The following is a 554,893-nucleotide window of genomic DNA, read 5'->3' as shown; positions in this document are numbered from 1 at the left end:
GGTGAGCAGGGGCTACTCTTCGTTGAGGTACACAGGCTTCTCACTGCAGTGGATTCTTTTTTTGTGGAGCACGGGCTTCAGTAGCTGTGGCATGCAGGCTCAGTAGCTGTGGCTCTAGAGCTTCATTGTTCTGTGGCATGTGGGGTCTTCCTGGACCAAGGCTTGAACCCATGTCCCCTGCATTGGCAGGCGGATTCTTAACCACTGTGCCACCAGGGAAGTCCTCGTGATGACATTTAGATGGTTTCCTGTTATACACTACCTCAAGCAAGGTTGCAGTAATCATACATACTTGTATATGAGTTTATGTGTAAGGTAAATTTCTAAAAGTGGAATTTCTAAGTTAACAGGTGTTTCACCATCAATAGATGTTACCAAGTTGTTCTATAAGAGTGTTATACCAGTTTACACTACCACCAACAGTTTATGGGAATGTCTTGTTTCCCTTCCCTCTGGCCAACACTGAGCATCATCAATCTTTTTAATCTTTGCCAGTGTGAGAGATGAAAAATGATATCCCACTCCTGGCTTTTATTTTGTTTAGAAGTGTTAATATGAAAAGTCTTAGTGATTGATGAAACCATACAGCAGTAAGTAAAGTACGAAAGAATGTGTTAAATTGAAACTACCACTGTGAACCATAGAAAGCAGTCCAGTGCAGCCACAGTAGCAGCACTTTTGCTTATCACCAGTGCTTATAAATATACCTCTGGAGCCCATAGTTTGATCTCTAATGTCATTCTCTTCTAGAGGAAACCAAGATTTTTGAGGAGAGTTAATGTCATGCCCTTCAGCAGGAAAAAAATCAGGAAGCATTCAGGAATTCCTGTTTTGTTTTGTTTTTTTCAAGAAAGTCAGGATGTTCTTGGGATCATTAGAGGCAACTCTAAAAAAGCCAAACAGTCCAGTTTAAGGGGGTTCCTTTTAACCAAGTTGAGGCAATTTGATCATAAAAAAATTATAGTAATCATGTTAAATTAGAACTCATTGAATTTTTAAAAGACCATAAGTTTCTAATAATGCCCCAAAGGAAAATTTATACAAGGTATAAAGATGATAGTCATAATATAAAAAGGTGAATAGATTATGTTTAGCTTCTGTTAATTCTAGTAAGTAGGAAAATGCTTATTATATAATACAGTGTTAATATTATAATATAATAATATTTCTATTAAGTATATTCATTCATAAAGAAGAGGTAAGTTCCTGTTTCAGTGTGAACAGAAAGAATGAACCATTTGTGAATTTTTTCCAACAGTTCTGAAAAAAAAAGGAAACTGTATCAAACAAAAGAAGGGCCAGTTAGCAAGTGGGATTTCCCTAGGGGCGGGCAGTTTAACAGATTAGCACCACTGGTCACATACAGTAACCATTTAAATGAGAATCCAACAGTGTATTTCAAGATGTGCTTCAAGATGACGAATTAGACAAATGTCCCCCAAAACGAAAGCTAACTGCACACACGCATTCTCTCATCTGCCTGGTAATAAAACATTTAGATGACCTTATAATTATAATGAAGTTCTATTAAGACATACATAAGTTTCCAAGTATACCAACATACCATGTCAATAATCATCATGAAAGGATAAAAATTAGGTACAGCCACCTTACAGAATGCCTCAATTATAGTAAAAACACTGCATTTTCTAAAATTGAAATCTATACATATGATATATATGAAGGATAATGATGTAAGCTGAATAAAGTTCCTCAAGATGTCCATGTTCTAATTCTCCAGAACCTGTGAATTTTACTTTACATGGCAAAAGGGATTTTGCAGATGTGATTAAGAACCTTGAGATGGGGACTATTTTGGATTGGCCAGGTGGACTGATATAATCACAGCACTCCTTATAAGACAGTCAAAGGAGTTCAGGTCAGAGAAGAAGAGGATGTGATGCTGGAAGAAGAAAACGTAGCACAATGCCTTGAAGATGGAGATAGGGGCCACAAGTAAAGAAATACAGCAGGCCACTAGAAGCTGAAAAAGTCAAGGAAATAGATTCTCCTCTCAGAGTCTCCAGAAAGAACCAGCCCTGACAATACCTTGATGTTAGCTCAGTGAAATTGATTTCAAACTTTTGAACCCCAGAACGGTAAGAGAACAAATTTGTATTGTTTCAAACCACTAAATTTGTGGTAATTTGTCTTGTGAATGGCAGTCTTCTACCTGTATTTTCACATACTCTTTTGTGTCTGTCTATTTGCAAATTTCCTCTTCTTACAGGGCTACCAGTCAAATTGGCTTAGGGCCCACTCTAATGACCTCATTTAACTTAATCATCTCTTTAAAGATGCCTCTCCAAATACAGTGGCATTCTAAGGTACTGGGGATTAGGACTTCAACATATGAATTTTAGGGGTGGGTGGGGTGCACAATTCAGCCCATAACAATATATAAGATTAATAAATGGTAGTGAATTCTTCCTCTCTACACAGAGAAGGTCTGGAACATTAAAGAACATAAAAAAGTTCCCAAAAGAGACCACATTCCTCTCAGAGTATCAGTGTTCCCCAAAACTACGATGTGTCCTTCCATATTGAAATAAGCTTTCGTGAATTCTTTATAGAAAGAAAAAAATACACTATCATCCCTACTTCATTTTATTTTTAATTTTCAAAAGTAATTTATGATGCTAGTAATGACCAATTGGAAATGGCAATTTTAAAACAATACCATTTATTGCAATAGTATATTAGTCAGTGTCCTCCAGAGAAACAAAACCAATGGGATCTGTATAGACAGAGCGAAAGAAATAGATTTATTTGAAGGAATTGGCTCCCAATTATGGAAGCTGACAAGTCCAGAATAGGCAGGGAGGGCTGGCAGGCTGAAGACCTAAGGAAGAGCAGGTGTTGTAGTTTAAGTCCAAAAGCTGTCTGCTGCAGAATTGTTTCTTATTTGAGGGAGGTCAGTCTTTTGTTCTATTCAGGCCTTAAGTTAACACCCATATTGTGGGGGACAATCTGGTTTACTCAAAGTCTACTGATTTTAAAAAAAAATTTTATTGGAGTATAGTTGATTTACAGTGCTGTCTTAGTTTCAGGTGTACAGCAAAGGGAAGCAGTTATGCATATACATATATCCACTCTTTTTTTAGATTCTTTTCCCATATAGGCCATTACAGAGTACTGAGTAGAGTTCCCTGTGCTATACAGTAGGTCCTTATTAGTTATCTATTTTATATATAGTAGTACACATGTCAATCCCAATCTCCCAATTTATCCCTCCCGTTACCCCCCGGTAACCGTAAGTTTGTTTTCTACATATGTAACTCTATTTCTGTTCTATAGATAAATTCATTTGTACCCTTTTTTATAGATTCCACATATAAATGATATCATATGATATTTGTCTTTCTCTGACTTACTTCACTCAGTATGACAATCTCTCAGTCCATCCATGTTGCTGCAAATGGCATTATTTCATTTTTTTATGACTGAGTAATATTCCATTGTATATATGTGCACCATCTTTATCCATTCCTCTGTCAATGGACATTTAGGTTGCTTCTATGTCCTGGCTACTGTAAATAGTGCTGCAATGAACATTTTTTCTTCTGCCCATTTTTAATTTTTTATATATATATATTTTTAAATGTTGAGCCTTCATTTTTTAATTTATTTATTTTTATTTTTGGCTGTGTTGGGTCTTCGTTTCTGTGCAAGGGCTTTCTCTAGTTGTGGCAAGCGGGGGCCACTCTTCATCGCAGTGTGCAGGCCTCTCACTGTCGTGGCCTCTCTTGTTGCGGAGCACAGGCTCCAGATGCGCAGGCTCAGTAGTTGTGGCTCACGGGCCTAGTTGCTCCGTGGCATGTGGGATCTTCCCAGACCAGGGCTCGAACCCGTGTCCCCTGCATTAGCAGGCAGACTCTCAACCACTGCGCCACGGGGGAAGGCCCTTCTGCCCATTTTTTGATTGGGTTGTTTGTTTTTTGATATAGAGCTACATGAGCTGTTTGTATATTTTGGAGATTAATCCTTTGTCAGTTGCTTCATTTGCAAATACCTTCTCCCATTCTGAGGGCTATCTTTTTGTTTTGTTTATGGTTTCCTTTGCTGTGCAAAAGCTTTTAAGTTTAATTAGGTCCCATTTGTTTATTTTTGTTTTTATTTTCATTGCTCTGCGAGGTGGATCAAAAAAGATCTTGCTGCAATTTATGTCGGAGAGTGTTCTGCCTATGTTTTCCTCTAAGGGTTTTATAGTGTCCCATCTTACATTTAGACCTTTAATCCATTTGGAGTTTATTTTTGTGTATAGTGTTAGAGAATGTTCTAATTTCATTCTTTTACATGTAGCGGTCCAGTTTTCCTAGCACCACTTATTGAAGAGACTTTTTCTCCATTGTACATTCTTGCTTCCTTTGTCATAGATTAGGTGACCATAGGTGCGTGGGTTTATAAAGTTTACTGATTTAAATGTTAATTTCATCCAAAGACATCCTCAAAGAATCATCCGCATAATCTTTGACCACATATCTGGGCACCAAGGCCCAGCCAAGTTGACACATAAAATTAACCATCCCAAGTAGCATCAAAAAATCATGACATAAAAAAAAATTTAATGAAATATCTGCATGCCCTGTATACCAAAAAGCACAAAACATTGCTGAAAGAAATAAAGAAGATGTAAAGAATGGGGAAATATAGCATATTCATGGGTTGAAAGACTCAGTATTGTTCACTCACATTTGATGTATTGATTCAATACAATCCAATTCAAAATCTCAGCATACTTTTTTCTTAGAAATTGACAAGCTTATTCTCAAATTCATATGGAAATTCAAAGGACTTAGTATAGCCGAAAGGAATTTTGAAAAAGTAGAACAAAGTTGGAGGACTCTAACTGATTTCCAGGTTTACTATAAAGCTACAGTAATCTAAACAGTGTGGTATTGGCATATGCATAGACATATAGATTAATGAAATGCAAAGAAGAGTCCAGAAATAGGTATATATATATATATATATATATATATATATATGTATGGTCAATTGATTTTCAACAGATGTGTCATGGTAAATCAATAAGGAAGGTATAGTCTTTTCAACAAGTTGTGCTGCTGGTTCTGTCGGATATCCATACACAAAAGAAAAAGGATGGACTTTTACCCTTACATCACACTATGTATTAGTTTCCTATGCTGCCATAACAAATTACCACAAATTTAGTAGCTAAAAAAATCCACAAATTTATTATTTTGTAGTTTTGCAGGTCAAAAGTCAAACATGGTTCTCACTGAACTAAAAGCAAGGTGTTGGTAGAGCTGTGCTTCTTTCTGGAGGCTTTAAGGGAGAATCTGTTTCCTGGTCTTTCTAGCTTCTAGGTGTTGCCCACATTCCTTGGCTCATGGTCCCTTTCCTCTGTCTTTAAAGCCAGCAAAGTTGCATTTCTCTTGACCCTTCCTCAATTGTCACATCTCCCTCTGACTACAGACAGAGGACACATGTAATTAGATTGGGTCCACGAAGATAATCCAGGATTATCTCCCCGTTTCAGGTCTGTAACCTTAATCACATCTGCAAAGTCCCCTTTGCTGTGTGAGTGCCTTCAGCTCAAAATAAACAATATGCCAAAGTGGCATATTTTGGGGTGGCCTATTCTGATCTCCTTCACTGATTTTAGAGTATGTCTTTCAGTGTGAGGTAGTGTGGTCTGATTGGGATAGGGCAAACTTCAGGATGGGCAAACATTAGGATTTATATGGTGAGGCAAGGATTATGAAGCCAGACTTGAAGGGTAAAGCCATTTGAAAAGTCGTTTGAGTGATCCATTGTTCTGAAAAGGGAGCTGTTTACACTGATGAGGGCTATATAAGTAGTTGTTTATTCAGATTTACAGATTTTCAGGAAGTTCCTAAAACAAACAAAAACATTATTTGTAACTTTACTTTCTTGGGCAAGAATTTCCTGGAATAAAGTCGTGTTAATGAAAACAGTTCCTAGTTTTATTAAGCTGTGTAGCTTTAGCTTGTTTCAGTTCTAATCATAGCCTCTATAAAATTCATCTCATCTCTTTTGTTTACAAGTCATCTTTTTCTATTTAGATATGTAATTTCTGGTTCTATGTGTCTTTTTTTTAACATTAATTGAAAGAATACATGAGGCCAGGAATGTGAATACCTACTATTTACATTCACGCAGAGATGTCCCACACCTGTACTAGAACATGTAGAGGGCTTAAAACAGTGCCCACATAGAGTAAGTGCTCAGTAAATGTTTTCAAATAACTATCCCTCACTATGATAAAACAATAAAATATGTCAGTAAATTGTCCCAGTTTTCTCAAGGATCCGCTCCCTCCAAATTCCATTAGGGAGAACATCTACAAGATGATTAGAACCATTCACACCGCCAAACTGGTTGTCTTAGCATATTTTCTATACATCATTATGCTAAAAAAAGTTTCTGTTTCTCCATTTTGAAGCGTACCATCAAATTTCTCATCAGTTATACAGGACTTCTTGTGTGCCATTTCCCATTAAGGAGAGTCAGTGTGTTCCAGGTCTCCGAATACAAGAAGAGGGATTCTGTCTGACTGCAAGCAGATGCTTTTGGTGCCTCGTGCCACGTTCCTCAGCCCATCAGATTTTAACGCGGCATGGTAGACAATTCTACACATGTGGCTAGTGTCCCACTTCAAATGCATACCTTGGCTACTCTTGCTTTTTTGTCTTAGGCTTTCTTTGAAACGTGGGAAAGCTGCTCATAGCCTGCAGGTTCACTTCTGGAGTTTGGGGGAGTTAACACTGGAAGCAATTGGCAATCAGTGGGGGATAAATGTCCCCACCTTCCTGTCCTTTGGCGAGTTGTTCTGGGTAATTCTATACAGTTCATCAGAGGGGCCCCAGTGGGATTGGGCTCAGTTGCCCATTATCCTTTTGGGAGGTTTTCTCCCTTCCCTGTCTTACTCCTTCCACTCCCTCACTTCTGATTCCTAGGATCACCCTCAAATGTCTGCTCCCAAGTCATTACTGAATGCTCTGCTTTAGAGAAAGCCCAAGCTAAACCTACAATGTATTAAGTTTAAATCCTGGATGAGAAGTAATGATGGAAGAATTTTTGGTTAAAAGCAGTATTTTCCGTCTTGCCTCAAACTATCTATCAAGGCAACTGTACATTCCATGCAGATGTGGGTCTGTTCTTGCCCTCTGATGAAGCTTTGTACTGAAAAGGATGCCCTGGACTGGAGATGTCCCTGTTCCATAGCCCCTATAATGAATGCCTAAATTAGAAATTTAAAAAATTTTTTCTCATAATTTCTATTATCACCTTTAAAGTAGTGTGAAAAATCTAGGCGACGTATCCTATTTCTTAAATCTACCTTAATCTGCACATCTGCTAAATTGACTGATTTCAATAGCGGGTTTAGATAGATGGAAAGATCAGGCATAGATACTGCTCAGACAAATAAAAGAGTTTATTTATCTGAAGGGCATAGAAGAAAGTCAACACAATTAAAATACATGGGCAACTTTTTCTAAAACAAATCAAGATGTGTAGCTTCCTAATCTCAAATGCCTCCCCAGAGGATGTATAGTTGCAGATGATAATGCCTGTTTAGTGAGGATCCTATCACATGCTCTGGAAGCAGAGAAGTCTCTCCAAGTCTAGCCATACATATGTACATACATACATACATACATACTTACATACATATATACATACATACATACAATGCTGGCATATTCCTTTGTGTAGCCCAGTCTAGGTTTGTGTAAGAGACATCCTAAACTGACCAAGTGCACCTCATCAATGTGGTGGTTACAAATCGCAAAAAATATAATTGCAAGGTACAACAAGGTCTTCAGGCATAAACAAAGCCCTACTCCCTCATTCTCAGGCTCTGTAGTCTACTACAGCCTGAAGTTACTCCTTAGGAAACAGCAGAGATCAGTTTCCCAGCCCTTTCCAGGAGGTATTTGAGCAAATGATTAGACCGACTATTGGGCTTATGTTGAATGAGTTCCTGTAGCAGTCTGCATTTACCTCTGTATTATTTACTACACATTGAAGTTAAGCTCTATGAGGGCAGGGATTTTTATCAGTTTTGTACATTGCTGTAGTCCCAGTGCCTAAACAATGCCTGACACATGATAGAACCTCAATAAGTAAATGAATGAATTAGATATTATATATTGAATGTCTCTTTCCTCCCCTGGACCATAAACTTCACAGATGGAAGGATCTTCTGCCTTGTTTACTTCTGCATTCCTATACCTAACACAGCACCTGCACACATTTTTGGTAAGATAGTGTTTGCATGAATAAAATTTGGTAAAATCCATTCAGCAAAGATAGAAGTAAAAAATAATTATGTACTCTTATTTCAAGACTTCCTTGAAGATAAACCTTTTGTGCTAAATATTCATTCAATAATATGTCCTTCAGCTTCTAGGACCAAATGGTTTGCTTATCTCAACAATATGCATTCAGAATACCCAATTCAGTCTTGCCTTTGCAGAGAAAATTATTTTTTCTCTTGGATGACTCCAAAATATGTAGGAATATACATGTTTTCTTCTTTTACTCCTTCTTTTGTAAATTGGTGTTGACTTTTTTATTTTTATTGATAGTTTGGAATTTATAATGAAAATGAGAATGTTGACAAGGCCTGGCTCTAGTAACAAATGTTACAGATAACTCACAGAATAAAGCTTCCCTGCATTACATTAAAATTCATCTCTTGGAAAATTATATAATGTGGTTGGCTGGAGATGAAGGTGATTTATCAACTTATTTGGTTGATGCATATTCCATGATCATAACTTTTCTAAAATTAAATCTGTATATATAATGATTTAGAACACCTTAATGCTAAGCCTTATCACTTGAATGAGCCTCTTTTATCAAACTGGAGCTCTAAAATTACCTAGCATCATTTATCCTGATGATATAACACATCAACGGCTTATTTTGTGTCATTTATTTTCATAATTCATCCTTCATGAAAAATATTACCAGAAGTATTTACCATAAAAGTGAGTGAAACTTAAAGAAAAAGAAAAATAATAAAATTAGAATTAAAGAGAAATGACTCAGAGGATGGGAACCATTAATTCTAAAAGAATGAATGAAGGAAGCATCTTATAATGTTCAATTATTGAGCCTTGGTAAAGCCAAAACTCATTTTGCATATGTAAAAAAGTGATTACATTATTCACATAGCTACATTCTGGGATATGAGTAAAGCTGGAAGTCACTATGGTGGAAGCTGGGCATTCTAGGGCAAGAATATTAGAGTCCTCTAGAGCAGAAATGTTGGGATGGTCTCATAGAAAAGAGAGTATAAGATATTTTAATTGCTGTTGATGACTTCCTCTAAAATAGGCTACATTTATGACCCTATTTTCACTCCCCTTTCACCTCTGAAACATCCCATAGGTATACAGTGCAAATATTACAAGTATAAATTTCAAAAGAGAGAGATGCTTTAACTCCTTTCAGTAACCAAGTCTTTAGGTGTATCCAACCCTTTTCTTTTCTTCAATTTCTATTTCTAGAGGATTACACTTCTAAAATGTGTTTAGAATTCTCACTGTCTTTATCTTTCCATTGCTATGCTCTTGTCATCTTTCATGGAGACTATTCAGGTAGCTTACTAAATGGTATCTCTGTATCTAGGTTTTCCCCTCTTCAATCTATCTTCCATCCTACTGCTATTTATTTTTCTAAGTAAATAGATAATCATGTTACTCCTTTACTCACAGACATCTGATGGTATATCACAACTTAAATTTTAGAAAGTTCCAAAATACTTAATATGGCATTTGATCTGACCCAATCAACTCTTCCAGCTTCATTCAGTAACCAGTTCCCACCCCTTACCACATTGAAATGAGCAATATTCTTTAAACATATGGTACTTTATGTTTTCAAGGTATTTCAACTTCTTCTGTCCAACCTTTCCCCCTCTTTTTTGCTCGCAGAAATTTTACTGCTTCATCACAGCATCTTAAATGTCATCTCCTATGTGAAGCTTTCTCAGGTCCTCATTCTCATACAGAACTGTTATTTCCTCTTGACAGCTATGATTCTTAGTTTAACCTCTATCATAGCACTTAGCAGTGTGAATTTAAATGAGACGAAGACTCTCAAACTCTTGAATAAGGAATGGAATAGAATCATGGGTTTATTACTGTTTTAAATATAAAGGGAAAAGAAGGATATTATGAAGCTCTTTATACTTAGTGAACAAATCCTGCAAGTATTTATACTTTTCAGAAAAGAGAGGCCAATTTAAATGTTATTATTTGAGCAAGAAATTATTACATAAGTTCACCAATCAGAATCACAGAATTCTAGCAATTATAAGGCTCTTTTCACAGGATATAGCAATATACTCAGAAGTTCAGGTATCTTAAAAGACTCTTCTGTTAGACAGAAAAAGGTTAAAATGATTATATAGTTTTTACAGGTCTTCACAGTGGATAAGAGATAGGAGTGATACTTTTGTGAATGTCCTAAATTCTTTACTTTATCAGAATTGACTTTACAATACAGGATAATGTGTGCTCTCCTGCAACCCAAGGAAATATATTCTTCTCTTTCTGAGAGTCTTATTGTGAGATGTATTCTCAAATTTATTCGATTAGTTAGAGACTAAAGGAGGCTTGAGAATCTTAAAACTTATAGTATGGCAAAGAAAAGAGCAGGATAGATGTTTAACAAATGGAATATTAGGCATATAATGTTTTGCTTCCATATCAGAGTTTATTCCCCATGGAGTTAGAACTCCTTAAAGATTGGTCCTTAATATTGTTTACCCTGGTACCTTCTATCCCTAGCATAAAGAGGTTGTTTAAGTATTAGAATGTTTTGAGTGTTGTAACCAAAATGTACCCTTGTCTGTCAAAGGGGTAAGAAAGTTTAATCATCTTTCTGTCCGTTGGTAGAGTCTCCAGTGCAATATATGATTCACAAAGAGCAGTTCAAAGACTGATCCACGGTGAGTATCTAGCGTATTTCCTGGAATGAGCTCAGATTTACTATGAACCTCAGGGAGCAGAACTCAAGAGACTTCATCCTAATCCTATGTTTTCCTCTTAGTTGAGCAGGCTTCATTATGTTTAAGCACTCTCCAGATTAAGCAGTATGTTAAAGACAACAGGCCCCAAAATGGAGATGCTCATGCTAAGCCCCCATGTCACCAAACCCAGACTTAACAGTTTCAGCTCTCCCAGAAATGGAATCTTAAACCAGCCAATCAGGAATCACCTGATTAGCATTAGTAGGTAATCTGCCTGAAAAAACCCTTCTTTTCCCTATAGGGAAAGTAACTTCCAATAACCAATCTGGTTTTTGCCTAGTATAACTTCCTTGTTCTTGCTCCCTCTGTCTATAAAAGTGTTTCATTTTGTACAGCTCCTCAGGGCTCCTTTCTATCTGCTAGATTGGGCACTGCCTGATTCATGAATCACTGAATAAAGCCTATAATATCTTTAAAATTTACTCGGTTGGATTTTGTTTTTTAGAAATATAAAGCAGCTAATACATGTATGGCACCCACATATACCCGCTGAGTTCAGAGGAATTACTTAAGTCTGGAGCCTTCCAATTTAGAGTCTTGCCAGTACAAGGTAGCATCCCAAACCTAAGATCTTTCTCTTCATGTATTAGAACTTACTGATTTTTCCTGTTCTCCCGGGTTTTGCTAGCTGACTGGCTAGTGTGATAAATTGAGCTAATACTGCTATTTATCTGAAGTAACATTTGCACTTGTCCTCAGGTCCAATACATGATTCAAGTGGGACATATCGGGACCAGTAAAGACATTTTATGTTAGGGGAAAAAAAGCTGTCTTGGGATGCTTAAAATCTCAGCTTCCTAGTTTACTCTTTATTCTGAACTTGCATCAATTCAGGGCCTAAAGAGGAACTTTTGTTTCCTCAGAATTTCTTTTTGTGGGCATTAGTCACATTGATGGAGTTTCTGTAATCTTTTCTTATCAACCATGCACAGGTAGCTCATATGTAATCTTTCCAATATAAACACTCCAACGTAAGCCTATGAAGGGTTTGGTTACCACAGACACTTAGCAACCAAAACCCAGTCAGTATTCAGATATCAGCTCAAACTGAAATAATTTATAGGTGACAAACAATACATGTTGGATGGCAGAGAAAGTGAATCCATTTGGAACTTTCCTATTTCCATTTTAAGAACAACCTTGGAAAAGAATGAAACCTCAGTACTATGTACTTAAAAATGAAAAGGAGGGGCGGTTCAGTCTTAAACTTTATCTCAGCCAGTCGCACACATGAAAAGTCAGAAGAAGCCTTGGTCCTTTAACTGATGTTTGAATCATATCTTCAAAACCATACAAGGTTCACAGGGGATTAAGGGGTTGGGGAGTGGCTCCTTCATCCTCTTCAACCTGTCGCCCAGCCCTTTAAGGGGTATGGCTCCTTCAGTTTCTCAAGGCCCATTCCCTTTGTACCCTTCCTCTTCTCCCTCTACTCTGCTTCAAAGTCCCTGAGTTTCTTTAACCCAGTGATTCTCAATCCATACTATACGTTGAATCTCCTAAGGAGTTTTTCAAATTTATTAATGCCTAGGCCCTATTCCTACAAGGTCTCATTCGTTTGATCTGGGGTGAGGCCTTGGGCATCTTTTTTTTTTTTTCCCTTAAAATTCCACCAAGGCAATGCACAGTTTAGTTTGAGAAACATTGCCCACCTCTGCTTCTCTCACCCTGGGTCCCACTTTATCCAGTTAACCTGGACAGTCACTCAGTTCTATCAGGTTCTGTTCCAGGTGGAATGAGAGTCATTGGAATTTAGAATGGAGTAGTTTCGAAGTCATTATGTTTCTCATTTTGACTAGAAAGACTAGACAGACCTCCTTTCAGCATGTTTTCTTTTCATTATTATGCTGAAACTGCCACTATCTCTTCTACCACCTTGAATTACTTGACCAAATGTACCCATTTATTACCCTCGCCTCAGTACATGTAGGTAATAGCCTTTGAGTTTGATCCTGTGCTAACTCAACAAGTATATTTCTGGGCCAAGAAAATGTGCCTTCATTTAGTCCTTTGTATTTTTCCTAGGGATTCTGAAAAGATAACATTGACTTTTTGTTCTATAATTAAGAAATTGAAGCTCAGCAACAATATGAAGTTTGCTTGTTTATATGTCTATACACACCTGAATTTTAGCTACTGTATTTGTGGCCTTTGGATTGGCACTTAAAATATAAGTTTAATTTGTAAATTCTTTACTATTGCCCTCCAGAACTCCCTAATATGTCACCAGCAGCATCTCTTTGGAATATAAAATACTGAGGAGCTTCTTCAGACATAATCATCAAAAACTTAAATATTTAATAGGCTATTGGTTACTTATCTTTTATGTGGTTGTTGTTGCATAGTTCCTGCTTCTTTGTTTACTGAATTTAAATTATTGTTATTATTATTTTTTTGCTGTACGTGGGCCTCTCACTATTGTGGCCTCTCCAGTTGCAGAGCACAGGCTCCGGACACGCAGGCTCAGCGGCCATGGCTCACGGGCCCAGCCACTCTGCGGCATGTGGGACCTTCCTGGACCGGGGCACGAACCCGTGTCCCCTGCATTGGCAGGCGGACTCTCAACCACTGCGCCACCAGGGAAGCCCTGAATTTAACTTTTTTAAAAAAATATTTATTTATTTTTGGCTGCATTGGGTCTTCATTGCTACGCAGACTTTCTTTAGTTGCGGTGAGCGGGGGCTACCCTTCGTTGTGGTGCGCAGGCTTCTCATTGTGGTGGCTTCTCTTGTCGTGGAGCACAGGCTCTAGGGCACGCGGGCTTCGGTAGTTGTGGCTTGAGGACTCTAGAGCGCAGGCTCAGTAGTTGTAGCACACGGGCTTAGTTGCTCTGTGGCATGTGGGATCTTCCCAGACCAGTGCTCCAACCCATGTCCCCTGCACTGGCAAGCAGATTCTGAACCACAGCGTCACCTGGGAAGCCCCTGAATTTAACTTTTAAACTAAGTTGGGTTCTTTTTAGCCCTGCCATCCAAATTGAATATGGGCTAATTTGTTGAAATAATGTCCTGTTATCTTAAGAAGAGAATTGTTAGATACAGACTAGAAAAATCAACTTGGTGTTCATTGTATCCATCAAGGAAAGGCTCTTTTTTTTTTCTTCTCTATCATAAAGTAATATGTTGTATTTCAGGGTTAAAGCTTTAAATTAAAATAAAGCCTTTTGAGTTTTGCATTTGGAAATACACAACCAGGTCTGCTGGGGTAGGCTTTTGGTGCAGGTAGTAGAAAAAAAATCCTCTTGCTGGTATTAAGTGACCTTGGTCAAGTTATTTAACCTCTCTAAGCCTTGGTTTCCTCATTTATAAATGGGATAATATTAGCCGTCTTGCAGTATTGTTGGGAAAATTAAAGATAAGGAATATTTGTAAAGTACATGGCATTTAGCAGGATAAATGGAATCTAATATTATTGTTTATATCTGAAAATAACAATGTGTGCATTCACAGTAATAACTTTATTTTATCTATACTATACATCAAAGGTAGTTTTTCCTATAAGCACAACACTTCTAATACTAAGTAGAGTTCTAAAACATAAGCAACAAAACAACAGTAAGGGAACATAGCAGTGTAGCTCTGACCTTTTATCAGTTTCTGGAAATCTTCACACCTCAAGACCTTTATATTTCCATTCCCTTTGGCCTGGAAAGCTTTTACTCAAGCAGTTTACATGACTGACTTCTTATCATTTAGTTGTAAGCTTAATAACACCTCCTAAAAGAGACCCTTCCTGATCATCTTAGCTAAATGGTCCCTCCCTTCCACTAGTCACTATTACAGTACCCTGTTTATTTTCTTCAGAGAGATTGTTGCAGTCTGAATTACTTTACTGTTTTGTTTACTTGATTACTATCAGTCTCTCCCACTAAGCTCCATGAGGTCAAGGGCCACGTCTATCTTGAGGAACATTGAAGACCCACTGCCTAGTGTATGTTGAATGGCCAATAAATATTTGTTGAAACAATTGATTAATAAACATTGTTCAAGTCCTCTATTTTACTTTTTTTAATTTATTTTTTATTGAAGTATAGTTGAATTACAATGTTGTGGGGGTTTTGCCTTTTTTTTTGATTTATTTTTTATTGAGGTATAGTTGAATTACAATGTTGTGTCAAGTCCTCTATTTTATAGATGAGGCAGGTGAGATTAAAATGTGACTAATGTCACAGAAATAGTAGGAAAGCCAAGCTTCCAAGAGTCATTCCAGGGCCCTTGTCAGGGTGTTAAATCCTGTGTCCCTTGACAATACCACCACCATATCAGTAAACTCTCCTTTTCCCAATTTCATATTCCATCCTCTTGATCCAGCACCCTTGGGATCCATTTCCAGGCTTATTCTCTGGGTTCCTGCTGGTAGATGTCAGCCAGATCCAGCAAATCTTTTGCCATGTATTTCTCTCTTCCCTTAGTAGACCCTGCACTCCCCCAGTTGGGTCATACTAAAATTTGATCCTAGAACTAGCTGGTGGCCAGGGGAGAAGTAAGGCAAATTCTGAGCAGCACCAGCATTATTTTGTGAGATACTTGACTCATTTGAAGCTTCTATATAGTTTTCAAGCAAAAAGAAATTCTTCTGTCTTCCAACGAGAGAGTGGGCCACCTCTGTAGGTCCAGAGTGTTCAGGGTAAATTGGGTGATCAAGGTCCTCAAGTGTGTCTAACAGTGTTGGGCTGCACCCCTCAGGCCTACAAGGCCTGTACTTGCCCAGCTTCAAGATTGAAGAAAGAGCTCAGAGTCAGCTACAGAGACATCAGTGGTTTAGTGGATGGGGGAGCCTATGTGACTGAAACAAAGTCTTGGTGTGACACCCCATCATCTGCGGCGGAGGGCAGACAGGTTATGGTGGCAGTCTTTCCTCCACAGGGTGGGGGTGGGAGGAAGGGAGATTACCAGTTATGGGAGGAATTGATGTCAGGTTGGCTAATTGGTTACCAGGGAAACTAGCAGAGGGGCATATCCCTCACTGCCCCTTTGATAAGAATAATCACTAACTGGGGCCTGGGGCAAGTATGTAGGAAGGTCAGTCATATGAATAGGGTATAGGTGAAGCAGGCACTGGTTGAGCAGGGGATGTACAGAGAGCAAGAGAACAGCCATCTTGAGTGACCTGACCAAACACTCCACCTCAACAGACCCTGCATGACCCTTACATCTTGGTCTGCCCCTCTTCCTCCATATCCCTGGGCTCAGGTATGTAGGGGTGAATTGCAGGTGAGTGGCCTGACCATGCAAACAGATATCTGCATCCCAACTTTCACGGTCCCACTTTTTTCCTATGAGGGCCCTGACTCTGTAAAAGAGACTTGCCCAGGCTGAGAATTCACCTTCTCTGAAGTTCTGCCACTATTAATTAAGGCTTATGCCTGGTCTTCGTCTCAGTCTGTCCTCTGGTTGCCAGTGATGAGGTTCTCTTTAAAAGCTGCCAAAAAGGCCCTTTGACTTGCGTTTGGATTTCAATTGGTGCTTTATACCTCTGTTCCTGTCACCTACACTGCTCAATGCATCAGTGGTGCTTAGCAACAGCCTCCCAATTCCATAATCTCTCAAGTTACTCTTTCTCCTGCACTGTCAAATACTAGATACATGGCACAAGTGAATGCATCTCCTTCTACTTATATCCTGTCTGTCACCACACGTGAAAGTGTTAGCAATTACACTGTAGCAGAGTGCCACAGACTATCTACACTGAAGAGGTCCTTGTTGAACCAGCTGGCAAATGAGCAAACTCCAAAATTCATCCTTACACTCAGATTTATAGGACTACCAGTATCAACTATCTTAGGTTGAGCTCTTGAAACAAATTCTTGAGACCAAGATTCCTGTCCAAGTGACTTACTAAGGAAGTGTTCTCCAGAAGAAACCTGAAGGAGAGGGAAGGAAGCAGTCATATTCCATAGTGGGGAATCAATGGGTAATACTAAAACCTGTAAGTCAAGAAATAAAAGTAAAGGCATGTTCTTTAGAGAGTGGAAATAGACACAAACATGACCAGTAAAAGAAATAAAAATTATTGCTTCAAGTGAAGGGAGAAGGGATATAAGACTGATGCTTTTCCTAATAAACCATAAGAAAGTATTTGAAATTTTAAATTCTGTGCTTTAAAAAATTTTGATACAAACAAAATCTAACCACTTTACACCCATTAGGATGACTATCATTAAAAAAACAAGGTAACTAGTGTTGGTGAGGATGTGGAGAAATTATGCATTGCTAATGGGAATGTAAAATGTGGAAAAGTTTGGTGGTTTCTTGAAAAGTTAAACATAGAAGTGAAACAGTGCACCTGAGATTGGGACTTGAACCCATATGCTAGGACTCATACCAGCCAAAACCCATGGTCTTCCAACTGAGATCACACACCTGGTTTCAGGACTTAATGAAGCTCATGTTCTTGATGTCTCATCACAGAAAGAATTCAGTGAGAGACAAAGTGATAGGTAAGATGTGGATTTATGGAGAGAAACACACTCCACAGACAGAGTATGGGCCATCTCAGAAGGTGAGAAAGGCACCAGGGTATGGGGTTGTCAGTTTTTATAGGGGTGGGTAATTTCATAGGCTAATGAGTGGGAGGAGTATTACAGCTATTTCAGGAAGGAGTGGCCATTTCCAGGAATTGGGCCACCACCCACTTTTTGACCCTTATGGTTGGCCTTGGAACTGTCATGGTACCTGTGGGTGTGTCATTTAGCTTGCTGATGTGTTGCAGTGAGTGTATACTGAGGCTCAAGGTCTAGTGGAAGTTGATTTGTCCGCCATCTTGGACCCATTTGGTTCTAATCAGTTTATGTCATGTTCTCAGTCTATGTCATTCTTTCAAAGGTTGTGACCTGCCCCCTTCTCTCCTGTTTCAGAAGTACCATATGATCCAGCAATTATACTTCTAGGGATGAACCCAAAAGAACTGAAAGTAGAGACTCAAACAGAAATTTCTACACCAGTGATTATAACAGCAGTTTGTAATAGCCAAAAGGTAGAAACAACCCAAATGTTCATAAACAGAAGAATGAATAAGCGAAATGTAGTGTATATACATACAACGGAATTTTTTTTTCCAGAGAAAGAAGGATTTATTTCTTGCAGCAAGTAAGAGGAAAACTTGCTTTCCCAAAGCAGTGTCTCTACAATGGAATATTATTTAGCCTTAAAAAGGAATGAAATTCTGATACATGCTGTTAACGAACTCAGGTTTGGCTGTTCACTGCTTAAAAGCCAATACTCAAGAGATAGATGTTGGCTGGAAAGGAAAGGTTGCCTTATTCAAGAGGCCAGCAACCTGAGGAGAAGGTGGACTCTTGTCCAAAAACCAACTCCAAAGATTCTGCTTGACCATGAAAGTTTTTAAAGGAAGAGAGGGGGTCAGAGTCCTCGTTATCTTTGACTGTTTGTTGACTTTCTTCTAATTGGTTGGTGGTGAGATAACAGGGCGCTATTCCAGGAATCTTGTGCTTAGCCTGACATTACCATCCTCCACAGGGGTGGGGGCCTTATTTCCTACAGAAGAACTCAAAGGTATTGTTATGTATATTCCTTGAGTAGGAACCAGGACCCTGCTCCATGGCTGCGCTATTGTTTCTTGACTGCGCCTCCTTTGTTTCTGCATTCCCTTCCTTCCCTGATTAGCAACTGCGTCTGCCTTTGGAACTCAGGGATGTGGAATGAACCCTCTTTCCTACAAAAAAGAAATGGTGTGTGTATATGTGTGTGTGTGTGTGTGTGTGTGTGTGTATAAGGATTTGTACCTGGGAGGGCCCCACAGGGTCCTGCTCTGTTTCAATACTATGCCATGGATAAACCTTGAAAACATTATAATGAGTGAAATAAGCCAGACACAAAAGGTCAAAGATTATATGATTCCACTTATATGATGTACCTAGAATAGGTAAATTCACAGAAATAGAGAGTAGAAGAATAAACGTTACCAGGGGCTATAGGGAAGGGAGAATGGGGGGGTGTTATTGTTTAATGGATACAGAGTTTCAATTTGGGATTATGAAAAAATTCTAGAAATAGATAGTGGTGACAGTTGCACAACATTGTGACTATATTTAGTGCTACTGAATTATATACTTTAAAATGGTTAAAACTAAATTTTTTATGTATATTTTAGAAAAGGAAAGGAAAAACTAAATATAAAGACAAAGATGGAATGGTAACAAAATAAAACACTCAATTAAAAAGATTTTAATGGAAACTACTAAAGGATGGAAAGAAAATATATAATTTCCAAACCAGTATTAGAGGAAAAAAGAAAAAAAGTGATCAACCTCTTAGAAAACAGGAAAGGAAACTAGAAGAAGCAAAGCAGAAACATGGTTATTAAAGAAAGAAAGAAAATGAAAGAATGAGATCTACCTGAAGTAACTAGGCAAGCCTCTGGAGAGAGGTTTAAGAAGAAAAGGGTTAAGAGGACTGCATGGATAATTGTCTGCAGTCAAATAAAGTGATTCCCAGCAGTGAAAGGTAAGAAGGACTCCAGCACTAAAGGGCCATAATGACCCTGAGAGAAGGTGACGAGAAAATCCCTGTGCATGAGCCCTGGGTACTAGACAGCAGGTGGTGCTATCTGCTTGCATAGCAAGTTTGCTCTCCAGAGCAGCAACTCTGAATAAGAAGGAAATTAAAGTGTAAAGAGCCATTCACTGATATGGGTCTTTTCCAGCTGAGTATTCATAACTTGAGAATTACATATATTTCAGTATTCAAGACCTCACCCAACATTTCAATATCCAATATATCAACTAATACTTAACTATTGTTAATGATATGACTCCATTGAGCAAAAGGAATTCTGGAATGAATTAAACCTAATAACCAGGACCACCATTCAAAAAAAAAATCTGTAAAAGCACCAGATATCTATAAAATTGTTCAACTACCTCTTGGTATTCATTCAACTGAACATCAAATATGCTTTGTCTCAATTCCCAACATTTAAGATAAATTTTTAATTTTATTTTTATTATTTTTTAGTTGTGTTAAATTGTGATATTATATTTTACCATTGTTAAAGATGGAGAGCATTTCAGTAACGTTATAGATTAAATAAATATTTGCTGGCCAGCTGGAAAGCCAAACAACTATTTAAAGATGAGGAAAAGATACACCAGAATAAACAACTAAATATTAAAAATAGTTCCTGATTACTATTTTTATATATAAGTTTTGTAGAAATATTTGATTATTTCAATTCTCTGTGTATTACTGATCACATTTTAATAGATTGGTTTAAATTTATGTGTATAAAAAAAGATTGAAAGGAAAAAAGTAAATTCTCTTTGGGTGGTTAGATTAACTATGTTTTCTAAATAATCTAGAGATTAACTATGTGTTCTAAATAATCTAGAATGAATATGTATTATTCTTGTATTATTAATTAGGTTTGGTTTGGGTTTTGTTTTTTAAATTAGGCCAATATATTTTTTTAAGATTGGACCAGTATTGTCATGAAGGATATAAAATTCAATGGCCAAACAATATCTTAATCTATTTATTATGTGCCCTTACTAGGAACACTGTGAGCAGTTCTAGGTACCTATGATCACTTGACAGTGCCTCTCCTCAGAATAAAAGAATTGTTATGTGAAAAATAAAATATTTTGTCCTTCTAAATTTGGTAATGAGAAGTGATGAAGGGAGATGTGTACTTGGCAACTAAGGCCTCCTACAGGAATTTAAAGACATCAGGAAGAAAGATTATAGACTGTGTAGGATAACTCTGGAAAAAGAAGTTTAATAGTGAAAAGAAATATGAATTGTTTTAGAGATACCATGGATTGAAAACATGGGAAACATGAGAAACAGAAGATGAGGACATGAATGAAGTACCTTGCTTTCAGTATGATGAATGTCCAAGACAGGCAGTATCTCCATCCAGGACAAGGAAGCTACTCAGTCTGGAATAAGGAAGCTAGCTGTAGAGAATCATTTAATCATGGAACAGAGTGGAAGACTTGGGATCCTAGTGCCTTTTATCTCAAAGGAGCTGGGAGGAATAGCTCTAGAGTTAGATTAAATGTATAAATAAGGATGAATCAGACAGACGGTCTAAAACTGAGAGTCATACCTATAAAATACCTGAATACATATTAATATTCACCAAGATAATGTGAAAAATGAGATAATGTCTATAATTATCTGAGCTATGTTTGTATGTATGGAATATGGGATGTTGTTGGTTCTGGGCTACACCCTTGAGGCTCTGAGGCTAACACTGGGAAGAAGGGAAGACTGGAGAAAAAGGGATATGGGAAGTCTTAAGGTTTGTGGGTCTTTGTTACTTGCTGGGATACGCATTAAGTAATGAGCACTGGCATTAAGTAATGAGAGCACAGAGCTTTAGGGAGTTATTAGCATTGGGAGCCAGATGTATACCCACAGTAAGAGTTCACTGAGGATTTCCACTCTGAGAAAACTGTAGGACAGGTCATTTTCACACTCAAAGTAGCTTTCCTTCTGCACTTAAAGGGATCTTTTATGGAAGAAGATTCTGAAGGAAAGGTGAAAGAGAAAAGATTATGGCCCAGAGGTTTGGAGGAGGAACTCCAAGCCAACATTTCACAAGTCCTGTACCATCTCAGTACCACCACCCTTTTATTCCAGTGGGTAGAAAATTACTTAAAGGGTGGGTGCAGCATAAGCAAATATAATTAGATTATTATCACCATCTTTATTTCATCATATCCCCAAGCATTCTGAGAAGGACAACAGTGGCCACCATCCTTCAACCAAGCAAACTGATGAGGGCAGTAGGACATTGCTTGGGGGGACAGCCTATACATTGGGACTCACTGATGTGAAAGGTAGAGATCTTAGGCATGATCTAAATCTAGACAGCCTTGAAAGGTATAGACAAAGAGGCATATTCTACTCACCAAATCCTAGAATAAGCTGAAGGGGCATCCCTAGAAGTTTGAAAACATTTTTGAGTAAATAAAATGAGAACAGAAAATTTAAGAAACTCCTTACTCCAAGTAGAAGTGCAGGCTGGAAATATGTATTTATTTAGTGCAGCCTATGTGATAGCACTGGGAATAAAGTCAGTCCCTGCTCTCACAAGGCTCATGGTCTAAACGGGAAGATAGATATGAAAGAATTACATACGTGTTTAGCTCAGTTGTGAGAAATCAGAAAGAAAGAATTGGACATTGTGATATGAAAGAAAATCTTTATAAAATATAACAACATCCTAAACACATTGCCATTGATTTTCATATTAAAAGGTTTTAATGCCTCCGTTTTTCTCTGTTTTCCAGGTTTACTAGAAGTAGATGTTGTGTGAACTTTTCAGATGAAAGAAATGTTTCAGTATAGATTTATCACTTATTATGTCTTTTTTCCTTGAAAAGGGTCATTATCAGGCAGGGGATTTAGGACGAAGGAGCTAGAAAATATTTATTAGACTCAGGAACAAGCTATTATTCCAATTGCAAGGTTTCATTACAGACAGTTAACGGTATCTGTAAAACCAAAGATGCTGCTTACTTGGCTGGACCCAATCAACATTTGTTTACCACTATTGTAGTTTTTCTTCATGTACACAGGCACTTTATTTCTTAGAGGAAATCAATGTCCATAACCAAAAAATAATTAAATAAATAAATAACTTAATTGTGAAATAGTTCTATTTAAATCAGTCTTTTCTGGTTATTGAACATTTCATATGAATAAATTAATCTTTATGCACATGATTGGCTTATCTGAAATATCTTCCCAATTCTTTAAAATGTCAAAGACATCTTTTTCTAGCATAAAAATACTAAAGGCATTTGCTATTTATTAGCAGAATAGGAAAATTAATCTTAACCTAAGCAAAAGCAAAAATATAGTTAGGTGAATCAAGAAAAGTGTGACATCTACCCATGAACTCTTCCTTCTGATAATATATGTGTTTTAAGAAATCATAAGACCAGAGCAAGACAAAAATATGAGAAGATATTAGGCTTCTCCAACTAGTTACTGCTAAGTATTAGGAAATGAATGTGGTTTTTATCTGTGACTCTTTCAAGATCTATATGAAAAGAATTAAAGAAATTATTAACTATTAAAGCTATGTCAGTTATTAATAGCAATTGTCTGTTGTACAGAAAGCAGATAGAAGTGTCGCTCATTGTAATTAGTGATAGATGAAAGACTGATTTTACCTGGTTTTTTCTCATGTTCTCACTCTCCTTTTCTAGCTCTAACCTGCACCTAGTATGGAATTTACCACACTGTACATGTGCCTAGAGATTCTGTTTCACTTCACTTGGAGCCCAGAAATTGTTTGCTTTAAAACATTAAAATTTTTAGAGCTGACGTCCCCAACCTGCTCCTCAACCTTAAACTTGCTGACCTTCTAGCTCTAGGATAAATTTGTTAAAAATGATTATGCATACATTTTAATTTGGGTCTCAGTTTGCTAGGCCAGAAGGTCTTTTGTTTTTTGTTTTTGCGGTACGCGGGCCTCCCACTGTTGTGGCCTCTCTCGTTGCAGAGCACAGGCTCCGGACACGCAGGCTCAGCAGCCATGGCTCACGGGCCCAGCCGCTCCGCAGCATGTGGGATCTTCCCGGACCGGGGAACGAACCCGTGTCCCCTGCATCGGCAGGCGGACTCTCAACCACTGCGCCACCAGGGAAGCCCAGGTCTTTTGTTTTTTATTTTTTGATATTGAAACTGTTTACCAAGTTTATTACCTTGGAAAGCCTGATCCCGTTGCAAATATTACCCTTTTTTTAAAAAAATGATAAAGATATTTTTCACAGTGGAGAGGGCTACTTTACAAGATTCATAATGTATTGGGGGGAAATTTGAGTGTCTGAAGTTTGTTTCATGTATGTGTTTGGCTTTGTGTATTCACCAAATAGTGAATAGCAGGGAAATCTTGCGGGAACCTGGAACACAGGGAGAGTTCAAGGTTAGATTTAGGAATTACTTGCACAAAAGCAAGCATTGGTTTAGACTGACTTGAACCTTGGAGGTCACCTGCAATTTAAGGTAGGAAAAGGGAAAAGAAGCCACCTAAGCAGGCAAAGGAAAAGTGGTCAGTGAGATGGAGAACACAGCAAGATGTAGTTGGCAAAACTGAAACAAGAAAGGTGAGATTTTCTCAAATGACATCAACTGCTCAGCCAGAAGAGTCTGGAGGGAGTTGAATCAGTACAGGGAGAAGTCACCCAACAATTGAATCATCTCTTGAAGCATCCTCCTTTCCTTATTTTTGCATCTAATTGCAGAAATACTATGACGAAACCAGTTACTCTCTGTTCAATTTGCTGTTCTGCCTAAAGGGATGCCTTTGACTTTAAACCTGATACCTGAAGGCCAATTGTTAGGGGTAATTAAATTAATTACCCCCAAAGCACTGATGGTAGATCAGCAATTGGATTAGAGAAAAGTTTACAGTCACTTATCAGGAAGTGAAACACACACACACACACACACACACACACACACACACACACACACACACACTGTAAGAAGCCTTGCAAGTCCACCTAATTAGAATGAGGGAAGCATGGGGTTTAATTCTCAAAGAAGCAAATGGAAACCTCAGTCCAAGTCTTCTTTGCCTTTCCAAAGTTTTGTCATTTAGGGGTTGAGAAGCTGAGTTGAGTAAAAGGTTGAGTAGAAAATGAAAAGGAAAGCTAGACACATGTTGGAGAGGCAGGCTCTTCTACAGCTCCAAAAGCCTAGCTGAGGTACCATTTATTGGGCATTTCCTCCGTGCCAGCCACTGGGCTAACGTTTCACATCATTAACCGAAGTGATCCTCACAGGATCCTTGAAGTAGGTAATCTTATCATCTTAATTACAGCTGAGGAGACAGGGTGAGGGAGGCCAAACAGCTTACCCAAGGTTTTCTAGCAGGTTAGCAGCACAGACAGCTTATGTGTTGGGCGATCCTGATGCCTACGGTAGTTAGTGCTATCGCTGTTATCACTGTTAGTGCTATCAAATTCGCCTCAAAACTATCTGCTTTCTAGAAGCTCAGGATAGCCATGAGATACCTGCCACCAAAAAGCGTGAAAGTTACAAATTAGCCAGAAATGAAAAGAATAAACTACTGGCACACACAGTGGATTAACCTTAAAAGTATTACACTAAGTGAAAGAAGCCAGACACAAGACTACACATATGATCCCGTTTATGCGAAATTCTTGAAAGGCAACTTTTAGAAAAAAGCAAAACTATAATGATAGCAGATCACTGGTTGTCTGGGGCTGGGAGCGGAAAAGGGGACTGTCTGCAAAAGGGTAAGAAAGAACTTTTTGTCATAATGGAAGTATTCTATATCATGCCTGTGGTGGTGGTAACAACTGTTTACATTTGTCAAAATTCATGAAACTGTGCATCTAAAATTGGTGAATTTTATTCTGTGTAAATTAGGTTTCAATGAAACTAGCCAAAAATTCTATTTTTAAAAATTTGAAGTATAGTTGACTTATTATATTAGTTTCAGGTGTACAACATAGTGATTTGATATTTTTATAGATTACATATAATAGTTATTATAAAATGTCGACTATATACCCTGTGCTGTACATTACATCCCTTTGACTTTTATCACTAGTATTTTGTATTTCTTAATCCCCTTTCACCTATTTCACCCCCCCACCCCATCCCTCTCCCCTCTGGCAACCACTAGTTTGTTCTCTGTCTCCTTCTGTTTTGTTATATTTGTTTGATTTCTAGGTTTCACATATAAGTGAAAACACACATTATTTGTCTTTCTCTGCCTGACTTATTTCATTAAGCATAATACCCTTCAGGTCTATCCATGTTGTTGCAAATGACAAAATTTTATTCTTTGTTATCAATGAATAATATTGATATTATCATTATCAATGAATAATGAATAATATTCCATTGTGTATATATATATATATATATAAAACCACATTGTCTTTATCCAGTCATCTGTCGATGGACACTTAGGTTGCTTCTATTTCTTGGTTATTATAAATAATGCTGCTATAAACATGTGTTTTTCTCCTCTTGCCTTTAAAATTCTCTATCTTTAACTTTTGCCAATTTACTTATATGTCTTTTTTTTTTTTGCCTTGCCACATATCTTGCAGGATTAGTTCCCCCAACCAGGGATTGAACCCGTGCCACAACAGTGAAAGCCCAGAATCCTAGCCACTAAGCCACCAGGGAACTCCCTTAATTTTCTGTCTTAATGTTCATCTTTGGGTTCACCTTGTTTGGGACTCTCTATGCATCTTTTTTTTTTTCTTAGATAAAATACTATAAACCCCTCTTTACAAAATATCTAAAAGCTCACTTTTCTGACAGTAGAAAAACAGTAGGGTGTCTACTGTCAGTGCCAGGAGAGTTAAATTTATATATGAGAATTTGCACATGAGTGGGCTTATTCGTATATAATAAAGAGCCCTGGGATGTGGAATCTCTTTTGTTTGTTTGTTTGTTTTTATTTATTTATTTTGTACAGCACTTTCTTATTAGTCATTCGTTTTATACACATCAGTGTATACATGTCAATCCCAATCTCCCAATTCATCACACCCCCACCCCCACCCCCCACCGCTTTCCCCCCTTGGTGTCCATACGTTTGTTCTCTACATCTGTGTCTCAATTTCTGCCTTGCAAACCGGTTCATCTGTACCATTTTTCTAGGTTCCACATATATGTGTTAATATACGACATTTGTTTTTCTCTTTCTGACTTACTTCACTCTGTATGACAGTCTCTAGATCCATCCACGTCTCTAAAAATGACCAAATTTCATTCCTTTTTATGGCTGAGTAATATTCCATTGCATATGTGTACCACATCTTCTTTATCCATTCATCTGTCGATGGGCATTTAGGTTGCTTCCATGACCTGGCTATTGTAAATAGTTCTGCAATGAGCATTGAGGTGCATGTGTCTTTTTGAATTATGGTTTTCTCTGGATATATGCCCAGAAGTGGAATTGCTGGATCATATGGTAATTCTATTTTTAGTTTTGTAAGGAACCTCCATACTGTTCTCCATAGTGGCTGTATCAATTTACATTCCCACCAACAGTGAAGAGGGTTCCCTTTTCTCCACACCCCCTCCAGCATTTGTTGTTTGTACATTTTCTGATGATGCCCATTCTAACTGGTGTGAAGTGATAACTCATTGTAGTTTTGATTTGTATTCTCTAATAATTAGTGATGTTGAGCAGCTTTTCATGTGCTTCTTGGCCATCTATATGTCTTCTTTGGAGAAATGTCTATTTAGGTCTTCTGCCCATTTTTGGATTGGGTTATTTGTTTCTTTCATATTGAGCTGCATGAGCTGTTTATATATTTTTGAGATTAATCCTTTGTCCATTGATCCATTTGCAAATATTTTCTCCCATTCTGAGGGCTGTCTTTTCATCTTATTTATGGTTTCCTTTGCTGTGCAAAAGCTTTTAAGTTTCATTAGGTCCCATTTGTTTATTTTTGTTTTTATTTCCATTACTCTAGGAGGTGGATCAAAAAAGATGTTGCTATGATTTATGTGAAACAATGTTCTTCCTATGTTTTCCTCTAAGAGTTTTATAGCGTATGGTCTTACATTTAGGTCTCTAATCCATTTTGAGTTTATTTTTGTGTATGGTGTTAGGGAGTGTTCTAATTTCATTCTCTTACATGCAGCTGTCCAGTTTTCTTAGCACCACTTATTGAAGAGACTGTCTTTTTTCCACTGTATATCCTTGCCTCCTTTGTCATAGATTAGTTGACCATAGGTGTGTGGGTTTATCTCTGGGCTTTCTACCTTGTTCCATTGATCTATGTTTCAGTTTTTGTGCCAGTACCATATTGTCTTGATTACTGCAGCTTTATAGTATAGTCTGAAGTCATGGAGTCTGATTCCTCCAGCTTCTTTCTTTTCCCTCAAGACTGCTTTGGCTATTCGGGGTCTTTTGTGTCTCCATACAAATTTTAAGATTTTTTGTAAAGTAAAAAATGCTATTGGTAATTTGATAGGGATTGCATTGAATCTGTAGATTGCTTTGGATAGTATCGTTATTTTCACAATATTGATTCTTCCAATCCAAGAACATGGTACATCTCTCCATCTGTTTGTATCATCTTTAATTTCTTACATCAGTGTCTTACAGTTTTCTGCATACAGGTCTTTTGTCTCCCCAGGTAGGTTTATTCCTAGGTATTTTATTCTTTATGTTGCAATGGTAAATGGGAGTGTTTCCTTAATTTCTCTTTCAGATTTTTCATCATTAGTGTATAGGAATGCAAGAGATTTCTGTGCATTAATTTTGTATCCTGCAACTTTACCAAATTCATTGATAAGCTCTAGTAGTTTTCTGATGGCATCTTTAGGATTCTCTATGTGTAGTATTATGTCATCTGCAAACAGTGACAGTTTTACTTCTTCTTTTCCAATTTGTATTCCTTTTATTTCTTTTTCTTCTCTGATTGCCATGGCTAGGACTTCCAAAACTATGTTGAAAAATAGTGGCAAGAGTGGACATCCTTTTCTTGTTCCTGATCTTAGAGGAAATGCTTTCAGTTTTTCATCATTGAGAATGATGTTTGCTGTGGGTTTGTTGTATATGGCCTTTATTATGTTGAGGTAGGTTCGCTCTATGCCCACTTTCTGGAGAGTTTTTATCATAAATGGGTGTTGAATTTTGTCAAAAGCTTTATCTGCATCTATTGAGATGATCATATGGTTTTTATTCTTCAATTTGCTAATATGGTGTATCACATTGATTGATTTGCATACATTGAACAATCCTTGAATCCCTGGGATAAATCCCACTCGATCATGGTGTATAATCTTTTTAATGTTTGTTGGATTGTTTGCTAGTATTCTGTTGAGGATTTTTGCATCTATATTCATCAGTGATATTGGTATGTAATTTTCTTTTTTTGTAGTATCTTTCTCTGGTTTTGGTATCAGGGTGATGGTGGCCTCATAGAATGAGTTTGCACGTGTTCCTTCCTTTGAAATTCTTTGGAAGAGTTTGAGAAGGATGGGTGTTAGCTCTTCTCTAAATGTTTGATAGAATTCACCTGTGAAGCCATCTGGTCCTGGACTTTTGTTTGTTAGAAGATTTTTCATCGCAGTTTCAATTTCATTACTTGTGATCGGTCTGTTCATATTTTCTATTTCTTCCTGGTTCAGTCTTGGAAGGTTATACCTTTCTAAGAATTTGTCCATTTCTTCCAGGTTGTCCATTTTATTGGCATAGAGTTGCTTGTAGTAGTCTCTTGGGATGCTTTGTTTTTCTGCGGGGTCTGTTGGAACTTCTCCTTTTTCATTTCTAATTTTATAGATTTGAGTCCTCTCCCTCTTTTTCTTGATGAGTCTGGCTAATGGTTTATCAATTTTGTTTATCTTCTCAAAGAACCAGCTTTTAGTTTTATTGATCTTTGCTATTGTTTTCTTTGTTTCTATTTCATTTATTTCTGCTCTGATCTTTATGATTTATTTCCTTCTGCTAACTTTGGGGGTTTTTTGTTCTACTTTCTCTAGTTTCTTTAGGTGTAGGGTTAGATTTTTTATTTGAGATTTTTTCTTATTTCTTGAGGTAGGCTTGTATAGCTCTAAACTTCCCTCTTAGAACTGAATTTGCTGTATCCAGAGGTTTTGCATCATCGTGTTTTCATTGTCATTTGTCTCTAGGTATTTTTTTTATTTCCTCTTTGATTTCTTCAGTGATCTCTTGGTTATTGAGTAATGTATTGTTTAGTCTCCATGTGTTTGTGTTTTTTATGTTTTTTTCCTTGTAATTGATTTCTAATTTCATAGCATTGTGCTCAGATAAGTTGCTTGATATGACTTCAGTTTTCTTAAATTTACTGAGGCTTGATTTGTGACCCAAGATGTGATCTATCCTGGAGAATGTTCTGTGCACACTTGAGAAGAAAGTGTAATCTGCTGTTTTTGGATGGAATGTCCTATAAATATCAATTAAATATATCTGGTCTATTGTGTCATCTAATGCTTCTGTTTCCTTATTTATTTTCATTTTGTATGATCTGTCCATTGGTGTAAGTGAGGTGTTAAAATCCCCCACTATTATTGTGTTACTGTTGATTTCCTCTTTTATAGCTGTTAACAGTTGCCTTATGTATTGACGTGCTCCTATGTTGGGTGCATATATATTTATAATTGTTATATCTTCTTCTTGGATTGATCCCCTGATCATTATGTAGTGTCCTTCCTTGTCTCTTGTAACATTCTTTATTTTAAAGTCTATTTTATCTGATATGAGTATTGCTACTCCAGCTTTGTTTTGATTTCCATTTGCATTGAATATCTTTTTCTATCCCCTCACTTTCAGTCTGAATGTGTCCCTAGGTCTGAAGTGGGTCTCTTGTAGACAGCATATATGTGGGTCTTGTTTTTGTATCCATTCAACAAGCCTGTGTCTTTTGGTTGGAGCATTTAATCCATTCACATTTAGGGTAATTATTGATATGTATGTTCCTATGACCATTTTCTTAATTGTTTTGGGTTTATTTTTGTAGGTCCTTTTGTTTTCTTGTGTTTCCCACTTAGAGAAGTTCCTTAAGCATTTGTTGTAGAGCTGGTTTTGTGGTGCTGAATTCTCTTAGCTTTTGCTTGTCTGTAAAGCTTTTGATTTCTCCATCGACTCTGAATGAGATCCTTGCCCAATCAAGACTAATCTTGGTTGTAGGTTCTTCCCTTTCATCACTTTAAGTATATCATGCCATTCCCTTCTGGCTTATAGAGTTTCTGCTGAGAAATCAGCTGTTAACCTTATGGGAGTTCCCTTGTATGTTGTCATTTTTCCCTTGCTGCTTTCAATAGTTTTTCTTTGTCCTTAATTTTTGCCAATATGGTTACTATGTGTCTCGGCATTTTCTCCTTGGGTTTATCCTGTATGGGTCTCTGCCCTTCCTGGACTTGGGTGGCTATTTCCTTTCCCATGTTAGGGAAGTTTTCGACTATAATCTCGTCAAATATTTTCTCTGGTCCTTTCTCTCTCTCTTCTCCTTCTGGGATGCCTATAATGAGAATGTTGTTGCATTTAATGTTGTCCCAATTGTCTCTTAGGCTGTTCTTCATTTCCTTTCATTCTTTTTTCTTTATTCTGTTCTGCAGCAGTGAATTCCACCATTCTGTCTTCCAGGTCAGTTATCCGTTCTGCTGCCTCAGTTATTCTGCTACTGATTCCTTCTAGTGTTCCTGCATCTTCTCGATCTTTGCCTCCATTCTTTTTCTGAGGTCCTGGATCATCTTCACTATCATTATTCTGAATTCTTTTTCTGGATGGTTGCCTATCTCCACTTCGTTTAGTTGTTTTTCTTGGGTTTTATCTTGTTGCTTCATCTGGTACATAGCCCTCTTCCTTTTCATCTTGTCTGTCTTTCTGTGAATGTGGTTTTTGTTCCACAGGCTGCAGGATTGTAGTTCTTCTTGCTTCTTCTGTCTTCCCTCTCTCTCTATGCTTCTTGTACCTAGATATTTGTTTTCTTATTCAGGTTAGGGAAGTTTTTAGCTATTATTTTATCAAATACATTTTCTGCCACTATCTCTCTCTTCTTCTGAGACTAGAATGCAAATGTTAGTTCACTTCATATTATCCCCACTTAAAATTTTTTTTTTCTTTTTGCTCTACTGATTGGGTGATTTCTACTATTCTGTCTTCCAAGTCACTTATGCATTCTTTTATATCACTGATCTGCTGTAGATTTCTAGTGTATTTTTTATTTCAGTTATTGTATTCTTCAGCTCTGATTGGTTCTTTTTTTTTTCTAATTATTTGTTGAAGTTCTCACTGTGTTCCTCTGTTCTTTTCTTAAGTTTGGTGAGCATTTTTATGACCATTGCTTTGAATGCTTTATCAGGTAAATTACTTATTTCTGTTTCATTAAGGTCTTTTCTTGGGGTTTTATCTTGTTCTTCCATTTGGAACATATTCCTCTGTCTTCTCATTCTGTTTGACTTTCTCTGTTTGTCTATATGAAATTAGGTGAAACAATTACTTATCCCAGTCTTGAAGGCTTGTTCTTGTGTAAAAGCATCTCTGCACAGTCTGAATGTGCCCAATGGCATTGGCAGGATGGCTGGAGCTAAGGCAAGCATGGGCTGGAGCTTTTTCCATGGTGTGCCAGGGCCATCACCTTGGCTCAAGTGGACTGGAGCCAAGGGAGAGGGCTAGAGCTGAAGCCTGGCACAAACCAGGCCTTCTCCTAAGGGGGCAGTGGGGGCCACCTTGGCAGTGGTGTGCTGGAGCTAGTGGGGCTAGAGCTGGAGCCAGGCATGTGCTGAGGTTTTTCCTGGGGCATGTGAATACTGCCACTTTTGGGGTTGGGAGAGTTGGAGGTGGAGCCTGGTGCGGGCTAGGGGCATGTTGCAGTGCTCTTGGCAGGCCAGGTAGGACACTAGGTGATTTTCAATCTGCTGTCTCTGCCCTGGGTCTAGGAGCAAATAAGTTTGTGCGTGCCCCCATTAAAAGTGCAGTTCTGGTTTCCTACAGCACTCTGGTTCTCCCAATCATAAGCCCCACTGATTTTCAAAACCAGTTAAGAGGGCTCATCTTCCTGGTGCTGGACCCCAGGGGCTGTGGGACTTGAACCTTTGCTCCTTAGGGAGGAATTTCACGTTTGTGATATCTCCTTCCTCTTTTGGGTCACCCACTGGGGGCATGGGTCCTGACTCTACTTTTTGTCGCCTCTTACCTGTCTCCATGTGGTTTTTTTCTTTATATCCTTAGCTGTAGAAGAGCTGTTCTGCTAGTCATTGGATTATTCTCGGAGAGAGCTGTTTCATATGTAGTTGTAGTTTTGGTGTTTTCTTGGGAGGAGGTGAGCTCAGTGTCTTCCTACTCTGCCATCTTGATCCTGCCTCCTACCAAATTTTAGTTAATTTGTTTGAAGAGGTGTTGCCTTTAAGTTTTGCTTTTGAATTATTAGTGTTAAATGTTTTAGTAAAGAAGAGTATCTTCGTAATGGAAAACTATTATTTGGAAAACTACAGTGGTACTTCTGGTGACAATTTTGGACAAAAGATGATCAAGTGAACTCAGGAAAAACAAACTGTAGCTACACACAAATGTAACTATGGTCTCCTGCTGGAAGCAACTTAAAATTGTAGTTCATTCATTCATTCAGCAAATATTCATTATGTTGAACCATTTGAAACTGCCATTTTTGTAGGTCAAATATTGTCATATATTAGCAGTTAGCAATAATATAAAGCAACTTCTGTGTGCTTAGGTAATATTGGAAACTGGGAATATAGTGTTGTGTAAAATGGACCAAGGTCCCTGCCTTCATCTTGGTTACATTCTGGTCATCCAAGACATGACTAAGCAAAGAGGTAAATTAACAAAATCATTCTAAACTGTGGTAAGAAATAAACAGGATAAAATGATTGGCACTTCCTTGGGGTAAGGTAAAAGCTACTTTTGATAATATCAGAAATAGTGAGATAGTAAGAGGAAAATCATTCTAGATAAAGGGAACAGCAAGTTGAGTATACATAAAGCAGGACAAAAATCCAGACAAGAGCTGTGCTGGATGAGGAGACTTGTTATCAGGGGAGTTCAGAGAAGTAAACAGAGGTAAGCTTTGAGGGCTTTGAGAAGGAGTATGGATTTTATTCAAGTTCAGAAGAAAGTCACTGAGGACCTTTTTTTAACATAATTCTGTTTAAGATAAAACTTTAGGATAAAGAAAATATTCTATTCTTGGTTGTGATGGTTACATGACTATATATATTCGTCAAAAGTCATTGAACTGTATACCTGAAGAAAAGGTGAATTGGTGAGCTTTACTTTATGCAAATTATACCTTAATAAACCTAGCTCCCAAAACAAGACAGCTCTGAGCTGAAACACTTAAAGTAGTTCCTCTGGAAAAGGTTAATGAGAAGAGTTTAGGGCTTGGGTTTGTTTTGGGAGATTGGTTTGTTGAACACTTTGCCTACTTAAACTCTGTGCATGTATATTTTTTAGTAAAATAAAAATTAAATTTAAAAATGATAACTATGGCTACTGCATGGAGAAAAGGTTATAACACAGCAAGACTAGAGACAGTGAGACCATTTAGGAGACTGTGGTAAGAGATATAATAGTGGCTTAGGCTAGAGAGGTAACAGTGGAACTAAGAGATAACATAAAAGTCTAAGTTGGAAGTAGAACTGACAAGACTTGATGTGGGTGGAGGGGATAAGGAAAATGAAATCAAGGACAACTTTTAGAGTGGGGTGTTGGCATGGATGAGGCATGATTGGCAAAAGGGAACAGTTTAATCAAGGTTTTGTTTTGAACTTTTAATATTTGAGATGCCTATTATTTCTCCAAGTGGAGGCATCATGAAGGTAGTTGGACTCATGAGCCTATAGCTGTAGAGGGAAGAGATGAGGACTAGATTTGGGTGTCATTAGTATATACTAATATTAATAGTATATACATATTAGTATATGGTTTTTACAGCCCTGAGCCTGGTGGAGATAGAAGATTCAGGGAAGGAATATAAAAAGAGTAAAGGGGCTTCCCTGGCGGCACAGTGGTTGAGAGTCTGCCTGCCGATGCGGGGGACACGGGTTCGTGCCCCGGTCCGGGAGGATCCCACGTGCCGCGGAGCGGCTGGGCCTATGAGCCATGGCCGCTGGGCCTGCGCATCCGGAGCCTGTGCTCCGCAACGGGAGAGGCCACAACAGTGAGAGGTCTGCGTACCGCAAAAGAAAACAAAAAAAGAGTAAAGAAGAGGGCCCTGCAGCACTCCAGATTTGAAGTTTGGAGAGGCAAGGAAGAGACAACCAAACAGAGAGAGCCACATGGCCCAAGTGGTATATATATTTAACCCTTTGGGTGTTGAACCTGTGTATTAGCTCAAACTGCCACAACAAAATACAGTAGACTAGGTGGCTTAAACAACAGACATTTATTTTCTCATAATTCTGGAGGCTGGAATTCTGAGATCACGATGACAGAATGGTCAGTTTGTGGTGAGATCTCTCTTTCTGGCTTGTGGATAGCTGCCTTCTCACTATGGTATATTTTCACATGGTGGAGGGGGTTGGGGGGAAAGAGGGAGGGAATCTTCCTTTTCTTATAAGGCAAAAGTCCTATTAGACTAGGGCCTAGTCTTAATTATCTTCTAAAGACTCTATCTCTGGGTACACTCACATTGGAGGTTAGGGCTTCAGCATATGAATTTGGGGAGGGGGAGACACAATTCAGTCTGTAGAAACCTGTGAGTAAAGATCATGATGACTTAGGATATAAACCATAGCTACAGTCTTGTCATGTGGCCAAACTGCTATGGCAAAATAACTACATTACAAATGGATCTTTAAATGAGTGTCCAGCAAGTTGTTGCAGCTGTGTGATGAACTATCATCCATATTTGTTCCCCTTAAAACGGTATCAACCACAGTTGTAATAGTAGTCATAAAAAGTAATAATATTAATTATTATTACTCTGTGGTACTGTTCTAAGCACTTTTGCATGAAGTGCCTCAACCTATGCCCCCAACAACTCCATGAGGTAGATATTTTATTTTACAGATAAGGAAACAGAAACCCCAAGAAGTTAACTAACTTGCTGAAGGCCACCATGCTAATAAGTAGAAGAAGGGGATTATACATTCAAACATTTGGCTTTAACAGTCTACACTAGTAACCATTATTCTAGCTCTGATTTTAAGGGATCTACTTAACTTTTACTTAGATTCCATGGATCATTTGGGCTGTACTTAACAAATATCATAGTTTTTTAATCTCGTATATGTGCTCAAAATTTGGCAAAATTCAGAAGAAAGATATTATTGGGCATTTTGGTGTCAGAAACCATGAGGCTGTTAAATGTGTTGGGGGCTATATAAGTTTTCTAGGGTTGCTATAACAGAGTACCAGAAACTAGATGGCTAGACGTCTGAAATCATGGTGTCAGAAGAGGCATATTCCCTTTGAAACTTGTAGAGGAATTCTTCCTATCTTAACTTCTGGTGATTTGCCAACTATCTGTACTGGCCATTTAGCCAACCCCAACACAGAGTAAGTACATAAGAGGCTACTCCTTATCTTGCAGCTGCATAACTCCAATTTCTCCTTCTCCAGTATGACCTCATCTATTTTTCTTAAAAAAAACTTGAGATATAATTGACATATAACATTAGTTTCAAGTGTACAACATAATGATTTGATATTTGTATATATTGTGAAATGGTCACAAATCTAGTAACATCCATCACCACACATGGTTACAAACATTTTTTTCCTTGTGATAAGAACTTTTAAGATTTACTTTCTTAGCAACTTTCAAATATACAATACAGTATGTTAAACTGTGGTCACCATGCTGTATGTTACTTTTACTTTTTAGCTGGAAGTTCTTACCTTTAGACCCCCTTCACCCATTTCACCCATCCTCTCCCCAGCTCCTCTGGCAACCACCAATCTGTTCTCTATATATATGAATTCGGGTTTTGTTTTGTCTTGGTTTGTTTTTTAGATTCCACATATAAGTGAGATCATAGAGTATTTATCTTTCTCTATCTGACTTATTTCACTTAGCATAATGCCCTCAAGTTCCATCCATGTTGTCACAAATGGCAAGATTTCCTTCTTTTTATGGCTGAATACGTATACATATATAAAACACACATCTTCTTTATTCATTTATCCATTGATGGACACTTAGACTACGTTCATGTATTGGCTATTTTAAATAGTGCTGCAATGAACATGGGGGTGCTTATATCTTTTTGAGTTAGTGTTTTCATTTCTAAGTTTTTGAGGAATCTCCATATTGTTGTCCATATTGGCTGCATCAATTTACATTCTCACCAACAGTGAATAAGGGTTCCTTTTTCTCCACATCCTCACTAAACACTTGTTATTTCAAGTCTTTTTGATAATAGCCATTCTAACAGGTGTGAGGTGATAATTCACTGTGGTTTTGATTTGCATTGCCCTGATGATTAGTGATATTGAGCACTTTTTCATGTACCCGTTGGCTATTTGTATGTCTTCTTTGGAAAAATGTCTATTCAGATCCTCTGACCATTTTTTAATCAGTTTGTTTCTTTGCTATTGAGTTGTATGAGTTTTTTATATATTTTAGATATTAATCCTTTATCAGATATACAATTTGTAAATATCTTCTCCCATTTTTTAGGTTGCCTTTTCATTTTGTTAATGGTTTCCTTATCTGTACAGAAGATTTTTAGCATGATGTAGTCCCACTTTAAAAAAAATTTTGCTTTTGTTGCTTTTGGTGTCAGATTCAAAAAATCATTACCAAGATCTGTGTCAAGGAACTAACTGCCTATGTTTTCTTCTAGGAGTTTTATGGTTTCAAGTCATACATTCAAGACTCCAATCCATTTTGAGTTAATTCTTTTGTATGGTGTAAGATAAGGGTCAAGTTTCATTCTTTTGCATATGGCTCTCTAGTTTTCCCAACACCATTTACTGAAGAGACTGTCCTTTCCTCATTGTATATCCTTGGCTTCTCTGTCATAAATTAATTGACCATAAATGTGTGGATTTATTTCTGGGCTGTCTGTTCTGTTCCATTGATCTATGTGTCTGTTTTTATGTCAATACCATATACTTTTTATTACTATAGCTTTGAAATATAGTCTGAAATCAGGAAGCATCATGCCTCCAGCTTTGTTCTTCTCTTTCGAAATTGTTTTGGCTATTTGGGGTCTTTGTGATTTCAAACAAATTTTAGGATTGTTTGTTCTATTTCAGTGAAAAATGCCATTGGAATTGCATTGAATCTGTAGATTGCTTTGGGTAATATGGACATTTTAATAATATTAATTCTTCTAATCCATGAGCATGGAACATATTTCCATTTATTTGTGAGGTATAACTTCATCTCAATTTAACTAATTACATATTTTCAATTAAGGTCACATTCTGGGGTATTTGGGGTTAGGACTTCAACATATCTTTTTTGGGGGGTACGTAATTCAACCCAAGCAGGGGCCTTGTAGATAGAGTTTCAAATCTTAAAGATAAGCATCTCTCTACATATCTTTAATGCATAATTCCCACTATTCTCAATCCTAATATCCCTAGAAAAACTTCCTGCCAGCAATGTGCCTTCCTTAGGCTTAAGGATTCTCAATACCAGATGTTAAGTCTGCTAGAAAATCTGCAAATAGCAGAGGAGAAAATGCAAAGAAAAAAAGTTCTCAAATGCAGCTTAAAAAATTGCTAGATTTTACTTTAAAATAAAGTAACATCGGAAAATTTTCCCCTAAGTTCTCTAACTTCAAAAATCCTAGTAAACAGTGTTCATAGTCTTGGAGTCTATCATTTCCTATTTTTTCCATTCTGAAAATTGAACTATAAAGTCAAATACTAATTATATAAAACATTATTCTCTGCTAATAAATGTTTAGAGCAGTTATGTCACCTCAAATAAACTCAAAGAAAATATTAACTTAAGGTGGCATTTCAAATGAACACAGAAGAGATGGATTACTTAATAAATGGTACAGGGGCATTTGGCTAACCATTTGGAAAAATTAAAGTTAGATGCCTACTTCACAAATTGAACTCCAGATTTTTTAATGATTTATACATAATTGAATTACAGATAGATTTTAAAAATTAGGTAAAATAAATTATAAATAACTATGGGGAAATATAAGAAGATATTTACTATATTTTGGAATTGGGAAGTCTTCCTAATTACAAATGCAAAGATGTAATCCATAAGAAGAGATATGAATTGGTTTAAATACACAAAAAAATTAAAACTATTTTTGTATATATTAAACATGGCATAACATGGCAAAAAGAAAGGTATGTACTGTATATCACAAATAATACATTTATGTTTTTTCATATAAAAACACAAATTGCTAACAAATTCATTCTCCAATAGAAAAATGGCAATGAATTTTTTTTTTTTTTTTTTTTGCGGTACGTGGGCCTCTCACTGTTGTGGCCTCTCCCGTTGCGGAGCACAGGCTCCAGACACGCAGGCTCAGCGGCCATGGCTCACTGGCCCAGCTGCTCCGCGGCATGTGGCATCCTCCCAGACCGGGGCACGAACCCGTGTCCCTTGCATTGGCAGGCGGACTCTCAACCACTGCGCCATCAGGGAAACCCGGCAATGAATTTTAAAACGCAATCTACAAAAGGAGAAATACAAACAGCTTTTAACATATGAAAAGATGTTGTTCTTACCTAAAGTAAAAGAAAAACCAATTAAATAGTATCTCTAAAGCCCTTTTCAGTTCTAATACACTATGATTCTGAATACATAGTATTTGGCTGGTACATTTTTGCACAGATTTACTGTTGAATTGATCTTCCAGTGCAAAATATTTTAATCCCTAATATAAAGTTTAATTAAATCACTTCAATCTCATTTACCATATATCTGATACAAAAATCTGGGTCTTTTTATTTTCTTATTTTTTTAAATTTTATTATATTTTTTTATACAGCAGGTTCTTATTAGTTATCTATTTTAAACATACTAGTGTATATATGTCAATCCCAATCTCCCAACTCATCCCACCACCACCATCCCCCGCCCCAGCTTTCCCACCCTTGGTGTCCATACATTTGTTCTCTACATCTGTTTCTCTATTTCTGCCTTGCAAATGGGTTCATCTGTACCATTTTTCTATAGTCCACATGTATGCGTTAATATTCAATATTTGTTTTTCTCTTTCTGACTTACTTCACTCTGTATGACAGTCTCTAGGTCCATCCACATCTCTACAAATGACCCAACTTCATTCCCTTTTATGGCTGAATAATATTCCATTGTGTATATGTACCACGTCTTTTTTTTTTTAAACATCTTTATTGGAGTATACTTGCTTTACAATGGTGTGTTAGTTTCTGCTTTATAACAAAGAGAATTAGCTGTACATATACATATATCCCCATATCTCCTCCCCCTTGTGTCTCCCTCCCTCCCTCCCTAGCCCACCCCTCTAGGTGGTCACAAAGCACCTAGCTGATCTCCCTGCACTATGTGGTGCTTCCCACTAACTATCTATTCTACATTTGGTAGTGTATATATGTTCATGTCACTCACTTCGTCCCAGCTTACCCTTCTCCCTCCCTGTATCCTCAAGTCCATTCTCTATGTCTGCATCTTTATTCTTGTCCTGCCCCTAGGTTCTTCGGAACCTTTTTTTTTAGATTCCATATATATGTGTTAGCATATGGTATTTGTTTTTCTCTTTCTGACTTACTTCACTCTGTATGACAGACTCTAGGTCCATCCACCTCACTACAAATAATTCAATTTCGTTTCTTTCTATGGCTGAGTAATATTCCATTGTATAGATGTGTCAAATCTTCTTTATCCATTTATCTGTCGATGGACACTTAGGTTGCTTCCATGTCCTGGCTATTGTAAATAGAGCTGCAATGAACATTTTGGTACATGACTCTTTGAATTATGGTTTTCTCAGGGTATATGCCCAGTAGTGGGATTGCTGGGTCGTATGGTAGTTCTATCTTTAGTTTTTTAAAGAACCTCCATACTGCTCTCCATAGTGGCTGTATCAATTTACATTCCCACCAACAGTGCAAGAGGGTTCCCTTTTCTCCACACCCTCTCCAGCATTTGTTGTTTGTAGATTTTCTAATGTTGCCCATTCTGACTGGTGTGAGGTAATACCTCATTGTAGTTTTGATTTGCAGTTCTCTAATAATTAGTGATGTTGAGAATCCTTTCATGTGTTTGTTGGCAATCTGTGTATCTTTTTTGGAGAAATGTCTATTTAGGTCTTCCACCCATTTTTTGATTGGGTTGTTGATTTGTTAGTATTGAGCTACATGAGCTATTTATATATTTTGGAGATTAATCCTATGTCCGTTGATTCATTTGCAAATATTTTCTCCCATTCTGAGGGTTGTCTTTTCATCTTGTTTATAGTTTCCTTTGCTGTGCAAAAGCTTTTAAGTTTCATTAGGTCCCATTTGTTTAATTTTGTTTTTATTTCCATTACTTTAGGAGGTGGGGCAAAAAAGATCTTGCTGTGCTTTATGTCAAAGAGTGTTCTGCCTATGTTTTTCTCTAAGAGTTTATAGTGTCCAGTCTTAAATTTAGGTCTTTAATCCATTTTGAATTTATTCTTGTGTATGGTGTAAGGAGTGTTCTAATTTCATTCTTTCACCTGAAGCTGTCCAGTTTTCCCAGCACCACGTATTCCCAGTATTAAAGAGGCTGTCCTTTCTCCATGGTATATCCTTGTATCCTTTATCAAAGATAAGGTTACCATATGTGTGTGGGTTTATCTCTTGGCTTTCTATCCCATTCCATTGATTTATATTTCTGTTTCTGCACCAGTACCATATTGTGTTGATTACTGTAGCTTTGTAGTATAGTCTGAAGTCAGGGAGCCTGATTCCTCCAGCTCTGTTTTTTTCCCTCAAGATCGCTTTGGCTTTTTGGAGTCCTTTGTGTCTCCATACAAATTTAAGATTTTTTGTTCTAGTTCTGTAAAAAATGCCATTGATAGCTTGATAGGGATTGCATTGAATCTGTAGATTGCTTTGGGTAGTATAGTCATTTTCACATATTGATTCTTCCAATTCAAGGACGTGGTATATCTCTCCATCTGTTTGTGTCATCCTTGATTTCTTTCATCAGTGTCTTATAGTTTTCTGAGTAAGGTCTTTTACCTCCTTAGGTAGGTTTATTCCTAGGTATTCAGTTCTTTTTGTTGCAATGGTGAATGTGATTGTTTCCTTAATTTCTCTTTCTGTTCTTTTGTTGTTAGTGTATAGGAATGCAAGAGATTTCTGTGCATTAATTTTGTATCCTGCTACTTTACCAAATTCATTGATTAGCTGTAGTAGTTTTCTGGTAGCATCTTTCTGGTAGCATTCTCTATGTATAGTATCATGTCATCTGCAAACAGTGTCAGTTTTACTTCTTCTTTTCCAATTTGTATTCCTTTTATTTCTTTTTCTTCTCTGACTGCTGTGGCTAAAACTTCTAAAACTATATTGAATAATAGTGGTGACAGTGGGCAACCTTGTCTTGTTCCTCATCTTAGTGGAAATGTTTTCAGTTTTTCACTGTTGAGAACGATGTTGGCTGTGGGTTTGTCATATATGGCCTTTATTATGTTGAGGTAAGTTCCCTGTATGCCTACTTTCTTGAGGGTTTTTATCATAAATCGGTGTTGAATTTTGTCAAAAGCTTTTTCTGCATCTATTGAGATGATCATATGGTTTTTATTCTTCAATTTGTTAATATGGTGTGTCACATTGATTGATTTGCATTTATTGAAAAATCCTTGCATCCCTGGGATAAATCCCACTTGACCACGGTGTATGATCCTGTTAATGTGCTGTTGGATTCTGTTTGCTAGTATTTTGTTGAGGACTTTTGCATCTATGTTCATCAGTGATATCAGCCTGTAGTTTTCTTTTTTTGTGACATCTCTATCTGGTTTTGGAATCAGGGTGATTGTAGCCTTGTAGAATGAGTTTGGGAGTGTTCCTCCCTCTGCCATATTTTGGAAGAGGTTGATAGGATAGTTGTTAGCTAAGCTCTAAATGTTTGGTAGAATTCACCTGTGAAGCCATCTGGTCCTGGGCTTTTGTTTGTTGGAAGATTTTTAATCACAGTTTCCATTTTAGTGCTTGTGATTGGTCTGTTTATATTTTCTATTTTTTCCTGGTTCAGTCTCAGAAGGTTGTACTCTTCTAAGAATTTGTCCATTTCTTCCAGGTTGTCCATTTTATTGGCATATAGTTGCTTGTAGTAATCTCTCATGATCCTTTGTATTTCTGCACTGTCAGTTGTTACTTCTCCTTTTTCGTTTCTAATTTTATTGATTTGAGTCTTCTCCCTTTTATTCTTGATGAGTCTGGCTAATGGTTTATCAATTTTATCTTCTCAAAAAACCAGCTTTTAGTTTTATTGATCTTTTCTATTGGTTCCTTCATTTCTTTTCTTTCTTTTTTTAAATAAATTTATTTATTTATTTTTGGCTGCATTGGGTCTTCATTGCTGTGCGCAGGCTTTCTCTAGTTGTGGTGAGCAGGGGCTATTCTTTGTTGTGGTATGCGGTCTTCTCATTGTGGTGGATTCTCTTGTTGCGGAGCACGGGCTCTAGGCACATGGGCTTCAGTAGTTGTGGCTCACGGGCTCTAGAGCACAGGCTCAGTAGTTGTGGCACACAGGCTCAATTGCTCTGTGGCATGTGGGATCTTCTTGGACCAGGGCTCGAACCCATGTCCCCTGCATTGGCAGGCAGATTCTTAACCACTGCACCACCAGGGAAGCCCTCCATTTCTTTTTCATTTATTTCTGATCTGATCTTTATGATTTTTTTCCTTCTGCTCACTTCGGGGTTTTTTTGTTCTTCTTTCTCTAACTGCTTTAGGTGTAAGGTTATGTTGTTATTTGAGATGTTTCTTGTTTCTTGAGGTAGGATTGTATTGCTATAAACTTCCCTCTTAGAACTGCTTTTGCTGTATCCCATAGGTTTTGGGTCGTCGTGTTTTCATTGTCATTTGCTTCTAGGTATTTTTTAAGTTCCTCTTTGATTTCCTCAGTGATTTCTTGGTTATTTAGTAGTGTATTGTTTATCCTCCACGTGTTTGCATTATTTACAGTTTTTCCTGTAATTGATATCTAGTCTCATAGTGTTGTGGTTGGAAAAGATACGTGATATGATTTCAATTTTCTTAAATTTACCAAGGCTTGATTTGTGACCCAAGATATGATCTATCCTGGAGAATGTTCCATGAGCACTTGAGAAGAAACTGTATTCTGTTGTTTCTGGATGGAATGTCCTGTAAATATCAATTAAGTCCATCTTGTTTAATGTATCATTTAAAGCATGTGTTTCCTTACTTATTTTCATTTTGGATGATCTGTCCATTCGTGAAAGTGGGGTGTTAAAGTCCCCTACTATGATTGTGTTACTGTTGATTTCCTCTTTTATGGCTGTTAGCATTTTCCTTATGTACTGAGGTGCTCCTGTGTTATGTGCATAAGTAGTTACAATTGTTATATCTTCTTCTTGGATTGACCCCTTGATCATTATGTAGTGTCCTTCTTTGTCTCTTGTAATAGTCTTTATTTTAAAGTCTACTTTATCTGATATGAGTATTGCTACTCCAGCTTTCTTTTGATTTCCATTTGCATGGAATATCTTTTTCCATCCCCTCACTTTCAGTTTGTATGTGTCCCTAGGTCTGAAGTGGGTCTCTTGTAGACAGCATATATATGGGTCTTGTGTTTGTATCCATTCAGCCAGTCTATGTCTTTTGGTTGGAGCATTTAATCCATTTACATTTAAGGTAGTTATCAATATGTATGTTCCTATTACCATTTTCTTAATAGCTTTGGGTTTGTTATTGTAGGTCTTTTCCTTCTCTTGTGTTTCCTGCCTAGAGAAGTTCCTTTAGCATTTATTGTAAAGCTGGTTTGGTGGTGCTGAATTCTCTTAGCTTTTGCTTGTCTGTAAAGGTTTTAATTTCTCTGTTGAATCTGAATGAGATCCTTGCTGGGTAGAGTAATCTTGGTTGTAGGTTTTTCGCTTTCATCACGTTAAATATGTCCTGCCACTCCCTTCTGGCTTGCAGAGTTTCTGCTGAAAGATCAACTGTTAACCTTATGGGGATTCCCTTGTATGTTATTTGTTGATTTTCCCTTACTGCTTTTAATATATTTTCTTTGTATTTAATTTTTGATAGTTTGATTAATATGTGTCTCAGTGTGTTTCTCCTTGTATTTATCCTGTATGGGACTCTCTGTGCTTCCTGGACTTGAATGACTATTTCCTTTCCCATATTAGGGAATTTTTCAATTATAGCCTCCTCAAACATTTTCTCAGTCCCTTCTTTTTTCTCTTCTTCTGGGACCCCTAGAATTCGAATGTTGGTGTGTCTAATATTGTCCCAGACGTCTTTGAGACTATCCTCAATTCTTTTCATTCTGTTTTCTTTATTCGGCTCTGCAGTAGTTATTCCCACTATTTTATCTTCCAGGTCACTTATCTGTTCTTCTGCCTCACTTTTTCTGCTATTGATTCCTTCTAGAGAATTTTTTTTTTTTTTTTTTTTTGCTGTATGCGGGCCGCTCACTGTTGTGGCCTCTCCCGTTGCAGAGCCCAGACTCCAGATGTGCATGCTCAGCAGTCATGGCTCATGGGCCCAGCCGCTCTGCGGCATGTGGGATCTTTCCGGACCGGGGCACGAACCCGCGTCCCCTGCATCGGCAGGCGGACTCTCAACCACTGTGCCACCAGGGAAGCCCAAGAGAATTTTAAATTTCATTTATTGTACTGTTCATCATTGTTTGCTCTTTAGTTCTTCTAGGTCCTTGTTAAACATTTCTTGTATTTTCTCCATTGTATTTCCAAGATTTTGGATCATCTTTACTGTCATTACTCTGAATTCTTTTTCAGGTAGACTGCCTATATCCTCTTCATTTGTTTTGTCTGGTGGGTTTTTACCTTGCTCCTTCATCTGTTGTGTATCTGTCTTCTCATTTTGCTTAACTTACTGTGTTTGGGGTCTCCTTTTCACAGGCTGCAGGTTTGTAATTCCCGTTGTTTTTGGTGTTTGCCCCCAGTGGGTAAGGTTGGTTCAGTGGGTTGTGTAGGCTTCCTGTTAGAGGGAACTGGTGCCTGTGTTCTGGTGGATGAGGCTGGATCTTGTCTTTCTGATTGGCAGGACCACATCCGGTGGTGTGTTTTGGGGGTATCTGTGAAGTTAGTATGATTTTAAGCAACCTCTCTGCTAATGGATAAGGTTGTGTTCCTGTCTTGCTAGTTGTTTGGCATAGGGTGTCCAGCAGTGTAGCTTGCTGGTCGTTGAGTGGAGGTGAGTCTTAGAGTTGAGATGGAGATCTCTGGGAGAGCTTTCACCGTTTGATATTATGTGGGGCCTGGAGGTCTCTGGTGGACCAATATCCTGAACTCGGCTTCTCACCTCAGAGGCTCAAGCCTGGCACCCGGCCCGAGCACCAAGACCTGTCAGCCACACGGCTCAGAAGAAAAGGGAGAACAAAAAAGTAAGAAAGAAGGAAAGAAAAGAAAATTATTAAAATAAAAATATATATTATTAAAAATAAAAAAATTTAGAAGTAATAAAAGAAAGAAAGAACAACCAAACGAAGAAACAAATCCACGAATGATAACAAGCACTAAACACTATACAAAAAAACAAAACAAACGAAGAAAAAAAACAGACCGAACCCTAGGACAAATGGTAAAAGCAAAGCTATACAGACAAAAATCACACAAAGAAGCATACACATACACACTCATGAAAAGAGAAAAAGGAAAAAAAAAATATATATATTAAAAAAAGGAAGACAGCAACCAAATCAATAAACAAATCTACCATTGACAATAAACTCTAAATACTAAACTAAGATAAACGTAAAACCAGAAACAAATTCGATGCAGAAACAAACCCTAAGTCTACAGTTGCTCTCAAAATCCACCTCAATCTTGGGATGATTCGTTGTCTATTCAGGTATGCCACAGATGCAGGGTACATCAAGTTGATTGCAGAGATTTAATCCACTGTTCCTGAGGCTGCTGGGAGAAATTTCCCTTTCTCTTCTTTGTTTGCACAGCTCCTGGGGTTCAGCTTTGGATTTGGCCCTGCCTCTGAGTGTAGGTCGCCTGAGGGTGTCTCTTCCCCACCCAGACAGGATGGGGTTAGAATTAGCTGATTAGATGGCTCTGGATCACTCAGGCCGGGGGGTGGGGGGGTATGGAATACGAGATGAGCCTGCGATGGCAGAGGCCAGAGTGACGTTGCAACAGCCCGAGGTGCATCGTGTGTTCTTCTGGGGAAGTTGTCCCTGGATTACCGGACCCTGACAATGGCAGGCTGCTCAGGGTCCCAGGAGCGGAGGTGTGGATAGTGACCTGTGCTTGCACACAGGCTTCCTGGTGGCTGCAGCAGCAGCCTTAGCATTTCATGCCTGCCTCTGGTGTCCGCACTGTTAGCCGCAGCTTGTGCTGATCTCTGGAGCTCGTTTAGGTGGTGCTCTGAATCCCCTCTCCTCACACACCCCGAAACAATGGTCTCTTGCCTCTTACACAGGTCCAGAGTTTTTCCTGGACTCCCTCCCGGCTAGCTGTGGCACACTAGCCCCCTTCAGGCTGTGTTCACGCAGCCAACCCCAGTCCTCTCCCTGGGATTCGACCTCCGAAGCTGGAGCCTCAGCTCCCAGCACCCCCCCAACCCCGGCAGGTGAGCAGACAAGCCTCTCAGGCTGGTGAGTGCTGGTCGACACCGGTCCTCTGTGAGGGAATCTCTCCACTTTGCCCTCTGCACCCCTGTGGCTGCGCTCTCCTCCGTGGCTCTGAAGCTTCCCCCCGCCACCCCCTGTCTCTGCCAGTGAAGGGGCTTCCTAATGTGTGGACAGTTTTCCTCCTCCACAGCTCCCTCCCAGTGGGGCAGGTCCCATCCCTATTCTTTTGCCTCTGTTTTTTCTTTTTTCTTTTGCCCTACCCAGGTACGTGGTGAGTTTCTTGCCTTTTGGGAAGTCTGAGGTCTTCTGCCAGCATTCAGTAGGTGTTCTGTAGGAGCTGTTCCACATGTAGGTGTATTTTTGATGTATTTGTGGGGAGGAAGATGATCTCCACATCCTACTCCTCTGCCTTCTTGAAGGTCCCCCCTCTGTATCTTTTTAAAACCAACTTTATTAGGATCTTTAGGTTGCAAAAGCCAGTATCCCAACTCAAACCTGCTTTAGAAACAAAACCAGTAGATGTCTACCACCTCCACACATTCCTGCATCTTTAACCTCCCTGTGTTTTGAAACTCTAAATGAGCTTTCTTAGAAATATAAGGTCAAATTGACCTAATTCTTCTTTCCAGCTGAGTGTCAGATAGTTAACTTCTCACACTTAGAAGTAGAACAGCTCTAAATAGAATAGACCTGAGGGTCAGCCAGGGCCTCCGGGGACTCCCCAGTTATTTAACCTTCCATTTCTGGAAGTTTCTAGAAGAAAATCCCATTTCTGGCTGAATCTTCCTGTCACATCTTGGTGAAACATGTTAAGAGCAACAACCATGTGTCTGGAATGGCTTATTCCTGTCAAGCTTCCAGGTTGTAGGGCATTGTGGTGGTTATATTTTTGTTTACCCAGCCCTCTCTCCCTCCTCCTCTTGGGTCCCTTGAGTAATCACTCTCTCTCTCCATGTTGTCCAGGCAAGCCTGTCAATCACAGCATATTCACCAATACCCCACCCTCTGGCCACTTCCTGCAAAGGATTATGACCCAAGCCTGTCAATCAGTGTGTTTCCCGGGTTAGACTAATGGATGTCAGGAGAGATGCACTCTTCCTCCTAAAGTAGGTAAGCTCAGGATGAAAAGTTGGGCTACTGGTGGCCAAAGAAAGTCATTTGCCACAGGAAAAAATAAAACATGAAATATACAGGCAGAGCTAGAGATAATGAGGAAGACAGATCTGGTGACATCATCATTTAGGCCTGTGTAAACAACAGTCCTGAAGCTTATTCTACTTTGGGACTTCCCATGTATATGAACCAATAAATAGCATTTTTTGATTGTTAACTTGAATTGGGTTTCTCTCATTTAAAACCAAACAGCTCTAATTTATGGTACTTCTCACTTATAGGGAAGCTCTCACAGGCCTCAGTTATTCAACCAGTCTTCCTCTTATCTTCCGAGATACTACTCTCTACTCTCTTGGGAGAGTGTGTGTGTGTGTGTGTGTGTGTGTGTGTGTGTGTGTGTGTGAGAGAGGGTGGTGCTTAGGATTATGAAATGATTTTAATAACAAAGAACCTGGTTGTTTGTTTCAAAAATTTTTATTTTTAAAAACACACACACAAATTTCATCTCTGTCGGGCCTACTGATCCATGGATTCACCCTGGCACTGAACATTCTTTTCCATTCTAATATTCAGTACAGAACCATTTTCAGTGAACTTGGAGCCACAGGTTCTTTGCTTAAAAAATATTTTATTCCAGGAAAGTTGTGTTAGTTATCCATTGCCAAATCACAAATTAACCCCAAACTTAACAATTTAAGAAAAGAAACATCATCTCACAATTTCTGTGATCAGGAGTCCAGGAGTGCCTCAACAGGGTGATCCTGCCTCAGTCTCTTACAAGGCTGAAATCAGGGTAACAGCCAGGGCTCAATTCCGGGCAAGAATTCTCTTCCAAGCTCATTCTTATGGCTGTTGGCAGTCCTCAGTTCCTCACAACATGGGCCTCTCCACAGGGTGTCTCACACCATGGCAGCTGGTTTCCCCAATAAGCAATTTAAGAGAAAGCAAAAGAGTGAGCATGGACCCCCAAGACAGAAGCCACAGTCTTTAAATAATCTAATCTCAGGAGTGACATCTATCACTTCTGCCACATCTGTTAGAAATGTGCCACTAAGTCCAGCCCACACTAAGGAAAGGGGAATTAAGCCCTATCTCTTCAAGGAAGGAGTATCAAAGAACCTGTGGACATAGTTTTAAAACCACTGCACAGTGTTAGAAGTACTAACTTCCCCAAAGAGAATCTGAGTTCACTCTAAAATACCATGATCCTTTGCCAAAGACTAGACTGAGAAGTCCTAAGATTGGATGGAGGGAAGTGAGGGAATGCATCAGGAGCAGGGAGGGAAGGTATTCCAGACAGAAACGTCTTGTCATCCACACACTCCTCAACATACCTAAAACTACCTTTAACCATTTTAAATGGTGAAAGGCTGAGAGCTTTAAGCTTTTAACTTGTGAATTATAGAGCTCCTAGTAATACAATTCAATAAATCAGGATAAAAACACAGCCAGGAGATTATAGTAGGTAGGAAAATGGTACAATTATAAAAATCTGCAAATATGTTGATGCTTTGAGTTGCAAAGCACCATCACCTGGCCAGTGGTATAAACAAGAAGGTTCAGAGGAGTAGAAGAGCTAGCCTCAGCTCAGCCGCTCACTCCTCTTGTCACCTATGCTCATACCACACCTGGGACTTCAGGAGTGCTGAGTTTTGTCCCATGTCCATTCATGTCCTGCATTCCTTAAGTATCCCACCTGTTGAGCTCTTCTGTAAACTCCTTAAACAGTATATTATTATTTGGTGATAAACCAAATATGGTCTGATTAACAGTTCTGCTTTTTTTTTTTTTTTTTTTTTTTTTGGTATGCGGGCCTCTCACTGCTGTGGCCTCTCCCATTGCGGAGCACAGGCTCCGGACGCGCAGGCCCAGCGGCCATGGTTCACGGGCCCAGCCACTCCGCGGCATGCGGGATCCTCCCGGACCGGGGCACGAACCGGTATCCCCTGCATCGGCAGGCGGACTCCCAACCACTGCGCCACCAGGGAAGCCCCAGTTCTGCTTTTTAAATATTTAAAAATCACACTTTTTATTTTCTCGTTGTTGAATGACATTTGCAGGCAGTTCCCATCTGTAGATTCTTTGAATTCATCACTTGTCTCACTAGACCAGTGGTTCTCAACTTTGGCTACATATTATTATAGAATCACCTGGAAATTCCTTTCCATTCCAGGATTCAACACAGGAAATGAAAGAGAACCAGTTTCAACAAACTAAGAGTAACATTTTTTTCACTAAAAACAGATTTCCTTAGTGGGAAGTCAAGACTGAAAACTAACACTTTAGAATCTTTCTACTCAAAGTGCCCTGTGCACCAACAGCATCCTTGTTACGTGGGAGCTTGTTAGAAATGCAGAATCCCAGACCCCACCTCTGAATCAGATCTGCATTTTTAACAAGATTCCCAGGTGATTCATATCCCCATTAAAGTTTTTGTTTTATTTTGTTTTAGTTTTTATCCATTAATTTTATTTTTACTTTTTAAAAATTTTATTTATTTTTGGCTGCATTGGGTCTTCGTTGCTGCATGCAGGCTTTCTCTAGTTGTGGTGAGCGGGAGCTGCTCTTCATTGCGGTGCATGGGCTTCCAATCGCGGTGGCGTCTCTTGTTGTGGGGCACAAACTCTAGGCGTGTGGGCTTCGGTAGTTGAAGCACGCGGGCTCAGTAGTTGTGTCTCGTGAGCTCTAGAGTGCAGGCTTAGTAGTTGTGGTACATGGGCTTAGTTGCTCCGTGGCATGTGGGATCTTCCCGGACCAGGGATCGAACCCATGTCCCCTGCGTTGGCAGGCAGATTCTTATCTACTGTGCTACCGGGGAAGTCCTATCCATTCATTTTATTATGACATATTTCACACAAATAAGCAAGCATATAAAGAATCCCCATATAGAATATTACTCAGCCTTAAAAAGAAATGAAATTGAGCTATTTGTAATGAGATGGATAGACCTAGAGTCTGTCATACAGAGTGAAGTAAGTCAGAAAGAAAAAGACAAATACTGTATGCTAACACATATATATGGAATTTAAGGGAAAAAAATGTCATGAAGAACCTAGGGGTAAGATAGGAATAAAGACGCAGACCTACTGGAGAACGGACTTGAGGGTATGGGGAGGGGGAGGGGTGAGTTTTGACAGGGCGAGAGAGAGTCATGGACATATACACACTAACAAACGTAGTAAGGTAGATAGCTGGGGGGAAGCAGCCGCAAGGCACAGGGATATTAGCTCGGTGCTTTGTGACAGCCTGGAAGGGTGGGATGGGGAGAGTGGGAGGGAGGGAGACGCAAGAGGGAAGACATATGGGAACATATGTATATGTATAGCTGATTCACTTTGTTATAAAGCAGAAACTAACACACCATTGTAAAGCAATTATACCCCAATAAAGATGTTTAAAAAAAAAAAAAAAAAAAATCCCCATATAGCTGACATTTTGTCCTATGCCTTAAGATAAAGACTACAATGAAAAGCAAATTAGAAATAGTTGAGATCCCCTTTATATTCTTTCTAGAGTTTATTCATCTACTTCCCTTCACAGAGGTGAGGTTGTTCTGAAACCTCCCAACTGTTTTTATATCTTCATTGTATCTTTTCCTATTGCTTGGTGCTTCCAAACATTATATCTGCATTATTTCTCTATAATTTCTAATTTGTATGCTCGTTTAACATTCTGTGTGGAGAATATCCATGCTGACAGATGTAAATCTAATATAATTATTCCACTATAGTATCATATTCTATTATGTGAGTATACCATATATTATATAATTTCTTCTGTATTTTAAATTAATCATTAATCCAAAAATTCAAATGGTTTTTCTTTTTTTTTATATATAAGATTTTTTTTAACATTTATTTACCTATTTATTTGGTTGCACTGGGTCTTAGTTGCAGCAGGTGGGCTCCTTAGTTGTGGCTCACAGCCTCCTTAGTTGTGGCATGTGAATTCTTAGTTGCAGCATGCATGTGGGATCTAGTTCCCTGACCAGGGATCGAACCCTGGCTCCCTGCATTGGGAGCTTGGAGTCTTAACCACTGCACCACCAAGGAAGTCCCAAATGGTTTTTCATTTTTCACAGTTACAGTGCTGAAATAAACATTCTGGCTTCCTTTTACGCTTGTGAAAGTGCCTGTATAGATCATATATCTACAGTAGATTTTCAACTTTAGCAATTTTATGAAACTCTGCTCCAAAACCATTGTGCAACTAACACAGCCACCAAATTCCAACATTCTGACCAACACTTAGTATTGTCTATATTTTTTCTCATCTGGAATAAGTGACATACAACATATATATTGATTTGCATTTCCATGATTATAGGTACAATTGATAATAATTTGTTGATTTATTGACCCTTTAGTTTTTGTTTTTCTGCCAAATATTAATCAAATTCTTCGTCCATTTTTAACATATAAGTATTTAAAACTAAAAAAATTCATCTAAGAAGTGATTTGTCTGTATTCCACAAATTCTGATATATTGTGTTTTCATTTTTATTCAGTTAAAAAGGATGTCTAATTTTTTTTTTTTTTTTTTGCGGTACGCGGGCCTCTCACTGTTGTGGCCTCTCCCATTGCAGAGCACAGGATCTGGACGTGCAGGCTCAGCAGCCATGGCTCACGGGCCCAGCCGCTCCGTGCCATGTGGGATCTTCCCAGACCGGGGTGCAAACCCATGTCCCCTGCATTGGCAGGCGGACTCTCAACTACTGCGCCACCAGGGAAGCCCAAGAATGTCTAATATGTTTAAGACTTCTTTTTCTTAAGGTGCACAACTGGATGTTTGATACACATATACGATATGAAATCATCACCACCATCAAGCTAATAAACATGTCTGAGTCACATAGTTACCATTTTCTTTCTTTTTTTTGTAGTAAGAACACTTAAGATCTACTCTCTTAGCAAATTTTAAGTATACAGTACAGTATTGTTAACTATAGCCACATTGCTGTACATTAGAACTCCAGAACTTATTCATATTGTATAACTGAAATTTTGTGCCCCTTAACCAACATCTTCCTATGTTCCCCCCCCCACCAGGTCCTGGCAACCATTATTTTACTCTCTGCTTCTATGACTTTGACTATTTTAGGTTGCACATATAAGTGAGATCATGCAATATTTATCTTTCTGTGTCTGGCTTAGTTTCCTTGGCATGATGTCTTTCACCTTTATTCATGTTGTCACAAGTGGCAGGATTTCCTTCTTTTTAAAGGCTGAATGATATTCCATGTATATACATATCACATTTTCTTCATCCATTCATCTGTTGATGAACATTTAGTTGGTTTCCATTTCTTGACTATTGTAAATAATGCTGCAGTGAATATGGAGATGTATATATCTCTTTGAGATAAAAATTTCACTTCCTTTGGATATATACCCAAAAGTGGGATTGCTGGATCATATGGTAGTTCTATTTTTATTTTTTTGAAGAACCTCCTTACTGTTTTCCATAGTGGCTATATCCATTTACACTCATTCCCACAAACAGTGTACAAGTGTTCCCTTTGCTCCATATCCTCAACATTTATCTTTAGTCTTTTAGCTAGTAGAAATTCTAACAGGTGTGAGGTGACAATTCATTGTAGTTTTGATTTACATTTCCCCGATGATTAGTGATGTTGAGCACCTTTTCATATACCTGTTGGCTATTTGTATGTTTCCTTTGAAAACAATGTCTCTTCAGGTCTTTTGTCTGTTTTTTAACTGGGTTATTTGACTTTTTGCTATTGCTTTGTATGAGTTCCTTAAAATATATTGGATATTAACTCTTTATCAGATATATTATTTGCAAATATCTTCTCCCATTCCATAGGTTGCCTTTTTACTCTGTTAACTGTTTCCTTTGCTGTGCAGAAGCCTTTTAGTTTGATGCAATCCCACTTGTCTATTTTTGCTTTTGTTGCCTTTGCTTTTGGTGTCATAGTCGAAATAATCATTGCCCAGACCAATGTCAAGATGTTTTCCCTATGTTTTCTTCTCAGGATTTTGTGGATTCAGGTTTTACATTTAAGTCTTTAATCCATTTTGAGTTGATTTTTGTATGTGGTGTGAGATAAGGATCCAATTTCATTCTTCTGTATGTGGATATCCAATTTTCCCAACAGTATTTATTGAAGAGACTGTCCTTTCCTCATCATGTATTCCTGACACTCTTGCCAAAGATCAATTGACTATAGATATGTGGATTTATTCTGTGTTCTCTGAACTGTTGCATTGGTCTGTATGTCTGTTTTTATACCAGTTCCATACTATTTTGATTACTGTCACCTAAATGAGAGCCAGGACCCAGAGACACAGCAGCAAACCACAGAGCATTTTTACTAACTTAATAAACATTTGTCATTTAATATAATTTTTCTTTTTTAGTTTTTGTGCAAAGTTATGGTATGGTAGGTTTTTAAAATGTAACATATATGGTGTCTTTTATTCCCACTGCATAGGACATAGCCTATAACTTTGTTCAATATCATTGTACATATTGTATTTTCCCCTTAATAAAGTACATTATGAATCTTAGAGCATGATCCCTAATTATGATACTTTGGGGAAATTCTAGCCACTTTTAAGCTTTGTACTTTATGGCATAGTTTATGGCATAGTTTGCAAGTACACATCATAGCAAAGGAAAAAAGGAAAACTTTCTACAGTTCTCTGAATATTTCATAATTCCTATCACCAGGTGCCTTGGATGTAGACAATATAGGCTCAATCAATATGTGTTTTTACATTTTTTGTTTTTTAACTACTTCTTTCTCTCAAGTTCTTGAGACCTAATGGAATGCTCTGTCATGGTTGTAGGTTTTGGTGCAGAGAAGCAAAGACTTATAAACAGGGATGCTCATGGCAACATAATTTATGATAGCTAAAAATAGAAAGCATTTTAGATTTCAAATGGAGGGTGAATAGTCAAATAAATCACTACATATTCAAGTAGCCAAATATTACAGAAGTATCACAAACCATGAATCTAAAGAATAAATAACATCTTAGGGAATATGCTCATGTAAAATATTAAGTAAAAGAGTTTTTAGAGAGCTTCCCTGGTGGCGCAGTGGTTGAGAGTCTGCCTGCCGATGCAGGGGACACGGGTTCGTGTCCCGGTCCGGGAAGTTCCCACATGCCGTGGAGCGGCTAGGCCCGTGAGCCATGGCCACTGAGTCTGCGCGTCCGGAGCCTGTGCTCTGCAACGGGAGAGGCTACAACAGTGAAAGGCCCACGTCCTGCAAAAAAAAAAAAATTTTTTTAGAGATTAAGAAGAAAAAATCAGAGTGTAAAATCACATATACAGTGCAATCTGAATGTCCCGTAACTCCCTGCTACTTTGAGTAGTCTATGGACTTAGCATCATAGGCATCAGTTGGAGCTTATTAGATAATCAGACTTTAGGCTCCACACCAAACCCACTGAATCAGAATCTTAAGGGGATTATTTGGCACATCAAAGGCTGAGAAACCTCATCCAGGCCTTATTGACTTGGGGAGCAGCATCAAGTCGCTTTAACAATTTGAACCAAAGTTCAATGCCTCTTTAGCACCCAACAACCTAACATAAGACCACAGCCCCCTCCAAATACACATCCAGTGTCTCCAAAGGGGCTTCCATAAGTATAGACTCAGGCACTGGGGTGTTGGCTTTACTTCTCCCTCAATATCCCCAAGGGGGAAAATGATCTTTGATAATGGTGATAATTTTAAAATTATGTCAGAGAAAGTAGGGGAAGGATGTATTGCAGTCTCTCATTGAATATGCCATTTGTATAATCTCTGCCCATTTGTTTTCCTTTCTGCTCCCTCCTATCCTTCACATGCCTCCTCTCTTACCTAAGAAGGGTCAAGGAGGAGACCCAGCATCCCAGAGTTAGGAGAAATGATTGTGCCCTCATGCGCAATGATGGATACCACCACAGAAAGCAACATGCATGCTATCCCATTCCTTCACACTAGGATACAGGCATCACTATCCCTCTTGACCATTGTCCTAATGGCCACTTTGTAATGGGGCCGACCTTGCTGATGTGGCCCACCCTGGTCCGCTGCTAGTCAAAACTCCCCTCCGAGCACTGCCCTCATAGTTAGACCAGTTCACCTTGGGCCTAGGCCATGATTCTCACTGTTTTACATTGCCATGTGGGGCTCTACAAGGTCACTACCCATATCATGGTTCCTATCTAGGTGCCTCTACTCACTTAGTTGCTGGTGTCCTCAGATAATTCAGTGCAGTGCTCTGGGCCACCATTAGAAGTGCCTATGAATTTTTTGTCCTTTGGGCTGAGGTCACCAGCCTTCTCCACACTGCAAATACCACACGTCTGCCAAGAAGGGGAAATGGAAGAGGATATGGGCTTAAGGAGAAATTAGACAAGAGCAAAGGGGTTTGGGACTAGGAAACATTTCTCCTGAGTTTCCTAAGAAAAAGACCTTCCTGGTTATATTCAAGCATGTAGTATGTAATACAATAGAAAAGCAGAATAATGGGATTTAGGAGACCTAGTGTCTTATCCTAGTTCCCTGTGTGACCTTGGGAAAGTCAATCTCAGATCCTCAATTTCCCTCTTTATAGAATGATGGGTAAAACTATTTGCACAGCCTATCTCCAAGTTCTGGTCAAGTTCAATGAGGTAATATTTGGAAAGAGGCTTCAAAATCTATAAGATGTAGTATTAGTACCAATAATATGCAGCATCATGGTAAGAAAAAAGATAATCTATGCCAAAATTGGCCTCAAAAAATATCATACCTGTTCACCTGGTAGAACCCATGGGTTGGTATTATATATTACAAGGTCAAGAGTAAACTTGGAGACTGGTCTAGATTAAAAATTAACAGTGCATTAGAAAGTGATACACAGCTACTACCTGGTAGGGGAAATTGAGGGCATCCAGAAAGAATAAAATGTTTATTATAGGGGGAAAAAAAGCATTTTGTTCTAAAAGCATGCATACAATAAAAGAACATCCATGTTTTATTTTCTCAAACATCTATGCAACTGTTCAGATCCTAAATATAGGAGGTTTTTGCTTTTCATAATGTATCTTTCAGTCTACACAGGTTTGGAGCAAAATAAACACCATATATAGAGTATAATGGCTTTGTTGATTTGGTTAAATTAGCTGAAGGCATTGTTGACTTCATCATTAAAATTCATTTCTCAATGATTTTTACCTTTATTGACTCTTTCATCAATTCTTCCTCACTTCTGTCCTCATTCTTTTCCTCCTGTCTCTTTCAATTTCCTATCTAAAATGTTCCACAATAATTATTATAAAAGTTGGAGAAAGATGATGAAGTTTTTTATTGGAAAGAGATGAACCTTCCAAATTCATTCTCAGCTCATCACCACAGCACCTAGAATATGGAATGGAAATTTGTATCTTGAGAGTGCCTCGGTGCTTAAGCATGCAGAACAGATGTTTCATTTCACAAGTTTTCCCAATTTATTATACATGATATCTCTATCTGTGTGAGAGGAACACTGCTTTGGGGAATAGGACTTTTCATTTTCCCCAGCAAGCTGATGCATAGAAATGGGCTGTTGAGTCAGCTTCTATTCACCTCAGGAGAGGAGGTTTCTCAAATGCTGTTTATTTTCTTACAAGGACATCAAGGGGAAACATACTCCATACTCTCACCTCTGCACATGTCATTTCCCTACCCAGAATCCATATAATTGGATGCACCCATCTTGCAAGGCATGGCTTAATTTCACATCTTTTGCGAAACTGATGAACCTGCCTCGGAGTGATAGCTCTTTCTTCAAACAGCTAAACAGTATCTGTTGGTGTTATCGTTTTCATAGTTATCATTAGCAACGTAGGAGGGAAAAGGGTGGTATTGGTTAGGGAAGTGATATTATATTCACCTCTTCCTGTTGCACTGTAAGCTCCATGATGGCAGAACCATTTTTATTGCTCTTTGCCACCCCTCACAATGGCTAACACAGTGCATTTCACATGGTTAGTGTTTAAAAAAGACTAGTCAATTATGTAAAATGGCCTTGCTAAATTTGGTAGCCTAATTTTGCTCTTGCATTAAGGCTAGAAGAGAGGGGGGAAGAAGAAATAAGAAAATAAAAACCAATCCTGAAAGCTAGTGGGACAAAGAATTAGAAAAAAACCCACAAAATTTAAATCAGGTAATCCTCAGGTCTGAAAGTCTAGTTTCTCTCCTGGTCTAGACACTCACCCACCTCTGCTTCTCTTAATTCTCTTTCTTCCCTACAGTGATTTTCCAAACAACCCTGAATTAGTCTTCTAATTTCACATACTTAAGAATGTCCAAACCACTTATTCTCAGACACTGCCAGTAGGTGAGTCAACTGATTTAACTCTGAATAGAAAGCAACCAGGGAGTATACACTAAGAGTTCTAAAAATATCATACCCATTGTCTCAGTAATTCTACTTCTGGGACTCTATCCTAACTGTGAACAAAGATGTATGGCTTAAAGTTTTCGATACGGCTTTATTTATACAGAGATAGGAACAATCCAACAGTTCTACAGCAGGGGAAGAGGTGAATAAATTATGACACAAGCCTCTTGCTGGAATGTTTATTAAAAAGTTATTTTAAGTTATGTTTTAAAGACATTTCAAACTATTTCATTTTTAAAATTAAGATACAATGAAATTGACTTTTTGTGTGACCAATTCAATGAATATTCGTGTCTATATAGATTTGTATAACCACCACCAAAATCAAGATAAGAAACAGTTCTATCACTGCAAAAAACTCCCTGCGCTATTCCTTTGTCATCACACCCTTCCCTGCCCCAGTTCCTGACAACCAAGGCTGTTTTCTGTATTTATAGTTTTGTCTTTTCAGGAATGTCATGCAAATGGAATCATCCATATGCACTTCAGTGTTTGGGGACTGGCTTCTTTCACTCAGCATGACTTTGAGGTTCATCAGCGTTGCTGTGCATATCAATAGTTCTTTTCTGTTTTACTGCTGAGTATTATTCCAAATGCATTGATGTGGCACAGTTTATTTATTTACCCGTTGAAGGACATTTGGGTTGTTTCCAGTGTTTGGTGATGAATACAGCAACTATACACATTCATGTATAGCTGTGTGGACGTAAGTTATTATTTCTCTAGGGTAAATACTTAGGAGTGGGATTACTGGCTCATGTGGTAAGGACTAACTTCATGAGAAACTGTCAATCTGTTTTCCAGAGTTAAAAGCATTTTTAATAATCCAGAGAAGTGCTGATATTATAAATGAGAAAGTAGAAAATGAAATTGTATACACACTATAAAATATGCATAAGAATAAGACTGGAAAGAAATGTATCGAAGTGATAAAAAGTGATTTTCTTGCTGTGATTGGAGTATATGTAGGCTTTTGTTTTCTTCTTTTCTGTGGAAACTCGATGGCTCCTGACATCGCCAGTGAGTAAAAATGTATCAGATTTACAGTAATTACATAAATTCTAGTGCTCAGAGGTCCCACTTCCTCTATTAACTATAAATACCTAGTCTTGTCCAGAGAACTCCCTCCCTAGTTTTTTCTTATAGGAGCAGAGCCATGAAGTCAAGACTGCTTCCTGTATCTCTGAAGCTCCTCTACTGTTATGTCTGAGGGTTCTACTTCCTGCCCCTCTGTTGCCCGTTATGCTGTGCTACCCCCAACTTGAAGGCTGTGCTTCTGGAAGCTTCCTCAGAACCGCTGACCTTTGTTGTTCTTTCACCTCGGTTACCAGGAGAGCTCCCGCTGCTTCTCTGGTGGCTCCTAGTGACAGCTTTCCTTCTATCATTCACAGGCATGGTGAAGTGAGGCAGGGGTGGCAGGGGAACAACCTAACACTGCTCCCTCTGACAACTGTCTTGCTGACACTACAAACCCTAGCCCCTCACTCACAGTGTTTTCTCTCAAGGGTCAATGACTTGCCCTCCATTCCAGCCTCTGGGAGAACCTAACACTATCAGGCATGCCTGTCCATGAATGAAGCCCACTGGATCACGGGCAAAGTTCCCTCCCACGGAACTCCTTACCACAGTTGAAATCACCAGACATGCTTCAGCACCCACAAGCCACCAAAACCAGAAAGGAGCTGCAGGGCATTCCCTGGCAGCACACCACAGACCTCTAGGGGGCACTGTTGTCTCATACCACATGTTTATCTCCACGCAGTTTAACTCACTCTCAGATCTCACCCAGCCAAATTATCACTGCACCAGTATTTTCCAACTATTTAATGAGGATGCACTACTTTTATAATCAGAAAAAATAACTAATAAGCTGAAGAAATCAGGGAGTTATTTAAACACCAAAGCAAAATACTCATAGAGGGCATTTCCTAAATTGTAAAATTAGCTTCCACTTTATATCCTACTTTCTAGACTATCACTTTCTCTGTTAACTTTTCTCATGATTTGAAGCCCAAAGTTATGTGTCCTCTAGTTAAGTTGCTAGATTATATGACTCTTGTTTTTAATTTTCCATATTTAAAATAGCATTGACCACCTATTTTTAAAGCTTCTAAAATAATTTTAGTATTATCCTCTAAGCTTTTCAGGGGAAACTGACAGTAATACTTCTTCCCTTTCTGTTGTACAGAGATAGCAGAGAACTAAAGAGATGGATAGTAGTCTTAGTTCTTACAAGAACATCTATATATAAATGCAAAATATTCTTTTAAAAATTTTTAATTGAAGTATAGTTGATATATAATATTATATGTTACAGGTGTACAATATAGTGATTCAAAATTTTTAAAGGTTATGCTCCATTTATAATTATTGTAAAATTATAAAATATTGTGTTATACAACATATCCTTGTAGCTTATTTTATGCCTAATAGTTTGTGCCTCTTCATCTCCTACCCCATATTGCCCTTCCCCCTTCCCTCTCCCCACTGGTAACCACTAATTTGTTCTCTGTATCTGTGGTCTGCTTCTTTTTTGTTATATTAACTAGTTTGTTGTATTTTTTAGATTCCACATATAAGTGGTATCATACAGTATTTGTCTTTCTCTCTCACCGAAGTAAAATGCAAAATATTCTAATAAGTAAAAAGATAATGCTACCAATTTATCCATATAAGAGTATGAGTTTTGAGTCTTTTGAGTTGAACAATTCAAATTAGGTGAGTTCACCTACTCCCTTCCAGTGAACCCCCCCTCCCCCCTGCTAGTGGTGAAGGGGACATGCAGATCTATCAACTGTGTGGCCAGGGAGAAATAGGCTGTACAGAGTTATGGGTTGGATATAAATATAACCAACCCATGCCAGATTCAGAAACCAACCCCACCAGAAGAAAAGTTTATTCATTCACCAAGTATTTATAGAATGCCCTCTACTTGCCAAGCACTGTTCCAGGTGCTGGGATATAGGGGAAAACTACATAGACAAAATTCCTGCTCTCACATAGTTCACATTCTGGGCATGGGTAGAAGATAGCTACAAGAGAAAAATAAGAAGAGTATTTATTTGAGAATTAAAATAGGATAGAGACTGACTTGTGGGGGCTACTTTATATTGGGAGGTCAGGGAAGGACTCTTTGAGGAGGTAGTATTTTAGTTGAGATCTGGGTGATAAGGAGCTAGCCTCAAGAGGATTAAGGGGTTTAAGGAGTGTTTCAGGGAAAGGAAACACCTAATACAAAGGCTGGAACAAATTGAATGGGTTTAAGAAATAAAAGTAGGTAAGAGTGGCTGGTGTAGAATATGGAGGAAAGAAGATGAAGTCAGAAAGGTAGGTAAGAGTCTGGTCAAGTAAGTCTAGTGGGCCAAGGAGAAGAATTTGAATTTTATTTTAGTCCAATGAGAGACGCAGAGGATTTCACATAGAGGAATGAAACGATCTGATACAGGTTTTTAAAAACCACTCTTACTGCCATTAGAAGGGCAAGCTTGGGAGCATGGAGATGATGATTATTATTATTTTAATTGAAGTATAGTTGATTTACAATGTTGTGTTAGTTTCTTGTGTATAGCAAAGGGATTCAGTTATACATATATATACATAATCTTTTTTCATATTCTTTTCCATTATGGTTTATTACAGGATATTGAGTATAGCTCCCTATACTATACAGTAGGACATTGTTGTTTATCCATTCTGTATATAATAGTTTGCATCTGCTAACCCCAAACTCCCACTCCATCCCTCCCCCACCTCCCTCCCCCTTGGCAACCATGAGTCTGTTCTCTATGCCTGTGAGTCTGTTTCTATTTTGTATATATGTTCATTTGTGTCATATTTCAGATTCCAAATATAAGTGATATCACATGGTATTTGTCTTTTTTTTAATTTTATTTTTTTATTGAAGTATAGTTGATTTACAATGTTGTGTTAGTTTCAGGTGTACAGCAGTGACTCTGTTATATATATATATATATTTTTTCAGATTCTTTTCCTTTATAGATTATTACTAAATATTGAGTATAGTTCCCTGTGCTATACAATTGGTCCTTGTTGGTTATCTATTTCATATATAGTAGTGTGTATATGTTAATCCCAACTCCTAATTTTTCCCTCCCCCTCTTTTCCCTTTGGGAACCATAAGTTTGTTTTCTATGTCTGTGAGTCTATTTCTGTTTTGTATATAAGATCATTTGTATCATTTTTTTTAGATTCCCATATAAGCGATATGTGATATTTGTCTTTCTTTGTCTGACTTACTTCACTTAGTGTGATAATCTCTAGGTCCATCCATGTTGCTGCAAATGGCATTATTTCATTCTTTTTTTATGGCTGAGTAGCATTCCATTGTGTATATATATCACAACTTCTTTATCCATTCATCTGTTGATGGACATTTAGGCTGCTTCCATGTCTTGGCTATTGTAAATAGTGCTGCAATGAACATTGGGGTGCATGTATCTTTTTGAATTAGAGTTTTTTCTAGGTATATGCCCAGCAGTGGGATTGCTGGATCCTATGGTAACTCTATTTTTAGTTTTTTAAGGAACCACCATACTGTTCTCCATAGTGGCTCCACCAATTTACATTCCCACCAACAGTGTAGGAGGGTTCCCTTTTCTCCACACCCTCTCCAGCATTTATTTTTTGTAGATTTTTTGATGATGGTCATTCTGACCAGTGTGAGGTGGTACCTCATTACAATTTTGACTTGCATTTCTCTAATAATTAATGATGTTGAGCATCTTTTATTGTGCCTGTTGGCCATTTGTATGTCTTCTTTGGAGAAATGTCTATTTAGATCTTCTGCCCATTTTTTGATCGGGTTATTTTTTTGTTGTTGTTATTGAGTTATATGAGCCTTGTATATTTTGGAAATTAAGCCTTTGTCAGTTGCATCATTTGCAAATATTTTCTCCCAGTCCATAGATTCTCTTTTTGTTTTGTTTATGGTTTCCTTTGCTGTGAAAAAGTTTATAAGTTAGACTAGGTTCCATTGTTTATTTTTGCTTTTATTTCTACTGCCTTGGGAGACTGACCTAAGAAAACATTGCTACGATTTATGTCAGAGAATGTTTTGCCTATGTTCTCTCCTGGGAATTTTATGGTATCATGTCTTATATTAAGTCCTTAAGCAATTTTGAGTTTATTTTTGTGTCTGGTGTGAGGGAGTGTTCTAGCTTCATTGATTTACACGCAGCTGTCCAGCTTTCCCAACACTACTTGCTGAAGAGATTGTCTTTTCTCCATTGTATATTCTTGTCTCCTTTGTCAAAGGTTAATTGACCATAGGTGTGTGGGTTTATTTCTGGGCCCTCTATTCTGTTCCATTGATCTATATGTCTGTTTTTGGGTCAATACCATGCTGTTTTTATTACTATAGCTTTGTAGTATTTGAAGTTTGGGATGGTTATGCCTCCAGCTTTGTTCTTTTTCCTCAGGATTGCTTTGGCAATTCTGGGTCTTTTACAGTTCCATGTAAATTTTAGGATTATTTGTTCTAGTTCTGTGAGAATGTCATAGGTAATTTGATAGGGGTCGCATTAAATCTGTAGATTGCTTTGGGTAGTATAGCCATTTTAACAATTCTTCCATTCCAAGAGCATGGGATATCTTTCCATTTCTATGAATCATCTTCAGTTTCCTTTATCAATGTTTTATAGTTCTCAGCATATAAGTCTTTCACCTCCTTGGTCAAGTTTATTCCAAAGTATTTTATTTTTTTTTTTTGATGCAAATTTAAAAGGGACTTTTTTTTTTAACTTTCCCTTTCTGATATTTCATTGTTAGTGTAAAGTAATGCTACAGATTTCTGTATGTTAACCTTGTATCCTGCTACCTTGCTAAATTCGTTTTTCAGTTCTGTTTTTGTGTGGAGTCTTTAGGGTTTTCTTTGTATAGTATCATGTCATCTGCATATAATGACAGTTTTACCTCTTCCCTTCCAACTTGGATCCCTTTTATTTCTTGTCTGATTGCTGTGGCTAGGACTTCTAATACTATGTTGAATAGAAGTGGTGAGAGTGGGCATCCTTTTCTTGTTCTAGATTTTAGTGGGAAGGCTTTCAGGTTTTCACCATTGAGTGTTATGTTGGCTGTGGGTTTGACATAAATAGCTTTTATTATGTTGGAAAAAGGAGCATGGGGATTATTTAGGCAGCTTTCACAATAACTGAGGCCAGAGGCAATGAACGTATGGAGTAAGAGTGTATCAGTAAAGGAAGATGACAAAGTCACTACATCTTTCAGAGATGGAGCTGTTGGGATTAGTTGATTTATTAGATATATATGGTGGAGGGGGAAGAGGTGGTGAGTCAAAGACTACTCTAAGCTTTTTAGTTTGAACAGGTAAAAGGGTGGTAGTTCCATTTCCTGAGATGAGAAGACTGAGAAGAGCATGTTCCAGAAGGAAAAATTGGTGTTGAACATGTAGGCCTACTAGCCAAGCCTTTGGGTGGCTTCAGGCCTGTCCCGCTGCAGCTGCTAGTTGGAAGGGTGTGATGAGGCTGGCAAGCATTCTTCTGAGTAAGCTGATCTGATTTAAGTTTTAATCTGGAAGGGTAAATCCATGGCTGGGTTTAAGATCTGAAGTCAGCAACCTGTCACACTAACAAAGAAATGTTTCTTAAGGTGATCAATAGATAAGCCTCTAGAAACAGTAGCTCCTCAAAGTGGCCTAATTCCAACTAGGTAGCTATTACTCATTTGACTCCCACCTCTTGGCAGAGCTCTCTGATTTTTTTTTTTTTAGCTATTTAGAGTTATATCTTATATATATTCACATGAATTGAAAGCACATAGAGACTTCCCTGGTGGTTAAGAACCTGCCTGCCAATGCAGGGGACACAGGTTCAAGCCCTGGTCCGGGAAGATCCCACATGCTGCGGAGCAACTAAGCCCGTGTGCCACAACTACTGAAGCCCACATGCCTAGAGCCTGTGCTCTGCAACAAGAGAAGCTACCGCAGTGAGAAGCCCACACACCACAACGAAGAGTAACCCCCCTCACCACAACTAGAGAAAGCCCACGTGCAGCAACAAAGATCCAAAACAGCCAAAAATAAATAAATTTATATATATAAAAAAGAAAGCACATATATAACATGAATTCTAAATATTTATTTTAATGTTTCAACATCCCTGTAATTTAAATAAATGAAGCTTTAGGTTTCCATAGAGAGAGCACACATGTTTAAAAATAAGAAGTCTGAGATGAAGGTTAAAAAATGGTAAAGCTGTAAATAGCTCTTAAAAGCATAATATCTTCAGTCCCCCAAATCTTAAAATATAAGTAAATGCTTTAGCTTTTGACTCCAAAGCTGGAGAATTTTGTGTGCTTTGAAGAATTTTGAAGTGGTATGTTTAATCGTAGAGATCTTGAATAGTCATAGTCCTTAATCATACTTGCCTCCTCTTCATTATTGTGAGTGTTTGTTAATCATTCCTTTTAGTGGAAAGGCTGCCACAGCTTTGGTTTCCTTTTGGGGAATTAGACCTTCCCACTTCAGCAAGCTCTTTCTACATTAGGGTCTGCAGGTAGAGTCAGATTCTCTCGAAAGTTGAGGGGTCCCTAGTTATGCCCCTGAAGGGGTGGAAGGTTTGGGAGCATGAGGGCTGGACCCAGCAGCCAGAATCTTACAACATATTTGAAATTATCTGAAGCAAATACTCAGGGAGGATCTATCTGGGCATCACCTTCATCTCCTACTTATTTCCCCAGGGTTGCCCACAAGTTCCTCTACCCATCACAGGGAGAAAGAACTTTGGAGGATTCCTGAATGTCAAATTTAGGAGTATATTCTTTGTACCTACATTCCATTTGAACAGCATGGACTTGGGCCCAGGAAACCCCTCTTATAGAATATGCATATTTATAGGACATAACTGAGAAACTCTGATCCAGGACTACCCAAAATTACAATGGCCTCTTGGGCTCTACACTAACTGGTTCCCCATTAATCTCCCTGCCCTTATTTCCTACCATTCTCTCCCTGGTTCACTCTGCTCTAACCACTCTGGCATCCCTGTTTTCCTTCAAATATAGACACACTTACCTTGGGGCCTTCACATTTGCTGATCCTCTGCCTAGAATACTCTCTCCTTGTATCCATGCAGCTTGCTCCCTTACCTCCTTTAAGTCTTGGCTCCAACATCACTTTTTAAACAAGGCCCACCCATAATAACCCCCATTCAATACTGCAAACTTCCCCTCTACCACCCATACTTGTCATCCCCATTATCCAGCTCTTTTTTTTTAGAGCATTTATCACCTTATAATATGTTATATCGTGTACTTATGTATTATTTATTGCCTATATCCTCCCAGTAGAGTACAGTTCCACAAAAGGTAGAATGTTTATCTTTTTGTTTGTTAACTACTTATTCCTCTGGGCTTACAAAAGTGCCTGGCACATAATAGCCTTGTAATAATTGTTGCAGATTAAATGACTGAACATAGCATATGTCAGAAAACTAAGACTTGATATGATCCCTACTCTCAACACCAGTACACCTACCCAGGGCCAGTTCTTTCCTAGCACTGCTGACCTATTGCCAGTCAGTCCTTAATGTGACAGTGCCTGGCCTTGGCCCCAATACCTGCTTGGTCCATAGGCTGTAAATGAGTCAAACTTGAGTCCACTTGCCAAATGCACAGCAAAGCCAATCTACTGACACCAGGTTGTGATGAAGGAAAGTACAGCAGGGTGCCAAGCAAGGAGAACAGGTAGCTAATGCTCAAGAGACCCAAACTCCCTGATGGCTTTCAGGGAAGGGTTTTTAAAGACAGCATGAGGGAGAGGGTCTCTGGCTATGTGATCAGCTCATGCACAATTCTCTGATTGGTTGATGGTGAGGTAAGAGGGTAACATTTCAGGAATCTCAGTCATCAACATTCTGGTTCCAACCAGTCTGGGGTCTACCCACTTGTGGTCAGCAGTTTTCAGTTGGTGGGAGTCAGGTCTCTGTAAAAACAACTTAGGAATGTGCATCAGACATTATTATCCACATCCTTCAAGGAGGAACTAAGGTCCTGTGACTCTGCTATATGGCTATTTTATTGTTTAAATTGTTATCAATTCTCCTGCCCGACTGCTGTTCTTTGTCTCTGCATGTTCTCACTCCTCTGATCATTAACCCTTAAGCCAGACTTTTTGAAACTCAGGGAAGATTCAGAAGACTGAAATTTTTCTTTAAGCAAGAGGTGGGAAACATGAAGAGATCTGTTACCAAGAAAACCTGTCTGGGGATTGCTCAGTTTCAATGCCAGCACTGCTGCCCATGCCCTAGCCCAGCCACATGATGTCAGCAGCTTGTCTGGATCTGAAACTCTTCAAGTCTCAAAGTCCTTTCTCAGTCTATGCCTGCTGCCTGTGTTCTCGCTCCTGTCCACATCACTGCAGATAGCCTCCTCTCTTTCAGTCAGCAACACCCCCCAGGGAAGACTGGCTGTAGGGAAGGGTGCCAGTTTCCCCAGTTGCCCTTTCTATGCTCCTCTGCAAGAGGAGCTTTTAATCCTGTGAAGATTTTTCTGCCAACCATTAGAGGGAAAAAGACCTGGGATAATATAAACAACGAACAAAGAATTTAAAAGGTTTTGAAACATAGAATTTTCAAAGTTGTGTTTTCTCATCTGTATTTCTTGACTTTTTTGAGACGTTTACATAGAATCATCTCTTTTCCTATGTTCCTACTTTTGGGTAAAAAGTATTTTCAGAATTTCTCAATTATGTAAAATAGTAATGGAAAACATTTAGTGAGCAATTACTATGTGCTTGGCACCATAATGCATCTCTGTACAAATTATCTCATTTAATCCTCACAACATCTCAGTGAGATTGATGCTGTCAATCTTCCTGTTTTGGAGAGGAGAAAACTGGGGCCCAGAAAAGTCAAATATACTCCCACGGTTACACAGCTAGTAAGCTGAAGTTTCTAAATTTAAACTACAATTTATCTAATTTGAGAGTTCAAATTTTCAACCACTATAAAATATCTCTAATACATGCAGGAGGCTAAAAGGTGCTATTTTCTGAAACTTCTTTTATTTTCAGTAGCTGGTGCCATATGTTAGTCCATTGAACAAATGTTCTATTGAGCATCATCAACGTGACAGGTAATAGTGTAACCACTGGGGAAACAGGTGAGTGAACAAACATGGCCCTTGCACTCATAGGACATTTGTTTCTTCTTAGAATCAAATTCCTGCAATAAGTATCAATAGACGTTAAAAGGTGTATAACCTGGGGACCTCCCTGGTGGTCCAGTGGTTAGGGATCTGCCTTCCAGTGCAGGGCATGCGGGTTTGATCCCTGGTCGGGGAACTAAGATCCCACATGCCACCGGGCAACTAAGCCCACATGCTGCAATTACAGAGCCCATGCTCTCTGGAGCCCACTCACCACAGCTAGCGAGAAGCCTGGGCAGAGCAATGAAAGATCCCACGTGCCGCAACTAAGACCCGACACAGCCAAAAATTAAAAATAAATAAATAAATATTTTAAAAAATATTTTAAAAAAGAAAAAAAGGATGTACAACCTGTAACTAAGAATCCCATTTCTTTTTTTTTCAATTTATTTATTTTAATTTATTTATTTTTGACTGCGTTGGGTCTTTGTTGCTGCATGCAAGCTTTCTGTAGTTGCAGCAAGTGGGGGCTACTCTTCGTTGTGGTGCATGGGATTCTCATTGTGGCTTCTCTTGTTGCGGAGCACAGGCTCTAGGCACGTGGGATTCAGTAGTTGTGGCGTGTGGGCTCACTAGTTGTGGCGCACGGGCTTAGTTGCTCCACGGCATGTGGGATCTTTCCAGACGAGTGCTCGAACCCATGTCCCCTGCATTGGCAGGCGGATTCTTAACCACTGAGCCACTAGGGAAGCCCAAGAATCCCATTTCTAAAAATGAAAATAATCTGAAATAGATACAAATAATTATATGTAGAGATATTTATCAGAGCACTATTTGTAATAGTTACAAATGGAAACAACAGATACGTCCAGTAGTGGGGGAATCATTAGGTAAATTGTGGTACATCCACACATTAGAATATAATAGTCACTCATAATAATGTTTTCAAAAAGTTTTTTTATTATGAACAAACACTTAAATTATCATGTTAAATGAGAAAAGCAAACTACAAAACTACAAAACAATCTGTTTAGTATGCTTTTAAAATAATATGTATATGACATTGTTTAGGGCAAACCACATGAAATCATAGCAGTAATTTCATGATGGAAAAAACATCTGAAATCAAATAAGCCAAAATATTAATGGTGATTATTCTTTGGTGGTAGGATCATCAGCAATTTCATTCTCTTCCTTATACTTTTCAGCATTTTCCTATTTTCAACAATGTACATATATTACTTTTCTAATAAAAACATTATTGTATAATAAAAAGAGAACAAGTGGTCCTCTTTTGGCCACTTTACTAAATCATAATGCTAAATGCACTCTGATTGAGTACCTATAATCCGTCATGTCAGTAACTGTAGCAAATGTAACAATGAACTGTAATTCCATTTTATACATACTGCAGTAGAGATTCAGCCGAGAACAATACTTCATAGCAGTCTGAGGCAGGGAACTTGTTCAGATAAAATAAATGTCATACTGTCCATACTTCAGAGTATTGGGAAACGACTGTTTTATACTGACTGCCTTAGAGATAGGTTTCTAGGACCTGACTCATAACATTTCCAAGAAAGCCACCTGAATTTTTTGTTGATGATCTTAAGTACTTCCAGAGAATTTTTGAAAAAAATAATAATATATATCTATATATAGATATGTATATACATTTCTATATATATGAACCAAAGAAAAGTATGTTATAAAGTTCTAGTTCTTGTGGATAATGGGGAGAAATTTTATATGCTAGAAAGAGGGTGTCTTTTTTTTTTAATGGATGATCTGAAATAACATCAATCCTTCATCAGTTAGTGTTGATGAGCAGTCACATCTGTTATTATAGCCAGGAACAATGGAAAATTAAATATTTAAATAAAATAGGTCATCCTTTCCAAAATTTAATATAGCTGCTCTTTCTACACTTATAATTTTAACTGTAAATTATACATACATTTTAGTGAGTGCTTACTGTGTACCAGACACTGTTGAGACAAGGTATAGATTATTGAACAAGACTGACAGGTCTCTTACAGCCTAGTGGCAGAGACAGACAAACATGCAAATAAATGCAAAATTATCTATTGTGAGAAGTGAGATGAAAGCAAAGAACAGGATGCTGTAAGAAAAAATTAAGATGAGGAAGAATTAGACTGGGAAGAACTTGGAATCTAAATTAACACAGGATAGTCTCTCTGACGAAGAGACATTTAAACAGGAGGATGGGGGGAAGGAGAGCTTCCCAGGGTTAAGAAAAGATATGAAGGCCATTACCTGTAAAAGAGCTAGAGGTACTGAGAGATGATGAGTCTGCCTAGGATTTTCTTGAGCAAGGCAGAGAGCGTCATCAGATGGTGTTGGTAAGGTAGACCTGGGCCATGTGACTCAGGAGTGTGTAGGTCATGTTAAGGATTTATCCAAAGTAGAATAGAAATCTGCTAAAATATTTTCAACAGAGAATGGTATGATTAATATTTTATTAATATTATTAATTAATATTTTACAAACATCATTCCACTGAAATGTGCTATGGGGTTCTATTGGTTCTATTTTACTGGATAAAATTCTTGATGTCTGGGGTTTGCTTTAAAATACTGCAGATATAAAGAAAAGAAAAAAGATGACAGTGGGGGGTGGGTGATTAGAGGAAGTAAAATTGTCAAAATTGTTGAATATGGGTGATAGGTTCATGGGAGTTTATTATACATTTCTCTGTATTTTGGGGTATGTTTGAAATTTTTCATGGTAACAAGTTATTTCAAAAAAAGATAAAGAGGGTGCTTTGGCTCTGAAATCATAATCTCAGTTCTGCCACTGTGTAATTTTTGGAAAACTTCTTTTTCTTCTATAATCCTTAGTTTCCATATGTGTGGAATAGTTATAATGATAGAATCTACTTCCTAGGCTTGTTAAAAGATTATTGCAATAATGGCAGAGTCTGGTTCATAGTCAACACTTGGGAAATGTTAACTATGACTTTAGTATTTATTCCAGAAATATTGTTATATTGTTTTAAAAAATTCATCCTGGTGTATGCGTGGAGAATGAATAGGAAAGAAGAATGGTAATTTGAAAAGATCAGTTAAGGGTTATGCTGGAGTTCATCTGAGTGGCAATAGAGCAATGGAGGAGTGAAGTTTGATGAAAATCAGGGAATCACTGGCGTACGGATAGTGCTTAAAACCTTGTAAAAGAGCAGGACTGCCTGAGAGAGAGTTCTCAGGGATAACCCCTCTCCCTTTTTTTTCTTTTGCCATGGACCTCTCTGGCAGTCTTGTGAAGCCTATGGACTCCTCAGAATCCCATCCATGTGTAGGGGAGGCAAAATTTTACCTCAGCTGTCTTGGGGTTTTCTGCTGGGCCTGAGAATTAAACTGATATAAGACAGATTAACAGGAGGAAAGCATGTAACTTTATTTAACATAAATTTTATGTGACACTGGAGCCCTCATAAGGAAATGAAGACCCAAAGAAGCAGTTAGGGTTGAACACTTATATACTGAGCTGGACAGAGTAGTGAATTGTGAAAATGTGACAAGGCTGAGGGGCCTTGAGCTAGGGTAGTTAATAGTGGAGAAGGGGCTAGGAAGATGAGGGTTAGTTGATAAGGTTTGTTTGTACAGATTTCTCTTGAGTTCGACCCCCCCTTCCCTGGTGACAGAAAAAAAAGGTTACTTTTTTCCTGGTATAGGGAAGACATCTTCTATATGGGGGGTTTATTCCCTACTTTCAGGAAGAAAAAAGGGGGAAGTCAGAGACCCCTTCTTGCACCTCCTGTTTTCCAGGTGCCTTTAGCTCAAAATAATCCTTATACCAAAGTGGCATATTTTGGGGTGGCATATTCTACCATCCTTCACATACACAAAATGAAATTTAAGGGATGACAAAGAAAACCAATTATATTAGAATACAGTTACCAAAATATTTAAAACAAATTTTAACATAGTAAAATATATTTTTATTAATGTATTAAGTAACACAATCCTGTAGCCTAATAACTACTATAATGTTGAAATGGTGATGAGCATATATAATATTTCAAGATATCTACAACAGCTGTGATGTGATATGAAAATATTGTTGTTCTCCTCAGTGACTGCCACAGATCAGGTTCCCTAGGAAGCAGAATCTAAGCCGGAGATTGGCTTTCAGGGAGTTTAGTAGAGAGTGCACCTGGGGAGGGGAAGGGAAGGGAAAGGAAGTTCAGAGCTGTCCTGAAACAGAGGAGAGGGCCAGGCCTGTATATCCCAGCACTGGTCAACCGATGGATGGAAGCAGCCCCAGCAAGGTGATGACCCAGGGTGAGACGGCTCTGCACCTGAAGCCATCCCTGAAGGGTCTGACAGCTGGGGACACTTTGCCAACAGCTTTCCAGCAGCTGGGGGATAAGTCCTCATTCCTGAAAGAGAATCTGAGTGGCACATCCTAACATCCATCACAGTGGTGGGACTACAGCTACTGCAATTTTTACTGCGCTTTGTTGCCTATATTCATATTTGAAGAAAATAGATTTCAGTTAGAGGTTAGTGAAAATTAACATGTAATTTTTTTAATGCCATCCAAATACATGGACCCAGGTTAAGAACAGTTTTGAATGAGAAAAGGGCTCCATATTCAGAGGTGCTGTTCAGGCTCTTTTGTTTGCTGGAACAAAGTAAGGCTATCTTCTGCTGTAGGCAAAAGTGAGCCTGTTTCCTTCAGTGAGAATGATGCCCATTCACTAAGAAAGTCAGGCATGAGAGAGTCTGCAGCCCCAGAGGGAGAGACACAGAAACTGAGATGCAGCTCCCTGAGTTTGCTCTAGAGTTCCAGATTTTAATCCCCCATGAGATGGAAATACACCTCCAGTTCTTGGTGTCCAAGAAACACCCCAGCAGTTTTTAAGGGCTTAATTTTTTAGATGAGTTTTAGGTTCACAGCAAAATTGAGAGGAAAGTACAGAGATTTTCCATATACTCCCTGTCCCCACACATGCATAGCCTCTCCCATTTTCAACATCACTCACCAGAGTGGTCCATTTTGTTACAATTGATGAACGTACATTGACAAATCATAATCACCTAAAGCCCACAGTTTACATTATGGTTCACTCTTGGTGTTGTACATTCTATGGATTTGAACATATGTACAGCAACATGTAGCCATCATTATGGTATCATACAAAGTATTTTCACTGCCTAAAAACCCTTTGTTCTACACCTATTCATCCCTCGCCAGCAACCCCTGATCTTTTTACTGTCTGCATAGTTTTGCCTTTTCCACAGTGTCATATAGTTGGAGTCATACAGTATGTATGTAGCCTTTTCAGATTGCCTGCTTTCACTTAGTAGTATGCATTTAAGCTTCCTCTATATCTTTTCGTTTCTTTTTAGCACCCCTGTATCTTTATAATGCATTTTTTTTCTCACATAAGCTAATTTAAGTAGGTGTCTGCTGCTTCCAAGCTAAAGTACCTTGTTGGAGACAAAGAGACACTTTTCTTTTTCCTGGCCAAGCTGTGCAACTTGTGGGATCTTAGTTCCCCGACCAGGGATTGAACCTGTGCCTTGTCAGTGAAAGTGCTGAGTCCTAACCACTGGACCAGCAGGGAATTCCCCACAAAGAGACACTTTTAACTCCCCCTTTCCCAAATTCTTGAAACCTGCAGGAGTTTAGGATGAGGAGCATGTGGCAACAAATATGGGATTGGGAATGGCTGAAGCATTGGTGCCAAGGTGTGTCAAATAAGGCTTTGAAATCCCCATGAAAACATTGACTTTCTCATTGGAAGCCCTAGCTATATTCTATAACCCACCTACAAAAATGACTTTTTTAAAATATTCTGTGATAGACTTCAACATTTTGATGACTGCCACGCTTTAAATGAGAATAAAGATAGCTATTATATTTTTTAATTTGACTAACCAAGGCAGACAGTAATGAAATGGTATTCATCAGAATAGCAATCTTTATTTTTTATTATTATTAATTTTTTTTGCCGTACGCGGGCCTCTCACTGTTGTGGCCTCTCCCCTTGTGGAGCACAGGCTCCGGACGTGCAGGCTCAGTGGCCATGGCTCACGGGCCCAGCCACTCCATGGCATGTGGGATCTTCCCGGACCGAGTCATGAATCCGTGTCCCCTGCATCGGCAGGCGGACTCTCAACCACTGCGCCACCAGGAAGCCCAGCAATCTTTATTTTTAAAATCCAAAGGCAGTCAATGATGTGATCTATGTACTTTGCTATTATGATGACATATAGCATATAAAATATTAAGTATGTCTAATATTTAATTCATTTCAATCATATCAGTCTGTCATTACATAATAAATGAACAAGAAAGTCTACCAGCAGCTCCCCACAAGCATTTCCTATTGAACTCTTAGCTTTTTTATGTAGTCTCGAAACCTGAAAATTGCCTCTAAGTTAGCATAGCTATTCACACATTATATCCACCACCAACAAAGAAATGCCACTGTAACAGTCGCTGAATAGTTTTTTTTATGCAAAATTGATGTTAGTAACAGATTTTTAAGCATGTAATTTGTCTAAACACGTGTCATTTTATTTGTAAAAACTCCTAGGACTAAAAAATGAAGTTTCAAAAAGTTATTTATTTTGCCTCTGTGCAGGGTAGTGTCAACTACAGATTGGCACTTGCCATTGGCACTTGCCATCTACCTCTACAAGGATTAAATCATGTGCTGCTGTAGCTGCTGACTTTCAACACCCCCTGAAAGGAGTTCAGGGTGGAGAGCAGAAATGAGGCACTGTGCTCTGGGAAGGACTGGCAGAACAGGTCTTCAGATAGTTACATATTTTCAGGAGCTGATTTTATGAGCCCAATTCTTACCTCCTCATGTCTAGAAAAGCACTAAAATCCTTCATGGTGATGACTGCTCCTCATGACTAGCAGAAACTTTCTGCAAAAATATGTGCTTGATTGCTTGTACTCCCCCTTCACCAAAATCACATATATACTAACCTTCCCCCCTACCTCTTTGGAGCAGTTTCTCAGAGCTATCTGAGATGCTGTCTTCCAGGCTATAGTCCTCATTTTGCCCCATATAAAACTTAACTCACAACTCTCACGTTGTGCATTTTTTTAAAGTCAGCAGTAGAATAGATGTAAAATAATCAACCAACAGAGTTGTGTGATGGTCTGTTAGATTCAGAATCATACCATTGTTATAAAGGGAAAATAAAAGGTATTTCCCTTGTACCCCACCCCCATCTTAGGAAGAAGTGAAGCATCCCACCCCTAGTAAGAAGAGAAAAACAAATATACCAAATGGACATAGAGTTGTCCATCAATATCCATGGGGGATTACTTCCAGGACCCCTTGAAGATACTAAAGTCCACGGATGCTCAAGTCCCTTATACAAAATGGTATAGTATTTGCATAGAACCTAGCATATCATCCTGTATTCTTTAAATCATGTCTGGATTACTTATAATACTGAATACTATGTAAAAACTATATAAATAGTTATAAATACAATATAAACACTATGTAAATAGTTGTCAGCAGGTGGCAAATTCAAGTTTTGCTTTTTGGAAGTTTCTGGATTTTTTTTTTTCAAGTATATTCCTTCTTCATTTGGTTGAATCTGCAGATTTGGCACCTACAGATATCGAGGACTGACTGTACTTGGATTTGATTTTATTATTTGATTTGATGATGCAGCATCTTATGAATGGGAGCAAACTCCTAAAAAAAAAATTACTCTGCCAGCCCAGTTCAGCTCAGTTCTTCCCCTGCCAATTTTAAACAGTTGAGTTGCCTTACTGCTGGATCTGAGGGGAGTATCTTCTGTGGGCTACCATTAGCCTGCCCCAGCAGATGGATGTCTAATTCCTTTCAAACATTTCAATCTCAGCCTCTGTCCTAGGTACAGAAGACCCAATAAGTTAAATGTTATGTTCCTTAAGGGACTCACAGTCAAGTATGAAAAAAGATTATTAGGGAAACAAAGGGTTGAATCTTCTAGTGGTTGTGACAGCAGAAAGGTGTGGTGCAACCAACCTCTGGCCAAAGTGAGCAGGGCAACCAACTTTGGTCAGAGGAATAAGGAAGCTGTTGTGCAGAACCCAAAGGGCTTGTAATTGGTGAAAAAGGAAGCAGGAAGTAGGGCAAAGATGGGTTGTCTAACTTCCCTTGATTCTACTCTCCCCTATGAAGAGAACAACAACCACTCACTCCTTGGGGCCGATCAAAATGTGTTTGCTCTTGAGATAGCTTTCCTCAGTGTCGCTGGGGGAGCCAGGAGACCAGACATGCTGGGGCCACTTAATTCTTGCCTCTGCCAGAGCTTTAGCCAGACATCTGGGATTACACCAAACTCTTTCCTTTTGTGTTGATGAAAACAAATTTGTTGTAACACTCTTGAAATTTTACATTAATTAGATACTATATTTATTGTTTTCATCTGTGAAATGGGGATGATGACAGTATCTGCTTCAGAGTTGTTTTAAGGTTAAAGATTTTGTATATGTACATATTTGAGTATATATATATATATAATATATATGTATATATATTATATATACACTCCTTATATATATTATATATTCTTTACAACAATGCCTGCACATAGTAAACACTATCATGTGTTAACTATGTTTATTATATTTGAAATATACTTAATTTTAGCTTTTAGCAATTCAAATTATTGTGTGCTAGGATGTTCAATTAGTCTACGTCCATAGTGAGCTTCATGTGAATATTTGCATTAACGAAGACAATGGGAAACTACATTTCTGGACCACATGCCTTACAGTCCACAGAGTGGATTTTATCATTTTACCCAGGCACTAGTTATGCTTATGTCAAAATTCTTTACACTTTGCTAAGTTGAATGTATCACTCCCTGAAGCATCTTCTACCATAGTTTTTTTTAAACTGCTTGTTTATGAGATCAATGTAGAAGGTCTAAATCAGCATTAAAAAAAAGAAATAGGAAAGAGAAGTCAGATTGCATCACACATAGCAATCTAAGTTGTTTTGTGTGATTTCAGTTTTATTGTGTGTGTCACTATATCTAGGGTCACAAACCCTCTAGTGTTTTCTCTCAAAGATAGCCAAAGTCCTGCCTTATCTACAAGTAGTTTCTATGCCAGTGCTTTTCAAACATTTTCTACAAAAGTCATTTATAAAAATTTAAATTCTGATTCAGGGGCAGGGCCCAAGAATCTGCCTTTCTAACAAGCTCATAGGTGATGCCAAATCTGCTGGCCCATGGATTGCACTTCTGAGCCCAGCTGCATGCTAGAATCACCTCAGTGCTCACCGTGCTTCCTGGTCTATACGTACTCCCCACCCAGTGGCCTCTCGGACCTCATCTACACTTGCTTGTCATACACACGTCCCACTCGAGCTGCTCCAGTCCCCTTGCTTTTCTCAACACACAGGTGTGGTCCTCCTCGCTGGCTTTGCCCTGTTGTTCTGTCTGCTTGGTACACTCCTCCTTTGGTCACCTGAATGGCTCACTACCTTACCTCCTGCAGGTCTTTGCTTCAGTGTCATCTTCTCAGTGTGGCCTTCCCTGTTTGACACTGACCCTGCTTCTACCTCAGCATTCCCTCTTTCCTGTTTGATTTTTCTCTGCTAGTCTCATCTCCATCAACATACTTTTATTCTTTTTAAAAATTTATTTATTGCTTTTTCCTTCATCAGGCTGAAACCTCCACGAGAATAGAGATTTTGGTCTGTTTTTATACTCTGATCTCTCCCCAGCACCTAGCACACAATACCTGGCACATGATACATATATTTTTTTAAAGAGTTAAATTGTTTATTATTTTTTAACTTTTCCTTTTTTTTGTAGGCTAAGCCCCCAAAGGGCAAGCATCTGGATTGTTTTCTCACCCTTATATGTAAGGAGAACTTGCTTGCAGCCATGTGTGATGGCCAATGCTGGGCTTTCTGATTATTAAATTTTTTGTTGATTCTTTCTGGTGACCTTATTTCTGGGTCCTTCCTCTTCTGCTTGTGTACTATTCAGCCTACAGGGATGTATGAGTCCCTTGAAGGTGCTTGTGTGTAACAAGACAGTTTACTGGGTAGATCTTCTCTAGACACTGGAAATAATTAGTTAATGAATGATCCAGACTAGAACTACATATAATACTGGAAAGAGACTTTAACTCAGGATTTTACAAGATAACTGTTTTAGTCTGTTCAGACTGCTATAGCAAAAATACCATTGGACTTCCCTGGTGGTCCAGTGGTTAAGACTCCGTGCTTCCACTGCAGGGGGCATGGGTTTTTTTGTTTGTTTGTTTGTTTGTTTTATATTCATAGAAGCTTTATTCAGGATGCCCCAAAGTAGGAACAACACAAATGTCCATCAACAGATTAATGGGTAAACAAATTGAGATATATCCAAAGAATGGAATACTACTCAGCAAAAAAAAAAAAAAAAAAAGACACATTACTGATACCTGTAACAACATGGATGAATCTCAAAAACATGCCAGTGAAAAAAACCAGACATAGGGCTTCCCTGGTGGCGCAGTGGTTGAGAGTCCACCTGCTGATGCAGGGGACACAGGTTCGTGCCCCGGTCCGGGAGGATCCCAAATGCTGCGGAGCGGCTGGGCCGGTGAGCCATGGCCTCTGAGTCTGCACGTCCGGAGCCTGTGCTCCGCAACGGGAGAAGCCACAACAACGAGAGTAAAGCATTCCAATTCACAAAGATTTTACACCTGTGTAAGCCTCACATTAATATTTTGTCACCAAAGCCAAGCAAGTCATTTGGCTTTCCATTGTTCTATAGATGTCCAGAAAATTGAAAATTTATAAAAACCAGCCATAGAATAGAACTCCAAAACTCATGTTATTGTTATATGGTTAGTCATTTTTGGAACTTGGATTGTTAAATGAAAAATCTATTTCTACTAGTATAATATATTGATGTTTGTCTTGCCAATATAATTTAAGATGCAGCTTACTTGATAACAACTAAAATGTGTTCTTACACATTTTATAATAAAACACACTTCTGAATAAAGAGGAAATATCAAAGTCATTATATAACTACCTCAACAGAATTATTATGTTATGTTAGGAAACCATCTGATAAAAACTTTTAATGACACCAAACCTGGGTAACTTTTTAAACACATTAGAGTTAGTAGTTATATTTCCTCATGAACATTTCTTTATGTTTTACTGTGAGCTATTCTCAGAAGAACACATTTAAAAAATTTTTTTTAATTTTATGTTATTTATTTTTTTATACAGCAGGTTCTTATTAGTCATCAGTTTTATACACATAAGTGTATACATGTCAACCCCAGTCACCCAATTCATCCCCCCCCCACTGCTTTCCCCCCTTGGTGTCCATACGTTTGTTCTCTACGTCTGTGTCTCAATTTCTGCCCTTTGCAAACTGGTTCATCTGTACCATCTTTCTAGGTTTCACATATATGCGTTAATATACGATATTTGTTTTTCTCTTTCTGACTTACTTCACTCTGTATGACAGGCTCTAGATCCATCCACATCTCAACAAATGACCCAATTTCATTCCTTTTTATGGATGAGAAATATTCCATTGTATATATGTATGAAAACTTCTCTATCCATTCGTTTGTCCCTGGGCATTTAGGTTGCTTCCATGATCTGGCTATTGTAAATAGTGCTGCAATGAACATTGGGGTGCATGTGTCTTTTTAAAATTTTTGAATTTTATTTTACTTATTTTTTTATACAGCGGGTTCTTATTAGTTATCCATTTTATACATATTAGTGTATATATGTCAATCCCAATCTCCCAATTCATCCCACCACTACCACCACTGCCCCACCCCCTGTTTTCCCCCCTTGGTGTCCATATGTTTGTTCTCCACATCTGTGTCTCAATTTCTGCCCTGAAAACCAGTTCATCTGTACCATTTTTCTAGGTTCCACCTATATACATTAATATACGATATTTGTTTTTCTTTTCTGACTTACTTCACTCTGTATGACAGTCTCTAGATTCATCCATGTCTCTACAAATGACCCAATTTCGTTCCTTTTTATGGCTGAGTAATATTCCATTGTATATATGTACCACAACTTCTTTATCCATTCATCTGTCGATGGGCATTTAGGTTGCTTCCATGACCTGGCTATTGTAAATAGTGCTGCAATGAACATTGGGGTGCATGTGTCTTTCTGAATTATGGTTTTCTCTGGGTATATGTCCAGTAGTCCAGTAGTGGGATTGCTGGATCATATGGTAATTCTATTTTTAGTTTTGTAAGGAACCTCCATACTATTCTCCACAGTGCAAGAGGGTTCCCTTTTCTCCACACCCTCTCCAGCATTTGTTGTTTGTAGATTTTCTGATGATGCCCATTCTAACTGGTGTGAGGTGATACCTCACTGTAGTTTTGATTTGCGTTTCTCTAGTAATTAGTGATGTTGAGCAGCTTTTCCTGTGCTTCTTGGCCATCTGTATGTCTTCTTTGGAGAAATGTCTATTTAGGTCTTCTGCCCATTTTTGAACTGGGTTGTTTGTTTCTGTAATATTGAGCTGCATGAACTGTTTATATATTTTGGAGATTAATCCTTTGTCCGTTGATTCCTTTGCAAATATTTTCTCCCATTCTGAGGGTTGTCTTTTCATCTTGTTTGTAGTTTCCTTTGCTGTGCAAAAGCTTTGAAGTTTCATTAGGTCCCATTTGTTTATTTTTGTTTTTATTTCCATTACTCTAGGAGGTGGATCAAAAAAGATCTTTCTGTGATTTATGTCAAAGAGCGTTCTCCCTATGTTTTCCTCTAAGAGTTTTATAGTGTCTGGTCTTAACATTTAGGTCTCGAATCCATTTTGAGTTTATTTTTGTGTATGATGTTAGGGAGTGTTCTAATTTCATTCTTTTACATGTATCTGTCCAGTTTTCTCAGCACCACGTATTGGAGAGACTGTCTTTTCTCCACTGTATATCCTTGCCTCCTTTGTCATAGATTAGTTGACCATAGGTGCATGGGTTTATCACTGGGCTTTCTATCTTGTTCCATTGATCTATGTTTCTGTTGTTGTGCCAGTACCATATTGTCTTGATTACTGTAACTTTGTAGTATAGTCTGAAGTCAGGGAGTCTGATTCCTCCAGCTCCATTTTTTTCCCTCAAGACTGCTTTGGCTATTCGGGGTCTTTTGTGTCTCCATACAAATTTTAAGATTTTTTGTTCTAGTTCTGTAAAAAATGTCATTGGTAATTTGATAGGGCTTGCATTGAATCTATAGATTGCTTTGGGTAGTATAGTCATTTTCACAATATTGATTCTTCCAATCCAAGAACATGGTACATCTCTCCATCTGTTGGTATCATGTTTAATTTCTTACATCAGTGTCTTATGGTTTTCTGCATACAGGTCTTTTTTCTCCCTAGGTAGGTTTATTCCTAGGTATTTTATTCTTTATGTTGCAATGGTAAATGGAGTTTTCCTTAATTTCTCTTTCAGATTTTCATCATTAGTGTACAGGAATGCAGGAGATTTCTGTGCATTAATTTTGTGTCCTGCAAGTTTACCAAATTCATTGATAAGCTCTAGTAGTTTTCTCGTGGCATCTTTAGGATTCTCTATGTATAGTATCATGTCGTCTGCAAACAGGGACAGTTTTACTTCTTTTCCAGTTTGTATTCCTTTTATTTCTTTTTCTTCTCTGTTTGCCATAGCGAGGACTTCCAAAACTATGTTGAATAATAGTGGTGTGAGTGGACATCCTTTTCTTGTTCCTGATCTTAGAGGCAATGCTTTCAGTTTTTCATCATTGAGAATGATGTTTGCTGTGGGTTTGTCATATATGGCCTTTATTGTGTTGAGGTAGGTTCCCTCTATGCCCACTTTCTGGAGAGTTTTTATCATAAATGGGTGTTGAATTTTGTCAAAAGCTTTTTCTGCATCTATTGAGATGATCATATGGTTTTTCTTCTTCAGTTTGTTAATATGGTGTATCACAATGATTGATTTGCATATATTGAAAACTCCTTGCATCCCTGGGATAAATCCCACTCGATCATGGTGTATAATCCTTTTAATGTGTTGTTGGATTCTGTTTGCTAGTATTTTGTTGAGGATTTTTGCATCTACGTTCATCAGTGATATTGGTCTGTAAGTTTCTTTTTTTGTAGTATCTTTCTCTGGTTTTGGTATCAGAGTGATGGTGGCCTCATAGAATGAGTTTGCAAGTGTTCCTTCCTCTGCAATTTTTTTTTTTTTTTTTTTGCGGTATGCGGGCCTCTCACTGCTGTGGCCTCTCCCGCTGCGGAGCACAGGCTCTGGATGCGCAGGCCCAGCGGCCATGGCTCACGGGCCCAGTCGCTCCGCGGCATGTGGGATCCTCCCGGACTGGGGCACGAACCCGCGTCCCCTGCATCGGCAGGCGGACTCCCAACCACTGCGCCACCAGGGAAGCCTCTGCAATATTTTGGAAGAGTTTGAAAAGGATGGGTGTTAGCTCTTCTCTAAATGCTTGATAGAATTCACCTGTGAAGCCATCTGGTCCTGGACTTTAGTTTGTTGGAAGATTTTCAATCACAGTTTCAATTTCATTACTTGTGATTGTTCTGTTCATATTTTCTATTTCTTCCTGGTTCAGTCTTGGAAGGTTATACCTTTCTAAGAATTTGTCCATTTCTTCCAGGTTGTCCATTTTATTGGCATAGAGTTGCTTGTAGTAGTCTCTTAGGATGCTTTGTATTTCTGCGGTGTCTGTTGTAACTTCTCCTTTTCATTTCCAATTTTATTGATTTGAGTCCTCTCCCTCTTTTTCTTGATGAGTCTAGCTAATGTTTTATCAATTTTGTTTATCTTCTCAAAGAACCAACTTTTAGTTTTATTGATCTTTGCTATTGTTTCCTTTGTTTCTATTTCATTTATTTCTGCTCTTTTCTTTATGATTTCTTTCCTTCTGCTAACTTTGGGTTTTGTTTGTTCTTCTTTCTCCAGTTCCTTTAGGTTTAAGGTTAGATTGTTTATGAGATTTTTCTTGTTTCTTGAGGTAGGCTTGTATAGCTCTAAATTTCCCTCTTTGAACTGATTTTGCTGCATCCCATAGGTTTTAGATCGTCGTGTATTCATTGTCATTTGACTCTAGGTATTTTTTGATTGCCTCTTTTGTTTCTTCAGTGATCTCTTTGTTATTTAGTAATGTATTGTTTAGCCTCTATGTGTTTGTGTTTTTTACGTTTTTCCCCCTGTAATTCATTTCTAATCGCATAGCATTGTGGTCATAAAAGATGTTTGATATGATTTCAATTTTCTTAAATTTACTGAGGCTTGTTTTGTGACCCAAGATGTGATCTATCCTGGAGAATGTTCTGTGCACACTTGAGAAGAAAGTGTAATCTGCTGTTTTTGGATGGAATGTCCTATAAATATCAATTAAATATATCTGGTCTATTGTGTCATCTAATGCTTCTGTTTCCTTATTTATTTTCATTTTGTATGATCTGTCCATTGGTGTAAGTGAGGTGTTAAAATCCCCCACTATTATTGTGTTACTGTTGATTTCCTCTTTTATAGCTGTTAACAGTTGCCTTATGTATTGACGTGCTCCTATGTTGGGTGCATATATATTTATAATTGTTATATCTTCTTCTTGGATTGATCCCCTGATCATTATGTAGTGTCCTTCCTTGTCTCTTGTAACATTCTTTATTTTAAAGTCTATTTTATCTGATATGAGTATTGCTACTCCAGCTTTGTTTTGATTTCCATTTGCATGGAATATCTTTTTCTATCCCCTCACTTTCAGTCTGAATGTGTCCCTAGGTCTGAAGTGGGTCTCTTGTAGACAGCATATATGTGGGTCTTGTTTTTGTATCCATTCAGCAAGCCCATGTCTTTTGTTTGGAGCATTTAATCCACTCACGTTTAAGGTAATTATCAATATGTATGTTCCTATGACCATTTTCTTAATTGTTTTGAGTTTGTTTCTGTAGGTCCTTTTGTTTTCTTGTGTTTCCCACTTAGAGAAGTTCTTTTAGCATTTGTTGTAAAGCTAGTTTTGTGGTGCTGAATTCTCTTAGCTTTTGCTTGTCTGTAAAGCTTTTGATTTCTCCATCGAATCTGAATGAGATCCTTGCCCAATCAAGACTAATCTTGGTTGTAGGTTCTTCCCTTTCATCACTTTAAGTATACCATGCCACTCCCTTCTGGCCTGTAGAGTTTCTGCTGAGAAATCAGCTGTTAACCTTATGGGAGTTCCCTTGTATGTTATTTGTCATTTTTCCCTTGCTGCTTTCAATAATTTTTCTTTTTCTTTAATTTTTGCCAATTTGATTACTATGTGTCTCGGCATGTTTCTCCTTGTGTTTATCCTGTATGGGACTCGCTGGGCTTCCTGGACTTGGGTGGCTATTTCCTTTCCCATGTTAGGGAAGTTTTCGACTATAATCTCTTCAAATATTTTCTCGTGTCCTTTCTCTCTCTCTTCTCCTTCTGGGACCCCTACAATGCAAATGTTGTTGCGTTTAATGTTGCTCCTGAGGTCTCTTATGCTGTCTTCATTTCTTTTCATTCTTTTTTCTTTATCCTGTTCTGCACCAGTGAATTTCACCATTCTGTCTTCCAGGTCAGTTATCCGTTCTTCTGCCTCAGTTATTCTGCTATTGATTCCTTCTAGTGTAGTTTTCATTTCAGTTATTGTATTGTTCATCTCTGTTTGTTTGTTCTTTAATTCTTCTATGTGTTTGTCAAACATTTCTTGCATCTTCTGGATCTTTGCCTTCATTCATTTGCTGAGGTCCTGGATTATCTTCACTATCATTATTCTGAATTCTTTTTCTGGAAGGTTTCCTATCTCCACTTCATTTAGTTGTTTTTCTGGGGTTTTATCTTGTTCCTTCATCTGGTACATAGCCCTCTGCCTTTTCATCTTGTCTGTGTTTCTGTGAATGTGGTTTTTGTTCCATAGGCTCCAGGATTGTACTTCTTCTTGCTTTTGCTGTCTGCCCTCTGTTTGATGAGGCTATCTAAGAGGCTTGTGTAAGTTTCCTGATGGGAGGGACTGGTAGTGGGTAGAGCTGACTGTTGCTCTGGTAGGCAGAGCTCAGTAAAACTTTAATCCACTTGACTGCTGATGGGTGGGGCTGGGTTCCCTCCCTGTTGTTTGTTTGGCCTGAGGCAACCCAACACTGGAGTCTACCTGGGCTCTTTGTTGGGACTAATGACAGACTCTGGGAGGGCTCACACCAAGTACTTCCCAGAACTTCTGCTGCCAGTGTCCTTGTCCCCACCATGAGCAACAGCCACTCCTGCCTCTGCAGGAGACCCTCCAACACTAGCAGGTAGGTCTGGTTCAGTCTCCCCTGTGGTCACTGCTCCTTCCCCTGGGTCCTGATGCGTACACGACTTTGTGTGTGCCCTCCAAGAGTGGAGTCTCTCTTTCCCACAGTCCTGTTGAAGTCCTGCAATCAAATCTCACTAGGCTTCAAAGTCTGATTCTCTAGGAATTCCTCCTCCCATTGCCGGACCCCCAGGTTGGGAAGCCTGACGTGGGGCTCAGAACCTTTACTCCAGTGGGTGGACTTCTGTGGTATAAGTGTTCTCCAGTCTGTGAATCACCCACCCAGCAGTTATGGGAGTTGATTTTACTGTGATTGTGCCCCTCCTACCGTCTCATTGTGGCTTCTCCTTTGTCTTTGGATGTGGGGTATCTTTTTTTGTTGAGTTCCAGTATCTTCCTGTCGATCATTGTCCAGCAGCTAGTTGTGATTCTGGTGTTCTAACAAGAGGGAGTGAGAACACGTCCTTCTGTTTCACCATCTTGGTTCCTCCCTGTTTGGGGGCGGGTGGTGCATGGGTTTGATCCCTTTCCAGGAAGTTCCACATGCTGTGTGGTGCAGCGAAACAAAGAAAAAACAAAGAAAGAAATGAAAAACCAAAAAAAAAGAAAAATACACCCTAAACTGGGTGGCTTAAACAATCAACATTTATTTCTCACTGTTCTGGAATCTGGGAAGTCCAAGATCAAGGTACCAGCAGATTGGATGTCTGGTAGGGACAAGCTTCCTGATTCATAGGGAACTATCTTTTCTCTGTGTTCTCCATGGCAAAAATGATAAGAGAGCTCTCTGGAGTCTCTTTTGAGGGCACCAATCCCAGTTTTGTGAGCCCCACCCTCATGATCTAATCACCTCCCAAAGGCCCCACCTCCTAATATCATCACATTGTGGGTTAGATCTTCAACATATGAATTTTGGGAGGATACAAACATTCAGTCCATAACAATGACTAAAGGATTTATCAATAATTACTCTATCTTTGGCTATGATATAGGGAGAGAATTATGTCCAATTTACTCAGAATACAAAACAAGTAGGAGAGTATGGTATAAGTTTTCTATCCTGCGCACTAAGGATCTGCCACAGCAAATCATTTGTGGAAGAAGGAAAGTTATAAAATTATCTTTCTCTCTCTCTTTTTTAAGGAAACTGGGGAAAATCCTTAGTCCAGTGCAGCTAGGAGGATGGGTTTCTGTTCATAGATTTTATGGTCTGGTATTCTCTTCTGCTGTTCTTGTGTTTTGATTATGCCCATGTTCCAGGCTGTTGTCTGCTGGGACATTCATTTCCCAATTGCAGGAAGTTCTCTATCCCTACCAATTCAAAGCTCATTCCCTCCACAGTGTTTCCTCTTTCGTGATGTATGCTCTGTGAAATGCCTGCTGCTGATTCTTCATTACCCCAGAATAGGCTTTGCTTTCCTTTCTCCTTGTTCTCTTCAAGTACTCCCCCTACTGCTCAGTGCTAGCTATCTACAGTAAGTCCCCTACATAGGAATGAGTTCTGTTCCAAGAACATGTTCCTAAGTCCAATTTGTTCGTAAGTCCAATACAGTTAGCCTAGGTACCCAACCAACACAATCAGTTATATAGTACTGTACTATAATAGTACAATCGGTTATATAGTACTGTACTATAATAGTTTATAATACATTCACATCTTTGAAAGTTTGCAACTTGAAGGTTTGTATGTAGGGGACTTACTGTGCCTTCTTCTGGGGTTGCTTGTCATGAAGGGGTTAATCCTCCTTGTGTTTGGGATAGGGATTCAGAGTGACTTCCAGACCAGAAGTGGGATTTTAAAAAAATGTTCTCTGCTAGGCAGAGGAGATCATGGCACTTCTTGGGGGGTGTAGGTGTCGGGGGAACACTGGTATGCAAGGCCCAGATCTCTCTTCAGGAAAGACTTATTCCCCCTTAGGAAAGATTAAGTCTCTTTAGGACTTATTCTCCTAGCTGCTAGGAGTGCTGCTGGAAGAATGCTCTCTGGGTCAGCCCCCTTGGGTCTCAGCTGAAGAGAGCCCCTTGCCTGAGGTCATGCTCCCTGCTGGTGGCCTACATCCAGTGGCTGATGGACTAAAGATATAAAGGTTTGGCCCTTTTACCTTGTCAAGTCACCTCTGAAGGCTTATCGCATTTTCAGAACTCCCCACAGGATTAGCTCAGGCTTTATTTGGGACTGAATTACAATTGGACTTCTCTCTCTGCCCCACTGGCTTCCTTCCCTTCCCTTGCAACATGCTAATCTCCATCTTAGAGTTGGCTCCTCAGAGAACTCAGCATTGCATTGTGATGTTCTATATCTTCCCTGATCTTACTTTTCAACCATTTGTTAGCAAGCCTGACATGTTCTTTCATTCTTATCTTTTTCTGAATTTTCCCCAAGAGAGCCCTGGAAAATGGAGTATCTGAGCAAATAATCAAGAAAGAGATACAAGCATAAGGGAAAATAGGCAAAGCTCAGTATGGGAGCTGGAGATTGAGCCCTGGGAAGTAATCTCAGCCAGAAGGCAGAAGTCTATCCACTAGAACTGGGGTAAAAGTGAGGGTTGAAATAGCAATAGCTTTAGTATTGAGTGTGGAGCTTGTTCAATAAACATCCTCTGGCTGGGGTCAGGATTCATCTCAGATATGGGGAGTAGAAGGATATAAAGGTGGGATAGGAGAAGAAAGGATATTTGGAGCCTAGAATCAGGTCAGTAGGTTAGATATAGAGACAAGAAATTAGGCAAGTTAGACAACATTTACACACACACACACACACACTGCTGCTTTTGGGAAAAGAACTGAGCTTAAGGAGCACTATATATTTTAATTAGCTCCACTTACCAAGGCATTACCCAGCAAAATTAAAGACTAATTTTTTTTGGTCACTCCGTGTGGCTTTGTGGGATCTTAGTTCCCCTGCCTTAGTTCCATGACCAGGGATTGAACCTGGACCACTGCAGTGAAAGTGCTGAATCCTAACCACTGGACCACCAGGGAATTCCCTCAAAGAATAGTTTTCTTATTTAAAATTCTCCAATAGATTCCTTGCATTCATTTTCCATAACATACATTATATATGGGTAACAAATCTCTAGGAAACTCAATGAAAACATGAAATATAAATAGGACATCTATATTTATGAGCACAGGAAGGAAGTGTCAGCCAACACTTGACAGGAAACAAGAAAAGAGATGTTACCGTCCAGAAAAGGAGCATCTAGACCAGTCTGGTGACTTTGCTTAGTTTCTTCAGGATTGGAGAATTTGCATTTTGAACAAGTCCAGCAGATGGTGCTGTGCCAGTAGAGAGCAGAAAAATCATTTTGTTTCCTAAGATGCAATCTATCCTGTTTACAATTTTGAACTGACAAGATTTTTGCCATAGTAAAATTCCAATCCTATGTCTTCAGCTGTTAATATGTATACAGAAGCTTGTGTTTATAGCAAATCCTAATCTTGGTTTCATCAATGGTTGCCTACCTGGGTCATTCTTACTTCATATAGTGGGTTTTTATCTACAAGGCCCCTGATTTCCTCTTGCTATTTCCTCCTGAGATAAAAGGCTCTTCAGTCAGTGTTGCAGTAATTGCTATCACCATCACTTGCTCTGTCCTGTGTGCTTGCAAGGTAGCACACCAAAAATTATCTCCAGAAATGCCACTGTTAATGCTTTGTCTGCCTGTGTAAATATACTAAGCTATGTTTATATACTTCATTATAAAATGTAGTAATATGAATAATGTTATACAGGGAGGAAATAAGTTAGTAAATCACTAAAAGACCACTGTCTTAGTCTACTAGGGTTGCCATAACAAAATACCATAGACTGGGTGGCTTTAACAATAGGCTTTTTTTTTCTTACAGTTCTGGATGTTGGAAAGTTCCAGATCAAGGTCCAGCCTTTATTCCTGGCTTGCAGATAGCTGCCTTCTCACTGTGTCCTCACATGGAGGAGAGAAGAAGAAATCTTTCTCTCTCTTCCTTTTCTTATAAGACCACCTATCCTATCAGATTAGGGTCCCACCCTTATGACCTCACTTAACCTTTATTGTCTCCTAAAGGCTCTATCTCCAAATATATTCACCTTGGGGATTAGGGCTTCAACATATAAATTTTGGGGTATACAATTCAGTCCATAGCAATCACTAACTACAAAAGGACTAAATACCAAGATGTGTCAGTAATGGCAAAATGCAGGTACTGTCATGTATTTTTCATCAGATGGAATACCCATTTTCTTTTAGTCTAAACCTAACCTGTTAAAACAAACATGCAAACAAAACTTTCTGTTTCTTTCTAGAATGACTGAAGATTTTCAGCCACTAAGTAGTTGCCTTTTTTGTTTGTTTTCCAACTTTAAAAAATTTTCAAACCTGAAGAAAAGTTGAAATAATAATATACCCATATATAGGCTTGCCTTTTTGCCACATTCTCTTACATTCCAATCATAGCCTCTTAGCTTGGACTGTAACTTAAAAGACATTTGAGTCAACTCTCACCTCATACACAATTCATTCCAAAGGGCCATCCAGCCTCTACTTTTAGATCTCTGGTGATGGGTAACTCGACTACCTTTAAGCCAGCCCCATCTGTTTTTAGAGGCCTCCTGTTGTCAATAAGTTTGTGCTTAGAATAAACTGAAACCTGGCCCTCCATAACTTCCCTCAGCTGGGCTTTATATAACCCTCTAGCCAGACAAACTAACTCTAGTTCCTTTCTCACATCACAGCTTTAAAGCATTTGAAGGCAGTGCTCATGTCCTCTTCCTTACTCTGAGGGAAGAAGGACTTACCAGCCCTGATTCCTTCATCCATGTTTCATTTAGAGTGGTAAAGAGTCCTTACTTGCTTGGGTAGTAGGTTCATATATTTACAAAGTGTCACTCAAAGTTGACAAGACAATGAGGCTTCTTTATTTCTCTAATGGATGTAATTTTCCTCACTGACCATGCCGGGTGACTCAGTCTCTTTGGAGTGTATGGACATTGGGAGTCCCCAAGACCACCCTCAGGTTCAATAATTCACTAGAAGATTTGCAGAACTCACTGAACATTGTTATACTCATGAATGTGGTTTATTACAGCAAAAGTTTACAGATTGAAATTGGCCAAGGGAAGCCATGCCTGGGGCAGAGTCCAGGAGAGTTCCAAACAAACCTTCCAGTTGTGCTCTCCCAGTGGAGTCTCTGACAGTGCTCACTCCTCCCAGCAATGATGTGTAACAATCCACACAGAGTGTTGCCAGCCAAGAAAGCTCACTTGAGCCACAGTAACCAGAGTTTTTATTGGTGCTCAGTTGCATAGATATGTTGACCATCTGTGTCTTATTTTCCAGCGTCTCCAGAGGTTGAGCTGTTGAGGTGGCCCAAGGCCCCCAACCATAAATCACGTTGTTAGTATAGACTATCTTGTGTGCCTTAAGGCTCCCAGGTAAGCAAAGACACTCTTATCAGGCAGGACATTCCAAGGACTTAGATATTACCTCTCAGAGTAAAGGCCAGACTTCTCTTTGGGCAAAATTATTTTCCAAAGAGGGTAGATGAGCTATTTTTTTCAGTTTCCTGCCTGTTCATTTCCCACTTCTCTGTCAGCATGGTGTCTGGGCATCTGCACCCCACTGTGACAGGAGAGATGGGCCTTGATCCAAGTACAGGTCCTTTCCTGACCTGTGCCTCTGCTGCAGGGTAGCTGATCTAGTTAGGTTTCTGGAGCCTTGGAATGGTGATTCCCCAAGTGCAATGTTATTCTTTGGCTTAGTTAGACCCACCCTACCCTATATCTGCCATGATTACAGACCCCACCAAGTATCAGTCAGGTCTCCTCTCTGGCCCTTGGCTGAGAGGCTCTGCCCTCCATCCTCAGTGTTAGGGTTACGTCACACCTAACCACCGAGACCCTACCATAGCAGGTCCCAAGGCTGCCAATTCTGTTACTTACCTTGTCTCCCACAGGGCATTGCGGGGAATTACTGGAACTCTTCCATGACCCTGAAGAGTCAAGGCAGGCATGGGAAAGGCACACAGGCCCTCTCTCTGCTGAACTGTACCTCCTCGTCATCTTCATTGTACGATGGTAGTCCCAGGATGGTAAGGCCATTCTGCACAGCATTCTCCTCTCAGAGTTCTAAACAGACTGTGGTACCCTCTGCTTCTGTGCCTGGTTCTCCCTCAATTTCTGTTCCATTTCTCCTTCTACCCTCTTTCAGACTGTGACCTGGAGGGGACATACTTGATTGTCCCTCTTCCTTCTGGTATTTTTCCCACAACTCATCAGGCTAGAAGGAAGGAATTAATTCACATCATGTTTTCCTCTATCCTGATGAAGGATTTCCTCAGGCTATACTAGCTGAATGGCTGTAGGGAACCAGATTTATAAAGGAAGGGAAAGAAAAATATTTTCACAATATTACCTCAGTTATACTTGTATAAAGAGTTTGGCAGCAATGAGGGCCTGGAGTCACTGAAAATAGGCAAACCTCTTTCTCTCCCATTTTCCTTTCCCTTTTTCCCATCTTCTTTATTGCCCGAAGAGATCACAAATAGCTTAACAACTGCAAAGTCATGGTTTTGGAATGGGAGGCAGTTCATGATTCATTGGAATGTCACTTTCCATGGTAATGATAGTAGCTTCCATTTATTTGAATACTATATACCAAGTATTGTACAGACTTCACTTAATTCTCCCCAAAGTGCTATCATTATACTCATTTTACAGATAAGAAAATGGAGTCTCAGAGAAGTTAAATAATTTGCCCAACGTCTTATAGCTAGTGAGTGGTGTCACTAAAGTTTAAACCTAGCATCATCTGACTACAGAGACTGTGCACTAATTAACCACCACTCTGAACTGCCTTTTGATGAGGATTTCACATTTCTGCTTTCCTTGTTATTGCCATATGAGGGCCTTCGGTAAAGTGCAATTGCACTCACAGTTTTGCAAGCTTCCCAGGATCCCTTGGTGATAGAGTGGTAACTGTGGCATTTAAAACCTGGTCTGGTGTTGGCAAGCACCCTGAAAATGATGCTGGGATTACTGAGGGAATCTGCCACTTGGGATTCTACCTTTCTAATCACTTCTTAAGGGAACTTGTAATGAATCTAACTGGAAGCATCTACTTGATTCCCTACAGGATTATGTCACATAAACCAGTAGCAGAAAAGATATTAATATCAATAAATGAGAAGGAGAGAGAGGAGAAAGTTGAAAACATAGAGCTAAGGGCAGGAAGGCAGGCAGGACACTGACTCTAGCTCAGGAGGAAAACCTGAGCACTTTTTGATTACTGCTATATGTGCAAAAGAAATTTATGATTTGGGTATGGGACCTTTGGGTACATATTTTCCTTTTGACATTTGATAAGCTAAACTATGGGAATTTCTGTGAGTGTTGATTAAAAATGTGCAGTGGTGGTCTGTTCATAGGGCAGCCCTGCCGGAGTACTTCAGGCCGTACAGAGAATCTAGGCTATGTGACTGTGATCAAGATTGTCCTGAGGCCTCTATTCAGTTATTCATTTACCCATTAAAGAGTTGAGCTGGGCTTGAAGGATGGGTAGGATTTTGATGGCTGGAAATGATGGGGCTGGACATTATAGGGAGAGTCAATAGTAAGCAGAGACCGAAAGATGGGAAAATATGGCATGTGTTTGGGGCACGGGGAGTTTTTCCTTCAGTCAGAATTTCAGATGGAGAAGAGAAAGAAAGAGATAAACACAGAATAGTGGAACAGGATCAAAATGTGTAAAACGATGACTGTAAGGGCGCCAGGAATAGTTCTCAGCGTGAACCTCTGGTAGCACTGGGAAAGTCTAGGAGTAGGAAAAGCAGTATGTTTCTGAGCTTGGGTGGGACAGAAAGGAGAACTTCTATATTTGCTCCTTCACTGGCTACCGTAACAGGATGATCCTTCAGTCAACTCCTGCCTCATGGTTGTCCCACCATGTGTTTTGCCGGTTCCTCCTCTCGGTGAGCCTCAACCATCCACCAGAGTTGTGTCTTTTGTCTTCCTCTCCACTCTTCTGTCCCCTCCCTTTTCATTATGTATCTTGACAATGTCTTTTAATCCTTTGGTTTCAAGTAACATTTCTGGGGAGATGGCCCTCAACATTCTCTAACAAAGAGTAATGTTGTCAGGATGGTGGTAGCAGTGGTCAGATTGCAGAGTTAAGAGAGCGACTCAGAAGTCGGGGCAGTACTGTCAGTGAAGGTAGAAGAGAAAAATGTAAGTCACCCAATATCTTGGGGTTAGCAGTGTAGAAGGAAGTGAAGTGGAGTCTGGAGGAGGGAGTGAAGCTATAGGGTGCTACAAGGAGGTAATTTGTGTGCAAAGTAAGGGAGAAGGAAGCAAGAGTTGAAATTTATTAAATGATCAGGTTAAAAAGATAGTCTTGTCTAAGTAGATTGACACTACTCAAAATTCACTTCTTTAATATCTCCTCAGGTTAAAAGGTCTCTGCCTCTGAGGAAATATCTCCTCAATTCTTTCCAACATGTCATCTCTTAAAGCAAAAACAACAAAAACCTAAAATCCATTTTGTCATACACTTAATAAGTCAATCATCTAGATGTTCAGTCTGTGTGAAATCAAATGTGCAGATGGACTGAATTGATAAATGAACTCTTCCATCCCATCAGTGTCTAATTTGTGTCCTACCATCTCCATGGAATCATCACCACTTCTGTGAATTCATAATACTTGCTGATTCTCAGAGCTCCAAGATCTCTTTTTTTTTTGAGTCATGCAATCTAAGTGGTAGCCTGAGGAGCACCTTTAAATCCACACACACACACACACACACACACACACACACACACACACGCACATACACACACACCCACGCACACACGCACCCACACCCACCCAACCCCTCCACACACATGCACACCACACACCCACACACAGGCACAGACCCACACACGCACACGCACATACACACACACCACACACGTGCACACACACCCACGCACACCCACCCACACGCGCACATGCACACACACACACACACATTCTAAATTTGTTTTTCCTCCTTTTGGCACAACAAGGCATTTGTAAAGGAATTCTTTATTTCTCTTTAAGATGTAAGTATATGTAATGGGTATTTTTTTCCCCAGGCAACAGTGGCTGGGAGTACAAAAAAATCTACTGATTCAATATTATTCTAACTCATTTCCTTCAGGGTATGACTGTTCCTTTTTAACAACCACCACCATTACTATTAATAGAAGATTAATGAAGAAAGTCTTAAAATGCAAATATCCTTGGGAGGGCTTTTATTAAAAATGAACATTCCTATTAAGGAACAAATAAACAATACAGATTAGATTTCTTTTTAAATGTAAGATTTGAGAACAGAGGCTAGTAGTTCTGGAAAGGAGAGGAGAAGCAGAAAGAAAAGCTTAAATCAACTGATTATGCTCCCAGAAGGGTAGGGAAACTACAAACCAATCTCGGTTTACTTCCCAGTTTTGCTTAGGGCCATCCATATTAAAGGTAAACGTTAAAATTGAGTGCATTTCTATCCCTGTTTTCCTTTCTTTAAATTTGAAACCCAAGTTATCAGATATCTTCACTAAATGTGATGCTCTTTGTTTTCACTGCTGTAACACAGACAGAGCTATATTTATGGTCTGCCAGTGGATTGGAATATATTGAGTTTAAAATGATTTTCAGAGATATTATAAAATGTGTTGACTGCTTTGAAAAAAACCAAAGCAGCTCTGAACAAAGCCCATGGAAAACTGCTTTATAGTATTTTAAAAAATTCATTTGCTTACAAAGAAATGTTTCTTTTTAAAATTGGAAACTGTATCATATATTCAGTGCTATGCACAGCTAGTTGTTCCTAAAAATAGTGAACTGTTAGCAAATTCATTAGTTAGGGTCATGTTAGTACTATCTGTTTGTTTAAAATGAGACATCTATTCATTACTGCCCATTTCATACAATAGACAGTTCTTTTAATTGCACAAGCATGCAGTAAATTGTAGTCTTGAAATTCCCTACTAGAGGTCTAATTTAGGTCAATGCTGAGATTATTGTGCTTCACAACTTAGCCACAGCAGAATCCCAATGAATTTGTAACAGACTCCATACACAGGGAACACTACCTCAGATGACAGGGCTTAAAATGACCAGTACTTTTAGGCAACCAGTGTCTTTCATAAACCCTAGGTGAAGAGTGATAGCTAATAGAACTGAAACAATGAGGCTCAGAAGTTTAAAGAAATGTTTTGGTTGATCAGTTTCCATAATAACCAACATCTAAGCACCTGCTATTCTGATTCTTGTGGGGCATCTCTTACAGTAAAGCCACTTATTTAAATCCTGCTTCTAGACCTTGTCTACAAATATTTTAAAGCTGATGCCTAAATTCCTCTTCCAAGTTTTGATTTTATTGGTCTGGGGTGCAGCCAGGACCTCAAGATTTTTACAAGCTTCCAAACGATTGAAAAAAGCAGCCAAGGATGTGAATTTTAAAGATTTACAGTTCTACAGATTTGGCGGCAACCCCACAGCAGCTGATCATTTCCTTTTATGCCTAGTAATTCCATTGCGGGTAGCCAGTGTATGATGATGTCTCTCTAGAAAATAAATATCCAAATCTGGTCCTCTCTTGGACTCTCCGAAAGTTGAGAGTGGGCCCTTGGCATGAATACTTCTGACATCTCCCCAAGTGGTTCTTATGTACAGCCAGCATTGCAAATTTCTGTTTGTAGTTTTCTAGAACCAGCCATGTGACACTCCTTCAATGTAGACAATGGAAGAAGCTACGAGTGGTTTTTTAAAATAAATTTATTTATGTTATGTTATTTTTAAATTTTTGGCTGCATTGGGTCTTTGTTGCTGTGTGCAGGCTTTCTCGGGTTGTGGTTAGTGGGGGCTACTCTTCGTTGCAGTGCATGGGCCCATGCTTCTCATTGCAGTGGCTTCTCTTGTCACGGAGCATGGGCTCTAGGCACGCGGGCTTCAGTAGTTGTGGCACGCGGGCTCTAGAGCACAGGCTCAGTAATTGTGGCGCATGGGCTTAGTTGCTCCGTGGCATGTGGGATCTTCCCGGACCACGACTTGAACCCGTGTCCCCTGCATTGGTCCCCTGATTCTTTACCACTGCGCCACCAGGGAAGTCCCTACATGTGATTTAAAAAAAAATTTTTTTTATTTGGTTGCACTGGGTCTTAGTTGTGGCTCGCCGGCTCCTTAGTTGCGGCATGTGTGCTCCTTAGTTGCAGCATGCAGGCTCCTTAGTTGTGGCAAGTGAACTCTTAGTTGCGGCATGCATGTCGGATCTAGTTCCCTGACCAGGAATCGAACCCGGGCCCCCCAGCATTGGGATTGCAGAGTCTTAACCACTGCACCACCAGGGAAGTCCCCATGTGATTATTCATTAGAGCATTTTTATTTAAAAATATATTTTTGTTGAATAACAATTTGATTATTATTTATATTACACATATAATAGGTTATGATTAGAATAGGCTTCTTGCTCTAACTTAATAGTACCTGAGAGGTAAATCCTAGTACCTGGGCAAACTGTACCAAGGTAAAGGAAAGTGGCATCATGAATACATTTTAATTTAACAGTTTTCTTACCTAAACACGAATATCTGTCACCCAGTTGCCAAAACTAGAATTTTTTTCATGGCTGTAGGGTGTCTGCTACTTACTGTAGGTTACTTCAGGCTGCTCACCTGAGGGAAAGTGTTATTTCTCTTGTTAAAATCCACCCCTTGTTAACACTGAGAAGTTCCTGCTTGGTGGTTCCCCTGCTGGAAAAGTTTTTATATTCTCTCAAGTGAGCCACACCTTGTCTGCTCTTCTGTACCTCTGGTCCTGAATATTCTTACTGCAGTGGGGCAGGACCCTAATATTTTCACTGTTCCCCCATCTGCATCAGGAGTTCTCTTTCAGTTAACACCCTTGTGATTTGTGGCACAATTTCATTCATAGCTGTCCTTTGGTTAAATAAAGGTTAATATTCCTTTTTAAAAAAAGGTTATTGAAGTATGGTTGGTTTATAATGTATTAATTTCTGCTCTGGAGAGAAGTGATTCAGTTATACATATATGTACATTTTTATAAAATATTCTTTTCCATTATGGTATATCATAGGATATTAAATATAGTTCCCTGTGCTATACAGTAGGACCTTGTTGTTTATCCATCTTACATATAACAGTCTGCGTCTGCTAACCCCAAACTCCCAATCCTTCCCTCCCCCGGCCCCCTCCCCCTTGGCAACCACAAATCTGTTCTCTATGTCTGTGAGTCTCTTTCTGCTTCATAGATATGTTCATTTGTGTTGTACTTAGATACCACATATAGGTGATATCATATGGTATTTGTCTTTCTCTTTCTGACTTACTTCACTTAGTATGATAATCTCTATGTCAATACGTGTTGCTACAAATGGCATTATTTCATTCTTTTTTTATGGCTGAGTAATATTCCATTGTATATATGTACCACATCTTCTTTATCCATTCATCTGTCAATGGGCACAAAATAATTATTCTTTATTTAAGGATTTTAGACTATCCTCATTCCTAAATAAATTCACAGATGCTTCTCATACAGATGTTTGGCAAACCACACTTTGAAAAATATTGATTACTCAAAAGGTTGCTCATTGCTAAGGATAAGAACATTTTTGGTTATTGGCAACAGTTTTGGGCAAAGAACCTTTGTGCATAATATTTACTGTTTCATGAATAAATATCAGATATTTAAGGCCAATAGTTTTCCCCAAGATCATAAAATTTCCCCTTCCTTCCTCCATCCCTCCCTCCCTCCCTCCCTTCCTTCTTTCCCTTTTTTTCCTTCCTTCCTTCCTTGCTTCCCTTTTTTTCATTAGATGGTTTATAAGAGCTTGCTACAATTTGTAACAGATCTAGATGCTGGGGTTCAAAAGTGAATAAGACAGTCTAACCTGACTACAAGGATCATGTCTTCGATTATGGCTAATGAGTAGAGGCTCAATGGATCTTTTTTGTTTTTTTGGCTTCACCACACAACATGCAGGATCTTAGTTCTCCAACCAGGGGTTGAACCTGGGTCCCAGCAGTGAAAACGCCAACTTCTAACCATTGGATCACCAGGGAATTCCCCACAATGGATGTTTTTGAATGAGTGGATGATAAACAGCAAAGCAAGGAAATGAAGTGATGAAAAATGGCCACCTCTAGGTTGAAAGATGTCAAGGCTCAGAAAGACCTCCTGATCTCCTCTTGTGCAAGTGCCTAGAGGCACCTTGACTATGTCCTATGACAGAGGCATTGACATCAGAGTATTAGGAACAGCTGTTTTCATGGGAGATGTTTTCAGAGGCATGAGCAAAGGGCTCCATCTGTGGCCCACTGTTCACTCTAAAGCCCAGTACAATTTTTTAAAATAAGTAAAATTCAGTGATGTGAATCACAGCTATTTAGTCTCAAAGTTAAAGCATTAGAAGGATGGTTATGTTCAAGAAAAGAAAACAATTGGACACTGGACAACTTTGTGATGTTCCTTTTATAAACATATTAGGCAAATAAAGTCTATACTGTGAATCCTTCCCACTGTAGTTGACATCAGCTACAAAGTGGTGGATTAAGTGCCCTTGAATTTGAACAGAATAAGAGCAGATTGATTGCTAAAATGTAGGCCTTTCATAAAATCTTTGGTGCATAGAAATTGTGCCTATCACATTTTACTTTATAGTAAATAATGTATTAGGAACATAAAGTCATCTGTAGATAATAAAACTTCTGTCCAGAGTAACTGTTGCCATTGTACAGTCTGTCAGTATTTTCTGTTGATTTGTGTTATTAGCCAAAAGGAAATATATCCTTCTACCTAGTTTCAGTACTTATTAGATAGCCACTATAGTCAAGACTCTATGGTATTGGCAGAGGTATAGACTATAGATTGATGGAACAGAACAGAAAACCCCGAGTTTGGCTCACACAAATACGCACAACTGATGTTTTCACATAGGTGTAAAAGAAATTCAATGGAGTAAAGATTACCTCTTCAACAAATGGTGTTGAGCAATTCGTAGGCAAAAAAGTGAACCTTGACCCAAGACTCACACTTTATACAAAAATTAACTCAAAATGATTCACAGATTTAAATGTAAAACATAAAACTATAAAACTTTTAGTAAAACACATAGGAGAAAACCTTCATGATCTAGGACAAGGCAAAGAGTTATTGTACTTGACACCAAAAGCATGATTCATGAAAGGAAAAACATTGGACTTCATCACAATTAGAAAGTTTTGCTCTGCAAGAGTCTGTTAAGAGGACGAAAAACAAGTTGCAGAATGGGAAAAGATATTTCCAAAATACATATTCAACAAAAAGGACTAGTATCTGGAATATAAAAATGAACTCTCAAAACCCAATATTAAGATCTAACAACCTAATTAGAAAATAGGCAAAAGACATAAAGAAACTGCACCAAAGAGGATATACGAAAGGCAAGTAAGCACACAAAAGATGTTTGGCTCATTAGCCGTTAAGGAAATGCAAATTAAGACCACACAAGATATTACTACATATCTATCAGAATAGCTTAAATTTAAAAATAGTGACATTCATTCTATTACATACAACATTAACTGTCATCCTCCTGGGCAACAGATGCCCTGCCTGGCCCTGTGCTTTTTTGGGTGTGGGGTGAGAAGATATAAATATGAATAAAAGATACTCCTTTGTTGTCAGAAAAAAAAATAGTGACATTACATGCTGATGAGAATGAGGAGAAACTGGATCACACATTCTTTACTGTTGGGAACGTAAAATGATGCAACTACTCTGGGAACAATTTGATAGTTTATATATGACAGATTCTACATGTTAATATCATACCACCCAGCAATTACACTGTTGAGCTTTTATCTCAGAGAAACGAAGACTTACATTCACACAAAAACCTGTACATAAATGTTTAGCAGCTCTATTTATAACCTCCAAACACTGGAAACAACCTAGATGTCCTTCAATGTATGAACAGTTAAGCAAACTGGTACATTCATGGAACACTGCTACTCAGCAAAAAAGGGAACAGACTCTTTGATATATGCAACAACCTGTATGAATCTCTAGATTATTATGCTGTGAGAAAAAAGGCAATCCCAAAAGGTTAAGTACTATGAGATTCCATTATATAACATTGTTGAAATGACAAGATTATAGAAACGGAGAATATATTAATGATCACCAGGAGTTAAGGAGTTGGAAGGATATGAGGGAATTGGTATGACTATAAAAGGGCATCAAGAGGGATCCTTATGGTGTTGAAAATATTCTGTATCTTGACTGTATCAATGACAATATCTTGGTTGTGGTATTGCATTATAGTTTTGCAAGATGTTACAATTGGGGAGAACTGGGTAAACGGGACATGGGACCTCTCTGTATTATTTCTTTTTTTTTTAATGAATTAATTTTATATTTGGCTGCATTGAGGCTTCGTTGCTGCACACGGGCTTTCTCTAGTTGCAGAGAGCGGGGGCTACTCTTCAATGCGGTGCGCGGGCTTCTCATTGTGGTGGCTTCTCCTGTTGTGGAGCACGAGCTCTAGGAGCAGGGGCTTCAGTAGTTGTGGCACAGGGCTCAGTAGTTGTGGCTCACGGGCTCAAGAGCGCAGGCTCAGTAGTTGTGGAGCACAGGCTTAGTTGCTCTGTGACATGTGGGATCTTCCCGGACCAGGGCTCGAACCTGTGTCCCCTGCAATGGCAGGTGGATTCTTAACCACTGTGCGCCCATGGAAGCCCTCTGTATTATTTCTTATGACTTTGAGTGAATCTATAATTATTTCAAAATAAAGAAAGCTTAATAATAATAATAATACCCAAATCCTACCATATCACCTCTTTTCAGTAACTTCACCATTGTTACAACGTAAAATCAAAATGCTTCAATGGTGCTTGATTAGAACTTGTGTGATCTAGCACAGGGATTCCCAGCCCTAGCAGCCTGTTAGAATTATCCTATGGAGCTTATAAAAAATACTGATAAAAAAAAACGGGGGAGGGGGACTTCCCTGGTGGTCCAGTGGTTAAGACTCCACCTTCCAATGCAGGGGACACCAGTTCCATCCCTGGTTGGGGAACTAAGATCCCACATGCCTCCAGGCAACTAAGCCCTCAAGCTGCAACTACTGAGCCTGCGCTCCACAACTAGAGAGCCGTGTGCCGCAACTACAGAGCCCATGTGCTCTGGGGCCCATGTGCCACAACTAGAGAGAAGCCCATGCACCACAACGAAGAGCCTGAGCACTGCAACGAAAGATCCAGTGTGCTGCAACTAAGACCCGATGCAGCCAAAAATAAATAGATTAAAAAAAATTATTTTTTAATAAAAAAAGAAAATAAAAAATACTGATGCCTGGGTCCTCCTCCAGCTCAATTAGATCAGGATCTTCAGGGGTAAGTAGACACTAATTAGTGCTTTGTTTGATTAAAGTCTGTCTTACCACCAGACCATAGGCTCCGTGAAGGCAGGAACCAGGCTTGTTTTTGCTGTCAATTGTACCTCCAGCTCCTAAATCAGTGTCTGCCACCTAGGAAGTGCTCAGTAAGCATATGTGAAGTAAAATGAAAGAATGAATGAATAGAGGGAAAACATAAGTATCCTCCTCCCCTCTTTATTATTTTTTTAACATCTTTATTGGAGAATAATTGCTTTACAATGGTGTGTTAGTTTCTGCTTTATAACAAAGTGAATCAGTTATACATATACATATGTTCCCATATCTCTTCCCTCTTGCGTCTCCCTCCCTCCCACCCTCCCTATCCCACCCCTCTATGTGGTCACAAAGCACCAAGCTGATCTCCCTGTGCTATGCCGCTGCTTCCCACTAGCTATCTGGTAGTGTATATATATTGGTAGTGTATATATGTCCATGCCACTCTCTCGCTTTGTCACAGCTTACCCTTCCCCCTCCCCATATCCTCAAGTCCATTCTCTAGTAGGCTCCTCCCCTCTTTTACTGCCTCTCTAAACCCAGAGAAAGAGAGAAGGAAGGGATAAGGTGCCTTCCGTGGTCGCATCCCCTTTTTTCCAGAGCGTCATTACAAAACTGCAGTACAGATCACAACGTTGCTCCAAGAGAGATCTAGCCCATAAGTACAAAATCTGGTAATGATGACAGTGCCTCCTTCTTCACACTCAATCAACAAATTTAATGAAAGTGAAACAGAAGCTGACAACGGGGCTGAAATGACACATAGTCTTACTCATGCAGAAATAATAGAAAACATTTTAAATGCAGCTAAAAAAAGTTAAAGGCACTGGCAAAGAAATGAGAAAAGATTTTAGGGAAGGAGAAAAGCTGCAGGAAAGGAGGCTCCCAGCCTTACGACCTAGTAAGCACATTTACAAAACGTTTTTCTGGTGTGCTGCTCCTCAAGCCAGGGTGGTTCGCTTAATGTTCATGAGCAAGTGAAGTGACACCAACAGACACCAAATGCAGCAAATTCCAGGGTATTCCTCAGGCCTGTACTGATTTTCTCCTATTGCCCCCACCCCAGCATATATATCAGCATTTGTAGTGAGAGCACAATGATTGTTTTAAACAATTGCCTTGAGGCATTGCAAATTCTGGAATTTTATACAAATCTCGGCACACAAATCTGCAAACACCAGTGTGTGGGAACTATAACTTTATTTTCGATAACTCCATGTAATTTCTGTTTGTATATCACTGTCTTCACCACCACCACCACCACCACTGCTCAATCTCCCTAGCTGATGGGAAACTTACCTTTTTATTTTTGGAAGGGGGAATGTTTTTCAAGAGCTCCCTGGAATTGTCAGGGTCCAGAGTGGTAGAGCATTTTGAGGTTGTGAGTGTATTGGCTCTTGAAGTTCCCTTTCCACGCAGGTAGAAGGGAGCAAGGTCCTTTGTGTCTGGCAGCTCCGCTATCTGGACCCGTGCTTTAAGGCTTGCGAATCTTTATTAGGCTGCCTACACTCCCAGCTACCCAGATGTCTCAGTGGCTCTTCCTTCTCTGATCTTGCTTTTTCCCTGACAGCTGTGCTGGAAAGCTGATATAACACCCTTTTCTCTCTTCTCTTCTCCCTCCATCCAAATAAAATCTCTTTCTAGTTGGGGTGAAAAGAAGCCCCATCCATTTCCCTCTCCATTTCTAAGATGCTAAGACACCTTGTCTCAGTCTTCTGGGGCTCAGACTTCTATAAACAAAAGTCAGGAAGGCTCAGAGTCTCTCTCCTTCCTCACCAGAGGCTGTGAGAGCAGAACTGTATGCTTAAGTGGGGCTTGGGTTGAGGGAAATGGAAAAGAAGGAAAAGGGGACATACAGTGAAAGAACATAATTATCCCAAAATGTTATCTTGGAGCAATAACTAGCATTTATTACATGCTTACACAGTGTTCCAGATGCTGTATTAACTGGTTTATATGGATTATCAAGTAATCCTCATAACCCAGAAACAAGTTGCTATTGCCCACGTTTTACAGGTGAGGAACTGTGTCTCCAGGTATGGTCTCTTGACCAATGTCACACAGCTAGTTAAGTGGCAGGGCCAGAGCTCAAACTCAGCATCTGATTCCAAAGCCCATTGCCTGTGGCCCTGCTCCAATTTCTGGCTTCTGGTTCATGACGTGCATCCCAGAAGGAATTTCTGCTTCAATCTTGCAGTTGCCCCTGAGCGCCGATCCAGCAGACATTAGCTAGAGTACATGCCAATGGCTCCTCTGGGTTCCTTCATTTTTGCCAGTCAGGTTTTCCTGGAAATTTCTCCATTGCTCTTTCCCAGCTCCTAGGTGCCCGCCATGCCCAGCCCTCCAAGGTTACTTGGTGGGTGTTTGAATGGTTAGGCTCAGCACTACTCTGGGAGAGGGCCACCATCCCATTTTGCAACAAGTAATGAAAGTGTGTCCATGTATCTCAAACTTCTATATTAAGAAGCCAGGTAAAGAACTATTCCATTTAATAGTAGAATACGCACCATGCACTGAGTGAGGCAGGGCAGCTCCATAACAGGGAGGGTTTTTAGCTCATAGTGAAGCCTATTATATTCATCTTGAGATGGATGAGGGGCTTAAAATGATTAGCTTGCCACATAGGCAAGCATGTTAAAAAAAAAACAAACAAACTGTCCTGTTTAACCTTGTTTTAGCCCCAGGAATAATAGAGCACTGTGTAACTACCCCTTTCAGTCTTTACAACTACCACTTTTAGTGTCATTGAGATAGCTCAGCCAAAAACACAGATGGGTCACCAAAGTACCTGTACTGAAAACAGGAAGAATGATTGGGGAGGGGAGGGGGGAGCACACAAAAAAGTGAGGGAATATAAAAAGAGAAAATAATTTAAATAGTTATTATAGAAAGACACATTGAAATTTTTTGAATTTACTGAGTTTTGTTCTTTTAAAGTTCCCCTTCCCATGAAGCCTCCTCTGGTTCAGATGTGATTATTGATTACTGATCCTCTGCCTTTTTTATCTACATGGTGTCTTTCAATCACTTTCAAAACCCTGTGGAGAGATAATATCATCCCTCGTGTAGACATGAAAAAATGTGGCCCCAAGAGGTTAATGAATATTTAGGCAGGTCTTGGGGGCCAGGAAATTATTTTTCTCTCTTTCTCTTATATCATATTGACTCTAGTAGGCCCTTAAAGAGTGGATTTAGAGATTTGAGGAAGAGACCACGTATTAAACACGTTATGCCTGTCCATTTTGCCTTTATGTAAAGTTGACCTGGGACAGGAGTAGGAAGCATTATATTTGCAATGTCAGGAGCCTCTCATCCCTTTGGCATTTGAGAATAAATTCTGTAGAGCAGTGGTAAACACTGAGAGCTTTAAAAAATCTTGATGCCTGAGCTGCACGCTATACCACTTAGATCAGAATCTCTGGGGGGATGGGATCCAGATACCAGTATTTTAAAAACTCTCGAGATATTTCTCCTCTGCATGGACAGTCAAGAACCAGGGCTCTAAAGCCGTGGTTCTCAAATTTGAATGTGCATCAGAATCACCTGGAAGGCTTGTTAAACAGCTGATGGCTGGGACCCACCCCTAGAACTTCTGTCAGTAGGTCCGGGTAGGGTCCAAGGTTGTGCATTTCTAATAAGTTCCCAGGTGATTAGGAAGATGTGCTCTGCGCTTCAGCTCCCCTTCTGCCTGCCTGTGAGGTTACAAAGGGTTTGTGTCTCAGTCTACTCCATGACTTCCCACACGCTGACTCACCAGACAAGAACACTAGAACATCATCATTTGCTGGGTAAATGCTAAGTGGCCTGTCAGCATCAGAAGTATTTTGAAATAAATCACACAATGAATCCCACTAGGCTTTGAGTGGATTCTAAGGAGTTACAGTTTTCAGGAGGAGAATATTTTTCAAAGGAAATTTACCATACTCAAATTTAGTTATGTCCCTCCTTCTACCAGCATTTCTTCTTCTTCTTCTTTTTAAAAAGTCCTTGCAATAACTCCTCTTTATTATTTTTCATGAAGTCAAGTTACAAATTTTATGGAGCCAGAAGTCAAGGAACAGGTATAAATTTTCAGGTCTATCAGGGTAGGGTTGCCAGATTTAGCAAAATAACCAAAACCAAAACCAAAAAATACATAGGACATCCTGTTAAATTTGAATTTCAGATAAATGATGACTAATTTTAAAATATAAGTATGTTTCATGCAATTTTTGACAATCCTGATGAAGGGGCAAATATTAGGATGAGAATGACATATGTGCCTGCTGTGGAGAAAAGGAACATACTCCATCCATTTCTGTTTATGGATACACAGAAATACTTGATCTTGAGCCTTGTCCATCGAGAGCTGAACAATCATTGGCTAAATTAATGCAATATGGATACTTAAGGTATAAGTATAATATATAAAATTGCTGAGTGACTTCAAAGAAGGATATTTGATAACTCAAGATCCCAGGTTTTTTGGATTCTGTTACCCCACTTTTTTTTTTTTAAGATTTAATTTAACTAACAAAATTTTTTTTTTTGGCTGCCTTGGGTCTTTGCTGCTGCACGCGGGCTTTCTCCAGTTGTGGTGAGTGGGGCTACTCTTTGTTGCGGTGCACGGGCTTCTCATTGTGGTGGCTTCTCTTTGTTTCGGAGCACGGGCTCTAGGCGCATGGGCTCAGTAATTGTGGCTCACGGGCTCTAGAGCGCAGGCTCAGTAGTTGTGGCGCACAGGCTTAGTTGCTCTGCCGCCTGTGGGATCTTCCCAGACCAGGGCTTGAACCCTTGTCCCCTGCACTGGCAGGCGGATTCTTAGCCACTGTACCACCAGGGAAGCCCGATACCTAATGTTTTCATTCTGTTTACCTCTAATTAATTATAAGACACTTAATAGACATATATTCTGATTAAAGACCTAAATAATTTCCATGAAGCCCATGGAAAGCAAAGGGGGGAGTGGGTTATATTAGTCTCATTTTAAGAGGTGATAATGAAGCCTTGCTTGGAGTTACACAATATTTAAAAAGTTAGGAGTAAATCACAACTCTTGACAACGGTGCTGTGTCTGTCAGATAGTGCAGCATTCTGCTGATGGTATTGATTCATCACACCCCGGTTAGCGCCCAGTCATAAATGTCTAATTTCAAAATCCTCTTTAGATGTACACAGCAGACTGTGAAGGGTGGTTACTAATTAGAGAAGGACAACATAGCAAGGACATTTCCATTCCTAGTGGTTTACCCTTTTTAAACAAAAATGGTGCAACGGAAAAGTAAAAAGAAGACTATACAGTTCAAGAAATGTTTACTATGGGCTACTTGATGCTAAGTCTGTGCTAGGTGCTATGGAAGATGAAAAATAAATAGATATATTGTCAATGTCATTTAATATGTAAGTTGGAACTCAAGACTTACTTGCAGGAAACACACAGAGAACTGTCAAAAAGACATAATGTAACATAAATAAGTGCCAAAATGTGTGTCTAGGAAGTTTCTGTGTCCTGGAAGGCAGAGAAGCTTTTATGAAAACAGGTGGACTTGGGGTTTTGAAATATTAATAGGATTGGTTCTAGTGGACAGTAGGAATCTGGGGAAATAGGCTTCAACTAGACAATGGGGATAATGAACATGGGTAGGGCCAGTCTTGCTACTTCCTGGAAGAGAAATAAACTTGGGAACTCTCAAGTAGTCATTTCCTGCTTTGTGAACGGAAGGTGTTACCCTGAAACTGGGTTTGCCTCTTGGTGGGCATCGAGCCAAAAGACACAACCAAGCCAAAGAGCATGAGGAGGGATTTATTACTTGCAGCAAGTACGGAGAACACCAAGGATCTTTCCCAAAGCAGTGTCACCATGACAGCAAATTGGGGAAGTTTTAAGCTAAGGGTACATGCATATTCATGAAGGGTCTTGGGTGGTCCACAGAGTCCAAGCTTTAGCTGATTGACGTCATGAAGGTCAGAAAAAGTCAACATCATCATCCCTTAAGGTGCCAGTTGATCTGGTGGTTGAGCGCTTCAGGCTAATTTTTACCATTGAAAGAGAACTGGGAGTCTTTACAAGTGATATATTAGCTTTGCTCCTGTTACTTCTCTTGCCTGATGACACTGGTTTGTTTCTGCATTCTTTTGTTACCTTAAGACAATTAATTACTGATACCTGTTCAAGGGTGAGCATTGTGGCCAGGCTGAGATCACAAAATGGCTTAGGCCAAAAATGGCTTCTCTTATGTCAAGAAAGCCATGCCTGGTTTTCCTTCTCCGGGGAATCCCTACCTTATCTGCTTAAAAAGGTGGAAAAAGCCATAGCGTGAGGGAGAGAGTAAACAGAAGTGCAGAGGAAACAGAGGGAGACCTCCTGGGTTCCTGCCAATACTCCAGTTCCTTGTTCTGATTTCTGCCTTAGCCTCAGCGGCATCCCTGATTTACCCCAGTGTCTTCAAATAAATTCCAGCTTTTTGTTGACCAGGGGGAGAACCTAGGCAGTTACTGAAGCCAGGAAACCTCACCATGGCCCTAGGAACAGGCACAGAGGGTTGAGTGTTACCAGATCCTAGCCCCAGGGCAAATACTTGGAATCAGCCATTGTCTGCAAGCTGGCGCTTCTGATCAACCTTTGTTTGGAAACTGGATTGTGGATTGGCCAGATGAGTTTAAAGGGCTAAGAGGGCTCATAAGGTCTTGTTCCTGCTACTCAGGTTTTGTGGTTCTAGATTCTTCCACTGAGACAAATTGCCATGGACACGCAGAAGTCTCCTTGCTTCTTGAATTACTATTTGACTATTGTTTGGTGAGTGATGGATGCTGCTTACAGGTCAACTATCAACTGGATAAAACCACTACATTTTTGATCAGGTAGGTTAGCTTCTAATGGTAGAAGGAATAGCTGTCTGGCAAGTGAACTGCTTGCCCTTGTATTTGCTCTTAATATTATTTTTAACATATTTTAGTGACAGATTGTGACTTGGAGGTGATTCATTTTTATTTCATAGTTGTCTTGACAACAATGTAACTTATGATATTCTGTGTACTTGAGAATCCTAAAATTTTACAACCAAGCAGTATGATGCTTATTAAAATTTTGATCAGAAAAATACACTGGTAAAATTCTTTAGAGTTGGGTGGATGGAGAAGGACAATTACTTATTTTTCTTAAAAAAATTTTTTTTTTGGTTACAAACAGTAGTGACTTAAGAACCATGACTAAATTGAATATCAAGGAGAGTCAACTATAGTGTTTCTTAAAATCACTTCACCCAGAATTTATTTTTACTGTCTTTCTTTCAATATCATTTTAGATTTTTTTACTGAGTTTATTATAACTCTTTCTCTCTGAATTATTTTATGAAATTGGAAGAAATTGGAGTTTTATATTTCGCTTTTTTCCATGTGTCATATTATATACAGTCGTAAAATTACTCATGGAAAGCAATTTAGAAAGCCTTTTATTATGAAACATTTCAAACATACACAGAATTAGGAAAGAAAAACATGACAACGATCACCCTAGAAAACCGCTTACAATCAAAAACCGCTAATATTTTACAAAATTCAGTTCAGTTTTACATTTGGGGTGTGAGGCATTTTAAAGTACAGACTCCTTGACGCAAGTCTACTCCAGCTTCTTACTTGAACCTCATTTTCTGAAAGTCCAAAGTCTGGCCATTCTGCATAAACAGCACTTCAGAGAAACCAGTCAGCAGTTTTCTGGCGCTGCCTTAGTTTGAAAAACTTTACATCATGAGAAAGCAAGCCTTTTCTTGCACTTCTTAGGTGTAAACTGACGAAAGTTCTCAGTAGAGCTACAATGACTCAAAGAGCTTTGCCCTCTGTACACTCAAAATATGTAGTTGAACTGAATTTCAGTTGTTATTTTTAAAGCCGTAAGTGACAAAGGCACTTTCTTAATCTCCCTGAGAAAAGCAGTTTAGTGACATAAGGGTGAAGCAGCCAGAAAAGCCAAAGTGGAGGGTGCGATAAAAAGCCCGCACTGGAGCACACTGTCTTCACTCTCCTTTGGGATAAAATTTCGATGCCTCGTTTATAAAGTGAGCCGCCCTAAGGCTTAGTTGAAATAAGTAAAATGGTCATCAGAATCAGTGGAGGGTTTGAGGTTGCAGGATCCCTCCTCTCCCCCAGTAGTGTTTCCGATTCTGCAGGGCAATTTGCATTTCTAACAAATTCTCGGGTGATGGTGACCCATCTGGCCCTAAGGCCACAGAGACCCCAAGTGGTTCGTGGCAGGACCTCAATAAATGCTATTAACATCACCATCCAAGCTGTCCACCAGCAGGGGCCATGGGATATTACATCTCAGGGAAGAGCCACGGCCTCTGTCCAGATGTTCCTGCCAACACGCCACGTCTCTGCACCGAACAGATTAGAACAGGGAGGAAGTTGGAGCAGCGGTCACTGCCTTACGGAAGGGGACCCCTTTCTCCAACTTCCGCCTCTGGGGAAAAATAGAGGCCACCCGCCCCCGGAATACTGCCCTCCCAATTTCGCAGCCGCTCTTTTTAGCCCGCGCGGGAGCCTGTCCTCTCAGAAACCTGGGGCCAGTGCCGCGATTCCCGCTCTCCCGGGCGGGGCTGAGGCAGGTGCGGAGCATATGGAGTCCGGCGGGTGGGCGTGGCGGGGAGCAGAGCTCTCTGCCCCCATCCCGCCAGCTCTCCGGTCCGTTCCGATCGCCCACGGACCGAAGGCCGAGCGGAAGATGGCTGCCCGGAGCGCCACGGACAGTCACGTGCCACGGCGATGCCGCTGCACGCCCCCTCCCCCGCTCGCCGAGTCCCGGACCCAGCGGGACGCGGAGCCCCGGGTTGCCTCTCCGCCACCGGAGTACAGAACGGTACGGACACGAAGGGAGGGCCCCGATGCGGAAAGCTAGTTCTCCCCACGGTCCGCCCCTAACCCGGGCGCTGGGGTAGCGCTCAGGGAGCCGAGAAAAACCTTCCTTCGGGCGACCTGCACCAGGTCGGGCCACTGGGCATGCGCAGTGCTCCGGCCCGGGCACGCCAGCTCTCCAGGTTTTTCCCCCAACTCCGCGGGGCCGGCAGGAGGTGGGGTCGGCAGGAGGTGGGGCCGGGAAGGGTCGGGGTGGGGCGGCCCTGTAGCGGCCTGAACCCTCTTGTATGACTGGGAGCTACTCGGGCCTTACTCGCCCTGACTCATTGTGTTTGGAGTGAGAGTCTGTGAATAGAGATTTAAAAATGGGCTGTAGAGTCTGCGGTCCGCCCTTTCTATATTTTTTTATTAAATTTTTTTTAAAATTTAAAAATATGATCAATTTCGAGTTAATTCCAAGTGCTGCACTCCTAGGCTCGGTGGGGAAGAGACTCGGGTAGCTAGCAAACTCGTGCCCGCGAGCCGGGTCTCCGGAAGGCCGAGTTTGCGTTCTCTGTTCCGACCAGCTCTAACTCTTCAACTCTCCGGCTCTGCCCCAAATGGTATACTGCCCCCGACCGTAAAATTCGGCTCCCGTCCGGCCTGACTAAACGGCCCCCTAAAAATGTGCAAGCTGGGCCTTTCTCGTCGTTGGGGAACACGTCCGCCTCCCGAGCTTCCAATTACTTGAAAGTAAAACAACAGTGCGCCAAGCCTCGCCAGCTCCTAGGTGCGCAGTCTGGCTCGAGTCCCCCCTGGGTCCTGGGATGAGCTCCCCGCAGACCCCGCCCACCCCGCCCGCCCCGCCCTCCTGGCCGCAGCGAACACCCGGAGAAGCGGATTTGCGTCGCGCGGGTAGCTGGGCCGGCTCGTGCAGCGGACTGGGCATGCTCGGCAGCCCGGGAGGCTCGCTGTGGCAAGTCGGAAGCGTTCGCACCAGCTAGGCAGCGGCCGGGCAGCGGCGGCGGCGGCGGCGTCGGCGGGGGCCAGGACGGGAGCGGGAAGGGCCGGCCAGGGAAGGCTGCTCTCCCCTTGCGACCGACGAGCCGGCCTGACAGCGCGTTCCGGGTGCGGAGCCCCAACTCTGCCCTGCCCCGGATTTCATCCTGCAGCGGGGGGCTCGGCGAGCGGAATTCCGGCGGCTGCCGCGACTCCGGTGCAAGTGAGTCGTGGGGCGGCGGGAGAGAGCCGGTCGCCGGGGGCCGATCGGACACCCCCCCCTCCCGGGCCTGGCCTGACGCTGGGAAAGGTGTGCGGGCAGCCCCGGGGCGAGGGGGCGTGAGCGCAGCCAGCGCCTTGCCTCGCGCGTACCTGGCGGGCAGTCACCCCCCTCCGCCACCGCGCCAGGGGAGGAGTGGGCGCGGAGGGGGGCGGTCCCGCGGCCGGGCTCGGGGCTCCGAGCGGGCGGGGAGCCCGCGGGGTTCCCGGACCAAGTTGAGGCAGGGAGAAAGGCGGAGGCGTCAGTGGGCACCTTTTCAGAGGTCTTGCGTGCGGGCTGGAAGGCTGCCTACTGTCGGTTTGGGGCGAGCAGACGGTGGAGGGGCCGAAGAACCGCGAGGCGAGGAGCCTTCGGGCAGTGGCGCGGCGGGGGTCCGGAGACCCGCAGGGTCCGACCCCAAATCACGGCCCTACCCCCACGGCCCCGCTGGCGGCGTGACAGTTGGTACCTCTGGGTCCGATCGCAGCCGGCCAGGCGCCCTGGGTTTCGGGTACCCTCCCCGCCCCGCCTCGATGTCCCCGGACAACATAACAGGTGGGAGCCCTTTCCCTGCGGGGCGAGCCCCCCTCCGCAGGCCACTTAACAGCCTCCAGGTTGCGGGTGGCTCTGACACCCTGCGGGGCTTCCCCCACGGGTGAGCGTGTTTACAGGTAAGGCCTGGAGGAGCCATCAGCGCAGCCTGGAACTGGACATTCTCTCCAGGACGCGGCCCGTCACGTGAGTGAGGGGTCTCCGCGGTTCCGAGACGACGTGTCAAGGGCAGAGCAGCGACAACAGCGGCTGTTTCTCCCACCTTCTTAACCCAGACTCGGGCTTTCTGCTTCTTCTGGTGGACCGGGTAGGGTGTCCTGGTCCAGCTAACGGATTCAGACTGGCGCGTTCTGGTTAAAGCTTTTTTCTGTCTTGGGAGTGTCAAGTAAAAATCCGGATGAGGGTTGCCAGGGCCGGAGGGAGTGAAGAGAACCCATGCAGGTGCTTCTCAGATGTTTCTTTTCACCTTCAGATAGTACCGACTTCAGCAGTACACACTTACGAAACCAAGAGTGAAGGCTGCTTTCTGAAAGGGAAGTTTGTTTTCTATATTATGGGGCCTGCTTACTATTATAGCTCCCTTGACATTTACCTTGCTGGACCTTTAGAGCTGTTTGGCCGGGTTATTTTGCTTGCGGACTTGGGGGTGTTTGGGGTTGGCTGCCTGGGTGTGGAAGTGGCAAGTGCCCGTCATGGTGTGCTGTGAACTCCCTACGCTTCCTGGCACTGGGGTTTGCACATTCGGGGGGGACCGAGTGGACAGAAGGAGAGGAGTGGGACTGGTGATGTAGCGACGCGATGGGAGTTGCCTAGGGCTGCCCAGACATAACGAGGTTGGTTGGCTGTTTTGGCTTGTGCGGAAGGGGAGAGGGCTAGGCGTTTCATTGGTTCGGGGTGGAAGGTGTTCACGGGAGAAGCCTGGCGGGGGATGGGTCCCCGTCTGGTCAGTGCTCCAAGGGAAGCCCAGAGATGTTTGGTGATTCAGCAGGTGGCAGCCTTCCAGCCCTGAAGCCATACCTTGGCCAAGCAAGCCAGCAAGCCAGCGAGCAAGCGGCAGCAGCTTCAGGGGAATCTCCAGGAGACTCTTCTGCCTAGAGCAGCTCACTTTCCTTATCTTGCTTTCTGTTTATGGCAGGAGGCCCTGGTTTTTTGGGTTCCTTCCCTGTCTCTCTTAAACTATCTAGCATGTTTTTGAATCTCTCCAGTTGTCTGACCCGTTGAATAGCAGGAAGTGGCAGCTGCCACCATGCACAGTTTAAGTAATTAATTAATGTGCAGAAAATGATAGCAGTATGTAAAGCAGAGAAAGTCTTTTCCTTCTGTTTCTGCATCAGAGATTAGAAATTTACATTTTTAGTAAAATAGTAAGATGTATTTCTGCAGTTTTTCATTGTTGGTAGTGAGCTACTTCAAACATCAGAAAGCATTAAAAATTAATTCAAGGGATGGATAAATGACATTAAAGGGTCACAGTTATTAAAGCAATGTCTTATTCATTGGAGGATCTCTAGCATCTTGAGCAGTGCCTAACTTGTAGATACTCATTCAGCTGAAATTTAAAGAATTTTTCGTATTAGAAGCTTGTTGGTAAGTTTTGACGTTTAAAGAACTTTTTATGTTTTCATACGTCAAAATTGCCTATGTTGACCTTAGCTTGAAGCCTCAACCTTTTTACTTTTTTCCTGGTTAAGTCCCTTAATTTTCAAATTGTGACAGATCCCGCATGTCAATGGAAAAAACATAAGCTTGTTTTGCTAACATATCTCATGAAAACCTAGAAGACTCCTACATATAACCATTATACATTTTTTTAAATTAAAAAGTGCTCCGGCTGCATATCAAATACGCTTTTTTTATAAAACTTCATTTTATACAAAACAGTTCAGGAAAACTGTAGCATTCCTAAGTCTTTATCATCCAATGAAAAGTGCTGCCGTAGAAGAGACAAAACAGTGTTTTGGGAATAAAAATTCTGGCTTGTTTGCACAGGGGGATAACCTGGCCCGTCTTTGAGGCAGGCCTGAGTGTTTGTCCAGCTCATTCTGCATTTTACCTTTGCTATTCTGTGCCTTCCTCCAGTTGTTAAGCTCTTTCTTCTTCCCCTAAAGACATACTTTCCTGGCATGGGCTCATTTACTTAAAGCTGCTGCATTTTCTCACATAAATTCTACTAGTGCTGACCTTTCTTTTTTCATCATCCCATACACTTTTCCACCACTTCATATGATAAACTAACTATTCGATGGTCCTAAAAAGCTGTGGCCAGCGTGACCTTGTGGGGGGCATGACAGATTGTAGTTGGCTCTCTCTTTGCCTTTTTTGTATGGGAGCTGTAGCCACAGCAGTCTCTTCTGGAAGAACTGGTAAGGCATACCCGGTCTTAAAGATTTTGGACTTTTCTGTTAAGGCTCTTGGTCAGGAACATAAATAGTCATTTATCGTCTCCTACCACATCCCAAGAATTTTGGCTGTAAAGTGTGTCACTTTAATAAGCTAGCTACCCAGTCACCAGAGGAGCATATTTAGATGTGGCAGTTAGGAAGCAGCGTTGGATGTCGGGGAGGAGAGGGTGAAGGAAAGGGAAGAGAAGGGTGGGTGGGGCCAAGAAGGTGGCTTGGTTTTGTGACTGTGACTTCTGGTTTCAGTAAAACAGAATCAAATGGGTGATCAACAGGTGTGGCTCGGTCTGTGCTGGAGTGCTCTGCTCCCCTGTCTAGTCCTCTTTCCCTCCACAGATACACACACCACACACACACACACACACACAGCCACACACAAATCCGCAGACCCACACGTGCACACACACTCTGACAAGAGTCACAGACACAGACGTAGACACATACACCCTTTGCCAAAAGCTAAGCATCCCAGCTTCTTTTTAAATACTAATATGTCACACAGGGAAAGTCCAGGGCTCAGTAGCAGGTTGAATTCTGGGGGCCTGAAATCACCCCAAGCTTGTATTTCAGGAAGATTCCCCTTCCCTATCTCGTGGCAAGGTGATCTGCCCCCTTAGCCTGCAAAGCTTCTGAGGGCTTTCACTGGAGCAACCATTGTGTGTAAATATAGGTGAGGTAGTTTTCACCTTTGAGACTTCCCGGTGCTGAGTTAACATGCTTCAGTTTTTGGCATAAGATCTCCCTGTGCAAAGCCCCTTTCTTGTTTTGTTTTTTCCTTCTTTCCCACTCTCATTCCCCTCTCCGTCAGAGGAGCTTCCTCTCTTGTGTTGGATGTTCTTGGGTATGTCTCTATCCTTGTTAAAGATGTTGTGTTCTTGTGTGCATGTTTTCAGTTCAGGTAAGTAGTGCTGTGCTGCTATGTTTTTATTCGGTTGCTTTTCCATTCAATATTAAAACTTTTTGTTAGGGAAATTTTCAGACATTCATAAAAGTCAAAAGAATTTAATTCAACATTTTATTGGAGAGATCTATGTTCGTATAGGTTTATCCAGTGCATTGCTATGACTGCTGCTTTTTACGGCTGGCCTGCTATGTACCCACTAGTTTTGCTTACCCATTTTTCTAATGATGCCCACTTAGGTCACCTCCATTCCTGCTACCATGAGCAAAGCTGTGATGAAGGAATATCCTGCAGCATCTCTTAACAATGCCTGTGAGAACATCTCTAGGGTGGTGGTTCTTACAGGGGTCCATACTGAGCAACATCAGCCTCACCTGGGAATTGTTAGACTTGTAGGTGCTCGGGACCTAACCTAGACCTCCTGAATCAGAAACCCTGGGACAGACCCCATCAATTTGTGTTTTAGCACATCCAGCCTGGAGACTCTGGTGCATAGGAAAGTTTGAGGAGCACTGCTCTAAGGGTATCTACCCAAGAGTGGGAGGGCTGGGTAAAAGAGAACAAACACACCTGTTTTTACTAAATACTGCCAAATTAGTCTCCAGTGTTGCTGGACAGGTTGACACTCTCACAGCAGTGCATCAAGTGCTCCTAAATCACCACATCCTCCTTAGTGGTTGATACTAACCATCTCTCTAATTTTACCAGTATTTGATGGCTTCTTATTGTTTTAACGTGAACTTATGTAATTTCTTAATGAATTTGAGCGTCTTTTTTTTTTTTTTTTTTTTTGCGGTACGCGGGCCTCTCACTGTTGTGGCCTCACCCGCTGCAGAGCACAGGCTCCGGACGCACAGGCTCAGCGGCCATGGCTCACGAGCCTAACCGCTCCGCGGCATGTGGGATCCTCGCGGACCGGGGCACGAACTCGTATCCCCTGCCTCGGCAGGCAGACTCTCAACCACTGCGCCACCAGGGAAGCCCCGAGCATCTTTTAATATATTTGTTAGCTATTACAATTTCTTTGACTGGCTTTAGTCTGCTTTTCTAATGTATTGATTTGCAGATGTCTTAAATATCCTAGATATTAATCTCATTCTGCTATCTATTAACTTTATCAGTGGTAACTTTCAGAAATTTTAAATTTTGATATAGCCCAATGCCATTAATTTTTGCTTTTCGTAGATTAAGAATCTTAAGGTGGTTTTCCTTACCCCAAGATAACAAATATATTCTGTATTTTCTTCTGTCAACTTGCTGCTTTTACCTTTCACAGTGAGGGCTGTAATCTTTTTGAGGTTCGTCTTAATATACGGTATACGGAAAGAATCCGGTGTTATTTTTTCCTTTCCATTTTGTGAGCCAGTTTTCCCAAAATCATTAACCAGTGTATTTTTTTTCTAGTATTTTAGGGATGAATGTGGAGCCACCTCTACCATACATCAGGTTCCCACATGCACATGAGTCTATTTTTTTCTACTTTATTGAGTTATAATTTATGTATGATAAACTTCACCTGTACATTTAAAGTGTACAATCTAATGAATCTTGACAGATGTGCATACTTGTGAAACCACACAGTTAAGATCCAGAGCATTTCCCTCACCCTAAAACTTCCCATTTGCCTTCCATCCCTCCCTTTGTCCCCAGGCCCAGGCAACCACTGGTCTGCTTTCTGCCACAAATTGGTTAGTTTGCATTTTCAGATTTTGAGATTCCTCACAGGGTTTAAATTCTCTAGTCTGTCCCAGTCATCTGTCTATTTCTGTGCCAAATTATTTGTATTATTATAGCTCTGCAGTGTGTCTTATATGGCAGGGTGAGCCCCTTCTTTGCTCTTCTTTTTCAGAACTTAGTTATTTGTGGATCCTTTTTCTTCCATGTACATTTTGGAATGCTTGTCAAATTCTCAACAAAGTCTTGGAAATGTGATTGGCACTGCATTGAATGTATAGTCTAACATGGGGGAGAACTGACATTTCTTCCTTCTTAATGTTGTAATTCTGTCCATGAACATGGTTGTCCCATCTTTTTTTAATGACATATAATAGAGTTTAAAATTTCCTCTATCACAACATTTTTTACAAAAGTAGTGTGTTGTTTCGAGGAGAATTTGAGCTTGGGCTTTTTAGTCTGAACCTTAGAGGAAGGCAGAGTGTAGGGGCTTGGGGGACAGATGTTGTTTCAATCTCTGTTCTCCATTCACTGACCTTGAGTGACACTGGGCAAGTTCTCACCTTTGGTGGCCCCAGGTTCCTCCTTCCTCAAGCTAGATCTCAGCAGCCTCCTGTACAAGACTGCTGAGCTGCTGAGGCCTTTAAATGAGATAATGTAGGAGAGGCAGGGAGTACAAATCTTGAAACATTTGCTGCTCAGTAAATGTTGGCGTAACACCTCCCCTAATGCTGGCTTTCAATAGCAAAAGCTTCATACTTTTATTCTACTTCTTAGGGATTGATAAACAAAGAAGTGTCAGAAAAGCAAAGTGAATAAGCCAACCAATTAACTGTGTAACACTCTCCAATTCTATACATGTAAGTCCATGCTTCTCCCTAATTTTGTGGGGTTTCACAGAAAGTATGGATACTTCCAAAGAATGTTACAGTCCAGTAGGGAAGAAAAGACCAATGTATAAGAAACAGAGAACTCTATGTGACGGATGGCTTATAATTAAGGTTAAGTGGTGTGGTACCAGGGGAGTTATGCGTAGGGAGGAATGCTGTTCTGTGAGAGTTTTTTTTTTCTTTTAATTGAAGTATAGTTAATCTATCATGTTTTAGTTTCAAGCGTACAGCACAGTGATTCAGTTATACATACATATGTATATATTTTTTCAGATTGTTTTCCATTATGTTATTACAATATACTGAATATAGCTCCCTGTGTTATACAGAAGATCCTTGTTGTTTACCTGCTTTATATATAGTAGTGTTTATATGTTAATCCCAAACTCCTAATTTATCTCCCCCTCTCCTGCCCCTCACTGCTATCCCCTCTGGTAACCGTAAGTTTGTTTTCTATGTCTGTGAGTCTATTTCTGTTTTGTAAATAAGTTCATTTGTATCATTTTTTAAGATTCCACTTATAAATGATGTTATATGATAATTGTCTTTGTCTGACTTACTTCACTTAGTATGATACTCTCTAGGTGCATCCATGTTGCTACAAATGGCATTTCATTTTTTTATGGCTAATATTCCATTGAATATACACACACACACACACACACACACACACACACACACACAGACACACACACACATATCACATCTTCTTTACCCATTCATCTATCAATGGACATTTAGGCTGCTTCCATGTCTTAGCTATTGTGAATAGTGCTGCAGTGAACATTGGGGTGCATGTATCTTTTCGAATTAGGGTTTTCTCCAGATATGCCCAGGAGTGGGGTTGCTGGACCATATGGTAACTCTATATTTAGTTTTTTTTTTTTTTTTAATAAATTTATTTATTTTTGGCTGTGTTGGGTCTTTGTTGCTGCGTGCCAGCTTTCCCTAGCTGCGGCGAGCGGGGGCTACTCTTCGTTGCAGTGCACGGGCTTCTCATTGCAGTGGCTTCTCTTGTTGCGGAGCACAGGCTGTAGGCGTGCAGGCTTCAGTAGTTGTGGCACACGGGCTCAGTAGTTGTGGCTTGTGGGCTCTAGAGCACAGGCTCAGTAGTTGTGGCACACAGGCTTAGTTGCTCCGTGGCATGTGGGATCTTCCCAGACCAGGGCTTGAACCCGTGTCCGCTGCATTGGCAGGCGGATTCTTAACCACTGTGCCACCAGGGAAGCCCTATATTTAGTTTTTTAAGGAACCTCCATACTGTTCTCCATAGTGGCTCTACCAATTTATATTCCCACCAACGGTGTAGGAGGGTTCACTTTTCTCCCCATCCTCTCCAGCATTTATTATTTGTGGACTTTTTAATGATGACTGTTCTGACCAGTGTGAGGTCATACCTCATTCTAGTTTTGAGTTGCATTTCTCTAATAATTAGTGATATTGAGCATCTTTTCATGTGCTTGTATGTCTGTATGTCTTCTTTGGAGAAATGTCTCTTTAGGTCTTCTGCCCATTTTTTGATAGGGTTGTTTGTTTTTTGATATTAAGCTGTATGAGCTGTTTGTATATTTTGGAAATTAATCCCTTGTTGGTAGCATCCTTTGCAAATATTTTTCTCCTAGTCCATAGGTGGTCTTTTCATTTTGTTTATGGTTTCCTTTGCTGTGCAAAAGCTTTTAAGTTTAATTAGGCCCCATTTATTTATTTTTGTTTTATTTCCATTATTCTAGGAGACAGATCCAAAAATATATTGCTGTGATATATGTCAAAGACTGTTTTGCCTATGTTCTCCTCTAGGAGTTTTATAGTCTGTGGTCTCACATTTAGGTCTTAAATCCATTTTGAGTTTATTTTTGTATATGGTGTTAGAGTATGTTCTAATTTCATTCTGTCACATGTAGCTGTCCAGTCTGTGAGACTTTGACTTGAGTAGAATTAGATTAGGGGGGAGTCAAGGGGCCTGAGAAACCAAGTATCATTAGCATTTCTGTCCAGGGCTTTGGGAGCCTAGTATTGAACTCCATGGCAGTGGATTGTGTGCCTAAATTTAAGTGTCTTAAAAATCATTGCTTTGGAAACAGTGACAACAAGTGGCTAGTAGATACCTAGGTAACTAATAGCTCTCTGTCATATAATATAGAGGTTAAGAGCACTGTTCCTGGGTTTAGGTCTTGGCCTTACCATTTAGGAGCTGTAGGACCTTAGAGAAGTTATGTAAACCATATGTGCTTCAGTTTCCCTAATCCTCATTGGTGGGTCTCATAACAGCAGGTACCTCAGAGGTTGAGGACTGTAAGTTAACCTTTGTCACGTGCTTAGTTCATGGCACAAGGTAATCACAATATAAATGTTAGCTGTTCTTATGACTACTTTTGTTAACATTCATTGCGTTCCTCCCGTTATCTCCCATGAGGTATTTGAGGCCTTATGCCCCAGAGTTGTTGGATGTTCAGAAAGACTGTCGGAGGCACAGTACTGGAGAGAGGATCCTTTTTCTGCAGGTTGCCGGGCATGTGGTGGGCGCTCAGTTGTAGACTGAGCAAGTAAATGCTTGACAATGAAGCCAGGTGCTGTCTCTCGGTCCTGAATGTCCTCAGTCAGGTAGCTAGTGTTGACCTTAAGAATTATGGTTATTTTACTGGCCAAAGTGGGTTTATTTGGGAATAGCAGAGAATTGCAATTCAGGACAAGTAAGCCATGGCAAAAGTCATAGGCAAGCCCAACAAACAAAGGAGAGTAATGTTATTTTATAGAGAAAAAGGAGGAAGTTGGAAAGGGTTGTTTTGAAGGAAAGTCCATTGGAAAAAAGGTGAGGGTTGAGGGTGATGATGGTTTCTCGTTGGCTAAATTGCTGGGGTAGTCGATTTCTTGTGGGAGGTGCAGTGTGCATCTTTTCCTCTTGGGGCCTGTAATTGGTGATTCTTTCCCATTGATGATTCTTCTGCTAGGGTGTGTAATTGACAATTCTTCCTGAAATTAATATCCAGTGGTACTGCATGGGTGCTCCCCCTTCAGGCCTTCTGACTCCATTTTAGTGAGGTTTCCCTTTATTAATTTTCACATCAGCATGCAGGAAGCAGGTTTTATTTTGCTGTATTCCTAGTTCTGATTTGACCTTTTGGCAAAGGTGTAGTAATCATAGGGATTCACACTTGTTGAGGATGAACCACATGCCACACTGTCTAAGCCTTTTCCCTTTCCGACAGTCCTGTAAGAGGCATGTTATTATTATCCCTTTTTAGAGGTGAGGAGAGTGGGGCACGAGTAATTTGCCCAACAAAGTAGGAGGGCCCTGAAAGAGTTTAGTGTCTGGGGCCTTTGCCAGTTGACAGAAATTACCAGAGTAAGTGCTGTTGGTGGGGCGCCATTGTAGTTACCTAGGATTGTGAAGCACACGTTAGCCCAGCAGGGCATTCCCATGACCTTGGAGGTTTCTCAGCCTCCCTTGATAGTTCTCAGATTTCAACAGGTATTAGAATCACCTGGAGTCTTGTTAAAACACTCTGTGCTGGGCCCATCCCCACCAGAGTTTTTGAGGCAAGTAGCTTGGGGTGGGACCTAGTAGTTCACATGTCCCCAGACAAGATGGTGCTGATTCTGCTGGCCTAGGGCCCCTCTTTGAGAACCACTTCCATAAGCAGTACTCATGTCATTGAAGAGCCAGCGGCTCCTACTGCTAGTTACAGTCAGGTGAGATGATTTCAGATTGAGAAATTTTAAATACTGTCCACCTCATGAAATAAAAACTGAACTCACATGGTCCTGTTTGTCTACGCCAGCAGAGGGATGTCTGAGTCAGGGCAGTGCAGAAATTGCTTTCTGTCCTTGCCAGTGTTTGTGACATGGGTTAGATGGATGATAACCCGGGGTGGAGAGAAAATTTGGAAATGCAAGTCAAGATTTATTAGAAGCATGAACTGCCATCAAATGCATCCCGCCTTAGGAAGATGACCTGATTCTGTTTTTGTTTATAAATTTATTTATTTATGGCTGCGTTGGGTCTTTTTTCCTGCGTGCAGGCTTTCTCTAATTGCGTTGAGCGGGGGCTACTCTTTGTTGTGGTGTATGGGCTTCTCATTGCGGTGGCTTCTCGTTGCAGAGCATGAGCTCTAGGCACGCGGGCTTCAGTAGTTGTGGCTCGCAGGCTCTAGAGCTCGGGCTCAGTAGTTGTGGCAAATGGGCTTAGTTGCTCCGCGGCATGTGGGATCTTCCCGGACCAGGGCTCGAACCCATGTGGCCTGCATTGGCAGGTGGATTCTTAACCACTGAGCCACCAGGGAAGTCCCCCCTGATTTGTTTTTATTTTGCTATTTTCCACCTTCCCCACTCCCTGCCATAGGCACAAAAAAGGCTTTGTGTCCACTGTTTAACCCCGTGGGAAAATTTAGGCACAGAGAAATTAAAAGTGTATGAAGATACATAGCCTGACAGTAGAGAGGCAGAAGCTAATCTTATCTGACTGGGCTAATTGTAGTAGAAAACTGTTTGTAGGAAGGCACTTAAAAAAAACAAAGAAAAGAAAAGAAAAAAGGGCTGTGTACCTGTCTCTAGCTGTTGTGAGGTAAAGTAGCTACCGTGTGTCCCAGTTTAACACAGCCTCACACACAGGAAGACCTCACCAAGCGCGGTCCACTGTTACTCCAGCCAAAGTTTTCTGTTGTGCGATTGAGACTGCACTTCCCCCATCTGAAGAATGTTACACATAAAACTGAGGAATTAGAAATTTTTAGAATTGAAAGGTTTTGTAGGAAATGGGGACTTAGGATTACCTTAGGATTACAAGTCAATTGTATCTAGGAAGAAATGTTCCAGATTTTCCCTGTGCCAGTTGTCACGGCTCTCCTGTGACCCCAGTAGCTGGGATTAGCTTGTGTGCTTGGTGGGGGGACGTGGCAGGGCAGAGAGAATGGGGGAGGGCCAAGGGAAGACTGGGGAGGGCAGACAGGCCTGAGCGTATACGCCAGACCTCCTCAGCCAGGGATTTACAGCGGCAGGGAGTGAACACATGGTGAGGGTCTGTTATGGGCCAGACCCCTGTTAGGCCTGGAGATATAGAGACGAGTGAGATGGGGTCTGGGTTCCTGAGGGGTCAGTGGGGGAGACAGACATGTCCACGGATAAATGTCATGACCAGGTAGTGGGTGCAGTATGGCAGCTGCACACCAAGCACCCTGGGGTGGGGCGGGAGCGCTGGATGGGGAGGCGGCCTGCTCCCGGCTCCCTGTGTGACAGCGCACACGACAAGGTGACTGGTGGAACTGGAACTCGTGTATTCCGGCTTTGTTTCCTTCTTTCTTTTGGTTTTGGGATTTCCATTTTGAGGGAGAGAACTCTGACCGCAGAGAGGAGTCTGGGCACATGGGCACTGTAAGAATGCAGAGCTGGAAGTGCCCTTCCAAACCACTTAGGAGGTCAGAGGGGCACATTCTAGTTTACTTTTTTTGTCTTTGACAACTGTGGCTAATTTTTCGCTATTTCCTAGGAATGTAAAACCTGCAGAAGATTAATGCCTTTCTATCTTTAAGGTACATCAGCTTTTAAAAGAAAGATTCTTTATTAAAAGCAAGGTTTTATTTGCCCTTAAGTTTTGGCAAAGTGCTAAATTCCACTTTCAGTTTTGTTTTCAGTGGTTTGCCACTTCTCACTTTCCTTCTATCCTCTTCCCTCCCCTTCTCTCTTCCCCCTCCTTTCCTTAATACCCTTGCAAATACCATGCGAGCTAAGGCATAGTGCCAGCACTGTGACCTTGGCGAACTTGGGCCTCGGCTTCCTTATCTGTAAGTGGAGAGTTTGGATTAGCTGACGCGCATAGTCACCTGGTCCCCACATCTGTGAGTCCTGTGACTAGGGGACACCTGTAAAGAGGGGCTCACGAACTCCATTTCATCAGTCGTTTATTCTCCTGTTAATAAAAAAGAATCTTATTTCAGAACCGCCTTCCCCAGTCCTGTTAGTTGCACGTCCAAACCACTTTCTAGAAGCAGCAGCAAGCGGTTGATTCTTCACTGTGATGTCTTCCAGCCTGTGATTGATGCCCCTCCTGGCAGGCTGCCTCTATTACAGGTGCACGGTGTGGGCTGTTCCGGTGTTTTAGTCACAGGCGTACTGTGTGGATCCGGGAAGGAGGTTAGGACGGGTGACAGAAGGACAGACAGATCAGCCTGAGGTTGTGCGGTGCGGTGGGTAATGCTCAGGATCCGGACGGAGCTCCCGAGTCACAGGGCAGGTGAAGGTTAGGGCTGGGAGCAAAGGTCCCGGGAGCAGAGAGGCGGAGAGAGAGCTCGAGAAACCATCCCTGATGGAGCTGGGGAGGGGCGGCCGAAGGGGATTCCCCCCTCCAGCTGTGGGGGCAGGAGCGGAGGCTGGGGACATCACCAAGGGGAGAGAAAGCGCAGCTGGGGGGAAGGGAGCCGCTTCCCGCAAACACAGGCTGAGGGTTTGGGCTGAAGTCTGAAAAGGGGGTGGGGTGCCCATCGGCCTGAGGCCAGAAGGGAGGAGTTCATTGCTCCTAAGGAAATCAGGAAGGAGAGGGCCGGGCTGGGTGGGTGGAAGAGGAGAGGACGGCCCGATGGGCAGCGTGCTGGGATCAAAAGGGTGTCGTGAGAGAAACATCTGCATGGGGCGATCCATGGCCTTCAGCCCGAGCCAGGCTGCTCTGGTCACCTGAGACTGAGAGAGCAAGTGGGGACACGTGTGGCCATCCTTTTGGGCCACTGGCTTTCTCTCGTGTGAAATGGGAATAATAACTACGTTGCAGTGTTGTCCTTCTGAAGGCCCTTGGTACGTGCCTGCGGAGGTGACCTTGGGAGATGGCAGCAGTCTGAGAGGGAGGGGATAGTTTCCAGTTTCCCTTCCGCTCTGTGGCCAGCGTGTTAACCGTTCACTTGACTAGGTGGACTGTGAATGAGACTTTAAGAGATGGTGCCCTGGGACTGTCCATCTGTCCCCAACTTTGTGGCCGTGTGTTGTTGAGATTTTTATCACGTGGCCTCTCATCCGATCCCTTACGTTTCTTCCTGATCTTATCCCAGAGCCTGTCCCTGTTCTCCTGGCTGTGAGTTCGGTCTCTGCACCCTAAGATCCCAAGTGCACAGAACGGCCCATGTGTGTCATGGCTCTCTGTGAAAGTCTTCGTGGTGGCCTCAGTCTCCAGCATGCGCCTTCAGGCTCACTGGGACCAGCATTTCTGACTTGGATGAGGCTGAGTGTACAAGTGTGGACAAAGCAAAGTCTCCATGCGCATGGAGTTTTCTTGGTGATGGGGCAGACAGGACAGTCAAGTCAACAAATGTGAGGCCCGCCAGGGGGTCAGGAGGCAGAGCCTCAGCGAGCCTTGTAACAGCTCTGCACCCGCGCACACGGTCGGTCATTTGACATTTGCAGTACTGCTGCTGTTTGTGTAGTGACACCTGAGTTCCTTTGAAAGGCCCTGCAGAGTTAGCAGCAGTTGTGCTGGGCTGAGTTCCAGGTTTCCATCGGGGCCCGATCATGGCTGGCTTTCCCCTCTCTTTGATTTTAGAGACAGAGACAGGGTGGTGTGAACACCCCCAGGAATATCTCAGGCCTCCTTTTGACCGTTTGTTTGAAGGACCGATGAGTGGCCCAGGGGGTTCTTACTAGGGTCCATGGATGGGTTTCATGAAGCCATTGAAATCCAGTTTATCATTCTGGGTGTGTGCATTTTTCTGGTGGCAGTGTCTAAAGCTTTCATTAAATCCACCAGGAAGAGCTCTGAAATGTTTATTTATTTATTTAGGCCGCACGCACGGCCTGCGGGATCTTGGTTCCCTGACCAGGGATGGAACCTGTGCCCCGTGCAGTGGAACCGCCAGGGAGGTCCCTGAAAGGTTTATTTTTATGAAAGTGGTTGGAAAGATAGAATTGGGCCATTGAGAGCTTCTCTTTATTGCTGTCTGTCCCCTTTGTAGAGGAACTAACGTGATGTGATTTGCCTAAAGCCAGGAGGCAGACACAGGCCGAGAGCCTCAGTGCGCTTATCTGGGACTTGCCATTTCTGTGTCTTATGGTGGGACACGTTCAGTTATTCCTCTGAGAAAAAAGAGAAGCAAAATGATAAAGCTGGCATCATGGAAGACCAGCCAACTCAGTGGGAGAGAGCGCGGGAGGCGTATGTGATGCCACAATGTGGTTTTGTCATCCACTCAGCAGGAGGAGAAGGCTGGGTCTCAGGAAGAGAGCAGAAGACCGTTTGAGCAGATGACGCTTCTCAGATTTCTGAGTCTGATGGGCATTGACCGTAGGTCTGGAGAGGACAGTCTAGGACTTTGGCTGTTGATGTCAAAGGTACCTGTTTTAGGATATTCCTCTGCTTGAGAAGTCCATAATAGTTTATGTAAATAATAAAGTTCATGACAATTGTCCTTCAAGATGAGGGTATGGAGGGTAGCTTTTAAGAGGGAGGGCGTTGATACTGACCTACTATTTGATCCAGCAGTTCTACTTCTTGGGGTTTATTTTAAGAAATAATTAAGACCATTATTCATCCCAGAGCTGTTTGTCATAGTGAAAAGTTGAAAACCTAAGTATACAATAATTGGAGGTTGGTTAAACAAATGACACATATCCAAATAATGGAATACTTGGCAACCCTAAAAAATAATATCCAGAGGAATATTCTTAGAAAGTTGTTCAAAAAACATTGTTATGTACAAAAAGTTACATACTGCCTTTGTAAAAAATAAATTATTCAGAAAATACTAGTTGGGTGCCTGCTATGAGCCAGGAGCCCTGCTGGACGCTGGTGACAGAGTGATGAGCTAAGCAGTTATGTTTCCTGCCCTCAATTAGCGTACAGTCTGCTAGGGAAATAGTCAAGCCATATTGACTTTCTCATAAAGTTTTATAAATACTCATAGGAGGACTCCAAGAACAGTGACTCCTTAACAGGCACGTTCAACCACCTGTGAAGTCCAATCAGGTATGTCTCTGTATACTTGTTACTGGCTACATCCCTGACCTGGAATCACTGATTTCTTAGAAAGCTTGAAGTAAGTCACTGAGATGTGTTACTGACACTGCCTTACTGTCTGTCTTCCTTTCTCCCCTGCAGTTCGAGGCTCTGTGGGGGGAAGGGGGGTGGAGGCACAGTCATTTTGGGAGTGGGAGATATTCCCGCCCTACTTCCTGGCTTCTGTCCTCAGTGCTGTAGTCATCACAAGCCTTGTCACCAGCTCACCTGGAATTGCCTCTTGTTCACTGTCGCCTCTCGTGGGCCTCACATTGTTCTGACTTGGGCCCCTGACTTGTCATCTGTGGTGTTTGCAGCCATGTGGAGTAGTGCTTCATTCTTAGAAATCATCTAGTTTAAATCCTTTTTTGGAGCCTGGCGAAGCCAGGACTGGAATCTGTGTGTCCTGCCTGCCCGATGGACATCTTTTCCACTAGGCAAGAGCATGGCCATTCCTGGTCACCACAGCGAGGGCTCTTCCAAGCAGGTCTGCGTTAAAAACCAGATGCATTTCAAATCGGTGACCCCACAAAACTGCAAGAAAGCTTAATTCCTTCAAAGGCAAAAGGGCAGCAGATTTCTTGAGGAAGAAGAAATGAACCCCCGTCTCTGCTAGCGTGGCCGCTTGTCACAGTATGGAGACCAAGTTGAATTGGTGTTGGCAGAGTTTGGCAAGCGTGTATAAGGGCTGTGTTCTTAGCCAAACTTTGGGATCTTCTACCGTGTGCCAGCCATGTTAGCTCCCGGAATCCAAACAGGAAGACGACGTGGGGGTCTGCTCTCTAGAGCCCCTCTCTAGAGAGAGCAGTGGAGAGATGGGCCCCATGACAATACACTGCAGTCTCATGCTGTGTGTACTAGTGACTGGGACTCAAGAATTTTGGCTAAAATGTTCAGGAAGGCAGTCCCTGGGGAGGGCGGTTTTGATCTGGACCCTGAGGAGGGGTGGGATTGCCAGGGCACCGCTGACGTCAGAGTCCACGTGAGGGCACCTCCTGTAGACAGGCAGTGCATGGCCTGGGCTGTTCAAGACCTCGCGGCATTTATTTGCCTTTTAACCTAAATTTTGGCTTTTTAAAAATTTATTTATTTATTTATCTATCTGTCGCTATGCTGCGTGCTTGCGGGATAACCACTATTTTTTTTTTCTTTTTTTTAATTTTATTTTTTGCTGCGTTGGGTCTTGGGTCTTCGTTGCTACGCGCGGGCTTCCTCTAGTTGCGGCAAGCGGGGGCTACTCCTCATTTTGGTGCGCGGGCTTCTCATTGCGGTGGCTTCTCTTGTTGCGGAGCACAGGCGCTAGGTACATGGGCTTCAGTAGTTGCGGCACACAGGCTCAGTAGTTATGGCTCGTGGGCTCAGTAGTTGTGACTTGTGGACTGTAGAGTGCAGGCTCAGTAGTTATGACGCACGGGCTTAGTTGCTCCATGGCATGTGGGATCTTCCTGGACCAGGGCTTGGACCCATGTCCCCTGCATTGGCAGGCAGATTCTTAACCACTGCACCACCAGGGAAGCCCCACCACTATTGTTTTGATGTATATACCTCCCATCTTTTTTTCTGTAAATACTAGATGTGCACCCAAATAGTAAAATAGTATTATTTTAACCAAATCTTAAAAGGAATAGTATTGCCAAAGCTAAATCTCAGCAGTTCTAGAATTGACTTCTAGGACACAAGTATAAATCTGAAATTTTATAAAAGTTATTAGTAATGCTATTATTAAAATCATAATAGAGTTTGGCATTATGGTATAAGAACTTAATTTCTTAGCATGTATGATCAGTATAGTGAACATTTGTGATACTGGGTACATATGGACTTTCAGGAGGTGGAGGAGGGAGGAGCAAGGCTTTTATTCATGTATTTTATTATTTTTTATTTTTAAATTTTTTTCATTTATTTATTTATTTAGGGCTGTGTTGGGTCTTCGTTTCTGTGCGAGGGCTTTCTCTAGTTGTGTTAAGTGGAGGCCACTCTTCATCGCGGTGCGCGGGCCTCACTATGGCGGCCTCTCTTGTTGCGGAGCACAGGCTCCAGACACGCAGGCTCAGTAGTTGTGGCTCACGGGCCTAGCTGCTCCGCGGCATGTGGGATCTTCCCGGATCAGGACTTGAACCTGTGTCCCCTGCATTGGCAGGCAGATTCTCAACCACTGCACCACCAAGTAAGCCCTTATTTGTTTTATTACTTATTTATTTTGGTTTTTGAATTATTATTATTTTGGCTAGCTGTCAATATGAGACACTGTAAGTGGTCGTTCGTCTCCAACTTACTAAACTTTTGACCAAGTTTTGACTTCTCTTTACCTCCTGGACCTAAAGATTTCCTTGGTGATGATGATGCAGTTTCATTTGAAGTTATCCCTCACCCCAGCTTAGTGTGGTGATCAAAGGAGAATATGTCTGCGTAATATCAGAAGCACAAATAAGATCGTTGCCCTTATACAAATTTTTCCCTGATATTTTGGCCTGTGATTGCTGCTTCATATAACCAGCTGAGAGAATAACACGTCCTTAAGCCTGGGCTCTGGAAGTGTGGCAGTGGAGTAGTGTAATTGGCTTTTAAGATAACAAAGCTGTTTTCCAAATCTCCATCTTCATCTCAGCTTTCACTGCCTGCACACCAATTTCAGCATCTCCCCTGGGGAAGAATGACAAAAGAATCTTTACAGAGGTAATATGTGAGAAATGTTTGCTCCTTCAAGGCACCTCAGTTCCTAACAATTGACTACTTTCCCTGCAAGCAACCCTGGGTTGTCAGTAAGCATGCCCTTTGATATTGTTAGTAAGCATGCTATGTCGGTGCTGTTACCTGCAAAGTACAGTGTTAGAATTTTCTTTGATTCAAGCAGCCTTTTCAAATATGTAATAACCAGCCATCCACCCTGTCTTTGAACATGTCGTGTAAGTACACGACAAAATCCCTTGGGTGTCAACATAGTTTGCCTTTGGGTGGAGGAGAGTTTTATTCTGAGTTACATCTGGAATGCTCACCAACATTTGGAAATGAATCTTTGGATATTATCAGAGACTGTTTGAAAGATGTGCCTTGTTCATATTACTGATGTCGCCATGCTGATGTGTAATCTACGTGGTAATGCAATCACTGATCACATTGTCAGTCCAAGGATGCCAGAAATGACATTTGAAGAAAGCATTCTGCTCTTTGGCCTTCCATGTCGAAACCAAAGGTGGGATTTTGGCCAAGTATGGAAACTGGAGACAGTTTCAGTGGATCCTTAAATAAACATAGAAATCTCTCTATATTTTATTTTTATAGGTTTAAAATATAATATTTCTAAGATGTGACTGAGAATGTTCCAAATCTATAATTTGCTTTTAAAAAGTACAAACATTTTTCATTTATTATTGTTTTAATTATAGTAAAATATACATAACATAAAATTTACCATTTTAACCTTTTTTTTTTTTTTTTTTGCGGTACGCGGGCCTCTCACTGTTGTGGCCTCTCCTGTTGCGGAGCGCAGGCTCAGTGGCCATGGCTCATGGGCCCAGCCGCTCCGCGGCATGTGGGATCTTCCCGGACCGGGGCACGAACCCGTGTCCCCTGCATCGGCAGACGGACTCTCAACCACTGCGCCACCAGGGAAACCCCATTTTAACCATTTTTGAGCGTACAATTCAGTCACATTAAGTACATTCACACTGATGTGTGACCGTGATCACCATCCATCTCCGGAAGTTTTTCATCATCCCACGCTGAACCTTTGTGCCCATTAAATGATAGCTCCCCATTCCCTCCCCACTCCAGCCCCTGGCAACACCATTCTACTTCCTTTGTCTATGAATGTGACTCCTCTAGGGACCTCATTTAAGTGAAATCATACAGTAATTGTCCTTGTATGTGGTTTATTTCACTTAGCATAATGTTTTCAGGGTTCATTCATATTGTAGCTTATATCAGAATTTCCTTTCTTCTTAAGGCTGAACAATATTCCATTGTATGTTTATACCACATTTTATTTATTCGTTCATCTGTTAGTGGACACTGGGGTTTCTTCTGCCTTTTAGTTATTGTGAATGATGCTGCTGCTGTGGAGCATTTATTTGAGTTAAACATCTTTAAATAGGATTTTCTTTAATAAGGAAAAATCTATGCCTTCTTGTGGTCAGTTTTATCCGAGGGCTGCCATGTCCAAGTTAGGTCCAGGAAATGCCTACCCCACAGACATAAAAACACCCAAGCACTTTCAACAGTGTTCAGCTGAAAGCTTTAGTATTTGCCTGAGGTCAAGAGAGCAGTTTCATAATATTTCTCTGCAGCCTCAGCAGCGAACTTGGCAGCAACCTCGAGTGAGGCCTGTCAGGGTTCTTGGAAAACAGCCTGGTGTTTTCATATCTTTTGCCCTGATAGCTTCTGCCTGTGAGTACCTCAAGAGGGAAAATATGACAATAGCCTTGGTCCCTCAGCTCAGTCTTAGCTGGTGAAATTCTCATCCGAGCCCTTTCTGGATATGCAGATATGATTTACTTCAGCGGTTTGCTCTTCTGTGAGCCTGTTTCACTGTCTGTCTGGGAGGGGAGCTAAGGGTCTGGGCTGCAAGCTGTGTGCAGCCAGCTAGCACTCTTGATTTAAACTTGTATATTTTTCACATCTGTGTGGCAGGGGAGGCCTGGTGGAGAATACAGAGCAGCAAACTCTCCCCTGACTCCGTGCGGTGGTCCCTTGGCTTAGTGGTGCATGGTCACACTGCAGCGACGTCTGAGGTGCTTTTTTCTGGACATGTGGGAAACTGAGGTTAGCTTTCTGTTTTGTGGTAAGAGAAGTGAAATGTTTTGTTCCTTTACAGACTAGATAAGAATCGAATATGATTAACCGTGGTTTAAACAAGGCCAGTCAAGTCTGTTTGCTTATGCTGCCCACATTTTTTCAAGGCACCTGACATATCTGCAGTGGAGGCCTGTCCATGAGTTTACTGACAGCATCGTGGATTATAGTTTTATACTAAAGGTCTGTCTTCTTGCTGTATGATCTTTCTCTTTGTTTAATCAAGTTTTGGCATCTCTCTGGATCTTTTTACTGATATGTATGTATATAGATTTGTAGAGTTGTGGAGTAGATTTTAAAAAGTCCTTGATTTAAATAGGTGTCCTCTGGAACAAAATAACAGACATGTTTGATCCTCAGTCATACAATTTATATATTTAGTTAGTCACTTTTGGCCATCAGTCAAATATTCTGCTTCAGAGAATAACTGTGATACTATCTGAATAAATTGTTTGATTCAGAATGCAAGATATAATTAGGGATGTGTCTCTTGGAAAAAAGATAATTGGGGTCTTTTTGTATCATTAAAATTTTGAGTGTAGCTAACTAATCTGGCACTGCGTCAGGTATCTAGGCAAACAGTTGCCAGTTTACAGTTGAAGTCTGCTTTACATTATGCACTTGGAGGCCGAGTGGGCCTGCTGTTTCTGAGGTGCAGAACCTGCTGTACTGTGGCCCTCTGGTAAGTCACAGTGGTGGTTCTGCATGGGCCAGAGCAGGTGGTGGTGGGGATGTGGCAGAGATGTGGGGCTCCTGCCTGTGTTCCCCTGATGGACTGGGATACCAAGTGATCTGCGTCTTTACTGCTGCCGCATGCACTAGCGGAGAGTGGGCTCCACTCTCTCGGAGGTTATGATCAAAAGAGGAATACGAGCAAATGTCTGGAGGCTGTTTATACTCAGCGTGCCTGTATGTATCTTCCATCCTCTACTGAGCCCCCTTTTTTTTTTTTGCGGTACGCGGGCCTCTCACTGTTGCGGCCTCTCCCGTTGCGGAGCATGGGCTCCGGACACGCAGGCTCAGTGGCCATGGCTCACGGGCCCAGCTGCTCCGTGGCATGTGGGATCTTCCCGGACCGGGGCACGAACCCACGTCCCCTGCATCGGCAGGCGGACTCTCAACCACTGCGCCACCAGGGAAGCCCCTGAGCCCCTTTTTATCTGAATCTTCCCTGATCGCTCCACTGAGGTGGCCGTTCTCACCTTACTTCTGACCCTCTGACATCGAAAGCTTCTTCATGTTCCTCCTTGACTGTCGTGGAGCCCCCTTCTTTCACTTCCTTTTCCCTCTTTGGGTCTTTGGGACTCCCTACATTTCTGGTTCTCTTATCTTGCCAAGAGTTCCTTCTCTGACTCCTTCCCTGGTACCTCTGCCTGATCCGTGTGTGTGAATGTTTCTCGAGGTTCAGCCCTCAGTCTGCTTGCTGAGCAGCCTGGTCTGTGCAGGCTTGTGCAGGGGCACACTTCCCTTTCTTGGAGGCGGGGTGGCGAGGGTTGGAGCCACCGGGCAGAAAGGACTCTGATTGCTTACAGTTTGGGAGACGTGGTCAGAGTAGTACAGGTCCTAAAACTCAGGCTGTGTGGGAAGGAGTGATGGAGAAAGTGCAGAACCTTTATTGCACTGAGACCTCTATTTTAGGAGTAAACTCTAGGAGTCAGAACTATTGATGTATAGATTAAATCTGATCGTTCCCATTTTCTGATTTGTATTTCATTTCCAGATTTGTTAATGTGACTCCTACTGAAATAAACAATGGCCTATATTTCAAATTTTATGCTATTCTTAATGTTTGAAAATTCAGTCAATAATAGAATCTCAACCTGCTCACACAGGCTCCAGTTTGTCCTGTTCCTCTGTAGACACGTACAGGACAAGTTTTGTACACTCTCCACAGTAACAAGTGATTACAGTTAAATAGTATTAGAAATGGACTTTAAGAATTCATTTTTTTCTCTCATAGGTTTTTGCCAGTTGCTTCTTTAAGATACATTGAAATGTTATGGCTGTTTAATTTAAAATAGATACACGGCAGTTCTTTTATGACTGTAGAGGTCTGCACAGCTTAGTTTTCTTTACCACTCAATTTTCTTTATTGCTTTGAGTTAACATTTGGAGGTACTGTTTATGATACTGTATACCTCAAGACTGTGGTTTCTTGGATTTTTTTTTTTTTTTTAGTTTCCTGAACTGCCTGGTAGATGTGTTCTTTATCAAATTCCCTTGTTTGTGGAGCCCAGAAGTTTATGAAAAATGAGAGAGGGGATATCAGATATTGGAAGGCACACAACATGGTATAGTGAAAAGGCTTTTGAGTCTTGGCAGAGATGGGTTTGGGTGCCTGCTCTGTTCATCACTGACAGTGGGATGTTTATCAGATTACTTGAGTTATGAATCTTATTCCCTCATGTGTAAAATGGGGATAATAATGCTCATCTCACAGGCTTGTTATGGGGTCGTGTCTGTAAATCCCCAGCACACTGGTCGGCGAGTAAGTGGTAGTGGTTATTACTGGGACTTCCTCTCCTGAGGCTAAAGTGTATTGGAAAGTGATTAGATTTCTGTTATTTTCTTTTATCATTTACCATTTCAGAGATTATGGAGGTAGAAATGAGGACAGTCTAGACTGACTGAGAACCTCATTTTATTGTTGGATTGAATTCTTATCGTCTAAATTTGTACGTTTCTGTCTTTCCCCGATTGCTTTTTCTGCTGTAGAATATGGTGTTAAAAACAAAACAGGGGGGCTTCCCTGGTGGCACAGTGGTTGAGAGTCCGCCTGCCGATGCAGGGGACATGGGTTCGTGCCCCGGTCCGAGAGGATCCCACGTGCCGCCGAGCGGCTGGGCCCGTGAGCCATGGCCGCTGAGCCTGCGCGTCTGGAGCCTGTGCTCCGCAACAGGAGAGGCCACAACAGTGAGAGGCCCGCGTACCGCAAAAACAAACAAACAAACAAACAAAAAAACCCAAAATAGGTTACAGTAAGATTTTTCTCTGTCTAGAATCTTTGTAAATGAATCAGTCCTACTAGCCAGTTCCCTCCCCAGGGAGTAGAGGCTTTACATTTATTTTTTCTCATTTTTAAATGTTTTTATTATGAAAATATTTTGAACATTTAGAAATATAGAGAATAATCTAGTGAACATATATACCCAACCCTCAGTTTTATCAAATGCTTGTGTGTGATGTGTTTTGGTATGTATATGTTATTATTATTTTTGAAACAAATATCCCATCTCCACTGGACTGTAAGTTCAGGGACCTTGCTGTCTGGTGCTTAGGACGGTGCTGGGTGAGGGGCAAGCTCCAAATAAACACTGTGTGTCCTTCTCCAGGGCCTTGCCCTCCCTTCTTCCCAGAGGTAACACTGTCACGGATAGGATCGCAAGCCACTGAGGAGGAAAAAGTACCATGCTAGGTTCAGCCAGTGATACAAATGTGCGTAAACTCAGGGCTTAACTCGAGAAATTTTTGTGCCATGATGTAAGATAAGACAGATGAATTCAGAAATAGCTCCTCTAGAAACCAGAACATTCTCCCTGCATTTGCAGAGCCACAGAGTGGCTGGTTATCAGAAGTAACTGTTGGGATGAACTTTAAGAAGCAGAGATGGGGCTGGGCTTTCTAAGCTGACGGGACAGTTGAGCTAGAGCTCAGCAGTGGCAACAATTCCAGGGATTGGAACTAGGTAGTTCAGGGTGGCCTGGACTCTGTTATCGGAAGGGAGTAGCAAAAGAAGAATAAAGCGGCCACAGAACAAGACTATTGAGCTCTTATTACATATAACTAATAGTACTAGGCCCTTAATGGGCAGCATAGCATATTAGATGAAAAACCGATCTTCTGGAAGCATACCATCCTGGACTGAAGTTTAGTCCCCTCTTTTTCTGGCTGTGTGCCCTGAGGTAAGCCACTTAACCTCTCTGAGCTTCAGTCCTGATGTGAGGGCTGTTCTCACTTTGGCTACTGAAGGTAAGAGCACCGATTTGAGTTCTTTTTTAACATCTTTATTGGAGTATAATTGCTTTACAATGTTGTGTTAGTTCCTGCTGTATAACAGAGTGAATCAGCTATACATATACATATATCCCCATATCTCCTCCCTCTTGCATCTCCCTCCCATCCCTCCCTATCCCACCCCTCTACATGGTCACAAAACACCGAGCTGATCTCCTTGTGCTATGCGGCTGCTTCCCACTAGCTATCTGGTAGTGTATATATATTGGTAGTGTATATATGTCCATGCCACTCTCTCACTTTGTCCCAGCCTACCCTTCCCCCTCCCTGTGTCCTCAAGTCCATTCTCTGCGTCTTTACCGAATTGAGTTCTTGCCCAGACATTCCATCATTCTGTTTTAAGAAGTCATCTTGCCTGTGGGCATTTGAAATAGGCAGCTAAATGATGAGAAGTGTGACTTTTTGGTTGGTCACAAATGTACAGAGTGACCTCACGTACGTGAAGTCACGTACAGAGTGACAGTACAAAGGGAACTCAGCTTGCCTGCCAAATCTGCACTTCTCTAGTATCTTGTGAAAAGACCATCCTCTTCTAAGTCATCAAGACCAGAACCAGGGAGGCACTGACAATTCCTTCTCCTTTACCCCTGTGTCCCTCCAGTCACCAAAGCAAGGTCACTTTACCTCTTTATTATCTGTTGTATTCATCCACAGTCCCAGGCCCTCATTACTTCCTGCCTGGATTTCTGTATGTACAGCTCTCCACCTTCTGCCCTGTCTTTATTCCATTCTCCCAACTGCTGTCGTAGTCCTTTACCTCAGCTGCAAGGATGACCACGTGAGTCCCTGCTTAAATGTGTCCCTGGTTCCCGTTGCCCTTAGGAGAAAGCCTGAGCATCATTTGAGCATGAGTCTCCATTGCTTGTCCCTTGTCATCCTCACTTACTCTTTCCCTTCCCTAGTGGGTCCTGCTTCCATGCCTTCTGCCCACTTAGAAGACTTTTCCCCTGCTTGGCTCATCTTGTTTACTCTCACGTTTCAAGACTCAACTCAAGCATCACCTCCTCTGTGAGGAGCACCACCTTCCTAAGCCACCCAGCGGTCTGGGCTGGGCTTCCCCCGCCCCGCTGACGCCTGCCTCTGTTATTCCACCAAGCGCACTGGGTTGGGATGGGCCACTTAGCTGTTTCCAGAGTGAACGCGCTTGAGAGCACAGCCTGTTTTGTTAAAAAAAAAATCTCATGCTTCTTCATGCCTAGCCTGGTGTCTGACACATAGGAGACTCTCGAAAAAGATTAGTAGGATATACACGGATAAGAAATTACTTTTTTATCTTCCTGAAACCAGGAAGACTGAAGCTGGGTAACAGAAGCTTTCCTCCTTCCCACCTTTCTGTCTGTATGCATTCCAGCATCTGCTCAACAGCCCAGCTGTGATGGAAGAGAAGCATATGGTTGACTTGAAAGAGGCAGTTGGGATGTGACTGCATGTGAAATATATTCACCTGCCACCCCCCCACCCCCCAATCCCCCCAATCCCCCACCCCCCAATCCCCCCGTACAGGGTGGCAGCAATGACACCTCACATTTGTCCTTTTATTTGCATTCTTCTCCTTAAGTGTCGCCACAGACGTAATCTCATCTGGTGCAAGGGGCTGGTAGCCTGAGTGTTGGATGGGAGCTTGCGATAATCCCAGCTTTGTAGATGCAGAAAGGGAGATAAGGAGCGAAGAAATTTGCCCAAAGTTAGTGAGTTGCTAGTGGCGGAAGAGACCAGACTTTGGGCTGAAGTCGTCTGCCCTTCCTTCTCTTTTATAACCGGCAGAACTGGGTTGTATCAGATTGATGTTTTCACGTATCATCATTGAAAAGGAAGATGGGCAGAAGAGGTGGTGTAAAAAGTGTTCTGTGTATTAATTTTGCTTGCAGGTGTACTTTTTAACTGTTAATTTCCCTAATCTTCCTTCAGTTCTGGTTAAGTGCTCAGGGTGGTGGTGTCATTGGGTTCATTTGGCTGAAGTAGCTGAGGCCCATTAAGTGGTGTTCTGGGGCCTGCTTTGGGCAGAGATGAAATTGCCACACTTCACTTGGTCAGTTTGGGAATAGTATTGACTTCAAACAATTTTCCTGCTTCACAAGCTAATAAAGTGACAACAATAAAAGCTTAGTCCTTCTTAAATTGTACTCTTTACATTCTATTAAATCCTTTAAAATGAATTTTTTTTTGCCGTTCTGGAATTGTGGAGTCTTTGCGTAAACTTACGCAGGACAAGAAAATGGCTCGCTAGCATTCAACAATCACATTGTTAGCTTCCAGGAATCTATACATTTTGAAAATTGCAGCCTCTGAAGTGGGCTGTTGCAGGGAAACCACACCTACATGTTTAAATTAAATTCTGGGCTCCTGAGAGCAAAGATGAAGGCAGAGTGAGATTGAAAATGCAAAGGGCAAAACAATCAGGACTCAGCCAAGATATGTTCAGACAGCAAGCAAGTCTTGGACGGTAGTCTTTCGGTTACTTTTTTGTGGCGGGGGGTGGTGGTTACTCTCTCCGTTGATCTCTGGCAAATCTGTCTAGTTTTGTTGTTTTATCAGTCCTTATTCTTCTTGATCACTGAGTTATTCCAGCCCCTCTGTCTGCTGCCTGCATGAAACCTCTCTTCTCTTGGCTTTTATTATACAAGAAACGGTATTCTCAGTCTCCTCCTGTCTCTTCCCTGCTAATGGCTTCTTCTCCCACCATCGCTCTACCATCCACACTCATCAGTGGTTTTCACTTTATTTTGGTCCCTGATGGCGTTTGTGTGGGACATAGCGGTTTTTCCATATCTGGGTGTTTCTACTTGTTTGTCCTGCTGTCTTCCCAGACTCAGTAGCTTAAAAACAAATTGACTTTGCAGTATTTGTGGTGGGAAAGATCATTTGTTTCATTATCTCGTGTTAGAATTAAGTAAATTAAAGCTCAGGGAGGAGACGTGACTGGTGTAATTTTGCACAGCCATCACTTGGCGAAATCAGGCTAGAAACCAAGGCTCTTGACCGTCTGTACATCTCAGAGCCTCTGCGTGGACTTCTCCTCACTCACCGACTCATCACAGTCTCCTGTACCATTACTGTTCCCTCAGCAAGGAACTTCAGAGCTATTTGACCTTCACATGTCCCCTCCTTCCCCACAAACCAACCTACCAATTCTTTCTCTGATTTAAAATTTTATTCTTTAATAATTAAAGAAATTTACCAACAGTAAAATTCACTTTTTTGGAGCATGTAGTTCTGTGAGTTTTAACACATGCATATAAACAGCATTTAGAATAATCTGTCGCCCCTCAAATTGCCTGGTGCTGCCTTTTTGTAGTCAAACTCTCCCCCTCCCCCTGACTCCTGGCCACACCAATCTGTTCTCTGTCACTATAGTTTTGCCTTTTCCAGAAAATCATGTAAGTAGGATTATATGGACTGTATCCCTTTGAGACTGACTTCTTTCATTTAGCATAATGCATATGAGATTCATCCATGTTGTATGTGTCAATAGTTTGTCCCTTTTTATGACTAAGTAGTATTCCACCACTGTTTGTTTACTCATTACACCAGCAGTGTGTGAGAATCTTAGTGGCTCTGCATTTTTGCCAGCATTTTATATTGCCAGTTTTAAAAATTCAACCATTTTGATAGATGTGTAATGGTATCTCATTGTGATTTTAATTTGCATTTATTTCTCTAATGATTAATGATGTTGAACATCTTTTCATGTGCATATTTGCTGTTCTTCTGCCTGTTAGGTATATCTGTATATTTCCTGTCCATCATGATGTTTACTTCACCCACGGTCATTGTCATAAGCCTATTCCATGTGGTTATTGTGCCTAGCTTTCTGTGTCAGCATTGTTTCCCAGGTACCCCAGTATGTTCCAAGGTCAAGGCACTGAGCTAGGAACTTTATGTACATAGTCTCATTTTACTCTTACAAAACTCCTGTGAGATAAGTGGTGTCTTCTGTTTTTATGGAGGAGGAATAAAGACCCCATGTTCAACAGATATTTATTGAGTACCTACTGTATGCTATGAGCCAGTTATTATACCCATTGACTAGTTCTGTGACTTTGGGCAAGTCATTTAATCGCTGAGTCAATTTTCTTATCTGTTAAATAGGGATCTATATCACCGTATTTTCTCTCAGGGTGATGGAGCAGAGGTTTTAAAGAAGAACATAGACGGTCTGGCCATGGTATATACTGAGGAAACATTGGCAGTGGTTCTACTGTTCTCTTCAAACACTTCATACTGTCCTGAGGCTGTTTCTGCCCCTTGCTGGCTACCTTCCTCTGGAAAATTGCCCCTTGGCCCGTCTCCTCCTCCACTCTGCATCAATATCAGGACCAACACAAGGTTCAGCCTTTTGCTTTTAAGAAATCTGTTTCTCTGGTTGCTCTGTGTAGCTCACTAATGAATTGGCATCAGTTGGTCGAGAAAGAGATGGGATTGAACAAATTTTGAAAAGCAGACCTACAGTGCTGCAGTTACTCCTTCATCCCTCCTCTAAAGGCAGAGGACCAGTTACCATGGAGATTGCTGGTAGCTAACCTGGGGGCTGTGTTCCTAAATTCACATTTCTTACTTTGAATACCTAACCTGAGGTATGGCAAAAGGGGTACTAGGGAGGGACCTTACCTCTCAGAGCAATGGTGTGTGTAGTGTTGCTGGAATGTTTTAAATTTGTCATTTACTAGTCATTTAATCAAGCTTTTTTTCTTTGTTAGCCAGATAATTGGGGATAATTTCCAGGAAACTGGAAATACTTTGAAGAGGGGCTGGTATTTGAAATGAGTGCTTAAGATTCTCTGAAGTCAGTAACAGAAGAGTTAAATGAGCCAAATGCTTTACTTTGAGTCCATTCCAGCTTCAGTGTTTATGTAAGAATGTCTTACTTTTACTCATACCATAAAGGGTTGATCTAGTTGGCAAGGTTATTCTGTTTAGGGTGAGACAGAAAGAGAAAATCATAATATGAGTAAAAAAAAAAATAATCATGGTACCAAGATGGCATTTTACAAATTGTCGTCATCCATTATGGAGTATGAGAGGCTTTGTTTGTGGAAGCAAGGGTGTGCTTCAAATTGGCTCCCTGCTTTACCTTTTCGGTAGCTAGAGCACGTTTTCAATTGTTAAGCATGTATCCAGCGCTTACCATGTTCCAGGTCTATGTTAGGTATTAAGTCTCCTTAATCTTCAGAGTAACCATCTGAAATAGAAGATAGCCCCATTTTACAAAACATCGTGTGGAGAGGCCATTTGACTTATCCAGTGTGACCCTGTGAGGAGGTGGCATTGAGCCCTGGTTCTCTGACTGTGCCCGCTGCTCTTATTGGAACCCACTCTGCCTCACTCTGCCTGTCACGGAGGCATGACAGCTGCTGCCTGCTGAGTGCCAAGAAAGCCAGCACACCTTCTCCCACTGTGGCATCTTTCTTTCATGGGGGCTGTTTCCAAGACCTAAGGTCAACACTTGCCTACCACAAGCCCTGAGATCGGGTAATTTTATTTTGTCCAGAAGGCCCATTGTAGAAAGAACATGAACTTTAAGTCAGAGAAAATGTTCAAGTGGTGTCTCCAGCATTTTGTCACCATTGCAGGGCCTTCTGGCTGGTCTTGGGGGCCTGAACAAGCTGCCTAGGGTAGTGGTTAAGAATGTGGATTCTGGAGTAAACTGGTTTCAAATCCTTGTTCTATCAGCTGTGTGACTTATCAGCTGTGTGACTGTGTACAACTGAATTGCTTCCTATGCCTCAGTTTCCACCATCTGTGAAATGGGTGTAGCGATAGTTCCTACCTCACAGGGATAAATGACTGTAAAGAGACAAATAAGAACTGTCAAGAGGTTGAGTTGAAATAACCCCATTTTGGTCATCTTGGTCATCTAGTGCAATTGTTTCTTTCAGTGACACGATAACGAGCTTCCTTGAAATTTATAGTACCTTTCTTCTCTCCTTCTTGCCCAGAGTGAAAGAATTTCACATTTTTTAAATTTAATGCCAACACAAATATTTGCTACCACGATTTTACTAGAAAAACAGATCAAATTATCACAAAATTACTATCTCCACCTAAGAAATTGAATTAGTAAATCTAAACAGGATTTTTTTTGTCTAGAGAATACCTAAGTGTTTTTTGTAGAATTACTATACATAAAATTAGGTATAGTAAACAACAATCTCATTTTTTAGGTGAATATATGAAAAGCACAACCAATTCTATATTAAAAGAACAACAGCAACACCCTATTTCATCGAAATGATTTGACTCCCCTTCTTTAATCTTGAATTTGGCTGGGTTGCATTTGAATTAACTTTTTTTCCCCTTCAAGTTGACTGCAGTAAGAGGGGACCATAGCTGTGAGTCCACCAGGAGGACAGCAGTCTCTGAATTGAGCGTAGGTCTACAAGTCAAATTTGACTGATACCCGTGGGCAGCATGGTGCTGGCTGAGTCTGCATCCTTATTCCGAAGTCTGTCCTGATGTCCTGTGACTAATATGTTCCAGCTGTCTGGGTCACTACTTTGGAGTACTATTTATTTGCAGCGGTGATGCTGCAAATAGGAAGAGCTTTCCCTTTTGTTGGTTGAAAGCTTTGCTGGTAATTAGCGAAACAAGCATGTCTCTTATTTGGAGAGAGACTGGAAAAGCGGCTGAAGAGTCAATTGTACGTAACCGCTTTGGAAAACGATCTGGCATCACCGAGGAGAGTTGAACGAACATATGTGGTCCCAAGCCCAGCTCTCTTCTCCTAGGTATACGCCCTGGAGAAGTTTGCTGTGTGCACCGGGGGATGAGCAGTAGAATATAAATGCAGCATTATTCATAAGAGCAAAAACTGAAAAATCCCCAGATGATCCTTAACAGTAGAACGGAACAGTAAATTGTGGGTATGTTCACATAGTGAGAACTATATGGTGGTGAAAAATCAGCTACAGGCACATGAGTCAACAGGGATGAACCTCAAAATCACAATCTTACGAGGCGAGTCTGCAATACATACAGTCCTTGTTTCCTTTGTATTAGGCTTAAAGCCAGGCAGAACACAACATATTGAGAATACAGATGTGGTAAAAGCATACAGAGGAGGAAAGGATTGACTCAAGATTCAGGCCTGTGGTTATCTCTGGTGGGGAGAGTGGAGGCGTTGAGGTACAGGAAGGGGTACACAGTCCTTTTGTTTGTTTGTTTGTTTTAAATAAAAGTCAAAACGGAACCCAGCACCACCAACTGGGTATTAACATACATGGGATTCATTTTATTATTCTTTAAGCTGACATATGTTATTATATTAGTTATCACTGCATAACAAGTTACCTCAAAATTTAGTGGCTTAAAAGTGATAAATCTTCATCATCTCACACAATGTCTGTGTGGGTCAGGAAACCAGGAGCGGCTTCGCTGGATGGTTCTAACCAGGGGAGGGTCACATGGGGCTGCAGTCAGGATGTCAGTGGAAGCAGCCATTGTCTGAAGCCTTGCCTGGCCTGGAGGATCTGCTTCTCAGAAGGCTTACTCACCTGGCTGTTGCAGGACGCCTCGGTCCTTACCATGTGGGCCTCCCTCTAGGGCGGCTGGAGTGTCCTCATGACCATGACGTGGCAGCGGGTTTCCCTGCCAAGGCAGTGAGAGGGAAGCTGCTCTTTGGACCTGGCCTTTGAAGTCACACCCCATCCTTTCCCTAATATCCTATTAGCCACACATGCCAGCCCTATTCAGTGTGTGTGTGTGTGTGTGTGTGTGTTGGGGGTACTTCACAAGAGCCTGAGTGCCAAGAGGCAGGGGTCATTGGGGGCCATCTGGGAGGCTGGCTACCATGGTAGGCACTTTTATTTTTAAATTAAAAAATTTTTTTATTGTGTGTGTTTGGTCTTTGTTGCTGCTCACGGGCTTTCTCTAGTTGCGGCAAGTGAAGGGTACTCTTCGTTGCGGTGTGTGGACTTCTTATTGCGGTGGCTTCTCTTGTTGCGGAGCACGGGCTCTAGGCGTGCGGGCTCAGTAGTTGTGGCATGTGGGCCCTAGAGCACGCAGGCTTCAGTAGTTGGTGCGGCAGGCTCAGTAGTTGTGGCTCACGGGCTCTAAAGCGCAGGCTCAGTAGTTGCAGTGCACGGTTTTAGTTGCTCCGCGGCATGTGGGATCTTCCCAGACCAGGGATCAAACCCGTGTCCCCTGCGTTGGCAGGCGGATTCTTAACCACTGCGCCACCAGGGAAGTCCGGCACTTTTAAATATATTTCACAATAGAAGTTTTAATTTAGAGACAAACTAAATTGGTCAGCTTATTTTTCTTTAGGAATGATGCAGGCATCCATTTAAATGAAAATTACTAGAGATGCTGAAGGTGTTACCAATCAGTATGGGTTGGAAGAAAAGTCAGTGGTTTAATTTGAGTAACTAAGTGGCGGAGCCTGCCTGACGGGAATGTCCAAGGGGCAGGGAGCGGGTGGAAGGGCAGTGAAGAGAGGAACTTCAGTAACACTCACACCAGGACGTGTGGTATAGAGATGGGATTGTATGTATCTAGACTTCATCCCACCTATACCTAGATCTGGCAAAAATCTGGGGCTCCTGAGTTTGAAGCGAATTCTCCGAAGCAGGGGCCATTGGGAGCTTCCTGGACGCACTGTGATATTAAAACCCCTACCAGCTTCACACGTTGTCCCAAGACCATCTTTAATGAAAAAGGAGATTCCATCCCTCACTCCCTTCCCCCGCATGTAAGGGTGTGGCTGGAAATGAACTAGGCAAGTAAGGATAGGAGTTTTGGCTTTAAAATTCATGCAATGGGTGCTTCCCTGGTGGTCCAGGGCGGTAAGACTCCACACTCCCAGTGCAGGGGGCCTGGGTTTGATCCCTGGTCGGGGAACTAGATCCCGCATGCCGCAACTAAGAGTTCGCATGCTTCAACTAAAAGATCCCACACGCAGCAATGAAGACCCTGAGTGCTGCAACTAAGACCCGGCGCAGCCAAAATAAATAAATAATTATTAAAAAAATGCATACAATGATTGCATTCAACTCCATAATGCATATCTGTTTCAATATTAACAGCTTTAATATTACTGATTCACTTGCTTATCTTTCCCTCACCAAAATCCGTGAGTAAAGTTGATGTTTCCAAAGGTACATCATGTTTTTTCCCTTGGTTTTGTGTTGCTGTTGGCGTAACTTCTTGGTCAGTATTCCTGGGGTCCAAGTGCTCTCGTCGGTGAATCATATCCTATCTTTTTTGTGAGTTGCAACATCCTTGTGAACAGGTGTTCCAACCCACAGGAGAGGTAGCTGCCTGGAGAGGTTTTCTCAATTTTTAATACTTAAAAAAAATAATTTAATACTTAAAAAAAATAATTTATTTATTTTTGGCTGCATTGGGTCTTCGTTGCTGCGCTTGGGCTTTCTCTTTGTTGCGGTGGCTGCTCTTTGTTGCGGTGTGCGAGCTTCTCACTGCGGTGACTTCTCTTGTTACGGAGCATGGGCTCTAGGCGCACAGGCTTCAGTAGTTGTGGCACGTGGGTTCAGTAGTTGTGGCTCGTGGGCTCTAGAGCACAGGCTTAGTAGTTGTAGCGCACGGGCTTAGTTGCTCCGCGGCATGTGGGATCTTCCAGGACCAGGGCTCGAACCCGTGTCCCCTGCATTGGCAGGCGGATTCTTAACCACTGTGCTACCAGGGAAGTCCAGAGGTTTTCTCAATTTTTAATCAAGCTAGTGAGCGGAGAAGACAGGACTAAAAGCTAGGTGCAGGGGTCCCTGACTAGCTTTCCTCAGACTTTTGTACACCAGCATGTTCACATGGTAGACATCAAGACCTCTAAACCTTTGCGCATTGCGTGCAGAATTTTGGTGATCAGCAGATGAAGGGCCACTTCAGGCCATCATGCAGGGTAGTTTTGATGCTGCTTCCATCTTTATTGGCAGAGCAGTCAGTGTCTGTGCCATTATATTCTGTTGTATTTTGCCTTTTATAAAAATGAATGGAAAATCTTCAACAGCGAGTGGTAATTGCCTTTCTGTGTGGCAGCGATAAAAATTACCTGGGGTGCCATGTGAGCCTTGTTTTACTTTCTTTGGCCAATAGCGTGCTTTCTTGAGAAAGAAGGGAGAAAAATGAAATACATATATATAAAATGTCAAAAATATGTTAAGGATTATTGTGTTTCAAAGGGAAGTATAATGACTAATAGTCATTATAGTAATTGGTAATCATAATTATAGTATTATTGGTACTATTAAGAATGATTATTAATATATACTCTGAGGGAGTAAACTGCAGTGTGTGCGTGCCACTCCACCCCTCCCCGCCCCTTCCCCACAATGACATGCGGCTGTGTTGTTTGGCTGTTTGGCTTTGAGGTTGGTTTTCAGAAGGGTGTCATGTTACGGGGTAGGCAGCGTGGGGACAGCCTGTGAATTTATGTTCCCTTCCTAGCTGATATAAGTACTGTGCTTTCTCCTTTCCTAGTGAGATAAGCCCTGAGTTTGAGGTCAGAAGACCTAAGTAGCATTTCATGTCTGATGTTTTCTAGTTGAATGTCCCATATCATCTCTGACACTTAGCTGTCTCCTCTGGAAAATGGAATCAGTAAACACCGCTTGCCTCACAGGGCTGTGAGGTGTGCTGAGGTGTGGTGGAGGCCATCAGGCCCCCGGGCCACTGTGCCCTAGAGTACGTATTATAGTTGAGTGGAGCAGCATGTCTGGCGTGGTTCTGTGAGGGTACATGAGTGCCTGCTAAGTGTAGTCTCAGAATCCAAGGTCAGAGTCAAGCTCAGGTCCTTGAAGCCCCAGTTTTTGTTCAAGTGGAAGTTTAGGCTACATCACTGCCCTGAAATTTATGTGAATTAAAAGAAACTTACTGAGGAATTCCTTTGTTCCAGAAGTTCCTCGAGTGGGTCAGGCCAGTGGTCGTACCCTACATTCAGTACGTAATGGGATTATTTTTTTCTCTTTTCACTTTTCTCCTTGCTAAAAAAACAGTTTCAACAGAATTTTAACCTACAGGCTTGACATACATTAAGAACACTGTCTCAACTGAAATGGCATTAACTTAATAAAAACCTTTGGTGGTAACGTGTTGTTTTGCTTATTCTTGCAGGGCGAGGACAGCATGAACGTCCATAAATGTGCCTCTGGGCATATTTAGCCATTCGTTTTTGATTAGGAAAAAGAAGACGGCCATCCACTTGAAAGGTGAGTAAAGATTTCTGTGCGTCTTTTTATTATAAAAATGTTCAAACATACTGAAGAGTTAAAAAATGTACAGTGAGTTTACATTTAACAGTTGTTAGCATTCTGCCACATTGTATGTACCTGTGTGTGTGTGTGTGTGTGTGTGTGTAGTAGGTTTCTCCTGTTTTCTGCTAAAACATGTGAAGGTAAGTTGAAGAGATCATGACATTTTATCCTCAATTCTTGGGGATGCAGTTCCTAAAAATAAGAATATTCTCCCCTGAGGGACATTTTAGAACATTCATAAACTCCATGACAGAATCATTTAATTAAACACAGTTACAGTTTCCTATTAAAAGATGAATTTATGTTCCCTTCCTGGCTGATATAAATAAGGTCAGATTTAAAGAATATTTAAACAGTGACTTACTTAATGGACAGACCTATATAGTGAATTTGTTTGATATGAAAAACATCTGGATATAAAGGATTGGACTTTGCACTACACGCATGTGCCCTGTATAAGAGAGGATTACTGTGCTTTCTCTGTTTCTGGTCATCTGCCCATCTGGCCCGCTGTAGCTGATGTTTATTGTTAGGTCAGAGGATCTGATGACTACTCTTCCCTCCTTCCTGACCAGCATTCACAAGTAGACCAGTCTCTGTGATTTAATGTGATCAAAGGTCTTAATTGATTTTTTTAGCCTGAACTTACAAGGAGAATGGGAAAAGAATATGAGTGGTAATGTCCAGTTGAGGTTAGTGTATTAAGATCAACATTAGAGAGAATCAGAATGATTCCCAGCCCCCAAATTTGACCACCTGAGTCGAAACTTTACATAAAGTCTTAAAGATGTGTGTTCAGCTCTGACTGTAGTTGTAAGTATTACCCATGAGGGCCGTTTACACAGTCGGTCATTACAGCTCTGTGGTGCTTGCAGGGTTGCTGTTGCTGTTCTACATTCTAATCTCGGTTACATTTTGTTTACAGTATCTTCTTCTGGAGGCCCTGAGTGTTGCAGCATTTCTTCATTCATGTTTATGAACTAGATTTACCCATTTAGAGCGTAATTTTAAAAGAAGTCTGTTTAAGTGAGCCATTTAGGGCAGCAGAGTCGTCTAGTATTTTCATTTCTGATTTAGAATAAAAAGTTAGTGACAGCAGTAAAGTTTCTGAAAGACACTAACTTTCCGAAGACGCTGGGACTGGAATTATAGGTATCTCAAAATGATCTAGTTTGCTTTCTCACTGTTTGGCCTCTGTCTGGTTATGCTTAGAAAAAATGAGGAGGCGTGCCTGGGGCTCCACATGAGGCAAGAGGCTCTGCAGGATGGCGGAAGGGAAGGCATATGGGGCTCTGTGTGCGGCCTTCAGTTGGCTCTCTAGTCCTGGACCACTTAGAAATGGGGGAGTGTTTGTTTCTTAAACGTTCTATTGAAATAGAATATATATACAGAAAATACGCATATTGTAAGTGTATAGCTCAATGCAGTTTCCAAACTGAGCTCACTAATATAACCAGAACCCAGATCAAGAAACAAAACATTCTCCCAACAGCCTCATGCCTCCTCTAGACACTAGATTCCGGACATTACCCACTCGGTGGGGAATTACTCTCTTGACTTCTAGGAGCATAAATTAGTTTGCCTGTCTTTCTGTGTGTGTGTGTGTGTGTGTGTGTGTGTGTGTGTGTATATATGTATAATGCAGATCGTACTCTTCTGTGTCTGACTTTCCTCATTCAACAATGTATTAGAAAGATTCCTCCGTATTGTTGCATGTAGTTGTAGATTGATCATTTTCATTGCTGTAGAGCATACCATTGTGTGAGAATCCAGCAGTTTATTCCTTCTGTTAGATGCAGGTGATTTTTTTGGGTTCATCCACTCAGAGCACCCTGTGGCAGAAATGAGGATTAACCAAGGTTTTATCCTCATTGTGGTTACCGTTGAAGTGTCCCGAGTTGTCCAACCTCTGCCCAGCTTCTGCTGTGATACAAAGGAGGAATCCCGGCAGCCGATAGAAGGTTGAGACACAGTTGGAAGAGATTGGTTTTTCAGTCCTGTAATGATTCCTGTTGCTTTTCCTGTGACTCACCATGTCCCTTTTCTCTTTGTTCTCAGCTGGCACGTTTTTTCCATCCTTTTGTCTGTCATTGTAAGTCTTTCTGCACTCCCTCCAAGGAGACAGTAACTATATCAAACAGTAGGCAGTCAGTAAATATTTAAAGTTCATTGGGTGTTGATATTAGGTGTTAGATGAAGGGTGAAGAGTTGCAAGTCATGGGCTTGCTCTTGAGGAGCCTGTGTTGTGGTTACAGCTTCATAGGTACAGGTATGGGCCACATCGCTGGAAACCAGTTGTACTGTAAAGTTCAGGATGTAAACTCAAAGGCTTGCATGGGCCAGGCTTGTAACATGGCGGAAATTAGTAGGGGGCGGGGTTGCTCAGTAAGGAATGATGGAGCTGTGGGGAATGAGTATATATGCCCTGCCCAATTTTTGACCCAACAAAACAGAACATGTCTGGCTGAATTTAGCAAATCCACCAATGTCCACCCTTTAGGGAATAGAGTGTTCATTACAAGAAAGTGGTTCCCATGGGATTTGGGTGTTTTTATGGCCAAATTCTGTTTTTATAAATGAAGTTTTATTTGAACACTGTCGTGCTCATTTGTGTATGTATTGTCTATGACCGCTTTTGTGCTACGACAGCAGAGTTGAATAGTTGTGAAAGAGATTGAGTGGAGCATTTGCAACAGTGACCATATGGGCCACAATGGCTAGAATATTTACCATCTGGCCCTTTGCATAAAAGTTTGTCAACTCCTGCTTTACTTCATCAAAGCAAGGACGTAGTGATAATAACCTCTGTAGTCATGAAATAGTGTGAGCCCATTACTTTTAGCGTTAATGCCTTTATTTATTCATTTATTTATCCAACAGATATTTACAGAGTGCCTTTTGTACGTCAGGCATAAAATGGTGATAGTCAGATATGGTTCTTGCCCTTGTGGGCTTTACAGAGACCCCTGTGAACTTGAAGTTCCATTGTAGGGTTGTGCTTTCTGTGAATCAGAACAAAAGTGTAATATGGAAATAGATTTACGAAATCCTTAAATTCAAACTAATGTGTCGGCTATTTTTGTTAATTTTATAAATTTGATGAACACTTACTCTGTGTAATCTAATGGTTAATTCAGTTATAAAAAAGTATGTTGTATGATATCATATAAATAATTATGTGTTTAGAGGTCCTAATTGTTTACATGTTGGAACAAAGATTGCTTGAAAGCAGCCTGTCTGGATAGGGCTGTGATCTTTGAAGAGCTTACCAAAGCAAGCCAAGCAGACCTTCAGTCTTAGGCCATGATAATAAGAAAAAATAAGCCTCAGCAGAAAGAACAGCACACAAGGTAATAAAGTTTGGAATGTAGTTAAACAAACGTATCTTTGTCGGTATGCTTATCTGCTTGCTTACTCGAGGTCATTAAAGTTTGTTTCTTCTTAATAGGAGGCTGTAGAGTGCAATGTAATGAACATAGAAAATAGAGAAATATTTTTAAATTTTCTCCAAGGAGTGTGAAACTGGTTTTTAACATCATTTTCACTCAATTAGCATTTTTATATATGCTCATCTATGCTTTTCAGGTGGACACTGGGGCTATGACTGACCTGTCACCGTAGTTATTTAGCTGTGTGTAATAATTTGAAGATGTGAAAACGCACAAAGTCCTGACAGTGTTTATACACTGCCTTAAGGAGCCATCTGATGTCAAGTGTCACGCTGCTTGCACCTTCTGAGGCTGTGGTCTGGGCGACCAATGTGTGCTTTCCTCTGAAATCTAATTATGAGGATTTGTCTGAAGGAACTATAGGGAAGGAATGTTCGCTGGTGCAATGAACAGTTCAATGAATATGGTTAAAACTAGTACTGATTTCTTCTGTTGGCAAAATTAATAAATAAGGTTAAGGTTTAGTTCCTCTTCTTTATGAGGAAGAAATGATATATACACCCATACACAACTTTCTGCTTCTTGTGTTTAAAATGTTTTTAAAAACCTCAATCTTATTCTTCATTTTAGTAATTTTTTGTAGTGGTTTGGATTTAGGGGTAACTGAAAAATGAGAAGACTGAGAGGAAGTAAATATCACAGTTGTTTTCCTTGCAGAGCTGAAAACTGCAGGCTTAACTGCTTTGGTTAAAAATAAAGTTTTATGAAACAAATTTGATGATAGGCCAGAACACTTGATCTGTGGCATTAAAAAAACTGGATCTTCTATTCTGCATAATATGGAGTTCTTCTGTCAAGAACTCCAGCTCCAGGAGTGTTTAATTTGTCAAGGCTAGCTAATTAACATTCACTTTCTCAGTCTCTCAAGTTTTATTTTCGGAGAGGGAAAGGCCTGAAGTGCAGCTGAATATAGCTTGATAGAGCGAAACGTGTTTTAGAAGGAGATCAGAATGATTCTCTTGGCTGCAAGTAACAGAAAACCCGATTCAAACTATCTTAAGTAAAAAGGTTTCTTGGTTCAGGTGGTTGAAAGTCTAGAGATGGATCTGACTTCAGGAAGGGCCGGACTGGGGATCCAAACAATGTTACGAGGGTCATTCTTGGCTGCATGTTCTTGGGCTACAGGTGAGACCTCCAGCGGCTTCAGGTTGACGTCGTTGCAGTGACCATCCAAGGCACTGCACAGACGACGTTCTTGGTCTGGTGCCTAGCGCTGGACCAGTCACTGTGGCCAGGGACATGGGCCCATCCTGACTGGATTGCCCAGGTCATATGCTTCACACATGGTGTCTGAGGTGAGCACCTCTTCAAGCATTGATTGATGACAGTGGGGAACGGTTCCCACCAGAAGCACAGAAATTAGGGAGGGTCAGTGGATGCTGAGAGGCAAACTAATAATAATAAATGTATCTTTTTATGGTTTGCAAAGCATTTTCAGGTGTATTCACTTGTTTGACTTGAAAGAAGCATCAGGGAGGCAGGATAAAGAAGTGATGAAGAACATGGATCCCGGGGCCAGATTGTGTGGGCTCAGTTATTAGCCACATAAGATTTTGACAAATACTTAACCTCTCTGTGCCCTAGTTTCCTCACTGTGCAATGGGGATAAAGGTATCTACCTTAGAAGGTTCTGGGAAGGATTAAATTAATGGGTATTTGTAGGGCACTTAGAACAGTACCTGATACATGCTGGTCCCTCTGTCCCTTGTTATTTTTGTCATCTTTGGGACGGCCCTGCGCAGAGTGACAGGTGAGCTTGTGGAAGTCCAGAGTCGCATGGCCTGTAAAGGGGGCAGCAACATCAGTCAGGTCTCCTGACTTCTTCCCTGGCCCCACAGTTGCCTTTATGTAATGACTGTGGAGCGTTTGGATTAATAATCAATCAAAGAAGCAGAGAGGGAAAAACTCTTACAAAGTAGGCCTGTTGTTTGGATGTACCTACGTGTACAAGCAGGGCAGCGTTACTTACATATTCTATTTGCAGGCCGATCTTTAGCTTCCCAGGTACAGAGTGCCCCCAGGGATATTTAGAGGACATCAGTGGGAGGACGTTGGCACAGAATTTTTCCACCCTGGTGGGCACAGGCTTGGGACAGTCAGCCGTATCCAGGGTTAGCACTCACTCCGGAGGTGTTTGCTGATTGCTTAATCAGAGCCAGTAATTCTGAGCTTTAGAGGAAACCAAGATTGTTGTGGTTGGGAGGCGATTTGAACCCATCAGTACGGTGTGAGGACGTAATTTCTGACAGAGAGGCTCACACCGCCCCAGAATGCTGCTTCCAAAGGCCTTTAGCCAGTTCTGTCTAGAAAAAGACACCATTTTCCTCATTAAGAATATATTCCCACAACGGTGAGACAGTTTTGTGGGGAAATTATTCAAATGACTTAATGAAGGAGGCTTGCCCCGGGGACTTAGACTTTGGTGTGACCCAGACATCTAAGGAGGGTCATGTTGCTTTCCGAGGATGTAGACAATGATTTCTTTGTACTGACAGTGGACTCAAGACACTGTGTTACTGTGGATTATCTTTAACATCCCACCCCAAATATGCAGCTCTACATGAGAAGAAAAACTTAGTGGAAACCACAATTTTGGCTCTCCCTACAGTGCTTCTGAGGAAGAAGGGTGCGCTTCGGCATTCCCAAAGCTTGCTTCGTGGGCGAACCCACCCGCTTCCCTGCATGGAAAACTCTGCCCTGCAGCGAGCGGCCTGTCCTCCCTTGCTGCCACTGTGCCTGGTATGTGGGAGGTGCTCAGATATTTCTTGAATGAACAAACCTATTTGAACAATGCCTTTGTCTTCATTTTCAGTTTCTTTTGACAAGAAATTGTTTACCGTGTAGGTGTCTTCAGGAATTTCGGCTCTGAGTCTGACATTACCTTCTGTGTGAACACACCGCATTATGTTCTTTCTTCAGATGAAGGTGGTGGTGTTTGAGTATTGATTCCAACACCTGCTTTTACAATGGTGTTTATACTCCAGATAACACCTATTCAGAGAGTAAAGGGATCAGCTACTAATTCTGTAGAAACGACCCTTGGTTTGCTAAATGCTTGTGGGAATCATAAAAGGTTCTTAGATTTAATCCCACTTACTTTGTTCTTAGGTCCTTGGGAGCTTTTTGTCTTGTTTAATAGTCTGGGATTGAATATTAATAGATTCTTCCTTGTCTTTAACCTGACCCTGTTTTATAGCTGAAAAAACAAGGGCAACCTTGTTTCCTGTAAGTCAACAACAAAAGTAATAACATTATTATTCATTGTGTGGTGGGTACTGCCCTGAGTTCTTTTATTGATTATCCTGTTTAATAGTCTCAACAACTCCGTGACCACTATTTTGTAGATGATGAAACGGAGGCAGAGTCAGAATGTGGCTGAGTGGCCCCAGGTCTGCTTGTAGCGCTCAACACGCGCTGTACTGCCAATTGGCATGGGTCACTGTCCAGGCCAGGGGCTCTCAAACTGCCAGCATATTGGAATCACCCTTAGGGCTATAAGGGTGCCACCCTTAGGGTACCATGTCCAGGTACCCCCTCCCCCGCTCATGTTTTTATTTACTTGGTCTAGGATCTCAGGTGAAGGTGCTGTGCGTTCAGGATTGAGAACCTTTGAGCCAGAGCAGTGGTTCTTAAAATTTGGTCCCCAGAACAGCGGCATCAGCATCACCTGGGCACTTGTTAGAAGCAGAACTTCTTAGGTCCCACCCAAGCCTACTGAGTTGAAACTCTAGGGTGGAGGTCTAGCCTTCAGTGTTTTAACAAGCTCTCTGTGATTCTTTTTTCCTTACATTGTAAAATAGATAAACTTCACCCTCGTAACCACTGTTGCGTGTACATTTCAGTAGTGTTAAGTATATTCACATTGTGGAGAAGTAGATCTCCAGAACCTTCTCATCTTGCAAACCTGAAACTCTATACCTATTAAACGGTTGTCCTTTCCTCTCTTCCCCTCCCCAGCCCCTGGTAACCACCAGTTTACTTTTGTCTCTGTGAATTTGGCTACTTTGGATACCTCGTATAAGTGGAACTCCAGGTGAGTGTTGTGGACACACAAGTTTGAGAACCCCGCACTCCAAAATTCGATTTGGCTTATCTCCCTTTAGACTCCTACCCACACCATTCGTATCAACCATACTGTGAATCTCAAACACACACCTTGAGCGTGCCACTGTCTTCCCAGTTCTGCCTCTGCCCCCTTGTTGTCCTGTGTCACTCGTCAAGTTGCTGAACTTCCCTGAGCTAGTTCTCTCATCTCTATAAAGGAAGTAACTGAACTTGCAGAGTCTGGTAGAAGTTAAATGATTAGACACATGTGAAAGTATTTTGTAAGCTCTCAGGTGGTATACTAATGAAATATTAAGTATAGAAAATATCTTTTTAAAGTTTAGTTTTGTTTTTATTGAAGTTGTACAAGCTTGATTTTTAAAGGGTTATGTAGTTCCACAAGGCCTCTCATCCCCTTTATGGTGTTGTGCCCTCCCTGCCTTCCAATTTCTTATTTGGTATTTACCTTATACTGTGTAAACAGGATTCACAGGTATGCTATATAGTATAGTTTGATTACTTTAACTTTCCTGCACACAGATTTTTCTTGGATTTAATAATTGTCTTGTCTTTAAAAATTTTGTGCCCTTATCACTAAGTTAGCCACAAACAGCCTTCCATGTGAATCTCCTCCCAATATCTTAGGTATTTTATCAATTTTATCTTCTTGACATTATCTCACCTGGAGTCTTAGGCACTGCACCTGTCTAGACCATATCCTCTCCAGGCCTGCTGTGTACCACGCCTTGAGATGGACTCTTCCTTCAACACCATTCTGGGGATTTCTCTTATCTTGCTTCTCTGTGGGCTTCCCTGTTTTCCACATTCCATATTCCCTTCTTTCTTGGTTTATTCCCTTATTTTGGCGTGTTAGTTTCTGCTGTATATTTATATTTACCGTACAGTCTGGTTGGTGTAGAGTTCTAGACTGGCAGTCTCTGAACCTCAGAATAGTGAAGGATTTGCTCATTGCCTCCAGGCTTCCGGTGTTAGTGGTGATAAATCTAAGACCTTCTGATTCCCCGTTCTCATCAGGTGAACGATCTTTCTTACTTTTTCTCTCGGACTCCTAGTTCTTCACGATAATGTTCCTTGGTGGGGAGGGTCTATTTTCATGTATTGTGCTGAGGTCTGAATGGGCATTTTCAGGCTGGAAACTCACCTCTTTCATTTTTAGGAATTTTCTTGACGTCTGTCATTACTGACTTTTCCCCCTCTTTTCTCTGTTCTTTCCTTCTGAAATTCCTGTTAGGTGTTGACTGACTTATACTGTTGACTGTGATCTTTACTCCTGTTTTCCACCTCTATTTTTAAGCTGTTTTCTTAGAATATTTCCTCAACTTTACTTTCTAATCTTTCTATTAAATTTTTAATGTTTGTTATCATGTTTTTGTTTTCTGATAGTTCTTTTTTTTGGTTTGTTCTTCTCTGGATGCTTCTATTTTATAGAGTCTTGTTTTTTTATAAGAGTATTCTCTTAGCTCTCTGAGGAGATAATTATACTTTTTTATTCTTTTTGAAGCTTTCTTTTTCTCATGATTTTTATTAACTTGCTTTTTTCCCTGTTTGTTTCTGTCTTTCATATTAGATACTTTCTTTATGTGGCTGATGATCCTTGAGTGTCAGTTCATGTTTAAGAATGGGGCTTCATAAATTGGAAGATATATGGCTTCTTTGGGTCTGCTACGTCAATTGCCATTTTCAAATTGATTTCCAGCTTTAAAAAGTTTAAAATTTAAATCTCTCTCCTTGTGGATTTATGCCTTTAAAAAGCAGTAACTGTTGTATTGGGGGTTTAGGAGAGAGAGGAACTAAATATGTGTGTCTGTCCACTGTCTTTAACTGGAAGTCAATATAGAAGTCTTAAAAATCCAGGGCAGGATTTGTAGCGTTGGTATTTGGTCAGACACATACCTGCAGTGGTGAGCCTTAGCTGGTGTTCTTTTATTTTTAAGGCGTGATATATATTTAGATTGCCTCAGTAGAGATCTTGGCTTTCTTGTTAACTCTGCAGCAGCTGCCTCTTTTTCTTGGTTAAAGGCTTTCATTTCAGATGTAAAATACCAATAAATTTATAAATAATTGGGCTTTGAGATAAAAAATAAGAATCCTTAAAAAAAATCCTTATTGATGTTTCTAAAAGCAATTTTCTGAGGGTAAGCATCTAATTCTTAGATTAAAATGCAGCTGACACATTAAGCCTTCTTACATGAAAAGCCCAATAATAGGCTTTAATGCCGTTTGTCCTTGGCCACCCACAAAGGGCACTGCCGCAGGCCAGAGGGATTGGACATAAATATGGCATGGGAAGTGAGGCTGTGTTTGTGACTTTGATCCCTAGTAAATGCTTCAACAAAGCATTCAAGCTCGGATCGTCAGAGAGTAGGTAAAAAACTAACCTTAATTCTGATAGCAGGTCTCTGCAAAAATTAAGCAGGTTTGGGGAGGGCAGTGCGGTTCTTTTAATATAGGCCAACTGACCTTGGGTTATTGGGTTATCTCCTGATGTGCCCCTTGTGGCGATAAATTCAGTTTCTTTCTGTCCTCTGAACATTGGGTGTGTCCTCTGGCAGATAGATACCCATGCTTCCTTCCCGCTTACTGGGGCACAGCCCCTCAGAGGAATGCCTTGGTCATTGGGTGATAACTGAGATGGTAGTTCCTGGCCTGGTGGCGATTAGATAACAGAAGTTCTTTTCAGAAGGCTTGCAGCTCTGCACAGCAGCAGCTCTTCAATAGCTATAACTTCACCACTGGGAAAGGAAAGGAAAACCTCTCTGCTTCCATGCTGATTGCTGTGGAAGCTTGCCCAAGATCCTTTTTTTGTGTGCAGAGCTGTGTGCAAAACTGAGAAATTGCTTTCTACTTAAAATATTGGCCTTTTATTACTCTATCAACCTTTGGGGAAATCAGATTCACAGTTTACCTAAGTTTAGAAAGTCAGTTACTCACTCTTATTGTTAAAGCCACCAACAATCTAGGGGTAATTTTAGTTACTGTCTTGAGGTTGAATTAAAATAATAGGAGCACGGTACTGTAGATCTTCCTTGTTAGTTGTTGAGTTTTTTTAAAAAGCTAAATGTAAATAAATTATGAATTCTTGTCAGTTAGGAAGGGACCCTTTTTGTTAAATTAGAAACTCCTCTCTCTATATTTCTGTGTCCTTCTCCCTTAATATATATACAGTAGCAAAATGACCTCCTGGCGCTGTGTCTGTTACTTCACAGGCAGAGACCAGAGTGTTTAGTGCTAAGAGGGAAACTTGCAAATGATGACAAGTTAGCTGACCAATGTCCAGCCTGAGTTTTCTGAGTTTTGTCACCCTCGTTGATTATCAGCATTGCTGCTTCTGCCACGCTTCCACTTTTAAAGCTCTAGCCCAAGCATGAGCAGAATATTTCCTTGGTTACTCTCAGCTTAATTGAAGCAGCCTGAGTTTTCTATTTTCTGCATTCTGAGGGTCAGCAATGGAAACTAAACCTCTTTTTTTTTTTTTTTTTTTTTTAAATTAAAAGGAGAGCTACGACTGTTGTTTGCAGAAACTGCCAGCTTCTGGTCTTGCTGGAGCTACTTCACTCCCAGGGCTTAAAGCCCCAGCTCTGTGCAGTATTTATAGGTTCCTGAGTAAGGAGCCGAGGAAGAAGCAAATATGCATAGTTTCCAAGTGATTTACATGATACGCCCTGTGGCATTTTATCATTTAAAATTTCCTTCTGTTGCCAACATGATTTTGGCACTTAGTATGTGATAATTATGATTTGTATTCTTTAGCAAACTTCTATTGGCAGAGGTTTATCACATACGTACGTTACAGTGTAATGTGTACCATCAGAAGTGCTATCAAGAAATGAAGGGTTAAAGTTATGAGACAGATAGTTTTGTGATTCAAAAAATGTGTGAGGCAGACTATAGCTTTGTCATTTGTGCTTTGAGATTGCCATGAATAGGCCCCTCATCTGGTTGAGAATTTTAACTACCCAGTTTCTCTATGGGAAAAATTGCTCTTCAGACAGAGTGTGAATGAAATATCCTGTCCATTGTGGGACTCCTCATGTTCTTGGAGGGAGATGAGAAGAAAGGGTAGCATTTATGGCATTTGGCTGTTTCGCTGAAAGGGGGGGTGTGTTCTTCCAGCTGCAGCTGTGGTGGCTGCTGGGAGGACAGTGCGACAAGGGTGTCTAAAGAGGGTCTAAGATCAGGTACTTGGTGAGGGTTTTCTGAGGTCGCTGGCTTTTCACGTGAGACCCCAGTATCTGATGCCTTTTGTGAAGGCCACGGTTATAACCTTGTTTGAGAGATTTACTGTTGGGTCCATAACGAGGACAAGCTGGCCATGCTTCTGTTGAAAGAAGTTGGATCTCGCCTGCAGGGTGAGCTGCTTTAGCTCATCCATCACGCTTCTTGTGGGGCATCTCTGATCAGAAGCTGGGGCAGATCCGTGTTAGGTGGTGGGGTTGGTGGGGCTACTGTCTCCCACTTGGGAATTTTTGGAACCTTCTTTGGTGATATGGTGTGTAAGAGCCCATGTTTAGAATTAGACAAAACAGATCTGGTTGTATATCCCAGCATCTTGGCTGAGACCATGGGCAAGTTACTTCACCTTTCGAAACCCCAGTTTTCTCATCTGTAAAATGGGAATGTTGTTTGCTTCAGGGTTATTTTAAGGATTAAATGAGATTTTATATATATATATATATTTTTTTTTTAGTACTAATTATAATACATTAATATATTTATTATTAAATATATGAGCTTTCTATGTTAATATATAAATTTTTATATCTATCTTATATATATGTGCACAGAGACATGTACACTCTATACACATACAGTAGCACCTGGCACATAGTAAGTGCTAAATATGCAGAGGATGTTATTATCACACCATTATGTATTATTATGCTGTAATTATGCTCAGACATTGTGGTGTGCTGGGTACTGTATGGTGCCCCCCTGGCTCCCTTCCTCCCAGATGCAACAGTGCTCACTGTGGGGAAATGGGAAAGATGCTAGGCTTTGCTGAAATTGCACCCAGATTCGAATTTGCTTTTCTTAGTTCTTATTCTTCTGACTCTTAAGCTTTTACCTTTTCTTAATGTTCAGCATGTTCTCTTAAAGTATTAACTATTAAGATGGGCATGACAGCTCTCTGGGCAGGGAACATAGGCTGCCCCGGCACGGGCAAAGTGGCTTTATAAAGACGTTGTCTCTTCATCAGCTTTTTAAGGTTTACTTTTCCTTCCACTAAGGGAGAATTTGTTTATAAAACAGTTTATTAGGCAGCCGTTAGTTTTTCTACTCTTTGTCAGTGATTTGACCCTTGGGCAGCAAGAGGTAGCTGGTATTTGCAGTTGGACGATATAAAATTCCTGTTGAAGTCAGACCAATTTATCCATTAGCTCCTGCAGAAGGGTGGTGGGCAGAAGCAGTTTCTTCTTCCCTTTTTTGAAATACAGAATTGAAGGGCCCACTGTATGATGTGACTAGGACCCTAACAGGGAACTATAGTTACGGGGCAGTAGCACATAGACCTTGGATGTATCTCTCATTTTACTCATTTATTCTCACTTTGGAAAAGTATTTCATGTGTAATATAGGGGTACTAGCTATACTTATAAGGGTCTAGATTATGTTGATGTTTTTCAGGATTATTAAAAAAATATGTTCAGAAAAGCTGAGGTCCACAAGAAATAACATTGGCAGAATTAACCTGAGACTTAATAGCTGATTTACTAGAAGGTGGTTTCTGTTATGTTCAGTGATTTTATGTAATTGAGCTCCAGTCCTTTATTACCTTTGCTACTGAGGGACCAAGAATCTAAAATGTTTCTTGTGTGACTTTTTCGGCAGGTGAGGAGGGCTGGTTCGAATAGTAAAGATTATGAGAACAATACCTTCCATTTTTCCTGAACTTCCTTCTGGGAATGAGAAGCCAGGAAGCCTAGGAAAGTTTTTCACTAGTTTTTATGGCATCTTTCCCTTGGAAGGTTCACAGTTTGCAGTGCTTTGCCAGTACGAAACTGTTTTGGGAAATGTGACCAGACATTCCTAGAAGGTCAGCAAAAGACCTTTACTACGTGTCATGGAGAAGATTAGCCACTGTTGCTGCCACTGTGGCACACTAGGGGCTGGGTGCCGTCTTGGGGCCTTGTCACACCAGCCGCCCCCAGTGGGGATCACCCCAGCTACTTCGGAGGGGATAGGAAGCCTCTGGGAGGTTCAGCTCAGGTTGCATAATAGTGACTGAGTCAGCCCTGATTCCAGGGCCATCCCACTGCAAAGTGCACACTTTTAACTACCATGTTTTATTTTATTGCCTCCTAGCTTGGAAAAAAAAAGTACCGCCTCCAAAATCTGGGTTCTTTCTGCTATGCCATGTTGCCCCATTCCCTGGTATCCTTACTGTTCATCCCTTACCAAAAAAAAAAAAAAAAAGGCTTCCAATTCACACACCATTTACTATAGGCACCTCAGGCAGGGCTTATAGCCCTCACTTCTTTGGGACAAAGAAATACCACCTCAGTACGTTGTAGATTATTTCCCCCTATTTATGTAGGGGAAAAGTAATCATAGGAACATAAATATAAGTTTGTGTGTTGGTCTTTTTAAACCGACTTTTACACCTAGTAAAGGTTTAGGAAAATGAGGCTAGGGGTTATGAATCCTAGCATATGGATGGCAGTGATGGGAGATCTGATGGGGGGTGGGTTTGGTCTGAGTCAAAGAAGAGCATTCAGGCAGCTGCAGGCCCTGGAGAGGAGATAGCAAGGGATCCTCATGGCTCCCTCTGGCTCAGAAATAATGTTATTTTGTTTTCTCCTATATTTGTTCCTTTGTTCATTTGTTCATTCCTTTCTTCATTGAAGCATTCAAGCACTCACCAGGCGTTATTGAGTGGCTACTGAAGCTCTTTGCAGTGCTATGTAAGAACTAAAGGTGTGAGAAATTTATCTGCCTCCTCTTATTGGGAGAAAAAGGAAATTTGGAAGAAATAGAAATATGTATATTCTGCTGTTTAAAAATATTGCTCTTGGGACCTCCCTGGTGGCGCAGTGGCTAAGAATCCGCCTGCCAATGCAGGGGACACAGGTTCGAGCCCTGGTCTGGGAAGATCCCTCATGCCGTGGAGCAGCTAAGTCTGTGCGCTACAACTACTGAGCCTGCACTCTAGAGCCCGCGAGCCACAGCTATTGAGCCCATGCGCCACGACTACTGAAGCCCGAGCGCCTAGAGCCCATGCTCCACAACAAAGAGAAGCCACCGCAATGAGAAGCCCACGCACCGCAACGAAGAGTAGCCCCTGCTCACCACAACTAAAGAAAGCCCGCGCATAGCAACGAAGACCCAACGCAGCCAAAAATAAATAAATAAATTGATAAAAAAAAGTATTGCTCTTGTAGCACCAGTTGCTTTTTGCTCATAAAAGTAGGGTGTTTGATATATTATAGAAATACGATGGTTGAGGCAAGAATGTGTAAAGAATCATAAGGTTCTATCCCACCTGCTTGTTTTTCCTACTGAATTAGCCAAATGTTCCGAGACCTTTCCCCACACCTGAAGGGTGGCATGTGAATAAAATGGGGATGCAGAACATTTTGTCATTTCCTGAAAACAGACATTTAAATATAAAACGTAATGCAATTAAGAGATTCAGTAACTTTATAAATTAATATTTCTGGAAAGTCTGAAATCCAGGGAATGTTTGAAGTAGGAAAGAATGTTTTCTTCCTTCTTTTTTCCCTTGTGGAAAAAGGAAGTTTTGAAGCATCTGAATTAAGTGTGTGTGTCTATTTTTCATAAAGCCCACATTATGATGTGTCTAAAACAAGAATCCACAATGCCTCTTGGGACCAGGCAGGTAAAATAAATTTGCAAAGTGGGTTTGGTATTAAATAAAGTAGCAGAGGCTGGGCTCTGTGACACATGGGAGAGCTGTGTGCCCCTTATGGAGGGCGCAGAGGCTACTGGAACTCGGTCCATGTTGCCAGGTGGCAGCCTAGGTCGTGGGGGATGAGGGGCCAGATCTCCCAGTTTTCATAGAAATCCAGAGTTTGAAGTAACTGATAGAAAACTTGAACAACACCAACGCCATGTGGCTCAAACAGAACCTGCCTGTGGTTCGCACTGGGCTCGTAGGTCACCACTGTGAACCCTTTTGGTTTTGTAGCACTAGGATATATTGTATATAACCCTGAGTGCTCACAAAATAATTACCTTGGTGTTTTACATTTAAACTAAAAGTTTCAAGCATTAATTACAAAATTTCCAGTTGAATTTGATTTGAAATGTCTCCTTTTATTATGAGTTTGGCTTTAACATGTAGCATAGTGCTTTGCACGTAGCGTAGTAGGCCTTTAATAAAGATTTGTTAAACTGAACTTAACGCTAAGGAGTTTAATAAGCCATCGCCTTCCAGTTTCTAAGAATCGGTGAGAAATTTGAAAACAGAGGAAGCTGTCAACAGAATAAAAGAAAGAAAATTAATGTGTTTTTTGCTTGTAGCATCCTCCACAAGCAAATAGAGAAAGCATCTGTTTTCAGAAATGAAGGAGCTATTGTAAAGGTTAAGATACAAAAAAGAGGAGGGCAAACTCATTGAATACCACTTTTGCAGTGTGAGTCTTTGCTCAGTCTTATTTTGTAAGCCATCACTTCTCTGGTTTGACTTCTTTCAATGTTCTATTTTTGTCATTCTCTTGCACTTCTCAAAGCCAAAGGTTGTCAAAATTTTCCCACTTCTGTCCATGTGCTCTTGGTGGCAAATAAGAACTGAAGCAGAAAAAAGATACACTGAAAGGATATCCAGCAGTTACCAAAGGCAGCTACGTTGCCAGAACCACAGCCAAAACCACAACATAGAGCAGTGACACCATGTGCTGTGAACACCCCAGTGAGGCCTTGGATGTAGGGTTACTGCTGTGCCACTCAGCTCCATTCTCCTCTTCCCTGTCGCCTTGTGTCACTCGCTCCAGATTCAGGGTCCTGGGTGGGAGCACCTGATTGTCTAGGGCTTGGTGCATGCACTAGGTGCCAGGGATGCGAGGGGGTGATGGTCTTCCTTCTCAGCATTTCTGATGGGGTGGGCTCCCCTCCCACCTGTGCTCACTTATTGAGGAGGACACCCCAACATAGGAGACGCAGCTGTTGGACACCAGTGTGTGTTAACTTATTTTTTTTTTGTGGTACGCGGACCTCTCACCATTGTGGCCTCTCCCGTTGCGGAGCACAGGCTCCGGACGTGCAGGCTCAGCGGCCATGGCTCACGGGCCCAGCCGCTCCGCGGCATTTGGGATCTTCCTGGACCGGGGCACGATCCCGTGTCCCCTGCATCGGCAGGCGGACTCCCAACCACTGCGCCACCAGGGAAGCCCAGTGTGTGTTAACTTTTAAATCACTCCCAGAGGAAGAGGATGGAGACATTGAACCTTCCTAGAAGCAAAGGAGTCAGATGCCCTATCATTCCTAGGACCTGACACCTTGTGGTAGGATGGAGGTTTCAGAGAGGTTAAGTGACTTTCCTGGGACATTCAATGGTAGAGTTGGGTTAGATTTTAACCCTTTTGTACCCGACTCCCAAACCCAGGGACGTCTTTGGGTGCAAGGATGTTGCGTTCCTTCTACATTTTAACATCATGTCGGATGACAGGTTGTTGTGCTTGGCCCAAGGCTTGGTGTGGCACAGGGCCCTGGGTGGTGCCTGTTTCTCTTTCAGACTGAGCCCCTCTGGTCCCCTGTAGCTCTTCCCCTGGTGAGGTGTGGTGTCAGGCCTGGCCTGGGAGCCCTGGGAGCCGTCACCTGTGCACCTCTGGCACTTAGAGGTGGATTGTCAGTACCTTCGTTCCAAAGGATACACAAGTGTAATCAGAAACCTGCACCTGTGGATCCTTGTAATTTAAACCCTCAGTCACTGAAGGACTGATTGCATAGGAAACGAGTTCCATAAAAAGAGTCTCTTATGGAAGAGGATTTAACATGGTTTTCAGTATCATGGTATTTTAGCGAGGTTCATTTTAACTGTGGTGTAATACATTCCTTTAATTGAATTAGCAGCCTCTTGGCATTATTTTGTTTCAGTAGTCACAAGACTGCTTAGCCTGCGTGTACAGAATGCCCTTCCTATGGGCACAGTCTGGGAGTATGGCAACTCCAGTCTCCCATCTGGCCAGAGAATGATGGGGTCAAAAGCATTGATCATCAGGGGCTGATCGAGAGGCCCAGGTGGCCCACCTCATGCTCTTAGGTGCCCCATAGTGCCTGATAGAAGCTGGCATCTGCTGAGCTGCTTACAGCTCATGAGTGAGATTACTGCTCTGACGTTCTCATGGCGGACGGTGGATGCTGGGAATGAGTTGGTGAAGCTGCCAGGAGCTCTGCCGCTGAGGTTTTCTTTTGACAGGAGGCGCTAGAGCTCACCTAGTAAGGGCCACAGCAGTGAGCAGATCAGAGGAGGAAAGTGTGTTTTGAAGGTGGAGCCCTGGGAATCATAGGCAGATGCACAGGGAAAGGGGGACCCAGAGAAAACGCTCCTGTCCCTTGACAGTATGGAGATGATGTTTAGGCTGTGATTTAAAAGAGATGTGACTTTGAGTAGTGGTTACCAGAGGGGTTTGGGGGGAGGGTCAAATGGGTAAAGGGAGTCAACTGTAAGGTGATGAATGGAAACTAAACTTTTGGTGGTGAGCACGTTATAGTGTGTACAGCAGTCGAAATAAAATGTTGTACATGTGAAACTTTATAATGTTGTAAACCAGTGTTACCTCAATTAAAAAATAAAGAGGTTTAACTTTGTTCTTCCAGCCTCTGCAGCAGTGTTTTTCAAAGTGTGGTCTTCCACATGTGTACATGGCAGGGTATAGGGTGCTGGGTGTGTGTATGCGTGTGTGTACCTGTGCGTGAGGCGTGCATGCAGGGAGTGTTAGGGGAAATGTAGATTCCTGAGCCCCATACCAGACCCACCAAGACATAGTTTCTGGATATAGAGGCTGGAATCTGCATTTTAGTCAGACACCTGGACTTCTGTGCACAGCTGAGTCCCAGAATCTCTGATCTAGAAAGTGGTAATTTCATTCATTCATTTGGGTGAGGGTGAGTTGGACTGGGGAGAGGCTGGGACTTGAAAAAGGAAAGAAAAGAAAGGGTGGGCCTCAGACTTATTTGTTAATCTGAAAGAAAGAAATGCATGTGAACTAGGGTGGGTTTTTCTGATCCCAGATGAGGAAATGCTCTCTGGTGGCTTGGAGATGTCACTGCAGTCTCTCCTTCCTTGTTTTGCCTGGTTGTGGAGTGATGAGCAAACTTCTGGAGTCCTGAGTGGCGGGGTGCGGCGGGGGGCATCTGAAATATTAGTGAGCGGAGACCAACTAGTGAGCCTGGAAACCATTTGTGGTATTATTTCCAGTTTCACTTATTCCAAAAGCAAAATGTTTCTCTCTCTTGCATCCTTCTGCCTTTCAGTTTAGCTAATAACTCAGTTCTTCCTCCATCAGTGGAGAGTTGAATCGTCAAGAAGCATTTGAAGCGCCACATGGATTTCTAGTTTGTTTTAGGTTGACCCTTCGTTAAAGTCAGGGTCTGACATCAGTATCTTGGTAGCTGCTTTAAATCTCTCGGTGTTTGAAGATGAAGGATTTGTTACTTGTGAAGGGCATTGGGCAACTACCAAAAAAACTGGCAGAAATGTGACCAACTGAGCACAGCTCATTCCTAGAATGTCAGAAAGATCGAGGGTTTGAGCTGGACGGAACCCCAGAAATCCTCTAATCTAGCAGCAGGGTCTGGCTCCAGGTGGCTTGTGTTCTGTCCTAGCTCTGCCATTTGATACAAACTTCACGCCTCAGTTTCCTCAGCCGTCAAATGGGGGTGGTGACACTTGCTTCTTTGTGTTGTGATGGGATTACAGTGAGCCGATGTACGCAAAATGCTTGACTAGTGTCCAGCGCGCCGTGAACACTCACAGGCCATAGCACAGGTGAAAAAGTAGACCCAGAGAAATTTTGATTTGCCTGAGGTCATAAACTTAGTTCAAGTTTCAGAAACCAGGCCTTTTTACTCCTAGTCTTATTTTATTCCTATTGACTGTTCCAGTTCACTGGTTCTTAAACTATGATTTAAAAGTTTATATCTGCCCAATATAAGCACTAAAATGTATGATGTGCTGCTTAGCTCAGAGACTATTCTTGAATAACGAGGTGTGATTATAACATAAAAACACACAGCAGGCCTCTTCTATCCCAATGATTGTGGTCCCTTGCCAAATAATGCAACCTTTGAACATGACTGTTAGGAAGACCGTGTAGCTGGATATGTGGACTCTGATCACAACTGGGTGAAACGTGATATGAAGTGTGGGAGGAAATTCATGAAAATGATGTGTAAAGGGAATGGGACTGCTGGGTCAAAGAGTATGATGCTTTTTTTTTTTTTTTTTTTTTTTGCGGTATGCGGGCCTCTCACTGTTGTGGCCTCTCCCATTGCGGAGCACAGGCTCCGGACGTGCAGGCTCAGCGGCCATGGCTCACAGACCCATCCCCTCCGTGACATGTGGGATCTTCCGGGACCGGGGCACGAACCCGTGTGCTCTGCATCGGCAGGCGGACTGTCAACCACTGTGCCACCAGGGAAGCCCGATGCTTTTTTTTTTTTTTAAAGTATTTTCATGTTGTTACCATTTAAAAAATTGATGTATAGCTAATTTACAACACTGTGCTAGTTTCAGGTGTACAGCAAAATGACTCATATATATATTTATATATATTTCTTTTTCAGATTCTTTTCCATTATAGGTTATTACAAGATACCAAATACAGTTCCCTGCACTACACAACAAGTTCCTGACGCTTATCTATTTTATATATAGCAGTGTGCACATGTCAATCCCAAACTCCCAGTCTATCCCCCCTGCTCTTACCCACTTTGGTAACCACAAGTTTGCCCTCCAAATCTGTGAGTCTATTTCTGTTTTGTAAATAAGTTCATTTGTATCATTTTTTTAGACTCCACATATGAGATCATATGATACTTGTCTTTCTCTGTCTGACTTACTTCACTTAGTAGGATAATCTCTAGGTCCATCCATGTTGCTGCAAATGGCATTATTTCATTCTTTTTTTATGGCTAATATTCCATTGCATATACATACCACATCTTCTTTATCCATTCATCTGTCGATGGACACTTAGGCTGCTTCCATGTCTTGGCTATTGTAAATAGTGCAGCTATGAACATTGGGGTGCATGTATCCTTTCGAGTTTTCTACAGATAAATGCCCAGGAGTGGGATTGCAGGATCATACGGTAGTTCTATTTTTAGTTTTTTAAGGAACCTCCATACTGTTCTCCATAGTGGCTGTACCAATTTACATTCCCACCAATAGTGCAAGAGGGTTCCCTTTTCTCCACACTCCCTCCAGCATTTATTATTTATAGGCTTTTTAATGATGGCCATTCTGACTGGTGTGAGGTGTTACTTCATTGTAGTTTTGGTTTGCATTTCTCTAATAATTAATGATATTGAGCATCTTTTCAAGTGCCTGTTGGTCATCTGGAGTATTATGCTTTTATGGGTGCTGACAGATCTTTTACCAAAAGAATTGGGCCACCAGAAATTGGTGGAGAGGGCCTCTCTCACTCCATTGATTTGACTGACACTTGTCACTGATAATATTCTTTCCTCATTTTCTCAGTACCTGGCATTAAGACTTGGCAGTTGTATTGCTAGAATCAGCAAGGAAAAACATAAAACTGTGTACACACACACTTCTTTACATATGTGTATATATGAGTGTATGTATGTATAGAAAATTGAAGGAAAAATTGTGAAAGTTCCCACTAAGAAATCACATTCTTGCTGAGCTATTTATACCTGCTTATTTCCTTTCTTCTGTCTTAAACTTCCTTTCCTGTGTTTAAGGAAAAGGTGTCAGATGCTTCCTCCTGTTTACATAGTCGACTTGAAATTCCTTGTAGTTTTACATAGGAAAGAATGGATTTTATTTTTAGAAACTTCTAAGTGATGGAACATACACTGAATATAATCTTGCCCCCTGCGTGACTAAAAAACGCCCACTCCATGCTGTGGGTATCTCCCCAGAGCTCGCTACATGAGAAGCTTAATTCTTCTCTGCTGGTAAAAATGTTTCCTGTGCCTTTTGGGCAGGCTCAGCCTGTTGAGAAAGCCTGTTAGAACTGCTGATAATAATAAGACCTTTATGACCATGGACAAGTTACTTAACTTCTGTGGGGTTCAGGTTCCTTACCAGTAAAATGGGGTTAATTCTAGTGTGTATCTGATAGACAGATCTTCCATATTCAGAGATTAGGCCAAGATAGCTATTTTTAATCCTTTCTCTTTTTCTCCTTCACTTCCAAAGCAGTCTGGGTATGCACTCTATGTGACTGCCATGTGGACAGGAGAACAGATGTAGCAGCAGACACAGAGTATGGGTGATTGCAGATGACTTGGAAGGAGAGTTCTGGGTGCTCCTCTGGAAGCTTGACATATGGTTAGTGGTTAGGATACTGATGTTGCTTAAAGAAGCAACAGCAAGTTGAGGTAAAAGACTGTGGTACCTAAAACAATAATTAGGGGTCTTCCTTGTTCAGCCCTTGTCGTTTTGGTAACAGTTCTTTGATATGTGATGTGTACTCTGTGACAAGTTTACCAACTTCCCTTAGCTTCGTGGTCTGTTTTGGGTCACAATTCTCTTTTCCAGGTGTTGTCTGAATGGATTGGTTATGGGGCTGCCCTCAATAGCCTCCAGACCAGTATGTCCTTACACGAAAGCAGTGACTGTTAGGTCCGAGGCCTTGAAATTTCATATCCTGGAACACTGACAGAATCCACTTCTCCCGTTAATCAGGAGGAAATGCCAGATGCCTTTTTTTTATCGTGGTGTTTGGCTCATTCCAATTTGCTTATCTGGGATATTTCAAGCATGAAATTTAAGCAGCCAGGAGTAACTTGTTTATTTTTTTATGGCAGGAATGGGGAAGCTTCCAGTCTGGGGAATTAGATTTGGTACATGGGTGTGAAAGCTTATGTGGTGCCTTTAAATAAAATGTCATTATAACTAAAAAAATAAGCAGATAAATAGTAATAATGATGGTGATGATAATGCTGGCGGTGATGATGATGTTAGTGAGAGTTCATTGAACCATTAGCATGTATAATAACACTCGCCAATCATACTCTGAAATCTTAGGGTCCAGTTGAAGCAGCATGGAGGCAGAAAGGTGTAGTGGTTACTAGCAAGGGCCGAGGGCCAGAATCCTGGTTTGAATCTGGCTTTACCACTTACTAGCCATGTGAGAAGTAGCTTAATTTCTCTGTGCCTCAGTTTCTTCATTTATCAGTTGGGAGGGCTTCCCTGGTGGCTCAGTGGTTAAGAATCCGCCTGCCAATGCAGGGGACGTGGGTTCAAGCCCTGGTCTGGGAAGATCCCCCATGCCGCGGAGCAGCTAAGCCCATGCGCCATAACTGAGCCTGTGCTCTAGAGCCCACGAGCTACAACTACTGAGCCCACGTGCCACAACTACTGAAGCCTGCGCGCCTAGAGCCTGTGCTCCGTGACAAGAGAAGCCATGATGATGAGAAGCCCGTGCACCGCATCAAAGAGTAGCCCCTGCTTGCCGCAACTAGAGAAAGCCCGCACGCAGCAATGAAAACCCAACACAGCCAAAAAAGAAAGAAAGAAAGAAAAGAAAGGATGGGAGGAGGTAATAAGAGTATTTATCTCTTTGGGTGGCTATGAGGATTATATAAATAAATATAAGTTAATTGGCAGGAATAGTTTCTGGTATTTAGTATGTCTGTGTTAGTTACCTCTGCAACCTTAAATCTTACCAAGTTCCACATTCTCCCTCTGTCTTTCCGTGTTGTCAACCTACCTACGATTGGGAAGCATTTCCCCATGAGTCTCTCTTGCGTATAGAGGCACTGACTTCCCTTGTTTGTACAGAGAATATCCTTGAAAGATATAGTGTCTCTGGAGCAAAGGGCAGGCCTAGTTATTGCTTTTTATAAAAGATTTGGGTTCTCTAAGTTCATATAAACTCATTTCCTTTTTTAACAAGAAAATTATTTTTCTGGTTGCCTCGGTTTGGTTTTGCCGTTGAAATATTATTATTATTTTTGCTAGTTTAGATTTTAGATTAGGGGCTGATTTCTACAACAGCATTTCCATCTTTTCTTTGCATTTCTTCTTTTAAAACACATTTCCCCCTTAAAAATTTCCTCCTTTTATTAGAAATTTTACAACGTTTAAAACATATCTAACAGGAAGCTAATTAATTTACTTAACCTTTCTTAAATTACTTCCAATGTTCTTATTGCTCTTTACTCATTATTATGGATATCTAAAAAATATTTAATAGTTAAGAAATACTAAGTTTAGTACTATTTACAAAGAACTGTACCCTATACTGAATATTCAAACACTAAAAAATGCTTCTGAACATTGTCTGGTAATGTTCAAATAATGTTAACGTTTGGGTCTTCTAGAAAGATTAACTGCACTAGAGAATCGGGATTTGTAGAAGCCATCCTATGTGTGGCTTATTAAGGCTGACTCTGTTTGTGAGACTGGCTCAGCATTGACCGCAGACAGGACTGAGAATACACACTAAGAACATGGCAACCACTACAAGGAAGACTGAGTGATCGGATCGGGACAGCTTCACTTCTGTGTGCTCCTGGCCCAGTTCTGGAAAACGTTGGCCTTAACCTTCACCTCTGCACTGCTCTTGCTTTGGATTTGGTGGGTTCTACGTTGATTGCTAAGCAAGCAGGATAATTGTAATACTTTCCCCCTATTTCTCAACTCATTTTTCTCAAGATTATGGAGAACTATACATTTCCCAAGAAATCCTGGGAAGGAGTTGTCGCATGAAAGCACTGTTCCCATTTCACTCCAGAGGAACTCCCGGCTGTCGCTGTACGCCACATGGCCCTGTGTGTCTGCCCTTTGTGATTGCACCTCTGAGGACTGCTGCCCTGCTCGCCGCGCTCCAGCTGCTCCGGCCTCCTTGCCGTCCTCAGATGCACCAGGCTTGTGCTCCTGCGGGGCACCTGCTGCCCTCTCCACCTGGAATACTCTTCCCCTGACCTGTTTGTCCCCTCCCCTTCCTTCAGGACCTGCTCACACGACCCCTTCCAAATGAGGCCTTTGCTGACCATGTAGGTAAAGTAACCCAGATCTCACACACTCCCTGTCTCCCCAAGCCCACCTTCTTTTTCTCCACAGCACTGATCACTTATCCGATGCTACTCTGGGGTGGTCCTGAGGGGAAGGACTTAATTGTGTGCCCTGCTTCACCCTCGTGCCTGGAACAGTGCCTGTCACATAGTAGGGGCTCTGTAAATATTTGTTGAATGAGTGAATGAGATTACTTGGGCAGTTTTGTAGGGAACAAAGGGGAGAGGGGAAAGATTGGTGACAGAGGTGATTTAGGAGGCTATTGCTACGGTTGCCCTGAGGTTTGGTGAGAACCTAAACCAAGGGGTTGGAGAGGAGAATGGAGTCAAGAGACAGGATGGCTAGGGTGGTAGATTCCATTTGGCAATGGAAGCGAGGGAAAAGGGGAGCCATCTGGAATATCCCCTGTTTCTAGCTTGGCAATAAAGTATACCAGAAAAAAGCCCTAAGCATTTCTTTTATAAAGCAAATCATATTAATAGGATAAGAGAATAACTTATTTCTGCAATTTGTGTTTCTCTGAAATATAGTTTCTCAAAGGCTGTAAGTAACCTTTGCCGAAATGCTGATTTTAATTTGAGGTCAAGTTTCCTAAAATGTTTTGAAAGCTAGCCATGCAGGGAGGCTTTGGCCTCCAGGGAGTTTATAACTTTAGATAGAGAGGTTTTTCTATATCTGGCAGCCAAACTGCAGTTTCTGAAGGTCTGAATGCTTAATTAGCTTTTTGGTATCATTAGTCAGTAACAGAAATAATATTTCAAATATGAAGTTTAGAGTTCTTCCTTTTAATAACTCTTTCCTTATATAAGGATGGCCTCTGAAGCAAAGGCCTCAACCGCATCCTTTATTCCACTAGTGCCACTCTGGATTTACCCATGAGGTCCAGTAATTGGCATCTTCTAGGTGACTGGGATAAGCAGCTTATTTACAGGCCAGGCCCTGCCCTGTTTCTTTAAGGCGTGGAGTCAAGAAGATCCAGCCTTGAAATTCTGTATTCTAACTCTGGGTTTGGTAAAAAGAATGCAGGAGATCTGAATGTACTGATGTGGAAGGATGTCCATGACATACTGATGAGTGAGAAAGGCAACTTTTAGAACATGTTGTGTGTCTAGAGTAAGAAGGATACATAGTGATCTGATCTGGTAACAGTCGGGAGAGTAGAGGGGAAGGACTCTCACTTCTTCACTTATATTCCTTGGAACTATACTTTATTTTCTCATTTGACTTGTATAATCTTAAAAGGAAAGCAAGCAGAGAGTCAGTGGTTCTGTGATTCTCTAAGTGGGCTGTGCTGGGGGCAGCCGTCTCACGTGTCCCCCCGGGGTCTTCCTGCACCCACGCTCCCATGGCCGCAGTTGGCTTGGCCTGAGTGGTGGCTGCCCTCTTGCAGGAGGCGTACGCCTTCTGGTTTCTCATACCCGCCAGCTGCAACCGTTTGCTCTCCATGCCTGACGCCACTGGCATTTGGGTTTACAATCTCTATTTTAAAATTAAAAAAATAAAGGAGGTGCTTAAAAATCCTTAACATTTAAACTTTTCATTAGTTTAAGCTTGCTTCTTTTTGAGGTAGCAGGCCTTACTGAGGTTTTGGTGGTCCCTGATTGACAGACCAGGACAGCTTGGCCATGTGTGTTTACTGACACGTACACCATATGATGTGCACCTGTTTGACACCGCCAAGCGAGTGATGTTGTCTCTCTATGTCTTGAATGAGGTCAGAGGTGTGACTTACTTTCATTTTTTCCCACAGTCCCTCAGTTGGGGTTGTTTCTACCATAACTTGTTAGTGTGACTTGTGCCTCTACAGTTCCTCAGTTGCTGGGGGTTGGACAGCCGAGGGTGTAGAAATCAGTATAGAGATTCTGAACTTCCACCAGCTGTGCTCTGAGACCCCCTACTCTCTGTGCTTCTTGCTAAGTCTCTGCTTCTCTCTGCAGGTTCCAGGGATGACTCGAGACCTTTTAAGTTCTTCCAAGCCTAGTCCCTAGAGCAGACCTCTGCTCGGCTGTCTCCTGGCCTTAGCTGTTGCTTCTTTGCCACTCGTAGGGCACACCAACTTGGACTGGCATTTAGGGATAAGGTGGGGTGTGAAATGTGTGGTTGTGCTGATGTCACTCTTTTTTCATCCCTGCCTTATGTGACCTGGCAGCTCTTGAGAGGGACATCTCTGCCCATCTGTTGTCTGTCTCTTAGGCTCTGTTAGTGGGAGCCCTGTCTACCTGGGACAGCCCCCAGAAGTTGAGGTGGCCTTTTTTCACCTTTGTTGGAGGTTCTTAGTTCTAGTGTCCTAAGGAGGTCTTGATCATTTTTCCTGAGGTATCTGTTGGTTTCTCATGCAAATTCGAGTCTTCATGGCCCATCCTACTTCACCCAGAATTCCAGAGAATTTATAAATTAGGTTGCTTAAGCTGTAATTTTCTTAAGAATTCTTGATTGCGACACCCAGAAGGATAGTGAAGGTTGTATGATTTTTTTTCCCATATCCTTTTTCGGAATCTTTCTACTTTCTTCCTTCAGCCCTACCTTTGCTTCTTTTACTCTAATGAGTGCTGAAGTATATAACTAATAAAGAATGAAAATGCCAACTTTTCTAAGGATTCTTCCATTTTAATAGAAGGGTCTTAAAGGCTTTAGGAATCAAAGCTCTGCATCTTAAGCACCTTGTGACCAAGGGTGAGCCAATACTTATGATCAGGTATGTTGTAGGGTAGCTCGTGAATCACCCACGTAGGCTGGCGACACTGTAGGATGTTGCAGCAAGTGGTGCCTAGGTTGTCCGTGGAGAATAGCGGTAGATGTGGAGAGACCAAGAGGTGGAAGACATGCCGGGAGGACTTTTGTATGTTGCACCAAGACCCTTATCTCCTTTGCTGTTTCCAGGCACCTTGTGACATCCCTATATCGAGGCCTATCAGAATCATTTCATCTGTTGCTCTGAGCATACCCACACATTAAGATAAAGACTAACAAATGGAGCATTAGCAGCTTAATAATTACGAAAATACGCCTTTGCTAGCTCTTTCTACAGGCTCCGGACGCGCAGGCCCAGCGGCCATGGCTCACGGGCCCAGCCGCTCCGCAGCACGTGGGATCTTCCCGGACCGGGGCACGAACCTGCATCCCCTGCATCGGCAGGCGGACTCTCAACCACTGCGCCACCAGGGGAGCCCCTTTGCTAGCTCTGACCTATAAGATAACCCGTACAAGAAGAGTAGCTTTAGGCTTTTTAGTGAGTGACACGAATTTAACGCATGACACTAAGCGCATGTCTTAGAGCTATTAGCTGTCATAATTTATCAAGTCACATATCTAAAAGCTATGATTCAGAGAGGCAAGCATGAATTTTTCCACTTGCCTTACCTTGCTGAGGTCATTTTAAATGTCCTAAGCTAGAAATTGTGTAACGATGTTTAGTTTGCCAAACTGAGAATAAAAGAGTATGAGATTTAGCTTTCGGTGAAAGTAGATTTTTCTTTTGCCTCTAAATAGCAATAATACTGTACTGTAAAATAGTAGTGTTCATTTAGTGAGTGAGTATCGTATGTCAGGAACTGCACTAAGTGCTTTTTATACATAATCTTATCTAATCCACAGAGCAGCTCTGAATATAGTCCCATTTTACAGATGAGGCGGCTTAGTCACAGAGAGGATAAACACCCTGACCAAGGTCATATAATTAACTAGTAAATGTTAGAGCTGGCATTTAAACTTAGGTGGTTTAACCCAGGTCCAGATTCCTGACCACTGACTCATACCGTTTCCCTTAAATGGATGATGGAAGCTCACTAGCTAAGGCTAACTGTGATCTAATTTGTGGACAGGGCTAATTTGACGTCACTTAAGCATATTTAACGTTAGCAAAGAGCACAGCACCATGATTGGCGTTGTGGCTGTGTTAGTTTCCTATGGCTGCTGTAACAAATTACCACAAACTTGGTAACTTAAACAACATACATTTATTTTCTTTCAGTTCTGGAGGCTGAAAATCCAAAATCAGTTTCAGGGGGCTGAAATCAGGTTGTTGGCAGGGCTCCCTCTGGAGGCCGTAGGAGGGAAACCATTCCTTGCTTCTTCCAGCTTCCGGTGGCTGCTGACATTCCTTGGCTTGTGGCTGCAGTGCTCTGGTCTCTGCGTCCTGGTCACTTTACCTTTTCTTCTGTCTAGCGTCAGATCACCCTCTGCCTCCCTTTTATAAGGATACCTTTGATTGCGTCTAGGGCCCATCCAGATAATTCTGCCATCTCAAGATCTTAATCACATCTGCAAAGTCCTTTTTTTTTTTTTTTTTTTTTGCCATATAAGGTAACATTGACAGATTGCTGGGATTGGGACATGGATATCTTTGGGGGGCAGTGCATTATTCAGCCTACCACAGTGACAAATAGAAAGAATTGGAACTTTCAGTCCACCTGGTAGGAGTATACTTAATTTCAACAATTCCCTAACTGTTCTGCAGGACACAGATGGAAAAATGTGAAAAAAAAATCCATGGCCTAACAGATTAGAGAGTTATTGTGTAATATATCCCTCTTTAAGGAAATTCACAATGTAAAATGAAGGCTTTGAAAATTCCTAGGACAGAGAGAGCTGCTTAACTTAGTTGAACCCAGAATTCCTCAGACTTAGTTGATTAAAAAACATTTCATTTTAAAGGGTACACCTGTTAACATGTCATGACGTACTTAGAACACACTTTAGGAAGTACTAGTTCAGTTACTTATTACCTGCCAGTCTTTTGAAGGCATGGAGGATGCCTTTACTGACTTTGTGTTACTTAATAATTTAAACGTACTTGGAATTGATTGGAAAGAACAAAACCTGACAAATACACAAAATTGAATGATAATATATGATGATTTTTAATATTTTAGCTGATAATGTGCCAGATGAGTTTTAGAGGTCCAGATATGCTGTGAATTATGATAAGGGAGAAGTTGTTTTTACGTGGAATGACCTGAAGACACTTCACAGAAGAGGGGCTGTAACTCATCTAGCTGGAGGGGAAGCAGGGGGTGCATCCATGTGGGAGCAAATAACTTAGCCAAAGGAAGGAGGGCTCATCTGGAGAGAAGGGTCAGGGGTTATGTGGATTATACCTTGAATGTCAGTTTTAGAGTTTAGACTTGATTCTCTAGGCCTGGGTTTGACACACTATATATATATATGCCCTGTGGGCCAAATCCAGTCCTCTGCCTGTTTTTTTTGTTTGTTTTTTTTTTTTGCGGTATGCGGGCCTCTCACTGCTGTGGCCTCTCCCGTTGCGGAGCACAGGCTCCGGACGCGCAGGCTCAGCGGCCAGGGCTCACGGGCCCAGCCACAACGCGGCATTTGGGATCTTCCCGGACCGGGGCACGAACCCGTGTCCCCTGCATCGGCAGACGGACTCTCAACCACTGTGCCACCAGGGAAGCCCCCTCTGCCTGTTTTTATAAAGTTTTATTGGAACACAGCCACATCCATTTGTTTACATATTGTACATGGCTGCTTTAGCACTATATTGGCAGAGTAGGGTAGGCTCGCCGAGTTTAAAATATTTACTGTCTGGGCCTTGATCTAGGTAAGGGGTAGCTGTTGAAGAGCTTTGATCAGGAAGGTGTTACCCTCAGATTTACCTGTTAGAAAGCTTATTCTGGCAGTGGTGTGGAGGATGGATTGGGGAATAAAGACTAGGGAGGGCAATGACCAAGGGAATGGGAGAGGAGGGAACAGAAAGAGACATTTTGGACTACAGCAGGGAGGATGGAGGAGTCAAGGATAATTCTTCAAAGCAAACTTTTAATTGTAGATTAGTTTTAGATTTAGAGAAAAGTTGTAAAGATAGTACAGAGAGTTCCTATACGTTCCCCATGCTCAGTTTTCCCTGCTGTTAGCATCTTACATTAGTATGGTACATTTGTCATAACTAATTGTCCAATATTAATACTAAAGCCATATTTTATTCAAAATTCCAAATATCCCTGTTCTGTTCCAGGATCCCATTCAGGGTGCCATATTACATCTAGTTGTCATGTCTCCGTAAATTCCTAGACTGTTAGACTATGGCTGTTGCTCAGATACTACTCGTTTTTGATGACCTCGATAGTTCTGAGGAGTACTATTTTTTTTTTTTTTTTTTTTAGGCATTTTGTAGAACGTCCCTCAGTTGGGATTTGTCTGGTATTTTTTCAGGATTAGTTTGGGGTTACGGGTTTTTATGAGGAATACCATATTTTATCCATTTTCATCGTATCTACAATACATAGTGTCAACATGTCTTACCACGGTTGATACTGACCTTGATCACCTGGCTGAGATAGTGTTTGTCAAGTTTCTCCACTGTAAAGTTACTCCTCTACCCCCCTTTCCATATTCTGTTCTTTGGAAGGAAATCACTTTGTACAGCCCACGCATAAGGAGGAGGGAGCTATGCTCCACCTTCTTGAGGGTGGAGTATTTACATAAATCATTTTGAATTCTTCTGCACAGAGTTGCATATTCTCCCTCATTCGTTCGTTCAATTCTATCAGCATGGATTCCTGGCCATTCAAGTTATGTTTTGGGCTATAGTCCAAAACTACATTGTTTATTTTGTTGCTCAAAATTTCTCCAGCTTTGGCCATTGGGAGCTCTTTCAGTTGGCTCCTGTGCCCTTCGACAGGCTCCCATTGTGTGTGTGTAGGTGTGCACATACACACGCGAACGTGCGTTTTAGTACTCTTTCTGGCCCTACAGCATCCTTTAGGCGCATCTTGTATATTTCTTGCTCCAGCCCTAGAATCAGCCAATTCTCTAAGGAGCCACGGCCAAAGGTAATTTTGAAACTTCTGGCTAAGACGGGGCTGCCTCCATCTCTGACTCACAAACTCCTACTACTTGGATGAAGAAGGGAAAGGGGTAGGATCCTGGGAGATGGCTGTCCATTTAGGGGTTGGGCAGAGGTAAAAGTTGTCAAAAGCGGCTGAGGAGGAGGGGTGAGAGGAGCAGGTGCCCCCAGGAGTGGTAGCTAATACAGCCTCGCAGGCTGAGGAGTGTTTCAGGGCGGGACAGTGGTCAGTGTGCCTTTGTAAACCAAGGAGAACTATGTTCAGGGGTTGATAGTGCAGGAGTCTGGCTGGAGTGGAGGGTTGGGAAGGAAGGGCAGTAGGAAATAAGGTGGGGCTAGATGTCTTGGCCTTGAAAAGCAGGCCAAGTAGATTCTGACTCCATGTTTGGTAGGAGGGCTGATAAGAGTGATGCTTTAGGATAATTAGTCAGCCATACACAGATTAGATAGAGGGAACAGAACTTGTAGTTGCTTCATTGGGAAACTGTTAGAAACAGATGCTTGGAGAAATAGAAAGGCAGGACCCTTAAGGGACCCTTAGCCCCCCACAGATTGTTTTGCATATACTAGGTTATTTTCATAATCTGAGGAGAAAAAGAGAGAGGAATTCGTGATTGAGCAATCTGTTTGCTTACAAACAATAAGCTTAAACAATAAAAAACCAGGTTGTTTTAAAACACTTAGTGGCCTTGTTGTAGTTATGTGTGTGTCTCCTTTTCTTGGGGAAGAGTCAAAGGTGAACTTGAGCTCCGCCCAGCTTGGAACGTCACACAATCCAAGTTAATGGGATATGAAGTTTTAATTTGGTTTTCAGAGGCTGTCTGCAGTCAGTTTCAGAATTATTTCCTGTTGAACTTCCTGCTTCATCCTCTTTTGGTGGTGGTTTTATTTTAAAAGTTGTGATGCTTCTGATAATTGATGGTGCAGAGAGACTTACTGAACCACAGCCTTGTGGAGAGACTAAGCCTGGGAATACGTAGTGTTCACTGGCTGCTGGCATTTTGAACTTGTCATTTCTTTTGCATACGACTAGGAGGATAAATGTTCCTACATTAGAATCTACGTGTTTTATAAAGTGGGAAGCGTATTCACCAAATCAGTGGTATGACGTGAACTTACAAAATTGCCCTTTACTCCTGATTCTGAAGTAGAGTCCTATTTTATTATTTAATTCAGCCAGCCTCAAATGTTGTGATTTGTGCATTTGGTTCAATAGAAGCAGTGAGTAGCTCTCCCGTGCCTTGCTTCCACGTGAGTCCTCTTCAGGTGAGGGTGAATTAATTTAGCAAACCAGGTAATGCTCACTTGCACGTCCACAGGCACATTTCTGCCAACCAGGAGTCTCTGTTAGGCTCATTCCTGAGCAGCGATACCCACTATGTGGTGGAAACATTTCATTAAAGAGAACTTCCAAGTTATTTTTTTTCTTTTTAAAATGAGGATAAAAATTCCTACCTTATGTGGTTCTTAGTAGGTATAAGGGATGGAATGCAAGTGCCGTGTGTTCTACGCAGAGTCTGTTGTTCTTTAAAATCCCGTCTCCATGGATTTTACTGCAGTGGCTATTCCTTGTGTTTGTTGCTATAGTGTGCTGTTTATTTAGCAAGAAAATCTTCTGACGCAGGACCACGAGGAAGGAAATCATTTGACCTCCTCTCACATCATCCAACCAACAAAATCATCAACCAGGGACACACCAGCACATCTCTCCAAACTCACTGCTTATAGAAACTAGGAAGGAGAAATCATTTTTAAAAGCACTGTTGAGGATGGCCACTTTCTCTGTGCCCTCCCTAATGCCAGAAATTTCAAGTATGCCAGGCAGAGAGGGGCCCTGTGATTGCCTTTAACGTTACAAAACTCTCCCTGCTGAGGTAGGTTCATGACGTTCTTTCTACACGTGCTTCAGTGAAACAGCTGCCTCGTCATCCTCAAAGCTGGTCACTTCCCCTTCTCTTGATTTTGTTAATACTGTACAGTGCTACCGTCTTCTCCTTAGAGCAACCATAGCCATCAGGGCTGTGTTCCTTTCGCCTCTCTTCTTCCTCCTCTCAGACCGAAACTGTGAATAATTTAACCAGATTATTTACCAGCTACAAATTGAAGATGAAGGTAGTTTCAGTAGTTTGAACACATAAATGGGAACAAATGGCACATGCTTCACGTTTCTTTTTGGGCAAATGAAGAGGGATGGTTGTATCAGGTCCCCATCCTTGGGGCTCATGGCATGTTTGGACTGAGCTTACGGAACACAGGGCTGTGTGCTGCAGGCACTCCTGCTATCTTCCCGGCCCCCTGTTAGACTTTCTATTTTTCCCTGTCTCCTTCACATCTTCAAAACATTTCACCCTCTAAAACCACAAGGTTGCGTTTTAGTTTATTGTTGAACAAAGGATCTATTTCAGGTTTACTTTCCTGGACTTTGCAGTTAGTCGGATCTGACGCATTATCTGTCTTAGCTTTTCAGTAAAAGCTTTTTTTTTTTTTTTGCGGTACACGGACCTCTCACTGTTGTGGCCTCTCCCGTTGCGGAGCACAGGCTCCGGACGCGCAGGCTCAGCGGCCATGGCTCACATGGGCCCAGCCGCTCCGTGGCATGTGGGATCTTCCCGGACCGGGGCATGAACCCGTGTCCCCTGCATCGGCAGGAGGACTCTCAACCACTGCGCCACCAGGGAAGCCCAGTAAAAGCTTTTGACGTAAATTTTCTATTAAGGAAGAAACTGAATGTGAGGAAAAGCAAACTCTTAATTGCAACTGAGGATCTATCTTAGAGGTGGGAACACAAATGAAGTGAAGAAGACTCTTAATCCAGCTTTCCTTCGCTGCAGCAGGCTTGTGTCATGGTTAATGTAGCATTTACGTTTAGTGGTAGAAGTATGGGGTATACAGCTCCAGCCTCCTGCATCGGAGATGGTGTTTGCAAGAGGAGGCCTCCCTGTGTGACCCGTGCACCTCGCTTCACCTTTCTGTGCGTCAGTTTCCTCACCTGTGAAATGGGACAATAAAAGTAACCTTCTCAGAGTTATTGCGAGGCTTACTGGGTTAATTCAAAAAAACACCTCAGACACCCCCCAACATTCAATAGCCATTACCTGATATCGTTGTTTTATTATCACATTCCTGCAAGTTAGGTCAGTACATGTGCGTATAGCAGACATTTAAGAAATAAATGCTTCAGAACCTATACATCCAAATTGGTTATTTTCTTCCTCAGAATGGTCTCTGGTGGAAGGTAAGTGCTGATTGTGGTAGTGCTGCCCGTGCAAGCCATTTTGGGGATGCCCACCCCGGGATTGCCTGTGACGGCTGTAAAACTGCATTCTTTAAATGGCTCCTGTACTGGCCACTTTTCTGTTGCTTGAGTGAATGTGGGTTTGAATTTTATTTTTCTTTCCTTTTTTTTCTTTTTTTTTTTAAGCTAAAAGATATTTGGAATCAAGTCAAGTGAAAAAAATGTTTTGGTTTAAAAGCTTACCTGTAAAGTATACTCACAGCATGGTCACTGGACCACACTAAATCAAGTTTTTGGTTGCAACATGCAGATTATTTGGCTTTGGCTTTTGGGAGCCAATAGTTCGTATCTACTTTTTGCTGAAGCGACTGCTCCATGCCTGGTTATTTTGTCCTCAGAACCATCTTCCTGTGCACCCTCTGCCACCTCTGGAAGTGGAACATCACAAGCACTTTGTTTCAGGGGTTCACTCACCCACAGGTTACATCCCTACAGAAACTCCTTTTCCCTTGAATCGGTAGGATTATTTTCTTCTTCACTCGCAGATTTGTTTTTACCTCAAACCCTTTTGTTCTAATGGTTAGCAGTTTTTACAGCTAGATATGTAACATGTATATCTACTCGCCCTGGCTTTTTAAAATAACTTGACTGTCAGGCCTGCTGTGCAGACGTGCTGGAGCACACTGTCTCATGTCTTCGGTCTCCCTTCCTCCCGGTGCATCCTCCCCGCCCCGGATTCCAAGTGATATGAAAATCAGCCTCTGATTTTAGAGTCACTCCTAAGTCAGGTTGCCAGCCCTGCTGAGAGTCAGTTTTTCCAGCTGCATGTTGTAATGGAAAATCTGTTTGTCTTGAAACATTCACTGCTCTGCAGAAAGTCAACACTTGGTCTCCAAGATAGTTTGGGTGCTAACGTAACTCTCCTGTGCTATCTGGATTGTAGCAGATCAGATGTGGATGCCTAATGTCACTTGTGTCCTGTAGACACTGTGTGTGGGTGGGGGAAATGGGTTCGAGTCTAGACACTGCTGGCATTGCCTTTGGTCTGAAAAGCAGGGAAGTTGCATGTTAAAAACAGTAAAAACTGGGAGATTAGAAAAAACTTTCCTTTTTCTTTTTTCGCCATTGGCATTACATTGCAACAACCCAAACCTCCAAAACTTGCTTGAATGGTTGCTGAAAAATAAAAACCAATTAACAACGAAGAATTGGGGCTTTCTGCATAATATACATCATTGTGATATATATAATTTATAGATAGCTAGCATTTTATATTTTATGTATAATATATGGAATATGTATGTATAATATATGTGTTATACATAATATACATATATAGTTTTATATCTATATTAAATATATATAGCTTTTCTGCTTTCTCACAAACTTTTCTTTATGGCCCTTAAAACAATGTTTTTGGTTTTTAACCATTTTACTTTGACTTGTGTCATTTGTAAATCCTCACTCTTTTGACCTTTATTTTTTATGGACAAATATGCCTATTTCTTGCTCTAGCCCAGATTGTTGAGATTATAGAAATTCTAGTTTCTCTTCTTTTTTCTTAGTCTTTCATGTGTCTCGTAGTCTTTTCTTAAACAGATGTCTAAGAATTAAATGAGTAGCAGCACTTCAGAGCAGTGATTTGTAAATACGTATATGCATCGGATCTTTGTGAATTTATAAAAATAATTTTAAGGGGAAGATTAAATGGACTTCCAGCCATTTTAGACACACAGAACCCGGAAAATTTTGTTTATACCCCTGTCTTGGATGAAGTGCAAGTCTTTGAAGAATGAAAAGCGTCAAGTTGTAGGGTGTGGTTGTCTTCAGCTTTCTTTCCCACAAGGTCTAATTTGGTTGCTGGAACTTCGAAGCTGTGCCTTGAAAATCTGATGTTAGTGGTTGGTGGCTACGGGAAGATATTAAGAAAAAAATAACAGTTCCCACCAGGGTGATTTTAGGCAAAGGTGTGAGACACGCAGCCTTTTCCACGCCTGGATGCCAACATCTCGAACTTTTCCTATTAAAACCTGTTTGTAGGAAAGAATCAGAAACTCTCCTTGAAGTGAAATAGCTGCCAGTTTTAGTGCCTTTGTCCTAGGAGATTTGTATTTTGTCAGACAAGAAAATGTCAGCTCCAGGAATAAAAGTCCTTTTTTTAGGTGGATAAGTCCGACAGTTTGGTCCTAGTCATGACTTTCGAAGGCTGTACTCTGGTTCTCTTGGTTGAATATGAAACAAGCCTTTTTCCCCTGCCAAAACCTCCCAAGAGTGGATGGCTCTATTACAGTTTCAAGGACCTTGGCCCCATCTCCTGGCCTTGAATCCAAGTCTGGCAACTTACAACAGCTCTGTGCACTTAGAGTATGACAGATGGAGCTAGGTGGTCCCCATTCCCACAGCCGAGGGAAGTTCTGGGAGGGGCTGAAGATCGCTGTATAGGCAGAGCTCTGAAGGGTCAAATTAATGCCCCTCGTGAGGACGTTAGGGGATGTAAGGTACTTAATCTCCAAAGAAAGATGAAATTATATTGATGTGCCATACTTTACAAGGCAGGAAAATTCAAAACCTTTAGGAAATATTTTCAATAGCAGGAGTTTTCTTGTTGCTTGAATTAAGTTGCTACAAGAGGTAAAAATTGCAATAAGTGCTGTTATTTGGGAAATCAGAGACTTATATGATAATGTTTTGCTGTATTAAGTCTTTACAGGTGTAGCAGCATAACTCGTATAAAATTTAACTGGATTGGAAAGCAGAAGATATGGTATCAATGCTTTTGGTCTTTTCTTCTTCTGTGCCTGCAACCCCCATATATTCAAATCTTCAGTCTCTCTTAAGATCTCCAACCGTGGTTGGTCCAGCTCCCTTGCAGAGTTTCTGGTTGAATGTGTCCAAAGCACTTTTATCACAGCTGCATCTTGGTCTTCTCCCTTTCTCTCATCCTCTATATTCTCTCCCAAACCGAGTCACTGTTGATTCTGTCTCCAAAAAGTATCTGAAATCCACCAACTTCTCCCCAACTCTTTGCCACCCTGCTGGTCTGGTCACTTGGGTGACTGCAGTCACTCTTCTACATTTACTGGGATTCTTTCCCATCCTCTTTCTGAAATGAAAATCTGCTACCCCCCCATCTGCCCCCCAAACCCAACCCAAAACAAAACCGGGAAACAAATAAACTGGCATCACCCACCCAGCTTTCCCAGGATGCCCATGATCTTCAGTTGAAATCAGGAGTCCCACGAGACCTGGCTATTGCCGGCCTGCCCCGGTCCTCCCCATTCCCCCTCTCCCTGTCCGTGGTCCAGCTATGATTGGCTTGGTTTCAGTTCCTCAGAAATAGCATTCACTTATACTTTCCTCCCCACTTCTTAACATTTTGTGGACTTCTATTTCTTATTTGGTTCTCCCCTTAAAATACCATTTTGTCAGGTAAAGCCTTAGGTTAGAGAGTGTCTTCTTTTATTTATTTCTTTATTTGGCTGCGTCGGGTCTTCATTGCAGCACCGAGATCTTTAGTTGCGGCATGTGGGATCCAGTTCCCTGACCAGGGATCGAACCCTGGCCCCCTGCATTGGGAGCGCGGAGTCTTAGCCACTGGACCACCAGGGAAGTCCCTAGACAGTCTTCTTGCATCATGTCCATCCCATTTGTAGATTTATCACTCTTGGTATATCCCTAGTACCTAGCGTAGGGTCTGGCATATGGTAGGCACTTAGTCGTATTTGTTGAATGAAGGAAAGTAGTGGTGCTTACAAACAGGTCAAGTGCTTCTGAATCTGAGGTGTGGCATGTCTGGTCTGTGTGTGCACAGATGCCACCCCTTTTCTCACCTGTGCTCGAGGCAGACACTGCTCCTCTGTTTTTTGTTTGTTTGTTTGTTTGCGGTACGCGGGCCTCTCACTGTTGTGGCCTCTCCCGTTGCGGAGCACAGGCTCCGGACGCGCAGGCTCAGCGGCCATGGCTCACGGGCCCAGCCGCTCCGCGGCATGTGGGATCTTCCCGGACCGGGGCACGAACCCGAGTCCCCAGCATCGGCAGGCGGACTCTCAACCACTGCGCCACCAGGGAAGCCCGACACTGCTCCTCTGTTACGACTCCCTTCCCCTGGGCTGGCTTTCTTAGTTGCTGTCTAGGCAGCTGTTTCTGCTCTGCTGGTCCCTCTGAATTGGTATGTGGCATGAAACCTCTGCCATTTCCAGTCTAGCAGAAAAAGGCATAGCATTCCAGATGTGTAGGTTCTTGTCTCTAGACATTTGTGGAAACTCGTTGTGCCTTAGTTTGCGTGCAGTCTGATGCAAGTAATCAGATGGTAATGTAAGATATGCTTTCATGAAGATAGAGTAAGAAACACTGAAAGATTCGTAAAGCTTATCCAAATAAAACGTTGTATAGTTACATTCAGTGTGCTTTGTATGACAAATACTCATCTTGTGATCAGGCACTTACGTGGAGAATAAAATGTAATTTTTTAATGCATGTAAATATAAGTTTTAATTGCAAGCTTACCATATCTGTATGTGAGTCCTTTACAACAGGGACTCTAATTTTCTTTCAGAATTAAGTTATCTCTTGTTAAGTTTTTATTTCGCTAGTGAAAAATACATTTCAAGGAGATAGAGTGTAAAAAAAAAACATCATGAAGATGCTAGTTTTTTATTTCGTTTACTGTCATTGCGTGGCAGTGTTTCATAAAGTATCCCCATGGGTCACCTGTGTCAGGAGCACCCGGGGTTGGTTAAATGGCACATTCCTGCCTCCACAACTTAACTGGATCAGACTTTCTGAGGCCTGGAAATCTGCATTTTAAATAAGCTCTAAAAGTTTGAACACCACAGCCATATAATACCTAGTATATAGTGTGGCATTAGTAAATATTGAGTAGGATCTATAAAAGATGTCTCATTCACTGACCTCTTCAGTCTTGCCTGAGCCTAACAGTGACATCAGAAAATATACCGCTGCCAGTGCTGTCCAGTAAAAGGTGAAGATATTGATGGTGGCCGAGGTTGAAACCAGTCAATGACCTTATTCAACCAGAGCACCAAAGATCAACAAGGGCATTGTTCCCAGAGGCTTAAACACACTGGCCCCCTGGGCACAATGGTCCTTTGATCACAGCTGATGTGGGCAGAAAGGAACCAGGCAAGGCTCTGGTCCCCTTGGTGCCTAGTGAGGGCCAGTCCTGCGGTGAAGGGGCAGTGCTTCTGGTCTAGTTCTCTGGAGCGGCCCAGCAGGGTTAGGCTGGCAGTGGCCTTTACCTTCAGCAAGACTCCCTTATTTCCTGCCCTCCCTGACTGCCCAGGATGCAAGGAGAAAACTTGGCCCTAATCGGAAGGCAGAAACGATAACAGCATTTTAAAGTTGGCATTGCTGAGTGTGTAGGATGTGCTTTACTTGCAGTAGATCGTGTGATCAGCTTAAAGGAGGGGCAGTCCAGTGTGCTGGTGAGAGAGCATTTCACAACAAACTTTAACCCTGGACTGGACCCATGGGAGAGGTTATAGCTGTCTCTCTCCAGTTCCCATCTCCAGTTCCTATCCAGTTCTTGCTCTGCACCTTTAGCCTTCCTTGATCTCCTTCGACCCTTTATGGTACTTAGAGCTTGCACAATTCCGTATCCAGGTTAATAACTGTTTTCTGCCATTTCCTAAGTCTTCATTCTGTCCCACCAAAAAGAAACAGATTCTCAGTGGGTGATGGTGTCCTCCCCACCGCCCCGCCCTCCTGGCCCTGGCATTTAGAAACCTGTAAGGACTTTCGTGGTTGTCACAATGATGAGGGGTGTCTATATTATTAACGTTGAACATCCCGAGGGTGTGGATGCTAAATGCCCCTTGGTCCTTGGGACAGTCGCACACAGTGAAGGATTGTCCTGTCGAGAATGCTGATGCACCGCCACGAGAAACACTGGAGCTCTTTGGGTTTGCCTGCATCTTGTTCAGTGCTTCCTTGAGAATAGAGCCAGCATTTATCATCTGATGAATCTGCACGGCTTAATAGATGCGGTACGAGCTAAGTTACTTACTGGGAGAATAAACAAATGGTTGCAGCCATCTTCCTGGCTGGCAGTTGTGCTCTGACAGTGGAGCCATCACTCTTCTTGGATTCTGCTTTGCAGCTTCGCCCTTCCCAATGGTACACTGTGGACAAGAGTTATGACCCAGACAGTAATCCTGAACTGCTGCTACTGTTCCACTCAGGAAACACTCTGATGGAACAAAATACCACCATCCGTTGTCCCGCTGGCACCTCGGTCTCATAAAAATAAACAGGAGAGGGCTTCCCTGGTGGCGCAGTGGTTGAGAATCCGCCTGCCAGTGCAGGGGACACGGGTTCGTGCCCTGGTCTGGGAGGATCCCACATGCCGCGGAGCAACTAGGCCCGTGAGCCACAACTACTGAGCCTGCGCGTCTGGAGCCTGTGCTCCGCAACAAGAGAGGCCGCGATAGTGAGAGGCCCGCGCACCGCGATGAAGAGTGGCCCCCGCTCGCTGCAACTAGAGAAAGCCCTTGCACAGTAATGAAGATCCAACACAGCCAAAAATAAATAAATTAATTAATTAAAAAAATAATAAACAGGAGATGCTAAGTAAATTGTTACATCATGAGGGGGGTGGGGACAGGGAATCCAATATTTGTTTTATCACAGACACCATCCCAGGCAAGTGCTCTTAGCAGTAGGAGGGTTCGAGATTTGGAGGGACGTGTTCTGAGCTCCCAAACCTTCTGGAGTTATTTTGCCTGTGGATCAGAAAGCTACTGTGGGGAGGAAAAAGTTTTGAACTAAGGATCAGACAAGGGTCCTGGAAAAGTTGCTGCTTCATATCAGTCATTCAGTTAGAGATATCAGAGAAGTGACAGATGAATAAAAATTTAGGAACACAAAAGAGAGGGTGACATCAGATCTTATTTTAAAGGACTAAGAGTTAAGCCAGAAAGCTTGTTGACCTAAGGATGTCCAATAGACTATGGGATTTGAATATCTTAAAACCGGATAATAATTAGACTAACAGTAAAGACAATAGGAACACACTGGGGAAATGCAGCTACAGGAGGGATTTTTCCCTTCACAGTCTCCTGTGACCAACTGAGAAACAGTGTGTTCTTCCTTTGACTCAGTGAGCCTACTTCTAAGAGTAATTTCTAAGCAAATGAGTAGAGCTTTGTTCAGAGATTCAGCTCTGAGTATTAGTGAGCATTGTTTGAAACTGAACATTGGAAGCAATGCAGATGGCCCCCCAAAGAGCCTTGGATGAACACGTTATGATTCATCTATACAATGGAATATTCTATAACCATGACAGTGATATTGAGGAGAAATGTTGACATGGAACAAAATGTATGAAAAATAGGCTGTAATAGAATATATAAGGTTAATGTTTCAATAAAGAAATATGTAAACATAGAGGGAAAAAACATAGAGGGAAAAAGGCATTAATCAAAATGTTCACTTGGAGTATCTTTAAGTGGTTGAATTCCAAGTACCTGGAATTCTTTCTTAGGGCTTAAGTGCTTAAAATGTTTAATTTGAACATGTGTAATTATTTTTGTAATTAAAAAGTTTAATACAGTAAATAAAAACTTGATCAAATTATTAAAGGGTGCTTTGTCAACCTGTTATCCAAGTATTTCAATATATAATTATTTTTAAATCCAAACATTACTGGTAGTTCTAAGAAGCTGGTAGTCCCTCACATTTTATTCTGGATTTAGTTGATCATTGGCACAGAGGAAATGAGTGTTCTGATTATGAGGAATAAATGTGATTGGGGGTGAATTAAAGAGTGGGAAGAAAGAAGGGATATATCAGTATAGTTAAGAGGAACATAGATAAACTAAGTCTAATACTTTGATAATGACTGCATTTGCCTGGTTTGAAACTCTGCCTGGGAAATTCCCTGCTAAACATCATCATACACATCATACATCATACACTCTTAGGGTGACTGGGGAACACCCACTAAGCCTAGGCTTGGCTCCCTTGCCCCAGGAGTGGCTGAATCAGGGATGTGAGAGCCTCAGGTGCTATAAGGTTTCCAGCTAAAGGCCTAGGCCATGGTAGGCTTCCAGTTCTCAGAGGTGAGGCCACAGAGCTCTATGAGTGAGTCAGCCCATTAAGAATTTAGGTCTTATTTAAAGGAAATACTTTGCAGCAGCATTTCTTAGAATATACTCTGTGGGACACTATTCTTAGGAGAAGGCTCCATGGGGGAAAACATAAAAGGGGGCGGGACAAATAGGCTTGTGAAAGGAGACAGGTCAGCGTGTCCCGCAGCCCCTACATCCCCACTTGCATCTCGCAGTTAGTATACTGAGGCTCCAGGTGTCTTGCCTTAAAGACATCCTTTGGGTTTGGGTTAACCCTGAGTTTACTAAAATTAGTTAGCTAGAGATTTGTTTTTTTTTTCGCATGAGGATTTAAAAAAACTATTTAGGTGGAGATGGATATTCTTATATCCTCTTTTGTTCAGAGGACCTTCATTCTAGCTAGAGTTTAGAGCTGAGAGCTTTGAGTATACACTGTGGACAAGGCACTCCGAGAAATACAGAATCTTCTCCACCCATGTGGGGTCTGCTCAGTCTTCTGGGAACACTGTAAAGTGAGGCCTAAGTTCACATACTACTGAGTGGTGTCTGTCTAGGTTGGCGATCTGCATAGTCTAGGATTCTGCTTTTGTTGAAATCTCAAATGACACAGGTTGGCAAGAGATACATAATACTGTTAGTGCCTTGTCCCCTCTCTTCTAATTTCCCTTCGGTGAGTGTATATTACTCCTCCTCCCAAAGTTTTATTAATAAAACAATGGGCATACAGTATTTCCAACCCAGTTCCTCTTGGAAGGAACAGGGGAGACAGGCTGGTAGTCCACTCTGCAGAGGAAGGGTCCCTGGCTGCCACGTCTGGCAGCTCTCTGCTCTCCCACGCTGGCGGGAGGAGGTCTGGAGAGCAGAGGGGCTTGTGAGCCAGGGATGGCTCCTGCTGATGCCCCTCAGGACCTGGGGATCCCGAGGTATCAGGAAAGCCAGAGGGGCAGTGAGGCTGGGAGCTGATGCTTGCAGGGGCACTGCCACTTCCTCAGGCTGCTGGGACTCTGTTGCGGCGGGGACACATAAACAATTTTTTTTAAATTTTTACATAAGCAACTGTTTAAGTCTGGGGAGGTAACTCTGAGTTAAGATTTTGATTTCTTTTTTTTGCGGTACGCCGGCCTCTCACTGCTGTGGCCTCTCCCGTTGCGGAGCACAGGCTCCGGACGCGCAGGCTCAGCGGCCATGGCTCACGGGCCCAGCCGCTCCGCGGCATGTGGGATCTTCCCGGACCGGGGCACGAACCCGAGTCCCCAGCATCGGCAGGCGGACTCTCAACCACTATACCACCAGGGAAGCCCAAGATTTTGATTTCTTAAACTCCATTGTAGGGCCCCAAACTTGGGAGACCAGCAACATAGAGAGAGAGTGTAGAAAAGAGATATTTTCAGTAAAAATTGTTTAGGCTTCTGATAAAAAAGACGCGCTATAGACCCTTTAGTAGGAGAACGCTCATCTTGTGGAGATGTGGCCAGTGATACACGTGGAGAATCCACAGAAGTGCGAGTAATGATAACTCTGGACAGTGCGTCTTTTTTTTTTTGACGTGAGAGCGTTGGTGATGCACCTCAAACAAAACCAGACCTCTGGGCGGTTGACTGGGGTCCAGCCCCTCTCTGAGGCACATCATGGAACCAGGCTCCCTTCCTCCGGCCCTGCAGCCCTCACCTTCACGGCTCAAAGCTCAATCACGTCCTCCTGTGGCTCCTGTAAAAGGAAGTGGGCCAACCATGGGTTTTGACCCAGGGGATTAAAAAGTTAAACTTTTCCGAGTTTAGCAGAGGAGCAAAGAATTTGTCCTGTTTTTGTCAAATGAGATCCATCTGGAAAATGAATTAGGAGAAAAATATTCTTGAAAAATAAACTTTTAATTAAAACTTTTTTTTTCCCCTTCCAAGATGCCAGTAAAACAAAGTGGAAGACATTACCCACAAGGCAATTTTCGATAAGAAACTAAACATTTAGATGCGTCTTCCTTTCTTTAATAATTCTACACTGATTTGGTTCCTGTCACAAATGTCGGTGAATAAGATAAATGATCCTGGCATGATCAGCAACCTTTATATTTTCTGTCTGCTGAGAATACTTAAAGCATAGACTCTAATTTTGTAGATGGAATGAACCTTAGAAAGTCAGTTTTTGCTGAACATCAGAGTGTAGATTAAAGATAACAAGGACACTCATACAAATTCCCAAGAACCTAACTCTTCAGTCACACCCAACACTGTTAAAGGGATGGAAAGGAGCATGAATATCATTCCTGCCAAGTGGTCTTTTTACCGACAGATGGGACAAAACCTCTCCCTCCCCGTGAGTGATATTTGCACTGTGGTGCTCCAAAGAGGCACCTCTTCTTAACAAATGTTTGACCTGTTTCTTATGAATAGCCAGGGCACAAATAAAAAAGACTGGACATTTAAAAAAATGATATTTGTTGTTTTTAATGGTGAAAACGATTCATTCAGCAATGTCTGCATGCCTCCCATGACCTGGAAACTGTTCTAGTTGCTGTGGTTATAAAGGTAAATAAGAAAGGCATGAAAACATTATTCTGTCAACTTACTTGGTATATTTAACCTATTCCTTTCCTGTATATACATATTTTTATGTTATATTATACTTAGAAGGATGTTTTTGTATCCTGTTTTCCTCATTTAATATTATATCTTAAGCATTTCTGCATGCATATAATTTTTAATGGCTGCATACTATTCTGTTATGTGGATATCTCACAATTTCTTAAACCATTTCCCTGTTGTTGATCAATTAGGTAATTTTGAATTTTAGTAGTAAAAACATGATAAACATTGATATATAAAATTTTATCCTCATTTCTAATTATTTCCTTAAGATAGGTTCAAACTGGAACTGGGTCAAATGGTATGAACACTTTTAAGGGTCTTGATACATGATGCCAAATGCTTTCTTGTATGGCGGAAAGTAGTCATTTCACTTTATCCTCATTTCCTCATTAGCGTAGGGTTTTTTTGGTCTTTTTATTTAGTGCTGACGTATTAGAAAAAATTTTGGATTGGTTTTTCCTGGAAGATCTTGTTTTGGGGACCAACTTCTCCGTGACACCTTCCTGCCCAATGTGTTTTCAGTCATCTTATTTAGGAGTTTTAAACTTGATAGAAGGAAAGGGTGTTTATTTCTATATTGTCAGTGCCTCCCTGAGTACCTTCTCTGAGGTACACGTTAATATTATACTCATAGTAAAAATATAAGAAACCACACAACAATGCTGCTGCATGTATTATATAAGCCATTGTTAAAAAAAAGATGATCCTGAGGGGGTGGGGGGTAGGGGAGGGATGGATTGGAAGTTTGGGGTTAGCAGATGTAAACTATTATATATAGAATGGATAAACAACAAGGTCCTATTCTATAGCACAGGGGACTATATTCAATATCCTATAATAAACCATAATGGAAAAGGAAAAAAAAAAAAAAAGATGATTCTCTTTCTCAGTACCTAGGGGGAAAGACCTTTTTCTATTCTTCCTTTAATCAGAATTATGTGGCCTGCCTCATTCCCCTTTTTGCTCTGCCTATTAGAAATGTAGAAATTTTACTGTTCAAGTACACCAACAGCATTATCTTGTGGTTGGAAAATCAACTTTTTTCATTTCATGACTTTATATCTGTGACTTCCAAGTGCCTATGTGTCTTTTATCGAACGTTGCCTCAAATCTTTCCTGCAGATGGGTAGCATGTAAATAATTTAATGAAATGAACTGCTAATGATGGTGTGATGATTTTAGATAAACAATTCATTTGGCTTATATCTTTAAGGTTTTTGGACAGAAAATTACATACAGTTTTAATTGGCTATAATAAAGCCAGGGATTTTGGAGGAAAGATTAGGGCCAGAAAATCCTGGTACAGCTTATTTAAACACTGAAGCTGTGTATGTATTTAGCAACCAGTATTATGGTGTGGCTGGTCATTAATTGAGAAACTTCTATATTTAACTAGCGTACGTTAAAGTAATGTGCAGTTTTTCATGGGGGTGTGATGATGTTTGAGGAGCATGATGACTATTTAAAGTACTTAGTACGTAGATGGGTTGTGCTGCTTTATTGCTTTAAAGAAAATAATGAGGATTGGACAAGGAAATTGCAAAGGACTTTGGGAAAGGAAAGATCCTTCCTCACATGTGGGATTGAAATGCACAGCAGGCTTAGTCTTGCCCTCCTCTGCACCCTTCCACACTCAGCTTGCTTTGCCAGAAGCTCTAATTGTATGGTATTGTAATTATTTGTTTACAATCTGTGTCTCTATTAAACTCTAGTTGGCCCAGTCTTGGTCTTCTTTGTGTCGGCTATATCTAGCACAGTGCTAGCAGTAAATTTTTCACATATATGATTCATATTTCTGAAATAGCAGATTAGAAGGCATATTTTAGGCCAGTAAGTATTTCAAAATATTGGCAAGTATTTTGAATAGTTAAGAGGGGCTGGGAGGCATTTTTTTGCCCCCAAAGTTTAATATGTGTTCCTTCCAAAAAAAAAAAAAAATCAGAAAATCTGAACTCCTAAAATCCTACATTTCTTAAAATTATTCAGTTGCAAGCAGCATTTTGGTGCTGAGTCCTGCTTGAATGGGCTAAGTGATCCTTCCTTGGGCAGCCCTTCTCACCTTTTCTCCCCTACATGTTTTTTTTTTTTTTTTGGCCGCGGCTTGGTTTGTGGGATCGATGTTCCCCGACCAGAGATTGAACCTGGGCCCTTGGCAGTGAAAGTGTGGAGTCCTAACCCCTGGACTGCCAGGGAATTCCTTCCCCTACATTTTTGTATTGTTCTGGGCGTGAACATCACCCATATTTATTGAAGGCCTATGGTATACCCATCCGTGTGTTGTGCTGAGGATACAGTGGCGATCAAAATGTGTACTCTCCTGTCAAGGATGGAGTTCATATTCTGGAAGTATTAGAAGCAGACTCAAGTCTTAGAATTTATACAGTGAACTTTCTTGTTGCTTTCTTCTTTTTCTTGTGGGCGAGTTGACACATAGAAAACCACAAATAAGAAAGTTCGGGAGCCACTGATTTGACTCTGTGTGATAAGGATCCTCTGCTATAAACAAAAAGAGAAAAGGATATTTCAATATACTTTTTCCTTCTTTAGTCTCACCCAGACACATACTTTGTGCTGTGCTGTGGATGTTCATTTTCACAGTGTCCCAGCTCTAGAACCCAGTTTGTTCTTGTGGAAATTTAGTCACTTTTGGAGAGCCATAGCAGTTTGTAAATCACGCCTCTCTGATAATGTTCCCAAGGCCGTTATGACTAAATTGGGTGATAGAATGAGATCTGTAGTAGTATGTCACTTTGATGGGTGACATATCCTAACCTTTCAGTGATTTGGGCTTCTTTAAAGCACAGAACACACCTTGGGGATGAGAGTTGGATTACATGGAATGTTGCCCAGTGAAAGTCCGGCGGGTGCCAAAGAAATGCTCTGTGGAGTGACTGCCTGATCCCACGATTATGTTCCTGCTTGCCTCACGGGTGAGTCTTCTAATTTTTAGCAAGTCTCCGCTGCCTATTGTGGAGCCCAATCACTTAGTCTCTGGGATGCTCAGAATCCTCACCTGTAAAATCTGGATCATTTGACGAGCCTCTGAGTGGTTCTGAAGACTCAGTGACATCTGTGAAGTGACTGTTGAGTGACCAAGAACAGAGTTGGCCCTTAGTATACAGCAGCCTCTCTTATCTCTTAAAATGGAAGGTTTTTTTATTCCCTACCATTTAGAAACACAGGCTTATAATATTTTTAAGTTACAGTAGTTCATATTTATTCGTAATGAATCCACAGTATATTTCAGATACTACAGATTGCATTCTTCTTGGTCTATTAACTTGGTATTGTCTACTTGGGGTTTTTCCATATGGCTTAGGACTGAGTCTTGAAGCAAACCAGTACTTAATTAGTTAATTAATTAATTAATATTATTTTACATATATAGTCCTTAGTGCCAAGTACTAGAATGAAGTTCTTTGTATAAATGATCTCATTTACTCCTTAGTGGAGACACTGAAGCACGGAGAAAGATCAAGTAATTTGTTCAAGGCTGTATTGGAGGACTTGGGACTGAAACCCAGGCACGTCTGACTTCTAAGCCCAGATTCCGAGCGCTCCTCTTTCCCTTTAGCACGTGTTAAATCGCTGAGAAGAGGGCCCTTCAGAGTGGCAGACACCAGTGCTTTATGGATGGCTTTCGGTCTGGGTTGGTATCACATGCCTGAACACATCATTCTGTAGTTAAAGGACTCGTACTCTGTGTTAGGTGTAAAGATAGCACAGCTCACTCATGAGCACTGCACTTTATTTATGTTCCTGCTGGGCCCTTATCATAGTCTGTCCTTGCTCTAGTTCTTAGTGGTCAAGTCTCGGAGGAGGCAATATATCGAGTGGCTAAGAGCCCAAGACTCTGAAATTGGACAGCCTGGAATTGAATCCCAGCTCTATCAATTACAAGCTGTGAAAGCTGGAGCAAGTTACTTATCTCTGTGCCTTAGTTTCTCATCCATAAATTGGGGATAATAAATAGTATTTACTTTAAAGGGTTGTTGTGAGGATTAAAAGAGTATACACACACACACACACACCACGGCGCTTAGGGTGCTTAGAACAGTTCCTGGCACGTAGTGAGTATTCTGCAGTGTTTGTGGTTAATAATAAGATGACCGTGTTCTTTGAGCATAGCTATGGGCCATGTCATTTTTGTCTTCGTATTCTGCACAGGCCCTGCCCCAGTGCTCTACACATGGTGGGCTCACTGTGAAACTCTGTTGAAGGAGTGGATGGATATGGATGGGTGAAATGGTTGAAGGCATGACCAGTTCTTTTTCACCTTGAAGTTGTATTTGCCTCATTGACATAAACTATCTTGACTTTAATAGGATCAGAGACTGAATAACTAGAAGAGGTTGACCCAGGCACGGTTAACATTATTTGTCAATCATGATAGCTAACATTTGTTAAGTGCTTACTATGGGGTAGGCACAGGCTAAATATTTTATGACTAACTTACCGAGTCTTTCCAAGAGCCTCATGAAGCAGGTATTATCCCATTTTGCAAATAGTAAGTCTTGTCCTTGTAGTTAAGAGGTTGGATTTTGAATCAGGCAAGACTGTGTGAAGCCCACAGCACAAGCAGAGCTGAGCTTCTGTCTCAGGTCTCCCTGAGCGACCTTTAGCCTATAGCAAAGCACCCAGTAAACAGTTGTGTTACCGGTTATTATTGCAGCTTCTCTGAGGCAGAATCATAACGCCAATACTACTTGAATACAAATATGAGAGCTCCAGACATTGGTAATTATCATAGCAAGCATGTCATGGGTATACAAACTACATATTCCTTTGTTAAAAATTCTGGCTTTAGGAAAGTCTTCACATTGAAGCTAAACTTTTCATACTTCAGGTTAAAACTGTTTTCTCTGTGCTGTCTTCAGTGGGCACGGAAAAATGCTGTCCATGGCTCTGAGCAGGGTAGTGCTTAAGATGATGTGAAATGGTGGAGTCCTCCTTGTTTTCTCTTTCCTAGGTTAGACTTTCCCTGTGGGCTTCATACTTTTCATCCCTGTGGGTTTCATCTACTTTTGGTCCTTTTCTGTTTTGTTTTGTTCTCAGTTTTCTCTAGAAGTGTAGAGCCCAGCGTTGGTCACTCTGACCCTGGCTAATATTAATTATGACCTGAAGTTGTACATCCTCCTTCACAGTCAGGGTCTGCGATGTGAAGACGCCTCCCCTGTGTGAGGCGATGCATGGTACTGAAACACTCATACTGTCTGCTTTACACTGTGCCATTTGGGGGGCAGCTGGTCATGGGAGTCCTGTTCATGCCTCCTTCGTTAGGTCCCCAACTCCACAACCTGGGGCCAGGAATGAACATACTGGACCAGTGACATGCAGGGCCCAGATGGTCTACAACAGGATTTTGCCCGTTCCCCAGTCCTCACTTACTCAACTTGTGTGCTAGCTAACATGGAGCATCGATCCTACTGGTTGTGCAGTATACGAGCTTCTTGAGAATAGAATTGATTTAATTATACAAATATTCCAGATTCTTCCCTCTGAGAAGTCCTTTTAATCTTTGACCTAATACATTTTTTTGTTTGTTTCTTTTCTTTTTTTTTTTTTTTTTGGCTGCACCCCAGAGCATGCAGGATCTTAGTTGCCTGACCAGGGATCAAATCCTTGCTCCTGCAGTGGAAGCGCAGAGTCTTAACGGCTGGACCACCAGGGAATTCCAATTTTTGTTTGTTTCTAGTAAGAACATCCTTTTCCATTTCCCCCACTACTTTTAAATACTTTTTGCTTGAGCCATGTGTATATTCCTGGATTCTTGAAATTGCTGGTCCCCTGTCTTGATGAAATATTTTGTTCTTTTATGAGCGTCACAGTTGATGTTAGTTTATGAGTGACTTTAACGGCATCCTCTTCCTAAAGAATTCTGATGAGTTTCTCACATCTTACTCTTACCCTTTTAATGCTGTTACAGGGTCATCATCTGTTGCCATTCTGGGCCTTTCCCTGGAAACACCAGTTATACTGTCAGTTTTTCAGTTAAATATGTTAAGTACTGCTTATAGAAAGCCTTTAAGCTCTTTGGCCCCACCCCTCACTGGCTGTGTGGCATGCGGGAGGCTGTTGACCCTCTCTGTCCCCTTGCTCATCTGCAGGGTAGACTGTTAACAGCTCCTACCTACAGAGGTGGTGTGAGCACTCAGTGAGATAGTGCGTGCTAAGTGCCCCTAGTGCTTAGCACATGTAAGCGCTCAGTAAACATTGTTATCATTGTAAAGGTTAGCACAGGTGCAGTGAGGATACTAAGGTCGAGGCACTAACCCAGCTTTGAATGGTGATCGTGACATATTTCCCAGAGGTTGTCAAGCCTCAGTGATTTAGTCAAGAGAAGAAAGGGAGGAAGGGGTCTTTCATGAAGGGGAAACGGCTCCTGGGTTTTCATTCACGGGACATAGCGTGTTGGGGAGGGTGATGGGGAAAGCTGAGCAGGGAGCAGGTCGCAGAGGTCTTTCTTTGGGAAGCCCAGGGGCTCTGACTCTATTCCTGAGAAAGGGGACCCACTTGATGAGAGTACTGGACACATGCTGACTTGAGGAAACAGAGCTCAGCAGGGTCCACACGGAGACGCTGAGACCTGAGAAGACTGATGTAAGAGTCCCCCGAGGACGGGGAGTGCCTGCACGGTGAGGCAGGCAAATGGACAGATAAACACTGCGTTTACATCAGATGCTCGCCTTTAAGTTCTAGGGGGCCTGGAGTAAAACCCAAGAGAGGTGTAACTTCCATGCACCGATTCCTTTAGAGAAAATGAATTAGATGGGCCGCAGTGTGCATGTCCAATATGGAGAAAGTCTGCTCAAGAAGTAGAAAGGGGTCGTCCCCCATTCTGCCTGGTGCGCCGTGTGGAAAGCTGCATGTGTGCACGCGCCCGTGGCTCAGATCCACTGGCTTGTGCAGGGAAAGGCCTAATCTCCATTTTCCTGTGATGGCAAACTCCTCTTTTCTCACAGCATGTGAGAAGAAAATACTATTCTTGTTTGCCAGTTTCCTTTTGATTAACTTTGTATCTGGGGTTGCAGGTTTTCTTTTGGACCATTTTTTCTCTGATTATTTTCTCACCAGTGGTTAGAAGTGGAAATGGAAATATGCCAGAAAATGATTTATATGAAAAGGAGTCTTCTCCTCACCCCTAAGTACATGCACATAAACAAGAAAAATAAAGAATAGCAACTAACTTTGGATTCTTTGGCTAGACTATAGTGTTTTATTTTGCCATTTGGAGGAAGAGTTATGGAAATAAAGGGAAATATATGTCAGAGTGATAGCCAGCTGGCTATCTGAAGTGAGTATCAGCTTTCCGGAAGGAATAGAGACACTTTCTTGTCATTTTATTTAGAATTGCCTGACTGCTAGAGAGCGTTTTTCTTGCCACAGTGCTGCAATAAAAGTAAACACATAACGTTTCTAAGAAACAGATTGTTAGTTTCTTTGAAATGTTTAAATAAAGAGCATTTGTTACATGCTCCAAGTATATGATTCTTAACTTCCCAATAGAGCAGCTCTGTGTCCCACAAGCATCACTTAGTGTTGAAGGCACCAAGAGAAACAGAGAGGTAACTGGTACTGGACTTGGCCCTCCTTCAGTAAACTAGAAAACTGGACAGTACACGAGCCAGTTACTGTCAGTCACGGGAAAACAGGCAGCCAGGACGTTGATCCTTGAGAGAAGAGAGTCACATGAGGTGAGACCCACATTTGTCCTAGTTTTCTGCTGGAGCATATTCCCTGTTCCCTGCATTCCCTTCCTGGGGTACCAGGAGGGGGAGCCTGTTACAGCACGGTGGGTCTCCAGAGTTCAGGGCTGCTGAAGAGGCTGGAATTTGTATGGCAGGCTACTGGGGAGGAGGGAACTATGAGAGGGGAACCCAGAAGCTGAGATGTGTATCCATACAGGGTGAGACCTAGCAGAGAGCAGCTGTTCCCAGGCAGGGAAGAGAATGGCCATAGCAAGGTTCATGCAGTATGGAGAGAAATGGAGAGTTCTGGGCTAGCCAGGGTGGAGAGACCTTGCTGAGCACCTTAACCATTCCGAGACACCGCAAAGACCATGCCTTATGATTAAGGGTCATGCATTAGGACCAAGGACATATCTCAAATAGACCTATCTTAACCAATTATTAAAACCAAGCCTGACGGAATTGAGAGGATCTGCCAGTAATTTAGTTGCCATCAGAACCAAACTGAACACCTCCCAGTTGTCAACCTTATAACAGAAAAACATGCAAAGAAGCAGGAAAATGTGACTCATTCAAAATGAAAAGTAATCAGTGGAACTAGACAATGCCTTTCAAACAGGGGTATCCTAGATCTTGGTCTGTATAACACCATTCTCCACTGAAAGGACCCAGGGCGTTTAGAGAAATGTCTGCATCTAGGGCAGAGACAGAGTAAGTACAAGATGAGCCTAGAACTTTTTTTTAATGTCAGAAAGTAAGGAAATAAAAGTATAAAAATAAAAAAAAATGATGGGGGCATGTCACAAAGGTAAAGGAGCCAGTTTAAAGGGTCGCCCACTGGCTAAATCTGAGACAGTTTGAGCACCAAAATTATTAAGTACAGTGATAAATTATAAATTGTTGAAAAAGTAGGACTTCATATATCCTTACTGATCATAAATTGACAAATAGATGAACAGATAGTGTAGACTGCTGAGTCCTGGATGGTAATGTGGAGGGAATGCTGGAGTTGGAACCATGAGCATGTTGTAGCCATGGTAGTAAAGTTCAGATCAGGCAAGGGTCACCAGTGGATGCTAAATCTAGGGGGACATTTTGATGAGGGACAAGATATTTGCATGGTCTTAAAGTGTCTCCCCACAGATTACTTATTAGATGTAAGGGAAAAAATAATAATTTTTCTTGGGAGAAATTGGACAGCACCTTGGCTGGGTGATCAAGATTTATATCGCCAGGGAGGGGCACATAGACTTCACATGCCTTCAGCTATGACACCAGGAGAAGGAAACTGTGTAGTTTTCTGCCTGATAATGCATAGGCTGAATTGAATCATGAGGAAATGTCAGACAAGTCAAAATGGTAATGTTTTATTAATATAAAAAAAGGGGAGGACTATATTCTTCTAAAGTGTCAGTGTCATAAAAGATAAAAAAGAGCTGTGTGTCGCAGATTAATGGCAGCTAAATATAATACCTTACCCTGGACTGGATTCTGAATTGGAGGAAAAAGAAATGCTATAAAACGCATTATTGGGTTAATTGAATATGGCGGTCAATTAAAGTGTTGTATCATTATTAAATTTACTAAGATCAATAACAACATTATGGTTTTGTAAGAATATCCCTATTCTTAGGAAATAAATTCTGAAGTTTTTAGAGCCATGATGTATGAAACTTATCTCCACGTGGCTCAGAAACAGAAAAATGTTAAGTGAGGAACTTCCCTGGCGGTCCAGTGGTTAAGACTCCGACCTTCCACGGCAGGGGGCACGGGTTCGATCCCTGGTCAGGGACCTAGGATAATGCATGCCGTGCAGCCAAAAAAAAAGCTTAAAAAACAAATGTTGAGTGAATGTGTGTGTCTGTAGAGAGAGAGTGAATGATTAAGTATGTACGTTAAATGTTATTAGCAGGTGAACACGGATAAAGAGTACATGGCAGTCTTTGTACTATTATTATTCTACAACTTTTCTCTAAATTTGAAATTATTTTCAAAAAAGAGAGAGAGAGAGAGAGAGAGAGAGAGAAATAAAGCCCAGCAACTATAACTATGACTTAAAGAGAAAAGGAGGGTATGTGGAAAAGATACATGTGTTTCTTAACTAACTTGGTATGGATTTTCTACCCTCTGTGTTGTCTCTGGTAAATAAACGTTTAATCCTATGGCAGTGTCTTTGTCATTCAGGAGGCAAAGCCGTTTCTATATCTGTTGCTTAAGACACTATATCTAGTGGAAGAAGAAATAATAATACTGCTTTTCAAATTGAAACCATTATATCATTTGGTGCCGTGGAAGAGTTTGGAATAAGGAGTCACAGAAGTGGTTCGAATTCCTCCTCTGATGCTTGCTGGCTGGATGATCACTGGAAAGTTCCCTAACCTTTGGGAAATTTGGCTGCTGCATTTTAAGATAATACTTGCCTAGTTTCAATATCTTACAGCTCAAATGAGAAAATGCATGTGAAATCTCTTTGTAAATAATGATGATTTCTTCTACAAACATTAAATTACTATTAATAGTTTTAGTTAAAGAAGAAAATTGGCTTAGACCAAGGTAGAGACTTTCCTTAATTCAGGTGGCTTTTTTTCCTTTTAAATGTCAAGATTGATTATACGAGAGAGTTTCTTTCCGCTTGGACCCTCGGTTCCTTCTGGTTGCCTCCTTTCTAATTTCCTGCCTTTATTATTCCAGGCAAAGCTGCAGTGACCGAAGGAGTTGTGGATTTTCTGAATTTCAAGAACAGTGAAGTAGGAGATAGCAGAGAGTGTATAAAAGAACACGTAAGTCAAACTCAGTGTTTCATCCATTCTCAAACATCTTATGGATCTGAAGTTCCTCAGGATCTCTCCTGCTTTGTTCTGAGATTGTGCGTGAGGCTCTGAAGGATGGAGGGATCTTTGAGGTCTTCAGCTTGCCCCAGGTCAAAATCAGCCAAGGAAAGGCCAGTGTGGTTTGGGGAAGGAAGGAGAAAGGATTGAAGAGGCCAGCTTCCTCATTGGAAGAGGAAGGCAACACAGGCCAGGGTGGGAGAAATGCGTAAAACAAAGGGCACAGGAAACAGTCTGCCTGAGTCACTGGAAATGACAGAAAAGGGCCCTGCCAGATCTGAAGTTACATAAACCAGGGAGGAAGGCTCCAGGGAGGCCTGGGGGAGTCATTTCCTTTACTCTGGAATTGCTTTTGATTGAGACTCCTTATCTGGGAAGATTACAGGTATTAGGTCTTCCCCTTCTCTGGAGTTGAAGAGTCTAGGCCAGTGCTTCTCAGAGAATCAATCTGAGATGAGATGAAGAGCTTGTCCTAGAACATAAACCTGGAAACTTCTTCACTGAGAAAGTCTTGCTACCAAAAGTAAAATTCAGCTGAATTAAACAGTGTTCTTAATGTTGATAGTTGATTTCCATTCTGGAACATAATTACTATGCCCATGTATATATCCAAACAATACATTGCCTAGTTTTACTTGTTTTTAGGCTTGATAAGAATGGTATATTGCATGTAATATTCTGCAGCTTTCATTTTTTTTTCACTCAGTTGAATTAAGATTCATTTGTTACATTAATGGTACTAAATTAATTTTTATTGTTAAATAAAATTCTATTCTGAAAATCTATCATAGTTTATCTGTTGCTCCATTTCCTTCCAACATGTGGTATTTTGTTGCCGTTCTAGTGAGTATAAAACAGTATATCATGTGGTCTTAATTTACATTTTCCTAATTAATGGTGAGATTGAGCATCTTTTTTTTTTTAAGTGTCCTTTGGAGAACAGCATTTATGTAGAGAAACTTTTCAGTCTTTTCTTGCATGGCTAGTGCAGTTTTGTTTGTTTCTGTTTTTTTTTTTTTTTTTGGTTTTTGAAATGTCGTCTAACAGTCTCTCTTTTAACTATGTTGCAATTTCATTGCTAACCTTCATTCTCTTTGAAGTTTTTGTTGATTTGTGTTCTCATTCAGTATTTTTTCTCTGTTCATTTGGAAATTATGCATTTTCTTTCTATTCTTCTAATGATTACCCTGAAAGTACACTGTGTACACTTAATAGTTTTAAAGTCAATCAGTAGTTAAGGTCTTCTTATCCCCTTCCAGAATAATACAAAACTCATAGGACACCTAATGAAGACTGTGTTCTTCTGTACTTATGTGTTCTTTTCATCAGTTCTGTTATATGTTTCACCATACAAATTAGACAATTGTTAGTAGAGATAGTATTTGTTTCACTTTATCTCTGTGTTTACTATATCTTGCTTCTCTTCCCTTCTTCTATCCTTTGCCTTTTCTCTGGTGAGATTTGCCTTCTTTAGAATTTTCTTTCCTTAAAATCTTTTGGTGGTAACTTCTCTCAGTTTTGATTTATGTTAGAATGTCTTTATTTCGCTCTCAGAGTTCTTAGCTGACAGTTATTTTTCTCCCAGCATTGTGAGTGTATAATATACCATTCCACTGTCTTATGGCTTTCAGTTTTGCTGTTAAATCTGTTAATCTTTCATTTGCCATTCTTTAGTAGATGATTTGGCTTACTTATTTGTTGTTGGATTACTGCAGTTTCACCACAACATGTTTATGTACAGCTTCCTGTTTATATTTGTTGTGATTTATGTATCTGTGAGTTCATATCATTCATCAGCTCTGAAAATTTCTCAGCTATTAATGCTTTGAATACTGTCTCTCCTACATTTTCTCTGTTGTCTCCTTCTGGTTTTGATTAAATAGATGTTAGGACTTCTCTTTATTCTTCATGTCTTTTAATTCATATTGGATATCTTCTTCCTTGTCTTTCTCTGCTTCATTTGGGTAATTTCTTAAGATTTAGCTTTCAGTCCAGTAATTCTCTCTTCAGCTATGTTGAATCTTTTATTTAACCCATCCACTGAGTTTTTAATTTCAGTGATTATATTTCTTCATTTCTAAAGGTTCTTCTTCTGCTGCAAACCTGTGTGAATATTTTTTTGATGGTGTCTTTTTGCTTACTCATTTTCTTTTTACTCCATCTTTCATCTCTTTAAATAGCACCTAACTGAGCTATTTCATATTCTGTATTTGATAATGCCAGTATCTGAAATCTTTGGTGGTCTAAATCTGTTTCTGTGGCTTGTTTCCTAGTGTGCATGGTGAATTTTAATTATATATTTGTTTGATAATTATATCTTATTTGATATAAATTTTATTGGCTTTTTTGATAATTATATCTTGGAATCTTGAGATCTTACTTCGTGAAATTTGTGTTTGTACTAGGAGCCAGGAGGATGCTACAGGACCAGGACCACTTTTGTTCCCTTTGGAATTCCTGGTTTCAGGTTGGGCTTTCCCCACCTGGCTGAAAGCTAAAGGTCTAGATGCCCTGTTCATTTCATTGCTGGTATTTGTAGTTGTCTCCAGGGTGACTGCTGCTCTCTTCTTTGCTCAGGTTTCAGTGCACTGTTCTTACCATAACCTCTTGGGATTTGTTTCTCTACCTGGAGCTACCCAATGTGTTAGAAAGTTTTTTTTTTTTTTTTTTGCCGTACACGGGCCTCTCACTGTTGTGGCCTCTCCCTTTTGCGGAGCACAGGCTCCGGACGCGCATGCTCAGCGGCCATTGCCCACGGGCCCAGCTGCTCTGCGGCATGTGGGATCTTCCCGGACCGGGACACGAACCCGCGTCCCCTGCATCAGCAGGCAGACTCTCAACCACTGCACCACCAGGGAAGCCCTATCAATTTTCTTAAATCCTTTAAACTTTACATGGTAAATTACTTTATTTCACCAAGGGACTGGAAAATAATGAAATACTGATCTCTTTGAAAGCCAGGTAAACCACATCTGTATTCATATCACATACTCTGTCCTTCCACTTTTGCCTGGGTTCTATTTCTAGTGGATCCATTGAATATTTACTTCTTGGAAGTTGGAAGAAGACAGTATTCACTACTTTTAGAATAACTCATAAGAACAGAGTTCTAGTCTATTTTCTGTTAAAGTGTCATTTTTCTTTCTGTCCGGTATCTTAGATAATGTGGATCTCTGCCTGCAGATGGAGAGTAGAGAAAATAGATGTTTGCTGTTGTGAATAAGGGGCATCATCTCTGTAAACTCCATGACCTTACATTCTATATCCCCTTAATGGACATAGAGAGCAGCTTGAAGTTTTTGGTCTATAAAATGTTAACTTGCCTTGTGCTTTGGCACATGAAAAAAAAATTATTTCAAAATAGATGTCAACTGAGAATGCTGATTTAATAGTTTTTTAGTCATTCTGCAGCAGAAACATCACCTGTAGGCAATCATACCTTTTCAGAGGCTACACAGATTTGACAGGGGTGTGTGGATTAGGATTTTGTGATGACAGTGATATGTTAGGAATGTTTCTAATCTTCAAAATCTTTGTAGGTTACAGGTTGGATTTTTGTAATACTAGTGTAATCCTAGAAAAAGCAGGCAGTGAAAACATTCCCAGGGAATGCTGAGCTCTGTGACTAGAGATTCTTTGAGGAACTGCCTTCTGTTGGACCCATACTTACACTTGGAAGATATAAATACCAGATAATTCTGTGGCTTTTCCTCCCTTGGATAACAAATTCTAATGAGTGGTTACTTACTCTGTGTCCTCATATGCTTGGGTTATTGGCTGGCAGTTCAGGTACTACTGCTGGTTTGGCTTAGTTAGCTGAGCAGTCTAGAAACTTCAGCTGGAGAGCTGGGAAAGAGATGAAGTAGAACTGGAGAAGTTTACCAGGTAAAGCCAGTGGTTCCTGAGGAGGCCCTGCCCGGCCTTCTAGTCTGGAGAGCCATCATTCACAAGTGCACACTGCATGGGTCTGATTACCACCACCCCCAGTTCTGTGGCCTGGGTCAGGCAGGTCATTTGGTAGAGCAAGAACTGGTCCTTTGAGCCTCCCAGTTTTCCTCTTTTAACTGTAAATATGTATTCCCTTGAAGGTTGTGATTTGGGTCATTAGCTTGATTTTAACACAGTTCACCTGAGTGTAGTTTCTTTCCTGCTGCAAAATTGTGGCTCTGGTCGTATCAAAAGGGTGCAGAGGGACAGCCCAAGAACGTGGTCTTTCAGGTGTCCTTTTCAGTTAGGCCGTCAAAACTGGGGGCTTGGCAGACATTGTCGAGACGAGTGACCATAAATCTGAGTTTGGTCACCAGGCCCCGTCACGTGATCCAGAGCTGTGTTTTGTTTCACACGCTCCCTGGGTCTCATGAGCTATGGTCCTGATCATGCTCCTCTAGATGAAGAACAGTTACCTCTCTCAGGCTCGGCACCGGAATACTTGGCCATTTGTAACATTTTCCTGCTTTCTCACGTGGCATCGTAAATTTGTGTATTTCTAAAGAAGGTTTTGAAAAGTAAGATTGTTTTAAAAACCTTCTCCTCCAACCTGCCTTCCCTGTTGCTCACCAAGTTCGCATCTGAATGCTTGTTGTCACGCCCTTTGTCTGATGCCTGCAAACATGCTCACAAAAATAATTTTTATTTGCCTTTGTCTCAGTCCGGGTGTTCGGGGTGGGAAGCACGGCATAGAGGGAGCCGTATGAGGTTCATCGGTAGCCGGAACACCTGGCTTCAAGTTGAATGTCTGTTTACAGGCTGTTCGGCTTTGGTTAATCACTGAGCTTTTCTGTGTTTTAGTTTTCCCACCTAATCTATTCATATGCTGGAGCAATTGGTTCTCAAATGTTTTGGTGTAAGGACCCTTTATACTCTTAAAAATGACTGAGGGACCCAAAGAGCTTTGCTTGTATGAGTTGTAGCTAGCATTCTGTGGCAGGCAGAGAAATAGCCCCCAAAGATGTCTATATTCCTAATCCCCAGAACAGATGCATATGTTACTTTACATGGCAAAAGAGACTGTATGTGTGATCATTAAGGATCTCGAGGTGAGGAGACTATCCTAGATTATCCAAGTGGACTCAGGTGTAATCAAATGAGTCCTTTTGAGGGAGGCAGTGATCTCCGAGAGACAGCAGTGAGAGGTGGCTTGAAGCGAGATCTTTGTTCCCGGCCCAGGAATTGAACCTGGGTAGCCTGGATGAAAAGCAGAATCCTAGCTGCTGGTCCACCAGGGGCTAGAGGCTAGAAGCAAAATTCTCCTGGCCCTTTCCCCCATTGAAAAATGCATTTCTCAAGGAGGCAAAAATTGTAAAAACAGGTAAAAAGTTTATTATTAGAGACATAGCGCAACAACAAGTGGGACAGCACGCAGAGAAACAAGTTTGTTTAGTTAAGACAGAAGCAAGGCAGAGATGCACACCCGGAGAGAAAGGGTGTGGGCGTCCGTCCTAATAAGGAGTAACGAAGTGAAGAGGCGGTTAAGTCACTTATATAGGTCAGTTCTTCTGGGTCTTTGTTTACCTTTGGCCAATTATCTGGTTTCTTTTTCCACCTGACCCGCCCTAGCCTCCCCAACATGCGTGCACAACTTTTTTCCAAGATGGATTCCAGCCCAGAGGCTTGTGGGGGGCCTTGGCATCACATATTATGGGGTGGTGCCCCCTCCTTTTTGACCCCCAAGGAGCCTTTATGCACAGGTGCAGTGTCTCTCTGGCCCCAAAGATGGGAAATATGTGACCTGTTGGTCCTTTACGCAAACAAGGGTTAGCCCCTCTCTGTCCCTGCCATGACTGTTACCTTAAAGCAGGGGTCCCCAGCCCCCCGGGCCGCACAGCAGGAGGTGAGCTGCGGGCGAGCGATGCTTCACCTGCTGCTCCGCCTTCCTCCCCATCGTGGCCTCCAGAAGCTGGAAAAGGCAAGGGACACATTCTCCCCTGCTTCAGGAGGAACTCAGCCCTGCTAACGTCTTCATTTTAGCCCTGGAAGGCCCGTTTTTAGACTTCTGACCTCCAGAACTATAATTTGTGTCATTTTAAGCTACCTATTTGTAGTGATTTGTTATAGCAGCAATAGGAAAATAATGCAAATATTTTGTTAGAAATTAAAAGTGAGAAATTTTAAAAATATTAATTTATTTTAAAATAATAAACGATCACAGGTTAGCATAAATTACTTTTTTGGGGGGAAAATAACTATTTTCCAACTATTAGTGAGAAGACTACCACTGCTGTACATTTTTATAAATCTCTTTTAATGTCTGGCTTCATAGAAAGTACCTGGATTCTCGAATTAGCTTCTGCATTCAGTCTGTTGTGGCATAATGTGTCATGTACCCTCTGAAAAACTCCCCCGATACTCACAGAGAAAGAACATTAGAAAGGCAAATATCATCTTAATATTATTATAAAAAATAGTTTTGGCCTCATGGATTACCTAGAAGATAGGCCTCTTGGGGGGACCCCACTTGGAGAACTTCTGGGCTAGAACATAGCCACATGGCCACACCTAGCTGCAAGAGAGTCTGTGAATTGCTTCTTATTCTAGGGGCCAATTTTAAAAACTGAGGGTTCTGTTATTAAGGAAGAAAGGGAGAATGGATATTAAGAGACATTTTGAAATTTCAGATTCTTTTTTTTATGTATTATTTTATTTTATTTTATTTTTTTGAGCGTGTTGGGTCTTTGTTGCTGCCCGCGGGCTTTCTCTAGTTGCAGCGAGTGGGGGCTACTCTTCGTTGCGGTGCACGGGCTTCTCATTGCAGTGGCTTCTCTTGTTGCACAGCACAGGCTCTAGGTGTGCGGGCTTCAGTAGTTGTGGCACGTGGGCTCAGTAGTTGTGGCTCGCCGGCTCTAGAGCGCAGGCTCAGTAGTTGTGGTGCACGGGCTTAGTTGCTCTGCGGCATGTGGGATCATCCTGGACCAGGGCTCGAACCTGTGTCCCCCGCATTGGCAGGCAGATTCTTAACCACTGCGCCACCAGGGAAGCCCTCAAATTCTTATTATATCAAAGTTTGGTACCCATGGTGGGTAGACAATTGCCAAAATGTTGGTTTCCCTTCTCCTTGTCCTCACATTAGCTAGGAAAAATGGGCATTTCACTTAGACTGCATCCTTTAGAAATACCTATGAAAGGGACTTCCCTGGCGGTGCAGTGGTTAAGAATCTGCCTGCCAGTGCAGGGGACATGGGTTCGTGCCCTGATCTGGGAAGATCCCACATGCCACGGAGCAACTAAGCCCGTGCGCCACAACTACTGAGCCTGTGTTCTAGAGCCCACGAGCCACAACTGCTGAGCCCGCGTGCCACAACTACTGAAGCCTGAGTGCCTAGAGCCTGTGCTCTGCAATGAGAAGCCACTGCAATGAGAAGCCCCCGGATTGCAACAAAGAGTAGCCCCCGCTCGCCGCAACTAGAGAAAGCCCACGCAGCAACGAAGACCCAACGCAGCCAAAAATAAATAAATTAATTAAAAAAAAAAAAAAAAGAAAGAAATACCTATGATGGAACACAGTGGCATATAGGTGGAGTCATAACTGCAGAGAATTGCATTTTTAGCATTTGTAGGTTAATTATATGAAATATCTTTTGTTTGGTGCTCACAGGCAGCTTTTTGATGTCATGTTTGGGTCTTTTGAACTTAACAATGTGCTTCCTTTCCTTGGGTAGGAGTACAGTTGGAAGTGAAATGCGATTTCAGCCCAGCTTTGATTCATAGTTGTTCTTTATGGGCTTGAAAGTACAAGGGGAGTGACATTTCCTCTTGGTCATTTTGTAAACAGTTCCCACTTCTCCCTGGCAGCATCCTGTTGCTGAAGAATAACCCAGTTCCAATTTACGATGTGAAAGAGCAGTTAGGAATATTTGTGCTAAAGAGCTTATAGTTTAAAAAAATGTATATAAATACAATAAAACTGTTGGGGCTTAAGTGGCATGATTTGGAGCTTAATATAAAGCTTAATACTGATCTCATTTATTGATGGTATGCATTTAATGCATTTTTAGTGCTATCCTCATCTTTAAATCAATTATTGTAATAGCTTTTGGGTGAATGAGGACTTAGGAGATATTTTAACGTCCCACATATGGTTATTTCAGCCTCTGAGGTGGGAGAAGCCTTTGTGTCTTTCACAGCGTTGATTGTCTGTTTTCTGACTGAACTGATTGAGAAGGGAGTTTTGGGTTTGGGATGGGAGTGGGTTGGAGAAGAAGCAGAGAAGGTAAATTTAGAGGCTCAAGCACTTGGGGAAAACGTGTGCCTGGTTGGAGGCCACGCTGGGGTGAGTACTGTGGACAAGAAGAATGTCGCCTGCCATTTTATTAAACAAAGGATGTTGTGGCCATAAAGCCATTGGCCACTGCAGCTGCCCAGACCTCGTACCCTGAGGGGAACTCAGGATGGAAAAACACAGGCTGCCAGCCATCAAGCCACCAGCCACCAGGGTGCAGTTACCACCATGGTGCACCCTGAAGGGAATTCAGGATGCAAAAGAATAGGAACTGGCCCTAGATAGTCAAGATGCATATCAAAGGAATGATTTCAATAAGCCCAGACTCTTGCATCTTCCTCATGTGTAAATTAACCTGAGATGTCTGATTTTTGTGATTAGTGTAATCTTTTGATGTTCAACTAGAATTTTTTTTTTTTTTCAGTAAAAATTCCTGTATCTTCTGGCTCCTCCCTTGCCTCTTTGAACGAGTTCCTCAGAGCTATCTGCGAGGCTGCCATCCCGGGCTATAGTCCTCAGTAAGGTTTCTGGATAAAACATAATTCTCAACTTTTAGGCTGTGCATTTTTTTTCAGTTGATAGTACTCTGGGGGCCAGAGAGGGTCATTGCAGTGTCTGGTGACCTTTCTGAACTGGAGCTGAGAAGGGCTGTTTTCCTCACTTTGCTGTCTTCCCCAGAGGCCCCTGAAAACCACCCAGTGGTTGCCAGTTTCTGTAGTACCTTGTGGTATACAGTGTTACCAGGAATTGGGTTGAAACCCTGGTTAACACAGAGAGTGCAAACAATTTTTTGTAACCTGAACTTGCGGGACCGAGACCTGCCAGTACTAAGCATCCTGCATCTGGGGAGCTCAAAGTTTTTAGCAACTAGCATCGTAATGGTAGCACTTATTACCCATATATGAGCATAATAGAAAAATTGTAAGCAAAACTGGTAAGAAGGGTATCCCTATTAGTTTTTGAATATATTTCACATCCTCACCTGGTGACTCTCCGAGCTGGCTGCCCCTGAGAAGCGTGGCTGCCCGTGGTGCCCTTCCCTCTTTAGGGGGTTTACGCTCATGTCCACTCCACATATCACCCTGGTCTGCCTTGGGGTGGCAGAGGTCAAGGTGCTGGTTAAGAGAAAGTCTTGGTTAAAAGCCATGTGGTCATTCATTGCAGCAGCTAGTGATTTTGCAAACATGGGCTAGAATAGTTTCTGATACTTTAAAATAAGCCCAAAACAACTGTTTTAAGATTGCAAAACAGTGAGTGTGTTGATTTGTCAGTTCCTGCATTTACTAATCACTGAATGTAAACAATTTCTCTGTGTAAGAGGCTCCACTAGTGCAGGGCCAAGAGCAGTGCCTTATTGTATTTTCTCATCAGCTCTTTAGTGGGCCTGGAGACTTCCTGGCCTCTTGGCTGGCTCAGGAGGCATTTCAGGATTGTAGCCAGCACTCCTAGGCCTTCAGACACAGGTCATTGCCTTTTGCACAGACGGCCCCAGGGTGTTTTGGAAGCCATGTGTGACTTTAAGGAAAAGATTAGAGTCTCTCTGGAAAGAGGCAGAGCATGTATATGAACTAGCTGCTTTGGGGAATTTTTTTTTTTTTTTTAAACATCTTTATTGGGGTATAATTGCTTTACAATGGTGTGTTAGTTTCGGCTTTATAACAAAGTGAATCAGCTATACATATACATATGTTCCCATATGTCTTCCCTCTTGCGTCTCCCTCCCTCCCACTCTCCCCATCCCACCCTTCCAGGCTGTCACAAAGCACCGAGCTAATATCCCTGTGCCTTGCGGCTGCTTCCCCCCAGCTATCTACCTTACTACGTTTGTTAGTGTGTATATGTCCATGACTCTCTCTCGCCCTGTCAAAACTCACCCTTCCCCCTCCCCATATCCTCAAGTCCGTTCTCCAGTAGGTCTGCGTCTTTATTCCTGTCTTACCCCTAGGTTCTTCATGACATTTTTTTCCCTTAAATTCCATATATATGTGTTAGCATACGGTATTTGTCTTTTTCTTTCTGACTTACTTCACTCTGTATGACAGACTCTAGGTCTATCCATCTCATTACAAATAGCTCAATTTCATTTCTTTTTAAGGCTGAGTAATATTCCATTGTGTATATGTGCCACATCTTCTTTATCCATTCGTCCGATGATGGGCGCTTAGGTTGTTTCCATCACCGGGCTATTGTAAATAGAGCTGCAATGAACATTTTGGTACATGACTCTTTTTTTTTTTTTTTTTTTTTTTTTAAACATCTTTATTGGGGTATAATTGCTTTACAATGGTGTGTTAGTTTCTGCTTTATAACAAAGTGAATCAGCTATACATATACATATGTTCCCATATGTCTTCCCTCTTGCGTCTCCCTCCCTCCCACTCTCCCCATCCCACCCTTCCAGGCTGTCACAAAGCACCGAGCTAATATCCCTGTGCCTTGCGGCTGCTTCCCCCCAGCTATCTACCTTACTACGTTTGTTAGTGTGTATATGTCCATGACTCTCTCTCGCCCTATCAAAACTCACCCCTCCCCCTCCCCATACCCTCAAGTCCGTTCTCCAGTAGGTCTGCGTCTTTATTCCTATCTTACCCCTAGGTTCTTCATGACATTTTTTTCCCTTAAATTCCATATATATGTGTTAGCATACGGTATTTGTCTTTTTCTTTCTGACTTACTTCACTCTGTATGACAGACTCTAGGTCTATCCATCTCATTACAAATAGCTCAATTTCATTTCTTTTTAAGGCTGAGTAATATTCCATTGTGTATATGTGCCACATCTTCTTTATCCACTCATCCGATGATGGGCGCTTAGGTTGTTTCCATGTCCTGGCTATTGTAAATAGAGCTGCAATGAACATTTTGGTACATGACTCTTTTTGAATTTTGGTTTTCTCAGGGTATATGCCAAGTAGTGGGATTGCTGGGTCATATGGTAATTCTATCTGTAGTTTTTTTTTTTTTTTTTTTTTTTTTTTTTTTTTTTTTTGCGGTACGCGGGCCTCTCACTGTTGTGGCCTCCCGCTATTGTGGCCTCTCGCGTTGCGGAGGACAGGCTCCGGACGCGCAGGCTCAGCGGCCATGGCCCACGGGCCCACGGGCCCAGCCGCTCCGCGGCATGTGGGATCATCCCAGACCGGGGCACGAACCCGCGTCCCCTGCACGGCAGGCGGACTCCCAATCACTGCGCCACCAGGGAAGCCCTATCTGTAGTTTTTTAAGGAACCTCCATACTGTTCTCCACAGTGGCTGAACCAATTCACATTCCCACCAGCAGTGCAAGAGTGTCCCCTTTTCTCCACACCCTCTCCAGCATTTATTGTTTCTAGATTTTTTGATGATGGCCATTCTGACTGGTGTGAGATGATATCTCATTGTAGTTTTGATTTGCATTTCTCTAATGATTAATGATGTTGAGCATTCTTTCATGTGTTTGTTGGCATTCTGTATATCTTCTTTGGAGAAATGTCTATTTAGGTCTTCTGCCCATTTTTGGATGGGGTTGTTTGTTTTTTTGTTATTGAGCTGCATGAGCTGCTTGTAAATTTTGGAGATTAATCCTTTGTCAGTTGCTTCATTTGCAAATGTTTTCTCCCATTCTGAGGGTTGTCTTTTGGTCTTGGTTATGGTTTCCTTTGCTGTGCAAAAGCTTTGACGTTTCATTAGGTCCCATTTGTTTATTTTTGTTTTTATTTCCATTACTCTAGGAGGTGGGTCAGAAAGGATCTTGCTGTGATTTATGTCATAGAGTGTTCTTCCTATGTTTTCTTCTAAGAGTTTGATAGTTTCTGGCCTTACATTTAGGTCTTTAATCCATTTTGAGCTTATTTTTGTGTATGGTGTTAGGGAGTGATCTAATCTCATACTTTTACATGTACCTGTCCAGTTTTCCCAGCACCATTTATTGAAGAGGCTGTCCTTTCTCCACTGTACATTCCTGCCTCCTTTATCAAAGATAAGGTGTCCATATGTGCGTGGGTTTATCTCTGGGCTTTCTATCCTGTTCCACTGATCTATCTTTCTGTTTTTGTGCCAGTACCATACTGTCTTGATTACTGTTGCTTTGTAATATAGTCTGAAGTCAGGGAGCCTGATTCCTCCAGCTCCTTTTTTCGTTCTCAAGATTGCTTTGGCTATTCGGGGTCTTTTGTGTTTCCATACAAATTGCGAAATTTTTTGTTCTAGTTCTCTGAAAAATGCCAGTGGTAGTTTGATAGGGATTGCATTGAATCTGTAGATTGCTTTGGGTAGTAGAGTCATTTTCACAATGTTGATTCTTCCCATCCAAGAACATGGTATATCTCTCCATCTATTTGTATCATCTTTAATTTCTTTCATCAGTGTCTTATAATTTTCTGCATACAGGTCTTTCGTCTCCTTAGGTAGGTTTATTCCTAGATATTTTATTCTTTTTGTTGCAATGGTAAATGGGAGTGTTTTCTTGATTTCACTTTCAGATTTTTCATCATTAGTATATAGGAATGCCAGAGATTTCTGTGCATTAATTTTGTATCCTGCTACTTTACCAAATTCATTGATTAGCTCTAGTAGTTTTCTGGTAGCATCTTTAGGATTCTCTATGTATAGTATCATGTCATCTGCAAACAGTGACAGCTTTACTTCTTCTTTTCCGATTTGGATTCCTTTTATTTCCTTTTCTTCTCTGATTGCTGTGGCTAAAACTTCCAAAACTATGTTGAATAAGAGTGGTGAGAGTGGGCAACCTTGTCTTGTTCCTGATCTTAGTGGAAATGCTTTCAGTTTTTCACCATTGAGGATGATGTTTGCTGTGGGCTTGTCATATATGGCCTTTATTATGTTGAGGAAAGTTCCCTCTATGCCTACTTTCTGGAGGGTTTTTATCATAAATGGGTGTTGAATTTTGTCGAAAGCTTTCTCTGCATCTATTGAGATGATCATATGGTTTTTCTCCTTCAATTTGTTAATATGGTTTATCACATTGATAGATTTGCGTATATTGAAGAATCCTTGCATTCCTGGAATAAACCCCACTTGATCATGGTGTATGATCCTTTTAATGTGCTGTTGGATTCTGTTTGCTAGTATTTTGTTGAGGATTTTTGCATCTATGTTCATCAGTGATATTGGCCTGTAGTTTTCTTTCTTTGTGACATCCTTGTCTGGTTTTGGTATCAAGGTGATGGTGGCCTCGTAGAAGGAATTTGGGAGTGTTCCTCCCTCTGCTATATTTTGGAAGAGTGTGAGAAGGATAGGTGTTAGCTCTTCTCTAAACGTTTGATAGAATTCACCTGTGAAGCCATCTGGTCCTGGGCTTTTGTTTGTTGGAAGGTTTTTAATCACAGTTTCAATTTCATTGCTTGTGATTGGTCTGTTCATATTTTCTATTTCTTCCTGATTCAGTCTTGGCAGGTTGTGCATTTCTAAGAATTTGTCCATTTCTTCCAGATTGTCCATTTTATTGGCATAGAGTTGCTTGTAGTAATCTCTCATGATTTTTTTTATTTCTGCAGTGTCAGTTGTTACTTCTCCTTTTTCATTTCTAATTCTATTGATTTGAGTCTTCTCCCTTTTTTTCTTGATGAGTCTGGCTAGTGGTTTCTCTATTTTGTTTATCTTCTCAAAGAACCAGCTTTTAGTTTTATTGATCTTTGCTATCGTCTCCTTCATTTCTTTTTCATTTATTTCTGATCTGATTTTTATGATTTCTTTCCTTCTGCTAGCTTTGGGGTTTTTTTGTTCTTCTTTCTCTAATTGCTTGAGGTGCAAGGTTAGGTTGTTTATTCGAGATGTTTCCTGCTTCTTAAGGTGCGCTTGTATTGCTATAAACTTCCCCCTTAGAACTGCTTTTGCTGCATCCCATAGGTTTTGGGTCGTTGTGTCTCCATTGTCATTTGTTTCTAGGTATTTTTTTATTTCCTCTTTGATTTCTTCAGTGATCACTTCATTATTAAGTAGTGTATTGTTTAGCCTCCATGTGTTTGTATATTTTACAGATCTTTTCCTGTAATTGATATCTAGTCTCATGGCGTTGTGGTCAGAAAAGATACTTGATACAATTTCAGTTTTCTTAAATTTACCAAGGCTTGATTTGTGACCCAAGATATGATCTATCCTGGAGAATATTCCATGAGCACTTGAGAAAAATGTGTATTCTGTTGTTTTTGGATGGAGTGTCCTATAAATATCAATTAAGTCCATCTTGTTTAATGTATCATTTAAAGCTTGTTTCCTTATTTATTTTCATTTTGGATGATCTGTCCATGGGTGAAAGTGGGGTGTTAAAGTCCCCTACTATGAATGTGTTACTGTTGATCTCCCCTTTTATGGTTGTTAGTATTTGCCTTATGTATTGAGGTGCTCCTATGTTGGGTGCATAAATATTTACAATTGTTATATCTTCTTCTTGGATCGATCCCTTGATCATTATGTAGTGTCCTTCTTTGTCCGTTTTAATAGTCCTTATTTTAAAGTCTATTTTGTCTGATATGAGAATTGCTACTCCAGCTTTCTTTTGGTTTCCATTTGCATGGAATATCTTTTTCCATCCCCTTACTTTCAGTCTGTATGTGTCTCTAGGTCTGAAGTGGGTCTCTTGTAGACAGCATATATAAGGGTCTTGTTTTTGTATCCATTCAGCCAATCTGTGTCTTTTGGTGGGAGCATTTAGTCCGTTTACATTTAAGGTAATTATCGATATGTATGTTCCTATTCCCATTTTCTATATTGTTTTGGGTTCGCTACTATAGGTCGTTTCCTTCTCTTGTGTTTTGTGTCTAGAGAAGTTCCTTTAGCATCTGTTGTAAAGCTGGTTTGGTGGTGCTGAACTCTCTCAGCTTTTGCTTGTCTGTAAAGGTTTTAATTTCTCCATCAAATGTGAATGAGATCCTTGCTGGGTAGAGTAGTCTTGGTTGCAGGCTTTTCTCCTTCATCACTTTCAGTATGTCCTGCCACTCCCTTCTGGCCTGTAGGGTTTCTGCTGAGAGATCAGCTGTTAACCTTATGGGGATTCCCTTGTGTGTTATTTGTTGTTTTTCCCTTGCTGCTTTTAATATGCTTTCTTTGTATTTAATTTTTGACAGTTTGATTAATATGTGTCTTGGCGTGTTTCTCCTTGTATTTATCCTGTATGGGACTCTCTGTGCTTCCTGGACTTGATTAACTATTTCCTTTCCCATATTAGGGAAGTTTTCAACTATAATCTCTTCAAATATTTTCTCAGACCCTTTCTTTCTTTCTTCTTCTTCTGGAACCCCTATAATTCGAATGTTGGTGTGTTTCATGTTGTCCCAGAGGTCTCTGAGACTGTCCTCAGTTCTTTTCATTCTTTTTTCTTTATTCTGCTCTGCAGTAGTTATTTCCACTACTTTATCTTCCAGGTCACTTATCCGTTCTTCTGCCTCAGTTATTCTGCTATTGATCCTATCTAGAGTGGTTTTAATTTCATTTATTGCGTTGTTTATCGTTGCTTGTTTCATCTTTAGTTCTTGTAGGTCCTTGTTAACTGTTTCTTGCATTTTGTCCATTCTACTTCCAAGATTTCGGATCATCCTTACTATCATTATTCTGAATTCTTTTTCAGGTAGACTGCCTATTTCCTCTTCATTTGTTAGGTCTGGTGGGTTTTTATCTTGCTCCTTCATCTTCTGTGTGTTTTTCTGTCTTCTCATTTTGCTTATCTTACTGTGTTTGGGGTCTCCTTTTTGCAGGCTGCACTTTCGTAGTTCCCGTTGTTTTTGATGTTTGTCTCCAGTGGCTAACGTTGTTTCAGTGGGTTGTGTAGGCTTCCTGGTGGAGGGGACTAGTGCCTGTGTTGTGCTGGATGAGGCTGGATCTTGTCTCTCTAGTGGGCAGGTTCACGTCTGGTGGTGTGTTTTGGGGTGTCTGTGGCCTTATTATGATTTTAGGCAGCCTCTCTGCTAATGGGTGGGGTTGTGTTCCTGTTTTGCTAGTTGTTTGGCATAGGTTGTCCAGCACTGTGGCTTGCTGGTCGTTGAGTGAAGCTGGGTGCTGGTGTTAAGATGGAGGTCTCTGGGATATTTCCACCGTTTAATATTATGTGGAGCTGGGAGGTCTCTTGTTGACCAGTGTCCTGAAGTTGGCTCTCCTACCTCAGAGGCAGAGCTCTGACTCCTGGTTGGAGCACCAAGAGCCTTTCATCCACACAGCTCAGAATAAAAGGGAGAAAAAGTAGAGAGAATTAGTAGAAGTATGAGTAAAGAAAGAAGGAAAGGTGGAAAGGAAGGAAGGAAGAAAGAAGCAAAGAAGGAAAGAAAGGAGGGAGGGAGGGAGGGAGGGAGGAAGGAAGGAAGGAGGGAAAGAAGGATAAAAGACAGAAACATGATACAGTAAAAATAAAATAAAGTATAATATAGTTATTGAATTAAAAAATATTTAGAAAAAAAAAAAGGGACGGATAGAACCTTAGGACAAATGTTGGAAGCAAAGCTATACAGAGAAAATCTTACACAGAAGCATAGACATACACCTTCACAAAAAGAGGTAAAGGGGGAAAAATCATAAATCTTGCTCTCAGAGACCACCTCCTCAATTTGGGGTGATTCGTTGTCTAAAGGAGGGAAGGAAGGAAGGAAAGAAAGAACGAAGGTAAAGTATAATAAAGTTATTACAATTAAACTTAATTATTAAGAAAAAGAATTTTTAAAAAAAAATCATGGACGGATAGAGCCCTAGGACAAATGGTGGAAGCAAGAGTATACAGACAAGATCTCACACAGAAGCATACACGTACACATTCACAAAAAGAGGAAAAGGGAAAAAAATCATAGATCTCGCTCCTAAATTCCCCCTCTTCAATTTGGGATCATTCCTTGTCTATTCAGGTATTCCACAGATGCAGGGTATATCAAGTTGATTGTGGAGCTTTAATCCGCTGCTTCTGTGGCTGCTGGGAGAGATTTCCCTTTCTCTTCTTTGTTCTCACAGCTCACAGGAGCTCAGCTTTGGATTTGGCCCTGCCTCTGTGTGTAGGTCGCTGGAGGGCGTCTGTTTTTTGCTCAGACAGGACTGGGTTAAAGGAGCCGCTGATTCGGGGCCTCCGGCTCACTCAGGCCGGGGGTTGGGGGATGGGGGAAGGAGGGGCACTGCGTGCGGGGCGGGCCTGCGGCGGCAGAGGCAGCGTGACGTTGCACCAGCCTGAGGCCCGCCGTGCGTTGTCCCGGGGAAGTTGTCCCTGGATCCCGGGAACCTGGCAGTGGCGGGCTGCACAGGCTCCAAGGAAGGGGGTTGTGGAGAGTGACCTGTGCTCGCACACAGGCCCCTTGGTGGCGGCAGCAGCAGCCTTAGCGTCTCCCGCCCGTCTCTGGGGTCCGCGGTTTCAGCCGCGGCTCGCGCCCCTCTCTGGGGTTCGCGCTTTTAGCCGCGACTCGCGCCCGTCTCTGGGGTTCGCGCTTTTAGCCGCGGCTCGCGCCCGTCTCTGGAGATCCTTTAAGCAGCGCTCTTAAACCCCTCTCCTCGCGCACCAGGAAACAAAGAGGGAAGAAAAAGTCTCTTGCCTCTTCGGCAGGTGCAGGCTTTTCCCCGAACTCCCTCCCGGCTAGTCGTGGTGCACTAACCCCTTCAGGCTATGTTCAAGCCGCCAATCCCAGTCCTCTCCCTGAGCTCCGTCCAAAACCAAAACCCGAGCCTCAGCTTGCAGCCCCACCCGCCCCGACGGGTGAGCAGACAAGCCTCTCGGGTTGGTGAGTGCTGGTCAGCACCGATCGTCTGTGCAGGAATCTCCCCGCTTTGCCCTCCACACCCGTCGCTGTGCACCACTCCGGGGTCCCGAACCTCCCCCCTCCGCCTCCCGCAGTTTCCGCCCGCGGAGGGGCTTCCTAGTGTGTGGAAACTTTTCCTCCTTCACAGCTCCCTCCCACTGGTGCAGGTGCCGTCCTTATTCTTTTGTCTCTGTTTTTTCTTTTTTTCTTTTGCCCTACCCAGGTACGTGGGGAGTTTCTTGCCTTTTGGGAGGTCTGAGGTCTTCTGCCAGCCTTCAGTAGGAGTTCTGTAGGAGTTGTTCCACGTGTGGATGTATTTCTGGTGTATCCGTGGGGAGGAAGGCGATCTCCGCGTCTTACTCTTCCGCCATCTTCAAGGTCCCCCTGGGGAATTTTTTTATTCTCTCGCTCTCAGTTCTTCCTGATTTCCCGGCTGAGTCCCACAGCAGCTTTTGCACATGCCTACTTCCTTTATGAATTCCTGGCCTCCCCCCCGAGCCCAGCTCATGGCACATGCCCTCGGAAGCAAGTCTCGGAGAAAGAGCCTGCCCTCTCCCTTCTTCCTCTCCACCAGTCTAGCTGCCTTTTTCCCGGCAAGCGTCATGCTGGGCTGGTCCTGAGCTTCATCGTGTGTGTGGGCACATCTTATGTCTTACTCCCTCACACATCTCCTTTTGTCCTGCCCTCCCCTCTGTCCGGTGCCCAAGCATCCTGCTGTTACATTTAGACCCTTGTGGTACAATTCTTGAAATGCACCAACTGTCTCATGCCTCCATGGGTGTCTTTCATGTTGAGACCCATTCATTCCCTCAAGGGCCCGCTTCACACATTGTAATCTGATAGTCGTGCCTTGAATATTCACAGAGCATTTGTTGACCACCTACTGTGTGCATGGGAGCTGGGGTGCAGATGCCGGGAGATACAGAGATGGGTCGGACTGTTTGTGCTATTGGTAGAGAAGGGGAGAGAAATGTGGGAACAAACAGAGATTACTCCTAATAAAAACATGAACCAGCTATAGTGAGGACCCAAGGGGAGAGGGAGCACCTGTGCCCTGGAAGATGTGGAAGTGGGCCCCCGGGACAGGAGGAGAGGGTCATACCAGCCATCAGCCAGAAGCCAGTGGGGGTTTCCTATGTCCCCCTTTGCTGATGGCATTTCACTGTGACTAGTGTAGAGCAGAGGGACACCTCTATAACAAAAGATCTCTAATGGTGGATTTGGTTCACTGTGGCAGGTGGTTGGAAAGAAACATTGAGGGCTGTAGATATCCCTAAAGTAACACATGGGCAGGTGCCAATTCTCTGTATCTCTGGGGCCAGGCTTTGCCCTAAGAAGATAAGCAGTCCTTGGTATGGTTTCTCAGCGCTGGAGGGCTTCCTTATATTCTTCTGCTCTAAGAATTTGTTGGTTACATACTCATTGCTCAACAGCTCAGATACTTAGATGCCCTATTTCTGTGGAAAGGCCTCAAATACTAAGTCTCAGGATGAGGCTAAATCACAAGGTCCTCCCAGTCCAAACCAGATCGTGTTTTAAGTTTCAGTGGACCTTTGACTTTTTATTCATGGATGGTACTTATCTCAGTTTGTAATTGTGTGTGTGTGTAAATACCTCTCTACTCTTAAGTTATTTTAAAGACAAGAACTATTGCTTTCTCTTCAACCTTTTATCCATACTGCCTGCACTGGGCTTGGTCTATAATAAGGAAAGAATGAACAGGACAGACACCCATCCAGAGAAGTGAACTTCTCTGTCAACAGTGGTTTGCACAGCACAGTCTGAGAATAGATAACTGACTTTTTTTAAGTTGAGGTATGGTTGATGTACAATATTATGTAAGTTTCAGGTGTACAACATAGTGATTCACAAATTTTAAGGATTATGCTCCATTTGTAGTTATTATAAAATATTGGCTATATTCCCTGTGTTGTACAATATACTTGTAGCCTATTTTATACCTAAGAGTTTGTACCTCTTAATCCCCTACCTTATATCTTGCCCCTGCCCCCTTCCCTCTCCCCACTGGTAACCACTAGTATGTTCTCTATATCTGTGAGTCTGTTTCTTTTTTCTTTTTCTTTCTTTTTAATTTTGGATAACAGACTTTTAATTTGGTCAAGGAAAAAGGGCAGAAGAAAGTCATCATTTACCAAAGTCCCTTCCAGCAGATGGTGTTTGCAAAACCGAAAAGGTCTTTTCAAAATAGAATGTGCTTTGATGGAACAGATCTATATCCGGGTTGTAGTAGCGTTTATATGAATCTGTACATGTGATAAAATTTTATAGAACTGTATGCAAAAAAAGGAGACAGGAACTGTACATGTAAAAACTAATGAAATCTGAACAAGGTCTGTAGTTTAGTTAACAGTATTGTACCAGTGTCAAGTTCTTGGTTTTGATACTTATATTGTGGTTATGTAAGATAAGAGGGGAATACATGGGAGCTTTCCACTGTTTTTGCAACTTCTGTGTGAGTCTAAAATTATTTCAGGAATTCCCTGGTGGTCCAGTGGTTAGGACTCCGCACTTTCCCTGTCAAGGGCACGGGTTCAATCCCTAGTTGGGGAACTAACCATAGATGTGTGGCGTGGCCAAAAAAAAATTTTTTTTTTCAGAATCAAAGGTTAAAAGAAAAATACAATGAGATACCACTACATACCTATAGCTAAAAAAAAAAAAAAAAAAGGCAAATGAAACAAAAATAGATATTACCAAGTGCTGACAAAGATACAGAACAACTTGAACTCTCTTGCATTGCTGGTGGGAATATAAAATGGTACAGCCACTTTGGAAAACATGTAGTTTTTTACAAAGTTAAATATATACTTACCATACAAAATAGCACTTTCATTCCTAGGTATTTACCCAGGAGGAGTGACCTCTGTTCACACAGAAACCTGTAGGCTAATATTTGCAACAGCTTTATTTTTTAAATATTTATTTATTTTGGCTGTACCTTACTGCTTGCGAGATCTTAATTCCCCTACTAGGGATTGAACCCGGGCCCTCTGCAGTGAAAGTGCAGAGTCCTAACCACTGGACCGCCAGGGAATACCCAGCAACAGCTTTATTTCTAACTGCCCATAACTGGAAAAAACTCACATGTCCTTCAACAAGTGAGTGGATAAACAAACTGGACATCAATGGACTATTACTCAGTACTAACAAAGGACAAACACAACTCTCTGGATGAATCTCAAATGCATTATGTTATGTGAAAGAAGCCAAAAAGGTACATTCTGTATGACTCAAAAGGGTACTTACTGTATGATTCCATTCGTATGACATTCTGGAAAAGACAAAAGTATAGGGTTAGAAAACAGATCAATGGTTGCCTGGGGCTGGGAATGGGGGAGAAGATTGACTTACAAAGGGCATAGGGAACTTTTTGGAATGTATGAAATAGTCTGTATCTCAGTTATGGTGATGATTACATGACTATATGTTTTGGTAAAAACTCATAGAACTGTTACCTAAAAATGACAAGTTATTGCATGTAAATTATACCCCAGTAAATCTGACTTTAAGATGAAAACACAACCACCAACAAAAATGAATAATTAATGATGTTCTTTGGCTTAAATACCCATGAAGAATTCAGTGTCTGTTACTTGTCCATGATTTGTAAGGATTTGTGAAGTCATTGGGTATATAAGATGTCTCGTTCAAACACAGGAGTGTAGCCTCTTCAGTACTTTGACCTCTCATTGAGCAATGGAAATAACTATCACCATAGAAATGGATGCTCTAATCTTTTTAAACAGAATGCTGCTGGGAGATTAAAACAAAAGCTTCTGGTTCTTGCTTTAGCGGATGCAGTCTTTAGTATGTGAATATTTAATCAGATGTCACTCTGTCTCCTCTCCTGGCTTCTTTGCCATTAAAACAGTCATTAATGGAGTAGACTTCTGTTTTGGATTGTTTTAAATCTCAGCCATAACAACTGTGCTGTGACTTTTTTTTTTTTTCCCTTAGAACGGATGAGAAAATATCCTATTGGGGAAACCCAATGTTTTGATTTGATGGGAGGAAGGAAGGCTAACTTCAGCACTACAGCCAGTATAATTTAAATATAACTCACAAATGTCTACAGCAGGAACTAGAAGATTCAGACTGTAAATTCAATGCCCTGGAGCTCTGAAGCAGTGTCTCTTGATAACCACCATCCTTTGTAAATCGAAGTCAAAATTTGAGTTTTAAAATAATTTATTTATTTTATTTATTTATTTTTGGCTGCGTTGGGTCTTCGTTGCTGCGTGCGGGCTTTCTCTAGTTGTGGTGAGTGGGGGCTACTCTGCTGGGGTGCGCGGGCTTCTCACTGCGGTGGCTTCTCTTGTTGCGGAGCACAGGCTCTAGGCGCGTGGGCTTCAGTAGTTGTGGCACGCAGGCTCTAGGGTGCAGGCTCAGTAGTTGAGGCTCACGGGCCCAGTTGCTCCACGGCATGGGATCTTCCCAGGCCAGGGCTCGAACCTGTGTCCCCTGCATTGGCAGGCGGATTCTTAACCACTGCACCGCCAGGGAAGTCTCCTCAAAATTTGATTTTGAAGGAGGATTTAACTATGAACTGTTAACTGTGATTTGTGAGGTTGAAGGATATAACGTCTACCTTTATGGAATAGATAGCTGGATAATGCATGTGAGGTTACAACAGTCTTTTCCCAGCAGAAGACTCCTTGTTAATTTAAAACCAGGGTTTACTAGATTGGCTTGGATTAAATGCGATCCAGTGGTCTTTTTCAGCTGAGCAAACACTTAATCATTAACCACATGTTATGCGTGTTATGAGGGGTTGGGTTTGCACAGGCAAGTAAGCATCAAGCCCTGTTTTTAAGGAGCTCACCATCCAGCAGGGTTGACAGAGCTCTGTGCAGCCCCCTTAAGGTCAGCTGCAGGGGAGACCCCTAAGGAGGAGGCCCTGACCTGGGATGCATCACTTGAGTTGGGCCTTGGTGTGTAAGGAGGCTTTTGTTTGGTCCTGAAAGAGAGCGCCCAATTTTTCAGGCAGGAGGAGACAAGTGCTGTATGAAAGCTTTTGTGATCAGGGAATCATGACATTGAAATGGGGCAAAGAATTTCTTCCCTTCCTCCCCAACTAAATAAGTGTTAAAGTAAAAGCAATATATATATATATATATATATATATATATATATATAAAACGTATACAGTAAATATTCAGATTATCAGGAAAGATATAAAATTATAAGTAATTTACCCCCTCTATTAGTTTCTATTGCTGGTATAATTAATTACCACAATGTCAGTGTTATGAAACGACACAAATTTATTATCTTAATGCTTCTGCAAGTCAGAAGCCCAGCATGGGTCTCACTGGGTTAAAATCAACATGTCCGAGGCTTTTGCCCTTTCCTGGCTTCAAGAGGCTGCCAGTGTTCTTTGGCCCATGGCCTCTTCCTCCATCTTCTCTCCGACCATTTTTTTGTAGTCAAATCCAGGAAAGGGTCTCTGATTTTAAGGACCCATGTGATTAGACTGGGGCCACCTGGATAATCCGGGCTACTCTTCCCATGTCAATATCCTTAATTTATCACATCTGCAAAGCTCCTTTTGCTGTGTAAGGTAACATAGTCACAGGTTCTGGGGGGGTTAGGATGTGGACGGGGGGGCCGTTATTTTGCCTACCACATCCTCCCACCCTTATTCCTTTTGTCCTTCCCACTGGTAAATTATTTGGATACCAAAGCTAGCATATATGTAATATATATTTATTTATCTGTGTTTATTTAAGTTTTTAATCCCATGTTTGATCATACTATGTAAAGCTATACCTTAAAGCACTTTCCTTTTATTAGCATTCACTGAGCTACCTGTCTTGTTGTAAGTGCTGTAATTGGATTCTAGTTAGTAGCTGTTACTTTATTTTGAAGGTCACAAATAATGATGGAGTGACCATCATTGGACATACATTGACATTCTTTTCCACACATGTCCTTAAGGAAAATACACTGAACTGCTGGAATTAGAGTAGATGTGGGTTGTTAGTTCTGAAAGAAGATTTTGAGAAATTAATAAAAGGGAAAAGGAATGCATAATACTGAAGAAAGTAAGCTCTTTAAAAGCCTTAAAGAAAGAAGCGAGCATTTGTTTATGGTTTATTATGTGCCAGTCACTGTGCCAGAGGGTGACTTCCTTTTTTTCACGTGATATTCCACTGTGGTACCGAGAGAGCGGTTGTTAACCCCAATCTGCCGCTGAGGGAAGTGAGCAGTAGAAGCTCGTGTAACTTGCCCCAGGTTGCAGCTCTAGGGTTCACATCACCCTTCCTCCCTCAGAGACAATGGGGACCTCTTAAAGTTATATCCCCTACATCTCAGTCCTCTAGTGTGGGCAGCATACCCAAATGGTGACCCTTTTGATACCCTTAGATTGTTTAGCTCTTTGAATATTTGAGGTGCCCTCATAGGCATTATTTTCACTTAACAGAAGGTCTCACAGAATGAGTGGCTTTTAACGAGTTTTAAATGGAGCACTGCTAGCGCACAGCACCCTCGGAGGCGTCACGCGTTGTGGCCGGTGGCTCTGGCTGGGCAGCTGGGTCTGCAGCGAGTGGGTGAGTCCACCTTCAGCCAGCCCTCCGCGAGTCGTCCCTGACGGGCTCTGTCTTGGGGGATGACGTGGGCCTCGTCCGTCCCAGGCTGAGCTGGGGCTCACGGTAACCAGGGCAGCTGCTGGTCTGGAGGCCTTGTCACAACAGAAGTTCTCCTGGCACTGGTCGCTCTGGGATGTTTGCGTGTTGGTGTTTGAAGCTCCTGAAGCCCCTAGATGAGGCCATTTAGGGGTGCTTCTTCAGAAGAGCTTCCACACACCAGGTGCCTATAGTTGCTGCCTTGGTCTGGCCTGGCAGGCCCAGCGGTGGCTGGTACGTGGTGATTACCAGGCTGCTGGCTGTTAGCCGCCTCATTCTGGAAGAGGGCAAGGGGGTTGGAGTCCACGGTAAACTGACCTGGATGCAGTGGTGGTTTTGCCACCGGGATCATAAAAATCAGGGTGCTATGTACTGTTCAGGGTGCACGGGTGACTTCGACGGCTCAGGCCTTATTCCACTTGCTCTCGTACAGAAGTGTGTGCAAAATTGTGTGTATTGCTTCTCCAGAGTGAATGGTGGTTGATTAAAGGGTGTCAGAACCGCCTGCTTTTTAGCCTGTTTAGCTCGGCTCTAGCTGGCCTGGGCCCAGGGCCTCTGTGTTCCTGGGCTTCTGTCGCTTAGAATAGCTGCATGGCAGCACAGAGACAAGGGGCTGTTTGTGTGAATTCAGACCAGTGGCAGCTGCAAGAAAGGAGAGTGATAAAGTCCTTCTGTTTTCCTTTCACTGAACTCTAAGGGCTACTTTAGGATTTTTATAACATTACAGCGTTCCTTAGGAAAGCTTGACTTGGAGCATTTATTCTAAGGATTTTAGGGATCTTTTGTGAGGGGAGGTGCTGTCTGTCAGAAGGACCATCTGACAGGGATGGAACTGTTGGCTGGACCTAGCTACCATCGGGCTGTGTGATCTTGTGCCAGTCACTCCCCTTCTCTGGTCCTGTGAGCCAGGGAGCTGGGACTAGATCAGCCAAGTGATTCGCACTCAGTACCAGCACTTTGGGTACTGGTACACTGGTACTAGGACCCTGGGTCCCAAATGACATACTTTGCTGAGGATTTGGAGCCCAACAGAGCTGCTTCTGATTCCTGGGTCGCAGCACTTATTAGCTCTGTGAGCCCAAGCAAGTGACTTCACCTCCTCGGCCTCCGTGATCAGATGGGGATAAAGTCACTTGGATCATGGGGTGGTCGCCAAGATTCAGTTCAGTTAAATGAGGTGCTGCGCAAGGAGAGCACTTTGCCAAGTGGCTGGCTCCTGGTTAGGGTGCAGCTAAGTGTGGCCGCCGTTAACTGTAAGCTGCGTGGTATGAGGGCCTTGCAGCACCCCTTTACTTCTTGTCATAGAGTGAGTGCCTCCCGTTAGCCTTAATTACAGTGAAAAAGATTCTGATAACTGTGGACCAGTGGGAAGTCCTTTCTCCCAGGGTTCTCTGTTCTTTCCTGTTACTTTAATTTGCTCCTTGAGGAGTTAGTGACCGACCTGTGGGGTCTGAGGAGTGGGTGGGCTCTGCTTACTGGGCTTCCCTTTAGGAATGATTCTATAACATGAAACAAAGCTAAAAACAAACACGGTCCAAGGGACTTCCCTGGTGGCCCAGTGGTTAAGACTCTGTGCTTCCACTGCGGCGGGTGAGGGTTCGATCCCTGGTCGGGGAACTAAGATCCTGCATGCCGAGTGGCGACGCCAAAAAAAAAAAAAAAGTGGTCCAGATGGCTCAACTTGGGGCTTCTCAGTTTGGAACTTTGTTATTTCAACATGGCTTTTTCATGGTTCCTAATTTTTGTTATTAGAAGACAAATTTATGAGGCGTAGACGATGCAGAGGAAAAATGCAACTCTTTGTTTTCCTTGAGAGAGAGTACAGGGATGTGTAAGGAGGAAGGCTTAACCTCTTCCCAAATATGTATTGAACTCTGCTATTTTTAAGACATTTGGAGATGCAAAAATGAATTCAACTGATGTAGTCCTTGTCGCCATAGAGATTGGTTTATTGGAGCAGGGCAGCCATTAAATTATAGAAATAATGATTTAATTATAGTTGTGATGGTGCTAGGAGAAATACTGTGTATAATTATTGTGCAGTGTAGGATCGCATGTGATAGGGAGATCAGAACATCACCCTGGGGCAGTGGCTTCTAGCTTGAGATCTGAAGGATGAGAGGGGAGTGTGCCAGGGGAGATGAGTGCGTCTCTCCAGACAGAAGGAACACATGGGCAAGGGCAGAAGGGAGCTAGGCTCCTTAGAGCGACTGCAGGAAGGCCAAGGTAGCTCAGAGGCCAGCAAGCTCTGGGGACAGAGGGATATGGATCATTCAGAGAGGTTGGCAGGGGCTGGACATCCAGGATCCAGAATTTTTTTTTTAATTTAGTATTTATTTTATATTGGAATATAGTTGATTTACAATGTTGTGTTAGTTTCAGGTGCATAGCAAAGTAACTCAGTTATACATATATACATATCCATTCTCCCTCAGATTCCCTTTCCATATAGGTCGTTACAGAATATTAAGTAGAGTTCCTTGTGCTATATAGTAGGTCCCCATTGATTATCTATTTTTTATATATATAGTAGTGTGTATATGTTAACAGGATCCAGATTTTATTCCAAAGAGCAGTGGGAAGGATTGAGCTAGAAAAGGGCCTTGATGCAATTTCATATGTGTTTTTAAGAGATCACTCTGGTTTCTTAGTGGAGCTTAGATTTGGGGACTAGGAGCATAAAAAATAATGGGGAGACCAGTTTGGAGGCTTCTGCAGCCATCCAGGTTTATTATGATGGCCTGTTTCTCAAGTGTGGAATGGAGATTAATATTTAGGAGGTACAGTGCACAGGACCACCAGATTGACAGGATGGGAGATGTGAGGGAGGGGAAGGAGCCCAGCTCAGTTCCAGTCCCGAGCAACTGGAAGAACTGTGGTACCATCTGAGCAGATAGAAAATTTGGGGGGATTGTGGTTTGGGCGGGGATGGAGATCTGCTGGACACACTCCTTCTTCTTTGGGGATGTGTTCCCCCCTAGATGTTGTGTTGCTTGCCCCCCATCCCCCTCAGGCCTCTGCTCAGATGGCCCCTTGTTAGGGAAACCTTTGCGGACCACGCAGTGGTCCTCCCCACTGCACCTTTCACCGTCTGACAAATTGTCTATTTTCTTATTTCTTTAGAGTGTATATCCTCTTAGGAGGGTGTGCGCTCCTTAAAGGCAGGAATTTTTGTTTGTTTTATTCTCTGCTGTGTCTATAGCACCTAGAACAATGCCTGGCGTGTAGAAAGCCCTCAATAAGTACTCCTTGAATGAATCATGAGTTTGATTTTCATTCTGGTTTTAATATCCTTTTCAAACGTGAGTGACTTTTAATTAACCTGAGGCTAGAAAGAGGCGTAGCGACACTGTTCATTTGACATATCAAGTCTTTTTTTTGTTTGTTTAGGCAGGATGAGTAGAAAAGTTTGATTTTCTTCTTTTTTTTTTGCTTTTTAATTTCTGTGTTAGAAATGATAGAAGAGGGCAGTTATGAAAATATTTGAATATCACATCTTTTAACATTCTTTACAGATCAGTATAAACATGTAGCCCTCCATCTGATATATTGTTCAGATTTGGGGCTAAATTACAGCACATTGTAATTCCTCTGAGCTAATTATTTTTCTGGGAGCGGTCATTGACTTTTTTTTTTTTTTTGCGTTACGCGGGCCTCTCAATGCTGCGGCCTCTCCCGCCGCGGAGCACAGGCTCCGGACGCGCAGGCCCAGCGGCCATGGCTCACGGGCCCAGCCGCTCCGCGGCATGTGGGATCCTCCCGGACCGGGGCACGAACCCGCGTCCCCTGCATTGGCAGGCGGACTCTCAACCACTGCGCCACCAGGGAAGCCCGGTCATTGACTTTTTGATTGCATCTTTTTAATTGCCAGGGAAGGGTATGGAGGTTAGGATCCAAACTCCCTTAAAGTAGAAATCTGAGGGCAGCACAGGAAAAAAACCTTTTGTCAGAGATATTGCTGGATCCCTGGGTCTCTACACAGCCAGTAATTTGAAAGTACTAGTAGTTCATAAATGGTTTCCTGAAATCTTTTTTACTTTGGGTTCTAAATCAATTGCTATCACTTGTAAACAGGATCTGTACTTGTGAAAGAGAAGGCTGTATATGTAAATAAATGGTTATGGGTACAGCTGTTGAAGTCACACCTCTGTTTGAATCCCACCCCCTCCCCTCCCCCCAATCACTTACTAGCTTGTGACTTTGTGCAAGTTACTTAACCTCTTTCTTTAAAATGGGTATTACCAAAATTGTTTTATTATTTGAGGGGTTAGGGGAAGACAGATATTCATTATTGTTACCATTTATAAGCTTAACATAATTGATGGTATTACTAAATGGGATTTAAATGTAGACGTATCTTAAAGAGAACTGTGTTAGAGGGTATAATTGGCTCACTCCAGTGTTCCCCAAACTTGCCTGAACATAAGAATCGCCTCGAAGTGCTTGTTAAAAATATAGATTCTCTGGCAGCACCCAGATTTACTGACTTAAGTCTCCAGAGGAGGGGCCTGGGAATCTTGCAAAGTAGGTAGGGTGATGACACATCCTGGATTTTGTGAGACTGTCCTTGCTTCCAGATATTCTGCTTGGTAGATTCTAGACGTGTGTTTATACTTGTCAGATTATATCCCAGTTTTTAGACAGGTAATATGTCACCGTTTATATAGGCCACCTTATTCAGAATCTTCTCTCTAATCAAAGCAGACATAACATGCTTCTGGCTTCCCAGGAACATGAGAGGATTTATAGCTACAGCACAACAGTGTTGGTGTAAGTTACTCAGCTTTCTTGGCTTTCTTTCTCTTTACAAAACCTATCTGATTTTAGTAATCTGCTCTGTGAAATATACTCAGGGACACCATCAAGTATCTTGATGGCCTTCTGTCCTCCTGAGTCTCTAAGGCGTCAGTTACTCCAGGCTGTCAGAGTGGCAGTGACTGTGGACGCAGTGACTCTGCAGGGGGGCGAACCCCAAGCTTTGTTCATTGAAGGCCAAGCCTGCAGAGCTGCTCTTTCCTCCTCTGAGAGCTGGGAACCAGGAAGGAACGTTTCACTCCCCTGCACTTAGGACAGCCTGTTCTTAATCAGCTGTTATGGAAAAACAGCATTTTGTTGTTTTCACACAAGCCTGCAAGTTCATTTCCCTTCTCTGGCCCAGGCAGTAACTAGTCATGTTCCCATCAGTGACAAAGGAAGATGAACATCTAAAACTTTTTATTCTGAAAGCTGAGCTTTCTGCAGACATCACAAGTGGAGTTCACACCTCTTTGAGGAATACAGGATTCTCATTGTCTCTAAGGCGGTACCTCACCATGCCAGGTGGGGCTAGGGGTAGCTGTTTTTTCATATAAGTCTATGAAGATTTAAAGAATTTCCTCCAGCAGCCATTTTTCATATGGTTTCATACTGATAGTTTATTTCAGGTTGGACTTAATGGTATCTTTCTCTTTATATTATCGTGGGAGAAATTGATTTATGGTGCGAATCTCACTTGGGTGATAAGTTCATTTTCTGACCTGCGACGAATCAATCTACTTTTTGGAGCTCTTGTTAAAGTGGAACAGTTGATGTGCGTTTGTAAATTTGCACATTTTTACTTTCTTAGCAAAAGCCTGTGAGGTCTGGAGGGCATCCACCTAAATACATTTAAAGCTGAGGATCTGGATATTGAAATGGAAGGCATTCCTTCCTTTCTTTTCTGCCCCAGTATTCTCACATGACAAAACTTTGCGCGGTATTAAGTACCAGAATCCTGAAATTTTAGTGAATTTAAGAACAAGTCACTCAGAAACTGTTGTGAAATGCGGGCAGATATTTGTCATCCTGTGGGCGGACCTAAAGGACTGAACCTTCCCGGTATTAAAGGCAGGAGGCGGGTCTGTGTGCAGGTGAGTTTGTCGCCTTCTTCTGTCACGTGGGCAGATAGCAGGAAGCAGGAGGAAGCAGGCCCTCAGTGGGGACTCCCCTCGACTCCCTCAGGAGCTCAGCTATGGGATGAGTCTGGGCCTGCATCTTTCTTTCCCAACTTCTCTTGCTGTTCTGGCTTTTTTTTTCTTTTGTCATCTGAAAATCATCTTTGTGTGGGGAGAGGCTGGAGGTGGAAATTTAAGAGTCTTCTTTTTACAAGGAGTAGAGATGATTACCCAGGTAAGTGGTGTTCTGATCAGTCATAGCCACAGATTGATACCTTGTCAGGTGAGCTGCCTCTTGGGGAGGGGGGAGTTTGTGGAAGGACAGCCAGGCAGCTGGGCACTCCGGTCCTGTTGACAGGGAAGAGGCAAGGCCCGCGCCAGGCATTTCTAAAGTGCAAATACAGCACGTAGTAAAGACACCATCTTGGTCCACAAAGCAAGACCTCTGGTTAAACAAACTAAAAGCCATCCAACCAACCAATTCCTCCTTTCCTCCAGCAAATACATGTGTACATACATACAACAAAAATGGACAGTGATGGAAGAGGTGCAATTTTAACTTTGTTAAATACCCATACTTAAAATTGCAATTGTTTATGTAACTATGTATAATTATCTAAAAAATAGTCCCAAGGTTTTTTTGCTAGGGTTTTAATGATACCATGTATTTTAACGTCTTTCCACATTGTCTAACCTAGGAACATAGGAACCCGAGGTTCCTATTCTACCCTTTTTTTTTTTTGAAACTCCTGCAGCACGGAATAGACGACAGAACACCTTATAAGGACTTAGAGACGACCTGTTGAATTGGATTGAAGCATGACTCAGTCCATTTATGTAGGTGGAACTCTGCCTTACTTGCTTGTGGGTGTGCACATATTCATGATGTTTATTTACAAGCTGTCTTAGCTAAAGAAATGTCTGCTGATTTTTCTTAGTCTGTGTGAATCATATGGAATTACCTCTGCCAATTAATTTCTTTAATTAAGCCAGAGAAGAGGGAAAAATCAAACACGTTTCATTAAGTACTCTGCCTAGAGTAAGTTAAAAATGTAACAAAGTACCTTTGTGTATAATACAAAATTGTGTATAAAATGATGTCTAAAACAGATAATTGTAAATAGTTGAATTCTCAGATCATTTCATTTTGGTCAGAATGGTAGTTTGTGGACAGGTTTCCCTCCTCGTCTCTAGTCCTCAGTATTGAAGGGAAGGTCCCAGGGATGTGCTGTGAATGGACAGGGAGAGGAGTTCCTCTACATGAGGTGAGAGGCACGGGAATGGGAGGCACATCAGGGCACATTAGAGGAAGCATAGGTGTTATCACCAGCACATAAATCACGAGTGGATGACAAGAGATGAATATGGCAAGGCTGGGGGGTACTCCATGAGGATCCTGGATGTCCAGAGAGCATGTTACTCTTTGGATTTTAAGCAGGAAGGGACAAAATACAATTTCTGCTTTAGAAGGTCTCTATACCTTTTTGGATTGTGGGCTGAAGACTACGACAGCAGTAGCAGCTCCAATTGCTCCTCCCCCAGCCCTCCCTCCCTGTCTCTGGTTTATTTCCTTGGAAGCACTTGTCACCACAGTAAACAGTATGCTTTATTTACTTGCCCTTTGTCTGCCTTCTCTAACTAGAATATAAACTTCCCGAGGGAAGGGATATAACTTTTCCCACTGCAGTATCTCCAGTGCCACCACCATGCCTGGCAAGTAACAGGTACTCAGCAAATAATTTATTAACCAATCAAATGCATGAGTCAGTTTCTGAAATCAAAGTGTGTCATTGTTCTCCTCACAGATTTTATAATTGATTACAAAAGGAAAAAATAGTAACAAATCAGTGGGGAAACTGGACAACACTGTAAACAAGGGGTCAAAATTAACATCACCAATTAGGGCTGGTGAGTGTCACATGCCTCTGGATGTCATATCCCAGCCAAGAAGGCCGAATCCGAATCTAATTGTGAATAAACACCAGAGAAACCTAAATTGAAGGATATTCTCTAAAATAGTTGGCATGTATTCCTCGAAAATATCAATGTCATGAAAGACAAAGAAGCTGAAGAACTGTTTCAGTTTAAAGGAGACCCAAGTTAAATGCAGTTTGTGATCCTATGCTGGGTCCTGGGCAAAAGAAAACTTCCATGAAGGACAGACATTAGGATGCTTGATGAAAGTGAAATATGCAAAGGGGGCCGGGGAAACAGATTGTGAGGTAGAGTGCTTCAGTGTAATTGAACTCTGGATAAATTGTCATGATTCAGAAGCTATATCTCTGGGTGGCTTGAGCCATGCCTCAGGACCCAGGGAAGCAGAAGAAAGGTCTGTAGGGGCAAGAACCCTAGAGTGGGATTCCGGAGACCTGGCTCTGCTACTGAAGCCGAGGGGCCATGTTTCTTCTCAGAGGCTGGAGTTCTGAGGCTCAGAGACTCTCTGGCTGTTACATAACTTTGAATCTGAGCAGCAGACTTAGTCCCAGTGCTGTGAATTTTAGGCAGAGGTGATAAGAACACCTACCAGTCAACTGTGGCTGCCTTTTGGGCTGGGATTCAAAAACCAATGAAAGAGGAAGAAATAAAGACGGTAACTGACAGGGTAACCTATTTATTAGCACTGATGTTCTTCTTCTTACTTGTCAGTTTCTTCTTGGTGAATACTCAGAGGGAGGTGGAGATAGAGAGAAGAGCTAAGTATTCAAAACATACAGTTTGGGGAGAATGTATGATCTTCCTGTCACTTAGAGTGGTGAAGCTAATTGCAAGGATTTATTTTATAGGGCAGTAGCTTTTAAGCCCAATTCCTTCTGCCTGGTTCCAGGGATCACTGAGACCCAGTGACGATAGATACTCGTTAACCCTGAACCTTTCTAGGATTAAAGAGTTCTTGGAAAAATCAGCTAAGATCCCTCATTAAATCTTTATATTTTTCTAACATCTTTATTGGAGTATAATTGCTTCACAATGGTGTATTAGTTTCTGCTTTATAACAAAGTGAATCAGTTGTATATATACATATGTCCCCATATCTCTTCCCTCTTGCATCTCCCTCCCTCCCACCCTCCCTATCCCACCCCTCTAGGTGGTCACAAAGCACCGAGCTGATCTCCCTGTGCCATCCGGCTGCTTCCCACTAGCTATCCATTTTACATTTGGTAGTGTATATATGTCGATGCCCCTCTCTCACTTTGTCCCAGCTTACCCTTCCCCCTCCCTGTATCCTCAAGTCTGTTCTCTAGTAGGTCTGCATCTTTTTTTAAATTTTTATTTATTTTATTTTTTTTTTTGCGATACGTGGGCCTCTCACTGTTGTGGCCACTCCCGTTGCGGAGCAGAGGCTCCGGATGTGCAGGCTCAGCGGCCATGGCTCACGGGCCCAGCCGCTCTGAGGCATGTGGGATCTTCCTGGACCAGGGCACGAACCCATGTCCCCTGCATCGGCAGGCGGACTCTCAACCACTGCGCCACCAAGGAAGCCCTAGTTCTGCATCTTTATTCCCGTCTTGTCCCTAGGTTCTTCTGACCATTTTTTTCTTCTTTTTTTTTAGATTCCATATATATGTGGTAGCATACGGTATTTGTTTTTCTCTTTCTGATGTACTTCACTCTGTATGACAGTCTCTAGGTCCATCCACCTCACTACAAATAACTCAGTTTCGTTCCTTTTTATGGCTGAGTAATATTCCATTGTATATGTGTTCCACATCTTCTTTATCCATTCATCTGTCGATGGACATGTAGATTGCTTCCATGTTCTGGCTATTGTAAATAGAGCTGCAATGAACATTTTGGTACATGACTCTTTTTGAATTATGGTTTTCTCAGGGTATATGCCCGGTAGTGGGATTGCTGGGTTGTATGGTAGTTCTATTTTTAGTTTTTTAAGGAACCTCCATACTGTTTTCCGTAGTGGCTGTATCAATTTACATTCCCACCAACAGTGCAAGAGGGTTCCCTTTTCTCCACACCCTCTCCAGCATTTATTGTTTCTAGATTTTTTGATGATGGCCATTCTGACTGGTGTTAGATGATATCTCATTGTAGTTTTGATTTGCATTTCTCTAATGATTAATGATGCTGAGCATTCTTTCATGTGTTTGTTGGCCATCTGTATATCTTCTTTGGAGAAATGTCTGTTTAGGTCTTCTGCCCATTTTTGGATTGGGTTGTTTGTTTTTTTGATATTGAGCTGCATGAGTTGCTTGTATGTTTTGGAGATTAATGCTTTGTCAGTGGCTTCATTTGCAAATATTTTCTCCCATTCTGAGGGTTGTCTTTTCGTCTTGTTTATGGTTTCCTTTGCTGGGCAAAAGCTTTTTTTTTAAGTTTTTAAAAAATTTTTAATTTTTTCATCTTTATTGGAGTATAATTGCTTTACAATGAATGGTGTGTTAGTTTCTGCTTCATAACAAAGTGAATCAGTTATACATATACATATGTTCCCGTATCTCTTCCCTCTTGCGTCTCCCGCCCTCCTACCCTGCCTTTCCCACCCTTCTAGGTGGTCACAAAGCACCGAGCTGATCTCCCTGTGCTATGCAGCTGCTCTTAAGTTTCATTAGGTCCCATTTGTTTATTTTTGTTTTTATTTCCATTTCTCTAGGAGGTGGGTCAAAAAGGATCTTGCTGTGATTTATGTCATAGAGAATTCTGCATATGTTTTCTTCTAAGAGTTTGATGGTGTCTGGCCTTACATTTAGGTCTTTAATCCATTTTGAGTTTATTTTTGTGTATGGTTTTAGGTAGTGTTCTAATTTCATTCTTTTACATGTAGCTGTCCAGTTTTCCCAGCACCATTTATTGAAGAGGCTGTCTTTTCTCCACTGTATATTCTTGCCTCCTTTATCAAAGATAAGGTGATCATATGTGTGTGGGTTTATCTCTGGGCTTTCTATCCTGTTCCATTGATCTATATTTCTGTTTCTGTGCCAGTACCATAATGTCTTGATTACTGTAGCTTTGTGGTATAGTCTGAAGTCAGGGAGCCTGATTCCTCCAGCTCTGTTTTCCTTTCTCAAGAATTCTTTGGCTATTCGAGGTCTTCTGTGTTTCCATACAAATTGTGAAATTTTTTGATTTAGTTCTGTGAAAAATACCAGTGGTATTTTTTTTTTTTTTTTTTGCACTATGTGGGCCTCTCACTGTTGTGGCCTCTCCCGTTGTGGAGCACAGGCTCCAGATGTGCGGGCTCAGGGGCCATGGCTCATGGGCGCAGCCGCTCCGTGGCATGTCAGATCTTCCCAGACCTGGGCACGAACCCGTGTCCCCTGCAGCGGCAGGCGGACTCTCAACCACTGTGCCACCAGGGAAGACCACCAGTGGTATTTTGATAGGGATTGCATTGAATCTGTAGATTGCTTTGAGTAGTAGAGTCATTTTCACAATGTTGATTCTTCCAATCCAAGAACATGGTATATCTCTCCATCTGTTGGTATCATCTTTAATTTCTTTCATCAGTGTCTTATAGTTTTCTGCATACAGGTCTTTTGTCTCCTTAGGTAGGTTTATTCCTAGATATTTTATTCTTTTTGTTACATTGGTAAATGGGAGTGTTTTCTTAATTTCACTTTCAGATTTTTCATCATTACTGTATAGGAATGTCAGAGATTTCTGTGCATTAATTTTGTATCCTGCTACTTTACCAAATTCATTGATTAGCTCTAGTAGTTTTCTGGTAGCACCTTTAGGATTCTCTATGTATAGTATCATGTCATCTGCAAACAGTGACAGCTGTACTTCTTCTTTTCCAATTTGGATTCCTTTTATTTCTTTTTCTTCTCTGATTGCTGTGGCTAAAACTTCCAAAACTATGTTGAATAAGAGTGGTGAGAGTGGGCAACCTTGTCTTGTACCTGATCTTACTGGAAATGGTTTCAGTTTTTCACCATTGAGGATAATGTTGGCTGTGGGTTTGTCATATATGCCCTTTATTATGTTGGGGAAAGTTCCCTCTATGCCTACTTTCTGGAGGGTTTTTATCATAAATGGGTGTTGAATTTTGTCAAAAGCTTTCTCTGCATCTATTGAGATGATCATATGGTTTTTCTCCTTCAATTTGTTAATATGGTGTATCACGTTGATTGATTTGCGTGTATTGAAGAATCCTTGCATTCCTGGGATAAACTCCACTTGATCATAATGTATGATCCTTTTAATGTGCTGTTGGATTCTGTTTGCTAGTGTTTTGTTGAGGATTTTTGCATCTATGTTCATCAGTGAATGTGGCCTGTAGTTTTCTTTCTTTATGTCATCTCTGTCTGGTTTTGGTATAAGGGTGATGGTGGCCTTGTAGAATGAGTTTGGGAGTGTTCCTCCCTCTGCCATATTTTGGAAGAGTGTGAGAAGGATAGGTGTTAGCTCTTCTCTAAATGTTTGATAGAATCCACCCGTGAAGCCATCTGGTCCTGGGCTTTTGTTTGTTTGGAAGATTTTTAATCACAGTTTCAATTACAGTGCTTGTGATTGGTCTGTTCATATTTTCTATTTCTTCCTGGTTCAGTCTGGGAAGGTTGTGCTCTTCTAAGAATTTGTCCATTTCGTCCAGGTTGTCCATTTTATTGGCATATAGTTGCTTATAGTAATCTCTCATGATCCTTTGTATTTCTGCAGTGTCAGTTGTTACTTCTCCTTTTTCATTTCTAATTCTATTGATTTGAGTCTTCTCCCTTTTTTTCTTGATGAGTCTGGCTAATGGTTTATCAATTTTGTTTATCTTCTCAAAGAACCAGCTTTTAGTTTTATTGATCTTTGCTATCATTTCCTTCATTTGTTTTTCATTCATTTCTGATCTGATCTTTATGATTTCTTTCCTTCTGCTAACTTTGGGGTTTTTTGTTCTTCTTTCTCTAATTGCTTTAGGTGTAAGGTTAGGTTGTTTATTTTAGATGTTTCTTAAGGTAGGATTGTATTGCTATAAACTTCCCTCTTAGAACTGCTTTTGCTGCATCCCATACGTTTTGGGTCGTTGTGTCTTCATTGTCATTTGTTTCTAGGTATTTTTTGATTTCCTCTTTGATTTCTTCAGTGATCTTTTGTTTATTAAGTAGAGTGTTGTTTAGCCTCCATGTGTTTGTATTTCTTACAGATTTTTTCCTATTAATTGATATCTAGTCTCATAGCGTTGTGGTCGGAAAAGATACTTGATACGATTTCTGTTTTCTTAAGTTTACCAAGGCTTGATTTGTGACCCAAGATATGATCTGTCCTGGAGAATGTTCCATGAGCACTTGAGAAGAATGTGTATTCTGTTGTTTTTGGATGGAATGTCCTGTAAATATCAATTAAGTCCGTCTTGTTTAATGTATCATTTAAAGCTTGTGTTTCCTTATTTATTTTCATCTTGGATGATCTGTCCATTGGTGAAAGTGGGGTGTTAAAGTCCCCTGCTATGATTGTGTTACTGTTGATTTCCCCTTTTATGGCTGTTAGTATTTGCCTTATGTTTTGAGGTGCTCCTATGTTGGGTGCATAAGTAGTTACAATTGTTATATCTTCTTCTTGGATTGATCCCTTGATCATTATGTAGTGTCCTTTTTTGTGTCTTGTAATAGTTTTTGTTTTAAAGTCTATTTTGTCTGATATGAGAATTGCTATTCCAGCTTTCTTTTGATTTCCATTTGCATGGAATATCTTTTTCCATCCCCTCAATTTCAGTCTATATGTGTCCCTAGGTCTGCAGTAGGTCTCTTGTAGACAGCATATATATGGGTATTGTTTTTGTATCCTTTCATCCAGTCTATGTCTTTTGGTTGGAGCCTTTAATCCATTTACATTTAAGGTAATTATCGATATGTATGTTCCTATTACCATTTTCTTAATTGTTTTGGGTTTATTATTGTAAGTCTTTTCCTTCTCTTGTGTTTCCTGCCTAGAGAAGTTCCTTTAGCACTTGTGTAAAGCTGGTTTGGTGGTGCTGAATTCTGTTAGCTTTTGCTTGTCTGTAAAGGTTTTAATTTCTCTGTCAAATCTGAATGAGATCCTTGCTGGGTAGAGTAATCTTGCTTGTAGGTTTTTCTCATTCATCACTTTAAATATGTCCTTCCAGTCCCTTCTGGCTTGCAGAGTTTGTGCTGAAAGATTAGCTGTTAACCTTTCGGGGATTCCCTTATGTGTTATTTGTTGTTTTTCCCTTGCTGATTTTAATATTTGTTCTTTGTATTTCTTTTTTGATAGTTTGATTAATATGTGTCTTGGCATGTTTCTCCTTGGATTTATCCTGTATGGGGCTCTCTGTGCTTCCTAGACTTGATTAACTATTACCTTTCCCATATTAGGGAAGTTTTCAACTATAATCTCTTCAAATATTTTCTCAGTCCCTTTCTTTTTCTCTTCTTCTTCTGGGACCCCTATAATTCCAATGTTGGTGCGTTTAATGTTGTCCCAGAGGTCTCTGAGACTGTCCTCAATTCTTTTCATTCTTTTTTCTTTATTCTGCTCTGCAGTAATTATTTCCAGTATTTTACCTTCCAGGTCACTTATCTGTTCTTCTGCATTGATCCCTTCTAGAGAATTTTTAATGTCATTTTTGTGTTGTTCATCACTGTTTGCTCTTTTGTTCTTCTTGGTCTTTGTTAAACCTTTCTTGTATTTTCTCCATTCTATTTCCACGATTTTGGATCATCTTTACTATCATTATTCTGAATTCTTTTTCAAGTAGACTGCCTATTTCCTCTTCATTTGTTAGGTCCGGTGGGTTTTTACCTTGCTCCTTCATCTGCTGTGTGTTTCTCTGTCTTCTCATTATGCTTAACTTACTGTGTTTGGGGTCTCCTTTTCGCATGCTGCAGGTTCGTAGTTCCCATTGTTTTTGGTCTCTGTCCCCCGTGGCTAAGGTTGGTTCAGTAGGTTGTGTAGGCCCCTGGTGGAGGGGACTAGTGCCTGTGTTCTGGTGAATGAAGCTGGATCTTGTCTTTCTGGTGGGCACGTCCTCGTTTGGTGGTGTGTTTTGGGGTGTCTGTGGCCTTATTATGATTTTAAGCAGCTTCTGTGCTAATGGATGGGGTTGTGTTCCTGTCTTGCCAATTGTTTGGCATGGGATGTCCAGCACTGTAGCTTGCTGGTCTTTGAGTGGAGCTGGGTCTTGGCGTTGAGATGGAGATTTCTGGGAAATTTTCACCATTTGATATTACATGGAGCTGGGATGTCTCTTGTGGACCAGTGTCCTGAACTTGGCTCTCCCTGCTCAGTGGCACAGCCCTGACACCTGGCTGGAGCACCAAGATCCTGACCGTCAACAGCGTCCACCACAGTTGAGCACTCCCTGCTTCTAGTGGCACTCTTCCCACCTAGGGCATCGTGCAGTCTCCTTGCTGCCTCATTAAATCTTAAACCACCAAAGAAAATTACATACCCATTTGCATTAATTATTGAAATTAGAAAGTAATTTTAAAGCGGTGTAAAGTAACAACGGTTGACACAGAATTTGCTGGTTAAATCTGAACAAACAGAAATAAATGCTATTATCAGGGCATCCCAATGTTTTTAACCACTGCTTTGGGTGGGTGGCACAAAGAGGTTAGTATGAGCTTACATTAGCCAAGATAGAGAGATGAAGACCATCTAGAATAACAGTAGACCATCTAGTGTTATTTTACCTGTATATTTCTCAATGGAGTATATAAATAATGTGTTCAAATTTTAAGGAGTAATTTAAAATGCATTATAATATTAATGGAACCCAAATCAGAATCCTTTATAGATATTAAAAGTGTTAAATGTAAAGTGCTTACGTGCCCTGAGTGGTCTTCAAGTGTTTTGATGACAAATTTGCACACTTTTAACTGTTATTTTAAAATCCATTTCCATTTATTTGGTTTGCTTAAGTTCGAAGTATGCATACATCTTTTCCAACTGCGTCAGGTTCCCAAGGGTTTTGTATTTTAATGTAATTTATCGGTAAGTCGGTAGAAACATAACTAACTAATAGTGGTTATTTGGTGGGAATTTGGGTTATATGATTTCTAAGTCTTGTCTCTCAGTTTATGTGAATTTAAACAAGAAACCAGATAAAGATGTAAAGTAAAAAATACCTAGAGATGCTTCAACAGATAAAGTTTGTTTTTTTTAATATAGTATTTGAATTTAGTCTAAGCCATACTTCAAAAGATAGCCATTTGGCATTAACTCTTTAATTAATTGAGAGAACAGAGAAAAACAACCTTGTCTCACAGTGTACTTCTGCTTTTTTTCTGTAACTAGATGAAGTATAATTTAATCTACGTGACAAGTTGTTACTGATTTTTGAATTTTGAAAAAAGGTGCAATTTTGGACTAATGCTACTACTGCCTAGTTTCTGATATCCTGCCTACTCTGGAGAAGAATATTTATGTTTATACATTTATGTATAAGAACATGCTATCTTGGTTACAGTGACACCTTTGAGATTTGAGGAGTATATGTATAAATTGTATAGAACAACATCTGAATAAATGAGGAAAGGCTATGCATATGTAAAAAGCAAAATAAAAGATCTTTTTGTGACTTACCTCTTAGTATTGCTAAGTATTAGTATTACTACTAGTATTAGTAGTATTCTAGTATAACAAAACTTTCCTTCTCCTTATCATCATCTGTCATTCTTTTAGTGTTTATTAGGTGCTAGGCACATGCTAAGTACTTTATACAATTTTGCGATTCAGTTCTCCCACGACTTTAAGAAATGAGTATTCACAACTTCATTTCACAAATGAGGAAACTGAGGTTTAGAGAAGGTACTTTCCGTTCCTCAGCAGTGGCAATTTCAGATTTTAATACAAGGTGGTTTTGTGTCCGAAGTCTTTTCATCTTAGCTGCTTTCTTACAGTTACCTCCTCAGTGGATGACTATTCAACACACTCAGGAGAATCAGATTTGCTAACATTCTTAGCCAACTGCATAGGTGGGACAAAAATTTAATTCAATTAACCAGTTTTAAAGTTAAATAAAGGATTGCTATTAGGACGGCTACTTAAAAAAAAAAAAAAATCCACCCAGAAATTAATAAGTGTTGACAAGGATGTGGAGAAATTGGAACCCTCGTGCATTGCTAGGAATGTAAAATGGTGCAGCTGCTTTGGAAAACAGTATGGTAGTTCCTTTAAAAAATATAAAATAGAACTACCATATAATCTAGAAATCTCAGCTCTGGATATATACCCCGAAGTATTGAAAGCAGAGTCTTGAAGAGATATTTGCACACCCATGTTCATAGTAGCATTATTCACGGTAGCTGAGAGGTGGAAGCAACCCAGATGTCTATTGATGGGTGAATGGATAGACAAAATGTGGGATATACTCACAGTGGAATATTATTCAGCCTTAAAAAGGAAGGAAATCCTGACACCTGCAACAACATGAATGGACTTTACGCTAAGCGAAATAAGCTAGTCGAAAGAGGACAAACACTGTGTGATTCCATTTACATGAGATGCCTAGAGTAGTCAAAATTATAGAGACCAACTAGAAAGGTGGTTTCTAGGCACTGGAGGGAGGAAGGAGTGGAGAGTTATTGTGTGATGGGTACAGAGTTTCAGTCTGGGTTGATGAAAAAGTGTGGGGATGGATGGTGGGGATGTTTGCACAACGATGTGAACGTTCTTAATGCCATTGAACTATGCTTAGACGTGGTTACAATGGTAAATTTTATGCGTATTGTATCACAATTTAAAATAATAGCTTAAAAAACAGGGGGGAGGGATTGAAGTGACTGCCTGTGAACTCTTCCCTGTGAAGGATAAAAGGGATTTTGATCTCAGTCACATATTTCTCAGGTTAAATTATTCCAGCCCACTCAAACAGCATTCACTGGAAAAGCGAGGGTGGTGGAAAGTCATGGAGACCTTGAGTTTTATTTCCCTAACCCCCAACTTGCTTGGAGTCTTCATTCTCTTCATCTTGTCCAATGCAAAATGAGTGGACTTTTCTTAGAAATTGAATTCCTTGGAGGGTGATATCAGCAGACTTTCACTCTGAGCGCTTTAGCAACAGCTTTCTCAGCCTGAGAGGAAAAGCCAAGGGCTCGCATTCAAATAGGTAAGCGAGATGCTTCCGAAATTGAAACCTGTAACCGTGTAACCGAGAGTCACGCTTTTCAGTTAAGCCTAGTGTTAGATGGTAGATGGATGAGTCATCTGGTCTGAGCGCATCAACTGAAGGATGTGGAATTTGACTAATATCTAGTTACCTTTGGGTTTATCTTTCAGAACCTCACTGGTTCCATTCAGCTCCATATGGAAAAGTTTAACGTGATATAACAATGAAGCTGGGTTGTCCTGTCTTCCAGCTTTAACACTATTTTGGTTGTATGGATTGTAATGCTTGAAAAGAGGGGTTCTGACTTTTATTGTTGGTTGACAGCTATTTGAGTTGTCACCGTGCAAGTAGTGTAGTGGTGAATGGAGCTCACCGTCTAGTGCAGAATGGTCCTTATTTGGCATCTTCCTATTTATAAGTGGGAAAAGTTCAGCCAAGTATTGGGAGCATCTGGCAGAGGCCTTTACCCTGTCTGTGGGGAGAGAAGTGTGGGTGGAGCCAGAGTGCCCCTAGTTAAAGGGCTACCTCGAGAGTTTTGCACCGGGCTTCATTCCAGCAACACTGGGGGGCTGTTCTCACTTTTCACTGGGGAGAAGAGTGTGGAGGTAACCAGGATTAGTAGACCCCTCCCTGATTTTAAGGCCTCTTTTACTACTGGATAGAAGCTAGAGTGGAATTAGGGAGACCAAAAAGGAGGCTTCTGCAGGATTGTACCCAAAGATGATGATAATGATGGTAATGAGAGTAGCCACATGGAGGGCCACCTGTGTGCCAGAGGCTCTACTTGTCTTATCCTCACTCTATGAGCTGTAGGTCGGTGACATTACCGGTACCATTTCGCAGATGAAGAAATCCAGGAACAGAGAGGCTGATCGGTTTTTGTTAAGATCACACAGCTTGTATTGAATGCACCCAGGATGGTGGGCAGGCCTGGGAGCTGGTAGGGAGGAGCTGTTTGCATTCTTCGACAGCCATGTGATCATCAGGAATGTAGTGTAGGAAGGTGCAGAGGCGGTGGCTTGCCTTTAAACTGGGGTTCAGGAGCCACGGGGCATCCCTGGCTACATCTGTTTCTTCTCGGGATACATATGATAGCTGTTGTCCAGTATCAGCTCAGGGCTGGCCTGAGCTTTGTGGAGGAATGGGCCGGTTGGGGGCGTTTGCTGGAGCTGTGCGCTCCCAGACGCCCGGTTGCTTCTCTGGATGTGGCAGTGGTGGGATGATGGGCGTAGTGTGTGTGTGGGGAGGTGGCAGAGTGTACAGTGTGGTTCTGAGTCTGAGTGAGCTGTACGTGGATCTTTATTGACGTGAGCAGGTTCTGTCGGTCCCCTAGGCGTTTGGTTGCGGGATGAAGAGCAGCCCACAAGCGGCAGAGTGCTTTTTGTGATGTTTACTTTATGGAACATACTGTGCTTGGCACTACAACCTGTTTGACAAGAGAGGCAGCAGGAAATTCAGAGCCATTAGAGAATTATTTATACCAGAATACAAACACAGCCTTTTCAAGTGTTTTGTAAGCCTGTTTCCTGCAGGGGTCTGTGGAAAACGTGTGCCTCATCTACTAAAATTAAGGAAAGGTGGTTAGCAGTTTTGTAGAGAAGCAAGGAACTGTAATTCTCCACTTTGTTTTTAAAAATCTGCCTGCCTTGGTCATGCTTATTGTTTAATGTGTTGGATTCAGGATTAAAGGAAAATTGACAGGTAGGGAGCATCTGCTCTTTTACTTTAAAAAACGAGTTAAATATGTAGTTTCTTTTTTTAATTAAAAAATGAAATACAGGGAATTCCCTGGCAGTCCAGTGTTTAGGACTCGGTGCTTTCACTCACGAGGCTGGGGTTCGATCCCTGGTCTGGGAACTCAGATCTCACAAGCCGAGTGGCACAGCCAAAAAAACAAAAACAAAAATGAAATACATGCCCATGGTTTTAAAAAATTCCCTAAACAACATAAAAGGATGTAGGAAATCCTCCTTTCATTCTAGTCCTCCCATGCCTTCCCCAGAGATAGTTTCAGTTTTCTTGTGTATTCTTCATATATGGGCTATGCAAATATAAACATATTCTGTATACAATATGCACACTGTTCCATGCTGTGCTCTTTTCATTGTGTAATACTTCTTAGAGATGATTTCGTACCAGCACATATAAATAAATGTATCCTGTTTGATTTAATAGCTATAAAATTCCGATGAATGGAATGACTAGAATTTATTTAACCAGCCCCCATTTAGACCTTAATGCTTTCATAAACAAATTGAGAGGCATATCCTTCTATATCCTTCATTATTTCACACGTGTGAATATATCTATAAAATAAACTTCTCTGTCAAAGCATATTTAGATTTGAAATCTTAGGAGGCTTACTCTTGGGCTTAGTAAAGCTAGAATTTGAACATCTATTGTGTGAAAGACCAGTCATTTTTGAGAATTTCGTTTGATTAACGTGGTTTTTATCCTGCCAGCAGTTGTGAAAAGATGCTGTTTAAATACATCACATCTATGTAAACATTTACTTCTAAAAGTAAGGTATTTCAACCAAATGTTATTTCAGGCAGGTACAATTTAATCGTTAATTAAGCCCCTCCCTTGACAGATGGAATACAGTCTCGATTCTGAGCCCCCAGCCCCCCATTAAAATTTAAGAACTTCAAGCTAAGCATGGTGAGTGTGGAGGCCATTCACTTCCCTGATGAGAAACCTTGTGATGCTGGAATATGGGGAATGTATGAGTGTCTGTTAATGGACAGTCTTAAGCTTCCGAGGGACCTGCAGTTTACTGTATCCGAAGGACCGTGCCGCTGCTCTGTAGCTCATCTGCACTTGTGTCACCAGTTCATGAGGCATTTTTCTGCCAGCTTCACACATGTTAACCTATCGGGTGGGCTGGGAGTTTAAACTTCTGATTAATGTCAGTGCATTTCTGCAAATGATGTTTGTTATTTTTCACCATCTTTCCAAAGTTAAATCTTATTAGCAGGGTGAGAGGGGTTTCAAGAAACTGATACTGGGTTTTTGTTTTTGTTTAGATTTTATGTTTATATTTTTCAGTATTTAACCAGGCGTGTGGAACCTGGACGCCTTTGGGTCTGCTGTGCCTCATTAGTCAATGTTATTAGTATGTCTTTAGAAAAAAACCACACACACACTAGAATATAGATTTGTTTTGCAAGTCAATTTGCTAAAATGTCAGTTAATATCACTAAGGAACAGGCCCTACTTCTTTTTTTTTTTTTTTTGTGGTACGCAGGCCTCTCACTGCTGCGGCCTCTCCCGCTGCGGAGCACAGGCTCTGGATGCGCAGGCTCAGCGGCCATGGCTCACGGGTCCAGACGCTCCGTGGCATGTGGGATCCTCCCGGACCGGGGCACGAACCCGTGTCCCCTGCATCGGCAGGTGGATTCTCAACCACTGCGCCACCAGGGAAGCCCCCTATTTCTTTTTACTGATTGTTCTTGTCAGTGGTGATCTGAGATGGATGTAGTTAATAAGCTTTTGAAAGTGTGTATCTAGGTTCTGTAATGTGGTCTTGTGTGGCCATGGGGTCGGAGTACCCACTGAGCACCTGTTAATAATTAGCCCTGCACTAATAATAACAACAGCTAAATGCACTGAGCCACAACTCATCAAAACCCTGCACTTTTTTTGCCTGAGTTTTATGGGTAAGGAAAGTGAGGAGGTTAAGCTGAAGCACAAGGGCCCACAGTTAGTAGAGCCAGGATTTGTATGTGGGCAGTTTGCTCCAGGCCCACACCATGATGTTTTATGTATTACTCTCCAAAAAACCCCTTTGAGGCTGATAATAATATTCCCATTTTACCTTCAGGGAACTTGAGGCTCAGAATTAAATGACTTAACCACAGGTCATTAAAGGTCACAGCTACTGAGAAACCATGTGGTCTGAAATCCAGATTCTTCCCTGTTGCTCACAGTTGTTATTTAAGAAAAGACCTCATGTGTGGGCCTGTCCCACATATTTCAGGACTTTCAGCTTCCCTACAACCCACTCACTAAATTCCACTAGGGACCTCAATGACTGTGCCAGCCAAAAATGTCCCCACATATTTCTAATGTTAGGTGTCATATTTACATTTCTTAATTTCAAACTTGTCTCTCATCATTATACTGCATTGCCTCCCATGGCAATTTTTTAATCAACAGTAATCAAACTCAACTCTTGCTCATAATTTGGAATAGTTAGAATAATTGGAATAATTGTAAATGCAAATCATTTCAATACAAAATCACAGATGAGAGAGAGCGTCTCACCCAGATCCCTGTCTTATAGTTTACACACACACACACACACACACACACACACACACACACACACACACACTCACACACTTTCTACCCACCCTGAAGCACAGAGGTGGCAGAAAAGACTTTCTCAAAGTCAAAAAAAATTGGCAGCTCACTGGACTCAACCCCTATTTGTGCGGAGCCTGTTGGCATTTCTTCGAATTCTCAGTTTGCTTCAGGCAAATGTATTCGATTGAGCTGTGTTTGTTTTCTAATGAGTGATTTTGACCTTTCAAAGGGCAACATTTGGAGGGTTGATGTAATTGAGTTGAAAAGGCCTACCATGGAACTGCAGGACAAGTTTGTGGCTACTTTGGAAAAGGTATCTTGCTTCTGGTGTCTCTCTTAAGTAGTTTTATAATGCTGAGAAAACTGGACACTTCTGGTGAGACTTGTCACTGTTACCTTAGCAGGTGTTTGTGCAGGCTCCCCCCAAATTTAAGTAGAATAGGAGGCAGGTTGAATAATCTCATATGTACTAAACCCTGATGGTTCTCATGGAGGAAAGAATTTTTTTTTAAACATTTTTATTGGAGTATAATTGCTTTACAACGGTGTGTGAGTTTCTGCTTTATAACTAAGTGAATCAGCTATACATACACATATATTCCCATATCTCGGAGGAAAGAATTTTTGGTGAATGAAAAATGTTATTGTTTGAGAACATTCACTTGTTCAGAAAATTTGTTCAGTGCCTGTTGCGTGGCAGATACCGTTTTAATTTCTGTGGATGAATTGGGCATAGATTTTCCCTGTTGTTTGTGGTGCTGATTGTTTCCAGACTCTTTCTGTATCTTCAATAAAAGACAAAAGATTACTTGACTACATCCACTTAGGACACTATACAACTGTATTGTCCATTGTACAGGATCAGGGTTAGAGGTTAGTTCTGGTAGCATCTTTGCCTGATGGTATCAGTCTCATTCATTTACGAGTATGCCTCTGGAATATAAAATGTGTTTTTGGGAACGGATTTAATGAAGAAGTTGATTCATTATGCAGGAGGGTCATCAGATGATTATATCTTTTAAAAAAGCATCTCTAATGTCCCGGAGTTCTTGGGCCTCAAATGTTGGTTAATCAGTTAAGTCACAGCACTTGAGGAAACTATGACCAATGCAGAAATGTCTTCTGATGAATGCTGGGAGAGAATTTGCAGATGCTAGAGTAAACTTCCTCTAAATAAATGCTCTTACACAAATTTGGAGGTGTTGAGGGATATGCATTTCTTACTGACTGTGGAAAAGTTCATTGAAACTGTTGACATACACCTTTCATTAGTGATTCAGAAATAGTAGAAGTTGTTTTGAAATCACCCAAGTTATAGTAACAGGAAAATAATTCTTCTCATCCTCAGCTGCCTGTTCTTCCTCACTCTTATTATTATTAGAGTAGGAACATGGCTTGGGAAAAATCTGTTTGAATCAGTAACTCACTTGGCAGACACTTGAACTGATTGAGAGCTATTTTATGTCTCTTTTACTTTCATGGAAGGGAGACCACTGATTAAAAAGCTTGATATTGGAGAGCTCTTAAAAAAACAAACAAACAAACCAATAAAACAGAACAGACTTAGGGCATCTCCTGATATCCTGATTTATGTACATATAGCGTATTACAATAATTGATGTTCTTAATGATGACCTTTGACTCATGACAATCATGTGAAATTGGGTTCTGAGTACTCTTCTTGTTTTTTTTTAAAAAAATCAGTAAATAGCCTCGGAAGTATATTTGAGGAGGCAGGAAAATGTTTAGGATGTAATGTGAGTGAAAACAAGTTACAAAGTAGTATGTATATATATCCTCAAGTTGGTAAAACCCAACAGCATTTTCCAAAATTTTACAGTGAATCTGGGTAACTCTTATAAAAAAATATTATTAGAAGTTGGGGTGGGGGGAATCATAATTTTCCACAAAACAGTGAGTCAACCATCTCAAAATAGAGGAGGGGGCAGAGGGCAAAATGCAGAAGAATATTTAATAGTTTAATAGCCTGGAAACATGTCCACATGTTGTGACATGAAAAATGATTATAAAACAGTGTGTATAGTCCTAAATTTGTAAAATGAATGAATTTATAAAACAGGAAGTACACAAAAGTGTGTATAAAAAGTATACAAAATACACGAAATTATGCCAAAAATACAAAAAATTTATACAGGAAGGAAAAAAGTATTTATTTAAACTGTATATACACCAGTGGAGCAAACAGAAATCCTTGTCCTTCTGGTGTTCTAAAGAAGGACTGGAAAGAAATATTTCAAAATGGTAAGTGATTCTGACTGATGGCTAAGTTTACTGGTAATTTTTCTTGTCTGTGAGTATCTTTATTTTCTAATATCATTCAGGGAACATCTGTTACTTTTGTAAACGGGGAAAGTAAGAAAAAAATGTAATATATTTCAGGAAGATCTTCACTTACTAAAAGAGAAAACAAAAAATGAGCCTAGAAAGTCACTTTTCTCTCATCTGGGCAGTTAAGTCTCCACTTTATTGTTTGATAAATGAGCCATTTAAAGATTTTTGTTTTAACCAGGTCTCCTAAGGCAGGCGATGCTTTGTAGCCCATGGTTGTTACTACTTTAATGATGCAAACTTAAAACATCAGGGCAGCGAGTGAGTGGATCAATGATTCTCTGGCAGTTCTTCACGTCCTCAGATGACACTTAGGAGGTGAGGCCCTCTTTGTCTTTGCATGTGGCTGGCCTGGATGGACACTTAACTCTTGGCTGAGGAATAAACCCAGTGGAGGAAATTCAAGAACCTAGCCAAGTGCATCATTTTCCCTAGGATGTTAATTTCCAAGATCTAGTCCTTGGAGTTCTGAGAAGTGAGAGGAGTATGTTACTGCAGACCTTTCTTGGAGATTCTCAGTGCTCATTAGCATATTTAAGGTTCTGAGAAATTCTGGAGCAAAGGTAATTGCTGCCAAAGAAGGGTTTTTGTTTTTATTTATTTACTTATTTATTTATTGGCCCCCGCGGTATGTGGGATCTTAGTTCCCCAGCCAAGGATCAAACCCGTGCCCCCCTGCAGACCTAACTGCTAGGACTGCCAGGGAGGTCCCCATAGAAGGGTTTTTAAAAAGTGGAATCTGACTGACTTCAGTGGAGTGGGGAGCCAGGTGGATGAGGCTCTGAAAGGAAAGAGTAGTCCTTGAAGAGGAGGAGAAAACGATGTTACGCATTAAGGGGGTCCCTGCACAGATCTGGGAGTGGCATGAAACTTGGAGTTCTCCAAACCTAAGGATGTGGTTTCAGCAGTAGTAGTTTTACATGTGCATGAAACTTTAAATGGTTTCCTGAATAGTTGTCCAAGTCTTGAAAAGTATATTTCAATCACGTTTTATAAATTACAGTGACTTATTTTAAGTCTTAGAGACTTGTGACTTGCAAGTGATTTCAGCTGCATAAATCATTAGTGGAAATATATTTTCATGCATCAAATTTACTTATATCAAGAAACTCCTATTGATTTTCATTTGATGGGTTTTTTTAAATAGCATTTAGAAAAATGAATGATACAATTACTTCTACTCACTGTTTCTGTAAAGTAGAATCATTTGGCCCTGTTTTCTGCTAATGTCTGTACTTTTTCCTTTAAAGCAGTCATATCAAGTGATGAGTAGAGAATCTTAATTTAAGCCCCCTATTTTGAGGAGTTTAGAGGTTCCAAGAATTTTTTTTAAAAATTGCCTGCATATATGAGCCTTGCTTTGCTAATTTACATGTGTAGCTATTTAGCTCAGAACATTTAAGGACAAAAGCAACAGGATAAGAGCAACAGATTGCAACTAAGATTATTATTTTTTTCTGAATAAATTGGGTTGCTTAACTTGGTAGGTTATGTGTCCCACTTGTCTTTGTTGCATGGATCTAACGGTATTTTTTTTTTAATTGGGGTATAGTTGTTTCATAATGTTGTGTTAATTTCTGCTGTACAGCAAAGTGAATCAGCTATATATACACACATACCCCCTCCATTTTGGATTTCCTTTCCGTTTAGGTCACCACACAGCACCAAGCAGAGTTCCCCATGCTATACAGCAGGTTCTCATTAGTTATCTATTTTATACATAGTAGTGTATATATGTCAATCCCAATCTCCCACTTCATCCCCCCCACCTTTTCCCCCCCTTGGTGTCCATACATTTGTTTTCTACGTCTGTTTCTCTATTTCTGCTTTGAAGATAAGTTCATCTGTACCATGTTTCTAGATTCTACATATATGCGTTAATATACGATATTTGTTTTTCTCTTTCTGACTTACTTCACTCTGTATGACACAGTAACATGTAAAAGAATGAAATTAGAACACTCCCTAACACCATACACAAAAATAAACTCAAAATGGATTAAAGACCTAAATATAAGACCGGACACTATAAAACTCTTAGAGGAAAACATAGGAAGAATACTCTTTGACATAAACCACAGAGTAATGAAAATAAAAACAAAAATAAACAAATGGGACCTAATTAAATTTAAAAGCTTTTGCACAGCAAAGGAAACCATAAACAATACGGAAAGACAGCCCTCAGAATGCGAGAAAATGTTTGCAGTCTAAGCAACTGACAAGAGATTAATCTTCAAAATATACAAATAGCTCATGCAGCTCAGTATCAAGATCTGACTGTATTTTTAGTTGTGTTTTTCTCACACACACACACACGTCCGCGCACACCACTGTTTTCTATGTGGATTTACTTGGATTTTGTTTACACTGTATCCATTAAGAAGTGGATGCATGATATACATCTACGGCATTGGGATTCAAGGCTTGCTACCCACTGATGTACATAAAAGGCTGAGAATGTAACTTGCTTTACTGGTGAAATTGCTGTGATGTCATTGCCATTTGTTTGTCACTGAATTGCAAGGATCCGGCTCCCAAATAGCACAGACCAGTTATTCATAGCCTGATAGGTTATACTGTGACCAGTTGCTGTGAGTGATAGAAACTCTTTTCTAGGTGTTTATAACAGAGCGATTTTTAAAATGCATCATCATTGCTAAAGAGTAATTTTCAAAAAGTTAAAAAGTATTGCATGTAGGTATAAAATGAATATATATCATAGTTTTTGTTCAACTTAGGGAATTAAAGGAGAATTTGAAGAACTGAAAAAAAAGGAATGCTATAATGAGTTTATTAATAGATAACAAAATTGGTTTAAAAAGAGCAATAAAACATAACGTTTGGATCATCTTTCCTTCCAGGCAGATCAGATTTTATTTGCATTGCTAGGGATAAGAATTATTTGGAACTACTGTCTGTTTTATGGAGGTGTAAAATAATAGTCGGTCAAAGGTGCGTAGCCCTATTGACTCAGAAAATTCCCAGAAGGTCCTCCGGGTGATGTCTAGCACTCACTGAAGGGACAGACACCTAGGACTCTCTTTTGTCCATTTCAAAATCTTGGACGATTTTTCCTGACATCATTAAAAAGATGGTTTTATAGCAATTTCATTCTTTGAGTACTTATAGTTTCAGACTCTGAGATTAATGCTCTTCTAATTTGTTCAAAACTGAGTGACAAGAATATTTAAAATGGGTATTTGGATTTCCAATGCCTTGTTCTGTTACCATTCCTCCTCCAAGCCCCACTCCACCCAGGTGGAGTATTGAAAATATTACGGTTAAGGTGGTAGCACCATCTGATCTAAGTATTTCCTCTAATGACCAATCAAGTAACACTCTCTGCTTCTTACTTTCTTTAAGGGAGAGGTAGGGCATTGTAGTATCATTTTATATTTTAAATGAAAAATAGAGCAATTGAAAACAATATATAAAATTCTAATATTCTGTGTACAAATGGGATAGCCTGGGAAGTGACACATTTTTAAGAGTCTTTACAGGAAAATTTGTAGTTCCAATTATGAATTTAATAGATGAAAATTCATCATGTGACAGCCCAGGTAATACAGAATGTTTTGCACCACTGCTCAGAAACTGTGCCCAGAATTAGAATCCTCCTTGGTCTGAAAGGGATGTGTTGATATTGCCAGAGGTTGCCTGTACTGAGATTATAAACCATAGGAGAGGATTTATAGACCTTCTCCTAAATTGACCTTATTTTATAGGTGAGAAACCTGAAGTCTAGAAGAAAGAGGGAGTTGAAAAAAATTTGACCTCAGATTTCTTACTAAGTGATATGAGCTATTCACTTCCTTAAATTAGTCTAAAAATAGGTGCTTTAATTCTTACTAAACATGTCAATAGTAGGTCTTCACATAAAAATTTAATTTAGGTTACATTCATAGGCTCTGTCTTTCGGTAATTTTTTGGTTGCAAAAACCAGGTTAGTTTCACTCAAGGAAAGGTAGAGGGGTGAAGGTGGAGATCAGGATGTAGCTCTCCTGAGAATCCCAGATTAGGAAGTGGTTCAGGTTCAGCTCTCACTTTCTATGGCAGACTTGGCTCATGACACTTACCCTGACCCTGAGTGTGCCTCTTGACCTTTTACCCCAATATCTAACTGGCAATTTCCTTTAGAGTTTCTTAATTCCAGTTTTTGAGGCAGAGAATCTTGATTGGCTGGCCCCAGCTTTTTAGCCAATAAACACAAGTTGAAGGCTCCTGGCCAGCCTATGAATGGCTGTATTTTGGTCAGATGTTTCTCCAGGTCCAATCAGCTATGGCTGTGTGTGGGGACTTGTAACACATGATACAGAAGATGGCAGTTGAAAAGCAACTGAGCCTGGGTGTGGTAGAATCCCCCAGAAATAGGAGTGGGTGAACTGACACTGTGATATGTCTTCTGTAAATTCAATTTTAGTAAATCAGTTGATTCTCAGTTAAAAAACCATTTCTCATAATCTCCCTTGGAACTGGATTTAATGTTTTAATCTGTTTCTATATTGGAGTACATTTGGGATTTCTTTTTAGTTCATCTTATATTCATATTAGCCAGCTAAATTTTGCCTTTTTTAGGAACACAAAAGACAGTTTTTGTGACTTGCAAAGTTTATTATGGTAGCTTGGTTTGACAATTCATGCTGAATTTTCTTTTGAAGCTCTAATGTTACTGCAAAGTATTTAAAAAGGAAATTAGAAAATTCTCGTTGTGAGTTCCTTTAATTTCCATGAAATACTTATTCTCAATATCTGAGAAGAATCCAGAATCAAAAGGCAAGGCATTTGGATTCATTTTTAAAGTAGTTCTTACATTGCTGACCTGTATATACTGTATGTTTGGGATATGGCGTAACTTATATTTATGAGACTTTCTGAGTAGTTAGGGAGAAAGTGTGACTGTTTCAGTGGGAGACTGCTTGGACAATGATAGATTAGATGTGGTTTGGATAATTTTTTAAAAGGCGTTATAGTTTTTGATCCTATTTTACTTGAAACTGTTTTGGATAGTGGCGTAAGACTGTGTAAAGATGGTTTTACTGGAAGGTAAATTATAATAAAATATTATGTGGACATAATTACCAATCCAGAATTTATTGGTGTGCATATAATATTTTGAGAAAAAAGTTCTTAAGTCAGAAAAGAGCATGTGGACAATTCCTTCATTATTGCAAATATGCTTATTTCCATTGTTCTTACTAAGCCCCGTGACAGACGTGGACTAACAGTGTGGGGAGCAGGGTAGGCAAAGGACATTATAGGGAACTGCAGGGGCAAACATTTAGCAATGACTAAGTCTTTCGAGGGTGTGTAGTAATCCACTTTTGATAATAATGACTAAGCAAGAAAAGTAAGGGTGGCTGAACTGAGGGCTTGATTTGTTATAGTTGCTAACAGAGAAACATGGTAGGGTTTTGTTGGGTGCCGCCAATGTTTGTCCTAGGTACTGAGAGCATTATATTGGGTTGGCCAAAAAGTTCGCTCGAGTTTTTCTGTAACATCTTACAGAACACTGGTCAAGTGTGGCTCGTGCCCTCAAGGAGCTGTACAGTAAGAATATACTGTAGCGAAGGGAAGAATAAGACTTCCCTGGAGTGTGGTTGAACGTGTTCTCCCTGGTGAAGAACACTGGTCCCAGCTGCTAGCAGAAGGAAGCCTTGCAGTATCTCCAGCAGGAGACTGCGGCTTGCAGTCACCATAAACTAGACAGGATGCCTGGGGCTTTGCAACTGTAGTTGTCGTCTTCTTTTTTTTTTTTTTTTAATTATCATCTATGACTTTATTTTTTTTTAATATAAATTTGTTTATTTATTTATTTTTGGCTGCATTGGGTCTTCGTTGCTGCACCTCCGCTTTCTCTAGTTGTGGCGAGCAGGGGCTACTCTTCGTTACGGTGCGCGGGCTTCTCATTGCAGTGGCTTCTCTTGTTGTGGAGCACGGGCTCTAGACGCTCGGGCTCAGTAGTTGTGGCACACGTGCTCAGTAGTTGTGGCTCACGGGCTCTAGAGTGCAGTGTCAGTAGTTGTGGCGCACGGGCCTAGTTGCTCTGTGGCTTGTGGGATCCTTCTGGACCAGGGCTCGAACCCGTGTCCCCTGCATTGGCAGGCGGATTCTTAACCACTGCGCCACCAGGGAGGTTCCGCAACTGTAGTCTTAAGACTGTAAAGGTTCTTCTCCAAGCCAAGCCAAGAAAGAAAAGTTTCTATTAAACTGTGTTTACTGACAGTTAAATATTAGAGGAAGAAAGCACTAACATTGTACTTTGGATTTTGAACTCTTTTAAAGTAAGATTTAATTTGCATAGCACTCTGTTTATGAGTGAGAATGAGGACACTTTCAGTGGTTTTTCCTATTCTAATAAAGTATAATTTTAATAGAAAATTTAATAAAAATAGGAAAATATAATTAAATTGGTCATGTGCTGTTACTGGTCTCACTGTAGTATTCAAGTATGATTACACACCGTTTTCCCCCTGAAAAGAAGCAACTGAATTACAATAATTCAGTTTGGGACAGGGATGCCAAAAAATGAAGCATACCTGCTGCCCTTTCTGTGTCTTATGTCTGTGAGCCACCTAGCAAGATGAACCACTGCCCTCCCTGACCTAAGAGGGAGTCATAAGCCTTGAAAGGACTGGCCTTCCTGCAAATACAGGCTTGTAGAGTAGGAGTTTGCAATGCCTTAGAGAATGTTGTGAACTTGAGTCTTTTCTTTCCTCAGCTTTGCTCCTGAGGCTCATTCCTTTTTACTTTTTTTTTTTTTTTTTTTTTTTTTTTTTGCGGTACGCGGGCCTCTCAACGCTGTGGCCCCTCCCATTGCGGAGCCCAGGCTCCGGACGCGCAGGCCCAGTGGCCATGGCCCACGGGCCCAGCCGCTCCGCGGCACGCGGGATCCTCCCGGACCGGGGCACGAACCCGCGTCCCCCGCATCGGCAGGCGGACCCTCAACCACCGCGCCACCAGGGATGCCCCTCTCATTCCTTTTTACTTTGAATCTTCTTCTACTTCAGTGTAGTTTTTCTTGGGAGGAAGTCAGCAGTAGTAAAAACACAGGAGTTTGGGTATTGCTTTACCAGCATTATTGTGAATAAGGGAAGGGTACCTTACTCTGTCCCCACTCCCCCCAATATTCTTCTGAATGTCACTGGGTTAATGTCTACAAAGATTCTTGCCTTACTATACTCAGTCTTAGTTGAAAGTTTAGAGCCACGGCCATCTAAGTGTAATTTGGATAATTTTTTTCCTGCTTTACTGTGCAAGGTGAGCATAGTTAACTCTCTTACTCACGAGTCCCAGAAAGAATTCACATGGTATGTTCACAGCATGTGTCCACTGTAAAATCAAGCCTGCACCTTTTACTATGCTTTCCCTGTGCCAGAGCTGGTACAGACAATCACCAGAGAGCTCTCAGCTGCTTTAGCAGTTATCTAAATCCATAAAAAGAGTCCATCCAGACCTATTTTTATTTCCTGTCCTCAAGCCACTGGCTAACAAGAAACTTCCCCCCATCTCGCAGAAGGAAGGCATGTTGATATCCTTTGCTCAGGACATATCAAAAACAATTGGAAACGGGAAAATAGTGAAAGAATCACTAAATGATTTGGAATTGGAAAACAGATTTGGTTGCTGTCATCTTTAAGCCAGAACTGTCTTGTGTTTTTGGCGTTCAACACTACTCGATTTGGGACCTTTTCCTACTTCCTCGCATTGAAATCTTGGACAAGTTTTTGACCTTGGACAATTTTCTGACCTTGGACAAGTTATATGACCTGTTTGGGCCCAGTGTCTGCATTTGATAAATTGGTGATCCTAACCTTTCCCTGCTTGCAGGGTTCTTACAGGATTAAATGTGAAGACATTTCATGATGTCTGACAGTCATAGTTATTGACATTGACGTATTATTTTGTATTTATCAGTGAGGGTGCAAGAAGGCCTTATCACATAGTCTTATAACAACTTTTTTAAGATATTTTATTTCCTCTCCCTCTCAAGTAGCAGATTAGAAAGTTCCCTTTTTGAAGAGTGTTCTCATTTTGGCCCCCGCTTTTTTGAACGTACTTATGATAGAATTAGATATTCATGCAGGTGTGGTGTATCGTTTGAAGGTGACATTATCATAGGTTCCTCAATAATTTTTGGTGGTAATTTGCCTTCTGTATCTGTGACTTTCTCTGAGGGATATCGTGTTCTTTAGATTTCCACACTTGCAGTGAGAAGGCATTCAAAGTGGATAAAACAAGTTAACATGTCAGAAATTTACACCTTGTGAAATTTAAGGATTTCTTTTGAAATTTCTCCTTTGAGGTACAGAAAGATGAGTACGCCTAGTTTACACGTAACAGAACCATTCAACTTTTTGGTAATTCAGCAGAAAGGCTTGATGGAATTTGAATTACTTGGTTCTTTTCTTATAATGATTCATGGGCAAAGACAATACAATATATTCTGTATCCAATTACAATGGCTTCTTTTCTGTGAACATTTTCCTTTTTGTTTTTGGTGTCTAGCCCTGCATACAGGCTGTAAAGAGGAACAGCTTTGCGTCACCTACTAACTGTTTAACTTTGTGCACTATACTTTGCTTTGAGACTTAATATCCTTATCTGTCTACAGGCAGATAAGATACGCTGTCTTCAGAGCAATTGGAAGATCAAATGAGATGATGCCTCAGTAACTTGGTCTAGCTTGTTAGACTAGTAGTAGACTAAACATACTTGTTTGGTAATTATCTTTATTTTATAGGTGTTTTTATACCTATAGAAAGGAGGTCCAAACTCCCTTGTCCCCCTCCCCCCTTCCCTCTGCTCCTGCTTCTCACATGTCACTTCCAGCCGTACATACCTCCTGGACAATAGGAAGAAAGGCCCTTTCCCTGCTATTTATATCATAAAACACCTTCTGTTTCCTGCGGTCTCTGGAGACCCTGCAGGTTGACTTCAAACAACCACGCAACCAGTCAAAACATCTTCCTCAGACACATCAACATCTTTCTGAAATAATATCTTCTTGCAGTCTGTGACTACTTGCTTCTCTCTTGCATTTTATTTTGGTCCAGATGCAGAGATTCTTAGACTCTCAGACAGATCCTTGATCCAATAGGCAAAACTAGTGTGTGGTATTCAAAGTCATGGCAGTGGTGATCTTTGGGGAGAGTGGTGGTTACACATATGTGTTCACTTTAGGAAAATTAAGCCACTCAAGATTTCTGTATGTATAAAATATATTAATACAAATGTTTATTAATTTTTTAAAAGGGTACTTTTTCGCCTCTTTCTGCAGGTACCGTAATTCACATGTATATTCACATATATATTTTCAAAGGGCTATATTTCATTTTTAGTTGAGAAAGTCTTTTGTGAAATTCAATGAGGAAGCATTTCTAAGCTTTTAAGATGAGGTGGATTAAAGTCTTTTTTTTTTTTTTTTTTTTTTTTTTTTTGCGGTACGCGGGTCTCTCACTGTTGTGGCCTCTCCCGCTGCGGAGCACAGGCTCCGGACGCGCAGGCTCAGCGGCCATGGCTCACGGGCCTAGCCGCTCCGCAGCATGCGGGATCTTCCCGGACCGGGGCACAAACCCGTGTCCCCTGCATCGGCAGGCGGACTCTCAACCACTGCGCCACCAGGGAAGCCCTAAAGTCTTTTTATAAGCTCTTTGATCATAAACATTTATATGGTGTGTAGTTTATCACAGGATACTGAATATAAACATGTTGCTACCTTTTTTACTCCTTTTTTACATAATTCTTATGTTTTGAAAACATGCCTTCATGCTTCTTTATCTTTCTCTGTATTGTCAGCGGTTATTTAGCTGAATGGTGAGAAGATAATTTATAAAATATATGATTCTAGAACTCGTGATACCGTTAGTTACCCTTGGAATGCAATTTTTTATTGGCTTGACTTTACATACTTGCTTCTGCATAGCTTTGCTTTGTAAAGCTCACTCTGAGTACCATGACAGCCAGAAATTAGCTGAGAAGTGGGAAAGAACAATTTTTGCTATGGCTAGGGAACAAGAAGTAAATAATAGTTTAAGTTTTTTTTTCTTATAAGCAGCTCATGACCAGAAGAATGCAGTTTAATTTACTTATTATTTTCTTCTAGATTGGAAGGAAGACTGATAAAGAGAAATAACGGGATTCAGGTAAATGGAATTAATTTCTTTATGTACCTTTTATGTTAAGTTTACATTTTTCGTGTTTTCCCATGAGAAGAACAAAACAATTTTTGTCATCAACTTGAACATATAAGGAATGTTTTGGGGATATAGATGTAATAGTCAAGTACATACTTATACCATTTAATTAATCTAGTTACACATGTATATTTAATAATCACATTTATATAAAACATAATATTACAATTAATACTTTTTTCCTACTTCAGAATAATTTTCTTCCAACTCTTTGCATACATATTTGATGTCAGTGTCTTCATTATTAGAGTCACATTTTTGAAGCATCCAGTACCATTTGCCAAGCATGTTATCATTTTAGTTGTTTGTGATACAGCACTTTTGGAATTCATGTATGGTGCTATAATTGGAAATTTTATTCCAAGCCACAGAAAATATTTGCATAATGTTAGAATAGTTGCTATTTTCACTCTTTCTGTGTAGATGAACATAGGAGATCTCCACTGTGTAACAGTTTGCAGATTTGCCTTGTTAAATATTCTTTCCTTCCTTTCTTCCTTCCTCCCTCCCTTCCTTCCATTTACTTTATTTATTTTGAGATAATTGCATGTACATTGTTTAAAATTAAACTAGTACTGTAACAGCCGTTCCCTGTTGTTCTTATACTCCCATTACTCCTTTACCCAAAGATGGTACTTTTCAACTCTTTTAGTTATATTTTCTCATGTCCACCTACCTATTTCTAAATAGCCCACTGTGTGCATTTCTTGATTTCTTTTAAAATTTTAGACATACACATTGATTTCCTGCTGAGGATTTACCTCTCATACACAACTCTTTACCCTCAGTACACATCTACTCTTCCTGTCTCTTGCAGTTATGTTACAGTCTGTGGTTAAATACATATTTAATGTTTGCTTTATTATGACTATACTTTGTTTATGACTGAGCTTTGCAAGACATATTAAAATGTCTCAGGCCATTCTTCTTTCTAGTTGGTTGTATGTGAACTATTTTGTTTCTCTGGAAAATGTTTGACTCTTTTCTTTATCCCCAGAATTCTGAACTTTCATATTGGAACATATGTCTTACGGCTTGTTGATGTTCATGGTCCTTTCAATTCAGAAACTCATGTCCTCTAATTTGGAAAATTTTCTTATACTATTTCTTTGATAATTTTCCTTTTCCTCCACCCTTTTATCTGTTTTCTGTCAGTTTGTTAGTTGGATATTTGGACCTACTGGTTTGATTCTGTAATTTTTTAATGTCTATTTCTTAGCTATTTTCTAACTTTCTGTCTTGTTCTTTTTTTTCTGAGAGGTTTTCTTAGTATTTTTTGAATTTCTAATTTCTGCCAGCATATTTTTAATTTCAAATTTAATTTTTTATTGGCCTCTGAATATTTCTTTAAAAAAATGGGAACCTGTTCTTATTTCATGGATACAATATTTTCTTTTCCCTTGAGAATATGAATTGAATTATTTTGCAGTTTCTGTCTGCTTTTTGAACTTCTCTTTTTCCTCTGTTTCCCCTTTTTATCAACTTGTTTTGGCCCCTGGTTTTATTTTATTTTGTTTTTGAAGATTTTTGGGGGGCTTCCCTGGTGGTGCAGTGGTTAAGAATCCGCCTGCCAATGCAGGGGACGCGGGTTCGATCCCTGGTCTGGGAAGATCCCACATGCCACGGAGCACCTAAGTCCGTGAGCCACAACTACTGAGCCAGCAAGCCACAGCTACTGAAGCCCGTGAGCCTAGAGCCCATGCTCCACAACAAGAGAAGCCACTACAATGAGAAGACCGTGCACCGCAACGAAGAGTAGCCCCTGCTCGCGGCAACTAGAGAAGGCCAGAGCACAGCGACAAAGACCCCACACAGCCAAAAATAAATAAATAAATTGATTTAAAAAATTTTTTTTTTATGAGGACCATTTTTAAAGTCTTTATTGAATTTGTTACAATATTGCTTCTGTTCCATGTTTTGGTTTTTTGGCTGCAAGGCAGGTGGGATCTTAGCTCCCGGACCAGGGATCGAACCCACACCCCCTATGTTGTAAGGTGAAATCTTAACCACTCGACAGCCATGGAAGTCCCTTGGCACCTGATTTTAATGTTAGAGGTTTTACTCAAATTAATGGTGAGAATTTAGTTGTCTGTTCATATTTGGGAGTGAGACTATAAAAAGTGGACTGGAAATTTGTTTACCTAGTGGACTTCACTATAGGCTTTTTGGACAGGAACCTGGACGTGTGAGTTGCTGTCTCCAAGACATCAGAATCTGCACATCTTTTTTCTTGGATCTTTCAGTTTCTCCAAAACAGAATCCTCTGTTCACTGTTTTGTGGGGTAAAAGCTGGCCTGTGAGGATTTGCGGGAGCCATGTGGGGGGAGGGGGCCAGACGTCTCACCATCCAAGCCTGTAATGCTGACTTCTTGATGCCTCTATTTCAACCTTATCTGATGTCTCTGAGTCTGAAGTCTTGCTGTATGGTTTTCTCCAGAGAGTAAACTGCTTCCTCTTATGGAAGTAAGGACGGTTAGGCTGGCTCTACTAGTTGGGGAGAAGATCTGGAGTTCTAACTCCTTTTTGGTTGTTGTTTAAACCAACACAAATGTATTACCTTGCAGTTCTGTAGGTCAGAAGTCTGACATGGGTCTTACTGGGCTAAAGTCAGGATTGTCTGCAGGGCTGCCTTCCTTCCTAGAGGAGAATCCATTCCCTTGCTTTCCCCAGCTGCATTCCTTGGCTCTCGGCCCCCCTCCTCCCTTTTAAAGGAGCAACAGCAGGTCAAATACATCTCATGTTGCATTTCTTTGACCTCCTGTCTGCTTACCTCTTTCACTTTTAAGGACCCTTATGATTACATTGAATCTGTCTAGGTAATCCAGGATAATCTCCTTAATTTTTTTACTGTGGTTAAAAACACAATATAAAATTTACCCTCTTAACCTTCTAAGTGTATAATATAGTAGTGTTAGCTGTATTCACGTTGTTAAGCCGCAGGTCTCTGAAACTTTTTCTTCTTGCAAAACTGAAACTACACCCACTGGACAACTCTCCTTTTTCCCCTGTCCCAGCCTCTGGTAAACACTGTTCTATTTTCTAAGAGTTTGACTACTTCAGATGCCCCATATAAGTAGAATCTTATAGTATTTACTTTTGTGATTGGCTTATTTTACTTAGTGTAATGTCCTCAATCAAGGTTCATCCATGTTGTAGCATATGACAGGATTTCCTTTTTTTTTTTTTTAAAGAGTAAATAATATTCCATTATATGTATGTGCCACATCTTCTTTATCCATTCATCTGTTGATGGACACTTAGGTTGCTTTCACCTCTTGGCTATTGTGAATAATGCTGCAGTGAAGATGGTTGTGCAAATACCTCTTCGAGATCCTGCTTTCAGTTCTGGGCGAGGGGTAATACACCCAGAAGTGGGATTGTCGGATCATGGGGTAGTTCTATTTTTAACTTTTTGTAGAACCTTCATGCTGTTTTCCATGGAGTGGTTGCATCATTTTACATTACCACCAACAGTGCACAAGGGTTCCCTTTTTTCCACGCCAACACTTGTTGTTTTGGTTTTTGAGAGTGGTCATCCTCACAGCTGTGAGATGGTATCTCATTTGGTTTTGATTTTCATTTCCCTGATGATTAATGATGTTGAGGATACTTTCATATGCTTGTTAACCACCTGTACATCTTCTTTGGAGAAGTGTCCAGGTTTTTTAACAGGGTTATTTGGTTTTTGGTGTTGAGTTGTAGAAATTCTTTATATGTTCTGGATATTAATCCCTTATAATGTGTATAGTTTGCAAATATTTTCTTCTATTTCATAGGTTGTCTTTTCACTCTGATTGTTTCCTTTGCTGTACAGAAGTTCTAAAGTTTGATACAGCCTCATTTGTCTATTTTTAAAGCTTTTGTTCCCTATGCTTTTGGTATCATAGCCAAGAAATCGTTGCCAAATCCAGTGTCATGAAGCTTTCCCCCTATGTTTTCTTCTAGCAGGTTTATATTTTCAGGTCTTACATTTAGGTTTTTAATCCATTTTGAGTTAAGTTTTATATGTGGTATAAGGCAAGGGTCTAACTGCGTTTTGTACAGACTTTAGCCAGCCTCCTTCTTCTCCAGCTCCTTGCTGTCTTCTCCCGGGGACCAGAAGCTGCATGTTCTGAGCCTTTCTGGAGCATTCGGCTGGATTTTCGTTTGCTTCTCAAGCTTCGTTTGCCTCTCTTCCGTTTGCTTGCCTGTTCTGCTCTGCTCTGCTCTGCTCAGCAGTCATCTCTGCCTTCAGCTTCCAAAATGCCATTGATGTCTGTTGTCTTCACTAATATACTTTTCTGTTCTTTTTGTCCTTACGGATTTATATCTTTTGTCCTCTTTGCTATAATTTTATATCTTTTGTCCTCTTTGCTATAATTTTAATTTTGCTATAATTTTTAATGGGTTGAGAAGGAAGTAGAGATAAACAGACCTATTCCATTGGGCATCCATAATCCCCAAATCCATATTGCTTTTTAAAATGATATTTAAAAGACTTTTAAAAAATGATACCTCACATTTGCTATTGTTAGATCCTACCTCTGAAAATAATTGTTCAATCTATTTCTTTGCTTCTCTTTGTTAACCAGTTTCTGTCAAGGGACCTATAAGCATCCAAAGCTAGCATTAATTAAAGTTGTTTTCCCAAACATTATTATTAAAAAACCCCAGATTTTTGTTTGTAATATGAGACAGTGAGGTCTTGAATATAAGGTGACACCCTATTTCCTGAGTCATACTTTTTTTTTTTTTTTTTGCGGTACGCGGGCCTCTCACTGTTGTGGCCTCTCCCGTTGCGGAGCACAGGCTCCGGACGCGCAGGCTCAGCGGCCATGGCTCACGGGCCCAGCTGCTTCGCGGCATGTGGGATCTTCCCGGACCGGGACACGAACCCGTGTCCCCTGCATCAGCAGGCGGATTCTCAACCACTGCGCCACCAGGGAAGCCCCCTGAGTTATACTTCTTTTAGGTGGGTGGAACCCTTGATTTATCTTTAGGTATATGCACTGTATGTTGGTATCATCAGAAGATGATGTTCTTTTATATAAATATATAAAATATTTTTTAAAAAATATATAAAATATTTTTTTAAAAAAAATAATTAATTTATATTTGGCTGCGTTGGGTCTTCGTTGCTACGTCCTGGTTTTCTCTAGCTGTGGTGAGCAGGGGCTACTCTTCTTTGCGGTGCGTGGGCTTCTCATTGCAGTGGCTTCTCTTGTTGTGGAGCACAGGCTCTAGGCGCGGGCTTCAGTAGTTGTGGCAGGCAGGCTCAGTAGTTGTGGCTCGCGGGCTCAGTAGTTGTACATGGGCTTAGTTGCTCTGAGGCATGTGGGATCTTCCCAGACCAGGGCTCGAACCTGTGTCGCCTGCATTGGCAGGTGGATTCTTAACCACTGCGCCACCAGGGAAGCCCACTCTGAAGCTTTAATTGAACACTTTTAAGCTAATGTAATGGCAAGAGAGTCCTTTTTGTTTGTTCTCAGTTAGTTTGTGACAGTGGCTTTCTATTGACTGTATTTGATTATTTACAAGGATAGTGCTATTTCTTACAGATAGGATAAAGGTTGGTTAAAATGGGAGATTGCTTGGTATGACTAGGTCCTTACGGACTATCAAGAGTAGTTTTTTGTTCCAAGAATTGTTTCCTCACAAAGTTTAGCCTGTTAGTTTTCTTAAGATAGGAACCCAGTTTGGTCCATGCAAATCCCTAGGATTTTTATCCTGGGGTCCAGGGATGGGCTTCAAAGAGTTGAAGATCCTCCTGAAATTTGAGTGGTAGTAGAATAGGCTTAGCTATCATCAGATATTCAATGATGAGGGGCTCGTGTGATCCTGAAAATAGTTGAGAACCCACTTCTAATACATTATTATAAAGAAAAAAATAGAATGTTGCTGATTAAAAGAAACACGATCAAAATGAAATGCCACCTTGCTAGATGCCATTAGATTCCACATTCTTTCACATGTAAGTACAAATGACCGTAAATAGGGACTAAATGAACAACTTTCTTTGTTCCTTGTCAGATGCAAAACATTATCTCTATCTTCCTGGTTATGCACACATCCATTTACACACATATAACTATGAAAGGTATCATTCATGAGGGTAATGTTTTAGCCTAGAGAAATGACCACCTTTTTATCAGTCAACTTGTAAAGAGGGTAATTTAGGAGTTACCCTTTGTTTTCATAGTGAAACTGCTATACTTTATTTGTGAACATCAGTTATTTGTTGACAGTTAAAGATAGTAGATAAATATATAAAAGGAGAGATACCTCTCTGTGATAGAGGGTTACAGGCTTTTGTTTTCAGTTAAGAAAAGATGGGATAAGTTTATGCTATGTATATTTTATGACAATTTTTATTAAAGATTGAGGAAAGAAAAAAAGAAAAAAAGATGGGGGTGACAAAAGATGGGGTGGGAGGTGGGGAAGGTCAGTTGTGAATTTTTGTTTCCAGTCTAATACTTGAAAACTTAAATGCTTTTCTTTATGGTGAGGTGTCCTGGATTGATAAGGTCTCTTTCAATGTAGGAATTTCATGATTCCATTTTCAAAGTGGTTAAGCTTAAATTGCTCTTCTATTCTAGGTACACCATTGAGTTCTTTGGGATGCACAAAAGTGTCTGGCTGAGAAGCTTATGAAATAGAAGACAAGACCCTGCCTCAGGAAGCGTACATGAGAATAATTTTAAAGGAACCCAGCGATAAATGCAAAACAGTAGCTGTTGGAGGTATGTCATGACTTACAGCTTGGATTGAACCTAGTGTGGCACACTCTGTACTAAGTCAAGTTGAGCCATTCTCTGGGAACCTTCTTAGAGCAGAACCTCACCCTCTGGCCTCAAATACACTAGTGACTGTTGTTCTCTGAACTTGACTGTGTAACAGGAGGTCACTCTTAACTCTTTCTTAAGCAACTCTGACTCAGCCCCTCTAGAGTCCTTCCTATTGCCTGGCATACAATAAAGATGACAGTAAAAAAGGCAACGTTTGACTATGGACAAATGAAAGCGATAGTAAATTTCTAGCCGGATACCTCACTGCTTTCTCTTCTGGGAATGGAGCAGTCAGTATCAAAGCTCAATGAATGTGTGTCCTTTGAATCAGCTGTTACTTACTGGCTTTTCTCTACCCTGTTTGACATCAAGGCCATATCTGAGTCTGACTGGGTGGTAGCTGCATCTGATTCACTGGTTCCCTGTTAGTCATTGAATTTGACCTGCTTGTCTCCTTGACCCCTCAAGTTACAGCGTTAAGTGGTTACTTCATTTTCTTGCTTAGAGCGATAATTCTTTACTCCTCAACCAACTTTATCATCAAGGTCAGGGTAATGCATTATTTCACATCCTTCGACCTTCAGCGATGTCTGGCTTTTGATGCACTGGCTCCTTTTTTATGGCATAGCCTATGCCATGTTGTGTGTCGTCTTGATCCTTTAGACGTTCTTTTTCCCAATCTACCAATATAGAACACTTTAAATATACCCTGTGCCAAACAGTTTATATCTTCGATCATCATACCATCGTGAGAACATTAAACAAGTCCCACTTTCCAGATGAGAGTGCTGAGGTTCCAAGTGGTTAAACAGCTGGCCTGCTGTTTCTCAGAGAGTAAATGGTAGAAATGGGATTTATAGCATTTAATTAGTGTATTAAAATCAAGTATCTTCTAATTTTATAATTTCACTGAGAGTATATTATCGGTATGTGACATTAAAATATGCCCTCTTTCTAACATACGCTCTGACGTCTTTGTTGATACATTCTGAATTGATTATGAAGGCCGTATAGGAAGTATGAGTGGACTTTGATGTTTCTGATACAATCCTGTTGTGTCTGTGACATTTGTACCAGTACCCAGATCCTTTCAATATAGTTAGTGAAGATGATAAAGGCAAGGGATGATGAGATTTTGCTAGAAATCTTCTCATGTAGTTCACAAGCTTGTTTCAGAGCCTGAATCCCTTAAAATGTAGGACATCTATTCAAGTGCTTAGTCTTGGCTCAAGTGATCACTTTCAGTATGTATAGCTGAGAAGTTTCCCTGAAGGATGTGAGTTTTAAGTTTAAGTGAGTTTAAAAATAAATCCTGGTGGCGCAGTGGTTGAGAGTCCTCCTGCTGATGCAGGGGACACGGGTTTGTGCCCCGGTCCAGGAAGATACCACATGCCGCGGAGCGGCTGGGCCCGTGAGCCATGGCCGCTGAGCCTGCGCGTCCGGAGCCTGTGCTCCTCAATGGGAGAGGCCACAACAGTGAGAGGCCGGCGTACTGCAAAAAAAAAAAAAAAAAAAAAAAAGAATAAATCATATCCACTTTTTGTTTTGTCCCCAATAGTGGGCAATATGAGTTGAAAATCTGTGTATAAAATCCTGGGAGGTTGGTGTGGTAACCTTCTTTGAAAGATGAATAACCTGAGGCTTGTGACATTATGAAACTTGCCCAAGCCCGTGCAGTTAGAGGATAGTAGAGCCAGAACTTGAACCTAGATTTGTCTGATTTCACGGACTGTGCTTTGAACAATTACGCTGCCTCACTGATTACACGGTGGTGACATTTAGATTGCAAATGTGGCCAAGGATTTTTTCCTGCTTTACATTAATACAAAGGCAGTCTTAAAACAAACAGTTAAATAGGCCTCACCCTCACAGAGGCAGAGGTTTCTAGATAGCCTGGTGTAGTCACTGATGGGGTTGCATCCAAACAGTGACAATTCTGTTAGGATGGACTGAAACCTGGGAGGTATGCCTCCCCGGCTGTGTGTCCTTTCCCACACTGAGCCTAGTATGCTGCCGGGAGCAGTTAGGCTTGGCTCACCTGAGCTGTTGGTGAGCAGCTGTTCCTTCCAAAGTAGTTGTGGCTGGAGTTTGGCTACGGAATCACACAAGCTCTTGCATTTGTATATGAGTCTCAAAATTTATGAAATATACAAACCTTAGAACTTCAGGTATATTGTACCAATTTTACTAAAAGTAAAATCTCTTTTTGTTTTTAAATTTACTTTTTTCCTAATTCTAAACAGAAAATTTGATGAGCATTAGCAAGTTCAAACAACAAAATACAAACCACCACTCAGAGGTAGCTGCTGGTAATATTTTGGTGTGGATGCTGCCAGTTTTTTTCCTTACGACTATGAATACCTTGTAAAAAGTACAAAATTAGAATTATAGTGTTCTAGATCTGTTTTTCCTCAGTATAACTTCAGCGTTTTCCCCATGTTTTTAAGTTTTCTTTTACAACATGCTAAAAAGTGGCTACAGAGTGTTCCATGTGGATAATAACATAAGTTATTCCGTCTTATTATTAGGTAGACCTAATCCTCATTCAATTCAGTTAGTACCTCTCCAGATTAGGCCACAGTGGTAGGACAGAAGCATTAAAATAAACAAGAACTCCATAATTGCCACTAGTTTTTATATATCTTGTAAAATAACTAATGAGGGTTAAGATATGATGAGAAAACCCAGATCACTTCCTCTGTCACATTATACAGTGAACCTGACTTGTAAATTTCCCAGTACAAATGCATGAAGGGAGTACTGGAAATCCCCTTTTGCCTCGTAAATTTTGAAACCTCCTTTTTCTTTCATTGAGGTAACCCATCTATGACAAGTAACTTCAGTTTTCCCGTGGTTAGAAGAAACTTCTCAAATTCTTATTTGCAGATAGTTTGGCCCTACTGGTTCCGTAATGTACTTGATGCTTCATGTACTATTAACTAAGCATTTTTTCCCCTCTTTTTTTCCGCAAGGAACCCCAGGCCTCATGAGTGATGCTGCTTTACAATCTCTTAGAAACATTCACCATGCAGTACAAATATGGCTTCTCCTGAACTGAAGTTCTGTGCTCCTAGGGGGTCAGAGTTCTCAAATGGTGATGGCAGCTGAGATGGGTCAACATTTAATAGATGCATTCTACTTAGGCTGATACAAAGCTGGGACTATATTGTTCCTTTTTATTCTTCTCTAAAGGCATCACTGTTAAGTTAAATTATCATCCTTATCATTATATCATCATCCTCACCAGGCCAGTGCTTTTCAGACATGGTTCCTTATTGCCCTTGAAATTCCAACATACCTGGGAGTGGGTTACAGGTGAGGGAGGAAGGCAAGGCCTTTGACCACCTTCTTGTCTCATCAACCACCAGCTCTGCTTTTATATGTTTTATATAGTGAGCTTCCACAGAGTTTTGTTTAAAGAAAGTTTTGTTTACTTCCTTAAGGAAGTAAAGACTGAGAATCACTGTGGCGTAGTGAACCTACAGGAGGATGAAAAATAGAAAGAAAATAGATGTTTGCACAGTATTGCTTCCAGTGTTCATTATGCCTGCAATTCTCCTGCAGGGACACAATCCCTCTTGGGTTTGGTACTTAACCATAGGCCCTCCAGTTGGAATTCCCATAGACTGACCTGCTTGTAGGGCAGTGGTTTCCCTGGGGGTGCCTCAGAAGTTCTAAGGTTAGGAGAGATGGAGTGATAGCCTTACAGTCATTGGTGGTAGAAAGTAACTTTTGGTGATGGAGTCAGTGAATGGTACTAAGTATACCCCTGCAAGGTTAGCCCTGGGAGACTGGTCTCTATATTCTGGTTGATGTGGGTAGTATGAGGGCATTCTTGCCATCAGAGTGATGTGGTGCGTGATATTGAGCCTGACAGTCTGTGAAATCTCCTTTATCTACTTCTAGATTCTTTTAGAGCATTTTGGGTGGGCTGTCTTAAACTGAAGATTGATATTAATGAATCACAGAACTGACCCCTCTTGAATCAGGCACTTTAGCTATGTTTGTGCCACAGCTCAGTGGATTAAGTAAAGAATTTCCCTAAAGACCAGCTTGGTAATATTTTTTAAATAAAATTTTGCTCCTTTTCAATTTCTTCTTTAGTGAGATATATTAAGTATACTTATTTTATGCTGATAATTCCAGTATTCGAAGTCTTTTCAGATCTGATTTCATTTGCCTGTTTCTGTTGGTGCTCATTCATAGTATTGTATTTCCTTGCGTTTATGATTTATTGGATGAACTCATGTTCCTTGCAATTTTTTTTTTTTTTTTTGTGGTACGCGGGCCTCTCACTGTTGTGGCCTCTCCCGTTGCGGAGCACAGGCTCCGGACGCGCAGGCTCAGCGGCCATGGCTCACGGGCCCAGCCGCTCCGCGGCACGTGGGATCTTCCCGGACCGGGGCACGAACCCGTGTCCCCTGCATCGGCAGGCGGACGCTCAACCACTGCGCCACCAGGGAAGCCCCCTTGCAATTTTTATCTGTGTGAGTTCTTTAGGGTCAAAATTAAAGGTAGGTTTTCCCAGGGAGTATTTATATTTGCTTCTGCCAGGTACCTGTAGGTACCATCAATCTAGACAGTCTTTAAATTAAATTCTCTGCTTGAGCTTTCTTGAAGCATACAGTACGAATTTAGACCACAAAACCACATGAGTACTAGTTGTTGGCTGTGAATTCTCAAGGGAAATTTTCCGCCCAGACCACCGCCATGCCTCACCTCACCCCCCAGAAAGGTGCTGGGGATAAAAAGCAGTTTCTCTTCTCTTTTGATGGAGCAAGTTTACTTCTCATTCATTGCCCATATCCTGAGGGTATAGTTCTGTAAAGTTCCAGTTTTATGCCAGGAGCTCTTAAACTCACCAACTTGATGAGTCTTGGTTTTATCTACTCTCTTGCTCCATGTAATCATTATAATAAGTTCAGGGTGACCAGGGTTCTGGTTTTGTTGCTTTCTTACTTCCCAGCTTTCCTACTTTTACTGTCTCTTACTTTATTGTTGCCTCACTGGTACATTTAAAAAGATGTTATATTTTCTTCTTTATTTTTATTTGAGAGAGTAGTTTAAGATATCTGTTGTGTCATTCTGCATAAGTGGAAGAATGAGTAGGTTTTTTGTTGAGTAGGTGCTTCTAATAGATGAGGTGGGAAGATATTTAGGGCAGAGCTCAAAAAATTATTAAAAATTTAGGTACAAGCCCAGCCTCCCTTTTTTTTTTTTTTGGTCCGCGGGCCTCTCATTGTTGTGGCCTCTCCCGTTGCGGAGCACAGGCTCCGGACGTGCAGGCTCAGCGGCCACGGCTCACGGGCCCAGCCGCTCCGCGGCACGTGGGATCTTCCTGGACCGGGGCACGAACCCGCGTCCCCTGCATCGGCAGGCGGACTCTCAACCACTGCGCCACCAGGGAAGCCCACCAGCCTCCCTTTTTAATTTGAGTGTCTGCCGTGTACAGTTGGATTAGGTCAGGAATGAGGTGGAGAATAATTCCTTATAATATGCTTTCTGAGTTGGTGGGGACTTTGATGTCTTTGACACATTATTTATTGAGATGAGATTTATTCTTGTTCATTGATTTGATTAATTAATTGTCCAATATTTTCCTATATCCTATAAGTTTACCCTTCTAGGTAAGATTCCTAGGTAAGTCCTCCACTTTATGGGGGTTTATTTGTTATATTTCGTTATGTGATATCTGCCATAGGTCCACATGATGATGTCCTGAGGGGCTCTGGTGTATGTTGGTCCATTTATTCAATATTATTTCATTTGATTCTGAATTAGTGGAATATTATTTGAAAGTGAAAATAGTTGCAATTAATATAATATTAATAATAATTAATATGCCAGTGATACAAAAAAGAAATCAGTCTCAAAAAGAAATTCTTAATGTTATGGTTTAAATGTACAATGTGCAGATCCTGTGGAATCAGTTTTATGATTTGAAAATTCAGCTGCCTTAGTACTCTTTGGGCACTACATAGGAGTTTAGCAAGAAGCATTGCCATCTGACAGAAATATGTAATACGTACATGTGCTACTCACTAACCTAAATGAATTACACACTCTGTTGTGAACTTTAATTTTCTTGTTTTGAGACTCCCTTATTAGATTAATGTTGCAGAGGAGGACCTGCTATCAGGGTTACTGATCTAACGCAGGTAGCCTTTCCTGGTCCATCTGTCACTCTGCGTTGCTACATTAGAACACAGTTTCCTGGAAACAGCGATATATTTGGCATGACTTAAACTAATGACTACTTTTTTTGAGCATGTAGCATGGTGCTAATAAGCAAATGTGAAATGGAGTAAATGTTGACTTAAATTGGAAGAAAGCTCAAGTTATGATGATTAGGGTAGGGATAACGATTGCCTGGAACAGTTATGTATTTTAGATTATGAAAATTAGTAGTGTGTCTTACATATCTGCCGTGGAAGGAATCAGAAACATACCATGGTAAGCATGCCAGCTGGATTAATAGCATGACTTGTCAGCTGCACACTTAGATAAGACCATATTATGATTAGAAATTTTAAGATTAATATTTGAAGGGCTTGGGGATGTTTATTTATTATGATTTTTTTGAGTAGCTGTGTTTGGAAATTTTAATTTTGTAAAATGTGTTAGCTTAACAGATCTTCACATTTAGTTCTGAAAACATGGCTGTTTGTTTTTAAAATATTGTAATGTTTGCTTTGAATTGGCATTCGTGGAAATAGTTTCTAAGGAGGAAAATGGTTTGCATCCCATGTTATAAATATTTTCAGGCTTTTAAACTATTTGATCCAAAGCATCACTATTTATTATTTTTTGCTCAAAATTTGAGAACTTAGAATTTTCCTAGTGTTTTTTTTTCTTATCACAGTTATATTTTTCAGCAGAGTACATTTCTGAGAGTTATATCATTGATATTTTTAATAAGTTGAATACATTTAGGTTGACAAGGAAAGCTCACTAATTTTAGAGGAATTCTTAAATCCTTTAGTAAAATGAAGAAAGCTTTCTTGATGTGAATAGTCTTCTCTTTTTTTTTTTTTTAAAAAAAAACTTTTCTTGTTTTTATTTTTATTTATTTATTTATTTGTGGTATGCGGGCCTCTCACTGTTGTGGCCTCTCCCGTTGCGGAGCACAGGCTCCGGACGCGCAGGCTCAGCGGCCATGGCTCATGGGCCCAGCCGCTCCGCGGCATGTGGGATCTTCCCGGACCAGGGCACGAACCCGTGTCCCCTGCATCAGCAGGTGGACTCTCAACCACTGCGCCACCAGGGAAGCCCGTCTTCTCTTTTTTATGCAGGGGTTTTTAATCTTGGGGTACTCTTTTGATAATTTTTTTAAATATCACATTCAAAGATATATTGAGCATGTTTTTGACTGCATATATTTATTTCTACCTACATTAATACATTAATTTGGGAAAGAAACCATAATAGAAACAAAGATTATATAAGTAACAGCTCATTTTTAGAATCTTTTTCTTCCTAAATATTTGGTGGGAAAATGTTAATTTTTAATGTATTCACTTTCAAACTTCCACACAGTCAGAAAAGCAATTGTTAAAACAAATATTTGAAGACATAATTATTGTCCTAACCGTCTCAACATTCTATTGCTTTTCTCTTCTGTCAAAGTGAATAATCAAAGTAAACTGAAACTTAGTTGTCTTTTTTAGTGATTGGGCCCTGTCTGGGTGAAGAACACATAAATGTCATCTCTTTGTAATCCAGAATCTGTTTTTTTTTTTTTTTTTTTGGCTGCACCATGTAGCATGCGGGATCTCAGTTCCCCAACCAGGGATTGAACCCACGCCCCCTGCATTGGGAGTGCGGAGTCTTAACTGCTGGACCACTAGGGAAGTCCCCAGAATCTGTTTTCAAACTCACTCCCCTCTTAAACTTTGTTTTCTGTACAGGAATGTGTAATGTCTTAGGCTCATCATGTAGAATAATCCAGAGTGATCTCCCTCCCATGGATTTATAGCAGTTATTTCTTTTTTCCCTCTTTTGCTATTTAATCCTTAGCTGGCCTGATATTATTCTCATTATTTAAAATAAAAATTCTGTTGACAGTTTCCGATAGTCTGAAACTGTTAGAAGATAATAATATAATAATATTATTAATAATAAGAAGAAGATAATAATATCTGCTATGTACTTTGTGCCTTTTATATCCTAAGGTCTTTATTTACATGATCTCTAATGAGAAACCTGGAACCTTGCAGGGATCTTCATGAATTCCTTCATGCAGCAAACTTTGGGTGTTACATTTATGTTTTAGACCCTCCTTTAGATACGTTAGGTTGTGAACAAAGGGAAAAAACCTAAACAAGCCCCAAACTTGTACCATGGAGCTTATAGCCTAGTGGGAGAAAGAGGCTAAACTAGATGAGTAACTAACATACATGTGTGCTAGATGGTGATCAGGGTTCTGGCAAAAACTGAAGCAGAGAAGTGGGTGGGAGTATGGGTATGAGTGAGGGGTGTGTGTGTGTAAAACGTGTTCACCGTAGCACAAATTAGGGAGGGCAGGGAAGGCCTCAGAGGGAAGTGCAAGTAAGGTCATGAAGGAGGGGAGGGAATGAGTTTGCTCATTCTGGGGCAAGAACTTCCCAGGCAGGAAGATAGTAAGTACAGAGGCCTGGATACTTTCTTTGTTTCAAATCCAGTAAACCAAAGCTCAGCCTTGCCCAAGGTAACACAGTTCCAAAGCACCGGTTTGCTGGTTCACACCCTGATCTGTCTCAGTCAAAGCCCTCGCTCTTTCCGCTACCCTGGGTGACTCTAAAAGGAAATTTGTATTCATCTTAGGATGCTTTCCAGCTCCTAACAAAGTGCATTGTAGATTGTGAGCACTGAAGGTCAACCATGCTGCTCTCAAGCAAAAGTAATAGATAGGTAGGTAAACAGATAGATTAGTTTTCTCTACTCAGCTAGTAGAACCTCAAAATGATAACCTCTTCCTCAAATCTCTTAAGAGGATTAAGAAAAAACTTTTAGCAAACTACCCTTTCTGCTTTTTTCTTTCTTTCTTTGAAAAAATTTATTATTAGTATTTTGCTTTAAAAATCTCTGTTCTTGTTTATTTGTGAGATTTCAAGAGTACACTCCTAATTGTGTACAAACTGACACAAGCAGTAGTTTAGAAGGGAGAATATACGACAGTAACAGACAGACGGGATGGTTTTTTCTCTGTTCCCTTTAAGAGATATTGCTCTTTTGTTGTTGTTGTGTACGTGGAGCCTGTGAAAAGGGAGTTCACTAGGATCACGGTATACAGTGTCATTTTTAAGTCTGAGTAGTGAAAACATTCATTGGTAGCAGATTAAGTGAAGGTATCACGTGGGCTGTGAACCCAAAGACTTGCCATTGGGACATCACCTTGTACCGAGCACCGTTCCACCACTTGTCTCACGTTCCCTCCAAGAGGGATAGCAGATCACTGGTCATGACTGACATTTGGCACTGGCCACCTGAATTTGGGGTACTAGCTGCGATTTGAGTCCATGTGTGCTACTTTCCGTTCTTGGTCAGAATGAAGAAAAATAATTTTTAAAATTCTTTTTGGATAAAATATTTGTTAACCAGTGTGCTGTTTATGGCATTGTGATTTTGATATTAATTATGGTGAAGTAACCCTGACACTCATTCTTAGAATCCTGACCCAAGTGATCTGATGTGGGGTTTTCTGGTCAGACTCATTGGATTTTAGTGGCTATAAGAACCTAGTTTAATATAACTATTCTAGGGTTATCTCCCTCTTGGAACCAGTTTGTGAGGATGACTGAAAAGTTAGGGTGGAGGCTGAACGTTTGGCAAGTAGGCTAAGTAGACTAATCATTTTCCTTTGTATGGGCCTTGCCTTCTTTTTTGTATAAGAAAAGAGTTACGTCCGTAAAGAGTGTGAGATTGTACTGAATTGATTCAGGTGACATTTGTGGGAAACATTCTTGTTCCAAAGATGTTTGTGTATTTCGAGTGGATTTTAAGAGCTACTATTTGAGATAAATAAATGTTTGGTAATCACTTCGTTCTCTGGCCTTGGTAGCAGTTCTATCCAACAGTAGTTCTTGTCTCCTTTTATTCATAGCCTCTATTTGGTGGTGCTGTTTTTTCCACTTTTATGGTATCTTCTTCTTCAAAGTGCTGCTTTGCATGTGGCTCTCCTGGCCTCTCCAACTCATCACTTTTACCTTCAACTCCCAGTGCTACCTGGATCGGCATCTCTGTTGATCCACGCAAACAATATACATTGAGCACACCTGTTCCCCAGTAGACACTGTTCTAGGTACTGGGATACAACATTGAGCCAGACAAATGCCCTCTTCTCATTGCATGGGGGTGGGGAGAACAGACAAAGAACAGACAAGCATGTCAGGTAACGACAAGTTTTAGGAAGAAAAATAAAGCAGGGTTAGGGTATGGAGTGATGGTGAGAATGGCATCTTCCACATGGTGTGTTTGAGTGCTGACTGCAGGAGCAAGCCTCAGTCGGGGGGATCTGAGGAGAGTGGGCTTCAGGCAGAAGAAACTGCAATTGCAGAGACCCTGACGGGAGAGTGTATGAGTGATGGCCAAGGGGCCGGAGTGGCTACAGTGCAGTGAGTGAGGGGAGAGTTCATTTTTTGTGGTACACGGGCCTCTCACTGTTGTGGCCTCTCCCGTTGCGGAGCACAGGCTCTGGACGCGCAGGCTCAGCGGCCATGGCTCACGGGCCTAGCCGCTCTGTGGCATGTGGGATCTTTCTGGACTGGGGCACGAACCCGCGCCCCCTGCATCGGCAGGCAGACTCTCAACCACTGCGCCACCAGGGAAGCCCTGAGGGGAGAGTTTTAATATATGAGTTCGGAAAAGTATTTGGGGGCCAGCTCATAGAGCACCTCTGTAAGCCTATGATGTAGAGTCTAGCTTTTGCTCTGAGTGAGGTGAGACGGTCCCTGTGGTCTTAAGCAGAGAGGTGACTTACGATCTGACTTACACCTTAAATCCCTCCGGTTGCTGTGTGAAGACTGTCCCACAGGGGACACAAGAGGATGCATGGAGACCAGGTAAGAGGTAAGAGGCTATTGCCAAAGTCTAGGCCAAGATGCATAAGCCTGGACCAGGGTGGAAGGAGTAGTGGAGGAATAAGACGTGGTGAGATTCCGGATATATTCCTGAAGGAAGCTCATAGAATTTGGATATAAGTTAGATGTGGATTTGAAAAAAAGAGAGGCATTCTGGATTTCTTCCAAGATATCGACCTGAGCTGCTGGTAAGTTAGAGTTATTATTTACTGAGATGGGAGAAGAGCACAGGAGGAAAATGTTGTGGTTATAGGGCGAGTGGGGAGTAAAGTCTTTATTAATTAAAATAACTTTAGTTATTATTGTTAATAATTAAACAATACCTGTTAGATACCTGAGTGAGAATGTTGAGAAGGCAGCTGGCTATTTGAACCTGGAGTTCAAGGAGTCCAGCCCAGAGGTATCTTTTTAATTGAGAGTTGTCCTAGAAGAGAGATGGTATTTAAAACCATGGGATTGGATGGGAGCACCTAAAGTAGTTCTCAAAGTATAGTAGGGACCCATGGGTTCCTTGGACTTTCATAGGGAGGTCAGCAGAGTTAAAACTTTTTATAATACTAAGACGTATAGTTCAGTACCGTTTTCCAGAGACTATGTGTGACATCATAGCAGATTGAATGCAAACACAGTTATGGGAATCTGCTGTTTTCTGTTAAGCTAGGTATTAGGGAGATTTTAAAAAATGTAAAATGATGCTATTCTTCTTACTCATATATAGGTTTTTATTTTGGAAAATGTATTTTCTATTAAAATATGTTATTATATGTTGACAGGGCTTATAGTTGCTTTTAGATGAATTAATAAATATTTAAAAGTTTTCTCCATTTTTAATACAGTAATTATCTATAGGTATAACCCTCATACACAAAAAGTTTTTGAGTTCCTTATCAGTTTTTAAAAGTGTAAAGGGGTCCTGAGACCAAAACTGAGAACTGCTGGCCTAGAAAGCAAATGATAATAGAGAGGAGAGCTGAGCATTGAATGAACCTCTGGGCACTTACAGAGATAAGGAAGAACCCACGAAGGGGGGTGAGAAGCAACTGCTGGAAGGAAGGCAGACAGTGGATAGAGTGTGAGGTGTTTCGGGGGCCAAGTAAAGAAAGAATTTCAAGTGGAAGCAAGAGAACAACCGTGTCGTGCGCTGCCGAAAGGTCATATTAAATGAAAATCGAGAACCATCCATTGGCTTTCGCGATGTTGGAGGTCATTGTTGATTTTGAATTGGCTAGTTTAAGTAGAGGGGATAAAAGTAGGCTCAGGAGAGAATAGAAGAGAAGGGATTTGTATCACAATTAGAGTCCTGAGAGTGAGAATTCTCTCACCCCATCACTTCATGTTGAGGCATAGCCTGACCAGCCTTCAGATTTACCTCCGATGGGAACCCACGCCAGGCAAACCAGCTATGAGGTTGGGATGGAGGATGTGGGCAAGTGGTACAAGACGTAGTTATGTAATCCCCTGTGCTGTGGAGATAATTTCCTTTAAAAGGTGGAGGGGTTATTTTTTCTTGACTTAAGAAACATGTTTATATGGAGTTAGTTGCTGAAGATTTTTCTTTCTTAAAATTATTGTGTCCTTCAAAAGGAATAACTGAATTTATTATATTTACTTCTTGCATTTTATTGGTCAATATTAAATATCATGGTTTTCAAGGGAAAAGAAGTGATATATTTTTCCCCCAGTGAGGTCTTTACCAATTTGTATTAAATTTATTTACTTAAAGTTTACAGTAATTTCTCTTCCACCCAACTGAGAACTCTTCAACAATAAGGTGGAAGTTTTTCATTTTCATTGCCCTAGTGACTATCGTCTTGCCTGGAATACAGTAGGAATTTAATATTTTAGAATAGTAAGATATTAGAACATTTAGATTTATGCTTTATAGTTTATTTTTTGAGTGCTTTTTTCATTGTGTTGTTAAAAGTAAACTTTAAATTGTTAATGGAATAAATAAAATTAGATAAAACCTAAAGGGCAGGTTGTTTTTAATTCCTCTAGGTTGGAACAAATATCAAAAAAAGTATTTTGATAGGAAACAGATAATAGTTCTTTTCCCTCTGCTTTGTTTGGGTGTATATTTCAAAAACAGTGTGACTAGGGACTTCCCTGGCGGTCCAGTGGTTAACACTTCGCCTTCCAGTGCAGGGGGTGTGGATTGGATCCTCGTCAAGGAGCTAAGATCCCACATGCCTCACGGCCATAAAAACAAAACATAAAACAGAAGCAATATTGTGACAAATTCAATAAAGACTTTAAAAATGGTCCACATCAAAGAAAAAATCTTTAAAAAGTCATGACTAAACTAAACACACACACCTTCTGTTTTGAGGCTTTAGAATTTGTCCCCCAGGGTAATAAGAGAAATACTTTTGACCTGTGAGAGACCATATCTCCTTCAAAACTAATTCAGAGAAATTTTTTTGTGAACTATCTTTTAAAAAAATTTTTTTTATTTATTTATTTTTTATTTTAGGGGCTGCATTGGGTCTTTGTTGCTGCGTGTGGGCTTTCTCTAGTTGCGGCGAGCGGGGGTTACTCTTCGTTGCGGTGCACGGGCTTCTCATTGCAGTTGTTTCTCTTTGTTGTGGAGCACGGGCTCTAGGCACACAGGCTTAGTAGTTGTGGCTTGCGGGCTCTAGAGTGCAGGCTCAGTAGTTGTGGCACACAGGCTTAGTTGCTCCGCGGCATATGGGCTCCTCCCAGACCAGGGCTCGAACCCACGTCCGCTGCGTTGGCAGTCGGATTCTTAACCTCTGCGTCACCAGGGGAGTCCCTGAACTATCTTTTAATTTGGGTATAATTTTACATACTATACAAGGTACAAATTTTAAGTGAACAGTTCAGTGAACCAACATCTCTTTCAAGATGTAGAACATTTCCGTCGCCCAGAAAATTCCCTTGTGCCATTTCCAGTCAGTTGTCCCAGCACCGAAGTAAATAGTAATGTGATTTCTATCAACAGAGCTTAGTTTTGCCTCTTGCAGAGTTTTGTAGAGTTATATAGAATGTACTTGTGTGTCTGGCTTCTTTGGCTTCACTTAATGGTGTTTTTGAGAGTCATGCTTATTGTTATGTGTATCAATAGGTTGTCTCTGTTGCTGAGTAAACTTTAAATTGTATGAATTTACCTATTCACCTATTGATGGACATTTGGGTAGTTACAACTTTTGGCTATTGTGAATATAACTACAGTGAACATTATTATACAAGTCTCTTTGTGGACATGTTTTCATTTCTTTTGGATATATGCTTGGAGGTGCATCACTGGATAAGTGTATGTTTCATTTTATAAAAAATTGTCAGACATTTTCCTAAAGGGGTTATATAATTAAACATGCCCATCAGCAATGTATGAGAATCTCCAATATGGTCCAAGCCTTTGCCAACACTTGCTATTATTATCATTCTTTTCAGTATTAGCATTCTAGTGGGTGCAATGTGGTATCTTGTGGTGTCCTGACTTCCTTTATGATAATGATGTTGAAAAATTTTCATGTACGTATTGGCTATTCCGGTGTCTTCTTTCATGAAGTATCAAGTCGTTTGCTATTTTAAAGATTGGGTTGCATGACTTCTTTATTCTTGAAGTATAGTATAGTGTAGTAGTTCTTTATGTACTCTAGGTACAAGTCCTTTGTCAGATATATGTACGGTAAAGATTTTCCAGTTGGTGGTTGCTTTTTCATTTTCTTGATTATGTCTTTAAAAAAGCAGAAGTTGTAATTCTGATGAAGTCCAGTTTATCAGCTTTTTCTTTTATCAATAGTGCTTTGACTACTTAATTGTCACAAAGACATTCTCCTATGTTTTTCTGCTCTATAGATTTAGCTCTTATGGTTAGTTCTATATGAGGTGTAGAGGTCAGGATTCATTATTCTTTCCATATAGATATCTATTTGTTCCTGTCTAATTTGTTGAAAAGACCATCCTTATACCCACTGAATTATTTTGGCATCTTGGTAAAAAAAAAATCAATAGACCATATATGCGTACCTCTATTTCTGGCCTCTGTTCTGCTGTGTTGTTCTATTCATCTGTCCTTACACCATTACGGTATTTTGTTAATGTCTTTGCCTGGTTTTTGTATCAAGGTCATTCATGTTGGTATATCCTTTTCCACTGTTTATCTGTGTCTTTGCATTTAAAATACATCTGTTTTAGATAGTATGTAGTTGGGTATTACTTTTTAATGTATTCTGACAATCTCTGCCTTTTAATTGGAATGTTTAGTCTATTTACTGTAATTATTGATATGGTTAGTTTTATATCTACCGTTTTGTTGCTTCCTATTTGTCCCATCTTTTAGACATTTCCTTTTAATCTTGTATCTCCTTTTCTCCCTTCTTTTTGTTCAGTTGAAAATATTTTAGCATTGCGTTTTAATTTCTCTCTTAGATTTTCAGGTACACCTCTTCGTGTGATATTTACAGTCTCTCTGCAGATTATAATATTCATCCTTAATAAAAAGCCTTTTTGAATTAATATTTTACTACTTTGCATAAGAAACCTACAATATGGTTTCATTTGCCCCTCCTCATCCATTGCACCGTAGTCTTCATACAATTTATGTTCGTATATGTTACAAAATATACAATTCAGTATTATACTTTTAATACAATATATGCTAAGTATATATAAAGTATTTGTATACACAAACTATATTTTATACAGTATATCTAATAAGTATGTCATAAGGGAATTAAGAGAAACAGTCTTTCATGTTTACCTACACATTTACTATTTTGAAGGTTCTTCATTCCTTTCTGTAGATTAAAATTTACATCTGGTATCACTTCTCTTCAGCTGAAGAGCTTTCTTTAGGATTTCTTGCAATGTAGGCCTATTGGTAACAGATTCTCTCAGTTTTTATTTATATGGAGATTTAAAAATGTTTTCCTTTATTTTTGAAAGATAATTTTGTTGTAGATAGAATCCTAGGTTGATAGTTTTTTCTCGCCCCTTCTTTCGGTGATTTGAAGATTTTTTTTCTTCTGGCCTCTTGTTTCTGATGAGATGTCCGCCTTCATTCTGATAATTGTTCTCATGTGTAACACGTCTTTTCTGGATGCTTCTAAGATTTTGTTGTTGTTGTTATCTTTGGCTTTGGCTTTTGTTGTTGTATCTTTGGCTTTTGTTGTTGTTGTTATCTTTGGCTTTCATGGCTAGGTGAGGTTTTCTTGTGGCTGAGTTTTCTGCTTTTGTGTATTGGTTGCTGTTTTTGCTCCATTTTGAAAATTTCTGGCCCATGTTTCTTTACACATATTTTTCTGCCCCATTCTCTCTGCTGTCCTTTAACATGTAAATTAGACCACTTGATACTGCCCTACAGGTCATTGAGACTCTTTTAAAAACATTGTTTTTGGGCTTCCCTGGTGGCGCAGTGGTTGAGAGTCTGCCTGCCAATGCAGGGGACACGGGTTCAAGCCCTGGTCTGGGAAGATCCCACGTGCCACAGAGCAGCTGGGCCCGTGAGCTACAAATACTGAGCTCTGCGCGTCTGGAGCCTGTGCTCCGCAGCAAGAGAGGCCGCGACAGTGAGAGGCCCGCGCACCGCGATGAAGAGTGACCCCCGCTTGCCACAACTAGAGAAAGCCCTCGCACAGAAACGAAGACCCAACACAGCCAAAAATAAATAAATGAATAAATAAATTTATAAAAAAAAAAAAACATTGTTTTTTTTCCGTACCTCAGCCTGGATTCTTTATACTGACATATCTTAAAGTTCACCAGTCCAGCCTGTTCACTGTTGTGTCCAACCTGCTATTAATCTAATCCAGTATGTTTTTATTTCAGATATTGTAATTTTAAGCTCTAGAACTTCCTTTTTTATTTTTTTCAGTTTCTATGTGTCTCCGGAAATTTCCTATTTCTTTACCCATTATATCTATCTTTCTCTGCAGATTATTTTAATGTTTATCATTGTTAGAGTTCTTGTCTTCTAATTCCATTTTCTGGATTATTTGTAGATCTATTTCTATGCACTGATTTATCTTTAACTATGGAGTTGTATTTTCCATTTTCCTCACATATCTATTAATTTTTAATTGTATGCTGGACAACGCAGATGCTACGTTGTATAGATTTGGGATTCTGTTGGGTTTTGTTCAAACAAGTAATTAAGTTGCGAATCATCTTCAGTGTTACATAAGCTCATTTTTATGTTAGCTGTTTCTGTTTTGCCTGTATTTCCCAGGAAATATCCTATAGTCAGGGTGTTGTCTATTTCTTAATCCATGTTGCTTCTGTGGTGTCACAGGAAAGTCTCAGGCCTTTACCAGGCTCCTGAAACCTGCCATGCCACTTCTTGAGCTTTAAACTCCTCTAAGGTGGGCAGCTGTTGGAATCTGTCAGCTTTCAGAAAACTTTTCAACTGTTGTTTTTTTCCTCTGGGATCCTTGGAGTCTCATAGCTCTGGGTTTAGCCAGCAAGTGTAGAATTTATTTGCAAATTCGGAGCTTCAAATATAGGCCTGACTTCCTCATTTGGGAGATTTTTATTCTCCATTTTTATAGCTACCTTGGCAGGTCTATATTCTGACCAATAAGACTGGTTTGCTGCTTGAGTTCCATCTGCTGTGACATAAACTTGGTTGTGCCCTCACAGAATAAGTTGTATAAATGTAAATTATCATTCAGTGGGGTTCCCTTATTTAAGGGCTATAGATTATCTACTGTCTGCCTGCTTTTGGTTATTTTCCAGTGCCTTCAAAGTTGCCTTTTATATTTGTCCACGGTTTATAATTGTTATTGGATGGAGGGCAGTTCTGCCATCATAAAGCCAGTCTCTTAAAGAATTTGTGTTGTGTGGTTTATTCCTGTCATTTGTAAAGAGGTGTTGAACCTCGTTTTCATTTGGAGTTTAAAAATACCTTCAAGTCATGCATAATGGATGTTTGTTACTGGCCGATAACACATTGTTTAGATATAAGACAATATTTATGAAATGATTGGTATTTATGAAAAGAAATATATTAAAGCATACTCTAAGGTGGGAAATTCGGTAATCTTCTCTGACTTAGGCATAGGCTGATGTTAGATAATCACAAGAATTCTAATTAAATATACTTATTATATGTATTTAAAGACTCTAGGGTAAGCACTGGAAATAAAGTTCAAGTAGGTACTTCAGCATTCCTAATGTCTGGCTGCCAATTTCTGACCTATATAAATAACCTTTAAGAGAGAAGATATCAGTTTTGAAGTTTCTTATCTGCCCCTGATGCATTTGGTCACTAAAATTGGCTAGGTAAGTTAGTGCAGTTCTCAGAGTCCAAGACTAGAAAGAAATTAGGCCAACTTAAAATATATCATGCTCCAGGAAAAGTGAGGATGTAGTTAGAAACTGAAATTAACACCCTCAGCATTGGTACTGTTTTGCTTCTGTCTGCTGATGCACCATGGTAGATGTATCATCATTATGATATTGGTAGGAACGGGTGAACATTTAAGGAGGTCAGAAACTTTTTTTTCTTTACGCTGTCAGCAAAGCTATGTTAAATAATAACAGCATTGCCCTGTTTCACATTTTCCCTATGTATACTGTTTCTTTCAAACAGCTTTGAAGTATTGTTTAATCAGCAGGGATTTTGTTTTAAATAACTTAAAAAAACTCTTTAAAATATATGTGGTCATTGTATAAAAAGAAGAAAACACCGGTAAATAAAAAGGAAAAAAATTAAATTAACCCAAATTCCTCTATCAGGTACAGCCACTTTGGGGGGCATACACCCTTTTAGTTATTGTCCTATTTTATTTACAAAAAAGGATCATACTCTATGTATTTTATCATCTATTTTTTTGCCCAGGTATTTCAGGCAGTTCCATAGGTATGTGAATGTTTGTGCTTCTGTACATGCTGTGTGTATTTATTTAAGCAAAAAGATATTATGCAGATACATGTTTTAAATCTATCCAGCTAAATATTGTTGAATATACTAGGGCCCAGTATACTGAAAATTTTCTCATTAACTGAAACCACATTTGCATTTTTTTAAAAAAAAAACTGATGGGCATGAGAGGAACTTCTTTGTAGCTTCTACTTTAACAAACCTAAGAATGGGTAGCCTGCTCTTATTCTTTTTAAACGTAAGGGCTGTTCACTTACTGGCACCTAGTCATAGCCTTCCCTCTTCAGCTTTATCACATCGTACATTGTTGAGGCTGGAAGAGCCCCAGAGTTGCCCCGCAAAATCATGCATTGCTGTTCATCACCAGCTATATACTTAGTCACTCAGTGCAGAGTGTCATTTTCAAACTATCAAGCCTTCTATTTAATCAAGGTCTCATTGCCAGTGTTGTATCTGGGTGTTGAACAAGGCAGGTTTCTGGAGTTTATAGTCTAGAAGGGGAGCAGACGTTAAACTAGGAAGGAATTATAGGTGCACTGAGAGTAATGAAGAAGTTCAGTGTCATAGAAATGTATGGTAGGTGTCTTGACCTCACCTGGCACGTTTGAGAAGAGCTTCTTGGAGGAAAAGATGTTTAAATTGACACCTAAATAAGGAGCAAGATTTAGGTAGGAAAATGGGACAGGAAAAGTCAGGGAGAGTTTTCCAGGTGGAGGAACTGTCAGAGACGGAAACCGTGATTCATTCAGATGCTTCTGTTCCTCTCAATTTTCTTTCGTAGTTACTTTTGAAACGTTGGGATGATTTTTCCCATAATCACCCATGTAAAATATAGGGTAAGCTTGGACTTAACAGTTCTGTGAGTCATAATCAACACAGTATTTTACAGATGGGTTCTTTGAATGTTAATAACTTTGGATTAGCAGCTACTGAACAAATGCATCACTTCAGTCTCTTAATCAAAAGGTCATGCTGAGCCCCCAGCAGATTCGGTACTTATGGGAATGGCAGTGCTCAGGGTACTTGCTGCCAGTTGAATGGTTATGTTGTCCCTAGATTTTTCTCGCTGCTTCTTTAGTATGTCATACGGCCTCCTGTGAAGGCGAGGTGGCTGTCCAGGCCAGGCTTTAACAAACTACAGCCGAAAGGCCAAATCTGGCCGGAGACTGGTTTTTGTCAATACAGTTTTATTGGCGCACAGCTATGTCCATTCATTTTCATGTTACCTGTGGCTGCTTTCGGACTGTAATGGCAGAGCTGAATAGTTGTAAAAGATATCATATGCCCTGCAAAGCCTAAAATATTGACTGTTTGGTGCTGACCACTGGTTTAGGCATGATCTGTAACCAAATGCCCCCGCATCATTTCTCTGTTTTGGTTGGTGTTTCTCCCCATATTCTTCACGGCCAGTCTGCTGTTTGTTATTTCTGTTGTGCGAATTTTTCTTCCTTCTCTCCTTTCTTAGCACTTATCCCGGGCTGTGCTAATAAATAAGTGAGGCTGACACATCTCATTGCATTCTGTCACACTGCATCATGGTCAGTCTTTGTTTTCGGCTCTTCTCCACTTAAATTTTGATCACTACTCATTCTCAGAGGCCTTTCCAATGACTTCTTGCTTCATGGTGGCCTAGAAGAGAAAAAGCACAAACTTTGGCTCCAATAGAAAAAAAACCAGTGTGTTTCACGTTGAACCCTGCCACTTAGAAAGTAGGTTCACTTAGGCATGTCACTGTAATTCTCTGAACCTCAGGTTCTTTTTCTGAACATGGGGATAATGCCACAGCTGCCTTGCCTGCAACAGGAGTGCTCAAGGATTAAGGCATGGAAGTGCCTGTGTCTTCATTTGTCCTTTTCTGTGAAGTTGACAGTGCTGGATGACTGACTTCCTTTACTCATGTGCATTTGTGAAAAAGTTAATTTTGCTTTTAAATTTACTGTGGAAGAAATGTGGTCTGTTTTTTTATTTCAAAATTTTTGCTTCGGAAACTAGTCTTATTAAGTACAGTTTGAATAAGAAAGCAGGAAGCTCAAATTATCTGCATTAAAATCTCTCTATAGCCAAAAAAAATCAATATTACTGAATGAAAGCCCTTTTAAATGTATGTTTAAAATCAGACGCATTGTATTTCGAGATTAAAGGAAAGATCAAATGATAACTCTAGAAATTAGAGACATTGTTATTCCTGGATGACAGAGGTCTGAGTAGTATTTTTGTCACTGTACTTTCTATGGTAGAAATTGATCCAATTGATAAAAATACAGACCTGGCCAGGCTGAAGATAATATATCTACCAATGTGGCTACCAAAGCTAAGGAATTTTCCACTGCCTTAAATTAGGGTACGACAGTAAAGAAGGTTACCTGCGTGGTTTTATTGATCTGGAAAGGAGATGGTGGTTTGAGGTCCAACACAGATAATAAAGTAGAGGAATAGCCTTGTCTTTTAGACGCCATCTGACGGTGACTTCAAAGAGCAGGGTCACTAATGACCTGCTCTGCAGATACCTTGTTGAACTGTGTTATGTTCTTGTATCCCTTTGAGGAGGGTTTTTTCTTTTTTTTTCTTTTTCTTGTTTTTGTAAAAGAAATATTTGCCTTTTTCACAAAGATCTTTCCACCCATTTCTGCATTAAAACTTAGTGCCAGGGCTTGAGAGGATGGACAGTTGACAAACATCCTTCTTTCTCACCCAATTTTGGGACCAATGGATAGACCAATGAGAGGTAGACATGCAGGGGTTTATTAGGAATAACCCTGATTCCAGGACTGTGGCTAAGTGGGTTTTCTGATATTTCATGCGAGTGAGACCAATTTCCCCTCATAGTGTGGGAGGGAGCAGCTTGGACTTCCCCCGCCTGTGGGCAGGCCAGCTCTGAGAAGGGAGATACTCTGGAGAGTCTGGGCCACGTTGTCCAGGCCCTTCCCCCAGACTCACCTTTCACATAATCCACTTCTCTCCCAGGGAGGAGATTGGGAAGGAGACTGGACTGTTGGGCTAGTGGAAAGTCCTCCGCATGGAAGCATGAGGCAGGGGGAGTGGAGCTTTCCCTCTAACGCTTTATTGAATGTGTTGCATGAATAACTGTGCCTGCGTTCTCAGTAACTCTACCTCAGTTTCATCTTCTGTAAAACTAGGATAATAATAGTAACATGCCTCATAGTGCTCTTGTCAAGATTAAATGAATTAGTACCTGGGAAACATTTAGAAAAGAGCCTCGCGTGTGGCAAACAGTTGGTCTGTTTTTACCTTGAGTAATACCAGTGTTTTTAATACTATGTCAAAGCGTTCAGATGCATTTAAAATGGGAGGGTTAAATCGTGTCCTAATGAAGGTAATACCTGTAGAGGTGTAAGTTCATGTTGAGGAGAGAAAACTGCTGGCTGCGTGGGAGAAAATAAGCCCTATTTCTTTTTGGTTTGTTTTAAACATATATTTGTTCTTGGTGCTGAGAGGAAAAGATTATGAAGGAAAATGCTGAGTGCAAGACCACTGTCTTTTGGGCTACTGAGAGACTTCCCTAATGAGAGTTCTGGAAGGATACGACCTGGGGACGTTAAACCCCTTTGTTTTGATAACTCCCACTGCTGCCTTAAAGGCAGTATTATTACAGAGAAAAACAAGTTGATTTTTATTTTAAATACGGAAATTTCTAGGAGAAAAGGGAGCTCCAGTCTGCATTCTTAATAGCCTACCAAAAAAAGAGGCTGGAAATCTCTCTCTCTGCAGTGGTTACTTGTTTACATGTGGTTACTTCTGCTGAAAATATTAGTAAACATTATTTATGTCCAAACAGGCTCCTTATATACAGCACCTACTACGCCAAAGCATTTGTGTAACAAATATCTGTGTAATGAATATATCTGTGCAATAAGTCAGTGGATTTAGGAGTGGGGATTTCTAAAGCAGTGGAATAAGCACGCTTGCACAAATGTTTACTCTATGCCTCTTTTGACTTTCTTCCCTACTTAACATTCATTTAAAAAAAAAGCAGATCATTCACAAGAAAAGGCAGCCTATTTTAGGGGCATCTCAGTTTACTTAGAAAATCCTGTGCATTGCTTTTGAAAATGGATTGAACACTTAATATGAATGTTTAATCAGTGTTATTCTTTCCTCTTGCCACAGGGCTTAGTTTTTACAAGTTGAAGCTTTGTAGAGTCAGGGGAAGTTAATCCCAATTGTTTTCCTTACAGAATATTTGATACCACTGATTTCATTATGTCTGGAGTTGAGGCTAAAGTTGGGTAGACTTGAGCATAAAGAAACCTGGGAAATAGGAGGCCCAGGCCGTGCTGCTGGGTGACCCTGAACAGGTCATTTCAAGTCTTTTGGTCTATGTGTTATCATCTGTCAACTATGAGGCCAGGACAAGAAGACTAATGAGGATTCTCCAGCTTTCAAATGATGTGAGTGTAGGATACCCCCACCAGTTTCTGCTTTTAGCAAGACATTCTAGTCAAGTAGAAGGTCTCTGGCTCAGTGAGTTGTAGCTATATGCTCTGCTTGAGAATTGTTACTTGAATTAATTTGTAGAAACTGTTGGTACTTGCTCAGAAGATTTCAAAATATATGTGTTTGATTTTTAAAGACCCTATATTAGCAACTGGATGGAACTTTAGATGTTTGAATTTTTATTCTGGTCTCAAAACCACCAGTATGGAAAATCTCTAATGTGTCTCTCCAATTATGGGTTTTATAAAGTATTTAAGTTCATTATATCACATTTAAAACACACTTTTGTGAAAATTATTTTATGATAGGTAGGGTCATGGTATATCTCGTAAGATGGTCAAAGTCCTCTTGCTGTTTCTTTTCTTCTTCTTGTTATTTATTTATTTATTTAATTGAAGTATAGTTGATTTACAATGTTGTGTTAGTTTCTGGTATACAGCAAAGTGACTCAGTTTATATATATATATATATATATATATATATATATTATACACACATACATACATATTTTTTCAGATTCTTTTCCATTACAGTTTGTTACAAGATATTGAATATGACCCTGTGCTATACAGTAGGACCTTGTTGTTTATCTATTTTATATATAGTAGTGTGTATCTGCTGATCACAAAATCTTATTTATCCCTCCCCTCACCCCTTTCCCCTTTGGTAACCATAAGTTTGTTTTCTATGTCTGTGAGTCTGTTTCTGTTTTATAAATAAGTTCATTTGTACCATTTTTTAGATTCCACCTATAAGTGATATCATATGATATTTGTCTTTTTCTTACTTGACTTAGTATGATAATCTGTAGGTCCAGCCGTTTTGCTACAAGTGGCATTTAATTGTGTCAGTGTTTGGCATGTTAAATAGCCTTTGCAGGCCAGCCAGGGAACCTGACTGCCATTTACAAGATTGTATTTTCCTTGGTCATTATGATCCACTTTGTCTTCCAAATGGTAAGAATAGGGTGACAGGATGTGTGTGGTAAGAGCGGAAACTGAGTGTCTGAGTCGATAGTTGAACAGGAGGATGCATGCCAATGTGAGGGCAGGATCACCCTCCCAGACCCTGGCCCCTAGCCTTCTCCTTCCTTCCCCTCCTCTCTCAGAAGGACATGTGGTTGCATCAGGAACTTGTGCCTCACTTCCCTTCTGTATTGGTTATCTGTAGCTGCCTGACAACGCCACTACCAACTTATATCTCACAGTTTCTGTGGGTCAGGAGACTGGTTGTGATTTGGCTAGGTACTTTATAAGGCTGCAGTCAGGGTGTCAGCAGGGCTGCTGTCTCATCTGAGGCTTGACCGGGGAAGGGTTTTCTTCTGAGCTCATGTTGGCAGAAATTCAGTTTCTTGTGGGCTCTTCAGTTGCTTATTAACTGTCAGTTGGAGGCTGCCCTCCCCTGGCTCTCTCTGTAGGCAGCTCATCACTTGGCAGCTGGCTTCTTCAAAGCCAGCAAGGGAGAGAATCTCGTAGCAGAATGGACGATACAGTCTTATGTGATGTAACCACGTGTCCCGTCATTTTGGTCTTATTCTGTTGGTTACAGGCAAATCACAGTTCTCACCCCCACTCAAAGGAAGGGGATTACACAGGCATGGATAATAAGAGACAGGGGTCTCAGGGGCCGTTTTGGAGCCTGCCACACTTGAGGCTGGCCAGGAATATGGCTTCTCTTTATCTCTTCTCTCCTCTCTGGGCATTCTCCTACTTAGCTAAGGGCACAGTTCTCATCCTTCTGTCTCCTTTCTTCTGACCGACAGAGAATTCAACACCCTGGTGGCCTTTCTTCCGCTTTTCCACTGTGGAAACGCAAGGAAAACATAGCAGGAATCTCAGTCTTGGTAAGAAACTCTCGTGCTTTGGGGGCTCTCCCCTGACAGCTGGTATTTTGTGTGTGTGACGTGTTCCCTAGCAGGTGTTTCTAAGTCATCATGAGGCTTATATAAACGACCTAAGTGGCATCTTCTCAGCTTTTATGTCTTCTGTTCACTGTTGTACTTAAGCAAGTGCTGAATCCCAACACTAGTTCACTTTCCCAGTGCCATCCTTTTAGAATTCTTGCTAGGACTGTGTTTTAGATTTTAATGTAGAATCATTAGTGGTTTGGGTCCTTTTACTCTTCGGCCCCATTAGCTGCTCTTTTGTGTCATTTCCCTTATTTCCCTCTTCTCTTCAGTCATCTTTAGGGGGTTTCTTGCCTTTCTCTGTCCTGCTCCTGGTCTGTGACGTGGTGAGTCTCCAGTTATTGCTCTTCTTCATTGCTGAGGAGGCAGCGTGGTGTCAGTTAAGAACAAGGACGCCTATGTGGGAAAAGAATCTAAAGAAGAGTGGTTATATATGTATGTATAACATGTCACTTTGCTGAACACCTGAAACTAAAACAACATTGTGAATCAACTATACCCCAATAAAAATTTTTTTTAAAAAAGAACAAGAACTGAAGCCAGGCTGCCTGAGTTTGAATCCCAGCTCTGCCATTTATTAGCTGAGGAATCTCAAGCAAGTGATTTAGTTTTGTTTCTGTGTGGGTGATATGAATAGTTCTGATTTTCTCACTGGCCAATAAGCCTCTGATTGCTGCTGCCACTCTTACTTTGCTCCCAAGATATGTGCACTGATATAGGAGCAATTTGTGCTTTATTACTAAATGAAACTTTAGACCAAGATTTTTTTCTGGTGAAGTGGGCCAGAACATTTCTGAACTCATGAGGATACCTCTTTTTTCTGTTGTTAATGTTGCCTTGGAACTTGCTTTGCCTCCTAAGGATGAGGATAGTTTACTTCTTCCAATAGCAACAACATTTAATGAGCACTTACTGTGTGCCATGAGCTTTATTAAACTGTTTGCAGGCATTATGTCTTTAACCCATAGAACAACATTAAACTGTAGTACTACTGTTGGTCTCATTCTATTGATGAAGAAACTGAAGCCCAGAGGAATTAAAGAACATCCTCAAGGTCTTTAAGGTAGATTGGGGAATGCAGTTTTGTGTGACTGCAAAGCACATGCTTTTAATTACCATGGGCCACTATCTCCCATAGAGAAAGTCTAAACCCCTCTTCATGAACTAACTCCTTAGGAGAAAAGAGGCTAAGAATCCAATACAATCATGTCTTACAAGAGCTTCTATCCACTTCTGCAGCCTTAGTGCAAGTGACATCCTCTAGCATCTCTCAAATGATCTTGGTTTTGATGCCTGCCAGTCTCCTTCCGCCTTGTGGGAGCTTGGCCTCGCCCTAGAAGATAAAGTATACGTTCAAAAAGGAGCGTATTCTTTTTAGCCAGGTTCCTGCGTGACTGTTGTAGAATATTAACATTGTACGTGAGGTATGATTAAGAAATATTGAGTTTTTAACGGTCCCAGCCAGGATTTATACATCCACATTATTCTCCTTCAGTGCACCAGCTAAGTTAATTGCTTGTATTCTGGTGATACAGCCATTGCACTGCATTCTCATAAATGAACTTCATCTCAACCACCTTGTAAGTCCTTCCCCAGCCCCAGGACTGAGCACAGTGTCTTCTGCCACATGGGTAGTTCATTAGTCAGTTGTTGAAATCACTTCTAATTCTTTCAAATAACCCTGGTGGTGGCAAGTGACCATCTTTGAGGATGAAATTGATTCCTTGAACCTATTAAAATATTTTCCATCATAGCAAAGAACGTGTGTTTGTTAAAAAATCAGGAGCAACTAAACTGTAATGAGACATTTTTTTGTGGGCATTGTACACAGGTTTTGAACGTACAAGAAGAGTACTCAGTTTACTCTGAGCAGTCAGCATCACTGGAATGAGTCCCAAAGCGATGAAGGGGTCAAGGAGAACTTTTTGTAGATAGAAAGTTCTGTTTAAAAGTTGGTAGTGCCAGGCTTCCCTGTTGGCGCAGTGGTTGAGAGTCCACCTGCCGATACCGGGGACACGGGTTCGTGCCCCGGTCTGGGAAGATCCCACATGCCGTGGAGTGGCTGGGCCCGTGAGCCATGGCCGCTGAGCCTGTGCATCCAGAGTCTGTGCTTCTCAGTGAGAGAGGCCACAACAGTGAGAGGCCCGCGTACCGCAAAAAAAAAAAAAAAAGTTGGTAGTGCCTCACCTTGTGGTCTTTGTTTTTCTTGAAAACATAGCTGACAAATCCATACTGTTGTTGATGAGGCTGTGAAGTGAAGCTAGCCTTGGTGATAGGCTACTGGCATTCGCAGTGTGGCTTTTATTTTCCACAGATGTATGCTGAGTACTTGGCATTACAATGCACACCAGAAGAATTAGCACTAGTGGAAAATTTTCATTCCCTTCTTCAAGAATTTATCATCAAAAATAGAAACTCAGGGGCTTCCCTGGTGGCGCAGTGGTTGAGCGTCCACCTGCCGATGCAGGGGACACGGGTTCGTGCCCCGTCCGGGAGGATCCCACATGCCACGGAGCGGCTGGGCCCGTGAGCCATGGCCACTGAGCCTGCGCATCCGGAGCCTGTGCTCCGCAACGGGAGAGGCCACAACAGTGAGAGGCCAAAAAAAAAAAAAAAAAAGAAACTCAGGACTGATATGAATAATGCTAACAAATGCATAGCTATAACTTTTGGTTTGCATGTTAGTAAAGGCTACCAACTAAGATGGAGATTTTTATTTAACACTTCATTCAGATCAGCTTAGAAGAGTTTCATGTTGTTGTCAAAAGTGTGATTTGAACCTCTTTCTGAAATGTTCACCTAGAGAAAGAGTCTGAATTTGATGGACTATCATACTTGCACTAGCAGACACAATGATTATAATTATATTTTTGGGACATAGTCTGTGGTGGGCACTGTACATGCATTATCTCTAGTCTGCATAACTGCTCTCCGAGGTATGTATTATTGTCCTTATTTTACAGACCTGGAAACTGAGGCTTAGAGGATTAACTTACTTGGCAGAGACCACACTGCTATTAAATAGCAGAGGTAGAGTTCAAGCCTATGTATTTTAAACTTATATCAAACGCTCTGCATTTTCCATGCTTTTCAAAGCCTTCCATACCAAGTAACCTGGAGTATAAAGCTACAGCCAGCCGATGAGAATGTTCCTCCGTGTTGGGTACAATCTACAATACAAATCTTTGACTCTTCATTCCTTCCCTGCTATTTTTATTGGTGTTGACAAGTTCTTTCTTTGTTACCAGGAAGCTCTCTGTATTGATGGGGTGTTTTTCCATTCTCTCCCTTCTTTATGCCCCTCTTACAGACACGCACACACCCTAATGGTCTGGGTAACTTGGGGTTTCTGCCTGTTCTATAACTGAGGTGACACCGTCTCTCACGGTACCTCAGTGTATGGAGCCATTTTACAATTAATATTAATCTCTTCTCTCTGAATGCCTTTAACACTGGGGCTTCAGGTGAGGAAAGTTAACAGGTTCCTATTTTATAAGTGTTGTCTACTTGGAGCCATATGTTCTTCACATAAAATGAGCAATTGCTGCATTCTACTTGCTAGAAGTAAGATGTTTTCATTTGGGCTGTTCTGTGAAGAGAAAGAAATTGGAACTTCCTACCGCTTGGTTGGGGACCCTAAAATGTTAGGAAATTGAAAAACAGAAGTAAAACATCATTCTGAATGACTTCCTTTTGGAAAAGGGGGGCACTTTGCTGAGCATAATCCATTATTCCATGAATTACATGAACCTGCGCTATTTGAATTGTGTATATGGACGAAGTAGCAAGTCTGATCATTGAACTCTGGGTGTCCCTGGTGCTGGGGTGATACCCTTGTTAGATCAGAATTTGACTTTGGCAGATCACGTCTTTCATTTTTTTTAATCCTCACAACCACACAGTATGGTAGGGGCCATTTGATTCTCTTTCAGAAATAAAGAAATTGGGCTTCCCTGGTGGCGCAGTGGTTGAGAGTCCGCCTGCCGATGCAGGGGACGCGGGTTCGTGCCCCGGTCCGGGAAGATCCCACATGCCGCGGAGTGGCTGGGCCCGTGAGCCATGGCCACTGAGCCTGCGCGTCCTGAGCCTGTGCTCCGCAACGGGAGAGGCCACAACAGTGAGAGGCCCGTGTACCGCAAAAAAAAAAAAAAAAAAAAAAGAAATAAAGAAATTGAGGCTGGGTAAATGTGAATGGATTTTCCCAAGGTCACGTTGCTAGGAAGTGGTAGGATTTTGAGCCAAGGTTTTATCTGGGCATTGTCCTTTGATAGATGTTGGTGGCTTGGGATGCTTTATCATTTACCTTTTCTAGCCTATAATCTTTATTTTTATTTTATTTATTTATTTTAATTTTCAATTTTATTAATTTTTTTATACAGCAGGTTCTTATTAGTCATCCATTTATACACATCAGTGTATACATGTCAATCCCAATCACCCAATTCATCACACCACCCCCCACCCCCCCACCACTTTCCCCCCTTGGTGTACATACGTTTGTTCTCTACATCTGTGTCTCTATTTCTGCCCTGCAAACCGGTTCATCTGTACCTTTTTCTAGGCTCCACATAAATGCGTTAATATACAATATTTGTTTTTCTCTTTCTGACTTACTTCACTCTGTATGACAGTCTCTAGATCCATCCACGTCTCTAAAAATGACCAAATTTCATTCCTTTTTATGGCTGAGTAATATTCCATTGCATATGTGTACCACATCTTCTTTATCCATTCATCTGTCGATGGGCATTTAGGTTGCTTCTATGACCTGCCTATTGTAAACAGTGCTGCAATGAACATTGGGGTGCATGTGTCTCTCTGAATTATGGTTTTCTCTGAGTGTATGCCCAATAGTGGGATTGCTGGATCATATGGTAATTCTATTTTTAGTTTTCTAAGGAACGTCCATAGTGGCTGTATCAATTTACATTCCCACCAACAGTACAAGAGGGTTCCCTTTTGTCCACACCCTCTCCAGCATTTGTTGTTTGTACGTTTTCTGATGATGCCCATTCTAACTGGTGTGAGGTGATACCTCATTGTAGTTTTGATTTGCATTTTTCTAATAATTAGTGATGTTGAGCAGCTTTTCATGTGCTTCTTGGCCATCTGTATGTCTTCTTTGGAGAAATGTCTATTTAGGTCTTCTGCCCATTTTTGGATTGGGTTGTTTGTTTTTTTAATATTGAGCTGCATGAGCTGTTTATATATTTTGGAGATTAATTCTTTGTCCGTGGATTCGTTTACAAATATTTTCTCCCATTCTGAGGGTTGTCTTTTCGTCTTGTTTGTAGTTTCCTTTGCTGTGCCAAAGCTTTGAAGTTTCGTTAGGTCCCATTTGTTTATTTTTGTTTTTATTTCCATTACTCTAGGAGGTGGATCAAAAAAGATCTTGCTGTGATTTATGTCAAAGAGCGTTCTTCCTATGTTTTCCTCTGAGAGTTTTATAGTGTCCAGTCTTATATTTATGTCTCGAATCCATTTTGAGTTTATTTTTGTGTACGGTGTTAGTGAGTGTTCTAATTTCATTCTTTTACATGTAACTGTCCAGTTTTCCCAGCACCACTTATTGAAGAGACTGTCTTTTCTCCACTGTATATCCTTACTTCCTTTGTCATAGATTAGTTGACCCTAGGTGTGTGGGTTTATCACTGGGCTTTCTATCTTGTTCCATTGATCTATGTTTCTGTTTTTGTGCCAGTACAATATTGTCTTGATTACTGTAGCTTTGCAGTATAGTCTGAAGTCAGGGAGTCTGACTCCTCCAGGTTCTTTTTTTTCCCCTCAAGACTGCTTTGGCTATTCGGGGTCTTTTGTATCTCCATACAGATTTTAAGATTTTCTGTTCTGGTTCTGTAAAAATTGCCATTGGCAGTTTAATAGGGATTGCATTGAATCTGTAGATTGCTTTGGGTAGTAGAGTCATTTTCACAATATTGTCTTCCAATCCAAGAACATGGTATATCTCTCCATCTGTTGGTATCATCTTTAATTTCTTTCATCAGTGTCTTATAGTTTTCTGCATACAGGTCTTTTGTCTCCCTAGGTAGGTTTATTCCTAGGTATTTTATTCTTTTTGTTGCAATGGTAAATGGGAGTGTTTCCTTAGATTCTCTTTCATATTTTTCATCATTAGTGTATAGGAATGCAAGAGATTTCTGTGCATTAATTTTGTACCCTGCAACTTTACAAATTTATTGATTAGCTCTAGTAGTTTTCTGGTGGCATCTTAAGGATTCTCTACATATAGTATCATGTCATCTGCAAACAGTGACAGTTATACTTCTTCTTTTGAAATTTGTATTCCTTTTATTTCTTTTTCTTCTCTTATTGCCGTGGCTAGGACTTCCAAAACTATGTTGAGTAATAGTGGCAAGAGTGGACATCCTTGTCTTGTTCCTGATTTTAGAGGAAATGCTTTCAGTTTTTCACCATTGAGAATGATGTTTGCTGTTGGTTTGTTGTATATGGTCTTTATTATGTTGAGGTAGGTTTGCTCTATGCCCACTTTCTGGAGAGTTTTTATCATAAATGGGTGCTGAATTTTGTCAAAAGCTTTCTGTGCATCTGTTGAGATGATCATATGGTTGGAGCATTTAATGCATTCACATTTAGGGTAGTTATCGATATGTATGTTCCTGTGACCATTTTCTTAAGTGTTTTGGGTTGGTTTTTGTAGGTCGTTTTCTTCTCTTGTGTTTCCCACTTAAAGAAGTTCCTTTAGCATTTGTTGTAGAGCTGGTTTGGTGGTGCTGAATTCTCTTAGCTTTTGCTTGTCTGTAAAGCTTTTGATTTCTCCAACGAATCTGAATGAGATCCTTGGCGGGTAGAGTAATCGTGGTTGTAGGTTCTTCCCTTTCATCACTTTATCATGCCACTCCCTTCTGGCTTGCAGAGTTTCTGCTGAGAAATCAACTGTTAACCTTATGGGAATTCCCTTGTATGTTATTTTTTCCTTGCTGCTTTCAATAATTTTACTTTGTCTTTAATTTTTGCCAGTTTGATTACTTTGTGTCTTGGTGTGTTTCTCCTTGGGTTTATCCTGTATGGGACCCTCTGCGCTTCCTGGACCTGGGTGGCTATTTCCTTTCCCATGTTAGGGAAGTTTTTGACTATAATCTCTTCAAATATTTTCTCGGGTCCTTTCTCTCTCTTCTCCTTCTGGGACCCCTATAATGCGAATTTTGTTGTGTTTAATGTTGTTCCAGAGGTCTCTTAGGCTGTCTTCATTTCTTTTCATTCTTTTTTCTTTATTCTGTTCCGCAGCAGTGAACTCCACCATTCTGTCTTCCAGGTCACTTATCCGTTCTTCTGCCTCAGTTATTCTGCTATTGATTCCTTCTAGTGTAATTTTCATTTCAGTTATTGTATTGTTCATCTCTGTTTGTTTGTTCTTTAATTCTCTAGGTCTTTGTTAAACATTTCTTACATCTTCTCAATCTTTGTCTCCATTCTTTTGCCGAGGTCCTGGATCATCTTCACTATCATTATTCTGAATTCTTTCTTTGGAAGGTTTCCTATCTCCACTTCATTTAGTTGTTTTTCTGTGGTTGTATCTTGTTCCTTCATCTGGTACATAGCCCTCTGCCTTTTCATCTTGTTTGTCTTTCTGTGAATGTGGTTTTTGTTCCACAGGCTGCAGGACTGTAGTTCTTCTTGCTTCTCCAGTCTGCCCTGTGGTGGATGAGGCTATCTAAGAAGCTTGTGCAGGTTTCCTGATGGGAGGGACTGGTGGTAGGTAGAGCTGACTGTTGCTCTGGTGGGTAGAGCTCAGTAAAACTTAATCCGCTTGACTGCTGAAGCTGGGGCTGGGTTCCCTCCCTGTTGGTTGTTTGGCCTCAGGCAGCCCAACACTGGAGCCTACCTTGGCTCTTTGGTGGGGCTAACGGTGGACTCTGGGAGGGCTCTCGCCCATGAATACTTCCCAGAACTTGTGCTGCCAGTGTCCTTGTCCCCACGGTGAGCCACAGCCACCCCCCGCCTCTGCAGGAGACCCTCCAACACTAGCAGGTAGGTCTGGTTCAGGTCTCCCTTGGGGTCACTGCTCCTTCCCCTGGGTCCCGATGCGCACACTACTTTGTGTGTGCCCTCCAAGAGTGGAGTCTCTGTTTCCCCCAGTCCTGTCGAAGTCCTGCAATCAGTTCCCAGTAGTCTTCAAAGTCTGATTCTCTAGGAATTCCTCCTCCCGTTTCCAGACCCCCAGGTTGGGAAGCCTGATGTGGGGCTCAGAGAACCTTCAGTCCAGTGGGTGGACTTCTGTGGTATAAGTGTTCTCCAGTCTGTGAGTCACCCACCCAGCGGTTACGGGATTTGATTTTACTGTGATTGCGCCCCTCCTGCCGTCTCATTGTGGCTTCTCTTTGTCTGGTGAGTTCCAGTGTCTTCCTGTCGATGATTGTCCAGCAGCTAGTTGTGATTCTGGTGTTCTGGCAAGAGGGAGTGAGCGCATGTCCTTCTACTCCGCCATCTTAGTTTCTAATCGTATAATCTTTAAACAATTTGAGAAATAGAGCAATTCAAGTGGGAAGCAACATAGATAGTAGCTTAATTACTGATAAAAACAGGATTGGAGAACTGAGAATTGTCAGTTACCTCTTTCTGTAAAGCATGAATTGGACCTTAGTAACCCTGATCTAGTCATCCTAGTCTGGTAACAGCTGGAGAGAAGCTGGCAGAGAGAGCTGGCTGGCCCTCCTGGAAGCAGGCAGCCCTTGTCCTGCTTACTGTGTGGAAGTTAGCTTGGCCCCAGGTATTGGAGAGAACAAGAGGGAGGGCCTTGCTGCCCAGCTCTGTGTGCTGCCTCGGCACTAAGCCGGTGCTTACTCTAGCCTTCCCAGGTGATAAATCACTTGCTTTTGAGAAGGGAGGAGGGGCTGGGGGGAGAGGTAGAGAGAGAAAGTGGCTTACTCTAATATTGCTTCCTCCCAAGAAAGACTAAACATTTCTTCCTGAAAACATAAGGGAGGGTATTTTAAGAGTGTCCACCCCAAACCCCAACAGTAGAAATACTGCTCTTTAAAGTTCTTTCTCTTGAGGTGATCTTTTGTGGTGTTCTCTCCTGCCTTTTTGATTTTGGAGAGAAATGGAGAGACAACTATATTTTTCTGTGTGTTTTGAGTATAAAGAAAGGAAAAGACTAATGTAGTAGAAACCAGGAAATGGTCTTTATGAGACATATAATCAGATTCTTTCTTCTCATGGCAGGTGATGGAAATGTACAGAAACAATGGGAGAAGCCGGTAACTTATAGGAAGCCGAGATGACAAGAATTTTAAAAAATAATCAGTGAGTAAAATTTTGTTAGCCCTTTAGAATTCCGTTGACTACAGGGTGAATTTTCTGTAAGAAACCATGGTAATATAACAGCACAATTAAATACCTCAAAAGTTTAAAAGAGAAAATTTTGAAAAGTAAATATCCAAGCACTACAGAAAGTTGGTGCCAACATTTGAGAAATTTTGGTTTTGCATTATTCTTTCTTGGTAGAATGTGTCATCTTAAGTTGGGTATGTCAGTTTTGTGGATAGAGCATAAGTATGTAAAGAATTGAAAGAGGATTCCTTTTACATTAACCTTGGAGTAGCCCTTCTCGAATGCAGATCATTCTTCATTCCACTGGTTCTGTGGGCCCCATTTCTTACCCACTTTTTGTGGGTACATTTTGGAGGTAAATATGAATAAACTTGGTGAATATGAATAAAAGTCAGCTCTTTGTCTATTCCTCTTCGTTACACCATTTTCTTTTACATATAAAAGGCCATTAGTGTTTGTTAATTATCTGACAGTTATACGTGGTTGGTTTTGGTTTCGTTATGGTCATGATAACGTTAGTAAGTGGGGTAGTTACTGGAAAGATCATACATTTTTGAGTCATACATTCATAGACCTGGCTCTTGCTGTTGTGCTTTTAGTAGTTACTCAGCCTCTCAACCTCAGTTGACTCATCTGTATATTGGATTTGATAATACCTCTCATGAAACGAAATACCATGGGGAGAGTACTTTGTGCTATGACTGGTACATTCCAGAGCCACAATAAAAGTAGTTACTTTCTATCCTTATATTTGTATCATGATTTATAGTTTGCAAGCCTTTTTCTTGACTTAGAAGACTGGCCAGCTGAACTTCCTGAGCTCCTGTCAGGCAGTGGTGGGTTAACATTGCAGGTAGTGATATGCAGGTAAATGTTGAGAGCCAGCCCTGATGGGGGGAGGGGGTTGTAGTGTTTGCTGATTTCCATGGTGTGAACACTCCCACCATAGCTGATTTCACACTACCAGCAAAAGTCACCGCCAGCAGAGTTGGGAAGGGATGTGCAGGAGCACACTGTTATATGATCTCCTACCAACCAGGTACAATAGTTGCAAAGAACATCAAGAGCATTGATGATAGTAAAACAGGAAGTGACGTGTTTTGAGTATTTATGATCTTTGTTCTTAGTATAATTTAATTGTATGTTTGTGTAATTTAACTTGTAATGATGGTGTGTTTAACAACTGCCTTGCCAAAAATCCTGAGAATATGCAATTTGTTCTAAGGGACTGGTACGAGCTGGCCCCAGCTCACCACTGCTTGTAAGTTTCCTATTGTGAAGACATTTCCAAGCCACAAATCTTCAATTATCTTTCTCAGCCCTGGTGGTAAGAGTTTGGTTTGCTCAACATCACTAATCATTAGAGAAATGCAAATCAAAACTACAATGAGATATCATCTCACACCGGCCAGAATGGCCATCATCAAAAAAGCTAGAAACAATAAATGCTGGAGAGGGTGTAGAGAAAAGGGAACACTCTTGCACTGCTGGTGGGAATGTGAATTGGTACAGCCACTATGGAGAACAGTATGGAGGTTCCTTAGAAAACTACAAATAGAACTACCATATGACCCAGCAATCCCACCACTGGGCATATACCCTGAGAAAACCATAATTCAAAAAGAGTCATGTACCAAAATGTTCATTGCAGCTTTATTTACAATAGCCAGGACATGGAACAACCTAAGTGTCCATCATCGGATGAATGGATAAAGAAGATGTGGCACATGTATACAATGGAGTATTACTCAGTCATAAAAAGAAACGAAATTTGAGTTATTTATAGTGAGGTGGATGGACGTAGAGTCTGTCATACAGAGTGAAGTAGGTCAGAAAGAGAAAGACAAATGCTGTATGCTAACACATATATATGGAATCTAAGAAAAAAAAAAGTGTCATGAAGAACCTAGGGGTAAGACGGGAATAAAGACACAGACCTACTAGAGAATGGACTTGAGGACGTGGGGAAGGGGAGGGGGAAGGGGAAACTGTGACAAAGTGAGAGAGTGGCATGGACATATATACACTGCCAAACGTAAAATAGATAGCTAGTGGGAAGCAGCCGCATAGCACAGGGAGATCAGCTCGGTGCTTTGTGACCACCTAGAGGAGTGGGATAGGGAGGGTGGGAGGGAGGGAGACGCAAGAGGGAAGAGATGTGGGAACATGTGTGTATGTATAACTGATTCACTTTGTTATAAAGCAGAAACTAACACACCATTATAAAGCAATTATACTCCAATAAAGATGTTAAAAAAAAAAAGCAAACCTGGCCTGGTTTTGAATCCATGCTAAGTAAACCAAGTTATCATGCCCCCATAGCTTCTGGAATGAAGATAAGGGTCAGGATCAGTTTAGAATTTAGACCTATTTTCTTAAGAGTGTGACTGGCATTCTCACGTTGTTAACTCAGCTTTGTAACTGGCCCCTGGCACCCCTCACTTCTTCTGGCTTTCGAGTGCCAGTGCTTGGAGATAAGTCAGACTGTTCACTCCCTTTTGAACTTCCTTCTTTCCCTTCTCTGTACTCCCGTGACTCTGCATTTCCTCAGGTAGTGACACTTTGGGGACAAGCAGCCAGGGTGCCCCTAACTAACCATGGCATGTAGCTTTGTTTTTGATTCAGAAATTAAGGAAAAGGAATTGTCTCCAGAGAGAGCGAAACAAAACCAAACAAAAAACCTGGGCAGTTTAAAGTTCATACTGGCTGGATTAAAATCTTAGGGAATAAAATGGAAGGAAGAAAGGAAACTGGATCAGATATCTCAGTGTTTCTTCTGGAAGCAGTTTCTTCAGTTTTCTCAGTTGCCCTTTAGAAGGGAACAATTGAAGCCTGAAATTGCTAAGTAACAGCTAAGATCGTGGTGGTTGTTTTTATTTTAAATCTCACCCACCTAGTTCTCAAAACACATTCTTTATTGAACCTTCAAAAAAATGCCTTGGATATTTCAAAACATTCATTTGTGTCAATTCCCCGAATCAGACTTACATAATCTTAAAACATTTATTTCCCTTATTTCTTCCTAAAACAATAGGTATTTATATTTCCTACTGAGTTAGGATTGGACTTGGATTATTGCAAAAGTAGTTCTTGTCCGTTTGAAGAGGAAGCTCATGGATAAAAATCTGAGAGACTTGCCTCTGGATTAAGAAATATTAACCCACGTCTTAAACAAGTTGAATAAGGGTGTCTTTGGTAACTTTGAAAGCAAACCTGGGAGTAATGATTAATAGAGAAATTTTGCCACAGATAAAATATCCTGATCATTTCTCTCTCCAGAATGGACCCTATGCAATTTCTGAACATCCCCACTATAGATGAATTTTTGATTAGAGCACTACTAGGTGTACAGTCTTCAAATGTGTAAATTTTATAACCTTTCTTTATGTTCAAATCAACACACTCAGGAGTTTCTGGGTACTTGGGTCATGGGTTATTAGGGTAGATTCCAGTAAATGTAAAACAGGCGTGTTCCACTTCAGGAGTTGATAATCAAGCCTGAACAAAGAAAACTGCCGTTTCAAAACAAATGTGGTAAATGTTATAATAGATATATTAGACTGTCAGGAAACAGACAGGAGAGAGGAGTTACCTGTGTGATAAGGGTGGGCTAGACCGGGGGGTGGGGGGGGGCAAGGAGGGTTTCAGGAGCAGATGACATTTGAATTGGGTATTAATGATTAATGCCTTTTAATTAAAATACCCTTTTTTAGATTATGAAAGTTAAAATGCTAATTGGAAAGAGCTTTAAAGTGTGAAAATTACTAAGATTCGAAAAATCATTATCGCTACCCTGAGATACCATTATTAGCATTTTTTTTGTATTCTGCCATACTCTTCCTGTGTCTAGATTAGATACATATTTTTCCTCCCTAAAATGGATCATAATTAATATTGTTTTGAAACCTGATTCAACTGATAATATACTGAGACCATGCCACCTCAATAGGTATAATCTACATCATTTTTGTTATTGTTGTATAGCATTCCATGTATATGTGGTCTGTAATGGACTTAACCATTTCCCTATTAGTGGGCATTTAGGTTGTTTTCAACTATTCATTCTTGTAAAGCACACTGTGATGAACATCTTTGTGTATGCACAGTGGTGCACTTACCTAATTATTCAATATTTGGGCAGGATCTTTAACAGAGTTGGGGCAGTGCCTAGGGAATACTCTAGGTAGGACAAACAGTTTGAGCCAAGAGGCAGAGGTGGGAAAGGAAGATTCCATTCTGGGGAAAGGCTGGAACTGTAGTTTGGTAGAATGCAAAGAGCGAAGGCAAGTAGTGGTAATTAGGGCTGGAGCCTTTGATGCTAAGTCCTTTATTCATTCTCAGTTGGGAGCACACGTGGAATCTATATCATACTTGAAATGAAGACTGGGTGTCTTCAGTTTTCCTTAATTTCTCTTGTTTGGGAAGAAATAAAAATTATTAATAGTACTGCCTTCTGAAACTTCTTGAGAATCTTAAGAAACTGATCAGTCAGGGAGTAAACAAGTAAGAGAAGTCATGGGGAAAGTGTGTATGTACAGATAAAACTCAACTAGGGGAGCTTATGGTTTTGACAGGGGAAGGAAACATCATTAATAAATGCATTTTCTTCTTAAGGAATTTAAACAAACTATTTGTGATTAAATTTAATTTGGGAAAGACATGGGTTAAGACATAGGTATTATAATTTAATAATAATACTACCTTATATTTGTTGAGTACTTTTATGTGCTTATGTGTTTTAAATATGTTGTTTTACTTAATCTCTCAACAACCTTCTTAGGACGTGTCAGGGATTATGTCCATTTTGTGGGTGAAACAGAGGCCTCAAAGGCTCCTTTGGTGAGAGGTCACCAGACTTGGGGTTCCATTTCAGGAGCTGCTGGGGCTTTGGGCAAGTCCTGGGATCACACTGGGTTGGTTGTAAGGATACAGTGAGACAATATCTGAAATATTATGGAAACACCATAAAGTACCACAGAAATGGAAAGACTGCTTTTTTATAATAGGACATCTTCTTCTATCACTACTGAAGGGAAGAAAGCACTTCGCTAGCCATTTTCCATTTCCTTTGTGGTAGATTATATTATTGTCAAAACATTCGCTATTCCTCCCTACCCACCCTCCATCCTGTGAGAGGATATTCTTTCCCACCCCACTGAGGGCTGAGCCCTGTGGCTGGCTTGCCATAGGACTTGCAAATAATAAGAAATGTAAATAACAATGATGTGCCATTTCCAGGCAGAAATGGAATAGACATTGCCTGATTCTGCCATCTTTCTTTTCTCTTTGCCATGAGATCAGCCTGTCCCAGTTAGGGGTGCTCCTTCTGCCTTGGTCACAGAGTGAAGACAACATGGACCCCAGCCTTGACTCACCTGCAAAGAACCAAACAGGACCAGAAATAAACCTTTCTCTGTTGTTGGCCTCCAAAATGCTGGTGTTGTTACTGCAGCATATTTCAACCTGGACTGATCTGCTTCTTTTTCACCCATTAGGTACCACTCTCTCTCCCTTTCAGGACACACACACACACACACACACACACACACACACACCTTGTACAGAGAACTTCCTTTTTAAGTTGAGAAACAGTGTTCCCCATCATCTGTAGTACTACACTCTTCCTCCTGCATTGAAGAGGTCAACCTTCATCAGAGGTTATCACTTCAAATAAGGCATTTAAATAAGTTATTTAGGGTTGACCAACTTGACTCTTAATTTTTTTTTTCTTCTAACATTTGTAGAACATGTCCCATGTCAAGGTCTGGACGTCTGGAGGCTTTAAAAATCCAAGCCCTGGACCCAGCCTTCAGGAATCTTAGAGTACGATGCAATTGGATGCTGTGTATCCCAGCAGCTATAAAACAAGGCAGACAGTGTCGGGTGCTGAGGGAGAGTGTCGCTTTGATAATTGGCAAACTGTGTTCATGTAGGTGTCCCCACTTTGTTGTATGCCATCCTTAAGATGGTCTTTAAATGTCATTGCTTTCTTAGTTAAGCTTATCTTCCCTTTTCCATCTCCTCCTTAGCATGTATTTACTGTACCATTTAATTTGCATTGCGTGTTAGACTTCCTTATTCTCAATATGTAGTTTTTAGTCACACAATTTATACTGACTCTCTCACTAGCTTAGTGTATATGTCCTTTCTTTAGACGTATATTGTAAACTCCTTAATTTCTTTATCTTAATGCTTCCCCATAATATAAGCTGTTTAACTCCCTGTTACAACAAAATTATTGACTATTTTCTTTGATTTCCCCCCCTCAAGTTATTTGTCCTTTTCTCCGTGATGCATGAAGTTCGTTGTTATTAGTCCATGTGCTCCTTTTCTTTTTCTTCTTATGGTGTGTGATGTGTTTAAGGCTCTGCATGGGAGAACCAGTTTGTCTTGGCTTAGTAATACCTTACCTCAATTTGGAACAATTTCCAGTTGACCTGTCATATTTCAGGTCATGTGCCTAGTAATCTGTCTAGTGACTACTCCTGGCTTTGGACCATGGAGTAAAACCAAAAGCTCCTACAAGTCTGTCTGATGAGCAGTTTCTAGATTAAGACAATGTACAGTTCACCTGTGCCCTTCCTTTATGATTGAATTCAGCTGTTCTGTGTCTCATTACTCATGATCACTTCTCCAGTTTAATTTCAGAAGACACTGGGTTAATTTATTATTAGAGCCCCATCTTGGACCAAGGGCTTTCAAACTTTTTGTCCAACATGCACAGAAAGAAGCAATTTTCAGCCTCCATCAGATAGGACAGAACACTCAGGGAGCTGCCATGGTTTATCGCTAATGGTCTGCCTTTAGGTTGGGTGGTGTGTTCATGATTGTTCATGTTAATATTATTTTTCCTGACAAATAAGTTAAATATTGTGTTGGCCAAAAAGTTTGTTCGGGTTTTCGTAACAGAAAAACTCGAACGAACTTTTTGGCCAACCTAATATATTCTCTTGTATGTAGTAAATACTGCATAACCAAAAACATTTTTTAAAATGTGAAATACAGTTAAAGCTGTGAAATGCATCCATTGCATTTATTTTGGCAGAACTGAGTCACCTTAGCTAGTTATCTTTGCAATTTTAACTTTCTTCTAAAGCACCTAAGTGCCCTCTAAGATAATGCTCTCTGTTTTCAACAGGGCAAAGTCAATTTTTTATGAAGATACTATTTATAGACCCTTAATTTGCAGATGATCTTCATGTCAGTACAAGCATCTGTATAATTTAAGGTTTACCCAGATGAATATTTTCTTTTGTTTTGCCACAGAGAAATACCTTCTCTTGGGAAGATATACAAAGGTAATGTCTGGCTATTGACTGTGTATGATGCCCACTAGTTCCTTCTCTTCTCTGCAGGGAAATCTAGATGCTTTCACACAGAGTCTGAAACGTTAGCTCAGCTCTTAGTCACCTGAACTGAAAGTTCGCTCTTGTCTGGCTGCTACAGATCTCAGACAGAATAGTCCCAGCTTTGGGGTCAAACATTCGTAGCTCTGAAGCAGGCTCTGACTTGTCTTCATGATTGACCTTAGGCTTCAAAACCTTCTCGAACTCCCAGTTTCATCGTGTGTTCAGTGCAGTTGTTAACACCTGCCTTGCTGTATTGTGTACAGATTAAATGTAAAGTGATATGTGCACAATGGAAGCCACTATCATTACTGGATACTCAGTAAATGAATTAAATTGAGCATGTCTTTCTTGCTGTAGGTGGAATTTCAAATACATTTTCCTATAGGAACAATGTTATGAATGGGGCTTGAGTATAGTGTTAGAAATATTATTAACATTATACTTCAGATAAATCATGAGTTCAATAGGCCTTTTAAGTCTGGCAGAGAAGCCAGTCTCTCTACATTTGGTCTCTAGTGAAATGCATTTCAAGTGCCACAGAAGTGTTCATGAACTTTAGAGTTCATTAAACAACTTTCAGAATGTAATTTATTACCAGGTTGAGGACTGCTTAGATAAGCTTTTGCGTTAGACTTGAAGTGGAATTTCTTGATAGGTGGTGATATTTTGGGGGCAGACAAATGAGCCCCCCTTTCCACTTCTGGGAAGTAAACTCACCTATCTTCTGGAGGACTTACTGCTCTCCCCGCCAGTTCAACGAGGTAGTTCTAGTGTAGACCAGTCAGTCATGGGACCTTGGCCACTGGAGTGGCTACATGGCCCCAAGCTGGACCAGCATGAGGTTTTCTTAAGAATTTTAAAAATTATAACTATGGAATAGTCCTTCTTAGTGGCAGAGCTGGGAGTCAAGTGGAAGAAGGCAGATTTTAGGAAGGGAGAACAAAGCCAACCTGTAGAAGCAAAGATGTTCTCTTGTCCTGGTGGAGTTCATTTTGAGTTGGTCCTAAAGCCTAGCCACCCCCGTGGCTTTTGTGTTGCTAGACTCAGTGAGTCTGTCTTGCTTTTGCCTCTGCTCCTTCAAGTGCCCTTTCTGTTACCTGCAAATTAAAGAATACTGAATAATTCATTTGGTTGTTTGTACTTGGAATATTTAAGAAGTCTGTGTCTTTGTCATGGGCAATTGTAATAAATGTAATTGGATAGTAGGTTGGCTGATTTATCACATAGCTTTTTGAGAAAAACGGTAGCGTTTATTCCCATCTCATAAAAGCAGAAATGTGTTAGCACTCATCAAAGGATACGAGTGACTCCGTGTGTGTATGTATGATAATGACTCTTGGACAGAGGCTTGCTCTAATGCAAATGTCATATAGCTTTTGATTTTAAACCATATAAACAAATGGAAACTTACCATGGTTCTAGTAGTTACAAGTTGCCTCGGAGAACTGCCATTTGCTACCTTTTATGCTTAGGAGCACTTGTAGGTAAACAGGTAGATGTTTCTATTTAAGGGGGAATTGGTACTTTGGTAAGATGGTCAGATATGTATGTATGTGTTCCTTACTTGAAACGGATGATAGAATGACTTAGTCTCTCTGTTCTCGTGAGTGGATTAGTATTTGGGGAACCGAGGTTGTATGTGCTGACACTCTTCTGTAAACTGTACTTCCCTTTAGGAAGTATCAGGTTTGCTTTCTCAGTAGTGGCATTCTTTATTGTTGGAACACGTCGTAAAGAGCAAAGACACGCATCTGCCACTTGGGTTCTGCTTGCCAACTGGTTTGAACAGCTATAATATTTGTGTATTCTTGGTGTGTCAGCAGTGAAAAGGAAAGTTTTCCTTTCTCCTTTGTGGCTGTTATATAACTTAAACGTCATTATATCAGCAACCATTCAGAATCTGCTAGGTCCTGGGGGATACAAGGCCTCTGAAACACCATCTCTGCCTCCGATGGACTTCTGTCATCTGCCAAGAGAGAAAAGTCAGGGATTTCAAAAAGAAGGAAGGTACTAAGGCTCTCTAAGTCAGTTTGAGATGGAGGTATAAAGAATAAGGTCTGTAGGCATTTGGAGGAGAGGAGAGTTCCCTGGGGCTTGGGCCAGTGAGGAGGGTTCCAGGAAAAGGAAGGGGTTTGAGTGGGTCTGGAAGGTAATAACTAGTAAGAAGAGTGAGAAAGGCCATCCGACAGAGGCCATGGCATGGGCCCAGGTGTGGAGGTGATAATGTGCCCATTGCATTAGGGGAACAACAAGTAGACCGGTGGGGTTATTTGGCCGAGGGTTTTTTAAGTGGAAGATGGGGTTGGAGAGGTGAAAGCCAGCTTTTGAATGACAAACATTATGACACTGGGGCCGGAGCTAATCGTTCCTTTTTTTTAACCATAGATTGACAGGCTTTGTACTTCGCATTTTAACTTTAGGCGACTAAGATATCCTAGAAATAGTGAGCCTTTTTCTATTGTGAGGAGGTTCTAATAACATTGGTAATTATGTCCTTATTTCCGAAGCATAAGGATCATTGTAAACATCTCTTGGGTGCTTTGAGTTATGATCTCAGGTGCACTTATTTATGAAGCCTTCCTTCTTCTTGAACGGAGCACCCAGTTTATACATTTTCACCTTGACTGCATCCTAGACAATAGAAACAAACTAGGTTATCTCTCTCTTTCCTGTATGGGCTACCTTTCCCTTTTTCACTTTCACCTATCTCAGCATATCTATGTATGGCTGCACACATGCGTACAATTGCGTATTTAAAACTGCAGGGTCACGAAGTTTATTGAGTTGCTCATACGCACATAGTATGTGTGTATATATATATATATATATATATATATATATATAGTCTTCTCATATAAAAGAGCTACAGTTCTTGATGTAACAGCCAACATATTATCAGTTTGGCCAGTATAATTGATGGTAATAGTTTCATAAACAGAAAATCAATGTGCCTTAAAATAGGTATGTATTTACATGAATGTTTGAAGAAAGTTGCCTGTAAAGCAAATGTTTTCCTCTCGATCTCTACTATAAAACTATACTAGTTTAACTGATAGAAAGAGGACCCCCGGTTTATGACGTGATGGCACGCTGGACTCTGACATTTATCACATGATGGTGATGATGATGTGTTGGGAACACAGAGGGTGGGACTCAGTGACCCTGGCATGAGGGCATGGATGACTGAACCAGGATGGAAAAGGTGTGAAAGACATTAGGAAGGTGTCATCATGCCTGGGGATAGTGAATTGTCAAGAGAGAGGGAGGGAGCTCAGATGACTCCAGAATTTAATTTACAGTGTCTAGGACAATAAGATTACCTTTATGAGGAATATGAGAGTCAAGAGTGATTTATCGGTTTCATCATCTAGGATATAGGCCCAGTTTATGCCTGTTGCTAAAAGTTAAATGTTAGGTTATAGGCTTATCTTGTGCCTGCTCTTTTGGACCATAACTTGGTCTTAAAACTGGAAGAACGCTTAGAAATCTGCAGAGAGAGATGAAGCAGTTTACGTAGGGCAATATACCTGATCACTTATTGGCAGAGATTAGGACAGGAGCTCTTGACTCCAGGTGCAGAGTTCTTTCTATTCTTCCATGATGGTTCGAAGAAAAGAATAGCATTTTAGAAAAGGCCCTTGATCTCACTTAAGATTTTATCTTTGGTTTAAAGAGTATTTTAAAGAAATCTTGGCCTATGGAATGACTGGTTTTAAACAAATATGAGGAAGTTAAACTCAGGAAATTGTCTCCAAAGCCAAGATAGTTTAATTGGTAACTTAAAAAAAAAAATATTCCTCTGCAAAAACTCTCTTCCCTCACTAGTAACCAACTCTTAACTGGTGCTCAGGACCTAGCAGTTCTGTGGTCTCCTGTAATTTGCCAATTCCAAGCTACTTTAAGTTTCTTTTCATTACTTCTATTCCAAAATGATGTTTAGGGTAGTACAGTGACCGAGATAGAATGAATATTTCCAAAATCACTCTTGCTTTTTAAAAGTTGGTTTAATTGTGGGATAAATGGAATCATTCCGGTTTTAAGCCTTTTTTTCCCCTGCTACTAATAAAATTTCTCTTGTATAACAGGAACACCAAATCCAAGAATCCTAAACCAAAAGCTTCTTCAGTTTTCTATCACTTAAATAAGGGACTCAGACCATGCAAATACCAAAGAACTATTTCAGCTCGAAAATTCTTTGGATATTTTAACATTGAAAAGAATTTAAACAAAAATTATGGGCCAGTTTGTCCACGGGTTTGGAGATTTTGATTCAGTAATCAGAGGGACAAGACAGCATTGTTTGAGTGCCCACTCTATGTCATGCACTGTCCAAATGCTTTGCATGTATTATTACATATAATCTGTCCAGCAGACTGTTGGGTGAGCATTTTGTCCATTTCACTGCAGATAATTAACCCGCGCAAGATCATACAGTGTCAGAGGTTAGATCCATCTTGGAGGTTAGATCCCAATCTGCTTTGTCGCCAGATTCCACGCTCATTACCTCCAGGATCGCTGCCTAGCTTAAGAACTTTTACTAAGTAACAGAAATTAACATACATCCACTGATCAAGTATCTATCATAACAAAATTAATCCTTGTTTTGTAAGAGTTGTAAGGCCATCTACCATTTTCTTGACGTTGTTAAAGGCTTAAGTTAAAAAAAAAAAGTCTAAAAGGCTCCTAAGCCTGATATAAATCAAGAAAGGAAAGTTCCGCCTTAACCGACAGTGAACAAGCTCATTGGTTAGGATCACACGGGCTGACTCATTTCTTTTTTGCTGTGTTAGAGGGCCACACCCCGCATTCCAAAAAAACCTCTGCTGCCCGGCCACACCCGCGGCCTCCCTGCTGGAGCCTCTGGGTTTGGACCCGGCGTGCCCGCTCACAGCTGCTCGAGGGAGAGGATCCTCCCGCCGCCCGCCCGCCGGGGCGTCGGCTGCTCAGCGCCGCGGTCCTTGCACTCCGACCCCTCAGGCCGCGGGAGAAGGCGGCCAGGGCCCGCCGAGGCGCGGGCGCACCCGAAGAGCCGGGGTCGCGGGTCGGCGAGCTGCCGGCCGCCTTCGCCTCTCCGCCGGAGTCCGGGCGGGCAGCGCGCACCCTGAGCGCGCTGGCGCCGCGCGCAAACTTGGCGCCCTAGGAAGTTTCCCGAGACTTGGCCTCCTGGGAGGAGAGACCGTAAGTACTGCTCCTTCTGGGATACTAGGTTTCATTAGTGTGCTCTCTGGGGGACGCGTTGTAGCAGTCACAGATGGTGGGACCTGGTTAAAAGCCGGGAGAAACAGCCTCCCTTGCCTTGCAGAAGACACTCGGTACCGCAGTCGTTGCCATTCCTTATACAGCGAAGTAAAGGGACTCTTAGTTTTTACTAAATCCGCCTTGATGATCAAACAGGCAATAGCTATTGACACCTGAGAACGCTCACAGGGTAGTTGATAAAACAGTGGATCGGGATAGGCTGCATCAACAAATGCTCTGAATGTTGCGGGTGCTTTTGACAGCCAAGGATCCAGGGGGTGGTTTCGGTTTGGAGTTATCCGGCTTTCCTAATGGAGGTTTTTGAGGTAGTGGGGTTATATTTACAGCTTGGTTACTCAGTTTTGGGGAACCACTCACTTCCTCAGATTCCAGTCCCTGTACAAAAAGGTCCTTCAGCCAACTTCTTTGGCTGGTTCGGAGTGAGCTGGTGAGTGAGATCTGCGCTCAATGCCAGAAGGAAGCACGTGCTCCCTGTGATTTGGAATGGGCATGTTTACTCCACAGCCATGCTTTCTATTTATTATGGCCAGGTAACTGCTCTTGTGGAATTTGTGGAAATAAATACACCGAGAGAATGCATGGCACTTGCTTTTTTTCCCCCCTCCCTCTCCTATTTGAGTTTGGTATGTGTAGATGTTACTTAGGTTGTAATGGGAACCGGGAGACCTAAGGTCTATTGACCCTGTTGAACTGATTATCACTTTTAAATTTATGTAGAAATAGTGAGCTTCTTTTAAAAATCTGCTCTTAATTAAAACTGCTTTTTAATGTAAGAAGTTAGTCAGCAAATGCATAGCAGTTTGTATGGTGCAGGCAAATTATTTTCTTCCAAGAGGGATGGGGAGGTAGAGGGCAGGAGAAGCATGATCTTGTGATTATTGCTGTTTTACTGAGGACATAGTGCAACAGACAGGTATCACCATCAGAAACACTGACTGTGCTGAAAAGGCGGGCTGAAGACTCCCCTGTAGCATAAAGGATGACAGGAGAATGTAAACTGAATTATGAAGTTCCAAATATGAATTATAGAGGTATGAATAGTATCTTTACACTTCATTTTTGAAGATACAGACTCTAATGCAGTAGACAAGCTCTGTAACAGAAAGAAAGAGAAAAGTGCTTTGCAACTGACTTCTTTAGCTCTATAAAGGAAACTACTCTAGAAAGAAATCACTTCCAAATGGAATAATTAAAATGTTTTTTAGAATTTTTAATTAGTTACACTTTGAACTCCTAGTCCACTGTTTTTGTGCTCATGGGCTAATGGGTAAACTCAACTTGCTTTGTGTTTAACTGATCAAACACCTCCTGTGAGAGGTAACACCTTGGGATCCCATTTCTTTGGGGAAACAGACTGTGATATTGACAGAAATGGCCTTAAGTCCACTGGGGTACTTGGAAAATCCCCCTCAGGTGGTGAGCATGGGAAAATATGTCTAAAATCTAAAGGGATAATTAAATTTTAATTTTGATTCAAGTTTTACCTAATAGTTGTAACAGAGCTGAACATTTAAGTGAGATGCTTTGCACCTGCTACCTCATTCTGTTTTTCCCAATAATGCTGAGAGGTAGAGGTGTTATCATCTCTGTTTTGTGATGAAGAAACAGCCTCAGCAAGGTTACATAATCTCCAGATTTCACAGTTGGTTAATTTAATTTATAATACAAGGTAACATTTAAGGTTTGTAATTTTTCCCATGTGGCCCCAATTGCTCCTAATATAGTGTTGATTTTTCTGTGTGAAATAATCCAGAGGTGGTTCTGGGTTCAAAGAAGATTTTTAAGGAGTTTTAAAAGCTCCGCATTGCCCCAGTACCAAAATATCAAAGTTCAAGGAATAATGCATTTACTTTGGAAGCTTGTGGTTTTCAAATATTAACTAACATGAGCCTGTTGATACCTGAGGCTGCCTAATAGTTGCTGGTTTGGAGGAACTTTCTCCTGCCTTCTTCCTTGAAGCCCTTCTGGTTCTGGATGTGCAGATTCTTCTCCTCATCAAGGACAGCTTGGCTGTTCTCTAATTGTAACACCAAGCAGCTGGGTCCGTGGACATCCAATGGTTGAATGTCTGAGTGCACTCCAGCAGTATTTTATATGCTATGTGAAGTGATTTTAAATTTCTGCTAGCACTTAGGTTAATGTTGAACCTGTTTGTTAGGAATGGTAAGGTCATGAAAGGCGCACTGAACGCTAAGCTTTTCTTGTTAGATGGGAAAGGCTCAGCGTGTCTCACCAGGGGCAGCCAATTCTGAGAGTCCATCTGCTGGATCATCTGTTGGGATGTCATATAACATACAAGAGAACAATGGCACCTTCTTAGAAGACCACGAACTACAATATCTATTCCAGGACCGAGTGTGGCTCACACCCTCCCTCATCATTTTTGCCATCTCTATGACACTGAACACCCACCCAGCTTCCCAAGCAAAGCAAGGATGCCTTGACCTCCTCCTTAAACCTCTCTAAACCCTAGCTGCTTGAAGTGACTGGAATTCTTGAGGATGTTGAAAGGACATGCCAGTGTGATGATAAAACCATTTGGGGGTGATCTTGAGAAAATCATGGAGAGAAGGAAGTATGCCAGACAACTTAGGTTTTGAAAACCAGGGAGATGGTAAATTCTGGAAACTTTAGCTGCAGAGTGTATGTTGCTGTTTAGCAGACTAATAGATCACATTTTTGAAAAGATGGATTGGGATCACTTAAAAAACCGTGGTGGTGATCAGTATCTAGCATCACTCATCTCCAGTTGACCTTTCTTTTTCGATAGTTGCTGAACTAGTATATCAGGACATGCCATAGATACGACATGTCTGCTCTGGAAAAACATTTAACAAAGGGCTGTGTGTGCTTTACTCAAGGTGGACAAAGTGGGTGGACAATAGTATAGGTAAGTGGGTTTGTGTCTTATACCTGAAGAGGGCTGATCAGTAGGGTGACGTCAGACTTGAATAAGGTGCCCGCAGTTTGCCTTAATGAGGGTGTTTGATACAGCTGGACAACAAAACACACACTAGTAGAGACAGAGAATTTAGAACCAAGGAGGTGATAATCCCACAGTTCTTTGAAGAACTGTAGATAGTGGTTAAGAACAAGGACTTTGGAGCCTGCCCTTGGGCAGGTTATTTGAGCGCTCTGTGCCTCAGTCTCTTCATTCATAAGATGTAGATAATAGTACTTCCCTCATACGGCCGTTGAAAATGTTAGGGATCAAATTAGATTATTCAGGAGAAGTGCTTAAAAACAGAGCCTGACTGTAAATTGTATGTGCCGCGTTTTAGTCTTTTGTTGCTACTGCGTTTTCTTCCTGTGGCAATGTTGTGCCTGTTTCTGGGTTTACGTTTAAGTGTGTGTCCAGAATGGAGTAATCAGGTTTGGGAGAGGGTCTAGAAACTATATGAACAGTGGTTGAAGACGCTGGAGACGTCTACCTTAGTGTAAAAGCTGAGAAAGAGTAATTATATACTGTGAAGTGAAGCAGAGGTGGTCACATTCTGAATTCTGAGATATTTCATCCAGTCTAACAAGTGCTTTCTCTTAAGGAGCTGTAGCTTGGTATAAGAGAAATCTCCATTAAACTAGGATTTAGTAGAATTCTTTCCTGGTTATCAGTACTGCCTTTAACCAGGCAGTTAACTCAGTCGCTTTCCTTGGGGTGTGATTTACCCCTCAAGGGACATGTGGACGTAGTTCTGATGGATGCAGCTGGGGTGGGAAGATGTGCTGCTGGCATTTGACAGGTAGAGGCCAGGGATGCTGCTAACGTCCTGCAACGCACAGGACAGCCCCCAAACTAAAAATCATCCTGTTCAAATGTCGGTAGTGCTGAGGCTGAGAAACCCTGGCTTAAGTCTTCAATATGTGTGTTTCTCTTTGTGAAGTTTGAATACTGATCTTTGCTTTAGGGACATCACAGAGTAGCTTTAAGAGTATATTTGTGAAAGGGCCTTTGAGAGTTAATGTATTCTGAAATCTGCAGACGTATACAGCATATACCTTTTATCAGCAGCAGCACCGTAAAATATTATTTGCTCCGTTCCAGGGAGGAATATATTACAGTGGTTTGAGAGTCCAGTAAGCCTATGCTTGAATCTCAGCCCTACCAATTCAACCTGCTGTGTGATTTGGGGCCAGTTTCTTTATGTGTGAAAACCCAATTCATGTTTCATAGAGTGTGGACTGTGCTACCAGATTTACATTCATGCCTTGTATGTAGTAAGCCATGTTACAATTAACTTTTTTGGCAATGGGATTGAGTGGTGCTTATTAAAATGTAAGATTTGGAAAGAGGATGAATAAAGAAATTAGATCTTAATAATAAAAGACAGAAAACAAAAAGTCTTCTTGTCTTCAGAAATTAGGAGAGGTGAATGTCTTTGCAAGTGTTGATTTGGCCTTGTAGGTAAGGACCATAATATGCACCAAGGTGAGAAGCGCTTATCTGAGGAAGAGGTTGAGTTGCATGGAAAACAAGAGTTACCTACGTCATATTAGTCTGGAACTAGCCAGGATATAGTTTCTAGGTTTGTGAATTGCTCCACTACAAAAACTTGTAATGTTTGTTCTTAAGCAGTGTAATTCGCTCTGTTTTTTCATCTCACTCTTGATATTACAGTTTCTTAATATATTTTCCAGTGCCTTAAGCAGTGTAATTCGCTCTGTTTTTTCATCTCACTCTTGATATTACAGTTTCTTAATATATTTTCCAGTGCCTTAAGATGTAAGCAGCATACCCAGCCACTGAATGTGCAAGTGTGTCAGCTTTGCAGTCTTAGTGATTTCTGTACCTTCTCAGCCTCCTCCCAAAAGATAAGGCAAAGCTCTCATGTGATCACTCTTCCTGTCACCTCCACTTGTGCACCAGCTGTGGACCTAGAAGTCTGGAGTCCATCCACAAGGCCCACTGTTTTCCTGCTGCTATGGCAACCTATGTCAGTATGTAGCATATCCGTAAAATCAGTTGAAAGTTAATGTATTTGACTTACAAGTGTGATTACGTGTGTGTGTGTGTGTGTGTGTGTGTGATAAGGCTTGGGTGGGAAGATCCCCAAGTGTGTACAACCCACCTGCTGTCTACTTTGTAAAGGCAGAATGTTTTGTAGCAATGTTCATCTCCCAAGGAGGTAGCAGTCAGAGACCCAGCAATGAAAAGTTCCCTGAGTTAGAAAGAGGCTCTTACTCAGGTTGGAGAGTGGAAGTTAGTGATTTTTTTTTAAGAGAGGCTACTCCTAATTTTCTTTCTCATGGTCCTTAACTGCATTGGAGCTGAATTGTTTAAACCTCACGTAAACATGGGACTTCAGCCCTCAGATGGAAGAAGTGTTAGTCACCCAGCAGCTTGCCTCTCTCTGGGCATCTGGAAGCTTTTCCTCCTGGAGCAGTGGGGAGAGTTCATGGCTGGCTCGTACCAGGAGAGCGATGGCAGCCCCAAGGTGAAGTGCAGCAGCTGCATGTAGAATGGATCAAAGGGGATCAAAACACCCTTTGGAGAATTTATAACGCAGACTAAGCCCTGTTAGTGCTCGGAGGCTGTCATTAAGCTAACGTTCAAGCTTGCTTAACTCTCCCGATTGTGCAGAAATAGAAGGTGGCATTCGAGACCCTCATGGTCTCAAGCTGCCCCTGATTTTCTGGGTAAGCATTCTTGGCAAAAACTCAGTGCTTCTAACGGAGAATCCCGAATTGGTTACACAGAATTGCATACCTCTGTGGGGTCAGAAGGCAAGAGTTTGATATTAAAGCAAAGCTGAAAGTCAGGTTCATGATAAACTAAATGGGATTAATAGATACATCACTATTTTAGATGGTGCCATTGACCACAATTATTGAGACCTGACAGATGACTGCTCCACTTTAGGTACATCCTTATATGTATCATTTTGATTTCTCAGAGGTGGATGAGACTAGAAAATTCCATGAGCTGCCGAAAAAAAGTGTTGGAAGGCTGACTGTGGATTTACAAAGGCCCTTGGGCACCGGCTTGGTGAAACTCTTTGGTATTTGATACCAAAATCCAAGTTCCAGCCTTGTGCTGAGTCAACAGATCTAAAGATAGATTTCTTTGGGTTTTGAAACTAGAGTCTCACCAGAAGGCCCCAACACATTTTAGACATAAAAGGAACAAAGAGATTTAAAATGTCAAAGTAGAGTGTAATAGGATAGCTCATTCTCCATGTCTGAGGTCTGTTAGCTTGTATTTTTGGCGTTTAATGGTTTTCTAAAAATATGCTTCTTTCAATATCAGTTGTGGTTGGAGATTTCTGTGCTGCTGCTTCTTTTTTTTTTTTTTTTTTAAAGCTGTCTGTCCCCCTTCCCTGAAATTCGTAAAGACTTCATCTCCCTGTGGAGTTGTTGGCTCCTACCCTAAATGTGGTGTGTGTACCCTCATGAGGGCCAACAGGGAGATCCCTTCCACTTTCTGACTTGGATAAAAAGATAAGACCCCCAAAGAAACTATAAAACACCTCTGTAATGAATGAATCACAGCAAAGATAGAGAAAGTAAGTAAAGAGATTAAATGGCTTCTAGGGCAGAATTATAACTTAGTTAAAGGTACTGGCATGCTAGTCTGAGAAGGGATCTGTTTGAAGGGGAATTTTGCAGACTGGAACTTGGAGAGGCCATGCTGGCCTCTCTACGGGAGAAGGTCCCCTGCCCCACTATAGTATCAGCAGGTCTCCGTATGGATCTTATCCCAGTGGTGGGGCCCTCTGTGGGCTTTTGAAATCAAATGGTTAGGTTCCCAACCTGACTTAGACTGTGGTCTTGCCCTCCCCACTGAACACCCCTGAGCCTACCTTTTTTTTTTTTTTTTTTTTTAATATTTTTGGCTGTGCTGGGTCTTCGTTGCTGCACACGGGCTTTCTCTAGTTGCCGCGAGCGTGGGCTACTCTTCATTGGGTTGCGCAGGCTTCTCATTGCAGTGGCTTCTCTTGTTGCGGAGCACGGGCTCTAGGGGCGTAGACTCAGTAGTTGTGGCGCACGGGCTTAGTTGCTCCACGGCATGTGGGACCTTCCTGCATCAGGGCTCGAACCCGCGTCCCCTGCATTGGCAGGTGGATTCTTAACCACTGCGCCACCAGGGAAGTCCCCCCCCCCCCAGCCTACCTTAACCTCACAGTGCAGTGTCGGGCCACACAGGAAGCCACAAAACACATTACCCTTCCATGCCCGTGATGCATCCTTCTGATTATAATTTGGGTTCCTAATGAATTATACTTTCCAGGAGACACAGGATCAGCAGATATCAGCATCCACCATCCAGTCTTCATGATGGTATTAAATTGACATTTTTACTTTACTGTCACCCTGAGTTTGGTTAGCCTGAACCCTCTCTTGATCACCATATTTATGAATTGCAAGGTTCAAGGGCCAGCCTTGGACTGTGGTAAGTCCACCAAGATGCAGTACTCTGCACGGACTAGCTGGCTTCCCCACTGTTGCTTGTCTTCACCGTGAGTGTCCTTTTCTTACGTTGTGACTGGCAACATAAGAGTGTGATTCCCATCCTAATGATAGTATATTTTTTGCTTTTTCGAAAATGTTGAGAAGAAAAATGAGTGTAACGGAATGCTTATTCATGCTGGAAGTGTGATGGTCTATTGTGAGTGACTCATGTAAACATGAGTAAAGCAAACTAGAATACATTGTTATCGTTACAGTTACCATGTAAACTAAGTACTTCCTACTTTGCCAGTTAGTGTATCCTGTAATTCTCATTTAAATTGCACAAATTACTAAACAATTACAGAAGTCCCCAATCACAGCAGTTCATAGCCCACGTTTCACAGTAGAATTTTTCAGTACGGTTTTGTATTGCTAAGATTCTTGTACATTTATGAAGTATACTTTTATTTGGTTCTCAGGATAATATGGCCAAGTCTTTGGGGCATTAGGGTTCTGGAAGCTGTGGTACTTTTAAAGTCTATTCATGTAAAACTGTCCTTTCCTTTTAATATTTTTATATTCCCACGGATATACTGAAACGATTCCCTGCAGTTAAGTACTGTTGATAGTAAGTGATTTTGTGCTATTCAGCAATGGTTTGATAATATCAGTCTAGTGGTCTGGGAGAGTCACCTTCTTAAACCTTTAGCATTTACTTCTGGGAGCAGAACTCTCAGGAGAAGCAGGAACCTGATGTCATTTACTTTGATGATGTCCACATAAAGGTCAGAGATGTGAAAGTGAATGTTTGTAACCCAGAAACTAGCCATCACCGGTCTAGATCAAAGGGAATGCCTCTTACAATTGCAGCAGCCCCAGGATAGATGGAGATATGTCGTGTGAAAACCACATGGCCCTAGGAAGACTCTAGGAGAATCCTCTTGGAAAGAAAGTAAGGATTGGACTGGGACAACGCAGTAGGGAATAAGCAGGAGGTTATTCCCACTGGGTTGAAGAATAGGGAACACAAAGCAAGATTCTGATGTTATTTACAATTCCAGAGAGCTCCTCCTCTTAATGGACTGAGCCCTATACTTCTCACCAACCAACATTTTCTCCAGACCTTCATTCTCAAGCTACCATTGTGTTCAAAGGAGGTTTATTCTCTGAAAGTTTGTTAACTAAGTTATCTGAGTAAATTGTGTGTTCCTGTGGTTGGAGATCTGGTAGGCCAGGGGTTGTTATATTTTTAAATCGTAAATAGAATGAACAAAAGGGCTGATAGTTCTACAGTGCTTCTCTCTGTATCCACCTGTTCCCTGCCAACGCCCACAGAAACACCCGCAGCAGGAGTTCTTCCCCACAATGGAGATGACCATATGCTAGACCTCTGCTGTCCAGTCCTGCAGCCACTGGCCACTTGCAGATATTTAAGCACATTAAATAAAATTAAATTAAACATTCTGTTTCTTAGTCATGCTAACCACATCCCGGTGCTCAAGAGCTATACGTGCTTGGTGGTTACCATGGTGGGCAGAACAGATACAGAACATTTACATCATCTCACCCCAGGAAGGTGATTCAGCCTTAAGGAAAATATGTATTAAGGCACTGGATCCATTTTCAAGGAATTCCTATATAAACCAGAACATTTCTAGGGTTTAACAAAGTTGACTCTTTTAGGCCAAATGAAGGTATTAGTATTATTATTGAAAATCTTCGCTTTCATCAAGTTTCAACTTTGAATTCCAGCGGAGCATGACTGCTTTTGAGAGTCAAAGTGAATTATCAGCACATTATAGTGTAACTGGCTAGTCAGGGCCTAAGTAGGAAAACAGAAGCCACTTTTATTTACAATAGAGGGTATTTGGTGAAGTTCCTTCCACAGGTGATGGTGCAGCAGGGAGCCCACTGAAGAAGCCTAGAGATTAGCCCCAGCAGGAAGTCATTGCTAGTCTCAGGCTGGAGGGACAAGTTGTGGAGGCTGTTATTGGAGCTCAGGGGCAGATAAAAGCCAAAGCCACAAAGGAGATCCGGGACAGGAAGGTGAGAAGTACCCCTGGCAGCTTCTGCTCTCCAGTCTTCTGCCAGCGCCTCCCATTGGTTGAATCCAGCATGTTGATCCCCTGTGACAACGCAGAGCAGAGTCAGGGACCAGAAGGGATGGATCTATCAGCCCAGGACCAACGCAGCTGGTATCTGGTGAGCTGAGCACCTCTTATGTATTGGGTTCGCCAAAAAGTTCATTCGGGTTTTTCCGTAACATCTTACAGGAAAACCTGAACGAACTTTTTGGCCAACCAATATAAGGTGACCTCATGCGTCCTGGCCTCCAGGCGTGTGCAGTCATGCTCTTTTCCATACATCACTTAGTAGATTGCATTACGTGTTCCTCCCTTGAGATGGACTGTGAACTCCTTGGGGCAGGGACTGTGTTCCACGCATCTTGGTAGTCCAGGTCCCTGGCACTTAGTACATTTTTAGGTTTTTAACAGATTGGTTCAAAATCTACTGAAGTGCATTGTTTGGAAGATTTTTTCACAGAAAGCTTTCACTTTTTTTTTTTTTTTAAATAAAGAATATGTTTGCAGCCACCAAATTAAAAAGGTAGAAGCCAGTGCCCTCTCTAAGTGGGCAGGGAAGATGAGGAACCTAGGAATGTAGTATCATGAGTAAGAAGAATGAGTGGGAGAGGGGAGGGCCTGGAGATAGGGAACCAGGGCAGGAATCTTCTGGGGGAAGATTATTAGGGTCTAATAATTAACCGTCTGGACTAGCCCAGTTATCCTGAGTGCTATCTTCTCAGAATCCCTGTGGTTTGTCATTTTGGCTCAAACTAGGGAAAAGCGGAGCCTCTGAAAAGAACATCCCCTGGCAACTAAAAATACTACACTGATTATACAGAAATAGAAAATAAATCAATTCCTGGTATGCCATCAGCTTTGGATCATTGACTTTTTTCTCCCAATATTTTAAAATAATATTGTAATCTTTAATATTGTAATAATATCTGTAATCTCATAGAGATTTTAAATTCAGTTTAATTATCCTGTTTTCTACACTGAGTCCACTACTGTCCTGACTCATGTGATGGTTTATGATAAAAGTTAATTTGCACCTAGCATAAAGTAAGCATTCGATAAATGTTTGTTCACCAAGTGAATGGCTATATGATTAGGAATCATAATGTAAAGCCTTCAGCTATTTTTCATAGCATGAAATCATTGCAGAGAGCTCTGATCTAAACCTGTATATTTCATTATCTGTATTATGTCCTATGGCTGCTCACAATGGTTAGGCCTTATCTCTTTCCTTCACAGCTGCTGCATAAGGTAGGTATTATTATTCCCAGTCATGAGTAAACTTGCTGCTGCTTCCATGTAATGGCCAGATGTTCAAAGACGAGTACGAGCTGGCCTCTGCCCTAGAGGAGCTCAAGACCTGGAATGCAGGTCCATTTCAGTGGAACTAATCCTGTCTTCAAGGAGGCCTCTGCCAGGGGCCTTAGGGTGAGCAGGACTTGCCAGGGAACGGGAGTGGGGCCTACACGAGGCATTCTAGGCCAGGTTCACAGCCCCTGTGAAGACTTGGAGCCCTGAAACAGCCTGACACTTTGGGGTTCCTTGAGTCACTGAGGGAGACCAGAATGCAGAGGCTGGAAGAGTGGTCTCCTGTAGGAGCATGATGGTGTCACAGGGGCGGCGGGGAGGTTTAAATAATGTTATCCTATCTTTAAGCTACTAAACTTTGATGGCAGGGAGGATCTTATATCTTCCTGGATTGTAATAACCCACTGGATTGTAATAACCCACGTGATCCCTTCAGAAGGCCAGGCTGTAGGCAGCGACAGTGGTTCCAAGCAAGAGAGGACATATTCCATTTAGGAGAAGTCTGTGGAATAGAATTGGTGGGACTTGGTGACCATGTTTATGTGAGAAGGTGAACGAGGGGTGCGGAATGATGACAACCCTTAACCTACAAGGGAGTGCCTCTCCCTACTGTTCTTTTCCTTCCTCCCACCATACTCCAAAAAAAGTCTTTTTTTTTCATGACGTGGAATTTAACCTTAAAATTGCCCAGGTCTAATCTAACCAGGAAATCCTCAAGGGATAACCAGATTTTCTCCCTGAAGTGATTTTCATCTAAGTGGGAGAAGTTTTAATACAATGAAAAATCAGTGCTTCTTACTTTCTGCCCTTCTATGACTGTTATTTAGAATTTTATTGTGAAAATAACTTGAAAAGTGAGGATTATGAGTATGGGTTTTTTCTGTCTTTTTTTGCTATGTTTGTTTTCTGAATGGATAACCTCTCCTGATCTTTGGAGCATGGGGTATTCGGCAGATTTGGGCTCAAGCTCTCCATGTGTCAGGGTGCTAGGTGTGGATAACTAAAGACATGTCAAGTTGTCTGGGCTGGGTACTGGATTCGTGGTTTGCCTATGCTAGCTTAACTTACTCCTCACAGCATTAATATTATAAATAACACAAGGATACATTATATATACATATATATATATTTTTTTTTTTTTTTTGAGAGGTGAGCAAACTGAGGATGAGAGAATGTAGGTAGTTTAAGGCCATGCAGCCAGGGACAGAAATGGAAAAATGCAAATTCTTGCTCTTTCTTTCACTTGTGTAGTTTGCCATGGGGCCTGCAGCAGGAACGCTGGTAGACAAAGAGAGTGTGTCAGTCAGTGCAGTCGGGGGGCAGATACCATACAGTAGTTTGAACAGGGCAGCAGTTAAATATTGAGAGTTATTAGCTATGACAAGGGGTTGGAACAATGATGCCTGGCTAATAAGAAGTAAACAGAGCTCTAGAATACAGAAATAATAGATAATAGGGAGCAACCAACGGCCCTTGGGCCCCTGAGGCAAAGGCCACACCTCATACCCGATCCAGACCTTGCTGGAGAGAATGCTCCTGGCTGCAGCCCACTGTATGGCAGAGAAATTGCTGTGGTGCCAGGCTGGTGGAACTTGCTGAAAAGGCACCATCCATCCTTTGGGGTGCCGGGGAACGCTGTGCACAGGGAGATATGGATGGGGATACTCCACTACAAAAGCAGTAGACGGGTGCCAGCGAAGCTGCTCATACGGCAGGAGGCTGCCAAGGAGTGCGCCGGAACCAGGAGGCACGGGGCCTTCTACAGCGGTGTCTTTCCAGCATCTCTTGCTGACACTGGTTAACAACATCATGCAAGCGAGCAAGGGAAAAAATATCTCAGGGGCCCAGATCCATTTATGCAGATCAGGCAGTAAAGGGTGAACTTATGGCAGACAGACAGTAAATTCATAACTGGCACAGGGAGAAGAAAGCTCACCCTTTTCTCAGAACCTTTATTTTTCTTTCGTTCAACCAAGCAGTAGAACTAGATGTGTATATTTTGGAGTGGTTTCTATTTTTTCCCTTGATGGTACTTAATCATTTTCCTCAGACTTTGAACACTGTATGGTTTGATTACCTGTGTTATCCATATGGTGACTTATCAGTAAGGGACTGTTGAAGATTAACTTTCTTTCATTTTCTTTTTTATTGTTTGCCTCTTAAACCTTAGATAAATTCCTGGATAATCAGGAATTGGTGCATGCTACATTTATGAAATGCCATCCAACCAGATGACATCCCAGGCTTTTTGTTGAATGCTTGTGAAAATATTTGGTACAACCTAGAATTATAATTGCACATGAAGTAATTCAATTTGAGATTTATCTCTGACGCTTTATAAATATTTGCCAAAGGATTTCACAATATATAGGGTTATGGTTTTATTTGTGTGTAGTGGTTGTTTGCTAGTGCATTTCTTTACTGCTTTCTTGTGAATTTAGAAGAATAGACTTTCCAGGAGAGCTTTTTAAAGACTTTTCCCTCCGGGTTGTTTTCTGCATTCCACGGCTCTGAACTGCTGGATTTCAGAGCAGTTTCTTGTTCCCTAACACCATGCAATGCATAATTCATCATTTTGTTTAAAACATTAGAAAGGGACAAGTACTCAGCCTTGACCTTGAACCCAAGTTGATAACTTGATGTCTGTGCTGCCTTCTTTTTCTCTACTTCATTTCTTATTTTGAGTTTTTCTCCCTTAGAACTCTCCTGAAAAACCTTTTAGCTCATTAAATATATTTTGGGAGGTTCAGGTGTTTCAAAGGCTTATAGCTTTAACACGTTTTAAAATTAGATTTCAAATGTAAAGAGAGAGAGAATTGTCCATAATCTTACATTCAGGTAACCCATGATGACGTTGAAAATAAAAAACAGTGCGTGTACATGGCTAACATACAAATGGTATCAAAAGGTACAAAAAGAGAAGTAAAAGCCTCTCCTCAAATGTGACTATTGTTACATTTTTTTGTGATTTCTTCCAGGAAAAAAAATGTTTTGGGCATATATCTGCATCTTTCTGGCTCTCTGCTTTTTACAATTTTATAATAAAGGGATTCAGTTGTACATATTTTCTATAGCCTTTTTTTTTTTTTTTTACTTTTCCTATTACTTTTTTAGAGCTCTTTCCTGGCAACACACAGATCTTCCTTATTTACTTTAATATGATATGTACAAGATTTCATTATTTCATCCACATTACGGACGTGTAGTAATTGATTTTACCTTTGTCTTCTGGCTAGTTTAGTGATTGCCAAGTGTTTGTGGGGAGGAGTTGTAGTTACCTACTGGAGTTATTATAGTTCGCCTTTTTGTAAATAAACCTCCTGATGATATATCAGTAGGTTACATTCCTAGCAGTGAGATGGCTGAGTCAGAGGATGCGTGCATGTTTAACTTTGGTAAGAATTGCCAATTGTACTCTAGAAGGGCTACACAGATTGGTTTTCTCTTCCCAAGGTTGTGTCTTTCCCACACCCCCATCACCACAGTAAGTCACAAGGCTTTAACATTTTTGCCAATCTGATAAGTTAAAAATCCTACCTCTATGTTTTCACCTGCTTACCTTTAATAACAGGTTTTGTATCTTTCTATAGGTTCCTTGGGCATTCATATTTCTTTTTGTAAATTGTCTGCTCTTATGCTTTACTGTGTACTGTCTTCTTCCTCTTTCTTTTTGCTCCTTTTCTTCCCTACAGGGTTCTTTGTCTTTATCATATTGACTTATATGAGCTCATTTTAAATTAGGGAAATTTCCCTAATTTCATATATGTATTGCAAATATTTTTTCCCATGTTATATATCCTGTCCTTCATTGTTCATTGAAAATATTGTTACTCTGGTGTAAGGAATATAAAACATGTTCTTTTTAAAAAGAAATGAAAGAAGGTTGGGGGTTAAGAAAAGTTGGCCACACTATCTGCTGTTTTTGAGGCCTGGTAGTTGTAGTTTGGGACAAAAGTTATTTCCATGAATCCTAGTGTGTCTCATAGCCCTGGAGACCCCATACCGTCTTATTTACACCAAGACCACTGATACCAACCTCCTTCCTCTTTCTTTGTGTTCACATGGTTATCTGTCTAGACCAGCCAATCAGAGATAATTATATCCATTCTCTTGTGAGTGGAGTGTTGCTAAAACAATATTTTTTTTAAATCCAATTTTAAAATAATAGATCAAGAATGGATATCCCTCCAAATTTCTTCAAAGAACAGACTTCTCATTTGAACATTTAAGATTTAAGATTCTGGTTAACAAAAATTGACTGTATGAAAGCACGTTACGTATACTGTAAACTATGACTCAGCCTAAATCCAAGGAAAATATTTGACTAGTTCTTTCCCAGAGAAGATTTTAAGGATTTCCTGAAATTTCGTATAATCTATATTTATGTACTTATTCATACATGTGGAAAGCCTTTTAATGGTATCCAATAAAGGGCAATATTATGGTACAGCATTTTCCTGGTTTGACCTACAGTCTTGATCTCTGAAAATAGCAATAAATCTTAATTTCCAATAGGATCCTGGCCTCTTTGTCATGCCATTTGACCTGAGATGAGGTGTCTAATGGCTTTGTGTACTCTTCATAGTTCTATGAAGGCAGTTGATTCCATTAAGTTGAATTTACTGAAATAAGCCCCTTATAATAGGAAGATGGATTTATTTTTGAGAAAGCTAATGCTAAGCTTTGACTTCTGCAGCTATTCAGTAACATTCAATGCAAAAATAATTGGATATCAGAACATTAGAGAACCAGCCATTGTTATTTTGCATGATCATGGTGCTTATTAAGCCTTCGTTTCAATGCAGACTGCTGAAATAATTGATGATGCCATTAATTAGTTTCAACCAGATAAATTTTTGGTAGTTGGGTAATGGCAACTTTCTAAATAGGATGTCAAAATGAAAGATAAATGGAGATGTTTAAAAATGCCTAGCTGTGTCAAAGGAAAGCTCGCAAATGATTTCTTAGGCACAATAGTTTTGTACCACTTCAGTCGACCTTGCATCCTTAGCTTTGGCTTATAAATCAAGTTGACTAAATAAGGCGGACAGAAATTCATTTGTGACTTTGTCTTTGATATCTTATACAGGAGTATAAATGAATAAGACGAATGGAATCTACTTTGAAGAATGAGTTTCTAAAAGCAGGATTGTTTGTCATTAGTTCCACTCAGTGAGGGCGGGTCTGCAGGTGAGACCTTGGTGCCTTGTCGAAAGGCTCCAAGCCGGCCCTGGAGAAACTAAGCAAATGAAAAATAAAATGCTAATATCAACAGTGACCGTTGTAAAAAAAAAAAAACAAAGATACTTCAAGAAAATACAAAGATACTTCAAAAAAATACCTTTTGTGGGGTATTTTTGATTAGGTGGTATAAGTTTTCAGTGGTGTGTAGACTTTTGGGAGGAATGCTTTGCAGGTGAAATGAAAAGTGTGAACCACTTGAGAATAAAACTAGTAGGCTTTACAGTGAGTGGGGAAGCAGAGGCTTTGGAAATGGAAGTTTCCGCATTTGGTTCTCATGCTGCAGCTCACGGGTGTTCCCGAATAAGGAATACACGCTCTCCAAGCCCCAGTTTTTTTAATTTGTAAAAGCGGAGATCAAAATACCTACCTCGAAGAGTTTTGAGAGAAATAGATGAAGTTGATAGATAATAATCACTCGACGGATATGTGTCCTGCCTTTAAGGAGGTTTCTGGTATTGTGCAGATGGAGAGGGCAGCTGTTGATAAAGATCTCCGGCATCGCTGATGTTGAAAGTACCTCTTACAACATCAGGTATGGGAAATGGGGCTAGTTTAGAGCTTGCTCTTTTACAGGAAGGCAGAGAGTGTGCTCTTAGAATGTGACAGTTAATGATTTTTCCCACTGCTGGCTCAAGTGTCACATAATTCACCCTGGTTTATGTTGTATGTCTCGAGATGTGGCCACAAGTCCCACTGAGGTCAGTTATAGGCGTTAAGTATTTATATTGGAGCGTTTGTGTTTCTGGAGTCCTCTGCCGTTGGTCTGGTCACACACACTAATTATCGCCACCGGGAGACAGTGAAGTTCCCTTGGCGGTGACTGCATTATGAATTGGTCACCACACACTGAGCCAGAGCACTTGGGAGTTTCCTGTCCAGGTACCCTCTGGTCTTGGTGTAGCTCACAGGGAGGTTGGTTACATCGTTATTGGTCATAAGACAGGCTCCGGTGACTGTCCAGACTTTGATCAGTGCCTGATGCATCCTGCTCCCATATTCACATTGAACATACTTGAGGCAATGGAACAAAAGGTCAGTGCATGTGATTTTTTTTTTTTTTTTTTTTTTGCAGTACGCAGCCTCTCACTGTTGTGGCCTCTCCCGTTGCGGAGCACAGGCTCCGGGCGCGCAGGCTCAGCGGCCATGGCTCACGGGCCCAGCTGCTCCGCGGCATGTGAGATCTTCCTGGACCGGGGCACGAACCAATGTCCCCTGCATCGGCAGGCAGGCAGACTCTCCACCACTGTGCCACCAGGGAAGCCCTAGATAGATCTTCTGAAATGCAAACATCCTAGGGAAAAGAAACACCTTTGTAGTGTAAGTTGACCTTTGCCTTACTTTGCTCAGCTCCTAGCTGAGCATACTAGGACTTGAGATAAAGGCGGTTGTAAATGCAAAGGAGAGAGAAGAGGCAGTGTTTAACCTGGACCACCAAGCAGGCAGCCCTGGGAGCCTCCTTTGCAGAGCCTAGGGAAGTGCAGACTCCAGAGAACATGACCGCTGAAAGGGGGGTGAGATTTCATCAAGGCAAACTGTCTCCCTTTCATTTTTGTTCAAGTTCTTTATCAAGGAAAGAAGAAAATAGGGAGAGTCCAGACCTTGGTTTTAGTTCCTTAGAGAAAGCTTTGTCAAATACAGTTAGGATGCCCTATTTGGATGATTAATCATTTGAGAGTGGAAATAATGAAAAATGACACATGCCCACCATAAACATTTTATTAAACTTAGAAATATCGACGCTCAGAATCGGTTAGTCTTTCATTTAGTGTCAAGAGTGTTTCTTTGGATATGGGTTCTCCGTTTTGTGTTCCATAATTGTCTTTCCCTCACAAATCATAGTCACGACACACCATCGGTGATGTCCAGTCTTTATTTCTTTAAATCCAGAACATCAAAACTTTCCAAGCAGCTCAGTGCTGAATCTGTCTAGATATTGAGAAGTCATGTTTTCCCCTTAGAATATTAACATTATCTCGAATATACCTAATTTTTCAGCATTTTTAGCTATTTTCATTTGTCAAGTGTTTCTAAAGCATTCAGTTTAATAGAAACAACAGGTCACTGTTTTTCAGATTCGAATTTCATTTATTACTTAATATTTTGTTAAATTATGTAATAACAGAACCAAGTACAAGCTGCACAAACAAGTTGAGAGCAAATGTAACTTAAGTCCTGATAAGCATTGCACGTCGACCAGTGGGAACAGAGTTGTCAGGCTTGTCTTAGCTAATTCCAGTCAGTGACAGTGACTGGTTACTTAGCCATCCACATGCTTTAGTGTGTTGTGAGGGAGGGGTTAATCTAGTCCCAGATTGGTGAAGGTATCCAGGGGACCCCACCAACCCGTTACTATGCTTTTTACTGTGAACTGCATCTCGAGTTGTAAACATTCAATATACTAATCATAGCAGTAACCCATGAAGGCATTTTTTGGTATCTAATCACAAAAAAGTAGCCATGTGGCTAGGGAGAGCAGGGCATGGAGTTTGCCCTCACTCAAGGTTTGCTGTCTCTTGATATCCTTGGATTCAAGGGATAAGCTCATGAGTTAGATGTGAGCTGAAAGTCCCAGCTCACTCAAGTGCTTCTGCCAGGCTCTTCCTGTTACGTAAAAGCTAAAAGGAGTCCATGCAGATTACAGTATTATTCTATATATGATAATTAGTTCTCAAAGTATAACTAGTTCATGTAGTGATTTGTTAATTTGGTTCATTACTTGATTCACTTTTAAGAAGCTGTCATTAACTTCATTATTTTTACTTTTTAGTTAGGCAGAAAAAATTCATACCAATCATTACTTGCTAAACCATTTGGTGTTGAATGAAAAGCAAAAACCTAGAAAAAAAGCAACTTTGGCTCTAACAGTCTGAACGTTGGGGTCAAACTTGTCTTGCTTTCCTGCCCCCCAAATTAAATTAGCTATGACTTAAAGCAGAGCATGTAGATAGCTATAAAAAACTTGGGTGTTTTTTTTTGCTGTTTCATGTTTATTTCGCATTACCTCAGATTTATTTTGATTTCCATTTCACAGTGCCTGATACCAGAATTTGTACAGACCTCTTGAAAGACCACGCCCTCCGAGAAAATTCACGTTATTGAAAGTTATGGATAACTGAATGGCAAGAGGAGTTTCTTAGTGGATGTGGTTCTTGATCAAGTCTGGACAAATTCTGCCCCGTCATGTGTCATAAACTATGGTACAGAACGCATCCGAAGTGCCAGGGGAAAACCAGCATTATGCCATCACCCGTATTACCATCCCTGACTCTCGTCTCTCTTGAAGAAGGAATTCACGTGGCTGGTGATGGACGTTTTGATTTGAGATGCACATAACAAACACTTAGACTCGTTAGATATAAGCACTGAATCTTTAGGTTCAGTCCAGTTTTAGATTTGGCTAAGGGATTCCTGGTGGGCACAGCAAAATGAGAAACATCATAAGATTCATATTATCCATAAGATAGGAACTGACCAGTTTTTAAGAAAAGCAAGCTTCTTTTAAAAATTCAGAGGGGAACTTTCCTGGAGATCCAGTGGTTGAGACTCCACGCTTCCACTGCAGGGGGCACAGGGTTCCATCCCTGGTCAGGGAACTAGGATCCCACATGCTGCTCAGTGCAGCCAAAAAAAAAAAAGTTTCAGAGAGGAAGGGTGTGAGAATGGAATGTAAATAATTTCCCCCTTTAACCCAGAGGATTGGCTTACGTGGCAGTTTTCCCCCTGCTTCTATGTGTCCATGTAGAGAGAGGATATATGACTCAGGGGGCAAAGGTCAAGAGTCTGGACGTTTGGTTAATGAGTACCTTGCTCTGGGAAGATGACTGAGCACAGTGTCCCAAGGACATGTAAGATCAAAAGAATCTCCTTGTTTTGGGGGACCTTTATCAGCTCACCTGCAAGATCTTTTTAAGCTGTACTGTTCAGCCAGTGATTTTGTTATCTGTATCGTGGATGTCCGTACTAATAAAAAACATTTTGCCCAGAGAATCTTTTTTCTTGTTGAGGGACAGATATCAGAAAAGGTCCACAGTCTCTGTAACTATCCCTAGCAATTAGTCTCAGAACTCAGTGCCTTTATCAAAGGGAATTTCTAGAACAGTGTATTATTGCTTACCTCACCTCCTTATTTGCCATTCGTGGAGTTTCTCAGATATTTCCTGACTTTCTTGTCTGCCTCTGGATCAAAAAAATGAAATGTAGAGCAAGTGAGGAAATAGTTTAAGAAAAAAAAAAAGGAAGAACAGAAAAAGAAATACAGAATAAAGCTTTAGTATGTATCTTCCCAATAAATGGGATGCGGAGTTTAGATCTTTATCATCCATCTAATGTAAGGTGTTCTTGCGTGTCACAGTTGGATCTTTCTGCCTCTTTTTTTTTTTCTCTCTCTCTCATTGTTGACTTGACCTGGTTTCTTTACGTAGAGAATCTGGAAATGTTTTTGTTCTTTGAGGAAAGAGCTATGCGTGAAAGCCCCACTGCCTGTGGGGACTGTGGGGTGGGTAATATTTGGGTGTACTTTCAGGGTCAGGTCTTACCTTGCTCAGGGAATGTTGTATGTGTGGGTAGGTTATTAAAGACATGGTGGTTTCACAATGTATGTGTATATCAACTCATCGTATTGTACAGCTTAAAAAAATTTTTTAAAAATTAAGCAGTGGTAGCTCCAGTAGCTGTTGATGAATGCCTGAGGCTTGGTGGAAGGAACTTCTGTTTACTGTGAGTACTGGCTCTCTGATTAGCAGTTGTGTGTTTCATCCCACGACCCAACATAGATTTTTTGATGTATTTATTTTATTTTTATTTCTTTTTTCTGGGTGCCTTATGTTTTTTGTGTGTGTTCGTGTGTAATTTTCAAAACAAAAATTGGGTTCATACCAAATTACGGCTTAAAAAACATTTTATAATGACAGTTCTTGAAAATGTGGAGTGACTAGTAGCACGCTCTATATCCTTATCACCCAGCATTAACAACTATCGGCTTTCTCTGATTCTGATTCTACCTTTCCCTCTGCCCTACTTTGTTCAAGGTCAGGGGAGGAAGAGAGGGGCCCAAAGCAAATCTCAGCCATCATACCGTTTCCTTCCCAATACTTTGTTCTCATGTTTGTTATTCAATTATTTACTTTTTGTCTGTTGACTTTTCTTTCTCTTGTTACTGAAACAACTCTTGGACTGTGCCCTGGTGGAGTTATAAAGGTAGACTCTTCTGGAAGCATTGTCCTCTGCATGGTGCTTGATGGGCTGCTCTTCAGGGATCCTGAGGACAGCCCTGCTGGTGTGAAGTTCATGGTCCGGTTACTAATAGAACCCAGAGGTATGACTGCTGCCTCCTTAGCCTGTAGAGTCCGGTGTAAGGCTAGGCCTTTGTTGAGTGATGTTATGTTTAGAAGAAGTAGACCCAAATCTAAGTCATAATGGTTTGTATTATTTATTAAACTCATGCAGAAACCATAGCTTTGGATAAAACTGTCTAAAGGATTGTGTCTAGATCCTTTTTTGTTTCTGTAGCTACCTAGACAGGAAACTGTTGATATTACAATTTAATCATTTATAAATTTGCCATCCTTTGGGTAATATAGTAATCTGTGCAGCATTTCATGGTTTTGAAAGGTTTGTCATATTCAAGTCCAATAATAGCATTGTGAGGAAGGAAAGATATTAAATTTCTGCCCAGTTAACTCAAAAGAGAAGCTGAAAGATGGGAGGGGGTAGTCATTGACTTGACTTTAGGTCTTATGTCTCCTAGTCTAGAAGTCTTTCTGCTTTGGATGGTTTTTGAGTTGCTTTAGAATGTGTTGTGAAATTGGAACTTGCCTTTTCCTTTATACTTGAACATTTTTGTATCAAATGTTTGAAATTCACACCACCTCGGATAAGGTCTTGGAGATGCTTGGGGAATACTGTCCTCTTATTGGGTCTTATTCCAAGGCGGGGCCAGGCAGCAAGCACAGCGCTTTTGGAGCTGATTCCTAACACCACGGTCTCTCCCCCATGACATTGATTTTCACCTCTCTCCAGTGCTGTCCCAGACCCAGACCCAGACCATGACCATCACCATCTTTGCCTTCATGCACTGGTTACTTTTGTGACAGAGTGGAATTAATTTGATCCTAAAAGCTCTGAGATTTCTCCTGGGGACTAGAGATATGTGATCCAATAGAGAAATTATTTGGACATTCATTCACTCCTGTAGGAATTTGTACAGGCATCAAATTTCCCAGTTCCTCTTAAAACATCTAGACATGGACATTCTGTTGGCTTAAATTCCCTGAGGGAATAGAGTGATTCTTCAGAGCTGATGCTTCAGGAAATTTTTATAGTAGCAGTCTAAAAATGTGTATACTTGTTTCTCCCAGAGATACTTTCTTTTCTTTCACGAGTTAAAATTGGTTTCCTGCTGAAGTGTCTTGTCTGCTGCAGGTGTCTTTTGTAAAACAGGATTTATGCATTTGATATATGGACATTACATATATATAAAGTATCAAGTGTTCTGAGTAAGAATTGAACATAATTTCAGCGCAGATATTTTAACCGATGTTTATTGTTCAAGGAATTCTTTGTGTAAAATCGGATAATCTAATTTTAATATGAAGTTGCTTTGAAAAAATTAAGGGAAAGCCAAGCCAGCTAAAACCAGGGGGATGTGTATTATGGAAGATGTTAAACAACAGGCAGTACTGTTTTCAAACTTTTTTTGCTTGTTTGTTTGTTTAACATCTTTATTGGAGTATAATTGCTTTACAATGCTGTGTTAGTTTCTGCTGTATAACAAAGTGAATCAGCTATATGTATACATCTATCCCCATATCCTCTCCCTCCCACTCTCCCTGTCCCACCCCTCCAGGTGGTCGCAAAGCACCGAGCTGAACTCCCTGTGCCATGCAGCTGCTTCCCACTAGCTATCTATTTTACATTTGGTAGTGTATATATGTCCATGCCACTCTCTCACTTCATCCCAGCTTCCCCTTCCCCCTCCCTGTGTCCTCAAGTCTGTTCTCTACGTCTGTGTCTTTATTCCTGTCCTGCTCCTAGGTTCAGCAGACCTTTTTTTTTTAGATTCCATAGATATGTGTTAGCATACGGTATTTGTTTTTCTCTTTCTGACTTCCTTCACTCTGTATGACAGGCTCTAGGTCCATCCACCTCACTGCAAATATCAAACATTGTTAATCAAAATAGTTGGTTAGGGCTTCTCTGGTGGCGCAGTGGTTGAGAGTCCGCCTGCCGACGCAGGGGTCATGGGTTCGTGCCCCGGTCCGGGAAGATCCCACATGCCACGGAGCGGCTGGGCCCATGAGCCATGGCCGCTGAGCCTGCGCGTCCAGAGCCTGTGCTCCGCGATGGGAGAGGCCACAGCAGTGAGAGGCCCGCGTACCGCAAAAAAAAAAAAAAAAAAAGTTGGTTAACCACATGTTGTCATACCAAGGTTCTGGTCTTATCAAATAAATAAAAGTCACAGATCTGCAATGAGTGCATTAACCAATATGCAAATGGTGCAGCCAAAATAATTACTGAAGTGCTTAGAAACAGTTTCGTTTATAAAAACAAAAAGCTTCATACAAAGTCTAATGAGATACAGGGCTTGTTAGAGGTTTTATGTTTTGTGGGCATAGCTGGACTAAGCAGTTCTGCAAATGGGTGTGGGCTTCCAGACCCAGACAGCTATGGGAGGGCTTTTGTTTCGGGGAGCCGGTGGTAGCTGTGTGCATGTTGGGTAGAGGTTGGGAGAAAGACACACAGAAAGACTTCAGTCAAATCTTAGGCTCTCACTGAGAAACTGCTCTCACAGCCTGGTCTCAGCTTTGCTAGCCTTTGCCCTGTGATCTGGGGTAAAGCACTTGCTTTGATGACCCCAGTTTGTTTAGAATTTGAAGATTCAGCTAGAATCTAATTTTACAGTCGGGGTGCTTGAATTCCCCCATATGTGAGGTAGTAGGTCAAGAGGTGTGAAGTAACATGATAAACACATATTTCTTAAAGATTTGGACAAAGAAAGTGGTTTTTGTATGAATATAACCATTATTATAGAGAATACAAAATTTACATGTAATTTTAAGGTCAACTAAACATAAAAGATTGTCCTTCTTAAAAAGTCTATGCATCCAGACTTTTGAGTGGCTATGTTTATCCTCTCTCTGCCCACAGGAGTCTTGGGAGAAAATGTTCAGAATGGTGGTTGATATCTTTGCCAGTTGCTAGATGCAATCTAAAATCTTCTTTCACTCTTAATTTATATTTACTGTTCCTCTTATAAGAGCCAATCATGGTCACTTTCCTTGTCAGTAATCAAGTGTTTTTGTTCTTTTGTCCTTGTAAGCTGGTAGGTGACTTAGAACAGGGTGTGTCCTGTGAGCAGAGTAATTCCTATTATATTGGAAGAGATAGTCTCATTTGTTTCATTCATTCTGCAAGATCCATGGAGTGCCAACTCTATGCTAGGCACTGTTTTGGGCTTTTAATAAATGCATTTTCTCTGTTTCAGTATTTAACTCTGCCTCTCACTGTTGTGGTCTCTCCCATTGCGGAGCACAGGCTCCGGATGCGCAGGCTCAGTGGCCATGGCTCACGGGCCCAGCCGCTCCGCGGCATGTGGGATCTTCCCAGACCGGGCCACAAACCCGTGTCCCCTGCATCGGCAGGCGGACTCTCAACCACTGCGCCACCAGGGAAGCCCTCTGTTAATATTTTGAGTAGATAATATATTTACATGGTTCCATGTTCAAATGGTAAGAAAGGATGTACAGTGACAAGTATACTTCTCATCCTTGCCACCCAAGCCCACTCCCTGGAGTCAGTTCATATTGACTGTTTTGAAGCTTTCAAGTCATATTTTATGTGTATATTGGCAAATTTGTATATATCTCCTTCCTTCCCTCTCTTTTAGACCCATGGTATTATACAATTACGTGTGAATCTGCTCCCTTGCTTTTTTCATTTAACAATTATATTTGCTTTTTTTTAAAGTCCTGAAGCATGTACATCAGACTGTTAGCACTGGTTATCTCTAAAGGATGGAGTTGAGGAAGCTTGCTTTCCCTCCCTCCCTCCCTCTCTCTCTTCCTTCCTTCCAGTCTAACTTGAATGTACTTCTCTATCGTTTGAGTCGTTTATAAGGAGAATATATTGTTTTTGTAGTAAGGGGGAAAGTCCTTTTTGAAGAAAGAAAGAAATACCTTTGCCTAAATGTTGAGGAAAGTGAAACTGTATGGAACGTCCTTCTCTAGGAAATTTATCCCCTGATGTGACCCACTGCTTTGTAGATGTGATTTGTGTTCAGGAATTGTCTGCGTGGTACATGCAGATGGCGCCCTGGAGCGCGAGAGGCACTCCAGGAAGGAGGACCGTGTCCGCAGCTCAGGCTCCGCACGAGCCCTGATGTTGTCTCTCAGCTGTTGGAGCCAGGCTGGGCAGTGGACATGTTAGCCTGGGCAGAGGGCGGAGGAGGTGGGAGAGCCTTGTGTTCGTTAGGGGCCTCCCCAGTGGTGGAGCGTTTGACCCAGAAGGATGCTCCTGAAACTGCTCGGAAAGAAGAGAGACGAATTTGTGGGTAACAGGGCTTGTTGTAACAGTGCACCTCCTTTTAAGGAACTGAAAACATGTTCCAGAGTCTTCTCAGCTTTACCCTCATGGTTTGAAGGGAAGGGACGGCTTCCCACTAGGAGGCGTACCGCTCAGTAGTGAAGCACAGAGACGTTGGAGCCCAGTGTCGGAGCCCTGTTCCAGTGTGCGACGTTGAGTGTCTCACCTCACTTCTGGGGCTTCAGTCCTCACCTGTCAATAGGGATTCTTCATCCTTTTCGTAGGATTGCTTTGATTTCAATGAGCTTATAGTGTAAAAAGTTTAGGTCCTGGTAAACTCTCAGTAATGTGAGCTAGGAGGCAGAGCCCGAGGGTGAGAATGCAAGTAAGTAATGGACCTTCCCTCTCACACGTGGGCCAGAAGTGTGCTGAGAAGAGACCCTGGACTCTTGATCCCGCTTAGTTCTCTGCTTAAACCGCCCTCTGAAAATTCAGTGCTCTTCAAAGCCATTTATAGATCACTTGAGCCAGTGGTCCTCATCCTGGCCTGGGAGCCAGAGCATCAATATCCATCTGGCAGATTGGTTTTTTCAGAGAACTACACATGCATGTTATTTCACCTCTGTGACATACAGGTTCCCACTCTGGCATAGAGAGAGCTTGGCAGGTGGCTGTTAACTTCCTGGTCTCTAAGATACAGTTGCTGTAGAGCTTGGCTGGTAATAATAGTATCCTATAGAAGACTGTTGTATCACATTATTGATTTTCTAGTTATCAATACTTCAACACTTAATCATGCTCTAATGCCTTTGTAATCAACATCTAAGCTCTATGGAGTAACCCAGTACATATTTATTACTCTCTCATGTCTATGAATAATAATGTGGTTTTCCAAAGCTGAGGTTAAATCCACAAAGGCCGTGGTGCAGTAGTTTTATGATCCTTCGTATGGTCTGACGGAGAAGTACTTAAAATCCAGATCTCCCCCCAGGACTAAGTTTACATTTATTTTTGGTTTCTTTAGGGTTAGGCTTATATTTTAAAAGGAGGGATATATTTTAACTACCGTATGTTATGTGTGTCCTAGAATTGCCCTCCTAGCTGTCTACACCTGAGTATAACAGCAGAGGCAGCCATAGAAGAAAAAAGTTTGGTGTCCTATGTCACAGCCTAAAAATCCCTGCAAGAGATCCCAGCAAGCAGAAGGTAATGATTTTACAAGAGAGAACAAATGAGGGAGAAGCCTCCATGGCATATAGCAGGGAATTGGTTCTTGCATCATGGGGTTAACGTGTCAGAAATCAAGCACAAATGCCTTCACGTTCTCTGGCTGTACTTGCAACGCCAGTTTTTGCAATGGAAAGTTGAGATGGAGTAAGAGGGGTGTGCTGTTGGCTCTTCCATGCCTTCCCCCCTCATCTGACATCTTTCCAACCTACTCCCACAATGCTCCAACCCACATTTTTCCCCAGATCTCGTATTTCTTTATCTTAAGCCATAGTGATTATTCTGCAGAAAAAATAGTAACTTACTTAAAAAGTAATAATAGTGATTGATTTCATGGAACATGCATAAATTGCAGGCACTGAGTGCTTTACATATTTCATTTCATCTTCTTAGCTTTATAACAGCTTCTTAACAGCTTTACAGGTAGTTTTGTCTCTATTGGACACTGCGGGAACTGGGGAAGTTAAAAAAACTTGTCCATGGTCACATGGCAGGAACCAGTAAAATGGGCATTGGAACCCAAGTCTACCTAATTCCAAAACTTCTGTTCTTAGTTTGGATTTTACCGTAACAATAGCTGCCACTTGTTAAAGACAAGTTCCAGAACCACCACGTACACAAACAACTTTCTGAGGTTACCGACTTAAACAAGAGATCAGGTTAGCATTACACCCTATATGACAGATAAACATCATGTACCCTTTGACACGATGTACTGAATAGGACACAACATCACTTCTGGGTGTTCCTGCCAAAAATGTATAACTTTAATCATGAAAACATCTGAGAAACCCAAACCGAGAGACATTCTACAGAATAACTATTATTCTTCAGTAGTGTCAAGGTCGTAAAGGCAAGGAAAGATTGGGGAACCAGCCATGTATTGGAGGAGATTAAGGAGACCCAATAACTAAAAGATTGTGGGAACAGAAAGAGGACATCCGGGGAAAATTGGTGAAATTCAAATAAGATCTGTTTTTAAGTTAATAATATTATAACATTGTTAATTTCCTGATTTTGATAACTGCGCTATGGTTATCTAAGTTGTTAACACAGGAGAAATGGGGTGAAGGGTATACCTCAGTTTTCTGTTCTATTATTGCAACTTTTATGTAAATCTAAAATTATATCAAAAGAAAAAGATGTTTTAAGCCAGCTGAGATCGATATTAATTCTCATTTTAGAGATGAGGCAACAAGAGGTTCAGATGTTAGGTAACTCACCTAAGATCATACAAATGGTAGTTATTATTAGTGAAGGAAGGAGGAAGAATTTGACCCAGTCTTAGAGATTCCAAAGCTCATTTTAACCACTATGCCGTATGGCTGCCTCATGTTTAAATACGTGTGTTCAAGACATTAGCCCTGAGCCAAACTCCATCCCCATTAGACACTCCTTATACTGGGAGAAGAAAAAAAAAAAGAAGAATAACAACTTAGTGCCTGTTGAAAAAAAGCAATGTATATATTTCATTACTATTATAAAATTATATGATATACTGATATATGTTTTGTATATAGAGAGAGCAATATTAATAGAGAATTTTATATTTAAGGCAATTTAAAAATCACATGACGCAGCCAAGTCAAATTTATATAAATTTTTACCAACAAAAATGAACTATTCATTATAAAGCTGTTCTGATCTTTTTCAAATAATTTCTACATCCTGCATCTCCGAATTATAAATACCATGTTTCTGTCTCTTCTTGCTGCCCAGCTCTCTCAAACTTTTCTCTATAAATACCGTTGGCACAAGTGAAGCTTATACTGTTTAATGCAAAAGATACAAGAAGAAAACCATCTTTTTGTCTTACTGGAAATTGATATTTTGGAAAAATGAGATTGTTTTAAAAGTTCAGGCCAAAGAGGAGAATGCAAAAAAAAAAAAATTGTCTATAAATTTTAAAAATCTTGATAAAATATAATTACAATGGAAGTCTTTTTAACTTTAAAGGAAAAACAGAAGTGGATCATTTGGCTCTATTCAAGTCTAAATAACTTAGTGATAAATTCTGGAAAATTCTTTGATGTAATATAATTGTAGCACTATTTCAGTGCTGAAGATCTAACTTGAGATCACTTACTTTCGGAGCCTCCATGTCCTCACCTGCAAAATTGGTACAATAAACTTCCCCAAAATTTTTGCTTTGAGAATTGGATAATTTTATAGTTTATAAAGTACCTTCACGTAAGAGATTTAAGCATTCATTTTTTTAAAGTTTTTTTTTCCTTCTTAATAAGAATCTATTGTACTGTTGATTGTAACTCCTGAAGTTAATAACCTACTTCTGAAGACTTTGACCTTTGTTATTTTGATTTACATGTATTAAGTGTTTCACAGAAATGCAGAAAACAAGTTGCTCTTTGCCAAGAAGTTACACCAACCAGCATACTGTGGTGCTATTTTTAATAGTATGTAATTCCTGTGGCCATTTGATAAAATCAGAAGCTCATAAAATGAAGCCCAGAGTGACAGAGCGAGGAAGTTCAGTTTCATGAGAGCAGAGCTATTTCCAGGAGTTCTTTGAGAGGAACTCTAACTTGGATCTGTCTGCTAAATTTAGTCTACCAGCTCCACAGTCGCTCCTCTGTTTCTGTTGATAACAGAAGACAAAGGTTGTGTCTGGAGTTTTTCAGTAGGAGGTGGGTGGGGAGAGAGGGCAAGTGTGTGTGTGTAATTGAGGGAGGGCATCCACTTTTAAAACAGCTATTTATTTATTTGTGTTTGTTTATTATAGCCTTGTATTGATTAGAAAAATAATATGTTCATTATAATGAATTTTGAACTGTATGAAGATAAGTAGAATTGTTAAGTCACCAGAGGTAACTGTCATCAGTTTGGTGTGTAGACCTAAAGTCTTATCTTCTGTGTGTAATGTATTCTATCTGCGATACAGTTATCACAAAACCACGATCGTGCCATATATATATACTGAACAGAAACTTGCTTAAAATTTGCAATATAGAATATCACATGCATTCTTCCACACCATTGAACATTTTCCAAGAAGATATAAATTATAATTTTGTGGAATTACTTAAAAGGGTACTGATTCATTTAGTCTGTTTCTTATTGTTGAACACGTGGACTCCTTTCTTCCCCCTGAGATTGGTGCCAACTGAAACCCACAGGTCAAAAGTCCATTAACTGTAATCCCAATTCTTAATTCCCAAGTTTAGTACCGTGTAAAATCTACCTAATATGAAAGGTATATATACGTGTATCCCTCTAACAATCCAATTTTATCTAATAGTTTTAACCTGGTAGTACCAGAGAATTAAAAAGAAGAGGAAGACGAAGACCTGTCTCCTACCCTTGTACTTTACAGGTGGAGAGCAGGGTTGCCTGAAATGCCACTTTCTTCTTCATCACACTGTACAGCAAAGGGATGTGAACATTTAGCAAGTGATGGGTTAGGATTTCATTCCTTCCTGAACCGCCCCATGTCCCCTTCCACACTGCAGTTAGATCCCTGAAAGGTGGATGGGAAAAAGACAAGAGGCAAAGACAGAGGGATTCACCAGGGCCATGCAGACCTGCCCTGCCCCACCTGAGCCTGCGGCGGGGCCACTCATAACTCCATTCAGCTCAGCGGCTGAGCATGGTTGGCTTTTTGTTTTTAACATTTAAAAAAATTTGTGGTAAAATATACATAACGTCACATTTACCATTTTAACCATTTTAAGTGCACAATTTAGTGGTGTTAAGTATATGCATTTCTTGTACAACCATCACCAGTGTCCATCTCCAGAACTTATCACCCCAAACTACAGCTCTTTAGTTGTTTTTTAAATGTTAAAATTCAGAACAAAAACAGGTTCCTAGGGGCAAAGCAATTTGATTTGAAGGAAATTGCAAATAGGGATGGAGGAAACTCACACGAGGAATTTTCCCCCGCTGTCCCTTCTCTCTCCACTTGCGATTACTTTCTTAAAGACAAAACCTGTGGTCATGGCAGCACCACGCTTCTGCATAGGTAGTGCTCCCAGAGTTCTTTGCTCTTGTTTGCACCTCAATACACTTTCCCAGAATGGCTTTTTCAGAACACTCTTCTCATACTGTTTTACATACCATGGGAATCAGGCAACACTGTTTAAATTCTCAGTTATATATTTACTTTAATGTTCATTAGTTTAAAAAGAATTGCCAGTACATTAAATATCTGTTTTCATGGATATTGTTGCCTAGGACAAGACAGTGTTTTGTTTTCAATTTTCTTTCATTTATTTTTTTATACAGCAGATTCTTCTTAGTTATCCATTTTATACATATTAGCGTATGTATGTCAATCCCAATCTCCCAATTCATCCCACCACCGCCACCAACCCCCCGCCAATTTCCCCCCTTGGTATCCATATGTTTGTTCTCTACATCTGTGTGTCAATTTCTGCCCTGCGAACCAGTTCATCTGTACCATTTTTCTAGGTTCCACATATATGTGTTAATATACAATATTTGTTTTTCTCTTTCTGACTTACTTCGCTCTGTATGACAGTCTCTAGATCCATCCATGGCTCTACAAATGACCCGATTTCGTTCCTTTTTCTGGCTGAGTAATATTCCATTGTATATATGTACCACATCTTCTTTATCCATTCGTCTGTTGATGGGCATTTAGGTTGCTTCCATGTCTTGGCTATTGTAAATAGTGCTGCAATGAACATTGGGGTGCATGTGTCTTTTTGAATTATGGTTTAATAAGGGCATATGCCCAGTAGTGGGATTGCTGGGTCATATGGTAATTCTATTTTTAGTTTTTTAAGGAACCTCCATACTGTTCTCCATAGTGGCTGTAAAACTTAGATTCCCACCATCAGTGCAAGAGGATTCCCTTTGGTCCACACCCTCTCCAGCATTTGTTCTTTGTAGATTTTCTGATGATGCCCATTCTAACTAGTGTGAGGTGATACCTCATTGTAGTTGTGATTTGCATTTCTCTAATAATTAGTGATGTTGAGCATCTTTTCATGTGCTTCTTGGCCATCTGTATGTCTTCTTTGGAGAAATGTCTATTTAGGTCTTCTGCCCATTTTTGGATTGGGTTGTTTGTTTTTTTAATATTGAGCTGCATGAGCAGTTTATATATTTTGGAGATTAATCCTTTGTCTGTGGATTCGTTTGCAAATATTTTCTCCCACTCTGAGGGTTGTCTTTTCATCTTGTTTGTAGTTTCCTTTGCTGTGCCAAAGCTTTGAAGTTTCATTAGGTCCCATTTGTTTATTTTTGTTTTTATATCCATTACTCTAGGAGGTGGATCAAAAAAGATCTTGCTGTGATTTATGTCAAAGAGTGTTCTTCCTATGTTTTCCTCTAAGAATTTTATAGTGTCCAGTCTTACATTTAGGTCTGTAATTCATTTGAGTTTATTTTTGTGTATGGTGTTAGGGAGTGTTCTAATTTCATTCTTTTACATGTAGCTGTCCAGTTTTCTCAGCACCACTTATTGAAGAGACTGTCTTTTCTCCATTGTATATCCTTACTTCCTTTGTCATAGATTAATTGACCATAGGTGTGTGGGTTTATCTCTGGGTTTTCTATCCTGTTCCATTGATCTATATTTCTGTTTTTGTGCCAGTACCATATTGTCTTGATTACTGTAGCTTTGTAGTGTAGTCTGAAGTCAGGGAGTCTGATTCCTCCAGCTTCTTTTTTTTCCCTCAAGACTGCTTTGGCTATTCGGGGTCTTTTGTGTCTCCATACAAATTTTAAGATTTTTTGTTCTAGTTCTGTAAAAAATGCCATTGGTAATTTGATAGAGATTGCATTGAATCTGTAGATTGCTTTGGGTAATATAGTCATTTCACAGTATTGATTCTTCCAATCCAAGAAAATGGTATATCTCTCCATCTGTTTGTATCATCTTTAATTTCTTTCATCATTGTCTTATAGTTTTCTGCATACAGGTCTTTCGTCTCCGTAGGTAGGTTTATTCCTAGGTATTTTATTCTTTTTGTTGCAGTGGTAAATGGGAGTGCTTCCTTAATTTCTCTTTCAGATTTTTCATCATTAGTGTATAGGAATGCAAGAGATTTCTGTGCATTAATTTTGTATCCTGCGACCTTACCAAATTCAGTGGTTAGCTCTCTAGTGCTTTTCTGGTGGCATCTTTAGGATTCTCTATGTATAGTATCATGTCATCTGCAAACAGTGACAGTTTTACTTCTTCTTTTCCAATTTGTATTCCTTTTATTTCTTTTTCTTCTCTCATTGCCGTGGCTAGGACTTCCAAAACTATGTTGAATAATAGTGGTGAGAGTGGACATCCTTGTCTTGTTCCTGATCTTAGAGGAAATGCTTTCAGTTTTTCACCATTGAGAATGATGTTTGCTGTGGGTTTGTCATATATGGCCTTTATTATGTTGAGGTAGGTTCCCTCTATGCCCACTTTCTGGAGAGTTTTTATCATAAATGGGTGTTGAATTTTGTCTAAAGCTTTCTCTGCATCTATTGAGATGATGATATGGTTTTTCTTCTTCAGTTTGTTAATATGGTGTATCACATTGATTGACTTGCATATATTGAAGAATCCTTGCATCCCTGGGATAAATCCCACTTGGTCATGGTGTATGATCCTTCTAATGTGTTATTGGATTCTGTTTGCTAGTATTTTGTTGAGGATTTTTGCGTCTATATTCATGAGTGATATTGGTCTGTGATTTTCTTTTTTTTTAGTGTCTTTGTCTGGTTTTGGTATCAGGGTGATGGTGGCCTCATAGAATGAGTTTGGGAGTATTCCCTCCTCTGCAGTTTTTTGGAAGAGTTTGAGAAGGATGGGTGTTAGCTCTTCTCTAAATGTTTGATAGAATTCACCTGTGAAACCATCTGGTCCTGGACTTTTGTTTGTTGGAAGATTTCCAGTCACAGTTTCAATTTCATTACTTGTGATTTTTCTGTTCGTATTTTCTATTTCTTCCTGGTTCAGTCTTGGAAGGTTATACCTAAATAAAAATTTGTCTATTTCTTCCAGGTTGTTCATTTTATTGGCATAGAGTTGCTTGTAGTAGTCTCTTAGGGTGCTTTGTATTTCTGCGGTGTCTGTTGTAACTTCTCCTTTTTCATTTCTAATTTTATTGATTTGAGTCCTCTCCCTCTTTTACTTGATGAGTCTGGCTAATGGTTTATCAATTTTGTTTATCTTCTCAAAGAACCAGTCTTAGCTTTATTCATCTTTGCTATTGTTCTCTTTGTTTCTGTTGCATTTATTTCTGCTCTGATCTTTATGATTTTTTTCCTTCTACTAACTTTGGGTTTTGTTTGTTCTTCTTTCTTTAGTTCCTTTAGGTGTAAGGTTAGATTGTTTATTTGAGATTTTTCTTGTTTCTTGAGGTAGGCTTGTATAGCTATAAACTTCCCTCTTAGAACTGCTTTTGCTGCATGCCATAGGTTTTGGATCATCGTGTTTTCTTTTCATTTGTCTCTAGGTATTTTTTGATTTCCTCTTTGATTTCTTCAGTGATCTCTTGGTTATTTAGTAACGTTTTGTTTAGCCTCCATGTGTTTGTGTTTTTTATGTTTTTTTCCCTCTAATTCATTTCTAATCTTACAGCGTTGTGGTCAGAGAAGATGCTTGATATGATTTCCATTTTCTGAAATTTACTGAGGCTTGATTTGTGACCCAGGATGTGATCTATGCTAGAGAATGTTCCGTGTGCACTTGAGAAGAAAGTGTAATCTGCTGCTTTTGGATGGAATGTCCTATAGATATCAGTTAAGTCTATCTGGTCTATTGTGTCATTTAAAGCTTGTGTTTCCTTATTAATATTCTGTTTGGATGATCTGTCCATTGGTGTAAGTGAGATGTTAAAGTCTCCCACTATTATTGTGTTACCATCGATTTCCTCTTTTATAGCTGTTAGAAGTTGCCTTATGTATTGAGGTGCTCCTGTGTTGTGTGCATATGTATTTGTAATTGTTATATCTTCTTCTTGGATTGATCCCTGATCATTATGTAGTGTCCTTCCTTGTCTCTTGTAACATTCTTTATTTTAAAGTCTATTTTATCTGATATGAGTATTGCTACTCCAGCTTTGATTTCCATTTGCATGGAATATCTTTTTCCATCCCCTTACTTGCAGTCTGTATGTGTCCCTAGGTCTGAAGTGGGTCTCTTGTAGACAGCATATATATGGATCTAGGACAGACAAAAAAGAAGGCAGAGTACAAGCCAATTTGAAGAACACTGTTAAATAAATAATAGTCCACGTAATGTAGCTGGTAAATTGGGACAGAAATAAGTAATGTTTTGGAAATGGGTTCTGAATGTTTCTTGAGCAGGCCACACATCACTCCATTGAAGCCTCTGGCAGCAGGATGAAGCCAGGTAGGCAGTGACCTGTAGATGTCTCTACGGATTCTGCTAATGGGCTGGTTAGGAGCTCAAGGGCCTGGAGAAACTGGGAAAGTCCCTGCGTCTTTCTAGTCTGGATTCCCGGGAACATGCTCCAGACCTGGGTAGCCCCATTTCTATAATTGTGTTCTTCTGCAGGTCATGTTTTTACTGCTTGCAAGGTCAGAAAGAGAGAGGATTAAAAAGTCTGCATTGTAGAACCCTGTCTGTATTCAAATTGTGGATAAAAAGAGAAAGGTTTAGTTTGGTGACCATGTCAGTCTTGGTTGGTGGAGCTTTCTGAGGAATGCCCAGGCTGGGTGAGTCTGATGTGAATTTTGTCACTTACGCAAGCATCAGGGTTAAGGACGAAGGATGGTCTCAGCTCTAGGACAGAACAGCAGTACCTGCAGGGGGCTTCGGAAGGGAGCAGGGAGCTGCTCTCCCGATTCTTCTTCCTTTCTGTTTTTCTTTACTTTTATGCTTACCAGAACTGCCACTGCCAGCAAGGTTGGGGCAGGTCCCAAGCAACATGGGTTTCCAAAGAGGGAGAGGAGTTAAATCCCAAGAAGATACAGCTGCAAGAGAAGGTGAATTTCATGACCTCCTGGCTTGGGCAGCTGATCCCAGATGGACACTTATATTTTAAAAGACGTGTGTAACTCTGGACTTGAGAATTCTTTGGTAAACAATTTTCCCTTCCCTTTTCTTCTCTTTCTCCTTTTCCTCTTGTGCTCTCTCTAATCTTTTTAAGTGCAGACTGACATGTGATTATTGAATATACACCATGTATAAACAAGTGAAATTCCCTCACCCACTCCAGTTCTCCATACCTGTTCCCCCATAGCCTCTGTTGTATATACTTCCAGACTTTCTATGCTTATACATACACATACACATATACAGCAAAATATACACATTTTACTACACAGGCACCTTAATCAGCTAAGCCATGGAGCCTGCCTTGAAATATATACATTTTAAAATGAAAATAATAAGTATTTCTGTATCACAGACACATCGCTATCTACAGATACACCTCATTCCTTCCTACACCTCATTCTTTGAAATGACTGCATGATATTCTGTTGTGAGGAGGTACCACATTTATTTATCCATACCACAATGAAGGATGTTTAGATGCATTTGGAAACTCTGCTGTGTGAACCGGGCTGCAGGGAACCTTTTTGAACGTATGTCTTGACTCAGTTGTTAATATTTCTGAAGCAAGATTCTTAGAAATGGAATTTCTGGAGCATAAAGTATGTTACAGATTTTGATAAGTAGTGTCACATTGCCTTACATAAAGGTTATGGCAGTATTAACTAATTTTTTAAATTGTTTTTGCCTTTACTGAATCTTAGCATATATTATTTGAACTTACCTCCTATTTCACACTTTGAGCACTTTTTGTTCCACATATCCTACCTTAGCATGTTCTCTTTGCTATGCTACCTGGATTATGAATTGTCATTGTCAGGGATACACAGTGCTTTAAGAGTAGGTGCTCAATACAATAATGAGCTTTAGAAACAAAAATAAATAATTCCACTCCTTCATTCATTCATGCATTCAACAAATATTTATTAAGAGTCTATTCTGTGCTAGATGTTATAGTAGTCCATTGAAGGTTTTAAGTCTATTTATTTTTACTCAAGTTTGGAGTATTTCTGAATAAAAGTTTCCAATTAGTTCACAGATGCTTCTTTGAATATTATTGGTCTTATGCTGTAATGGATTGGATAGGGGCAGAGAGAGCGTGCCAGCAAAGACTCTTTGCCAGAGCATGTGGTAGGATGGAATTGCAATTTACTAAGCTGAAGGAGGCATGCAAGGGGAGTAGGTTTGGAGAAGAGTTGGAATTTGATTTTTGGTCATTTTAACCTGGTTAAGCAGGAACAGTGCTGCTGTATGTGTCCCAGTTTCCCAGAATGCCTGTGGCAATGCTTTATGCATAGTAGGTGCTTAATAAATGTTTGGTTTTATTTGGATTCAGTGATTTGGCTTTTATTAATATGTATAATTTTCAGTCCTTAGCTCTTCAGTGCTGACTTTGTTTATGCCAAAAAGAAAAGCTCATTAGGAATATAAATAGAAGATAAATTTGAGCTGTGTCTTCAGTGAAGTTGATGTGCCTGTTGCCTTGCCAGCATGCTTTGGTAATAGGCTCTCTGAATGCTGATCATCAAGTTCCTTTAATGAACAGGATCTCTATAATATATACTTAGCTCTATACAAAAAGAACTTAATTTAGATATGCGGATCTTTTATTATGTATGTAGTTTAATTCTTCTAGTGTAGGTGTGGAACATGATCAAATATGGAATGGACACCCATGGGATTTCCACTGTTATTTTATGGTAAGAATGTAGTTTTCAGAAATAATCTGGAAAGCCTTTTGTGGCGTATTGGGGGCTAAATTTTACCCCTCCCCATTACTGAGACATTGAGAGTTTCTTTTCCCTTAGATGTAGTACATAATTGTTCTTAGTCATTTTTCCAATTCATGACTGGTGTTTGTTTCTTCTACAGATTAAATCCATATTTTCCCTTGCTCCTTGTTTCTCTTTTATACTGAAATAACTTGTGGCATTTGAAAGTTAAATTCTTTGATCTCACAGTTTACATCTTTAGATCATTTGACAAGATTCTGAAATTCTTTTAATGAGCTATGTCACCTTTTCAGGTTATGATAACATAATGTTCTCATTGTATGTGAAACTGACATTTTGTCAAATGGTTTAGGTGTTAATGCATACAGAATTTTGAAAAAAAATGAGCACTACATGATCTGAGCATTAAAAAACACAACTCAGGACAGTGATACTTACAGTTCTATTTTAGTGGCTAGGGCCTATTGAGGAATGAATAATTAGGGACATGGCATCTCCATGCCATGTTGCTCAGATGTGCCTATACTGTTGTTCCAGCCACTGTCTCAACAGATAATACAGATTAAGGAACAACTCATCTATAAAGGATCTGGGAGTTATCGTACCTTCAGAAGCATGTTGAGAAACATCTGTAAGGTTTCATATTTAGGCTCTGTTTCTTACTGTGACACTCTTAAAAATCTGATTAAACATACTACTAAGGAAGATTTTGATAACTTTGAAAAGTATGAGGGCTTAATTTCGGGTGGAAAATGGCTGTGTACACAATTTGAAAAAAACAAGTATTTTTGTTTTAATTATTGTATAAATGTGAAATTGTAAATTTTGTTTGAATACTTTTGGTTTTTCTGTTATAGCATTGACTCTGCATTTTCCTTTAATTTACTTATAACAAAGAATACAAATTAAGGAACCTCTCTGAGCCTTCTCTTTAGGCATAACAATTGGATAGCGATTCCTTTTACATGTTTAAGAAATTAAGTTCCTACCAACAGGGCTCAATGTTATTTTCTTCTCTTACTAAAGTAAGTCTAAAAGGAAAAAATGGTATGATTAAAGGAAATAAGTTTTCCCATCTGAAAATCCTAGCTGTACTTCTTTTCAGGAGATTTTTTAAATTAATTTTTTGATGAAATGGTTTATGGATTTATTCTTTTTTTAATACTTGGGAGTTTAAAAGAAAATACATGAGTTTTATTTAGAATGATCTGGTCATCCCCACATTATGGACAATCTGGGTTTAAGACCTATGTTCTTAGAATCAAATATAGTCAACTACCTTCCTTCTCTAGTGTTTATTTTTTCACTCATGAAACAGATATTTATATTGAGTGCCTACTGTGTGCTAGCTCTCAAGGATACAATAATGAAAAAACACAAGAGAACTTCCTTCCATCCTGGAGCTTCCGTTCTGGCAGGGCAGAAAGACACTCAGCAAGTAAGATGATGATGTAGGTAAGAGGATGATCATGGAAGGCTTGGTGAAGAGATGACATATAAGAGTGGAGGCCTGAATATGTGGCATATATATTGTATTATGATGTATTAATAACATGTGGATCAGAGAGAAGCAAAAGTCAAGGACAAATGTAATTTTTTGTGAGATGTACATTTGATACTTTTGAACATTTAGCTGATAATACCTTTGGATGCCAATTAAACATTACACCCCCTTCAAAAAAAAAAAAAAAGAGTGGAGGCCTGAAGGTTGAGTGGAAGCCAATAGTGAAGAAAGAATAGGGTGAAAGTGTCCCAGGTAGCTGTAACAGCATGTACAAACGTCCTGGGGTGGTTAGGAACTAAAAAGATTAGCATAGTAGATGTGTAGTATGTGGCGGAGGTACTTGGCCATACAAAGGCAGGACGAGTCTTGTAAGCTGTATAACAATTAAGTGTGGGTTTTATTCTAAGAGCAGTGGGAAGCACTGCAGGATTTCAAAGATGGGAAGCACACAGTTGAAGAAGTTCTCTTTGCCGCCCTATGGAGAACGCACTTGGCGTTTGGACACAAGAATATCATTGAGGAGGCTGTGGCAGTAATTCAAATGAAATGTGGTGTTGGCTAAACCATGGTGGTTGTATGAAGTAAAGAGAAGTAAATGGATTCATGAGGAACTTCACAGGTACAATTAGCAGAACTTAGACCCTTGGTGACACTGTTGTTTTTTTTAAAATTATGGTTCTTTGGGCTTCCCTGGTGGTGCAGTGGTTGAGAGTCCGCCTGCCGATGCAGGGGACACGGGTTTGTGCCCCGGTCCGGGAAGATCCCACATGCCGCGGAGCGGCTGGGCCCGTGAGCCATGGCCGCTGAGCCTGCGCGTCCAGAGCCTGTGCTCCGCAATGGGAGAAGCCACAACGGTGAGAGGCGCGCGTACCGCAAAAAAAAAAAAAAAAAAAAAAGTTAACTAATTTCACAACTTATGTAATTTTACATATTTTACATCACTGACTTAGTTGCAAGGTTATTTTGTTGCATTAAGTTACAGTTATGGTAGCTAGAAAATAAAGCTTATTAGGTTTTTATATAAACCGAGAATAAATATTTAAGTGATTGTCTTAGGTTAGTGCTTCTGGTAAACTGTGTGGTTTTTATATATTTATTTTTCTTAATTTATTTTTGGCTCCGTTGGGTCTTCGTTGCTGTGCGTGGGCCTTCATTGCTGGGCGCAGGCTTGCTCTAGTTGCAGTGGGCGGGAGCTACTCTTTGTTGCAGTGCGTAGGCTTCTCATTGCCGTGGCTTCTCTTGTTGCGGAGCACGGGCTCTAGCGGCACGGGCTCAGTAGTTGTGGCTCGTGGACTCTAGAGCACAGGCTCAGTAGTTGTGGTGCACGGGCTTAGGTGCTCCGTGGCATGTGGGATCTTCCTGGACCAGGGATCGAACCCGTGCCCCCTGCATTGGCAGGTGGATTCTTAACCACTGCACCACCAGGGAAGTCCCTGTCTGTTCTTTAATTGTAGGGTTTTGTATTTCTTTGAGATCCTACACCCCAGACAAGGTCTTGTTTAGGTGAGATTGCAGGATAGTTCAGATATGCAGTGTGTTGTCTGGAAAACTATGGAAATGGCCGTATTGCTAATTGTAGTCACTAGATCCACGTTATAATCACATGGGTATAGTGTAAGGAGCATCAACTGATGATTTAGAAAACAGGGGTTCTAGTTCTTGCAGTTCTACACATAGTTGTATTGCTTAGGTGTAGGGTCTCTGTTGGAAGATGTCTCTAAAATCCTTCATAGTCTGGGCGAGGTGCTGGGATGAGTCTGTAATTTGATAGACTTTCTGCTGCCCCCTGGTGGTATTCTACCTTAGCCAAAGCAAAAGCTTTTACAGGTCCCTTTACAACCTGAGACTGTGCTCCAGTGCTGACCACCTTGATGGTTGAGGAGCATCCCTTCTGTGCAGCTGAGCTTTGCTGCTGCTAACCATTGGTCAGTTGATAAAGAAGCTCAGGGAAAATTGGCCCTGTAAGTTTGGGAAATTATCAGATCGTTAGAACCAAGAAGACATGGTCAGTGATGCCCAGAGAAAAGTCGATGAGTTGATGGGTATTCATTTTTAAGAGTTGGTATACTTGCTGTCAGAAAAAAATGCTTAATGTATTTTGTTTTGAGTGTGGAGGTAAAGGTAAAGAAGACGTACACTTGCTTTGCCTGAAATCCAGGAGACCAGGGAAAGAGACTGGCACAGGGGGCCATTTGGGGAAGAAGAATAGAGCATGGTGGGAACATGGACAGCACCTTTACAGCTACGACTGACCAAAGGATGCACATTTAGGTGCCGTCAGTTTAAATTTACCCCTTTAGATGATCCCTAGTCTGAAAATAGTTTAAACTGCTCTAGCTATCAAAGTTAGTATTAGAAATTTATTTTGGGACGTAGGCTTGAACTTGATTTCCCCTATCTGGGCCTGTGAGTTGTTGCCAATTTTGCAACGTGGTGTTAGTCCTCAGGGTTGTGGTCTCTAAATTAGCTTTCCTCTTACCTCAGTGAGTAAAATTTATTTTTATAAGTATAGATTTAGAAGAGATTAGATAGACCTTTTCTCACTGAAATGGAAAGGCTTTGGTTTCCCAGCCAGTGGGGATTTCTAATCCTCGGTAGACTATAAAAACTTACTTCACTTTAGATAAGGCTTTTTATTTTATATTAATCAAGAAACTTTGTTTTCTCTCAGCCTGCTATTAATCCGTTACCAATACTAGGTAGTCCCAATTTAAACACCAAAGGTGTACTTTAAATTAGTTGTGTTTTATTATTACATGTGGTGATTAGGGCCCCAATCAGTCTTCCAAAGTCCGTAGATTATTAAAAGCGGTGATGCTTCTGAGTAAAATCATCAGCACACATCTAACTAAAATCTCTAACAATTTCTAGGTAGTGGAAGCATTCTGGGAGAGAATTTAGAAACTGAAATGTTAAACCTTCTAAGACATTTTGATGGTGTATGAGACGAGAAAAATATGTTTGAAACCTGAACTGCCTTAGAAAATATGGGATTATGGTTACTGTATATTAAATGTATCTAAATTTTATGGTACTGTTATTCTCATCATTTCTTTAGTATTAAAGAGGTACCATTGCCTATTACAATAGTGTGACTAAAACTTCTACATTTAGATACTGTAGGGAGGGGAAGAATCTTCCTCTTCCACCCATGTTAGGGTCTCTGGCAGGGGCCCCACAAGTTAGACTGACAGAAGACAGATTAACAAGAGTAAAGTAATCAAATTTATTAATGCTTGTGGCGTATACACATGGGAACACTAGCCATGAGTAACTCAGAAGGGTGGTAAGAACTTGAGTTTATATAGCGTCTTAACAGAAGAACTACAGATTTTTAGAGTAGTGACGAGACAAAGGAAAAGGACTTTGAGCTTCTAGGGGAAGCAAACGTGAGAAGGCAGGTATGTCGGAAAGCTAATGGTAGAGAAGGTCTAGTGTTACCAAGGTTGGTTATATAGATTCCCCCAGTGCCGTCTCTGGGCTGATAAGTTTTTAGACTCTTAAAGTTGTCTGCAGTGATTAACTTCTGTCCTCCCTGGTAGAGCAGGGAGAGGGAATACTTTTACAAACTTATGTCCTACTTTGGGGCAAAATAGGGGGAGAGCAGAGAGCTTTTCCTGTGTCTGCTTCTGTTGTTGAATAGAATAGTTTGTATGCCCAATGCACAGTGAGGCCAAACGACAACATTGGAGTGTGGCACACAGAAAGGTTTATTGCAGGGCAGAAGCAAGGAGAACGGGTGGCTCAGGCTCAAAAAGCCTGAACTCCTCTTCTCGGGGAAGAGTTTTTATAGGCAAAATTGGGGTTGAGGGGGGGAACTGCAGGGCGTGTAACCCTCCTCTGACTGATTGGTGGTGAGCTAACAGGGTGCTGTACCAGGAATCTCAATCATCAGCCTTCTGGTTCCAGCCAGTCTGGGGTCCACCACTTGGGCCCAGCCTGAGTTATCATCCTCCACCTGGGTGAGAACTCTAGTTCCTGCGGAAGAACTCAGAGGTATGTATCAAAGTATTATGCACGTCCCCTCAGGAGGAACCAGGACCCTGCCCCATCCTGCACTGTTGTTCCTTTCTGTATTCCCTCACTCCCCTGATTAGTAACTGTTTGAATCTGCCCTTTGGAGCTCAGAGAAGGTCTAGGAAGCTTTCCTACAAACAAGAAGGGAACATGGAAAGGCTTTTTTGCCTGGGAGGGCCCCACAGCATCCTGCTTGGTTTCACTTCTCAGTTGCCTTCAGCTCAAAATAATCCTCATGCCAAAGTAGCATATTCTGCTCCCCTTCAACACCAAAACCGTGGCTTTGTGCTTTAAGTGTGTGGTGGTCTTTGTGGGCAGGGACAGAAATACCAGTAAGGAAGGTCAGAGATGGAGATAGGCAGCTGTGGTTTGAGGTAAGATGGAGGAAAGCATAGCCAGGATGGTGAAAAGCAGGATGGGGCTAGAGCATTCTTCAGGGTCTCCTTTCCTTTAAAAAATAAGTTAGTGCAGAATAATAATAACAAATGTATTTTCAGTTATTGTTCTTGAATATGTGATGAACTCTCTCAGAATAGCAATTCATATCCCCTTGAGGTCTGGAAAACTTTCTTGAATGCTTGCTTTGATTATAACTTTCCTGTTTTTTTCCTGTGCTCTTTCTTGAGCTCCTACTAGTCACATTGAATTTTCTAGATGACTTTTTTAGTGCTCTTACCTTTTCTCTCAGTTTTCTGTCTTTCTGTCTTGTTCTACTTTCTGAGATATTTTTTCCAACTTTATTTTCTAATTACCATGAATTTCCAAGACGTTTCTTTTTAAAAATTCTCTGAATTTTTTTTTTTTTTGGTACCATTTTGTTCTTGTTCAATATCTTTGAGAATGTTAATAATAGTTTTTCTTAACATTATAATTTTCCTACTTAGTTTGTTCTTCCAGGTTCTTTTTTGTTTTAAGCTCTGGCTTTCATATTTATTAGAGTTTCTTCAAATGTCTGTAATTTGTGGGGGGGGCATCCATTCTTATTTTAAAGAAGGCACTTAAAAATGCTATCTGAAAGCACTTTGCATGAGTGGAGCTTGTTTGTGTGGGTTTCAGTGGAAGATGATCAGTGCTCTTTTCTCTTAAAATGTCTGGAGTTCCCAGGGGAAAAAAAAAAGACCTGCCTGGAAGTTTTCATCCCGGCTCCCAGTATTCTGGGTGTCTAATAAGGTAAAGGGCTAGGGCAGGTCTGACTTAACATCTGTTTGCAACTTTTACTTAATCCATTGTAGTTAGTATGATGGCCCTACTTTGAACTGTGTTCCTGTCCCCTGTTCTAGCAACTCTCATTTCCCTTTTCCAGACAATAAACTTTCAGTCTTCTCTGGTGTGGAGGACAGCTAGTTGTTCCACTGTGCAAAGTGAGAATCTAAAGGTAACTTTTTAAATGGTCTTTCGACCAGTCCTATTTTTAGCTCTACCTTCACCCCCATTTTGCAAGTTATCTGCATCTCCAATTCCTCATTCTTTTAAGGCCTCTGTTACACAGTTTGCTTTTCATGTTTCCTCTTTATTGGCTTAGAGTTCTGTTTTCTTGGGATTGCTGTCAGTTATCACTAGTCCATCTGCTTCCCAACCTCCTAAACTAGTTGTCTCTTTTGTTCTCTTTGCTTTTTTTTTTCTTTTCTTTTTCATCTCTATATTATCATTTGAGGAGAGTTTTAAGAGGCGGTGGAAACTAATGCACATGTTTAGTTAGCCATCTTTTTAAAAATAAGATTCGTCTTTTGATAGAGTGGATTCCATTTTCCCCTCCGTTTCTCCCTGCAAAAAGACTATGTGGATGCTGGATTGCTTGAGTTTGGGGGATTTGAAAAAACCTGTCAATTGCCTTTAAACATATACTTTATATATTTGCTGATTTCCCTTCCTCTTATGACCTCCCTTTAACCTTTTGCTCTCCCTTTCGTCCTGAGGTATCAGCCCACCACAGGCCAAGGAGAGAACCTGGGATTTTCCTGTATTTTCTTTAAAACACCTGTCTTTTTTTCTTTTCCCCTACCATGTCTTATTCTTGTATTAATGTTTTAATTCTTTCTTTTATATCATCATCATTAGTATACTCACTTTACCACTCTTCAAACTTACTTTGTTTTCTCAAGTTCATGGTTTGGTAAACTTCCTGTTTGTCACACCTGCTAGCTTTACCTCTTGGTGGATTATTTCCTCATATGGTTTATACTTTTCAATTACTTGTTCATTCTTAACTGAGATTACTTTTTCCATGGGAAACCTGTGAACTCTTGCTTATTGAAGAGTCTCTAAGGGGCTATTTTGCATTTACTTCTCTTTTGTAATTTACATTAATTTCTTGAAGTTTCTTAAAAACACAGGATGGGAAAACATGGCTTCATCTTTTTTCCCAAGCTAGTGACTTTTTTCATAGCCCTGATTTACATTTATGATAGATTCAGAGGTACGTGCAGTCTTTTTAATTCCAGCTGAACAAGCAGTAAAGTGGAAGGGTTTTAGCTTTTATTTTAAAAAAGAGGAATAGGAAAAAAGGAAGGGAATGGAGTGAGGTGTGATGGAAATAAGAGCCTGTGTTCGCCCTTCCCAGGCTTCTTGGGGCAGATAAGGTCACCGTTGTACACAATAGCCGGACATGAGAGCCGATGGAATTTGGAAACATTGATTATGTCCTAACATAATCAATTGATTATGTCTCAGGACTACAGATTAACTTGATGAATATTATAAAATAACCCTGCTGGTTTCAGACCTAGAGAGGCAGTTCATCAGCTGAGTGGAAATAAATCTCTTCAGAGTTTTGGTAATTGGGCTCTAAGAATGAAACCCCAGGGGGAAACTATAGTGATTAGTTGTCATTAGAGTTATGCAAAGTTTTCCTTATTATAATGACAACAAGGCAGAGTTTTCAAATGGTTTTTACATTTGGCAGTAGACTGGATAGATGGATACTGAAGAAAATCTAGATGATAGAAGAGTTGTCATTCTGAGGGTTTGTTGTTGTTTTCTCTCTGGAATGATGGGAAATATCTGAGACTGGAATTTCTTTATGCACTTAAGTTCAGATTTCAGCTTCATCTTTGTGGGTAGTTTGGCTCTTATCCTGAGACCATTATGTTTGGTGAATATGATGGTTTTGGAACCTAATTATACACAGAGGGCAAAAGTTCCAGTTATTTAGGGAAATCTGCAAGCCCATTTCATATTTTTAAAGAAAGCAAATGTAGGAAGCATCTATTTTTAATTTTACAATGCATCCTATGTGTTTAAAAACAGAATATGCTTGAAAGAAAAACAACGTTTTTCTTTTCTAAACACAAGTAATATGTCTTTATCAGAGAAATTAGAAAACACTGGAAAAAATAAAGCCAAAAATTATTTCATAATTTTATCTCCCAAAGGTAACAGTTCAAAGGTGATATACACCTTCTAGACTTTTTTCCTATGGATGTTCGTGATACATGTGTGTTTCCAAAAATGGTATCATTCTCTTTTGTAACCTGTTTGACAAAACTGTATATACACATATATATAAATATGTATCACAGTAAATATAGAAGTATAGTCTAGTCTTTAGTGGAGGCTTAGTATTCTGTTATATCATGATGTATTTAATTCTCAATTTTAGGTTGTTTCTAATTTTTGCCACAATAAATGATTCTTTGAATTTTCTGGTTACTAATTTTTTTATATATAAATCTATTTATTTATTTATCCTTGGCTGTGTTGGGTCTTCATTTCTGTGCAAGGGCTTTCTCTAGTTGCGGCGAGTGGGGGCCACTCTTCATCGCAGTGCGCGGGCCTCTCTTGTTGTGGAGCACAGGCTCCAGACGCGCAGGCTCAGTAGCTGTGGCTCACGGGCCCAGTTGCTCCGCAGCATGTGGGATCTTCCCAGACCAGGGCTCGAACCCGTGTCCCCTGCATTGGCAGGCAGATTCTCAACCACTGCGCCACCAGGGAAGCCCTGGTTACTAAATATTTACATTCCTTCAGAGGAGACCCAAACGGAGGCCTGGTGTATAGGAAATGGAACGAGCTAGACTTGCTGGTGGTAGGACTCTCCAAGAAATAGATGAAACGGTTTTGTATTTCACACTGTCAGAGAACCACTGGAATCATGATTTATAGCATACAGTTGACATGGCTGGTTTCTTGTCATTGTGTTATATATACTACCTTTGTCAGCCAAAAATCATCTTTCCCTCTGGAACACTGAGGGCTACTACGTTGGAATGGGTCATTAGGGAGGGAGATACAAAAAGGGAGGCTATCAGTTGGGTTAGTTATAGGGCAACTGCAAAGAATACACTTCAGATATTGCAGAATCAAAATATTAAACATCATTAAATAAACAAGGCAGAGAGAAGACCCAAAGATGTCCGTATGAGGCTCTTCTAACAGTTTAAGTGGACCATGAGGCAAGTATGTTTACTTTAGCAAGCTCTTCTTTCTTGTATCTCAGCCAAATAGGCCAGCATCTACTTAGTTCGAGGAGCCATTTCAAAAGGGATGGTTTGCTAACCAGGGTTGACTATGGAACTGTGAACATTGCACATAATAGCAATTTAAAATAAATTACGATTTAAAGGTTAAAGCATCAAAAGTCATCTAAAATCTCCTCAACAGTAGATTGAAACTGTGTGCTTGTTATTCTAGCCATTTTTTCTTCTTCAGATAAATACAATTTTATGAATTCTGCCTATTTAAATTAATTCTTTACTTGTTAAATAACAACCAAAATATCTTACAGCTAATTAGATTGGTTTGGAGAAAAGCATTCAGGAGCTATCCAAATTGAGTCAGAGAAGACTTAACACCTACCTCATGAGTATTTCAGTGGGCTGCATAGCCCTAAAAGGTCCATTAGGTTACTGTTGACTTTTATGGAAAGTTCTCGTAGGTGTAAAGACCTTTATGTGGGCTTGAAGCGTTTACAGAAAGGCAGTTCGTCTGTTTCACAATAAAATAGTATGAATTCTTTTTTTTTCCCTATTTCTTTATTTTCTTTATTTTTGGGGGGGGGCTGCGTTGGGTCTTTGTTGCTGCACGCGGGCTTTCTCTAGTTGTGGCGAATGGGGGCTACTCTTCATTATGGTGCGCGGCTTCTCATTGTGGTGGCTTCTCTTGTTGTGGAGCACGGGCTCTAGGCTTGTGGGCTTCAGTAGTTGCAGCACGCGGGCTCAGCAGTTGTGGCTTGCGTGCTCTAGGGCGCAGGCTCAGTAGTTGTGGCACACAGGCTTAGTTGCTCCGTGGCATGTGGGATCTTCCTGGACCAGGACACAAACCCGTGTCTCCTGCATTGGCAGGCGGATTCTTAACCACTGCGCCACCAGGGAAGCCCCATAATATCAATTCTTGATTTTATTTCTCTTTAACAGAGTACCCACAGGTACTTTCATGTTGTAAAGTCTGAGCTAAATATCAGATGCTCACCAAATTTTGATTTTGAATGAAGTTGATTATATAAGCTAGTAGAGTAAAATCATGTGTGTGCCCCACGTTGCTTTTGTTCTTAGAGATTTGATACATGGAGCGTGGAGCGGGAAGTTTACTTGGCAATTATGCTATGTACTGCTTCCTACGTTCATTTGGCATTATCAGCACTTAGAAACATCTGGAACTTCTCTATAGTTTCTTCACTGTTATGCCAGCTATGTTTGTTCAATCTTGGGTCCATCGTGCCTTAAAAAAATCATGAAAATGCAATTCTTAATTTCATGGCCTTTGTTTTAGAAGTTCATTGAATCTTCAAAGGAGAATAAATTATATTCAGTATAATCATTTCTTACATTTTAGTGTATTGCTTTATGTTATCCAAACCACTGTCAGGTACATGTGAATTCCCTTAATTAATGGAACAAGCAAATGGAATGAACTATTCCACCATAGGAAACTGAGGCCCTGATAGTGGAGTACAAGTTAACGCCAGAATAAGCATTAAAACTCAGATTTCCTGAGCATTTTCTGTGTGGATAGTTGTACTGTGTATTTTGCGGTATTTTAATTTTTGAAAAATTGTGTTCAGTGTGTAATTCATATGGTTGCTTTTTGTTAATGCAACAATGTCTTGTTCCTAGACAACGTCAGATAACAAGATAATATAATAGATTCTTTTTGAATAAGGATAAATATTCATAAATGAGTTATTTAGTGATTTTGCTGGTTAATGTTTTTTTTCAGTACCAGGATAATTGCTTTAACTTATTTTTTCTTTTTTTAGACATCTGGCTTTGATGATTATTTATAGAGGTTATAGTGTGTGGTGGAATATTATCTAATGCCTTTTTTAATATTAAAGCCTAAAATACCTATTTTAAGAATTGGAGCTGAATTGTATTCACAGATTTATTTTTTATTTAGTTAAAACCTTGGTGAGTTTAGAATATATAATGAAGTGTTCTTCCTGCCCTTTATCTTCTAGGACTCCATAAGTTTTAAAAAGACTTTTCAGATTATCTTTCATACATTCTCAAATCTGTGAGACCATTGACTATTTATAGTGGGAAAGCCCTGAAAAGCATCTTGAGTCTCTGCCTCGACCCAGAACTAACTCTTTGCCGTGTATGAGATTTCAGACAAATCACCATCTCCCTGGACTGTAGTTTACTTATGTCCAAAAGTTACAAATGCATGAGAGTTCCAGCACCTCTTCCATCTCTCAAATTCTGTAGAGTTTTGGAATAAAGAGTTTATGTACAGCTTTTTTTCTTCTATTACATCTACCCAGTTCTGAGAACTAAGTCTAATGATTTGAGCGCTACGTTATTTCTTAACTTTCTCCCAGTAATGGATTCAGGGTGGCTCTTCTGGATGATGGTGGTAATCGTTGTTTTCTGAGTCCAGCGTAACGTACAGTCTTCTGGGTCTAGATATGAAAGCAGTTTGCCTTTCCCTTCTCAGAAACACCACAATATGTTCTAAGTTGAGTGTATGGGTCCAGGGGACAGTCACTGTCTCACCTCTCCTCCTACAGCCAGACTCTGGGGTCAGTGAGTAAGTCCTCATGTTTTAGCTGTGGCCTTTGAAGTACTGAGTAGCTGCCCAATAGTTACTTCCATAGAAATGAGTGTTTTCCCTATCACGTGATTTCAGCATCAGCTGCGGGAAAACTGCGTGTATACCTTCATTTTCAAGCTTCAGATCTTGCTTGAAATATAAATTTTATTTTCTCATGCAATTCGGAAAGACGTGTTTCCTCATGTGTGTCCGAATGATTTGGGCTTTTAAAAATGCCATTTGGAAGTGGCAGCTTCATTAAATAGTTATGAAATGTCACTATGGGCCCTGTTGGGCAAATAGAAAGGAAGCAGGATATTACAAAAAGAGCAAGACGTATTTCTTGGAGTAATTAGTAGCTTTCATTCCTTTTACATGCTCTTCACAGCAGTAGCAGCCCATGTGAAGGTAGGTAAGGTAGTTGTTAATCCCATTTTCCAGAGGAATCTGAGCTTGAAGAGGTTAAAGGATTTTGTCAAGAAGAGACGTAGCTGAGTTGGGTCTCAACTGCAGGCTCCCGGCCTAACACAGCCGGTGCTCTTTCTACCACATCGTGCACACAAGACAGCGAATTGATATTTTGTGGCACAGATAACAGTGACGTAGGAATTCAGAAAGGGGGGGGAAGATTGTGAAGGAGTGGCCAGGAAAGGCTTTGCAGAGAAGGACCTTAAAGGCTAAGGGAAGAATCTGGAACTTGTTGAAGAGGATTCGAAGGAGCATTCCAAACTGGGGGGAATCACAGGAACTGTCTTAAGGAGTGAACAGTTTTTTGTCCTAGTCAGTTAATGGAAGCTATTGGTTTATCTTGCTGTCTCTTAAGAGTTCTACTGGCTTTCTCAGACTGCCTGACGGGCTTGCTTTTGCAAGATCAGTGTTCCTTCATTTGGATAGAAGCTTGCAATGCCAGAGCGAGAGCGAGAGCGAGAGAGAGAGAGAGAGACAGAGAGAGAGAGAGAGAGAGAGAGAGTGTGCGTGTGTGTGTGCGTGCATGCACACGTGTGTGTCTCATGGCCCTATATGGTCTCCTACCGTCTGATATTTTTCTATTTTGAAGGTGATTGTGTCTGAAGAGGAGATTATCTGACTTTCCTCATCAAAGAGAAGTGAAATAGTACCTTGGCCTAGGTCTGTTCTTTGTGGTTCTGAGGGGCTTTCCCCTCCTGGTGGACTTCCTGCATCAGGCAAGGGGAGAAATGGAGAACCTGTATGCAAAGCCCATGTTCATTTCCTTGGGCCTGAACATTCAATCGAGGATTTTTCTTTAGAGTTCTCATAACCACTTCAAGCTGTTGAGCGTTCCCTCGGCTCTTATCCTAATTCTGCTGAGGAATATTTGGAGAGAGGTTTGGGGTCTGATGCCAAGAGATTTCCTTTCGTACAGGACCTTCTGCCAGGACTCCCATTTGGTGAGTTTCTTCTTGTCACTCTAGGTAGTAGTAGTGATGATTGAAGCCCCTCTGTAGTGGTTTTTAAGTGGCCAGAGACTCACTTTGGTTTCATTTTTTTTTCTGGAGGATGCCCATCTTATTCTCCTTGACCATTCAAGTTGTTTGAAAGCAATTTTCAGTATCAGTGGCATTTTCAGTAGTTTTACTTTCCATTAAACCATCTACATGTTGCTAGTTATAAGGGACATTCCCTTAGATATTGAGTAGATATTGATTGAGTACCTTCTGGGCCCTGGGAAGGTAAGATACATGGATGCTTAAAGATTGTAGCCCTTCCATGGTCACTCATAGCCCCCTGGGACAGTCTAGACAGACACTTGACCACAAGGGAATATGTCGGGAAGGTGCACAGCACTGTAGATGCTCAGAAGAGACAATGCCCAACTGTTTTGCAAGGTCTGGAATAGCTTTTAAGCTTTACTGCCATTTGGTTGATTGTTATTTGGTCTGGGAAGTTGGAAGTTGGACATACTGTCCATTTTCATTCCAGAGTCAGATTTGGGGGTTCAGTAGGGACAAGTTTGGACTTTGAAATCAGAAGACCTGAGTTCAGGTCCTGTTTGTGCCAGTACCTCCCAGTGTGTCCATAGGGAGTTCATAGTTACTTAGGGAGGAAAAGGGATGGAGAGCAGGACAGCCTTGATGAAGTCAGTTTAAGAAGTCCTGGTAGAGTTTCTTTACTGGAGGATTTCCAGGAGCTTCTAACATACTAATGTGTACTGCTGGCCCTAGGAAGGATTATGGTATGCAGTTCCTAGGCTCATTTGATTTTTTTTTTTTTTTAAAGCAAGGAGCCCTTTATCAGATTATTATTCCGCAAAGCATACTTAGGAAACACTGTCGTCACTGATTTCTATCTCTTAAACCTACGAACTTGTGCAGGTTTTTTTGCAGTTAGCACAACATTATTTTATTTTATTTTGTTTTTTACTTTTGGGGCACGCCCTGAGGCCTGTGGGATCTTAGTGCCCCAACCAGGGATCAAACCGCGCCCCCTGCATTAGAAGTGCAGAGTCTTAACCACTAGACTGCCAGGGAAGTCCCAACACAACATTCTTTTGAGATTAAAAAAAAAGTTAGCCCACTATTGGAGAGTGTGTTTTCATCATGAGCTATAGCGGACAGTTAACTATTGGATATGATAGAAAATTTGAGAAAGAAAAAAAGACCCTACCTTTTTTTACTGAGGCGTAATTGACAAATAACCTTAGTTTTATATTCTACAATAATTTGATATGTGTGTACCCTACAAAGTGGTCACCACAATAAGTCTAGTTTCCATCGGGCACCATATAATTGACTCCTCTTTCACCGATTTCACTCACCTCCAACCCTCCTCTCCTCTGGTAACCACCAATGTCTTCTCTGTATCTGTAAGTTTTGTTTTGTTTTGTTTTGTTGTGTTTTTTTTTTGGATTCCACATATAAGTGGTATCATATGACTTATTTCACTTAGCGTAATACCCTCTAGATCCATCCATGTTGTCAAAAATGGCAAGTGTACACTTGGTGGGAATGTAAATTGATGCAGCCACTATGGAAAATAGTATAAGGGTTCTCAAAAAAATTGAAAGAGAACTACCATGTGATCCAGCTATTCCACTTCTGGGTATTTATCTGAAGAACAGGAAAACACTAATTCAAAGAGGATATATACCCCTTTGTTCATTGCAGCATTATTTACAGTACCCAAGATATGGAAATAACCTGTGTGCATCCATGGATGAATGGCTAAAGAAGATGTAGTGTATATATTTACAATGGAATGCTACTCAGCCATAGAAAACAAAAACAGAAACAAAAAAGCAGACCCTTTTTAGTGCTAGGTTGTGTATCATCAACTTTCGCACGTGGTGTTTAAAGTACTGACAACACCCCTGTGAAGGAGATATTTGATTATGTCCATTTTAGAGATTAATAAGCTGAAGTTCAAGTAGTAGGTTATACACGGAGATGCTGAAAGTCAAACTATGGTCTGTCTTTTGCCAAAGGCCATGTTTCATTAACCATGATGCTTTGTTAGAGAGCTAGGTCTTTTCTTTTTTTAAAAAATTTAAATGATTATTACAAAATTAATACATGTGGGATGTAGAAAATGTCCCCAGGCCCCTCATCAAGTAGAACTTCAGTCAGTATGTGATATATTTCTTTCCCATTATTTTATGCAATGTTATGTTCATTAACCATAATTGTGGTTAAATATATATGTATATAATATATACATTTTTATACATATATTTATACATAAATAAATTTATAAAACTTCGAATTCTGCTTTTGACTCTCCCCTCCAGATGTGCATTTTGGTTACTGCCACATCACTGGTTAAGTATTTTAATAAATAAATATAGTAAACCAGGACTTGGAAACTTGTAGCTCTTTTATGCAAGCTGCCACTTGACCACGGGCAGGTTCCTTGACCTTCTGGTACTCAGTTTCCTCGCGCATAAGTGAGGGAGTTGGTTCAGAGCGCTGATTTTGAAACTATGGTATCCCACGAAACCTCCTGGAGGCTGGGAGTAAAGATATCATCAGAGCAAGGAGGACCCTGGCCCTTCATTCCATCTGTTTCAACCTAAGCATCTACATTTATAACTCTTTTATAGATTTGGGGTTCAAGCACATTTGGAAAAAGGAACTCATTGATTTTTTATAGAACAGTATAAAATTGTTGGACCAGATGATCCTGAAGCTCAACATTTCTGTGATTCTCTTTTATGATATCTATTAAGTTGCATGCGTTCTTAATGTTTTAAAACATTTCTTCACCAGATAGAGTGGTAGATTAAGCAGATTTGATACATTCTTTAAGATGATCTCAGGAACCATGTAATAAGCACAATAAGAATCACTGATCAGGGCTTCCCTGGTGGCGCAGTGGTTGAGAGTCCACCTGCCGATGCAGGAGACACGGGTTCGTGTCCCGGTCCGGGAAGATCCCACATGCCGCGGAGCGGCTGGGCCCGTGAGCCGTGGCGACTGAGCCTGCGTGTCCGGTGCCTGTGCTCCTCAACGGGAGAGGCCACAACAGTGAGAGGCCCGCGTACCACAAAAAAAAAAAAAGAATCACTGATCAGTACTGAGCAATGTCTAAAGCACTGTCGAATTATTTCTTAGCAAATCTACCACTGCCTTTGACTTGATCCATCTCAGGTCCAATTTAATGCTCTTTTAGGGAAGACTAACCAGGGAATCAGTGGTCCCTTAAATGAATACATGTTTGAAAACTATGGACTTTACCAGTACCTGATTTTCCATTTTCCTTATGCATGTTAAGGTTTTGCATTTTGAGGGGATTGATTTTCGAGTCCCAGTGTCTTGACTTTTTCTCTTGCCTCCACAGAAGGAAGAATCTTGTTCAAAAATGAGGTGAATTAATGCTCAAGCACTCAAGAACCCCGGACAGCTACATGAAGTGTTTAAAAACTGCCCTGACCATCTCGCCACACAAGTCTGTCATGAGGCCTGACAGGATGAGTGCACCACGGAGGCACAGTGTCCTGCCCTGCAGGAACGGTGACTGCTGACCTGCCAGGAGCAAGCGGGGGGCCGCGTGTTGTCTGCCAGTACAATGAAGGAAGTGGTTTATTGGTCACCCAAGAAGGTGGCAGACTGGCTGCAGGAGAATGCTATGCCAGAATACTGTGAGCCTCTGGAACATTTTACAGGCCGCGACTTGATCAACCTAACCCAAGAGGATTTCACAAAACCCCCCCTGTGCCGAGTCTCCTCCGACAATGGGCAGCGGCTTTTGCACATGATAGAGACCCTGAAGATGGAGCACCACTTGGAAGCACACAAGAATGGCCACGCCAATGGGCACCTCTGCATTGGCACAGACATCCTCGCCCCTGATGGCAGCTTCAGCATCAAGGTCAAACCCAAGGGGATGCCAAATGGGTATAGGAAGGAGATGATAAAGATCCCCATGCCAGAGCCAGAGCGCTCCCAGTACCCCATGGAGTGGGGCAAGACTTTCCTGGCCTTTCTTTATGCACTTTCCTGCTTTGTTCTCACCACAGTGATGATCTCGGTCGTCCATGAACGAGTACCTCCTAAGGAGGTGCAGCCTCCACTACCGGACACGTTTTTTGACCATTTTAACCGGGTGCAGTGGGCCTTTTCTATTTGTGAAATTAATGGCATGATCCTTGTAGGACTCTGGTTAATTCAGTGGCTGCTCTTAAAATACAAGTAAGTAAAGCAAAAGTTTGCAGATTCAGTGATTGGGGTTTCTCGCTGCAGATGTTTGATATTCATTATTGGGAAATGAAATTTATCAAGCAGTAGGAATCAAAGCACATTTCTCTTTTTTTTGTTTGTTTTTAAACCACATATTCTGTTGAACCAACTAAAGCTCTGGCAACTTTAAGAAAGTTCTGTGCTTGTTGCCTGTTTTGTACAAGATTCATACAGAATGATGAGTAGAATTGTTAGAGGTGAGGTTTTTCTGTTTTCACTTCACAGGAAAGAAAAGCCTCAGACATCTTCAGAAAAACTACCCAGTCTTGGTGTTTTTAACCCATCACATCAGTTGTCGACAGTTGGCCTATGGGCCATGAGTGGCTGTGTAGCTCTTCCCACACAGAGTCAGATATCTAGAACTTAGCAATATGTATTTAAAGATGTTTCACACAAAGAATTTAGAACAGCTAGTCCAGAGTGGCTTGGACTCTTGGGAGAATGATACCCACAGGGAATGACTTTAGGTGGGATGTGGATGAACCTACATGGCTTTCCACCTTTTATAGAATGTGTGGCATTTAAAGCAGTATTCCATTCAAATTTCTCAGGGTTTTTATTTTTTTTTTTTGCGGTACGTGGGCCTCTCACTGCTGTGGCCTCTCCTGTTGCAGAGCACAGGCTCTAGACCCACAGGCTCAGCGGCCATGGCTCACGGGCCCAGCCGCTCCGCGGCATGTGGGATCTTCCCGGACCGGGGCATGAACCCGTGTCCCCTGCATTGGCAGGGGGACTCTCAACCACTGCGCCACCAGGGAAGCCCTCTCAGGGTTTTTAAATAGGTATCTCCTTTCAATTTCAGGTGGATCCAAAGTGGCTTTCATGTCCCAAGTTCTAAACTGAATGCAGACAAGCTGTTTGCTTGGGTTGCCTGTAGCAGACTAAACACCTACATTGTCCTCATCTTTGGTGTCTGATTTTTTCCATTAGCGGAACATCTTTATGGCTTCCATGCATGGGAGTTGGAAACTGGTTTGCTAAGGATCTGAGTTTCTCTCTGGTGGACTGTGTTTCATGACCCACAGTATGGTTGAATATTAAGGAGATCATCTTAAATCAAGAAAACAAAATGCAGACTGAGAATTTATGTTGAACTTTAACGGAAATGATGATTTTTTTCCTGGTACGTTTCATAAGGTCTGTGTTTTTTTACCTTATAAATTATGTATCTACAAGTGGAAATAAAAGCAATTCCTGACTCTGTGCCAGGAAAGGGCTATCTTAACCTTGTATAAAGGAAGTAATTTAAGTGGCCAGTTTTTTGGGGGGGCTGGTTTGGCAATCCTGGAGTTTAAGCTAAATTTGAAATAGGAGCAATTGTCTGGGATGCATTTGATTTGGTGGAAGACTGTTTTTGTTTGCTTTAGTTTTAAGAGGCTAAATAGATAAGAATAGGCCTTAGAAATATGAGATGCTCACAATTTATTAATTACATTCTTCCGGCTGTCAAACTTCAGTGCTGCTTTTGACTTTCAAGGTTTTTTCCCTAGAAGCTCGTTAGAAAACAATGCCCGTACGTTTTGCTGCTTCAGAGGCAAGGTCAACTCAAATTAGGTTTCCTGGGGTCTTCCTGATTTTTGTTGTTTTGTTTATATGAGTTTGTTTTCTGGTTTTTATCAAAATTCTTACATGCAAGCTAATAATTTACTGCCCCAGAATATATCATTATGTACTTGTACATAACATGTGCAAGTTTAAACCTTTCACAGAACTGTGACTTTTGAATAATTTTATTCTTGTTCTAAGAAGTGTCCTAACCATAGGGATAATTTCTTTAAAGTATATTACTATTTATATTTCTCTCAGCAGGGACTTTTCCTCAAATCTGTTTCTCTTTAAGCTTTCTAATTTCATGTTTTACCGGTATTTATTGCTAATACTGTAGTCATTTGTATATTTAAATTGTTCTACAGCCATAAATCAGTTGACTCACACCTTGGGCAAAATTAACCCGGGGCTAGGACACAGGCAGCCTGGGCTCCAGCCCCAGCCATGCCCTCACATGGTGGATGGTGTGGATGAATCTCCAAATCTCAGGAGCCTTGTTTTTCTCACAGATAAATAAAGACCTCTCGGTCTAGATGATTTCTATGTTCTGTACAACTGTGTTTTATTTGGTTCTAACATTATTGAATGGGCCAGTTATGTTTGAGTATTATTAACTGCAGAGCATTTTTCGTCCAGAGTGCATCCAACTAAGGATTCTTTAAGGTCCTCTCTCTGGTTTCCACGTCAGCAGGATAACTCAGCTGTTGTCATGATAATGCTAAGCATCCCCACCCTTGTCCTGCTCCTGGGACACATCTGTGGCTTCCCATCTCCATCCTTGAGACCTGTCTTCAGTGTGTGTGGCACACCAGACATGGAAGAGGTAGGAAGAAAGATAGAGCTTGACACACCAAGCAGTGGGTATTAATGAGCTCCCTTTCCCTGGCCTTCATAAAGAAGATTAAACTGTTTCGTACAGTCAGAGATCCCTTGTTTCTAGTTATTTGGCTATGGCAGTGCAACAGTTTTATTATTAGGTATGTTGGGAAAATGGATCCTTCTGGTTATGGAATATTCTGTTTAAAAGTGATAACCTCTCGTTTTGTGCTTGACTCTTCTGACACTTGACCCCTCTCCCCAACCTCCACCAGGAAGTTTGCTACTTAGGAGTATGTCCAGACCTCCTAGGAATTAAACCTGCCTGATCAGTAATTTCCAAAGGGACATTTTAATTTTACTTTAAGAGTCTTGGAGCCTTAAAAAATCAGCCTATTCCTTCTTGCTTCTTTATCTTCTACTTTTTAGAGAAGAATCAGGGGCTGAAACTGTAGAGGATGACTTATTGAGAAATGATATGCCGGAATTTGAGCAACATCTCCTGACAGCAAACCCTTCAGCCAGATGTTCAAGGTGCTAGAAACCATTGGTGCCCGAATTTATGACATTGTGACATTTGGTTCTATCCTTATGCTGTATACAGTTGTCCTTTACTGTTAAACATAAGTTTTGTTTTTTGTACTTAAATTTTTTTTGCCTCCTTTTCATTCTTAACATCTCCCCCTCATGTCTATATGTACATATGCTGATATATACATAGGTCCGCATGGGGCTTCCATAACGTCGTGAAGTTGGAAAGCAACAACAATGCCTGTCCTTGACAACTTTTTGATTTTTAAAATTGTAAATAATGTTGTCTCCCCATTTAGAATTGGACTTTCAAGCCACTGACTAGGAAAAATTCCTGGGAAATCTCTGCATTTGTGTCAGACTTCACTGCAAAACAGGTATCCCTTGTTTTAAGAAAGTGTGATTAAAGAGTATGTTAAAGGGACAGATTTGGTAGGGACTTTCCATGCATGGCTATATCCTAGCTGACACGATGGCACCCAAATGTGATACAGGTGGCTCAGCGCTATTAGGACGTGGTAAACGCCCACCAAGAAGAAGGCCAAGGAGCAGGCTGGCAGAATTTCCAAGCCAAGAATTTTCTAGCCACTTGAGAAGGCATTATGACTTAGTATGGTGGTCATAGGTACCTCAAACTCAACTTTTCTAAAACCAGATTTGTCATTTTTTTCTTTCAACTTCTTCTTCCTCCTATGTGGGCAGTGACATTTCCTAGAAACCTAGAACTTCTCGGTTCCTTTCATATAAATAGTCACTAAGTTCTATCCATTCTAATTTCAGATTCATTACCTCTTTCCATTCCTACTTAGTGATGAATAGCGGGTGCTCAGATGGAGGCCCAGTTCCTTAGCCTGAAGCCTGGGGTCCTTCATAATCTGACCCCAGGCTGTTCGACCTCATCTCCAGCTACTCTACTCCACGGTTTTCCTTGAACACTTCAAGCTCATATCACAGTCCATTCTATTCATTGTGTGTGTATCTCCTTCATTGCTGGACTTTTAAGTTCCCCAAGGGAAAAGACCAGATCCTTTTTGTCATTCATCTTTATATCCCACTGCCTGATACAGAGCCTGGCACATAGAAAGTGTTCGTTTAAAATTCATTCATTCATTCAACTTGTATTCACTGAGAACCTACTGTGTGCCAGGCACTGTGGTAGACCCTGGGGGTGCTGCAGTGAGCAGAGGCCCCTGATGTTCTCACATCAGCTTGTATTCTGACCAGGGTGTAACAGTTGTGAACAAATGAATATATCATACCAGGCAGTGATAAGAGAAATGGAGGAAAATAAAGCAGTCTAAAGGGTTAGAAAGTGTTGGGGATAGTGGGGAGGAGGTGGCATTTTAGATTGGGTGATCAGAAAAGTCCTCTAATGAGGTGACAGTTGAGCAGACACCCGAATCAAATGGGGGTGTACCAAGTAGGTGTTTGGGACAGGAGCAGTCAAGACAGGAGGCACAGCAAGTACAGAGTCTCTGAGGTTTACCTGGGGAATAGCCACGGGCCTGTGTGGACAAGCGAGCTGGGAGGAAGCAGTGACACGGGGTCAGGGAGGTATGGATGGCATCGTGGGCTGTGGAAAAAGAGGCAGGATTTTTGTTCCAAGTGTGATGATGTCATTAGGGGAGAATGATGTCAACAGATTGGTATTTTAAAAGAAGCCCTCTGGCTGCTGTTTAGAGAATAGGGAAGCAAGAGTGGAAGGCGGGGGATGGGTGTTAGGATGCCATTACAAATGGTCCAGTTGGAAGATGACCGCGACTTAGACTCACGTTTGGCCAATGAATACATTTTGTGCTGGGCTGTGGGGAAGGGATAAACTTCCTAGAAGCTATGGCTTCTGTTACATTTAGAACTCCTTAATCTTTTATAGCCACAGGGCTGACTTCTGTTACAGTATCTCATACAGGGTTTTGGGGTCTCTCTGTGAATCTCTGAATTTTATTTGAAATTTAATGAGGAATGAACCATAGGTTGAGATAGAATTCACTAATTTGAGAGCTCTCTCAACGTTGCTTGAATATATTTTGCTTCAGAGCAAAGTCAGGTGATGTGTATATTTGTTTTCTGTCATGGCTGCTTTTAGATCAGATATTTGCCTACAAGGAGTAGCACAAGTCAGGTGGGGAGTGAGGGTAGATAGTAAAACGATGAATTAAATATTGCAGGATATATTGATCCACTGGTGGTGTAAAGATTTGAAGAAAAAAGAAAAGGAGCCATTGGATAGTTGGGATGTGGGGTGGAGTTGAAAGAGCTTTGTGGTTGAGGCATTTTGGGCATGGAGTAGAATATTCTGGCATAAACAGTTATATAGAGTTATGGAGAGAGTGGTAGAATGGTCACCAAGTAGGTTCTTTGAAAACTGATCTCATACCAAAAGGAAAGGAGCTAGAGAAGGAAGTGCTGTTGGCAGATCCTGCTTAAGACTTGACATCTCTATTCGGAACTGTTTCTGGGGGCTTCCTTGATCCCGAAGGAAGGAACAGATACAGTTTTCCAGTGTGGCTTTCCCAGGATTACACTCTGAGAGTACTGCAGTGGATTTTTAGATGTTTGGCAGCAGTATGTTTTTTATGTTGGGAGACCGCTTTGGAAAAGACTTACTTTGTATTTTATCGTTTGGTAAATGCCCTGGGTTTGGAGGCCTCATTTGTTAGGAGGGTGTCTGCCAACATAACAAGGTTTATCTACAGCATTTGCCTCTCTCCTGTGAATGGGATGTAATTTCCAAGGACAGAAGCCTTGTGCTGATTGGCAACTGCTGCTGTCAGGTGCTAATTTGATTTTTTTGTTTGTTTCTTTTGTGTCTTATTCAACAGGCCAGACTCCACTAACATTTATCTTTCATTTTACCCCAGTTTGATTCCATCAGTGTTTCTTTTCACATTAAGTTGATTGGATCAAAGTACTTATCTCTTTCCTCTTCTACTCCCCAAGGTAGTTTATGACCACAGTTACTGTCAACATTTTTTCAGTTGTTTTTAAGTCTCTGATGGTTGTGACTAAGTTACGTTCTTGAAAGCTGTTGATGTAGAGCATTTGAGATGAAGCAGGTCCCTTCAATAGAGTTTATTTTCCAAGTTCCAGAAGAGCCTTTTTTTTAAGGCTGTTTCACTTTATTAGAAATCGATGGTACGTTGTGGACCACTAGGCTAGGCTGGTCTCTAATGGAACTTCAGGGCATCTTTACATTTAGTAATTCGTCAAGAATTATTGAAGACTGGTGCTAGTGATGTAGCAGTGAGCAAAGCCAAGCTACATAGAGGTTATCTCCTGGGGGATTTTTGTTTGTTTTCACAGTAACATCTCAGGTTTTTAAAGTGTGTGTTGTCCAGACTCTATCCTAAAGTATAAAACTCATGAGGACAAAAATTCCCTCATGTTATTGCTTTGGGGGCATCTAGCACATTATTTAATTGGCTGATAGACTGTTATATTCCTCTCCAGCCATAAAGCAAGTTAAGAGCTCATGGATCGTCCCTTCCCTTCCTTTCCTCTCTCTCTTCACATGTACCTGCATCTATTATATACTTACCCAAAGTCTGTTTTCTTCTGTTCCTTTTCATCCATGTTGTCAAAAATCATTATCGCCCTGTTCAAACGGCAGATTCCAAACATTTGAGTAACGAGAATTTTTTTTTTTTACATGCACTGTCATTTCATCCAATCAACTCTTTAAGCAGTGTGTTCTCTTGTCTCAGTGAAGATACCTGAGACATAGAAAAGCTGTTGACTTGCCCAAGATCCCACACAGAATATTTTGAGGATTGAAGGCTTTTCAGTATAAATCCAGTCTCATAGTGTCCTGGTATAATAGGCATCTGTCCTCTGGAAATGTGTTTTCTTAGCAGATATAGTAGCATAGATTCAACATGCAGAGGACAGATAGAATGAAAACAGATCAGTCCTGTGTTGGATAATAAGGTTAATGTGTCATATACCATCCAGGAGACATTCATACTTGCCCCAGGGTGGACCTGCCAAACCTGAAAGCTCTCCCAACTTGGCTGTTCCACAGTAGTTTGTAGAAAGCGTACTGAGTCCTGTCCTACTTGACTGCTGTCCTGTGACCTCCTAGGTATGGTGTGGCATGGGCCCTACTCACCATGGGTCTGGGAAATGCCCTCTGCCTCCATGCAGTCACACTTTTCCACTGAAGACTGCTGACCAGGCGCGCCCAACCTTAGACTTTTTCTTGCTGTTTCTAGCAAGTTTTCTCCCCTTGATTCTGACCCTGGGCGGCAGAGCCCGGGGTTAAGATCCTGTTTTCCTTCCTGGGGACCTTCCCTGTCCCATTATCTTCCCGTGTAATCTGGGCGTCCTAGGCTTTTGCAGGCCTCTGCTCGCCCTCCTTGGAGTGGGGAAGGACAGTCACTCTAGGCACTAGATTCAGTTCCAGGCTCTACCTCACTTCTCATTCTCACTTTGTTAGCTCACAGATGGTCTTACCCACTTTCACCTCTTCTAATTTTTACCAGTTTAGGTCTCAAGACCTAAATACTAGCCTAAACCCTAGGAATTGTAGGGAAGCTAAATTCAGTAATTCCAGCAATTTAGGTTTTAAGTTAACATAAATATTATAAGAGGCTTTTTAAACTGAGACTTAGGATAAAAGGGAGAGAAAGCAAAAAAAAATTGGTGCAATAAATTAGTTTTCATGAGTTAATTTTTATTTATGACACAAAAGGAAAAACTAAGTAGTGTATCTTGCCTGTAGGCCAATTAGAAGATAAACAAAAAAAATTTACTTATGTTGCCTGAGATAAATAATGCTAGCATCTGGTTTCATATTCCTTTTCATATTTTTCTGTATGCTCATATAGGTGTAATCTACATATGTGTGTATTTTTAAGTAGTATCACATTTGCCTTGTATTTTACAGTGTGCCCAGGGATCAGATCTCTTTCCCTCTTCTCTTAAAAAACCACCAGGGATGTCTGTCTAAGTATTCATGCTCTTATTTAGAAGTCACCACATATGTCCCCCCTCAACCTGTTTGTATCATGGTAGTGGTAGTTAAGCATTCCGTTATACTGTAAATCTTACTGGTTTGAGATCATCTTATCCCTACAGCCATCTACTAACTGAGGTGAATATGGTCAAATTACTTAAATACTTAGAGTAGCATTGTTTCCTCACTACAAAATGGGGACAATAAAATAGTGTCTTATCTCAACGTTGTTGTGTGGATGGAGTGAGATAATGTGTATAAAGCACTTAGCTGGGTCCTTGGCGTCCTCCTGGTTCCCAAGCCTGCCTCGCCCCCATCCTCATCTTAGTAAATGGCATCTCTGTCCTGCCCCATTCTCAGGCCAAATGCCTCGGTTTTGTTGTTGGTATTTGCTTCCACCCGACATCTGGTCTGTTAATCCCACCACTTCTCACCACCTCTGTTGTTGCCCTGGGTCTAAACAACGTTGTCTCTTACGTGGGTTGTTGCAGGAGCTTCCTACTGGTCTCTCTGTTTCCATTCTTGTTTCCCTTAAGTCACTTGTCAACTCGGCAGAGAGATTGTGTCACTGTACAGTAAGCTGGTGTATGTCACTCTTCTCCCACCTCATACAGTTTTGTTATTTTTTAATAATTAGTTTCAGTTTTACTTTTTAAAAAATTTATTTATTTATTTTTGGCTGCGTTGGGTCTTTGTTGCTGTGCACAGGCTTTCTCTAGTTGTGGCGAGCGGGGGCTACTCTTCGTTGTGATGCACGGGCTTCTCATTGCCGTGGCTTCTCATTGCGGAGCACGGGCTCTAGGCGCGTGGGCTTCAGTAATTGTGGCACGTGGGCTCAGTAGTTGTGGCTCGCGGGCTCTAGAGCCTAGGCTCAGTAGTTGTGGCTCACAGGCTTAGTTGCTCCATGGCATGTGGGATCTTCCCGGATCAGGGCTGGAACCTGTTTCACCTGCATTGGCAGGTAGATTCTTAACCACTGTGCCACCAGGGAAGTCCCCTCATACAGCTTGTAGGTCAGAGGTCCTTATGGTGACCAAGGAGGTCCCTCCAGACCTCATGTCCTCATGCACTCTGCTCCCTGACCCCTCTGCCAACACCCACACATACTAACCTTTGTTTGGAATCTTCTTCCCCAGATGTCCTCATGGTTAACCCCCTCATATACAGGGACACCTTCCCTGATCAACTTAGCCCCAAATTGTAACCTCCCATCCTCCAATGACACTCTTGCTTCATTTTACCCTTTAGCACTTACCTAACATGCTGTATATCATCTATCTTGTTTATTGCCTGCCTCCCCCCCTAGAATATAAGTACCACAGGGCAGGCTTTTTGTCCATTCTGTTCACTGCTGTATTTCCAGTGCCCAGAATAATGCCTAGCATAAATATATATTTGTTATGAGAATAAATAAATAATAATAGCAGCAGCTAACATTAATTGAGTATTGCACTATGATGATTACTGTGCCTAGAATTCAGTAAATGTTAGCCATTGCTGGTGAAGTATGTGCTTATTATGTTTTTAGAATCCAACCCCCTGTTAAAAAGAAAATGTTACTTTTAAGGGTAATCCTTTAGCTTAAGAGCAAACATTCATTGTTGAGTTCTGCCCGCTGTGACTGAACAAGCCTTAAGAATGTGATTCAAGGTGAGTTTTGGTGAAGGGAAGGAATGAAGAAAGATCTGTATACATATACGTATTTGTGTTATGTGTACACATACATATTTGTATTATGTATACACACATATGTATATATGCGCACATACTATTTTTGTTAATAGCCTAAAATACTAACAAGAAATGTAACTTCTTTTGTTTGGTACTTATATATGCAGCAGTTTCTGGAGGATACTTGATTTTAACTCTTCATAACTCAAGTAGATCATATGTTGTCTTTCATATCTTACAGCGTAACATTTTTTCTTTATGTTACAATCTATATTTAACTCAGGAAATAATATTTTTTTAAAAAGATGGCTTAAGTGGGGACAATTTTATAATATGATCTGTTCTTTGCAAGTTCCCTAAACTAGTATGGATCATTTCCTGAACTTAATTCTTGCATTATATTGCAGACCTTTTACATGGGACTTAGAAAAAAATATAAGCCACTAAGCCACTACCTTTTTTTTTTTTTCCTTTTAACTTGACAATTTCATTAGTGAAAAGAGGAACTAATTGAAAATCTGGAGACCTGGGTTTTGTTGTGGCTGTCTCATTGACTGACGCTCTGGCCCCAGGCTAGTACTTAAACTCTTTACATCTTACTTTTTCCTTCTGTAAAATAGTATATGCTAAACAGCAATGTGGTTAACATAGTTAATACCAAAGATGCAAAAATCTCTTTAAGTTGGATTTTTTTAAGGCAAAGAGGCACCGTGCGTGTACAGACACATTTCTGGTCCGGGTACATGGGTCCCTCTCATTCTCCTGATTCATGAACTGCCATCCTCCTGTGTGCACACCCAGGAAGTATTAGGCGAGTCTGGATCTCCCGGGAGAGCATATGTTTTTACTTTTCTGTTTACTCTACAGCATTTATTCCTTCCTTTTTGTTTTACAACCCTTTCCTTGGGATTTTCCTTCTTAAAGTACCGAATTAAGCCCTGGGTTTTCATAATTCACCATCTGGAGCAGTTGAGACTCCTGTGATGGGTAGAAAGCCCAGACAGGGCAATGAGGAGACGGGGGAGGCAAGGGAGGAAGATGGTAGGACTCACAGTCCTTACTTGGATGAATGCCGCCATCTTGGCAGGTGTCATCACTTAAAATATAAGTGCAGAAACGATGCAAAGTGAAGGATTGGTGAGCATCAGCAGAGGTTCATTCTGGCAGATAAATTAAAGAGTTTAAAGGACAAACATTTATGAGAAGAAGCAGGAAAGCACTGTCAGAGGGAGTAAAAAGTGAAGCTGTTAAGCACAGAACCGCAGGTGTTGCCCATATTACCGGTACCGTCATGAGTCTCACTGGGACTAAAACATAAGTAAAGAGCAGCTTTCTTTAAGAGCTTTTCCTCTAACAGAAGGAATGAGGGCCTCTGTTGGTAATGGTGATGCCAATCTTACTATTAAAAATACCGTAAAATACAAAATAAGTTCTGAAGTGATTTGGAGGATGAAGTAGCTCTGCCCAGTTGGGAACATGTAGGAGGCTTCATGCTGAGGTGGTATTTGAGGTAGGTGGATAGAGTAACAGGAGAGGCCAGGGAAAGAGATTTGCTGGCAAAAGCAAGGAACTAGGGTTTTAGGGAACAGATGAGTGGGGCTCGTTTTGCCCAGGGCAGTGGAATTCAGGTCTGCAAGATAAAACAGTTAAGGTAGCTTCAATAGAATGTGGGAATGGGAGTGGGAGGCTATGAAGAAAGTAAAATGGAAGATGGCACCAGGCACCTTCTTTAGAGTAGGTGGTCTCTCAGAGACCTGAGTGACAGGCAGTGTTCCAGGAGTCCAGGCAGAGGGAATGGCTGGCACAGAGATCCTACCTAAGGCAGGAGGGACTTGGGGTGATGTGTTCAGTTGCACCAAGGGCATCGGACTGGAGTTGAGGAATGGCGGGGAGAGCAGTGGGAGGTGAGCTTAAGAGAGAGGCAGGCCAGATCATCTAGGGCTTCATGGGCTTGGCAAAGGATTTGGATTTTATTCAAAATATATCTGGCAACTATTGGAGGGTTTTAAAGGACATACTCTGTTTAACTGTTTCAAACAAAAGATGATTCTGGCTGCTCTTTGTAGAAAGGATTTTAGGGAGGCACAAGTGGAATTACTGACACTAGGTCAAAGGTCATAGTGGAAGTTCAGGCGAGATAGAATGTTGAGAAATGGATGACATTTCAGAATGACTGACCAAACACTGGGGGGAACGTAAAGCATATCTAACTGGGCACAGACTGTGCAAACGATAATGAAGAATGGACAGTTTCCTTCTGGATACCTAGAAGGATTTTTTTCAGTACTTTAATAACTAACATGGTTATCATTAAATAACTATCAGAAGTGCTTATTTTGTAGAGGTCTGGGTCAATACAAAATATGACATAAAACACTAAGTGAAAAATCTGAGTTAAGTGGATTTTGATATGTAGTTTAAATGTGATTGGATGTTGGCTCATCGATTGGTACACAACAGTGTAGTCTCAAAATGAAATTGGGATTTCTTACACAATTTGAAGCCATTTCCTGAATCTTTTTGTCTTGTGTAATGTATTTATATTTCACCTTAGACTCTCTGAAACTGCATTTTCCCCATCTGTAAAATAAGGATCATAGCCTTGCATTGCAGGTTATTTTAAGAATTAAATGACACAGAGCTTGGCGTAGAGGAGGAATTTGGCAAAACCCTAGTTACTGTTAATAACAGTCTGGGGAAATTCCTCAGTAGCATTTCTCTGAATCATTAAGAAAGATACCGTTTTGCTGGCGAGGAAGCCAATTTCCAAAGAAGTTAATTGAGATGATTCAAATCATCACGCGAGCCTTTGCTAAAGGTAGAGCCAGCATCTGTGTGAAGATAAGCTGGAGACGCCTTGTCCCTGTGGCATATACTGGAGGGACCTGAACTGCGCACCGGCCTCCATGATTGCTCCAGAGATGTGGGCCTCCCTGATCCTGGTCCAGATACATGTGCTGTCCCCCGTGTTTATCGCCTCCTACTTTGGGATTGTTGCTTAGTTCCACTGCTGTGTCTCAGGACCTGTTTGTTTCAAGAGCTGGCAGAGCAGGTCTGAGCACTGAAAGAATTGTGTGTCTTCTGGCTATAGCTCAGAAAGAGACAACTTGCGGGAAACAAAAGAACTTGCCAGTATTTTAATTTTACTTTCCAGTATATTCATTTCTTTCATCGTTTTTTCTTTAGAATTTTAGACCATTGTATCAAATGCCAGAAACAAAGCAGTACTGCTATTTTAAGCCTGTATTTGGTAGTAATTAATCAGGTTCTGTGTACTTTTTCCTCCTTAAGTAGGGATAGTAAAAGGTTTAATAAAGTTATCCTGGACCTAACATAACATACCATTCTAACAAGTCTTAATGATTATCTATAAAATATTAACACTTTTATTCATATTTCCTTATCGAATTTAACAATAATGAAGAATGGACAGTTTCCTTCCTCTTGCATTATATTGCAGACCTTTTACATGGGACTTAGAAAAAAATATAAGCCACTAAGCCACTACCTTTTTTTTTTTTTAATTTAACAATGTTTTTCTTTTCTGTCAGAGCAAGTAGTAATGAGCCTATTACTCAAATACTTGAGAGAAGAATAATCGTGACCAAGTACAAGCGTCTGTGACGTGATAGTCATTGCAGAGTGCAAGCAGATAGGAAACAGGCTTCTTTCCAACGTGAAAGGAGAGATATATCCCATGTGAGAAGAACAGCATTGTGGTTTTGAGAATTATAATGTGCATATTGTCCTTGGCATTTGCTTAATCTCTGGAAATACCTCATTAATGTTTTCCTCTGTGGCTTTTTTGTTGTCTTGTTACATTTTTAACTACTTTAAACCTTTTTTCTTTAAAGCACATCTTGAACTTTTAAACTTAAGTAAGAAAGAATTCTAATGTGTGAAATTGTTTGATTAAGGAAAAATACCTTAACAGGATACAAGTTTTTGAAACACTTTTATATACTGCTTTTTAAAGTTTATGGTAGGAGATTCTTGTTTAAAATTATACATTGAAGATATTCTAAGCTTACTTTCAAAAAGATTAATACCAAAGATCAGAAGATTCTTATTAATAGTCACTTCCAACTTGTCACCATGTGAATATTGATGGAGTCACATTGATAAAATCATTTGACTTTTTCACTTCAAGTCAAAGAGTAAATGTGACTCAATCTTTAATGTTTGATACTTTTAAAGTATTTTTTGGTAAAGAATTTGTCGTTTCTCATCCATCATCATTTTTTCATATACCTCATTCTCAGATAATCCTAAGTCTTTTCACTGCTCCTCAAATGTGACTCAAGTTTGAGGTATGGAAATAGTTACTGGTGTTTGTGTGTGCGTGTGTGTATCTTATGTGCACCATGAAACCACCAGGCAAAGGGATTTAAGATAGTAATCTTTCCCAAAATGGAGTGATAGGAGTCATTTTATTTGCTTCTCTTCATCTAAAGAGATTAACATATCTAAATAGACTTAACAGTTTTCTGTTGTAGATGCTTTTCGTATAGTTCAAGTAAAATGGCAAGTAATTTCTGTTTGTTTGAACAGGATGGTGAGAGAGGGCATTTTCTTTTTGAGAAAAATGATCATCGTGTCTTACAATGTAAAATTCACGCGGGTATTTCAAGTTATTTTGGTAAGACATTTATAGTCTAGTAATATTCTCTAGTATTGTCCCTCTTTATATTGTTTAATTATACTGTGCTTTTCATCAAGTGAAATTAGAGGCACATACCTTTATAAAAGACAGCTTTATGCTGAATAAATTCTTGCCCTTGGAGGTGGCAAGCACAGCTTTAATAAGAGAAAATGAGACATTCTCTGTGGTAAGCAGTTTTGACCCAGTTTCTAAAATCTGGGTAAAGAGGCACAACACCCAGGCTCTACCCGTACAACCTAAGGACCTTACATGAACTGTGTAGTTATGAATGAAATACTAATACAGTTATGTGAGTTATTTTTAAATTAATTTCTAATCACACAGGCGACATATCACTTCATTCCTCTTGTTAAAAAATACAAACGATACAGATTCTCCTCCAGTAGGAATGTCCATCCTGCATAAAAATAGAGGCACATTGTACAATTATAGAGTGAATGTTCAGTATCCTCAGAGGAAAGCCTGTTCACTGTTTCTAAAAAATGTGTGTTTATTTATGTCAGGTTGCCCTGGGCCAAGGAAAAATTTGAACCCCTCAAGGTTGAAGAGGAGGAGACCCACAGGACTGTGATTCTGGCCTGTGGTAGAACAAGATAGAACAGGTAGAATTAGAAGGGAAGGGACATTCTTGTTCAAGGATACACTTAAGTTTGTACAACTTAATCTAGTTAAAGCCAAACCTATGTGGAAATTGCTATTAGGAGAAGTTATCAAACTCAATATACATGTTCACATATACATATCAAATAATTTCATTAGAACCACCAATAAACTTGAAATGGAAAAGATGTGTGATTCTAATTCTTGCTTATTTTGTGATTCATCCACAAAATGTATACATTTGTTGACTGCCCCTGTGCATGGATGGCAGGGATTTTCCGTACATCATTTCTAATGTTCTTATTTCTGGTTTACAGATTAGGAAACTGAGACTCAGAGATGTCAATAGTCTATCCCAAGGCCACATAGTTAGCAGAGAGAGGTTGGATGCTATCACTGAGACAGGCTCTTTTCTTGGCATCATGCTACCTTGGAGATCTGCTAAGATAATCAGTTTCTGGGATGTACAAGTACAGTGGTTTGATGTCTTTGGCTCATTACATGTCAGAAAAGTTTTGAATTCTCATTTTAATGTCATTGTAATTTTCTGAACATCTTTTTTATGACAGAAAAGACACTCTCTAAATGTTTAACCACAGGTACTGAGTCAGCTCTGACCCATCAGAATAGGCCCTACTTGTACATCAGTTGAATGTCAACTCATGTTTAAGGCCTCAGGAAGCCCAATTAATAGCAATATAGTGTTTTAAACTCCACTGGCATTAAAGTTAATATTTAAAAAGAAAAAACAGAATCATTCTCAAAATCCTCACCTTAATCTGCTCTTAGCTATAGTTATAAAATTCTGATTTCAATCTCTCAAGTAGTTTTGGGGTTTGTGTGTATTGTTGGGTCATTGAAAACTTGAAGTAAATGAACCTGCGAAATTTCATGACTGAGTGTCTGCCCTGTTTTTCCCTTTTTCCAGGTCTATTATTAGCAGAAGATTTTTCTGCATAGTTGGCACGCTGTACCTGTATCGGTGTATTACAATGTATGTAACTACACTCCCAGTACCCGGTATGCATTTCAACTGCTCTCCGAAGGTAAACCATTCCTTGCTGTAATTTCCCTTTTTGTTTGTTTCTCATCTTGCCCAGGGGTCCTTTGATGTAGGCCAAAGGTAAAAATTTCTTTAGAATAGGATCAAGTCCCTTTGCCTTCATCTGGGAACGTCAGTAAGCAATACAGCTAGGTGGCCCCACCCTTCTTAAAATTCCCAAACCCCAGTGCTTCGCAGCTGGGGAAATACGTGGTCTAGTTAGTGTGATGGAAGCAGTTCAGCTTTGTGTGTGGGCATAGCTCTTTGGTTTCCTGCCATACTTTTAAAATATCATTCGCTCCCTTGATACAGATCCAGAAGCTTTTATATGCGTTTTCCCTCTCTTAGATGGAAGGTTCTGTTTCAAATGATATTTTTTCCTTCTTTCTATTAATCCCTACGGTGGGAATCCGGAAGAGCAGAGCTAGAGACACTATTCCTGTCCCTTTGCACCCTCCACCCACCCAAACAAGATCTCTCCTCCCTGGCGGGACATTTTGCTGTATTGATCTTCTCTAGTAGCATAGAAGCTTTTCTTTAAAATAAACTTTATTCCTCTTCTATTGTCTCTACCTTTCCATCAGATTCACGTAATACTCCTTACCCCAACTTTTGCCTTGGAATAATTTCAACTGGGGAGATCATCGGAATTTTATGAAATAATTAACAGGAGATTTAGTTTTAAAAATGTCTAACTACATTAAAGCTTTTTAATGTAATAAGGAGTAGAAGAAGCTCATTTCCTCGATTTGGGTGGGAGAAAAAATGGAATGCTGTGTGTTTGGAATCATTTCTTCACATCGCATTTGTGCTAGTGAAACATCCTTTCAATTTCATCCATTTGTACTTTTGTTACTTCCAGAAGAGACATTCTCTCTGATAGAACCTTGGAAGAGGGCTGAAGAATCCAGTCCCTTGGAAGAGGGATTTTTTTTTTTTTTTTCAGTACGCGGGCCTCTCACTGTTGTGGCCTCTCCCGTTGCAGAGCACAGGCTCCAGACGCACAGGCTCAGCGGCCATGGCTCACGGGCCCAGCCGCTCTGCGGCATGTGGGATCCTCCCGGACCGGGGCACGAACCCGTGTCCCCTGCATCGGCAGGTGAACTCCCAACCACTGCGCCATCAGGGAAGCCCTGGAAGAGGGATTTTTAAAGTGGTGTCTTTATCTTTTGAAATTCTGGATCTCTTTATGTTGCTTGCTTACTGTGGTCCCCTTCCTTCCTAGACTTACATACGTGCTCAGAGAGGTAGCTAGTTTGTTACTGCCCTCTTTCCGTTTTTGCTACAGTCTGTTTCCGTAACTGGAGAAGCCGTCATAAGGCATGAATGATCCCAAGGTTCTACTCGTCTCCATCAGCAATCCTGCCTCTCTGCATCTCCTTGCTCTTTCTTCAGCCCTTCCAAAGAAAGCCAGCCTCACATCTTCTTTATCCTCTATGAAAGCTCTCAGGCACTTGCCTACAGCTCCTGACTTAGACGAAATACCTTGTTGTCACTGAGGACCCAGTGATGTAGACTCCTGCTGGGAGGCTGGCTTGATAAGCAAGTGTGTTCTCAGTAGTAGTTCGGTTCTTAAAAAAGTCTGTGCCTGGGAAGTTTCTCCACCAAGGAACATGTCATACCAGTTTAGGTAGATGTGGGATCTGGTCCAGCCCATGTTGAAGATGGACCCAGCATCAAGGGGTCGTGCTGTGTGTGTGGCCTTTCTCCCTGATCTGGTTCCAGCCTTGTTTCTTCTTAGGACCTCTGCAGCTCCACCCAGTTGCCGGCAACCCCACACTTGGTTAGTATTGGCACTTACAGAGTCAGCTTGAGTCATCAGCACATCCAATCAAGATCCCATAGCTAAATATAGCTTGTGGGTTTTCTTGGTAAAGACAGAGGTAATGGCAGGGACAGTATGCAAAACCAGACCCAAGTGTGTCACTCATTTATCATGCTGCCAGAAACCCCGACTAGGGCCATCTTTCTGTGACAGTCTTCTGGAAATTAGAATCTTTAAAGTAAAGTATACAGGAGGGGGTAAGATGTTAGCAAAAATTATTAGTAAAAACTCACTAAATCTAATTCTTTTGTAGAACAGAGTTCTTGGAAGAATGGGTTCAAAAAAACAGTTTTTTGTTCTGAAATTTTTCAGCTGTATCCCAGAGAGAAACGAGTAAAAGGAGTCACCGTGTGCCAGCACCCAGATTCAGTAGTTACCAAGATTTACTACATTGGCTTCATCTTATCTTCTGTCTTTCTTTTGAAGTATTTTAAAGCAAACCCCAGACAATGTTATTTCATTGCTACATACTTAACATGCATCTAAAAATTTTGGACGTTTTATCTCATAACTTTAACGCTGTTGGTACATTCGGCACAATTAACAGTAATTCTTTGGTATTGGCAATTACCAACTCGTGGAATATCTTGATTGTCTTAAAAAATGCCTTTTTTAAAAAAACAGTTGGTTTGTATAAATTAGGATCCACAGTCTTTATATGACATTTAGTTGTTCTGTCTGTTAAGTCTCTACATTCTAGAGCAGTTCCTTCTCTCCTCCCCACCCCCCGTTTATTTTTTTTGGCACGCGGGATCAAACCTGTGCCCCCTGCAGTGGGAGCTCGAAGTCTGAACCGTTGGACTGCCAGGGAAGTCCCCCCACCCCCTTTTTGTAAACCCCATCAGTAACTTACAGAGATCAGAGCAGTTGTCCTGTAGAATATCCCACATTCTGGACTTATCTGTTTGCTTCTTTCTAGTGTCAATTAACTTCTTCCTCTCTCCTCCATATTTCCTCTAAATAGAAAGTTGGCTCTGGAGACTTGATTCAGTTGTTCTAATTTCTTTGGCAAGAACACTTCACAAGTAAAACAGAATGATTTCTGAAGCTAGACAGAAGACTTGGAAAAGGTCTTGAAGGCGCAGTGCTGCCTCTTGGAGATCAAGCTTAAGAAACTGAGAGGTCAGACAAGGGTCAGAACACTGCACTGGGGAACAGTGTCAGAAGGGAGCGAGAGATAGTGCTCGAGAGAGATCCCAGAGACCACCTCTGCCTACCTTAGAGCCCTACCCAGGGCTTGGTTAGTCAAAACGGAAAGGAACCTTACTGAAAGTCATCCAGTCCAGTGTCTCAATATCCTCGCCACCAAATCTTGATCAAACTCTCTCTGAACCATTGCACAGAGAGGGGACTTATTACCCCGTAAAAATACAAACCTACCCAGTAGTAGAAAGAACACTGAGGTCAGAGTGAGGGTGATGTCATCCAGCACTTGCTAGCTGTGCAGCAGTTGCATTTAACTTCTCAGAGCCTCAGTCCCTTTGTTGGCAAGACAGGGCTTATGGCACTTTTCATACCATCTTAAGGAGTTGCGAGAGTGAAAGAAGGCAGTAAATACACAGGGCTCTGTAGATGTAAGATGCTGTACAGAAATAAGAAAGCTTGGTGTGGCCATCACGCCTTAACGCCTAGACTCTTATTCATCCAGAGGAAATGTATTTAACGTGCATTAAGCACCTGCTGTGTCTGAGGTACTGGAGTGCAAGGGGGTGAGCAAAGTAGACAGAAGTCCCTGCCTTTGTGGAAAGTGCTTTAAGACCACCTCATCCAAACTTTCATCTTATATAATGTGGAAAATGCTGTGATATAAGGACCTTAAGCTAAGCTGCTGGCCGTAGGGATAAGAGAAGTGGAGACAGATTTGAGCAATATTTAAGTGGCTGAATCAGTACAGCTTAGCAATACATTTGATATAGGGAATGAGGAGAGAAAGGAAGGATTTCAAAGGCAACTGGCTTTTACCACTGGCATAATTATAAGGTAAGGAGGAAAACGGAGTTAATGACTTCAGATTAAACAAATAGAGTCTGAGGTACTTGTGAGATATCTAAGTGGTGGTGTCCAGGCCAACTAGCAGTCTACATCTGAAATTGAGGGAAAAATCAGCGCTAGAAATTAAATATTTGTGATTCATCATATTCTCGGTGGTGTTAAAGCTGTTGGTGCGGATGAAAAGTCCAGAGACAGGACATTAACATCCGATGCTTCCAGAATTGGTTACCCCCTGACTTGAGACACCATCTAAGGCCTGTTGGTTGGTGGATATTCTTATGGTTATCAGTCATCATTAAACTCCAAGGGAAAAGAGTTGAGCTTTAGAATACGACTTTGTTTAACATGGGCACATGAACTTGCAAGCTGTGCAGCAGTTGCATTTAACTTCTCAGAGCCTCAGTTCCTTTGTTGGCAAGACAGGGCTTATGGCACTTGGTTCTGCTAACACGCAAAGCCCCATAATTAGTATACTTAATTCTTCCCTTAACACCAGTATTCAAAATGCATGGCTTCTAAGAAAAATGTTCCAACAGGTATGCAGTAGTAATTAAGAAAATTGTTCCTAGTGTTCATTCACTTGATGGCAGTGTACTCTTTACTTCACAAAATGTCATGGCTTAGAGAAGTAATCGTCATGTGAAATGATGAGGTGAGAAGAGAAGGGGGCCTGTCATCAGATGCTCCTGCAACAGAGATGAGCTGCTGGGGCGTGAGAAGGGAAGGAAGCATTCAGTTCCTGGAACAGGAGCTTCTGGGAAGCACTAGTCCTGTATCCCAGTGGGTGTGTGTGGTGGGCTTACGAGGCTGTCAAGTTAGTGCAACCTTGATTACCCCTTGTTAATCTCAACACAGCTTTTCTCCAAGGAGCATGTGTCCCAACCAGAAAACACCTTCTTGTCATCTTGTTCTAACTTTTCAGGATTCAGTTTTTAAAAATAAAAAAGGCAGAAACATTTGAGAATTCTTCTGTGTCCTAAGCTTTATGTAAGAAATTTTTGTTGTTGTTGTTGTAGCAAACTCCACAAGAAAAAAAAGAAAGAAAAAAACCTGCCCCAGATAACACAGATACACTAATGTTATTGGAAGAGAAGGAATAACTTATGCTGTTTTCAACTCGCATTTTAATCGTCACTTGAGTTAATCTAATGCCTAAGCATTAAAGTGAGATTCATGTTGGTTCTGGTTTTTGGTCTCCATGGTGACCTTAGATTTGAAAACTTTCAAAACGAGAGAGTTACGTTACATCCTGGGTACTTAGCTGGCTAACGCATTAATCTGACATGGTGTTTTCAGTGGAATGATTCTCTTGAACTTCAAAAACGTGTCTTTTTTTTTTCCATCCAGCATACTTGAACATAGCCCACTGTCAGACAAGGCTGCGATTAATTGGACATCTGAGATTAATTGTTCAGTGGAACAATAAAATACAAATATAATAACAGAAAGACTTCCATGTTCTTTCCTGCCACTGTCAGTTTTTTTTTGCATTGCACGCATTAGAAAGATCAAAGCACCTCCTTCAGTTCGATGCTAAGCTGTGATGTAGTAATCCTCAGTCTCAAGGGTCTCTTTACTGGCATGTGTTCAGTCTTACAAGGCACAAGACTCACTGCTTTTTAGGATTTTATAACCTTTTTAAGTTCTTTCCTACTTTCTTAGGTAACAGCTTGAGTGTTCAAAAGCTGCCCTCCTCGCTGACAAATGTTGATGTTCTGATTAGCTCCTGCTAACCTTATCAGCATTTCAGAATATGGCTTGTGTTCTGTTACCAAAATAGCTTTATGTCATCCTGTTGAATCGTGTGGAATTTAAATTGTCAGTGCTTGATTTTACCTAATTTTCTGCTTGCCTCCCAGTTTCTTATCATTTTGTTCATTCTCATTTTTTAAAAAATTTCCTGCTGTATAATTTCCGGTAACCGTCCCCATCCCAAGTCTCTTCTTCACTTTCCCATTTTTCTCTCCACTGTTCTCTTCCCTTTTCAGGAATGAGAAAAACAGAAAAAGAAAAATGTACTAAGTCACTTCTTTATGTCTTAAAAAAAGGTTATTTTTTCTCCATCTTAAAGAAACTCTACATTCATTATAGATACATTGCAAAAATGTAAAAAGGAAAATTTTTACACTCATGGTTCTATCTACTGTTCATGTTTCAGTATATTTATTAGTTCTTTATGTGTATTTTTCTTACATAGTTCTGACCATGCTTTTTGTGCAGTTGTTCCTGTGTCTTTATAGTTAACATTTGTTATATGCATTTTTACATGATTTTATAAACTTTCTAAATGGTTTTCTTATTTATGGGAAGTCTCCAGGGAGACAGGGATTGTGAGGCAGGGAGATTATAGATGTGACTTCTTTTCACAAACAAGCGGATCGCTTACTTCTGAACAAACATTTCCAGAGGACCTGTCTTGCGTGGGGTAAATTTTGAGGATACACAAATACGTAAGACAAATGGGCATCCAGAAGCTGTGACAGACACGTAACACATAAGATTATTCTCTGACTACAGCCCTCACTGTAATAGGCGTGAGGTGCTCAGTTGCCATGGAAGCAGAGAAGAAGGTGGCAAACTTTGCTGGGAGTGTTGGCTGCACTGAGGAGGTGCCGTCCGAGCCAAGTCTGAAAAGGATGAGCAGGTGTTTGCCAAGTGGAGTTAAAGGGAGAGAACAGAAAGGGTGTGAAAGGAAGTCTGAGGGCGCAGGTAAAGTTAGATACGCCTGGTCATGTGATCCTGTGGGCTGAGTGGCAGAGAGAAAGCCAGAGAGGCACGCTGTGGGCAGATTTTAAGGAATCTGGTCACCCTTCTAAGGAGTTTGGCCACAGGAAGCCAGGAAAGGTTGAAGCAGTGAATAGGATATGATCACATCTGTCTCTTAGAAAGCCATCTCTCCAGTGATACAGAAAGTAAACTGTTTGGGAGAGAGGAGGGGAGGTAGACTTCGAGCGGTGCTAAATTACGTCTACCTGTTTCGTGCCAGGTATGATTCTCAATGTTTTTTCATTGAAGTCTCACAGTCATGAGTGGGAGGAAGTTGCAGTTGGTCCAGAGATGCTTGACTTGCCTGTTGTCTTGCAGGTACTAAGTGGCAGAGGCAAGAAGTTCGGCCGCATCTCTGTTCTTGGTACTTCACACGAGGGAGGCAGATGAGGCTGCTTTTGTGTGGTGTTTCGAATTTAGAGATGAGGAATGCCTAGACCAGGGCAAACACTGGGAAGGTGACAGAGGTTTCCTACATGGCAGCAGCCATCTAGTGTGAAGAGGTCACCAGGGTGAAAAAGCATTCACTGAAGAAATCCAGAGAGCCTCGGAGGTGACGCTATATGACTCTACACAAAGCGTGATCCACTGTGTCAGAGTACAGGCAGATGGACAGCAGGACTTTTGTCCTGAGGAAGGTTCCAGAGCTTCCCAGACACTGCAGGCCGGTGGGTTCCATTCAGAAGCCATACTGTCCTGCTTGAGAGGCTCCCACTGGCCACATGTGAGACAATTGGAGCATCACAATGAACTATGACAGTAATTAATTATAATACATTAATAAGAAACATTTTAAAAATTAGCGCAGGTGGAGAAAAAATTAACTGCTAGATATAAAAGAAATATTAGAAATAGAAAATCACCACTTTGCAACCACTGTAGTAATAATTCGAGCAAGAATCATCAACAGATGCTAAAGCCACTGGGTGAAAGGTGGGGCACCATAATATTTATATAGTTTCAAAAAGTCACAAACTGCTTGTTAATAATAAAGGGGCAAAGGTGTGTATTCGGAGGAGAAATCTGGCAGACACTCTGGTAGCCAAGTGATCAAACCAGCAGCAGGACAAATGATATCGGATGCTTTTTGATCTGACGCACTGGGTAGGACACATCATTTCTGTATATTCCTGCCAATAACATTTAACCTGAGTTTAAACATAAGGAAACAATCAGATAAAGCCAAGTGGAGGGACATACTCTTGATATAAAAAAAACTGGACTCTTTAAAATAAAATGTCAGTGTCATTAAAAAAAAAAAAAAAGGACTGAGAAACTAGTAGACTAAGAAAAATTAAGAGTATGGCAAGTACCCTCAATATGTCTCCTCTGATTGAATCCTAGATTCGGGGGGAAAGCTATACAGGACATTGTTGAGACTATGGGGGAGTCTGAATAAGGATGTCTGTTAACCATGATAGTATTCTATCATTGTTAAATTTCGTGAGTGTGATTACAGAAGAGAATGTCCTTGTTTGTACACTTAAGGGTAAAGTGTCATAATTTATTCAACTTAATTCTCAAATGGCCCAGGAAAAAAAAGTGGGAGAAGAAGGAGAAGCAAATGTGGCAAAATATTGATAATTGATGAGTCTAAGGACGTTCATTATTCTCTTCTTTAGATTTACACATTTTCAAAGCAAAAATTTGAGGGACTTTTTTTTTCAATTTTCACTTCATGACCAGGTAGGCCACAGAATCTCTCAGATATAATTTTTGTTAAAGGGAAATCTTGCCTGACTGAAATACTGGATTTCTTTAATGTGACAAATAAGTATCTGAGTAAATGGAAATCCATAGCTGACCTTTATTTAAGATTTTATGAAGCCTTTGATAAGTCTCCTTACTAAAGGCCATGAAAACATTTTTACGTTTTTACTGGGGGAAAGGGAGGCTGGTAGGGGATGAGTGCTTTATTACTAATGATGATTTAGAGACCCCTCCCCATGAAAAAAAAAAAAGCCTGCCTGGTATAGGAACTCTTGGATACATTGGATAATGGAGCAGTGTGGAGAGCCAAATCCCTCAGAGCTCAGTGGAGGTGAAAAATGTTTTTAAGGTTGTATATCTGAGTTCTAAGAGGATGTGTATAGGGAAATCTCCCTACTTCGGATCATTTGAGATGGATATAATATTTGCGGATGAAACTAAATCTTCCCAGGAATGAAATGATAACCATCTGAGGAAGAATTCATAAAAGTGATCACAGATGAACATCCATGAGGGCTGTGTATTTAAGGAGAATTTCACTTCTTGACTGCTAAGCGTTGAGTTCTCACTTAAGGCACTCCTCACCCAAAACATGGGCCTAACTTGATCATTGTAACGTGGTCTGATATTTGTATAGCACTTTATAGTTTTTGAGCAATCACTTTTATAAACATTACCTCCCTTTGGCAGTGAGGGTTGAGGATGAGGTGGTGGTGTTCTCGCCATTTTACAGATGAGAGAACTGAAGCTAGAATGGGTAAAATGGTTTGTCCAGAGCCACCTGGATGGTTAACCCAAAACGGGGGCTTGCGGCTGGATTTATCCTCATTGTTGTTCTTACGACATAAGCTTAGAGGTCTTTGGAGCATCCCTCCTACGCAGCACAACATAAAGCAAGGAAAGTTAAGATCGAACTAAAAACACCTTGCTCAAGAAGGTGGAAAATGTGTAATTTGTTTGTGAAAGATTCCCATGGAAATAACTTTTTTAGAGATGGGGAAATTTGATTTAATGGAAAAAACACTTACGAAAAATAGATCTTTAGTGAATAATGAATAAAAATTTTAAACCGTTCAACTATATTTAAATGATTTATGTAAACTGGATTCAATTTCATTAGCATGACAAAAACAACAAAAAAAGTGAACCTGGAGACATTGTCCAGCCTTTGTTATTTGGAGAAGTGTTTGCACCAATAGCTACTCTTTCCAGGGACCCAAAAGGCAAAATCCTTTAGTGAGAGGTAAGACATTTGGATCTGATCCCAACTGAGTCACTGTGAAATAGAAAAATAGCACCTCTATTTGCTTATCTGTAAAATGGATATAATTACATATACACTAACCACCTGATAGGCTTGTGAGGCTACAATGAGATAATTGATAGGAAAACTCTGTTAAAAAGTTGGAAACTCTGTACAAACAAAATGTAATGTTTTATTATGTAGAAACGACCCTACATTCCTTTTTGTTGTTTTTTTTACTCCTCAGTCGACAGTAATAAAAAGGTATGAGAAATTATAAGGGACAGTTTTTTTTTTTTTAATTGGCGTATAATTGCTTTACAGTGTTGTGTTAGTTTCTGCTGTACAACGAAGTGAATCAGCTATATGTATGTATCCCCTCCCTCTTGGACCTCCCTCCCCACCTCCAATCCCACCCATCTAGGTCATCACAGAGCACTGAACTGAGCTCCCAGTGCTATACAGCAGGTTCCCACTAGCTAGCTATTTTACACATGGTAGTGTATTTATGTCAAACCTGATCTCCCAATTCCTCCCACCCTCCCCTTGCCCCACTGTGTCCACACGTCCATCCTCTACATCTGAGTCTCTATTCCTTCCCTGGAAATAGGTTCATCTGTACTATTTTTCTAGATTCCACACGTATGCATTAATATACAATATTTGTTTTTCTCTTTCTGACTTACTTAGTATGACAGACTCTGGGTCCATCCACATCTCTACAAATGACCCAATTTCGTTCCTTTTTATGGCTGAGTAATATTCCATTGTAGATATGTACCACATCTTCATGGTATATATGTATCACAGAAGGTCGGAGAAATTATAAGGGGCAGTTTTGAACCTCTCACTGCTGCTGTGAAATCTAAAACATTCATCAAACTTAGCAACACACCATCTTCCCCTCAGTGTTCAAGGTCATGCTCAAGGACATTTCATGGCTCAGATTAGTTCTTAAGTGTCCATCACTGGTTAGGAGGGCCGTGTGCCTGTTGAAATTCAGGAAGTGGCATAGTTTTGCTGCTTTTGTTTGGGAGTTGAAGTTGAGGCGGGGACTGCAGCACGTAGCGTGTGTTTCCCAGTTGCAGGCTGCGCAGGACATGGATTGATGGGGATTCCACTGATCCTGCTGTTCCCTGATGCTTGATTCCCTTAGCGGATCTGACCTGTGGTCTGGGTGTTGAAGAGCAGCTTTCTTTACATGCCGTGGATGGTAGTGAATTTTCTGTTTTGGAGGAAGACTTTTCTTCTGGAACAAGACAAGAAGTTATTTGCCCTGGTGGTAGTAGCTAGATTCATTGAATGCATGAATGAGGACAGGTCCACTGAGAGACACCTGACTGTTCCTGGTGGTTGGTATGGGGCATGATGGCATGACATTACCTTTGTAAGGAACCTAGGCTGCTCAGAGCAAGGTTGCTTCATGTGTATCCGGTTCTTGGTTTATGCAGGCTTGGGGAGGCGCTGGCAGTGTACAGGTAGCGTGCAGTTTGCAGATAATAACATACGCGGAGTCAGAGGACTTGGGACCCATTCCAGCTCCCAAACTGAACAGCCGGGGGACCCAGGACAGAGTTAAGACCTACCTCGCTGATTTTTCAGGGCTGCTGTAAGATGAAGCATTGGTAAGACTCAAGGATTATATTAAATAGCATTTCTGCTCTTTAGCACTCACTTTCAGCCCTTCCTCCAAGTTATACCAAAGCCATTGACTCGTGCAGCATTATTTGATGAGTTTGGGTTCTAGGTTCTCCCTCTCCTGCCAGAAGGGGATGAAGCACAGTGAATGTCCCCACTTTTCAGATGCACTTAAGAGAAAAGGCAAGTGCATGAGGCCATCTGCAAACTGAATGGTGGTGAACAGCCTATCATCAGAGCACTGTGTACTCAGCATTGAAAACATACTTGGGGGGGGGCTTCCCTGGTGGCACAGTGGTTGAGAGTCCGCCTGCCGTTGCGGGGGACACGGGTTCATGCCCCGGTCTGGGAAGATCCCACATGCCGCGGAGCGGCTGGGCCCGTGAGCCATGACCTCTGAGCCTGTGCTCCGCAACGGGAGAGGCCACAACAGTGAGAGGCTCGTGTACCGAAAAAAAAAAAAAAAAAAAAAAAAAAAACATACTGGGGGAACCTGTTTTTTAGTAACCAAAGGCTCACTGGTTTGAACCCTTCTGGAGTGGTCTGTCTCTTTCAGAAGCCTCTCCGTCTGCCTTCTGCTCTCCGTTTCTTTCTATGTCTCATATTGCTTAAGTGATTTGGCCAGTTAATTTCTTGGCCGTTCATTAGAACTTGAAGAAAATTGCTCTGTTTTTACTGAAAAGTGATTTTTCTCTGACCCTAGGAGATCGTAATTCACAGCACGATGCAGATGCAAGACCTTGTCACAGCTTTATAGTGCCCACTGAGAAAGTGTTTGTGTGAACGTCCCCCAAATACCTCTGCTTTCAAAGATGAGCACTCAGAAGTCTACTGATGGGGAGGTTAGAGCTCCAGGTACACACTCCATCCTCCTTCCCACTGAATGCAACCCAACACACAGGCCACAGTGTCTGGAGCAGCCCTTTGAGGACTCTGGAAAATGGTAGCAGGCAGAGTGCAGAAGGAAACTAAAATGAGAAGGAAGGAAGATGGAGCTGGGAGCTTCCTGTTTCTGCTTCTTCCTCTTCCTCCCTCCCCCTCCCCCTCCTCCCTTTTCCTCCTTTTCCTCTTCTTCTTCTGTTTTCTTCCCGTGTCTCCTGCCTGTACTCAGAGGTAACCTAAATCTCAGAACTGCAGAACTCCACAGGAATCCCCTCCTTTCTAGCCCAACAAGCAGGGAACTCCTACCGGTTTCCATGCAAACCACGCTAACATGCAGTGTGTACATCCTAGATTTTTCCTGTGCATGTTTTTTTAAACGGTTATAATTATACCAAACATTTTGTTTCATTTTTTTCCTCTTGGTAGAAGAAAATATTTATGATATAACTTACTACAAAGTCATTGTACGCTTATTTTTAAATAATGTATTAAACAATTATGGCCTAGTTCAGTGCATTTGAATCACCTCAGATTCTGGCTCAGTAGGTCTTGAGGGGGTACAGGCACACCTTATTTTATTGAGCATTGCTGTATTACACTTTATAGTTATCGCAATTCTTAGAAACTGAAAGTTTGTGGCGATTCTGGGTGGAACAAGTCTGTCACCGCCATTTTTCCAGCATCATTTACTCGCTTCATGTGTGCGTCACGTTTTGGTAATTCTTGCAGTTTTTCAAACTTTGTATTTGTTATGTGATCTGTGACCAGTGATCTTTGATGTTACTACTGCCACTTGCTGAAGGCTCAGATGATGGTTAGCATTTTTAGCAATAAATATTTTTTTAATTAAGGCACGTACATTGGTTTTTTAGACATAATGCTATTGTATGCTTAATAGACTACAATATCCATAACTTTTTATGCACTGGGAAACCAGAAAATTCGTGAAACTCGCTTAATTGGAATATTCGCTTTATTGCTGTGGTCTGGAACCGAACCTGAAATATCTCCGAGGTATGCCTGTAATGACAGGCAACCCTGGTGTTGCCATTGCTCCCCTGGCCCAGGTTCTGAATGGCAAGGGAACAGTTATTTAACAATTCCCATTTGGGTTGTTTCTAGTTTGTTGCTTTTATAAATAATATTGTGCGTAAAGGTTTTCTTCATGTGTGGGATCACTTCTTGGAGGTGGGTGCCTAGAAGCAACTAAGCACTGAGTCACACACAGGTCATGGCTGTTTGGATTGGTGGTCAATATTGATGATTATTTTTGCAGAGGATTTTGCCAGTTGTAATAAATATATTACTCCCCAGGTTGGTGATGAGGAAATTGAGGCTTAGGGTGGTTCTGCTGCCCAGGGTCACACAGCTAATTGGTAGGAGAGCCATGCTTTTAACCCAGCCTGTCTGTTTCAGAGGCCACTGCCTCTTCCGCCCTGCACTGCTGGCTGCTGCACTTACCACGTTCCTTCCCTCCTCTTTAAGGAGCCTGTTTGAGAAGATCAGTGACGTTGTCCCTGCCCCACCATTGGCTATCTTTTTTTAGCTTTGCTAATTTGATATGGGAAAGAATGAGCTCCTGTTAATGTTCCTTTTTATTTCTATTTGCTTGACAGAGCCAGTGCCTCCAGCTGGTCATATCCTTTGTCCTTTGATAAATTTTGTTTCCTAAATGGTCTTATTTACTTGATTTATATGTACTGTGTACACGGTAAAGACGTTAAGTTGTTTCTGCTCCAATTGTGTTGTCATTTGCCTTAGAGTTTGTTTACTTTCTTAGAGTGTAATTTAAAAATTTTATGTAGCTGTAACCATCCATCTTCTTTTCCTGTTCCCCACTGAGCTTTTAAAGAGCCTTTCCCCTTGCAGAGGTTTGACAATCATGGAAAGATATTTTTAAAAGAAAGCATAGATGTGTTAAGGGCACTTGTAAGAAATGGAGCATTAATTTTGGGCTGTTTTTCCTCAATGCCATGTTTACCTCATAATCTCTCCCTCTTTCCCTACCCCTACAGTTTCTCCACAAATATTTTCCTACCAGAATGAGAGGGCAAATTGAGGGGGAATGGTGCTCAAGAATAAGATTTATAGTTTTCAAAACACAGAGGGAGTTTCGAAAGGACAATTTGAAATAATGTAAACTGAAGAACTACCTAAGCTTTTTTGCCATAATTTTCTTCCATTTATTATCCGTTGTTATGACAGAACCAGACCAAACTTTCAATTTAAAACTTTCAAAAAATTTTTATCATGTTTATACATGCGTGCAATTTAAGAAACAAAATGATCCTACAGGACTTATTATGAAAAACCATGGTACGTAACCCTTACCCTAATCGCACTCAGCCTGCTTTCCTACTCTCTTTAGCTCTTTCAACTGAGTCTCGTGGTGTTTACCTTCATTTCTTTAACTCTTTTTACAGAATTTTTGTGTGTGTATGTGTTTATCCTCAGGTCTCTAAGTGCCATGGCAATATTGTTTCTTTATAATTTCTAATACAGGCTGTTGCTGACTTCCTGCTGGGGAAGGCCAGGATTTAGAGCCCTTGTATTCCCCACACAATCCTTCCCCGCAGCTTGTATGTGTTCTGTGCCTTTTCCTTCCCTTCTTCCCCTCCCCCACCATCCCAGTACAGTAGTTTAGGCTTCATATCCCATCTTCCCAGTGTCATTTTCTGTCCTTGATTTAACTCAGTATTCAGAGCTTACATTCTTACAGTTTTGTAGATGCTATTCATAGCCAAGTCATATAGTTTCCTATAATTACTTTTCAACACAATATTTCATTTCCTGTAGAGTCCGTAATTGCCTTGCTTTTTGCTCTGTTAGTTTTCTGTGTACTTACTCATTCCCATGTTGTGACTCAGTGCAGCCACGGAATTAGGTGTTCTGTTAGCCTCATCTCCAGAGCTCTGACTCACCCATGTAGGGGGCTCCCTCTCTTAGGCCTACAGCACAGCTCTCAGTATTCCCTTTGCTGGCATCCTAGCAAATCCCGTTTCTTCTTTTTTCTGTTCTCTCCTTTGCCTTGTAGAGTACATCTTCTGTAATTTCCCGCAAAAAAGAATACATAGGTGGTAAATATTGTGAAATCTTGTATATATGAAATGACTTTAGTTTATCCTTGGTCTATTTTTTAAGATTAGGCTTAGTTAATAATATGGCTGCGTATAGAATTCTAAATTGGAAATCATTTTCCCTCAGAATTTGGAGGCATTTTTCTGAAGCCTTTTCTTTTCCAGTATTGCTTTTGAAGAAGCCTGATTCTTGATCTTTTGTGTGAAGCTTGTTTTTGATCTCTGGATGCTTGAAGGTCCCTTGTTAGCCCCAAGTTTCCGAAGTTCCATAATTCTGAATCTTGCTATGTAGATCTGTTTGCTTCCGTTGAGCTGGGCTTTCAGTGATCCCTTTCAATTTGGAAATCCGTATCCGCTATGTGGTATGTTCAACCTGACGTCCTTAACTAGAAATCTTGATCAGTTTTTTTAAAGGGAAATTATAATGAAACATGTTTCCCAGAGCCCAGAATATTATCAGTTAAATGTTGAAAAGGGGTCATGGTGATTAAATTGGCTAACCAAAATTTAAAAGAATGCTGACAAACATAAAATATAGACAGTCACACATTTTATTTGCCAGAGCAAACAAAAGTTTCGGTGAATGACTTGTTCATGCCATTTACCACTCTAGTATCCAGCCCAGACTTGTATCAGAGACAGGTAGATTTATTTATAAACTTCTGCACTCTTATTAAAAGGAAAAACATGCAGTTCTACCCACATAATTTCAGAAGATTGAAGGTACATCCTACTCAGTCCCTTGCTTCAATTTGGTCCCCCAAAATCACATACCAAAAAAAAATTCATATATTTGACTTTCTAACCTCCAGCTGCTTTAGCTAATAAGTTAGTAGAACATTTGTCCTCTAGGCCAAGCGTGTGAAATAGATCTTTAAATTTTTCCCAGAGATTTTCCCCCAGATGGCAGTTATGGTAGTAAATCAATCAGTCAGTCTTTAACAGTGTAGTGAAAAAAAAATTTAGTAACTAAATATCTGCTGACATGTGCTCTAAAAAATGCCACCATCTAAGGGAAGCTCTGAAGCTGCATGCTTCATCTCTAGGACCACACTCTTCCAAGGGCTGTCTGAACAGCAGTGAATGTTGAGTGGGCACACTTCATGGCGGGGGGGGGGGGGGTGATTTTACATGTCTTAATATAAACTCATTAAGGAAAAACACTCCTGTGCATCTCCTGTACTCTGAAAACCCCACTGAATACTTCTGTGACTAGATATATGGGTTTCCCCCCCCCCATACACACACAAGCAAATCTCTAACCCTCTTTAACTCCATTCTGGCACTGTCTACCTGGAAATAGCATCGGATCCCACAGGGTAAGGGCTCAGTCTCACACTGACTGTCAGCCCCCAACCACTTCAGACTCTGATCACAGGTTCAGATTGTCACCTATACTACTTACCGACCAGCTTTAAATTGGAAGTTCCTATGACCCCCCTCCTTGGGTTCAGTTAATTTGCTAGAGCTCACAGAACTCAGGAAAACATTTTACTTACTAGATTAGCAGTTTATTATAAAAGGATATAACGTAGGACCAGCCACATGGAAGAGGTGTGTAGGGCAAGGTATGTGGGAAGAGGTGTGCATCACTCTCCCCACATCTCCTCACGTTCACCAGCCTGGAAGTTCTCCAAACCCCTGTCCTTTTGGATTTCTGTGGAGGCTTCATTATAGAGGCATGATTGGTTAAATCATTGGCCATTGGTAATTCACTCAACCCCCAGCCCTTCTCCCCTCCTTGGAAGTGGCGGGAAGTGGGAAAGAGGCTCCAACCCTCTAGTCACCTGGTTGGATCTCCTGGCAACCACCCTCATCCTTAGGGGCTTTCCAGAAGTCACCTTGAACTCATGAACATGAACCTAGGTGTGGTTGAAAGGGGCTTTTATGACTAACCCAAGACACCTCTCTCTCTTCTCGGGAAATTCCAAAGGTTGTAGAAGCTCTGTGCCAGGAACAGGGATGAAGGCCAAATATATATTTCTCATTATAAATCACAATATTACAAAGCTTAATTCTGAATATAAATTATAATCGTAGCAGACTTTTATGTGGGCTAATAGTCTGCTTTTTTCTTTTCCCACCAGCTCTTCGGAGACTGGGAAGCCCAACTGAGGAGAATAATGAAGCTTATTGCTGGCGGCGGCCTGTCCATCACGGGCTCCCACAACATGTGTGGGGACTACCTGTACAGCGGCCACACGGTCATGCTCACACTCACCTACCTATTTATCAAAGAGTGTAAGTCGAAAGCAGCCTTCCGTGAGAAATGTAACTGGGCATGGAAAATGGGAACAGAACAGGCCTGATGTCAGCGCCCCTGGGGGGCGGGATTCCTAACCGCCTGTTGGTTGGTACCTGTAGTACTTTAATGGGGTTAAAGCCTTATCCTTGGAGATGCCATATTGGAAGACTTGGGTCACAAACTGATTTTGAATCCTGGTGCTATCACTTACGAGCTCTGTGGCCTTGGGGAAAACCTCTAACCTCTGTAAGTCATAGTTTCCTCATCTTCAGAATGAGATACTGATAGCTCCTTCATGAATGAGGGAGAGGTTGTGAAAATTAAAATAGATGGCATATAGGGACACTAGTAGAGGTGCAGGGAGAATGAATGGTAGCTGGTCTTTGTTGTTGTATTGTTAGAGTACCAAGTACAGATTTTCCTGGAAATGGAGCCCTGTACATACTCTTAAGACCCTACCCCCAACCGTGACCACTCCATTTAAACTGACAAACCTCCCTTCACCCTCTCTACTGCTGATCCCACTTATTTGGTTCAATTTTTTACTTTTCCATAGGCTTTAACACCTTCTAACATAGTGTATAATTTACTTTATTATAATTATTTTTTATTGTTTCTCTTCGGTACTAGGAAGGGATCTCCCCACAAAGGCAGGCTCTTTGCCTATTTTGTTCATTGATTCCAGTGACTAGAGCAGTTCCTGTCCTGGGCACATCGTAGATGCTCAGTAAATAGTGGTTGAATGAATGATGGATACTTGGACCCCTTGAAAATTCTGTAAAAGCCTAAACTGTCTTCCCCAGGGTGGGAAGGGTAGATCACACTCAGACAACATTGCTGCCTAAAATTTCAGACCCTCTGAAGCCCACTCAGTGAGAATACAAGGTAGGAAGGCCTGCACGAGTAGAGATTTTGAATCTCCCGTCAGGTGACTTCCCAGACACTGCCCTGCCCTTGGGAACGTACTTGGGCTTGAATTCCCAGGCATTTGGCTTCTCTCTTATTTGTATTTGAGAAATGGACATCTCAAAGACTTTCAAATTAGTGTATGGTTGCAGAGCTTGGAAAGCAAATAGGGCAGTTGTATCAATTATAATTGCCTAGTCTGTGTATAAGGATCAAAAGGTACTGATTTTTGTATAGAGCATTAATCCCAAATTATTTCCTGGTAAATTTAATTGTCAGTGGGCGGTGTTGTTTTGTATTTTAATGGTGCGTGATGCATTAACCTGTCCTTACTTGTCCTTTTAAGCTACACTTATGATTACACGGATCAGGTAATAACCAAATATAAATTACTATGGCTAAGAAAGTCACTTTATGAAATAAGCTGCTTCCCTTCTAACCTCCGTTACAGAGAAACGGAAGCCCTTAGATTTGCTACCCCAAAAGATCTGTTTTCAGAAGGAAAGATCCAAGGTAATTGGATTCAGAAGTAGTAGTTGAGGCATGGTCGGGTGCCCTTAGTGGCACTTGAATAATGGGACGATTGCAAATTTCTCCTTTTCAGATTCCCCTCGACGACTGTGGTGGTACCACTGGATCTGCTGGCTTCTCAGCGTGGTTGGAATCTTCTGTATTCTCTTGGCGCATGACCACTACACTGTGGATGTGGTGGTGGCATATTACATCACCACAAGACTCTTCTGGTGGTACCACACTATGGCCAATCAGCAAGTGAGTTTCTCTCCCCATTTGATTTTAACCCCTGTTGCTCTTGGCCTGCCGTCGCTGGCGTGGCAGGGGGAAAAGCGCAAAGAACCCACAGATGTCTTCGGTTTCTCTTGTCTTAAGAGGTAGTCAGCTAAGGTTGTGTTGTCTCTTGTGATGCTGATCCACTTCTGGATCAAAGATGAGCCAGAAATGTGTTAATATAATGACATAGGAGACGGCATCCTTCTAGAACAAGAGTCACGCTCTCATTGTCCCTGGAAAATATTTTTTAAGCTGTGCCCACCTCCTGCTTGATTTGCAGTCCTACCTTCTTTTCTATCTTTGGCCCCTCACCAGCTTAATACTTAACATTTAATTAACTCTCTCTGTTTTCATCGTAGAAGAGTAGCTAAAACACTAATTGAGGTATTTCTTTATGGACAAGAGAGTGAGTAAGCCGCATGTTCCCCGTGTACTCCCGGAATTGGAGTTACTTGTTTTTCTGCTAGGGTGTGGCCCGGTTTACAGCTGAATGCAGAGTGTAGAACGGTGGTGGGAGTGTGAAACTGTGGCTATGTAGGTGGTCATGGGGCGGGTCTGGGGGCCTTTGGGAATTTTAATATGGAAACTATTTGAACCTAAAGTGAAATGTTATGAGAAACATGTGTATGTTCCTTTTGGGGCTGGAACCATCAGTTCTTCCTGACTTGGTTTTCTCTTTCTGTGTTCTCTTAGGTGCTAAAAGAAGCTTCCCAGATGAACCTCCTGGCCAGAGTGTGGTGGTACAGGCCATTTCAGTACTTTGAAAGGAATGTCCAAGGAATTGTACCTCGATCTTACCACTGGCCCTTCCCCTGGCCAGTAATCCACCTCGGTAGGCAAGTTAAATACAGCCGGTTGGTGAGTGACACATAACAGCTGTACACGGTGGGGAACGAGGAGCTGTCCGAAGTGCTAAGAACTCCATGAGAAAAGATGCCATAAAATGAACACCTCCCTTATCCTGTTATCTCTCAACAGTTACCGTGACTTAACCAATTGAGTTACCTGGTCAGCACTGTGATCTTTTTTTCTCTCCAAAGGACCCGCGTTGGACAACAATAAAGAAAATCTAACCTGTCGTGCACTGTACACATTTCCTGTTCATAGGCTTGGGATTTACATAACCTTGCAACCACCGTGTTCCTTTGTGTATGATGCAACAGCGTAAATGTAAGCTTTTATATCATAAGTTCTGGTCTTTCCAGTCACACCTGGAAATAAAGCGTATTATTTTCTTGGGAAAACATACTTTTCATATCTCTTGCCCCAAAGATTGGGCTGTAAGCCATTTTCTAGCAAATGTCTCTATGAAGGTTTCTAAGTACCTGAATGGGGTTCGATTCTGAAATCTTTCTACCTGTTGCACCGATATTCAAATAAAAATGACAGACACAGAAAGGTTTGGTAACTATGGATTTTGTAAAAATCAGCAGAGACAGTGTGTCAAAAAGTACAAAAAAAAAAAAAAGATTCTGTTATAAAGTGATTTTCTAAGTATTTCCTAACTTTATTTTTCAAAATGATGTTATGAAAACCAAATTTAAAGATTTTTACATGTCAGAGAAAAGAGAGTTAAAATTTAAAAATGTTTCTTGGGAGAGAAATTTGTCTATGTTTCTAGTGCCTTTCTTGTCTTGATTGTATGGTCAGTAGGCAATCTTCAATGTTTTTATTTAAAATAAAGTATTCCATGAAAATATAAATGTATGTATTACTACTAAATTTTGCATTATAGCTAAATTAAACCAGAAGACTGCTTATGGTTTTTAAATTGCTATGAATTAAAGAATGGGAGAGTTAATTAGAAAGTCAGAGCCTGTTCCCATATTGTGAGCAGGTGGCAATGACAGGTACCACTTCAATTACTTTATCATCTATTTGGTAGTTTGATTTTAACTATACAATGAAAACAGCCATGAATACTTTGTTTTTAAAAAGAGAGTTTTGAAAACGATCACTTAACTAAAAATTGAAAGCTATAAATTAGTTATCCATACTCTCATGGCAGTTTTGTTGGTAAACAACAAAGAAGAGATCTATTTCTTTAAAATATATTTGTGCAGGAACTGCATGTAACTCTGAAGTTTTACTCCTAACATGAGTATGTTTGGGGAAGTATTCTATTCTATACTTGCCAATGTGGAGAACAAAATAGTTTTTTAAGAATGAAGAAGTATATATATCCATTCTGTATTTTACGTGCAGCAGAATTATCTTCCGTAGGGTTTTTTTTGTGTATTCACAAGGTAATATTTGTATTGTAAAACAATAATGGTGAAGGAAATAAAAAGGCTTTTAAAATTTTGTTTGTTTTAAATCTTTGTAAAGTTATTATTCCAGAGAATATACTGATACCTTATTAACAGCTTACCTAGATCATAAAATAATCAAAATGCACTTTTTAATAAAAACTGAAACTTAAAATAAATGGCTACTATTTCTAATGTGTTCACATTCTTCACAAAAGTCGTAAATGAAGTCATTAAAGCAAGATGAAAAACTGAGTTTTGAAATTTCCTTGCTGAGTTTCTTTGAGAGAGGGCCTTTATAATCATGTTTCTTTTCCCTTGAGATTCCTTAAAATGTACTGTAAAGTTCGGTAACCTCTACAGATTGAGTGTATTTTTAAAAACATATAAAAAGACTTACAGATAAGTTTAAGTCAAACTGCAGACCACTGTTTACCAATAATTTTGAATTCTCTAATTCTCAATCAAGTCACTTAACTTTTTCCCCCTATAACTGGAAGTAATACGACTTTTTCAGTTTAGTTGGAAAGGAAAAGTAAATTCTGAAATGAGAAATACAGTAATACTACTTTGCTAATCGATGGTAATGCAAAAATTTTTTAAAAAGAAAAAAAATATTGTTCCTGATGTGGGAAAGAAAGGAGGATGTTAACAGTCGAAGCCTGTCTTTATTAAGGGAGGCTGTTATGTAACCAGGGAGGCTAGAACTGTAAAACTAGGAAGATTTCCTGCATGGGACCAGATGCCACAAATTGAAAGGGAAAGTATCTTGAGTAATGAAAATGAATTCTTGGCATATGCTAAAAATAGGATCTTTTTTTCCTAGGTCAAAATAGTTATATAAAAATATTCATTATGTTAAGTTTACATACTACATATGTACCAAGAAATTCACTTGGTGGTTGTTCTTCATGCCTTACTGTACAGAATCATGAATTGACATGTCTTGTGGCTCTCAAGTCTGCAACTTCCAGGAAGGACAAGAGAAATCTCATGTTCTGGAGAATTGTAGTACAGTTGATAATGCCTGCCTGAACAAGGACGTGTGCTTTTTTGTGCTTCGCTTTATTTAAGCCAGAGCCCTAGACAATAGCTTCTTTATTTTACTCTCTTTAAGAGTTGGGCAATTCACATGCATTATCTTGTTAACCCTCACATCACCACAAGGTTTGTTATTATCCCCATATTATGGGATTTGACTCAGGTATGTTAAATAACTTTCCCAAGGGCATGCAGCTGGTTAAGTGGTAAAAATCCGATTGGAGTCCAAGTTTTCACCCACACCTCAACAACCTCTCCACCCAAATACTGTGAGCTTTCGTAAATTCTTCAGTAAGAGTCCACAGTGAGAGAAATCTGCCTACGGTGGTCAAGCTAAGGAGGGTGACTTACTGTGAACCGAGTAGTAGGAAATTCACACCATGAGGTGGAGAGACTAATTTTGCCAGTTTCCTAATTGCTGTATGTTTTGTTTGTATCCCAAGCAAATACCTAAATGGATAAATTTGATAAATATAAAATTTATAAATATCACATAAAATGAGAGTGCCTGCTAGCTTTTTTAAAATTCTTATTGATGAGTATAGTTCTTATTTTTTAACACCTTTATTGGAGTATAATTGCTTTACAATGGTGTGTTAGTTTCTGCTTTACAACAAAATGAATCACATATATATATATATATATATATATATATATATATGTTCCCATATCTCTTTCCTCTTGCGTCTCCCTCCCTCCCACCCTCCCTATCCCACCCCTCCAGGCGGTCACAAAGCACCGAGCTGATCTCCCTGTGCTATGTGGCTGCTTCCCACTAGCTATCTACTTTACGTTTGGTAGTGTATATATGTCCATGCCTCTCTCTTGCTTTGTCACAGCTTACCCTTCCCCCTCCCCATGTCCTCAAGTCCATTCTCTAGTAGGTCTGTGTCTTTATTCCTGTCTTACCCCTAGGTTCTTCATGACAGTTTTTTTTTTCTTAAATTCCATATATATGTGTTAGCATACGGTATTTGTCTCTCTCTTTCTGACTTGCTTCACTCTGTATGACAGACTCTGGGGCTATCCACCTCATTACAAATAGCTCAATTTTGTTTCTTTTTATGACTAATACTCCATTGTATACATGTGCCACATCTTCTTTTTCCATTCATCCGATGATGGACCCTTAGGTTGTTTCCATCTCCGGGCTATTGTAAATAGAGCTGCAATGAACATTTTGGTACATGACTCTTTTTGAATTATGGTTTTCTCAGGGTATATGCCCAGTAGTGGGATTGCTGGGTCATATGGTAGTTCTATTTGTAGTTTTTTAATGAACCTCCATACTGTTCTCCACAGTGGCTGTATCAATTTACATTCCCACCAACAGTGCAAGAGGGCTCCCTCTTCTCCACACCCTCTCCAGCATTTATTGTTTCTAGATTTTTTGATGATGGCCATTCTGACTGGTGTGAGATGATATCTCATTGTAGTTTTGATTTGCATTTCTCTAATGATTAGTGATGTTGAGCATTCTTCCATGTGTTTGTTGGCAGTCTGTATACCTTCTTTGGAGAAATGTCTATTTAGGTCTTCTGCCTATTTTTGGATTGGGTTGTTTGTTTTTTTGATATTGAGCTGCATGAGCTGCTTGTAAATTTTGGAGATTAATCCTTTGTCAGTTGCTTCATTTGCAAATATTTTCTCCCATTCTGAGGGTTGTCTTTTGGTCTTGTTTATGGTTTCCTTTGCTGTGGAAAAGCTTTTAAGTTTCATTAGGTCCCATTTGTTTATTTTTGTTTTTATTCCCATTTCTCTAGGAGGTGGGTCAAAAAGGACCTTGCTGTGATTTATCTCATAGAGTGTCCTGCCTATGTTTTCCTCTAAGAGTTTGATAGTTTCTGGCCTTACATTTAGGTCTTTAATCCATTTTGAGCTTATTTTTGTGTATGGTGTTAGGGAGTGATCTAATCTCATACTTTTACATGTACCTGTCCAGTTTTCCCAACACCACTTATTGAAGAGGCTGTCCTTTCTCCACTGTACATTCCTGCCTCCTTTATCAAAGATAAGGTGACCATATGTGCGTGGGTTTATCTCTGGGATTTCTATCCTGTTCCATTGATCTATCTTTCTGTTTTGTGCCAGTACCATACTGTCTTAATTACTGTAGCTGTGTAGTATAGTCTGAAGTCAGGGAGCCTGATTCCTCCAGCTCCGTTTTTCGTTCTCAAGATTGCTTTGGCTATTCAGGGTCTTTTGTGTTTCCATACAAATTGTGAAATTTTTTGTTCTAGTTCTGTGGAAAATGCCAGTGGTAGTTTGATAGGGATTGCATTGAATCTGTAGATTGCTTTGGGTAGTAGAGTCATTTTCACAATGTTGATTCTTCCCGTCCAAGAACATGGTATATCTCTCCATCTATTTGTATCATCTTTAATTTCTTTCATCAGTGTCTTATAATTTTCTGCATACAGGTCTTTCGTCTCCTTAGGTAGGTTTATTCCTAGATATTTTATTCTTTTTGTTGCAATGGTAAATGGGAGTGTTTTCTTGATTTCACTTTCAGATTTTTCATCATTAGTATATAGGAATGCTAGAGATTTCTGTGCATTAATTTTGTATCCTGCTACTTTACCAAATTCATTGATTAGCTCTAGAAGTTTTCTGCTAGCATCTTTAGGATTCTCTATGTAGAGTATCATGTCATCTGCAAACAGTGACAGCTTTACTTCTTCTTTTCCGATTTGGATTCCTTTTATTTCCTTTTCTTCTCTAATTGCTGTGGCTAAAACTTCCAAAACTTTGTTGAATATGAGTGGTGAGAGTGGGCAACCTTGTCTTGTTCCTGATCTTAGTGGAAATGCTTTCAGTTTTGCACCATTTGCACCAGGATGATGTTGGCTGTGGGTTTGTCATACTGGCCTTTATAACGTTGAGAAAAGTTCCCTCTATGCCTACTTTCTGCAGGGTTTTTTATCGTAAATGGGTGTTGAATTTTGTCAAAAGCTTTCTCTGCATCTATTGAGATGATCGTATGGTTTTTCTCCTTCAATTTGTTAATATGGTGTATCACGTTGATTGATTTGCGTATATTGAAGAATCCTTGCATTCCTGGAATAAAACCCATTTGATCATGGTGTATGATCCGTTTAATGTGCTGTTGGATTCTGTTTGCTAGTATTTTGTTGAGGATTTTTGCATGTTTATCAGTGATATTGGCCTGTAGTTTTCTTTCTTTGTGACATCCTTGTCTGGTTTTGGTATCAGGGTGATGGTGGCCTCGTAGAATGAGTTTGGGAGTGTTCCTCCCTCTGCTATATTTTGGAAGAGTTTGAGAAGGATAGGTATTAGCTCTTCTCTAAATGTTTGATAGAATTCGCCTGTGAAGCCATCTGGTCCTGGGCTTTTGCTTGTTGGAAGATTTTTAATCACAGTTTCAATTTCAGTGCTTGTGATTGATCTGTTCATATTTTCTATTTCTTCCTGATTCAGTCTTGTCCGGTTGTGCATTTCTAAGAATTTGTCCATTTCTTCCAGGTTGTCCATTTTATTGGCATAGAGTTGCTTGTAGTAATCTCTCACGATCTTTTGTATTTCTGCAGTGTCAGTTGTTACTTCTCCTTTTTCATTTCTAATTCTATTGATTTGAGTCTTCTCCCTTTTTTTCTTGATGAGTCTGGCTAATGGTTTATCAATTTTGTTTATCTTCTGAAAGAACCGGCTTTTAGTTTTACTGATCTTTGCTATTGTTTCCTTCATTTCTTTTTCATCTATTTCTGATCTGATTTTTATGATTTCTTTCCTTCTGCTAACTTTGGGGTTCTTTTTGTTCTTCTTTCTCTAATTTCTTTAGGTTTAAGGTTAGGTTGTTTATTCGAGATGTTTCCTGTTTCTTAAGGTAGGATTGTATTGCTATAAACTTCCCTCTTAGAACTGCTTGTGCTGCATCCTATAGATTTGGGGTCATCCTGTCTCCATTGTCATTTGTTTCTAGGTATTTTTTTATTTCCTCTTTGATTTCTTCAGTGATCACTTCGTTATTAAGTAGTGTATTGTTTAGCCTCCATGTGTTTGTATTTTTTACCGATCTTTTCCTGTAATTGGTATCTAGTCTCATAGCGTTGTGGTCGGAAAAGGTACTTGATATGATTTCAATTTTCTTAAACTTACCAAGGCTTGACTTGTGACCCAGGATATGATCTATCTTGGAGAATGTTCCATGAGCACTAGAGAAAAATGTGTATTCTGTTGTTTTTGGATGGAATGTCCTATAAATATCAATTAAGTCCATGTTGTTTAATGTATCATTCAAAGCTTGTGTTTTCTTATTTATTTCCATTTTGGATGATCTGTCCATTGGTGAAAGCAGGGTGTTAAAGTCCCCTACTATGAATGTGTTACTGTCGATTTCCGCTTTTATGGCTGTTAGTATTTGCCTTATGTATTGAGGTGCTCCTATGTTGGGTGCATAAATATTTACAATTGTTATATCTTCTTCTTGGATCGCTCCCTTGATCATTATTTCGTGTCCTTCTTTGTCTCTTCTAGTAGTCTTTATTTTAAAGTCTATTTTGTCTGTTATGAGAATTGCTACTCCAGCTTTCTTTTGGTTTCCATTCGCATGAAGTATCTTTTTCCATCCCCTTACTTTCAGTCTGTATGTGTCTCTAGGTCTGAAGTGGGTCTCTTGTAGACAGCAAATATATGGGTCTTGTTTTTGTATCCATTCAGCCAATCTGTGTCTTTTGGTGGGAGCATTTAGTCCATTTACATTTAAGGTAATTATCGATATGTATGTTCCTATTCCCATTTTCTTAATTGTTTTGGGTTCGTTATTGTAGGTCTTTTCCTTCTCTTGTGTTTCTTGCCCAGAGAAGTTCCTTTAGCAGTTTTTGTAGAGCTGGTTTGGTGGTGCCGAACTCTCAGCTTTTGCTTGTCTGTAAAGATTTTAATTTCTCCATCAAATCTAAATGAGATCCTTGCTGGGTAGAGTAATCTTGGTTGCAGGGTTTTCTCCTTCATCACTTTAAATATGTCCTGCCAGTCCCTTCTGGCTTGTAAGGTTTCTGCTGAAAGATCAGCTGTTAACCTTATGGGGATTCCCTTGTGTGTTATTTGTTGTTTTTCCCTTGCTGCTTTTAATATGTTTTCTTTGTATTTCATTTTTGACAGTTTGATTAATATGTGTCTTGGCATATTTCTCCTTGGATTTATCCTGTATGGGGCTCTCTGTGCTTCCTGGACTTGATTAACTATTTCCTTTCCCATATTAGGGAAGTTTTGAACTGTAATCTCTTCAAATATTTTCTCAGTCCCTTTCTTTTTCTCTTCTTCTTCTGGAACCCCTATAATTCGAATGTTGGTGTGCTTAATGTTGTCCCAGAGGTCTCTGAGACTGTCCTCAGTTCTTTTCATTCTTTTTTCTTTATTCTGCTTTGCAGTAGTTATTTCCACTATTTTATCTTCCAGGTCACTTATCCGTTCTTCTGCCTCAGTTATTCTGCTATTGATCCCTTCTAGAGTATTTTTCATTTCATTTATTGTGTTGTTCATCGTTTTTTGTTTCATCTTTAGTTCTTCTAGGTCCTTGTTAAATGTTTCTTGCATTTTGTCTATTCTATTTCCAAGATTTTGGATCATCTTTACTATCATTATTCTGAATTCTTTTTCAGGTAGACTGCCTATTTCCTCTTCATTTGTTAGGTCTGGTGGGTTTTTATCTTGCTCCTTCATCTGCTGTGTGTTTTTCTGTCTTCTCATTTTGCTTATCTTACTGTGTTTGGGGTCTCCTTTTTGCAGGCTGCAGGTTCGTAGTTCCTGTTGTTTTTGGTGTCTGTCCCCAGTGGCTAAGGTTGTTTCAGTGGGTTGTGTAGGCTTCCTGGTGGAGGGGACTAGTGCCTGTGTTCTGGTGGATGAGGCTGGATCTTGTCTTTCTAGTGGGCAGGTCCACGTCTGGTGGTGTGTTTTGGGGTGTCTGTGAACTCATTATTATTTGAGGCAGCCTCTCTGCTAATGGGTGGGGTTGTGTTCCTGTCTTGCTAGTTGTTTGGCATAGAATGTCCAGCACTGTAGCTTGGTAGTCGTTGAGTGAAGCTGGGTGCTGGTGTTCAGATGGAGATCTCTGGGAGATTTTTGCCATTTGATATTATGTAGCGCTGAGAGGTCTCTTGTGGACCAGTGTCCTGAAGTTGGCTCTCCCACCTCAGAGGCACAGCACTGACTCCTGGCTGCAGCACCAGCAGCATCAAGAGCCTTTCATCCACACGGCTCAGAATAAAAGGGAGAAAAAGTAGAAAGAAAGAATTAGTAGAAGTAGAAAGAAAGGAGGGAGGGAGGAAGGAAGGAAGGAAGGAAAAAAGAAGATAAAGTAAAATAAAGTAAGATAAAATATAATAAAGTTATTAAAATAAATAATTAAGAGAAGAAAAAAACCGGACGGATAGAACCCTAGGACAAATGGTGGAAGCAAAGCTATACAGACAAAATCTCACGCAGAAGCATACACATACACACTCACAAAAAGAGGAAAAGGGGAAAAAATCATAAATCTTTTTCTCAAAGTCCAGCTCCTTAATTTGGGATGGTTCGTTGTCTATTCACATATTCCAGAGATGCAGGGTACATCAAATTGATTGTGGAGCTTTAATCCGCTGCTTCTGAGGCTGCTGGGAGGGATTTCCCTTTCTCTTCTTTGTTCTCACAGCTCCCAGGGGCTCAGCTTTGGATTTGGCCCCGCCTCTGCGTGTGGGTCGCTGGAGGGCGTCTGTTTTTTGCTCAGACAGGACGGGGTTAAAGGAGCCGCTGATTCGGGGGCTCTGGCTCACTCAGGCCGGGGGGGGAGGGAGGGGCACGGCGAGGGAGAGGCACGGAGTGCGGGGCGAGCCTGCGGCGGCAGAGGCTGGCGTGACGTTGCACAAGCCTGAGGTTTGCTGTGTGTTCTGGGGAAGTTGTCCCTGGATCCTGGGACCCTTTGTGGTGGGGGGCTGCACAGGCTCCCCGGAAGGGCGGTGTGGATAGTGACCTGTGCTCGCACACAGGCTTCTTGGTGGCGGCAGCAGCTGCCTTAGCGTTTCATGCCTATCTCTGCGGTCCGCTCTTTTAGCCACGGCTCGCGCCTGTCTCTGGAGCTCCTTTAAGCAGCGTTTGTAATCCCCTCTCCTCTCGCACCAGGAAACAAAGAGGCAAGAAAAAGTCTCTTGCCTCTTCGGCAGGTCCAGACTTTTCCCCGACTCCCTCCCGGCCAGCCATGGCGCACTAACCCCCTGCAGGCTGCGTTCACACCGCCAACCCCAGCCCTCTCCCGGCACTCCGACCGAAGCCCGAGCCTCAACTCCCAGCCCCGCCCACCCCGGCACGGGAGCCGATAAGCCTCTCGGCCTGGTGAGTGCTGGTCGGCCCCGATCGTCTGTGCGGGAATCTCTCCGCTTTGCCGTCCGTACCTTGTTGCTGTGCTCTCCTCCGCGGCTCCGAAGCTTTGCCCCTCCGCCACCCGCAGTCTCCGCCCGCGAAGGGGCTTCTAGTGTGTGGGAACCTTTCCTCCTTCACAGCTCCCTCCTTCTGGTGCAGGTCCCGTCCCTATCCTTTTGTCTCTGTTTATTCTTTTTTCTTTTTCCGTACCCAGGTACGTGGGGGGTTTCTTGCCTTTTGGGAGGTCTGAGGTTTTCTGCCAGCGTTCAGTAGGTGTTCTGTAGGAGTTGTTCCACGTGTAGGTGTATTTCTGGTGTATCTGTGGGGAGGAAGGTGATCTCTGCATCTTACTCTTCCGCCATCTTCCCGGAAGCCATTAAGGGTCTTTTTTCTGTATAGTTGATGTATATTGTTGTGTTCGTTTCAGGCGTACCATAAAATAAATCAGTTATACATATATATATATCGACTCTTTTTTAGATTCTTTTCCCAAATAGGTCATTACAGAGTATTGAGTAGAGTTCCCTCTGGAATACAGTAGGGATAAGTTATTATCTATTTTATATATAATAGTGTGTATATGTCAATCCCAATCTCCCAATTTATCCCTCTCCCCTCCCTTCCCCCCAGTAACTGTAAGTTTGTTTTTGACATCTGTGACTCTATTTCTGTTTTGTAAATAAGTTTCTTTGTACCTTTTTGTTTTTTTAGATTCCACACGTATGCGATATCATATGATATTTGTGTTTCTCTGCCTTACTTCACTCAGTATGACAATCTCTAGGTCCATCCATGTTGCTGCAGGTGGCATTATTTTTTTCTATTTTATGGCTGAGTAATATTCCATTGTATTGATATATCTGTACCACATCTTCTTTATCCACTCCTCTGTAAATGGACATTTAGATTGCTTCCATGTCTTGGCTATTGTAAATAGTGCTGCTATGAACATTGGGGTCCATGTATCTTTTCAAATTATGGTTTTCTCTGGATATATGCCCAGGAGTAGGATTGCTGGATCATATGGTAGTTCTATATTTAGTTTTTTAAGGAACTTCCATACTGTTCTCCATAATGGTTGTACCAATTTACATTCCCACCAACAGTGTAAGAGGGTTCCCTTTTCTCCACACCCTCTCCAGCATTTATTGTTTGTAGATTTTTTGATGGCCATTCTGACCTATGTGAGGTGATACCTCATTGTAGTTTTGATTTGCGTTTCTCTAATAATTAGTGATGTCGAGTATTTTTTCATGTGCTTTTTGGACATCTGTATGTCTTCTTTGGAGAAATGTCTATTTAGGTCTTCCATCCATTTTTGGATTGGGTTGGTGATTCTTTTGATATTGAGCTGCATGAGCTGTTTGTATATTTTAGAGATTAATCCCTTATCAGTTCCTTCATTTGCAAATATTTTCTCCCATTCTGTGGGTTGTCATTTTATTTTGTTTATGGTTTCCTTTGCTGTGCAGAAGGTTTTGAGTTTAATTAGGTCCCATTTGTTTATTTTGGTTTTTATTTTCATTATTCTAGGAGGTGGATCCAAAAAGATATTGCTGTGATTTATGTCAAAGAGTATTCTGCCTATGTTTTCCTCTAAGAGTTTTATAGCATCCAGGCTCACATTTAGGTCTTTAATCCCTTTTGAGTTTATTTCTGTGTATGGTATTAGAGAATGTTCTAATTTCATTCTTTTACAAGTAGCTGTTCAGTTTTCCCAGCACCACCTATTGAAGAGACTGTCTTTTCTCCATTGTATATTCTTGACTTCTTTGTCAGTCTGCTAGCTTTAACTTGACCATCACTCTACAAAAAGTCAGGTTTTGAATTAACTAGGATATGGGATATGCTACTTGGATCCCTTCATACTGACATACTTTATCTTTTTTTCCCTTTGGTGGGAAAACTCACTTTGAACAAATCAAAACTGCTGTCTTGAAGTTCCGCTTATCATCACCTTGAAAATTCTTACCTGTCTGCTGGCTTAGAGTACAAATAAGAAAATTAAGTGGTGCCTGCCTTGAGGGCCCAGACTCCAGCTCCCACAGGAGGGCAGAGATGGGCATGACCATCATGATGAGAGAGAGACTGAGAGTGAGGGGAAGTGGCAAGAAGAAAGGGGGACTTCCCTGGTGGCACAGTGGTTAAGAATGTGCCTGCCAATGCAGGGGACACAGGATCGATCCCTGGTCCGGGAAGATCCCTCATGCTGCGGAGCCACTAAGCCCGTGCACCACAACTACTGAGCCCATGTGCCACAGCTACTGAGCCCGCATGTCTAGAGCCTGTGTTCCCCAACAAGAGAAGCCACTGCATGAGAAGCACGTGCACTGCAACGAAGAGTAGCCCCCGCTCACCACAACTAGAGAAAGCCCACACGCAGCAACGAAGACCCAACGCAGCCAAGAAAAAATAAATTTATTTTAAAAAAAAAGAAGAAGAAGAAGAAGAAAGGGGGGCTGGAGCTGGGCCTCAGGATGTAGAGGGTTTGGAGAGTAGATGAGGCAGCAGCATTCCAGGGGAGGGGCAGAAGGACAGCACAAATGGCTCTGGTTTGCTCTTGGTGAAGAGAACGTGAAGTGAGGATTTATCGTATGAGTTTATTGTACATTTGAGAAATCCTTTGAATTCTTGGGCCCTGATGTGACACAGTGGTATAGTTTAGCGTCAAATGACTGAGAAAATACATGCAATGAATTAGAAATGTCCTCAAGAAAAGTTGTGGTTTATTAATCACAATAGCATATGTGTAACTTTTGGTCCATGGGAGTAGTACTTCCTTATAAGAGCCATTTTTCCATTATCATACCATGGTTGGTGAGTGTAAAGATTTGAGGGTCTCTTGAGAATTCTCAGGGAAAGTTTACTGGAGATTATAAGGCAGAGATTGGTGAAATAGAGTCCATTTTTTCAAAGTTTAGCAAAAAAAAAAAAAGGTAGGGAGTCCAGATCCAGAGGCCTATGCAACGTCAAGCGTCGCGGTTTCTGTGTCAGAGGATGTGTGGGGCGTGACCACAGGGAGCAGTAGTGGCATTTCAGGTGAGGAGAAGGAAAGACTGACGCCCAAGAGGGGGCCAGTCCAGAGTCCCCTCCCAGCCCCGCTGTGGCCCAGAACCACGTGTACTTTGCTGTTCTCTTGTTAGGTGCATACATATTAGGATTGTTTTGTTTTCTTAGAGAACTGACCCCTTTGTTATGTCTCTGTCGTCTCTCTCTTTATTCCTGATAATCTTCCTTGTCGTGAAGTCTGCTTTGTCTGAAATTAACCTAACTACTCGAACTTTCTTTTTTTTTTTTTTTTTTTTTTGGCGGTACGCGGGCCTCTCACCATTGTGGCCTCTCCCGTTGCGGAGCACAGGCTCCGGACGCGCAGGTTCAGCGGCCATGGCTCACGGGCCCAGCCGCTCCGCGGCATGTGGGATCTTCCCGGACCAGGGCACGAACCCTTGTCCCCTGCATCGGCAGGCTTACTCTCAACCACTGCGCAACCAGGGAAGCCTTCGAGCTTTCTTTTGATTAGTGTTCGCATCTTGTTTTTAATCTATTTTGAAAATCTCTATCTCGTAATGGGTATATTTAGACCTTAGACATTGAAACTATAATAAATATATACTCGAATTTATACCTACCACATTTGTAACTCTATTCTATTTGTTACATTTGTACAGTATTTTCTGTTTGTTTAGTCAATTGCTTAGTTCTTTTGATGAGTACTGTTTTTAGCTTCGGCTAAAATAAGTTCTAAATATTTTAACTTGGTGACCCAAAGCATTCTTCCAGTGTGAGTAGGAAATAGCAAGCGTTATTGTTCTTTTATTCTTTTAGATATTCCAATCCACATTATTTGTAGCAAGAACTTCAACCAGGATATTACACTTACCTTTATTTCCCAACTAGAGTTTTGTCCAACGCCTCTCTCGTGAATTTCGTCTAGGATGCACTAGTGCTTGGAGAGACTTAGTAAGGCACATTCAAATACAAACCCAGGGTAGTTCCTGAAAGGATAGGAATCACTTAGGTCATCGTTAGAGTAATCTAACCTAGAGACATCCTGATCCTAACAAGCTGCTCTAGTTCATACTTTCTCAACTAGAAACCTTTAACAATGTGACCATCTACCTTTCTAACGTTTTGGAATGAAAACTGTGCAACTGTGAAAAGTATGGACTCTGAAGACCATAGTGGATTGTGTAGGTACATGCTTGTGGGAACCAGAAAGCTTTGGGGAGTAGATGTAAATAACAGGTTCAAAGGAAGTGCCTTCTCTTTAGGAAGTAAACTAAGCACTCCTTTCTGTTTATCTTTTGTACTAGGTACTCCATCAACGCTTGATAGTTGAAAGGGTCAGTGAATGAATGGCTCCACTGTTTTATGAAGAGTGAGAATAGTTGTTGAGGGGGAAAAGAGAAACTCCAGGAGAAGATACGGTGTATCAATAGGGGCGTGGATTGGGGACTCAGATGTGTTCAAATCCCAACTCTGCTGCTTATTGGCAATGTGTGCCTTGGCCAGTTTTCTCTGAGCCTCGGTTTCCTCACTTGTAAAATAGGGATGATTTTACTTATGTTCTGGTGTAATGTGGGGCAGTGATGAGGCATGCATACAAGTTAAGTGCTCAGTAAACAACCACTGTCATTCTAGAGAGGAAAGTGAGAGAGATGAAAAGACGACCCCTGCGGAGGCAAGAAGGAAGTCCCAGTCAATGAAAAGACCGGCCCCACCAGAGAAAACTGGAGAAAAGCCAAGCACAGACCCAGCCTTTATTTGAACTTCTGAGTGAGTATACTTAGTAGTAGTCTGAACCTACTTACACCTTATTACCTTTGGTAAGATACTTGGTCTAGCGTTCTGAACATCGGATGTGCATGCACAATGGTTGCTAGAGAACTGGTCGACTCATGAAATAGCATGACACAGTCTTCTTCGGTGATGGGCCAGGGCAGCAGAGACGTGCATGGCTACCCTGATCTGTTGACACCTGGTGTCTGCTCACCAAGCCAGCTCTGTGTTGTCATGTGGAGGAACCGGTATTGTTTGAATTGCTTTCTGCTAATAGTGTTTATCAGCATGAGAGGCGAGGGGAAAAGGAGGTTTCGGTCAAAGCTGTCTGTCTTTTATGCATTCTTTTTTTAATGAAGAGCCTGTGACCATGGAAAGGCACGTATCAGGTTTCCCATTGGGATGTGTAGCAGTACTTCCTGATATTTTAGGATGGTTCAGGAAAAAAAAAAAATCATTTTGGAAAAAGCGTGATCTGACTTCAAATGAATGTTTGTTTTGACATCGTCTCTGAAATCGTTGGCTTTGAGGGGTTTGGTTTGTTTGTTTTGTTGGGTTTTTTCTCTTTTTTACTTTTCTTTTTTGGCTCTGAATTTTAAGAGGCCACAGGCTTATGGGAAGTGTGTTCGTTACAAGCCTTATTGGCCAAGGGAGACTTCTGACCTCTGGCTGGTTTTAGGCTCCGACCGGGACCCCTGGCAGGGGTATGAAGTGAGGATACAGAGTGTTTGCAGCACAGACTTCCTTTTTGCAGCAGGCAACATTACAACTGCTTCAATGCGCCTTGCAGGCTCCCTACCAGAGGCGGGCAGGTGAAGCTGCAGGCGTTTGCTAGCTCCATTTCTCCACAGGCTCCAGGGATGAACTTGTAAACGTAAACGGCTTGAGAGGAATCGTGTCCAATTAGTGCTGCTGGCGCATGTGTGCTCTGGAAGCATCGCTGGCCCGATTCTGGAGCGCGTTCCTGAGCTCGTGAGCTGGCACCAGATGACTCCACGGAGCTTGTCTCCCTGCCCGCTCAGCTTGCAGCGGACATTCAGAGCCCTCAGGGCCAAGCGGCTGCCTGATGAGCTCTCCCCTGGGGCTCCTGGAACAGGAACTGAACCCGGGAACAGAGCCAGAAGGTCTTGTTCCCTCTTCTTGCACAATCCTTTGCACCAATGGCACACAACACACAGCAAAAGCTATATGTTTCTTCCTTCAGGAGAGAAAATGTCAGTGCGCTCAGCACATGCAACCCTCCCGTGCTATTAACATTCACACAAGTGTGAATTCAAACAAAAAGTCACCAAAATTAGACTGGAGGGGAGCAGAAATGTCACTTTAACACATGGTGAGTATGGAGAGCTGTGACAATTTGGCTTCCTCTAGATCTGGGCTAACGAAACAGGCTTAATTTCTCAAGATGTTCAGGGCTTAATCACCAATTAAAATCAGTAACAACAGTGCATTTGTTCAGGCCCTAGGAGATCCATTTTCTTCTTGAGAATGAAGGAGGCCCAAATCCAGGTCTTCTCATTTGACAAAAATGATGAGGAATGGATGGCAATCTTCCTGCTGCTAAAAGGAGGTCAGAGCAGGAAAGGCAGCCAAGGTCGCCAGAAAGAGCTGCTGGCTTCTGTTCTGATTTAGAGCAGCTTGTCTTATATGCCCAGGACTGAAGGGAAATGAGCTAGTGAAATCCAGGCTGAAGCCCAGGGGACGAGAGTCACTTGGTGGTGGTCCCTGGAAGGCAGGGGAATGTTGGGGACTGGAGAGCACAGTGCTCTCTGTTTCACAGTTCTCTCTTCCCTTTCAGTTTGTTTGTTTTTTTTTTTTGCGGTACTTAGGCCTCTCACTGTTGTGGCCTCTCCCGTTGCAGAGCACAGGCTCTGGACGCACAGGCTCAGCGGCCATGGCTCACGGGCCCAGCCCATGTGGGATCTTCCCGGACCAGGGCACGAACCTGTGTCCCCTGCATCAGCAGGTGGACTCTCAACCACTGCGCCACCAGGGAAGCCCTCAGTTTGGGTTTTATGTGGGGGGAATCTAAGTTAGGGAATACACACACACACACACACACACACACACAAACACACGTGCGCACGTGTGCGTGTGTATATAAATCCAGCATTCATATCAGTATATTTAAGGCTCTAATAAATCTTCCCCTTAAAGAAACCTACTTAAATTTCATTAAACTAATATTTTCCAAATTTATTTGGCCTTGAGACCCTTTTTATGCAAACCCTTTTCCTGCTAACGTTCTATCATGAAAAGAGTTGTGTACACTAAATTGCGAATTTCACGTTGAGAACCTCTAGAGGCACCACCCAGTTATACTGTAACGTTTTTCACTTGCCATTTCACATATCAACCCATTTGTCTATATTTTTATCTATCAATTACTCTTATTTTAAAAAATTCATTTCAAAGTAAATTGCAAATATCAGTTCACTTCTACCTAAATACTTTGGCATTCATATCATTAACTAAAATTCAAATTTTATTCAGTTTTTTTTCGAGGTAAAATTTATAGATGACGAAATACACAAATCTTAAGTGAATATTCACTGATTTGACAAATGCGTGGACCTATGTAACCTATTGTGACCTAGAACATTACTATCTTCCCAGAAAGTTCCTTTATGCCCCTTCTCAGTCAATCCTGGCCAGCCTTTCACCCTACCACTCCCAGAGGCAAACTCCTCTATGTACCCTTTTTCCACCATTGATTTTTTTTTCCCCACCACGTACTATGTATGCATTCTTTGTGTATGGCTTATTTCACTTTGCGTAACGTTTTTAGATTCATTCATGTTGTCATGTGTATTGGTAATTTATTCCTTTTTATTAGTGTGTAGTATTCCATTGAATAAATGTACCACAGTTTGTTTATCCACTCTTCTGTAGGTTGATATCTAGACTGTTTCCAAATTTTGGATATTAGGAGTCAAGGCAGGTAAGAACATTCTTGTATGTGTTTTCTGTGTGTGTGCATGTGTGTGTACACATGTGCCTGTATATACAGGCATGCCTCATTTTATTGTACTCACTTTATTGTGCTTCACAGATACTGCTTTTCTACAAATTGAAGGTCTGTGGCAACGCTGCACTGAGCAAGCATTGGTGCCATTTTTCCAACAGCTTTTGCTCACTTCGTGCCTCTCTGTCACATTTTGGTAATTCTTTAAATATTTCAGACCCTTCACCAGCAAAAAGATTAGAGACTCGCTGAAGGTTCAGATGATGGTTAGCATTTTATAGCAATAAAGTATTTTAAAATCATGGTGTATACATTTTTTAGAAATAATACTATTATTGCACACTTAATAGACTACAGTATAGTGTAAACATAACTTTTATAAGCATTGGGAAATTCATGTGACTTGCTTTAATGGTCTGGAATTAAACCTCCAGTGTCCCCGAGGTATGCCTGTATGTATATATGTTTCCATTTCTCATGGGTAAATAGCCAGATGCAGGATTGCTGGGTCAGGGTAGATGTGTGTTTGATTTTATAAGAAATTACCAGACCTACTTTTGGGAAATTTTTCTTGCTCTTAAAAAGGGATCCAAGGATGAAAATACTCCCTTCCTCTTGGCAAGGTTGTATCTACGTATAATGCCCAGAACTTTTGCAGCTCTGAGGACAAAACTGACGTAATGTCATTGAGGAACGGGGTCCTTAACGATATTACTGGACGCTGAAGTAACCAGTTCTGGGGCTGCCCTCCTTGGAGATTTCATGTGAGTTAATAATGTCCTTATTATTTAAGTCAGTTTGAATCCGAGATACTTTAAAAAAAATTGAAAGAGGGAAACTATTTTTAGAAAATTTACCAAAGTATTACATACATACAGAAAAATATACACAGATTAATTTTCACAAACTGAATGTACCTAAGTAGCTGGCCTCCAGGTGGAGAAGCAGCCTTACCAGTATCAGGGGCCTTGAAGAGATAGGGCTATATCACACACTATTAAAATTAGATGTGAAAAAAAACAAAATTGGAGGCCCAGTGGAGTTCACTGGTGAATTCTACCAAACATTTCCGGAAGAAATTATACCAATGTTCCACAAAGACAAAATAGATACCTCCATTAGAAACCCCTCACTCGATTGGGATTGACATGTATACACTAATATGTATAAAATAGGTAACTAATAAGAACCTACTGTATAAAAAATAAATAAAATTTAAAAATTAAAAAGAAAAAAAAAGAAACCCCTCACTCCTCCTCAAGTTCTCTCCCCTGGCTTCTCTCTTTCCCCCAAACCTCCTCTTGCAACCATTGGCACAGGTTTCTCTTCTGTATTCTCTCTCCAGATTCCTCTCAGTTTGCACACTTCATTCAGCAAGGCAAAAGCCTTATCGTTAGCTAAAATAGTAATCACTGAATCTCCCCCAAGTTGTCCTGGGTGTGGGGTGAGGGAAGTTGGAGAGGAGGTGAAATTATGATGAAGTGACCCAGCAAAGTGCTTGTTGTCTCCAATGAACAGTGAAAAACTAGGGGTCAGAAAATGAGTTGTGTCACTTACCAGCCACATGACTTTGGATGTGCTGCTACTTGAGCCTTGGGTGTTACTTGTGAATAGGGTAGATTAATGGTAGCTACTTCACAGGGCGGTTTTGAGGACTGAATGTAAAGGGCTTACATGTATTCAGGGGGTGCAGTAGCAAGGGTCATATTCTGGGGTTCATGGGATGACTTCTTTCCAGTTTCTACCCTAAGCAGGAAGGGATTCTTCCCAGGAAACACTGTGAGCTGCAGCACTGAAGATCACTGGTGTTGCAGAAGCCGCCTGCAGACTCAGGTGGGCCCACTTGCTAGGGTTTGAGGGCAAGGGGTTAAGGTAGGACTTATGAAGGAAAGCATATTCTTTTCCAGAAATCAATCAAACTACAAGAACAGCAATTAGAGTAAACTTTGAGTAATTATATATGATCACTGAATGAGAATAATCTACAAATGCTATTTTTGGCCTTTGATATAGAACACACCACCCCTGAACTAATCTCACGTGAAAAAAAAAAAATGTGGTGGTGGAATCACAGAAGACAATTAGCCAACTGTAAATGAATAACAATTTGGGTGGATCAGAAAAGACTCAATGGTTAAGGCTTCTCTTCTCAGAGACTGACCTTTAAAGATACTTAAATTAATTGGATATGACATTATACACCAGTATTTCCCGAAGTTCATCCATTATTTGATAGCTGACATGATTTTTCCCTGTAACTATTTATCACTTGTACTATTATTTAATTAACAATTTTCTTGCAATAAATTCCTTAAAAATTGCTTTTGCCTGACTCTAATTCATGGCAAAACCAACTCATAACTATCAAAAGTGCCCACTTTGTACCACTTGAAAACCTATCACCCTCTGGGATAGACTTTTGTCTATCATTATCTTTGCAGCTATTAGATCACTTCCGACCAATCTCCGCAAGTCATTTTCATAAGGTCTTGAGCTAAAGAATCCCTCCAGAATTATTTTGCAGAGATACCCAATGCTTGATTCTCTTTAACCAAACCTACTTCTCTCACACTCTTCCCCATCTCAGCAGAGGTCAACTCCACTCTACCAGTTCTAGAAAACTTTGGAATCATTCTTGACTCCTATTTTCTCTCTTATCCATCTAACCCCACCAGGAGATCCTGCTGGCTCTGCCTTCAAAACACATCCATGTTATGACCACTTCACATCATCTTCACGTCTAGCTTTCTAGTCTAAGCCTCCAAATCAGTGTGCTTCTAAAACTTGTGCTTTGTGTGTGCTTTCGCATAGCATCCAGGTGATAGATACTAGTGTAAGCTTTCTAAAGCCCAGGTCATGCCATTGCTCTGCTCAAAAATCTCTAATGACTTTCTAATTCAGAGCAAAACCTCAAGTCCTTACCTTGATCCCCAAGGTCCTTCCTGACCTCCACACCCCACATCTTGACCGTATTTCCAACTGCTCCCTCTCCTGCTCTCTCTGCTCAAGTCACCCTAGCCATCTTTTCTTCCTTCATCTCGTCAAGCACACTCTTGTCTGGGGACCTTTATGTTTGCTGCTTCCTTTTTCCTAGCATACTTTTCCCCCAGGCGTAAGTAAGCATGACTTCTACTTTCTTCCCATTTCCTTCAGGTGTCTATTGAAATATCACCTTATCAGAGAGGACCCTTCGGTTTATACTATATAAAACAACCTTCTCTCACCTCTTAATGTGCTTTATTCTTATTAGCACTTATAACCTAATCAATTTTATTTAATGCTATTTTTTGTTTGGCCGTCTCCATTGAGAATGGAAACATCAGGACTAGAAGGACTTTGCTGTGTTTACTACTCTATCATCAGGGTCTAAAAGATTGCCTGGTAAGTAGTAGGCACTTAATAAATATATGAATAAATGCTGGGTTGGATAAATACTAGCTGACCATTACAGTCAAGAATCTGATGCCAAGAAAGAACAAAACCGGGTAGGGAACACCCCCTCCTCCAGCCTGTGCCCCTCCACCTTACAGTTACAGATATGATTCATGTTACACAGGTACTGTTCTTATTAATTAATAAATCCATTCATTATTACATAAGGTGCTCCAAAGAGATAGAGTGGAGCAGACAACTCAGAACTTTAAGTGGCTAGAATGGTCAGAGAAAGCTTCTTGAAAAATATGGAGCCTGTCTTGCGCCCTGAAGGAGGGCATTCCAGTTATGTTTGCTACATAACAAATAATTCCAAACATAGTCATTTAAAATGACAACTGTTTTATTATGGCTGATGGTTCTGTGGGCCAGGAACTTGGGGAGAGCGTGGCTGGGTGATACTTCTGTTCCATGTGGCATTGATGGGGTTCACTCCACGGTATTCAGCTGGCGGATAGACTAGTTTGGAGTCTAAGACTGATTCACTTGCATATCTGGTACCTTCGTGGGGATGGCTGGAAGGAGTTCAGTTGAAACTGTGACTGAAGCATCTACCCAGGGTCTCCCCAGTTTCAGGATTTCCAGACCTCTTACATGGTGAATCAGAGTTCCGTCAAAAGCCAGACAACAGGCCCAAAATGGAGTCACTTATGCTAAACCCCTTGTCACCGAACCGAGTTAACTTACAGTTTTGGCTTTCCCAGAAATGGAATCTTAAAGCAGCTAGTCAAAAATCACCTGATCATCACTAGTTAGGTACTCTGCCTGATAGATGCCTACAGTCCTTTAAAGGAGAGTAACCTGGCAATAACCAACCTGCTTGTTGGCCTCTTATAATTTCCTGTTCCTGCTCCCTTCTGCCTACAAGTCTTTCACTTTGTACAGCTCCTTGGAGCTCCTTTCTATCTGCTAGATGGAATGCTGCCTGATTCATGAACCGTTGGAGGAAGCCAGTAGGATCTTTACAATGTACTCAGTTGAATTTTGTTTTTTTAACAGTTCCGAGAGTGAGTGTTCTAGGAAACATGGATGCTGCACGACTTTTTGTGACCCGGCCTCAGAAGTCACATGGCTTCACTTCTTCAGTCTCTACTGTCAGACACAAGCAGTGACTAGCCCGCCCAGATTCAAGGGGAGATGACATAGATCCCCACGTTTCCACGGATGACTTGTCAAAGGACTTGCAGCCACGTTTTCACACTGCCTCAGCGAAGTGTGACTCAGTTAAGTGGGAAAGTGTTCTGAGTGAGGGGAAAAGTTTGAGTAGGGGTGAGATAGGACAGGTACATTTAGGAACCATAAAGAGACCCATGTGCCCAGAGTGGGAGACAGACCAGGAGAAATGTCAAAGACAAAGATAAAGGAAAGGGTGTGGGCCGAGGTGAGTTTGAATACCTGGTTAAGGAGTCTAGTCTTTTCTCTGTAGACAAGTGGTCTTTATTTTTTTAATTTTTTCTAAATTTATTTATTTATCTATTTTTGTCTGCATTGGGTCTTCGCTGCTGCGCACGGGCTGTCTCTAGTTGTGTCGATGGGCTTCTCATCACAGTGGCCTCTCCTGCTGCGGAGCACGGGCTCCAGGCGCACAGGCTTCAGCAGTTGTGGCGTGTGGACTCAGCAGCTGTGGCTCGCGGGCTCCAGAGCGCAGGCTCAGCAGCTATTGTGCAAGGGCCCAGCTGCTCTGCGACATGTGAGATCCTCCCGGACCAGGGCTGGAACCCGTGTCCCCTGCATTGGCAGGTGGACTCTTAACCACTGCACCACCAGGGAAGCCTGACAAGTGGTCTTTAAACTGTTTTGCTTACATATCTCTAAAAGAATTTTGAAAAACACACTTTTAAGGTTTGTCTTCCAGTTCTTTTCCTCATAATTTAAAAGTACAGGCATACCTCAGAGATATTGTGGGTTCAGTTCTAGACCACTGTAATAAAGCAAATACCGAAATAAAGCAAGCCACATGAAATTTCTGGTTTGCTGGTGCATATAAAATGTATGTTTACACCATACTGCAGTCTGTTAAAGTGTGCAACAGCATTATGTCTCAAGAACAATGTGTATTCCTTAATTAAAAAATATTTTATGGGGGCTTCCCTGGTGGCGCAGTGATTGGGAGTCCACCTAACAATGCAGGGGACACGGGTTCATGCCCCGGTCTGGGAAGATCCCACGTGCCGCGGAGCGGCTGGGCCCGCGAGCCATGGCCACTGAGCCTGTGCGTCCGGAGCCTGTGCTCCACAACGGGAGAGGCCACAACAGTGAGAGGCCCGGGTACCACAAAAAAAAAAAAAAAAAAAAAAAACATACTTTATGGCTAGAAAATGCTAACCATCATCTGAGCCTTTAGCGAGTTGTGATCTCTTTGCAACAGTAACATCAAAGATCACTGATCACAGATCACCATAACAAATATGGTCATAATGAAAAAGTCTGAAATATTGCGAGAATTACCAAAATGTGACACAGAGACAGAAAGTGAACAAATTCTGTTGGAAAAATGGCGCCAGAGTCTTGCTCCTTGCACGGTCCACACAAAGCTTCAATTTGTAAAAAACGCAACATCTGCAAAGCACAATGAGGTGAAGCACAGTAAAATGAGGTATGTCTGCTCTTACAAAAGTCAGCAGCTCTCTCTAGGTGGTCATTCAGGCTGATGGAGGCTTTTCAATTTCTTCGTCCCATAACCTCCAAGGTCACTGTGGATATCTCCCTCCAAATCTGTGCCTGGAAGATCACACATGGGGAAGGTTTTATAGGCTCACTTCTGCCCACTTTCCATTGGCCAGACTTTGGTTCCATGGCTATTCCTGACTGCAGGGGAGGTGAGGAAGAAGAGAGGAATACAGATTTTGTGCAAGAACTAGCGGTTCTTGCTACAGAGCATATGTAAAGCATTTGGCTCATTTGCTGGCAGACAGTAAGTATTCAACATAGTAGCTGCTGCTGTTGTTACAATATCACCATTATTATTATTACACATTCAGTTTACAGGCTGTGTTCTGAGCACAGATGGATTTGCACTGCCTTTGCTGGAGCTTACAGGCCCGTAGGGTAGAGGCAACTTCAGGCAAAGGAGGCCCCAGCGCCTTGGAGCCCAGTTTGTAGCTAATAAACCCAAGCTGGCAACTCTGCAGCTGCAGTCAGTGGGGAGAAGAGGGAACTCTTGCAGTAAATCCCTAAGGCCAGATTCCCACACAGCTGCGCGTCTATTTCCTGCCTGCCTGCCATAATTCATTTCTGACCAAACGCCCCTCCCTGTACCACGTTCTGTACTCCTCCTCCGTGCCTTGCACCTGCCTTGTACTTCCGTGTGAATCCTGGGGTGGACTCAGCTAGAGCCTGAAGGAAACCAAGGACTTGACCTTAGGCTGGGGAGCAAGTTTTTGCCCCATAGCTGCTAGTTCAAGGGACCTACCGATAACTAGAAAGAGGCACTGGTTTCCTTTAGAAATTCGAAGTTCCTGTGCTTCCTGCATGTGACGTGGGTGCAATGACATGGACTTCAAAGATCTGATCAAACATCAGAAATCTTTGATTTATTTTCCCTGCCTTTGATACCTGCTAATCTGGGCCCCAAAGGGTTAGAAGAGTGAACAACATTTTCTCTAAGGATCCTAGTAACCATGTGATGAAAACTGAGGCACTATTGCAGGAAACTCATGTTTGGTTTAGCCTGGGAAGGACACCAGGGAAAATGTAAACACTGTCCTAGTAAATGCTTCCACAAACTACCAAGGTGACTACGTGTAATCTATTTTCTCCGTCCGGTTACAACCTTCCTAGGAAAGAGGGGGCATCCCCTTGCCCAAGCTGAACTCATTTATCCAACAAGGTCCTAACTTACATCTCTGTGCTGATTTGTCCTGCAAAGCCTCCTCTGAGTGGTGTGTAGTTGATGTGGTCGAGGAAAAATTTCATATTTTCCAAATCAAATGGGAGAAGCAGGTCAGTGTGAGGTAATGAATGATCCTTCCTGGGCTGCGGGTGCCAGGTACAAAATGGCGAGATGAGCTCCAGGTGTGACCTTCCAAGGATGGTGCAGGGCTTCAGCCCATAAGCAGGCTCAGCTGGGGTGCGTCCTGCCCCGTGCGTGAATCAGCACGTAAGCAGTTAAGTTGGCGAGCCTTGGCTTCATCGGTAAGAGCATTCAGCCTCGAAGCGTTAACCTGCAGCCGTGCTCAGAAGAACAGTGGCGGAGGATTCAGAAGCGTCCTGGCACGCGGGCTTGAAGGAGCAGTGACGTGTGGCTTTGAACAAGCAGCTGCCGCAGCAGATCTGGGTACGTAGCTCTGCTTTGATTGATAGTGTTCTGTTTTCTCCCGAGAGAACAAAGTGATGGTTGTTCATGTTTGCAAACAAGATCCCTTGGACACTGAAAAGGAACAGATGTTTATTAGCTGCTATTTATTATGAAAAAATGTAATAGGGATGGAGGGGGCCAGGGGAGCAGATTCTTCCTACTCATTTACGTTTCTGATCGCAGTGGCCGAGTTTCTTTAATTTTATCTGAATCCCGATGCTGTGTGGTCCGGTCATTTGAATGTCATGGCTACAGTAGAATTCAAAGGGTATCTTTTGGCTGGTCTTCCTGTAAATCGTCATATCTACATTCAGAGATACGGATTGAGTTTGCAGAGTTATTTGTCAAATTGATGAAGCCAAGTGGCAGAAATCCATTTTCCTACCTTATTTTGGAAAGCAAGATTCATATTCTTAGGCTTAAAGAACAAACTTCTCCAAATTTACCATATGCCTGAGTGAGAGCAGTAGCATTTGAATATGGTCTTTTTCTTTCCTACAGCTTGACTTTCACCTCAGGTGTGTGCATCATGACCTGAAATAAACTTTAGAATCTCAGTTCTCTTTTTAATGAGTCTTATCTGGATCACCTGGGCCTTTCCATCACTTTCGGTGACTTTTTCTATTCTTTTGATTTTAGAATAGCTGAGATTTGGAGTAGCTTAGAATTACTCCAAAAGCTTGGATTTGATTGAATTTCCAAGGATATAGGAACTTAAGTTTGGCTGGGTCTCATCGCATCCCCATTCTGGCACTGCAGCAACATCTACCAAGTGACCCCGATGACCTTTTCCCCAGCTAGCACCTCCTGCAGGTTTAAAATAGGGGGGTGCTGCTTCTCAGGCTTAGACCCTACTTAACAAGTTACTGCTTCCCAGCACAGTGTTAAAAAATGTTCTTTAATCATCTTGGAATTATCTAGAATATTTCCTCCCCAGTGCCCATAGCTTCTCCTATATCCACCTGGATTTCCAACCCATGGGAGGCTCCTTTTGGTAAACAAGTTTTTCTTTGAAAAAATGCAAACACTACCTTAGAATTTGGGTAGGTTATCAGTCACTAATACCTTCATACAAGTCAGTTTAGTGCCTCTTTAAAATCACTCTCCCTGAAGTAAAGGTGTTTTTCCAGACTGAAGGAAAGGTGGTGAGAATCAGGGATTTGAAGCTTGGATTCTGAAGGCGGAGAGAGAGGAAGATCTGGATGGGCGCTGCAGTAGCGCCCAAGGAGGCCAGTTTGAGAATCCTGAGTCACGAGAAAAGGGCGGGACCCAGAAGGCATTGCTCACAGTGGTGCAGGTGAAGGTTCTGGAAGCCGTCAGGGTCACCTGGGCATAGTTAGAATCTAAGGAATTAACTTCCAGGTGCTCAACTCCCATTTGAACCGCTTTCCAAAACATTTTCTGCTGGAGGATCCATGTGAGTTCTGCTTCAGAAATAAAGAGAGACTTCTCACTCATCTGGAATCTCACTCTGGGTTTACAGTCTCACGCTGGTCCCAAGGTACACAGAAACCTCCTGGGCATCACACACATGGATGACTTCAGAATACGTTGTTCCAGAGGGAGGGCCCAGTAAGAGCAAAGCAAGCAGAAATGGACCACATCTCATTTCTCTAGGTTTCAAACTCATGCCAAAGACTGTGCCTTGTTTCTCTTAGAGCTGCAATTAAGGAGTGAGAAGGTTATCACGAAGACAAAGTGTATGTATGAATACATTGATTGGAACTGAAACTGAAGTCTGATATTTTTTAATAGTAATTCTGGTTTGGTTGCCTGATTTGATGACGAAGTTGGTTTGACTAATTAAGGTCTGTGGATGTTTTCTGTAAGTTTAACACGCTGATTCTGCTGCTTAAGCTTTTGTCCAAAATAAATTTAAAATGTGTACAATATATAGAAAATACAACTTTTCCAAGTATTTTAGCATATAAAAGCTTTAGATGGTACCTTTTTAAAATGCACAAGGGAGTAGAAAATGCCTTTAGGGGTTTCAGGAGCAAAAACCTGTGAAGACCACTGGAGTGTATTATCCTTGAGGTGAGATGCGCCTGCCTGAGAGCAAGTGCCTTTGCCCTCAGGTGGCCCCAGAGTCCACTCCTTGTTGTGTGCCTCTGCATCTACTTCCCGCCCCCAACTTCAGGATCCTGCAGTTTCCATCACTCAGCCCCCGTACCGCTGCCTCTGTGAACCAGCTGGTTGATATATTTGTGTTGAGTAGTTGCCTAGTGATTTGAAGATAGCGTGTGAATAGCAGAACAAAACTTTCATGAGGCAAGGGTTGAAGAATAGGAGGGTTTACCGGGCATTTTTTGGGATCACCTCTCTCCTGCGTCAGGGAGATGAGGTTGGAGCCACTGGAGTAGAAAGATGTGAATTCAAGTCCTGCGTCTGCAACTGACTAGCTCTTTGAACTTCCTTGAGCCTCAGTGGCTTCGTTTGTAAAACTGGGATCCTGTGCATGAACCTCTGGGATGATAGGATGGGACTCGAACAGTAAATTGACACCCACTCATTAAGTAGTAGTTCCAAGGTGGAGGAGTGTATAAAGTTTAAGGGGAAGAAATAGGTTAAGTCATTGACTCTGTCTGGGGGATCACTGTTATGAGAATTAACAACTTTTTAGGACCCTGCCGTTTACACAGAAATATACACTTCCTCTCTGTATTGCTTCCACAATCCTGTGAAGCATATTCTTTTTTTGTTTTTTTTCTGTTTTTTTGAATTTTATTTTTTTATACAGCAGGTTCTTATTAGTTATCCATTTTATACATATTTATGTATATCAATCCCAATCTCCCAATTCATCCCACCCCCACCCCCCACCACTTTCCCCCCTTGGTGTCCGTACGTTTGTTCTCTGCATCTGTGTCTCAATTTCTGCCCTGCAAACTGGTTCATCTGTACCATTTTTTAGGTTCCACATATATGCGTTAATATACAATATTTGTTTTTCTCTTTCTGACTTCACTCTGTATGACACTTTCTAGATTCATCCACGTCGCTACAAATGACCCAATTTCGTTCCGTTTTATGGCTGAGTAATATTCCGTTGTATATATGTACCACATCTTCTTTATGCATTGGTCTGTCAGTGAGCATTTAAGTTGCTTCCATGACCTGACTGTTGTAAATAGTGCTGCAGTGAACATTGAGGTGCATGTCTTTTTGAATTATGTTTTTCTCTGGGTATATGCCCAGTAGTGGGATTGCTGGGTCATATGCTAATTCCATTTCTAGTTTGTTTGTTTGTTTGTGGTACGTGGACCTCTCACTGTTGTGGCCTCTCTCGTTGCGGAGCACAGGCTCTGGACGCGCAGGCTAGGCGGCCATGGCTCACAGGCCCAGCCGCCCTGCGGCATGTGGGACCTTCCCGAACCGGGGCACGAACCTGTGTCCCCTGCATTGGCAGGCAGACTCTCAACCACTGCGCCACCAGGGAAGCCCCTCCATTTCTAGTTTTTTAAGGAACCTCCATACTGTTCTCCATAGTGGCTGTATCAATTTACATTCCCACCAACAGTGCACTCCCTCTCCAGCATTCGTTGTTTGTAGATTTTCTGATGATGCCCATTCTAACTGGTGTGAGGTGATACCTCATTGTAGTTTCGATTTGCATTTCTCTAATAATTAGTGATGTTGAGCAGCTTTTCATGTGCTTCTTGGCCATCTGTATGTCTGCGTTGGAGAAATGTCTATTTAGGTCTTCTGCCCATTTTTGGATTCCATTGTTTGTTTTTTTAATATTGAGCTTCATGAGTTGTTTATATATTTTGGAGATTAATTCTTTGTCCATTGATTAGTTGGCAAATATTTTCTCCCATTCTGAGGGTTGTCTTTTCGTCTTGTTTGTAGTTTCCTTTGCTGTGCGAAAGCTTTTAAGTTTCATTAGGTCCCATTTGTTTATTTTTGTTTTTATTTCCATTACTGTAGGAGTTGTAGCAAAACAGATCTTGCTGTGATTTATATCATAGAGTGTTCTGCCTATGTTTTCCTCTAAGTTTTATAGTGTCCTGTCTTGCATTTAGGTCTCGAAACCATTTTGAGTTTATTTTTGTGTATGGTGTTAGGGAGTGTTCTAATTTCATTCTTTTACATGTAGCTGTCCAGTTTTCCCAGCACCACTTATTGAAGAGACTGTCATTTCTCCATTGTATATCCCTGCCTCCTTTGTCATAGATTAGTTGACCATACGTGCGTGGGTTTATCTCTGGGCTTCCTATCCTGTTCCATTGATCTATATTTCTGGTTTTGTGCCAGTACCATATTGTCTTATTACTATAGCTTTATAGTATCTGAAGTCAGGGAGTCTGATTCCTCCAGCTCTGTTTTTTTCCTCAAGACTGCTTTGGCTATTCAGGGTCTTTTTTTGTCTCCATACAAATTTTAAGGTTTTTTTGTTCTAGTTCTGTAAAACAATGCTACTGGTAATTTGATGGGGATTGCATTGAATCTGTAGATTGCTTTGGATAGTGTAGTCATTTTCACAATATTGATTCTTCCAATCCAAGAACATGGTATGTCTCTCCATCTGTTTGTATCGTCTTTAATTTCTTTCATTAGTGTCTTATAGTTTTCTGCATACAAGCCTTTGTCTCCCGAGGTAGGTTTATTCCTAGGTATTTTATTCTTTTTGTTGCAGTGGTAAATGGGATTGTTTCCTTAATTTCTCTTTCAGATTTTTCATCATTAGTGTATAGGAATGCAAGAGATTTCTGTGCATTAATTTTGTGTCCTGCAACTTTACCAACTTCATTGATTAGCTCTAGTAGTTTTCTGGTGGCATCTTTAGGATTCTCTACGTGTAGTATCATGTTATCTGCAAATATTGACAGCTTTACTCCTTCTTTTCCAATTTGGATTCCTTTCATTTCTTTTTCTTCTCTGATTCCTGTGGCTAAGGCTTCCAAAACTATGTTGAATATGAGTGGTGAGAGTGGTCAACCTTGTCTTGCTCCTGATATTAGAGGAAATGCTTTCAGCTTTTCACCATTGAGAATGATGTTTGCTATGGGGTTGTCATATATGGCCTTTATTATGTTGAGGTAGGTTACCTCTATGCCCACTTTCTGTAGAGTTTTTATCATAAATGGGTGTTGAATCTTCTGAAAAGCTTTTTGTGCATCTATTGAGATGATCATACGGTTTTTATTCTTCAATTTGTTAATATGGTGTATCACATTGATTGATTTGCATATATATATTTTTTTTTTTTTTTTTTTTTTTTTTTTATGCGTTACGCGGGCCTCTCACTGTTGTGGCCTCTCCCGTTGCGGAGGACAGGCTCCAGACGCGCAGGCTCAGCGGCCATGGCTCACGGGCCCAGCCGCTCCGCGGCATGTGGGATCTTCCCAGACCGGGGCACGAACCCGTGTCCCCTGCATCGGCAGGCGGACTCTCAACCACTGCGCCACCAGGGAAGCCCTGATTTGCATATATTGAAGGACGCTTGCATTCCTGGGATAAATCCTACTTGATCAAAGTGTATGATCCTTTTACTGTGTTGTTGGATTCTGTTTGCTAGTATTTTGTTGAGGATTTTTGCATCCATATTCATGAGTGATATTGGTCTGTAATTTTCTTTTTTTGTAGTATCTTTGTCTGGTTTTGGTATCAGGGTGATGGTGGCCTCATAGAATGAGTTTGAGAAGGATGAGTGTTAGCTCTTTTCTAAATGTTTGATAGAATTCACCTGTGAAGCCATCTGGTCCTGGACTTCTGTTTATTGGAAGATTTTTAATCACAGTTTCAATTTCATTACTTGTGATTGTTGTGTTCATATTTTCTGTTTCTTCCTGGTTCCGTCTTGGAAGGTTATACCTTTCTAAGAATTTGTCCATTTCTTCCAGGTTGTCCATTTTATTGGCATAGAGTTGCTTGTAGTAGTCTCTTAGGATGCTTTGTATTTCTGCGGTGTCTGTTGTAACTTCTCCTTTTTCATTTCTAATTTTATTGATTTGAGTCCTCTCCCTCTTTTTCTTGATGAGCCTGGCTAATGGTTTATCAGTTTTGTTTATCTTCTCAAAGAACCACCTTTTAGTTTTATTGATCTTTGCTATTGTTTACTTTGTTTCTAGTTCATTTCTTTCTGATCTGATCTTTATGATTTCTTTCCTTCTGCTAACTTTGGGGGTTTTTGTTCTTATTTCTTCAGTTCTTTTAGGTGCAAGGTTAGATCGTTTATTCAAGATTTTTCTTGTTTCTTGACGTAGGCTTGTATAGCTATAAACTTCCCTCTTAGAACTGCTTTTCTTGCGTCCCATAGGTTTTGGATCATCGTGTTTTCATTGTCATTTGTCTCTAGGTATTTTTTGATTTCTTCAGTGACCTCTTGGTTGTTTAGTAAGGTATTGTTCAGCCTCCATGTTTTTGTATTTTTTACGTTTTTTTTTCCCTCTAATTGATTGCTTATCTCATAGCGTTGTGGTCAGAAAAGATGCTTGATATGATTTCATTTTTCTTAAATTTATTGAGGCTTGATTTGTGACGCAAGATGTGGTCTATGCTGGAGAATATTCTGTGAACACTTGAGAAGAAAGTGTAATCTGCTGGTTTTGGATGGAATGTCCTATAAATATCAATTAAATCTATCTGGTCTGTTGTGTTATTTAAAGCTTGTGTTTCCTTATTAATTTTCTGTTTGGATGATCTGTCCATTGGTGTAAGTGAGTTGTTAAAGTCTCCCACTATTATTGTGTTACCATCGATTTCCTCTTTTATAGCTGTTAGCAGTTGCATTATGTAATGAGGTGCTCCTATGTTGGGTGCATATATATTTATAATTGTTATATCTTCTTCTTGGATTGATCCCTTGATCATTATGTACAGTCCTTCCTTGTCTCTTGTGACATTCTTTATTTTAAAGTCTATTTCTTCTGATATGAGTATTGCTACTCCATCTTTCTTTTGATTTCCATTTGCATGCAATATCTTTTTCCGTCCCCTCACTTTCAGTCTGTATGTGTCCCGGGATCTGAAGTGGGTCTTTTGTAGACAGCATATATATGGTTCTTGTTTTTATATCCATTCACCGAGCCTGGGTCTTTTGGTTGGAGCATTTAATCCATTCACTTTTAAGGTAGTTATCGATATGTATGTTCCTATGACTATTTTCTTAAGTGTTTTGGGTTGGGTTTTGTAGGTCCTTTTCTTCTCTTGTGTTTCCCACTTAGAGAAGTTCCTTTAGCATTTGTTGTAGAGCTGGTTTGGTGGTGCTGAATTTTTAGCTTTTGTTTGTAAAGCTTTTGATTTCTCCGTCAAAGCTGAACGAGATCCTTGGCGGGTAGAGTAATCTTGGTTGTAGGCTCTTTCCTTTCATCATTTTAAGTATACCATGCCACTCCCTTCTGGCTTGTTGAGTTTCTGCTGAGAAATCAGCTGTTAACCTTATGGGAGTTCCCTTGTATGTTATTTGTCATTTTGCTCTTTCTGCTTTCAATTATTTTTCTTTGTCTTTAATTTTTGCCAGTTTGATTACTATGTGTCTCGGCATGTTTCTCCTAGGGTTTATCCTGTATGGGACTCTCTGTGCTTCGTGGACTTTGGTGGCTATTTCCTTTCCCATGTTATGGAAGTTTTCGACTATAATCTTTTGAAATATTTTCTCTGGTCATTTCTCTCTCTCTTCTCCTTCTGGGACCCCTATAATGTGAATGTTGTTGCATTTAATGTTGTCCCAGAGGTCTCTTAGGCTGTCTTCATTTCTTTTCATTCTTTTTTCTTTATTCTGTTCCACAGCAGTGAATTCTACCATTCTGTCTTCCAGATCAGTTATCTGTTCTTCTGCCTCAGTTATTCTGCTATTGATTCCTTCTAGTGTAGTTTTCATTTCAGTTATTGTATTGTTCATCTCTGTTTGTTTGTTCTTAAATTCTTCTAGGTCTGTGTTAAACATTTCTTGCATCTTCTTGATCTTTGTCTCCATTCTTTTTCCGAGGTCCTGGATTATCTTCACTATCAGTATTCTGAATTCTTTTTCTGGAATGTTGCCTATCTCCAGTTCATTTAGTTGTTTTTCTGGGGTTTTATCTTGTTCCTTCATCTGGTACATAGCCCTCTGCCTTTTCATCTTGTCTATCTTTCTGTGAATGTGGTTTTTGTTCCACAGGCTGTAGGATTGTACTTCTTCTTGCTTCTGCTGTCTGCCCTCTGGTGGATGAGGCTATCTGAGAGGCTTGTATCAGTTTCCTGATGGGAGGGACTGGTGGTGGCTAGAGCTGGCTGTTGCTCTGGTGGGCAGAGCTCAGTAAAATTTAATCCACTTGTCTGCTGATGGGTGGGGCTAAGTTCCCTCCCTGTTGCTTGTTTGACCTGAGGTGACCCAACACTGGAGCCTACCTGGGCTCTTTGGTGGGGCTAATGGCAGACTCTGGGAGGGCTCACACCAAGGAGTACTTCCCAGAACTTCTACTGCCAGTGTCCTTGTCCTCACGGTGAGACACAGCCACCCCCTGCCTCTGCAGGAGACCCTCCAACACTAGCAGGTAGGTCTGGTTCAGTCTGCTATGGGGTCACTGCTCCTTCCCCTGGGTCCTGATACACAGACTGCTCTGTGTGTGCCCTCCAAGAGTGGAGTTTCTTTTCCCCCCAGTCCTGTCGAAGTCCTGTAATAAAATCCTGCTAGTCTTCAAAGTCTGACTCTCTAGGAATTCCTCCTCCCATTGCTGGACCCCCAGGTTGGGAAGCCTGACGTGGGGCTCAGAACCTTCAGTCCAGTGGGTGGACTTCTGTGGTATAAGTGTTCTCCAGTCTGTGAGTCACCCACCCAGCGGTTACGGGATTTGATTTTACTGTGATTGCGCCCCTCCTGCCATCTCATTGTGGCTTCTCCTTTGTCTTTGGATGTGGGGTGTCTTTTTTGGTGAGTTCCAGTGTCTTCCTGTCGATGATTGTTCAGCAGCTAGTTGTGATTCCAGTGCTCTTGCAAGAGGGAGTGAGCGCACGTCCTTCTACTCCGCCATTTTGAACCGATCTCCTGTGAAGTAGATTCTTGGTGGGAGGATGAGAAGAGGCATGTCCACCCCCCTCCCCCACCCCCATTCCTGCCCAATCATCTTTGCCAAAAGGACACAGTTGTGCTGTGAAGTGATACCAGGAAACGTAGCCTTATTTGTTAAGGCAGAGATGTCAAGAGTTGGCTCTAAATGTTCTTCCAAATGGGCACCTTTCCAAGCCCTTCTGCAGTGAGACCTTTACCAGTTCTTCCATTTTCCCATCAGAGAAGGAAGTGCCTGCTTCTCTGCTAAGAGACAAGGTCAAGTCAAAAATGGGTGAGAAAAAATGGAGAACACGTCAAATGTCCAGTGCAAATACTCTGTTGAGAGGGAGGAAAGGAACCAAGCTAATCTGGACCATCTCAGGGCAGGCATCAGAGGTTCTGCTAGCATCAGGGTATCCTTGAAAAAATGGTAATAGAAACTTTGAGATGGCCAGTTATCCATCCCCAGGATCAAGACTCCAAAACAGGAGGATAGCAACTACCCCATATCTCTGGAAGTGAATGTCAGAGGTCATGCTAAAGAGACAGATCTGTGATACATAGGCTCCCTGCAGTGCAGGACACTTTTGGCTGTAACTCTAAGTTGCACCACTCAGCTTATTTCCCATTCAGATGAGGGAATTTGTCGCAAACTTTTCCAAAAATGTGAGATCCAATAACATTTGTACACAAGGTTCATGAGGCTTTTCATCACACCTTGCTGAGAACAGCTTCATCCAGAAATAAGACACATGAAGAGAAGGAAAGAAGGCGGTCAGGGGTTAGTCATCCCCCTGTGATGGATGCCACTGAAGCCACAAGAGAGAACAGAGAATGGCACTGGTGACTGGGAAGGAGTGTAAGATTATGTTCAAGAGGGTAACATGTGCTTCTTGGGGTTCTGCCAAGAAATGAGGTCCCTGAGAGCCTCAGAATCTCCTGGAACTGTTTTCAATACTGTTTTTATTGCTACCCACATCTCCTGATTTCTCTTCCAGACTTGCCTGGTCTGGGAAGAGCAGCTGATGCAAAGAGAAGCCTCAACATATACTTAGGAAACAAAACAAAGCAGTGTGTGTCAGCTGGACATTGTTTTGACCATCACCTGGAGGATCCAGTCACAATTCCTGCTCTACATTGTCTCCCTAGCTCCCAGGACAGCAGTGTCATCTGAGACTATACTTTAGATATGCCTCATTGGTGGCTTAAGAGTTGGTTTGTGTAGTGACAATGGTGTGTTGAAGAAAGTTCGTATTGGCTCATCAGAGCCAATTGTGTATAGAACTTCCCAGCATCACGATCCATGACTTCCTTTGGTTGCTTGAAATCAGCCATAGTAGGAGTATTTACACCACAGAAATTGGTGAATGTTACACACCAGGGCTTCTTGTTCCTGGAGAGCCAGTTGTTAACCATTCAGCAGGACACCACTGCCAATACTTGTTGCAGAAAATTCTTTGATAAGGAAATGATGTGCTGGTTTAAGACATTAGGAGAAAAAATAGCCTTAGGAAGAAATTACTTTCTACTGTTAGAGAATGTTATGATAGACCCAGGATCAGGTTTGCTTCGCAGAGCAACTATACAAGTTTGCAAATAGGGAGTATCCTGTCCAGGTCACCTTTCCAGGGCAGGCTACTACTTTCCTAAATGCTTAGGCCCCTGAATTATGCTAATTGAATCACATAACCCCATCTTTATGTCACTATATTAATAAGAGGAAGAATTTAAGTAAATCTTTGGAATGGAAGTGAAAGAGTATGCTAATCCTTTTTCCAGTTCATTTACCTTTTTTGGGTTAATAGAAGTAGAAACAAGAAATTTGCCAAGCCCAAATGTAGAAGATCATTTGTTGAGGTCTGTCAGCCTAACTTCCTTCCTTTATTTATTTTATTTACTTATTTATTTTAAAAAATTGAACTATAGTTGATTTACAATGTCGTGTTAGTTTCAGGTGTATAGCACAGCGATTCAGTTATACACACACATATATATTCTTCTTCAGATTCTCTTCCCTTGTAGGTTATTACAAAATATTGAGTACAGTACCCTGTGCTATACACTAGGTCCTTGTTTGTTATCTATTTTATATACAGTAGTGTGTGTATGTTAATCCCAACCTCCTAATTTATCCCCCCACCCTTCCCCTTTGGTAACCATAAGTTTGTTTTCTTTGTGAGTCTCTTACTCCTTTGGAAATAAGTTCACTTGTTTGTTTGCTTTTAGATTCCACATATAAGTGATATCATGTAATATTTATCTTTGTCTGGCTCACTTCACTTAGTGTGATAATCTTCAGGTCCCTCCACATTGCTACAAATGGCATTATTTCATTCTATTTTGTGGCTAATCGTCTGCCTAACTTCCTATACAGGGAAGGCACCTCACAGGAGATTAACTCTATGACTAGCGTTTCCTTGTGTTTTCTCAGAGTGGGGAAGCCTCTGAGAATTCCCTTTACAGGAGGCATTCATTAATTCACAGGTAGTTCCTTTACTACTCATGCTAAGCCAAGGGAAATTTTTGTTTTAGAAAATAGGAGATCTCTCCATGGATTATACTGAAGTACAGTATAAGAGGAATTATACATTAGTGCTTGGTAAAAGTGTCTATACCAAAATAGGGTAATTGTGAAGCTGTCATGGAGGTGGAGACTATGATTATCCCCATTTTACAGGTGAGGGAATAGATGCATAGAGAAGTCAAGTGACTTCCTCCAGTTTGGGCAGTGCTGGGATCTGAGCTCAAGAACTCTTAATCCAAACCCATATTCTAAACCACAATTATTTATCCTCTCCCTGTGAAGAGAACGGCTAAAAATCCAATCCAACTCCTCTTCTCTGAACACGGGCCCCCACTTTTTTTGCGTGAAAACCTATTTCAACCCACAGCAGATTTCATAACTTAATCGAGTCTCACGTGTCTCATTAAGTCAGAACTTCAGACACAGAGCAGAGGTTGGAAGATGGAGCAGGAAACGTCAGGTTTCGACTTGCACAGCTGTGGCTCAGTAGGCAAAGCAGGAGTCATTCCTCCCGACTGCTTCTTATGTGAAAGTATAACAAAACTCTTTTGCAACCATGTTGTCACCTTTCTTCCTCTTCTGAGTTGGGCCAGAAATCTTCAACAGTGTTGTAATACTTTTAGGGTAAATAAAGAGTCTGTTTCTCTCCCATATGCTTTTTTTTTTTTTTAATTTGCTGGAATCTTGGAAGAAATGCTCTATTCATGAGATTTTTGTTCTGCGTTGTAGTCATGAACATTAGCCTCAGGCTTCATTCTAGTACTTTTAGACCTGATGTTCATAGCTGATACTCAAACTGAATCCGTTTTAACAATCAGTTTGTTTTCCCAAGTCTCCTTTGGTTAGCAGCATCACAATTCTCTCTCAATCTTAAAAATATTGGAGTGATGTCTGGTTTTCCCCTCTCCTTTACCACCCATATTGAGCAAGTGTCAACTTGCTAGTGACAAACTTCACCAACACTTCTCAAATGTATTCCCTCTCTCCATTCCCACTGCCACCTCCACATACCACCTTGGCTCTGCTTCCCTCCCAAATGGGGTCTCACCTCTTAAATGGTTGTCCATCTCTAGATCCAGGGTAACCATTAGGTTCCAATTTGTTTTTCAGCTCTACCTCCTTTTCTTTTGTATTACTGATTTTTTTAATTGAAGTATAGTTGATTTACAGTATTGTGTTAATTTCTCCTGTACAGCAAAGTGATTCCATTATACATATATATATATATATACATTCATTTTTTTATATATTTTTTTCTGCTGTGGTTTATCATAGGATATTGAAACTAGTTCTCTGTGCTAGGCAGTAAGACCTTGTTTATACATTCTATGTATAAAAGCTTACATCTGCTAACCCCAACCTCCCTCTCTATCCCTGCCCCAACCCCCTCCCCCTTGGGAAGCACCAATCTGTTCTCTATGTCCATGATTCTGTTTCTGTTTCATAGATTGATCATATGGTATTTGTCTTTCTCTTCCTGACTGACTTAACTTCACTTAATATGATAATCTCTAGTTGCATCCGTGTTGCTGCAAATGGCATGATTTCATTCTTTTTTATGGCCGAGTAATATTCCATTTATATATGTACCACATCTTCTTTATTCCATTCACCTGTGATGGACATTTAGGTTGTTTCCATGTCTTGGCTATTGTGAATAGTGCTGCTATGAACATAGGAGTGCATGTATCTTTTTGAATTACAGTTTTGTCTACATATAGGCCTAGGAGTGGGATTGCTGGATCATATGTCTACTTCCTATACCAGTAGAGCTAAGTTGGGAACTAAGTTGGGAAGAATTTGGAGGATCTATCTGGGCTTCTCATGAAAAAGTCCCTTGATCTATTCGTGATATCATGACCAAAGAATCTTAGCCTCTCCCTGCTCCATTTTACCCACTTTTGTCAGATGAAAGTTTGCAAAATGCAACTCAATTTATGTGTTTATCTTACTCAGAAATATTCAGGGACTCTTTGCTGCCTTCAGTAAGTTAAAATTCCTCAGCCTGGCATTTGAGAACCTCCAGGTCTTGCCTGTCACTTATCTAAGCTGCATCTCTCATTGCTTTCATTGCATCTTTCACTAAGCCTGCGTTAGTGGATCTCAAACTCAGTGTCACAATGGAGCAGTGAGTGAGAGAGGGTAAGCTTATAACCAGAGATCTGGCGATCTTACATAATGAAATAAACTATCTAAACTCTGGCACAGCTGGGGTATGAATCCTGGAGAGCATCACATATGAACATTTTGTTTTGGAAGGTTAAGATTGAGAACTGCTGCCCTCAGCTTAGTCAGACCATCCTGCTTGCTATTGTGTATATGTATTTGGACTTTCCTTTCCCTGCACTTTAGCTGACACTAATATTGTCATCTCTATATCTCTACCTGTCAAAATATTTTGCTCTTCAAAGTTCAGCTTGAATTATACCTCTTTTATGAAACTGTCCCTAATTTTTCAAACTTAGGTATGATGTCTCCTTTTTATGGATCCCCAGAGCATTTTATTAATGATGCTGATGTTTAAACTTGCATTGTGTTTATTTTGCACCTGTCTTGTATTCCCCCTTATAGATAATCAGCAGAGGGAAGGTGTTTTTGTTTGTTTGTTTAAATCTTTGTTTCACTGGATGCACACATGGTAGGCCCTTCATGATCTGGCTACTTAGGTTTTGTTTTGTTTTTCCATTTTAATTTTTATCTTATTTCCCTTCCACTTCCATTGAGAAATAATTGACATATAGTACTGTATAAGTTAAGGTGTACAGCATAATTTGAATTATTGTGATAATCATTTCAAGATATATATAAGTTTAGTGAACACCCATCATCTCATATAGATACAAAATGAAACAAAAAGAAAGTTTCTTTGTGATGAGAACTCTTAGGATTTACTCTTAACTAACAACTTGCATATATAACATACAGCAGTATTACTTATATTAATCATGTTGTACATTTCACCCCTAGTTCTTATTGAGCTTATAACTGGAAGTTTTTACCTTTTGACCACCTTCATCCATTTCTCCCCCCCACCCCTTACCTCTGGTAACCACAAATCTTTTTCTCTGAGTTTGTTTTCTTGAAGCATAATTGACCTACAACACTATGTAAGTTCCTGTTGTACCACATAGTGACTTGATATTTCTATACATTACAAAATTGCTCTGGCTACTTCTGATCACACTTGTCATTTCTTTCCTCAGTACCTCTGTGTCATTCTCTGCTCTTATCCTATGAAACAACTTAGAATTTCCCAAACTCCACGTGTTTTCTTTTATCTTCAGGCCTTCGCACATGCCAGGCCTTCTCATCAGGGGAAGTAGTTTGCCAAAATGGCCCCGGTTCTTCACCCTTCCCTGAATCCACACCTTCCACCCCATTGCTTCCCATCAAGAGGCAGAGACTGTTTCCCCTCCCCTTGGATCTGGCCCTGAGACTTGCTTTTGTCACTACAATGCAGGGGAAGTTACAGTGTGCCAGTTCTGAGCCTAGGCGTCAGAAAGGCCTGAATGTTTTCACTTTTTCTCTTGGAAACTAGCCCAGCTGCCGTGTGAGCAACCCTGGGCTAGCCTGCTGGAGAATGAGCGACCTGTGGAACAGAGACAAGCTGCCCCAGCTTAGGCCATCCTAATCCAGTAGCTCCCAGCCAACCCTGGAGCAACCCAGCAGCTCTGTCTATGTGTTAACAAGTCGCAATCAGCAGAAATGCCCGGCTGGGCCCAGCCACACTGCTAAGCCACAGAATCCTGAGCTGAACAAATTGTTATTTTTAAGCTATTAAGTTTTGGAGGGGTCCGTTAGCCAACTGGTATACTAGGTTAACAGTTATATTTGGCAAAGCCATTTCGGATCCCCTTCAAGTTTGGGTTAGCACTTGTAGTTCAATGTTATTACTAGGGAATCACCTCTATCTTACACTGTAAGGTTTTTGAAGGCAGGCATTTTGTCTTAGGTATTGTGTCCTTTAGGCCACAGTACCTAGTACTCTGTAGATGCTCAGAAAATATTTTTGAATAAAGGAAGCAATGGATTAAATCAGAGGTTGCAACTTGTGGTCTACATATGTTCAGTTTGTCGTACATAGTGTTAACTGAAAGAATGATAAAAAATTTTTTCAGAGTTGTTTGCCAATATTTGAAATCAAAAAATTAATAAACACTGATAGACTACTGACTCTTTAGGACTTAAGCGTTATCATACTAAGCAAAGTCTGACAAAGACAAATATCACATGATATCACTTATATGTGGAATCTAAAAAAAATGATACAAATGAACTTATTTACAAAACAAGCTCACAGACATAGAAAACAAACTTAAAATAATATTTTTCTATTTATTTGGCTGTGTCAGGTCTTTGTTGTGGCATACAGGATCTTTGTTGCGGCATGTGGGATCTTTCATTGTGGTGCGTGGGCTCCAGAGAGCACAGGCTCTCTAGCTGTGGCACAGGGGCTCTAGAGCGCACGGGCTCAGTAGTTGCGGCGCTGGGGCTTAGCTGCCCCGTGGCATGTGGGATCTTAGTTCCCGGACCAGGGATCAAACCCACATCCCCTGCATTGGAAGGCAGATTCTCAACCACTGGACCACCAGGGAAGTCCCAGAAAACAAACTTATGATTACCAGAGGGTCAGGGAGGAGAGGGATAAATTAGGAGCTTGAGATTAGCAGACACACACTACTATATATAAAATAAACAAGGACCTGTTATAGCACAGGGAACTATATTCAATATCTTGTAATAACCTATAATTAAAAAGAATCTGAGATATATTGTGTGTATGTATGCATATATGTATAACAGAATCACTTTGCTGTACATCTGAAACTAACAACATTGTAAATTAACTATACTTCATTTAAAAAATATTACTGACTTTTCATTAAAAAATGAGAAAATCCATCAATACTGGGCCTTCATCACCTTCAGGTGGGCACACATTTTCTGACTGTGGCAGTCCTCACTGATCGCCATTGTCTCCTCAGCACCCAGTGTGGTTATCATTGCATCTGTGTAGTTCTCTTGCAGACATCTGCAAGCTTCAGGCAGCTACGTACCTGCTATAAAGCACACCGCAACACTTGGGAGAGCTGCTGATAAATGTGTCCACTTATTTTCTTCCGCCTTTGGTGTGAGTGTGATGTAGGCAGTCTCCTTCTTCCTGGGAAGATTTTAAGCGTTGTTTAGCATTTCATTTTTCTCCTCTACAAATTGGGTTTGTTGGCTTTTCAAGGATACTTCGGCTTATAACCTGCCTAAACTAGAGCAAGATGTTTTCTTTCGTTTCATAATTCAGTTTCTTATGGCAGGAATTGTGGTTTGGCTGGACGTATCCTCACCTAGCAGTGTTGGCAAGCCTGTTAGGAACATCATGCCATTTTTCTGATGTTTTTTTCCCTTTAATGGTTCTCTTAAGGGCCTACATCAAACCTGCTATTGGTGACCTGTCTCTTTCATGATGGATTGAGGTAAGTTTTCAGTAGCGTGAGGTGAGATTGGAAGCCCTTTTTTTTTTTTTTTTTTTTTTTTTGATGACTACTCGTTCTATTTATAAGGCTTATAGCTCAATGGTTGGGTCTTTGAAAGAAGAAATTCCCCAGCCAATTCATAATTCCACATTTAAAAAAGAAAGTCACTAAGGCTGACTGATGTTCAGCAAGAATGTATTGATACAGGTAGACCAGTTGTTTACCCTGGCATCTGTTCAAATTGGTCAGTGCTCAGACTGAACCAGTAGTTAAATCTTTTGAACATATCAACCCTGGAATTGACACACTGGGACGGAAAAAATGCTAGTCTTCAATCCTGTATTTATCTTTGGACTCACTGGCTAGACAACAGGGTGAACAACTTGGTCACAGCTCTATGTGGTATCAGTCCTCTTAGGGAAACACCAATACATTATCCAATTCAGAAGAACCTTTATCTCTTATGTTACATCCAGGGTTCAGCTCAACTGGGCCTGAAGAGACAGCTCAGCCTGTTTGCTGATTAGAGCATAAGCAGGTACAACCTGCCATGTTCTATTAGTCCTGACTAAATTAGTTGATGCCTCATTGTTTCTAAAAGTCCCATATGATCAGATCACTGACTGAGGAGCTCAACCAAGATGGAGTCTGGGGTGAGCACAGCCTGCCTCACGCAGCCAAGAAAAGAAACAAACTGTTTTCAGTGGTGGTTATTCATTTGATGATCCCTAAGAATAAATAGATTAGCAGGGTTGACACCTTTTTTAACCTAGTTGGAGAATTAAAGTATTTACTTGGTGTGACTTTTTCATATCCTGCATTCATCCTTTAAAAAAATTACCTTAGCATCACAAGTAATATGTGATCATTGCAGAAAAATTTTAAATATGGTTAAATAAAATGCAGAAAATAAAATTTCTACAAATCCCAACTTAATAAAACATTGTAGCATTTTGAAACAGATTAGTCTAGTTATGTCTTTGTCTCCCTCTTTATATTTTTGATAGCTTTAAAATGTGGAGTTCTTTCTTTTAAACCCCAAACTTAAAAAAAGAATCTTGGAGGAAAGTGTTTTCAAATATGTTAGACATGCTTCTGCTGTCTTAGAGATTATCAAACAAGAACGACTCAAGTTCTTTCTCTGACCACTGATTATTGTCATAGACTGAGTCATTTTCATTTGAGCCTCTTTCAGCTATCACTTTTGCTACCTGTGTGCCTGCTTCTAGAACAATCTGTGATTGGAAGAAAAAGAACGGTTGGTTAGAACTATGTGTAAATTAGAAGTTATCAAGCCCTGCATGAGCTGAAGAGCCTCTCCTATGGTATAAAATGCATGGACTTTATTTCATAAGTTTCTGTGACCTGGGGGCCTTTTATATTTCTAAATATTTTAAACTATGTCTTAGAGTTGGGATTACATGAAACGTGATCTCTAAATTAGAGAGATTTTAGTATATTTTGAAATGTACTGTTGAGCATCCTCTTATATACCTGTTTGCTATTTGGAAAAAATGTCTGTATTTACTCTGCCCATTTTGAAATCGAATTGTTTGTTTTTTGTTGTTGAGTTGTATGACTTCTTTATATGTTTTGGATATCAACCACTTATCTGACACATGGCTTGCAAATAGTTTCTCCCATTCTGTAGGCTGCCTTCTCACCTTGTTGATTGTTTCCTCTGCTGTGTGGAGCTTTTTCATTTGCTATAGTCCCACTTACTGATTTTTGCTTTTGTTGCTGTGCTGTTTGTGTCGTATGCAAAAAATCATTGCCAAATCAATGTCAAGGAGCTTCTTCCCTATATTTTGTTCTAGGAGTTTTATAGTTTCAGGTCTTATGTTTAAGTCTTTAATCTGTTTTGAGTTAATTTTTGTGAGCGTTTTGAGATAGGAATCCAATTTCATTTTTCTACATGTGGAAATAAAACCATTTGATTCATAGCATTTATTGGGCTGAAGGAAATTTTAAAAGAAGATTTATAATTTGGGTAAGGAGTCACCTTCATTAGCTGGTATTAATTAGGTGGCTATGTTAATCAGGGTGGGTGGGCGGCTTGCTATGGTAAAATCTTCATTGCTTAACACATAAGCATTTACTTCTTTATGCAAAGCACAGTCTTGGTCTGATGACTCTGAGTTAGATTTCTTCCAAGTGGTGACTCAGGGACCATGTAACCTGTCATCTGGGACATGCAATTATCAGGTCACCACAGCAGAGAGATCATGGAGAACTCACACCCCCTCTCAAACGCCTCTGCATTAATAATTTAATCCAAAGGTGACACATGTCATTGCCATTTGTAGCCCATTGACCAGTGACTACCAGGGGGTTGGAAAGCGTAAACTTCCTGTGTGTCTGCAGGGGAGTGGAGGACCAGATATGGATGAGTGCTAAAAGTCTCAACGACAGCGAATTTGGGCAAGTAACTTATCTAGATGACGTGGGGGCTGGACTAGATGATTTTAGAATCCTTACCTCTTCTCACAATTCCTGAGTCTAAATATTTGACTTCCTATTAGCCTTGTGTTTTTGACTACTTTTGTAGGCATTATTTGATTGTTACCCTAAGGATGTCAGGTATAGCAATACTAGTAAAAGGCTTTTGTTGCCTGCGGTAGCTGATGGTCAAACTGGAGAGCCCCGAAGGCAGGTGATCTGGTTTTGAATCCACTTTGGCGTCTTATTGGCAGTATGACCTTTGGCTACTCGTTTAACTTATCTGATTTTTTTTTCTTTTAATTCAAATGTAAAATGGGGATAGGAATAATACCATCCTCAAAGGATGACTGTGAGTATTAAATGAGGCAGATCGTGTAATGTTTTTAGAACAGGGTCTGGAACATATGAAGAGTTTAATAAGTTAATTTCATTTTATTTTTTATTAGTTTAAAAAGGTGATGTGTCCTCCTTGCCCTGGTTTAATAAGTTTCTACATGATAACATCTCAGTAAGTTGTTGTTCTTCATGTGCTGGCATGATTAGCCATCCCAACCCATGCAAATCTCTAATCTACTGACTTGCAAAATGGAGTCATAAACACTACCTCTAGGTGATCTGGGTCTTTACCCAAGACCACCAACCTGTTGGGACTTGTGTCTCATCTGTTTTAGCTTAGATTTCATCCCTTCCTGGCCCTGTCTTGTCTCCATATCTGAGTTGGATCCTGCCTTTGACTCCTGCAAACTTGAGGTTCCTGCCTGATTTCCTGATATCATCAAGCCTTGGCTTTCTCTCATAGACTTCCTGGGCTGGCCTCTTTGATTCTTGGGGAACCCACTGACCTCCAGCGGGACCTCTCTACCCTCCTGTCAGCTCCTCAGACCAAAATCCTTCCTCAGCTTCTGGCTCACACTGAGGCTTGGTCCTGGCTTCACTTGGTGGAGGGAGCATCAGACAGATATCCCCTCTCATTTCATTGGCCATACCCTTTGAACCCGGATATCTCAAATGCCACCTAAACTTATAACGATTCCAAATCAATGACAAACCCACAATGTTAAGTTCTGCAGACATTATCACTCCAGGTAGAACACATGAGCAAGAACTTTTTCTTCTTCCCCCTGGACCTTAAGTGGATTATCCTTAGAAACAAGTCAGAAAAATTGCAGCAAGAGAGAGCATGAGAATTGGTGTGCATTTACTCTCTAGCGTGGGGATGATCTGTTTCTCTCCCCTTTTGCTTTTTGGCTGATCTAATGGGGGAATCCTCTGTGAATGGTTTAAGTACATTTGCTCCAGGCAGGGAAGAGAGCGGTCCTCACCAGGCAGGCTTCCTCCTCAGGCTGGTTCTGCCCAGTACAAGAAAGACATTGTGCTTTAGTGTCAAGCTCCACTCAGGTCATCCTTTCTCCCATTGGCCCAAGAGAACACTGAGTCCAGATGGACTTTGATAGAAGCAAGTTGCTTTCTGTTTCTCTTGGTCCTTTCTCTTCCAAGTTCTATCTATCAAAGGACAGTGTGGTACTTTTCCCACAAGTGCACAGTACAGGTGGGAGATGCTAAGTAACTGAGATTTATGTGGAAGGGAAAATTACATCAAAGATATTGTCACCTTGTCCCTGAAATCATGATAAATGCAGCTGTAGCCTGTTTTCCTCCAATCTGCCTTCATAATCTTGTATGGAAAACAGGTCAAATTTGTCACTGCCAAATGCACTAGATTCCTATCTGTGGTTTTGGAAGAGACAAATCATCAGAGAATAATTTCCAAATACTCTGCAAAGGTTATATAGCCCCACACTGTTTATCTAACAGCAGAGAAGTAGGGACGTTTTGCAATTCCAATTTTATCTAAATTATAAATCCTCTGAATGTTTTGAAAATAGCAAAAGACACTCCTTCTCTCTAAGGCTGAGTTTTTCAAACTCTAATAGGGAGATCTGTAGAACCAAGCTTGAGGAATACACCAAGAAAAGAACTGTGCTATAAGGTCAAAAAGGCATGGAAGCTGCCACTCTTGGGAGTCCACATTCACTTAATTAATGACTCATTTGCATCATGCTGTAGAGTTAGCAAAGAACTTTTAAAAAAATATTGTCTGTGTGAATCTTTCAATAATGTGTTTTTTTGTTAGTCTCTAGTTTTCACACAAGGAAAATGAGACTCAGAGGGATTAAGGTCACTGAGAAAGCCTCAGTCTTCAGATTCCAAATTGTAATCTTTTCCATACCCTCAATATCTCTCTGTATCTTTTGCCCTTTGTGTTGAAGGTAGGACTGGGGTAAATTTGGGGAGAGGAGCTCTGTAGCCCTGGAGTAGTTTATCTACCCTTTTCTCTGAGAAAAGCAGGACTCTCAGTATTGCTGGGAACATGGGGTTTGGGAATCCCCAGGGGAAGGAGAGCCATGGTGCATGTGCTCCTCTGTCACCTGCCGTCTTCCTCTCACTACGGTCAGAGCTGGGACCTCCTTTATAGAAGGAACTTGGGCTCCCAACTGAAGGGAATAACATCCCCTAGTTGCATTCTCAGGCTCAACATATGACAGGTGCATAAGGGATTTAATAAACGTTCTCTCCAGTTTGGAACAGAAAGGACTCTGTTCTCTCTTCTATTGCTTATGGTTTGAGATCAAGATTCAATTGAGACATTATGAATCTGTAAATAGTCAACTGATGATGGGACTGTTTTCGGGTTCAAAGGGATATTTTAGTCCTTTGTAAAACCCATAAGGTAATAAGGTACCACTATGGCAGTCCTGCGTACTTAAAATTAATTTCTTTTCAGGCCTAATGAAAAGTTCATTGTGCCAAAATGCTCATCACTTTTAACTTTAAAAGTGTTCCCAGAGGTGGCTTGGCATAGAGTGTCCAATGACTGAAATGCATATATTCTCCAAAGAGAGGTCCAATGCTCACTTTGTGAGATTTAGCTTAGATGAGTTCTTAGTTGGAGATAACAGAATCCAATCCTGCTAGCTCAAGAAGAAAGGGCTTTATTAAGGGATAGAGGTCACTTGCAGAATGTTTGTGAAGGATGAAGTCAGAGAATTGAGACTGAGCTTCTAGGAACAATCCCCCCAACTTAAACTGCAGAACTGAACTGCCAAAGGATGAGCTACCTTGGTCACGGTCATGGAATAAGGAAGCAGCTGCATCAGCTGGAAGCAGCCACTGAGGAAGCAGCTCAGAGTCATGCCACCATGATACAAACTGTAAGATGGATGTCCCATGCCCTGCCTCTCTCCCCAAGTAGCTCAGTTCTGAATCAAGGTCTCACACTAGTGCATCTGCAAGGTAGAACCTAAACTATATCTGGCACTCAAGGCAAATGAGGGTCCAGCCTCTGCATACTAGGTGGGCTTAGAAATGGTGTTGAGTGAAGTACTCCACAGTATCTGCTGCAGTGCTTTTCACTGCCTCTCTGCTGTCCACTGATACATTAAATAACAAAGCTTATTTCCCATTCATCTCTCCTATCTGTTCATCACCCATCCACTGATCTGAGTTTTGCACTTTTGGTATTGTTTCCTTTTGTAAAAAATCTGTCACAGAATGTATCTAAAAGAGAAAGATTTATATATATAACCACAACAGCATTATCTCACTAACATTCTAAATAATAATACCTTAATATCACATATCTAGTTAGTGTTCAAATTTTCCCAATTGTCTCATAATTCTTTTTTTAAAAATTTTATTTTATTTTATTTTCCGCTGCGTTGGGTCTTCATTGCTGTGTGTGGGCTTTCTCTAGTTATGGCGAGCAGGGGCTACTCTTTGTTGTGGTGCACGGGCTCTAGGTGCATGGGCTTCAGTAGTTATGGCTTGCAGGCTCTAGAGCACAGGCTCAGTAGTTGTGGCGCACGGGCTTAGTTGCTCCGCGGCATGTGGGATCTTCCCGGACCAGGGCTCGAACCCGTGTCCCCTGCATTGGCAGGCGGATTCTTAACCACTGCGCCACAAGGGAAGCCCTCAATTGTCTCATAATTCTTAAAAACCGGTTTTGAATCAGGTTCCAAATAGCGATGGTTTGGGATGTACAGCATACAGTTGGCTGATACGTCTCTTCAGCCTCTTTTAATCTACAGCTTGCTTCTCCTTTCCTCCTCTTCCTGGCCCCATCCCCCTTCCTGGCCCCATCCCCCTTCCCTTGCCTGTCTCTCTGCTCCCCATTCTTCTTCCTCCTCATGTTCTCTTCTTCTCCCTCTTCTTACTCTTCTACCTCCATCTCCATCTTTCTTTCCTTTTCCACTTCCAATGTGTCTGTTAAGGAAACTGGCTCATTTGTCTTACAGAGTCTCTCAGTCTGGATTTTGCTTACTGTATCCCTACATTGGCTTCTAAAATACTTGGTTGTCTCTTGTGTTTCCTATAAACAGGCACTGAGATCTAGAGGCTGATCCAATTTAAGTTTAATATTTTTGGTAAGAATACTGGAAAGGTAAGGTCGTGTACATCATTCAGAGCCTTGCAATATCTGGTTGACTGTTTTGGTGACCTAAGCAGCCAGCCGCTGATGGTCATTGCCTATATCCATTATTTCATTAGGGGTTTGCAAAGCATTTAGATTCTAAGTTTGTCATTCCTTCCTCATTTGTTAGCTTGAATACTTCCATTGTGAGAAACTGTCCCTCATCAATAATTTCGCTTTCCCAAGTTACCTTTTTTTCCCTCCTTTCTTTTTTTTTTTTAAATTATTTATTTGTTTATTTTTGGCTGTGCTGGGTCTTCGTTTCTATGCGAGGGCTTTCTCTAGTTGTGGCGAGCGGGGGCCACTCTTCATCGCTGTGCGTGGGCCTCTCAATATCGCAGCCTCTCTTGTTGCGGAGCACAGGCTCCAGACGCACAGGCTCAGTGGTTGTGGCACACAGGCCTAGTTGCTCCGCAGCATGTGGGATCTTCCCAGACTAGGGCTCGAACCTGTGTCCCCTGCATTGGCAGGTGGACTCTCAACCACTGTGCCACCAGGGAAGCCCTGTAGTTCTATTTTTAATTTTGGGGGGAATCTCTATACTGGGGGGAATCTCTGTATCTGCACCAATTTACATTCCAACCAACAGTGCATGAGGATTCCCTTTCTCTACATCCTTGTCACACTTGGTTTTTTTTTTTGATAACAGCCATTCTCACTGGTGTAAGGTGATATTTTACTGTGCTTTTGATTGGCATTTCCCTGATGACTAGTGATGTTTAGCATCTTTTTATGTGCCTGTTGGCCATCTGTATGTCTTCCTTGGAAAAATGTCTATTTAGATCCTCTGCCCATTTTTAAACCATGTTGTTTGTTTTTTGAAGTTGAGTTGTATGAGTTCTTTGTATATTTGGGATATTGACCCCTTGTGAGAGACATCACTTGCAAATATCTTCTCCCATTCAGAAGGTGGCCGTTTTGTTTTGTTGGTAGTTTCCTTCACTGTGCAAAAGCATTTTAGTTTGATATAGTCCTATTTATTTTTGCTTTTGCTTCCCTTGCCTGAGGAGACATATCGAAAAAAAAATTATGAAGACTGATGTATGAGAGAGTACTGCCTATGTTTTCTTCTAGAATTATTATGGTTTCAGGTCTTACAATTAAGTATTCAATCCATTTTGAATTTATTTTTGTGCATGGTATGAGAGAGTAGAATCTTTTGCGTGTAGCTGTTCAGTTTTCCCAACACCGTTTGTTGTTTTTTCACCAGTGTGTATTCTTGCCCCTCTGTTATAGATTAATTGCCCATATAAGTATGAGTTCATTTCTGGGTTCTCTGTTCTGTTCCATTGATCTATATGTCTGTTTTTGTGCCAGTACTATACTGTTTTGATTACTATAGCTATGTAGTATAGTTTGAAATAAGGGATTATGATACCCTCTAGTTTTATTTTTTCTCAAGATTGTTTTGGCTATTCGAGGTCTTTTGTGTTTCCGTGCAAATTATACAATTATTTGTTCTACTTCTGTGAAAAGTGACATTGGTATTTTGATGGCAATTGCATTGAATCTGCAGATGGCTTTGGGTAGTATGGTCATTTTAACTGTATTAATTCTTCCAGCACATGAATATGGTATATCTTTCCATCTGTTTGTATCATCTTCAGTTTCTTCCATCAATGTCTTATATTTTTCTGAATACGGGTCATCTGCCTCCTTAGGTAGGTTTATTCCTAGATATTAATATTTTATTCTTTTTGATGTGATGGTAAATGGGATTGTTCCTTGAATTTCTCTTTCTGATCTTTTGTTGTTAGTATATAGAAATGCAACAGATTTCTGTGTATTAATTTTGTAACCTGCAACTTTACCAAATTCATTGATGAGTTCTAGTAGTTTTCTGGTAGCATCTTTAGGGTTTTCTATGTATAGTATCATGTCATCTGCAAACAGTGACAGCTTTACTTCTTCTTTTCCGATTTGGATTCCTTTTATTTCTTTTTCTTCTGATTGCTGTAGCTAGGAGTTCCAAAACTATGTTGAATAAAAGTGGCAGGCATGGACGTCCTTGTCTTAATCCTGATTTAAGAGGAAATGCTTTTAGCTTTTCATCGAGTATGATGTTAGTTATAGCTTTGTCATATATGGCCTTTATTATGTTGAGGTATGTTTCCTCTGTAATATTTAATCTACTTTTGATTCCTTCTAGTGTACTTTTCATTTCAGAGAGTGTTTTCTTCATCTCTGGTTGGTTGTTCTTTATATTTTCTCTTTTTAAAAAACTTAATTTTCACTCTATACATTCAATTTTCACCTGAGTTCTTTGCATCTCTTTATGATCATTACCTTGAACTCATTATTGATTGAACTCATTATTGGGTTGATTGCCTATCTGTACTTCACTTAGTTCTTTTTATGGGGTTTTTTCTTGTTCCTCTGGATCATAGTCCTCTGTTGCCTCATTTTGTCTAATTTGCTATTTTTATTCCTATATATTTGGTGGGTTGGTTATGTTTCCCAACTTTGGAGAAGTGGCCTTTTGTAGGATACGTCTTATGCATTCCAGCAGCACATTCCCCTCTGGTTATCAGAGCTATATGCCCTAGGGATGTCCCCTATGTGGGCTGCATGGGTCCTTCTGTTGTGCCAGGCTGACTACTATGGGTGGTGTGACTGGCCCCTGGTCTGGTTTATTGCCAGTATCTGCCTTGGTGGAGACTGCCAGCTGCTGCTTGGTGGGACTGGGTCATGAGGTGACTGGCTGTGGAGCCCCAAGGGTCCTGGGGCTAGTGTTGCCCACTGTGGGGAGCAGCTGGGTTCTGTAGTGTGTGGTTCCAGATCTAGTGTCAGCCTGCTGGTGGGCAGGGCCTATTCCTGACATAGCTGGCTGAAGAATCTGGAGTTTCCCCAAACTGGTGCTGGCCTGCTTGTGAGTGGGGGTAGATCCTTGGGTGGCTGGCTGAGGGGTCCAAGGTGTCTTGGAGCTGGTGTTGGCAGGCCTAGGCTCAGTGGTCTGGGACTAATGTCTGCTCACTGATGGGTAGAGCCAGGCCCTGGGGGTCCTGAAGCTGGTGTCAGCTCACTAGTTGCTGGAGTGGATCCCAGGGCTGCTGACTGAGGAGTGCAAGGTGTCCCACAGCTGGTAGTGTCCTGCTGGTAGGTAGGACTGGGGCCCAGGAAGTCCCGGGGCTGGTACTGACCTGCTGGTATGTGGGCTGGATCCTGACTTGGCAGGCTGCGGGGCTGTGTGGTCCTGGGGCTGGTGTCCACCTGCTGGTGGGTGAAGACCGGTCCTGGAACTAGTACCAGCCCACTAGTAGGTGGAGCCGGGTCCCAGTGTCTCTGCCTACTGGACCCTAGGTGTCATAGAGTTGCTGTATCAGCCCACTGTTGAGTGGGGCTGGAACCCACGGGCTCCTTGGTCTGGTGCCATCCCACTGGTGGTGGAGCCAGGTGTCAGGGTCTTTGGCTGCAGGGCTCTGGGGGTCCCAGTGCTAATGTTGGCACTCTGGTTGCAAGGTCAGTCCCAGGCCCTCTGTTGGACAGGGCTGGGTAGCAGGGCAGCTGTGGGCTTAAGAGATCTTAAGGCAGCCAGCCTGATGGTAGGTGAGGCTGTGTTTCTGCCTGACAGGTTGCTTGGCCTGAGGCATCCTAGTATTGCTGCAGAGAGGCTATTGGGTAGGGCTGGGTCCCAGAGCTAATAAGCTAAAGGATTCCAAAATAGCACTTACCAGCACCAGTGTCCTTATGGTAGTATGAACTCCCCCGATTGGCTGCTGCCCATGTGTATGTCCCCAGCGTGAGCTCCAGTTGTCTCCTGCTTTTCTGGGAGACTCTCCAAAATCAGCAGGTGGGTCTAACCTAGGCTCCTTTCACATTACTGCTGCTGACTTGGGTCTCAGAGTGTGTGAGATTTTGTGTGCACCGTTTTAAGAGTGGCATCTCTATTTCCCACAGCCTTCTGAGTCTCCCAAAAGTAAGACCTGCTGGCCTTCAAAGCCTGTAGGACTCCTGGGCTGGGGAACCTGATGTAGAGCCCAGACCCTTCATTCCTTGGGGAGAAACACTGCAATTTAAATTATTCTCCCGTTTGTGGGTCGCCCACCCAACATTATGGGTCTCGACTATACCACGACTCTGCACCCCCTACCCATCTTGTTGTGGTTCCTTCTTTATATCTTTATGTGTAGATCTTTTCTGATAGCCTTCCACTCTTTCTCATCAATAGTTGCTCTGTAAATAGTTGCTCCTTTCCCTAAGTTACCTTTGTACAGCAAAAGAAGAGTACATTCTTACTCTATTTCTTGATCCTTCCTCCCACTTCCTGTTTTTTTCTTACGAGTTTTCAGAAAAAAACAAACTAGTTCCCTAGCATCTTTTAAAGGTAATCAATGAGATTTTTAAAAATTTCATTATGACATCATGAATTTAAGTAAAAATGATTTGCTTATCTACTGCAGTTATTTTTTAAATTGCTCAAATTGACCCATTTTTGGCTAGTGGGAAACTCTAGTTCTTTTTGAAACAATTATAATCATCTCGATGAATTCCTTGATTTCTGGTATGAAAAAATATTTCAGATTTATGTGTTTCCTGGCCCAGACCCAAAACCAGCCATTTCATCAAGGATCTCTTTTTCCTTTTAGCAAGGAATTATATTTAGAGACCACAATCTGGGTGCTATATGAAATACTATATGGTTTTTAAAAGTAATTTATTCTTCAATTATTCCAAGAATTAAAGAATGAAAAAGGATGTGACCAGAACCTAGTTGCAGGGCAGGAATAAAGAGGTAGACACAGAGAATGGACTTGAGGACATGGGGTGGGAGGGCGAAGCTGGGGCGAAGTGAGAGTAGCATTGACATATACTCATTATGGAATGTAAAATAGTTAGCTGGTGGGAAGCAGCCGCATAGCACAGGGAGATCAGCTCGGTGCTTTGTGACCACCTAGAGGGGTGGGATATGGAGGGTGGGAGGGAGGCTCAAGGGGGAGGGGATATGGGGACATGTATATGCATATGGCTGATTCACTTGGTTGTGCAACAAACTAACACAGTTTTGTGAAACAATTATACTCCAATAAAGATCTGTTTAAAAAAAAAAAAGCAATTAGCATCAAGCCTTTTAAGGCCCCTATTCTGTAGGCATAAGTAAAATGAGAGAATTCGTAGTGCTAGACTATTGGTTAATGTTTGAGGAGTTGGGCATTTGGGAGAATCTTCCTCAGTGTTAGGATGTTAAGAGACAGAGGACATGATTTGCTTCATCATCTGCTAATGAGGAGTGAACACATGACTTGTCTGTGCCCAGAGGCTGCCATGCCAGGGCCAGAGTTGAAGTGATGTAGACAGCAAGAGTTTGGTGAAAGGTAAGCAGTCTTGTCTGGGAATCTGGGGACTTGGGCTCACATCCTGGAATAATTATTGTTTAATCATGCTCACTTTTAACCATCCTTTCCTGTTCTGGAAGGCCTTTAACCTTTCTGTGTGTGTTTGCTCATCTGTAAAATGGGTAGAACATGAGTGAGTGTCTTGGGGTGATGAGTTGAGAAGGACAGCCATCCTTATCCTAGCAAACAGGATTTGTCTGATGGTCATTCAGACAGAAATAAAATACACGCATGAAATATTTACAATGATTACGTCTTCCCCTCTCCTCGAGGTAGTCTATTTCTGGCTATAGGAGTCAGCTGTCTTGATGGGCACCACAAGTCCCCTTGGCCCAACATTTTTCCTTCACTGACTCTGCCACGGTGCTTGGAATCTCCTTGATTCTCACCCCCTTAGTGTTCAGGAATGGGTCTTCAAATGTTGTCTGGGAGAAATGATATATTATGCCATGATTATCTACTGAAACCCCGGTTAAAATGATTTTCGCTGACCCAACTGTGGGACACCTAGGTAGTCTCAGTGGGAATGAGCTTGGCGTGGCTCCTTCTTACAGGGAGAAAGATGGCTGGAGAGGTCCAGAAGAGACCACATTTTAGATCACAGGGCCAGTTTAGAGGACCTCCCACGTAAGGGAGAAGGAAATCCAATGGCAGGTCACTAGTGGCTCTCTGTTGTTTCTGTTTTACCTTGATTTTATTTTGGAGAACTGTCCTTCCCTCTTTGGGTATGGTCTTTTTAAATATCCTCTCAATGGAAGGGATAGGTATATGATCTGAGCTAGGTCAGTCAGATGCTGTCTTTTATTTTTTAACTTTTTTATTATTATTTTTAAAGCCTTTATTGAAGCTGTTACAATATTACATCTGTTTTATGTATTGGTGTTTTGGCCGTGAGGCCTGTGGGATCTTAGCTCCCCAACCAGGGATTGAACCTGCAGCCCTGGAATTGGAAGGTGAAGTCTTAACCACTGGACCGCCAGGGAAGTCCCCAAATGCTGTCCTTTAGGAACTGAATCCAGAGTGGAACAAGGTAAAGACCTAAAGTAGTTGGAGAGCATCCATCTTGATGACAAAGCCCTGAAGAGATGGCTCAATAGAGCCTGCCACGTAGACCCTCAGAGCTGATCTGTGGCCTTCCTGAGCCTCTGCATGTTCAACTTCTTTTGCTGCCTTCTAGTGAATTTTCTTCTCCTTTTCCCCAGCTGCCTTAAGTTAACTAGATTTGGTCTCAGAATTCTTGGTGTCAGGCAACAAACATATTTGCACGAAAAGAAAAAACAACTTGTCTAATACCATAATTTAACCTGTTCCCCTCTTTTGTAGCAGAGAGGTAGCTAAGACACGTTACTAAATGCCCTATCTGAAAGCACTTTAATATTTCCATTGGAACTTTGGGGCTGGTCTCTCTTAAAACTCTGTGTGGAATTCAGCAGCCAATGTGGTCTTCTTCAAATTGCCTCCCGAATAGCTTGGATTTACTAGGAAAAAAGGAGGACTTTGGTCTATTTATTTCTCTCTTTGTCTTCTGTGGGCCATTGCTTAACTTCATGCTGTTATACAGTGTACATTCTCTGAGATAAGCTAAAACATTTTATTTTCCTCATTACAAAAATGCTACATGGCTGTCATAGAAAATGTCAAGAATCAAAAAGATGAAAACAAAACTCACCCATGATCTTATCACCAGATAATTGCTTCTTAACATTTTTTGCTGTATTTTCTTACAGTCTTTGTGATCACACACACATATAAATAATGTATACTTTACAAAAATGGGATCATAATGTTTTGCAAACTTAAATTAATTTAATGACATGAAAAAATTACTAAATATTATTTCCTTCAATATAATTTTTAATGTTGCATACACTCTTCCCTTTTGTATACTCATTATTCACATTCTTAGTTCATCTAAAACTTTGCATTCTTTTTATACATGAGAATCTAAAAGTTCACTTTTCTGTTCTGAAATTATTGTAAATATTGCCTAGTGGGGCCCATAGCCCACACTAATGTCCAGCATACATTATCACTTCCTCTTGAGCACTGGTTGAGTGGCCGGGGTAAATAAAGCAGGTGCTGTTTTTTTTGTGATCCAGGTTGGAGCTTTGCACAGACCTTGATGTGCTGGAAGAGTTGTGTTGAACTCTGAAATGACCTTCAGCCTGGCAGGCCTTCTGCAACTCAGTACCTCACTCTCAGGCTGTCCCAGGGGAGAGTTCGCTAGTAAGTCATATGTTATCAGTACACTTTAATCTCTTCCATATGCCAAACCCACAAAGCTATGCTCATGGGAACTCTAACTCTCCTGGACATGACTGTGAAAATCTTTCCTCAGTAGGTTTCAGGAAGTGCTAAGAAGTCCCAGCCAAGTGATATTCCAGAGGAAGGGGAACACGATTCTGGACCATCATTTGCTTTACCAGGATACACAAGTTCTTCTGAGTGGTTGAATCAGGTAAGAATGCCTGTATTATCTTGGAGAAGGAGGGAGGGATCTTGAATCACCCCATTGTCTCAGAGATCTTGATGAAACCTCATTTGCTTAGCTTTGGAAACCCATTTTGCCAAAATATTACTTTTTACTGTCACAGTCTTGAAAAATGGGGGACCTCAGGGTGGTAAAGATCTAGCAAGTGGCTTGTTACGATGTCATTAGAGCCTCACTGTTGACCTTGCAGGATTATGCTAGATTAAGTGGGAACTATTTAAATATGTACAGTCCTTTAAAATGTAATCATTGGCTCAGCTCTCCAAGGTACATTTGCCTTCTGAAGGGAGATATAAGGCATTTGCTTTCATGTTTAAATTCAGATTCTAATCATTTACGAGAAATAGTGCTAATGGTTTCAAAAAGAATGGTAATATGCTGGTGGTAATTCTGGCAACTAAATAGAGTGGTGAAATACACGAGGTACGTGGTTGTAATCCAAGTAAGAGGTGGAAATGCTAATGTAAAATCAAGTGCCATCGTTGACTTGTGTAAAAGGCCAGTGGTGGCAGCTAGTCCAGCAGAGCAAAACCAGCAAGAAACAAACAAACAAAAAAACCCAGACACACATGCATACACATATATTTCATATCATGTCTGTTACATAGGCTCTTACCACATAGCCACATTTACATACGTCATCTGCATGTACACGCTTTGGGGTTGAAGGGTCCACCTGTCAGTCATCCATTTTTAATAGCCTTATTTGTGCAAAAGCTGTCTCAGCTGGCAGGAAGGCTCATAGAAACCAAAGCTTTGGGTAAGAACTAGGTCTACAGGGTTTGAAGTTTGCTACTGAGACAATAGCTAATGACTAGTAAACCTTTTTGACTCATCAAAGTTTCAGAGACATATCTTACATGTGCTTTCTGACTCAGGGCTGATACTGAAAGTTGTTTTGCCCTAAGTTTGAAGCTGTCCCTGCCGATGGTGGTGAAGGTGATCATGCTGGTGATAAATGGCTGAGGAACGCCTGCTAACAAAAAACTAGGAAATAGGGAAGATGTTCCAGGCTCTTGGTCCTCTCCCAGTTCAGCCCTACCTCTGAAGTGTTTGCTGCCAGACTGATATTTAACCTTTAGTCTGTGGATTGCAAAATAAAATGACTACGAAGACCGGATAGATAAGGCCTACTGGGTGGAGGCAGTGGCCGGTTGGAGAAGGGCTACCGCATCTAAAGGGAACAGCAGCTACTAAGTTTTACAAAACTCTTGGTGCGTGGGAATGCTGTCTCCGTGTTGCCATATTTTACAAAATATTTTGAAAGAAAACCGAAGTTTCATATTTGTAAAAGTAGATTCTATTTTTACAGATAAATTGTAAGCTCTATCTTTTATCTTGTTGACTAAGTCACATTGAAATGAAAAATTGGGCCATACTAAATACATCTGTTTGTTGCCAATTTACAGCTCTTGGGGGTAACAGCATCTTAGCCACATCTTAGCCATTTGTGGGGCAAGTCTTGGGACCACAATCCCATCTCACTGTTCAAGCTTCCTTGAGGTTAAGAAAACGGACTCTGAAGTTCCCACCTGTGATTCGTGATTCTTTAATACAAACTCATATAAACTCCCCTTAATGCTGCAGAGGAGCACAGAGTCTTTGCTATTTTAGAACCTAATGATAAATGCTGACATTCTGAACGCTTATCACATTCCATGAAACAAACTATTACTGTGTCATCTTGTCTTATTTTTATAAAACCTCTATGAGATAGGTACTAAGATTATCATCATTGTCACATCCCTATTTACAGATGGGGAAACTGAGGCTCAGTGATGGGGATGATTTTCCAGGGTCACCTAGTAAGTGGCAGAAATGAGATTTGAACTCTGGCACCCGACTTCAGAATGCAATTTTTAACCATCATATTATCCTTTCTCATGCTACATTATGTGAGTTTTCAGCTTCTGTAGTCCCTCTGAGTTATGATGAATTCTACTCCAAAGATATCTTAAGGAATCTGTAAGGACATTTTCTGCTTTTGTAGCACACAAGGGCCATTGTCTTTATCCTCATACTTCAACGTGGGGTTTGCAGAATATGTGGGATCCTGCTGACCACTGAAGAGGGAAATTTTACAAATGCCTGGCTTGAGATCAGAGATGCCAATCTCCTTTTCCATGCCCTTTTCTATTCAGGTAGTAATTGAAAGTTAGAACAGGAAGTTTAAAGGCCAAAGGTCTGTTTCACCTCCTTGTGGACAAGATAACTTAGTCCATGGCCACAAAGTAAAGCCCTAACCCCAGCAAGCTTTCTCACAAGTACAAGCCGTGTGGGTACATCAGTTATCCCTGTTGACAGAAATGCTCCAATCTAGACCCATGTACAGAGAGCATCACTGCTATAAATGAAAGCAGTATGATGTATCCAAGGAATACAGATAGGTTTTAGCTTAGCTGCCAATGCCAGATGCTGGGTGGTGGCTTCCAGCATGAGCACTGTGCCGAGAAGCGTTTGGAAACCCCACGTGAATTCATCAAGGAGTGCTGTAATTGACCGGTCTTTTCTTCCACAGGCTTGGGATATGGACCTAGTGGCAAATATGCCCTGTACTTGGCATTCTTGGTATAGTCTGTTCATATGAAAGAGCTAAGACATCTTAGCCTCGGACAGCTTGAAGCATGTGTATTTTAATTTGTTATTCTGTCTTTTTTCTGTCTCTTCCGCAGTTGTTCTTCTGTCTCTGCTTTTCCTCAGGAGAAATGGCCAAACGTACCTTTTCCACATTAGAGATATTCCTGATTTTCCTCTTTGTGATGATGACAGGGGTCACGGTGGCTCTTCTCAGCCTGTTGTTCGTCACCAGCGGGACCGTTGAAAATCACACAGGCAAGTATCATGGGTTCTCTTGTATGCTATTCCCAGCCTGTAGGAAATTTCTTCATTTGAAGGGACATCAAGGCAAGAAACAGTGTCTGCTGATAATGCTGATAACAGGGCAGTTCAATGTGTACTTAAGCAGCCTGGGATGGTTATCTAACCTTTACCTTAGTTGCCGTTTATGCATTGATAGCAATTTTTATCAAGTTTACCTTTGGCCCAAGTAGCCAGTGCTGCATTCTGACATGTACTTATTTGTCTCACTTTTCCACTGATCTAAGTACAGCTCAGGATTCTTCAAGGCCCAGTAATGTGAGCTTTTAACCTGAGCCTCTTCTTTTGCTCTTTGCCTCCTTTCTGGCATCATCTTCTCTAGGGGGTGGGGGGCAAAAGGAGAAGGAAAGACCCACTGAATGTCAATTAGTCTGTGAAAGCTTTAGAGAAGGGGATCTTGAACTCAAATCGCATGAGGGCCAATCAAGTTCCATAAATGGGGTGGGGGGCGTGGCCCGGGGTGGGGGGCATGGCCCAGGGTGGGGACAGGTGTCTCTCTGGTGAAGAGGGTCCACGGGCCCTCCTGAGTGCCAGCTGTTTTTTGTCATGATGTCACATCGACTCAGCCCTTCTGAGTTTTCAAGGGAAGCTGGAAATTGGGGGAGGCGGTTTAGACATCTGGGGGTTTTTTTTCCTGATTTTTTTTTAAATGTTGGAAATTAACTTAGTTTTTGAAAACCACCTAGGCTAAATTTACAGGCAATATCGCGTCCATGGGAGGCTCTCCTCTGATGATAGGTTATATACCTGATAAACAGTAGGGAAGACAGGTGGGGACTGAATGCTTTCACCAAAGTAAAGCGAGGGCTGGCCACAGGCCCAATGGAGAAGGAGAGGCAACATTGTTCACCTTGGTTTTCTCTTTTGTGGGCTCTTCTCTTTTCTAATGTATTCTCTACCTGTCCCTATGGTTTTTTTTGTTTAAAGACTTATTTATTATTTATTTTATTTATTTTTGGCTGTGTTGGGTCTTCATTGTGGCACACAGGATCTTCATTGAGGCATGCAGGATCTTTCGTTGCAGCGTGCGGGCTCTTCGTTGTGGTGCGCGGGCTTCTCTCTAGTTGTGGAGTGCGGGTTTTCTCTCTCTAGTTGTGGCGCGTGGGTTCCAAAGTGCTTGGGCTCTGTAGTTTGTGGCACGCAGGCTGTAGCTGAGGCATGTGAGCTCAGTAGTTGTGGCGCGTGGGCTTAGTGGCCCCACGGCATATGGGATCCTAAGTCCCTGACCAGGGATCGATCCCGTGTCCCCTGCATTGTAAGGTGGCTTCTTTACCACTGAACCACCAGGGAAGTCCCTGTCCCCATGTTTTGAATTCACTGAAAAGAAACAGAGATCCTCTTTTCTGGGAGCGGGCAGAATGGGTTTTAGACTGCTAGAAATGAAAGAATGCATAGGACTTAGTTTTCTCTTTTAAAATTGGAGAATCCAGAGCCTGAGGCTCAGGGAGCTAATTAATAATTACAGTCACTATTTTCATAGTAGAAGTTGCTATTTATTGAATGGTTACTTTGTGTCAAGCACTATGGTAAACATTCTGTGTAAATTTCTCATTTAATCCTCACAAACTCCCATAAAGGTAGGTGCTAGCCTTAGTACTGCTTTACAGATCTGAGTCTCTGAGATCGAAAAGAATCCTTTGGCTATGTGACTAGATTTGGCGTTGGTTGGCACTACATTCCTACATTGGAACAAATGAGGCAATAACAAAGGTGCCTGATTCCTTCCTTGCAATACTTGATGTCTTGTAGGAAACGTGGGCTTGGGGATGGGAGACCATGAACTCTAACTACACTTAGAATGTGGATGAAAGAGCTGCAGATTCTGAGTTGGAGGATCTGGGTTAGGCGCCTGATTCGTCATATGCTCTCCATGAAATCTTGCTTAAGTCATTTCTCTGGGTTTCAGTTTTCTTATACGTAAAATGGAGGAGATTGGATTATGTGATCTCTAAACTTTCTTGAGCTCCAAAATTCTGGAACCCAGAAGAAGTCTTCTGTTAATCTCTTGCCTAAATACTTTCTGACCACTAATGCACTGTGACACTGACATGTGTTGCCTTGGCCACCCCTGGCTGTTGTCTGGGGTGGAAACAAACAAATAAAATATGTAAGTAAGATGTCTAAATATGTAAAAAAACAAAAAAAACCAAATCTATATGCCAGCCATCGTTTTAAATTTTGAATATGTATTAACATATTTATTGTCAATCAACCCTCGGAAGTAGGGTATTATTATCTTCTTGTTATGAGAAAGTTATGTTACTTTTCTTCATAGATGAGAAAAGTTGAGGTAAAACAGGTTAAGTTATTTGTTCAGCTAGTAAATGATAGAGTTAGTTTTCAAACCTGGGCTGTTTCTGGCACTTGCTCTTTTAGTCTCTATCCCATTCTGCATCCTTTGATATTCGTGTGTGTGTGTGATGTTGATGTAGAATATATGTATTAATATGCATACATATAGGTGATATGAGAATAATTAAAATAAAGCAGGACTATGTTAACTAGTGTACAGCGATCTAGGTTGCATTAAGAATAGAAGATTTAGAAGGTCGAGGAGGATAAGAACAGGGTAGAGACAGCTGGGGTGGCATCCTGAAGGTGAGGGGTTAAGCTGGATCTGGCTGTGATGGAACTACACCTACTCTGAAGGGGTGGAGGAGACTGATTGAGGGACCAGAAAGGGGTAAGGTCTCTGGATGGAGAGAGTGGTAGACACAAATCCCCAGAGGCTGGATTTAGTGGGCTGTGTGCCAGGAACCTGGCACCTGATTTGTTTGGCTGGAATAGAAGTGCAGGGTGAGTGAATGAAGAGTGACAGGTTAGACAGGAACGGCTTGTGAGGAGAAGTTGAAGGACATTTGACAGAGAGCTTGACTGTTAGGCTGAAACATCTCCACTCCGTGAAAAAGATCCTCCTTGGGATTACGCTATAAAACATGTTCCTGAGATGTTTCTCACCGTGTATGTTAGATGTAAGAGAATATACAAAGATTCATCCTTAGGAACCCGAATCTGTGTGTTCTAAGTGATGCCGACAATGCATGGCTGAAATGTTGTTTCTTAAATATCTTATGTTTTTTTGATTCAGGTTTTCCAACCACCCAGATCCCTCCAGCCACCCAGGGGCCCCACAGCCATCCAGGCATCTCAACACCCAGCACCCCAGAGCCTACTCTATTTCAGAACTTCAGTGGCTACCATATTGGTGTTGGGCGAGCTGACTGCACGGGCCAAGTAGCAGATATCATTTTGGTAGGGTAAATCATGGGACCTTGAGGGAGACTGTGAAACAGGTAACTTTATTATTTTGCACCCTGTATTTATTACTAAATATTATGTCATAATCTCCTTCTCACTTTTTATTGACTTCACTGCTGTCTAACATCATGGATATTGTACTATGAGGAAGAGGGGACCTTCTATTTAACCACAACTCCCTTGTAAACTCAATTGGCCTTTTTTTGTGAGTGGAAGTGGCAAGGCGGACGAACTCCAATACTACAGGGGATGGGCCGGTACCATAAATGACCGAAGAAGGCCAGTGTAAGATGATAAATGTCTAGTAAATCCTCAATTTTTTGGGGGGCAATAGAAAGTGGTGGTGACTGGGTACAAGTAGGAAAGTTGCATGGCTTTAGCTGATTGTTCCCATGTAAGAGTGTGGATCTAGGGCTGCCCTACCTTACAGTTTTTTCAAGAGAAGCCAGAATATTTATGGATTGAAGATCTGAGGATTTAAGTCTCTCCATTGGAAAATGGAAGCAACTCTAGTTAAAACTGGAAATCTAATGTGGGCCAACAGTGTGTTAGCCAAATAAAACACTTCTCTGGATCAGTTGTGGCTATGGGCTGCTGGCATGCAACTTCCGGGCTGTGATGGTAGACACACATTTCTAGCCACCCTTCGCTAGGTAACCAGAGCAGGAGGTTGCCTGATGGGATTTTTCTCTCTCCTACCAAATAATCTTTAGATTCTAGGAATTATTCCCTGTTGTCTGTTCTGAAAAGTGACTCTGGAATGTAAACCTTAAATGACCACTCACATGAGAGGTAAAACAAGCAGTAGAGGGACCATGCTGAAGACCTGGGTGCAGCTTTTATGGGTGGGCTTTATGACATGGTGAGAGAGGGGCTTTTAGATAGGTGTATTTGATTTGACTTGGCTGAGGGAGGGACAACATGATAAAAGCCAGGGTGAGGCACCCTCAATACGGATTACTTAGTCATAAGGAAACCATTTTCTTCAGGAAAAAAAAAAAAAAATCACATGCCAAACAACCAAAATGAAGGGGCCTCCAGTCTTCAGGGTATTCCTGGGAATGTGGAATGATGGCTGGGCAGCGATTTCTTCTCTAGTACCTTAGATAGGCTGGAGAAACGGTCCTGTTTCAAAGAACAGAAAAGCTATGAAAGGTCTCCAGCATCGTGATGGAATTCCTGAGTCACACCAGCTCCCTCCTTGCCCACAGGCCAGTGAATAGCTACTGCCAACCCAACAACTACTTTGCCTTTTCCTGCACAGAAGAGTAAAGCCTGTTTTGTGATGTTGGCTTTACTCTTGAAAACACATATCTTGTCTCACTCGGAGCCACAGTGTCACGTGGATTGTATTTCTTTGCCTTTCCTAAGTAGTCTATTCTTGTATGGTTGTGCCTGGTTTCTGGTAACGGCGGGGTGAGAAGGAGTGGAGCTGATTCTCTCTTCCTCTTTAGATGGGCTACAGCAAAACTGGCCAGAATGCAGAAGGCATCCTCACAAGGTTGTACAGTCGTGCGTTCATCTTGGCGGAACCAGATGAGTCCAGTCGAGTACTGTTTGTCAGCATTGAGATCGGCATGGTGTCCCAACGACTCAGGCTGGAGGTAAGTGATTGAGGTGGGAAAGAGATGACGTGATTTAAAGGCAAAGTCTGCAGGTGAACGTGACAGTAACTAAGCTCTCCTGGTTTCACATCCAGTGAGTTTCTACTACCCTCAAGGTTATAAGCTCTTGACAATCCAGCAGATGATCGAATGGGGAGAATGAGCTTCATTCCACTCCAAGTCATCTTGGTCAGAACTTGCTTTCCATTCTGCTGATGGCTCACCGTCATTATTAATGCTAATTTTTTTGCAAGCTTATTATGTCCCAGTGACTTTCACATACACGCTCTTGTAATCCTCCTTGTTAGAAGTCTGAGAGTGCCAATTAATCACTAACCCTCCCCTCAAGTTTTTAGACAATTAAGAATAGATGCAAGGAATTAAAGAGAATTAAAAAGCAACTCTGAAATGAGGTTGGCCGTAAATTGCTGAAGTTGGGTGAAAGGCACATGGGGGTTTCATTATACTATTCTGATGATTTTTGTACATGTTTGAACTTTTCCATAATAAAATTTTAAAAGAATACAACATTAGCGCTCTTAAACTCTAAACTGTATTGTAGAATATGGTAGGCTTTTCTATGATTTTTTCTGCCAATTTTGACCATGTAACCACCTGTGGGGAAAGTTGAGCTTAGCAGAAAGGTGCATAGGAGGTCCTGGACAGGCAGCTTGTAAGATGCAGAGAGCGGGTGGGGAGGGAGAGAGAAATAGTTATAGACACATGGACTTCCAGGTGTCTCTCTCTCAGCCAATTTCTAGACCCTGATCTGGTTATATTTTCTGCAGGGATCAGGTCACAGAAAGAAAGTGTATTCTTAGTATCTGCTCACATACTTACAAATGTGAGAAAGAGGAGAGTCTGGAACATCTAGAATAATGACCATTAAATGTCCATTATTCAGTGTCATGTTCTATCAACCTCACCAAACAAACACTTTCTCCTCCTGCGGTGTGAAGGGGCCAGGGAGAGGGATGATGAGAGGGCCTAAAAGCATTTCTCTAATGTCACCCCCTCACGAGGAGTAGAATGTAAGTCTCTCCCATCTATGGAAACATAAGGAGCAGAGGATTAAGTACTTTCCCCTCACCTACACTGACAACAAAACTGTGAGGTCAGCCTGTTGTTATCCCCATTTTGCAGGTAAGGAGACTGAGTCTTAGAGAAGGTTAAGTAACTTTCCCAAGTTCACACAGTTAGAAGAAGGTAGAGCTGGGTTCTGAACACATATATGCCTGACACCAGAGCCTACATTCTTAAAAGTGAGGTCATTCTATTATTTTGGAGAGCATTGATCACCTGCTTTTTGCAAGACACTTTGTTAGGCACTTCAGGGGCACACAGCTAAGTGAGTCATAACACATGTTCCTATGAGCTCAGTACCTAGTTAGGGGATTGGAGGAAGGATTGTACCAGAAATACGCAAATAACTATAATTTACTGGAATAAAGGACAGTGATATATTATCTATTCATGAGTAATAAATAGCCCCCCCCCCGAAATAGGGACTTAACTAATATTTGTTGTTTTATCTCACACTTCTGTTGGTGAGGAATTCAGAACTGGCTTAGCTAGGTGGTCATGACTTAGGGTAGCTTGCAGTCGAGATGCTGGCAAAGGCTGCAGTCATCTGAAGGTTTGACTAGGGCTAAAAGATCCACTTCCAAGGTGATTCACTCATGTGGCTACTGACAGTTCCCCCACTGTCCATATCCTCATGACAGAGCTGCTGGCTTCCCTCATAGTGTGTAACTTAAAGGAAAGAGCAGGGATTTTCGCCCACTCAGTAGGTTGTCTTTTCGTTTTGTCAGTGGAAATATTTGCAAATGATATGACCGATAAGATGTGAATATCCAAAATATATAAACAGTTCATACAACTCAACATCAAAAAACCACAAACAACCTGATTAAAAAAATGGTCCGAGGACCTGAATAGACATTTTGCCAAAGAGGACATGCACATGAAAAGATGCTCAACATCACTGATCATCAGGGAAATGCAAATCAAAACTACACTGTGATATTACCTCACACCTGTCAAAATGGCTATCATCAAAAAGAACACAAATAACAAACACTGGCGAGGATGTGGGAACCCACATACATATTGGTTGGAATGTAAATTTGTGTAGCCACTGTGGAAAATAGTATGGAGGTGTCTCAAAAAATTAAAAATAGAACTACCATATGACCCAGAAATTCCACTCCTGGGTATATATCTGAAAAAAATGAAAACACTAATATGAAAAGATATATGCACCCCCATGTTCATAGCAGCATTATTTACAGCTGCCAAGATGTGGAAGCAACCTAGGTGTCCATCAATAGACGAATGGATAAAGAAGCTGTGGTGTATATACACATATACAATGGAATACTACTCAGCCATAAAAAAGAATGAAATTCTGCCATTTGTAACAACATGGATGGACTTGAAAGGTATTATGCTAAGTGAGATAAGTCAGAAAGACAAATACTGTATGATATCACTTGTATGTGGAATCTAAAAAAATAGAACAAACTAGTGAATATAACAGAAAAGAAACAGACTCAGATATAGAGAACAAATTAGTGGTTACCAGTGGGGAGAGAGAAGAGGGGAGGGGTAATATAGGGTTAGGGGATTACCAGGTATAAATTATTATGTATACAATAAGCTACAAGGATATATTGTACAACACGAAATATAGCCAATCTTTTATAATAACTATACATGGAGCATAACCTTTAAAAATTGTGAATCACCATATTGTATGCCTGTAACTTATGTAATATGGTACATCCACTATACTTTAATTTAAAAAAAAAAGAGCAGGGAAGAAACCACAGTGCCTTTCATAACCCAGGCTCAGAAGATGCACACCGTCACTTTCACCCTGTTCTATCCTTAGAAGCAGGTCACCAAGTCTAGTTCACACTCACAGGTGGGAAAGTTATACTTCACCTCTTGAAGCCAGGGATATTGAAGAATTTGTGGACATACAGTACTTTAAAAGTACAACACAGGGATTCAGGAAATGGAAACTAGAGGAAAATTCAAAGTGGAAGTGACACTTGAATGGGGAGAATTTTAAATGGTTGACATGGGGAGGAAGAGCTATCAAATCGAGGGGACAACATGGACACAGAGAGGCACAAGGGAGAAGTGTAGATGTATTTGAAGAGACAGATTAGTTCTATTAGGACACATGTGGGCATGTAATTGGAGATGTACCTGGAAGGTGTGTTGGTCATAATTTGTAGGGTCCTGGGATGCCAGGTTGCTTTTAATTCTGTGGGTGATGGGGATTCTTAGAAAACTTTTGCGTGGAGGAGTGATGCAAACACAATTGTGCTTTAGGATGATTAATCAGACAGTGATGTTCGAGGTGGATTGTGATAGACTAGAGCTAGCGGTGAAGACACAAATTGGCAGATTCCTTAAATTAGCATCAAGGCTCTATTGATAAGAGTCCAGTTGGGAAAACAGTAATCACACTAGGCATTTCAAACAGGGGATTTAATATGGGGGAATTTTACAAGGTGTTAAAAGGCTGAAAGAACTAGAAGGGGAAACTAGCATTGCAGGAGGGATTTAAACTTTACCTGGCCATTTCCCCTATACTATGTAATGCTGGCCTAAAAGTTTTAAACCAATGGGACAGCAGTGAGACTATATGGTGGTAAAAAGTCAAATTAAATGCTAATGAGATCTGGGGATGAATTGGCATAAAAGCTAACACTTGACATAGTTCCTGTGACGAGTCAGATATTGGTCTAAGTGCTTCATATATATTAATTCATTTAATCCTCCAAACAACTGTATGAGGGAGGTACTATTATTGGGTCATTTGACAGACTGGGAAACTGAGTTGCAGAGGACCAAGTAACTTGTCCAAGTGCACGCAGCTGGGAACCGTCTGAGGTGGGATTCAGACATTGACATCTTCCTGCCAGAGCACACGCTCATTACCATAGCACTAGACTGTTTTTCTGAGGAATCAAACATGGTTCTGATTAGGAAATGGTGAGGTCATTAAGTAGAAATAGAGTCAAAACAGACACTTTGGGGTGGAGTGTGGAGGGGATAGCAGGTTAATGTATTGGGTTGTAGACCACTATGAAGTTAATGCTGGGCACCACTTAACCATCTCCTCCTGTTTTTACTTCCCCTTATAATCTGAGACCCAGAGGAAAGACCTGTAAATGAACCCACTTACTTATCCCAAGTTAATCCAAGGGGAAAGTGTGAAAGATAAATGTAACTAAACTAGTGCCATTAAACTTACTATAACACCTGTTTTTTTTTTACATCTTTATTGGAGTATAATTGCTTTACAATGGTGTGTTAGTTTCTGCTTTATAACACAGTGAATCCGTTATACATATACATGTGTTCCCATATCTCTTCCCTCTTGCGTCTCCCTCCCTCCCACCCTCCCTATCCCACCCCTCCAGGCGGTCACAAAGCACCGAGCTGACCTCCCTGCATAACACCTGGTTTTAGTAAGATTCTCTGTCTCAGCTTTGAGATTGATGAAATTTCCAGCATGGAATAAAGATTAAAGAAGATCCCTGAGCAGTGAGGCAGGGCAGGAAAGCAGAATGACTTTTCTAACTCTTTCTATGTCATGTTCCCAAGAGTGTCAGCAATAGGAAATGGAATGGAAACTGCAGTTGAAGAAGTGAGCGATAGACATTAATGTCACTTCTTTGCTCTATGTTAAAATAGCCCTCCTTTCATGAAGTAGGAAACATGCTACTTATAATGGCTATTGGCAGGCATTGTTATTACATGACTGAGTTTTTAATTTTTTTCTTTTTCCCCAGAAGTCCCACATGTCTGACTTCATATCAGAGACTGTAGTTTAGGATAAGATTTCTGTAAGCTGTTGGTAGTCTTTTTCTTTTGTTTTAAAATTCAAGATTCATAATTTCTATGTTTTCAAGAGCTTGATTCTTGCGTAAACCTGAAAAAATGCACTGAATTCTAAAAATCCTAATGTTACAGTTCTTTAGGAATAAAAATGTGTGGGACAGGGAGCTCTAAAGTTGACTGGCAGTTCCTTCTTTTCTAAGACCTTCTTGTCTTGGTTACAGAATTGTAAGAACATCAGCTTTTGACTTTAGTTAAGCTTTCATGGTGTCCATTCATTGACTGTTTCCCCTTCTCCCTACAGACATTTCTTTTTCATGAAGCAGTAATATTTACTGTGTGAAAGAGTATGGAAGAGTGATGAAGAGTTGGGGCTGGAGTTAGGATCAAACAGAAGGAACATGGAACCTTATTGGGATGGAGAGTGTGGGCTGGTAATGTTGGTCTAGTTATATCCTATTTCCTTTCCACATTTGCCTGGTAATTACATGGTTGCTCATGTGGATGTGGTAACCTAGGAATCAGTGTTTGGGGCATGGAGAGGTTAATGAGGCATGAAGATGGTTTGTAAGATCTTCCTGATTCAATGTCCACGTGACTTAGAATGAAGGTGGTGGAGCTCTTCACCTAAAATAGAAGGGGTTGAATGCATGTCTTTATGTATTTTCAGTATATAGCACACCAGTTGCTGCTGCTTCCTCATGTACCATTGGTGTGCTGGAACTGGCTTGTACCAGCTCATGAGAGCTGATTGTTAAATATTTAGGAACTTTGTGAGTTAGTGGTTAAACTTTTGGTAGCTTGAAATTCACTATGGTGAGTGTATTTGTGCCACAGAAATTGACAGATGATACAAATGAGGGCTATTCTTTCTTCTTTCAGAGAAACAGTTTATCAACATACTACTGCCTATATCATACTCAAGGTGGACAGCATTGCTAATCAAAAAAGGCACTCTTTTGGGACTTCCCTGGCCGTCTAGTGGTTAAGATTCTGCGCTTCCACTGTAGGGGGTGTGGGTTCGATCCCTGGTTGGGGAACTAAGATGCTGCACGCCTCCCCCTCCCCCACCAGAAGGCACTCTTTTTTTGCTAAGCTCAGATTTGGATTCAGAATCCTTCTCAACACATTGCTTTGGATAGCAACCACCCATGAATAGGACTGAGTGCATGAGATAAGTAGTATTTTCCAGCTCTGCCATAAATGAGTTTCCGTCATTGTCCCTGGTATTAGGTGATAGTATCTTACACTGAGGAAGGTTGCCTGGGGTTGACACTTTTGCTGGAACATTTTAGTAATTTTTGACATGAAGTCAAGGCATCTTCCACAGAGAAACCACAGTAATACCAAACTTCAGATTGCAGTTGATTAAAGCACAATCAGATATAGGTATTCAGCACTAATGTAGCCTTTGGAGTCAACTATACTTCAATAAAAAACAGACATTTCAACCAAAAAAAAAAAAAAGCTACTCAGCAACATCACTAAGTTTTTCTTTTGTTTTCTTGATGTATCTATACCACCCCAAAACATTAATTATTCATCTGGATGTTCACTGATTAATTCAATGAACATGTACTGAGTCTCTTTGGATTAGGTATCTATTGCTGTCCAGCAAGTCATCCAGAAAACTCAGTGGCTTAAAACAACAATAATCATGTATTAGTGCTCAGGATTTTTGTGGGTTAGAAATCCTAGAATGGCTGGGTTGGCTGATTCTGACATATTAGAACCACAGTCACATATCCTTACTTTTGTATCGTGAGGTTGAACTTGGATGTTGGCTGGGGCTGAGGTTGTTTGAAGCTTGCCTGTGTCTGAAGGCTCACCTTTTATGGTTGTTCACCAAACGGCTGGCAAGTTAGTGCTGACAAGATGGTTCCTTTCCACATGGGCCTCTCCACAGGATTGCTGGGGTGTCCTCAGGTCACAGCGGGTGGCTTCCCCAGGCCAATAAGTGTAAGTGTCTGGGAATATTGAGTTTTTCATTTTGGGAAGTGAGGCAGTAAAGAGGACTTTGCACTGCTCCTGAGATGCTTTCCCCCCTGGTATTGCATGACCAGTTTGCTCTCTTCAGTTAAGCCTCTGATGAAATGTAACATCTTTGGGAAGATCTTTCCTCACTAACACCTATCGTGTTCTTTTGCCTTACCTAGCTATATTTTTCTTCATAGAGTTTATCACTGTATAATATAATATTGCATATTTATTTATCTTTCCCTCACTAGAATAAAAACTTCTCCAGGGTAGGGACCTCATATGTCCCTAGTGCTCAGAACAGTGTCTGGAAATGAGCAGGTGAGAATACGGGTTGTATAGTTAGACTTGGATCTAGACTCTGACTCTGCTCTTTATTAGACCTGTGGGCAAACTATTTAACTTCTGTACATGTCAATGTTTCCAGCAAAAGATAAGATTAAAAATACCCACCTCTTGGTGGTGTTATAGAGATTTTTAAACGACATGATGTATGTAACACTTAGCATTGTGCTCGTACACGGCAAGAATCTATAAAATGTTAGCGACTGCAATTATTGTTGATGTTGCTGTTACTGAGATGATAAACTCAAGCATAGAGTGAAAGGTCACTTGACAGGGATGTCACTGATATGGCTCAGTGGTTAGACCCATCAGCGCTTTTTCTCAGGCTATGCTCCTATGTTATTCCTCTTCTTAGTTTTGTTTTGTTTTGTTTTCCTTTCTTAAAGGTCCTGAACAGGCTGCAGAGTAAATATGGCTCCCTGTACAGAAGAGACAACGTTATCCTGAGTGGTACTCACACACACTCGGCTCCAGCAGGATATTTCCAGTACTCTACATTTGTGATTGCCAGTGGAGGATTTAGCAATCGAACTTTTGAGTACATGGCTGCTGGCATCATGAAGGTAGGCAAGGGACCCTAGAGGACCCCAGTGTTCTTTAGCATTGCTTACAGTGTTTTAGGAGTGGCGTGGTATGATACGGAGAGTCCCTATAGGATCTCCGTCTGAGCACAGTCTTAGCACCTACTTCCCTTTCTCCTTTTTGACTGCCTTGTAGCTTCTGGTTCTGAGCTGTGGGATGCTGGTCCTGAGGCACTGATTGATTGGGAGAAGAGGGTTGTGTGGCAGTAAGCCTCATATTGTCACCCAAAGACACAGAGAACATTTTGTAGCTAACCCTTATAAATTATAGGGTCCCACATAGTCAGTTCTCTGCACAAAGTCACTTGAAAAGAAATCCACCAAGGAACTCAAAGTAATTACAAATAATTTCGAGCCTTCCTTGTATTTCCCAAAGAGCACAGAAGGGGATCCAATTTACACCACACACCCTCATTTCTCAAGTCCTCTAGACTGACGTGGGGCTCTGAACTGATACCCTCAAACTCTTCTCCCATTCCTGGTTTGGGTAGCTTTTACTACTCTCTCCTGTCTTCCAGGTAATTATTTTCTCTCATAGAATCCTTGCTAATGTTTTCTTCATTCCTTTGTCTCTCAGGTTTAGTCTCTCTCTACTTTTTCTCATAAAATTACCATCATCCGCCACCCCCAAATCCAGGGATCCATCTGGCAAAGGAAGAAATGTCTTTACAACAATGTTTTTCAAAGAGCAAATAACAGTCTATGAATGGCTTTATGAAATCAATTTCATAAAGTTGTGATAAGCTTTAAAAAAGGAACTAAAAGAGATTGGAAAATAACATAATGCATAACACACAGGGTATAGTTTGTATTGTGAACTTTTGTTTTAGGATACATATCTTGCTGTGTATTGAGTTATGATGAAAAATATATCAATTACTATATTTCTCAGTCCAAAACGTTTGAAAAGCTCTGCCTTAGAGGGTGTGAGCAGGGGGATGGAGAGTTGTAAGGTCAAGTCTCCCATTTTGGCCATCTGAAATGGCAGACAGTTCCTGACTTGGCAGTCCTGAGACACTCAGGTCGTTCCCTATACACAGCATTTCCTCATCTCAACCCTGAAGGTCATGTCTGTTACCCCCAGAATGACACCAGCTTTGTGGTTCTCCAGCTTTCAACCCATAGCAGGGACAAGTTGGAGACAAAAGAAATTTTCCACAGGGCTCTTCTGTTTATATCAACTAAGTCTTAATGCCCACCAGGATTTCTAACTTTACAACTTTTTTTTTTTTAAACGTATAGAGCATTGAGATAGCACATGCAAATATGAAACCAGGCAAAATCTTTATCAATAAAGGGAATGTGGATGGTGCACAGATCAATCGAAGCCCTTCTTCATACCTTCGGAATCCACAGTCAGAGAGAGCAAGGTGAGGGTATGATTATCTAGATAAAATCATGTGTTTCCTTTAGGAACCAGCAACAAAATCTAAGAACAGGGTTGTAACTTGATGGGTATGGTGAGATCCTGAAAGGGTATTAAAGCTGAAATAATTTTAAAACATGCTGATAATCTAAGACAAGCAGAAATAAAAAGAGAATGCAGAAGCACAGACCAGCCTATGCACACGTCTTCCCCCTTTGCTGGTTGTGGGAGTCAGATGTGAATGTTTGAAGGACTCTGGGCTTTCAAAGAAGGCACAACTGTGGTCTCATCTTAGCTTTATCCCTTCCTAGTTGTGTAACCTTTAGAGATCCACTTAAATCTTAATTTAGGGGTTCTCTGCTTCTCATCTGGAAAATATAAAAATGTGCATAACATATATTTGTTCGACTAATGAATAACTCTTTCAAGACATAAGACATTATGCCAGCAAGACATAAAACTGGCGTAATTGAATGGGACAACTAAGGAAGCCCATTATTTTTTAATTTTTTATGTGATGAACGAGGTTTGTGACAGAAGAGAAGTACTTGGCTACTATAGCAGAGTAAAATAATATCGCAGTTCAACTTGACCACTTGACATTTCATATTTGTCTCTATATTTTTTAAAAGATTTCAAAGGAGTTGATTTTTAGAAAATATAATCTGATTTCCCTTGAAAGGACATAAAAGAACCCTTTAAATTGTAGGTCAGGAATGCTTTTGATTTTGCACATTCCCTGCTATTTTTAAGAGATTTCACAAAAATTTAGTATGAGTAGATATTTCAAAGACAAAACCTTTTTTTAAGAAATAATATATGCTATATAATATTGCATATTTTACATAAAAATGTATATTTCATCTCCAGTTAGCTGACCTAATGCCCCTTTGCTCACAGTTGCAAATCATTTCTTTAGCTGAGAAATGAGATCCTGGATGCAGTTTGTAGAACTAGAGTGTCAGGGAGCCTTGCTTACTGAGAGTCATTTTGGTTTTGGTTTTTGTGTCAGCTTCTGGCTAAGGGGGTCATACATGAGGGCCAGGCTCTAACCTAGAACTCACTAAGTTCCTCTGTTTTGCTGACTAGGTATTCTTCAAATACAGACAAGGAAATGGTACTCTTGAAAATGGTAGATTTGAACGGAGACGACCTGGGTCTTATCAGGTACTCTATTTACTTAAAAAAAAAAAAATTTCTGTTTGAATGATTTTCCTTAATTACAGGGGGGAAAAAGAGTCCAGAACAGTGACGGCAGAGGCTGAGAATAAGCTGAGTGGTTGAATCATATCTGGGGTCCAGCCATGGGCCCTCAGGCAACGTTCTCAGCATCCCAGGGCTTAGTTCCTCACCTGTAAAACAGGACTAATAAAAGGATTATGTGAATGAGGGATCTGGGTGAAGAAGTTTAGCATAGCGTCTGACATATAATAGATTCAGTAAATGCTAGTGGTTATCACTGTATCAAGATCTCATATGGTGGTAGACAATGATCTCTTGGAAATGAGAAAACAATCTGACCAACCAGCAAGTGATTATGGGCTTGAGGTTATTTACCTGTGCTTTTCTGAAAGGATTAAGTCTAATGTAGGACAATGCCAATTAGTGACAAAAGCAGAACCGAGACCACCTAACGGAAGCAGATGAGGCAAAATTACATCTTGGCACAGATTTTAGCTCCATTTTATACGTAAGAAAACACATGAATTTTGTTTTCTTTGACAAGAAAGCATTTGCATTCATGTGTGATTTCGGTTGCTGCGATTGAACTGACTCAGGAATTGTCTGGGTGGGTAACAGTCTCAGACACCTTGACCCGTGGACTTCCAGACTGACACAGAAATGTCCTAAGGAAGCGGATGATAGCACGTAGGTGCAAGAGTCAAATGGCTTGTGTTCATTCTGGGCTCTCATTCTTAGTGGCTGTGTGACTTTGGTCAACTTACTTAACTGCTGTGTCTCAGGTTTCTTACTCTAAAATTGAGGGATAAAATGAGTCCTTAAATGTTGATAATAACCGTTCTTAAAGGTGGTAGGAGTCTTCCGGGAGATTATAAAATACCTAAGTAAAAGTTTCTATGTGAATAAAATTAAGTAAATTGAAAGTAATACGAGGTGAAGAAAAACATTGAAGACTGACCCACAGTTCAGATACTAGGGTTGGTCCTATAACTGGGCAGAGAACAGCATGGTGATAAGGAGTTTGGGTTTTAGCATTTAGGTTTTAGATATAGGTTTTAGGACTTGAATTCAAGCCCCAGCTCTGCCCCTTACTAGCCCTGTGGCCTGGGAAAAGTAATTTATCTACTTGCACCTCAAGTATTTTGTTTGAAAATGGGAATAATGATACCTCATGGGATTGTTTGAAGATTAAATGAGATAGTGCGTACAAACTCTAGTTCTATGCATAAAAAGAGTTTAATAAATTTAGCTAAAAGGTAAGTCATAGAATAACATTCTACCTCTTCTAAAAATGCCATTATTGGCATCTCAGAGTGCTTGAAACTCTTAGCATTGGTGTTACTTCTTTGGGGTTAAAGTGAGGTCACTAAAAATTCCCTGATAAAATAACCTTTATTATGTGGGTTGATATAATAGGACTCATTCTTTGTTTACAGTTAATTCATCTACTGATTAGTTGCCACCTAGCATTTAACTCAATAGGCTTTCTAAATGTCAGGCATGCAATTGTGTGCTTGGGGTATATTATTATGAATAAAGCATAGTCCCTATCTTAGTTTTATAGGCCAGTGGGGTGATCTGGGCAGGAGACAAGAGACAGACAGACAAATAATCATAACATAATCAGATGGCCATCAGTGCTGTCACCTGGGCGTAAATAAATGCTGTGGGAATTTGGAGGTGGTAGCACTGAGCTCTACCTGGGAGCATCGTGAAAGGCTTCAAAAAGGAAATGACACTGAACTGGACCTGAAGGAGCCATGGGAGTTCTCATGGAGCCATGAAAAAACTACATTGTGAGGCCAGATTATGGGCTTAGGTCAAGGAGTGGCTGAGAGATGAATCTAGAAAGCTAACCTAGCTTTTGATTTTGGATCGCTTTAATGGGAAATTTGGTTAGGAGACAGGATAAGGACATGTATGTATGACTAGTTAGAGAATTCCCAATTTGTTAGGAGAAGAAAGTGCCTTTTCCCTTATAGTTTCTACTTAACTCTTGGCTGAATGACTGAGACCATTCATGATTTCCTTTTTTAAAATGTTATTTTATTTTAAAATTTATTTTTAATTTTATTGGATTATAGTTGATTTACAATGTTGTGTTAGTTTCAGGTGTACAGCAAAGTGATTCTGTTGTACATATACATATATTCGTTCCTTTATTTTTTTAACATCTTTATCGGAGTATAGTTGCTTTACAATGGTGTGTTAGTTTCTGCTGTATAACAAAGTGAATCAGCTATACATATACATATATCCCAATATCTCTTCCCTCTTGTGTCTCCCTCCCACTCTCCCTATCCCACCTGTCTAGTTGGTCACAAAGCACCGAGCTGATCTCCCTGTGCTATGTGACTGCTTCCCACTAGCTATCTATTTTACATTTGGTAGTGTATATATGTCCATGCCACTCTCTCACTTTGATTTAGTTTCTGAATCATTGAAGAATGCCAAGAGGACACTCAAAATGCTATTTTGGGGGCCAGATTCTCTTTGCTTCCTTGCATATAACTATATAACGTATCTGGAAGTCCCAGGGTCAACTGTCAAGGTTATAACAATGCTTTTCCATCTGCTGTGCTTAACAGCCTGCAATAACTTTCTGTTGTTTCTATAGCCGCCGTATATTATCCTTGATGAAATTGCCCCTGCAATTGCCTCTTGTTGCATAGGGATAATTGCTCTTTGAATACAGTAAAAATGATCCAAAACATAAAGTCAAATCTGGGCTGCTGAGTAACTCAGCCCCCATATGTAGGTACCTGCTATTAGGCAGGATGCCAAGGTATGAGGAGTTTAGAAGCACAGAACCTCAGATTTGCAGAGCATGAAGATCATCGAAGTTTAAACTTCAGCTGAGGCCTGGAAAGCTGATGCGACCTGCCCAATGTCACAGGCAAGACTATTCTCTTCACCCTGAAAACCATGTTGAAGTTCATAATTTATTCCTTGCACTTTCATTGTTGTTTTCATTTCTTCATTCAACAAGTCTGCACCAGACACCTACTATGTGCCAGGAAGTGCTTTCCAGTCCTTGGAATGATGCATTTCCAGTAAATGGTCATAACGTCAGGAGTCAAATACCTGTGTCTGTGCTCCTTGAGTAAATCCTTTAAAATCTCTGAGACTCAGTTTCCACATTTCTCAAACGTAGATGTAACATCTCTCCACATAGAGATTATTATGCATTCATTCATTTATTAAATATTGTGGAAGATGTGTGTCATGAACTGAACTAGTACTATACAGATACACTGAGAAAAAAATTGGTTGTGGTTCTTATAGAACTTATAGTCTACTGGTGGAGACAAAAGGTAATCATATAGTCATACAAATGCATGTATAATTATAATTGGGTTAACTGCTAAGAAAGGAAGGTATGAAGAGCTATCTTAAAGGGACTTGACCTGGTCAGGGAGATTGGGAAAGGCTTCCCTGAGGAAGAGACAATGGAACTGAAAACCAAAGGAAGGGTAAGAATTAACTGGCAAAGTGGGGGGTAAAAAAGAACATTTAACACAGATGGGAAAACACGTGCAAAAGTCCTGTGGCCTGTTTGAGGTGCTGATAGTTCTGTGTGGCTGGAGTGCGAGGACAGTGGGGCATGGTGTTGTGAATTAAATTCAGAGGTAGAGATTAGATGCCATGGTAAAGATTTGGGTCTTTAAACAAAGGGGAATAGAAAATCACTGAAGTGTTTTCAGCTGGGGTTGGGAGTTGGGGGCTCTTGAAGGGTTAGGAAGAGTAGTGACTTGAGGGATGAAAGAATTATGTGCATGAAACTATTCCATAATCCATCAAGTCCTCTACAATTGTAAGGCCAACATTTGCCTCAGTTGATCTGTCTATAAGGAAAATATTTCTTTTTGACTGATACTACTGTATGAAAAAACAGTAAATGATTTTTCTCCAGACGTGGAGAACATGTTTGGGATGTTCTGTATTAAAGTATAAGCTGTGTGGCAGTCACAAAATTCACTTAGGGAGATTCTGGAAGGCACCTCAAAGAAGGAGTCTGTGGAGTGGAGTTCTGGGAGATCCTGATGTAGTAAGATGCTATGGAACGAAGAGACGATGAAGGGAGAAAACAAAACAGGTTTCAAATATCTGTACCAAGAGAAGAATCACAGGGGTAGGCAGATAATCTGAATGGAGGCTCTGGGAGTGGCAGCTGGAAACACTGATTCATTTCCTCAAGTGTGGTGCAGCCGGACAGGCTCTGTCTCACTTCTCTTCCCTTCTCCTATCTTTTCCCGTCTGCCAAGTTTCCTTTCTCAAGTTTGTAGGAGTGGCATGGACCCTCCTTTTTTGTTTTTTTCTCACCTCATTAACGCTTTAGGAGTCAGTATGGCACGGTTTCCTTCAGAGCTGGAAGGAAGGTCTGAGCAGGTTTTTGAATAATTTCTCTATTGTCTTCTGTTTTACACATTGCAAATCCTTTTATTTTTACAGAAAGGGGTTATCCTTTCAAGGCACATTTTCAGAAGACAACAAGGGGCAGTGATCTGTGCAACCTATTCGAATAATTTATGTACACACTTAGAAAAACCCAATTTATGAAATTAATTCATTTGAATGATACTGACTTATGGAACTCAGTTTGAGGGGTGTGTGTGTGTATAAATCTTCTCTATGATTTCTGACTATGACTTCTTGAATTATAATTTCTAACTGTTTATCCTCTATGGCTCTCTATTCTCCCCCCTGCATTCTCTCCTCAGTGTACTTAACCCCACGCCGAGAGCAAATGTGGAAACCTAAGTGACTGCCTTTCACCAGCCATTCTTGACCTCTTTTCTGCATCTCGTCATCATGTCTTTATAAATACCTTCTCCATTAGCCTTCACTCTGGTTTGTGAAGCCCCGCTCTGTTTCTACATCCTGAAATTCTCTTTCCTATTCTGCCTCTTCTATGTTGTTGTGAAGCTTGACGCTGTCTTCTTGCTCCAACTTTCCTACCAGCTCATTTGTGCTATCCCTTTTCAGTGAAGTGTAGGCCTTGGTTATGTAGTGAGTATTTGTTCTGTGTCTAGTCCATGCCCATGTAAAGTGAAGGTGCTTAAAAAGGGCTTTCTGATGACGAGGGTGATGAGAGTTGACTGATAGCAGAGATTAATCATACTTGTTAATTTAAATTGTCCCAAGTTTAGAAACCAAAGCTGTAAAAGCCAGCTGTCATAACTGGCAGAAGACATTGGACTTACTTTCCAAAGTCAACCATGGTTAATATTCAGGTACATTTTCTTCTGCCTATTTGCCTATGTGGAATGTATGATAAGAAATAAACATGACTAAAAGGTCATTCTTTCAAGGTAGATGCTCTCTTAGTTTCATATACTATGGGTACTAGAAGATTTAAAATACTATAAAAAATATTAACAATGTTATCTCCATGTATCTGAAGTGCTTTTTATTTGTTTTTGTAGTGATTCTCTTTATACCTAATAATAAATTTTTTGTCTCAAAAATCTATGTATTTTCAGTTAATATAGCTAACTCAGCTCTCTGTAGGTTAGAATATGCCATGTATATTTTTTCTATCATTTTCTTTCAACTCTTATTTGTTCTTACATTTTAGAAGTGTCTGTTATGAATATCATATAGCTTTATGTATTTGTTTTTTACTCTGATAATCTTCATCTTTTAATGAGTGAATTTAGTTTATTTTTATGAATTATGATTATTATGTATCTGGACTTGTCTATATCTCTTCACTTTGCTACTTATCTCACTTTTTCAGTGCTTTTTGTTCCTTTTGGAATTGATAGACTAAAACAAATCTTTAAATGGAAAATTATAGTTTCCAAAGATGATGGCAACAATAGCTCTTATCTTATGTATTCTATACAAAGTGACCTTGCCAGTCCCCTTCAAGAGTGGAGATTTTTCCAGCCCTTGAAACTTGGCCAGCCCCGGGACCACTTTGATTAATAAAAGATGAGAGAAGTGACACTATGCCAGTGCTGGCAAAGTTGTTTTTTAATAGACTTTATTCTTTAGAGCAGTTTTAGATTCACAGCAAAATTAAAGTACAGAGATTTCCCATATACACCTGCCCCCAAACATGCACAGCCTCCCTCATTATTAACACCTCCCACCAGAGTGGTACATTTGTTACCATCCAAGAACCTACGTTGACAGGTCATTTTCACCCAGAGTCCATAATTTACATTAGAGTTCACTCTTGGTGTTGTACAGTTGTTTTTAAAACATCTTCCTTTTGTTCATGTATTTCCTAAAATTTCTAAGGTGAACAAAAATAAAAATTTAAAATCATCTGGTAGTCCTGGGCCTCAATAACTTCTAATATTTTGTTATATAGCCTTTCAGACCTTTACCTAATCATGTTTATTTTTCTTTAGTTTTTGAAAATGACACTTTATTGTATATACAATTTGGCAACTTTTTCATTTAGAATTACCTTATGAATACCTTTCAGTGCTATGTAGTAGTTTTAATTTTTATTTTATTACTATTTTTTTAACATCTTTATTGGAGTATAATTGCTTTACAATGGTGTGTTAGTTTCTGCTTTATAAAAAAGTGAATCAGCTATACATATACATATATCCCCATATCTCTCCCAACTTGCGTCTCCCTCCCTATCCCACCCCTCTAGGCGGTCACAAAGCACCGAGCTGATCTCCCTGTGCTATGCAGCTGCTTCCCACTAGCTATCTATTTTACATTTGGTAGTGTATATATATCCATACCACTCACTCACTTCGTCCCAGCTTACCCTTCCCCCTCCCCGTGTCCTCAAGTCCATTCTCTACATCTGTGTCTTTATTCCTGTCCCGCCCCTAGGTTCTTCAGAACAATTTTTTGTAGATTCCATATATATGTGTTAGCATATGGTATTTGTTTTTCTCTTTCTGACTTACTTCATTCTGTATGACAGATTCTAGGTCCATCCATCTCACTACAAATAACTCAATTTCATTTCTTTTTGTGGCTGAGTATAGACATTTCTCCAAAGAAGATATACAGGTTGCCAACAAACACATGAAAGAATGCTCAACATCATTAATCATTAGGGAAATGCAAATCAAAACTACAATGAGGTATCACCTCCCACTGGTCAGAATGGCCATCATCAAAAACTCTACAAACAATAAATGCTGGAGAGGGTGTGGAGAAGAGGGAACCCTCTTGCACTGTTGGTGGGAATGTAAATTGATGCAGCTACTATGGGGAAGAGTATGGAGGTTCCTTAAAAAACTAAAAACAGAACTACTATACGACCCAGCAATCCCACTACTGTGCATATACCCTGAGAAAACCATAATTCAAAAGGGTCACGTACCACAATGTTCACTGCAGCTCTATTTACAATAGCCAGGCCATGGAAGCAACCTAAGTGTCCATTGACAGATGAATGGGTAAAGAAGATGTGGCACATATATGCAGGGGAATATTACTCAGCCATAAAAAATGTAGTATTTTTTAAATCACCATTTAAAAATTGTTGTATAGTGTTCCATTATATGTATGAAAATGTACCAAATAAATCACCAATCATTTGACATTTCAGTTTATAGCTTTTTTCTATCATGAAGTACACTGTGATAAGCATTCATGAGCAGATATCTTGTATATATTGCCAATGATTTCCCTAAGCTAAATTCCTAGAAGTGGGGTTGCTGAGCCAATAGAGGGATATTAATTATTACAGCTTTTCTCATAATTTGCCAAATGGTCCTCTGGAAAACTTGCTGGTTTACACTGCTTCTACCCAAACATGAATGGAGCGTTGTTTCCTGTGCTCTTGCCAGTTTTGGTTTTAACATGCTTTACGAATGTTAAGTAATAGACCCAAAAAAGCCAAATCATTCTTGTTTTCCTTTCAATTTCTTCAGTTCCTGGGTAGTTAGGCTGAATTTAAAAAACTATTCTTATTGGCTACTTCTTGTTTTACTTCTGTTGATTGCTTAATCATACTATTTGGGATGCAAGAATTTTGATTGCAGTAACTTAATGAACTTAATGGAATCCGCCCAAACCAGATATCTCTCCAGTAACATTATTGAGAGGGTATTTTTGTTTTTTTTTTTCATCCAGGACTTTTGAAGATAACAAAATGAGTAGTTGAGAATGGACATCTCTTCTCTTGAGCAGAGATGGTAGAAAGGTTCTCCAGGATGCTGGCCACCAAGTTTACCTGTAACTTTAGAAGGGGTCCTCTGGCTACAGCCCATTGTCCTTTAATCTGAGTAGTCTGGTCTGGAGTCATTGCTTCTGCTTGTTTCAAATTCAGATTGCCCTTTGGGTAAAATTCCGGGCCTAATAACCCTTACAGTATAACACGATGCAACACCCTTTGCTTTCCTTTTCCCAATAGTCTGTAGTGGGATGAGGCCAGGAGGATGGTAAGGCAGGTGAAAAAGTGGTGTGTTAATTCAGTGTTAAGAGGTGTTCATTAATGCCAGGGGATGCAATAGACCATGAAATTCCAGTGGCTTAACACATTAAAGATCTTAATGTGCACATTTCCCACTCATGCAAAGTCTAATCAAAATTGGGTGGTCCTTCTTCACATATGTTATTGGTCAGATTCACATGCCCCACCCTGCCAGAGGGACTGGGAAGGAGAGGACACGTTGGTATTTTGTAAGCCCTCAAGTCTCTGCCACAAGAGGGCAGCGTTTCCTCATTTAATTATTTAAAGCTCATTATATGGGGTGAATATACGTGTGTTGAATACACACATGCACACACATCATATATTTTAATATTGTGTTTACTTTATGAAACACGCATATACACAGGGCTTTGGATATCTTTTTCCCTTATAGTCATCATCACCACCAGCTGCAACAGTATCAAAATCAGCATCAACATTATCATAGTGATGATTTATTCCATTCTTAGCACAAAATAGTCTTTGTGCTAAGCACTTCAGATGTTTTTGTTCCTTTAATTGTCAAATGCCATGAGGTAGATAATACTATTAACATTATGTTACAGATATGAATACCGAGTTTCAAATAAGTAACTTGTGTCTGATTCCAGAGCTCTTAGCCACTAAGACATATGGCCTCTATATTAGTTTCTTAGGGTTTCCATAACAAAGCACTACAGAGTGGCTGGCTTAAAACAGCAGAAATTTATTCTCTTACAGGTCGAGAGGCCGGAAGTCTGAAATCAGGGTGTTGGCAGGCTTGGTTCCTTCTGGATGCTCTGAGGGAAAATCAGTTCCATGCCTTCCTCTTAGCTTCTGGTGGCTGCCAGCAGTCCTTGGCTTGTAGATACATCACTCCGATCTCTGTCTTCATGTTCACATTGCCTACATCTCTATCTCTGGGTGTCTCTCTGTCCCTTTCCGCTTGTTATGAGTTGCTGGATTTTAGACCCAACCTAAGCCAGTATCATTTCACTTGATCTTTACCTCGTTTACACTCTAAAGACCATGTCTAAATAAGGTCCCATTCTGAGGTTCTGGTAGATGTGAATTTTGGGGGGGGACACTATTGAATCCACTACAGCATCTTCTATTGTATTTGTCCAAAGGGCTCCCATGTTATTACACATCTTCATGAGCACTACCTTTGAATGGAGGTACAATATTCTCTTCCCCTATTTGTGGGCACTTAGGTTGGAGATGGCCACACCTAGCACATAGGACTTGGTGCACAGCACACAAAGGCGCTCCCTTCTCTGGGCTGACTAAGGTGCCTTGTTCGGGGAGCTGAGAGGGGGCTGGATTTCAGCCTCCACTTACCCCTTTGCCAGTCACCTTTGTGCAGAGCATGACCTCCATATGAACAGGGCGGCTCAGGTCTGAGAGAATGGGACCTGGGATGGGTTGTTACTGTTTTAGAATATTTAAGAAGCTCAATTCTGCATTTGGCTTTTCTGCTTCAGAATAGGAAGTACACAATGTCTGAATTGAAAGAGACACTAGAAAATGTCTCAGTTACATAGGAGAGAATAATTATACTATTCTGTATTAATTCGCTGTTTATTGATTCACAAAGCATAGTTGAAATTTATTTTTCAGTCTTAGGAAACAGGGATCTAGAAATTTTAGCTAACTTTGCTCCTTATAATGATAAGATCTCAAATCTCTTGACTTTCCTCAGCACCTTGATTGCATCATGCTGACTCAAGTAGAGCCCTGCCCTAGCTGTGACATAATCATTATTTTTAAAAGTTTATTATGAAAGACATAGTCATCCTTTTATGTCTATATTCTAACTTCTTTTGAAACTACCTAAACCTTTCTTCCTCTCTCTTGAACTTTGCTTTGATGAATACTTTTCGACCAGATAAAATAAACTGTAAGTAAGCATTCTTAAATTAAAATGACCACTTTTCTGCCTATCTTTATAAATATTCATCTCTTACCAAGGTACTTTGGTTGCTGTGACAAGCCTGATACTCTTATAGCATATATTTTAAAGGGCAGAGAAGGAAAAACAGTATCTTCTTATTCTGAAATGCAAATAACTTTTTTGAATACATTTTTTTTTTCAGTTTTGTAAAGAAAAAATTCAATTAATTTTCTATGGTCTAAAATAAATGAAAATAAATAAATAAGAACTCAAGCCTATAGTCTAATTATAGACCAAAATTCTTAGCATTTGCTTTTGCCCAGGTATTATTGTGGTTCCTTGGTGGTAGAGAACACACCTGATTCCTCTCTATGTTCCTTGGGGTTTAACATAAGGCCAGCCACATACTTGGTTACTAATACATTCATATTGATTGAATGAATGGAGCAACCTCCATCTCTCCTTGCCCTCATCCATTCTGCTCTGGTCATGCTGATTATCCAGTCTCTGAACACACTGCACTCCTTCCCATCTCCATACCTTTGCTACAAATGTCTTTTCTCCAGTCATCCCCTTGCCAAGTTCCTACTCATCATTTTTTTTTTTTAATCTTTATTGGAGTATAATTGCTTCACAATGCTGTGTTAGCCTCTGTTGTACAACCAAGTGAAACAGCCATATGTATACATATATCCCCATGTCCCCTCCCTCTTGACGTATTCATCTTTTAAGACCCAGCTCAAATGTCACATCGTCTGTGAAGCATTTTTCAAGGGTGAGATGATGCCTCGTGCATCTCTTTGTCCCCAGTGTCTGGCACAAAGTCAGAGTTAACTAAATGTATATTGAATGAGCGATTGAATGAACAGAGCCCGCATCCCATAGCAGATAAGGACATAGGCTTATGGTCTGACAAACCTAGATTCATAGTCCTGCTTCTTGATTTACAACTCTGTGACCTTGGTCATGTTACTTCATCAGTCTGAGCCTTTGTTTCCTTGGTTTGAAATGAGGATAAGGAAAGCATCTGACTCAAAGGGTTCTTGTGAGAATAAAATGAGAACCTATATATAAAGTTTTTCACCCAATAAGTACTAAATGATAGTCTAACATTGATAGAATTGTTCTGTGTGTTTCCTTTGATTGCACTGGAGAGGTTGCATCTGGCTGACCTCAGTGTGACCATGTTGGAAATATTTTGGTTGGAGAGCCTTGGAACTGTCATGGCCACCACCTCATTTTCCTTCCAAACTAAATGGAATAAAACTACAAAAAAGCAGATTTCAACTGACTGGAAAATACTAGTTGACTAGAATATCCCTTGGCACTTGAGTCTTAGGAGAAAAAGAAAAACCACAAAAAAGAAACGAATATAAGGGTTTTAAAACATATAGAAACCTTGCAAGTAACTTCTAGGGAATGACCTTAGAACTGCCTTCAATCCAAACTTCTGTACCTTTGCACAGTGGCCCATACACACCTTGGGGGCTGAATGCAGCCTATAGACTGGTGATTTGGTCTAACACTATTAAAAAAAGAAATGGATGAAGGCAGTCAAAAAGTACTACAAACTTCCACGTGTAAGTACTAGGGATATAATGTACAACATGAAAAATGTAATCAGTACTGCTATATATTATATATGAAAGCTCTTGAGTAAATCTTAAGAGTTCTTATCACAAAAACTTTTTTCTTTAATTTTGTATCTGTATGAGATGATGGATGTTCACTAAACGTATTGTGATAATCATTTCACGATGTACATAAGTCAAATCACGCTGTACACCTTAAACTTACACAGTGCTGTATGTCAGTTATCTCAATAAACTTGGAAGGAAAAATTTTTCAATGGATGTCAGCATAACAAAAAACAATTATGGAAAATTTCAAATATATGCCAGTTTAGAGTGATTAGTCTAATGAATCTCCATGGAACCATTATCCAGCTTCAATAATTAGCAGTCCTCTGCCATTCTGTTTCATCCCTCCTTTCCTTTTTGTTTGTTTGTTTTGCTAGAGTATTTAAAAGCAAAAATACCAGGTATCATTTTATTCATGAATATTTCAGTGTGTATCTCTACCAGATAAAAACTTAGACAAATATAACTACAGTCCATTATCACAATCAACAAAATTAAAAATAATTTCTTAATATGATCTAAAACCTAGTCTGTGTTCAGTTTTCCCTGATTGTATCAACAGTCTTTTTCCAGTTGTTTTGAGTCAGAATCCAAACACAGTCCACAAACTACATTTGTTGGCTTGGTGTCTTAAGTCTCTTAACTTGTAACCATTCTTCTCCTTGGTTTCCATGCCATTTACTTCTTTAAATAGAATTTTTAAATCGATACATTTTCCCAAAACCATGGATTTGTGGAAGATCTGGCAGCACTGGCTTATGCTCCCATCAGGCAGCATTTGACGGCAGTAGAGGCGGTGGTCCTTAGACTATGCAAGTTTCTCTGCAATTCACAGTCCCTATGGTACCAACCAGATTAACTCCTATGTTGCCTACCCAGCCCCCGTGGGTGTTGTGCTGGCTACCTCTGACCTACATATTACATCTGTTGGGTAACGAGAACTGAATACTGAATGATGACTTGAAGCCCGTAAACATCCCTAGTCATTAAGTCAGTGTTCAGTTTTGTGTACCATATTGCTTAGGTAGAAATGTTTTTTTTTTTCCTTTTTTTTTTTTTTTTTTTTTTTTCGGTACTTGGGCCTCTCCCGTTGCGGAGCACAGGCTCCAGACGCGCAGGCTCAGCTGCCATGGCTGACGGGCCCAGTCACTCCGCGGCATGTGGGATCTTCCCGGACCGGGGCACGGGTAGAAATGTTTTAAAAGCCTTCAGCGAAGAAAAATCAACAAAGGATTTTTTAAAATCCTAAATTAGCTTGAAAATTTATTGATTGGCATCTCTCTTTTCTTGAGTATTCTTGATAATCTGCTTTACAGCCTTCTATCCTGTAAACACCTTTTTCACCTGTGTCGAGGTTTGATCCTACAAAGGCCACTGAACAAGGTGTCACAAGACCCACACTTTAGCCTTGGTCCTGTATGACAAGTGGGCTTCCATATTGCTTCTCCGAGACACCTTGTGGGGCACAGGTAATACCAGCCTGTTTTTCAGGGTTGTTGTGAAATTCAAATGAAATAACAGATGTGAAATTAACTTGTGAACTCTATAGCTCTACACTTAAACAAGGTATTACTATGCATAAGGATATACTGAATTATGCATAACATCCTCTTTCACACCCCTGTGCATTTACTCTGCTGTTCTTTCTCTCTGGAATGTGTTTAAGAATTAATTGCTAGTCATCTGTGATCCTCAAACACTTTATGCCTCCTTATTTATAACATTTGTCACACTGTATCAAAGCCATTTGTTTACATCTTTGTCTTCTTCAAGATTCTAGAGTAAATTGCAATTTATTCAGTGCTCGGCACACAGCTGACTCTCAGTAAATGTCTACTGAATTGGATAGGATTGATTTGCATAATTATTATGTGTGTACCTGTCTTGAAGGATAAAGTCTATGTCGATACAATTCTTTACGTATATCACCTGGTAACTAACCAATATTGGCTCTTGTTAAAAGCTTATGATGAAGATGACAATGATGAAATATTTTAAATCTAAGTAAGTGGTCAGACTTCTTGAGTATATTATTAGTAATTTAAGTTTCATTAACAATGAAAGAACCTAAATGTTTTGATAGAATGCCTATCATCAAAAGAATTTTTTTTTTTTTTTACAGCTGGAGAAACCTTAAGCTCCCAGTCATCATTTTTCACCCCAGTTACCTGGTTGTCTTCATTAACTTAGGGCTGCCTGTTCTTTTACAGCTGGTTTGCCATCCACCCAGTCAGCATGAACAATAGCAATCATCTTGTAAACAGTGACAATGTGGGCTATGCCTCTTACCTTTTTGAGCAAGAGAAGAACAAAGGATATCTACCTGGAGAGGTGAGAATTTATGGCATTGAAAGCTTCATCTTAATTCATTGAGTATCATCATTCATTCAGTGTTCAGAATAGCTGATTCAAATCTTCAGAGGAAGGTGTCATCATGGATGCCACATACTGACATGCTTGGATAGAAAGAATTCTCCATCCTCCCTAAGAAAAATTTTAAATGACCGTTAGCTTTGTCTCAAATACTACTGATGTGATGATTTCATAAAGTTACAATTAGTTGGATAAGGAAGGGCAAATTAATATATAATAACTTTTGTCATATATAATTTTTGATTAACTTGGAAATATGATAAACTGTGTTGTGTTTATATCTCTTGTTTTCATAGATATAAAATTATTAAGCACCTTCTTAATGGTATAGGAATCTGAATGAGGACAGGGAATGAGTCCTTTTCTGTGGTCCAGACTTCCCTCTTAATTTCCTTTCAAGGAATTTCTACTTTCCTGCAATATGGCCTAAGTCTGAGACAACCCTAATCCATTAGAGTTGTCTTTGTAACTCTGAAATGTAGTGAGTGATGGGATCAGAGTTGGGGGTGTCCAGGAACCCAGTCCATGTACTCCAGGAAACTCGTCAGCTTTGTGTAAATTACTGACTGCAGATATTTGGAGAGGAAGGACCCTGCTCTGCTTGACCCCAGCATCTAACCCCTAATTGCAGAAGAATATATGATGGGATGAGAACCCCAGGCCCTCGCCTAGAGTAAGTGTTCTGTTACAAAGATATTGTGTTGGCCAAAAAGTTCGTTCAGGTTTTTCTGTGCGATGTTATGGGAATATTAGCCCATGAACATCTGGTCTTAATTTTTATCTCCTTTGTTGACAAATCTCTATTTTTTTTCATTTTAGCCTGTGTTTTAGGGAAAAGAAAGGAGTTTCCCATTATCTTTTTAGTATAAAAAAAGACACATAATCTCCTATACTTGATTATCTCTTTCCCTAAGAAAATTTAAGAATTTAAGGTAGAATTGTAGTCCAGTTGGTTGAGGTTAAGGTCTTGCCCTACTCTAAAAGGTTTTGTGTTGTTATTTCAGGTTGAAGAGATAGAGAAAATATACACAGAGGGCACGTCTGGGTGGTGGAGGCTATATTTAGGTTCAGTTGTGCAACAGAAAAATCCGGATTGGCTCTTCACTTTTTAAGCCAATAGGCTATTTATTTTTAAAGGGAAAATGGTTATCTGAGCTCCAGGTACAACACCAGACACTAGATTGATGGGTCAGCATTTTATAACTCATTGCACACTGTATTTCTTGTCAAAATGTTGCTGTTTGAGACAGAAATTTGAAACTCTCCTACTTGAAGTAGCTTTATTGATAACTGGAATATCACGAGTAATAACACGTATGCTGATGGCAATGTGAGCCTTTTCAGAAATAAAAAATTCTCTCAGAATATTGTACATCCTCCTTTTGTCGTATGCAAATGATTTTGAATAGTTCACCAGAGTGGGTTGAATGTTTGCCTTTTTAATGAACTCATTGTGGTAAATAAGAAAGAATAGGCCTTTCTCACCTTCGGAGATGGCCCACACTCTGTCTGTGGAGTGTGTTTCTCTCTAAATAAATCCACTTCTTACCTATCACTTTGTCTCTCACTGAATTCTTTCTGCAATGAGACATCAAGAACCTGAGCTTCATTAAGTCCTGAAACCAGTTGTTCTACAGGAACTGAGACCCCACTCAGGTGGAGGATGGCGACTACCTGCTGCGCACAAGCGCTAGACCCCAGACTGTTTGGAACCAGAAAGTTGATGATTAAGGTTCCTAAAACACCACACTGCTACTTCACGACATATCAGCGAGAAGAAAGTCATGAATCCTGCAGCCTTCACCCCCAAATGTTGCCTTTAAAAATGCTCCCCTGAAAGCCATTGGGGAGTTTGGGTCTTTTGAGCAGGAGCTGCCTGTTCTCCTTGCTTAGCCCTGAAATAAAAAAAAAAGAAAGAAAGAATAAACGGCAACTGGATGTTTCTTTTGGCAGGGACCGTATGTAGCAGCTTTTGCTTCATCGAACCTGGGAGATGTGTCCCCCAATATTCTTGGCCCGCACTGCATCAACACGGGAGAGTCTTGTGATAATGCCAATAGCACTTGTCCCATTGGTGGGGTAGGTAATAATGACGTGAAATCTGTTTTTGCATCTCAAGTACATTTTATGTTTAACTATTCAACATTCATGTACAATTATGTTCTCCTCAAGTATACGCTGACCTACTTACTGCTAGCATTTGCTCTTCTCAAAAGCACCCACTAAATTGTGATTGAGTAAAATTGTAGTTTTCCATTTGATTGTTAAAATTTTTGAATGGTAAGACAATTTAGTAAATATCAGAGATTAAATATCCTTCCCCAAAATTGGACAGCCTGAAACATTTTTCCTTGGCATTTCTGAAGTCACAATTTAGTACAAAAACTGCCTGCCTGAGACATTTCTCAGTGATTATAAAGTCTATAGGGTTTTCTAAAAATACAAGGTCAGAATTCTTTTTCCTTTCTTATAAATTACAAACAAAACAATCTTGGTGTAAAAACTCAAACCACATGGGAAGCATGAAGAGCAGTAAAAAGTGAAAGTCCCTGTTCACCTCCTTCCCCTCTACCCTCTCCCTTTCCCCAAAGTTACCACTCTCACACCTCTTCATATGTTTATGTGTTCATGAACAACATTCTATAACTTATTGATTTTTTTATTGGTATAGGATTTGAGTTTTCTACCTAATTTGTCTTAAAAAAATCTCTTTATGACTATATACAATTCTATGTGATAAGTTTTAAAGGTAGCGAGTAAGGCTGTCCTCCCATCTTCATTTAGATGTTTGCAACATTGACATGAGCAGCAGATTCTAGCTTCTGGGTTCTTATTCTTTGTGTTTATACAGTATTCCATCTGCCATATTGCTTTTATTAAACACTACTCCTGGGCTATTTATTTTATCCCAGTCAACCCCACTCAATGAGAAATATAGTTTTAACAATTATACTTTTCCATTGTATATTATTATTTTTATGTAGAAGGTCTTCATACACCAGAAACTAACATAACATGGTAAATCAACTATACTACAATGAAAAAAAGTCTTTGTTACCATTCACTTCCAAAATTTTTACACATCATTAATTCACATTAGATTTGAGGATTACTTGTTAAATTCCAAAATTCACAGATGAAATGGTTAAATAAATTATAATACTTATTTGCAATAGAATATTATGCATCACCTTCATGTCTTATGTTGGAATACTTAATGTGGGAAAGAGCTCATAATACTAAGGAACTCAGGGTTTAGTGTTGCATATTCATCATGACTGCAGTTTTGAGAATAAATGTATCATAGTAAAAAGAAAATGAAACACACTGATATGTTAACCACGATTTGCTCTTTTGGGCACTAGTATAGGCAGTTTTCTATTTATTTTTTGTTCATTATTTTAATTCTATTTATACTTTTTAATACTTTTTCTACAATAAGTCTATTTTACTTTATAATCAGAAAAAATTACAGCAAAATCATACCCCCTTCCACAACACAATTCAGTTTCTCTTCCTTTCCCTTCGTGTTGGATTAGCTTCCCTCATGTCTGCAAGATGTCAGTCATCAGTGAGGAAGGTGTGTGCTTTTTTCTCTCATACCCAGTAGGAGAGAGAGCGAGCCTCTCTTCCAACCACGGAATAAGAATTCTCTTTAGTCTGACTGTCAATTTATGTCACATGTCCATCCCTGGACCAAAACAGTTGCTGGAGAAATGGTATGTGTTGATTGGCTTAAGCTGGGCTCCAGACCAATCTTTGGCAAAGCCTAGGGAATTTCCATGATTTCCTTAGACTTATTTGGAATGAGGAATGGGATCACTGCAAGGAGAGGGATGGCTTTCTGAACAAAATCAGAAGACGCTTGAGAAAAAGAAAGAGGGAAATGGACAAATGTTGCCGTGTCTTCTGCTTTAATGTGGTTTCTTTAAAAAGTTTTTTAATTTAGAAAATAGCTTTAATGATTTTTAGAAAAATGATATATCGTTGTTAAAAATACACACAGGGCTTCCCTGGTGGCAGAGTGGTTGAGAGTCCGCCTGCCGATGCAGGGGACACGGGTTCGTGCCCCGGTCCGGGAAGATCCCACATGCCGTGGAGCTGCTGGGCCCGTGAGCCATGGCCACTGAGCCTGCGCGTCTGGAGCCTGTGCTCCGCAACGGGAGAGGCCACAGCAGTGAGAGGCCCGCGTACCGCAAAAAAAAAAAAAAAAAAAAAAATACACAATATTGAAAAGTTCAGAAAATGAAACTTATGTAAAGGAGTACCCCTTAATCCCACAATTAACCTGTGAAAATTTTAATAAACATCCTTCCAGACAACTTTTTTTTTTTTTCAAAGAAGATGTTGGGGGTAGGAGTTTATTAATTAATTTATTTATTTTTGCTGTGTTGGGTCTTCGTTTCAGTGCGAGGGCTTTCTCTAGCTGTGGCAAGCGGGGGCCACTCTTCATCGCAGTGTGCGGGCCTCTCACTATCGCGGCCTCTCTTGCTGTGGAGCAGAGGCTCCAGATGCGCAGGCTCAGTAGTTGTGGCTCACGGGCCTAGCCGCTCCGCGGCATGTGGGATCCTCCCAGACCAGGGCTCAAACCCGTGTCCCCTGCATTAGCAGGCAGATTCTCAACCACTGCACCACCAGGGAAGCCCCCAGACAACTTTTTATGCACCTGTACACATATATATGTACAATTTTACATAGATGGGATCATATTGTAATGCTGTTCTATACCCTGCTTCCTTATTTCCAGAAAATATACTTTAAAACATTATTTAAACTAACTTCGTAATCTTTATTTTTAAGTACCATAATTTGGTTAACCAATCCCCTACTGATGAGTATTTTCTTTCCTTTCCTGCTTTTCTCCTCGCACAGTCTCTCCCTTCTTATTTTCTTCCTTCATATAAGCATGCTATGGTCACTATGCTTGTCATATATTTTTTCACATGTGTGAGTTTCACCTTAGGACAAATTCTTAAAAGTGAGTTTGTTCTTTTTTTTCAAAGCACCTCTAATATACTCTACACATTGCTCAAATACTCTCAATCACGTTTCTACCCACAGTGCATGAGTGACACTTTCCCCAAACTCCTCCAGCAGGTTTGTCAATCTTTCAGTTTTTTCTAGCACAAATGTGAAGAGTTCTCTCTTCGTAGTTTAAATTTAGTAGTTTAAATTCATTAAGATTGAACCTATTATAACGTTGAATGGCCATTTACATTTACATTTTGTGTGTGTGTGTGAATTACCTATTTCATCTGCATCCATGGTGTTATCCATTAGGATGCTTTTTTTTTTTTTCCAGCTTTATTGGGATATATTGACATCCAACACTGTCTAAGTTTAAGGTATACAATGTGATGAGTTTTACTACAAATAAGAGAATACCCAACTCAATATGAATGAATCAAAATGTATTAATAAGGGTATTTTTTTTCTTGCTGACTTTTTAAAGCTCCTGATATATTAAAGTCTTAGTTTGTCATAAACTGCAAACTCATCCCTCAACACCCCATTTATCAGTTATCTTTCAGTCTTACTTATGTTTTTCCCCCCGGTATGGATGTTTAAACTGTCAAACTGTGTTCCATATAATTTTTGGAAGGGCCTTTCACATCGTTAGACTTTAGAATATATTCATCCATATTTTCTTTTAATACATTTTGGGTGCCATTTATAATATTTAAGTATCCGATCATTCGCATATTTTTCTGGTTTAAGATGTAAAATATAGAGCCAGATGTATTTACTGATTTTTTTTTCCAGAGGGTCAGCTAGTTGTTCCAATATAGTTTTAACTGAGTTTCAATTGAAGGCAATCATGAACAAGTGCCATAGGCAGGAACCAGCAAAGAGAAAGATGTGCTGCAAATGGAAAGACCTGGCTTTAGGTAGTAGCTCAGATATTAGCTACCTGTATAATCTTCAGTGAATCTAACCCACCTGAGCCTCAGTTTCCTTATTTTTAAAAGTAAGTTCCTAGAATAGAGGATTTCTAGCAACATTCATTGCTCTAATTCCGTGAATGATTTTGATTCTCATAATCTATAAATTAAGAGAACACCTGAAAAGAAATGCTGGAATGTGGCTTTAAAAAAATCTATTTGCTTAGATTCACCTGTCATTTTCCATTCCCTAAAAGAATCGCTTATTTCACTAAGAACACATCTTGTGTCATTTTGTTCCAGCCTAGCATGTGCATTGCTATGGGACCTGGGCAGGATATGCTTGACAGCACACAAATCATAGGACGGATAATATATCAGAAAGCAAAGGTAAGCTGTGGGCCTACTTCTTTCATCTTCATTCAAAATTATGCCTTAAAATCCACTGACATTGTTCATCAGGAAGCCCGTAATTGTAAGGAAGACAGCAGGAGCTTAAGCTGCACCAAGGAGTCTGGAAGACTGAATGCTGTTTATTGTCAACCAGGAAGGTTGTTTTCACAAACCACACAGGAACCTCTCTGTGACTGCTTGTGTCTGGCTTCTTATGGGAAGTACATTTAAAAGAAAGTAATCAGGAAATATTCTCTTTCAGCCAGAATGCTTGCTTCAGGTGGTTGGATGATAGATTGTAAAGTTTTCAATTCATGTGGTATGACCAGATATAACCAGACTGACCCAAATTCTCAGAAGTCTCTCAGACCTTGGCCTGCCAAGTCACCTGACCATTTCTTTCTTTAAAAAAAAAAAAAATTAATTAATTAATTTTTGTCTGCATTAGGTCTTCGTTGCTGTGCGCAGGCTTTCTCTAGTTGCAGCGAGCGGGGGCTACTGTTCGTTGCGTTGCAGGGTTCTCACTGCGGTGGCTTCTCTTGTGGAGCACTGACTCTAGCCGCGCGGGCTTCAGTAGTTGTGGCACACGGGCTCAGTAGTTGTGGCTTGCGGGCTCTAGAGTGCAGGCTCAGTAGTTGTGGAGCACGGGCTTAGTTGCTCTGCGGCATGTGGGATCTTCCCGGACTAGGGCTTGAACTCGTGTCCCCTGCATTGGCAGGAGGATTCTTAACCACTGCACCACCAGGGAAGCCCTACCATTTCTTAACTTTTCCTTCGGTGACAAGGTAAAGCTGAGTGGCACCACTGCCAATTCTTGCAATTTGGATTCAAATTAGTCCCTGGTCTTTTTTGATATGGAAAGATCATCCATCTTACATTTTCCTTTCTTTTTAAAAGATTTTTTGATGAAGAGAGAATCTGGTCTCCAGTGAGCTTACTACAAGTTACTCTACCCTCCTTCCTCTTCTAAATTTTATCTTCCATTTTGCTTACATATTTTGTATCAGCTCCTATGGAGAGATTTCTTATGGAAAAAACAAAAGACAGCTTTGGGCTGAGCCATCTCTGACAAACATAGTTAAATCTCTTCGTTTTTATAGCTTACCCATACCTTTAGTGAGCATGGGCTTGAGAGAGGGTGTGTGTGTAAATATTTTGTCTCAAGGGTTCTAAAATGTTTCAGGAGCAATTAAGGAAGAACAAAAACACCTTAAAATCATCAGACACCAGCCAACCTAATTGCTGCAGTTTCTTTTTAATTACTGTGGTATTATCAGTGGATTGTTCTAAATTAACAGATTCTATTTAGGGTGTGCACCCCGACACAATCTGGCGTCAGAAATTTTGTTACCATTCTGAGCCCAGTCTACATAGAGATTTGTCCCACATTCTGGATTCTCTTCTCAGCAAAGCACAACTTCCCTCTTAATGAGGAGAGCAGGGTGCAGCTGGTGTTACTGACAACTTGAGCGTTCCCATGTGGCTGTGGAAACTGACATGGCAATAGAGTAGAAATGAGTTAGGTGTCAGGCAAAGGCATTGGTGCTGAAGCAGGGTTTGCCTCTACTGTACGATACAGATCAATACAAACAAACCTTCCTAAATATATTTTGACTCACATTGCCCCTAAGATTAAAAAAGCATCAATTGACCATACTGGAAAAAAAAAGAATATCCAAAGGTGAACAGTGGGTGGGGGAACAGATGCAGATGAAGTGGGTCCTGAAGACTTTCAAGCCCCGCTTTGGCACCAGCCCTGCCAGAGGACTCAAGGACTGTGAGAGGGAAAACTCCATGAGAATCCCCATGGAGGCACCCTTGTTCTGCCAAAGAAGGTAATTTGGCCCACCTACTCCTAACCTTAAATTTTCTTGGCTGTCTTTCTAGTGAGATTGGAGCATTTGTACCATAGCCTGCATCACTGGAATTTCATATTTGTGGGAAATAGACACAGATCAATGGTCTCAGGGCCTTCAAGTTTCTGGGAAGCTACAGGGGGTTTGGTGGAGAGATGCGCATGCTCTGTCTAATCCGACAGCAAAACAAAACTTGACTGAAAGACTCTTTTCCAAATTGGCACTTCTTAGGTACGGTTGCTGGTATTCATTTTAGCTTTTTTGCTTTTAATGGTAAGGCTGTGTGTTTTCTAGGAACTGTATGCCTCCGCCTCTCAGGAGGTAACTGGGCCACTGGCTTCAGCTCATCAGTGGGTGAATATGACGGACGTCACCGTCTGGCTCAATTCTACACACACAGTAAGTGTCACTGAGTCACACTGATTATGCCACAAGGGTAAAGTTCTGGGCTGATCTCATTATCGAAGTTCAACTTCTGTGTCTTTTTCTGTTTATGTTTCATTTTTGTTTTGTTTTTAAAATTTTTTCCTTTAGGCAAAAACATGTAAACCAGCCTTGGGCTACAGTTTTGCAGCTGGCACGATTGACGGATTTGGAACCCTCAATTTTACGCAGGGTGAGGTGCAGTCTGATGTGATTTATAGTTCCAGGTTCTGAACTTCAGGGTTCTGTTCCCTAACAAGGTTTAATGTAACCAATACATTTACTATTTTTATTTTTTAAATTTGGGAGTATGCAGGCTTTCCAGGTTTGTACATGATTTCTCAGGGGTAGGTATCTTTCATAATTTAGCTTTCCACTGATTCAGGTAGAATCAGAGATTCTCTTTGCATTTCAAGCTATGAAAGAATAGTTTTAGGGCTTCCCTGGTGGCGCAGTGATTGAGAGTCCACCTGCCGATGCAGGGTACACGGGTTCCTGCCCCGGTCTGGGAGGATCCCACACGCCGCGGAGCGGCTGGGCCCATGAGCCGTGGCCGCTGAGCCTGCGCGTCTGGAGCCTGTGCTCCGCAACGGGAGAGGCCACAGCAGTGAGAGGCCCGCGTACCGCAAAAAAAAAAAAAAAAAAGAATAGTTTTAAATTGGGCTGGAGCCTGGGGTGGAGTTGGAGTGGTGCAGAGCGGGAGTGTCATTGTAACTTCGACAGTATGAGTTGGCCCTTCCATCTGGTTGTTAGTGTCTCTTTCCCAGATTCCTTTATTGGAGCCCAGATTCCTCAGAACAGAAGCTTTTAGGAACCTAATGCATGTGGTCCTGGGTGTTCTTCCTTTGTGTATTTCCATGAATTTATAACTGATTATTATAGGTTTTATACTTTTATCCTGATTATCACTGTGATAACATGCACTGGCAAGTAGAGAAAGTTAAAAAAAAATTGAAGAGTAGCACCTACAGGTAATATTTTGGCTTATTTCATTCTTGTCTTTTGTATATATATATATATATATATATTTTGGAGCCATTAGTTAAATTAATAAATACAGTTGTAATGTGATATAGTTGGCATCATCTTTCCTGGTAATATTTCATCTAGTTTGGTCTACTGTTCTAAAATAAATAATTTTTAACAGGTTTATTGATATAATTCACAAAACATAAAATTTACCCATTTAAAATGTATAATTCAGTGGTTTTTTGGTATATTCACAGATATGTGCAACCATCACCACAGTCAATTTTAGAGCATTTTCATCCCCTCAGAAAGAAACCCTGTACTCTTTAGCTATTACAACACAGTCTCCGTCTCTCCCAGACCTAAGCAACCACTAATCTCTCTATCTCTATATTTTCCTCTTCTGGGCATTTCATATAAATGGAATTGTAAAAAAAAAAAAAATGTGACTTTTTGCATTGGCTTCTTTCACTTAGCATCATGTTTTCAAGGTTCATCCAAGTTGTAACATGGATTAGTATTTCATTACTTTTTTTTCTTTTTAAAAAATTGTTTTATTGAAGTATAGTTGATTTCAACGTTGTGTTAATTTCTGCTGAACAGCAAAGTGATTCATTTATACATATCATACATTCTTTTTCATATTCTTTTCCATTGTGATTTATTACAGGATATTGAATATAGTTCCCTGTGCTATACAGTAGGACCTTGTTGTTTATCCATTCTTTGTATAATAGTTTGCATCTGCTAATCCCAAATTCCCAGTCCATCCCTCCCCCACCCTCCCTCCCCCTTGGCAACCACAAATTTTGTTCTCTATGTCCGTGAGTCTGTTTTTGTTTTGTAGATAAGTTCATTTATGTTATATTATGACTGAATAATATTCCACTGTATGGTTTTACCAGATTTTGTTTATGCATTCCTCAGTTGATGGACATTTGGGTTGTTCCACTTTTGGACTATTAGGAATAATGCTGCTATAAATATTCATGTCCAGGCTTTTGTGTGAGCATATGATTTCATCTCTCATCTTTGGTATATGCTTAGAAGTAGAATTGCTGGATCATATGGTAACTCTATGTTTAATAATTTGAGGAACTACCAGACTATTTCCAAATTGTTGCACAATTTTACATTCTCATCAGTAGTTCTGAAGGTTCTGACTTTTTCTACATCCTCACCAATACTTGTTTTTATCTTCCTTTTTGATTCTAGCAACCCCCTGGGTGTGGAGTGGTATCTCATTATGGCTTTGATTTGCATTTCCCTGAAGATTAGTGATACTGAAAATCTTTTCATGTTTATTGGCCATTGTGTTTCTTCCTTGGAGAAATGTCTACTCATATATTTTTCTTATTTTTAAATTGGGCTACTTGTCTTCTCATTACTGAGTTGAAAGAGTTCCTTATGGGTCCCATATATGCTCTAGGGATGCCCGCTAGCTGGGCTGCTTGGGTCCTTCTGTTGTGGTGGGCTGACTACTGTGGGTGGTCTCGTAGGCTTGGCTCTACCACCCGCCACGGGTCTGGTTGGTTGCCAGGCCCTGCCTTGTGCAGAGGCTGCTGGCCACTGCTTGGTGGGGCTGGGTCATGAGGCAGCTGGCTGCAGACCCACAGGTGGCCCCTGGGCTACTGCTAGCTCACTGGTGGGCAGAGCTGGAGTCAAGGAGATCCTGGGCTGGTGTCTTCACACTGGTGGGTGAAGCTAGGTCCTGGGGCTAATGCCAGCCCACTGGCAGGAAGAGCTGAGTCCTGGGGTCTGGCTACAGAGCCCAGGGTCCCAGAGCTGGTGTCAGACTGCTGGTGGGTGAGGCTGGTTCTTGACATGGCTGGCTGCAGAGTCCAGGATGTCCTAAAGCTCGTGTTGGCTTGCTGGTGGGCAGGGTCAGAGCCCAGCTAGTCCCAGAGCTGCTGCTGGTCTGCTGATGGGTGGGCTGGGTCTGCAGGCTGCAGGGGTACCGTTGTCCTGAGGCTGGTGTCCACCTCACTGGTGTGTGCGGCCAGATCCTACATCCTCTGGTGGGCAGGGTTGTGTCCAGGGGTGGCTGTGGGTTCAGGGGGTGTCTTAAGGCACCTTGTCTACTGGTGGGTGGGACTGTGTCCCCACCCAGTTAGTTACTTGGGCTGAAATGTCCTAGTACTGGTGCCTGTGGGTTGGTGGGCATGGGCACAGCTGGGTCCTGGAGCTAATAAGCTGGGGGGAGGATCCAAAATAGTATGTGGTAGAATGAGCTCCTAAAAATGGCTGCCACCAGCATCTGTGAGCTCCAATTGACCCCTGTCTCTCTGGGAGACTCTCCAAGATTAGCAGGTAGGTCTAACCCAGGCTCCTTTCAAATTATTGTTTCTGAGCTGGGTCTCGGAACATGTGAGATTTTTGTGTGCACGCTTTATTAGTAGAATCTCCATTTCCCACAGCTCTCTGGGTCTCCCGCAAGTAAGCCCCACTGGCCTTCAAAGCCAAAAGTTCTAGTGGCTCATCTTCCTGGCAGAGGAATGCTGGGCTGGGGACACTGATGTGGGGCTCAATACCTTTACTCCTTGGGGAGATGCTCTGAAATTGTAATTATTTTCCTGTTGGTTTCCCAGAGGGTATGGGTCTTGACTACCTATCTCACTGTGGTTCCTTCTTTATATCTTTAGTTATAGAAGATCTTTTATGGTAGGTTCTGGTCTTTTCCATCAATACGTGGTCTGTAAATAGTTGTTATTTTGGTGTGGCCATGAGAGGAGGTGAGCTCATGGTCTTTCTACTCCACCATTTTGGCTGATCTCCCTACTGTGGGTTGTGTTTCCACCTTCTTCATTGTGTCCTTTTAAGCACAAAAAGTTTTAATTTTGATGAAATCAAAATGGTCTATTCTTGCTTTTGTATCTCATGCTTTTGGTGTCATATCTAAGTATCCTTTGCTAAATTTGATGTCATGAAAACCTACCCCTGTTTTCTTCTAGAAGTTTTATGGTTTTAGCTCTTATATTTAGATCTTTGAGCTATTTTGAGTTAGCTTTTATATATGGTGTGAGGTAACAATCCACGTTCATTCTTTTCCTTGTGGCTATCCAGTTATTACAGCACCATTTGTTGAAAGGCTATTTTTTTAAACCCATTGAATGGGCTTGGCACACTCATTGAAAATCAGTTGACCATAGATTCATGGTCTTATTTCTGGATTCCCAATTCTATTCCATTGATCTGTGTTTATTTTTTGTGCTAGTATCACCCTTTTAAAAAAGAAAAATCATTCCTCCTTTTTTATAGCTAAGTAGTATTCCATGGTTCGTATCACTCTTTCTTGATTACTACTGCTGTGTAGTAAGTTTTGAAATCAGGATATATGAGTCCTCCTACTTTGTTCTCCTTTTTCAAGATTGTTTTTGCTATTCTGAGTCCTTTGCAATTCTATTTAAATTTTAGAATCAGTTTGTCAACTTCTACAAAGAAGTCAGCTGAGATTCTGATGGGAATTGTGTTGAATCTGTAGATTAAATTGAGGAGCTCTGTAATCTTAACAACTTTAAGTCTTCTGATCCTTGAACATGGATGTTTTCCTATCTATTTAGGGCACGGAGAAAACTCTCCTATGCTATTAATGTGGTATATCACATTTATTTATTCACACTTTTTGAACCATTCTTGCATCCCAGGAATAAATCCCATTGATCATGGTGCATGATCATTTTAATGTGCTATTGGATTCAGTTTGCTGGTATTTTGCTTGGGATTTTGGCTTCTATATTCATCAGAGATATTGGCCTTTTTTTTTTTTTTCTCATAGTGCCCTTATATGGCTTTGGTATCAGGGTAATGTTCGCATCATAAAGCAAATTTGGGAGTATTCCCTCCTCCTCAATTTTTGAGAAGAGCTGAGAAGGACTGGCATTAATTCTTCCGTAAATGTTTGGTTGAATTCACCAGTAAAACCATCTGATCCTAGTCTTTTTTTGTTAGGAGGTTTCTGATTACTGATTCAATCTTCTTACGCATTATTAGTCTGCTCAAATTTTTCTATTTATTCATGATTTAGTCTTGTCAGTTTGTATGTTTCTAGGAATTTACCCATTTCTTCTAGGTTATCCAACTTGGTGGTGTATAATTGCTTATAGTCATCCTTTTGTATTTCTGAGGTGTCATTTGTAATGTCTTACCTTTCATTTCTAATTTTTTGAAAATTTTGAGGCTTCTGTCTTTTTTTCCTCAGTTAATCTAACTAAAGGTTTGTCAATTTTGTGTTTTCAAAAACCAGCTCTTCATTTTGTGGGTTTTTTCTATTGTTTTTCTGGTCTCTATTCCATTTATTTCTACTCTGATCTTTGTTATTTCTTTTCCTCTGTTAACTTTGTGCTTAGTTTTTTCTTTTTCTAGTTCCTTGAGGTGTAAAGTTAGGTTGTTTTTTTGAGATCTTTCTTCGTTCTTTTTTTTTTTTTTTTTTTTTTTAAAATCTTTATTGGGGTATAATTGCTTTACAATGGTGTGTTAGTTTCTGATTTATAACAGTGAATCAGCTATACATATACATGTGCTCCCATGTGTCTTCCCTCTTGCGTCTCCCTCCCTCCCACTCTCCCCCTCCCACCCCTCCAGGCTGTCCCAAAGCCCCGAGCTTATATCCCTGTGCCTTGCGGCTGCTTCCCCCTAGCTATCTACCTTACTACGTTTGTTAGTGTGTATATGTCCATGACTCTCTCTCGCCCTGTCAAAACTCACCCTTCCCCCTCCCCATATCCTCAAGTCCGTTCTCCAGTAGGTCTGCGCCTCTATTCCTGTCTTATCCCTAGGTTCTTCATGACATTTTTTCCCCTTAAATTCCATATATATGTGTTAGCATACGGTATTTGTCTTTGTCTTTCTGACTTACTTCACTCTGTATGACAGACTCTAGGTCTATCCATCTCATTACAAATATCTCAATTTCATTTCGCTTTAAGGCTGAGTAATATTCCATTGTGTATATGTGCCACATCTTCTTTATCCATTCATCCGATGATGGGCGCTTAGGTTCTTTCCATCTCCGGGCTATTGTAAATAGAGCTGCAATGAACATTTTGGTACATGACTCTTTTTGAATTTTGGTTTTCTCAGGGTATATGCCCAGTAGTGGGATTGCTGGGTCATATGGTAATTCTATTTGTAGTTTTTTAAGGAACCTCCATACTGTTCTCCACAGTGGCTGAACCAATTCACATTCCCACCAGCAGTGCAAGAGTGTCCCCTTTTCTCCACACCCTCTCCAGCATTTATTGTTTCTAGATTTTTTGATGATGGCCATTCTGACTGGTGTGAGATGATATCTCATTGTAGTTTTGATTTGCATTTCTCTAATGATTAATGATGTTGAGCATTCTTTCATGTGTTTGTTGGCATTCTGTATATATTCTTTGGAGAAATGTCTGTTTAGGTCTTCTGCCCATTTTTGGATGGGGTTGTTTGTTTTTTTGTTATTGAGCTGCATGAGCTGCTTGTAAATTTTGGAGATTACTCCTTTGTCAGTTGCTTCATTTGCAAATGTTTTCTCCCATTCTGAGGGTTGTCTTTTGGTCTTGATTATGGTTTCCTTTGCTGTGCAAAAGCTTTGAAGTTTCATTAGGTCCCATTTGTTTATTTTTGTTTTTATTTCCATTACTCTAGGAGGTGGGTCAGAAAGGATCTTGCTGTGATTTATGTCATAGAGTGTTCTTCCTATGTTTTCCTCTAAGAGTTTGATAGTTTCTGGCCTTACATTTAGGTCTTTAATCCATTTTGAGCTTATTTTTGTGTATGGTGTTAGGGAGTGATCTAATCTCATACTTTTACATGTACCTGTCCAGTTTTCCCAGCACCATTTATTGAAGAGGCTGTCCTTTCTCCACTGTACATTCCTGCCTCCTTTATCAAAGATAAGGTGTCCATATGTGCGTGGGTTTATCTCTGGGCTTTCTATCCTGTTCCACTGATCTATCTTTCTGTTTTTGTGCCAGTACCATACTGTCTTGATTACTGTTGCTTTGTAGTATAGTCTGAAGTCAGGGAGCCTGATTCCTCCAGCTCCTTTTTTCGTTCTCAAGATTGCTTTGGCTATTCGGGGTCTTTTGTGTTTCCATACAAATTGCGAAATTTTTTGTTCTAGTTCTGTGAAAAATGCCAGTGGTAGTTTGATAGGGATTGCATTGAATCTGTAGATTGCTTTGGGTAGTAGAGTCATTTTCACAATGTTGATTCTTCCCATCCAAGAACATGGTATATCTCTCCATCTATTTGTATCATCTTTAATTTCTTTCATCAGTGTCTTATAATTTTCTGCACACAGGTCTTTCATATCCTTAGGTAGGTTTATTCCTAGATATTTTATTCTTTTTGTTGCAATGGTAAATGGGAGTGTTTTCTTGATTTCACTTTCAGATTTTTCATCATTAGTATATAGGAATGCCAGAGATTTCTGTGCATTAATTTTGTATCCTGCTACTTTACCAAATTCATTGATTAGCTCTAGTAGTTTTCTGGTAGCATCTTTAGGATTCTCTATGTATAGTATCATGTCATCTGCAAACAGTGACAGCTTTACTTCTTCTTTTCCGATGTGGATTCCTTTTATTTCCTTTTCTTCTCTGATTGCTGTGGCTAAAACTTCCAAAACTATGTTGAATAAGAGTGGTGAGAGTGGGCAACCTTGTCTTGTTCCTGATCTTAGTGGAAATGCTTTCAGTTTTTCACCATTGAGGATGATGTTTGCTGTGGGCTTGTCATATATGGCCTTTATTATGTTGAGGAAAGTTCCCTCTATGCCTACTTTCTGGAGGGTTTTTATCATAAATGGGTGTTGAATTTTGTCGAAAGCTTTCTCTGCATCTATTGAGATGATCATATGGTTTTTCTCCTTCAATTTGTTAATATGGTTTATCACATTGATAGATTTGCGTATATTGAAGAATCCTTGCATTCCTGGAATAAACCCGACTTGATCATGGTGTATGATCCTTTTAATGTGCTGTTGGATTCTGTTTGCTAGTATTTTGTTGAGGATTTTTGCATCTATGTTCATCAGTGATATTGGCCTGTAGTTTTCTTTCTTTGTGACATCCTTGTCTGGTTTTGGTATCCAGGTGATGGTGGCCTCGTAGAAGGAATTTGGGAGTGTTCCTCCCTCTGCTATATTTTGGAAGAGTTCGAGAAGGATAGGTGTTAGCTCTTCTCTAAACGTTTGATAGAATTCACCTGTGAAGCCATCTGGTCCTGGGCTTTTGTTTGTTGGAAGATTTTTAATCACAGTTTCAATTTCAGTGCTTGTGATTGGTCTGTTCATATTTTCTATTTCTTCCTGATTCAGTCTTGGCAGGTTGTGCATTTCTAAGAATTTGTCCATTTCTTCCAGATTGTCCATTTTATTGGCATAGAGTTGCTTGTAGTAATCTCTCATGATTTTTTAAATTTCTGCAGTGTCAGTTGTTACTTCTCCTTTTTCATTTCTAATTCTATTGATTTGAGTCTTCTCCCTTTTTTCTTGATGAGGTCTGGCTAGTGGTTTATCTATTTTGTTTATCTTCTCAAAGAACCAGCTTTTAGTTTTATTGATCTTTGCTATCGTTTCCTTCATTTCTTTTTCATTTATTTCTGATCTGATTTTTATGATTTCTTTCCTTCTGCTAGCTTTGGGGTTTTTTGTTCTTCTTTCTCTAATTGCTTGAGGTGCAAGGTTAGGCTGTTTATTCGAGATGTTTCCTGCTTCTTAAGGTGGGCTTGTATTGCTATAAACTTCCCCCTTAGAACTGCTTTTGCTGCATCCCATAGGTTTTGGGTCGTGTGTCTCCATTGTCATTGTTTCTAGGTATTTTTTTATTTCCTCTTTGATTTCTTCAGTGATCACTTCATTATTAAGTAGTGTATTGTTTTAGCCTCCATGTGTTTGTATATTTTACAGATCTTTTCCTGTAATTGATATCTAGTCTCATGGCGTTGTGGTCAGAAAAGATACTTGATACAATTTTCAATTTTCTTAAATTTACCAAGGCTTGATTTGTGACCCAAGATATGATCTATCCTGGAGAATATTCCATGAGCACTTGAGAAAAATGTATATTCTGTTGTTTTTGGATGGAGTGTCCTATAAATATCAATTAAGTCCATCTTGTTTAATGTATCATTAAAGCTTGTGTTTCCTTATTTATTTTCATTTGGATGATCTGTCATGGGTGAAAGTGGGGTGTTAAAGTCCCCTACTATGAATGTGTTACTGTCAATTTCCCCTTTTATGGCTGTTAGTATTTGCCTTATGGATTGAGGTGCTCCTATGTTGGGTGCATAAATATTTACAATTGTTATATCTTCTTCTTGGATCGATCCCTTGATCATTATGTAGTGTCCTTCTTTATCCCTTTTAATAGTCCTTATTTTAAAGTCTATTTTGTCTGATATGAGAATTGCTACTCCAGCTTTCTTTTGGTTTCCATTTGCATGGAATATCTTTTTCCATCCCCTTACTTTCAGTCTGTATGTGTCCTCTAGGTCTGAGGTGGGTCTCTTGTAGACAGCATATATAAGGGTCTTGTTTTTGTATCCATTCAGCCAATCTGTGTCTTTTGGTGGGAGCATTTAGTCCATTTACATTTAAGGTAATTATCGATATGTATGTTCCTATTCCCATTTTCTACATTGTTTTGGGTTCGTTATTATAGGTCGTTTCCTTCTTTTGCATTTCTTATCTATAGAAGTTCCTTTAGCATTTGTTGTAAAGCTGGTTTGGTGGTGCTGAACTCTCTCAGCTTTTGCTTGTCTGTAAAGATTTTAATTTCTCCATCAAATCTGAATGAGATCCTTGCTGGGTAGAGTAGTCTTGGTTGCAGGTTTTTCTCCTTCATCACTTTCAGTATGTCCTGCCACTCCCTTCTGGCTTGTAGGGTTTCTGCTGAGAGATCAGCTGTTAACCTTATGGGGATTCCCTTGTGTGTTATTTGTTGTTTTTCCCTTGCTGCTTTTAATATGCTTTCTTTGTATTTAATTTTTGATAGTTTGATTAATATGTGTCTTGGCGTATTTCTCCTTGTATTTATCCTGTATGGGGCTCTCTGTGCTTCCTGGACTTGATTAACTATTTCCTTTCCCATATTAGGGAAGTTTTGAACTATAATCTCTTCAAATATTTTCTCAGTCCCTTTCTTTTTTTCTTCTTCTTCTGGAACCCCTATAATTCGAATGTTGGTGCGTTTAATGTTGTCCCAGAGCTCTCTGAGACTGTCCTCAGTTCTTTTCATTCTTTTTTCTTTATTCTGCTCTGCAGTAGTTATTTCCACTACTTTATCTTCCAGGTCACTTATCCGTTCTTCTGCCTCAGTTATTCTGCTATTGATCCTATCTAGAGTACTTTTAATTTCATTTATTGCGTTGTTCATCGTTGCTTGTTTCATCTTTAGTTCTTGTAGGTCCTTGTTAACTGTTTCTTGCATTTGTCCATTCTACTTCCAAGATTTCGGATCATCCTTACTATCATTATTCTGAATTCTTTTTCAGGTAGGTTGCCTATTTCCTCTTCATTTGTTAGGTCTGGTGGGTTTTTATCTTGCTCCTTCATCTGCTGTGTGTTTTTCTGTCTTCTCATTTTGCTTATCTTACTGTGTTTGGGGTCTCCTTTTTCAGGCTGCACGTTCGTAGTTCCGTTGTTTTGATGTCTGTCTCCAGTGGCTAAGGTTGTTTCAGCGGGTTGTGTAGGCTTCCTGGTGGAGGGGACTAGTGCCTGTGTTGTTGCTGGATGAGGCTGGATCTTGTCTCTCTAGTGGTCAGTTCACGTCTGGTGGTGTGTTTTGGGGTGTCTGTGGCCTTGTTATGATTTTAGGCAGCCTCTCTGCTAATGGGTGGGGTTGTGTTCCTGTTTTGCTAGTTGTTTGGCATAGGTTGTCCAGCACTGTGGCTTGCTGGTAGTTGAGTGAAGCTGGGTGCTGGTGTTAAGATGGAGGTCTCTGGGAGATTTCCACCGTTTAATATTATGTGGAGCTGGGAGGTCTCTTGTTGATCAGTGTCCTGAAGTTGGCTCTCCTACCTCAGAGGCAGAGCCCTGCCTCCTGGGCTGGAGCACCAAGAGCCTTTCATCCACACGGCTCAGAATAAAAGGGAGGAAAAGTAGAGAGAATTATTAGAAGTATGAGGAAAGAAAGAAGGAAAGGAGGAAAGGAAGGAAGGAAGAAGAAGCAAAGAAGGAAAGAAAGGAGGGAGGGAGGGAGGAAGGAAGGAAGGAAGGGAAAGAAGGAGAAAATGTAGAGAGAATTAGTAGAAGTATGAGGAAAGAAAGAGGGAAAGGAGGAAAGGAAGGAAGGAAGAAAGAAGCAAAGAAGGAAAGAAAGGAGGGAGGGAGGGAGGGAGGAAGGAAGGAAAGAAGGAGGGAAAGAAGGAGAAAATGTAGAGAGAATTAGTAGAAGTTTGAGGAAAGAGAGAAGGAAAGGAGGAAAGGAGGAAAGGAAGGAAGGAGAAAGAAGCAAAGAAGGAAAGAAAGGAGGGAGGAAGGGAGGAAGGAAGGAGGGAAAGAAGGAAAAAAGACAGAAAGAAAGAAGATACAGTAAAAATAAAATAAAGTATAATATAGTTATTGTACTAAAAAATATTTAGAAAGAAAGAAAAAAAAGAACAGATAGAACCTTAGGACAAATGTTGGAAACAAAGCTATACAGAGAAAATCTTACACAGAAGCATACACATACGTGTTCACAAAGAGAGGCAAAGGGGGAAAAATCATAAATCCTGCTCCCAGAGACCACCTCCTCAACCTGGGGTGATTCGCTGTCTAAAGGAGGGAAGGAAGGAAGGAAAGAAAGAACGAAGGTAAAGTACAATAAAGTTATTACAATTAAAATTAATTATTAAGAAAAAAAATTTTTTTTTTTAAAAAAACCATGGACGGATAGAGCCCTAGGACAAATGTTGGAAGCAAAGCTATACAGAGAAAATCTTACACAGAAGCATACACATACACGTTCACAAAGAGAGGCAAAGGGGGAAAAATCATAAATCCTGCTCCCAGAGACCACCTCCTCAATTTGGGGTGATTTGTTGTCTAAAGGAGGGAAGGAAGGAAGGAAAGAAAGAAAGAAAGAACGAAGGTAAAGTACAATAACGTTATTACAATTAAAATTAATTATTAAGAAAAAAAATTTTTTTTTAAAAAAAACCATGGACGGATAGAGCCCTAGGACAACTTTTGGGAGCAAAGCTATACAGAGAAAATCTTACACAGAAGCATACACATACACGTTCACAAAGAGAGGCAAAGGGGGAAAAATCATAAATCCTGCTCCCAGAGACCACCCCCTCAACCTGGGGTGATTCGCTGTCTAAAGGAGGGAAGGAGGGAAGGAAAGAAAGAAAGAAAGAACGAAGGTAAAGTTCAATAAAGTTATTACAATTAAAATTAATTATTAAAAAAAAATTTTTTTTTTAAAAAAAAAAAAAACCATGGACGGATAGAGCCCTAGGACAAATGGTGGAAGCAAGAGTATACAGACAAGATCTCACACAGAAGCATACACGCACACATTCACAAAAAGAGGAAAAGGGAAAAAAATCACAGATCTCGCTCCTAAATTCCCCCTCTTCAATTTGGGATCACTCCCTGTCTATTCAGGTATTCCACAATGCAGGGCACATCAAGTTGATCGTGGAGCTTCAATCCGCCTCCGCGGCTGCCGGGAGAGACCTCCCCCTCTCCTCCCTGCTCTCACAGCTCACAGGAGCTCAGCTTTGTACCCGGCCCTGCCCCTGCGCGCAGATCGCTGGAGGGCGTCTGTTTTTTTGCTCAGACAGGACGGGGTTAAAGGAGCCGCTGATTCGGGAGCTCCGGCTCACTCAGGCCGGGGGTTGGGGGATGGGGGAAGGAGGGGCACTGCGTGCGGGGCGGGCCTGCGGCGGCAGAGGCCGGCGTGACGCTGCACCAGCCTGAGACCCGCCGTGCGTACTCCCGGGGAAGTTGTCCCTGGATCCCGGGAACCTGGCAGTGGCGGGCTGCACAGGCTCCGCGGAAGAGGGGCGCGGAGAGTGACCTGTGCTCGCACACAGCCCCCCTGGTGGCGGCAGCAGCAGCCCCAGCGTCTCCCGCCCGTCTCTGGGGTCCGCGGTTTCAGCCGCGGCTCGCGCCCGTCTCTGGGGCTCGCGCTTCCCGCCGCGGCTCGCGCCCGTCTCGGGGGCTCGCGCCCTCAGCCGCGGCTCGCGCCCGTCTCTGGGGTTCGCGCTTTTAGCCGCGGCTCGCGCCCATCTCTGGAGTTCCTTTAAGCAGCGCTCTTAAACCCCTCTCCTCGCACACCAGGAAACAAAGAGGGAAGAAAAAGTCTCTTGCCTCTTCGGCGGGTGCCGGCTTTTCCCCGAACTCCCTCCCGGCTAGTCGTGGCGCACCAACCCCTTCAGGCTATGCTCAAGCCGCCAACCCCAGTCCTCTCCCTGCGCTCCATCCAAAACCGAAACCCGAGCCTCAGCTCGCAGCCCCGCCCGCCCCGGCAGGTGAGCAGACAAGCCTCTCGGGTTGGTGAGTGCCGGTCGGCACCGACCGCACCGATCGTCTGTGCAGGAATCTCCCTGCTTTGCCCTCCACACCCGTCGCTGTGCACTACTCCGCGGTCCGGAAGCTCCCCCCCTCCACCTCCCGCAGTCTCCCCCCGCGGAGGGGCTTCCTAGTGTGTGGAAACTTTTCCTCCTTCACAGCTCCCTCCCACTGGTGCAGGTGCCGTCCTTATTCTTTTGTCTCTGTTTTTTCTTTTTTCTTTTGCCCTACCCAGGTACGTGGGGAGTTTCTTGCCTTTTGGGAGCTCTGAGGTCTTCTGCCAGCCTTCAGTAGGTGTTCTGTAGGAGTTGTTCCACGTGTAGATGTATTTCTGGTGTATCCGTGAGGAGGAAGGCGATCTCCACGTCTTACTCTTCCGCCATCTTCCCGCCCACCTCCTTTCTTCGTTCTTAATGTAGGGGTTTATCACAATAAACTCCACTCCCAGAACTTATACAGTAAGTATAAGTTCTCTATACAGTAAGTTTTTGGTATATTGTATTTCCATTTTTGTTTTGTTTGTTTTGAGGTGTTTTTGATTTCATTTTGATTTCTTTGACCCATTAGTTGTTCAGGAGTATGTTTTTTTAATCTTCACATATCTGTGAATTTTCCAGTTTTCCTGTTACTGATTTCTAGTTTCAGGTCTTTGTGGTCAGAAAAGATAGTTGGTATGATTTCAATCTTCTAAATTTGCTGAGGCTTCTTTTGTGACCCTGCGTGATCAATATTGGAGAATGTTTCATGCACACTTGAGAAGCATGTGTTTTCTACTGTTGTTGGGTAGAATGTTCCATACGTGTCTTTTAGGTCCAGTTGGTCTAAGATACGATTCAAGTCCAATGTTTCCTTGTTGATTTTCTGTGTGGATGATCTAACCACTTTTGAAAGTGGGCCATTGATGTTCCCTACTATTATTATATTGTTATTTATTTCCCAGTGCTTATAAAAGTTATGTTTACATTATACTGTTAGTCTATTAAGTGTGTGATAACGTTATGTCTTAAAAATGTACATTCCTGGGCTTCCCTGGTGGCGCAGTGGTTGGGAGTCCGCCTGCCGATGCAGGGGGCGCGGGTTCGTGCCCCGGTCCGGGAGGATCCCGCGTGCCGCGGAGCGGCTGGGCCCGTGAGCCATGGCCGCTGGGCCTGCGCGTCCGGAGCCTGTGCTCCGCAACGGGAGAGGCCACGGCGGTCAGAGGCCCGCGTACCACATGAAAAAAAAAAAAAAAAAAAATGTACATTCCTTAATAAAAAATACTTTTATTGCTAAAAATGGTAACCATCAGCAGAGTTTTCAAGGAGTCATAATCATCATCTTTTTGCTGGTGGAGGGTCTTGCCTTGATGTTGATGGCTGCTGACTGATCAGGGTGGTGGTCGATGAAGGTTGTGGTGACTGTGGCAATTTCTTAAAATAAGACAATGATGAAGTTTTCTGCATTGATTGACTCTTTCACAAGTGATTTCTCTGTAGCATGCAATGCATTTTATAGTACTTTACCCACAATGGAACTTCTTGCAAAATTGGAGTCAGTTCTGTCAAACCCTGCCACAGTTTTATCAACTAAGTTTGCATGACATTCTAAATCCTTTGTTGTCATTTCAGTGGTCTTCAGAGCATCTTCACCAGAAGATTCCACCTTAAGAAATCACTTTCTTTGCTCATTCATAAGCAGCAACTCCTCATTTGTGAAAGTTATCATCATGAGATTGCAGCAGTTAAGTCACATCTTTAGGCTTTGCTTTTAATTCTAGTTCTCTTGCTGTTCTCACCACCTCTTCAGTTACTTCCTCAACTGAAGTCTTGAACCCCTCAAAGTCATCCATGAGAGCTGAAATAACTTTTTCCAAGCCCTTGTTAATGTTGATATTTTGCCCTCTTTCCATGAACCATGAATGTTCTTAATGGCATCTAGAATGGTGAATCCTTTCCAGGAAGTTTCCCATTGACTTTTCCAAGATCCATCAGAGGAATCACTGTCCATGGCAGCTATAACCTTATGAAGTGTATTTCTTAAATAATAAGACTTGAAAGTCAAAAGTACTCCTTGATCCACAGGCTTCAGAACGGGTATTGTGTTAGCAAGCATGAAAACAACATTAATCTTGTACATCTTCTTCAGAGCTCTTGGGTGACTTGTGCATTGTCAGTGAGCAGTAATATTTTGTTTGTTTGTTTTGTTTTGTTTTTTTGCGGTACGCGGGCCTCTCACTGTTGTGGCCTCTCCCGTTGCGGAGCACAGGCTCCAGACGCGCAGGCTCAGCGGCCATGGCTCACGGGTCCTGCCGCTCCGCAGCACGTGGGATCTTCCTGGGCCGGGGCACGAACCCGCATCTCCTGCATCGGCAGGTGGACTCTCAACCACTGCACCACCAGGGAAGCCCAAGCACTAATATTTTGAAAGGAATCTTTTCCTGAGCAGTAGATCTCGACAGTGGTGTTTAAATATTTAGTAAACCATCTTGTCAACAGACATGCTGTCATATAGGCTTTGTTGTTCCCTTTATAGAGCACAGGCAGAGTAGATTTAGCACAATTCTTAAGAGCCCTAGGATTTTCAGAATGGTAAATGAGCATTGGTTTCAGCTTAAAGTGACCAGCTATGTTTATCCCTAACAAGAGAGTCAGCCTGACGTTGACTTCTCCTCTCTAGCTAAGAAAGTCCAAGATGGCATCTTATTCCAAAAGAAGATTGTCTTGCCTACGTTGAAAATCTGTTTTTTAGTGTAACCACCTTCATTCATTATCTTGGCTTATTCTTCTGGCTAACTTTCCTCAGCTTTTACATTAGCACTTGTTGCTTCACCTTGAACCTTTATGTTATGGAGATGGCTTCTTTCCCTAAAGCTCATAAACCAACCTCTGCTAACTTCAGAGTTTTCTTTTGCAGCTTCCTCACCTCTCTCAGCCTTCATAGAATTGAAGAAATTTAGGGCCTTGCCCTGAATTAGGCTTTGGCATAAGGGAATGTTGTGGCTGGTTTGCTCTTCTCTCCAGACGATTAAAACATTCTCCATATCAGTAATAAGGCTGTTTCACGTTCTTATTTGTGTGTTCGCTGGAATAGCACTTTTAATTTCCTTCAAGAACTTTCCTTTGCATTCACAATTTGGCTGACTATTTGGTGCAAGAGATCTAGCTTTTTTCATATCACGGCTTTCAACATGTCTTCCTCACTAAGCTTAATCATGTCTAGCTTTTGATTTAAAATGAGAGATGTGCGACTCTTCCTTCCACTTGAATACACAGAGGCCATTGTAGGGTTATTAATTGGCCTAATTTCAATATTGTTGTGTTTCAGGGAATAGGGAGGCCTAAGGAGAGGAAGAGAGATGGAGGGACAGCCAGTCAGTGGAGCAGTCAGAACGCATACATTTATCAATTAAGTTTTCTGTCTTAGATGGATGTGGTTTGTAGTGCTGCCAAACTATTACAGTAGTAACATCAAAGATCACTGATCAGAGATCACCGTAAGAAATATAACGATGAAAAAGTTTGAAATCTAGTGAGGATTACTAAAATGTGACGCGACGTCATGAAGTTAGCAATTGCTGTTGGAAAAATGGCACTGATCAACTTGCTTAATGCAGGGTTACCACCAACCCCCAATTTGTAAACAAAACCCCAAACAAACAAACAGAAAAACACAATATCAGCAAAGTGCAAGAAAATGAGGTATACCTGTTCTTTCATATCTTTTATGGGCTATTAGCATCCTTGCATTTCAGCTTGGAGAACTCCCTTTGGCATTTTGTGTCTCATAATTCATGTAGGCTTTCTTCATTCTTTTTCATTTTTTTTCACTTTAATTGAATAGTTCCTAATGACTTGTTTTGAGTTCACAGATTGTTTCTTCTGCTTGATCAAATCTGCTGTTGATGCTCTCTACTGCATTGTTCATTTCATTCATTGCATTCTTCAGCTCCAGAATTTGTTTGGCTCTTTTTTATGGTTCTGCCTTTCTGTTGAACTCTCATTTTGTTCATAATTATTTTCTTGATTTTGTTAAGTTGTATATATTTGTTCTCTTGTAGCTTGCTGAACTTCTTTGACACAATTATTTTGAGTTCTTCTTTGACAATTTCTAGATCTCCAATTCTTCGGGTCAGTTATTGGAAAATTATTGTATTCCTTTTGTGATGTCATGTTTCCTTGATTTTTGTTGTCTCTCATAGAATTGCATTTGTCTGTGCATTTGATGGATCAGTCACCTCTTCCAGACTTTACAGAATGGTTTTGGTGGGGAAAGGCCTTCACCTTTGGGTGGCTGCAGAGACATTGGGTGACTGTGGTTGTTCCAGCTCCAGGGCAGCCCAAGTGGCATAGTCTCCATGCAGCTCTGTCAGCTGAGGTCATCATTGGTGAAGATTGCATGCGTCCTCAAAGGCCAGTACTAAGGGTATCTGCAGCTGCTGTGAGTGCTGTTGTGATCTTCAGTGGTGAAGTCTTCTGGGAACATCCTGACATCCTTTTCTCCCTTGGAGGATGTCATGGCCAAGGGCATCACTTTGGGTGCTATGTTTGGCTTCAGGTACATTCACAGTGGTGGTGGCACTGATGTCTGATATGTCGCATTCATGGAACAGTGACATACCTGAGATCTGGAGCTTGGGTGCTTGTGGAGCAACCATGCCTCCAGGGTCCAGGGCACTGGCTCACCAACAGCTCTGTGCCTGAGGTATGGGCACATGTGGAGCAGCCATGGAGCTGGGGCCTAGAACACATGCATTTGCAGAGGAAAGTGGTTCTGGGGTTCAGGTCCACTTCTAGTGGCTCCAGTGTCTGAGTTACAGGTACTTGCAGGGCAGCTGCAGGTCTGGGGTTTGGAGCCCAGGAAAACACAGCGTGGTCACAAAGTTGGGGTCTGAAACATGGGTGTACATGGAACACCCATGGCTCTGGGGTCAGGGTCATGTATGGGTTTGGGGGTGGGGGACTGACAGCCCTGACTCCAGGGCAGTGGAACAGAAGCTTCTCATGAGGGAGGTACAGCATCACATCTCTCTTCAGTGATCCATGGTAATCCATCATTGGTTACCTCAGTCATACAAGCTGCTGTTGTCTCTGTGGAGCAGTCTTCTGGGGTTTGCACTGACAAACAGGGTCCTCTTTCATGAAAGCTGTAGAGAGTCTGTTGCAGAGGCTGTTCAGGTTCTCAGTGGCAAGGGTTTCCAGGGTCTTCCACAGAGCAGGCCACTGCAGCAAATGTTGGCACCTGTTACGTGGCTGGTACTGATATCTTCTGCCCTTCGTTCTTAGCCATCTTGAGATGTCTCAGATAAGCCAGCCTTCCCAGTGATCCTTTTCATGTGGTTATTCTGTGTTTTGCTCCACTGTGTTGCTGTAGGTTTTTAGTTGGACTCTTGAGCCCTCCCAGAGCTATTTTCTTTTGTGGATAGCTAATTATTGTATTCTGTGGGGGGATGAAAGCTGATATCTCCTACTTTGGTATCTTGCTGAGGTCATCTCCTTTCTTTATAAGGGCATTTAAAGCTATCAATTTCCCTACGAGAACTGCTTTCACTGCATTCTATACGTTTTGATATACTGTGTCTTCATTTGCATTAATCCGAAACTGTTTTTATATTTTCTTTTGATTTCTTTTTTGACCATTATTCATAATCATGTTGATCAATTTCCACATATTTGTGAGTTTATCAAATTTTCTTCTGTTATTTATTTCTAATTTCATTACATTGTGGTTGAAAACATACTTTGTATTATTTATACTTTAAAACATTTATTGAGGTTTGTTTTATGGCCAGCATATGGTCTATTTTAGATAATGTTCCATATGCACTTGAGAAGAATATATATTATGCTGTTGTTGGATGGAGTCCTTTGTTAGTATCTGTTAGGTCTAGTTGGCTTCTAGTGCTGTTCAAATTTTATACTTCCCTATTGGTCTTCTCACTCGTTGTTCCATCTGTTATTGAAAGTGAGTTATTGAAGTTCCAACTATTATTGTTGATTGTTTCTCCCTTCATTTCTGTCAGTTTTGTTTCATGTATTTTTGTACTCTGTTATTAGGTTCATATATGTTCATAGTTGTTATATTTTCCTAATGGATTATAGATTCTATGTTCTTAGGTTTTGTAGTTAACATAGCTTTTCCCCAGATTATGGGTGTTACGCTTGATGGTTGTTTTTATTGCTCGTGTGTGTGTGTGTGTGTGTGTGTGTACATAATTAAGTGGAGATTCAAGAGTGGGTCTTTAGAGACCACAAGTCAAACAACTGGTACTTCACGTTGGAGGTGTTTTTTTTATAGTTTTCAAAATAAGAAAAAGGTGATTCAGTTCATAGACCTACATTTAATTATATCATATTTTTTATTTGCAAAATGGTTGAGAAAGAGCAATAAAAAAAATTAAGGTTGTAGAACATATATATTCTTTTATTCTGTCAACCACACTGAGGTCTAATTAAACAATGGCTCCTACTTTAGGATGTACAGGAAATCTTGCCTCTTCTATTATGCAACTGTTTGGAATCATTGAACAACAACCTCGATAAAATCTCTCAAAGTCCTAAAAGCATTGTTGTACAACATTTGTCAAAATGATGATATTTTTCAGAGGGTTGGAATCTTATTAATCATAACATTCCTAATAGGGACAACAGTAGGGGATCCACTTTGGGACAGTATTCGGGATCAGTACCTGGGCAAGCCATCTGAAGAAATCAAAGAATGCCAAAAACCAAAGCCAATCCTTCTTCATACTGGAGAGGTAATACATTTTGATTATCATGGTGAAATTAGTATATCGTTAATTTTACATTTATGAATTATCAGATATGAATAGTAGCTCTGTGTTGAATAGTAGATCTGTGTGTTATTCAGATGTTCCCATATCAAATTTTTAATATTAAAAAATATGGATGCTATAAGTGTAACTCTAAGAAATAAGGGTTATGATTATTAAATACACTGACTTAGAGTTTTACATCTATAGTAAATAAATGAAGCAATTAGAACAGTGGAAAAGGAAGAATAAGATTAACATTTTTCTTATTCAGGATTTGTTTATGTTGACTCCAGGATAGGAGTGAACACAGAATTCTTTGCAGAGAAAAACATCTCAGGTTATTTTCTCACAACTCAGGCAACATTATTAAGTAAAGCAATATTCTTTAAATACTCTTTGGAACATGGATTTTCATATTCATACAGTGAATATGAATTCATTCATTCATTCATCATATTATTATGGATTTTTGATGTAGAAAAAATTTTTAAATAGAGTTTTTTTCTAATATTTAATTAAAATTCTCCAGGAAGAAGAAAGCGAGGAAACAAAGGAATAGAGGGAAAGATTCTACTAATCTGAATATGATAAAGGATAGATTCTCTTGGAGAAAACCTAAAAAGTAAGGCAAGACTTGGTAACTGAAGATTTAAAGTAAAAAGAAATCACTAACTTAAGCTATTCCAAATGATGGTAGTTTCTTATTCATCTTGTATAAGGATAGTCACCATGGTAATATAGGAGAACACTTGGTTATCTATTACACATTGTGATGCCACAATGACAAATCCACTAGAAACTTCATTGATGAGAAAATAAGTCCAGGTTAATGGGACACTGGTATATAATATTTACATCTTATTACTATTGAATAGATAGAATATTTAATACTACATGAATTAGAAAAGAAATATGATATTAGGATAAGACACCCCAAAACAGCTGGAAACATTTAAAATCCTTTAATAAAGGAACTTCTATGAGCAGCGTCAGTCTCTTGACGATAGAAAGAATAATATTCTTAACACAGTTTTCATGCTTTTGGTTCTTAGCTGTCAAAACCTCATCCCTGGCACCCAGATATAGTTGATGTTCAGATTATTACTCTTGGGTTCTTGGCCATCACTGCCATCCCTGGGGAGTTTACGTAAGTTCCTGTTTTTCTTTTTGTAGTTACACATGTAACTGTTGTGGATGTGTTTCTGTTGGGATCACTTCTTATCATGGGCAGATAATTCTGTACTGACTCCTTTGTATCCTACTGTGCTATGTTTGGCGACGGTGACAAATATTCCCACCCTCTTTTGGTGGGGCCTCTGAAGAATAAATCTCTCTCTGCCTGTTACTAGTGGGTAACTTGAAGTAAACAGAAAAATTTGAAAAGTTATCATTCCAATAAAATTATGCAGTGATTTATTATGTCAGTAGAAAGACTTTAAATAATATTAAAACATAGGGTCGTGAAACAATCAATTTAGGTATTAGAAGCATGGAAACATATTTTAAATCCGCTCCTTATGCCATATTTCCTATCTTAGTAAGTAGCAATTTTTTATCTTTTCATTGCTCAGGCCCTAAATCTTAGAGTCATCCCTGAATTCTCTCTTTTTCAATTTTCCCTGCTTTCAATCCTTCAGCAAAGTCTGTATGTTCTATTCAACAGTTTCCATCATTCTTCCCCTCCCCACCCCCCAGCCCCAACCTGGGTCTAAGCCACCATTATCTCTCCCGTGGATTTTACTGCAATAACCTCCTGTCTCACCTTCCTGCTTCTCCCTCACTCCTCTATAGTCTTTCCTCAACATTATAGCCAGAGTAATCCTGTAAAGCATAAGTCAAATCATGTCACTACTCAAAACCTTTCAGTGGCTTCTAACTCTCCAGAGAAATTCTCAAACGCTTATAATATCTGACAGGGCCCTATGTGATCCTCTCTTCAGCAAGCTCTCTGATCTGATTTCATACCACTCCCCCTTGATCACCCCTGCTGCAGCCACCTTGGCTTCAGTGCCGTTCCCAGACTACCAAGCACGCTTCTATTTTAGGGCTTTTGAATTTACAGTTCCTTCCGCCTGAAACACTTACCCTCCATTTATCCCCATGGCCAAGTCTTTTATTCCTTCAATTCTCTGCTCAAAACTCTAACAGAGATGCCAGTCTTGCTTACATGATATAACATTGTCTTTACCCCCCCACCACTCCTACCACCACCACATCACTACAGCATCAGCACGAACACCACCATCCCCACAATGACCACCACCATTCTCTTTCATCCTTATCCTACTTTATACTCTCCATAGCACTTACTGTCATCTCACTTTTTTATTTGCTTGTTGACCATCTTCCCTCCCTAGAATGTCAGCTCCATACTGTTGAATCCTTAGCAGTTTGAAGTGAGTCTGGTATGTGGTAGGTGTCCAATATTTTACTGAAGGATTAAATGAATGAATGAAATAGTAAGTTCTTTGTAGGCAGGAACAGTACACTCTCTACTTGCCTCAGCTGTTATTAAATAGAATGCAACCTATTGTTGACTCAGTGAATGGAAAGTGATTGGGATCTTTTGCCAGTGATATTCATTGATTCTGTTTTCCTCCTTCAAGTTGTCTGTTTTCACTTTAGGATTTGTTTTGAAGATAGGGCAGTGAGGAAAAAAGCTCAACTTTAACTTTCATTGTTTCTATACACTTTATTATTGTTAGCCAGGCTAACATTTTGGCCTTCGCTACAAGTCTTTCTGTGTACCTTGTGTACATTCTGAATAGGAAAACACTCTGATAATTCTGTTTTCTTGACTCAGGACCATGTCTGGACGAAGACTTCGGGAGGCAGTTCAAGAGGTAAATTAAAAACGGAATAAAATATCCATACGCATTTTTATTTAGAAAAGAGAAAAGAATTCCCTGTGATCTGGCACCTTTTAAATTATTCTTTGCGAAAATGACGACAGTTTTACACATCTTGAAAATAACGGCTGGAGGTGAAAATGAAATATTAATGGCATAAGAACAAACTTAAAAAATATAAGAGAACTACAGTAAGATTAAAATATTTCATTTGTATTTATGTACGAATAATTTAAAAATGGATAATGGTTTTATGGATTCAGTAGTAAATGACCCCAAGTACATTAGTATCTTATAGTCCTGTGTAAATAGAAATCTAACACATGTTAAAAATGCTGTATTTTATTTATATTTGTGATTTTCTTTACATTCAGAAAGTATTGTAAATGGTTCTAAGATGACATAATCAACAAATGTTTTATTATTTGGAGCTGGAAATAACTCCTGTGGTTAGCTAATATGTTCCCATTATACTTTTTTGGAAATTGATAAAATATCTGTATTTTGGTAATAAGATTCTGCATCTGCAAATGCAATCGTTAAGATGTTTGGAGATCCATTGACTTGCCCAACTATAGTGCAGAGTTATGGCTTTAAGTTTTCCTAAGGGATCCTTAGATACTCCTGTACTCCTAGGCAGTTTTGATCATTAGGAAAAATATTAAGATAGTTACCTTACACTAATGATTCATATTTATAATTGTATGTTAAGTATAAGTAGGATGATAATACACTATAAGATGAAGAGTAATTTTATTGCACTCTCCCTTTCCCCCTAGGAATTTGCAACTTATGGGATGCTGAATATGACTGTTGTTATTTCAGGTCTATGCAATGTATATACACACTACATTACCACCTATGAAGAATACCAGGTAAAATTAAAAGTTCTCATCATTTAAATGAATTATACCCTGGTCAAGACTATTGCGTCAAATGCAGAATTTCTTTGTGGACTTCCTCAATCGTGTTTTTGAGAGGTGATTTTGTTTTAGGGCTGGTAAGAGAATGATAAGCCAGAGGTTGTATTTGGGAGTTCTAGGTTGACCATTTCCAAGTTCAGGTCAAAATTCTAGTCTCACTGACTTCCACTTTCCCTGAAATAAATTACTCTGTCGGGGGCACTGATAATAAGCCTGGGTTATGGCATACAACATTCCTAACTCTATCCTTAATACTTCTGGTGCCTTAAACTTCTGTAGAACCTGGGAAAAACTCCCATTGATAGCTTCTGTTTATTGAGTGCACTGCCTAAGCAGCTTGCAAATGTGATCTTACATAATCCTCACAATTAGCCCTGACTGAAGTAGGGTATTATTATATCCATGATACAGATTAAGAAACAGAGCCTCAAAAAAATTAGGGAGGCTGCTGCCTGGTAATGCGTTTTTGTTTACAAATAGTACAGAAAGTAGCCCAAGTACTTTTAAACAACAGTAGTTAAAAACGTGAAAATGGTGTAGAGTTCCACAATTAATGGTTTCTAATACATCTGCAGGTATAACTTGGCAATCCATACTGTGGCACACAGGCTACCCCTTGACAAATACTCAGTAATTCCAGCAGTAGAGTCTGCCCTGCTGCCCTCTGTTGACTTTACTGAAGGGTCCCTGCCTTCTAGGAAATTCTGTTGAATAAAGGTTCTTAACTGGGGTAAACTTAGGTGTGAATAAGTTTTCACGTATCCACTTTTTCATTTATCTGTAACTGTCTTTTAGCATCTCTTTCAATTATGAATGTAGGCAACAAATGACAGAATATTAGCTGTACCTCTGACTTTTGTCACCAATAGGAACCATGAATATTTTTCATATCACAAATAGTTACTGCACATCTGGAAATACCTTTTACTCTCATTGCTATTTTAAAATCACAGTAGTTATTAGATCTGCTACTAGGTCTTGTTACTCAGTAGCATCATACAGAAGCACAAACATTCCTCTATTGCAAAATTGGTTTATTATTGTTTGATTTCAGTTGAATGGGTTTCCTTTGTCAATCCATGTATTTTATTTTATGTGTTTAGAAATGTTGCTCTGAAAGGGGTCCATAGGCCTCAGCAGACTGCCAAAGTAGTCCAAGGCGCAAGTAAAGTTAGGAACCCCTACTAGCTTGTCTCCTGGTTAGGGACATGAAAAGATTAGTATTAATTAATTAATTAATTAACTTATTCGGTCAACAGATATGTTTTGTGAGAGATACTGTACTAGCCACTATCTGGGCATAACAGTGCCTTGCCCTCAAGACCACTAGAATTTATGGGCCAGTAAAAGACATAGAAGAAAGCAGGTGATTACACTTCTGTGAAAGGGATGCACAAGGTGTTGTGAAAACGAAGAGAAAGAGCATCAGTTTAGACTGGGTATTTGAAGTTGGGGACTGGCAGATTTTCACGAAGATGTAGAATTTGTCCAAGTTATTGAGAATGAGTAAGGACTAATTAAGCAAATAAAAGTTAGGGAGGGTGTTCCATATTGAGGGAGCTACATACACAAAGGTCCAGAGGGGCAGACTTAGTATATTTAAGGGGCCATAATTAGTTGAGTACCATGGAATTAGCATGATGACGGCAGTGAGACAGGGGCTAGAGTGCGAGGCAAGGGTTAGATCGATGGAGAGTCTTTTATGCTGTGCCTCAGAGCTTTGATTCAATAAGGAAGATTTTGGGGGAACTGCAGTAGAATTTAGAGGAAAGAATGCTCTGTTGAAATCTGTAATTTAGAAAGCTCACTAGGCTGGCAGTGTAGGAAATGAATTGGAAGGACAAGTGTAGAGGCAGAGAACTGATTAAGAAGCTGTAGTTATGATCTGGGTGAGAGCTAAGGGTTTGACCAAGGTAAAGCAGTAAAGAAAGAGGAAAATGAAAAAATTCAAGAGATGTTAAGTAATGATGACTTGGAGACTTATAGGATATAGGATGAAGGAGAGAGAGTAGGTCTAAGCTGACTGCAAGATGATCCTGGCATGGGAGACTGGAAGGATGGCCTTCACTGAGATGAAGAATGTTGCAGGGAAAGCTGATATATTTGGAGTGATGAGTTCCAGGTTAGATTTGATGAACTGGCGGTTTCTGTGGAACAACCAAAGCCTTGGTGCTCAAGTAAAAGGAGTTGTATTTGCTTCCATTTTATAGTTCTATGATGGGTTAAATGTCCTTCTCCAGATAGTTCCATCACCCCCCAGTTTATCCAGGAGTTACTAAGACTCTTATTTTTCCTCATTTTTTTCTCCTGCTGTACTCTTTGGGGGAAAACATTTATATTACAAGTACTTAAGATAGACATAAACTCAGGAGCTATTACTCTCTTTCAGGTTAACTGGACTGTTGGTCCAAATGGCATAAGCCAGGAGAATTCTTCACTGCCTTGAACAAGTAGTTGTTGGGAGCCATTTACTTTTGCTGGTAAATGGAAATGCCCACTCTCCTTTGTCATAAGTAGTCTTGAATTATGTCAGTTTGGATTATGCAAGATGTGCAGTCATCACCCCTCACTAAAATGCAACACCTCTGTAAATGGATTGAAATATGCAGAATGGTATAAGACTCTGTTCTGCCTCTCCTGCAGGCTCAGCGGTATGAGGCAGCATCCACAATTTATGGACCACATACTCTGTCTGCTTACATCCAGCTTTTCAGAGTCCTTGCTAAGGCCATTGCTACGGTAATCAAAAATTGTATGTTTGTGTGTCTCAGGGGTGGGGAGATGCAGAGGGAAGCAAAAAAGACCTTAGCTTTGAGTGTTCAGTTTCTTTGAAAATCTTTATATTTAAAAATATTGTAGTTGTGAGGTATCTCTAAGAAGTGAAACTGGTAAAATAAATTCAGAGTCAATTAACATCTTTTGGTAGCGACCACTTTTTTCATACCTATTATCCTCCCAGTCACCTTGTGAAGTATGGAGGTATTTTTCCCCATTTTTCAGATGAGCAAATAGGTTCAGAGATGAGAAGTGATCAAGCTTACTATAACTGTGAGTTGAACCAGTGCTCTCTAATCTTGGTCAGTTTCTCTCCAGTTGCTTCCTGAATTGAGTGGTTTATCAGTTCTGAGATGCCCATTTTCCATATTATAACATCTCTGAAATTGGGATGTATTGGGTTGGCCAAAAAGTTCATTCGGTTAATGAATACATTGTTTGATAAAGTTCTTGGTGAAAATGAAAAATGTCTTTTACTTTTACCTAAAACTGAAGAAACTTTTTGGCCAACTCAATATCTTCCAATCAAAGGAATCTTACAATTATAGTTAGTAGCATGTTTTCACTTTCTTGGTGGTTCAAAAATAATAATAGTTATTATAATCAATAGAGCCTTAGATTTGATAAAGTGCAACAGTGTCTTGGAATGTACACACACATTGTATCTACCTAAAATCTGTACACCTAAATAAGTTTACTTAAAGTAACTCAACTTGTGTAAATCTTCCCTCTGGAATATAGTTTATGTATGAAGCTTCACTCTGGTGTCAAAAGATTAGTCAATAAGCAGGATAAGGACTTCAATGTGATAAATGGACCCTTGTACAATACCACATAAGCCCCAATAAAGGCTGTGAGGCAATGATGGCATAGCAAAGACAATAAAGCCCTTTCACAGAAAGAGCTTGGATATATTAAATTGAAGCAAAACTGCTGTTTCTGTAGGTCAAAATAGTGAAATATGGGCAATTTCATATGTCTCCATCTAATTAGTTATTGACTGTGTGTTTGAAGTTTCAGTACAAGGTATTTACTTTGGATATATTTTAATTATCAGGTTATTGTTTTATCATAATATTCTTTTCAATTTTAGGTCTGATACTTTTTTTAAAAACAGAACTATTTTTAGTTTTCATCATAAAAGCTAACTATTTGTAGAATCCAGATTATACAGAACAGTATAAACCTCTAACCCATCTCTAGAGATAACCACTGTTTAACTTTCATGCAATTACAGGTTTATAGCTCTTCCCATGGAAGTAGAGTCATCAAATTTTATAGTGATATTTAGGAAGAAAAGTGTGATTCGTTTTGTGGAAATTTGTTTCAGAATTTTACAGTTACGTGTCTAAGAATATCTATGTGATCTTGAAAAAAAAACCCACTGAGTATCTGCAAGCCTATCTTCCCATTTGCAAAATGAGAATGATAATGAGTAGGTTATGTGGCTGCTGTCAAGATTAAACATATAAAGCAAGGATTAAAGTACATCAAGTCCATATGAGGACTATTTAAAATTTGAGATTAGAATTTTGGTGACACTATTAAAGGTGGCAAATTCTGTGGAAAGTATAGATTAAACCAGTCATGATACAGGCTGATCTTAACTTTTAAATTAAAAATATATTTATTATATTCTTTAATGAGCACAGAGAAGGATTTAGGAAAAAACTTGGTAGTGACTTTGGATAAGAGAGACTCAACACTTTTTAAACCTGAAAAGAATAATTACAGTGTCATGTTGCAGAGGCTTATCATGTGTTTCTGTCCGGAGTCATACAGTTAAAGAATGGCTGTCCCAGAATCTAAACTCGTGGAGCATGATTCCTAGCTTACACTCTAGATTATACTGCCTAGGGGAGTGAAAGTGTTACCTGTGACTGACACTTTCTTCTAGTCACAAAAGTTAAAATTACGGACATCTAGGCTCCTATTTCAGCAGAGTTCCCCTCGCATTTTGTTACAGTTGTTAGCTCTTGGGAAGAGGGAGAGGGAGTGGGAAAGTGAGTGTGTATGTGTTTGCTTTAATGAAGGCATTTTTGGGGATCTGGGGGGAAGGGTCTTGACTCTACATTGTATGCTTCTTAAGCAAGTGCTCTCTGTTCTAGGATACAGTAGCCAATCTGAGCAGCGGTCCAGAGCCTCTATTTTTCAAAGGCCTGATGGCCCCATTAATCCCTAATACTGTGGATAGAGCGCCTGTAGGCACAACTTTTGGGGATGTCCTGCAGCCAGCCAACCCTAAATACAGAGTGGTAAGACTCGCAGAGAGGTCTTGGGATCCTTCAGAAGACTGTGTGGGGATGGGGGGAAAGATGTTGCTTAATGTCACCACCTGCCTCGAATCATGCCTCGGGCCAGCTGTTAGCAATGATTTAGAAAATTGTTCTTATCTCTGCAGAGGCTCTGAAAACATGCAAATGGGGAAGTATTTATTTTTCAGTTGGTAATTGTGGAAAATTGAATTTCTAAAATTCAAATTATTCCTTTTCTTTTTAAAGGGATAGTCCTGGAACCATTCATTGTAGCATAGAAAAGTTGTCTATGATATGTCAAGGATAGGACAAGCACATAGAAATGAAGCAGGATTTCTACCACTACTATCTGATATAGATCTTGTGTCCTGCAACTTTGCTAAATCATTTATTAGTTCCAATAGATAGTTTTGGTGTGGATTCCTTAGAAATGTCTATGTATAGTATGTCATCTGTGAATAAGAACAGGTTTCCTTATTCCTTTATGAATTTCCTTTGTGGATGCCTTTTAATTGTTTCCTTATTGCACTGGCTAGAGTCTCCAATGCAATGTTGAAAAGAAGTTGTAAGACTGGACATCCTTATCTTGTTTCTAATCTTAGGAGGAAAAGTATTCAGTCATTAAGTATAATGTTTTCTTTAGAATTTTTGTAGATGCCCTTTATCAGGTTAAAAAAATTCCCTTCCATGTCTAGTTTGTTGAGAGTTTTTATGAAGAAAAGGTGTTGAAGTTTTTCAAATCCTTTTCTGTGTCTACTGAGGTGATCATGTGGTTTTTGGTTTTTATTCTATTAATAGGGTGTATTGTATTGGTTGATTTAAGATATTAAATAAATACCCTTTAGTAACGGTATATAATACTTTTTACATGTTGTTAAATTTGGTTTGCTAACATTTTTCTAAAGAGTTTTGTACTCATGTCCATGAGGGGCATTTGTAGTCTTCTTTTCATGTGTCATCTTTGTCTGCCCTTGGTATCAGGGTGACACTGGTCTCAGTAAAGGATTAGAAAGTGTTTCCTCTTGTATTTTCTGAAAATATATGCAAAAGATTGATGTTATTTCTTCCTTAAATATTGGATCAGATTTACCAGCAAAGTCATTTGAATTTGGGCTTCTTTTTATGGCAAAATTTTAAATCACTAATTCAGTTCCTTTACTCGTTTTAGGCCTATTCAGATTTTCTGTTCTTGAGTCAATTATGTGTCTTTCTAAGAGTTTACTTTGTCTTTAGGAATTTTCCCATTTCATATAATTGTCTAATGTGTTGGGATAAACTTGTTCATAATATTCCCTTATAATTCTTTTAATTTCTGTAAGGTCAATAATGATGTCCCCTCCTTCTGCCTGATTTTGCTGACTTATGTCTTCAAAGAGCCATCTTTTAGCTCCGTTGATTTTATCTGTTTTTCCATTTCACTGATTTTTGCTCTAGTGTTTCATTTCTTTCCTTCTGCCTGCTTTGATTTTATTTTGCTCTTCTTACACCGTCTTCTTTTGCATTTCTTAAGGTGGATGCTTAGGTTATTTTTATGTTTTAGTGTCCTTTTTTAATTCCTCTGTTGGTTTTTTACTGTGTATATTTTTAGCTGTTTTCCTGGTAGTTATTTTAGGGACTTGAAAAAGAACTCTGTTTCTTCTCTTTACACTCCACTCAGTACTTCTGACAGCAGATGTGTGGAGGTTTCCACCCACCAAGTAACTCTCCGGTTCTCTGTGGACACCAATTTGATGTCCTACAATTCAATTCAATTCTGATGGTATTTACTTGGGGTTGGCACAGATCCCACAGGTTAAGGGCTCAGTCCCACTAGACTTCACCCTCCCCCTCACCTCCCGCTCCCCATACACACATATTTCAGACACCAGTGGCAAATCCAAGTTGTCACCTGTGCTTCTAACAGCCTGGCTATAAATTGTAGATTCCCATGACCTCCTCCTCAGGTTTAATGACTTGCTAGAATAGCTCACAGAATTTAGGAAAATAGTTTACTTACTAGATTACCAGTTTATTATAAAAGGATACAACTCAGGAACAACCAATGGAGAGATGCATAGGGCAAGGTATGGGGGAAAGAATGCAGAGCTTCTTCAGCCATGCCACCTTCCCAGAGTCTCCACATATTCACCAGCCTGGAAGCTCTCCAAACCGAAAACTTTAGGGATTTTTGTGGAGGCTTCATTATGTAGCCATGATTGACTAAATCATTGGCCATCGGCAGTTAACTCAACCTCCAGCTCTTTTCCCTTCCCTGGAGATCGGGGGGTTGGAGTTGAAAGTTCTAACCCTCCAATCACAGGGTTTGTTTGCTCCCATTCAGAGGTGATGCATAAGTCTGCAGCCACCAGTTATCTTAATAGCATACAAAAGACACATTAGCGGAGATTCCAAGGGTTTTACGAGCTGTGTGCCAGAAAATGGGGGCAGAGACCAAATATATATATATATATTTATATCTCACGTCACAGAGCTATAATATGCATCTTAACTAACCACAACCTACTTTAATATAATACTAACTTAATTCTAAAAAATACAAAAAGATTCTTCCCAAATATCTTTTTTCCCTTTCCCATTTTTGGTGATATTGTCACATATTATATCTACATGTAAATGTAATAATACAGTGTTATAATTATTGTTTTATAAAAGCTTATGTCTTTTAAAGACATTAAGAAAATCTATGAAAAAGTATATTTAGAGCTTCCCTGGTGGCGCAGTGGTTGAGAGTCCGCCTGCCGATGCAGGGGACACGGGTTCGTGCCCCGGTCTGGGAAGATCCCACATGCCGCGGAGCGACTGGGCCTGTGAGCCATGGACGCTGAGCCTGCGTGCCCGGAGCCTGTGCTCCGCAACGGGAGAGGCCACAACAGTGAGAGGCCCGTGTACTGCAAAAAAAAAAAGTATATTTATAGAAAAATTTTATTTACCTACATATTTACCAGTTCTGGTACTCTTTATTTCTTTTTAAGAATTTGTATTATCATCTAGCATCATTTTCTTTCAGCTGGAAGGACTTCCTTTAGTGTTTCTTGTAAGACAGTTATACTAACAACAAATTCTCTCAGCCTTTGTTTATCTGGAATGGATTTATCTTATCTTTGAAGAATGGTTTTGCTGCATTCTTGATTGAAAAATTTTTTTCTTTTATTACATTGAATATGTTATCCTGTTACTTTCTGTACTTCACTCTCTAATGAAAAGTCAATTGTTAATTTTATTGTAATTTCTCTGTAAGAAATGAATCACTTTTGCTGCTTTCAAAATTTTCTTTTTGTCTATGTCTACCACTAGTTTGCTACAATATATCTAGATGTGAATTACTTTGTGATTATCCTACTTGGAATTTGTTGAGTTCCTTGGATCTATAAGGTAACATTCATCAAATCTGAGAAGTTTTCAGCCATTATTCCTTCAAAAAGTTTTTTGTTCTTTTCTCTCTTTCTTCTAGTTTTGGGACTTCTGTTTTGTGAATGTCAATATACTCGGTGTTGTCCCACATGTTTCTCAGGCTCTGTTAATTTTACTTCAATCTTTCTTTCCCTCTCTATTCTTCATATAGGATAATTTATATTGATAAATTCTAGTTCACTTATTCTTTCTTCTGTCATCTTACATTTGCTGTGAAATCCCTCTAGTGAATTTTTCATTTCAGTTGTTGTGATTTTCAACTCCAGAAAATTCTCTTCACTGTCTCTGTTTGTTAAATCATTATCATTATACTTTCCTTTAGTTCTTTAAACCTGATTTATATTAGTTCTTAGAACATTTTAATAATAGCTCCTTTGAAGTCTTTGCTAAATCTAACATCTGGGGACACAGAGAAGCAATTTTGATTGTTCCTTTTTTCCCCTTAGTATGGGTGATACTTTCTTGTATGCACATCTCATTTCATTGTTGTTGTTGTTTGAATACTGCATGTTTGTTGATATATTGTAGCAACTCTGGATTCTAGCTTCACTTCCCCACCCCAGAGTTGTTATTTTTGTTTATTTGTTTGCTCATTTAAAACTTGACTGGACTAATTAGTAAAGTCTGTCTCTCTTACAATGTATGGCTGCTATATCTTTGCTCAGTTTTTTATACTTGATTTTAAGTCTCACTCTCAAGTGTTGCTTCTGTGATTACAGAACTTAATGTTCAGCTGGATATTGTTCAGAGTTTGTATTTAGGTGGCTCAAGAAGTAAGAATTTCAATCTCTGCTGATGGAACTGTGTGGGCTAGGGTATGCATTCAAACTTCAGACCATTTTCAGTTTTCCCCAAATTTTAATTTCCACTGGGGTCTCTTATATCTCGTCTGCACATACATCGAGACATTAGCCAGGGATATATGAGTGGTTTGGGCCTGCTCTGTTCTCTGTGTATGATCATAGCCCCTGATTAGTCCAGGATAGGATAAGAGCTTATTAAAACTATGACAGTTATCTTCCCCACAAACTATTAAATCACCAATTACCAGTCTAGCCACTATCCCTCAATGTTTGCCTTCCACTGAGATCACCACTTTAAATGGCTATGTTCCAAATTAAGTAAGTTCCTTCTGGCAGCAGCAGAAAAGCTGTTGATTTTATGGCCTTCCCTGCTCTGGTTGAAATATAGTACTACAGAGGATGAGAGCAACCCTGGTAAGAACACCAAAAACTTGCACTGTGCTTACCACTAAGTTTAGTAGTTTTAATGAACAAACATTTCTCAGCTTTTGGTTGATAATTGAAGTGCCAGAATGGTTATTTTTAGAGTTACATATCATCCAGCAATCCCACTCCTGGACATATATCCAGAGAAAACTCTAAAATGATATAGGCACCCCAGTGTTCACAGCAGCACTATTTACAATAGCCAAGATATGGAATGGAAGCAAACTAAATGTCCATTGACAGATGAATGAATAAAGAAGATGTGGTATTATATAATATACAATAGATACTACTCAGCCATAAAAAAGAACAAAACAATGCCATTTGCAGCAACATGGATGGACCTAGAGATTATCATACTAAGTGAAGTAAGTCAGACAGAGAAAGACAAATATCATATGCCATCACTGATATGTGGAATCTAAAATATGATACAAATGAAATTATTTACAAAAGAGAAACATACAGACATAGAAAATAAACTTTTGGTTACTAAAGGGGAAAGTGGGGAGGGAATAAATTAGGAGTTTGTGATTAGCAGATACAAACTACTGTATGGAAAATAGATAAACAACAGGGTCCTACTGTTGCACAGGGAACTATATTCAATATCTTGTAATAAGCTATAATAACCTATAATGGAAAAGAATATGAAAAAAGTATATAACTGAATCACTACACTAGAAACTAACATGACATTGTAAATCAACTATTTCAAGAGGTAAAATAAAATTTTAAAATGGTTATTTTTGACAGTGTTGTCTATTTATATAGTTGCTTTTTAGGGAGGGGCCTACTGACCTCCTCACTCTTTCATGTCAGAAACGTCTGTTCTATACCACTACTGTTTGAATTGGCACATTATATTTGTAGTGGGGTTGTCTCTCATAGTTAAGGTGAGTGTGACTAAGCAGGAAATTGTGATGGTAAGAAGAAAAATCAAGGACAAGAACGCTTTTAAGGATTAGGAAAATTTGGCTAACTGGATACAAATTTTATTTTTTTAAGTGAACCATGATATTGGCTGCAGGGCTGATTGCTCTATATAAAGAATATACTGATTTTTGCAGAAAATTCTAATTGTTGTTGAAACATTTTCCTAACCATTGGTGAGACTGGCTAATTTGATAATCTCACTGGTGAAAATGAAGAAAATTAGAAAAAATAAATTAATGCTAGTTATTCAGGGGAGTTAAAAGTAAATAATTGAACAGCACATCTCAGTTTAGATGGTCATCATTGATTATGAATCCATGGACTGTTTTTATTAAAAAATGTTTTTAATATGGGCTAGGTCTTGGAGGATGAATAGGAGTTCACAGAGCCTGTCAAGACATACCGCCTCTAGGTATGTGGACTATAGAGGGCCTAAGGTGGAGCAACAGGTGGGAAATTACCTGTAAAAGGTCTTGTGTGCCATAGTAAGTCATGTGAAGACTTATTTGTTTGTTAGTTTGTTATTATAAAAAATATTTTTATTGATGTATTATTAACATACAATAAACTACATATTTAAAGTATACAGTTTGGTAAATTTTCACTATTAAGGCCATTTACTTCTTCTTGAATGATATTTAGTAGTTTCTGTATCTCAAGGAATTTGTCCATTTCATTTCATCTAAGTTATTTGAATTTGCAGGTGTAAAGTCATTGCCAATTTTTCCTTATTGTCTTTTACATATCTATAGAATCTGTATTGATGTCCCCTGTTTTATTCCTGGTACTGATAATTTGAGCCTTCTGTTTGACTTTTATCTCTTGATCATTCTGGCCAGTGGTTTTATTCCATTGATATTTTTCTGGTCTTTGTGTTACTGTCATATATTTTACTTTTATATGATTTATCAACTCCATGATGGATTGTTGTTATTTTTAAACAGTAGATTATTTTTAAAGAGACTTAAATAATAAGAGAAAAATATTATATTAACTCACAAATTAACAACTGACTCTTCATTTCTTTTTGTAGATCCAAATTTCCATTTAGTGTCATTTTCTGTTTGCTTGAAGGACATCTTTTAACATATTTCTTTCTTCTTTTATATGTTCGAAAATGTCTTTATTTTACTTTCATCTTCATTTTTAAGAATATTTTTACTGTTTATGGAATTCTTGGTTAGCAGTTTTTTCTTTTAAGACCTTAAGATTTTGCTGTACTGTCTTCTGGTTTACATTGTTTTCAGTGGGGAAAAAAATCTGCTGTCATCCTTATGTACGTTCTACTCTGTGTAATGTGTCTTCTTTTTCCTCTTGTTTTTAGAATTTTTTTCTTTTTATTTCTAGTTTCCAGCAATTTGATTTTTTTTTTTTTTTTTTTTTTTTTTTTTTTTTTTTTTTTATGCGTTACGCGGGCCTCTCACCGCTGCGGCCCCTCCCGCCGCGGAGGACAGGCTCCGGACGCGCAGGCTCAGCGGCCATGGCCCACGGGCCCAGCCGCTCCGCGGCACGCGGGATCCCCCCAGACCGGGGCACGAACCCGTGCCCCCCGCATCGGCAGGCGGACTCCCAACCACTGCGCCACCAGGGAAGCCCCAGCAGCAATTTGATTTTAAGGATCCTTGATGTCATTTTTTTTATGTTTCTTGTGCTTGGGGTTCATTGAGCTTCTTGGATTTGTGGGCTTAGAGTTTTCAGCAAATTTGGAGAATTTTGGCCATTATTTATTCATTATTTTTTTCTGAATTTCTTCCACTCTTCTATCCTTTGGGAACTCCAATTGCCTATATATTAGGTGGCTTGAAGTTGTTCCACAGCTCACTGCTGCTCTGTTCATTTTTTTTCAGTCTTTTCCCCTTTTAAATTCTGTATAGTTTTTATTGCTCTGTCTTCAAATTCAGTAATCTTTTCTTCTGCAGTGTTTAATTTGATAATTCCATCTAGTGTATTTTCTTTATAGATACTGTAGTTTTCATCTCTAGGGGTTTGGATTAGGTAATTTTAAATAAAAATCTTCCACATGTCTACTTAACATGTTCATTCTTTCTGCTAGATTTTTGAACACACAGAATAGTTATAAGAACTGTTTTAGTGTCCTTGTCTACTAATTCTATCATCTAATTCATTTATGGGTCAGTTTTGATTGAGAGTTTTCTCATTATGAGAAGAGCTTTTCTTTCCTTTGTATGCTTGATAATTTAGATGTCAGACATTGTGAATTTTTATCTTGTTAGGTGTTAGATGTTCTCCTATTCCTGTAAATATTTTTGAACTTTGTTTTGGGGTGTTATTGAATTATTTGGGAAGAGTTTGATTTGGGTGGGTCTTTTTAAGTTTTTAGACAGAGCTGCTTTTATTCTAGGGAAAATCTCTCCACCCTGCACTTAAGGTAGAATTCTTTTGAATTATGAGTTTTCCCATTCTGGCTGGTGGGAACAGGAACTTTTCACAGTTCTCTATGAGCCTGGGATTTTCTCTCTATTTCTTTTAAATGATTCTTTTCCTAGGTTCAGGTACTTTCCTTACATGCATGCAGAGTTGAAGGGAGCCTTCTGCAAATCTCCAGAGTTCTCTCTCTGTGTACCTCTCCTTTCTATGGTCCTCTCTTTTCTCTGTTACTCTACCCTGTGAACTCAAGACCACTTGGCTGTCTTGGACTCCCACATCTATTCCTTAACTTACATAGACTGCCTAGCATTGCTTGATTCTGCCTCCTTATGGTGTGGCCTGTAAACTCTCTGAAGGCATAAAACTGAGGCAATTGTAGGTTCATCTTTTTCATTTTCTGTCACTCAAGCATCACTGTTCTTATGCCTACTGTCTTTAAAACCATTCTTTAATACATATTTGTCGAGTTTTTTAGTTATGTCAGGAGAAAAGTTAAATACACACCTTGTCAATCCATCTTGTATCTTTTATATGTAAGTGTATGTGCAAGTATAAGTCATCCGAATAACCCACATTCACAGAAATATATACAAGATGAAAAGGCAGAGGGCTATGTACCAGATGAAGGAACAAGATAAAACCCCAGAAAAACAACTAAATGAACTGGAGATAGGCAACCTTCCAGAAAAAGAATTCAGAATAATGATAGTGAAGATGATACAGGACCTCTGAAAAAGAATGGAGGTAGAGATCGAGAAGATGCAAGAAATGTTTAACAAAGATCTAGAAGATTTAAAGAACCATCAAACAGAGATGAACAATACAATAACTGAAATGAAAACTACACTAGAAGGAATCAATAGCAGAATAACTGAAGCAGAAGAACTTATAAGTGACCTGGAAGACAGAATGGTGGAATTCACTGCTGCGGAACAGAATAAAGAAAAAAGAATGAAAAGAAATGAAGACAGCCTAAGAGACCTCTGGGACAACATTCAACTCACCAACATTCGCATTATAGGGGTCGTAGAAGGAGAAGAGAGAAAGGAAAGGACCTAAGAAAATATTTGAAAAAATTATAGTCGAAAACTTCCCTAAAATGGGAAAGGAAATAACCACCCAAGTCCAGGAAGCCCAGATCATCCCATACAGGATAAACCCAAGGAGAAACACGCCGAGACACATAGTAATCAAATTGGCAAAAATTAAAGACAAAGAAAAATTATTGAAAGCATCAAGGGCCAAACGACAAATTACATACAAGGGAACTCCCATAAGGTTAACAGCTGATTTCTCAGCAGAAACTCTACAAGCCAGAAGGGAGTGGCATGATATACTTAAAGTGATGAAAGGGAAGAACCTACAACCAACATTACTCTACCCGCCAAGGATCTCATTCAGATTCGTTGGAGAAATCAAAAGCTTTACAGACAAGCAAAAGCTAAGAGAATTCAGCACCACCAAACCAGCTCTACAACAAATGCTAAAGGAACTTCTCTAAGTGGGAAACACAAGAGAAGAAAACGACCTACAAAAACCAACCCAAAACACTTAAGAAAATGGTCACAGGAACATACATATCGATAACTACCCTAAATATGAATGGATTAAATGCTCCAACCAAAAGACAAGGGCTTGCTGAATGGATACAAAAACAAGACCCATATATATGCTGTCTACAAGAGACCCACTTCAGACCTAGGGACACATTCAGACTGAAAGTGAGGGGATGGAAAAAGATATTCCATGCAAATGGAAATCAAAACAAAGCTGGAGTAGCAATACTCATATCAGATAAAATAGACTTTACAATAAAGAATGTTACAAGAGACAAGAAAGAACACTACATAATGATCAAGGGATCAATCCAAGCAGAAGATATAGCAATTATGACTATATATGCACCCAACATAGGAGCACCTCAATACATAAGGCAACTGATAACAGCTATAAAAGAGGAAATCAACAGTAACACAATAATAGTGAGGGACTTTAACACCTCACTTACACCAATGGACAGATCATCCAAAATGAAAATAAATAAGGAAACACAAGCTTTAAATGACACAATAGACCAGATAGATTTAATTGATATTTATAGGACATTCCATCCAAAAACAGCAGATTACACTTTCTTCTCAAGTGTGCACAGAACATTCTCCAGGATAGATCACATCATGGGTCACAAATCAAGCCTCAGTAATTTTAAGGAAATTGAAATCATATAACGCATCTTTTCTGACCACAATGCTATGAGATTAGAAATCAATTACAGGAAAAAAAAGTAAAAAACAGAAACACCTGGAAGCTAAACAATACGTTAGTAAATAACCAAGAGATCCCTGAAGAAATCAAAGAGGAAATCAAAAAATACTTAGAGGCAAATGACAATGAAAACACGATGATCCAAAACCTATGGGATGCAGCAAAAGCAGTTCTAAGAGGGAAGTTTATAGCTATATAAGCCTACCGCAAGAAACAAGAAAAATCCCAAATAAACAATCCAACCTTACACCTAAAGGAACTAGAGAAATAAGAACAAGCAAAACCCAAAGTTAGCAGAAGGAAAGAAATCATAAATATCAGAGCAGAAATAAATGAACTAGAAACAAAGAAAACAATAGCAAAGATCCATAAAACTAAAAGTTGGTTCTTTGAGAAGATAAACAAAATTGCTAAATCATTAGCCAGACTCATCAAGAAAAAGAGGGAGAGGATTCAAATCAATAAAATCAGAAATGAAAAAGGAGAAGTTACAACAGACACCGCAGAAATAAAAAGCATCCTAAGAGACTACTACAAGCAACTCTATGCCAATAAAATGGACAACCTGGAAGAAATGGACAAATTCTTAGAGAAGTATAACCTTCCAAGACTGAACCAGGAAGAAATAGAAAATATGAACAGATTAATCACAAGCAATGAAATTGAAACTGAATAAAAATCTTCCAGCAAACAAAAGTCCAGGACCAGATGGCTTCACAGGTGAATTCTAGCAAACATTTAGAGAAGAGCTAACATGCATCCTCCTCAAACTCCTCCAAAATGTTGCAGAGGAAGGAACACGTGCAAACTCATTCTATGAGGCCACCATCACCCTGATATCAGAACCAGAAAAAGATACTACAAAAAAACAAAATTACAGACTGATATCACTCATGAATATAGATGCAAAAATCCTCAACAAAATACTAGCAAACAGAATCCAACAACATTAAAAGGATCAGACACCATGACCAAGTGGGATTTATCCCAGGGATGCAAGGATTCTTCAATATATGCAAGTCAATCAATGTGATACACCATATTAACAAATTGAAGAAGAAGAACCATATGATCATCTCAATAGATGCAGAAAGAGCTTTTGAGAAGATTCAACACCCATTTATGATAAAAACTCTACAGAAAGTGGGCATAGAGAGAACCACCTCAACATAATAAAGGCCATATATGACAAGCCCACAGCAAACATCATTCTCAATGGTGAAAAACTGAAAGCATTTCCTCTAAGATCAGGAACAAGACAAGGATGTCCACTCTCACCACTGTTATTCAATGTAGTTTTGAAAGTCCTAGCCACAGCAGTCAGAGAAGAAAAAGAAATAAAAGGAATCCAAGTTGGAAAAGAAGAAGTAAAACTGTCACTGTTTGTGGATGACATGATACTATACATAGAGAATCCTAAAGATGCCACTAGAAAACTACTAGAGCTAATCAATGAATTTGGTAAAGTAGCAGGATACAAAATTAATGCACAGAAATCTCTTGCATTCCTATACACTAATGATGAAAAATCTGGAAGAGAAATTAAGGAAACACTCCCATTTACCACTGCAACAAAAAGAATAAAATACCTAGGAATAAACCTACCTAGGGAGACAAAAGACCTGTATGCAGGAAACTATAAGACACTGATGAAAGAAATTAAAGACGATACCAACAGATGGAGAGATATACCATGTTCTTGGATTGGAAGAATCAATATTGTGAAAATGACTATACTACCCAAAGCAATCTACAGATTCAATGCAATTCCTATCAAATTACCAATAGCACTTTTTACAGAACTAGAACAAGAAGTCTTAAACTTTGTGTGGAGCACAAAAGGCCCCGAATAGGCAAAGCAGTCTTGAGGGAAAAAAATGGAGCTGGAGGAATCAGACTCCCTGACTTCAGACTATACTACAAAGCTACCATAATCAAGACAATATGGTACTGGCACAAAAACAAAAATACAGATCAGTGGAACAGGATAGAAAGCCCAGAGATAAACCCACACACATATGGTCAACTAATCTATGACAAAGGAGGTAAGGAGAAAGACAGTCTCTTCAATAAATGGTGCTGAGACAACTGGACAGCTACATGTAAAAGAATGAAATTAGAACACTAACACCATACACAAAAATAAACTCAAAATGGATTCGAGACCTAAATGTAAGACCAGACACTATAAAACTCTTAGAGGAAAACATAGGAAGAACACTCTTTGATATAAATCACAGCAAGATCCTTTTTGATCCACCTCCTAGAGTAATGGAAATAAAAACAAAAATAAAGGGGACCTAATGAAACTTCAAAGCTTTTGCACAGCAAAGGAAACCATAAACAAACGAAAAGACAACCCTCTGAATGGGAGAAAATATTTCCCAACGAATCAACGGACAAAGGATTAATCTGCAAAATTATATATATAAAGAGCTCATGCAGCTCAATATTTAAAAAATATTTATTTTTTAAATATTTAAAAAATATTTTTAAAAAAACCCAGTCCAAAAATGGGCAGAAGACCTAAATAGACATTTCTCCAAAGAAGACATACAGATGGCCAAGAAGCACATGAAAAGCTGCTCAACATCACTAATTATTAGAGAAATGCAAATCAAAACTACAATGAGGTATCACCTCACACCAGTTAGAACGGGCATCATCAGAAAATGTACAAACAACAGGGCTTCCCTGGTGGCGCAGTGGTTGAGAGTCTGCCTGACGATGCAGGGGACACGGGTTCGTGCCCTGATCTGGGAAGATCCCACATGCCGCAAAGCGGCTGGTCCCGTGAGCCATGGCTGCTGAGCCTGCGCGTCCGGAGCCTGTGCTCCGCAAGGGGAGAGGCCACAACAGTGAGAGGCCCGCGTACAGCAAAAGAAAAAAAAAAAAAAAAAAAAGAAAATGTACAAACAACAAATGCTGGAGAGGGTGTGGAGAAAAGGGAACCCTCTTGCACTCTTGGTGGGAGTGCAAATTGATACAGCCACTATGGAGAACAGTATGGAGGTTCCTTATAAAACTAAAAATAGAATTACCATATGATCCAGCAATCCCACTACTGGGCATATACCAGAGAAAACCATAATTCAAAAAGACACATGCACTCCAGTGTTCATTGCAGCAATATTTACAATAGCCAGGTCATGGAAGAAACTTAAATGCCCATCGATAGATGGATGGATGAAGAAGATGTGGTACATACATACAATGGAGTATTACTGAGCCATGAAAAGGGACGAAATTGGGTCATTTGTAGAGACATGGATGGATATAGAGACTGTCATACAGAGTGAAGTAAGTCAGAAAGAAAAACAAATATTGCATATTAACGTCTATATGTGGAATCTAGAAAAATGGTACAGATGAACTGGTTTGCAGGGCAGAAATTGAGACACAGATGTAGAGAACAAACATATGGACACCAACGGGGGAAAGCGGCGGGGTGGGGGCCGGGTGGTGGTGTGATGAATTGGGAGATTGGGATTGACATGTATACACTGATGTATATAAAATGGACGACTAATCAGAACCTGCTGTATATAAAAAAAATAACAACAACAAAGTATAAGTCATCCATGGAAAGTTTTGGCTTTCCTTATTTAATTCAGTCCATTTCCTAGATGTGTATGGGAGGGAGATGTAAGAAGTTATCCAAGGCTGAAGAAGCCATTTTAATATGCTGTCACTAATTTGAACTATAGCTCTAAATCTTCACCTATATCTGAATCTACCAAAAGCAAATCCATTGGCCCAAAATTCTGAAGTAATTTTTTGCCCCCAAATTCCTGTGTCCATTGTTACAAGTGTATTTTCTCTAATATTCTCAGAAGACAACTTCACTTGATTAAACAGAATACAATCTCTACAGGTACCCAAACTCCTAGAAACATTTCATAAATAATGGCCCAAATATGAGCATGGCAAAAAATACTTTTATTAGAAGTCATAAAATGAGTTTTTATTTTCAGGGAGAAGTTGTTGAAGTTACATTTGTAGGTGCTAACCCGAAGAATTCAGCAGAGAACAAGGTAAGCATCATTGATTCTTTGTACAAATTTAAGTCCACTTTTTAGCCTTTCATTTACTTAAGTATACCTACAGAGCTTAACAAAATAAAGGTAAAATGTTCCAACTTACTTTTCATCTTATTTTGTAGGTGTGAGGAAATTTTCAGTGGGAACAGTTAACGTAGAGTTGAGTCTGGGAAAAAAGCCCACAGGAAACATTTAACTGGTTCTACTTACGATCACATATAGCACAATGCATAGAGAATGGCATTGTCTCTTGAGATGATGAAGATTTGAATACAGTTCCTATTTCCATATTCCAATTTTAAAACTCTATTGAATTTGGTAAAATAATCCTAAGGCCAGTGTGACATGTATCTTTGTCTCCTCTCCTCTTCTCCTGCACTCCTGACTCTGGTCCTGCCTCTACTGTTGTGGAATGATCATGGATCCCTGGGTGGACGCTCTACTGGCTTGGAGCCCTGGCCCATGCACTTTACTTTTTCTTGCATTGGCCATTTCCCTAGTTTTTGCTACTGGCACTAATATGGTATTTATTTATTAATCTTGAAAAATGACACAAGAAATACAGATCCCATGTAAAAACAGACAGTATAGAAGTGCTTAAAATAGAACGTGAAAATACCTCCTTTTCATAAACATTTTTAGAGGTAATCACTGTTGACAGTTTGTTACATATCATTTCATAGTTTTTTATTTTTGTCATATGTATTTATATATGTAATAAAGTATATATAATATATCTATGAATAAAGTAAAGTTATTTTACTCCTCTGTAACTTCCTTGGAATGTTCATATGACTACACAAGCAATAACCAGACTCATTTGAGTTGTAAAAATTCAAACAACAAAGAAATATATAGAGGAAATAGAAAGTGGGTTTATGAAAGTGATTTCAAGGTCAGATTTTTTCATAGGGTGGAGAATGCATTCACTTTATCTATGAGCCATTCTTCCCAGAGCCCACTGTCACTTACAATCCAAAATACCTTTCTTCCAAATAAGCCTTCCCATCCCTGTTTATTAAAATATGGTTATTCCTTTGATAAAAATTGTGACAATATGACATTTTCAAATATGATATTGGGGAAATTTTTTCTACCACTTGGGCAGTCAACATGCACATGTTTGAAATAACTTCTCTAGGCAGTCAAGTCATGCCAGAATATTTACATGTTTACAACATTACTTTCTAAAGATATTAAAGTGTTGTAGCAAGACTGCAGGATTAGCTGTAATCTGACATCCTTAGGGTAGAGAAATATTATCATCATTATTGCCATGGAGAAACAAGAGACTAAACTGCTTAAAGCGCTATAATGAGAATAGAATTAATTTCTAAGAATGTTTTGGGACTTGGCATAAAACAATTTCTGGTGCCCTTTATTTTTAGTAATCATCACTTCCTCACCACTATTTATTGAATGCTTACTCTTTGCAGGTACGAGGCTAAAGTTTTACATACATCATCACATGAATCTAATTTAATCCTCCCTACTGCCCAATGAGTTATGTTTTATTATCCCTGTTTTACAGGTGAATAAACTGAGGCTTAGAGAGATTAATTAACCTGTATGAACTAATTATGTATCTGGAAAAGATTAAGGTTGGGAGGCGAGGAGAGGATGGTCACATAGTTCACACATTCAGCATCCTAGCCTTGTCCTCTGATCTGCACTCTAGACCTATACACTGGGTCCTACTCCACCCTATCTCCTACTCCATTGAAGGCCTTCCCAGTGTCACTCTGCCCTAAATGGCCATGAACAGTTCTCTTTGAGAGTCACTGTGGTTACGAAAACTTTTTTTATTGAATATAATCCATTAGGTGAGTAATTGAAGAATTTTAAATAATCCCATGGCCCAGCTATAAGTAGGTGATCCATTCAGCATTTATTTGAACACCTGTAAATTACAGGGTTGTGATGGATAAAGGTAAATTAGACACAAGTCCTGCCCTTAAGGGCCATAATCTAAAGATTTTTAAGGAAAATTGGAGATTTATGGCCTTTGTATATTTTAATTTATTATGTTATTTAAATATATGCTTTATTTGAAGCTGAATTCTTGGCCTAAAACAAATTACTATAATTTTCCACTGATGTGGAAATTTTTATTTTCCACTGGGAAAATAAAATCTGCTTATGATGTGGGTTTCTAGGAATCCATTATGACAAAATATAAGGGTCGCTTATAGCACCCTAGGAGTAGGAAGATTTATGCATCCTTTTCCATTCTTTCACTAAGGCAGGTATATTTACTAATAATTCACTTACCTGGAGATGAAAAGATGAGGAAATTTTCCCATTTTCCCTCCTAAATCTTGAGGTGAATAGAGAAGGTCTTGGAATACAGATCAGTAAACATGTCATGAAACTGTTTGCTGCGTTTTCTAAATCTTGTTTTATTTCATCTCTTCTTTGCTCTAATTCCCAAAATTTTCTCTCAGCTCTAAAATTATGCTTCATTCAGCTTTCTAAAGAAAAGCCGTGCTTTTTAATAGACTGGATGAATTAACACTCTGAAGACATTGCATAGAATGTTAAGAGGAACACCTAAGGATTTGGATGAAATTCTAATACACGTTCATAACAGATATTGGGAGGTTAGCAATGGTCAACAAAGGGGAGTATGGGGTATGTACAATGTACAAACACGTTTCTTCTGTGACTATGCAGTGTCTGATCAGTTATATTAATTGCATTTCAGACCCATCAGACCTTCCTCACTGTGGAGAAATATGAGGCCACATCAGCAACATGGAAGATAATGCATAATGATGCCTCCTGGGAGACTCGGTGAGCACGTTTATTGACTATTTTGTTTTTCAAGCCCTGAAACGAGTTGGTTAGTAATGCAGAGAAGACAAATGGGAAGACTGGCTCAGTACATGATATTAATGATACCAAATTCCCAAGGAGCCTTCTGGCCATATTTAGTTGATTTATTAGATTTCATTTTGATCCTCTTTTTCTACAAAACAATGTGGTGTGTGCTTCTGTAAGATTAGATGCTAATGAGGTTATGACCTCAATTCTTATAAACATCTGTTAGTGTTGTCTTTTTCCATGGTCACAGACATTACCCCTAAGAGCTGGTTAGCCTTCCTGCAAAGTGGTTGAAAGGGCTGCTGGGTGAAGGTGTTGAGATGGCTCTGTAGAGCCCAACATCCCTTCTGGGAAAATAACGAGTCCATACCTACCATGTATTACATGTTTGTATATGGTCAATGATTCTTCATTTGAATTACTAAAACACAAGAAGCTTGAGTGTTTAATTCTTACTGACCCAAGGAGGAAAGGAATGTGTTTATGGAGTTTCCTCAGAGAAACATCTCTCTGTGCTTTTTGTTATCAAATACCTGAGCTGAATAGATAATGTAAAGATTTGAAAATATATTTGAAGTAAGAAAATGTTTCCGTTCCTAACTCTGTAAACTTCCTACCACAGGACAGTAGCATGGACATGGGCAAAATTTTTGGCAATTTGTGTCTAATTCAAACCACTTCAAGCTAAGTGATTATTTGTATGTTGGTTTGGCTCCCATGGTTAACTGAAAATAGAGATATGACCTTGTTGTGGCCTATTTGATAGCCATTCAAAAATATGGGCATAATGTTTCTTCTGATCTTTAGGACTCTAGGGTATAGGTAATCTTTAAACAAGTAATACATACATATTTATTGCCAAAATAAGGTTATATGGATGACAAAAAAGGATGATTTGTTTTCAAGAGCCCACAATCAGAATAGCATTCAACACGGAGGATATGTGTAGTCTTCAGCCTTGTTCAACAGCAGCAGTATCACCAGCTATTTACTGAAAGCACTGGACCTGTCACTGAGGAAACATAGGATGCTGAGCACACCCTCTCTGCCCAGGGGATTTGCCCTCCACATAACTGAGAGTATCAGTTAGTTAGCCCATGGTAGCTTGCTGTATCTAGGAGAGTAGCTGAACTTCCTGCCATGGTCTACAAGGACCAACGTGATCTGACTCCATCTGTTTCTATCATCTCAGCCACTCTTCTACAGTTCACTCTGCCCTGATCCTACTCACCTGTATCCTGTTCCGTGGCTGTACCAAGTCTGCTCCTGCTTCAGACACTTTGCATTCTCTCTTCCTTATTCCTAGAATATTCTTCCTCTAGACGTGTGTGGGTTCAGTTTAAATGACATCTCCTTAGGGCTCCCTCTGTCCTACTTCTTCATTTCACTTATAAATTTAAAAATTATTTGTTGGTTTACTTGTTTATTGCTTTCTTCCTATCTCTGCCCTAGTAGAACATAAACTCCATGAAACTTTGGACCACGTCTGTCTCACTCGCTATGGTATTCTCAGTACCTCCAGCATAGAGTCTGGCACATGAGCTAATGAAATATATATTTTGAACAAATGAATCTAGATGCAAAAAGGAGTGTCAAGTTGAAGCAGAGGATGGCAAGGGCTAAAAGGATGCTATAGCAGTTTTAAAGCAGGGGACATCCTGTGTTCTGAATATCAAGTGAGGCTACCTGGGATAGATAGAATTTAAGTAGCTAGGTAGAACAAGTGAAGATATTTCTACAAATGGCTGTTTCTTAAAGGTCTGCTTCTAGGAAGTATTTACTGTTTTGTTCATTGCTATACTCTCAATATCTAGCATAGTGCCTTGCTTATGGTAGGTACTCCCTTCCTATTCATTTAATGAATAATCATACACTTTTCTAATCACACATTTTTAAGAGTAAAATTGGGTTTGTTTGTTTGTTTCCTGCCAACAGTTTCTATTGGCACAAGGGATTAAGGGGTCATAGCAATGCAACGATACAATGGCATATTCCAGATACTGCCCAACCTGGAACCTACAGAATAAGATACTTTGGACACAATCGGAAAAAGAACTTTCTCAAGGCTGTCATACTTCCGTTTGAAAGCACTCCCTCCACTTTTGACGTTGTAACTACTTGGTGAAAAGTTGACAAAGATAAAAAAGTTGATAAAGAGCAGCTGTACTCTGTATGATTTAAATAATCAATTTCATGTGAATGTAACCATTATGATGACTTCAATAATTGTCCTTGTTTGGGGACAGATAGTTTACTACTAATGGGACAGGTGTGTGTGTCTGTCTGTGTGTGTGTGTGTCTGTGTGTGTGTGTGTGTGTGAGAGAGAGAGAGAGAGAGAGAGAGAAAGAGAGAGAGAGAGAGAGAGACATGTGTATGTGTCCCATTTACCTTTGCTCTAG

At 40.6% G+C, this 554,893-nt stretch overlaps 2 protein-coding genes across 12 annotated transcripts; both read left to right on the top strand.

The window, feature by feature from the left end:
• Nucleotides 1-112,238: 112,238 nt before the first annotated feature.
• Nucleotides 112,239-409,990, top strand: SGMS1 (sphingomyelin synthase 1). 8 transcript variants are annotated; one of them, XM_032608554.1, is made up of 12 exons: nucleotides 112,239-112,505; nucleotides 147,792-147,886; nucleotides 196,126-196,251; nucleotides 203,701-203,789; nucleotides 263,082-263,121; nucleotides 269,748-269,891; nucleotides 304,405-304,485; nucleotides 371,889-372,739; nucleotides 388,499-388,616; nucleotides 405,833-405,986; nucleotides 407,501-407,667; nucleotides 408,379-409,990. In XM_032608554.1, exons 8-12 carry the CDS (start codon nucleotides 372,117-372,119, stop codon nucleotides 408,556-408,558), a joined length of 1,242 nt encoding a protein of 413 aa, XP_032464445.1. In that variant the 5' UTR covers nucleotides 112,239-112,505; nucleotides 147,792-147,886; nucleotides 196,126-196,251; nucleotides 203,701-203,789; nucleotides 263,082-263,121; nucleotides 269,748-269,891; nucleotides 304,405-304,485; nucleotides 371,889-372,116; the 3' UTR covers nucleotides 408,559-409,990. The 8 variants fall into 8 exon arrangements, with proteins under 8 accessions (XP_032464445.1, XP_032464444.1, XP_032464443.1 ...); XM_032608553.1 differs by having other exon boundaries at nucleotides 196,121-196,251; XM_032608552.1 differs by lacking the exon at nucleotides 196,126-196,251.
• Nucleotides 409,991-433,400: 23,410 nt separating this feature from the next.
• Nucleotides 433,401-554,650, top strand: ASAH2 (N-acylsphingosine amidohydrolase 2). Of its 4 annotated transcripts, none has more exons than XM_032609339.1 (23): nucleotides 433,401-433,780; nucleotides 465,113-465,239; nucleotides 465,352-465,471; nucleotides 468,177-468,336; nucleotides 471,470-471,633; nucleotides 473,094-473,243; nucleotides 480,809-480,985; nucleotides 482,246-482,373; nucleotides 483,459-483,536; nucleotides 497,676-497,796; nucleotides 499,792-499,917; nucleotides 504,024-504,110; nucleotides 506,264-506,368; nucleotides 506,504-506,585; nucleotides 526,466-526,581; nucleotides 527,652-527,746; nucleotides 529,403-529,442; nucleotides 530,228-530,323; nucleotides 533,015-533,110; nucleotides 535,255-535,401; nucleotides 549,605-549,664; nucleotides 552,375-552,463; nucleotides 554,429-554,650. In XM_032609339.1, exons 4-23 carry the CDS (start codon nucleotides 468,210-468,212, stop codon nucleotides 554,616-554,618), a joined length of 2,274 nt encoding a protein of 757 aa, XP_032465230.1. In that variant the 5' UTR covers nucleotides 433,401-433,780; nucleotides 465,113-465,239; nucleotides 465,352-465,471; nucleotides 468,177-468,209; the 3' UTR covers nucleotides 554,619-554,650. The 4 variants fall into 4 exon arrangements, with proteins under 4 accessions (XP_032465230.1, XP_032465231.1, XP_032465232.1 ...); XM_032609340.1 differs by lacking the exon at nucleotides 433,401-433,780 and adding an exon at nucleotides 450,716-450,767; XM_032609341.1 differs by lacking the exons at nucleotides 433,401-433,780; nucleotides 535,255-535,401 and having other exon boundaries at nucleotides 464,957-465,239.
• Nucleotides 554,651-554,893: the final 243 nt, after the last annotated feature.

The sequence above is a fragment of the Phocoena sinus genome, chromosome 16 (genome assembly GCF_008692025.1).
Source record: "Phocoena sinus isolate mPhoSin1 chromosome 16, mPhoSin1.pri, whole genome shotgun sequence".
Taxonomy (NCBI): Eukaryota; Metazoa; Chordata; class Mammalia; order Artiodactyla; family Phocoenidae; genus Phocoena; species Phocoena sinus.
The sequence above is the reverse complement of the archived record's forward strand: the minus strand, read 5'-3'. Positions and strand labels throughout refer to the sequence as shown.

Coding starts and splice junctions, on each gene's coding strand:
- ASAH2 (XM_032609339.1), top strand. CDS start 468,210: ATGGCCAAACGTACCTTTTCCACATTAGAGATATTCCTGATTTTCCTC. Junction 471,634..473,093: donor AAGTAGCAGATATCATTTTG/GTAGGGTAAATC, acceptor CTTCCTCTTTAG/ATGGGCTACAGCAAAACTGG. Junction 504,111..506,263: donor TAATATATCAGAAAGCAAAG/GTAAGCTGTGGG, acceptor TGTGTTTTCTAG/GAACTGTATGCCTCCGCCTC.
- SGMS1 (XM_032608556.1), top strand. CDS start 372,117: ATGAAGGAAGTGGTTTATTGGTCACCCAAGAAGGTGGCAGACTGGCTG. Junction 388,617..405,832: donor ATTTCAACTGCTCTCCGAAG/GTAAACCATTCC, acceptor TTTTCCCACCAG/CTCTTCGGAGACTGGGAAGC. Junction 407,668..408,378: donor ACACTATGGCCAATCAGCAA/GTGAGTTTCTCT, acceptor GTGTTCTCTTAG/GTGCTAAAAGAAGCTTCCCA.